The 576,716-nt window shown below is 34.6% G+C and overlaps 2 protein-coding genes and 2 long non-coding RNA genes across 10 annotated transcripts; 2 read left to right on the top strand and 2 right to left on the bottom strand.

Annotated features, from left to right (window-relative positions):
* Positions 1-58,187: 58,187 nt before the first annotated feature.
* AGMO (alkylglycerol monooxygenase) lies at positions 58,188-402,671 on the bottom strand. Of its 5 annotated transcripts, none has more exons than XM_025464250.3 (13): positions 402,342-402,662; positions 400,148-400,278; positions 388,368-388,519; positions 277,390-277,493; positions 266,167-266,262; positions 242,560-242,626; positions 240,122-240,187; positions 239,955-240,034; positions 233,024-233,158; positions 230,956-231,072; positions 219,189-219,271; positions 209,991-210,096; positions 58,188-59,564 (listed from the first exon to the last, which is right to left on the bottom strand). In XM_025464250.3, the coding sequence occupies exons 1-13, from the start codon at positions 402,462-402,464 to the stop codon at positions 59,490-59,492; spliced, it is 1,335 nt and encodes a 444-aa protein (XP_025320035.1). In that variant the 5' UTR covers positions 402,465-402,662; the 3' UTR covers positions 58,188-59,489. The 5 variants fall into 5 exon arrangements, with proteins under 5 accessions (XP_025320035.1, XP_048949599.1, XP_048949601.1 ...); XM_049093642.1 differs by lacking the exon at positions 58,188-59,564 and adding an exon at positions 76,246-76,389; XM_049093641.1 differs by lacking the exon at positions 58,188-59,564 and adding an exon at positions 185,588-186,363 and having other exon boundaries at positions 402,342-402,665.
* Positions 272,053-291,851, top strand: LOC112670504 (uncharacterized). 3 transcript variants are annotated; one of them, XR_007402029.1, is made up of 6 exons: positions 272,053-272,176; positions 275,093-275,179; positions 276,643-276,720; positions 285,027-285,069; positions 285,576-285,677; positions 291,629-291,851. It is a non-coding gene; the product is annotated as an uncharacterized LOC112670504 (long non-coding RNA). The 3 variants fall into 3 exon arrangements; XR_007402028.1 differs by having other exon boundaries at positions 272,060-272,176; positions 275,042-275,179; XR_003142976.3 differs by having other exon boundaries at positions 272,060-272,176; positions 275,042-275,179; positions 285,602-285,677.
* Positions 402,672-453,241: 50,570 nt separating the features above from the next.
* On the bottom strand, positions 453,242-518,559 carry MEOX2 (mesenchyme homeobox 2). Its single transcript, XM_025464254.3, has 3 exons — positions 517,596-518,559; positions 470,202-470,374; positions 453,242-454,659 (listed from the first exon to the last, which is right to left on the bottom strand). Exons 1-3 carry the CDS (start codon positions 518,107-518,109, stop codon positions 454,435-454,437), a joined length of 912 nt encoding a protein of 303 aa, XP_025320039.1. The 5' UTR covers positions 518,110-518,559; the 3' UTR covers positions 453,242-454,434.
* A 1,569-nt stretch (positions 518,560-520,128) lies between these two features.
* Positions 520,129-548,489, top strand: LOC112670506 (uncharacterized). Its single transcript, XR_003142977.3, has 3 exons — positions 520,129-520,318; positions 520,880-520,942; positions 548,011-548,489. It is a non-coding gene; the product is annotated as an uncharacterized LOC112670506 (long non-coding RNA).
* Positions 548,490-576,716: the final 28,227 nt, after the last annotated feature.

Below are 576,716 nucleotides of genomic sequence, written 5' to 3' on the forward strand. Positions count from 1 at the left end.
ACTGTTTGACTTCCCAAGCCAGTTACTACAGAGATGTGGGTTAGAGTTCTGTACTATATATATATATATATATATATATATATATATATATATATAGTCTATTCATTGTGTGGTTGTATATCCAGCCTCTCCTTTTACACATAAATTCATTTGATTTCTACCACACAGTTTATCAAATTATTTTATATATGATATGAAGAAATGAATAAAATAGAAAAAGGTGATACAAGTTTCACATAACATTTGTGAAAAATGAGGAAAAGAAATCCATTCTGACCAATTTAAGATTTCCTACTGCAGTGATTTATAAAATCATTAATATGTTATTAGTGTTTCAAAGGTAAAGTTTGTACTACTATTAAAGTCCTTTAAAAGTGTAATATTTGAAAAGACCAGTCCTCATAAGAATATGAATAAAGTATGTATGAGTGGCTCACCACCTGGGGCCAAGATGAAGTGTTTTCCCTCAGGGGTATAGAATTACATATCCGTCCAATTGCATTATGGGTGGTTTTGCCCTTCTTTGGAAGCATCTGGTAGAGGTTGCTTCCCAGACAGGATATTGAACAAGAGTTCTGTTCTGGTATGACAATAACCACAGGCAGGTCTTGCAAATATTCATTTAGTGATAGTGTCTGTGCTTAACTCAATACAGCCTTGTTGTCGCTTGTCAGGTAAATCAAAGGCACATAGTGTGTATTGAATGCCTGATAGTATCTAAGTGTATCAGTCGTGCTTGAATAATCCCAAAGGTTTAATTTAAAGAGAGGATTGGAAAACCTCATTGTAGAAAGGTTGGGGGTCTAGGACATACGTTCTAGAAATAAGAAATCATAAAATGGTATATACAATATCCCTCTCCTTTTTGCAATTTTAATATTTTTACTTGGCTAAAAATTAAACTATTTTAAATAGTATAAATATATATTTGATTTGATATCTGATCACTTGAGTTTGGTTCTCAAATATTTAGAATAATTATTCTTAAAAAATAATTATTCTTCAGAAATTCTTGTTAATATTTATTTTCTTTTCTCATGTTTAAAATGAGATTGCTTTTACACTCACAAATACTCTTATTTTTTTTTCGTGTATAATCAAATCAATTTTTTGTTATTGTTGTTATATCTTTTTTTCCTCTCCTATGACTAAAAATAATACTCCAGAACAATGTAACATTTTCTTTTTTTTTTCTCCAATGGAACATTTTCATCAATGTCAGTATCATATTTTCAATGTCATTTTTCCATTCCTTCCTCCCCACCTTTCAAAAAAAAAATGATCAGGCCTGGAAATCATTAAAAAAAATGTTCTAATATGAAAAGAAAAGATTCCCTAATTGCTATACATATAATAAATAAGACTGTAGTAAAAGGTTTAAACAAGGAAAGGAATACTTGAAGACAAAGGAACAGGTTAACATATTAATATTCCAATTATGTAATCAATATAATTGTTATGATTAACATACTTGACCATAGTCTTATGGTGAAGGGAATTCCATGTTTGTTTGAAGCATTGCTTAGAGAAATAAAAATAACATTTTTTAAAGGTTTTATTTATTTACTCATGAGAGACACAGAGAGAGAGAGGCAGAGACACAGGCAGAGGGAGAAGCAGGCTCCACGCAGTTAGCCCGATGTGGGACTGGATTCCGGGTCTCCAGGATCACGCCCTGGGCTGAAGGCGGCGCTAAGCCACTGAGCCACTGGGGCTTGCCCAAAAAGAACATGTTAAAATGATGACATCCTTTAACTTCAATGATATGACATCTGGCTTAGGGGTATGAGTTACGAATATATACATATATTTCTCAGGAATGAGCAATGCTTCCTACTCCTTATTTTTAAAAATTTATTTATTTCAGAGAGAGAAAGAGAGTGCATGTGTACATGTGTGTGCTGGAGGTAGGAGGAGAGGGAAACAATCTAAAGAGTCTCCAATGAGGGTGAAGCCAGATGCGGGATGAATCTCGCAAGCCCGGAATCATGACTGAGCTGAAACCAAGAGTTGGATGCTCAACCAACTGCACCACCCAGGAGCCCCTGCTTCCCATTCCTTAGTATCACATCTGTTGTATTATTTAATATATTTAACTTCCTTGAATATAGAACCTTGGTTCATGCAAAATAATTTTAAAAGATCAAAATCATTTATTAAGCTTCAAAAACTCTTAAACTTCCCGGTGTCATTAGTTATGTCACTCTGTTTAAAATCTTTTTGCTTCAATCTTTTCTGGAGAAATGAAAAACTACTTTGTAAAAGAAGAGGCAACTTCAGAAAGACATATTAGAAGGAGAAGTTTCATTCCACTGCCCCCTGAGTATTCTGGCTTAAACAATGGTTCCATTGACAAATGTAGCCATGTTTATCTATGGAACAGTCTATATCACTGGTGAATAGAACAGTGTCTTTGGGAGAGCAGAAAATTGCTTGATTATTTGTAAAATGGATTTAGAGGCCTGCAACTTATTGGATAACAGGGCATGATCTAGGCATTTCCTGGATCTAGGATTAGGTTAGGTTGTATTAACATATGATTGGGAATTATTTAATGATATATATTCCCCAACTGGTCGATAACTTTCTAGGTCTTGAATCCTAGGTTTAATATTATTTTCTCTTAGTGCTTGGAGGCCTTCTTCCACAGCCTTCAGGTGTACAGTATTATTATTATTTTTTTATTTTTTTAGTATTATTTTTTAAATCACTTTTGCCCATTTGTCATATGATGTATCTCTAGAAAATTTTAGAATGTGCTCTTCATTCTTAATGTCCAGAAATTTCAGAATGATGTATACTGAAGCAATTTTTAATACATTTTGCTTGGAAAATTAGTACATAGTTTTTATCTGACTTGTTCCTCAGCCCTGAAGATTTCTCTTTTATTTTGTGACTTTTTCCTTTCTATGTTCCCTGTTTTCTGTTATTTAAATTAATACCTTAGTGTTATGTTTTTTGGACTGTAACAAAACTTGAAGAGGAAATAATTCCTCAGAGATTTATGGAATGTTTTGGAGGGAGAAGGTCTTGAAACAGGTGGCAAAGGGTGTGATGTAGCAGAGGGAGTAGACATGTAAAATCATGTAGACATGTAATGGTAGAAATGTATTGGTGGTAGACATGTAAAATCAAATGCAGACCAGCATGCAAATCAAAAAAGACTGAAGACAGTAGACAGATTCATTTGCTGAAATAGTTTTACAGCGTATTAGTAGGAATGATGGTTCAAAGAACTATTTTGATCATATTGAGGAGGTCCTTGAGTTCAAACTCCAGAAAATAGTTTTGCCATGTGGAAGGGGAAGGTCAGTGAATATTTTTACTGGAGAGTGACATGATTGAAAGTCTTTTTAAAAGACCAATCTGTTTTGAGGAGGAGAGATAGCAGAGAGATGAGGTAAGAGGCAATGAAATAATGCAGAAAGATTTAGCTTGAAAAACTGCTTTCCTTGCTTTCCTGTTTTCTGAGAAGTACAGTCTTCTCATCACTTCTGAGTCCCCACCTCCTGCCCTTTGCTTAGGCTGTAGCCTGGCTCTCTAAGCACTTGTCTTCTTTACTCATCAAGTATTATTTTAAACCCTCTTCAACTCTACCTCAACTCTCAAATTATCTTTTTGCTACCATACCAGTCCCCCAAACCTAGTTAGAATTACCCTCTCTCCTCTGATCACATCTCTTTTTTAGTATATTTATTACTGGTACCTTTATTTTGCATAATCTTTACTTATTTCTGAACTTCTTCCCCTAGATAATTCTAGAGACAGATCACTCTGTTTTATTCACTCATATGCTCAAATAAACTGTGAAATTCACATTAAGTAGTAATGGCAAGGTACATGCTGCATGTATGATGGCCTTACTTACTCATGTATGGTTTATACAAAGAGTAAAAGACACAGTATGTAATTATTTTTTTTAAGATTTATTTATTTATTTACTTATTTATTTGTTTGTTTGTTTATTTATTTATTTGGTGGGGGGAGGGAAGAGACACAGGAGGAGGGAGAAGCAGGCTCCATGCCGGGAGCCTGACATGGGACTCGATCTCGGGACTCCAGGATCACGCCTGGGCCAAAGGCAGGCGCTAAACTGCTGAGTCACCTAGGGATTCCCCCCACAGTATGTAATTAGATTCCTCTGCATGAACTGGACAAGAGAAATTGTAATCATGGCATTCCAAATATTCTGTACATTCTGAGACAATGAGCTGTTGAATTAGTATTCATTAAGCTTAGTGTTACAAATAAAATTTCAATTATCAATTTAAGAGATATATTTTATGCAAAAAAGCAGAGATATAAATTAACCTGAAAGCATTTAAAACAACTTGGTTTTCTGGGTGATACATGACAGCACATACAACTAAGTTAGTTAAGCATAGAAGACCAGAACAAACTTTACCCAAATATCATTGTTTCAGTACTTATCTTTTCACAAATAATGTGCACCGAGCTGGTAAAATATCAGTCTATCAATTAATTTTAATGAAGCTAATCAACAGAAAATAAAGTCTTTTTAATAAAAATCAAATGTCCATGAAACCATATTAATGTCCATGAAACCATATTAATAAGATTTAGTACAAAGGCTTATTATATACATAAAATTTTTAAAAATTATAAATTGACTTTTTAGTTAAATTCCTAAAATGTTATAGGTAATATTTGACACAGGCAAATATCATATATATATATATTATATATATATATATATATATATTATATGTAAATTATGAAGCTTACTATCAAAATAACATCTCTTCCTGAACTCATCAACCCAGTTAAGATTGAGGCATTTCCAACACCACTTCCTTCTATCTGTCTCTTCCTACACCTCCTTTGCATACTACCAACCAAGGAGCCACTATCTATAATTTTATTATTGATCATTCCCTTGCCATATTTTTTATTATCTTTATCATATATAATATGCAACTCTAGGCAACACATACTTTTTATTTTGTTTCTCAGTTTTCTAAAATGGTATTGTACTGTGTGCTGTCATCTTTGACTTGCTCTTTCCACTCACAACTGTTTCTAAATTTCATACAAATTTGTACCTCTAGTTGTTGTTCATTCATTTTCACTGCTTAGAACTTTCATTCTCCTGAAAATGGTCATTTAAATTGCTTCCAACTTTTAAAAATTTTGATAGCACTGTTATGAATATTCTTGCTTACTGGTGGTCACACATAGCAATGTTTTGGGGGTGGGGAATGGGTGCAGATTAGAAAGAAGGTTACTGAATCATTTGGTACATGAATGTTTAATCTTATAGAATGATTTCAAATGTATTCCAACAATGTATAAGAGTTGCCTTTGATTCACATCCTTCCCATCAGTTAACATCTTACCAACATATATTTAAATAAAGGGTATACATTCAATATATTAGACTTTGGTTATAGCAGAGAATGATAGAGCAGAACAAAAGTAGGGATTTAGACTAAAAAGAACTAAAAAAGATCAAAAGGGAAAATTTTCACTGAACAATAAAAATATGAAATGTGAACGATTCACTCAGTGCTTGAAACAGAGGTAGAAATACTAATGAATATAATTATTTTGATTAACAACAAAAAACTAGGTATATACTTGTCTTCACAGCACTTTGAAGATATTTTCTATCCTCTAGAGCACATTGATTATTACTATTGGAAAACAACTGTCAAAGTCACATCCCTTTGAAATTTGTCTTCTCTGTTATCTTTTAAATTTTTCTGTTTTTTTTTTCATTTTTTGTGTTATAAGTATTAGTTACTATTTATTGTATTTTCCAGCAGTAATAGAAACTATATAATCATCATTTCATGATATATTTCCTTCCTCTCTTTCATTTAATTTATTCTGTCTTTATGGGACTCCTATTAGATATATGCCAGCCCTTCTAGTCTCAAAATAGCTCAATATTGTTTTTATTTTTTCAATCCCCTTGCTTCTTTGTACCATATTATGATTTCTTCAGCTCTATTTTCTAGTTTACCAGTCTCTCTTCAGTTTTCTCTAATCTATAGTTCAAACTGTGCATTGCTTTAAAAATATATTATTTCTTCTTTTTTAAGATTTTACTTATTTATTTGAGAAACCGAGTGAGTGAGGAGAGAATGAGAGCAGGGAGGGTCAGAGGGAGAAGCAGACTCACCACTGAATGGGGAGCCTGGTGCAGGAACTGATCCTGGGACTCCAGGACTGAGCCACTCAGACACCTAAAAAATATTATTTAAATAATTATATTTTTCTTCTTAAAAGATTATTTTGGTTCTTCCAAATTTCCTGATCATTTTGAATAGTTTCTTAATTTTTCTTTTTTATGATTTTTTTAAGAATTTAAATATCTCATATATGGTTATTTTATACTTTATATATGATTATTCTGAAAAGTGACAGAATATGCCACTCCAGGGTATACCATTTTGGCATAAGGATTATTTCAAGTTAAAGGTACTTAAAAAAACAGCAGCTGCAAGAAGTGCATGCTCCTCTTTTCTTTTTGGAATAGTACGTAAGACTCTCATGTGAAAGACGCTTCCTCTACCAGGAGAAAAGAAACATTCTTTCATGAGGATTCCAAAGTCTAGAGAATTCTGTATAAGTAGACCTTCTGTATAAGTAGACCAAATAATTCTTATCTCCCGTTTGCCTCTCCATATACTTTAGTTACTTTTCCACAATTGCCTTTCTTTGTTCGAACTGAAAAATCAAAACTCAAACCATCATAAGTCAAGGACTGTCTGTCCTATAAAAGTATTCAGGTTTTGTCACTTCTCTTGGTCTTCCTTTGTCATGTAAAACTTTCACTTGTATGCTTTTCTTCTGTTAATGTGTCTTAAGTCAACTAAATTCTCAGGCTCCGCTGAAAACCCCCAGAAGGCAAGGGTAAAGTTTTGCCTCTCCTACAATTTCAGTAGCTGAAGTTCTTCATGCTCTTAAACCAAGAACTGTTTCTTGCTGACTTTCATTTTTTTTTTTTAAGATTGATTGATTGGTTCATGAAAGACACAGAGAGGTGGGGGCAGAGACACAGGAAGAGGGAGAAGCGGGCTCCCTGCAAGGAGCCCGATGTGGGACTCGATCCCAGATCCCGGGATCACGCCCTGAGCCGAAGGCAGATGCTCAACCACTAAGTCACCCAGGCGTCCCTCATTCATGGTCAATTGTGTTCTTGTGTGTTTGGTGCTCTTGGATCACAGGCCTAGAGTTCAGCTTTATTAGTATTTTTCTGAAGTAGGTATATATTTCCTCCTCCCAGGAATCAGAGGAGTTACCAAATGAGACCAACTTGTCCACCTTCCAGGGTTCTGGCCTTAATTAAAGAGCCTAAGATTTCAATCATGCAAACAGCTCTTGGTCTAGTCACCTGACTGCAGCACTGATGGCATTTACCCTTAGAGGAACCCACTCTTTGGGCGTGAATGTCAGGCTCTAGTTCTGGTTTAAATCTCCTTTTCTTTTCTTTTCTTTTTTAAGATTTTATTTATTTATTTATTCATTCATTCATTCATTCATTCATTCGAGACACAGAGAGAAAGAGAGACAGAGACACAGGCAGAGGGAGAAGCAGGCTCCATGCAGGGAGCCCGACATGGGTCTCGATCCCAGATCTCCAGGATCAGGCCCTGGGCTGAAGGCGGTGCTAAACCGCTGAGCCACCCGGGCTGCCCTAAATCTCCTTTTCTATGTCTTTGTTGTTTTTGTGTTTTTGGAGACTTCCTCAACTTCTGATTAATCCAATAATACAATAAAACTATGTGTTATGCAAGATCTACTTCTGTTTTGTGATCCTAAAGGCCATTCAAAGCCTCTGATGGAAATGAAAATTGTACAAATTTGACTTTTATGGAAATTAGGACACCTGATATATATTACCAAGTAAAAATGGTAGTTACATTATTTGGGTTAATTTTAATGTCAATAACTACAGCACAAAATCATCCTTGAAAATTAAATTGATATTAGTGTCAAATATTTATTTATTTATATATTTTTGATCAGGAGGCTTAGAACTAAGCAAAGATTCTCACTCTGTAAAGTAACAGAGCTCCTTAAAGCACATGTTAAAAGCTCTTAAGAAAGATCACCTCAGGGGGATCCCTGGGTGGCGCAGTGGTTTGGCGCCTGCCTTTGGCCCAGGGTGCGATCCTGGAGACCCGGGATCGAATCCCACGTCGGGCTCCCTGCATGGAGCCTGCTTTTCCCTCTGCCTCTCTCTCTGCCTCTCTCTCTCTCTCTCTCTGTGTGACTATCATAAATAAATAAAGAAAAAAATATTAAAAAAAAAAGAAAGGTCACCTCAGGCATCATTTCTTTCCTCCCAAAAGGTTGGTTGGTGTGTTTTCACCTGTGGTCTTAGCCTTCTAATAATTCTTAAAGTCAGATATTACCTGACTTATGTGGGATTCATCTAGCTCCAGTTCTAGATAGTGGAGTTTGGTATAAAGGTTCAGAATCCTTATAATATTCCTAATCTCTGAGTCCTTACACATAGGCGTTAATGAGTACAGTGTAGAGCATGTGAATCACAATCCACAAACTCCAGTATATAGGAAATAGGTATTTTTAATCTTTTTAAAAAATAAAATGGATTCTAAGCCTTCACACATGGCTGGTTGGAAATTCTCATTCAGTGATTACTAGGGCCCCTTTCTCTTTCAAGGTCTCAGCGAAATATGTTCTGGAGAAGGAAGCCAGACCTACTAACATTTGTACCACAGTACTCATGCCAAAAACGTTACTGCATATCTAAAAAGAGGTTTCTACGATCTAGAAACTGTTTTCATCATTTCCTTGGAATAAGAATGCTATCCTGATGCTGGGAATTCTGATGTTTAGCATCCATAGTCTCCTCTTAAAACTTTTACCTTTGGTTTCTTCTCACCTATTAAGTAAGAGGAAATACCTTTGTCTTTTCTCTTAATCTTTCAAATTTTCCTTCTCTTCTCTATTTACACTAATGAGCATTTCACCTAATTACTTCATCCCATGGCTTTTAAGACATCCAGTGGTAAGAAAGGATGTGTCCTCTAAATGGCTTTTACTGTTGGAACAGCAATACAACTTCCCTTGAGGCTATGAAATAGTAAAGATCTTGGATACCGTAATGAGATAGAACGAGAGGGGAATCACAGAGAGAAAAGACAAAGTGATTCTCTTGCCACGATTATTACTGCTAGTATTTTTGTTTTCTTTAATGCCTGGTACATTCCAGATATGAAGCTAAAAAGCTTACTTTACAGCAATTATCTCACATAATCCTCATAACAACTTTATGATATAGGTACTATTATTCTAGTTTGTAAAATGCTAAATAAAGTTTTAAAAGATTTTTTAAAAGATTTATTGATTTATTTTAGAGAGAGAGAGACCGAGCTGAGCATGGGAGGAAGGGTCAGAGGGAAAAAGACAGTCTTAAGCAGGGTACAGTAAGCATAAGCCAAACACAGGGCTCAACCTCATGACCTTGAGATCACAACCCTGAGGACACAACCTGAGCCAAAACCAAGAGTCAGACTCTTAACTGACTGCACCCCCCAGGTGCCTCACACTAATTAGAGTTTAAATCACAGCCCCTGATATGACACTGAAGAGCCAAGATTTAAACCTTCATGCTCCCAATATAAATTGTATTGCCTTTCGTCATTGATTAGGCTCCTAGACCTTTTTTTTTTTTTTTTTTTTTTTAAGATTTTATTTATTAGAGAGAGAGAGAGAGTGCATGCAAGTGAGCACTAGCAGGGAGAGCAGCAGAGAGGGAGAGGCAGGCTCTCCACTGAGCAGGGTATTCCATGCAGGTCTTGATCCCAGAACCCCAGGTTCATGACCTGAGCGGAAGGCAAATCCTTAACTGAATAAGCCACCCAGGCACCGGTCCTAGTTCCTCTTTTAGTAACTATCTATTACCAATCTAGGAATCCCAATTAGCATTGGTTGCCTGTATTTCTTCTCACAGCTTTCTCTCAGGATATGGAGTCCTCCTAATATTGAACCTCAGACTGAGGGATGGAAATCTCACTACCTTTCTGTTGACAGAGTCTTCTAAGGCCAACTTCTAACCACAGACAACCATCCCCCAGAATGCCCTAAAGTCATGCTCTGTATATCTGTAACAACTTGTTGCTATTGCCCACCCTCCTATGTGACAAGCTGAGGTTAGAAGCATGTGGTAGTAGCATGTGGGGTTTGTCAGTCCCATCAGTATGGCTATATTTTGTACCTGTCTCTCCTCCCATCCCTCCTCTTTACTAGACACCTGGCACAGCCCACTGGATGCCAAGGTAAAACTCACTGAACATGTAGTCTATAGTTAACTGAGAGGTACTTTAACAGTAAAAATCATTTTGGTCAGTGAGTAAATATTTATACTATAGAAGTATTTGGTCTTTGGTGCCGTATGTATAATTAAAAGTAACTTAAAAATATACTTCTATTTAGTTAAGCAAAGCTTACGAGGGAATTGGAATGAATTTTTTTTTTACTTAAAAATGTGTAAAACATACACAGTAATAGTTTCTGATGGTATAGAACAGCTTGCTCATTAAAATTTCATGTTTTCTTAGAATGGAAGAAGCGATCAGAAGATTTTCAGAATGTCTAATCATCCTGGAGAACATTATCCCAGTTCTTTTCATTTTGCAAATGCTAAAATAGGGTAGATTATGCAGGAATTAAAAAGCAAGAACATTCTACATTTAAAAAATTGGTAAGTAATGTCACTATAAATTATATATTACAATGGGAAGGTTTATGGTATAAACAAATTACGATAAAATATGTATTTGCTATATCATTAACCTATTGAACAATCCTACATTTTACTGCTTTGCCAGGATGAAAAGATAAGTACCAGTCTTAAACCTATATCAGTGTGAAAAGGAATAATTCTCTTCACATGCATAAACTGTTATCAAATCCAGAAAGGCAAATATATAGTGCTTTCTTAAAGTCTGGAAACTTGGTCTAAAATGTATGTTTTTAGGTAGATGAGTATGTCACAAATATGTAGTCAAGTATTTTGTAAAATATTCCAAAGGAATTAGCACATGTTTGACTTTTTCAATAGTGGTCTATACTAATCTTTGACTTATTAAAAAATATTTTAATTACTTAAATGACACTAGAGTACAGTACATTCCCCTAATCTGTGTCACAGAGTAGAAACTAAGGATTTCAACAATTAAATACTTTAAAAGGTTATTTATCTGTAATCCAGAAAAGCACAAGAAAATGTAAACAAAACAAACAAATAAACAAAGTACATAATCTTTATAAATCTCTAACTTCATTGGTGTGGGGAGCAGTAATGCATATTTTTAGTAAGGAATAGTAAGTGCCTCCAAAATACATTATATTTACCTAAACCAGCATCATTTCCTCAGTTGTAATGATGTGTTTACATGCCTGTCTGCTTCTGGTTCTTTAAGGTAGGCTACAAAGTTTTGGGTATCACCACAATTTCAGTGCCATGATGTTCTGTATGGTCACTGGTGTTTGGAGTTGTTTTTATATATTACTTGAGAGGGAATGGGACAAAAGGAATAATAACTTTATCTTTATCAAGAGGGTCAAAATATCACATGACTACTGCCTTATACTTTTGAGGTAAGACGCTGAATACATGTTTTAACTTTTATTTTCAACTAGCTTTGTATTAACAGTATTTGAAAGATAATTGTTTCCTAAATGCCTCCAAAATAATAATTACAAAAATCCCATGAAATAGTCATTAAAAACTCTATTTAAAATATATGCAAGTGCTCAGACTATCAAAATATTGATACAATGTAAATTTACTATAATAAAATTATAGATATGCATTTGTAAGCTGATATGTTTAGAATAACAGAATAGAAATGTATCAGAATATTAATGATAGATCTCTAAATAGTGATATTATAGGTGACTTTCTTGTATTTTATATATTTTTAAATAAACAGTAGTGTTTAAATGGAAAACTAAATGTTTTTACCATATTTCAAATTATTCTTTCCATTCGTGTTTTTCTATGTACTTCACAATAAAAATATCCATTAATATCATAACAGAATATACTAGGTTTATTATCCTTTGTTGGTTCAGGATATTTTGTAACATAGAAATTTAATGATTATTTCATGATTACACTATAAACTTATATCCAGTATGATTACAATATACACTTATATCCACCATAATTACACTATGGACTTCTTTCAAAGCAGAACAAATTGGAAAACTTTGATCTTATCTTCAAATTTTAGGGATAATATGTTCTAAAGTGTTACTCATAATAGGATTTCAAAGGAAAATTTATGTTTGGAAAGAAGCAGAAGGTATTTTTGTTAAAATGTCTGTACACTTACATTTTACTTATATAAATTAAGATATTGAAAATTTTCTATTCTTCAGATAGAGTTGATTTATTATATATAGAGTATTGAAAACTAACATAAAGCATAAACCTAATTCTGTACTCAAAACATAACTAACAAATAGACTTCTGGGAAGACAGTGGAGTAGGAGGACCCTAAGCTCGACTCCTCCCCTTGATACAAGTAGATAACACAATAGCTTAAATATCCCAGAAAAAGACCCAAAGACTGGCATTCTGCCAAAGACTGGCAGAATGAACTCTACAACTGAACGTAGACAAGAGGCCACATTGAAAAAGTTAGGAAACAAGGAGATGTGATTTGAGACCTAGAGGGATTGTAGCCATCACAGGAGAGACCCAGGAGTGCAATAAAGGGCAAGAAATAGAGGATCACAGTGAGGACCCCACACAGAGAAAACAAACCCCCATAACAATTGGCTATGAAAGCAAGAGAAAATGAATTTCATGAGTTCTTACAAACAGTGGGACTTAAAGCCTAGAATTCTTAAAAATCAGTGTGTTTGGCTCTGGGAGAGCCCTGAGAGCATTAGCAAGCAGAGTTCCTGCCCTTATAGAGGCAGTACTACAAGCAGCCTGAGCAGACCAGGAGACCTCCAGGAATAAAGGAACTGGCCAGTACCATTCCCCTCCCCACCCCTCAGCAAGAACACATGAGTGTGGGCTATCTGTGGGAACCACCACTGGCCCACACTCACTCCCTAACTTGCTTACAATGAGCCTTGCCTGCCTGCTCTTCAGCATATCTTCCCTTTCCAGTCATGTTTGCATCAGTTTCATGAGTCTCTGTGCTGCAGGGCCCCTCCGGCAGAAAACCAACACAAACCTTGTCAGCACTGTCTCCTTCCTGGTGCCTTCTGCATGGCTTGTTCTTGGCAGCTGCTGCAGCAGTAGCAACTTTTGCAGAAACCTGAGGAGCACCTTGTTAAAAGTGTGGGATCCATGCATGTACCTTTGCAGATTCACTTAGGCTAGCCAGTTCTCACAGCAGCAACTCTAGGTCTCAATTAGCAAGCAGACTAGCATGTACCTTGTTAAAACACACCCTACACCTGTTGGAGACCAAAAACTGCCCACAACAAGCAAAGACAGCCACTGCAGACAACTGAACTGAAGGGAAATGAGGCAAAAACACAACAAGGCACACACAACACACACAGGAAACACCCTTTGAAGCACTAATTCCTGCAGAATAGAGGACTGCACTGCAGGGCATTTCAGGATCTCTTCTTTACAGGCCATTACCTTTAAGGGCAGGAGACATAGCTGCCTTTCCTAATATGCAGAAACAAACACAGAGAGTTAAAAAAAAAATGAGGAGACAAAGATACTTTCTCCAAAGGAAAGAACAGAACCAAACTACAGCAAGGCATATAAGCAGAATGGATATAAGTAATATGCCTAATAGAGAATTTAAAGTAATGATCATAAAGATACTCAAGGGAAATGGGAAAAGATTAAAGGACATCAGTGAGATCCTTAACAAAAAGATAAAAAAGAATCAATCAGAGATAAAGAATATAATAAATGAAATAAAAAAATACATTTGATGCAATAAATAGCAGGCAGTTGAAACCGAGGTATAAATTAATGGCCTGGAAGATAGAGCAATGGAAAGCTGAGCTAATGAGAGGAAAAAAATATATGCAAATTGAAAATAGTCTTAGGAAACACAGTGATTCCATCAAGCATAATAACATTTGCATTATCAGGATCCTGGAAGAAGAAAAGAAAAGGGGGCAGAAATTTTATTTGGGGGAGTAATAGCTGAAAACATTCCTAATCTTGGGAAGGAAACAGATACCCAGATCCAGGAGTCATAGAGATCTACCTTCTGCCTCCCCAAAAAGTTTCAACCCAAGGAGACCCATGCCAACATACATAGTATTAAAATGGCAAAAAGTAGTGATAAAGAAAAAAAAAATCTTAAAAGCAACCGGAGAGGAGGGTTACATATAAGGGAAATCCCAAAAGGCTATTAGAGGATTTTTCAGCAGAAACTTTGCAAATCAGAAGAAAGTGGCATGATATACTCAAAGTGCTGAAGGGGCAAAAAAATCTGCAGCCAAGAAAAATCTATTCATCAAGGCTATCATTCAGAATCGAAGGAGAGATAAAGAGTTTATCAGACAAACAACTAAAGGAGTTCATAACCACTAAACCAGCCCTACAAGAAAGATTAAAGGCGACTCTTTAAGTGGAAAGGAAAGACCATAAATGAGAGCCTGAAAAACAAGTACATCTATAAAAATCAGTCAATGGATTCACAAGATAGAAGGACACAAAATATGATATCATATACCTAAGATGTGTGTCTGTGTGTAGTGGGTAGGAAGAGTAAAGAATAAATTCAAACTTAAGTGACCATCAACTTAATATAGACTGCTGTAGGCAGAACATGTTGTATACATACTGAATCATAAGAATAAAGAGAAAAGAATTCAAGAATACCACTGAAATAAACCAGCAAACTATGAAAAAGAGCAAGAGAAGAAAGGATCGGAGAAAAACTATGGAAACAACCACAAAACAAGTAACAAAATGGTAATTAATACATATCTATCAATAATTACTTTGAATGTAAATGGATTAAATGCTCCAATCAAAAGATATAAGGTGGCAGACCTATTTATATGCTGCCTACAAGAGACTCATTTCAGAGCTGAAGAAATCAGAAACATTTATCATGTAAATGAATGTCAAAAGAAAGCTAGATTAGCAACACTTATACTGGACAAACTAGACTTTAAAGCAAAGATTGTAATAAGAGACAAAGAAAGACACTATATAATAACAAAGAGGATTATCCAACAAGAAGATAAAACAATTGTAAATATTTATGTACTTAATATAGGAACACCCAAATCCATATAACAGTTAATAACAAATATAAAGGAACTAAACAATACTAATACAGTAATATAGGGAATTATAATACCTCACTGACATCAATGGGCAGATCATCCAACCAGAAAAATCAACAAGGAAACAGTGGCTTTCAATGACATGCTGGACAAGAGATAGAGCATTTCATCCTAAAACAGCAGAATATACATTTTCTTTCAGGTGTACATGGAACATTCTCTAGAATAATAATGTATTAAACCACAAGACTCAACAAATTCAAAAAGATTGAAAACATATGATGCATCTTTTCTGACCACAGTGTTATGAAACTAGACATCAAACACAAGGAAAAATCTGGAAAGAACACAGATATATGGAGGTTAAATAACATGCTACTACACAAGGAATGGGTCATCCAAGAAATCAAAGAAGAAATAAAAAATTACATGCAAACAACTGAAAATGAAAACACAATGGCCCCAAATCTCTGGGATGCAGCAAAAGCAGTTCTAAGAGGGAAGTTTATAGTAATACAGGCCTATCTCAGGGAGCAAGACAAATTTTAAGTAAACAACCTAACTTTACACCTCTAGGGCCTAAAAAAGAACAACAAAAAACCTAACACAAGCAGAAGGTAGGAAATAACAAAGATTAGAGCAAAAATAAACAATATAGGAACTAAAATAACAAAGGAAGAGATAATAAACCAGGAGCTGGTCCTTGAAAAAATTAACAAAATTAATACATCCCTAACTAGATTCACCAAACCAGAAAGATTTACCTTAAACACCTGTCAGAATGGCTAAAATAAAAAAAAACACAAGAAGCAAGCAAGCATTGGTGAGGATGTGGAGAAAAAGGAACCCTAATCCAACAGTAGTGGTGGTGCAGCCACTGTTGAAAACAGCATAGGGGTTCTTCAAAAAGTTGCAAATAGAACTACCTTATGATTCAGTAATCACATTAATGGGTATTTACCCCCCAAAATACAAAAGTATTAATTCAAAGAAATACATGCACCCATGTTGATTGCAGCATTATTCACAATAGCCAAATTATGGAAGCAGCCCAAATGTCCACAGATAAATGGACAAAAAAGAAGTGGTGTGCATGTGTGTGTGTGTGTGTGTATGTGTGTGTGATGGAATTTTATTCAGTCATAAAAATGAATGAAAGCTTGCCATTTGTGATAACATGGAGAGAGCTAGAGAGTATAATGCTAAGTGAAATAAGTGAGTCAGAGAAAGACATATACTATATGATTTCACTCATATGTGGAATTTAAAGAACAAAACAAAGGAGCAAAGAAGAGAGAGAGAGAGAGAGAGAGAAACCAAGAAACAGACTCTTAACTATACAGAATCAACCTGTAGTTACGAGTGGGGAGAGCACTGGAGGCATAAGGGAAAAAAGGTGATGGGGATTAAGGAGAGCATTTGTGATGAGCACCTGGTTGAATGGAATTGATGAATCACTATATTGTACACCTGAAACTACTATAACACTGTGTTAACTACAGTTGAACTCAAATAAAAACTTAAGAAAAATAGTGATATAAAATGGTTAATACACACTGTTAATTCTGATACATTACATAATTTTAAAAATATAAACACAGTCTTATCAAGTTAATGTCATAAAAAAATAGGTATTTTCAGATTTTTGGTGACTGATTCTTTGAATCTCCAAGGTTAGTATTTTCTTAATGTAAATCTATCTTAGTTGCCGCTTTCTTTAAGAGAAGAATGTAAGTAATTTATATATGAAACATGAAACTTAACATATGTGGCTCAAATATTGTAATCCCACATGAATTACTAAAAGAAAGGTGATAGAATTATTTAGAGTTGCATGGAAGCACAGCTTAAATATTGTGTAATTTAATCATATTCCCTAATATTTTAAACAGCTTAGCTTTATACATTCTACAAAGCAATTTTGCCTAGACTAAGGAAACAGCTTGTTTGTCAAAATTCTCTTTATTTAAAATAAAGTTATTAGATATACTAGTTGTCTTGGTTCTGAGACATCACTACAGTTTTATTAAAATTAAAGCCAAAAAAACATTCTCTATTATTCTTGCTATTACTTAAAATTATCTATACATTGTATAGAATGTATACAGAAATTTACATTGTACAAAATTTAGTATGAGACACAAAATAACAATGGCTTAAACAAGCATAAAAGTCTAGGCTGATGAGGTGCTCTGCAGTGTCGGAGACTAAGATTCTGATAACACCATCATCCTGGACTATATGTTGGATAATCAAGTTCACCAGCAATAAAATCCTGGGCCAAGGCATCTTCCAGGCACGAAGGAGCAGGCCACAGCTGCTGTTTCAGATGTCGCCTGACAGTGAGGGCTCTTGAGATATAGGCCAGGTGTCCCTGTGAGAAGTCCTAAATGCCCGACTCTGCACAGTACCCACGAGCCCAGCTTTTCTTCCAGGCAGCCTCAACCTCCCCTTTCTCCAAATGGCTTCCTGAATTTGTAAATGTGAAAGTAAAAGAAAATAAAACATATGTGCCAAAAAAAAAAAAAAAAAAAGATTCTTTGCTTCTGTTGCCTACCATCCCTAGGGTGGGCTCTTTCTCGATGGCAAAATGACTCACCACCACATTCACAGCCTAGCTAGCCTTTAAAAAGTGGATGTAGTAGGCAGTCTGGAATACAGTGATTTTGTACATCCTGGAAATTGCTCACATTATCTTTTAATGTATTTCATTAGCCATAATTTAATCTCAGAGCTACAGCTAGCTACAAGGGCGACTAGAAAATATAGGCTCTATTCTGGGTGGCTATGGGACCAATTAAAAATAAGGAACTCTGTCTCTGCAAAAGAAGATAAGAATATGTATCAGAAGAAACCTAGTAGCCTCTGCCGCAATCATATTTAATAAATTCTTAGTCATTGAAAAATTGTAATAGTTAATACAGAAACAGAGAACCTTTTTCTTAATTTAGACACTATACTTGTCATAGCATCAGAATTAGGTGTCAGTTTGGAACCTTTTCCAAATTTAAGATTTCCAAATTACTATTATTACTTTTTCTTTTTTTAAAGATTTTATTTATTTATTTATTCATGAAAGACACAGAGAGAGAGAGGCAGAGACATAGGCAGAGGGAGAAGCAGGCTCCAGGCAGGAGTGACCAGATCAATCCCAAGACCGCGGATCACGCCCTGAGCTAGGGGCAGGTGCTCAACAGCTGAACCACCCAGGCATCCCCCCAAATTACTTTTCTAATGTAAGATGGAGGTCCCAACTAAAACAACACAGCTAAATGTTGTTTGTTTGCTACCACAAAAACTCAACCAAGTTCAAAAACCCTGGTGAATCTTGCTTAGTGGGAAAAGTTTGTCAGAAGGAATCAGTTACTAAAAGTATTAGTATTAATACTATTTTAAAAAGAATTAATATTTAGATTTAGTTACATGTTACATCTTTGATAACTATTTGTTTCTTACATTTCAATCCTTCTTTTTAGAATTATTTTCCTCCCACCTAAAATGCATATTTCGGAATTTCCATTAAACTATTTCTTTCTAGTAGATCTCTTATGTGTAAAATATATTTTACTTTACTCTTGATAGTTTTGTGGATATAGAATCCTAGGCTGATACTCGTTTTCTCTCAGCTTATAAAAGATATTATTCCTTTAGTTTCTATTGGCTTTCAAAGTAACTATTACAAACAAAAAGTATAATCAGACCTATTTTTTTTTAATTTTTATTTATTTATGATAGTCACAGAGAGAGAGAGACACAGGCAGAGGGAGTAGCAGGCTCCATCACTGGGAGCCCGATGTGGGATTCAATCCCGGGTCTCCAGGATCGCGCCCTGGGCCAAAGACAGGCGCCAAACCGCTGCGCCACCCAGGGATCCCTAATCAGACCTATTAATACAGAAAACAAGCTGATGGTTTCCGAGGGAGTGGAGCAGGGGAGTGGGAGGTACAAACTTGCAGTTATGGAATGGATAAGTCCTGAGAATAAAAGGGACAGCTATGGAATATATGGAATTTATGGTATTGTAATAGCCTTGAATGATGACAGATGTTAGCTACACACACTTGTTAATGTATGGAAATGTTGAATCACTATCTTGTACACCTGAAACTAATGTAACATTGTATGTCGACTATACCAAAAAAATTTTTTTTGAGTATTAAAAAAAAAAAAAAAGCTGCTGTTACAAAATCATCCTGCTAATGACTGTGCCTTTTAGGTAGTCTGGATCTTCTCTCTTGGGTATTAAATTATTAAGACCTCAAATAAAACTGTTATTTGAAGGAGATTCAGAATAATCTTTATAGTCAAATTACACTCATCTGAACTGTGACCTATGGTATAAATAATAATAATATAGGCATACCTTCAAGATATTGCAAATTGGGTTCTAGACTACCACTTTAAATAAATCGAGTCAAATGAGTATTTTGGTTTCCTAGTGCATGTAAAAGTTATGTTTACACTATCCTGTAGTCTATTAAGTGTGCAATAGGATTACATCTAAAAAAACCCCACTGAGAATGGAAAAAGTATAAAAGATAGTGAGAATGACCAAATTGTGACACGGAGACACACATGAGCAAATGCTGTTGGCAAGATGGCATGGAGAGAGTTGCTCCAGGCAAACTTCAATTTGCAAAACACCCAATATCTGCAAAATTCAATAAAGCAAAGGGCAATAAAACCAGGTTTGCCCGCAGTGAGTTACATTTATTGAGCCCTTACCTTGTGCCTGCCACTGGGAAAAGCACGCCTCCTTATGTGTTGGTCTCATTCAGTTCTCAGTAATCTTTGGTACATATTCCTCTTACTTCCACGTTGTGCGAGGAAGGAGACTCAGGAAAGTGAGATGACCTCCCCCGCATCACACAGCCAGGAGCCAGAGGCCAGGAGACACAGACTGGGGCCCGCGGGAGTAACGCGCCCTGGCTCGGGTGAAAAGAATTCACCACCTGCGTGTAGAAGGAGCAGCAATTAGCAGCCCTCAGGGCTACGAGGGAACTACATTTCCCAGAATCCCTCTCCCACCAGCTTTCCCTTTCTGCAGATGGAAAGATTGGCGGGAGATTAGAAGGTGGGAATGAGGAAAGAGCCATTCCTCTCTGAGAGCCATCCTGTTACCACGGTGGGAATCCAACGCAGAGGCCCCTGCCAGTGCGTTCAGGCTCTCTGGTTCCTTGCTTCATGTCCCACTCTGACAACAGTGCCTCCAGCCCCAACTCCCACCCCAACGGATGCAGAGGCAACAGTCCTGCTGAGATTTTTTTTTTTTTCCCTTCCTTTCACCATCCTTGCCCTCCCTACTCCCTCAGCAGGACAAGCCCACTTCCAGGCTTCCCTTGCCACCATCCACCCTTCCATCTGTGCCCAAACTCAGGGGAGCTGGCCTCCAAGTCCTCTTTCCAGACCTGATTCCTTCCACAATTATGTATGGTAACCCCTCTAGCAAACCCCTTATTCCATCATAACTGCAATGATTCCATATCCTTAATTAAACCCTGACTGAACCTAGAGATGATACAATATTAAAATACTTTCCAAGAGCAGTGCTTTAAAAACTCCCTTGTGTGTTCTCCTTGAAATGAAGATTTTGGGATCCCTGTCTTAGGTATTCTGATTACTAGGCAGGGTTAGATTCTGACTTTCATAGGCCCCAAATTGCCTTCAGTATACCCCTTTACCCATAAAAAATATTAAACATAGTTTACAAGTGTGTTGGTATAAAGACAAATGTAATCCAAGCTGACATATCTATTTTTTTTTTCCTTCTGATTTTAAGGAAAAGTAAACATGTTCTTGGATCCTAAAGTCTGGTAGATTCTAGTTGCTGTGTCTACTGTGGCTAATGTTGAAGCTGACCCTGTTACTAGGTTTGAAAAGGGGCCAGGAGTATGGATTTTAGTAGCCTCTCTTGGTGAGTCATCTCATTAGGCAAGTCTGAAAAGCACTGCTAGAGAATATGTGAACCTCAGGACCTTGAGGAAGCTCTGTAATCACATCATTAAAGGGTAAATAACAAAACCCAACCTTCATATGGAAGGGAACACATTTGTGAGGGAAACACTGTTTAAAAAGTGTAATAATGACAAAACCTAGCTCTGCAAAATAGCAACAGATACTCCATCCTATGCCTATGCTTATAACGCATCCAATTTTTCAAGTTTTGTCTCATTTCCATGCATTAGTCTGACAGTAGAATCACAACTAGCATTGTTTCTGTAGGAAAGAGTTCCATATCAGTGAATCATTGAATCTCTCTTACAAGGTCCTCTGAGAATTAAGATCCAAAAGCAAAGGAAAGTTACGATAAACCAGGTCCATTCATAAGGCAGAATTTCCCAGACTGCTGTGCTTACAAAGTTCTAGCATAAAATTGATTTGCTTTTATTTGTTTCCTGTCTCTGAATTAAATTTTAATCTCCTTCCTGGAGGGAAAAAATTGTATAATATAACTCAGGATTTAGAACAGTGCTCTAACCAATGTGGACTCCTTGAGAAACACTAAAGATAAAAGTCAAGTGTATAAATAAATAGTTTTTTGGGTTTTTTTTTTGTTTTTTGTTTTTACTCTGAAAATGAATACAAAATGCTGAGCAAAGGCAAATATTCAGAATTCCTTGTTGCTTTTTTTTCTTTTTTGGTGAAACTATATTCTCTTAAGCAACTCCTATGTGTATGTCTTATCTCTATTATTAGATGACTTCTTGAGTATATTCTCTGTTTCTCTGATTCCCAGTGGCACCTGTGTATTGCCATGGAAGTAGGTGTCTCTTAAAAATAACTTTTTGTACTTAATGAAAGAAGAAAAAAACTAAAGATAGATTTTAAAAATATATTGCTGATTATCTGTTGTGAGGAGTGGGAAATGGGATTAATCTATTTATGATGTCAAAGTTTGCAGACCTTGGTTGAAATGAACTTTTCAAAGTATTTCAAGGTTGAACTCTGAAAAAAATCTTTAAGGTCTAAAGAAGGATTAGGAGACAGTAGAGATTGATGGCTTTGTTTTCAATTCTTCCATGAAGAGTCTACTTCTTCTGTTTCTTTTCACCATGTGTACTCAGGGCATGTTTCCTTTTTTTTTTTTTTCATGTTTCCTTTTTTGAAAGGAACAAAGGTTTGGTGCATTTTCCCTATGCTCATTCTCAGCTAAAACACTGGTTAAAAAGGTATCCTATCTTTGCTTTGCCCAAGGAAGACAGGAACCAGACAGGAAGCAAAGGAGCGTAAAAGGAGTAAGCACAATACGTACAATAACGGTTCCTGACACCAATATGAGAGATGTCATTTGCCATCTGCCCTAATAGGTACAGAATATTGAAACACTACACGATGCTTTCAGAGATTTTTCAGTTACCTCAACTTTAGATTTTTCACAGTATAGCTACATCAATTGGTTAATTTGTGAATTCTCAGAAAAAAAAATTGAAAGCACGCTATAAATTAGATTTGCTGCATAGAATTTTCAGGAAAAATAAAAAGAAAACAATAGAACAAAGGAGACAGTATGCCTAAGTATCATTTAATTGGTTGTCTTGGTGTGATGATGCAGAGAACTTGGGAGCTATAAGAAGCTTAACCATTAATGGTTTGCTAGAGCATGTCCATTAAAAACAGTCGTGATACATCATTTCTTGAGGCCAGCCTTTCCCTTAGAATGTGGTTATCATCTCATAAGGGTGGTAGAAATATTGAAAATATTATTATGTACCTTCAGACACATTCTTTGATTTTTAAGATTAATAAATCCTCACTATTTTGAATATCAAAATATGCTTCCCATTAATTTAGCATATTTAGAGTTAGGAACATTTTTTGTAGAAACCTGAAATGATAGAGACAGAGGACAGTTGGGTATTTTCTGATTCCTGGGGAAATGACAATAAAACTTTCCTAATGTTTGAATTAGGCATACTTTGATCCCTCACTCCTTCCTCACCACTACTTCCCAAGATGTTCCTGAAGGGAAGATCAGAAAAGAAACAAAATCAGTGAAGTAAAGTAAAAAGTGTAGCACAAGTTGACAGTTGTACGTTAAGTGAAATTTCAATGTTTATTTCATAAGCATTATGAATTACACGAGTACGTTTGCCTTCAAAAATTTTAAAAACCCAAACTGATAAAACAAAATGAAATATCACTTTACTTTTCTTAAAAAGGTTGCTTTTATTACCTGTAGAAGACAATAGTTGACATAATTCCCAACTTCACAACAACTCTTGAGAGATCTACATTCCCTCAAACAAAAGTCTCATGAGGAAGGGTGTTTGGAAGCTGTTTATATATATGACTACACTATCTATGGCCAGTTGCTTATGATGGACGTTTGATCCAATTTTAGACAAATTCCTTCCAGTAAGATGGAAAGTGAGATCAGTAGCTATTTTGCACCAGGTTTCTATGGGTCCGAGTACCGAAGTGATAAAAGTTACATAACTGGGGAACTTGTGTATAAAGAAACAAGGAAAGTTCAACTAGAGATATAACAATGTAAGAGATGTAACAGAGCAGCTGTCATAAGATATATTGTCCCAAAGGAAGAGAAAGAGAGAGAGAGAGAGACCAAAGAATGACTCCCAGGATTCTCTGGTTCCCTTACTTCTATCATAAATCTCCAATGTACTTTTTATTCTTAGCTTTCATAAGATAGCTTTGTACCCTCAAAATAGATCTCTCCCTTTTTGCATAAACTTGTTCTGAGCATGTTCTATGATATAAAGCCAAACTACTTCTAAGATATCATCACATAATTGTCAGTTGCAAACACTGGCCACCCCCCCAAAAGTTACTTACAATTCTTTAAATATTTTAATACTCATTGAATAGCAAATATTCTATCTTTTTTCTATTTAATGTATCCAATATGCCAAATTGAGCTGCATTAACAGGTATGAATAACAGACCATATGTTCACAGGTACATGATGATTTTCTGATCATGCTGCCTGCTCACATTTCCAAAGCAATCGATCAAATAATAAATTAATAATGAAAAATTAATTGAGCACAAAATGTTTGGTGTTTTTTTTTAAAATATGGGACTTGGTGCTATGGGAGATACAAAAAGAAAATAATGCAACTCATGAAAGAGCACATCATTTTCGATAACAGATTATTTTTGATATATGAAAAGTAGTGTTCTATTCAGTAAATTTTAAAAAAATGTTCAGAGGGGGATAAGTTTAAACACAAAAATAGTTCTAATTTTCTGAAGGAATCACATCATAAAATAATTTAACCAGACTTCTCAGAATTCTTTATACAGTATTTTGACATGAAGTAATTCCAAATGGTTTGAATGGGCTTTCTTTCCTTTTTTTTTTTTTAAAAAAAATTACTTAATTGACACACAAACACAGACACACATACAGGATAAGTAGGCAGAGCCACAGGCAGAGGGAGAGACAGAAAAACAGCCTCCTCACTGAGCAGGGAGCCTGGCATGGGACTTCATCCCAGGACCTTAGGATCATGACCTGAGCTGAAGGCAGACGCTTAACCAACTGAGCCACCCAGGTGCTCTTGAATGGACCTTCAAAATTATTTCTCCTTATATAAGGGTAATTACTTGATACGTCAGTCAATATTTTTAGTTATCTGTAACATAAATCAGTTCTGGCTGAATTAAGCAGAAAATGAATTTATCACAGAATATTGAGTAATACATAGCATCCTGAGAAGGGCTGAAGAACTAAGGTCAGAAATATAGCAATGAATAATCATCAGAACTATGCTGGAAAAGTGATCTAGTAAGGGCACTGTCTGCCCCCTCTGGGTCTGCAAGCTATACCTCTCATAGCTGAAAACGGTTGCCATGGATGTTTTACATAGTTGCCAATACAGTCAACACTTTATTTCAGGTAGTTTCCCTGCACCCACCACTCTTTCCAAGAGGATTCTGTGGCTCTTGCTTCTTTGCATAACCAGCACTCAAATCATAGTTTGGCAGAGCATCAGACCTACCACTGTGCCCTATCTGCAGGGGAGGCTGGGAAATAATGACTATGGCATTTTCAGCTTCACAGGGAGAGGTAGGCTCTCACAGGATTTGATGAGTTGAGAGTGCCCTAACATAGAGAGGTGATCCCTAACCTGAGCAGCCAAAAAGTGTGAGAATTGTCTAGAATACCAGGTGTGCCAAGGGCTAGTACAATTAACGTCAGTTATTTTTCCTCTTTTTTTTTTTTTTGTATTCTTTTTAGTACTTTTTTTCCTTTTAAGTTGTTTTGTGAAGCAGTGATTTAGGTCAAGTGTAGCCAGAAAGTTCTTATCCCAATAAAAGGTCATGAATTGAAAATATTTTCATGTTTCATATATCTTACTGCTTTTCAGAGAACAAAAATGTGAGTAGATGAAGTAAAATTCATATATAGGAAACACTGAGGCTTAACTAAAGTTCTTTTCAGAGTGATTGTCTGGGATAGCTCACAGTGATGGCAAGGATCTTCAGAATCGCTTTGGCAAGTGTTTGAGTTATAGGATTGGCTATTCCTCAAAAAAAAAAAAAAAAAGTTGTATATCCACATTTTCTGGATTTCTAGGAAGAAAAAAAAAGAAGAAGAAAAAAAAACTCTTACCAAAGTCCACAAATTTGAAGAGTTGTGGGAAATAGCAATTTTATCTGACCTGTGCATGAACTGGTGATTGCAATTCATGGATTAAGAAGAAAAAAATTTTTAAAAAGAAGAAAAAATTACTCCTAGGATTTTGGGAAATCACTAGAAGCAAGTAAGAGATGGACATATTCATATGAAAGAATGAAATAATATGTCCTTTGAGCTCCATATCATACTCTCAAAATGAAGAATGGAAGAAAAATACGGTGTCATAAGCTGCACTAGAGATCTTAAATGTTGTCAGAAAAAAAAGTATTCCCTCATTCCTCACTCACAATTATGCTAATGTTGCTTATTTTGTTTTTGTTTTGTTTTAAATAAATCTTTATTTATTTATGATAGTCACACAGAGAGAGAGAGAGGCAGAGACACAGGCAGAGGGAGAAGCAGGCTCCATGCCGGGAGCCCTACATGGGATTCGATCCCAGGTCTCCAGGATCACGCCCTGGGCCAAAGGCAGGCGCCAAACCGCTGCGCCACCCAGGGATCCCATGTTGCTTATTTTCTCTTTCTTTTCTAGGTTCTTTGGCTGGCCTAATAATTAAATTGACATAATACGGATTAACAGGAGAAAAAGAAATTTAATTAGATATCAGTGGGAGCCCCACAAAGACATAAAAGACTGCTTTAAAGTGAGACAATTGAGGTTTATATGCAATCCTGAGCTAAGGAGAAAGGGGTGAGGGTCTGGTGCTTCAAAGAGGAAGAAGACAATCCACAGGAAGATAGGAAGATAGGAAGATAGGAAGAACTACTCTTTTCCATGCTTTGTAGATATGTCTTTCTGATGCAGAAAAATATTACTGATTTAAACCTCTTCCAGAACCCTGCTCTCTATCTAAATTCTTTTTTTTTTAAGATTTTATTCATTTATTCATGAGAGGCACACAAAGAGAGACAGAGACATAGTCAGAGGGAGAAGAGGCTCCCTATGGGGAGCCTGATGTGGGACTTCATCCCAAGACCCGAGGATCACGACCTGAGCCAAAGGCATATGCTCAAACACTGAGCCACCCAGGAGCCCCACTATCTAAATTCTTCTAGGCACTTAAAGGAGGGGCACTTCTTAGCCCTCGAGTGTCTTCAGCTCACAATAATCCATGTGCCAAAATGGCACATTCTGGGGTGAACTGCCTCAAAGCCCATCATTTTTATGTATACTATCCCTAAATTTTATTATTTGTCATTGCAAATGGAGTTTGCATTTTCTCTAGTGTGGAGTTTCAAGGCAAGTGAAGTATGGTCACGAAATTCCCACTTGCTCCTTCTTATTAGCCTCTCTCTTCAACCTCCTAAGACATATACACAAAGTATCCAGGGCCCTTTAAGCCAACAAAACCTTTATTAGAGGAGTTACATATATACAGATGACACAAGTGTGAATTAATTTTGAATGTTTACTGGTTTATGTAATCTTTCACTCCTAATTCTTAGTGAGGTTATTTCTTATAGAACAATGCAAATAACAAGAGGTGTCAGGAAATGTATTGGAAGACAATGTGACTTCACAAACCAAGCAATAAAATAATAGGAAAACTAAGGTGTTAATCTTGAATCAATTATGTCCCTACTATGGCTACTATGTGATAATAGACAAGTCACTGAATTACCTCAGCTTCCATGCCTCATCCTAGAAAAAGAGTGACATTTTCTTGGAAAGGGAAGCATACTTGGCCACCCAAAAAAATTGTGTCTTGGGCACAGGATTATCTTGATCTGATTATATTTGAGAAACAGCAGACACAGGGGAAACTCTGGAAATTAAGTAGTAGTTCCTCTTTTATAAGAGACTCTTACATTTATAAGGGTGACAGGTGGTAACTAGACTTCTTGTGGGGATCATTTTGCAATGTATAAAAATATTGAATCACTATGATGTATGCCTGAAACTAAAAGGATATTGTATGTCAATTGTACTCTAACAAAAAAAGTTATTTCACCCTCACTGAACTATATGAAAGAATATTCCAGGGAGAGTTGGAAAACACTATTTAGAAATACTGATCGGTTTTGGTTATATTCAGTGTTGAAGGTGAGCAACTCATGTAAAACATTGTCTTAAAACATTGCTTTGTTAATAAAGCTAGTTATTAAATATACTATAGACTGAAAATTAAGGAATAAATATTTTCCTTCAGATTTGTTTTATTCAAAAGAATTATCACGGAAGAGCTTTATATCTGATAATAGAAGGCACATTGCAAGTGACACTTTGCAGGAAAGAGCTAAAATGAAAATTCTGACAAAAGAAACTGTGTAACTACATTACACTTTCTTCTATAAGCTGCCCATTCTTGAACAGTACAATTCAAAGAAGAAGACCAGGTGCTTTAAGGTCTGTGTATTTACTAAGTCATTACAATCTACTAAGAAAGGAAGAAAGAAATCACAGAACTTTTTAAAAGCAATTATAACACATTTCATCCACTCACTGGGTTCTCAGAACAGACTGAAAACTGAAAGTTCATCTCTCTAAATTGCTTGGCTAAGATCACTTTCTGAGAGCTTTTCAACCACATTCGAAGCTTCTCCAGGGCCAACCAGAGCAGGAAACTTAAATCTGCCATCCATTATCAATGCTTTGGCATCATGAACCTATATGTACCTTTTTAAATGTATAATGGGCACTTATTCCAAATCCTATGGTTTTGGAACCATAAAAGTGGTTAAGTGGAGTAAGATATTGCAGACATGTAAGTGTAACTGACTTTAAGTGCTGTGTCCTGGGGGAATAGTTCTAAATCTTAATAAATGTAAGCTGTAGGCATCATCATTCATTGCAGCATAGGGTAATCTTGCCCACAGGCAACTGGCAGTCTCTACAAATTTAGTGAATATGAGTCAAAGCAGGTGCCAGCCATGGTGCAGAGGCCAAACTTATCTCAGCAAACATATACCTGTGAGATATAGACATACACTATAGACTATGGTTGCATGGGGTTTACCAAGTAATGCCCACAGCCCTGGCCTTAGTAAAGGTACAGGCCATTAGCTAGCTTTGGCAACCTCAGAGTACATATACTCAATATGACATTAGTTTTAAACACTGCCTAGAATATCTACTGCAGGGGGAAGAGATGGTCAGCATATGCCAGCAGGTCTCAAGGGCCTTAATAAGCAAAGCAACAGAAGTAAGGATTTAAGAAAAGCAAAGGAAAAAAAAAAAAGAAAGAAAGAAAACAGAAGGGGCCTCCATAGGCCTTTTATGCATTGATGTTTAAATCAATTTTTCCTATTTTTAAGTTGCAAAGCATTATTGAGGCCTTAAACTGAAAATTGTTTGGACATCACCTAGTGAGCAGTGAGTGCCACCCAAATGTTAATATGCATACAGAGCCAAGAAGGGAATTATGGAGGGTTAACTTTGGATTCCATGGCTGGTCTCCACACTTTGGTATCACCCATCACCTAGTCTTCATTTGACTCTGCATTGGTTAATTACATAAGTAGAACTATCTTTCTTGAGGCTATTTTTAGGCCTAAGTGTTTTCATTGCAAGAGGCTGTGGAAACATTTCCTAAGACACAGGGCTGAAAATACTCACAAGAGATTGTGCGTGCTCTGTCACTAGATGGAGCCCACACTCAATCCACTTTTGGGGTGCTAGAAACCTATGACTAAGAAGCAACAGGAGAATTAAAATCCTTTAAATATGTTCGATGTGAAAGAAAGGCACCTAAAATAAACTCATGCCCACATGCCAATTTCTAGTCTTTGCAAGAGGGTGCCTGTCTCTCACTGCAGAAATTTTAATAGGCTGTATGCAATGACATAGTTGGAAATTATTTAGACTGGACAATGGTGGGGGAAAAAGATCATTTTCAGCCTTGGAGTTAGACTAATGTATATACTGTTCTGACCTAATTCAGAGTGCCCTGGGAGAGTTGTTCCACAGGAAAAATCCATCTGCTTGTCAGTGATTTCAGGAGTATAACCAGAAGCGTAGTGGTTGGTTTCAGGAGAGGAGCCTCTTGGAGTTGTGCACAGACCTGGCTGGAGACTGCTGATCATCTCCATTAACGAGGTAGCAAAGTTCCTGATTGACTGCAAGTCAGAGGGTGGCTCTCTTCCAATAAAGGGCCATATAGTAAATGTTTTCTGCTCTGCAGGCCAGATGGTCTTTGTCACAACTACCTAACTCTTCCAACATGTAGTGCAAAAGTAGCCATGGACAAGATGTAAATAAATGGATGTAACTGTGGCCAATGAAATTTTATTTGTGGACGCTGAAATTTGAATTCCATTTAATTTTCATGTGTTAACAAAATATTATTATTTTAAAATTTTACCATTTAAAATACTGAGGCCCATTCCTACCTCCTGGGTTATACAAAAACATTGCAGGAGGCTGGAATGGCCTGGAGGCTACCACCTGGGCTGACCTCTGGACTAGGTTACAATGTATGCCCAGTGTGTTACGGTGGAAGCTCCTTTTGTCCACCTGTGATGTTTTCTTCTCTGACCCGTGACATCTGTCAGAATTACACTACTGGTCTCTCATTGCACTCTTTATTTTATTTTATTTTTTTACTGACATAGATTTACCAGATTGATGGATCATACCATTAGTTTATTTCTCTCAAGTGGAGAGAACTAATCTACTGAAGGTCCCAAATGCAGGTAGACTGTGAGTAGTTGGTGTCTATTCTTACTACTTTATTTATTCATTGGGAGTCAATTGCCTAGGCAGATGTGGCTCATTTGCATACTTAAACTTTCCTTCTGGAGGTTTGTAGTAGACTTTGTTTTGTCCTCTCCAGGTAACCCATGTATCAGGAGACATTAACTCCATTCCCAGTTGTAAGTGGGTCCTGATTTGACCTAAGCCATGATTCCCATTCCCATGATCCTTTGACATTGATTGACTGGTTCAGGAAATAAGGCTTAAAACAGTGAGCATTTGTAAAATGTGGTGGCAAATACTACCAGTTAGCAATGGGCACAGTGATCTGAGTTGATCAAATCTTTTTCCAAGGTTGGAGGAGATGGCTTTCCACTCTTCCACTGCATATGAGCAAGAAAGCATGTTGTCAAGTAATTATTGCTGTCATTTATCTTGTGACCATGAAGGAAGCAAGCCTGAGGACAAAGCTGGCATGCTGAGGACACAGAGTCAAATGAGTGCAGTGCTTCCAGAGCTCTGTTGTATATATGAGGAGAACCCACCTTCTCTCTAGATCCCTTGTTTTGTGAGAAAATACATGACAGTATTGTGTAAGATTTTTGTGGTGTATAGGTAAAATGAGCTACTTAAAAGGGGACAGAAGATTGATTTTACATGTGTTTATTTTTTCTGTTATACAATAATAAATGACCAACATAGAAAAAATGCAGATAACAAAAAGAAAGCCCACCATCAAAGGACAACCAGAGTTAGCATATTATAATGTCATCCCACATCTTGCAAGGTATATATACACAAATAGGTACACATATTTTACATTAATAAAGACGTACCATGAACAATATTTTAATTTTATTTTTTTAAGATTTTATTTATTTCTTCATGGGAGAGAGAGAGAGAGAGAGAGGCAGAGACATAGGCAGAGAGAAAAGCAGGCTCCATGCAGGGAGCCTGATGCGGGACTTGATCCCAGGACTCCAGGATCACGCCCTGGGCTGAAGACAGGCGCTCACCGCTGAGCCACCCAGGCGTCCCTATTTTAATTATTTTTAACATTCAAAATATTTTAAATAGCTTTATATTGTACATAAAAGTATACAGTCTTTCCATATACCCTGTATCCAGTTTGGTTACATTAGTATGGTATATTTATCACAGTTAAGAAACCAAGATTATATGTAGATCAATGGAACAGGAATAGAAAGCCCAGAATTAATCCTCAACATAGAGGTCAATTAATTTATGACAAAGTAGCCAAGAATATACAATGGGGAATGGAGAACAGCATTATATAAACAGTGTTAAGTAAACTGGACAGCCACATTCAAAAGACGTGGACCACAATCTTATATCACACACAAAAATTAACTCAATTTGAATAAAAGACTTGATACATCATTATTAACTAAAGTCCATATTGCATGCTATTTTTTAAAGTTTTTATCTAATGTCCTTTTTCTGCTTCAGGACCCCATCCAGGATATCACATTTTTGTGCAGCTGCTATGGCTTTTTGGTTATTATAATTTCTGAGATTTTCCTTGTTTTTGAAAATCTTGATGGTCTTGAGTACTGGTCAGATATTTTGTAGAATGTCACTGTATTTGTTTTAATTTTATTTTCTCAAGGTGAGACGGGGATTTTGGAAGGAAGATCATATAGGCAAAGTGACATCACCACATCATATCAAGGGTATATACTATCAAAGTGACTTATCATTATTGTTATTGACCTTGTTTACCTGGTTAAGTAGTGTTTGCCAATGTGAAGTATGTACTTTTTTCCCCTTCCCATGTTGTACTCTTTGGAAGGAAGTCATTATGCATAGCCTACACTTATGTTCTGGGGAGTTAAGTTCCCTCCTTGAGGGTAGAGTATGTATATAAATTATTGTAGTTATTCTGCATGGAGGATTTGTCTATTTCAATGTATTTAACAACCACTTTCTTCCACTAAGCAACTTACTATGTCTTTCCATGTTAATAATAAAAAGATTTGCATGATTATTTAATTAGCCATCTAGTATTCCACTACATGTGTGTATCATAAATTATTTTTTAATAAATTTCTTATTAACATTTAAATTTTCTTTTAACTATTATAAACCCTGCCATAATTATTAAGAAACTTGAGAATTTTATGGACAGTGTCATGTCACAGTTATGAGTTGAGTTTAAGGAATGTCAGAAATAGTGAAGAGATGCACCATCTCAGAGATGGAGGTACCCTAGTTATCTAAGTAACCATCTCTATGTCTAAGCACTAGAGGCCACATATGGAACAAGTATTGAAGGCCTGGTATAATCTAAAATGTATAACCACATCTCACAAGGCAGTGAGGAATGTTTTTCTTTTGGGTTGCAACACAAAGACATACCAGAGAGTTCTATTCACCACAGCCAGGCTTTTAGGCACAGATGTTGCAGATTAAATTTGTTAGTTAATTGTTTGTAACCAAGATATACTAAATTAAGCTATAGTCTTCATTGTAACCCTGAGGATATCTCAGGAATGAGGAGGTAGGAAGTGTTTATGGCTACCTTTTGAGCACAGGGTTGCTAAAATCTGACAGAGGTAGGGAGTTGTCCATAGTGGATACATGCCAGACATCAAGTATGTCTCAGTGAGTATCAGTGGGTAAAAATGTGTTGGTTAAACAATTCCAATTCAAGTTTCTTTCAAAGTATTTCAGGCCAGGTTGAAGATAAGACATAGTTACTTCTAGTCCCATAGAAAGTGCCAGGAGTGAGACTGCAATAGGCATTTTTATGCCTCGGAAAAAATGAGGTAGATACATTGATTGTGCTTTGACTAAAACATCAAGACCTAAAGAAAACCATACATTTGACTTAGTTGGAGTGAAGAGCAGGACTTCTAATGGTGGCTGGACACATTCTCCTTTTTTTTTTTTTTTTAAAGATTTTATTTATGAGAGAGAGAGAGAGAGAGAGAGAGAGAAAGGCAGAGACACAGGCAGAGGGAGAAGCAGGCTCCATGCAGGGAGCCCGACATGGGACTCGATCCGGGACTCCAGGATCACACCCTGGGCTGAAGGCGGCGCTAAACCGCTGAGCCGCCTGGGCTGCCCTCCTTTTTTTTTTTTTTTTCCAGTTAGTTATTTGAGAGAGAGAGAGAGAGAGAGAGAGCAGGAGCAGGGTGATGGGTAGAAGGAGAAGCAGGCTCCCTGCTCAGCATGCAGGGATTCCAGGATCACGACCCAAGCCTATGGCAGATGTTTAACTGACTGAGCCACACACTCTTTTTTTGAACGTTAAGTGTGAGAGATCCAGGAGCATTCCACAATCCCCAGTCCCAGTAGAAATGGACTTTGAGGACTCAGCCAGATGATCATCTCACTGCCTCCATATAGGCTGGAGAGAAGAATGATGCTTATCCAGAATCCAGAATGGGTGGAGAGGAACAGATAGATGACATACTGGGGAAGAGGGTGGTTTTCTGTTGTCTTCCTTTCCTTTGGATTCAGATATAAACACTATCTGGTAAAGATGTAAGATCTGAAACATATTACCATCCTAACTGATAGACATAAATAACTTAGATGAGAGGTAAGTCTCAAAGAGAAGGGATTCTGAAATAATTATGTATCACTGCATCTGCTGAAGAGGTAAATATGTATTTATAGCTTCTCTTTGGCTATCTTCTTTCTTTCTTTCTTTCCTTCCTTCCTTCCTTCCTTCCTTCCTTCCTTCCTTCCTTCCTTCCTTCCTCTCTTCCTTCCTCCCGTCCCTCCCTCCCTCTCTCTCTTTCTTTCTTCTCTCATCTATGTATCTATAATTTTTTTACTGAATTTTGTTTTTTTTCACTTTCATTCTATTGAATAAAGTTCTTTATATCACTCTGGAGAGGGCAAGAATATGTAGGAGCCTGTTGAAACGATACCCCTGTATAGATTTTTATAAAAATAAACAACAACAACAACAAAACAAATAAAACCAAAGAAAAAGCATGGCATATGCCATTTTATAGGAAGACCATAATGTCATCTATTTTTACGGAATAAATGTTCCATTTCTTGATCTTTCATATAGAATTGGTTCTAAAAAAATTTAAAGTCACATTGATTTCTTATATCAATATGAGTAAGATTTATTCCCTGTAACACAAATTGAAATTAAGCTATATGTCTGGCCCATAAATCATCACCCATAGATTCAGAAGCAAACTATGAATACAGTGGGCAAAGAAATGTGAATATAACATAATAAAAATATATAGATGAAATAAAAATAGATAAGAGTAAAACTTCTAAATTGTAGTGCTTACAATTATAGAAACATAACTATGTACAACTAATTAATAAGGCTAAAAAATGGAATAAAGATTGAAAAGGGAGTTGGGAGTTAAGTTACAGAACCCTTTATTTTGCACAGCAAAGAGCCAATAGGCACTATAAATTTGAAAATGTAATATAAGGAAATTATGTTTTTATTTATATTTCTTTTATATTATCTCCATATATTTCCTGTCATGTTTAGTGGGATCTACCTTTAGGAATTAATATTTTTAATGTAAAGAAACATTTATCTAAAGTTCAATGACTCCTTTGGCTTTATTTCAATTTATTTTAATTCTGTGAATTTCATGTTAACTTTAATACATTTCCAATGTAAAATAATGTGAAGAGTATGGTCACATTTTATCTTTCTTATTCATATCTTACTTTATAAATGTGAGAAGTCTGAAATGATGTTCATAAAATATTGAGGTTAAGTGTTCCTCAGTAGTAGCAGTTAGGGGATTCTTACTTCCTTTTCAAAATTTTAAAATTTATTAAAGTTAACATTTTTTACCTGAGAGGAGGTGGAGAGTAATAATAGTAAGTGAGGGCAAGGGGGGAATTATCACTTCTTATTCTACATATTACTTGCATTTGTATCACAATTATGTATTTTATAATTTTTGTAAAAAAAACAAGCACTGACATTTTAGAAGTTAAATTTTAGGAAAAATACTTTTCTCCATCATATTCTTGCTTTTCTTATATTGGTAAAAGCTCAAAGAAAAATAGTGAGATATTTGGTAAAGTCTGTAACCAAGCTCAATGTACACTTCACAGGCTGTTTTATCAAACAGGTTGTGTGTTCTGTATCTCCATGAAAGTCTGAGAGTTTCTTTGGACATGAAATACTCCATGTAGGTTTAGTAAGTAGATCTACTTAATTTGAAGAGAGATTTAGGTACTAGTTACACAATTAGCATACATGCTTTATTGTCATATATATTTTTGCCTAAGTGCCAAACAGATTTGGAAAACCTTAGTTAAATTATTCCCCAAATATTTTTTAAAAGGATAGAATTGAATCAATCAAAGTATTTCAAATAACTGTCTTTTCTTTATGTTATCAATTCATAATGGTAGAAAGAAAAATCTTCAGAGAATTGAGGAGAACACTTGAGCTTAAATCAAACTTGACTCTTTTTCTTTCACTAGCTAATGTTCAATTGTTATTTTGAATCATGAGCACATTACCTAGAGTGCATGAGTTTTAAAGGATATATAATTATATTTGCAATAACAGCTACTGGCTTTAAAAGAGGTCTATGTGATCGAAAACTCATATAATTGTGTTTTAGGACAGTTAGAGAATGGTATAATTAAAATGTCAATCTATTATACATTCTTAATTTTTAATTTAAATGGAGATCTTAAATTTAATTGGTTTTTATTTGATTTCAAAAAACAACATACACATATTCTCCTGTTTTCCAATAGATGTCAGTATCAAAAAAGAAAAGAGATAGTTGTTTAATATGACTGTCTTGCAGCACAAAGGAGAATTTTCCCCCCTTCTTTCCAGCTTCATGTAATTAGAATTGCTATAGCTGGTCTAAGCAGTCCAACAAGGGACAGTAGTTTTTAAACACGGAATGATTATTATTTTTTGGGTGGGAGGAGTTCATGTGATTAGTATTTTGGGGATTATGGTGCTTGAAAAGGAATGAAACAATAAGGAAACATCTGACTGTTTTCAAAATAGTCCCTAGTGCCTTTATTTCTTTGTGGTTCTGTTACTCTGCCTCTTCTCTGTATAAGACCTAACCTCCATCTTGAGTTTCCATTTCCTACTGTTAATTTGAAAATGATTTTATGTTCAAAAACGTTTACCTTTGTTCATGTGGCATTTTGATTTTTGAAATCTATAATATATTTTTTAAAAATAATAATGAGTAGTCCTTTTTATCCACTCCATTTTCATTATTGTAGAACTTTAAATAAAGCATCATGTGTAGAAGAAATATTAGTTAACAGAGCTTGCAAATTAATCCACCAATAACATATAGGATTTGGGTTTGGAGAGAATTGGGAATTGGGAATTATGTTAAAAATAGGAAAGATTCATTCTGAAATTTGTATTTAATCCTATATTGTCAGTATGCATGGAGTCCTAACATGTAATGGTGTTGGGAGAAACGGTTAACACAATTCATGACATGCCTGGCATTTCCATTTATTACATTATAGCAATCTAAATTTACCTTTATCTCATTGCCTACTTTAGTACTTACAGCTACTTATGTGATCAAGAGAGAAATGAAAAAAAAAATCTCATACATTCTATTGTTTACATGTCCTTTTGCTGTGGTTGAGCCATCAAAAAGAAGTCCATCATCTTGTTCCTTCAGGCTTTGCTCTTTTGCATGAGGATGAGGACTGAAACCCAGATGGACTACGAGACAAACCATATGCAAGTTTCTGATCTGTACCAGATTCAGTTTTGCCCATAAGTATGTAAATGTGCAAAATTTTCAGGTTGAGAACCGAACATATGAAAGAATGTTTCCTTCTTATGATCAGAAAGGACCCTTTGCACAATGTAGGAACGTAGAGAGCACATGTTGCTATTCCTGTTCTGTAAAAAGAGAAAGCACAGTAGGAAAGCAGTTTTAGTGATACTGAAATGACAGTTTTCTGATAGGATTTTCAGGATACACATTCATACACATAGGTTTGAGCACTTTTGCTTGACTTTTTTGCCTCAGTCAGAAAGATGTGGGCTCTTATTACTTGTCACTCATCAACGATATGACCTAGACATGTCTTTTAATATCTCGAAACTGGATGTCACATACTTGCCTCATCAATTAGATTTATTGTGAAGGTATTGATAAAGCGCTTCATAAACACTAAAAAATGATGCAGATCGAATGTTCCCAAAGGGAAAAAACCAATGATTTACAACCATTTTTTTTGTTGGATCTAGAGTATTTTTGCCAATTAGGAAATCCATCAGCTCTCTCCAAAATTTTAGAGATTAATGGGCATAAGGGCATTGCTTTTAATGAGATGAGGTTTGTGTACGTGAAACATGACCAAAAAAGATCAAACATAAAAAAGGTAATATCTGAGTTAATAAAAAGTGAAGAAAAGGTGTTGTTTGTAGTTTTTTTTTGCACAAATCCCTTCACCCTAGTATTTACTTTCTTTTAAATTAAGTACTTACATAAAATTAAAAATATATATTCACATTTTTTTAAACAAAGTCAAAAACTGTAAGAAGGATTATATAATAATAAAAATAATAAAAAATAATGAAAATAAACAGTGGTCTCCCAGCCTACCAACAGTTCTATTCATTCCAAAGTAAATCTTTGTTTTCTGGTTTGGGTTCAACTGATGTTTACCTGGTCTTTAAATCCTCTTTTACAACTTTTTTTTTTTATTTATTCCCAAAATGTAAACATTGTCTACTTATTTCTTATGATAAGAAAGTAATTGGCTCACATCTATTCCCTGCTACATCTCTCTACTATGTTTCAGAAGACTTTCTTAAAAATCTATTTTTTATCCATAAATAGCATCTCTTGACCCCTCTCTGTAAAACAGAAGATATTAGAGTTTCCACCAATCTTTCCACTTTTCTCTATCCCAATCCACCTTCCTACTTGTCTTCTGAACCTTCAGTTTTATAATTTTAAGGTTAATGATATGCACATTCAACAGCTATCATCCGCCATTTTTAAGAACCATTCTAAGAAGTAAAACCCTAAACAGACTTTTTAACTATATTATGATACTTCCTTTTATGGGTCCAGTATTGATGCCTCTCCAAATAAACATTTGGGACACAAATTAAAGTTAATTTTCATCTCTATACCCTCAATCCTCAATTATTCCCAAGTTCTTAATCATAGTATCAGTTTTATTCCACTCCCCTCATCCCTCCTTACTCACCCAACGTCTTTCCTGTACCATTCTCTTCGTGGTTGCTAGCTTTATCCTGGGAAATCCTCTCATTATTTTCTTGGAGGAGCTGAAACTGTTTCCTGGACCACCATTTTCTTTCTCTGTTTATCTCTTGTTTTGTCAGAACGCTTCATCAAATAATTCTCTGAGAGAAATTTTCCTATGAAAGCTTTTCTGAGGCATGGTATGCCGCCAGTGCCTTTATTCTGTGTATCCACTTCATTGATACATTGGCTGATTTAGGATTCTAGGTTAAACTTTCTTTTCCCTCAGACATTGAAGGTATATATAGAGAGGCCTCTCTTCCACCAGAATACTGCTACATATGCATGTGAACTTCATGATGATATATCTGATTACAGATCTTTGTTATTGCTTTTTTTCTGTTTCTGTTTTTATGTTATTGTTTCCTTTTTGTTTTGCTGACTTTCCCCGTATATCTGGTGTTTCTTGGTGCCTCTTCTCATCTGAGAAAGAGACTGTAGTAACAATGACTGTATGTACCTTGTATATAAGTAGAGATTCTTGACTCTCTTAGCTTTTAGGCAACCAAGGAGCATTGTATTATATTTTGGAGCCGTTAAATGCTAAAAAGAAAGAGGCTTTGTTCTAGGTACTAACTCCTAAATTGTTCAGAGTATATTAGAGAAAAATTCTCCTTTTTCTTCTCTGGGATGGTATCACCTCACTCTTGGCATTTCATGCTAAATGCAGAGAAGTCTTCAACATAAAATTTCAATTAATTATTATTTCAATATTGATATTTCATTCCTACTTTCCACTTCTATTTGTAGAGATTCTTTAGAGACAAACCTATCTCCCCCTTAGCTAGAGCCCCTCACTATCTATAGTCTTCACTGGGCCCAATGTTGTATTATTTTATCAGTCATTCATCCATGAATTGACTTTCTGGCTTTCTAATCCCTCCATTCCTATTCCCTTCTTTGTTTGTAGATACATACTTTATTCCATTACTCCTGATGTAATAGATAAAAATCTATTTTTAGATTCTTAGATTTTAGGAGGGAGGGAGATAGACTTACAGTTTCACTATATAATTTTAAATTGGAATTCTCCTTTAATTTTTCTATAGTTTTAATATTCACTCTAAAATGAAATTACAGGCATTTGGATATCTATTTTTTTTCATGTAAATAGTTCTGTTTGATTTGCTTTATTTAGTTTAGTAGATGCGGCTCCTAAGAAAATAAACTGGAAAGTTTGTCAAAGTGAATACTGTAGGATCCAGGGATGTCCGAAACTTCTGAGGGTGTTTAGTTAAAACTTATAGATAAAGATATACATTGTTTTTATCTTCATAGTAGCATTTTCATAATGGCCAAAAGGTGGAAGCAAACCAAATGGATGAAAGGATAAAAAAAATATATATATATTATAATTATTATATATACATAACTATATATATATGTATAGTGGAATATCCAGCTTTAAAAGAGTAGGAGATTCTAACAAATACTGTAGCTTGGATGGATTTTGAAAACATAATGCTAAATGAAATAAGCTCATCAAAATGGTGATACAGTATGATTCCACTTCTATGAGATATCTGGAGTACTCAAAATCATAGAAACAGAAAGTAGAATGGTAATTCCCAAGAAATGGAGGGAGAGGAGGAGTGGAAAGTCAGTGTTTAATGAGTACATAGTTTCACTTTTGGAAGGTGAAAAGTTCTGGAGATGGGTGGTGGTGATAGTTACACAACAATGTGAACATATATAATGCTATTGAACTACACACTAAAAAAGCATAAAATGGGCAATTTATATCATACATATTTTACCACAATAAAAATACATATTGGAGAATATATTTCTTTAGTTTAAATATGTTAACATTTTTTTATCATGAAGACATATATTAGCAATTGAGGCAGGTTCTGCCTTTAGATGTGTATTCTATCCTCTTTATATATTTCCTGTGTTTCTTCCTGACTTCAGAGAAAATAGATTATTTCATATCCAAAACTCACCCAGTTGGAAGTAGATCCAAGTAAATGGGTCTCATAGTGTCCATCCATTCTGCAGGGTGAATGAGAACAGCAGACCAGGTGTTTGAAGTTGGCAAGTGTTCATTTTCTTTATTAGCTGTCATGATATTCTGATGATTCAATTTCCAATATTGTAAAATGCTTATTTCATGCTTTAGATGAGCCACTTTTCTTGAAAAAGCTGATTACTTTATCAATACCATCTTCACTTAGATACCTTCATTTGTCTAGATTTTGTTCCTGGCTTTTAGTTCAGTGAAAGAAGAGGCAATATACCAAATTTTAGATTAGAACACTCTTAGGTATCAGATTCTGCTGTTTAACCACTTTTAGCAAGTTGCTTACTGTCTCGAAGGCTCACTTTCCTCAGAAAATGAAGATACTACTACTCAGTAGGGACAATCTGAAGATTCAGTGAGTTAATACACCAGCCGAGAAATCGATAACATGTCGCCTCTACGTTTGGGAGCCAAATTGCAGTAACGTTAGAATGAATTAGGCCATTTAGCCTCGGGTAGTGGTATTCAAAGAAAAACTCTATGAAACCAATTCTCTCTAATGCCCTGAGGGGCTCAACAAAGACAACATTGAGACATTAATAATTTCAGTGTATTAAACTCATAAAATTAGATAATTGCCCCCCTTTGCAAGTACAGTTTTCTATAATGTGATTGTTAAGCACATTTTAATTAGGCAGAAAACAGCATGTTTTAATAAATTTTTAAAAATGTTAAATATAATATCTCCTGGGGAAACAGTCTTTAATTTTATCTCATAACCACCAATCTGAATATTTTGACAATTATTTATACTTAATCTGTATTTCTGATACCTGGATGCTCATTTATTTTTTTTAAGAATTTTTATTTATTTATTCATGAGAGACACACACACACACACACACACAGAGAGAGAGAGAGAGAGAGAGAGAGAGAGGCAGAGACACAGGCAGAGGGAGAAGCAAACTCCATGCAGGGAGCCCAACGTGGGACTCCATCCCGGGACCGTGGAACCACACCTTGAGTCAAAGGCAGACCTCAACCGCTGAGCCACCTAGGCATCCCCTGGATGCTCATTTGAATCTTAATTTTCAAATAGTTAAAGAAATAAAATGACATTTCTCTTAGGAGAAAGGAAAAGAAAGAAAAAGAAGAGGACTAGGTAGGAAGGGAGGAAACAAAGATTATTTAAGGGAATCCTGAAAGTTATAAGCAAATTATTTTATTGTGTGAGTGTATTTTATACATGTAGTACTGTCATTATATAGTAAAATAAAACCTCCCCAGAATGTAGAAGAAAAATATTTCTATAAGATTTAAATTCATAACATTTTTCTTTTATATTCATTTGATAATACAAACTACTTTGTCATATTCAAAGAGTTCATCACCATATTTACTATTCTTCTTCAATGCGCCCTTTTAGTTGAGTATTGATATTAACTAATTTTATCAGACTCTCTCTTAGAAAAATAAATAGAAATGGAAAGGCATGATATATTTAAGTTAGAAAATCTTAGGTCTTTCAGTTTGTCTGTTTTTTGGCAGTAAACTCACAGGTCTCAACTTCATCTTAACTTTATGGTATTTTCTTGAAAAAAAAAAGAAACTACTGATGAATATATTTCTGTTTTCAGTAGGTGGATGAATGAAGCCTAGGATTTCTGCATGTGCTTGACATCTCCTAAGCCATGCACTTTGGCTATATATGATATATGGCCCCAGGATAAGCATTTCTTTTATGAAAGACAGCGGGGCTTCTGCCCTCTGACTGCCAGTCTGCATCCCAAGGAGACTGCACTTCTTGTGTATGCCAGGTGTGAACCGGGAGGGGTGAGGGCAGATAATTTGTCTGAGACTTAATCATAGCCAGGGCTAGAGATTTCTTTTTCAGGATTAGAGCCCAAAAAGCTTGTTCACTTAGGCTCTGAACTAAGGATGAATAGTGAAAACCACAATCTAGAAAGAATATATGTCTTGTTTTCTATGAGAATAAGATTAATAGAATTTCAATACCACTGCACTTAAAGAGATTTATTAAGTTGGCTCAAAATCAAAATTAATTAAGCAGGTCCCACCAGTCTGTGGTATGTGTTCTTCCAGTCTAATCTTCTAAGTATAGCTCTGCCCCATATGATTTTCAAAACTCTGCATACTGAATTCTAATTTTCCTCATGCATAAGCTATTTGGTGGGCAAGATGTCCAGTCACACATGCTGTAGACTTAAAACCCATGCACAAATCTCATCTGTGAGCATTTACAGGTATATCAATATTCTTGTCACTCTCAATACCTTGGCCATCACGATTAGAGAGTCTCCCTTTTATTGGAAAAGTCAACTCTAAGGCTGGTTATTGTTTCACTAATATTCTGTTGGTAATGTGCCACTTGGTAAAACTTGCTTCACGAGTTCCAGAAAGCATTTGGCTCCCAACAGTACAAAGAACCATTGCAAGCATTTTTGGTCAGTTTTGATTGAATGCAGATTGTAGGATTGTTTTGCGAAACCACATTATTCTTTCAAATGTTTCTTCAGTAGTCACATATTACTTTCTAATGATAATCATTTGCATTTCCAGAGCCCTTTTGCCCCTGATGTTTTACAACAAACTTACTCAGAATTCATCTGTCTTCACTGTGCTTCCTTCTGGTTTGAGCTGAGGCCTGTAGCTCCTGGGCTTTTGCATGGCCACCTTAGTAAGTGGCTGCAAGGGAAGAGGAGAAAGGAGCACATGAAAACCACCCAGCTTGGGCTCTCTAGAGGGTGATGTGTAAAGCAGAATGCTAACATTTCCCAGACTCGCAGAAAAAAAAAATTTTTTGAAGGGTATGCTATGAATTCTATTTCACCACCATTTAAAAAAATGTTTTTCATATGAATGTTATTGCTCTTTAGACGTCTTATATAACACTAAAGGTAACCTGAAGGTTAGGCGATTCTGTTGAATGTTTGGGCCCAACCAGCGCCTAGTTTTTCTTTTATTGTCTGCCGCCTCCGCCCCCACATACTTCTTTCTTGCTCCAAGTCTGGTGGTCCATGGCGCACTCTGCAGATGTTTCTCCCACACAGTGGGATAATGCCCTAGTGTGTCTGTGCACTTCCAGGCTAGGCTCATGTGGGAAAAAGGAAAAATTGGAGAGAAATCATAAACTTCTGGATTGGTCTTATTTCCTTTTGTGCCTTTCAAAAATGCTGAAACAGAGAAGAAAATAACTTTAGACCTATTCACCTTTCCCACACTGCTAGCTATAGGAAGTGGTGTATAAAGTGATTAAAAAAAAAATAAAAGTAAATAAATAAACAAATCATCATATCATGCCATCTTCCAGAAGTCCCAGGCAGGTTATTCTGTATTAGAAAACTTCGCATAATTTTGTTTAAATGGTATTGTTTAAGGAATTAGAAAAACTAGGAAAATTAGGAAAAATTTTCCTAACTAGGAAAAATTTTCCTAGTTAGGAAAATTAGGATGTCTGTGATGTACACTACATGCAGTTTATAGACTGCATCCCGGAATTTTGAAACAATTTTCATAAAAAAAATGAAAATTCCATGATTGTGCAGGGGAATATGGGACCCAAATGCTGAAAAAGCAGGCCTCATAGATAACAAAAGAAAACAACCACTATGATTTTCTCTGCTCCTCTCCTCTTTTCTCTCTACTACCAACTATTTATTTGCCCTTGACTAACATCTTACAAAGCATCCATAATTTAGCTGAGTATTCTTCCAAATGGTAACTCTTTTAGTAATCTCAGTTATAATAATATTCTTAGTTCAAAATTGATGTGTCAATGACTGTGTTTGAAAAACCAGCTCTGAACTTCATTAAAATTAGGGTTTCTCCTGTCTAGCATCCTACTCCTTCCCAATTTGGCTTGCTGAATGTGAGAAGTGTGCAGTGAATGTGTGTGTGTACATGTGTGTGTCTAGAAGGAATACTGGGGGCTTAGTCTCAGGTTCTCTTTATTCTATCACATCTCCTGTGATAGAATAGTCAGAGCTTAGTCAGAGTTGAAGCAGAGAGGAGGAAAAAAAATCAGGAAAAAGTTTTCATACAGTTTTCTCCATGCTCAGGTGATGTTTAAGGCTAACTACCAGTTAGGCTCTCTCAGGTAAATTCCTGACAAGGGTGATGTCTCCCCACTTGAGGGATGCTGTTTAACTATCTAATTTGAGAAAAGGTGTAGCACATTATAGGGGATGACAGTGTATCTTCTGAGAGCATTACTGGTTGTATGGCCTTATGTAAATCACTTAATCTCTCTCTGATTCAGTTTTCCTAGCTGAAAAGTAAAAATAACACTATCTACCTCATAAGGTTGTTGTGAGAATTTAATGAGTTAATACATTTAAAATGCTAAGAAGAGTGTCAGGAACACAGTAAGCATTGTATCTTTTTTTTCTCTCTCTGATTCAGTTTTCCTAGCTGAAAAGTAAAAATAACACTATCTACCTCATAAGGTTGTTGTGAGAATTTAATGAGTTAATACATTTAAAATGCTAAGAAGAGTGTCAGGAACACAGTAAGCATTGTATCTTTTTTTTCTTTTCAGTTACTATAATTGAAGAAGCAATGTCGATAGGATACAAGTCTGTAAGTAAGGGGGGAAATTATAAATCAAAGATAGACGTTTGGGGGCTTAAGCCTCCAGATATGTTTTAGATCTTGCTAGTACTATGGGATTGGATAATGGCACCTAGAAAGGGAGTGTAGACAATTAGAATGTCAAGGATTGAGTTCTAAATCCTGGACACTGAGAGAATTATGGATTGTGGAGATGAGAAAACACTAGCAAGAGGGGCACATGACCACAGGGAAAACCTAGGTGAGTGAGGTGTCCTATAAACAGAAGGGAAAAGTATTTTCAGGAGGACATTGTGAAAATGGTGTCAAATGCTGCTGAAGAGTCAGTAATATAGGGGCCATGAACTAGCTATGGGATTTAACAACACGGGCATTGTGCTAACTTTGGTAACAGATATTTCAGTGGAGCAGTGGGGTGAGAGGGTGGGATGGAGTAGGTAGGTAACTCCCAACTGGCTTATGTTCAAGGGAAAAAGGGTAGAAGAAAATTAACAACAATGATTATAGACAACTCTGGAGGATTTGAGAGAAAGTAAATGGAGATGAATAGGGACAACTGGAAGCAAAGAAAGAGTGAAATAAAAACTTTTTAATATGGGGGGAAATAGCAACCTTTTTTGCATGTTGACAGAAATAATCCAATAGACAGAGGGAAACGGAATTACTGAAGTAGATGGGAACTTGGACACAAGCACAAAGTTTAGCCCTATTTAAGAACAGGAACAGCCCATTACTGGCAATAGGTTTGGGTGGTGGTCTTAATGTCAGTAAAGTTCTCTTTGATGGTTTATATATATATTTTTTTTGTTTTCAGAGAACTAAGGAACAACATCATCAACCAATACTGAGAACATGTTGAAAGTCTGAAGGGTACAAAATGGTCACTGTGGAGTGTGGAAGAATGAATGAGTGGGGAAGGATAGTATGATTGCTGGACAGATTTAAGAGCTTACTTCAGGTATGCAATCATGATAAGTGAGATTAGATTCAGGATTGTGTGTTTTCCTCTATTCATATTCAATGACAAGAGTGCAGACAGAAAGAAGACATATCATTGGATTTAATCCCTTCTTTATGATTAATAAGACCAAAACAGTGATTGTAATGATTGTTCATGAGCTTCAACCATCTAAGAAAGTAAGAAAATGCATGAGGAAGAGAGAGACAATGGAAAGGTGGTAGGAATGCCTCACAACCCATGTAGTGAGTTGGAAAAAGAAGATACAGCTATCAGAGAATGACATGTTTAAAGTTGAAAAGACGACAGAATTACAGTTATTGATGACAACAAGGCTAATGTAAATCACTTGGGCAAAGGGACCAAGAAATAGAGATGCCAGGATACTAGAAAGATCATTTATGTGGATATTGAATTGCCAAGAATTACAAGAGGACTATTGGGGACAATGACAATAAGCTACCAGTAAAAGTCTTCAAAGGATTAGAGGAGACATCCATAGAGTGTTAAAAACTGCCACAAGGAAATTTACCTATAAAGGATTTACAAATGGAATTTACAAGATCTTCCAAAAGAGAGAAGATGCCAACTGATTTTAGACATTTCTTCAAACTTTTTTTTATTATCAAAGACCTGAAAATAAGATCTCATTTTATAAAATTTTCAGTTTCTATTTCATTAGAGAACCATAAAGAAACCCAATTTCATGTTGCAATCACTGTGGGCTGAATTTGTCAGCCAGTAAAATGTTAACAGGCAACCTCTTCTCTACTATAAGCATCTACCTCAATTCCCTGTCTTCCACACCACTCTGGGGTCCCATGAGGATACACAATTGTGGCAGTGAATTTCAATGATCAAGAAATCCAAATAAAGCTAACTTTTATATTTCATCTTTGCCTCTCCTATATTCTAGTACAGAGAGGTAAGGGCAGAAAAAGCTATTTCTGGTTGCATTTTTCAAGCTGATAGGTTACATTTATGAAAAACTATAATAGTTCTATAATAAATGTTGTTTACCATTCATGTTTAATAATAAATTTAAAACCTAAATGTTTTCCTGATACAGTAAGCAATTTCCTTTTGTGTGCTGGGACTCTTTCCCTTTCCCTTCCACAGAGCTAACCACACTCACATGGATCAAATGACCTGAATTTCCTGAGTTGTCTATGTACTCCCTGTACTTAAGGCTCCCAAGTACTACATATGCAGCGGACAGTTGTTTGTTTTTCATTTTAGATGAAATACCCGTTAAGGGACTCCCTGAGACTTTTCACTCCAAAAAAGTGAAAAGGAGGCCAAAAAAGTAATTTATCAAATAGTAAGTCAAAATGTGGTCATCATAAGCACACAGAAGGTAAAATAGACCATTCTTCATATAAAACTGTTTTAATTTAATTGTAGTAGAAATAAGGGAGGGAAAATAAATGGAAGGAATAGAATAATATAGCCAAGAAAAGATAATAGGGATTAGAAGGAAAATCATGTTTGAAAAATAAAAATTAGAGTGCATAAATGGTTCTAGGATTCTTAGATGATGAAGGACATTTTATTCTGGGTATTATAACTTCATTCTAAGGTTGTCTCCATTGACTTGATTCCAATGAACATACTCTGAAATAAAACCCTATTAATTCATTATTAATCCAAGTCCAAATTTGATCATCTTTTCAAAAGAAATGTAGTTTTACTTTAAAATACAGAAGTAATTTTGGGGGTGCCTAGGTGGCTCAGTCAGTTAAGGTGTTTGGCTTCAGTTCAAGTCATGATCTTGAGGTCCTGGGATGGAGCCCCGCATCAGACCTCCTGTTCAGTAGTGAGCCTGCTTCTCCTTCTCTCTCTGTCCCTCCCCCTTCCACTTGTTCTTTTCTCTCTCTCTGTTTCAAATAATGAATAAATGAATAAATACAGAAAGAAAATAAAATACAGAAGTAATTTGGATAGGCTGCTCACCGGGAGCTCAGAGTTACAAAGGACCCTAGATATGATCTGGCCCAGCGCTCATATTTTTGTGAGAAAGAGCCTGGTACACCAGATGACCAAATTGGTTTGGAGGCCTTTATTCTAAAGATTCCTCAACCTCTTTTTATCTCTACGTGTACATATCAAAGAATTTCTTGGGGAAAAAGCTATTTTTAACAGTTTAAATATGATCCCAGGTATTTTGCTGTAAACATTATATAACATTGATATTTCAAAGTAATGGAAAAAGAATAGTTTATTTGTAGAGAGTGGAAAGAAAATTTCAGACCAGTCAAGGACCAATGATCATCACAAGCTCAAAAGGAAGCTTCTGATCACCAGAAGTCCTACTGGGGACAAGACATCTAGCCATCTTGTTAAATAAGAGAGGATATACAGATCTTCTCTCCCTTAGAACAAGGATTTTTACATGTTAGAGTGCAAATAATCCTCCTGGGGAGGTATTTATTTATGCAGATGTCAGAACCCCTCTCTGGAGGTCCAGATTCCTTAAATCTGAAGTAGAGTTCTGAAAGTAGCAGGGTGTTGTGATGCAGATAAATTTGTCAGCCCACAAATTGAGAAATACTACCCTAGTCAGACACCATAAATGAGATTTAATATCAAGCCACTCAACATAGGCTTTTGTCAGATAACTTTTCATGCATGAATAGCTAAATCTCTCACATCTAAGAGCTACAAAATAAGTCTTCATCACATTGAATGGATTCTTGAAGTGATCAATGTTAAAAAGCACAAGGATCTCAATACATTACATCAAATTTTTATCACTTTGTAAGGGTTTTTAAGGCACTAACACATTAGTTCTTATATTTACTAAATTTGTATGTTTAGCATTTAAAAGATGAGTGTTTAGTTCATTTCCAGTACACCAACATAGGATATATCACAGTAGTATTAAAGAATGTGAAAGAAAGGAAATTATTTTCCTGTCTGTAGGACACTTACAAATGCATTACATAGGGCTTATTGGAGAGTAAGTGTCTAAATGCTTGGCCAAATAGAAGTGATTTCTTTCCCCCTCTCTCTCATTCACACACACACACCCTTATATATTATTAATAAAAAATCTGTTTTATTATATTAGTAGACTTATATGATAGTATATTCAAAACTATTTCCAAAGATAACATTTTTAAAATGAAAATAACAAAACTCTGTAAAGAAAGCAAATTTATAACAACACAAAACACTCATACTGATTATATAGATTATAGAATATTAAGAATAATACAAACAATAATTTTTCTTGATAACATTAAACACATTAATCAGTTTCTTAACTGCTTCTAGCAAGTCACTGGTATTTTTCTGAAGATTTTTTTTCCCAATATAGTCTTACTATTTTGAACTTGTATTATTTTTGACTTGTCTGTACTTTTTTTTACAAGATTTTATTTATTTATTTGACACGGAGAGAGTGAGAGAGAGAAAGAGAGCACAAGCAGGGGGAGCAGCAGGCAGAGGAAGAGGGAGAAGCAGGGTCCTGAGAGGGAGCCTGAAGTGGTACTCCATTCCAGGACTCTGGGTTCATGACCTGAGACCAAGGCAGAGGGTTAACTGACTGAACCACCCAGGCGCCCCTGTACATTTTCAATTGTGAAAATTCTCTTTATTAGGTATCTAGTAAGTTCACAAAAATATGGTGTGGTCAAGGAATGATATTTTTTGTTCTAATTTTTTCTTAATGAAAAATGTAAATATTTAAGTTCAATAATTAGAATAGGCTTTGTATTTTTGCTTTCCTTCAGACTGATCTGCTTGAAATATAATTTATAAAACAAAACTCATCCATTTTTCTTTCTTATTATTCTTATTGTTTCATCATTTTTATTGTTTATAGGCTGCATGCAAAATTGTAGGCTTTCTCTATTTTGCTCCTTTTTAGTATATAATGTAAAATTATCCATTTAAAAACAGGAGCTTCATTAATAGTTTTTTAAATAGCCACAAATAAAGATATTCTCGAACTTAATTGTAGGTTTTCAAAATTAGATGTCATATGCAATTTGAACTCCTAAAATTTAATTTATTCAATTTTCCCCCACTTTCATAGGAATAAATTTCAATATCTCCCTATTTGCAAGCTCTGTTTTCAATAACTGAGATTTGCTAATTGCATTAATCGCTGAAGTTTTGTCACTTCATTCATTGATATTTGCCTAAAGATTTCTAACTGGTGATAAATAAAATGCAACCAAGTTTAGCAAACTCTACCATGTACTTAAATATATGGAGGACACAGGATGGCTTACAAAATTGTTCTTCAAAGGCTCATTTCTAAAATCTTTTTTTGGAAAATAAATAAATAAATAAAAATAAATAAATACATACAATCTTTTTTTGGGGGGGAGCCTGGGTGGCTCAGTGGTTGAACATTTGGCTTTGGCTCAGGTTGTGATCCCGGGGTCCTGGGATCAAGTCCCACATTAGGCTCCCCAAGAGAGGCTGAATCCCTCTGCCTATGTCTCTTCCTCTCTCTGTGTGTCTCTCATGAAAAAATAAATAAAAATCTCTAAAAAAATAAAAAATAATAAAATCTGTTGGGATGTCTGGAGCAAAACGTATTGTCTTATTGATGTATTCTTTTGTACTGAATATCACCTTCACAACAAACAATTTTCTGGATAAATTGTAACAGTATATATAAAAAAATTCAATTTTAAAAATATACCTCTTTGAATACTATTATTAAATATATGTTTAAAACAGTTTCAAAAAGTTTCTCTACCTTCAGCTTTAAAAAAAAAAAGATTGATTATTTTTAGAGAGGGTGACAGTGCACATGATGGGGGGGGAGCAGAAGGAAGAGAGAGAGAGAATCTCAAGCAGACTCCCCATGAGCGTGGAGCCCAATGTGGGGCTCCATCTCATGATCCTGAGATCATGACCAGAGCCTGAAGTCAAGAGTTGGACACTTAACTGAATGAGGCGCCCAGGTGTCCCAACTGCCATCAGTTTCTTAATTTAGAAAGAACACTGCTTTTATCATTATACTATACTCCATTAAAGTACGTATTCATAATATCACCACAAAACAAAATAATAATATCTTTATTATTAAACATTTTAACTGGCACAGGAGTATCAGATGTTTCACATTTGGCAGGATAGGCTATTAGAAACAGCTCTGATTCCATGAAATGGATGAAGATGTTGGCTTATTCTTGGTATTAGCTGATTTTCTATTAGGAACATCAGATGACACTGGAATAAAACTGATATCATTGAACTGATTGCAAAGTTCTTCAGTGAACGGAGCCAATACATTACCAGCTACAACTTCACCTTTCTGCATGTGCACAAGAAAACTTCTAATAGTTACAAGTGAAATGAACTTATTAGAGTCTTTTAATCTAGAAGGTTAAAGTATTGTCACCTTTAACACAATCTTTTCTCGAAATGAGTAGTCTTAGGAGATAAGACTGATGCTCCTTCACATTTATTTCTTCTGGGTTTCATATAATCAACGATCTCACTAAGGTAAGCCTCTCCTCACCTTTCAGGTATTAAGGTTGATAAATATTTTATGCAAGTTACACAGCACAAACTGTCTTAAAAATTCAATACTTAATTATCATTAAATATGCATTTATTAATATTTGAATTATTGTTGTAAATAGCTGTCTGATGATTTTATTCTTATAGACTATTGCAAAGGCCAGGGTAAGACTTTATAATATGTCATGTGGATGCCAGATGTCATTGTTACATGGTCTCCCAACATGTTCCATTTAGATGGAATTAGCTGTCCTTACGCACTGATTATCTTGGCATATAGCATTTTACCAGCAAAGTAAATGAATTCTGTGTACTGTTTCTGAAAAGGAGATATTAGTTGCTTGCAATTTTTCTGGATAGGGCAAAGCAGGGGGAACAGAGACCATTAGATATGGAAATCCTTTGTACTTCACTAAAGTGAGAACTTTAATCACTGCATAGGCATCTCTTGCATTATTACAGGAGAAGGTGGAGAAGCTGAAGATACAAAATAGACGTCTGCAAAACCTAATCCAGTATACTTAATACTGCTCCTAATAATACATTATTTATAATAAATAATACTTTATTTAAAATGAAAATCATAAGCCCAGATTTCAAGATCTACCACAAAGCTGTAGTAATAGTATGGTAATGGCACAAAAATAGACACAGTGGTCAACGGAACAGGAATTTAGAGCCCAGAACTACACCCATGCCTGTATCATCATTAATTTAGGACAAAGGAGGTAAAAATATAAGGTGGAAAAGACATATCTTGAAAAATGTTAAGGCCAATGTCGAAAAGATTGCTGCCTATGTTTTATTTTAGGAGTTTTATGGTTTCAGTTCTCACATTTAGGTCTTTATTTTTACTTTATTTCTATGTATTGTGTAAGATCATTCATTTATTCATTCATTCATTTGCATGTAGCTATCCAGTTTTCCCAATACCATTTATTGTCCCTCAGGCAAGGAAAACAAAATAAACTGAAGGGACTAAACTATTGGAACAAAATAAAAAGCTTCTACAAAGCGAAAGAAATCATTAATAAGGGATGCCTGAGTGGCTCAGCGGTTCAGCGCCTGCCTTCAGCTCAGGTCGTGATCCTGGGGTCCGGGATTGAGTCCTGCATCAGGCTCTCTGCGAGGAGCCTGCTTCTCCCTCTTCCTATGTCTCTGCCTCTCTCTCTCAGTCTATGTCTCTCATGAATAAATAAATAAACCTTTTTTTAAAGAAATCAATAAAATAAAAACTGCTCTACTGAATGGGAGAGGATATTTGCAAATGATATATCTGATAAGGGGTCAATATCCAAAATATGTAAAGAACTTATACAATTCAATACCAAAGGATGAAAAGAAAAGAAAAACCAAAAGCCAAAACCAAAACAAATAATCTGATTAAACATTGGCAGAGGACGGGAGCAGACATTTTTTTCAAAGACATATAGATGGCCAACAAGAAAATAGGCTCAGCATCACTCACCATCAGGGAAAGACAATTCAAAACCACATAAGATATCATGTTACACCAATCAGAATGACTAGTAGCAAAAAGATATAACAGGAAATAACAAGTGTTGGTGAGGATGTGGAGAAAAAGGAACCCTTGTGCACTGTTGGTGGGAATTGGTATGATTATGGTGGAAAGTAGTATTGGAGGTTTCTCAAAAAATTAAAAATAGAAATGTATGTTCTAATACTCCACTACTGGATAGTTGCCCAAAGAAAACAAAAATACTAATTCAAAAAGATATCTGCACCTCTGTTTATTGCAGCATTCTTAACAATAGCTAAGATATGGAAGCAACCTAAGGTCCCACCAATAGATGAATGGATAAAGAAGATATGGGATAGATAAACAACAGAGTATTACTCAGCCAAACAGTAAGATTAGATCATTCAGAGGACAGGTGAAATAAGTAAAGAGGATTAAGAGGTACAAAGTTCCAATTAAAAAACAAGTAAAACAAGTGAGTAGGGGTACATAGTTGGCACAGCCAGTTAAGCATCTGACTTCAGGTTTCAGCTCTGGTTATGATATTATGTTGTAGACTTGAAACTAATGTAACATTATGTGTCAACTCTACTTTAATAATAAAAAAGTACAAGTAAAATAAACTGGACAAAACTTTTCATTCAAAGATAAAAAAATCAGAGGCAAACAGGGCCTTGGGTGACTATGTTTTTTGAGTACATCTTCTTTGTCTGCTAGACCTCCCTGTATTTTCTCTCTCATTGATACTAATCCAATTTTTAAAAGATTTTATTTATTTATTCATGAGAGAGAAAGAGAAAGGCAGAGACGCAGGCAGAGGGAAAAGCAGGCTCCCTTGGAAAAGCCTGATGCAGGACTCAATCGTGACCCCAGGATCACGACCTGAGCCAAAGGCAAATACTCAATCAAGGAAACACCCAGCTGCCCCTTAACCTTTTTTTTTTTTTTTTTTTTTTTTTTTTGTAAAAACCTTTAGGCTTTTAAAAATATATGTAAAAATAATCTCATGCTAAACTGGTATTTAGCAAATCTAAATATCCATGTTTAATCAGTACCATCTCTTTCTTTAATTGAAATATTTGTTATGGAAAGAATATTCCCTTATATTGTACATCTTTCTTGTATATTTCTGAAACTCAAGGGGAGGATCTAGAAAATTTTCTTCCACTCCAGATTGGTTATGGCCTCTGTACTTATTGTTGGCAGAACTTTGAATAGTACAGATACTCTGGCACCATTTCAGTCTTCCTAAATCAAAATTCCAATGATCCACAGATAAAACTGATGTACAAAGACAAAGACTGCTTCTTTCTGTTTCCTGTAATGTAAATCTATGCAAGTTAGAATTTTGGATTTTTGGCTGCTAAAACAAAAGGAGAACACACTCAACAGATGAACTTATTACTGATGGATACTGAAGTGTATGGAATGATTGGAAATTCTGACTATAGAGGTATTAGAGTTACAGAATTCCAAAAGAAGACAAGAGAAAACCATCGATGCTCACTTCTTTTTGCTAATAACTTTTCCTAATTGAGTCTATAAGGAGGAAGGTGTTTAATATGTTATACTATTGAGAAGAAGGGAATGCAGACTACAGTGAGATTTGAAAAAATACTCCGATAAAGGAAAAATATTGTCAATTTTCTTTTACTGAGGCAGCCTTGAGATGGAGCCAGCCTGCTTCCACAGTGTTGCTGACAATCATGACATCAAAAATATTTTAAGAAAAAAAAAAAAAAAAGGGATCCCTGGGTGGCGCAGCGGTTTGCCTGCCTTTGGCCCAGGGCGCGATCCTGGAGACCCGGGATCAAATCCCACGTTGGGCTCCCGGTGCATGGAGCCTGCTTCTCCCTCTGCCTGTGTCTCTGCCTCTCTCTCTCTCTGTGTGACTATCATAAATAAATAAAAATTTTAAAAAGTGTTTTAAGACTCTGAAAACTAAAGTAGCCTCTGTGTTTTCTATCTTTCCTTCTTTCGTTGAGATTCTGGAAGCTATGAAAATGAAAGAAAAATAGAGGAGGAGGGATAAAGGATGAAGCTCATTTCACTTTATTTTATTTACTTATTTTTATTTATTTATTCATTCATGAGGGAGAGAGAGAGAGAGAGAGAAACTGCTGAGCCGCCCAGGGATCCTCTGAAGTTCATTTTAAATTACTGTTGCTGTCTCAATTAAGTGACATTACACCATAATGTGTATCAATATTCCACTAGGGGGTTCTATTGCAAATTCCATACTGAATGACATATTACCAGCAAAATAAAATTTGAGAACCTTTAATAAACATTAATCTAAGCTGCCAATGTTAAATATAACAAGGTTCATTCCTTTGGTGATTAATTCAACTTTAGATACATAATTACAGATCCACATAGTGCTGAATATGATGGCCATGAGGTGATTACATTAAGTTTAGCAGAAATCATTAGAAAGACCATGACGAAGGGGAAGTAAATGATACAACAAATAGAGCTAAAGTAATGGGCAGTTCTATCAAATAAACTCAAGTGCAGGAATGGGCTCCTGTAGACACATGGCAATCCTTTAAATAAACCTATGACCTTATCATTCTTAGAGTGATTAGAAATTCTGTAGTCATCTACCTATTCACCAAATCTATCCTTTAACTAAGCTGCTTATCCTCTGAATTTTATTTTTTACTTTGAAGCATCAAATTGAATAGAAGATACAGTGAGCTTAGGATCCTCAGCCTATACTTCTAAAGATTCACTTTGGATATCTGACATCACAGAATGGAGAAAGATCACGGACTTCGATGTTGGGATTCAGAGTCTTGAAATTTGGTGGGGGAACCATTTTTGGGCCTGAGAAAGCTTTTAAACCTCTGTCACCTTCAGAATTTTCTTCTGTAAAATGGTATTAACAGTGCTTTGTTCCCAGGATTTTAGAGACTAAATGAAATAATTCTAATTGAGTACTACTCAGCAAACAAATATGCCTTCCCTCTCTATCCTTCCTTATGGTAGATTAGCAAATCTGAGAATCTTTATAATTATTTGCTGAGTCAGTTTGCATCTCTCCATTAGAAGCGGCCAGTGATTGATGAATTCTATTTTTAGTACTTTCCCTCTTGAGAGAATGAGAGAGAGGTAGTGCTTCAGTCGAGAGTAAGCATAAATTACATGGCATCACTCAAGATTAATTCACAACATTTATAGTAGTTATATGAACTGTCATCATGTATTAGTACTCGGCAAGAGAAAACTGGACTGGAAAATTAGCAAGGTTAAAGGTGAAGAATAAAGTGCCTCAGTTAACACAAACAGGCCCTGGAAACACTGCTTATCTGGAAAATTTGTAGCTTGAAAATGTCTGCATTTCCAAAAGAACAGCATTTATAATGATCTTGAGGGTAGTTAAGAGAGAAAAGAGAATGGATGAATTTGCATTTACTTTAAGAAAATGGAACTTTACCATAGAAGTATCTTTTATAATTTTTAAATTATTTTCATTTTTATTTTTTAAAATTTTATTTAAATTCAATTTGACAACAAATAGCATAACACCCAGTGATCAGCTCATCATGTGCTCTCCTTAATGCCTATCACCCAGTTACCCCATCTTCCACCTACCTCCCCTTCTGCAACTGTTTCCCTTTTCCCTTTTTGTTTGTTTTAAATTTCCATTTTTTTAGATCACTCCTATAAATTCACATTTATTCAAGCATATATATGTATTTATACACAAACCAATGGACTATTCTGACACACTAGAAACTTACCTAAAGATCAATGAAACCTCTCTTTTCTTGCCATCCCTTGGGGATGTAACCTATAGACTGAAGTCTCTAGGATGTATAATATGAATATTCAGAATTTTTATGCTATAAATTTAGCATTTTCAGCCAGCAGAGGGCTCCTTGCTTTGATATGATCCTACATATGCAAAGTCTAACACAAACTCTTGGTAAGGAACCAAAGCAGGGTTTAATATTTGTTATGGCCTTAAGTATTTGCTTTAACTGTGTTAAATTAAGAAGTTTAAAAAGATGAATGAAGCAAAGCCAAGTCTCTACTTCTGAAGCTTGATATATAATTTGTTAATTGTTTCATCATGCAAAATTTAATCTTCTTCCGCCTTAGCAGTTTGAAAACCAAATGTGTTTCAATTTTTCATCATGAGTCCTCATAGACACCTGCTGTCTGATTCTTCTAACAGTTTTATATTTCTCTCTGTTCAGGGCTTAAATATACATTTATTTATTTATTTATGAATAACACATTTTAAGATGAGATTAACCAATTGATCAGTGTCTTAAACTTGGAGATGAATATAAGCAAAACTCAACGAAGAATGGCATTGTTTTGGTGCTTATAACTTTGATTACGGTAGTCTCCCCTTATCTGGAGGGAATACATTCCAAGACTTCCAATGAACACCAGAAACCACAAATAGTACCGAGCCTTCTATATCCTATGCTTTGTCTTATACATATGTACCCATGATAAAGCTGAATTTATAAATTAGGCACAGTAATAGATTAACAATAATAATTAATAATAAAATAGAACAATTATAGCAATATAAAGTTAGGTGAATATGGCTCTAAAAATATCATATTCTACTGTACTCACCGCTCCTTCTGGTGATGATGTGAGAAGATAAAATGCCTACCTGATGATAGAAGAGAGGCAAATGGCATAGGCACTGTGCTACATACACTGTGTGTAGCATTAGACTACTATTGACCTTCAGACATCAGAAGGAGGATCATCTGTTTCCAGACCACAGTTGAGTGCAGGTAATTGAAACCACGGAAAATGAAACTATGTATATGGGTAGACTGTTGTACTTAAACTGTACATTTAAATCTAAGAAATACTGAAAGAAGGGAAGGAAAAATTTCCAGCTGTTTTCAATCCCTCCCGCCATTTTGAACCTTATCCTGCTTATTCCTGTCAGTTCCTAATAAAAATACTCAAGAGATTTCTTACGATCCCAGTGAGTAATGTACACACAACACTTAGGACAAATTTATTTAGAAATTTATTTTAAAAATTGTTTAGAAAGATTCTGAACAGTACTGTGACAATTTAAAATACAGGTATCCCTTACTTTTATGTTATGCATTAATTAAGCTACCTCAGTTTTATGAAAGACCTATATTAGTACCCATTTTCCTTAACTAATAAGAAACAGGAAGATAATTTTTGCTTCTATAAAAAAATGTTGTAAAGCAAAAATAGCATGCAGCACTTGTTTTGCAGTGAGCAGTTCTAGAGGCCACCCACACCTGAAGAAGTAAGAGTGGCTGGGTCAATCTCCTTCCCAGGGAACTATACTCAGCATCAAGCTGCCATAGCTTTGAACTGTGTCTCTAAGCATCTGTGCTTTTTTCTGATTTATTTTCCTCACCCATTAGCAAGATGAGTTGTAAAGGATCAGAAAAATCTATGAGAGATTTTTTTGGGGGGTCTGGGAATGCTCAAAACTTTTCCATATAAATTAATGGTAATTGCTTCTTCACTTTACACCATTTTGACTTATGAAAGATTTCATAAGAAGGCTCTACTTTCAGAAAACAGGGGAATCCTGTAACACAGAATTACAGGTTTCTGAAATTATAGGTTTCTGAAAGATCTGACTTTTTTTGTAAAAGTGAAAATTTCCTTCAGTTGGTGAAAATAGGTACTAATGTTGGTCTTTCATAATGCATAAAAGCAAAGCATAATGTAAGCTTTTGAAGAGCAGGGATACTTGTACCGCATGCTCTTCAAATTGCCAAAACAAACAGATCAAACATATTAGACAGATGTATTAACTGTTGAATACACACATTCTGACAAATTCTATTCATTTCCATTTCAGTGATGTCTTTTTCAGTAACATAGCTCCTTAGGTTATGTGGTTTTCAAAGGTAAATATAGACCTAAGTGACAACTAATGTGATATATTTTTATGACAACAAGTATTTATCTAAGCACAACTTTAGCAAATGGAAGTTGTCAAAAAGTGCAAATTAAATCTTTGTTCTTTTTTCTCTCACTTCTCTTATACTCATTAGCTTAGATGCTACCGGTGAATGTCACATTATTGTATTTGAGATTACTTGCTTTCAACACTAGCAATAAAGAAAAGCCATCTCAGCTGACTTTAATTTTAATACAAACTAACAAATATGGAAAGCAAGCAAAAGTAAATATGCATATTTACCTTTCATTAAAGAAATGCTTCATATAATCATTATACGATTATATTTTCAGATGCAATCATAATATAACATGGTTGTGGACAACTGATTAAAACAAAAGAATTGAATACAAACTTATGTTATTTTGAAGGGCTGGAGGCAAGTTGTTTCATGCTTCTGACTCCCCAGAAAGCAATGCAGATGGAAAAAAATATCTGAAGAAATAAGATACAAAGAGGAAAAACAATTACAATTGAATAGATAGTTTTGTTCAACTGAGTTAAAAATATCTTTGTAGGGGAAATGAACATAAACATTTTAGACAGTTAAATTAATCAAATTGAATTTAGCAGTTGTTCACTGATAGAATTTAGCCAACACAACTTAAAACTCATTACGTTGCAGACAGGAGTGGGAGTAAAAAGTTTTGGTTTTGTGGCTTTTATTTTTAAACTCTCCAACCTGGATCATTTCTAGGTTTGGGACTATGAACGTTAGATACTGAATGAGACAGAACTTTCTTCTGGCATCTGGGCATACTGTATGCAGAATGTACTGTATGAAATGATCTCATTGTTTATATAGTTTAAGAAGCATTTGGAAAAGGAGGAATAAAAACATTATAAAGAATCATTCCTCTCTGGGGCAATGTGATCTAACATGTTATGAACTTTACCTAACATGAATGAAAGGTTAAACACCACTGCTGATTTTCCTTCTCAGTCTGTTGATCTCATCAGGTGTATATTAAAAAAAGTACTACAAATTTCTCTTTAAAATTGATAACATAGCTAAGCCATAAGAAGCATCAGAGTTCATTGAGTTCTTTGGTTCTTTTTTTTTTGCTTTCAAGTAATATCACACATTCCCAATAAATCACCCAAAATTAGCCAAATAAAACTCTTGATTTCTGATGATCCTAGCAAGAAGGATTATACATTCATTCTCAGAAGAACTCATGGTTGCAGAATTTTTTATTATGCATAATCTAAATGCCATAATGCCATAAAACATGTATCTTCTCTTGAGGTAAAATCCAAGCACTAGTCATGATCTTTATACCATTAGATGCCTCCTAAGCCAACCCTTTCCTTTGCTATTACCTGTGTACTAAAATTAAACTGTAAGATTGCTTTTATGATCTCCATTTGAGGTGTTACTGGTATGATGATAGAAAAGAGTAATGCCCAAACAAATGGAGTTATTGGGATAGCTGTATCCATATATTTTTTTATTGTGCAAACCGCCTATCCCAACTACCAAAATATGACCAAGTCTTCTCCCCAGGAAGAAGATCACTATCCCTGAAAGATCCACAAAAATATACAAAGGAGAACATTTAAGTAATAAGATGGAGGTATGAGGGACATTTTGGGGTGATGGACTGTGGAGAAGCCAAAGGCATGAACTGAGACCAGCCATCAATTAAGAGAAAACAGCTTTAACTGTGGTTATTTTGCTATGAAAGCCTGAATATAAAAACAAAAACAACAATACGACTTTCCTAAACACTGATATTTAGACTTCACAGGTAGGTTGTTCAATTTCATATGAACCTTATGGTTCTTCCTAGAGAACTATTATCCTTCACATTAGCCAGTCTGCAGTTTTCTTCAAATACATGCATTCCTTTCAGCCTATAATATGCACAATATAAAAATACATATGAATAACAAACTCTACAGTTATATTGAAGCAGAAGTCAAGAATAATATTAGCATTATGGAGTTGCCTCAGAAATCAAATACAATATATTTAAAGGCTGGTTTTGATTTTGTTTCTTTTGACTGTAATTCAAGAAAAATGACCTCATGGGATTTCTCATGATGGTGCCAAGCAAAATAATACTAAGGTGGGAGTATTTATGAAAGCCCTTTGACTGTGCAATGAATTGCATTAGTCTGTGAAGATGGGTAATGTTGACAGAGTACTAGCTGCAAAAACAACTTTCAAATGGGAGAGAGATGATAAATGCATAATAATAGTAGAAATAGTTCCATTCCAATTCATAATATTCCAATATCCAATTCAAGCAACTAATAGATACCTTGTGTTGTGTAAGGTAGTGGAACCTGAAATATATTGGCAGTTTAAATTTTTACTGGTTTTGAGTTTAGTGTTTAGGGTCATAAGGATTCCATGGGTGAAGGCTAGGGAGAATGAAATAGCTAAAATGTATGTAAAAGTTTGCTAGTATGTCATGATTCTCCTCTTCCCTACTCCCCACACACTAGACTATCCATACTTTCATCTGGAATCCCAGAAAGAGTAAGAACTTCCAACCTAACAAAAGAATGAAAAAAAATTACAATTCACTTCACTCCTTTGTTGTTTATCTGCAACTTCACAACTAAATCTTTGTGTTTTGAAACTATAATTCAAGTCCTATTTCCTTAAGGATCCATTCCTAACTAAACACAATTGTCTTTTCCAGTGATTTAAAATGTTTTTAGCTTATCAAAAAATGCAATATTGGACAGTTTGCAGTTTTATTTTGTTTCTCTGGGATTTTTCATCCGTATATATTATCTCTTCAAAAGGATGGGGTGAAAACTTGATGAAGCATAGGAATCCAATTCAGGTTCAATGTTAATGTGCAGTGAGATCCTTGCCTAAACCAGCCATTGTTTTAGGTGCTTTATTAGATTATAATGTTTAATTCTCATTACAAATCTTGGTAGATTGGTACCCAATTTGCTCATTAGGCGATGGGAACTTAGAATTTACAGAGAAATCACAAAGCTACTAACTATCAGAGCTGGGACATGGTAGTTTTTTTGTTTACATAGCATCTCCCAGAAAATCTAACTGCATATCCAGTGAAGTCAGTTCAGTGAATATGTGCATCAGTAGTGAATCATTGCCTCTTATTTTGTAGTCACTCATCCTTGCCTAATGATTTTTGAGTCAGTAACTGCTAGGTTTCTGACATTTTTCACCGTCAGCATTTTAAGTATAAATTGGAGTTTTTGTATATAATCCAGAATGGCACAGAAACATAAAAATTAATGCAATGAATATGCCCCTCTCAAAATATGCATGACTCTGAAATAGTCACTCAGTTTCATTAGAAAATAGTTAAGTAGGAAAAATAGATTTGCTCTTATATTTTCAAGTATGTATGTGTTGTGCAATACATACATTAGACCTAAATGTGTATTTCACATATCATTTTAAGCTGGAAAATTATTTAATGTGGACTCAATAAAACCAGTTGATTATTGATTGCAGTCATTCCATTTTTAAAATTTTCTCTTGTTTTAACTCTCTCTTGATTTTTGTATGAAGTTGTTCATTTGGTTCTCCGTAGTTGATTAGATTAAATGTATCATTGAAATAATTGTTCATTAACATATTTCCCAACTAAGTATTTGTTCAAGGAAGATAAGAAAACTACTAGTGAGGCTAGTATAAGAATAAAAGACAATTAAAGTGAGCATTTTTTTGCAATATTCTCTAATCATAGATAGAATGTTTCTGAATATATACAAATTCAATGAACACTTATTTTATCATAGGCCTGGGCAAGTCTCAAGATTTTAACAGCTGGATTTAAAATATGAAACAGAGGAAGTTCACTCTTGGTGTCAAGCCCTCCTTGAGCTAACACATCATTAGTGGCCCTTGTCTTCAGGCTATTTCCTTGACTTCCCATGGCCCTAGACTCTGATTCCTGAACTTTGGCCTGTACAGATGCTCTCCCTGTTTCCTCCACCTCTTTCCAAAAAAGTGCATCAATTGACAGGTGGCTAACCTGAGCCTGTAATCCATACTAAAACACCAGAGGGAACTGATATTTTATTCTGCTGCTCCTCCCTGTTAATGTCTGTGTTTTAAGAGGACTTACTAAACACGGCTCTACTTATGAGCAAATCAGACATCTAATCTAAAAGGAGACAGAATAGTACCAAAAGAGGTATTTATGTGCATGTGACTTCTCCTCATACTGCTATCTCTCAAATTACAAAGCTAGTGGATTGTTCTTACACCTATGTACATATCTGTCTCTGTCAGTTTGAATATACCTACTATATATATATTAATATTAATATTAATTAATATATATATTAATAAATGACCTGAGGTGCAAATAACATATCCTCTTAGGTAGTGGATAATTTCTATTAGAACTAGAACTCCACATATCTCAAATCATTTAACTTTCAAATAAACTTGCAAATAAAATGAAACTTTTGAAGTACTTGAAACATTACCCACAGGAGAAACTAAATCTCTGAAATAGCTGAAATTTAGTTTGATTCTCAAGCATGGATTTATTGTTGCAAATACTGAAATAGAATACATTGCCTGAGAGATAATATCTCATTTAATTTTATGCGTCTTCACAGTGGTGATATAATTATGTATACTAAATCACTAAAAAGTTGAACGAGTAAGTTAGAAAAGATAAGTCATTTTGTAAATGGTGGGTAAAGTTGCTTGATAAATTCTGCCTTGACAAGGAACATGAAATACTTTAACTATAAATAACATTTTTTTGGTGAAGATCTGAGACTTAATCACTTTCAAATAATTTAAAAAATATTACTGCTTATTTCACTGCATATATTTTCAGCCAAATTTAGACATTTGTCTGGATTTCCTAAAATTCTCCTGGAATGGATATACTTTTTTTTTTTATGCCTAACAAATCATATCCTGCCTATAAATGGAAGAGCATACTTTTACCTAAAAATTTTTTCTTTGACATTGATGAGGTTCATAAAATAACAATTAACTAGCCAATTATCACAACCATAACAACGACAACAGCAACAATTTGTTTTAAGAGCAACATATTAAACAAGCAGAAGTTTTTACTAAATTATTTGGAGAAAAATGTACCAATTCTTTGTTAAATATACTTTTTAACATAATATTTCAATTTTTTAAAAGATTACCATCATCTGCTGTACAGAGAAGCAGATAAGAACTTAGAGTACACACCTGAATTGCAATAAAATATCTCTATTTTCTATTAATGCAAGAGACAAACACAAACAGTACTAGACTAGAAATTGGAGCCAAATGGACTGAAAGTCCTTCTGAAGTGAAAACATCAGAAAGATATTAGGTAATTATACTTTTTTTCTTAGAATTTTTCAAAGATAAAATATGACAAATGCTAACTCAAAAGCAATTGGGAATTGCTGATTTTACTTCCAGTATATTCTATATATGACTTAAATACTGAGTCATCTGCAGACAAATAAACAAAAGGCTTAAAACAAATAATTTCCAGGCATTGCAACTATTACGTGTGTTTTATCTTTATTTCTGTATCCTATCCAAAGCAGATACAATCACCACTATACTTAATGCATAGTCTTATCATATTTAATACTGTCAAGATTTAAATCAAGTATCATTGTTTTACACTTGTTTTTAAATATATATTGAAATTCTTAACAGAGGGAAAACAATATAAGAAGAAAGTTTATGTGAATGTCCATAATAACAATGCCTTATTTAAAAAGAATATATATTTTTCTCAATCATTACATATACCCTGATAGTCATTTTCAAACAAGATAAAATATTAAACATACTATGATCATGTTTTTTAAAAGAAAATAAACACAAAATAAACATCGGAACAAAAGTTTTAAATAATTCAACTGAACTCTGAAACCTGAAAAACTAGATATTTCACTATTTTACTACTCAGTGTGGGCAAAGGACTCTAATAATTTTAGTGACAAAAAAGTACTAAGTTAATTTTAGATAACAAATACAGAATCTTCATTGTAACCATTTCTTCAGCTCCCTGGAAATGATTATCTCCTATGATGTACAATAATTTACTCACTTCTAAATGTCTAAACAGCTCAAGAAATTGTATATACTTTACAATAATGCCCCTACAGAACATTCTATTGTTCATCTATATCACACTTGAGTTATCATGATAACATTTTAAAACCATAAATATTAGTAAGAGCATTAGAGATCACTTATAGGTCTTCAAGAACTACCTACCATTCAGAGAATATACTTGAAGACAGTTGTCATGAATTAGCTACTGTGCATGCAAACCCATCTGGTCAAAATTGTATAAACTGTAATTAGCATAAAGTGAAAATAGATGCTACATTTCTCAAAAACATCTGTGAATTTTTCATCTTTGAATTCAAAATTATGAATAAAGTGTGTTTATAGATATAGGACTTCAAAATTATCCAATATTACCAACCCTTATTCTGAGGGTATGACCATCCAGTAGTGTGGATTTTAAAATTGTCTTTAATTACTTACTACATTCTTGCTTTTCCTTATACACAGTGATACAGCTCAATTTATGTTGATTTCCTAGAAAATTTCTAAATATTTTAATATACATACTCTAGATATTCGGGCTTTCTTCTCAGTTTTTTCCAGTTATTTTTTTCATCCCCAGCTTGAAGTTTCCAAAAGGATAGGTACAAGGAAAGGCTAAACTTACCACAATTAAAACGGAGGAAAAATTAAAGAGACAACCAAAGTTGATTAGACATGATTTGTATCCATAGAATGGTCAGAATATGTGCCTTATCAAAGCTGGAGCCTGACTTTATATTTTTCTAATTAAAATTCTTAATGTAGAAGGGTAAGACTTTTTTTTTAGAACTCTATTTTGAACTGTAGGATAAAAAACAATATGGAGATATGGAGAGAAAGTTATGATAAGGTCAGATTAAAAGACCAAATATCACTAGTGAGAATGAATGTGAGGTTAAAGGTTGACCGTTCTGTTGGAAAAATACCTTAGGAAAAGTGTACATTATGAAAAGCATCTGTTTATACTCATAATCTTCCTCTAGTACTTACCATGGAGCCCCATGTTCTTTACTTTTTATGGATTTAGGAATGAAAAAGATATCAGAGCAGTAAAAAATTTTAAGGCTAGTCTATTTTAGTTTTTATAAATTTGGGAATAAGTGTAGGAAAAATAAGGCACTTGACGAACATTACCTAATTTGTCCTGAGACATTTTTATATATTAAAATTAGTCAAGGGCAAGCATTGTAAACATTGTAAACATTTCCCTAAAAACTATTACCTTACTTAAATGGAAGGTAATATTTTTTTAAATGGAAGAGAGCTCAGTGAATTAAAAAATTCATTCGTTTTTTTTTTTACTTTCATATTTCTGCAAGTAAGTTCTAGCTACAACTAGAATAACATTTCATTTAATTTTCCTGAGTATGTCTAACATTGGCACAAAATTGTTTGCTTCATATCCAGTAGTATATTTTGAAACTGAATATTTTTGAATAAAATGTTGGTGGATTAATCATGGTCCTTAAGTGTCCTAACAGAACTCTCTGTAATAATGAAAAGTATGATCTTTAATCTAAAATTCAAAGTACAACACCTTTCTAATTCCCTTTTATTTCTGACTGCTGAAATTTAAAGCATTTGCATTCTAAAATCAGAACTCTGTTTTAACAAAAATTATCAAGAAAAACATTCAATCCTGCTCTACCAAAATGCCATTTTCATGGTAAACACATAGTGGTTCCTGATAATCTCATCACAGCAGTTTGATTTTCAGTGTATTGTACATAACAAAGGCCAGCTCCTAGCATCTCTCTGACATCACAGTTGAGAGCTTACGTCGTAAAAAAAATTCCTAAATCTTTTCACGTGCATAAAAAATTTCAATACTTGGTGTACAAAAATTTATATCTGAAAGACCATGTGTTTACAAATGCAGAACGCCATTCAACACTGCTAGTCCAGGACGTCCAGTGGGCTGTTAAAAAAATTCTTTGTACTTGCCTACTATTTAGGAAACAAAGGAAGCCTCGTAAAAAAATTTTTTTTCATGAAAAAAATTGCCATGTTTACAGAAATAATAGTGATGTCTGTTTTTTTTTAAAAGAACGACAGTATATCTTGGAAGGATATGTTTTGAAAAGATCTCTTTGTATTGTTTTTGCTTGTGTCAAAGGGATGATTAGAGTCCCAGTAAATGGGAGCCTCCCAGAGTAGGCTAAATAGAAGGCCAACAGCCAACATATGGCTTGCAGCTTGGGGGATTTCTCTCAAAGTTCTGCCAAAGATGGGACTGCCCAAATGGTTTCTCGCGTAAGTCCTAAGTCATAAACTGCATCCTACTAAGCCAGCCATGCCAGAACTGGACCCAAGGGTATACGGAGTCTTGGCTGATGGGAAACAATGACTGCTTCCTAAGGAAGCCACAGCTGCTTTCCTGAGAGACACCCCAGATGCCTGAATTTTCCCTTACTTTCCATTTTTGACTACCTGTTCTGGCAACAGTTCCAACAAAGGGGGAGGCAGGCAGCAGGCACCCAGCTGTTTTCAATAAGCCTTGGCAATGTAGGTACTGATTACATAAACACTGCAAACATTCAAAGAGCATATTTTCTAGCTTTTAAGCTATAAAAAAGTGTGAGCCTGTACCCTATATCTCTTCTGTTCCAAATAATGATAATACTGATCATAATGATGACTACCATGATGATGACGATGACAACAATAATGATAATTAAGGCTCTAATTATGAAAGCAAAGATTATTAAAGGAAACATGATATCATGAACTGCTGGGAAAGAGCTCGAATTATGCAGAGAATTGGAAAGATGAGAAATTTCCACATTTCAGGGACAAGAATATGTATTTTTTCCTTTAGGAAACAATGAGGTAAAAATGTGCAATTAAATCACTTGATGTCTTATAATTCCCACAATCCATGGAAGAAAACAATTAGCTGTTGCATCATCCATTTGCAATATAGCACATTTTCCTTTTCATTTGCATGTATTCAAAAATATTATTCTAACTTCTTAATATACACAATGAACTTTGAACAACACAAGTTTGAATTGCACACAGCCACTTAAGTGCTGTTGTTTTTCCATAAACACAATACAGCACTGCAAATGATTTTTTTATCTTCCTTATGATTTGCTTAATAACATTTTCTTTTCCTTAGCTTCCTTTATTAAAAAATGTACTATATAATACATGTTACATGCAAAATATGTGTTAATCAACTATTTATGTTATCAGTAAGGCCTCTGGTCAACTTAGGTTATTAGTAGTTAAGTTTATGAAGAATCAAAAGTTATATGTGGATTTTCAATTGCATGGGGGGTTGGTGTTTCTAACCTCCATGCTGTTCAATGGTCAATTATATCTAAAATATCCAAGAAAGAATACTCATAAAATATTGCAGAAGGTCTTCTGATTATATCAAAATCAGGTTCAGAAACCTAGTCAAACTAGAACTCTGGAAAAGGAATAAGAGAATTAGGTTGTCCCAATTCAACACAAATTATTTTGCCTCAGCAGGTTACTCAGAATTTCAGTTTCTGCCTCTATAAAATAAAGATAAAAGCTTCGAGGTCTCACAAGATTATGGTAAATATTGACTCAATTAAAAAATCATAAAGTTCTATGAAAATATAAGATATTAAACTGTGCTATATTTCTTGCTAAAAAGATTCAATAAACTAAAAGTGACAACAACAAAAAAAAATAAAAAATAAAAGTGACAACAGAGTGACAGATAATGAGATATAGATTATAAGTAGAATTTGGAACATAAGAGTTTTCAACATGTCAGTTCTTTCTCATTCATGGTCACAAATTAAAATGATCCTTTCAATATTGTAGGTACATAATTATTGCTGGGAAAATATAACTATCTTACAAACTAGAGTAATCTATAATTGTACTTAGTGGGTAAGTACAATTTTTTTTTTTTAATTTTTATTTATTTATGATAGTCACACAGAGAGAGAGAGAGAGAGAGAGGCAGAGACACAGGCAGAGGGAGAAGCAGGCTCCATGCACCGGGAGCCCGACGTGGGATTCGATCCCGGGTCTCCAGGATCGCGCCCTGGGCCAAAGGCAGGCGCTAAACCGCTGCGCCACCCAGGGATCCCAGTGGGTAAGTACAATTAGGTTGATCATCATTTGAAGTATTTCCGTTATGTACCTCATCCTGTAAAGACATAGAATTTGATGATCTTGATGAGTTTTAGTGTCATAAAATATTTTAAATTTTAAATCCTTTTTATGACACAAAAATATAGACTAAATAATAGTTTCAATTTTTAAAAAAGATTTTATTTATTTGTTCACCAGGGACACACAGAGAGAGGCAGAGACAGGCAGAGGGAGATGTAGGCTCCTCGTAGGGAGCCCAATGTGGGACTTGATCTGGGACTCCAGGACCATGCCCTGAGCCAAAGGCAGATACTCAACCACTGAGCCACCTATGTGTCCCTAAATAATAGTTACTAATGATCCTCCAGCCCACTTCTATTACCAAACCATGGTTTTGATCTTTCATGTTACATTAAATTTCCAATCATATCTAAAATTATGTTAAAATATTTTTTTTACAATTATTACAGATATTTTTCCTCAGGGATGCTAACCAATATAATGGAAATGGTCTTCCATGAAAATTATATAAAAATAGAGATAATTTTTTAGTAGTAGTATTTTTGAAATATTCTTTGACAAATGAAAAAATATATATATTGAGCAAAGCTGAGTCAAAAAAATTCTAACTGGAACTAAGCTGATAGCACGACATGTTTTTTGACTAGGATAGACAATATAACATAAAGGAAGGGGCCAAATTTAATGGACATAATGGAGGAAGAATAGTAAGAAAATGCCAGCAAAAAATTATTGTTCTATACCTTTGTGTTATAGACAAAACACTTGAAAAGTCATCAAAAATTTTAGTAGAGACTCAATGTAAGAAAATCTAATATTGCAAAGTCACAACTGCTAAAATAATAAACTTTAAAAATAAACACCCATATCCTTCTAATTACTTATTATTTATTTAGTGCTAGGTATGACATGCATAAGAAAAAATATCATGGTACTTACCTCAAAGGCAAATATATGCACAAAAAATTGCAATGAACCATCCCCCATTAGTTTGTATTTATTATGCAAATATATATCTAATTCTTGTTTTATGCCAGGCAATTCACTCTAATGGAATTCACTTGTGAGCCACATAGGCCCTGAATTCAGAGAAGTAGGTCTACATAGTTTTCTACGAAGTATCTATTAAGGGCTGGTATTTGTATATATATCGTATTTCTAAATCTTCAGGTTAAAACTATCTTCACAATGTGGCTCAATGTAAAAACATGTTTTACTGAAAAGAGGCCAATCACAGAGATATGTTATATTTTTCACTGACTTAGCTTATTTGTAAGATGAATATTTGCCACAGCTACCTTATAGGATTCTTATATGAATAAGGGATGAATCATTTTCATTCAGCAGATAGAGTGTTTTCTAAAGTACCTATATATTACTGTTTTGAACTTATATGTGATTATAAAGGTGGCTTTGAATCATAATTCTATCCTGAGGAAGTTATTTAATGCTGATATATCTCACTATCTTCACCTGAAACACATGGATAATTTTACAAGGTAGTTGGCATAATTAAGTGAAAGAGTGAGCATAAACACTTGGGATTTGATGTATGCATGTGCTCAGCAAATGTTAGTAGTTTCCACTGATGCTATTTTTTTTTTTGCTATTTTGTTATTATAGTTACTACTGATATTAGATCAGCTTTTACAGCAAAGTTTTCTAAACTTTATTTTTTTAAAAATTAAAAAAAAAGATTTATTTAATTGAGAGAGAGAGAGAGAGAGAGCAGGAGGAAGGGTAGAGGGAGACAATCCCAAGCAGACTCTGCACTGAGCACAGAGCCCAATGTGGGGCTCAATCTCATGACCCTGAGAGCATGACCTGGGCTGGCACGAAGAGTTGGACACTTAGCCAAAGGAGTCATCTGGGCACCCCTAAATTTAATTTTGAAAATATATCATAGCAGTTCTTCTCTTCCATTGCATTTAGCCTTTAAATATTTCAATTATTTTTTTGTGTATTATAAGCCACAAAAAAAATTATTTTAAAAGGATGGGTTAAAACAACTAGAAACAAAAATTCTAATATTTACTTTTTTTCATCTCAATGTATCCTCATCCACCACTTTTTAAAATCACAACCACAAGCTTAAAGGAATATTCAAAAATCTAAACCAGTGCCCTGGGAAAAAAACAGGTTGAGAGCCTTGAAACTTGGATTCTTGTCCTTTCGGTCATGAAATAGTCAAATCATTTATGTTCTCTGGATGTCATTTTCTTTTCTGCCCAATGAGATAGAAATAGGAAATCTCTAATATCTATTCTATTCCATTATCTGAAAAAAAAATAACAGAATTGGCCAATACAATATTATAATGTTAGAGAGTTCTAAGGATAGCTCCCATAAATAATTAAAATTTTAATAAAAAGAGTATACCAGAAATACTTCTTCATCTTGCCCTAGTTACTAGCACAATAAGGTAACTGAAATAATGGAGGAAAAGACAAGGGAGGAGTCTTAAAGAAAATCAGCTTTCCAGAGAACAAACTGATGGTTGCCAGAAGGAAGGGACAAAGTAGGTAAAGGGGAGTAGAAGAAAGAGACTCCCAGGTATGGAATGAAGTCACAAGGATAAAAGGCACAACAGCATAGAGAATATAGTGAATGATATTGTAATAGTGTTGTATGGTGACAACGGGTAGCTACACTTGGGGTGAACATGGCATACGTGTTGAATTACTATGTCATATACTGACACTACTGTAACATTGTTTGTTGACTATATTCAAATAAAAAAATAAATAAAATAAAATAGCCAATCCTAAAAAAAATTATTTTCCATACATGTGGAATATGTTTACAGACTGGCAGAGGATGGCAGAGATGGATTCCCCAAACATCCATTTCTAGAAATCAAAATCCCTAATCTTCACCTTGGACATAAGCTGGTCCACTGTGGCCTAAAATTTAAAAAGTTAAGACACATTAGGTTCACTTTTGAAAAATAACTTGGTGAACATCAACAAAGAAAAGGTAGAGTAGCACTAGTGATTCTTATAAAACTTTGCAGAGGTATATACTAAAATAAAACAAGTCATGGACAGTTTTGGTAGATATTGGTAAATAATGATGGGTTTTAAAAACAAAAGAAATTCCAGAGGTAAAATACTTTGCCTGTTTTTAGTTATAGTTCAGGAAATACAGCCATAGCTCAATAAGGTTGGAGTTGGGGGAAGAATACAGTTTAGTCATTAATATATCATCTAGGTCAAGTTATAACACAAAACCTTCAGAACTGCTAGTTTTTATATAGTCCATAATTCATTGTTGATTATTTCTCTCTTCTTTGAGAGAGAAAAAAGACAGAGGGAAGATCCTTAAAAACAATTACTATATGATAAAAATTCTAGGAGAAACTTATAAATAACCAATGCCAAATATTGAATAAAGAATCAATGACGCATGGTGTGGTATGAGTCTTTAGACAATATCTTTGTATCTGCAAATGTGTTTATAATTATGTCAAAAGATAAATTTTATGGATTCTGGGTAAATGTGTTAATAATTCTCATAACTAAGTAAGGGCCAATGGAACCTTCCTGGTTAGCTTCTGAAATTAGCACATGCAACAAAAGTTGTCCCAAGCTAAAATTACCCTAGGATATCCCTTAAATAACGCCTTTAGTGTACTACACATGGTTTTGTGTATGCAAACCCTTTATGGTAATTCTTTTACATATTCATGTTGGAGAACTATTGTGCAAGACTGAAGAAATTAACAAAGGGACGTCTCTAGGTAGTTGTCTGATAATTTAAACCAATCTTGCCTTTTGATTAAATGGCAAAACTTAGTGGGAAAAGAAAGAGAAAAAAGGGGATGATGAGATCTAAATTGTTCCTGGTTATTTGTAAGGTTACTTCTTTTAATTTTTGATGTTGAGCTTCTATTACTCTAGTATTGGTTAAATAGATGTCTTTGCTTTTGATCAAACAAGACAGCAGAGTGTATCTGAGAGCTCCAAATTCCAAAAGCAGCTTAAATGTACATATGACGTCACCCCCCACTTTACATTAACATATAGGAGAATATTTGGTTTGTTTTTTTTGGCACACAAATTTTGCTTTAAAATATGTTTTAACTGCCCTAAGTAGTTAAACCTCAGTAAACCTCTGCATACACTGCTATTTCTAACTCTGTCTTTGACAGCAATGATCCTATCACAGCTGCACAGACCATGCTTTTACTTCAAACTTTCAAGTGAATAAACGTAATATAAATGCTGTCACAACAAATGCAGTGTACTGAGACTTTCTGTTATGTCAACTATATTTAGATTTCAATACTAGCATTTTTCTTGACCTAATTATGACTCCCTGTAATAACCTGGTTTACCACAGAGCATTTAGTACAGGGATTCCCCTTGTTGTGAAGCAGAAGTTACACAGAGAAAGTTTACAAAATCTTGGGATGTGATGACTGTGGTGACCTTGAAAATTTCGCTGAGATGAATACTGGCTAAACTGCATTGTAATTGGCTGAGTTTTTCTATGCTCTTATCAGAAGAAAGTACACATGCCTAGAAATGTTGTTTTCCTTTCTTTTGCTTTTTTTCTTTTCCCCTCTCTCTCTCTCTCTTTTATTTTTTACTTTTTTCCTTTGTCGTGGTGAAGTGAGTTACAAGCTCCCATAAGACCTGAAGACTCAACACAGCTTGGGTTGAGGACTGGATTTCTCCCACATGAGTTTGGTGGCCGGGTCAGTCAGAATGATATTAGTATATTTAATTTTCAAAACACACACAGTGGAACAGATGTGTATTATAGGAACTGAAAAATGAAGTTCAGAAGTGAGGGGGTCTGGGTAATGTTCTGGTACAATATGGCTAGAGATCACTGTATGAAACTAATTCCTGCTGATAATTATAAGTTGTCTCTGTGAAAACTAGTTTATAGTATTTGTGTATAGCACTATGGAGAGTATCAAAGCTACCGAGATTTGAAACAGTGCAGCAGGAGCTCCAGAACTTTATGTAAATTAACCCCATAGCATGGAACACATTAACTTGAGGGTTTCAGGAATTTGGACCTCAGAATGCATAGGATGTGGGTTTAATTGAAATGCGGTATTATGACAATCAGTTTTTCTCTGGAGACAGAATTTTTTAAGGTGCATGCAAATGCATAATTGAGCATTGACATATTACATCATAGTGATACGTTTTAAACAACCCATATCTGCTTCATAGTATTTATTTCACTGAAATACCACTGGATATTTAAAGATTTCTCCTTTAGAGTTCAGCCATCTGAATAAATGAACAGTATACTGAGGTGAGCCAGTCAACTCTCAGATGGGGCCAGGCCTCAAATGCTCACACATACACAAAGCACTTCTTCTGGAAAAAATGTTTCTGGGTTTTCAACATAAATCAGGGTCAACACATAATACAATCATACTCTAGTACATTTAAAAGCTGGAAAACAGTCTAACTAGGACGGTGATGCTTCCAGCAAACCCTCAGGCCAAATAGCAATCAGAAAGAGAATTTATGGCTTTGTGATCAAACCTCATCTCTGTTCAATTCCATGAAGGGATTGCCTGCTCTCCTGAGGAAATTTTAAATGGGGGTTAGAAAACTATACTTTCTCGATGATGACTTACAGGATTTCTTTTTTCTTTTTCTTTCTTCTTTTCCTTTTCTTTTCAACTGTAGCCACAAATGGATATGCTTGTGAGTAATACTAAATTCCAGAAGTCTTGATATTCACAGCATAACAATTAAATTATACATTTATGATAAAATAATAAGCCAATTCTTTTGGGTGAAATTCTATATATATCACTTATAAACAGTAGCAATAATAATATTAAACAATAATAATAAATTTTCTTAATGGTAAAAAATGTCTATTACAGTTTAAAAAAAGTTTGTCAAATTTCATACTGAATTCAGAATATGCCACACAAAATCAAATATATTATTGTTTAGATCATTTTTATATAAAATATAAAGTATAAAACTAAGAATTGCTTATTGTGCAGCAGATTTGGAAATGCCAGGATCAAGAGATCAATACATATCCACAGGGCATACACTATATTCCTAGATATGTACTAGAACAAAAAGTGATAAAAATAATATAAAATAATAATTTATATAGAAGAGAGAATATATTCTGTAAACGGTTGGGGCTTTCTGCAAAATGACATATTACATACAGAACACTCTTCAAGAAATAAATGAAGGGGGCACTTGACGGGATGAGCACTGGGTGTTATTCCGTAAGTTGGCAAATTGAACACCAATAAAAAATAAATTTATTATAAAATAAATAAATAAATAATTTTTAAGAGAAAAATAAATAAAATTGCTTTTTGTGTGACAAAAAAAAAGAGAAATAAATGGAATGCTGGATAAATACATCCTTTAGAAATCTAAGATGTAGCTTATTTCAAAAGAAAGAAAGGGAATACTAGAAACTAGGAGAAAAGAATAGAAGAAGGAGGAGGTTCAATGCTTCAATTGAGCCATGAATAATGGCCTTGACTCTATGAGAGCTGTGTGACCTGGAAAAAGATGATTTTCTCTCAATCCATGAAAAGGTACTAGAAAAATAAACAGTGGCCCAGAGAAGTGGCAAGGAAGCTTTTAATCATCCTCTGCTAGAGATAGGAGAAAAAAGAAAGTGCTCTGTGAGAACCTGAAAAGCTAAAACTGTTCTACAAGTGAGTGTGGTTCAGACACCCAAAGCAGAAAAATTAACATAACTGAGTAACATGAAATTGCTGGGGCCCACAAATAAAGACACGCTGAATACCATAGAGATGCTTTCCTAAGCCAAAGTATCTGAGAAGCCCAGGGATATAACAATCCCTACTGAGAAAGAGCTCATGATAAAAGTTTAAATGTACACACATACACACATACATTTTTTAAAAATCCTGGGGGAGATTTTAACAAACTCAGCAAATGGATAATCTATACCAAAAATATAAGAAGTAATGGAGGAATTGAAAAGATAGTGTAAAGTAAGAATTTTTTAAAAAGATTTTATTTATTTATTCATGAGAGACACAGAGAGGGAGGCAGAAACATTGATGCAAAACTTGATTCCAGGACCCTGGGATCACGACCTGAGCCAAAGGCAGATGCTCAACCACTGAGCCACCCAGGTTACCTGTAAAGTAAGAATTAAAAAAAAAATTAAAATTAAATAAAAAAAATAATAATAATAGAAATAATGAGGGACAGGGACAGCAAAGGACTGGAAAAAAAACATCAGAAAATCCAAAATAATAATTAACAATAATAATTGTTGAAATTAAAAAAAATCTGGTGAACTGGTTAAAAAATGATTATGTAGAGAAGAAGATATAATTAGGAAGCTAGAAGATGAAAATGGCATAGAGGGAGTTATGGAAACAAAATATGAAAAAGAGTTGGTGACATGAAAATCTAATATATCTGATTGGAGTTAAGAAAGAGGGAATAAAAGGAATGGTTGAGAGGTGACACTAGAAGCTATAATGGATGTTAATATTGCAGAAGTGAAGGGAAAAGAAGACATGTATCCCTCAATTGAAAAACCACGATGAAGCCCAAGAAAGGTAAAAAGAAACAAAGAAATAAACTGCATGTATTTTAGTGAAACTATAAAAGACTAGGGACAAAGACATAAATCTTAATGGAAACCAGAAACAAAAGATATATTAGGTTAAGAGGAAAATATAAATATATCAGACTTTTGGCCAAACAGTAAAGAAATATCTTTAAATCTCAACAAATCTCTAAATATCCACTGTCAAATGATAGCCCTATGCCAGCTAACTTGTCACTTAAGATTGAAGGTGAAGTGAAATCATTTTCAGATAAAAATGTTTGGTAATCATAAACCACTGTGAAAAAAAAATCACAGAAAAATTTATACTTTATACTTCAGAAAAAATGAAATTAAAGCAAGAAGGAAACATGGGAGGTAGTTTTAAAAAGGGGAAAATGATGTCTGCACAAGAAGGGTGCAGGCTTTGGGAAAGTAAGTGACTATTGACTTATTTATAATAAATTGAATAATATTAATCAATCACAAACAAGAAATTAAAAACTAGTTAGAATTGAACACTAGGGAATAATAACCTTGGAAGTAGAAGTATAAGATTTAAAGCATTACTAAATCAACTAAGAACAGTATAACATAAGACTAAGGAATAAAAGAACTGAAATATATAATACCCAAAATAGTAAAACAAATGTTTGCAAAACACACACACACACACACACACACACACACACATCCATGCACACCATAGTCAATGTAGTATGCAGTATAGGGGAAGAAGAGACAATGAAAGTAAACACATGATAAGTTGAAACTGACAAACTGTTAAAAATGTCAGAAATCACTAAATATTTAAATGGATTTTACTTGGCAATAAAGGAGATTCTCATACTGGATTTAAAATTTTAATCCAGGGATGCCTGGGTGGCTCAGTGGTTGAGTGCCTCCCTTTGGCCCAGGGTGTGATCCTGGAATCCCGGGATCAAGTCCCACATTGGGCTCCCTGCATGGAGCCTGCTTCTCTCTCTGCCTGTCTTTGCCTCTCTCTCTGTGTGTTTCTCATGAATAAATAAATAAAATCTTAAAAAAATTAATCCAGGTGTGTGTGGGGGGCTCAGATGGATACGTGTATAACTCCTGGTTTCAGCTCAGGTCATGATTTCAGGGTCCTGAGATCCATCCCCATGTTGGGCTCTGGGCTCCGTGGAGAGTCTGCTTGAGATTCTCTCTTGCTCTCTGCCCCTTCCCCAACTTGCATTTTCTCTCTCTCTCTCAAATAAATAAGTCTTTACAATTTTAATCCAATCATATTATGTTTATAATGTGTACATATATATTCACACATATTGATATAGAAGGATTTAAAGAAAAAAAATAGCATGCTATATATTAAGTCAATTAAGTAGAATAACCAGTGATATTTGATATAGTAGACTTCAAGGTAAAATGTTTTAAAGATAGAGCATTATTACTTAATACTACAAAATGAACAATGTGCCATAAGCATGTAACAGTGCTGAATCTGGATGTGCCAAGCAATATAATCTTAAAACACAAAAAAAAACAAAATTACCAAAAACAAACTGAGAAATGAACAAATATAGCTGGAGACTTTAATCTCTCTTGGAAAAGTACACATTATCAAGTAAAATTTTAGTAAGAAGATAGAAGATGTAAACATGAAAATGACGTATATATATACATATATGATATCTCATTTTATATCAAATAAAAAGTAAATGATATACAGACCACAGTATCTGACCGAAAAGTAATTAAGATAGAATAAATCAATATACTAAAAATCAAATATTTGGGATCTAAATAACACACTGATAAATAATCTGTTAGTGGATATAATTTATAAGGGGGATTATTATATATAACTAAATGACAATAAAAATACTGTATGTCAGATTTGTGGGATGCATTTAAAATCATAAAAAGAAATTAATAGATAAATCAATAAGAAAAAAGGAAAAATATATAAATATTGATATAGTCAACCAATTAAAAACTATAAGGTAGATAAAAAGTGGATAAAAATTTAATTAAAAATGAATTAAAGGGATCCCTGGGTGGCGCAGCGGTTTGGCGCCTGCCTTTGACCCAGGGCGCGATCCTGGGGACCCGGGATCGAATCCTGCGTCGGGCTCCCGGTGCATGGAGCCTGCTTCTCCCTCTGCCTGTCTCTGCTTCTCTCTCTCTCTCTCTCTGTGACTATCATAAATAAATAAAAATTTAAAAAAAAGAAACCTTAAAAAATGAATTAAAATTTTATATTCCAATGTGGATAAATCTAAAAAACAAAATTGAGCAATATTATAATAGTATGGCATTATTTATGTATTATTTTTAAAAGTAGCAAAAACTGACATATATTGTTTGAAATTACAAGTAAATGGAAATATATTACATCATGCAGAAGAATGATAAACACTAATACTACATTGACTATTGTGTGTGTGTATCTTACAAATTTCTGTTTTACTATTTTGGAAGTTTCACATTTCAATTCTTTAAAAAAAGAAAAAAAAAACTTGGGTCACCTGTGTGGCTCAGTTGGTTAAGTGTCTTCTTTCGACTCAGGTCATGATCTCAGGGTCCTGGGATCAAGCACTGTATCTGGCTCTCTGCTCAGAGGAGAACGTGCTTCTGCTTCTCCCTCTCCCTCTGCCTGCCACACTGACTACTCTCTCTCTCTCTCTCTCTATCTCTCTCTCTCCTTCTCTCTGTCAAATAAATAAATATAATCTTAAAAAAAAAGAATTGTTAAAAAGCAAAACAAAACAAACAACCCTGAGATCATGACTTGAACCAAAATCAAGAGTCGGATGCTTACCTGACCGAGCCACCCAGGCACCTCTATTTTAGTTAGTAGTTAGTCTGTATAGCAATTAGACAGAAAGGGAGAAGAGATGAGGAGTGTGTTTTAAATGTTCAGATACAAATATATTTCTTTCAAAAACCTGAACAAAATATACTCAGTAGCCAAAGGAATCTTGAGAAGGAAGAACAAAGCTGGAGGCATCACACTTTCTGATTTTAAACTATTTACCAAGCTTTCTGATTTTAAATTATTTACCAAGCATCAAACCAGTATGGTATTAGCATAAAAACAGACACAAGAGATCAATAAAACAGAAAAGTCCATTAATGAATCCATGTCTACATTGTTAGTTAATTTATGACAAAGGAGCCAAGAATACATTTGGAGAAAGGATAGTCTCTTCAATAAATGATGCTGGGAAAACTAAGTGGTCATATGTAAAAGAATGAAACTCGATTTGTATCTTATACTATACACAAAAATCAACTCAAAATAGATTAAAGGCACAAACTTAAGAGCTAAATCCATAAAGTTCTGAAAAAATAGGAGGCAAGACCCCTGCCATTGGCCTTGGCAAGGGTTTTTTAATTAGACAACAAAAGCAAAAATAAATAATATCCATAATACAACTCATTTGACTCAGTAGCAAAACAAAAACAAAAACTAAAACAAAAAACCACAAAAACAAAAATGAAAATAAAGCCAATGAAAAATGGTCAGAGAATCTCAGTGGGCATTTTTCAAAGACAAAAATGCCTAACAGATACATGAAAAGGAAGTCAACATCACTAATCATCGGGAATGCAAATCAAAACCATAATGAGATATAACCTTACAACTGTTAGGTTGCCTATTATCAAAAAGACAAGATAAAAATAGAGCTACCTAATGACCCAGCAATTGCACTACTGGATATTTATCCAACATAGTGATTCAAAGGGGCACATACACCCAAATGTTTATAGCAGCAATATCCACTAATAGCCAAACTATGGAAAGAGCCCAGAGGTCCACTGACAGATAAATGGATAAAAAAGATGTGATATATATTCCATTTCTCTACTCCACCACCAAAAAGAATGAAATCTTGCCATTTGCAATGACATGGATGGAACTAGAGGGTATTATGCTAAGTGAAATAAGTCAGTCAGAGAAAGATAAATATCATATGATTTAACACATATGTGGAATTTTAAGAAACAAAACAGGTGAACATAGGGGAAGGGAAAATAAAATGAGATGAAAATTGAAAGGGAGACAAACCATAAGAGATGCTAAACTCTAGGAAACAAACTGAAGGTTGCTGGAGGGGAGGGGAATGGGGGGAAGGGATAATTGGGTGATAGGCATTAAGGAGGACACTTGATGTAATGAGCACTGGGTGTCATATGAAACTGATGTATCACTAAATTCTACCTCTGAAACTAATAAAAAACTAAGCAAAAGGCAAGAGATAACAAATGCTGACAAGGATATGTAGGAAAGGGAAACTTTGTGTACTGTTTGTGGGAATGTAAACTATGATAGCCACTACAGCAAAAGGCATGGAGGTTTCCCAAGAAATTAAAAATTAAAAGTGGATCATATGATCCAGCAATCCTATTTCTGGATGTATATCCAAATGAAATGAAATAATTATCTCTAAGAAATGTAAGTACTAAAAAAAAAAAAAAAAAAAAAGAAATGTAAGTACTCTTCTATTCATTGCAGCATTATTCATAATGGTCAAAGTATGAAAATAACCTATGTTTGATGACAGATGAATGAATAAAGAAAATGTGGTATATCTATACAGTGGAGTATTATTCAGCCTTAAAAAAGAAAAAAATCTTGTCATTTTAAAAAAACATGGACAAAGTTGGAAGGCATTATGATAAGTGAAATCAGCCAGACAGAGAAAGACAAATATTGCACGGTTCCACTTACAGTCAGGATCTTAAAAAACAAAAGTCAAATGTATAGAAAGAGAGAGTAGAAAAAGTCAATGACTGAAGGCTGAAGGCCTGGGAAAATCAGGAGAGGTTGTTAAAAGGGTACAAACAAACAGTTATAAAATGAAAAGTTCTGAGGATCTAATGTATAACATAGCGACTATAGTTGATAACTATAGTTATAGACTATATAGCATTGTATTATATAATTGAAATATAGCTGATAACACTGTACTATATATAATTGAAGTTTGCTGACAGTAGAACTTAAATGTTCTAACAAAATAAGAAAAAGTGATGGACGTGTTAACTAACTCAATGGGGAAATCCTTTCAGGATGTACATCAAATCATCAGGTGTATACTTTATCTGGCACTTTTTGTCAATCATATCTCGATAAAGCTGAAAAGATGGATTTAAGAAACAGAAACTCTGAATAAATTTGGTTAATGTTAATTCATGGTTTTAAAAATATTTTATTCTGTGGTTTTGAAAAAGAATTGTATTATAAATTTTTTTTTAAGATTTTATTTATTTATTCACGAGAGTCACACAGAGAGAGATAGAGGCAGGGACACAGGTAGAGGGAGAAGCAGGCTCCATGCAGGGAGCCCGACATGGGACTTGATCCGGGGTCTCCAGGATCACACCCTGGGCTGAAGGCAGCTCTAAACTGCTGAGCCACCAGGGCTACCCTGTAAAATTTTTTTAATTAAAAAAAAAGAAGAGATGCAATGAGATCTTTGAAAATTCAGGAGAGCTTTGGGGTAGATAGAGGTGGTATTTCTGTCTACTTAAGCATTGAATTGGACCTGAAATGGAAAGAAGAACCAATACAACCATATAGAAGAGGTTCACAGTCAACCTTGTAGAGAGGACTGGCAGACTCATTCAGAACATACTTGAGAGTTAATGTAAAAATGAACACAAGTCTTCCTATGGGGGCTGTTCAAAGCCAAACTCAAGAATGAAGATCTCATTTGATGCTTTCGTAGAATACCACTAAAAATTTATTAATTTTGGGCAGCCCCGGTGGCGCAGCAGTGTAGTGCTGCCTGCAGCCCAGGGCGTGATCCTGGAGACCCTGGAATCGAGTCCCACGTCAGGCTCTCTGCATGGAGCCTGCTTCTCCCCCTGCCTGTGTCTCTGCGTCTCTCTCTCTCTCTCTCTCTGTGTGTGTCTCTATGAATAAATAAATAAAATCTTTAAAAATTTTTATTAATCTTGAATCAATTACCAACCAGGCCAATTCTACTCTTATGGTACTTAAATTAGAATAGGTAATACAGATTTACTGCACACACAGTTACAATATAGGGTGTGTGTGTAACAGGGCCATACAATACAATCTAGGAGTTTGAGCAACATATTTTGGAAGAATTGAGTGCCTGGAATATAGCATCTCCTCAACTGAGTAGTTATGAATGAATGACTGCATTATTGAATCAAACTGATTTTAAAACTGAGACAGTAGATTATAAAGAAAAGTTTGCTAGCTGAAAAAAGAAGGGAAAGTTTTGGGAGCAGAGATAACAATCAGTAGAGAAAAAAAAATGACTCCCTGAAAGAATTAAGAGACAATCAGAGAAATCTAACTACAAAAGCATTAAAAAAGGAGAGAGAAAGATGAGGCTTGCAAGATACAGGGTAGGCAACCGAGGGGTTTTCATCACAGAGTAATAAGAAGAGATTTGTTTGTAAGCCCCTGGCTGTGGTATACAGCATGGAGCCTGACAAACTGGACAAGACGCCTGTTAGGACACGATTCAGTAAGCTGATGATGACAGTGGCCAGAACTAGAGTATGATTGGCTATGGGGATAGAGAGAAAAAGATGGATTTAAAGGATTTTAGGGGTTTAAACCATGAGAGTGAATGAGTTCTCCAAGGAGCATATACATAAGAAAATATTTTTATGCTCTCCTGATAATCCCCTAACATATTTCCAGACAAACCAGACGGCTCATTACATGTTTCCTGAACACACCCCAGATCTTTCCTGTTGTACAACTCTTCACGCTCACTCCCTCCATCTCTCTTCTCCTCCAGACCCATTTCTTTAAATCCCATTGTCAAGATGGGCCTCAAATTACCTCTTTCATGGAATCTTCCATGATCACGGTTCTCCAAAATACAGAATTGCTACCTCCTCTAAGCCATCACTTTTTTTTTTCTTATTCCTTTTACTGCATTTACTATATATTGTCTGGCATGATGCTAATTTTGTATCTTAGGTACCAACCTAGCTGTGCTTTCCAGCCAGGGAAAATATACCAAATTCAAGCACTTGACATACTGTTTTGTGCATATCAAAATGTCTTTAGATGTAATATATTACAGTGTATTTCTACAATAATAATATGCTGCATGAATCCAGAAATACTTCATTAAATATTGTCTTGTAACTTATTTCAATAGAAAATTAACTTCTTTTTAGAAGTGTTGAAATTTTGGAGCTGATTGAAAAACCAAGTTGAAAACAGTTTATTGACTGATGATATATTATAATCATATATGGTTCTTAATATCTGTTCCTTGAAATAAATAAAATTAGCCTTATTTTTTAAGAAGTAGGTGTCCAAAGTGATATGTAGGCTTATAATGATGCTATTTTCTCTATGATGTTTTTAAGTCTTTTAAAATAATGAAAACCATAAGAGCATTCAATAGAGTTGAGAGAACAGGAAAAATAAAATTATGATATTAAAATTTTTAATAACTTGGTTCTGTTTTATCTCTGCCCAAGATTAGAAGAAGAGAGAGGCAGAATTATTTTTTACTTGTTTGAATCAGTGTGCCTTCTTGGTCCGGGGCCAATAGAAAATGTAAAAGAATCATTTGGCCTCTATTTGGCTTCTGGATATTGAGGACATGTGTGTCGGCTCAGAGTTACAGGGTGATTTCCATGAATCTATTCCAACCCTTCTGGAAGTAACGTTCATCTGTCAATTCCTTGAGCCAGAACTCAGCTCATATAAGTCATCTATCAAAACTCCGGAATCTGGCTGATAATGCTGACTGCTGCAGAGGTGCCTTTCACGAAATAACAACTTTACCTGCATCATCATCACAGAGAGGGAGGGGGAAATGTCATGATTAAAAAAAAAAATCCTCTTTGTCTTTCTTTTTGAATTCTTTATTTCCCTTGCTGAGACCAAGGGCAATAGTGGCAACCATACATGTAATTATCTTCCTCCCACCAAAAAAATCACGCACAGTGTTTTGATTTCATAGCAGTCAACTTTGATATTTTTCTCCTTGTGAGGAGTTGGATATGCTACTTTGCCTTTGTTTGCAGCCATACTGGAACTGTAGAGTTCCTTTTAAAGGAAGAATGAACATATGGGAGGTTTGGTTTTTTGTTTTGTTTTGTTTTGTTTTGTTTTTGTAAAACTGTTGTGTAGTTGAATGGTAAACATGATATCCATAAAATTAAATTTCAGCATCTGCTTCCTTCAAGGAATACCCACTTACCCTCGCTCTGGAGAGAGATTTTACACAAGGAACACAGTGTTGCCTCTTCTGCAGTATATATGAATTAACAGGTGATTGCTGAATGTATGTTGTGCAGTTTCATTAATTTCACATGCACACACATGGGCCTGTGTGTAACTCGAATATACCCAGAAATCAAGCATTGCATTTGATTCGATTGTATATTTAATGCAAATACCACTTTAAGATCTTATGGGTGCAGAGGAAGCATAATAGTTAGAATCTGATAAGCTTGCAAATTTGAAATGAATGACCAAAAGGCAACTTAAAGAAAATATGGAAATCCAGTTTGTTTCAAAACCTAGAATATATGAAGAAAATCTAATATGTCACAGTAATCGGTATCCCTAATTTGATCATCATTCCTATTCCATTTAATATGGAAACTAAGGGTTATTAGAAATGCTATTATTTGGGGAGCTTAGGTTGCTCAGTTGATTAAGTGTCTGATTCTTGGTTTCAGCTCAGGTCATGGCTCCACACTGAACACAGTCTTTTTATCTCTCTCCCTCTGCTCCTCTCCCTGCACTCTCTCTCTGTGTTCATAAATAAATTTTTAAAAAGGAAAAAAAAGACATGCTATGATTCAGTATATAAGATACAATTAGGAGATAAAAATTTTGATAAAATTATAGTTTCAATGATATTAGGTACTTTGAATTATCCACCAAATTTTCAAGTGGAAAGTGACTACTTTCTTTATCCTTGTAGAAAGGATAATTTTCAGAAAAAAGGTGAATCTCATATAAATATAAGAATTGGACATTTTTAAGAGATTGTACTTGGTGAGGAAACCAGGCAGATATTATAAGTGGTTCAAAAATAGTATTAAAAATAGGCACATTTACAAAGCATTAAAATGAATGTGCAATAGGAGGCAAAATTTCTTTTTGTCATGTGGGTCAGGGAAGCTAGACAGAACAAAATTTACATGTCTGCAGATAAGAATTATTTTACATTGCTATCAGATATCTGTAATTTATAGAGTTGTAAAATAGCTTCCTTAGAATAGGAAATCTGAAAAGGTCTTTTCTAAGAGTCTAGACAATGTATAGTTTTTCACTGAAGCACACATTTTTTTCTATATCTTTGATTAATACCTGCCCCTATCCATTTAGAATTTATTATTGTGATGACTACATTTAACTTCAAAGGAAGAGCAGTAATGTGGCATTTGAATTACTGAGATCTGTACAATTGATTCCTGATAAAGGATAAACTGAATATGCAAGTAGGCAAAGCATTTTCATCAGTAGTTTTTTGTGAAATGTACTAAAAGTACATGTTCTCAGCAAACATATCTGGAGAAGTCACAGCTTCAGGTTGTCAGATAGAAATTCTATTATTTGAAGTATTATTTTGATGAAGCTTTGATATATAATATTTCCTCATGTTGATGTGTGTCAGTATTATTACATGTGGGTAATAAGAATAAAACGGAGATTTAAATTCACTGGAGAAGTGAGAGAGCTGCTCTTTCTATGGAGGTTTGGTGCACTTCCCTATCAAGTCTTCCAAAAAGGTCTAGAGTAAGAACGGTTTGGTGCACTTCCCTATCAAGTCTTCCAAAAAGGTCTAGAGTAAGAACAACCTAAAGGAAAAAAAAAGATTTCGTAGATTCCCACTATTCTTTGGAACTATATACTGTGGCCCAATATTCAATCTCTAATTGTCTTATATCCCATCCTCATCATCACATGCCCCTGGAACTCTGTACCTTTGAAAATTCTCTATTGTTTGTCTGAGCACCACTTTCCTTTCCTTTTTTTTTTTTTTTTTAAAGATTTATTTATTTATTCATTCAGAGAGAGCGAAGAGAGAGGCAGAGACACAGGCAGAGGGAGAAGCAGGCTCCACGCAGGAAGCCCGATGTGGGACTCGATCCTGGGTCTCCAGGATCACACCCCAGGCTGCAGGCGGCGCTAAACCGCTGCGCCACCGGGGCTGCCCCACTTTCCTTTCCTAACACTAAGTAATTAGATAGAACTGCCCACAGGAAATATGACACAATGGTTTGGGCCATGAATAGGATCAAAGCAGTTAGCAATTTTGTCAGTATTAGTAAATGGGTCTGATTATATCTACAACATTTTAAAAAGTTATTAAAAACTTAAAAGTTATTTTTGTTTCATATTACACATCTAGTAATATTGGGAGGAATTTAAACTTTAATTTGTGTAATAAAATATGTGCATTGGTTATAGAGATATTGGAAAGAGATATTACAAAGAAAATAAAAATAAAGATCCTAATTCAGGACTAAGGGCCAAGAATTGGGGAGACACAATTAACATTTGGTATAAGTTCTTCAAATTTTTCTTTCTTTGTTTCTCTTTTTCTTTTTTTATTCAGTGCATATTAAAATCATATTAATGCTTTGATATTTTTAATTTAAATGTTCACAATGTGAACATTTTTCTATGTGATTACATATTTTTCAAAAATAACTTTCTCAAGGATTGTGTAGTGTTTCATTGCATTACTATGCATAATTTTTATCCATTTCTCTGAAATTGAACATTCCATATGCTCTTGATAATTTGCCTTTATAAATAATAAGATTATGGTAATCTTTGTACAATTCTTCAGTTAATCTTTATATTTTCTTTTTTCTCTCCCTCCTTCCCTGCCTTTGTCTCTCATCTCTCCTGTTTCTTCCCCATGATTTTCATATCATCTTCTCCTCTTAATCTTTATATTCTCTTATATGTTTTTGTGGTTGGACTTATTATATCAAAGACTACAAATATTTTAATTTTCATTACATATTGCCAAAGCCCCTTGTAAAATTGCATGAAAATGTGTAATTTTACCCAAATATAAGAGTATGTGCATTTCATTATACTCATACCAATCTTGATATTATCTGTTTTTTTAAGATATATGTTAATATGAGAGATAAAAGTCAATTTACTGATTTTTGGTTTAAACTTTTTTTATAATTGCTAAGGTGATTCAGTTCCTATCAAAATTCTTACTCATACTAGCTCAGATTAAAAACCCAACATTAAAAAAAATTAATCCCGAAGGTCTTGTTTATATGAGTAAATAAATGTCTTTGCTTATGAAATATTCAAGGAAGATAAGAACAGAAACAGTAAACATTTTAAGGCACCTTCTTAATTATTTGAGTATTGGTTAAACTGATTGATCCCAATTCTTATATTTATTCTCTGAAACTTGGCTTTTTCTTGACAGGTTTTTCCATAGATCTCTTCTCACCCAGGCATCTAGTCACCTATCCCACTCTTTAACTCATGCTACATTCTCAATATTTGTCAAATGAATGAAAGAAACAAGTCAGCCTCTACTGTGATATGCCATTTCGCATGTGTGAATGTGACCAAACTTTGTCCTGGCTTTATCTGCTTTATCTGCTCTAGTCATGTTTATCCTCTGCCCTAATAAAAACCAGCTTTTCTCACATCATATTTTATTGGCTAACAACTTATCAAACCTGGGTCTGGGGGATATCCAAAAAGTAGAACTTTGAGCTCTAGGTTACCTCTTCATAACATCTGATAATGCACTCTTTACTTTAAATATCACTGGACTATGTCCATGTCTAAACTCAAGACTGACACGCCAAGGAGATGATCTGCCCCAGAAGAAGCCAGTTTGCTCTTTGATTACAGGGACGCTACATTGTTTGGCCACATCAGACATGACCTTAGAAAATTCAGTCAAGCTGTGAGATAGCAATTATCTTCTCACATCAGTACCGAGAAGAACATTTTGAGTTGATGTCCGTTGAGAAAAAGTAGAAATATATTAATCACAGCATAATTTTCTACAGGCTTTATATAAATAAATAATCCTCAGTGTTCCAGTCCATTGCTTAGCTTATTGAGCCATGTTACCTCTTTAAAGAGTGGAAATATGGGGTCAGAATTTCTGTTCAGGTAGGATTGGCTCTTGAGAAAAAAAAAAAATCTTTCTGCATGGAACCTTTACTTTATTATCAGCCCAGGAGAAAATGACTCGGAGAATGTCAGCTTGCTCATTGACCCACAGCAAATCACTTTGGCACCTAAAGGCCTCTAAATTACTCTCAAATTTTAATTTCCAACTATTTTTAGGGGAAAAACACTGGACCACAATCATTGCAGATATAACTCATTATTATGGTCACTTTCAAAAGAGTTTCATATTCATGAAAAATAATCCAACAGAAAACATCATATAAAATCAATACAAAGGAAAACTAAGAAACACATCCTTTAAGTATCTCAAACAAAATTCCATCTAGCAGAGAACTTTAATTGCAGTTAAGGAGGAATGTTGAATTATCACATGAGTAATTACCTGAAAAATCCAAACAAATGCAAAACCCCGGCCTTAATCTCATCTGTTTTCCTAGAACCGGGTTATCCCTGTTCTACCAGTTTCTCCCATTGTTTTGGATAAAATTTGTGTTTCTTTCCACAGGAAATTAAAGTCTATACTTTTCCAACAGGCAATAGTACAAGTCTCTACTTTGGTGGGCAAGCGATAAAATATATCTTAAATTAACAGGTAGTTTGAGGCACATGTGGCCAAAACCTGAGTTGAAGGCTTTCCAAATGTTGACAAAACATACTTCATGGAGGGCATGGAACATCCCCAAAGATCCATAGAGCTCAAGAAAAGGTAATTAAAACCAACCCTGCAAGCTATAAAGCTGGAAAGGGGCTTATGAGAGGCAGAGTTTGAGGAAAGAAAGACACATGCAAGGAGAAGCAAAGAAAGAAGTCTGAAGAAAAAAGGGTGGAGAGGTTGTGAAGGGGTCAACTCAAAGAGCTAAGAGGCACAACTAGAAAATAAAATACTAAGAGTTAGAATCACATATTGGAAATGCATGCAGGCCAGAGAAATGAAGGAGCAAGTCACTAAGACAAAAAGAGGAAGGAAGCAAAATAACTAAAGGAAAATAGTAAAAGACACCAAGAGATAGGAAAGATTACTTAAAAAACTATCTGGCATTTATTCATGTTTTACCCTAGCTATTATCTGCCAAAGCTAAAATTACACTATTCCTCTGCGATTCACCTTAATAGACTCAACCAGGTGCATTATCTGTAAGCATGCTCATTCAGGAGAAAAATTAGCCAATCATGGGTCTGGATGTGAATTTAAGGGACAAGAATAACTGAATGCTCTCCAAATGATATTTATGCAGTGGTCCAATCAAAATTGCATAAATTACTGAATTCAATTGCCAGGAAAAGGGGTTAAATTTAATACAGCTAGACAGCTGAGCAGCTGCTTTCATGATTTAAATAAAAACAAGCTGAAACCTTTGCTGTCAGCTCAGTGATATATGACTTGTAATGGGATGTTTCCAACCTTCACTTCCATATGGCCGCCTACACTTTAGGTAATGCTCCTTGCCTCTGGTGCAACCAACTTTTTAGAAAACATCTGGGTCCCATTCCTGCTCTGTTAGCTACAATGCTGCCTCCTCCAAACACAAATGATTCATTGGACAATGTCCCTTCACTTCAGGATCAAATTAGGGAGTTTCATTGATAATTTGATCATGTTTACAAGGAGAGACACTGTATGTGAAAATGGCACACATTCAATCTGCAGAATTCCTTCACACAGTGTTCAGACCAGTACAGATATTTAAGATGAAAGGTGAATTTTAGTGGTTGGAATTAGGAAAAAAGAAGAAAGAAAGAAAGAAAGAAAGAAAGAAAGAAAGAAAGAAAGAAAGAAAGAAAGAAAGAAAGAAAGAGAAAGAAGAAAGAAGAAAGAAAGGGAAAGAAGAAAAGAAAGAAAAAGAAAGAAAGAAAGAAAGAAAGAAAAGAAAGAAAGAAAGAAAGAAAGAAAGAAAGAAAGAAAGAAAGAAAGAAAGAAAGAAAGAAAGAAAAAGAAAGGCTAGCCCCAACTGGATGGAATTTTTGTCTTGCTACTCCCTTACTCCTTTTTACTAGACACTTCTCTTCTTTGACACATTCTCTGCACACTTTCTGAAAAATAAAGGTAAAGGAAGATAAAAAGACAAATAGCCCTCCAAATGGTAGCTCCAGCACTGTGTGGGGAAATGGTGACAATTTTGCCAATGTCATAAAACTTTCACTCGCTACAAGGTCAATCCAAAATTTAAGGTTAAGAATTTATTCTACTGTAACAATGCTGATGGAAAAATGAAAAATTTATTAAGTAAACTACCCATAACACAGGACTCAAACTCACGATCCTGAGGTCAAGAGTCACAAGCACTACTGTCTGAGCTGGCCAGACACCCTGAAAAATTTAATATATAAACTATTCATGATTTAAAAAAACTTAAAAAAAAAATTCATGATTTAAACCAAATCATTTGGGATCCCTGGGTGGCGCAGCGGTTTGGCGCCTGCCTTTGGCCCAGGGCGCGATCCTGGAGACCCGGGATTGAATCCCACATCAGGTTCCCGGTGTATGGAGCCTGCTTCTCCCTCTGCCTATGTCTCTGCGCCTCTCTCTGTGACTATCATAAATAAATAAAAAAAATTAAAAAAAAAATAAATAAACCAAATCATTTTGTGTGTTTTGCAAACCAAACTATGGTGCTTATGTCTTCTAATAACATATTGACTAGTGTAGAGTCCAAAATATGCTAGATGATACCCTGAAAAGGGAAGTAGAAACATTCTCTTAATACTTGATATTTTATTATGCCCCCAGCAACCAACTTGCTTGCCCTAATAAGAGTTAAATACAAACCACATTTCCCATTGTTAATTCATAAAACCCAAATTAATGTTATAATTTACACAATTTACATTAATTTCACATTTTAAAATCCTAATCAATGTACATATATTTCTCATTAGAGAAAATTGTTTACACATAGGCCCATGCAACATTTTAAACCACTCAAAATGATTATTTTTCTCATTAAAAGTTGACAAAAAAGCAGCCGGAGGAGGGAGCAAAAGAAGGAGCAGTGACAGTAGCAGCAACTTAGGAGTGTCTGGAAGCATGAGTTCCAAGAAGCCTGAGTGAAGAAAGGAGCAAAAAAGGGCATTAGGAGCTAAACGAGTGTTTTCCTTTTTCTTGCAAAGGAGTACAAACGTTCTCCTGTGTTCCCTCTTACAGTTAAAAGCTTTGGTATTCTGCAAAATTAAAGGTCCATAAAGTTCCCAATAAAGATAATTGGTAGTGGGGGTGGGAGTGGGGGGAGTCCAGTTCCTGCTTAAAAACTTATGTGCTATCTTCCAGGCTGCACCTGGCAGACCTCATACCGGTCTTGGTGTGGTTGGAGGGAGCTGCAGTCAGGGAATCAGCATTTTCACTTAGGGACATGCTCTTTCATGACCTGACAACCTTAGCCTAGGCAGCTTCATTCCTGTCACTTCAACTGGGGCCTTGAGCAGAGTCCTTCTTCAGGTGCCTCTGCTGAGACCTCCTCAAGGGGAAGAGTAAGGGAAACTTTGAAGACTCTACTCCGACTCAGTACAAAGTACTTTTCCACTCCTGAAGCCCTTCTGTCTTGCTATTTCCTCAACCCAGGGCCCATAAAACGGTGGGAGCATTTTATTTGGGGCTCCTGCGGCAGTGAGAAGTGAGTCCCACATCTGTGCTGATCCACCTGACCCTCCACCTGTTCGGGGGGGAAAAATGGAACAGGGAGAGAATTGGCGCCTTCTCTGGTGTTAGACTTTTGCTTATTCCAAGCAGTAGTAGAGGCTTAATCATTTCTGGCTTGCAGCTTTAATCAGTGACTCTGACACCTGGCAGCTCAGCTCGCTCTCTCCCAGCTCAGCTGAGCCTCAGACAATAATAATGAGCAAAACTCACTCATTTGCAATTTAAAGTAACACAAGAAGAGGCTTTTCAGAGCATCACAAAATATAAAGAATTTCTCCTTTAATTTCTCACTAATTCCTGAATATATCAGTTTGACGGTTGTAGCAGGGCAAACAGAGGTTACAGAAGGACAGGACTATGACTGTTGTAACACTGAGATGCTTGCTCAACTTTTAATGCCTTTTTTATCCTTTTCATTTCACAATCAAAATCTACATAAGACAGTTTGATGGATGCTCCTTCTATATTTATCTTTCACTACCCCAGCAATGTAAGCCAGTGTATACTCTGCTGGTCCTCCCACCCCATCTGAAGGCAAAGATCAAATTGTCATTTCTCACATGATGAGATCTCTTTGAAGTCCCATTTTGTATGTAACATAATGCAAAGTTTGCATTATAGTTTATGGTGCCAGTTTGTTCTAAGGTAAAAATGTGTTAAACATCATGCTATTTGAGAAAGTCTATATCTATGTTTATACAACAACCTTGCATAAGGAATGCCCCTACTCAGCTGATACATATATTCCACTCTGCAAAGCAAAATCTAGTGGAGTCAGTCAGATCTGGGTTAGGAACTTAGATCTTTCAGGCATTACTGAATTATCTGTGGGATAATGTTACTGATCTTGCAGGGTTCTACGAGAATAGAATAGAATAATGTGATCTTCAACACCTATTTTTGTCTTTCTTCTGCACCTCTTTTCACATGTAACTGGTTTAAAAGCTGCTCAACTTTGTGGTCCAGACACAGCATGGTGTCATGGCAAAAGTAACACCATGACAATCAAAAATAATGCAAAGATAATTCATATGTTCATTGCAGACCTTACAAAAATGCCAAAGGTGGGGGTGCAGGTTATGCACAGAAAATAAAATGCCCTTAAAATCCTTTTCACCATTTCCTTCCCAAGTCATATTTGTCATGTAAGTATATCAGCTCTCAATCTTTCTCACAAAAATCTCCAAAATGATTTTTTTATTCTCATCCTCTTTTCTGCTGAATGTTTTCTTCTCTTCTCCTCAGCTTTCAATTATCTTCAATGAAAAGCATTATACCCTCTTCATTACTTATTTGCTCATTCAGCTCAACAACTGCCCAAGATTCTGGCCAACTGCTCATCACCAGGCATGAAAGGTAGAGATACTGAGTGTCCACATGTATTTTGGAGAACAGGATTTGTGAAGCTAAATGACTTGCACAAGATCACAGACTTTGTAAGTGAAAGATTTAGTATCTGCTTTTTTTCCTCCTCTTTCCTTCACTCCATCTCTTCCCACTGTCCCTGTCCCAGTGCTCTTTTTTAATAAACCATATGGCCTTAATCACATATCAATATGTCAGAATACATGAGGCATAAAAATGAGTCTTGCACCACTGCTCACTTGATAGACAAGAGGATTGTGGAAGAGCTGGGAGTGATCAATGAACATTGAAGTATTTTATGGAGAAAAGATTCTGTCTTTATAACTTGGAATGTTTAGGCTATGATTTGAAGAATGTGTGCTACATAGCAATGAAAAAAAAATCTGCCAACAAGTAGAATCTGGATCAAAGGAAGTTTTATCTAACAAAATTGCCCCAATTACAGTTCAACACTCCAGTACTTTTAAAAAATACAGTAATTACACTGATATTTAACTTTAAATGTGCAATTCCCCCCCCCCCCCCCATCTCACAAAAATTCCATCTGGAATTTTTAGTAGGTAAGTAGTGTTTGCAACAGTGACTAAATTCAGGATGGAAGGAAGAATAGGGAGGTACCAAAGAGAGAACTGGACAAAGCTTTGCTTTTTAAGATTTTATTTATTTATTCATGAGAGACAGAGAGAGAGAGAGAGAGAGAGAGAGAGACAGGCAGAGGGAGAAGCAGGCTCCATTCAGGGAGCCCGACATGGGACTCGATCCAGGGTCTCCAGGATCACACCCTGGGCTGCAGGTGGCGCTAAACCACTGCACCACCAGGGCTGCCCTGAACAAAGCATTTTAGAGTAAAGTGAGTTCATGAAATACGGAATCATGGCATAGATATAATTTGACATCATGACTCCTATCATAAAGGTAGACTGTTGCTCTAAAGAAACTACAAATTATTATTTTTGATTCATATCAACTCAAAAAAAGAATAAGAACTCAAAGAGAAAAATTAGGGACATCAGGAAAAGAAAAATGAAAATAATAGCCTCCAAAAGTATAGATTTTTACACAAACATATTAAGTTCTGTATTACTATGAAGAAGTTTGCTGAAAAGCATGGTAGAATGAACCCATGCAAAGCACCAGTCACAGCTTGGTACTGCACACATTTATCTGGCTGGATGTAAGGAAACACTCTTCCTGGAATCACAACATGTGTTAGTGAAGGTACAGGCAAGAAAACAGCCCACCCCAAGGAGAAAGAGGGAGAGATTTGAGTATACAGAACCAGTTATAAAAGTGAGGGGAAAGAAGAGAGGTTTCCAGGGGCTGGGGAATGGGGGTTAAGAAGTTATTATTATTATTATTATTATTATTATTATTATTTTTATTTATTTATTTATTTATTTATTTATTTATTTATTTATAAAGGGAAAGAGAGAGCAAGTGAGAGAGAGAGCTAGTGGTGGCCTGGTGGGCAAAGGGAGAGAGAGAGAGAGACAGAGTCATAAGCAAGCTCCACACTCAACCCAACCTAGGGCTTGGTCTTATGAGTCTGAGATCAGAATTTGAGCCAAAATCAAGAGTCAGAGGTTTAACCAACTGATCCACCCAGGTGCCCCGGGATTTATTGCTTAACAGTTACAGAGTTTTTTTCTGGGTGTTGTAAAAGTTTTGGAAATAGATAGCAGTGTTAGTTATGGAACATTATGACTATACCTGACCACTGAATTCTACACTTGAAATGTTGACAATACACACTGAACTGTACACTGAGAAATGGTCAAATTGGTTGACTTTGGATTGTGCATATTTTACTACAGTCAAAAGTGACCAAGCAGTCAATACCAAACCAAACCAAACCAAACCAAATCAAACCAAACCAAACCCAAAACCAAAACCAACAAAATTGATGGCAGAGCATAAAAATCAAAAGGAGAGAGTGTACAATTTAGAGATTAACAACAGCAACAGATTAACTGTGCTCAAAAGCCCCTGCTGCCAGGCTGGAGGGCCCAAGGGAAGGAAAACAGATTCACCAGAGTCTGGGAGCCAAGGTTCCAGCAGGACTGGAACAACAGTGGAAGTTTTCCAACAGGAGCTGAAATCACAAGGGAGACACAACCATTGCTGAAGATGTGGCCCAAAACAGTCAGAGGGGAAAATACTCTGGCTTCTCCTTTCCTCCTAAATATCAATTTCCTGTTGCTGGCCTAAGTGGCCAGAAGTAGGAAAAAGACAGAGGTTAAGGAGCCCAATAATGCTGTGTTCAGTGTTGGGTCTGTGTAATCCAGAGCAGAACAAAGAAAAGACAGTAAATGGATGTGGGAGAAACAAGCAAGCAACACCCACACAACATGCATCACTCACAGTGTAGTTGGGCATATCTCAAAGGAATCTGATCAAAAATACTACAAGGAGTTGACCAAATTATAAAACATATTAGAGAAAAAAAGGGTCAAAATAAATCTTTACCTGAAACTGCACCACTAACAACCATCTCTGGAAAATGATTAAAAACAGTCTTTCTATCCATTTATTTTTTAGACCTTAGGTGAATTTATGTTTATCAGATAAAAAATTATAACTTGAATCTTCCAATGTGAGGCTCATTATTTCCTCTCTCACGGGGGATGTCCTCGTTTTCTTTCCATCTTGGAGTGCTTTATTCTGTGTGAATGTCTCTCTCCCCCAGGGTCAGTTTCATACTTCCTATCTTCATTTTCTCAGCATAGCAAAGAACCAAAAATGTCCTGCCTTGCTAATCTGCTGACGCCTTACTTGGATACTGGCTTTGTCTGTATTCAAATTATTTTCATAATATGCCACCCAAGAAAATAGTTTACAAAACAGCTCTTAGTGAGACACTTTATTCTTTAAAACCCAACCATGCCTTTTTTCTCTTACTAGCATAAACTCTTAAAGTCTTTGGTCTACAGCAAGGGTCAGCAAATTTTTTCTGGAAGGCAACACAGAGTAAATATTTTAGATTTTGCAGGCCATATGGTCTCTGTTACAACCACTCAATCTGCTACCCTATGTAAAAGCAGCCATAGACAATCTATAAACAAATGGGAGTGGCTATGTTCCAATAAAACTTTATTTATGTACATTGGAACTTGAATTTCATATAATTTCAGGTTATCACAAAATATTATTCTTCTTTGGGCTATTATTCTACTATATAAGTATATAAAAACCATTTTTAGCTTTCTAGCAGTAAACAAACAAACAAACCTGAAGACCCTGGTTTGTTTACAAATAACACTTTCTAAGATCTGGCCCCACATTCTTTTTCCTCTTGTCTCGCCACCCCCACTATTACCTATGGTTTAGTTGGCTGAGCTGCTTACTTTTATCAGAACAAATCAGGCTGTTTGCTGCAATTTTCCTCTGCCTGTAATGACTTCTCTTTCTTCTACAAATTCTGCAAATGCCTGCTCAAGGTGACCCTTCTTGAGACTCTCACCAACCACTACTGCAATTACTGGAGAGTGGTGGTTCCTCCTAGTGTAGTTACAATCAGAAACAACTTGTTTTTTGTTTTCCTCTGTTTTGTTTTGTTTTTCCTGGAGATGGATTAATTTTTTTGTTTTGGAAAACAGATCCTACTGAAGAAAAATAGAGGTGGAGATCACTGTCACCACCAATAGCCATTGATCCATTGGGACCTGTATGTGAAATGCTGAGAATGACATTGGTGACTTTTTTGGTCAGTTTTACCTTTTTTGAATAAAGACAGGAAATAATTCACTTTGGAAAGTAATTTAAAACCATATTTTTAAAAAACAAACTGATAAACAAGGCAATTTTGTGTTTTGGAATGAAAAATTTGTTCAGATTTTTTGGTTAACTCATGAAATTGTAAAGAAATTCCACATAAAATGTTGCTTATTCTTCTCTGCTTTTTGGTATCTTTAGAAGATGATTCTTGGACGCATTGTTATTAGTGAATGGCATCTTTGAAGAACAACTTTCTGACATTGCCAAACACTAAAAACATTAAGTAAAGGAAAATGAGATACTGCTCTCTATGTCATTAGCAAGAGGGGCAAGTTTAATGAATTTAAGTTATACATTGTGAAACGTTACCAGTGGTATTACAATTTAGAGACAGACATTGAAATGATTCCTTAGTTGAAGACAGTTATTCTGAAGATTTTAAAGATAATATTCTCTCTGGATATAATTAACAGGATTTCGTGTACAAAGATATGACTTCATAGATCTTGTTGAAATCTATGTGTTTATGGTGTTTCTAAGTAATATGTTATTGTGTTTTTCATAAATTTAGAGAACAGCCATATGTTTATTAACAAATTAGTCAATGAACAAAAAGAAACAGCTTTTCATTGCTAAGTATGGCAAAAGGAGATAAACATTCCTGTCCTGAATTATCTATATCAGATGTTAGATATGAAAATGCTGTTTCAAGATCCCTGCTTTGATTTCGACATAAGAAATATGTATGGAGACAATGAAGTATGTAATTCGAAAGCATAAAGGAGCAGCTAAAGATGAGATAATTGGCAGGTGCAGTGAAGTGAGACAATCAGCTCCGGTGTAAGTTAGGCATATATAATTTAAATACCAAAAGATTCAGGGTGTTGCCCTTCTGTTATCTACTGAAAGTTGCTCTAATTTACAAAAAAAAAAAAGGAGTCTAGTCACTGGTTAGTAGTAAAGAGTTGACCTGAATCTTTTTATAAACCTCAGATTTTACCTCTTTTATCACCAAAAAGTACTTTAAAAATCCCTAAATACTAAAATTATATAAAAAGTAAACTGAAAGTCATGATAATTGTGACCGTCATCTAAAACCTAAACAACTAAGCCATCTAAGAAATAGAAAATATATAATCCTTCAGTATAAAAAGTGAAGTGATCTTTATGACTAAGGCAGAGTCTTTGAATGTGTTTCTTCTAGAAACATTGTGTAATCAACCTCAAATTTGCCTTGTAACTTGGAACTTCCTGAAAGATTATTTTGTTATGAAGCTCTGCATCTGCACATATTCATACCAGACAATGGAGAGAGAACAAGGGGAAGTAGCTTCCAGAAGCAGCAGCTGAGATCCAGAACATGTGGGTGGAGAAACTGTGTCTACCAATATTGTATATTCTTTCTAATTTGGAAGGTCAAGCTTATGTCAGAGTTTTCAAAGACATTTTCAGCAGAAAAGATGAAAGTAACATCAAGGAAGAGAAGAGGCTCATGAAGCTTCCTCTTCCCTATACTGTCCCTGTGTTTTCTTCATTTGTAGAAAGAAGGTATAGGTCAACTTGGTACTTAAAATCTTGTCTACAGGTCTGTGACAATATCTATATAGGATATTTGGGTTAGCTCTAGAGAACAAGTTTTTCCTTGCATGAAGAATAATTTACATTAGAAAACTGATGACACAAATCTACAGAATTTTAAGTCGATTTTAAGAGGTGGGATATGAGAAGGCAAGGAAACTAAGAGAAATGTTACTGCAAAAATAAAAAGGTAGGATGAACATCCCTCTTGCAGGTGTAAAATATCCACATTTGTTCTTTAAATAACAGTAATAAACCTATTTTCTGACCAAGATGGCCTTAAGTTTCCCTCATCAACATTATATGTTCTCATTCATTTGGGGAATATAAATAATAGTGAAAGGGAATATAAGGGAAGGGAGAAGAAATGTGTGGGAAATATCAGAAAGGGAGACAGAACGTAAAGACTCCTAACTCTGGGAAATGAACTAGGGGTGGTGGAAGGGGAGGAGGGCGGGGGGTGGGGGTGAATGGGTGACGGGCACTGAGGGGGGCACTTGACGGGATGAGCACTGAGTGTTATTCTGTATGTTGGTAAATTGAACACCAATAAAAAATAAATTTATTAAAAAAAAGTTTCCCTCATCTGATGAAAGTTTAGAGCCTTCTTTGTGACCATAGGTCTATGACTTCTCTTTTCTTTCTTTCTTTTTTCTTTTAAAGATTTTATTTAATCATTTGATAGAGAGATTGAGAGAGCACAAGCAGAGGGAACAGCAGGGAGTCTAATGCAGGGCTTGATCCCAGGATCCTGGGACCTGAGCTGAAGGCAAACGCTTAACTGACTGAGCCATGTGGGCGTCCCTAACTTCCTTTTTCTTAGAATGTTTGCTTTAGAAAACTTGCAATTATAAATTATTTCTCTGCCTTTTGAGATATGTCTTTTGGCCTTTTATCAGTTTTAAAACCCAGAAACATCCTTGGGGGACTGGGATGTCATTCCTTTGAAATATAATCAAGACAAATAGGACCCTATCTCCCAGTCTCTGTGGGAAGACAGAAGTCTAACTTTAAAAAAAAAAATGTCAATTCTCAAACACAGATGTCCTAATCACACTGACCAATCTCTCTACTAATATCCTCAGGTATTCTTCCATTAGCTAACCCCAGCATTTAAAAATCTTCCCGCCTTTTGTTTCAGTGTAGTTCAGTTCAGTTTCTCTCCCTTATTGCAAGAGCCTTGACCTCTATTGCAATACTCTTAAATAAAGTCTTCCCTGCCATTTTTAATGAGTATCTAGAGCAGTTTTTCTTTTATAACACGCACTCACATTTAAAAATATTTAAATATCTAATACTTGAGCAATATTAATAATTAGTTTTATGCTAACTTAAACCATGTAAATATTAATAATAACAATTTTATGATATATAACTGCATTGTTACATGCCAGGTACGGTTTAAAATTATTTGCATATATAAATGTACTACCAATCCACACAATAACTTTATGAAGTAGGAATTATTATCCCCTGTCTCTCAGATGAGGAAATGGAGACAAAGTTTGCCCTAAGTTCACTCAGATAGTAAATAGCAGAACTGAAATTTGGACTCAGGAAGTCTGGTTCTAGATCTGTGTCCTTAATATTGCTGTAGGCCAACTCCTCAAATGTCACCAACATAACTTGTCGATGTGACAAAGCCAAGTTTGTTGATTATTGCCTTAAGGGAGATCATTACTTCCAGAGCTTCAGTAGTGTCTCTGAGGAGAGTATCAAAGGTCAGAATTTATTGAAAATTAAAAGTTTAGGTTAAGACAGGTCTCACAAAGGGGCAGCTTAATTATGATTGGGTAAAGATCCAGATACAACAGTGTAAGATTGGTGGAAACAACAAGCTAAAGATATTTGAGACAAAAGGTTTAATGAATTTAGGGAACAAACTGTCTTGTCTATGCTTTCTGTTGAAGATGGATCAATCTGGACATGTATGAAATGTCAAGCAACCTGTCAGAGTTAAAGTCATGCTAAAGAAAACAATAATCTTCTTTTTAAGAGAATGGTAATGGCATTTGAAACAGTATGGTATTGGCATAAAAACAGATGTATAGATTGATGGTATGGAATAGAAAGCCCAGAAATAAACCTATATACACATGGTCAATTACTTTGAATTGAGGAAGGAAGGAAGAATGAGGAAGGAACCAAGAATATACAGAGGGGAAAGGACAATATCTTCAATAAATGCTATTTGGGAAAACCATACAGTCACATATAAAAGAATGACATTGGACCACCATCTTACACCATATACAAAAAGTAACTTGGGGTGCTAGGGTGGCTCAGTCAGTTAAGTGTCTGACTCTTGATTTCAGCTCAGGTCATGATCTCAGGATCATGACATCAAGCCCTGTATCAGGCTTTGCGCTGGGCTTGGAGCCTGCTTAAGATTCTCTCTTCCCCTCTGCTTCTGCTCCTCCTCTCCCACTTGTGTTCTATCTCTTGTGTTCTCTCTCTCTCTCTAAAAAAAAAAAAAAAAAAAAAAAAAAATTAACTAAAAATTCAAAATAGATTAAAGATTTGAATGTAATACCTGAAACCATAAAATTCTGAGAAGAAAATATAGATGGTAAGCTCCTTGGCATAAACCTTGATCATGATTTTTTTTAATCTGACACCAAAGCAAAAGCAACAAAAGCCAAAGTAAATAAATAGGACTACATCATGCTAAAAAGCTCTGCATAACAAAGGAAACCATAAACAAAATGAAAAGACAACCTACTAAATAGAAGATATTTGCAAATCATATATCTGAGAAGAAACTAATATCCAAAATGTATAAAGAACTCATATAACTCAATGGCAAAGAAATAATCTGATAAAAAATAGGAAGAATATCTGAATAGACATTTTTCCAAAGAGGACATACAGATAGCCAACAAGTACATGAAAAAATGCTCAACATCATTAACCATCAGGGAAATGTAAATCAAAACCACAATGAGATAATACCTCACACATGCTGCAACAGCTATTACTGAAAAGTAAAAAATAAACAGTGTTGACAAGGATGTAAAGAAAAGGGAACCCTCATGCACTCTTGGTGGGAATGTAAATAAATTGGTGCAGTCACTATGGAAAACAGTATGGAAGTTTCTCAAATAATTAAAAATTGACCTACTACATGATGCAGCAATATCACTTTTGAATATTTGTTTAAAGAAAATAAAAATATTGGGATGCCTGGGTGGCTCAGTGGTTGAGGTCTGCCTTTGGCTCAGGGCATGATCCTGGAGTCCCGGGATCGAGTCCCACATCGGGCTTCCTGCATGCAGCCTGCTTCTTCCTCTGCCTATGTCTCTGCCTCTCTCTCTATCTGTGTGTCTCCCATGAATAAATAAATAAAGTCTTTAAAAAAATAAAATAAAAATATTAACTTGAGAAGATAATACACCCCCATGTTCCCTGCAGAATTATTTACAATAGTCAAGATATGAAGCAACCTACATTTCCAGCTATGGATGAAGGGATACAGAATTAGGACAATGTAAATGACCACTGATGATGAAACACACACATACCATGGAGTATTATTTAGCCATTAAAAATAATGAAATTTTGTCATTTACAACAACATGGATGAACCTCAAGGACATTAGGCTAAGTAAAATAAATCAATCAGAGAAGGAAAAATGCCAAATACCCTATCATGACTTTTATATGTGGAATCTAAAAAAAAAACCAAGTAAAACAAAAAACTTGTAGATGGGTGGTTGCAGACAGGGAATGGAGGTGGGAACTGTGGGCGAAGGACCTATAAATTTAAAAAATATATATATATAACACCCCTATGTAATAATTCCTCTTCCCCAAGTAACAAGCAAATTCAATACAACTGGAAAAACCTAAACTGATAAGGTAGAGTGGGTCTTCTCATGAAATAGCATGCATAATTCCATCTTCTTCTTAGTTTCTCTATATAAAAGAAAAATTAAATCAGGGAGACTCCACCTACTTTAAGATAATAACTCTTTCTGTTTTTAATTTGAGAATCTCAAGGAACATTTCAAGCTGTTATTAAAAAGATGATAGACACATTATATTTTTGTTTTGGCAAACATAGAGATATATTAAAATTAAATACTGGGTTGAAGAGATTCTGCAATTCATTTCAAAGTATCTTCCTTTTGTTTTGTTTTGTTTTGTTTTTTTAATGCACATGTGTAACTCACATTTATTATATACCAACTAAATCAAAATGAGAACGAATTAAAAAAACAACACTTTATCTCATGGGCTATAAGAGAGTAATTGTTAATGTATAGATTTACACACAAAAAAGAAGGCAATGGAAGAATAAAGTCATGTAATGTACATAGTACACTGTATGGCGTCTGGGCAAGCTGGGTGTGGGGGTATATATTTTAGGTTCTCTATGTCTTTTAAAAGAACACTACAGCATTTTGTGTTTTTCTTTAAAAGTAGTATCCTGTCAAACTAAATGTCTTAGATTAACATCTTAATATGATATGATTTTTAAGGTACCATTTATGTTAATAAAGCAATCAGGATGCTTTGTAAATTAACTAGGGTGTTTTATAAATCATTTAATTTGCTATCATTTAATTCTATGTAGATGTTTCTACAAATTAACATATTTTGAACACCTTGTTGAATTAAATAAAACTGTTTAATGAACCTCACTGCTTTTTAGCCTTAAAAGCAAACCTTAGCTTTGTCTAGGACATAAAAGAACATGTTGGTTTTCATACGTGCACTTCCTAATCCATGCATTTTGAAACTAACATTTTCCCTTGCAAGTATCTTGGTTTTTTTTCTTTTTTCTTTTTTTGTTGTTTCAAGCAATAACTGCTTTTGACAATAGAATCTTTTAACGATAAAATATGTTTTCTCATAACAGATGATCAAACTATCTGGAAGGGATAATATAACGAAACAAACAGCTATTTATTAAATATATGCAAATGTCAGGTATGCCAGGTCTCTTCATAATAGGGTTTCCATATTTAGCAAATAAAAATACAAGACACTAATTGAATTTGAATTTCAGATAAATAATGCATATGTTTTCAGAAAACTTAGTCCCATGTAATACTGGAGATACTTATACTAAAAAATATTAGTTATTTATCTACTATTTAAATTTAATTGAACTTTTATAATTTATCTGACAACTCTCCTTAGTAGGTAGTTTTCCTCTGACAAAGGTGAGAGGTAAAAGCTAGTTAGGACATGTTCTTCTATCTTTTTTACAATTTCCCTTCTATAATTTGTTTCCTTTGACTTAGGCAGTCACTTGGGCTTACGCTCAGGAAGATCCACAATGTCTTTTTATCCCTAAAGATAGGTACAATTTAGCATTCATTAAGATTAAAAAGCAATGATGAATGGAACCTTACATACAATATAAATCCTATCTTCTGATAACTTTAAAAATTACTGCATTCTATATTCCATGTTTATAATAAATATAGATGCTGTCTGGTGAAAGTATATTCAGGGATATTTTTGGAATTCTAAGACATCATTAAAAGAAAAACAATAAACAAAGAAATACCAATAATTCATGAACATTTGCAATATATTCAGAACCTTACTAGAAGCTTTAACCATTTTTTTAAGCCCAACTCTTGTAATGTCCATATGATTTTTTCCTCCAAAATAGGAAAACAAGTTTAATGGAGTTCATTGATTTCCTTAGGTGACAGGTCTAGTAAATTGTGAAAGCAGAATTCTAACTAAATCTTTATCTACTAACCACATTTTGTCCATTATACCAGCTGGATCTAGATTCCAATCAGCTTGAATTAACTACCATAAATGGTGCCAAAAGAAGGAATCATCTATACAAGGGAATGTCAAACAGTTCCCATCAGGAAATATAAACTCCCAGAGATATAGTGTGCTCACTCTGGTAGGACTGGTCTTGGTGTCAAGCCACCAGGTTAACATGCAGCAGCCAAGTAAACATTAGGGAAGTCATAAAGTGAACAGTGTTTAGGTAATGATGCTTTCCATGGAAAAAGCAAGATTCCCTTCTGCTGACTTTGCTGTGCCCTTCCCTCCACTCTAAAAAAGGGGGGAAAAAAGACAACTGATATGATAGGTTAAAGATGGAGGCATTAATTGGAGTCTCAGAATTTTTCTCTCATCTGTTGACTGTCAGTTCCCTTAAAAAATCATCAGAAAAACTTGTTGATCAAGCAAAACTAAGTTTAGCAGATATTCTTCAGGGAGGGGTAACACTAAAAGAAACACAAGAATCTTAGCAGTATCAAGAAGAGGAAATTCAGAGAATATTTAGAGGGTTTTCTGTCTGGGCCAGGTGATTTTAAAGTGAGTCTGTAAAGACAGAGAACTTAGAATCAGGAAAAGTTCACGTGAAATAACAGTTTTTGAATTGGTGGCAGAGTTAAGATAAATATGTGAAATAATGAGCAGAGACTATACCACCCGACAAGTATATTCTCTTAGCTATATTTTAAAAGAATGATTTCATCTACTGAATACAGATATAAGGTAAATTACAGTAAGTGTAGATGATAGATGCCACTACAATATTTTACCATTCACTAATCTAAGATGGAAGAAAAATGTCAAAACCAAAAACAAGTTTTGTTGTTTGGAAAGACAGTATTTGGGAGAGAATATAGGAGCAGCTGAAAAGGATTTCTTATACCACGTTAAAAGCCCACTCTATCATATTATATTTATAATTTTATATACTTAAAAAATAGAGATTTACATAAAAAAAACCTCTTTAGTCTTAATATGTAAGAATGGTCAGATCTCAAGGGATTGTTTTCACAATCCTACTCGCTAGATCTAAATCATCAGGAAAGTAAACTTCAAATTATCTCTAAGTATCCTTTTAGAGTTGGGTGGTAAACATTTATCAATGTTTCTTTGTTCTAAGAAGCTACAGCATTATTATTCTCTAGACTACCCTATCATTATGATATCATCATCTGGAGACTTAGAAGTGCATCTGGTTAAAATAGATGGACCCTGGCTACACAGAAACCCTATGAGTTATATTTTTCCCAAGAAGATAAAGCAAAAAGTTAAATCAATCCAGATCTATCTATTTTATTCTCTGTTTGGGACTTGGAAGAATCTGTTTTTCTAGTGTTGGCCCATGACTGGACAGCTATGGATCGTATAAACGGCTTTGACACTAGGCTGAGAAGAGTTTGCAGTGATTGTGGCTGGAGAGTTTCAAAGAGAGAAGCTACACAGTTATCAAAACATATGCCAATTAAGCTTTAAATTTGATTTTTAAATATTTTAAATAGTAATATAAAAATCCCACTGGATTGTTTAGTCATACATGGAGATTTTAGCAGTCATCAAAACCCAGAAAAACATCAACTCCAGGAATGCAGGATTTGTATATACTTTCCAAAGCATGGATAATTTCAAGGTTACAACAGGCAAAAATGCCAATTCCCCCAAACCACTCATCCAGTTTTGTCTTCCATTACTCCCTCAGTTGACAGACCAGTCAACTGCTTGATACTTTCTAAACATTCCCTAAACTCTCACTTTCTGACATCTGGGATTTTGATATTCTTTCTTTGTATCTATAAATTGTTCTTTTCCAGCATCATTGTTTTAGGTCATAAATCAAATAAAAACTCATCCTTGAAACATCCTTCAACTCTCCTTAGCTAAAATTTTTTATCTTCTTAAAGTATTTTGTCCACAACTCCTAGCAAGCCTTGTATAAGGAACAAAGTGGTGTATGTAGTAACTTATGTATATAAGAAAGGAGAAATCACATACACGTACTTATGTTTGCATACATAAATAGTGAAAAAATACATAAGAAACACAAAAAGTGAGAAGGAATCAAGGTTTTCAATGTGTACTTTTGTCTGACAACTTGAGTTTTTGCACCAAGTGATTATCTGTTCAAAGGCATATTCAGATACAAAAAAGATAATCTCTCACTGCTGTTTATGAACATTCTCTCCTGAACATTCTCTCTTTTTTTGGTATGTTCTCCTAGAACAGTGAATATACATTGTTCATCTGTTTATCTTTTGCCTGATCTTGTATCATGTATACATGAGGGCACTGCTTAAATTTTTACCCCCCAACTTGCTCCATTAGGAAATATTATGAAACAAAAGCTAATAAAAATTAACATGAAGAAAGAAAATCTTCCCATTCTGTAGAAGTGATAATTTACACCATTAATGTTTCGATGACGGCATCAGAGCTTCTTTGCTATTTTAGTCAAAGAATAAATTACTCACCAATTTTAAGGAGATGAAAATAGAACTAATTCTAACTGATTTGCTATCTTGAAAATAATCACTTATACCACCATTAGATCATTTAAAAAGGCATCTTAGAGTCTAGGAGATGAAAAATAAAAGTTAATCTGTAGATTACGAGAACAACGTCAATAATAAGTTATTCAGTATTTTAGATCACATGGAAGTTCTAGCCCTTTAGTAGACCAGGTTATTGTATTATTATATGACACATTCCATTACAAGTCCTTCATTTCCTTTTACTTTACTACCATTAAAGATGTCCTCCTTGCAACTGGTCTGCCACTCCACCAGATTCCCAGTGTCACCACCACCTGTCTTTTCAAAACTTTTTTTCTCTGAGGCTTGAGACTGAAGAATATACCTCTCCTTCTCCTTTGACCTGGGGAACCACTAAATATAGTCTAAATTAGAGCCTGGGCTAAACAAATTGATGGAGAGGGAGTCTGAGATTTGCAGTCTTCTAAATAAGCCCTAGATTCCTAATTAGCTCAACAGGGAACAAAATAGCATTTCAGCCTTCCTTTCTCTTCTGATCCTCCCCCAACTTGGCAAGACAATGTACAACCCATGAGGCTCAGTAAAAATAAATCACCATCATAGAGGTATAGTGCACCATAAATATTCCAAACCTAGAATCACAAACCTACAAGTTGGAAGGGTTTCATATACATGTCCTGAGTGCCCAGAGTTATGGATCATTTTCTCTACTAAAAAGGAGGAAAATGCCACAATGATGACTCATGGCAATTTAACCAATTCTATTTTTAGTTAATTAAGAATATTATTTAACTGTTCACTACAAGTCTAATTTTCCAATCCAGAAATAACATAAATGCTATGTTTTCTCCCTTGGATTAGTCCAGAAACCAGAGCTCAAAGGAATGATGGAGGAAGAGAAGGGAATCCCCAAAGCATTAAATAATAGGTTTGCATCTTATAGATCATCATCCCCAGACAATCAGACACTGCATAAATGTTTCCATTGTTCATTTCCTTTATTACAGATACAATGAAACTGTCCAGTATGATTAAGAGATGTCTTACCATAGAAAATAGAGCCATTTCCCTAGAATATATCACAACGTATTTTTAAAAAGCTGATTAAATGGCTCATCTGTTTCATCACAAATCCTTACCAAAGATAAAGAAATCATGCCATAATTCAAACTGCATTTTTAGGGATTAAGTTTTATGCCAAAATGATTACATAGTCTAGCAATAGCTCTCTAAGGATGTTGGTTTGATAAAATAGCTTCCAGTGGTTAAAATAGATAAGCATTTCCAAACTAAATATGCTGCATATGGTACTCAATAGAAATTTAACTAATTAATAGATTTGTTTCTATGGCAGTAAACTCCACAAGTTGTTAATTAAACAGCCTCTAAAATATGTTTTATGTATCAATTTTGGAGGGGGGGGGAACAACTGGTAATGGAATCTTGATTCTTACATTCCTTGATAGGTTTTTTAAAATGTCAGTTAATAGATGATGACTTGAAGTTTGTTCACTCTGCACATGTCATATTCCTCTCCAACAGAAGATAAAAGCTACCAAGCAGAACTTTCTCAAATTCTTGTGGCCTTCCCACTCCACCAATAACATACTTGCTTTTTAATATATTTTATATCTTTACTGTTGTATCTCCATTTTCCATGGTAAGGGGATATCCAGTTGATGGGTCCTCTCCTGCATTCTGAACTCAAAATCCAACTCCTTTAACACATGCCTACCTGAATATCAAATGTCTCATTTTGTTTTTAATCTAGAGCTTCTCACCTATGATTCCACTTTTAAACAGGTTAGGATTCTCTAAATTTTGCCCTTTGTCCACCTTCTAGATAGCATCTTTCCCTACCCCTGAAAGCTAAGCTTCTAAAAGATTTATTCTATAGTCATTGTCCTTCTTCCTGACTTCTCATTCCTGCCTCAACACCAAATAGGTATATTTTCCCATTGCTCCCCTCAGCCTCTCCTGGATGTGTCACTAACACCCTTAGTCCTCTTGCAGTCCTTACATTTCACGACTTCTAAAATTACTCTCCTTAAAACTCCATCCCTTTGGTTTCTGTGATATAATCTTCTTGGGCAAATATACACTTTTACAACATGGAAATTTCATTGGTAATTAAATCAAATCAAACCATGATTTATATTGTATTTCTTATAACATATATAAGGAAAAGAGTTCATACATTGCTAATGGGAATAAAACAATCTTTCCAAAAGGAAATTTAGCACAGTTTCAAAAGTTCAAAAAAAGTTGTATACTCCTTGTCTTTATAGAGTTCTAATGTTGAGACTATGGCCTAAGGAAAGAAAAAAAAAGTTTATTTCTCAGGACATTCCTGTCGCAGCACTGGTTATAATAAGGAAATTGGTAAACAGCTTAAATGCCCAATTTAGAGAAATATATAAAGAACTTCTCTATCCAAATAAATGACAAGTGCTCGCTTCGGCAGCACATATACAAATAAATGACAAGCAGCTATTTAAAATGATGCAAGTGATTTTATGTACCCATTTTACTCAATACGTTTTCAAGTTGGTGAGACAGAACATAGAACTTCATGTTAGTTGTAATCTTACTATTTATAAAACGAGTATGTATATGAACATGTACATACAAATGCATAAAATACTGTAAGGTAATGAATCCAAGTGTTGACTGCTATTTTATCTGATTGGTGGAACTACAGGTGATTTTTAAGAAACGTTTGGGACGCCCGGGTGGCCCAGCGATTGAGCGTGGTTTCAGCCCAGGGTGTGATCCTGGAGTCCCCAGATCAAGTCCTTCATCGGGCTCCTTGCCGGGAGCCTGCTTCTCCCTCTGTCTAGGTCTCTGTCTCTCTTTCTCTGTGTCTCTCATGAGTAAATAAATAAAATCTTTTTAAAAAATTAAAAAGTTGCAATTTTTAAAGATTCTACAGAAGCAAGTATTATTTTGCCAGTTGAGAATAACAATGAAAATAATTTCAGAAGTGTTTGTACTTGAATAAACTAGACTCAGTGAGTTTTTGATTTGGAGCTCTGCGTTTATTAACTTGAGTAAATTTATTGTTGTCTCTCTAGGTATTTAGAAGCTAACAAAGTAAGTGAAGGTTGTTGTTTCATAATGTTCTCTTATTCTTACTTTCTATATTGAATAGAATTGAAAATGAAACTTTTGGCATGAAAGCTTGGAAAATTTTACATTGTGACCAATAGGCTTTAAGAGATGATAGAGGAAAGAAATCAATACTGCAAGGTTATAAGAGCTATCAGGCAAGGCGATTGGTATACATTCTCTGGATTACATTTTTTATTTTGCCAAAAACAGTAGCTAAATTGAGCAATATGTGCATACTGTTCTAAAGCCTTAACATGAATTATCTCTTTGTTCTTTACAATAGAATTATGAGATAGGTGCCATGATTATCCCTATCTTAAAGGTGATGAAGGGGAACCAAGGAAAAATCAATTAACTTATTCAAGGTAATATACAAAACTGACTGGCTTTTGAACCTAAACTGACTTCAGAGGGAGCTTAAAGAAAACTTCCTAGAGAAACTGGAGAGTTGAACTCCTAAAAAGGAGGAAGGAATTAGCCAAGCAAAAGAATGAAAAAAAAATCTTCCAAACATAAGACAGCCTATGTATGAATGTAGCACAGCCAAGATTGGACAGGAATCATTAGCTTAAGTGAGAACAATGAGAGCTTAAACATGTCAAAAAGACATGATACAGCCAAGATATGACTTGCGAGCTTATAATTCCAATCTTTGTAGAAATTTTGTAGCTGCTGCTAATACAGTGTCAGTAGGAATGAGTGCTGCAAGCAATTGATTTTACTAGCTATGGACATTGAATTTGGGAGTGATGACACATAAGATACATGCTGTGTTATGGCTATTTCTGGGCCACAACACAGGCAGAAATTGGGGAGAAGGGGAGTGATAGCAGGAAATAATGCTCAGTGGATAGGTAAATGTTATTGCAAGGGTGTTCTTCCATCCTCAGAAGTCCTGAGTACAGTAAAGAGACATTAAAAAAAAAAACTTTAACCAAGGAAACAGCTTGTTACTTTCATTTCTATAATGACAATCATCATGTCATACTTAAAGATCTTATTTTATTGTCTAACTTCCCTCCTAGACTCTAAGCCCTTTGATAAGAAAGAAATACATCTTTATAGATCCTCAGTAAAAAGCTCAATTTAGTGAATGAGTATTGATGAGGTTTTTTTTTCAGCATTTGAGAAAAAACATTTAAGACATTATGGAACCTACAAGATTATGAAGACTATGACACTCCACGAAGAATTGTCCAGAGAAATAAGATGAACATTGAGGGGTCACAGAAATCAAGAGAATAAAGACTTTATTTCCAGGAGGGATGGTATTTGTGCTAAGAACTTCAGAACAGTCATATAGACAACTGACTAATTGCCACAGAATTCATCATTTGGAAAGTTATTGATGACTTTAATGCCAGAATATCAATAAAGATGCATACATGAAATTCAAACTGCAGTGGGTTTAAGAGTGAAGGAGTAGGTGACAGTGGCTTACTCTTGTATGGAGGTATGATAGGAGGAATTAAAGGAACACAAAAGTTTAGGGTTAAAAATATATGCCTTAATAAGGACCTCTTAAGATTAGGATACCTCTAGGAAGATGCAAAAATATGTACTTATTTCAAATGTACAGCATTCTAATTTGTCATTGTTTTTCTGCCAGCCAATATCTCTTGTGTCAAAGAGATGATAGTTTTAATCATGATAAAAGTACATTTCAAAAAGCAATTCTGAAGCATAACACACTTTTCATAAAAAGCCATCCTCAGCTGAAAGCAGACCTGAGTAGAATGTGCTAGAACAAATCTGAGGTTGGTGTGAAGATCATGGATATTTAGAAGTTGGGGATGTGAAGAGGGGAACAGAAAGGAGGTATTAGGAAACAAGAGATAAGCCCCATGTACTTCACAAAATTTCCCAGAGCCACACTTATGCCGGGGAAAGGGGTAGGAAACTCCCTCTCTAAAAACTTTTCCTCCAGATGTGAAATTAGGAAAGAATTATGATCTAACATCATAGGCTTAATGGTTTCTAAAATTTAGCTTGAGAACTCTAGACTTCTATAACATTTTCTCTTAGGAAAACACCCACAGAAAAGGTTTTAAATTCTGATTTAAAACATATCTTTTGATAAACATCCATTTCACAAGTTTGCATCTGTCAGTATGTATTCCAGACTAGGAGACAAGTGATTGTATTCCACTCACTTATTTGGGCTCAATCTTTTAGTAATTGTAGTTGAAATTTTCAACAGCTTAATATAATTGTGCTGAGTTACTACATTTTGTAAGATGATTATTAACTAAAGTCCAACATTCATATTCTTTGGCTGACCCAGGATCTTTTAGATGATCTCTGGGGAGCAATGTCTGTGAGGTTGGGTTTATACCATCATGATCTATTAATTTTGCTTAATGATAAAGTTTGTTGCCAAAAAGTATTTATTAGGATATTCTCAGTATTAGAAAAAGAATCCTAAGACACTTAAGGAGTGGCTAGATTCTTAGGTTAAGGAATCTGATTCATACACATGAAAAATTAAGTCACGCAATATTAAAGAGTCATTCTGCATGTGTGAACTATGTACTAAATGTAAAACAAAATCAATGATCTGTTTATTCTGTAACAGGTAGAATCATAGTCTGGTAGCATTCAAGCATTATTCATACTGTCTGATGCTTTGATAATATATTCCAATAAGTGGAAGTCTCAGAAGGAAATGAACCTAAAAGGGAATGGAATCACATACCACTGATTTATATACCTGAATTGATTTGCAGATATAAATCTGAAGTTGAAGAAACTCCTGAGATGACCATTTGAAAACATTTGAAAAGTTTCAGCTCTGAGTTTTATTGTAGGGTCAAAAAGACAAAGCATGGTCAGATGAGTAAATGAAAAATTTATGTGTGAATGCCTTTGCCAGAAAAATTGTTTCTGAAACAGCAAAGTTATATATATATATATATATGATCCATATATATGGATATATGATATAATATGTTTATATATATGTCTCTGATCCAAGTATGTTTTGCTTGACCATATTAATATGATATTTGACAGCTCAATTAGAATATTAAATACTCCAGTCCAACTTATAATGCTTGTTTCTTTCTTTGAGATAGCCCTTCATCATTCCCTTCAGGCATTCTCATACTGTAATGGCCTTGTTTCTTCTTTGTTCATAGCTTACAAATTCAGGGATGGACACTTAAGCAAATACGAAACAATTAGATTCTCTGAAAGGAAGTTGGAAGGTTGAACTCAGTTAGAGACTGGGAATGTGGAGCAATCAGATACCACAAGGAAAATAGAAACGATCCTGGGTAATTAAACCCAAGATAATTTATTACAGGAAGTTTGTTACATTTGTGATGAATAATTTATAAAGTCAATGAAGGAGAGTGAATCAACACAAAAAGGAGGCTACCACATCCCTAGTTTGGAGGAATAAAGATGTGGTATTACCAGAACTACTAGAGAACAACTCATCAAAAGTCCTTGTCTTTGAGGAGTTAATGCTCTAGAAAAGGGGGATAGATAATAACTATAAAGTTTATCAAAGGGTCTTTTTAGTCTTTACTAAGCATTTTTACCCAATGGACTGTCCTGTCTGTAGAGGGGATGTAGGGCAGAAACCACAGCTTACTAGAAGGGCAATCGATATCAGGCATTCCTCCCAGTGGAGTCCTTGTAACAGCCACATAGCAGACAGTTGATAGTACAAGATAAGGTCCACATGGGGCAGGTGCAGGGACTGCTGGTCAGCATTGACTTGCCATGAGACTTTATCCCTGTCAGGTGTTAATATCTCCCCTCTGTAAGGAACACACTGGTTATAAGACTCAAGACATTCAGAGAAGACCAAAGTAGGATGTATTTATCAAGTATTTATAGTTCATTCATATTTCCTCCAGGTTCAGTGGAATTTGCCAACCAACAATCATTATTAGCAATAACATATCATAAGATAGTTGACATCATCTTTAGATCTTTTCAGAGAAAAAGAGCTGCTGTTTAATTGAAGATCTGATTCTCATGCAGTGGGCAAAGAGTTTTGCAAACTCTTTGACTCACAATAACCACAAAATAAATTATACATTATATTAGAAATTGGTAAGTAATAGGAGGAAAAGAAACTTGAGGAGTATAAGAAACATTAGAAGGTGGTTACAATTTTAAATATGGTGGTCAAGTATGATGTACATATTCTAGAATAGACCCCATGATCTCTATATTCCGGTACTCTTATCTTTATAACAAATAGTATATCCTAAAGATGGCAAGATGTCATTTCTGTGATCACATTACATATGATTGTAATGCCTTTCCATTTCTGGCTTTGAGGAAGACAGTTGCCATATTAGGAAGGCCCAAGTGGAAAGGAGCTGAAGGTAGACGTTGGCCAAGAAACCAAGTCTCTCACTCCAACAGCTCATGAGGAAATTAAATGTTGTCAACAACCATATGAGCAAAGACATAGATTCTTTCCCAATCAAACCTCAGATGTGATACAGTCCTGGCAGTTTGATTTCAGCCTTGCAGGGAACACAGCTAAGCTATGACTGGACTCTTGACTCACAAAAACTGTGAGGAAATAAATGTGTGTTGTAAGCTGCTAAATTTAGGATAATATTGTGCAGCAATAGATAGCTCATGCATCAATGTAGTTCCCATTAGCAATCTGTTCAAATGTCATGGCTGTGTGGTTCTCTCAGGATGAAGAGCACACAGGGCAGAGAAAATAGAGTAAAAAAAAAAAAAATCCTGGGGTGGGAAGGTATCTAAAATGTTTCAGGGCTAGCAAGGGGCCAGTACAGTTGCAGTTGAATGAACAAGAAAGAGAAGTTACATAGGAATTTATAAGCCCTTGAAAGTACTATGATATTTGAATAAAATGGAGGCACATTAATTGGAGGGTTTGGAAAAGGTCACAGGCTATGGCTTAATATTTAAATAGCTTTGTACTGGCTGGTGTGTTGAGAATAGGTGGAGGGAAATCAAAATAAGTAATAAAAGAGACCAGTTAGGAGGCTATTACAATAATCTAGGTGAGAGATGACGGTGGCTTAGATCAGAGTGAGTGATAGTGTAAGTGGTGAGAAGTGGTTGAATCTGGTTATATTTTGAAGCTACAGCCAACAAGAGTTCCAGATTAATTATATATGGGGTGTAAGGAAAAGAAAATTCAGGATGACCAGAAGGGCTTAGGCAAAACCAATCAAGATAGAGAGAACTATGAGTGAGCAGGTAATTTGTTTTGTTTTGCTTGGTTTTGTTTTTCAGTGAGAAAGGTGGTGAATGTCAATCAATAAGGGACATGTGACACCTGAAATGTCTATTAGTGTCTAGCTGCAAGTGTTGTATCAGTGTTGTGGTACCATTTCAGAGAGCAGACACAGCCTGGAGGATACATTTAGGTATTTAAAACTATGAGGCTGGATAGGGTTCTCAAGGGAGCAAATGTAGAGAGAGGGGAGAGCCGCACACTGAGTGCTCGAACACTCCAAGGTTAAGTAATTTTAAGAAAAGAAAAGAAAAAAAAAAAAACTAGCCTCACAGATGGAGACAATAGAGCCAATAAATTGGAAGACAAACCAAGGGATTGTGGCATACAGAGAGCCATATGGGGAGAACATTTCCAGGATGAGGCTGGTGATCCACTATGTCAAGTGCTACTGAAAGATAAAATAAATTGAGAACCACTGAATTCAGTAGAAGTCATTGATAAATTTCACAAGGACAGGCTCATAAAAGCAGTGGGATTAAATGTGTTTTAAATGCATTTATGGGATGAAGAACAAAGATTAGTTTTGAGATGAGAGAAACAAACATAGGAAACTTGACACTGTGGAATAGAAGAATTGCTGGAGTGATAATTTCATGTAAATGAGAAAGAATGGATCTTCTCAAAAGAGAAAGGCCTGGGTAGAAACAAAGAAAGTACATTTCTCAGAATAAAGAGGTGGCAGGGTGTAGATACACCTTGCTGGTAGGTAGGAGTTTGCCAACATTTTCCCTATTGTTTCAATTTTGACAGCTAAACCAAAAGTATCAGCTAGGAATAAGGGTGCAGAGGTGCTAATTAGAGTTCAAATATAAGTTAGATGATATTAGATAATCATCTGGAAGAATGCAGGAGAGAATGGATAGGAAAGGGTTGAGAATATATACGAAGTGGCTATTATGACAATTGACCATTAGACTTAAGCTGAATAAGGAGGGAAAATGGGACACCAGAGATATAAAGATAACAAACAGGCAAAATGTTCCACCAATTCAATGTGTTAGTATAATGGAAATATTGCCATAGTTAGGATACTGAATGCAGTAAACCCATGAAATAAGAGGTAGTGTGCTCAGTCAATGGGATGTTTGAAATTGAGAATTTGAAGGTGCCAGCTATTTGGTAATGACAAAGATCTTTGATATATCTCTGGGAACAAGTGTCAAGGTAGTTTGCAGGGCTGGATTATGGAGGAGACTAATCCAGAGATATGAAAAGTACATATCCATGTATATCAAAATTGCTCAGAATTTAGTTAGGACTGGTATTGGGTAGAATGAGGATAGCCAGGAGTTACAAATCATTAGGAAATGAGGGGGCATATCTTGGTAGCCAACAAGAGAACAACTGTGAGGGGTAGTGTTGGATAGAGTCTTACGGCATGAGATACAAAGCTGAGTGTTTTAATGGAGGAGACATAGATAATGGACTCCAGGCATGAGTGAAGAGCCAATAAATAACTTATTTCACCCCTAGACCACTGATTCAATTGATGTGGAAGGAAAAAGAGCTACCAACTGATAGGGCTGTGGGAGAAGCAGTGTTCTCATGGCAGTACCTGGTTTTACTTAGCACAGAAAGTAAAAAGGAATCTTCAGATTGGCTTGTTCAGATATTACATTTCACAATGTCCCTTGAACCCACCAACCCATTCTCCATAGCATAACTAGGCAACATTTTTTATAAAATAACTATATGATTGTGGGAATCTTTCCCTTAAATTATTTTAATGGTTTTTAATTCTTCTCAGGATAAAGTCCAAACCCCATAATTTAAACAATCCAGTAGAGTCTGGCACTTGCTCACATTTCCAACCTCAACTCCTACCACATTGCCACTTCCACACTGTATACTGAGCACATTGAAGTACTTTAAGTTCCCTGAAAACTCTAGCCATGTTCTTTTGTATTCTAGTCTTCACAAATGCACAGGTTCTTTCTTTTCCCTAAAACATTCTTTGAATATCCCTGGTTCCATAATCATTATAATTCCATTCATTAGCTTTTAATACAACTTCTTTTAACAGTTGCCCCATGACCCTCCCAGTCCAGTCTAGTGTTCTCCTTTGTCCTTCTAGAGCAATATATACATCTTCATTCACATTACCTCTCATAGAAAACTCATGAGCTGGTATCATGTCTATCAAGTTTACTCTTATAAATCCAGTATTGAGCACCATGCCTAATAAGTAACAGCTGCTCAATAAGCAATGGTTAAACGTCTAAAGGGGTGCTGAAGTACATACTAAAATGTCTTTTTAAAATATTTTATTTCTTTATTCATGACAAACATACACACACACACACAGAGAGAGAGAGAGAGAGAGAGAGAGAGGGGCAGAGACACAGGCTCCATTCAGGGAGCTTGATGTGGGACTCTATCCCGGGCCTCCAGGACCACACCCTGGGCTGAAGGTGGCGCTAAACCGCTGAACCATCCAGAGATCCCCCACATACCAATATATTAATTTAAAGAGAGAAATACCAGATAAAGAAATCCAGTCCCCAAAACTTCCAATTTATTTACATACAGGTAAGTACCATGGAGAAATATAGAGAATTAGAGATGTTGTTACTAAAGTATTATTGTACTCACAGAAGAGGTCAATCGAAAAAATGTCTTAATTCTAAAACATAATTATTCAAACCACCACATGAGTAACAATCCATAAACTCAAAAGAAATGAAAAATGTTTCAAATACATTATTCACATAAACTATATGGAGAAATAAGGAATGAGTGACTAAGAAGGATCACAATAGACAATACAGGACAACTATCTTAGGTAGTTTAAATACAATTTAGTATTAAGGTATGAACTTTGGTGCCTGTTAAGGGCATACAATAATTGTTCAATATATTAATATAAAACAAAATTTAGAATTACTTTGAAATACCACTCTATGCTTTTCTTATAACAATGCAATATTCATTATTGGTAGTGAGTTGACATTTAGACCACACAAAATAAATTCAGCTAAGTTTTGATTATAAAATACAAAGAATATAATTTTTTACTAAGTCACAGAATTTTAACAAACTTTTCTAATAATTATAAATATTATTTCTTTATAACTTCTCAAGAAAATCCAATATAATAAGAATAATTTATCCAAAGAATGTTACATTTTACTTATAAACATTGTTTTCCTGAAACACTATCTGTTCAGGAAGTTATAGTAATATGAAAGGCAATTTAAAGCCTGCCTGCAGGGTGAAGAAGAACAGGCAAGAAAGGTTTCACTGGCTGCACCACCTAAAGTGAAATCATATGCTTTCATCCCACTTTTTAAAACTTCTGTGTACAACTGGTGTGGGCAGTGGAGATTACCACCCATATAACAATTTATGCTAAAACATAAAGCTGCTGTTTAGCACCACACCCAATCACATATCCCAAACAGATTTATTTTATGGAGCTTTTCTTTGTAGTTAACCAAAACTGTATTTTAAATAATCTGTTTAGCATAGTAGGAAAATTCAGAATAATAAACTAAAAGCACATGATTCTCCATTCTTCATTAAATTTATAATATTTCTCAGCACATTGTCTTATAACACAAATTCCTAATATCAAGGTGGTATTTTAGGCTATAAATTTACAAAAATTAAGGTATCATCTTTACTTATAATTTAGTATGTTTCTACTTTGTCGTGGCTTCTAATTTTGAAGCACACAACGTGAAATGAATTTTTGAAGTGAGTATAGATTATGTGTGACCAAAGATGTTTCCAGTTACAGGTTTCAAATACTATTTGGGGGGGGGGTACTCTTTTTCTTTCTTTCTTTCTTTCTTTCTTTCTTTCTTTCTTTCTTTCTTTCTTTCTTTCTTTCTTTCTTTTCTTTCTTCTTTTTCTTTCTTCTCTGTCCCTTCTTCCCTCCCTCCTCCTCTTCCTTCCTTCCTTCCTTCCTTCCTTCCTTCCTTCCTTCCTTCCTTCCTTTCTTCCTTTCTTTCCTTCTTTCTATCTTTTAATTTTCAGGTGATCAAATTACCAAATGGCACTATCTGCTGATTCATTATCTGCAGTTAAAGATATTGATTCTACCAGCGTTTTATATTTTTAGGAAGTTATAAAATTCCCATGTCCACCTAGTACATCTTCTGCAATCTTTATTTACTTATTCCCTTTTTTAACAAAAATGAGATCATAGATTTAACATGAATACTTTTTAGGAAAGTCTATAGTTTTCACCAATAAGCACAGCATCAAGAAAACACAGACTGTGAATGAAATATTGAAACGTCAAATTACCATGAAGGTTACTTCTATACAGGAAAGAATGAGGTATGAAGCAGGATTAAAGATTAAAAATTAAATTAAATGGATATTTGAAACATCAGAAAAGAGAAGAGAGCAAAAATTATTCAGGGTTATAGTTAATTAAATATGTATGTGCCTCTATAAAAACCATTCTTAAAAATCTTTTAAAGGATTGATAATTATGTATTTTCAAATAATTTTCAGAAAGCTCAAAAGATATCTTTAACTCCCTTAATCACACATTATAATTCAGTCAAAATGGCATAAAAAGAATTTCTTCATAGCAAAATAATTGGCATATATTCTCTCTCAAATTATCTGCAATAAAACCAAAGAAATGGATAACCTCAGCCAAAAAATATTTTAAATTTCATTTGGAATGAAAAAAAAAACACACACACACACATACATACAGCTTGGAGTAATTAATCTTCAAGCCTTTTCTGTGGTATTAATTAGTACTGACTTTAGGAAGATCTTCAAATAGTTTAATATTGATCACTATTTTGATTCCTATTTAAAAAGAAATTTTAATCAGCTTCAAAAAAGTAATTATTGTGAAAAGGTTTTTCCTTGTAACTTTCTCATATTGAATTTTTACTAAATAAAGCTTTTCCCTCTGGACCATGATTCACTTCTCTACCCATATGGCTTATTGCTACTTCTACTTCTATTTGTCCTCTGCTCAGTGTTTATCATTTTCAGATTCTTTCCCAGGAGCTCACAGCTTCATAAAAATATCCTAGAGAAGTCCATGAGGCATACAAACTATATTCAAAGGGAGCTTTCCTTCATGAGTTTTTATAAAATCATTCTCTTCAGTAACATAAATATACTTTCTATATTATTTTATGTTATTCGACTAGTGTAACAAAATATATACAGATGGTATCAAAATATCTAGGGGAACACAATACAGATTCTACTGCAATCAATAATTTCAAACTTGACTAGCTGATTTTGGAAACTCTAAGGAAGGGGCAATGTGATACACAAAACATTGACATAACTCAACAATAACATTCTTTATGTTTGCTAAAACCATCACTTACTGGAAGAGAGAACTTAGAGAAGATGGAAAATGTTCTTTCTTTGACCTCTTGGATAAAACCATCCCATTAGAGGTGCTTACATTATTTCAGAGAATTTTAGTAGGTGGGAGGTTGCTTCTCATTAAGGGGAAATCCCTTGAGTTTTAGTTAAAAACATTTGCAAAACATTGGCAAATGTTTCATGTGTAGCTAATCCTCATTATTTCCTTACTTAGAAAAAAACTATTATTTCCAAATTTATTTCTCTTTTGTTTCTAGGAAAAACATACTTCAGATAATTATAGTGAAATATACTGACTACATTGAAATGTGTTCTATACATTAAAGATAGCTGGACTCATTCCGTGAAAAAGACTTAGAAGATAAAGTATTTTCAAATATATCATGAAAGAGAGTAAATTTCTTTTTAAGTCATAATAATCTTTAAAGGCAAAAAGACAAAAAAGAAGAAATAATAAAGGTAAAAAGACATCAGGATTATTACCTAGGATGTCCCAATGACTATATTGCCTAACCTGTTAAAATTACTCTAAATTAAATTTCTACATTATCCATCACAAAGCCATACCCAAACATTTGTTGCCCAATTATTATTGGTGCTATACATGGACTATTTGACAATAAAGAAAAATTGATACAATCACACCCAGAAGAATATTTACTTCTGGATCTCTAATTGACAATAGAATCTTCCTTTTTTAGTTGCCTATTCTTGTTAATGTAATGATGAGAAAACAAAATAATTTTAATCGCATAAAATTTCAGTTGCCTTATATGTATGGTTAGGATTTGCATCCAGATTGTATTTTAAGTTTCATTAAGAAACATATTCTCCTCTTTTTAATCCTTTGTTCTCATTTCCTCTCAAAATCACTTGTTTTAAATAAATTTTCTCAATCCCTCACTGTCATCCCTGCCCTCCCTTCAGTTCATGTGGTTACCAACATGGAGTCCAAATTCTTTTTAAGGTGTTGGAGTATTTAAATGGTTATCTACTGGCAATTATCAATATGTCAAAAAGCTTACTGGAAATTTTATACTTGTGTTTCATATGTAATCATACAGTCATCAGATGTCTGTTTTGTTTATTCATATGTTTAGTGTTGCAAGGGCCTATGATGGTAACTCACCCAGTATGTAGTTATCAAATAAAGTAAATATATGACTTAATAAATACTGTGTTTTAAAAAATAATCATTTAAAAACATGAAACCACGGGCAAAAATTAATAATAAGTATCAAAACATTGGGAGTTTTGAACCAACTCTGTCTTCGGACTTCTACTACTATAAAGGTCCTGTCTAATATTCCTACTCTGATCTTCTTTACCACTAGAATTTCTTCTTCACCAGGCACAGCAATATTTTCATGAAATCACTTATCCTATTCAAAAACATAAAACATTAACCCTTAAGTTCTCTACTTGGCTCTCAAGACAATTCATAATTTGGTTCTATACCTGACATAAGATAAAATATTTTCCTTATCTAGTGTCATGATAGGTTTTGTTATGTACAACTTTTGAACAGGTAGGAACATTTATAAATAGAATGTTGAGATTATAGAGACTCTACTTTAAAAGTAGATTATATTGGGGCACCTTGCTGGCTCAGTCAGTAGAGCATGCAACTCTTAATCTTGAGGTCATGAGTTCAAGCACCACATTAGGGAGTAGAGATTATTGAGAACTTATCATCAATCTAAGAATACATATATGTAGTCACCAGAACATATCTAACAATACTTATATGTAGTCACCAAGCTTTTCAAAATATTCCAATGACTTATTAAGTATCCACAATGGCATCAATGAATAATCTAGGTGCATTTTAGCACAGTTAAAAAAATACATATGTTAAATCTTGGGTTTTGGGGGGAATAATTTACCAAATGTGTTTTCAGTGCAAAAAAGATCTTTCCTACAATTCCTGTCTTTTTAATGATTAGCATTTTCAAGTCAATCGACAGTTTTTCAGCCATAATATATATTTTCTAGAGTCTAGAGTCACTTAATTCAATTGGAATACTTCTTTTCACTTTCCAAAAATGAGAAAAATTTTGAAAAAATCAATTTTTAGCTAAATTCGTGTTCTAAGATATAAAAATATGTACCAGTGTTTAAACACAGTTCTTACTAAACTTTGCATTATGTTTACCTCATTTAACAACTTAAAATACAAAAATATAAAGTAGAATTCTGTGCAGTCAAGTTTATATAATGAGCTGGAATTGTGTTTGTGGACTCATTTCTTATCAGGAGGCATTTCTTCCAATAGTAGTTTATGATATGATGAATCTGTGTCAGAATTATAGATTATACCTTATTTTGCTTTCTGTTTCCCTTAATTGGGGGGGTAGAATGAATAAGTCTATGAATTAATAACGGTAGAGTTCTCTGCACCCAAATCTGTATACACATTTACTTACTACAGAATTTACACATGAAGGAGGAATAGGAATTCTATTTTCATCCCTCTATATATGAAATTTTCTTATGCTTCATGAAGATTCTGATGCATTATTTTGCATTGTAGTTAATTTTATCATCATTTACATGCCTTCAAAATAAATTATTAAATGTGCTATGGTAATAGATTTTAGGAATTAAATCATGCTAGGACAAAAAAAAAACTATGTATGGAGAAGAAAGAATATTTCCATCTTTATAAACATGACTTTTTCTTTTTCCTTTTCTCTTTCTCCCCCCTCCTTTTTTTTTTTTTTTTTTTTTGGAACATTTTTAGAGCCTCCATCAATTTTGGCAAACAGCACACCAGTTTCATCCAAATTCTAAAGCTGGGAGTTGATCCAAAATTCTGGTAGTCAGAGATCTGCTAAGTGTGTTGTTGCTCTATTACCTGACACTTTTGGCTCAATTTGAAATATTTTTTTGCTCACTCTTTATATTTTCTATTGCTATTGTTGAATTTTAAGAGTTATGAAAGAGCTGCTTCTTCCATACAATAATCTCAATATTTTAATAGTGTATCTCCACATGCAAAGCAATTTACTTGAACTCATAGTTCAAATCATTAAAAAAAAATGGTTCCTTGTTTTGCATTATATCAAAAAATAAATTTAAATCTTTCAACAAGTTGCATAAAGTGGATTTTTAAAGAACGTTAGTGATATTCCTTTATAGAACTAAATAATGAAATATTTGATATCAAATTTTAATAGCTGTCTTAATATTTAAGATTGTGAGTTTATTTTTTTAAGTGACAGGCACATTTTAAAGAATAATATATAATCAAGTGATTTCTAGATAAAATATCCAAAATATTACTAAAAATATATAGTTTTACTCCAATAACTTTGGTTTAGTCATTACTTTGTTCATATTTGCTTTGTGGCTTAACAAGAGTACATAATATCTGAAAAAGAAATTTACAAAGGCATTTGATATATAGACTCCATTAAACATATAATATTTCCTCAAGAATATATGTTTTATATCTATGGAAAATTTGTCACTAGTTCCTACTCACTTCCTTGGGAAATAAAATGTGCCTAAGAAGTTTTTCAAAGAAAGAAAGAGAAGTACTGGATCCTGGTATTTAAAACTAAATTTCTCAGAGCTTCAATTTATAGATCTGTTAAAACAGAAAATGATTAATGTTAAATTTATTATAATAAAAGGTAGATAAACCGGTATCACTTTGTTAAAGATATAGATAACTACACTTTTGTCTGAATTTTTCACTTTTAAGTGGCTATGATGGCATCACATGCAAGACTATCATTTTATTACAGCATTTTTCAAATTTTATTTCTTAAAGCATTGTGCTCTTAGAATGTTAATAGTTGTTGACAGTGATGGAGCACAGAAAAAGATTCTGAAATATATTAAGTTGGGAAACTATTGAGTTAAACAAAATCCATGAAATGTTCTTTCTGTAGAACTGTTTAAGGTCTAAGAGAGGGATCCCTGGGTGGCGCAGCGGTTTAGGCGCCCGCCTTTGGCCCAGGGCGCGATCCTGGAGACCCGGGATCGAATCCCACATCGGGCTCCCGGTGCATGGAGTCTGCCTGTGTCTCTCCCTCTCTAGACTCTTTCTCTCTCTGTGTGGCTATCATAAATAAATAAAAAATTAAGGTCTAAGAGAGGATAATCAAATGCAAGTATTCTTATCTTCTGACAAGACTCAGTTCAATGGCACTTGTTTGATTTCTGTTATTCTTTGATGTCTATCCTGAACAAAGGAAAAGAGACTGGGCTTAGATATGGTTATACACAGGAATGAAGCCACCAAAAGTTGGTTCACATGATTTTACATGTAAATAGGGTGATTTTCCTACAGTTAGGGTAAGGATTGATATCCTCACATTCTATCTTATCAGATCATTGAAAGAAAAAATATTAAATTTTACTTATATCAATTATAATTTCTGTGATATTAAAAAATCATTTGAATGATTGGTAAAACAGAAATTATAAAGCTCCATACATGATCTTCTGATTCATAATCTCTGGATAAGTCACACAGGAACTTTAAACTTTATTTTTCCCCTAGGCTTCTTATTAAGAAAAAAAAAAAAGAGCTAGAAAATCATCTGTTAGTACAGATAATGGAGTCTATTTAAAGTAATTTGGCTCTGTTTTACTGACACTGAATTTCATTCATTGTTACCTACAACAAAACCCAAGCTTTATGAATTTTCTGAATTCCAGCAATTCCTCTAGTACTTAGAATATCACAATATGTGCAAGTCAGATGACATTTTTACAAAGCAGTTAAGGTCTTCAGATAGTGCACACTGTATTTCTTATGGTATGCAAAATTTTAATTAATTTTTTAAAGTTAAGATATTTGTGGTGAAATCTAATGTAAGTGCATGCATATATACAAATATAAGCTTACATATAGAATTATATATAAAAACATTGAAAAACAAATGTTTTTTGATATTTTTTATCTATTTCATGTAAAAGAAAACCTTATAATCCTATAATCACAGTTATATATTTCTAAAATAAGAGTATTTGTGCAATGCAGATATTTTTTCAAGTCCTCTTAAATGAATCAATATTTGTAATATCAATTTTTTAAATGTGGAAAATATTATCATCATATATATTAATGAGAAAGAAGATTTTTACAAGCCATGAAATAATATCATAACCTTTTAAACAAATTTACTAAAAAGATCCATTGAGTAAAAAGTCCTTAATTAATAAGAACCATGCTAGCACTGACATAGATACAAAGAATAATTCAGAATTCTTAATCTCAAAGGACACATAGCCTAGCAGAAAACAGATACATAAACACACAGTAAATACATCATATGACAAATGTCAAGGAAGCAAGTGGTCTATGAGCACCTAGGAAGAGATCATAAAAGACATTATTCTAAAAAAAAAAAAAAAGACATTATTCTAACGAGGAGCAATAGAGGAAAAGCAGAAATTCATTAGATGAAGGAGAAGAATAACAGTCAAAGAGGAAAAGGATGGATAGACACTGGTGACAGAGTATGAGAAGCACAGACATGACCACCTGTTGACACTGGAAGGTAGACTCCAGGAAGGTAATGGATGAAACACATCAAACATCTTTCATTTGTATTTGTACCCACAGCCATCGAGGAGCCAAAGATATTTAAAAACAGTGATAATAATGGCTGGAGGTGGGGCTTTGGATAGGGAAACTGTAGTAAGACATGCACAGAGCATTGAGATCAGTGGATATGCATCTTGGCTGGTTATCCGAATCAAGCGGGAAGTTGTAAAAACATGATGCCCAATTGCACATTTGATCAATTACAGCAGAATCTCTATATGGGGAACTGAGGGGTGGGACCAAGGCATGAGTATTGTTTAAACTTCCCTAGGATATTCTAACATGCAGCCAAAATTGCAATCCAATTAGATTGTTGGTTCCACTGGGCTAAATGGTTGATCTATGTGGGTGATGAGAGGGACGAAGACATCAAGTTTGACTCCTGCAATTTCTTGCTACAGGAATTGGGTAAACAGTTAAGCATAAATACCGATGGAAATGTGAAAGGACAGCCGTATATTGTGAACATGATTATGAGTCCAATTTTTAAAATTTTGAGCCTGGGGAAATGCGTTTTACAATATTGTAAAAACTCTTCCTGCACTGCTCATGAACTTTTTGTATGTTCAGAAGAATGAGTAAAGCCTATAATGATATAAGGAAAGAAGAGGTAGAGAAGAATTTAAATATTTGGCCTCTGCTTCTCCAGCCTCTGGAAACATATCCTTTCTCCTGTATTAGCCCGTGTTTTCTTCATTTAGTATCTATTTCAACAAATAATCACTTTTTCCTTCAGTGAGCCAGATTTCATATGAGAGGCTCTGCAAAGAGGAATGAGACCCTTGCTCAGTTCCATTCAAGGCCCATATTCTTTCCAGACTCTAGCAACAGTATTCCCAGCCTTAACTTATTAAATGTCACTTAGGCTGGGCAAATTTTACCCACCCCAAAGGTAGATAAGTTTAAAATGAAAAGCTAGTTAAGACAAAGGAGAGACCTATAATTAAACTGTGTCATCTCTTTGAGGACCCTGAAAGATTTCAGAGTACACTTCATTAACCAGGACATCTTAGGTGAAGTAAAAATGTTATAGAGGGATTAGAGTAACAGAAGGGAGTTATTTGTCCCAAAATGATCTCTGCATGTATAAATAGTCATCCTAATAAAGTTTGGATTATCCCAGTGCAGCAATCTATGATTTCTCTAACCTATGTAAAATTAAAAAACAAACCAAATAACCCCAGGGTACTAGTTACAAAGGAGTACACAGCCTGCAGTCTAGCTTTCCAAGCCAATGCTTAAAATCCATACTCAGTTGTTCACAAAGGCCAGCGCTGACTAGTGAATAATATAAACTATGCTTGATCTCTGCATTTTGTGTACATTTAAGCCATGCTCTGCCTTTATCAGTGAGTATTAAACTAATACTCTATGCATTTTCCTTATTTAAAAATGACATGCTTTCTTCATCATCTCCAGTTTCAAATATTTCTAGATTCTTAGAACTTTTATGTGTTTACTGTGTAATGAATAAAGAGTTCAGAATGCACAAAGGTGCAATATCTCTTAAGAAATAGTGGTATGAACCAAAGTTACCTTGAAACTTTCAAGCATTACAGAGAACAACAGTGATGAGTATAAAGGTGAAACCATGCAACTGGGGTATTTATCAGAAAGAAAATTTAGCAGAAAGTCTAGGTAGAGATTTTTAAGAAAAGAGAGAGAGGAGCTTAATGATGGTTTAAAAATATTGATGAATGTCTTGGTTCAGAGCATTTGTACTTAAGGATTTAGTAAATACTAATTAAATAATTAAATAGTTGAGGTTTAAATTCTTGAATATATTCAGGAAAATAAAACGTATTTTTCAAACTATGTTACAAGCAGCAAGTTTATTAGAATTATAAGCCTAAGTAATTCTACTTAGGTTAATGGTATAACAGAGATGACATTTAATCATAAAGGAATAAACATAATCTTTAAAGGATTATTTTTCTTACATTATTAGGGCATATAGTACAAACCCATATGAGTTTGACCATAGAATGCTAGAGAGATCCAATTAAAATTAAATGCAATATGGATACATCTGCTAGTATTTTTGGATATCCTTAGGAGTACAATGAAACAAATGAAAACAGACGAGCAGAAGACTAAATCATTAATTCATATAACCCAGAAGTAATGAACTAAAAACAATGAGAATTAGTAATAGTGGCTAATAAATTACCAGTTGCAATATAAACATGGACTTATATTCAATGTATCAATAATACCAAACTATAAAATATAACAAAATATCATTTTAATAACAATAAAATGTAAACTATATGGGAATAAACCTAATAAGAAAAATATGTTATATATATGAAGGTAATCTTAATAAAAACACAAAAAATAATTTTTTAAAGTTATCACTATGCCCAATGTGGGGTTCAAACTCATGACCATAAGATCAAGAGTTGTATTCCATACTGACTGAGCCAGTCAGGCACCCCTAAAAAGTATTTTCTTAAAAAAATGTGAATAATTTAAGACAAATATAATTTTGGTGATTGGTATCCTTATTATCTTAAAGATGTTAAACATTTTCATACTTAATTAGAGGCTGAAAACCATGCCCATATAAATATCATTGGGAGTTGTTTGAGCTTTATCAAATTACCCTTTGTATTTAGAGTTGCATTCTGATCAATAAAACTACCTGACGAATGGAAAAGAAGGCAGCTTACATGTAATTTTATGAACTATATTTTATAGCTTCCTATTAACAAATAAATGGTTAGAAATGATAAAGTGACTTAAAATTTAATTCTTATTATTAACATAATAATTTGGAGTTAAAATAATATGCAGATATTGTGAGAACACAGAAAGTTAGTGAGTATCCATCATTCATGACAATGTATAATGTTGTAATGCCTTCAGAAAGCAGAGTGATGTATTTATTGGAATTCTTAACAATGTTTATAACATTTCACTCTGGAATTCCAATTCTGAAAAATTGTTTGAAGTAAAAAGTAAAAAATATATAAATAGCTCTTACAATGCTCCTGTAGAGTTTATAACAGTCAAAATTTGGAAGCAATTCTGGAAATCTGAATTATTAATTATATAGGGATGGTTATACAGAACTTTATGCCATCATTCAGGCAGTAATGTCACTGACAACAGCCATAGCAACATTTTTCTAAATATGTCTACTGAGACAAGGGAAATAAAAGGAAAAACAAACTATTGCACTACATCAAAACAAAAAGCTTCTGTACACAAGAGAAATAATCAACAAAATTAAAGGACAACTTATGTAATGGGACAAGAAATTTGCAAATGACATATCCAATAAAGGGTTGGTATACAAAATACATAGAGAGCTGATACATCTCAACACCCCAAAACCATATAATCCAATTAATATATGGGCAGAAGAAATGAAGGCATTTTTCCAAAGAAGACATCCAGATGGCCAACAGACTCATGAAAAGATGTTGAACAGCACTTATCATCAGGGAAATGCAAATCAAGTCTACAATGAGATATCACCTCATACCTGCCACAATGGCTTAAATAAAAAACACAAACAAGTGTTGTTGAGGATGTGAAGTAAAAGGAAGCTTTGTGCACTGTTGGTAGGAATACAAACTGGTATAGCCACCATGGAAAATAGTATGGAGGTTCCTCAAAAAATTAAAAATATAACTACCCTATGATGTAGTAATTGCACTACTGAGTATTCACCCAAAAAATATAAAAACACTACTTCGAAGGGATACATGAACCTCTATGTTGATTGAAGCATTATTTACATTAGCCAAATTAGGGAAGCAGCCCAAGTGTCCATTATATATATATATATATATATATATATATATATATATATATATGAAAAAAGAATAAAATCTTGCCATTTTCAATGACATGAATGAAGCTAGAGAGTATGCTAAGTGAAATAAGTCAGTCAGAGAAAGAAAAATGCCTTATGATTTCACTCATATGTGGAATTTAAGAAACGAAACAAATGAGCAAAGGAGAAAAAAAATGAGAGGGGAGAGAGAGACAAACTAAGAAAGAGATTCTCATCTGCAGAGAACAAACTGACGGTTACGAGGGTCCTCCTAGGTAGGTGGCAAGATGGGTTAAACAGGTGATGGGGATTACGGAATTCACTTGCTATGATGGGCACTGGTTGCTGTAAGGAAGTATTGAATCACTATATTGTACACTTGAAACTAATATAAGACTATTGTTAACTATACTGGAATTAAAATAAAATAGAACAATTAGTAATAATAAGCATGGTAATAACAGCAATAAAAATATATCACAAAAGAAACATAATTGATAGATTATTAGTGAAGATATTTTACAAATATTAATTCTTTAGAGGAGTGCCTGAGTGCTCAGGAGGTTAAGCACCTGCCTTCAGTTCAGGTCATGATTTCAGGGTCCTGGGATGGAGCCCCACATCAGGCTCCCTGCTCAGCAGGGAGTCTACTTCCCCCTCTCCCTCTGCCCTCTGCTCATGCTCTCTTTCTTTTTCTTTCATAAATAAATAAATAAAATAAATAAAATAAATAAATAAATAAATAAATAAATAAATAAATAAATAAAATCTTTTAAAAAAAAATTCTCCAGTAGTCATCTACATCCCAAAGCACAGAGTGGGTACTTTTATTTTTTTTCCAAACTAGGAAACTGGATTTCAGAAATACCAAATAACTTACCACAAAAGCAAAACTACAAAGTTAGCTAAACTGGGGTTTGTCTTTGAGCTTGAAAGAAGACAAACATAGTATTTTATGGTTTTGTCTCCCACTTTTTCACATTAACATAGTCTTTCTAAGATGCCAAGACAAAATAAAACTCTTGCTTCCCTGTATCTCAACTGTATTTTGAACTTGAGGACAGCACTGAGTTTACAGACTATCTTGTATCATAAGTATCTATGTCTTTTTCTTGCCACCCAGCCATGTCAAATGCACGCACACGTGTGTGTACACACACACACACACACACACACTCAGTATCAATCCACAGAGGAAAGTACTTGCTCAATAAATAAATACTTAATAAACTGATATAAAGAGAATCCAAGTTTAACCTATCACCAATGAGTCTTCATTAATATTTTGAATTCCAGTGTTAAAGATAAAATAGGCATGAAATCCCTGGAGTATACCATCAAAGACCAAGCACACTGATGCAGGACTATAAAGAATGTAGAACAGTGAAAATGGAAAATACTTTAATACTTGCAAAAGATGGGAGTATATAAATCCCAGGTGGTGCTATGTTTTACTATTGTAGTTATTGGCATTATAGAACATAGTTTTAAATGGACTTTTTTCAAGTTAAATATCTTAATAGAAATGGAGTTATGATCATACAATGTGGCAAATTTTCAGTATCTAATGACTCCTGAAAGCTTGCCAAAACACGCAGATTTTGAAAGAAAAGGTTCACCTCTTTACTGATTTACTGCAGAGTAAATTACAGACAAGTTAGTGTTGCATTTGGCTAAGGAGTTGAGAATAGACATACAAATGAGCAAAAGAAAAATATATAACTAGTTTATTCCCCTCCCCAGGCAACATTGATCATTATCATATGAGGATGTAAAAGATTTTCAAACGATTATGGATTTAGTCCAAGAATATTTCCCTGAAATCATCATCAAGTATGAAGAGAGAATTATATATACATTTAGTAAGTTGACAGGAAAGTAGGCAAATATAAGTAAATGAGCTTTATATAAAGAATAAATGATAAGTAGTGAATTAATTTGTTCTTAGGAGGGATGTTGAATTCAATGTTGAAAGGAAATATGTCTGTCCATTTTTTAACATGACTCGTTTCTAAAGGCAATACTTTAACTCCAGGTAAGTCAATAAAATATCCAAGTACATTTGGTATGAAATATTTGAGTAAACGCCTAAAGGGAGCCATAAAGATTCATACCCTCTGGGCTTTTGAAGAACACATGTTTAAAGCTAAGAAGCACATAGACTAAGTAGGTTTCCTACACATTATGCTGGCAGACTATAATGCAATCAATTTTCCTTATAATTTTATTAATGTGATATAAATGCATTAGGAATATTTAGTTAACTCAACACTTTTTAACTTTTACCATCTAGACCATTAAATATGATTCTTCCTCCTTCATTGATTTGTCGTTACATTAATCATGTAATGTGTCTGAGCAATTCTATCTTCTAATAATTTCATATTTCTTTTATGTTTTTCTGTCATCATTGCCACTCATTCATTTTAAGTTATAGCCTCTTAATTGTTATACTTGCCTGCAAGCTACTAGAGCAACACTCACCATTTTTTTTCTTCTTCTTAAAACTCTTCACCATTATTGGGTTGAAATACAGATGTCTTAGTACTAAAGGTTCTCTGATTTTATTCTTCTCTAGACTTCTTACTTCATCACTCTTTGTTTCACTCACATTAGACTGTTTTCATTTCCCCTAACTTTCTATGATATTTCACACCTCACGTCTGCTCTTGTCATTGTCCTCCAGGCCTCCCTTCTTTGCTGTTTCTACTTACCTTTCAAGTCTCAGTTCAAGTGTTACCTCCTCTTGGAATTATCTCTACAGCTTTTTCACCATCACTCCAAATTTGTAGGTTCTTTTTTTAATTTAAGGTTAGTTCTATCTGAAATTCAGATTGTCTCTAACACTTATGAATTATTTGCAATTGAGCAAGTTAACCTTACTGATCTCCAATTAGTTATCATATATAATATGATCTGATATGTAATATGATATGATATAAACAGTATTGTTTTGACAGAGGTAAAGCGCATTGCCCAAAGCATATTATTTCCTTTTCTCTCATTTCTTTGTTCCCCAATAAAATCTCTATGAGAACACTGATAAAGAGTGCTTTGCTGAATTTTATTTGTTCTTGGTGTCCTCAAGTAGATTGTGAACTTCTTGAGAGAATAAATGTAGTGAATTATCCAACTCTATCTACACAACTAATCAATAATTAAGGCATTTGCAAAGGGATAATTCTATGCTCAAAGCTTTATAAATTAGAATATATTCAACATATAATTTGCCCTTCCTTAGTATATAAGAACATGTAAAGAGATGTTATGCAAAGCATAACATGATAAAAAATGCTGTGAAAAAAATGCTGTGAATATCATTAAGTAAACACTGGCAATAGCATGGGATTTCAGAAGAGAGCACATACTTTTATCTTGATAGAAATGGGGGTTAATACAGAAGGGGGTAACAGAGTTAGAAATGAGGAAGATCTTAAGAAATTCGTAGCATCTGAGTGGATGCCTGGAAAAGTAGTTAAGATTTGAACATAGATCTGAGAAGTGGAGGTAGAAAGGAAAAGAAGGTAGAGGTAGAGGGGAAAGAAGAATATCAAAGTGAGGGAATGCTGGACATGTTTAGTTGCTAGCCAAATAGCTCCACTAGATTAGAGTTAATCATAGCAAAAGTGGTGAGTGTCTTTTAGCAGCTAACATGGAGCCTAGAAGGATGGTTCAATAGCTTAACCAGATTTGAACATGTTGAAATTGTAACATATTCTCAGGCATGGCCACTACATGACCAGATTAATTTATCGCAGTGCTCCTGTCATCTTGTGGGACTTAAAACAGTGGCTCTCTCACCCTATCCCAGTAACAGTCATTGTTTATTCATTCATTAAACTGTAGAACATTTTAAAAATCTTCAAGAAAATAGTTTAGTATAATTATCCTAAAATTCTTAATGAGTGAGAGCACAGGAATAATCTTCAAAAGAAAGAAGCTATTTTTTCACTGATATTATTTAAATATAACACTCATAGTGTATTCAAATGTGAACAGTAACAGAGCATTACCTCATCTGATGAAGGGAAGAAGCTATTTTTCTACCACCAACTGGCATGAGAAAGAGCAAAACTCCTAGAGGAAATTAGCAAATCTTAAAGGTGTGGATGACATTCTGTAGTATTGCTTGTCCAAAAAAAAAAAAAAAAAAAAAAGACACAAATTATGGCACTAAACTCTAAAGCCAAACAGCAGCAGACTCTCTCTCCATGGCAATATGTACATTTTTTCCAGGGATTACTCTCCAAACATGCCAATATTTAATTTTTTTTAATTTATGATAGTCACACACACACACACACACACACACACACGGAGGCAGAGACATAGGCAGAGGGAGAAGCAGGCTCCATGCACCGGGAGCCCGACGTGGGATTCGATTCCGGGTCTCCAGGATCGCGCCCTGGGCCAAAGGCAGGCGCTAAACCGCTGCGCCACCCAGGGATCTCACATCCCAATATTTTATTTATTTATTTATTTATTTATTTATTTATTTATTTATTTATTTATTATTTTATTTTTTTTTACATCCCAATATTTAAATGTAAGTTTGCTGTATATAACAAGGTACACTAAGGAGTCAGTTCAATCTCTTCTCGATGTCTCTCCCTCCTCCGTTTTAAACACACACACACACACACACACACAAACACAGAGGAATTTTTGACTGAGGAAAAAAGGAAAACAACTTCTTATGTTCTAAGAAACAATTTTACACTTTAAGAAATATTTCCAATATTTATATTGTCTTGTGATGGTATGTGCTTGTGGGAGAAATTAAAAGTGTCACTGATAGTAATCTGATTGCAGATACAGAATGTATCCACAAAACGAAGGCAAAAATTGTTTTATTAAATCTCAGAGCATTATAACCAAGGTCATGAAACTAGTTCCCATAACATGAGCTGAAAACAATACAAATGGTAATTTAAGAATTAATCTCAATACATGAATATATAAGCTAAAACATAGAACACAATATTGAAATCAGGGCTGATTTGGCCATCAGGTAAAATAGCCACAGTGCCAAGCACCCACAATAATTTTAGGGGCCCATAGAAATGTACTGATTTTAATTTCTTTTAAAACCAGAAAAAATTAATATAATAGCATTTAATGTATATCAATGAATCCTCCCTGGTTTATAGTTGTCTTTCTACTAATACAGACATAAAGTATGTTTTTAAGATTTCTATTATGGAGAAAAGGGACCAAGGAGGCAAAAGTGCCTAGGTCCCATGAAGATCAGATATAGCCCTTCCTGAATTCATAGCAGAAGTTACTTCTGGTACTGAAAGAAGGAAAATGCTATTAGAGAAGAGCATTTAGAGAGAGCTCCTCAGCTGTTTAGGTAATATTTTATTTATTTAAAAGTATTAAGCAGATGTCTCATAATAAGATTTGATAAAATTATTTTGGGTACATACATGTTTGCTATATTTTTTTCTATCATTTAAATTTACAAAATAATGCACAGTTATAATGTTAATAATTGATCCTTTTGACTTAATTGTTATTTATCATCAGATTTTTTTAAGGGCAGAATTTTAGAATTTTTCCCTAAGATAAACTGTTAGTTTGGTCTTTATAAACATTTTTCACCTCTGAAATGAACAAACTTCCTTTGGAAAAAAATGTTTCATCTCAAGAGAAATGTGATTTTAATTTACAGAATTACTCTTGTAGCCAAAAAATTAGACAGTGGACTTTTTTTGAAAATCATGTTGGTTATGGATTTTTTATAGGGTATTAATGTTCCCTAGTAAAATTGGTATGGCGACAAAAGGTGTGGGCGTATTTTTGCCAGATTTCGCTATTTTAAAATGTATTATTTTGTTCCAACTCCACAGCTTAATAAAAACAAAGTCAGGAATGCAAAAGAGAAGGAAAATGTAAAAGTTATTTAAAAATTAAAATCACTGGAAATGAGGATAAAGAATATATAACTCAGGCTGACTGGCTGAGGGCTTTCAGTTCAGTAGTGGTTTCAGAGCAAGTGTTTATTTTCCTATATATTGGCTGTTTTCAATTAGAAGGTCTATTTTCACTAGACTGTAAGCTCCATGAAGAGTCATTTTTGTTTGTTTTGCTTCACTGCTGTACCGCTAGCATTTGGAGCAGTGCTTGCCGCATAGTATCTTTTCAATTAATATGTGCCAAGTAAATCGATCCATAAGGATTGAGCTTTATAAAAAAGGCAGGGTTCAAGCCATAAAATTAGTAGTAGTAATTATTTCTTGATAATTATTATAGTCAAGATACCACTTCTTGTCATCGGCGAAGAGGGAGAGTTTGACTTCTTCTTTGCCAATTTGAATGCCTTTAATGTCCTTTTGTTGTCTGATTGCTGAGGCGAGGACTTCCAGTACTATGTTGAATAGCAGTGGTGACAGTGGACATCCCTGTCTTGTTCCTGATCTTAGGGGAAAGGCTCCCAGTGCTTCCCCATTGAGAATGATATTTGCTGTGGGCTTTTCGTAGATGGCTTTTAAGATGTTGAGGAATGTTCCCTCTATCCCTACACTCTGAAGAGTTTTGATCAGGAATGGATGCTGTATTTTGTCAAATGCTTTCTCTGCGTCTATTGAGAGGATCATATGGTTCTTGATTTTTCTCTTGCTGATATGATGAATCACACTGATTGTTTTACGAGTGTTGAACCAGCCTTGTGTCCCAGGGATAAATCCTACTTGGTCATGGTGAATAATTTTCTTAATGTACTGTTGGATCCTATTGGTTAGTATCTTGTTGAGAATTTTTGCATCCATGTTCATCAGGGATATTGGTCTATAATTCTCCTTTTTGGTGGGGTCTTTGTCTGGTTTTGGAATTAAGGTGATGCTTGCCTCATAGAATGAATTTGGAAGTACTCCATCTCTTTTTATCTTTCCGAACAGCTTTAGAAGAATAGGTATGGTTTCTTCTTTAAACGTTTGATAGAATTCCCCAGGAAAGCCATCTGGCCCTGGACTTTTGTGTCTTGGGAGGTTTTTGATGACTGCTTCAATTTCCTTGCTGGTTATTGGCCTATTCAGGTTTTCTATTTCTTCCTGATCCAGTTTTGGTAATTTGTGGCTTTCCAGAAATGTGTCCATTTCTTCTAGATTGCCGAATTTATTGGCGTATAGCTGTTCATAATATGTTTTTAAAATAGTTTGTATTTCCTTGGTGTTGGTAGTGACCTCACACCAGGGAGAATGGGGAAAATTAACAAGGCAGGAAACCACAAATGTTGGAGAGGATGCAGAGAAAGGGGAACCCTCTTCCACTGTTGGTGGGAATGTGAACTGGTGCAGCCACTCTGGAAAACTGTGTGGAGGTTCCTCAAAGAGTTAAAAATAGACCTGCCCTACGACCCAGCAATTGCACTGCTGGGGATTTACCCCAAAGATGCAGATGCAATGAAACGCCGGGACACCTGCACCCCGATGTTTCTAGCACCCCAATGTCCACAATAGCCAAACTGTGGAAGGAGCCTCGGTGTCCATCGAAAGATGAATGGATAAAGAAGATGTGGTTTATGTATACAATGGAATATTACTCAGCCATTAGAAATGACAAATACCCACCATTTGCTTCAACTTGGATGGAACTGGAGGGTATTATGCTGAGTGAAGTAAGTCAATCGGAGAAGGACAAACAGTGTATGTCTCATTCATTTGGGGAATATAAATAATAGTGAAAGGGAATAGAAGAAATGGGTAGGAAATATCAGAAAGGGAGACAGAACATGAAGACTCCTAACTCTGGGAAACGAACTAGGGGTGGAGGAAGGGGAGGTGGGCAGGGGGTGGGGGTGACTGGGTGACGGGCACTGAGGGGGGCACTTGACGGGATGAGCACTGGTTGTTATTCTGTATGTTGGCAAATTTAACACCAATAAAAAATAAATTTATTATTAAAAAAAAGATACCGCTTCTTATCTTATGAAAGACAAAAAGAATTATCTCTATATTTTTAATCAGTTCAAACCCCCTACAAACTTGATTTTATTAGGTAAGATTTGAAGGACCTTAAAAGATAGAAGTTACATGGGAGAGTCAATGAAGAAACAGGAAGAACATTCTGCACAAGAAGAACAAAAGTAAATACTTTCTTAGGTCTACTCCTCAAAATACAACTCAAAATGCAGATGGTCACAAGAAAAATGCAGCCTTCAGATGATATTAAGATGGTAACACAGATGCAAAGAGAATGAATTGTAATAATGGCTTTATAATATACTGAAAATACCAAGGACTTTTCAGAATTACGCATTCAAGTTAAAAAATGAGCACCTGTGGCCTAAATTTGCTTCTAAATATCAGTTGGATTGTTTTCCTTTATTTGTTTGCTTTTTTATTTAAAAAATACACCAGACTGAAATAAAGATCAGTCTTTTGCCAACATAGTGGAAGATAACTAGCAGGATGACTGATGTCTAAGTATGTGCATTTGGCAACGACCGAAGAAGAGAAAGGAAAAATAAAAGGAGAAGGGGTGGTGAACATCTGGGGTGGTTTCTTTTCTAGGAAAAGAAAAAAGGTCATATCCCACCCAGTGAGAAGAAGTGACCCCCTAAAAAATGTAAGTGATCTTGCTTGACCTGTGACGCGAGCATGGGGATGACCTCGGCTGTTTAACTGCAATGTGTGTTTCTTGTTAGAAAAAGTGAGAGAGTTGTGCTCTGCCATAAAAGAATGTGAGGGATATGAAGGTGCTGAAAGGCAGAGGAGAGCAGTGGAGCATGAGGAACTTGATGCAGGCTATGGAAAAAATGGAATATTAAGTTGGCCCTGCCTTTTAAGAATGTTAGGTAGGAAAGAAAGATACAAATATATGTATATGTATTTGTGTGTGTGTGTGTGTGTGTGTGTATATATACACTGCTATATGCACGAAGAGATGCACATGTTTACACGCACACACATTCATACATGTAGCTTTTTGTTGTTGTCTAATTGTGGGGATCAAATATGTTTCTGATCATCTCTTCTCCTTATAAAGAAAATGATGCTATTTACCTGCAGGAGAATAGACCTGTATGCACATCTCTAACAGCTCAAAATATCTAACATCATTTTCCATGAACTCCTATGGTCCCAAGTCCAAAACATAAATTTATGTCGGTTCAACCTTCAGTCCTTTTACAGATAATCAGACCAAGTCAACACCCTTATCCAAAGCTTGGCAATGTCCTCAGAATTTTTTTTATTCTGTAAAATAAGTGGTCTCTGCTCAAAGGAGCTGAAAATCCCCACATTGCAATATAAATAAAAGGAAATTTAAATGTCTTGACCTACATAAACCCCTACCATTTGTTTCATCTTTTAAAGTCTCTTTCATCCCTTTCTCTTCTCCAGCAATCCATTTCCTGAATCCCCTTGGGGTCTTCTCCATGGAGCCCCATTACCTAAGTCAGAAAGCACCCAGCAAACAGCTGTGAAGGGAAGAGTGGAGCTGAGGCACGAGGCCAAGCCAGGACAGAAATATTGAGGGGTGATCTCTAATTTATTGGTATGAGGAAAACTGAACAATTTTGAGTCCTCAATTATGTTATTGTTAAATGGTGGTGACTTACGGTCCATCACATCGGTTTTATTGTGGAAATAGAAGGGAGATTTTACAATGGAAGTGTTTGGGTTTTTCCCAGTGATTTTATAATAAAAATCTTACTTATTCAGTTATTAGTTATGAGTCAAGAGTTCTGTTTATCTATTTCAAAAGTCCCTGACTGAATTTTACTGGGCTGTGATTTTTTACTAGTCCAATAAACCCAAAGAAACAGAAATCTTTATTTTTTAGGACGCCTGCATGAACTGAGATGAAACTAGTAATCAAGTTCTCTAAACAGATCTGGAAAATTATGTGTCTTCTCCAATTCCCCTGTCTCCCTTTCCCACCCCCTCCCCCAGCAAATATCATGATGAAAACATTAGGTATTGTTACTCTTTCACTTACACAAAACACCATCATTTAATAAGAAAATCAGCTCTGGCCAATGATTTAGTTAAACCCTGGAAAGCACATTGGATAACAATTTCCTCTTGCTTTTTCCTTTCCTCTGGGATTCCCTCCTGCAATCTTAGAGCAGAGTGAGCCAGCTGAGATGCAGTAGTTAAAAATAAATGTAATATTAAAAATAGGGCATTATTTTGAAATATACAGATTCTCACTAGACATTCTCATCTAGTGACATGTGGTTACACCTATGTAAGTACTTATCATCTCACCGTGAAGAGTCGGCCACGTGGCTTTTTTTCCCTTACTCTGTGTCCTCCTGTTGTTCTCCACGAGAGGGCAGACAGGGGCAAGGAGAACAATTCTGTTAAGAAATCTGGTTAAAAGTTTGATAGGACAGGAAGTAAAAATAATGTTATCTAAAATAAGATTTAAGGATTATTTGCAGTCTTTTTAGAATATTCTTCATATCCACATCTCTCCGTATCAAATCATTTATCATAAGCAATTTGGGTAAAGTATTTTCTGTGTATTTAGGTTCACTAGTGAAACATTAACGATCAAAGTTCAACATGTTGCATTGATTTCTTTTCACCCGGCAAGATGGGTGATTCTGCCACTTCTTCAATCTTGTGATTTTGTAGTTATTTCCTTTGACTCCAATGGTTCTAGTAAATAATTCTTAAGAACCATTCCCAATTTTATTCTGAGGAAAATTGCTTTAAAATTACATTTCTATATATATGATCTGGATATATATGTGATTTAGAATTGAAATGATGGTCTGGATTTTATTTCTGATATACAACTAATTTGCTAGGGTACTACATTTATATACAACAACCTAGTATTTCCACTGTGTTACTGTAAAATGGAAACTAGTTCTAGATAAGTCATATAGAAGACTATGAATTTGCTTGGTTTCCTCCATAAAAAGTTACTACAAATGTACAATATATCGTGCATAAATGAATTATATGTTCATGGATGGGCTGTAAGAACCACTTTTTAAAGATTTTTTTCACCTTAAAATTCTGGGTAACAAATTTAAAGTAACAAACCCCCAAATACCTTATTTTTTTCCTGGAAATTCATAAATTGTAAACATTGAAATATGAATAAAATAATTTTGTGATAAGTAAAAGGAAACATTATAACTTTGATTTTTAAAAAATACAGTTAAGTGGTGCCTCGGTGTCTCTGTTAAATGTCTGACTCATGGTTTCTGCTCAGGTCGTGATCTTGGGATCCTAGGATAAAGCCCCACCTCAGGCTCGCTGCTCAGCAGTGAGTCTGCTTGTCTCCCTCTTCCTCTGCGTCCCTGCACTCATGTACTCTCTCTCTCAAGAAAATAAATACATCTTTTTAAAAAATAGAAAAAAATGCACTGTTAAAAATAATTTGAAGGCTGCCTGAATTCATCATCTAATCATCTGTTTTAATTAAACTACTTCCATTACTCATTTTACACTTCCTTTCACATCATATTGTACTCACCTTAAATGGAATAAAAACTTTTGATATGCACTGACATTGACTTCATTAAAATACTAAGTTTTGACATTTTGGAAGAATTTTCTTATTCTATTCTAATAAATGGAAGGGTTTTGAATTTCAATGGCTGAAAGGAAGTCAGATTTTAGTTATATGAATCCAGGGTAACTTCATTCATGGATCAAAAAAGACCTCTTGGGGCTTACAAAATCTTTATTATTTTCAAGCTACAAGAAATAGTTTGGTAGAGAGCTTGATAATGGAAAACATATTCTTCTGCGATCAATCCACTTTGGGGTGCTTTCCAGCTGTGAGACAGTCTCTCAAACTTAAAAGTTCTCCAAAGTTCTCCTTGGCCTGGAGCCCAAATTTACTTTTAACAGAATATGACTATGTAAAAAAAAAAGCTTTACAAAATATAGCAATTTTTGTCACCTTGCTAAAAGTTAAAATGATTTATGACATTGTTAAGAATTGTTAATACTTCAAATAGTTAGATTTTAATGTTTAGAATTAGTACAATTTAAGTTCTCACCTATTATTTTATATTGTATTAATTCTTGTAGGCTGAACAATATGCCCCCCAAACTAAAACTTCTACTTTATCATGCTAAGTATGTCGCATTTGAAAGGCTAGTGGAGAAACTTAATTTGTACATCTGGTGTATAAAGAGTATTAAAAACATTATAATCATTATAATAAGGATAATGAAATCTTTCCATAAAATAGTCCACTCTTTCTAAATTCATAAGTTACAATCTTAAGGAATAAAAGTAACTACAGCACATCGAATTTGGGGGAGTTTTGATATTCAAAAGCCATAGAAATGTCTACATTTAAAGTTTTTCAAACATGATGAAGTCATTCCAAAAGGAAAAAATAATTTTTGATGTGCACAATCATTCCATCACTAATAAGACAAATCTACCAATGATGATGAGATCCATATATTACACTATCTTAATGTCTAGTCTAGTCACCCAGCTCCAATAACCTTGTGAAAAATAAAGACATGATTTATATTTCATCATGATGGATTGCCTTGAGATGCTAAAATGTGTGAATTCTTGTTTGACGTGACTTGTCTTAAGCCAAACCAATTTATTTGAAAACACTTTGAATCACCCATTTTATCACATGGGGAAGAGTTAAAACAGCCATACACTTTTACTTGTAGGTATAATTCAAAATACTTAATTTAAAAGTATAGTGGCAGGGGTCCCTGGGTGGCTCAGTTGGTTGAGCATCCAACTCTCAATTTTGACTCAGGTCCTGGTCTTACGAGTTGTGGGATCAGCCCTGCTTGGGGTTCTGTGCTTAGCAGGGTGTCTGTTTGAAGATTCTTTCTCTGTCCCTACACCCACTCACAAGTGCACTTTTTCTTTGTCATAAATAAATAAATAAATAAATAAATAAAATAGTGTCAGTGGCTGATATAGAACCTTTTTTCTTAGATAAACAGACCAAAATCTAACACAATATGACTCTTTAATTTCTTCTTTTAAAACTAATGTGGATGTCTTGAGGTCTATCACTAATGTATACAAGACTCTTTATTTCATATGAAGCCTACGGGAAGGAGACATTATAATTATCTAATCATGTAATTGCATCAAAATGAGGAACAATAAAGCATTTTACAAGGTGATTGTTTCTGTGCCGATGGTCATAATTACCACCTTCAAACTGACACCCAAATCTTCACTTCCAGGCCTGACCAATTTTCCTGAATTTCAGACTTGTAACTGAGATTCAGGTATCTTGCAGGCTTAGCATAGACATGCCAACAAATAAATTCAGTATTTCTCTCTTCAAATCTCTGCTTGTTCCCAGGTCCCTTGCTCAACAAGAGTAGGAGCATACCAACCCAGAAATTTAGGAGACTGTGCACAATTCTTCCCTCCTTAGCCCACCACCTCTGGCCAATCAGTAAACAAAGTGATAATTATCTCTCACATCTTTCTTTAGTAGATCCCATTCATGCCCAGGGCCTAATGCTTCAGTCTAACTTAATGTGATCTCTTCTTTTGAAATACCTAAGATTTCCCTACCATGTCCCTGCCTCCAGTTTTTCTTGCCCCTTTTCTCAGTGCTTCCCTCCACCTCTCCATCCATCACCCACAAGCTAGGAGAAAAATCTTCTGGAAGAACAAATCTGTTCGTGTCATTTCCCTATTTAAAGATTTTCCATTCTTCTCCTCACCAGAGAGTGGGATAAATTCTGCTTCAACAGGTATGTCCCTTATTTATATCCCTTCCACTCTCCATGCATGTACCTCTCCCCACCACAAACCATTTGTTATTCCGAGTACAGAAAACTTGTCATCACTTTGCACATATTCTCCCCCTTAAAAATATGTCCTCATCTGCTTATATTTTTTAATATTTATTTATTTATTATTTGAGAGAGAGAGAGAGAGAGGAGAGAGTAGGGGGGGGCAAGGAAGAGCAGAGGATGGGGAGACAGATAACCTAATTTATTTTTTTAATTGGAGTTCAATTTGACAACATATAGCATAACACCCAGTGCTCGTCCCACCAAGTGCCCTACTCACTGCCCATCACCCAGTCACCCCAACCCCCTGCCCACCTCCCCTACCACCACCTCTTGTTCATTTCCCACAGTTAGGTGTCTCTCATGTTTTGGAGACAGATAATCTGAAGCAACTCCCCACTGAGGGTGGAGTCCAATATGGGGCTTGATCTCACGATCCTAAGATCATGACCCAAACTGAAATCAAGTGTCAGTCACTTACCCCACTGAGCCACCCAGGCACACCCTCTTCTGCTTAATTTTTCTTCTCTACACTTTTGATCAGGTTTATCTCACTTGAGAAGTCCTTTCTGAATTACCAGTGAGGGTTGGATATCCCTTCTACTATACTCCTGGAGTATCCACTTAATATCTACCTATATCATAGTCTTTCACTGTACACAGTAACTGTTGCCTCACTGGCATGTATTAATTTACTGTAACTTTTTAGGGACAAAGTTTATGCCTTTAATTTTCATCAGAGCTTTCTGAATTTCAGGTCAGAAATAAATAAAATTGTACGAATACTTCTCTGCTAAGCCCTTTGAGATTCCTGTATTGACTGATAATCATACTATTATATCACACATAATGAGATGATAAGTAATATGATATGCTTTAGAGTTTACAAAGGATTTCACATAACTCATGGAGGCAGGCAATATTTTCTTCATTTTGTGGATAAAGGAACAAATTTTCACAATATTTAAGTAATTTATCCAATGTTCTCCAGTCAGTGTATGGCAAAATTGATATTTAATCCAGTTTAAGCGTGATTTCAAAATCACTTTCTTGCAGTTGGTCAAACAGAGTGATCTGGATTAAATTCACAACTTAAAAGCTTACTACTTCTTAATGTTAAGCAGCTTTAGTATGCATTCCATTAGGTCAGAGATTGGGCTAAAATCACTAGCTGCAACAGCCACATCAAGCAATAATAGTCCATCAGTAATAGCCCCTTCAAACAGTTATTTATTAAATGCTCAGTATAAAAGAGACATGGTATATTACGGAAAGACAAGTCCTGCTCAAAATCCTTTGGGGGAACACATTAATTGCAACTACAGGCACACATTATAAAGAATCATCATTATCCTCACTGAGCTGTTTTACAGACAGGGAAGATGAATAGGTCCAACATTTTTTCCATAGGAGGACATCTCCAAATTTTTGAGTAGGTACCAGTAAAAGATGATCAGCAGAGGGGAAATACTTCATACTTTGTTAACATCTCTCTGTAGTAGTGATGATCTTCAACTCTACCAGAAGAGTTATAAAACAAATTTTATGGGTCAGAGGGAACTAGGGCAACTTTGAAGTTCATTGCCCTAGCCACAGTGAGATATACCTTTTTCCATCTCCTTCCAACATAAGATCTGATTTAGTCAATATTACTCAGGTGTTGTTTTTATTGAATTTTATCTTAAAAGACATATTCAGAATGTTAGAGGAAGGTCCTCATTTGTTAACATATTACATAAAATATAATAATAATATGTGTGCATATATATGTTTGTATAGGTGCATGTGTGTGTACATCATCTGTAAAATAGTTAAATGTTAGAGACAAACCTTAGTTATTATATTTATTCTTTATTATTTTAGAAATAATATGAATAAAGTCAAGAAGGACTAATTAACTTGCCCAAGATCCCTCAATCAATGATCATCATTCTCTTTAATAAATATTGCTCTCTCTATTTAATAAACATTTTTACCCATTGGAAAGTATATTGGCTCAAGGATCAGGTCAAGTTCTTCCAATCTCATGTTTTCAGGTTTCTGAATTAACACTATATACATCTATATGCCTTCACATGTATTTTATGATGGAAAATATATATCATATGCTGTCTGGAAGGAAATCTTTGCTCATCGTGGTTTGTCATAGGATCTTATCCCCAAGCTCCTCTCATGGTCCGTGCCAGTCCTTTTAGGATTAGCAGCTGCTATGAGCAAACACATAGCAGTAAGGCTGAGTAACTTGGCACATTTTAAATAGATCAAGTTTGGTTTTAATTTAAAGAATAATTTGATTCAGTGAGGTTATTTAAGCAAATGTAAAACCTCTCACAAAAACTCACATGTAATAAATGATCAAAGCTGTGGTTATTTAGATTTTCATTTGTTAAAAATGTTGTGATAACATTTTTAGCAAAAAATTCCATTTAATTCTTAACTATCACTTTGGAGGAAGAGACCTAGTTAAAATTTCAGTTTCTATTGCTTTGCCAGAAATAAACATATTTGGTAACCATTTGGAATACTTTGTCTATTAGTTTCAAATCACTCTGTATTTAAGGTAGGGAACATCAGTCACTAACATTAAAACAAGTTGGATCAGACAAAAATTACTTTCCTTAGTATCATGTTATTTCACTATTATAATGTTTTAAGTGATATTAAGTGAAAAGTAGTCAGAAATATGTGGACAGTACAATTACTATTTTTAGATCTTTAATATTTAATTACACTCTTTATAAAGCAATGGGGCGCTTCTATTTCTAATAAGACAGGGTATATTATTATCCTATTGCTGTTGTTATAAATTATTATAAATCAAGTGGCTTAAAATAATACAAATTAATTATTTTACAGTTCTGGAGGTCAGAGGTCTAAAATGAGTCTTACTGTTCCAAAATCAAATATGTTGGCAGGGTTTCCTTCCTTTCTGGAGGCTCTAAGGGAGAATCCGTTTCCTTGCTTTTTCCAGCTTCTAGAAGCTGCCCACATTCTTTGGCTCAAGGCCCTCTTCCATCTTCAAAGCCAGTAATAACTAGTTGCATGCTTCTCACATCACCTCATTCTGACTCTCCTGCCTCTCTCTTTTACTTCTAACAACACTGTGATTACACTGGGCCCACCCAGACAATTCAGGGTAATCTCTCCATCTCAAGGCAGATGAATTAGCAACCTTAATTCCATCTGCAACCTTAACTTCTTCTTGCCACATAACATAACACATTCAGCTCTGGGAATTAGAACATGAACATATTTAGTGGGCCATTATTCTGCCCACCGCACAGGGTTAAAAGACTCTGCTACTAAAAATGAAACAACAAAGTTTATATATACACATTTATAATATATGCATATGTATTACATGTATATTTATAATTATATAAATGTATCTTATTTGATATAAATACATACATTTATAGGCATAATATATAAAAATATAAATATACACAAATATATATATAAAGTATATATATTAAAGTACAAAAGAGCTAATGAGGACCATGGAGCCAAAAATTGAGGTAAAAATGCGATCATGGAGTGTGAGAACTAGTTTTGGGTTAAGGACATCTGTGCTCTATCAAACATAATTTAGTTTTTGGCATCATCACCTGGGTGAAGGGGAAAATAAATAAAAACTCAGGAACCATGCAAAGTGGGTAATCTAACAGAAAACTCTCCTCACATGAATCTGGAATCCTTAATGATTCCACCTACCTTTCTAACATCAGGCGACTAGAGAAAAAGTCACATAGACCTTGAATAGAGATGGGAGAAACATGTCTCCAAGAAGTTATAATCACAAGCCAACACTTCCTCAGATGTGCAGCCAAGTTTACATATCTTAGGTGGACCAAATAGCTATCTGGTAGAACCTCCAGCTGTCTGGCTAAAGCAAACACACATCCTCTCTGGAGAAAATCACCCTCATCTTAGGCCTTAGTGAACCACTAAATACACATTTTTAAAGGCAGTGACCAACATATAATGAAAAGTAATTAACTTCACAAAAAACAAAGGATCCTGAGTTAGAAAAACACAATTAGTAGAAAGTTGAAAGACATCTACTGACATTATTAGACACATATTCTAAAATAACTCCTTTCGCCATGTTTGAAGAAATAAAAGAAATTTGCAAATATTTGCAGGAAATAAATTAAAAAGTAATACATTAAAAAACCCAGTGTTAATGGTAATAAAAAAATAATAACCAAAAATTTTTAAGTAAATGGATGGATTTAATATCAGATTAGATACATTTAAAGATACATTTCCTGTTAAGGAAATGTTATCCAAATGCAGCACTAGGAAAATAAAAGATGAAAAATTTCAAAAAGAGAGAGAACTTAAGATACATGAAAGACACAGTTGCAAAAAGAAAGGGAGTGTTGTTGAGACAATATTTGATAGGTGAAAGTTTGGGGATTTTCCAAAACTGATATAAAACACTATTTCATAGCGTCTAGAAGCCACATGAATCCCAAGCATGATAAATAAAGGAAAGCCAAGCCTACACACATCGTATTAAATTATAAAACACTAAATACAAAAGAAAATGTTTAAAGTTGCTAGAGCAGAGGAAGAATAAAAGGTAGGTTTCCTTCAAATAACTGACAGTTGGGATGAGAACTGACCTCTCAAAAATAGTTACAGAAGTCATGGAGGAATCAAATATAGCTTTAGTGTGCTGAAAGGAAAAAGTTGCCAACCCAGAATTTTATTCTCCAAGTGGCTGCAATCTTCAAAGGTAGAGTTGTGAAATCAATATATTTTCAGACAAACAGAAACTATGAGAATCCACTGCCAGCCAACATTCATAGAAGAGAATTCTAAAGAATGAACTCACCCAAAGAAACAGAAATAATAGAGGATACTGTATATATGTGTAAATGCCCATATGAATATTCACTATGTAACATAATAATTAGATCAATGTTTACTATGGCTAAAAGAAAAACAAGTGTTTCATAGAGAAAACTTTTCTATGATTTCCCTTCTTACATGGCAAAAAAAGGCGTATTTCTCACTGATCCCCTGAAATGATAGTCTTAATAACAACAACAAAAATCCTCCTTCATTGACTTTCTATTAACTATATTATAGACATAGTGCTAAACAATTTACAGTTATTACTCACAGTCCTGTGAGGTAACATACTAAAACTAGTAAGCAGTTGGGCCCAGATTTATCCTACTTTTGTTAAAAACAGCCTAAAACCCCCACATATTAACAGCTAAGCTTCCTGAAAAGGATGGGTAATTTTAATTAGCAGATGTACCTGTATTTTGAAAAGTGAAAGAATTTATGTTTCTGGTAATTATAAAATTAGATGAAATAAAGCAAATGCTTCATGAACTCAAACACAAAGGACAGAGGTACAGAGAAATAGAGTAATGTTGTAGTGGGGCACCTGGGTGGCTCAGCGGTTGAGTATCTGCCTTTGGCTCAGGCTGTGATCCCAGAGTCCTGGAATCAAGTCCCACATCAGGCTCCCTGCAGGGAGCTGCTTCTCCCTCTGACTATGCCTCTGCCTCTCTGTGTCTCTCAGGAATAAATAAATAAAATCTCTTTAAAAAAAGAATAATGTTGTAGTAACAGTGCTATAATTCATAGTCAGACATTTATTTTGTTCAGAAACTTAGGAAAATAGCAAAAATATATATGGAAATATGTATGATTAAAGTTTGTAAATGTTGATTTTATATATTTTAACCCTACAATTAAAAAATTAAAACAACTACATTGTACTTCAAATCATATTTCAGCCTTCAAAAATTTGATAAGGTTCTCCTCTTATTTAAGTTAATCTGAGGTTCTTATTTTTTTTTTTTACTTCATTGGAAAATAATTTATTTTTTTCTTAGTTTATTCCTAAAATTTTATTTACATCAAAACAACATAAAAATTTATAAAGTATAGTGTCATAGGTCAAGTAATGACCCACTAAAGATGTTCATTTCCTAATCCTTGGGACTTGTGAGGACATTACCTTACACAGCAAAAGGGACTCTGCAGATATAAGTAAGGTTATAAGCTTTAAGAGGGAAAGCTTAAAAAAAAAAAAAAGAGGGAAAGCTTAATCCTGAAATATTTCAGTAGATCCAATCTAATCACTTGAGCCCTTGAAAGTAGTGAAATTTCACTGGCTAGAGGCAAAAGGGGAAGAAAAATTGTGGCAGAAGGGGAAATCAGATTCCAAGCATCAGAAGGATTTGATATGTCATTGCTAGCTCTAAGATGCAGAGATCACAATGCAAATATTGAAAGGAGGCCTCTCAGCAATGATAGCAGCCCCTAGCTGATAGCCAGGAAAGAAATGGGAACATCAGTCCTACAACAACAGGGCTCTAATTTTTGCTAACAACCTGAATGAGCTTGGACTGAACATTTTCTGGAGCATCCTGATAAGAACCCAGCACACTGACCTTTTGATTTTGCCCTGGTGAAACTTGGAGCAGAGAAACCAGCTGAGCCAACCCAGACTCTGACATACAGGCCTCCTATAGCTAGGAGATAGTAAATTTTTGTGTTAAGTCACTAAATTTGTGGTAAAATGTTATGGAAGCAATAGAAAACTTATACATGCAGCAAAACTTTTAAAGTATAACTGAACATGAAGACTCCTAACTCTGGGAAACGAACTAGGGGTGGTGGAAGGGGAGGTGGGTGGGGGATGGGGGTGAATGGGTGACGGGCACTGAGGGGGGCACTTGATGGGATGAGCACTGGGTGTTATTCTGTATGTTGGCAAATTGAACACCAATAAAAAATAAATTTATTACTAAAACATAAAGTATAACTGAAGTAAAAATGAAGACAAAACATAAAAACAGTTAAAAGTCAAAACATATTTGACTCTGTGCTAGTTAGCAACCAACACATAAGAAAAATAAGATCCGGTTATAAAATTAATAGGCATCAGGTATTTACCTATAGCCATTTTCTATTTTCTAAATACCTACTCTAGGTATTTACCCAAAGAATACAAAATTCTAATTCAAAGGGCTATATGTACCCTGATGTTCACATCAGCATTCTTTACAATAGCCAAATTAGGGAATTAGCCCATGTGTCCATCCATTGATGAATGGATAAAGAATACACACACACACACACACACACACACACACACTGGAATATTACATAACCATAAAAGTGAATTAAGTCTTGCCATTTGCAATGATAAGAGGGAGCTAGAAAGTATTAGGCTAAGTGAAATAAGTCAGAGAAAGACAAATACTAGTGAGGTGATGGGGATTAACGAGTGAACTTGTCATGATGAGCACTCAGTGATATATGGAACTGTTGAATCACTATATTGTACACTTTAAACTAATATTACACTGTATGTTAACTAACTGGAATTTAAATAAACATTTTTTTAAAAAGGAATAAATGATTACATCAAATTCACATAACTACACCTGTTACTGAGCTCAGAGGAAAAGTATCCTTCCCATAATGAACAATGTCCTTAACCTTAGAGTAAAAAAAAGAGACCATCACACAACTTTTCATAATTCTCTTAATTATAGGACGGCTTCACAATACCTAAACAGTTTAACAAATGTCAAATGTCACAAGACTTCTGCAATGTCCATAATTTCAATTATCTAGGGAAATAATTTCTGAATGATGTTCCAAGAAGCATTCATTTTGAGAGACATTATTTGGAGTAATATCACTGAGTAGAACAGCATGCACTAGTTGCCCCTGCCAGGGGAGGACTCCAACTCCATGAAGTATCACAAAGATTATCACAAGCTACCAACAACAGAGGTCCAAACACTTCTGCTCATTGCACCTTGGTATAGGAGTTGCCAAGAAAACAACACAGTCAACCACTGGATGGAACAGCACTTTTACTCACAAAGAGGAGAGACAGCAAGATCAGGCCCAATAGTGTGTGCCAGTTTCCCCATCACAGGTGGGTACCTGTGGCAGCTGAAGCAGGGCAATCAGCGTAGCACACCCCGGTTATGCTTCAGCACAAGGACCTCTCCTCCCTGGAGCCTGAAATATTGACAGCTGAGGGTCTGCTTTCAAGACACTGCCATAATTGCTTAGGAAAAACAAAGGAGTACTCACTGAGTCTGAAACAGAGAAAGACATTTCCTCCTCAAGGATATGTCCAGTATAGGCTGTGTGTACTCCTTATCTCTTGGAAAGAAGTGTTCAAGGCCTAAGATCTGTTCTTATGTGGATGAATGGGGGTCTAAAAACTGCATACAAGACTGCCTTTCCTAACCAAAACAGAAAGCAAAAAGTTTTATTTGTCAGATATTTAGGCAAAAGGTATCTCAATAAAGTAGACCTTTTTTCTGCTATAAGACATGTTGAAGCCTTGTATAGGCTAATATGCATATATACTCTCAACATTGTTAGCAATAAATCATTAGCAAAATAAACTTCAATAAAAAAACTTTCTCAAAGTAGATTTCTATAACTAATAAATCAGTTCACTTCACAGGTTTATTGATTATATATCACTTAAATTATTTGATTATTTCAAGCAACATGTAAATAGCATAACTCACTGTCTGCCAATGGCATTCCAATTTCATGGTAGTAAAAACCAAATTGTCTTCATATAAAGAGGATGTTTAGTTGTCGCTCTTTATAACTAGCAGGATGGACACAAGGAAAATCATCAAGCATGTCCACGTGGCATTGTTATTAAACTCTAAGTACATTATTTTTTAAAGATTTATTTATTTATTCATAAAAGACAGAGAGAGGGAGAAAGGCAGAGACATAGGCAGAGGAAGAAGCAGGCTCCCCAGAGGGAGCCTGATACAGGACTCTATCCTGGATCCCAGGATGACAACCTGGGCCGAAGGCAGAGGCTCAACTGCTGATCCACCCAGGCATCCCCTATAAGTACTTTTATAAGGACTTCCAGTTTACATCTCTTTTTTCCCCAGAATGGTCAAGTGAATTTTCCTTGTGATGCTGACTCTTCAAATAGAAACTGTGACTTTCATTTTAGTAAATTCTGTCATTGTTTCACACAAATCAGAGAAATATTCCAATATAGTAGAGATCAATACTAACTTAATCTTTGTCCTTTAAGATTATTTTTAATCTGAATTGCAGATTTGTACTAAATCCAACATATATAAGGTATGAATTTATGACCCTGAAAAGTAATCAATTCCATAATCCCAAGACACTGTAAAAGCTTATTTAACCATCCATAACCTGACCATTGACAGATGTCTAGGTGAAACCAAATACTTATATTTAGTGTTGGGACATAAAAATAAATGTAGGCTAGAATAAATCATAACAAGAGTAATCCAGTTTTCTTTATTAAATCAGAGTGGGGATAGGCAAAAAAGGTTCAAATTGCACTCAAATTATTGGGTACAATATCATGTAATAAAAGAACTTCCCTAATCTACTGGTTGGCCTAAACTTACTTACCATTTTGAACACCCATTAAATCCTCTTATGAACTTGATTGGAGTGAACATGAACACATTATTTTTAAGCTACTAACAGTAAAGTAAAATATCCCAGAAGACTTTCATTCGTTCATTAATTTCCAAATGTAAGGTCATAAATGATTTGATACAAGTATCTAGTAATAACAAGAGTAGAAGAGAATTTGTCACCCAATAAGATAATAGTTATATTGAATAGATAGCACCACTGAATAATTTCTACTGTAAGAGATTTGGAAAGATTTACATTTTTTGTTATATATAAATCAAAATGATTATAAAGTTTTAAAATTGTTCCTCATATGAGTTTTATTCTCACATTTCATAATCAAGTTTCTGCTGATAAAAGACAGAAACCTGAATTTAGTCTCTCTCTCAAAATGGCATTATTTTAAAATGGGTGTCAGTTAAAGATAAAAAATTCATTGCTGATCTTGAAATCCTAATCTACACGTTTAATCAAATAAACTGATGTAATTGCCTCAGATGAATTTGCAAACCCATATCTAAAGATGATCTCTGAGTTCATGGAAATTAAATATTACAAAATTATGAAAACTATGAAATGTCTAATACTATCATTTTTCTAAATTTAACAGAAATTTTTCTTTTTTTTTTTTTTTTAGAAATTTTTCTTATATAGATCTTGCCAGATTAATTTTAGGATTGGTCTGGTAAGCATTGTCTCTGGGTTCTGTTCATAAATAAATTTAATTACAATGGGATGATAGTATAATTTAATTAAAATATTTTAAATACATGGTCTAGAATTACATTACTAGTAATTTTTTCATGCCTTTACTTGACTTCTTATAGAAGTTAAAAAATATACTTTTTATCTAACTACTACTTGGAAAATCTAAAACCAGAGTTCTTGAAGCAGCCCATATTGAATTCTCTAATGCCTTCCTAATCATCAAATCAACCTTTTTCTCAGCCTTCAACCTATTTGGTGATTCTTACAGTGTTATTCACTATCTCTTGAGTCCCATGATCCCTTTGACTCTACTTGTATGACTGATTCCTTCCAGGGGATCTTTTCCTCCAACTTCCTTTCGTCTGCTAGCCTGGTTCTACTCTAACTTCCTCTTACTCATGACCATTCTTCACAAAGTTGATTGCTGATGCCTTACCATAGGATTTCCTTTTTTTTTTTTTTTTTTTTTTTTTTTTACAAAATCAATGCTGTTTATTCACATATTCTCTCATACCAAGTGCAAGGTTCCCTCTCAGCACTAATGAGTGGAGGCTGAGTTTTCCTCCCAGAGGCCCTCCAGATGGCTGACTCCCAGCACTGACTCTGGAGCCCCTGCAGAGTAACCACACCTGTGATCCATCAGGAGACCCGAACTTGCTCAGGTGGTCAAATATAAATCCAAAGTGCTCCAACAGTAGCCAAGTACAGAAACTTTGTCTCAAAAATTGGACTGTCTAGAGGGTGTTGTTGTTTGGTGCATTATGAATAATCTTCTCTTATTTTGGTAAAGAAATAACTTACTGTAATTACATCAGTATTCTGCTTGAGTCATTCAAGGCTCTAATAAAGTAGGTCACTTTGCTTCGGAGCACACTGCACTTTAATCTGCATGTTTTATTTCTTTTTTTTTTAATAAATTTATTTTTTATTGGTGTTCAATTTGCCAACATACAGAATAACACCCAGTGCTCATCCCGTCAAGTGTCCCCCTCAGTGACTGTCACCTATTCACCCCCACCCCCCATCCCCCTCCCCTTCCACCACCCCTAGTTCGTTTCCCAGAGTTAGGAGTCTTTATGTTCTGTCTCCCTTTCTTATATTTCCCACACATTTCTTCTCCCTTCCCTTCTATTCCCTTTCACTATTATTTATATTCCCCAAATGAATGAGAACATATAATGTCTGTCCTTCTCCGACTGACTTACTTCACTCAGCATAATACCCTCCAGTTCCATCCACGTTGAAGCAAATAGTGGGTATTTGTCATTTCTAATGGCTGAGTAATATTCCATTGTATACATAAACCACATCTTCTTTATCCATTCATCTTTCAATGGACACCGAGGCTCCTTCCACAGTTTGGCTATTGTGGACATTGCTGCTATAAACATTGGGGTGCATGGGATTTCCTCTTAGAGGAATAGCAACTTGGAAATCAACCCCATGACAAAAACTACTAAAATAGTGAAACAAAATGATTTAAAATGCTTCAGGGAAATCAGTGAATGCTAGTGTGGATTTACCAGAGCAAGAATTGGGAGAGAATAGAAATCCAGAGAAGTGAATATAACAACATTCAGAACTCTTCTGCTGTCACAGAATCTAACAAGAAGGGGCCAGGGGAACAAAATCCAATTTTCCAAAGGAAGGATCTTGATGAGTCAACCTTGAATTTGGACTGGGGCCCCAAAAGGATACATTTTGGGACTGAGGGTAAAAACCAAGTAAATCACACTTTGTATCCCCTGAAGCTTGATTTTGAGTTATTTATGCCGAAAATCTCGTGCCTCAAAGTTGAATTAAGTTTGTCTGGATGGTCAGAGATGTGGCAATGGTAACTTAAAATCCTCTTTGGTGGAAAATGACATGTTCCCAGGACTCAAACTACTTTCTGTAAATTAAACCTTAAACTTAATATTGATCACACAATCAAAGATCACTAGAAATATAAGGAGAGAAGATCCCATCGGTGAGAATCGAGAGATATGATAGACAACAAAACAAACAGACTCACAGGTACTCAAAGATATCAGAATTATTTGACAGATTATAAATATATATCCTTAATATCTGAAAGGAGATATATGGCAGGCTTTAGTTTGGGAGCAGAAAATAGTAAAAGTTATGTAAAAGATTTGAGGAATAATTATGTAGATATTATAAACTGAAAAATACAACAACAAATAAATTTAGTGGTCTTGCTTCAGAGAAAACTAGACATACAGGAAACTAAAGTAGGTAAGGTGGAATAAAGATCTAAAAAAATAATAATAATTATCCAGAATGAAAAAAAAATCCATAACAAAACCCAAAAGGTAGGGGGCAGGAGAGGAAGTAGGAGGAGGGAAAAATGGTAATGCAAAAGGATGCAATAGTAAAATGTTTAAATAAGTTTAATTAGAATTTCAGAATGAGAAAGCAGGAAGAATGAGGTAGAAGCAGTATCTGAAGAGATTAAAGGTTTGGAATATCCAAAATTGATAAAAGACATCAATTTACAATTTTAAGAAATTCAAAGAATTCAAATGGTAAAAAATCTACCACCGGTTGTATCCTAGTGAAACTGGAAAAAAAAGAAAACACAAAGATAAACTCTTCCACATAGAGAGATCCCATAATATAGTTCTTTCTTTACATAAAAATTCTAATATTTGTTTCTTATCCAAGGCATCTCATACTAGTTCCATAACTGATTAGAGATTTTGCTCCAAAATACTCTAAGTGCAATCAATTATGGTTAAGTTTATAAAGAGAAAAAATAACTGAATCTTCCAACTCTGTATGCCTTAAAAAGTTCACATTGCATTTTCTTAATTGGAAAATCTTTTTTAAGTTATTTTTTAATATTTTATTTAAATTTAACTTGCCAACATATAGTATAAAACCCTGGAAAATGTTTTTAAATGGCCCTTATACATAAACTAGGAGATTACTTATATCCTAAATGGTGAGATTTTTCAAAGTAGCTCATTTTCTTATTTTCTCTGTCTTCACTGGAAAATGAACTGCCATCAATAAAGGAGATGATAGATGTCACAGAGTGTCATAGATGTCCTATCAAATGTATAGATATAAATAAGCTAAAAACACAATCTCCAAATTAACAAAACAAAACAACAAACCCTCCCCACCCATGTCTTTTTTTTTGCTAAATCAGGGAAAACATGTTATAGTAGTAACTACAGTATTGAACATAATTGTCAAGTATATGTTGCATATAGGTTATATAGTTAGGATTTTTAATCTTTAAAGACAAAGTTTAAATATTGCATGACTTATATTTTTAAATGTGTAGTTAAATGTTACATCAAATTGTCTGAAATAGCTCTGCTAGAAAACTCTCTTACTTCAAATCCACTCATTCCATTCAAGCCCCTCTCCTGGTAAAAGACAGAAAGAGATACCAACAGAGAGATGGAGATACCTCTCAGAGGATTCTTGGTACAATTTTACATCTCTTTTTATTTTTTTTATTTTTATTTTTTTTTAAATTTTTATTTATTTATGATAGTCACACAGAGAGAGAGAGAGAGAGAGAGAGAGAGAGAGAGAGAGGCAGAGACACAGGCAGAGGGAGAAGCAGGCTCCATGCACCGGGAGCCTGACATGGGATTCGATCCCAGGTCTCCAGGATCGCACCCTGGGCCAAAGGCAGGCGCCAAACCGCTGCGCCACCCAGGGATCCCCTACATCTCTTTTTAAAATAACATTGTGAATTCAAAAATCTGAGACCCAACTGTTGTATGTGTGTATTTTCTTATTTTATTTGACCATAGCACCAAACCGGAATTGAAAGAAGGCTATTTCTATTCTTCATTTTAGCAATTAAGGGTGAATTTGCTACAGTGTTTTTGGTATCAAATCTGCTACAGAAATATAGAATGTTGGACTAAGGGGTTTGACACAGACTCCCCTTAGGGATGTTCCATAATACATGGTATATACACCTTTTTAAAACTCTAACATATACCAAATTCCAAACACATCTGGTGCTAAAAGTTTCCAAGTAGGATATATTCTTATACAAAGCAATAGCAAGGATCTGTTAGTGGCATATGTTTATAAATACATCATCACTTCCAAACAAGAACAGATATGTCCAAAATTAACTAATTATAAGACTGGAACTCTTGGGAGTTTTCTGGGTGTTGGTGGTGTTGGTGGTGGTCAGAAAGCAGTGGGAAGAGAAAAAGAAAGGCTTCTCATCTTTAAAGTTTACATTTGTAGATAATTTTCTTAGAGTTCTGTATTTAATGAAGATGAACATATTTCTAAAAGTCATATATCACTGCTACATTTAGAAGACAACATCTATCCCATAAAAATCAGCTTTCAACGTTAAAAGAAAAGGAAGACAAAAGAGTATCAAGATTTTGTTTCAATAGTTTTTTTTTTTTTTTTTCTATAACCTGAACTCAAGGAGACTCCAAAAACAGGGATAGATAGGTTTTCATTCTTTATAGGCTGGTACACTGGCTATTTTTCTTTACTTTAATCTTCTCTACTTTAATATTTAAAATCTTGGGCTATGACACTACATAATTAAGGGTCTATTCAATATGTATTTTTTCCTAAAGTGTGTTTTCTAGAATTAATAAATCATTGAAAATAGAAACAAGCATGTAAACAAGTAAACAATAGGCAAAGCAGATTAGCTTTTTAAAAAATATTATCTTTTTTAAGATTTTATTTTTATTCAGTTTCTATACTCAACATAGGGCTCAAACTCACAACCCCAAGATCAAGAATTGCAGGCTACGCTGACTGAGCCACCCAGGTACCCTTAAAAAAAGCTTCTCAAAAAAAAAAAAAATAAATAAATAAATAAAAATAAATAAAAAAAGCTTCTCATTAACACAATAGTCTTTACTTCCTTGTTAGATAGAAGTATATGACTAATAAGAAAAATGAAATACCAAACCACGTCATTATCAGACATTCCTTAGAAAATCAAATATACTTCATGTATCTTTATGGAAAATTGGCAGGTGTATGCCATAGCAATTAGGAAGGGAACAAATCATTAAGGAGTAAAGAAAATAAAGGCTCAAATTACCAAGACTGGTAAGTTCTGATTTAAATATATATATATTTTTCTTTTCCTCTGTATTAAAAAAAAAGTAGATCATATACACAACTGTGGAGATCTTGAGTGACTGAAGGACAGAAATTAGGCATATGTAATGTTTAAATAAACATACTTAGGGGCACTTGGGTGGCTCAGTGGTTGAGTGTCTGCCTTTGGCTCAGGTCATGGTCCAGGGTCCTGGGATCGAGTCCCACATCAGGCTCCCCAGAGGGAGCCTGCTTCTCCATCTGCCTATGTCTCTGCCTCTCTCTCTGTGTCTCTCATGAATAAATAAATAAAATCTTGAAAAAAGTACTTAAATAATAGTGCAGTCTTTAGAGTAATAAGAATGCTGCTTAATTTCTAATATAAAAAGATAATAAGCAAATCTATTAAGCACAGAATAATCTTATTATTCGTAGTATAATTTAAGAGCAATATAAATTTATTTATTAAATAATCTCTACAAACAGATACATGTATTTTACTCTATGAAAATGTTCCAATAGTCAGAGACAAATTAATTCAGATCATTTAAATTTTTGTTTGTGCGTATGTATCTTTTTTGTTTTTATTTTTTTGATGTGAATTAAAAATGCAGGTAAGGAAAAATAACCAGCATGACAGAAATTCCATTACCTTTATTTCAAAGGGGATAAGAGAAAAACTGAGAAGAGAAATACAGTATGTACAATATAAATTTAAAACGGAGATGGTAGGAGAGATGTTGAAATTATATTGACCTTTTGAGTTTTGTTTTATGACATTTATTTGGTGTTCTTTATAGTTTGTTTCTTTAAATAACCCATATATTTCTAATTCCGTGCTATAGAAAACTGCTGAAATATCTAGGTAGGACACTAAAACATTCTCAGTCTCATATAATATTAGATTCAGCATAACTTGAGCAGTGACAATTCAGTGCTCTCTTGAACTTAGAGTCTAGGACTTTTGCCATGGCAAAAGTTACGTGTGATGGGAAAGAGTGCTGCTGGAATTGAGGCTTTAGAACAGCCTTGCAGTGTGCAACAAGGAAACAGCTCTAGGATTTTGAAGTAGATACCATTATAATTTTATACCTATCTTAAGATGGTGATATTATCAAAACACACATGAGATGTTGCCAAATATGTGTTTCTTTGCTTTAAATTCATTTAACTGCAGATAAGGGACTGAAAGTAAGTACTTCTTGCTACCACTTCAGATTGAGCACCTGTGAAACTCAAGGTTGCTACAGACATTCTTATTTTCCAAAGTGTTGCTTTCTTTAACATTCTACTTTGTATTATAACTACTGTACATACTACAAATACTGCCAAAATAATGGATTACAATATAAATGTATTAAAATAAGACTTTAGGCCAATGCTTGTATCATACAATTTTGCTTATCACCTTGAAGCAGTAACTCATCTCAGCTATGACCATGAAGCCTGCCTCATGAAAGACAATGTCAAGGGAATGAGAGGATAAGCCACACACCAGGAGAAAGATAGATCAAGAAAAGGAATAATTCGGCAGCCTGGGGGGCTCAGCAGTTTAGCGCAGTCTTCAGCCCAGGGCCTGATTCTGGAGACCCAGGATCGAGTCCTATGTTGGGCTCCCTGCATGGGGCCTACTTCTCCCTCTGCCTGTGTCTCTCCCTCTCTCTCTCTCTTATGAATAAATAAATAAAATATTTTTTAAAAAGAAAAGGAATAAAAATGGAGACAGAAATATCCATGGTTGCCAGGAGTTGGGGGGAAGAGATAATAAACACAGAGGATTTTTACGGCAGTGAAAATACTGTTGTTGTGATACTGTAATGATAGGTGGATGTCATTACACATTTGTCTATGCTTAGAGTATGTATGAGAGCAAACTCTATGGACTTTGGGTGACTATCATGTGTCATTATGGGTTCATCATCTGTAACAAATGCACAGCTCTGGTAGGAAATGTTAATAATGAGCTTATGCATATGTGAAGGTATAAGGTATATGGGAAATCTCTGTCATTCTTTTCAAGTTTACTGTGAACATAAAACTACTTTTAAAAGATCAAATCTTTAATAAAAAAATTACTCTTTGAAAAATATATACTGGATATATCCAAAGTAAAAAGCACTTTAAATTGTGTTACTTTTATTGTGAAGATAGCAGTGAGTTAATTATATCCATTATACCTAATATAATCCTTACAATTATATACGCTAATAGTTATATATTTAGTAATTTTATTATAAATTTATTACATAATGTTATCTATAATTATTTGATAAAGAAGACTCTAAGGCATTTCATATTAAAATTTACTGTAAAAGGCTTATATTCATGAGGGGTTTTTTGGCTTAAAATTGTTTTTTAAATGAACTTCCCTCACAAAATTCACATCTGAACTGATCTAAGTAAAAATAAAACGTTTGATCCACATAACACGTGCATGCACACACACACAGTCATGAGTATACAAACAGCCAAATGACGGCAATTTAATAATAAAGCAGGCCCTTATAATATATTTTAGGGAAAATACAGTAACTTTATAGCTCGTTATAACTGAAAAAATTCTAAAACATTAATAGAAATATCATGCAAAAGTGAAATGCTTGAAAATACAGTAATGTGTCATACCACCTCACACCTAACTCCAGCTATCCATGTCAGCTTTTTTTTTCAATTCCAACTTTCTTTAGCCTTATCTTTATTTCATTAATTTGTCATTATTAGTACATTTTTCTTAAGTTTTATCATTGTTTAATACAACATTTGAACTGTAAGATAATTTATAACAGCTTGGTTGATATGCAATTTGTGTCTGTCCTCTTTAATGACAAAAAAAATGAAATCAAAATAATAAAACCTATATAAATGAGCATTCACTTCAATAACTATTTAGGCCAAATTTTAGGAAGGAGAGACGCTAAGATATTCTCATTAAGAGTGGTACAAACCAAAATAGTGGACATTTGTTGTTAACTTTGGATATTTCTGTTTCTTCGGAAGAATATGGAACTTAATTCATGATGTCCTCAAGATGCAAACTGTATTAGATAAATTAAAAGAAAAAAAAGAGGGGGGAGGAGCAAGATGGCGGAGGAGTAGGGTCCCCAAATCACCTGTCTCCACCAAACTACCTAGAAAACCTTCAAATTATCCTGAAAATCTATGAATTTGGCCTGAGATTTAAAGAGAGACCAGCTGGAACGCTACAGTGAGAAGAGTTCGCGCTTCTATCAAGGTAGGAAGACGGGGAAAAAGAAGTAAAGAAACAAAGGCCTCCAAGGGGGAGGGGCCCCGCGAGGAGCCGGGCTGAGGCCGGGGCGAGTGTCCCCAGGACAGGAGAGCCCCGTCCCGGAGGAGCAGGAGCTGCACCGACCTTCCCGGGCGGAAAGGGGCTCGCGGGGAGTTGGAGCAGGACCCAGGAGGGCGGGGATGCCCTCGGGCTCCCCGGGACAGTAACAGAGCAACTGCGCGCCCAGGAGAGTGCGCCGAGCTCCCTAAGGGCTGCAGCGCGCACGGCGGGACCCGGAGCAGCTGGAGGGGCTCGGGGGCGGCTCCGCGGAGGGGGCTGCGCGGCCACGGGAGCAGCTCGGAGGGGCTCGGGCAGAGGAGGAGGCTCCGTGCGGAGGGGGCTGCGCGGTTCCAGGAGCAGCTCGGAGGGGCTCGGGCGGCGGCTCCGCGGAGGGGGCTGCGCGGCCCGGGAGCGCGAATCCACCAGCGCAGGCCCCGGAGCACAGGGCGCCGGGACACAGCCCAGGATCCGGCCTCCCCGGGACAGGCAGAGGCCGGGAGGGCCCAGGACAGCGAGGACGCTCCTGCCCCGAGCTGAGCAGATCAGCGGCCCCGCCCCGGAGCCTCCAGGCCCTGCAGACAGAGAGCTCCGGGGTTACTGCGGGGGCTGACTCCAGGGCTGCAGAGCTGCCCCGCCACTGGGGCTGTTCCTCCTGGGGCCTCACGGGGTAAACAACCCCCACTGAGCCCTGCACCAGGCAGGGGCACAGCAGCTCCCCCAAGTGCTAACACCTGAAAATCAGCACAACAGGCCCCTCCCCGAGAAGACCAGCGAGACGGACAAGTTCCAGGGGAAGTCAAGGGACTTAAAGTACACAGAATCAGAAGATACTCCCCCGTGGTTTTTCTTTTTTTTCTTTTTTTTTTTTTTTTGCTTTTTGATTTGTTTGCTTCCCCCACCCTTTTTTCCCCTTTCTTTCTTTTACTTTCTCTTTTTCTTCCCTTTTTGCCCTTTTTCTTCCTTTTTTCTTTTTCTCTTTTCTTTCCTTTTTTTTCTCACTCTTTTTCTCCTTTTCCCAATACAACTTGTTTTTGGCCACTCTGCACTGAGCAAAATGACTAGAAGGAAAACCTCACCTCAAAAGAAAGAATCAGAAACAGTCCTCTCTCCCACAGAGTTACAAAATCTGGATTACAATTCAATGTCAGAAAGCCAATTCAGAAGCACTATTATACAGCTACTGGTGGCTCTAGAAAAAAGCATAAAGGACTCAAGAGACTTCATGACTGCAGAATTTAGAGCTAAATCAGGCAGAAATTAAAAATCAATTGAATGAGATGCAATCCAAACTAGAAGTCCTAACGACGAGGGTTAATGAGGTGGAAGAACGAGTGAGTGACATAGAAGACAAGTTGATAGCAAAGAGGGAAACTGAGGAAAAAAGAGACAAACAATTAAAAGACCATGAAGATAGATTAAGGGAAATAAACGACAGCCTGAGGAAGAAAAACCTACGTTTAATTGGGGTTCCCGAGGGCGCCGAAAGGGACAGAGGGCCAGAATATGTATTTGAACAAATTCTAGCTGAAAACTTTCCTAATCTGGGAAGGGAAACAGGCATTCAGATCCAGGAAATAGAGAGATCCCCCCCTAAAATCAATAAAAACCGTTCAACACCTCGACATTTAATTGTGAAGCTTGCAAATTCCAAAGATAAGGAGAAGATCCTTAAAGCAGCAAGAGACAAGAAATCCCTGACTTTTATGGGGAGGAGTATTAGGGTAACAGCAGACCTCTCCACAGAGACCTGGCAGGCCAGAAAGGGCTGGCAGGATATATTCAGGGTCCTAAATGAGAAGAACATGCAACCAAGAATACTTTATCCAGCAAGGCTCGCATTCAAAATGGAAGGAGAGATAAAGAGCTTCCAAGACAGGCAGCAACTAAAAGAATATGTGACCTCCAAACCAGCTCTGCAAGAAATTTTAAGGGGGACTCTTAAAATTCCCCTTTAAGAAGAAGTTCAGTGGAACAGTCCACAAAAACAAAGACTGAATAGATATCATGATGACACTAAACTCCTATCTCTCAATAGTAACTCTGAATGTGAACGGGCTTAATGACCCCATCAAAAGGCGCAGGGTTTCAGACTGGATAAAAAAGCAGGACCCATCTATTTGCTGTCTACAAGAGACTCATTTTAGACAGAAGGACACCTACAGCCTGAAAATAAAAGGTTGGAGAACCATTTACCATTCGAATGGTCCTCAAAAGAAAGCAGGGGTAGCCATCCTTATATCAGATAAACTAAAATTTACCCCAAAGACTGTAGTGAGAGATGAAGAGGGACACTATATCATACTTAAAGGATCTATTCAACAAGAGGACTTAACAATCCTCAATATATATGCCCCGAATGTGGGAGCTGCCAAATATATGAATCAATTATTAACCAAAGTGAAGAAATACTTAGATAATAATACACTTATACTTGGTGACTTCAATCTAGCTCTTTCTATACTCGATAGGTCTTCTAAGCACAACATCTCCAAAGAAACGAGAGCTTTAAATGATACACTGGACCAGATGGATTTCACAGATATCTACAGAACTTTACATCCAAACTCAACTGAATACACATTCTTCTCAAGCGCACATGGAACTTTCTCCAGAATAGACCACATATTGGGTCACAAATCGGGTCTGAACCGATACCAAAAGATTGGGATCGTCCCCTGAATATTCTCAGACCATAATGCCTTGAAATTAGAACTAAATCACAACAAGAAGTTTGGAAGGACCTCAAACACGTGGAGGTTAAGGACCATCCTGCTAAAAGATAAAAGGGTCAACCAGGAAATTAAGGAAGAATTAAAAAGATTCATGGAAACTAATGAGAATGAAGATACAACCGTTCAAAATCTTTGGGATGCAGCAAAAGCAGTCCTAAGGGGGAAATACATCGCAATACAAGCATCCATTCAAAAACTGGAAAGAACTCAAATACAAAAGCTAACCTTACACATAAAGGAGCTAGAGAAAAAACAGCAAATAGATCCTACACCCAAGAGAAGAAGGGAGTTAATAAAGATTCGAGCAGAACTCAACGAAATCGAGACCAGAAGAACTGTGGAACAGATCAACAGAACCAGGAGTTGGTTCTTTGAAAGAATTAATAAGATAGATAAACCATTAGCCAGCCTTATTAAAAAGAAGAGAGAGAAGACTCAAATTAATAAAATCATGAACGAGAAAGGAGAGATCACTACCAACACCAAGGAAATACAAACGATTTTAAAAACATATTATGAACAGCTATATGCCAATAAATTAGGCAATCTAGAAGAAATGGACGCATTCCTGGAAAGCCACAAACTACCAAAACTGGAACAGGAAGAAATAGAAAACCTGAACAGGCCAATAACCAGGGAGGAAATTGAAGCAGTCATCAAAAACCTCCCAAGACACAAGAGTCCAGGGCCAGATGGCTTCCCAGGGGAATTTTATCAAACGTTTAAAGAAGAAACCATACCTATTCTCCTAAAGCTGTTTGGAAAGATAGAAAGAGATGGAGTACTTCCAAATTCGTTCTATGAGGCCAGCATCACCTTAATTCCAAAACCAGACAAAGACCCCACCAAAAAGGAGAATTACAGACCAATATCCCTGATGAACATGGATGCAAAAATTCTCAACAAGATACTGGCCAGTAGGATCCAAGAGTACATTAAGAAAATTATTCACCATGACCAAGTAGGATTTATCCCTGGGACACAAGGCTGGTTCAACACCCGTAAAACAATCAATGTGATTCATCATATCAGCAAGAGAAAAACCAAGAACCATATGATCCTCTCATTGGATGCAGAGAAAGCATTTGACAAAATACAGCATCCATTCCTGATCAAAACTCTTCAGAGTGTAGGGATAGAGGGAACATTCCTCGACATCTTAAAAGCCATCTATGAAAAGCCCACAGCAAATATCATTCTCAATGGGGAAGCACTAGGAGCCTTTCCCCTAAGATCAGGAACAAGACAGGGATGTCCACTCTCACCACTGCTGTTCAACATAGTACTGGAAGTCCTAGCCTCAGCAATCAGACAACAAAAAGACATTAAAGGCATTCAAATTGGCAAAGAAGAAGTCAAACTCTCCCTCTTCGCCGATGACATGATACTCTACATAGAAAACCCAAAAGTCTCCACCCCAAGATTGCTAGAACTCATACAGCAATTCGGTAGCGTGGCAGGATACAAAATCAATGCCCAGAAGTCAGTGGCATTTCTATACACTAACAATGAGACTGAAGAAAGAGAAATTAAGGAGTCAATCCCATTTACAATTGCACCCAAAAGCATAAGATACCTAGGAATAAACCTAACCAAAGATGTAAAGGATCTATACCCTCAAAACTATAGAACACTTCTGAAAGAAATTGAGGAAGACACAAAGAGATGGAAAAATATTCCATGCTCATGGATTGGCAGAATTAATATTGTGAAAATGTCAATGTTACCCAGGGCAATATACACGTTTAATGCAATCCCTATCAAAATACCATGGACTTTCTTCAGAGAGTTAGAACAAATTATTTTAAGATTTGTGTGGAATCAGAAAAGACCCCGAATAGCTAGGGGAATTTTAAAAAAGAAAACCATATCTGGGGGCATCACAATGCCAGATTTCAGGTTGTACTACAAAGCTGTGGTCATCAAGACAGTGTGGTACTGGCACAAAAACAGACACATAGATCAGTGGAACAGAATAGAGAATCCAGAAGTGGACCCTGAACTTTATGGGCAACTAATATTCGATAAAGGAGGAAAGACTATCCATTGGAAGAAAGACAGTCTCTTCAATAAATGGTGCTGGGAAAATTGGACATCCACATGCAGAAGAATGAAACTAGACCACTCTCTTTCACCATACACAAAGATAAACTCAAAATGGATGAAAGATCTAAATGTGAGACAAGATTCCATCAAAATCCTAGAGAAGAACACAGGCAACACCCTTTTTGAACTCGGCCACAGTAACTTTTTGCAAGATACATCCACGAAGGCAAAAGAAACAAAAGCAAAAATGAACTATTGGGACTTCATCAAGATAAGAAGCTTTTGCACAGCAAAGGATACAGTCAACAAAACTCAAAGACAACCTACAGAATGGGAGAAGATATTTGCAAATGACATATCAGATAAAGGGCTAGTTTCCAAGATCTATAAAGAACTTATTCAACTCAACACCAAAGAAACAAACAATCCAATCATGAAATGGGCAAAAGACATGAACAGAAATCTCACAGAGGAAGACATAGACATGGCCAACATGCATATGAGAAAATGCTCCGCATCACTTGCCATCAGGGAAATACAAATCAAAACTACAATGAGATACCACCTCACACCAGTGAGAATGGGGAAAATTAACAAGGCAGGAAACAACAAATGTTGGAGAGGATGCGGAGAAAAGGGATCCCTCTTACACTGTTGGTGGGAATGTGAACTGGTGCAGCCACTCTGGAAAACTGTGTGGAGGTTCCTCAAACAGTTAAAAATAGACCTGCCCTACGACCCAGCAATTGCACTGTTGGGGATTTACCCCAAAGATACAAATGCAATGAAACGCCGGGACACCTGCACCCCGATGTTTATAGCAGAAATGGCCACGATAGCCAAACTCTGGAAGGAGCCTCGGTGTCCAACGAAAGATGAATGGATAAAGAAGATGTGGTTTATGTATACAATGGAATATTACTCAGCTATTAGAAATGACAAATACCCACCATTTGCTTCAACGTGGATGGAACTGGAGGGTATTATGCTGAGTGAAGTAAGTCAATCGGAGAAGGACAAACATTATATGGTCTCCTTCATTTGGGGAATATAAATAATAGTAAAAGGGAATATAAGGGAAGGGAGAAGAAATGTGTGGGAAATATCAGAAAGGGAGACAGAACATAAAGACTGCTAACTCTGGGAAACGAACTAGGGGTGGTAGAAGGGGAGGAGGGCGGGGGGTGGGAGTGAATGGGTGACGGGCACTGGGTGTTATTCTGTATGTTAGTAAATTGAACACCAATAAAAAATAAATTAAAAAAAAAAAAGAAAAAAAAGAAAGAAAAAAAAAGTTGTTTGGGAAAATGGTAAAACATACAGTTACCTTCTGCCACTAGATGGAGCCCAGGCATCTATATGGCAAAATCCTCACTATGTTTACATTTGGCTATATTTGATTATTTAGAAACTCATATATTAGTATAATCTGAAGGAGGAATGGTGTTTCTTAAACTGTAATATCTTGATGAAATAACAATTAATTAAAAGTAGATGTTGCTTCTCTTGGCGGTTTGTAAGGTTTTTATGAGATTTTTTTTTAATGCAGATTATCTAACATGCAAAACACACAGATATATATACCTCCTTAGTTTCATGACTGTTTCTTAACATTGTAATTTGTAAAAGCTTCTTCAGAATTATTAACAACGGGACGCCCTGGTGGCTCAACGGTTTGGCGCCACTTTCAACCCAGGGCCTTATCCTGGAGTCCCGGGATTGAGTCCCATGTCGGGCTCCCTGCATGGAGCCTGCTTCTCCTTCTGCCTGTGTCTCTGCCTCTCTCTCTCTCTCTCTATCATAAATAAATTTAAAAAAAAAGAATAATTATTAACAACGTTCTTAAAACTATTCCAGTTTCATTTTTCTTATTTTTTTTTCCTGAACCCATTGATCATATGAAACATTCATTCCTAATCTTGATTATATGTATCTCTTAAATGTGGCAACAATGACTGCATTTAAAGAAGTGGCTTTCTCTCTTGTGAGGAAGTGACAAAACTCTATGATCACCCAAATGGGATGGATATTAAATTCAAAAATTACAAATGGCCTACTTTGGGCAAATAGATACCATTCATTTTGTTGTGAGCTGCATCTTTGGGCATCTGGCAAGTAGGGCACTAATATAAGAAGGGTTCCTATGTGCAAAAGGCATGGGGAGAAAGGAAAAGACAGCCTTGGTACATTCTTCCTTCAAGAACTATACTGATCAGACTTCCAAATATTATTTTAGAAAGGATTTAAAAAATATATCCCAGGACCAACGTAGGAAAATTTTTGTAAATCACTGAACAGTTCACAACTTTCTGAAAAATAGAATTTTGACATTTGTAGTCCTAATGTAAATGATTCGAATTCTTTGCGATATATCCTGAAAATTCACAATATAGAGTGTTGGTGATTTTGCCAAGGCAGAGATTTGAATCCCATGTTGTGTTCTGAACCTCTTAGCTTAAGAGCTGGTCTAGTTAACAGCCTAGATAGAATATGTGTTGCAACTTAGCTCTGTTGTCTCAACTTGTTATTTGTGAAAGAAATCTTTTTTGACTTTTCTGACAAAGTTGTTCTACATCTTAATTTTGATATTTTCTGTTTCAAAATTTGCAATTAGTAGAAAGATAGCTAAAGATTGAGAAAGCATGAGGCTTTCTCAGTGAAGATGGAGAAGTCAGTATTGGCAGAGACAAAACAGCTTAGGATAGGAAGAATATATCAGCTACCAAAAACAGTACTTGCACCTGGATACCAGAAAGAAAAGGAATAAATGTGGAAGTAACTGGACTGAACCTGAGGGATTTTCCTGAAGCTTCACTTGCTTCCTCACATGCAAAGATCATTTGTTTAGCACCAACAATTTGTCCACTACTGAGTTCAGGAAGATACATATCTATAAATGCACGCTAGTTATGAAACATAGGAGTTTAATGAGAAAAAAGTGAGAAAAGAGACAATCGTGGCACAGTGATACAGGAAATATAAATTACGATAGGATACCATGGGAGGGTTATCTATCTTTGGGGTGTATAGTGTTTGGATGTGAGAAGGAGAGAGAAGAGGCTTCTATGAGACCATGATATGATGATTTCTTAAGCTATTAAAAATTCAGACAAATGAAGGAAGGAGGATTGTGATTGAGAATAAAGAAAGAAGATTTTTCCCATATGTGCTCTTCCCAGACTGGAGTAAAGCATGAAAAATTCACTTCTTCAGAGAGAAAGGTACCACGATAATTGGAAGAAAAAGCTGGGCTGGAAAAACTAATTATAAAGGATCTTATTATACTATGCCTGATGCCCAGAGCAGTCATGGAGGGTTTGGTGAAGAAAACTCATTATATTTTTATTTCAAGGTAGTCAATCAGTATTATTTTAGTTTTTTTTTTTCAACTTTCACTTATTTATGATAGAGAGAGAGAGAGAGGCAGAGACATAGGCAGAGGGAGAAGCAGGCTCCATGCACCGGGAGCCCGATGTGGGATTCGATCCCGGGTCTCCAGGATCGCGCCCTGGGCCAAAGGCAGGCGCCAAACCGCTGCGCCACCCAGGGATCCCAATCAGTATTATTTTAAAAGTAAGTTTTAGAGTGTCTTTTGAAGGCTAACTCAAATCACAACTGCTCTGCTCAAAAATCCCCGTGTTTTTGCTACACTTAGCAAATAAGTCTCCACAGATTCTATTCCCATGTTACCTCTTTGGTGCATCTCCCACTCCTCTTCCCTTCCATCAACTCTTTCCATTTATCTTCCAGCTCTTCCTTGAACACGCCAATTATCCTCTCATCACAGTTTGTGGAACCATCCTTTCTCATTTCTGGATTCCTGTCCCCTAAAATAACAGTGTGGTCTGCTCCTTTACCACCTTCATGTGTTTGCTGAGAGTTCACAGAAACATATACATTCTTTGCAATCCTTCTGTCCCCATGCCCAACTCCCTCTCAAATTGCCTTGCTTTGCTATTGCTCATATCTGACTTATCACCATGGAACATATTATCTATTTTGTTAACTTATTTCTATAGTAGGTCTTTCTTTACTAGTATATAAGCTCTCCAAGGGCTTTGATTTTTGTGTGTATTGTTATTGGTATATCTTTAGAACCTGAGGCAATTTCTGCCATATAGTTAGGCCCATTAAGTGTTTTTTTTTTTCAATGAATTAAATCATTGGTAAAAAGGGCTATTAAAAATTTCAGAAACCTAAGAAGAGAAGTGATGAAGGACGCTAACCAAAGTTTAGTAGTGCAGAGTGAGAGACCCTTCACAATAAAATTAGAAGCTCCAAAGAGCATAACAAGAAGTCTTTTATTCTTGTGCCACGTGGAGCCAGGTAAATAGTAATACTTGCTTGATGGGAAAACATTTGCTTCTGAAATGAAAATGAGAGAAGAACAATTTGAATTTTTCTGTTCTATTCAAGAACAATAACCTAGCAACTGGCAGGTGACATTTTTACATAGTTAATATTAATTGACACTATAGTTACCACTTATTGATCATTATCTAAGAAGTTTTGTTCATCATCACATTTTATCTTCTCAAACCAGTGAGATTCCCCTCCCTCAATTTACATAAAGAGAAACAGAGTGATCATGAGATAAGAAGTGATAACTTTCTAATTTGAACCAACCTCTGGGAGTTTGGATTCTATTTGATGGAGGGCAAAAGGAGATTCTCATCCCATGAAAGTCCTTAACTTTTGAGTTTGGTAGAGGGCAGTGATGCAGCCCACTATAGTCAATGGAGTATCAGTCTGATGTTTTAGTGCAGAGGACTAAAATGAAACAAGACATATATTTATGATCAAGGATCTTAAAGACTGGTGAAGAGAAAAAAATCACTAATTTATAGAATATTAAGGGCTCTTTTATTTTTGGTACAGTACAATTGTAAGAAGTTGTACTGTGAGTTGCTAAGTATTTTTGAGACTATTATTTTTTAAATATTACAGTGCTTCTCTAATCACCAATGATAAGCTGAAGCATTTCAAAATATTAAAGAACAGATACATTCATCTGCCAATCTAGTACTTTAAAAAAGAATCTTTACTTAAAATTTAATTGTGTCTCACTTGAAACTTCCTCCTCTTCTAATTTTGGGATCAAAAAAGGAACTGATGACTTGGTAAAACAATCTGTGTATATATATATATATATGATTTTGACAATCATTGATGTTGTAATTTCTGGATCTAAGTTACTAGAAAGTTTTAAGCTTTTCTGGTATTCAGCATTTACTTAACTTCAAATTCTGACATTTGGCTGCCTGAATTTCTATAATAGCTTTCTCTCCCTGCTTGTTCTCACCAGCTACACACATTTTTTTTTCTGAGAAATATATGCCTACATACTTAACCTGCTTATAGATACAGTATGTTTTCATTGTTAATAGCAAGGATTTTAAAATCAAATATTCTTGTGTGCAGGTCTCAGCTTGTTAGTTAAGTGACTTTTTTTTCTTTTTTTTCTTTTTTTTTTGTTAAGTGACTTTGAACAATACACACAACCTTCCTCAAATCTCACCTTCTTTATCTGGCAAATGAAGATGTAGAGGTAAACTCACCAAATGGTCCCAATGAACTGTACTTTTTGGTATAGAAAGTTTACTTTTTGGTAGACACTGTTCTATAAGATCCTCCCGCAATGAATCAGAATTGGCTCTTGTGTGAGTCATAGAATATGGTGGAAGTGATGGTTTGTGACTTCTAAATATCAATTATAAAAGGTATTACAACTTCTCCCTTCTCCTCTTAGATTGTTTAGCAGGGCAAGCCAGAAGCCATGTTTTAACATTTAAGCAAGTGGAGAGGTTTGTATGAGGAGGAATTGAGGTCACCAAAGTCAAAAACTAGTACCATCTTGCTAACCTTGGAAGCAGGCCCTCCAGTCCTGGTCAAGCCTTTAGATGACTTCCCCAGCCAACATCTGACTACAACTGCAAGACAGATCAAGTAAGGACTGCCCCGCTAAGCCTTTCTTGAATTCCTAACAGAAGCTGTGAGAAATTAAAATGATTGTAACTGTTTAAGACACTAAGGCTTAGGATAATTTGTTATGTTACCATAATGACTAACAGGAGTAATTTCTGATTGAATTGTTGTAGGGCTAAAATAAGAAAATGTACATAAAAAGTTTAATAAAGTGACTAGCACACAGTAAAAGCTTAAAAAATAATGTAGTAGATAGATGCCATTAAAATTGTGTATGTGTGTGTGTGTGTGTGTGTGTGTGTGTGTGTTTAGCCAGGTGCTTAAACCTAGAAAAAGAAAGATAGAAAGACTGGTTACATAGTGTCTCTACTTGATGGGCTAGATTGTATTTCCCAGCTTCCCTTTTAATCAAAAATGATCATGTGACTAAGTCCTGCCAATGAAATGGGAGAATATATATATATTGCACTGTTTTATATATATTGCACTATATATTTTTTTAATTTTTTTAAATTTATTTATGATAGTCACAGAGAGAGAGAGAGAGAGAGGCAGAGACACAGACAGAGGGAGAAGCAGGCTCCATGCACCGGGAGCCCGACGTGGGATTCGATCCCAGGTCTCCAGGATCGCACCCTGGGCCAAAGGCAGGCGCCAAACCGCTGCGCCACCCAGGGATCCCGCACTATATATATATATATATATATACACACACACAACCTTCCTCAAATCTCACCTTCTTTATATATATAAATATTTATATAAATATAAATTTTTATATAAAATTTATATAAAGATATCTATATCTTTATATATAGCTTTCACTATAGCCCGCAAGCCCTATTATGGACAATATTCTACTCTGCCTTCACTCTTCCTTTATAATGGAGATAAGTTCCTCCATAACTTGAAAGGAGCCTGGGTTCCTAAAAGACAGGGAGAAGACTACACACCAAATAAGAACACTAACAGTGATCTTTTAGGAAGCAAAAAATGAATTTTTATTGTGATAATCCACTGATACTCTGGAGTTCATCCATTAGAGTAGAGAGTATGATGTTAACTAGACTGAACACTGTATCTTCCTCCCAATCAGGACTCTCAGTCCCTCTAGGCTTTTGGCAACCTACTCTGTGCCTGGTTCTGGTATATCATAGGAATTTGACAATACATGAGAAATAGTTGATCTCAACTGCTAAAAGTACCACTAAGACTAAGATCTGTCTCATCAGAGACTTTCACTAAATCATTGTAAAAGAGACCATATATTTTCAGGCATTGAATTCAATGCACGTCACATAAAATTTTCTCTATTTTAATATATTTCCTCATTTTATCCTTTCTGATATTTTACCACATTTTCCCCCTTCACCTGCCCACTTCAGCTATAGCTTCTGGTCCAACCTAACCTGGCATCGTGATTTTCCCATTACTAGCTGTATGACTTCAGGCAAGTCAAAATATGAAACGAGGCTTTTCTTATAAAATTCCAAGAATAACTAATATGAATTGATATAAAGTAAATGAAATGAGGGGCCCATGAGATTGCCTGGTACTTATTAGAGGCTCAATAAAGAATAGGTTTTATTATTCAAGATTATAATTATTTGCTAATTATTTACATTTATATTCATTACCAAAATGAAAACATATTTCACTTTTTTGGGATACAAAATGTTATTTAAAACTATATTTTGAGGGATGCCTGGGCAGCTCAGTGGTTGAGTGTCTGCTTTCGGCTCAGGTTGTGATCCCGGGGTCCTGAGATCAAGTCCCACGTCAGGCTGCCCACATGGAACCTACTTCTCCCTCTGTCTATGTCTCTGCCTCTCTCTGTGTCTCTCATGAATAAATAAAATCTTAAAAAATATATAAAATAAAAAATAAAACTATAATTTTATGATCAGATTATCTGGCAGAAGTTACATAATAATATCAATGTTTTACATTATGGCATAAATTACATGGTGTTCTCTGGTCACACAAAAGTTAAGTGGATCAATTTTTCTTATCTTTTTTTTTTTTTTACCTTGAAATGTGTCTGTCAATAGAAATTCTTCATGAACACTAGAAGGCCGTTTATAGCCCAAACATATAATCAGAAAATTGAACTCAACTCTATTTTACCATAATATCTTATACTAATGGGATGATACACCTAACAAAATTTAACAAGCTTGCTGATATTTATTTCAGAGCACCACTTTGTAGCCTGAAATGGACACTCATCCCAGCAGGTGCCAAGACTCAACAACAAACCACTTTCAAGTTACATGCAAATTATAGACTGAAATTCTGTAAAGAAAACACTCCATTCCTTTCCCCCCAAAATAGACTTCTTGTACAATACTCTCTAATGAGAGTGTACTTAACTGATACAGTAACTGAATTGGAGGGAAAATCTCTTTTGGCTTAAAGAAATATCAAAGTCCATTTCATAAATGACAAATAAGATGTGACTTCCTTTCAACAAAACAAACACCTTGATGCTGATTCTTTACCACATTAACAAGGGATTTAGAGTCCATATATTCCCTTTGAACTTGGTAGTAAGTTTCAATGTACTTAGCATGTTGATGTTAAACGTGGCCCTGACAAGTGCTAATGTATACCCTTTGGGTTACTTGATACTCTCCATAGAGATGCCTACTGAATTAAAAAGAGAAGAAGGAGAAGAGAAAAAAAGAAAGTAACTGCCATAGGTTCCAATATTCATTTATAAAGGAAACAACTACAGAAAACCATCAATATTTAAAGTGCTTAGAAAAGATATTGATTATATAAATTATTTCAAACTAATTTAGACACGACAGTCAATAGTTAAAAGCATGACTGTAATAAGTACAATGGTTAAAATATTGAGGACCGCTGAGAAATGTGGTTAAAATAATTGTAGTTTAGTACTTAATAGTCATTTTTCTTTGCAGAATTCCCAACTGCCAACTATATTTTTTTCATAAAATATCTCTTGCCCCAAGTGATCTCAATATATCAGAATTTATCATAGATTCACTATTATAAATGTCCCATAAAAGTTACTATAGACTAAGCAAGCCCAGGCAAGAATGAAGGATGCAAGTCACCAAGGGAAGGAATTAATTCACCACAGCACAAAGAGGATTCTTGGGAGCAGGAATGTACCAAATTATGTAATAGGAAATGTCACAAGTGACTTTACTTGCTTTTTTTTTTTTTTTTTTTTTACATGTAAAGAACTATTAGCAAATGACATTAAAAGTGGCCAAGGAAAGGAGGCAAAGAAAGAAAGGAAGGACTCGAGAAGCAAATCTGAAACTCCACACATCATCTTGAATGGTATATCAGAAGGTGAATTTTCAAATTATTCTGGTTTCAGACAACAATGAAAACCACTTAACAAAGCATGTTATTTATACCCTTGTGGATTAGTTTATTTAAAGGAATATGTATGTGCTAGTTTGTATATTTATAACTAAAATGATTTGCTTTCAAATAATAATATCTTTGAAACACTTTAGAAAAAACTGTCACCTCATTCTATTTTCCTTTCGTGATATTAGAGTGTCTGAAAGTAGGTGATTAGAAACTACCAATCTGCTGTGGCTTCAACCTTGACCTCCCCTGGGGCAGTGGATTATTTCTACATCATAGTATCTGTTAGTTAATACCAAAGGCTTCGTCCAACTTCAAAGCAGAGATATTAAAGGCTCACTTTCCACTACAAGCAGGTGTATTTTTATTAGCTTTCTCTTTCAAAATTGCTATGACTTCACTTGCGGATATCCCGCCAACAGCCATTATTGAAAGCCTTAGTATAATTGCTAAGTTACATGCAATGTCTGAAGCACAAAACCAATGTCACTCGCAGCCCTCCAACAATTGACTGAAACCAAGTGTTACATCATTAAAGCTGAATTACAACACACCCATGGCGTGTTTTCCATGTGTGCTATTTTAAACAATAGTAGAGCAAAATCTGGCTATAAATTCACAGATCCCCAATTTGTTCAAATTCATGAACAATAAGAGCTGTCTGAGTGCCTTTGCTGGCTCTATTTTAGTCAGAAATGTCATGTACCAAAATTAAATGTCTGTTTGGATTTTATTGGAGATGGAAATGCTAGCTTTATGTTGTAAATTTAAACAACCTGCCACAAAGGGAGACTCACATTTGTATCACTTGGGAAGGCATATTCATCTCTAATTGCTTAGGGTAACACAAATAAACTAATGTAAAGTGTTCGGTTTCTTAACTGGTTTTGTGTAGAATAAATCAGATGAAGTGATGAAGGCATGAGTTTTCAGTGGGTTCAGATTGGATTTCTTTACTTTGATACAGTTGGATGTGGAATTCGTGCATTCTGTTATTGTTAATGATTAGGAAGTTTTCTGGAAATTCAAGAAAATTCAGTAAGACATTCATTAGTATGGATAAAAATATTAGCAGCATACTCAATATTACTTTTTTTCTAATTATGTTCTACATATTCCATTATTCAGTGATCTAAGTGGAAATATTTCTTCTGTCATAGTGGTACGCAAAGCTATTATAATTACTTTTTAAAAAGGTCTACAACTTTTTTTATTCAGCTTCAGTGATTTTATGGTGCCTAGATTCCACCGGAAAATATTTAGTCACTCGCTTACTTGGATAGAAATCCATCACCTGGAATAGAAATCATGGTTAACGTGCCAGCATCTTTGTGCAGACAGGCCCTGAAAATATATACTAGGTAAGGCCACTGCCAAATGACTTGTGTCTGGCCAGCACTACCTTTCAAATGTTTTCTGCATACCAGTCACTATTAAGATTTATTGTAGCATGTGTAGGTAAATATATTTTAGTTTTCATACCCACAACTTCGATAATACAGTAGCAATGTACACTCTACATATTACCTGTCCTCAGTTGTGGTTTCAGTAGTCACTCAGAATATTCATATTTCTCATCAAAACCTAACAAGAGTCTTTCTGTTACTTTAAATAGATCATATTAAGCCAAAAGCAGGAATTTCATATATTTTGCTAATCTCTTGAGAAATTAGTTTAGTTTCTTAAACACATCCCTATCATGAGAAAATACATCTTAATAAACAGAAGACAGAAGACCTATTCCAAAATATATGAGAGAACTGGGTCCCTATAAAAATATACAATAATCTTAAAACTAAGTCCTATACGAGGCTAAATCAGCTAACTACTCCTGTACTCTACTATTTAAATCCTTGCATTCATGTAAAAAGTAAATAACCTCTACACACACAAACACACACATACATACACATCAAAAAATGTTACGGGTCATCACTTCTACCACATTCAATTTACATCACAAATTATGACAGCAAAAGAAATCCATCACAACCACCAAAGGGGGGAAAAAAACCCAGAAAACTATGCTCTCACCACAAATATATGTCCACCCAGTTCTTTCCTTTATTTAGAAAATCTCAGTGCCAACTGAATCAAAGCAACCATACTATTTTAGGGTTTATTTGTTTTCTTTAAATTTGGCGGACACTGTTCTTTCCTATAAAATTGGTTGACTCAATACGGAAAAAAATATCCACCATTAGCTTTCAGCATACCCACTTGTTATTCTTCATCTTGAATCCCAAAATTAATCTTACCGATTCATGTTTAAGGATTGCTTTTGAATAAAAAATATTTTATGAGGTTAGGTGTTCTGAATTAATGTGTTTGGGGAATTTAATTGTCATTTAAATGTGTGCCACTGAATATATTAATCACATTCTTTAGATTCTAGGAGCTGGGCTGTTATAACCATCCTCAAGTATTTGTCATTTAACTATTTTGTGTGTTTTGATACATTGTGAGAAAGGCATAGAGAAATCAATCTACGTGTTATTTCAATTTAAACATATCTACCAAGTCCTAAGTTGTAGCATTTACCTGATTATAAAGCATGTATTAAGTAATTGCTTATCAGGCTCTACACATATTTCAGCAAATCAAGATGGCCTAGATTGTATTTACATTTAGGCTGTAATTTTCCCAAACCACATAAACAAAACCACTTTGACACCTGGTCCTTTAAAGTTCATGAACTTCAACATCTAAAAACATGTGCAGGATTGTCAAACATTCCAGTGCCCTCCCTGGGGGCAGCCAAACATATGTAACTGTGTATATCACAATGTCATATGCCATCACATTTTCTTAAAAGAAAGTAACTGGGTCCTTCTATCAGGGCAGCAAAATGTCCCAGCTCTGAATCTGTGAGATAAGGAGCAAGGACTCTGAGGGAGGAAGAAGCTTAACTGTACCCCCAGGCTTTCTAAAGTTTGAGTTAAGCATACCCACTCATTCTAAATTTCCATCGATTCAAAACCCATAAAGAGTAAGAAATAATAATGCTGGAAGTACACAAGAGGGAAGATTGTAAGCCCAAAATCACATTCAAGTAACTGCATATTTTATAATCATGCAATTTATATTCTCAGTCACTCCAGGTGGGAGGAAAAGACGAAGTATAAAGGGAAGATCAGCTAAGAAAGGAATAATTATCCATAAAACGGGTGTGTCCTGTAGCTTGGAAAAGCTAAAAGGGACATCTAATGACATCTACTACCCCAGCTGCTCATTTCTGCCTTGTCAGAGATCTTCAAGCTGAGCAAACTATTTTGGTGAAAGGGGCAGATGAGAAGGCTGATTAAATTTACCCTTACCTGCGAAATAAGCATCATCCCCCCAGAGTTCTTTATAATTCTGCCAGGGGAAAGGGAGGGCCAAGTGCAACCCACCTGTTTACGCTCCACAATCTGAAAGCTTGCTAGCAATAGGTTTATAAAATGCAGCAGCAGGAGCAGCAGCAGCACTGCAAAATCTCTTTAGCAGTCTTTGTCCACCTGTCTCTGAGACCAGCAACTGGCTGAGTCCTACCAGCTGTTTCTTACATTGGCCAGATTGCTGGCCCTTTTGACCGTGGGCAGATAAATTAAGGCACCTGGGCTCCACCTTTCCAACTCTGAATAGCAAAAGGAAGCTACTCTCCAGTGGATTCTTCGCTCCAGCAATTAACTGAAGAAAACGATTAAAGGCTCCAGGGCAGACATAATAGTGGATCTGGGGTTGTAATTAAGCAGTGACTTAGGATGGCTGGAGGGAATATATCATGAAAATTTTATCTCCAGTGGAGAGGACTGTTTTCTAAGTACTTTAGATATTCTTTCAAGTAAGTGAACAAAGTTTTGTTTTTTTTTTTTAATCATCCACGAAAATTTTAATTTGATTTCATCTTTTTTTTTTTCAACATTACTTTTCAGGTTTTATCCTCGTGAAATTCACATAACATAAAAAAAGTTATATGAATTGATTTTTAACAGTAGATAAGACCAATATAATTACATTTTAATCATTCAAATCAATAGTTAAAACATTTTGTTACTGTATCTCTCGTTTTCAGACGTGGTAGCTGTGAAGCTCTGACCTTCTTAGATTATCTAATTTGAAGGTCAACATTGATGGAGATGACTTTCAAAACTCTTCCACATGTATATGTACTTCCACAGGCCTCCTCTTCCATCACTGCAGTCTCTATTCAGGAACTGGAAGACCTAGCACTTTCACGCATCCTCAAAATTAAACCCACTTTGTTTGTTTTTTTAATTAAACCAACTTTAAAATAAACTTATCATTGAATGTATAAATGAAAAAAATGAAGAGATGGATGAAAGTTAATTTCAAAAAAAAAAAAAAGAGTACATTTCATTAACACCTACACCAAATCTTTCATTAAAAATGTAGTGCACAGGGATACCTGGGTGGCTCAGTCAGTTAAGCATCTGCCTTCAGCTCAGGTCATGATCCCAGGGTCCTAAGATGGAGCCCCAAATTGGGCTCTCTGCTCAGTGGGGAGTCTTCTTCTCCCTCTCCCTCTCCCCTACCCCTGCTTGTGCTCTCTCTCTCTCTCTCTCTCAAATAAATAAATAAAATCTTTTTTAAAAACGTAGCATGCAGAATGGATCATCTTCACATAATTGCACTGCCTTTAACTATCTATATCCACTAGATCTTCACTTTAATATAGATTAATGTTTGGGAGAGGAAGTTGAATCCCAGATGCCTAATAAGGCACTGAAAAACTGGTTATGATGCCAAGTTATTATTTAATCTGTTTTCTTATATGTAAATTGGTTAAAATGTAGTTTTTAAAAATTAGATGGTAACTGGTGGTTCTCAAACAGAAACTATTTCATTCAGAAATAATCATTACATAGATTAATCCAAATAAAGTAACTTGTGTTAGTGCTGAAATTGTTTCATGTTTGCATTTTTGTAGTTATAAAGGAAACTTATCCTATCCTTTCCAAATCTATCAACCCTATGGATCTCTAAATAGATGTCTCCCAAACTTATATATCCTTATATAGCTTAGACAACTCCTATTATTTTCAAAGTCTGAGGTTCAAGAGAGTAACCAAGAAAGGTTATATAAAATGTTATGCCAATAGCATTTAGCATTTAGAAAGCATTTAAACCCATGAGACTGAGTAAAGATTATATAACACAATGGAAGCAAGAGAGAGGACTGAGTCCCAAGGAACTAAGGGAATTGAGGTTTAGGAAAAAAAGTTGGTTCTAGCAGCTACAAAGGAGTGGCTAATAAGGCAGGAATAAAACTTGCAAGACTGCATTGCTATGGAAACTAGAAGGAATGAAGGAGGAGTGAAAGGTCAAGGTTATTGCCTTGAAATTTAACTGAAATGAATTCATAAATGTCTATCCTTTTCCACCTCAGGAAATCTTATTCATCTTTAAAATCCAGTATTAATGACTTTACTGGCAAACTCTCCCCATCCCTTTTCATCTCCTATGCTTACCACGTAGTCAGACCAGGCTTTATGTCAACCTCATCATATTTCCTCCAAGGTTTTAGGCAGTTTCATTAATAATTTTGCTCAGAGTGCGAGTATTTTGAGGAAGTTAAGAGACCTGGTCTTGCTTTCTTGATCAGACTTTAAAAAAAAACTAGCTTGTTTCATTAATGTATGTAGTTAGAAAGGAATTGTCGCATGTGCTAATATTCTGATTAATATTGTTGTCATTTTTATTCTTTATGTGATAGTGTAGTATAGAAGCAAAAGTACAGGGGTGCCTGGGTGGCTCAGTTGGTTAAGCGTCTGCCTTCGGCTCAGGTCATGAGCCCCGTGTGGACCTCCCTTGTTGGTGGGGAGCCTGCTTTTCTCTTCCTCTGCCCCTGCCCACCCCCCTGCTTATGTTCTCTCTCTCACTCTGCTTTGTCTCTCTCAAATTACTAAATAAAATCTTTTTAAAAAAAGTAAAAGTATAGACAGGAAGAAGGTTTGAATGCTACCCTTATAACTTAAAACATATCACCCTGAACATGTCAATTAACTCTCCAGGTCTCAATTTCTTCATCTGAAAGTGTGGATAGTATTTCCTAAGAGACATTGTGAAGAGTAAATAAAAATGCATACTTAGAATGGAGAAGATATTTGATAAATATCAGTGGCCTTCTCTTTTATGGATGCTTTGCCTTTCCGGAATCTCACAGGGCACCTAGTAGTAATTATACAAATAAAAATATCATATTTTCCTACAGCAATTATTAGAACCTGAATTATATATGACATTCAGTCAATGAGAATTTAAAGACTCATTCACTCACCCTTATTTCATCCTAGATTAGAGTTTAAATATCAAATTATAGTAACCATAAACTATATTGTGTCAAATATTTAACTCATTTCCTTACCTGGAACCAGCATACCTCTAAGTGATATGAAACATAAGACATGAGTTTCATAGTTTCTGCTTACATTTTGCTGTAATATTGACCACAAAAACCTCTGAAAAACTTGTATTTGATGTTAGTGATTGCCTTACAAATGTGATCCTGAATCATAAAAAAAGGAAGAGAGAGATCCATTTATTACTTACTACTGAAATAGAGTACAAAATTTGTTCTGGTAGCATGTCCTAAACATAGTTTAAAAGTAGAAATTTTTACTCATTCATGCACACATGGGAAATTAGATTTAGAAAATAATTTCTCCTTCAGCTATTCATAAAAGTCACAGGAAGATACTGACTGTCACTTTCTTCTTACAGATTCAGGAATTTATTTTTTCAGATTCAGGAATTTAAAAAAAGAAACAAACACAGTCACTGGTGTTGATAAAAATAAAAAAGCTTAAGAGTCAATCAATAATTTCTTGATTATACATATTTTTGGTCACTGATATATCTAAAGCACTTAGACCTATGACATATAGTAGCAATTTGGTATTTTTTGAATAAACAAATGCATATACGTAATAATTATAATCATATATAATTATAATATTTATATATAATTATTATACATAATAATTTATATATGTGTAGTTAGTAACATATATTGTTGTGTAAATGCACAACAATAAAAATAGTTACAAATATATATGCCCTAATTCCCTTAAGGATTCTGGGTTTTCTCCAACACTTACTGAATTGTAAGCCTAGCTTATTTTGCAGTGGACTAACAGTTTCAGATCTAGAATTAATGTGCATAATAAAAATAGCTTACAATTTAAAATTAGAAACATAAATGAATATTTTCTTTGCCTTTAAAAAAATGATTTTTTTTTTTGTATTAGCAATACTGTTGGGCCTGAATGATATGATGCTCTTTCATGGAATGAATAAATCTGTAAACTTAAAACATCTCTCAGCTTTTTATCTGAATTACGTAGTTCTTACTCTTTTATATCTAGTAGTTTCTCCCTGGTGAGACTGTCATTTTCTTGAGATGCACAGAAAGAGATAAATTATCCTAAAGATCTCAGAGTTTCCTGATTCTATGCCTCTATCCTTAGAGTGACTATCCTAGTTGAAGTCACTATCACAATTTACCAAGATTATTGCAATAAATCCCTAATGTGTTTCCTGTCATTCACTCATTTCTCACCAATTCCTTCTTTTCAAAACCACTTCTGTGACCTTAGCAAAATGTGAAACTAACCAAATGGTTACTATGCCTAAAACTCTTCAATGGCTGGTTATATATAATGCCCCAAGGACCAAGTCCCCAACTCCTTACTGTACATTCTCTACACATCTTTTTCTGCTGCTGCCCTTTTTCATTTTTCTAATATTATCCCTTGTGTTCTTCCACTCTCAGGTAACACTACAGCCATAAAGAACCACTGCCAATTCCCAACACAGCAGGCATTTTCTTACCTATTGGCCTTGGCTTGAACTGCTTGAAATATAGTCCCTCACAGTCCTTCAGTTGGTAAACTTTCACTCATGCTCAAGATACACATCACCACCTTGGGTAATCTTGTCACACACCACACCTGTATTATGTATGTTTTTCTTCTATGTTCTCTCAAAGTGCAATGTTTATAACTTTAACATAGCATTTATCCAAATCTACTGGAATTACTAGTTTACTTGATCATCTCTTCTAAATTCTTAAAGACTAGAATCATGTCTCATTTGTTATTTTCCCCCAGTATCTGCCTCAGACATGATAGTGATAATACCTTTATTGTTTTTAATCACCATCAGCAATAGATAGCAATTGCTACTTACCTTATAGCAGAAATCACCCTAAGCACTTTACATACAGAATTTCATTTAATTATTGTAAAAATTCTATTATTATCTCCAGAGAGCTTGAAAAGTTGCTTACCAATATTCACACAGCTGGTAAATATCAAAGCCAGGACCCCAACTAAGATTTGTATGAGTCTGGACTTCCTGTTCCTAACTATTGTTAACAATTCCATTACAAAGTTGGTACGTAATGTATTTGTTGAGTATGTGAGCGATTGGGGTATTTATTAAATCAAAGTAAGGTGAATGAAACATAAAAGTTTTGATTCGTTAAATGTTAATTCAATTAAAAGTGCTAATACAGTTATTATTTAATATAGCTAAACATTTTTCTATAAATTAAAGAGGGTCATTTAATTAGATTTTGTTTTCAATAGGACAAAAATACTGATTATTTCTTGTTAGGTGTAGTAAAAAAAAAAAGATGGGTTAAATTCAGGTGAATTTCAAAACCCATTGATAATATCCTTTGCCATATAAAATTAAACATTTCAAACTGGAAACAGGTATCTCAAACTGCATATACTGTACATTAGCTTTCAATCAGCAATGTAAACAATGTAATATAAGCATTACATAGACTCTACATTAAGATAAACCAAGCCACTTTTGCCAAGACAGATGTAATCACTCAAATTCCATTGGGAAAGAGGTAACAGCATTATTTGGTCTAGGTTTCAAGTACTTTATTTAGTAAATAACTTGGGTTTTGTATATTCATTTCTTCATAACACCTATTTCCAACATTTAAACATTACAAAGTGTTTCAAGTATTCTGGGCTTAAGATTCAATGATAAAGCATGACATTTGTTAATCTTCCTTCATAAAGCATTTTTTATTTGACAGTTATAGGGATAATTTACTTTAATTACTCATTCTTGCATAATACCTAACTACTAAGAGGAATATTGTATTGTTACCCTTCTTTGTATTTCAAGTCTCCTCATCTTTTTCAATCATGAAAATAAAAGTAAAACATAAGACAATTTAAAAAGTGTATATTCAGAAAAAGAACACAGCAATTTGACTTTAGCCAAGATGCTTATTTCTCAAGCTATTCAAGGATTAAAATCTGAAAAATGAGTTGACCATATGCAGCATATGATTCTGGAAAACAGTTATTTTAGTGCTGATCATAAGCAAAAATCAAAGTTGCCTGAATTGAACTGCACCTTATTATTTTTAAAAAATTAGATCCACTTGTTTACATTAAAAGTATATTTTCAAGTAACTTTATATATTTAAATTTACACATTTTGGGATCCCTGGGTGGCGCAGCGGTTTAGAGCCTGCCTTTGTCCAGGGCGCGATCCTGGAGACCCGGGATCGAATCCCACGTCGGGCTCCCGGTGCATGGAGCCTGCTTCTCCCTCTGCCTGTGTCTGCCTCTCTCTCTCTCTCTCTCTCTGTGACTATCATAAATAAATAAAAATTAAAAAAAAAAACATTTAAGTTTACACAATTTAATGCATCACAATTTTTTCTTATACATTTTTGGGAAAAAATACTCTTTGGAGTGTCAGTACAAGTCCTTTTAAAAAAGGTAGTGGGGATCCCTGGGTGGCTCAGCGGTTTAGCGCCTGCCTTTGGCTCACGGCGCGATCCTGGAGTCCCGGGGTCGAGTCCTGCGTCGGGCTCCGGCTTGGAGCCTGCTTCTCCCTCTGCCTGTGTCTCTGCCTCTCTCTCATAAATAAATAAATAAATAAATAAATAAATAAATAAATAAATAGATAGATAAATAAATAAATAAATAAATCTTAAAAAAAAAAAAAACTAGGTAGTACATTCACATGAATCAGACTTAAGATTCCGTGAAAAGTTACTTTCTACATCTGTTCTCCTGGCAGGCAAATACTCTCCCCAGAAGGTTCCAGTGTTACTGTTTTTGTGTGTGCACGTGTGTATGTGTATACAAATTTAATGAATGTACAACCACATATATACAAATACTGAAAGACCTAGATCCATGCCCTGACTCTTTACTAACCATATGCGGGTTAATACTCAAATGATGGAAGCCAATAGCAGCAGTTTATCCCTTCATTTATTTTCATCTCAAAACTATGGCACAAAGTTATAGGGACTCATATGCTATCTGTAACTTCTTTTTGCCTGTCCTTCTGGATGTCTATGAACTGAAGGAATCTAAATCCTGCCTAAAAGATGCTTCATGGACTCAAACTCTTCCTCGTCTTCAATTCATTGATGTCTTAAGGGAATGTGGGCCCAGGATGGCTAAATCATTGAATTTTTCAAGAGAGATCTTTAATCCAAGTTCTTAAAGCCTCCTGATTTACAAATGTTGGTAATCTATCAAATTTTAAGTTAAACACTAATAGCTCTCTGCAGGATAAGTCAAATCCAACCTTTGGTTGGACTTAGCTTATGAACCCAGAGTTTTAGTCTAGAATCTGCTGACCAGTAGATACGTAAATTAAACAAAGTCTGTTATTGTCACCACCTTGATACTAGTGGGAGTATATTGATGGAAAAGTAGACCTATCTTTACGTGAAATTGACCCCTTATAACTTCTCTTGTCTTTTTTTTTAAGATTTTATTTATTCATGAGAGACACACAGAGAGAAGCAGAGACATAGGCAGAGGGAGAAGCAGGCTCCCTGCCAGGACCCCAGTGTGGGACTCCATCCCAGGACCCTGGGATCATAACCTGAGCCAAAGGCAGACATTCAACCACTGAGCCACCCAGGTGCCCTTAACTTCTCCTGTCTTAACTGTTAAAAAGTCAAGTTCACTCACTCATAGTTCCTGCTCTTAAAAATATCATCCTGAGGTTAACTATAGCTCTTTGTGACTTTCGTTATCCCAGGATACTGATGATCTTTACCATAATGGTTTCATAATAATGTTTTATTATATATATATATATATATTTAGTCTATCTATAATATTAAACACATTATATTATATATTCCGTTACATAATAATAGAATGTTTTATGCTAATGTTTGATCATAAGTGGGAGTAAATAGAAGCCCCCTTCACTTGTAATTCAAAGAGAATAATAAAGCATTTCAAAGTCTAATTTTCCACCAGATGCCCATATTCCAATGACCCAACTCCATTTCTGAAGCATACCTAAGCTCATTTATCTATACTCTATCTTTTGACATAATCCCCCTATCTACATTTATATACTACTAAGGTCAAATACATGCAACTTAGAATGTACCTGGCAGGGAATAACCAAGTGAATTTCACTGAATGATAGATAAAACTACCATTGTCAGAATAAAAGAATTGAGGATCAGATGACAGAAGGTCATATGAAGAAAGTAACAAGAATTTCAAACTTCTGAATAAAGTCAATTGCCCTGGAATATATTCTATGGTTATTTGGGAACAAATATTCTCGCATATGTTATTCTAATATAGGTTTGGCTAGATTTCCTTCCAATTGCTGCTTTGTAACACTTATGTATTTGTACAGTGAATCTACTATTTTAGAGCCATTATTACTGAAGCTAAATATGAGTAAAGTATCTCCCTGATTTTCACTTGAAGATTTTCCTGCAGAATAAGGAGATAAGTGTGAGCTAAAAGTACCACTGCAGATTGAAATAAGTCCATATTGTAGTTGGGATAGGGTTGAATTTAAAGTAAATGGAAATCTCATGCAAATTTAGCCATAGCCTTCAGCAATCAACTGAAGAGTATTTAGAAAGCAGAAAAATATTCTTTTCACATAGTATCACTAACAAAATGGAAGAGCAAACCTTAAAGTTTCTCTAAATTATCTGCCTAATGCATTTTGATTAAAGAGCTTCTACCAACATATTGTAAATCACTTATGTGTCTCACATTAAGACTTATTTCTGTGATACCCCAGTGGTTTGATAATTAACACTTAATGGGAACAACCTGAAAGAAATATATGCCTCTGGTTGCTTTTACTCTAGGCACACTGACAATAACTTAATCTTGCTGAATGGTGATAACACTCCCTATGCAGAGCTGCCATCTGTTTTTGGCACAAGGATTCTTAGCGTCCTTCAAGACTTGCTATCATTTACATCAATAATACTGGCTTTAGTATTTCAATACCCAAAGCTCTCCCAAACACAAATTTGTTCCAGGCTCCACTCCGATGACCTGACTCCAATTCCAATGGCCTGAAACCCCTTTAACCTCCATCCTTACTAGTAAGGAAGTATGGATGGAAGACAGATTCATAGCAAGCAAACTCTTAATAATCTACTTCTTATTCATTTGTTTCAAGTGACTTTGTAGGTTGAAAAGGGCCTGATGGTGATTATATGGAGGTATAGTTGACATCTCACAAAGCACAATTAAGATGTTTATTGTCTGTTTTTTCATTTATGTTCTCATATACCTAATAATAAAACATCTCATAGATTCAACTTTTCATTTCTCAAAGATTTCTCAGAATCCCTTTCTTCTTGGTAAATTAATTATATAAACTATAAACCAATAGCAACTATTTAATGTTTTTTTAAATGACACAACCAGTATTAAATCTTACACATTTAAGTAACTTTAGACATCAATTGTATTCCCTTAACTTTACAGATGGTGAAACTGAGAACCAAATGACCTCCTTCAAGTTGTTAATTTGTAACAGCCAAGTGTCTGGAATCCGAGCCCAATTTTTTCTCCAACTCATCACAATTATTTAAATACTTGCACAAAGTTAGGCCAAGCCACTATCAGACATTGATACAATTTTTTTTATTTGTTTTTTTATTTGTTTTTATTTGTCCAGGATCACACTCTGAGCCGAAGGCAAATGCTTAACTGCTGAGCCACCCAGGCATCCCAACAAACACAATTTAAGAAAGATATTACCTTCATGCACTATACATAGATCAAAATCTGGGGATCCTTGGGTGGCTCAGGGGTTTAGCGCCTGCCTTTGGCCCAGGGCGTGATCTTGGAGTCCCAGGATCGAGTCCCACATTGGGTTCCTTGAATGGAGCCCGCTTCTCCCTCTGCCTGTGTCTCTGCCTCTTTCTGTGTCTCTCATGAGTAAATAAGTAAAATATTTTAAAAAGTCATAGATAAAAAACATAGATCAAAATACTTCTGAGTAATGAATTTTGGTAGAAATAATATAAAAGACAGCAAAAACTATATGGAAAAAAATCCATATTTGCTTTTAATCTGTATAAGCCAATTTCCCTGGATCCATTATGTAAGCACGTAGAGAAGATGATAGCATTTAAACACAGACTTAGAAGTGGCAAGTGAGGGTGTCAGGCAGTAATTCTTAAACAGCTCAATGCTCCTCTCTGAGATTGCATGTCCAAATGGTTCAAGTGAGTTTGTAGTCTCACTTGATACCTACAAGGAAACCTCATATTTGAAAGTCAGAAAGAGTAGATTTCTGCTTCTTCCCTGGAGAGAATGTTTTAACTGTCAATGTGCTAAATACCAAGCAGTTGGATTTTGCTCTTAGATCTGAATATATTGGGGAAAAGTTGGATATAGAATGTTTCAGCTCAGAGAAAAGGAATGAATAAGTTAATCAATTTTCCTTTCTGTAACAATTTGATCACAGGGAAGTATCTTCCAGAATATTGTTAAAAACTGCACATATCATTTTTTTAAAGATTTTTATTTATGTATTCATGCAAGACACAGAGAAAGAGACAGAGACACAGGTGGAGGGAGAAGCAGGCTCCATGCAGGGAGCCTGATGTGGGACTTGATCCCAGATCCAGGGATCAGACCCAGAGCCGAAGGCAGACACTCAACCGCTGAGCCACCCAGGCAGCCCCTGCACATATCATTTTTGTTTGTTTGTGTGTTACACTCAATAAAAGGAAGGTTGGCTCACTAACACATGTAAAGCATATGATGGACATGGAGAAAGATAAATGAGACTTTTTTTTTAACGATGGCAATTAAAAATTGTTCAGTCTCATTTGTTTGTGCCCTTATTGTTGCTGGTATGCAACTTTATCTAGGAAACTAGTAGGCAAAATATGCCTTTTTAACCTTTATCACATTGTAGCATGCATGAGATATCAGATATTCTAAGTAATGACATTTTTCAGCTTAGAGTTATTCCATGAATATAATAAACTGTACTATATTTTAGGTATACTTGATAATACAATTATTCACTTAGTTTTATCAAAAAAACCTCAATCTAGAAACCAGACTGGTTGATAAATGTTTACACATGTAGAAAGAGCTCTCATAAAAATGCAAATTTGAACTTATCTCTGTTACCTTTAAATATGAAGATACTACTAGGCATAAAATTCTCTCTCCATACCTCTCCACCACTATATAAGCAGAAATGGCAACACTTTAAGGAGAAGTACATTGATTACAGAAGAGGTATTTCTGGGAACTAAAATTTTATATTTAATGATGACCTGTTGGGGGGGGAGAGGTGTTTGATAACATTTCTTGAAAGCCACAGTGAAAATTTTCACTATAAAAATGTACACTTGAAACTGTTTCTGCTTTTTAGCCAGCAGGAGAAACAAAACCAGACTCCCAAAAAATATATGATGCATTCAAGGAAAGAAAAAGCCGGTGCTTGGAAATGCCAGGTGATAATTTGGATATCTGAGTTGCTACTATGTTTCTCAGTGTGGCTTCAGGAAAATCATGTCATTTATATGCTACAATAGATAATGTATTTTAATAGGACATTTAAATATAAAAATAAATGTATAGCACCTTATTAAATAAGCATTAGTAAAAGCTTACCAAATAGCTATATTTAAAAAGAAAAAACTCATAATTTATTAAAAATCTTGTATGCATATATAGCTAGAGAGAAAGAGTAGGCAAACATATTACACGGAATAGTTCCTATTACTTTCAGAAAATGGGTCCTGATTGCCATTCATCTTGACTATCTACTTGTCCACCAATTAATAGGTACAGAAAAAAAAAAAGATGTTCTTTTATCATTAACCTTCGGACAGGAGACCCCCTGTTTCTAGTATTTACAACCATTTGACACAATCTATTAGGGCAATGGTAAGATTCCCCCAATCAGAGATCTCCAGTTTGCTCATTGTGGATAAAATAAACATATAATCCAAATTTAACCTCACTTTCAAAGGCATATAAGACGTCTCCCGACATGTCTTGCCTATTTTTAAAATTTTTATGATGGTAAATAAACCCTGGAAAATTCCTTCTTAGATTTTACCACCTGAAACTGCAGCTGTTGGCTGACACTATCAAAGCCTCACAACTCCAAACTCACGTGCAAACCTCATCAAGGGCAGACATTTCTAATTGATTCCAGAAGTATTTCTTTTGCTGAGATCAGGGGGCAAAGGAAGAATAATGAGCAGCTTTTTAGAGGGAATTGGGGGTTAGGGTGTTGAGGGGAGGAGGAGGGGAGCTTTTAAAATCTCGGACTTGGCCAGAAATGCATAGCAATTTTACGGTCAATTGGCAAGAGCATCTGGAACCAGGCATTCTGGCCTCGTAGTTGATGGTAGTGAAACCAGCTTACAGGCAACAGCAAGCCCATAATGAGTCCCTGTCATGTACTAGTGGAAACCACGTTGACGCTCTGCCAAATCTCCCTGTGCCTTTTTCTCAAGGTCAGGATTCTCCTTGGAGCTCTCGTCTAGTATGTGAAATGCTGTCCACCCATGCATGGATCTTAACCCATTTTAGCCGTTCCTAAAGGCGATGCAAAAAGAAAGGCTAAAAAATTATAAATTGCACGTGTTTAATTCCTCGCGTGCTGACAAGGCTTTACATCACAGAGCTGTGTTTGCTTTCATTCGGGGGATATATTTCAAACGCAGCGGGCCCTCTTGTTAGTGCATGGAGAGTGTCGGATGCTCAGGCCATAAATCACAGCACAACGCGCGGCACACAGACTAGGCCGGGCAAGACGCGAGGCCCTTTATTATGTCAAATGCAGGACAGGTGATTATAGGAGGGGACAGAGTTTTTTTTTTTTTTTTTTTTTTTTTAATGCCAGGCAGAGAACCGAGGTGATGTGGAAACAATTTCTTAGGAGTAAATGATGTTTACCTTAAACTGCTGCTCCTAATTCACCATGCTGGCCCTGGCGGATTACAGCCACCAGCGAGTCAGAGTAAAGGACATGCGTGAGAAAGGCAGGAAGAGGAGTCCCTACAGGATGGAAACTGTTCAGTGGTCAGGAATCGGCCATGCCGAGAACTAGATTTCTAGCATTCCTAAATTTCTATTTTTGTTTTGTTTTTTTTTCTAATTCATGAGAGACACAGAGAGAGAGAGGCAGAGGGAGAAGCAGGCTCCATGCAGGGAGCCCCATGCGGGACTTGATCCTGGGTTTCCGGGGTCAGGCCCTAGGCCGAAGGCAGGCTCTAAACCTTTGAGCCACCCGGGCGTCCCCCTAAATTTCTATTTTATACAGTGTAACTAATAGAGATTGTATCCATCTTAGACCTCACTCAATATTGCAAAGTTTGCGATGTTAGACTAAATCCAACATGTTTGCTCTTCTGGCTAAACCACTCTTGGCAGGGAATTGCTTTCCTGTTTTCAAAGAAGAGGAGCAAAACGACAGAAAAAAAAGACAAAGTAAACAAAACAAGCAAAAAACTAAACTGAAAGAAATGTATTTAAAATGTTGGTATTTTTATTTTTCAAAGATGTGTTTATTTTAAACAGAACGAACACAAAGGAGAGGGAAAGAGAATCCCAAGCAAATTCTGTGCTCAGCAGAGCCGGATATGGGGCTTCATCCATCCACCCTGAGCTCCCCACCTGAGCGGACACCAATAGTAGATTTAACTCACATCACCACCCAGGTGCTTCCCCCCCTCCAAAAAAAAAAAAACCTCAGTAATTTTAATGTAAAATTCTCCTTTACATATCACCTATGTTTTGATAATCTCAGTAAGAACTAATGAGAAATGTATACAATTTGTGTTCTTTTTAATACACGTAATAATAAAGTGCAAAAAAAAAAAGCATCTGATGGTGAAAATCTCCTTCGACCTGAAGTATTTACAAAAGCACCTGCTCTTAGTGAATGCCCATGTGGGGCTTTTCAAATAAGGGCAAGTGAGAAGAGAAGGTTGGGTACAAATAAAATATGTATCTATGTCTCTTAATTTTAACAATTTTAATGGGAAAGGATGATACAAAGGAACCTATCATGGATTAGCATTTTCTTGTATGTAGATTCAATATTTTAAAATCCTACACAAGACCATATATTTCAGGAAATTTAATGTGGATATATATATATATATATATATATTTAAATCTAATTATATATATGTATAATCTATATTAAAACAAAAAAAGCTGTACTATCTTCTAATATTGCTCATTTTGGTTACCACGTACTATGTTCATAGCAAGAAAAAGTATTTTTAGCGGAGTAATGGGAAGTGGACAATATTTTTTTTTTTAAAGGGCTACATCTAAATCACCTGAGTTTATTTTCACTTGTTACTTAGGCTGCTTCTCACCTAATACATTAGCTATTTCTCTTTTTTTATGAGAGATTTATTTATTTATTTGAGAGAGAGAGAGAGAGTGGAGGGGCAGAGGGAGAGAGAATCTTAAGCAGACACCATGCTGAGCCCATGCAGGGCTCCATCTCATGACCCTGAGATCATGACTTGAGCAGAAACCAAGAGTTGGATACTTAAACACTGCACCACGCAAGTGCCCCTACATTAGTTATTTTCTGTCCACACTTATAGGGTAGTAGATAGTATGAACATAGGAGAGATATGTCCATTTTGAATGAGATTACACACATAAAGCTCTTTACACAGAACTTGGAACAGAGTGAACATTTGTTAATTGTATGTGATGAGAACCTGAAAAAAATGATATCTTTAGATACTAAAGATACAAGGATGATAAGGGAGAGTGAAAGAACAAAAATATTTTTAAAGTGACACTGACACTTCAATTGAGTTAAAGGTGAAGGAAAAAGTGACATAGCTTTATTATATGAACACATGACAAAATCTCAAAGGGAATTTGCTTAAAAAAAAACAAAAACAAACCTCAGTGTTTGTGTCTTTTATACTATTGCATGAACTCTGCATTTTTTTTGGTAAAAATAAAAATCTCTTATGTTATATAAAAATATATTCTCAGTAGTAAAGCATCATGTATATAGATGAATTTCAATACATTCTAGAAGTTTTGCTATGCCGTAGAGTAGATTTTGGATAAACTTTCAATTTGAGTGATTTTCCTTGCAAAAGGATGGGGGAAATCCTGATCTATGTATTTAAAATTCAAATAGTTCATAAACCTTGCTAAAGAAGCCATGATTGTGGAATTAATCTTCAAATTATATGTTAACTTTATATTTTTGCATAATTATACCCTCAATTCATAGCCCGTTGAAGAGTTATACAGACATACTGGTGGTTATTGGAGGAATTGTAGTTAGATATAACTAGCACTATATAGAAAAAAAGTTTATGTTTACCTGAATTACTGATAATGAATGGTTTAGTAGTACCACCTTCATGAGTGGAGGTAGTATACTATTATTCGGCATTATTTGGTGGAAATGTAACCCATTTGAGTTCAATCCTGGAGCAATAAGACAAACTATAAACTGGGAGAATATGCTTTTAACAAATATAAATAGAAAATAATTGGTATCTTCATATATAGAATTTCTAAAAAGCAGAAGGAAATAACAACCAAATAGAAAAATGGGTAAATGACATGGAAAAGCCTATCACAGGAAAAGAAATGTAAATGGCCAATAAAGATAAAATAATGATCCACTTCAGCAGTAAACAGGAAAATGGTAATTAGAAGTACAATGAGATAATCCCCAGATGAACAAAAGTTAAGATAATTCTGTCTTTGGTGAGGAAATGTATACTCTGATAGTGGTTAATTTTATAATCACATTGGAAAACAACCTGACATTCTCTTAATGTAATCATGCACATTTCCTATAATCCAGCCATTCCACTCCCACTCTCTAACCTAGAGAAACTACAGAGATGCTATGTTCACTAGAAGATGTGTGCATGAATTTTCACTGCAACACTGTAAAAATGAAAGCTAGTAACAAACATTAGAGAACGGATATTTTAATATAGCTGTACAATAAAATACTTATAGCAATAAAAGTGAATGAATTACAACTACATGCAAGAAAAAGGATACATTTTAGAAACATTCAGTAAATTAGAGGAAATATCTGGAAACTATATTTAGTATACCATTTTATCGCACTCAAACATTTTAAAAAATAACTCAAACATGATTTCGTGATTGATTTAAGAATATATAAAAATTTAAGAATATATGAAAAAATAGAATTTGTTTAGAAAACACATGGAAGTGATAAGCTCTAAGTACAAAATATGAGTTGTTTCTGTGGGAGTGTGAAATACTGAAGGATCATAAAGGTAGTAGATCACATGTGTTAATAATACTTCATTGGTATTGTAATATTATAGTTTTAATTGAGTTGTTTTTATTGTATTATCTCTTAAAATATTATATATAGTTTAATATTAATACTAGATACTAGAAAAATAATTGAGTTGAGATGAAGATAGGTATTGTTTAAAACTGATATAACTACTATCCACAAACACAAACTTTGTGCAGTTGATAAAAATATTTAAAGTTTGAATAATTTTAAAATAGATTATTAAAAAATACTGTATACCATGAATATTCATATGTCAGTGTGCGTGTGCGTGTGTGTGTGTGTGTGTGTGTGTTATATTTTCCCCTTGAATCCCTAGGTCTATTTATGGTATATTACCACATATTTCATGACAAAAGTTAGGTATGGTCTCTTTGCATTCATGATATGAGCAAATGTGAAACTGAAATCAATTGTCTGAGATGGATTCAGACAAATATGTTTACATTCTGTAATATACTAATTATCACAAATTTAAATCATGTAAAACCCAAATGTGGTAGGTTGCATAATGGCCATAAATTCAGATATTCTCCTTAACAATTGACCTGACTGCTCTTCAATCAAGACACAGAGTCTTGGGGCACTTGGGTGTCTCAGTTGGTTAAGTGTTTGCCTTTGGCTCAGGTCATGATACCAGGGTCCTGAGAGCGAGTCCTGCATTGGGTTCCTTGCTCAGCAGGAGCCTACTTCTCCCTCTCCCTCTGCCACTCTCCCTGCTTGTGCTCTCTCTCTCTCATAAATAAATAAGTAAGTAAGTAAGTAAATAAATAAATAAATAAATAAATAAATAAATAAATAAATAAATAAAATCTTTTAAAAAGAGAGAGAGAGTCTATTTCTCCACCCTGGAACCTTGGCTAGATTGGTCATGTGCTGTGACCAATGGAATGCAGCAGAAGTGACTTTTTTTGAGTTCCAGAGCCTTGGCTTCAAGAAGACCCCCTGGGGAGTGAGAGGTCATGTGGAGGGAAAATAAAGGTATTCCCTCTACCAGTTAAAACTGAGTCCCTTCATGTGACCCATGTGATTGCCCAGCCCACCTGACCCCTAAACTGAAGAGAGCTCAATAAGTGAGCCTTGGAGAAAGAAACAGAGGAACCACCATAAGCCATTGGTTTTGGGTTGGTTTGTTGTGCAGAAACAGATTAACACCAAGGAAAGCTGAATTTTAACCAAAATAGAAAGAATCAAGAATCCAGGAACCATGAAACTGCTAAGAACTCTTAAACCTTTCTTCACTTTCTGATTCAGGTATTTTGACCAAATATTTAGGTAACACGAAACATCTGATTGCACATACCTTGTTATTTGAAATCAATAAATACTTAATTCAACATTCTATGTAAGCTTAATTCCAGCAGCTTGCTGTCCTCCATTTTGGTAACAGCTATGTAGCAGGTGCTGCCAGTACTCCTTTAATATTTACTAAATAAATAAATAAATAAATAAGTAAATAAATAAATAAATATTGAACAGTCTTATCATTGTTGCTGCTGCTGAGTGTCGGCTTCCTCTTCTGCACAGAAAATGCCTGAAGTGGCAAACTGTTAAACCTTGGTTAATGTTTTTTTCAAAAGATCTGCCCAGGCAAGATAATAATGTCGAGAAAGTAACTAATAAGAAGGCATGACGAATTAGATTCCAGAGTTGGAAAACAAGCAGGATGTTTCCTAAAGGTTAAGTTGCATACTAATGGTGGTATTTGATATGATTTCAGTCAGAATTCTAGAACAGGTTGCTAGGGATCCTTCCAAGGATATCGTCTTTGGACACAGGTGGGATTTTCTGCACTCCAAACTGAGCCCCTTTCCAAAGTCTCTAAGATCTAAAGCACTACTCCCCATGACTTGGCAGGGACTTCTGGTGCCCTGAAAGGAATGTATGCTATATCTAGCTCTTGGAGGACTCAGGATATGTATCTATTGAGTGTGTACTTAAGGTTGATGTCCCACAATCAGGACCTGTGAGACAAAAAAGTACTTCTCTGTGTGTTTTCAAGTTGTTTAATTATATTAATTTTTTGATCATGTGACTTATTTTTATTTTATTTTATTATTTTTAGTTTCAAGCTTTTATTTAAATTCCAGTTAGTTAATATACAGTGTAACATTAGTTTCAGGTACAAATAATACTTTTTTTTTTTTTTTTTTACTTATCTCAATTTCACATGTTTGATTTGACCTCAGTCAACTGAATGTTTGGGGATTATACATTTAAAATGAAACAGGAGTTACGTGGAAATGTGAATACTAGAATACTAGAAGTGATTTTGACAATTAAAGCTAAATACGTTTAGCTTTAACGTATGTTAAAGCTAACCCTATGTTGCTGAATAATCACATTTAATCATATATTTGTATAAGGATTTAATTTTCAGATATGACTTTTGTGAATTAGGTTTATTATTTTACTCGTATTTTTATTTCAAAAAAATGATCTATTGTTATGACCTTTTAAATTGAGTATTTCTATTTATGGGCTATTTAAATTTTATAATTTTCTATTACTGTAGTGAAAAATTTTCTATTTAAAATTAATATATTTAAATTTTAAAAGATGAGATAATTAAAGAAAAATGTTGAGATGAATCAAAATGACCTGCAGATATATCATTAGGTGTTTCTTTTCTCTGTGTAGTTTTTTTCCCAATAAATTCCTAACTATACCAATGAAAAAAGTTACACGATATTTCTCCTGACTCTATTAGAAATAAAGCAGCTGCTGTATATTGGAGCCATAATTTTATTTACCCATATAAATAATAAAAAATTAAGCTTTTTATTATCTTAACTTCCAAGGCTGAGAAATGAGCCTGTAGTGGCAACTGAGTATGTCTATGAATGTTTCACTGAGGGCCTTATAGTTTATGGTAAAGGGTTTGCATTTTATTCTAAGTGCCATCTAAATCTATTTAGGAGTTTAAATTTAATCATGTTACACACATAACATGGATGGTGACAATGGGAATGAAGTCTAAGTATCTTGGAGTAGAAGCCACAGAAGTTGCTGAAAAAGTAACAAAAGAAGGCAAAACAAGAATGATTCCTAGATTTATGAAGTAAGTAAAAGTGTCTGTGGTGTCTATTTATCGCGATGTAAATCTACTGAGATGGAACAGGATATGTAGGAGAAAACATTAAGAGCTCACATTTGTATATACAATTGCATGATGTGCCTATGTCATTCAAGAGAAGATCTTAAATAGGTAGCAGAATGTGTGAGTTTGCAGCTAAGGTTAAAGGTCTGGTCTGGAAATAAAATTTTGGGAGTCATCACATCCATGGTGTTTAAAGAAATATAAATGGGGGGCAGCCCAGTGGCTCAGAGGTTTAGCGCCGCCTTTGGCCCAGGGCCTGATCCTGGAGGATTGAGTCCCACATTGGGCTCCCTGAATGGAGCCTGCTTCTCCCTCTCCTGTGTCTCTGCCTCTCTGCCTCTCTCTCTCTCCTCTCTCTCTCTCTCTCTCTTTCTTTCTCTCTCTCTCTCTCTCTCTGTATCTCTCATGAATAAATAAATAAAAGCTTTAAAAATAAAAAAAAAGAAAGAAATAGAAATGGTAAGGGTGGACAGAAGAAAGCAGGAGCCCGGAGTAGGCCGTAAAGAATGCCAGCATCAAATGTAAATCAGTATTTTCACTTTTTTCTTAACCAGTGTTTATTGAGTTTTCTATCACTTGTAACTAAATGAATCCAGACCAAAAAAAGCCGACATTGACACATAACAGTAGCTAAAAAATTCAAGGCATGATTCACAGTATAGCATGTTAAAGGCACAGATTCCAGACTGTCTGGGTTTGAATCCTGTCTCTCCTACACACAGAATTGTGTTCTTGGGCAAATTGGATGTCTTCTTAATGTCTCAATTTCCTCATCTGTTAAATGTGACATACAGTAGCATCCACATTATAAAGTTGTTATGAGTATTTGAGGAAAGGATATTTACAAACCACTTAGAATACTACCTGTGGCATTCGTAAACTAAAATTACCTATGATATTTCTTGGTAAAAATTTAAATAAATGATAATAAAGCCAAAAACTTATATATAGATGTAGTTTAACTGAAGCTTTCTTCTTTTAGTGATAAATCTATAAATAAAAAGTCAACAAGGTGACAGGCACTGAGGGGGGCACTGATGGGATGAGCACTGGGTGTTATTCTATATGTTGGCAAATTGAACACCAATAAAAAATAAATTTAGTTTAAAAAGTCAACAACTAAACTCCTAGTTCTGTCCCTTTCTTGCTAAGCTAAGCAGATGATATGATTATCTACATAGAAAATCTGAAAGAATCAGCAAAAACTCCTGAGACTAATAAGTGATTAGAACAAGGTTGCAGGATACAGGGCTAATATAAAAATTCAATCAGTCTCTACATACCAGGAATGAACCAGAGGAATTCAAAATTTAAAAGTGCAATGCCTTTTACATTAAAACTAAAAAAAAAAAAAAAATTCAGGTAATAAATCTAACAAAATACCATATATACAAGTTCTGTATGAGGAAACTTAGAAAACACCAAGAATGAAATAAAAAACTAAATAAATAGATGGGGTGCCTGGGTGTTTCAGTCAGTTAAGTGTCCAACTCTTGATTTTGCCTCAGGTCATGATCTCAGGGTTGTGAGATCGAGCCCCACATGGGGCTTCACACTCAATGGGGAATCTGCTTGATATTCTCTCTCTCTCAGCCCCTCCCTTCCTGTGCTCTCTCTCAAATAAATAAATAAATATTTTTTTAAAAAACCTAAATAAATGGAGAGATATTCTTCATTCATGTATAGGAAGATTCAATATTGTCAAGATGTCAGTTATTCCGACTAGATTCAACATAATCACCATAAAAATCCCAGCCAGTTAATTTGTGATATTGACAAACTGATTCTAGTTTATGTGAAAAGGCAAAAGACCCAGAACATCCATCACAATGTAAAGAAGGACAGTGTTGGATTGACATTACCTGACATCAAGACTTACTGGAAAGCAACAATGATCAAGGCAGTGTGGTATTCTTGAAAGAATATGCAATTATATCAATGGAACAGAAGAGGGAGGAATTCAATCTATATAAATATAGTCAACTGATCTTTAATAAGGGAACAAGGACAATACAGTGGAGCAAAGATAGTCTTTTCAAAAAATGGTGCTGAAAGAAATGGACATACACGCACAAATGAATCTAGACACAGACATTACACTCTTCACAAAAACTTACTAAAAAATAAGAGATTTAAATTTAAAAACACAAAACTAGAAAACTCCCAGATGATAACATAGGAAAAAACAGATGATCTTGAGAACAGCAGTGCTTTTTTGGATACAACACCAAAGACACAATCCATCAAAGAAATAATTTATAAGCTGATTTTTTAAAATTAAAAACTTCTGCTATGCAAAAGACAATGTCAAAAGAATGAGAAGACAAGTTATCCAAAATATACAAAGAACTCTTAAAACTCAGCATAAGAAAACAACCAAACTTTTAAATATGGGCTATAGATCTTAACAGATAACTCACCAAAACACATACACAAGGGGCAAATAATCATATGAAAAGATGCTCCACATCATATGTCAACAGGTAAACGCAAATAAAACAATGAGATATCCCTTCATACCTATCAGAATGGCCAAAATCTGGAACACTGTTAACACCAAATGCTAGTGAGGATATGAAGCAAAAGAAACTCTCCTCCAGGAATGCTAAGCGGTACAGCCATTTTGGAAGACAATTTGGAGATTTCTTACAAAACTAAACATTCTCTTACCATATGATCCAGCAGTTGTGCTCCTTTGTATTTACTGAAAGGAACTGAAAACTTAAGTCTGCACAAAAACCCACACAGGGATATTTATAGCATTGTTATTCATAATTGCTAAAACTCGGAAGGAACCAAAATGCCCTTTAGTAGGTGAATGAATAAACTATGGTACGTCCAAACAATGGAAAAATGTTCAGCATAAGAAACAAAAGAGCTATGAATCCATGAAAAGACACAAAGAAACTTTAAATGCATATTACTAAGTGAAGGAAGACAATCTGAAATTGTTTCATACTATCTGATCCCAACTAAATGACTAAAGGCGGAAAAATGGACACAGCAAAAAGGTCAGTCAGGGATTGAGGAGCATAGGGAGGGATGAATAAGGCAGAGCGCAGAGGAGCTTTAGGGCAGTGGAACTACTCTGTGTGATACTATAATAATGAATACTTTATCTATCTATCTATCTATCTATCTATCTATCTATCTATCTATCTATCTATGTATGTTCAAACTAAACATTTTCAACAATAGAGAACCATAAGGTAAATTATGGACTTTGGATGACTATGATGGGTCAACCTCAGTTCATCAGTTGTAACAAATGTAACAAATGCACCACTGTGGTGAGTACATTTGTAGGGGCAAGGAGTAGATGGGAAATCTCTACCTTTCTGTCAGTTTTGCTGGAAAACTTAAATTGCTCTAATAGTCTTAATTTAACAAAAAATCATGGTTTCATGACATCATTTCAGTTACTTTTCAGTGACTCCTCTAATAAATAGCAGCCCTGGGACTCTGATAGCACAGCTGGTAGAAGCCCCACCCATCCATGTTCTGCTGTTCCCTGCTATTGCCAACAGCACTCAAGTGCCTTTAACTGAAGCTCTGACTTCTCTCTGGTTGTCCAGACATATCTTTTGCATATTTCATCTTAACCCCTATTTAAAAACTCTGAACAGGGAAACCTGGCTGGAAAAAAAAAAAAAGACTTCACAATATTGGATTACAGATAACATATGTTCACTAAAAAATGTAGTAATCACAAAGAAAAAAAATCAAGTCACAACACATAAACACAAACATTAATAAAATGTAGGTATATTTTCTTCCCATCTATCTTCTCTGCATTGAATTGTTTGTGCAAAGTAGATTAATAACTTTATCGATAAGAAGATAACTGAAATCAATAAACACAATTCTATCAAATAAAATTGAACTTGGAGATCCACTACCACTTCCAACTTTTCCTCCTAGATTCTTCCCATCTTCGTTCATGGTAACTCCATTCTTTTATTTTCTCAGACCAAAACCATTGCAGTCATTCTTGACTCTTGTTTTTGTTTTTGTTTTGTTTTGTTTTCCATTTTCTCATCTGACTTGTAAGCAAAGCTTTCTTTTTCTACTTTAAAATTGCTTCTGGAATCTGACTACCTCCCTTCTCTAGGACATTAACTTCTCTCACCTTCAGGTTTACAATAACATCCTAACTGGTGTCCTCACATCCTCTTCCTACCCTCCTTTCATTGTCCTCAACTCAGCCATCGAAGTGATCTTAAAATGTAAGTCAGTTCATATAGCACTTGTGCTCCAACTCCTCAGGGGTGTCATTTTATCTGGAGTATGATGAATAATTACAGTGACCAAAAGGGCCTATGTGGTCTGATCCCCATTATTGCTCTATTTTCTATCACCCTCCCTCTTGCTTACACAATTCCAAACATGTAGTGTTCATGTACATGATAGGCACACCCTGCCTTGGCACCTTTGCACCTGATGTTGCCTTCACCTGCTCTTCCCCAGGAACGCATTTGGTTTTTGCGCTCACATCAAGTCTTAACTGAAATTCCTCCAGCCTTCCTTGAGTACCATGTTCTAAAAGAATTTTGCCTCCTCTACCCCCATTTACTTTTTAACATGGTACTTATCATTACCTACTAACCCTATATATGAATATAAATATATATGTGTATGTATATAAATATTTGTCTGAGTAATTGTGTGCATCCTCCCAAACTGGCAGACAGAAACTAGGGTGGCCCCATGATCCCTACCCTTGCCATTTATGACCTGTTAACCTGTACAATCCCCTCCCCTGGAGTGTGTGTGAGGCCTATGACTTGCTTCTAGCCAACAGAATATGGCATAGATGAAGGGATTTTGCAGATGTAATTAAGGTCCTGAATCAGTTGTTTTTTATTTGATAGAACAGATTATCCTGAGGGAGCCTAGCTTAATCAGCTCTACGCTCTTAAGAAGAGGGATTGAGCCCTTCCTGAAGCAAGTTTCTCCTTGCTTGCTTGATGAAGTAAGCAGCCATGTTGAGGATGTCCATGTGGCATGGACCTGCAGGCAGCCTCCAGGACCTGGGAGCAGCCTCTACTCAAAAGCCAGCAAAAAGCTGGGGCCCTAAGTCATACAGCTGCAAGGAAATGAGTTCTGTCAACAACGTGAATGAGCTCGGAAGTGAATTTTTCCGTCGTTGAGCCTCCAGATGAGAACACAATCTGGCCAATACTTACTTTAAATGCAGCCTCTTGAGAGTCTGAACAGTTTTGAGCAAAACTGTGCCTGACCTCCTGACCCATGGGAACTGTTAGATAATAAATGGGTGTTGTTTTAAGCCACTAAATTTGTGGTAATTTGTTACACAGCAATCAAAAATTAATACACTGATTAAAATCTAATCTCCACAAAGACAGGGCTTTTGCTCTGTTTTTACTGGAGCAGGTGTTCCAGTAAGTGTTGAATAAACATTTCTGCCTGCTATTTAAAGCATTAGGCTAGCTGGTTCTATCTTCTGTGGGCATTTATTTACCTCCTATCAGGAGCCACACTTCGGGCTGTTGTTACTAGGCTCCTATCACTGAAGCAGCCCATGGTCTCCTCTGCTTCTGGACTTTTCATTACACTCTTCCCTCATTGAAGTGCTCTGCACCTTCCTGCCAAATCTTTCATGTCCAAATTCTACCCAGCTCTTGTGTACATCGTCAGCAGATGTAAGTTGGGTTACTATTTAGGGGTGATGTGCTTCTATTTTGATGATTTAAACTAAAATCCATAAATCTGATTTTAGAATTTTTCTGAGGTATAAATTTAAAGCCATTTTTTTTAATTCTAAAAGTTCTTTTGGAATCAACTCAAATTATTTGGCCACTAAAAAGCAAATATTTTCAGGTTGGTATTTTCATTGCTTTTAATGTAGTTTTAAAACCACTATTTTAGGTTTGTATGTGTGGTTTGTGTATGTATGTGTGTTTATAATATACATGGATATAATTATTATGAATAATGCACACTACTCAAAAACGAGGTATTATATTAGGTTCTACTGACTCTATCTCCTTTAGTCCTCTGAATATCAAAACAACCCCTGTGGGATTTTTTTTCTCCTTTTTTTGCTAAGAGAACTAAGCTAAGTGAGCCAAACTGTGGTTATTTTTGATAACTTCCTAAAGACCACACAACCAATTGGTAGAGCTGGGAATGACATTTTTGAATGTGTGACTTCAAAGCCAATGCTTCTCCCAGCACCTTAACTATTTTCTCAATTAAATAAAAAGTTATATTTAACAAAATACACATAGGATCAAAATATCTGTAAAGAAGTATTTTCCATTATCTTATACATATATTTTTTATCAAAAATAGCTATTCATCTTTGACTTTGCTATCTTCCTTTTAAAGGCACATCAGGTCAAATATTTTTAAGGTTATTGATGTAAGGAAGGCAAATCAACCACAATCTCACAGGCATATGAGCTAGTAGAAAAAAAAAATGTCTGTGCTGTATGTTAGTGAGAAATGAATGGATGAAAAAATGAAGGGACTGTTTTTCTATCAAATTTCCTGTGAATGAAAAAGCAAGTAAAAAAAAAAAAAGTAGGGGTGCCTGGGTGGCTCTATTGGTTGAGTATCAGACTCCTGGTTTCGGCTTAGGTTATGGTCTTAGGGTCATGGGATTGACCTCTATGTCAGCTCCATACTCAGCAGGAAGTATGCTTGAGATTCTCTCTCCCTCTCTCCCTGCTCCTCCCTCACACTCTCTAAATAAATACATTTTAAAAATCTTAAAAAAATCTACACGAGTTGGTGGTCAAAATATTAATAAACCTAGCTAAAGAAATATGCAAGGGTATGGGCTAATCACTGCAAACACTAAATAAACAACTATGCATTTGTATAGCAATTAATTCTATTTATAGATACCCAGAGCACCACTCCCTTACTTCATATTCTGTGGATAGAAGCTAAAGGGAATAAATCTTCCACGTACAGGTCACAGGATCAAATTTAAATTCTATTTTGTACTTCTGACTCAGAATTATAATTACCTAGGAACTGGTAATTAATTGAAGGTCAATTTTCCATTCTGTGTGTGCTTGTGCGTATGTGTTTATAGCTGTAAGTGTGGCCAGTGGTACACTCACTTAGTGTAGAAGGATGATTACCATACAAATCTACAGCATCTGACTTACATAATGAAGCAGTATGACAGAAAGACTTCCAACCAGCCTTCTAGATAAATAGAAAAGAGTCACAGGGCTACAAGCTGATGCTGCCAATATATACAAAATTAATTTATAAAACAAGGGATTAATTGCTTCAATGACACTGATTCTAATGATAGTTTCAAAGAAAAATGATGAGAACATTGTGTCATTATAATGTGATCACTCCTGATTCCTATTAAATGTAGTCACTGAGGCTATTTGTTAGGTTTCTATCCTCCTTATGTGGGGCAAAGAATTAGTTATCTTAATAGTATGATAAGTAGTAAGAATTTACATAAAATCCTAATGTGAGGAAGACACAAATATTAAATTTACAATTAAGATTGTAAGAACTTTTTTTAAATTTTGAATTTAAGGAACATAAAAATTGATAACTTATAATTTAATATTTTTGAACTCTAAAAAGAAAGAAAAGGCTGCTTCATAGGTAAAATGTTGATAATAAAATACTAACCCGGTCTTTACATGTAGTTACTGACTTCCAGTCGCAGAAGATTTGTTCAGTTTTACCAATGGAAATTCAATGGTTAGTAATAATGATGATTATAATGCTTTAATAATAATAGCAGCAATATTTTAATTATAATATAGAGTACTAATAGTAAACATGAACAATGATATTAACTAACATGTATCAGGTGCTTCCTATAATGCTACCTTTGTGTCACTAACTTTTTGCAACAAACCATATAACTAGACATATTAATACACCATGTTGAGGAAATGTTTCATTGGCAAATCACAGTCAGTGTTCATTCTTGAAGAACCAGCCATGTGCGTGCCTAGATGAACAAGAACAGGTTCTGGAAAGAGTAGGTAAACAGCCTGAAATATTTTGCCATTGTCTTCCTTCCCTTGAATCATAAACTAAAGATAGCTCAGAGGTAAATTATTGAAGCCTTTTCAAAACATTTTTGGAGTCAAAATGATAAGATCCTTTATTTGGTCTTCACATTTTTCATAGACCTTTCGTTCCATTGCATCTGTATTTTTTTATCTAAATCCCTTGAAGTGCATGAGTATTGTTATCCTTACATGGAAGGAAATGTCACTAGATAATTGAGTAACAGTGTCAGACTATCTGAGTTTGTATTCTGACTGGTTTCCTTATTAGTTATGTTAATGCAGACAAGTTTTCAAGCTCTCTGTAACTCAGTTTTTTTTTATTATAAAAATAATAAGAGTAGCTACACCCTATTACACTGACATGAAGATTAAATGAAATAATAGGAGCAAGGCATTTAGAACACAGTAAAATATCAGTGCATATGAACTCTCATTAAATATATTTTACAGTAAACAACCTGAGGCACAGAGTCTAATGTCATAGAGTCAGCATTAGGCTAAGAATTCATAATCATGACTTTTGGGCTCAACATTATTTGCTCCTTTAAGCCAGTGGTTCCCAAATTTGACTTTTGGATCCTGAGGCAAACCAAAGAATTAATCCAAGGAATTTTTCATTTCATATAAAATGAGAATAATAATAGCATCTATTTTTTATTGAACAGGTACTGAATGCTAAGCATGTGTTAATGAGATTTAGATGTGCTAAATCTCTTATACAGGTTCTCCTTTAATCCTCAAAATTCTACTAGATAGACATTTTTACTTCATCCATTTATAGACAAGGAAGGCAAAGCTAAGAATATTTAAGTTGACAAATATTAGCAAGTTCCTGAGTTAGAAATCAAATTCAGGCAATGGGGCTTCAAAGCTCAAGTCCTAGCCACTCATGTTCACCTACTTACTAAAATAAGTCAATGGACCGCATCTCACCATTAGAATTCATCATGTTCAAAAGTTAGACACACTACACAGTCCTCTACTATCCCATCATCAATGAACCCTAAATGCAATGTGGTTCTATAAGCCTACATCCCACTTGCTTATACCATGGCTACCTTAAAGAATCCACATTCTCTATTTGCTTATGGAGCATTTAAGATAAACTACCACAGTATACCCAAGAGCAGATTCATTAAGTGGAATTATTTTCTTTCATACCTATAATTACAATATTTTTCCTCATTAGAATGTGAAAATGTTATTCTTTGATTTTAATATTTTATTTTTTGGCATATATATTTCCAAATCTCATTAAATACGTGTAATATATGCTTTTTCATTTTGATTTTAGGTTGTAATCTAAAGAAACAATATAAGCACTTGTTATATAAACTTTATTTAGTGCCTATTTAAACACAAAATGGATTAGATTAGATGATATCTAGTAGCCTGTTACTAACATTTCATGCATCATTTCTTAAATTTACACAATATTTAAAGTAAGAAATATATTCAGGTGGTGCAGAAATTTTAAATAGTAAAGAATATTAACTTCACATTAAGAAAATCTTCCCCATATTTCTTTCTCCCAGTCACACAGTTCACCTTCCCATAGGCAACCACATATTAAGTTGTTATTTATATTTCCAGATATATTTACATACATATAATAAATACATTTATTATATATTTATATGTATGTTTATGTATTCATATATTTATAAATATATGCATGTATATATATGTATATCATCCCTCATTTTTATACTCATATGCTTTGTATGGCAGTGCCAAATTGTTTTCCAAAGAGTTTTCTTCAATTTACTATCATTACTAAATTATAAAAGCACTTGCTTTAGTCTTTTCATTGATGCTGGGGGAATGTTTGCATTTATGTTTCATTTTTAAATAAGGTTACATATTTCATATCCTGGGCATGTTGGCGGGCTGATCAGGTTAAGTTATGTAACCCTTAATTTAATAGAATAATGAGAATAAAAAAAGTTTTAACAGTTGTCTAACAGATCTGAGATAATAAACATATATCCCCACAGTTTTGGAAGATCTTGGAAGATGTTTTAGTCATCATAGAACATCAAATTATAACTTAATATTTTTCAGGCGTAGAAAGATTTCAGTGACATCAGTGGTTTTATTTCTATAGAATCATTATCTCTTGTGGGTATTTGATAAAGACATTTTAATCACAATTTTTACCTTAAAAGCCTATAAAGAAAAATCTCAAATGGAAGAGTCTCTGCCAATACTTTTCTGTAATCTGTTTACTTGCTGAGAACCAACTATGTGGACTAATTTTTCTTTATAAACATCATGCAATATAATTTGTCCAACAATTCTAAGAGGTTAATGATATTGATCCAAATTTAAAGACCAGAAAGCTGAAACTCAACAATATTAACTAGCTCCAGATGACACAATTAATACAGTATGGTTAGGTAAATGAATAGGTAAGAGTTTCCCATGAATACTAGCCACAAAATGAATAGACAAGAACACTGTTGAATGAATGGGTTTAATACACAATAGTTGTATAATCATGTGATAGCCACCTAAAACAAATGTCTTACCTCAAAAGCAAATGACAAGGAAGGAATCAAAGGCTTCAGATGACCAATTCTGTACAACATTAGGAATACCAAGCACCGGAAAGTTTCCAGAACAGCTGCCTTAGGTCTGAAATAAATGTCATTAACATGTATTAGCTTTAAACATGCTCTTTACATGTTTACATGTTATAATTGATACAGTGATATACATTTCTTTTAATTTTCAAGAAATATACAGTATTTTAATGCATTTGAAGAGCTTGAGCCTCTGAAGCTGTTTGAAAATGGCCATTAAACTAAGAAATAAATGCATCTTTTTACAGAAAATGTGTTCTGTATCAAAGTATTGCTTGGTTTGAACTATGATGAGTTAGGGTGAAGCATACTTTCAACTAATAAATAAAATACTAAACAACTAATTTTCTAGGATTTGAAGTAAATGAGACTTCTGTCATTCACTCAATACTTTTATACTTCATGTATTTAAAAAATTACTTGTAAGGAGGACTAATATAGTTAAACCACTCTATAATCATGAATTGTCAATTTCTGAACTATTGGGAAAATGGATAATGTGTGATTATGCCTAATATTATAAGTAGCATAATTATAGACCTTTGTTAATTATTTTGTGATGAACAATTTTGTATATATGGTATTTTTAAAATTCAAACTCTAAAAAGGTTAAGTAAGCATGTTTTTGTATTTGAAACAGCATTGAATGTCTTATACAGATAAGCATTTTTTTTTAAGATTTCATTTATTTATTCATGAGAGACACAGAGAGAGAGAGAAAGGCAGAGACACAGGCAGAGGGAGAAGCAGGCTCCATGCAGGGAGCCTGATGTGGGACTCGATCCCAGGACTCCAGGATCACACCCTGGGCTGAAGGCAGGCACTAAACCGCTGAGCCACCCAGGGATCCCCACAGATAAGCATTTATAAATTACCTTGTAATGTTAGGAATGAACAGCTAGTTTATCAGCTTAAAATAAACTTCATATATTGATCTAACATTCATTGGATAAATATTTTGTAACAAATAAACAGTATTGCTATGACAGGTGAATTGTCTAGTTAAAATATTCTTGAATTAATGGCATAATACAGATGTATTATTTAATTTAGAATATAGAGGTATAAAGAGAAAAGTGAAGAAAATCTAAAGTAGTATATTTATTTAACTTAAATATATCTCATGCTTCTAATTATAGCTATTTTAAAAAATTGAATATAACATTTTTATGCAAAAAAGAGAACAATTTTTTCTACTTTAAACTCAGTTAAAACGAGTAATGCTTTATGATTTGTTTGCATTCAAGTAAATATGACTTTTCTTTTTGTGAATAAAATATTAAAATTTTCACCTTGTCAAATAATGCTATATAATTAGTATAAACTAGAGTCTTTTTTAAAAAAAATCAATATCTGGATTATTTCCAACATAAAAAAATGTCTATTTTAAACACAATTTTTATTAATTATATTCTATTATTTACTCTTAAATATTTTAAATTGTGAAATTAACTATATATGGAGAGAAATATATAAAGCAGAAATATGCAGTTTGATGATTTCAACAAATAAACAACCTCATAACCACCACTCAATATCAGCATCCCTAAAGATAACACCTCTTCAATACTACCACTTTCCTTCTACCTGAGAAAGAATCATTACCCTTTTAAGGTAGTCATAGCCTTTTTCTCTTTTTAAAATTTACATGTTTACCACATTAGCATAAATTATTTAAAATTATTGTACATATATATTTTTGCTTTTTATAAATGGCATTATATTGGTTCTTTTAAAAGATTTTATTTATTTATTCATAAGAGATCCAGGAAGAGAGGTAGAGACATAGGCAGAGGGAGAAGAAGACTCTCTGGAGGGGAGCCTGATGCGGGACTAGATCCCAGGACCCCAGGATCAAGTACAGAGCCAAAGGCAGACACTCAATCACTGAACCACCCAGGTGCTCCTAAATGTCATTATATTGTACACACTCTTTTGTACCTAGCATCTTTCACTTAGTGTTGTTAATGAGATACACCTATGATGTTGCACATAGCAGCAATTCGTTCTTTTCACTCTTATAGAGCGTTCCATTGTGTTAATATGTCAATATCCATGCATCCATTCACCTCGTAAAGGACATTTGGATTGTCGACAGCATTTGTTTATTATGAAAAATACTATCTGAACATTCTTTTACATGCTTGGACTGCCAGTTAATATAGTATATATGTTCAAATTTAGTAAAATGTTCAGTTTTTCAATAGATATCATGATACAAATTCTTCCTTCAGTGTGTGAGCATTTCATCAATAGAGATTGTCAACACTTTTAGCCATTTAGGATAAAAGGTATTTACTACTTACAAAATTTGCAAAAAGCATTTCCTATTTCAAGGTTTTATTTTTTACTGTCTTAATGAGAGTTAATTATAGAAGAATTTACTTTCTTAATGTTATTATAGTCTGATTAATCAATTTACCTTTATGATTAGGGATTTTTTGTGCCATTTAATATTTTTACCTACATCAAGGTTATAGAGATATGTTACTATGCTATTTGCTGGATCTATATTAGTTTTCCATTCATTTTTAAATCTGTAAGTCCCTGACCCCAGAATTAACTTTTTATGGTGTGAGATATTTATCAAGTTTATTTTTCTTATTCCTATGTGGAAATCCAGTGTTTCCAAGACCATTTATTGAAAAGACAGCCTTTTTCCACAGCTCTGCAGGGACACTTTTGTCACAAATCAAGTATATATATATATTCGTAGATCTGTTTCTAGGTTCTCTGTTCTAATCTTTGTGCCAATAAAACATGTCTAATTACTGTAGCTTTATAATAAATCTTGACAGCAAGTAGAGCAACTACTGCCATTTTTTTAACCTCGAGACAGTGTTGGCTATTGTAGGTCCTTTGTATTTCCATTTACATAGATCTTAGAAAGACCCTGACAAATTCGAGGAAAAAACCTTTTACAATTTCAATTCCAAATGTATTAAATATGTAAATATTTTGGTGATAATTTATAATCTTTATAATGCCAAGCATTCCAATCTATGACTATAGTTATCTCTCCATTTATTTAGTTCCTTATTTTTCATATTTCAATACTTTGATAGTGTTTTACAGAGATCTTTTACTCATTTAAGTTTTTATTATTTTTTAAGATTTTATTTATTTATTTGAAAGAAGAGAGAGACCACAGTGGGGAGGAGAAGAGGGAGAGGGAGAGGGAAAAGCAGCCTCCCACTGAGTGGGAAGCCCGATGCAGGACTGGATCCCAGGACTTAGGATCATGACCTGAGCTGAAGGCAGACACTTAACCAACTGAGCTACCCAGGCACCCCTTAAGTTTTTAATTCCAGTTAGTTAACGTATAGTGATATATTAGTTTCATGGGTACAATATAGTGATTTGACAATTCCATACATACCCCACTGTCCATTACAAGGAAGCTCCTTAATTTCCATCACCTATTTCACCATCCCCGCATTCACCCCTCCCTTCTGGTAACAATCTGTTGGTTCTCTATAGGTAAGAATCTTTCTTGTTTTTTTCTCTCTTTCTCTCTCTTGTTTTCCCTTTGCTCATTTATTTTGTTTCTTCCACATATGAGTGAAATCATATGGTATTTGTCTTTGACTTATTTCACTTAGCATTATATTCTCTAGCTCTATCCATGTTATTGCAAATGGCAAGATTTCATTCTTTTTTAGGGTGGAATAATATTCCACCCTAAAAAATAATAATATAATATTTATAATAATAATAATAATATATTATTTATAATAATAATAATATAAATAATAATATATATATATCACTCTTCCATATATCCATTAATCAATCAATGGACACGTCTTGGGCTGCTTCCATATCTTAGCTGTTGTAAATAATGCTGCTGTAAACAAAAGGGTGCATGTATCCCTCTGAATTAGTGTTTTTGTATTTTTGGTTAAATACCTAGAAGTGCGATTACTGTTTTCCACAGTGGCAGCACCAGTTTGTATTCCCATCAACAGCACAGGAAGGTTCCTTTTTCTTCGTATCCTCACCAACGCCTGTTGTTTCTTGTGTTGTTGGTTTTAGCCATTCCGATAGGGATGACGTGATATCTCATTGTAGTTCTGATTTGCATTTCCCAGATGATAGGTGATGATAACCATATTTTCATGTGTCTGTTGGCCATCTGAATGTCTTCTTTGGAAAAATATCTGTTCATGTCTTCTGCCCATTTTTTTAATTGGATTATTTGTTTTTTGGGTGTTGAACTGTATAAGTTCTTTATGTATTCTGGATAATAACCTTTTATTGGCTATGTTATTTGCAGATATAGCCTCCCATTCAATGAGCTGACTTTCAGTTTTGTTGATTATTTCCTTTTTGATACGCTTTTTATTTTGATCAAGTCCTAACAGTTTAATTTTGCTATTATTTCCCTTGTTTCAAGGGACCTAACTAGAAAAAAGTTGCTATGGCCAATGTCAGAGAAGTTACTGCCTATGTTCTCTTCCAGAATTTTTATGATTTCAGGTCTCACATTTAGGTTTTTAATCCATTTTGAATTCGTTTTTGGTGTATGGTGTAAGCAAAGCAGTCCAGTTTCATTTTTTGGATATGGCTGACCAGTTTTTCCAAAACCATCTATTGAAGCGACAATTTTTAGTCCCCATTGGATATTTTTTCATGCTTTGTTGAAGATTAATTGACTATATAATTGTGGACGTATTTCGGGTTTTCTATTCTGTTCTACTGATCTATATGTCTATTTTTGTGCCAGTACCATATTATTTTTATCACTAAAACTTTGTAATATAACTTGAAGTCCAGATTGTGATGCCCCGAGCTTTGCTTTTCAAGATTGCTTTGGCTATTTGAGGTTTTTTGTGGCTCCATACAAATTTTAGGAATTTTAGTTCCAGTTTTATATATCTCTTACATATATAAATGTTGGTATTTTGACAGTGGTTGCAGTGAATGTGTAGATTGCTTTGGGTAGACATTTTAACAGTATTTGTTTTTTCCAATCCATGAGTATAGAATATGTTTCGATTTCTTTGTATCATCTTTAATTTCTTTTATCAGTGTTTTACAGTTTTCAGAGTACAGGTATTTCACCTCTTTTGGTTAGATTTATTCCTAGGTACTTTATTATTTTTGATCCAATTTTAAATGGAAATGTTTTCTTAATTTCTCTTTCTCCTGTTTCATTATTAGTGTATAGAAACGCAACAGATTTCTGTATACTGATTTTATATCTTGCGAGTTTACTGAATTTCTTTGAGTACTAGAAGGTTTTTTTGGTGGGTCTAGGGTTTTCGGTGTGGAATATTACATCATCTGCAAATAGTGAAGGTTTTATTTCTTGCTTACCAATTTGGATGTCTTTTATTAATTTTTCTCTTTTATTTCTTTTTGATGTCACATTCGTATGGCTAGGACTTCCAGTACTAGATTGAATAAAAGTGCTGAGAGTGGAAATCCTTGTTTCTGACTTTACATGAAAAGCTTTCAGTTTTGCCCCATTGAGGATTACATTAACTGTGGGTGTCTTGCGTATGGTCTTAATGATGTGGAAGTGTGTTCCCTCTGTTCCTACATTGAAGGTTTTTATCTTGAATAGATGTACTTTGTCAAGTACTTTTTTTTTGCATTTATTGAAGTGATCATGTAGTTCTTATCCTTTCTTTCTTTCTTTTACTTATATGATATGTCATTTTGATCAATTTGTGAATATTGAGCTGCCCTGGCAACCCAGGAATAAACCCCACATCATCTTGGTGAGCAATCTTTTTAATATATTATTGGATTTAGTTTTCAGTAGTTTGTTGAGGATTTTTGAATCTATGTTCACCAGAGATCTTGGACTGTACTTCTTTTTTTGGGGTGAGGTCTTTATCTGGTTTTGGCATCAGGGTAATGCTGGCCTCATAGCAAAAGTTGGGAAGTTGTCCTTCCTCTTCTATCTTCCGGAATAGTTTGAGAATAGATATTAACTCTTCCTTAATGGAAGGATTGTCAGAAACCATTTATTTAGTCCTGGAATTCTGTTTGGTGGGAGTTTTTTGATTATTGATTCAATTTCTTTTCTGATTATCAGTCTGTTAAATTTTTTTTTTTTTTTTTTTTTTAGTTCTTGTTTCAGTTTTGGTAGGTTATATGTTTGTAGAAATTTATCAATTTCTTTGAGGTTGGCCATTTTTTGGCATATAGTTTTTCATAATATTCTTTTGTAATAATACTTCTGCTGTGTTGGTTGTTATTTTTCCTCTCTTATTTGTAATTTTATTTACTTGAATCCTTTCTCTATTTTTCTTGATAAGCATGGCTACAGTTTTATCAATTTTATTGATTTTTCCAAGAACTAGCTCCTGGTTTCATTGATCTGTTCTATTGTTTTTTAAGTTTCTAGATCATTTATTTCAGCTCTCATCTTTATTATTTCCTTTCTTCTGGTAGGTTTAGGTTTTATCTATTGTTACTTTTCTAGCTCCTTTAGGTGCAAGGTTAAATCAGTTAGTTGAGATTTTTCTTGTTTCTTGAGGTAAGTCTGTATTGCTACAAATTACCCTCTTAGGATTGCTTTTGCTGCATCTCAAAGGCTTTGAACTATTGTGTTTTCATTTTCATTTCTTTCCATGAAATTTTGATTTCTTCTTTTATTTCCTGGTTTATCTATTCATTGTTTAGTAGCATGCTATTCAACCTCCCTGTATTTGTGTTCTTCCCAGATTTTTTTTTCTTGTGGTTGACTTTTAGTTTCATAGCACTGTGGTCAGAAAAGGTGTGACTTCAATCTTTTTCAATTTACTGTGGCTTGTTTGGTGGCCTAATATGTGACTTATCCTGGAGAATGCTCCATGTGCACTCAAAAAGAATGTGTATTCTATTGTTTTAGGATGGCATGTTCTGAATATATCTGTTAAATCCATCTGGTTCAGTGTGTTATTCAAATGTGTGTTCCTGTTTCAGTTGATTTTCAGTTTAGATGATCTATTGATATAAGTGGGATATTAAATTTCCCTACTATAATTGTATTATTATCAATTAGTTCCTTTATTAGCTGTTCTATGTATTTGGCTGCTCCCATGTTGCGTGCATAAATATTTTCAATTATTATATCTTGTTGGATTGTCCCCTTTGTTATTATATTGTGCCCTTCTTTGTCTCTTGTTAAAGTTTTCATTTAAAATCTATTTTCTCTGATATGAGTATTGCTACTCAGGCTTTTCTTTGAAAAAAGATTTGCATGCTAAATGTATCTCCATTTCCTCACTTCAATCTGCAGGTGTTTTTAAGTCTGAAATGAGTCTCTTTTAAACAGCATATAGATGTGTCTCTCTTTTTTTTCTAATCTATTTTGTTACCCTATGTCTTTTGATTGGACTCTTTAGTCCATTTACATTTAAGTAATTACTTATAGATATGTATTTTTTTGCCATTTTATTACCTGTTTTGTGGTTATTTCTGAAGCTTTTCTCCAATCCTTTCTTGTCTTATCTGTTTAATGGCTTGCTGGTTTTCTTTAGTGATATATTTGGATTCCTTTCTTTTTATTCCTTGCATATTTAGTAGTAATTTTTTTTTATTTATGGTTACCATTTGGCTTGTATATAATACCTTTTGCAAATAGAAATCTATATTAAGTTGATTGTCATTTAAGTTTGAACCCATTCTTTCTTTACTCCTCTCTTCACCATGTTTTAAGTATATGGTGTTATACTTTACATCCTTCTTTTTTTGGTATGAGTTCCTTGACTGATATTCTACAAAAATATTCATTTTTACCACTCCTGTGTTTCCCACCTTCATACTGTCACTGTTGGTCTTTCCTTTCCACTCAAAGAGTCACCTTGACTATTTCTTGCAGGGCTGGTTTAGTGGACATGAACTCCTTTAGGTTTTGTTTTTCTGGGGAACTCTATTTCTCCTTTTATTCTGAATGGTAGCCGTGCTGGATAGATTATTCTCAACTGCAGATTTTTCCCATTGAGCCCTTTGAATCATGCCACTTCCTTCTGGCTTGAAAATCTTCTGCTGAAAAATCTGCTGATAGCCTTGTGGAGTTTTCCTTGTATGTAACTTTTTTTTTTTCTTGTTGCTTTAAAATTTTTCTTTATCACTATGTTTTGCCATTTTAATCATATGTCTCAGTGTGGATCTTTTGTTGATTTTTTGGAAGTTCTCTGTGTCTCCTGTGTCTGGATGTCTGTTTCCTTTCCCAGATTAGAGAAGTTTGCTGCCTCCTTTTCTTTCTCTTCTTCTGGGACCCCTATAATGCTAATGTTATTGCTTTTCATGGGAAAACTGAGTTCCCTAAGTCTAATCTCTTTTTGCATAATTCTTTTTTCTCTCTTTTGTAGCTTGATTACTTTCTATTACTTTTTCTTTTAGGTCACTAACTTGGTCCTCTGCTTCTTCCAGCCTGCTGTTCACTGCATCAAGCATGTTCCTAATCTCATTTATTGCACTCATCATCTCTGATTTTTTAAAAATCTCTGTCTCAAATTGTGTAGATGAATGCAGTTTCTGGCTAGGGTAGTTATTAATACAAATTTCTTTAAATATGCTGTGGGGGGCAGCACGGATGGCTCAGCCGTTTAGCCCGCCTTCAGACCAGGGCGTGATCCTGGAGATCCGGGATTAAGATCCACATCGGGCTCCCTGCATGGAGCCAGCTTCTCCCTCTGCCTGTGTCTCTGCCTCTCTCTCTCTCTCTCTCTCTCATGAATAAATAAATAAAATCTTTAAAATAATAAATAAATAAATAAATAAATAATAAATAAATAAATAAATAAATAGCAAGCTATGTGAAGGAAAGGACATACTCTTTAAGTACACAGCACACATTCTGGCATATATTGAAGTGTTCAGTGGCAAAGGAAAGTACTCAAATATGTTCCATATTTTGTTAAGTACTTAGATTTATGGTCTATGTTTTGCCAAATTACTCATTACATTTATAGGTTTTCATTAATAATATTAAAAACCTAGATTGCATTTAATATGCTTAGATTTAAAATCCACTCTTGATTATAAAAATCAGATAAACTGCTATTCTGTTTAATGTAAAATATTGTGAAATTATAGGTTCAACTTTATTTTTAATAAGAAATGATGATGAATATCAAAGTTTCACATATATTTTTTAAAACAACATTATAAAACTACAAAAAATGAAAGAATTTCACTTCTTGCCTTTGATCTAGAAGAAATCCAATGGAAGTCAATGTTAGGATAATGAAGCAAACCCTCAAAAGGAGGGTGGCCTGTGATAGTGCCTGTTAAGGAAACACAGAGACAAGCAAATTCTTTAGGAGAGTTACCAAAAGGAACATCAGAATTTAAAACTGTCAAGAAAACCCACCTCAAGTTTTATTTATATTATAAATATTTATAATATTTATATTTATTATATACATTTATATATTTATAAATATATTTATATTTTATTTATATTACACCATTTGTCACTGACAGTTTTCAAAAAGGTTGAAAACACAGAGAACATTTTGGGTTTCCTAATGGCATTTGATTATAAGAGCTGGACAATTAGAGAATGAATTGGACACTTAAATTGCTTAAAGTGTTCTTTCTAAAAATTCTCCTCTATGTTTTGATTTATAATTTTTTGAAACACCTATGTTCCCATATATGGAGAAATCACATACATTTTTATGAATAAATAAATATCACATTGCAATAGCTATTTTTAATATCATCAATTTAATACACAAAATATTTAAAGGAGGATGTGTTTATGAGTGCAAACACATAAATGGAACATATTGTACAAATATATACTCATATATTTGGTGAAATCTATAGGTTCATATGTACATGTCAAAGGCTATCTTTTGAAATATTGTAACAAAACAACATGTTTCATTATAATTATAAAATTATGCATTTTGCTTACATATCAAAATTTAATAATAATGTTTATTGAGCATCTACTATTTTATAGCTTTCATGTTATGTGTTTCATATACTTTTATTCTTTTTATACTCCCTACAACCTTCCACATAAGGTTGTTTCACATATGAAAAAAATCTGTTTCACATATGAAAAAAAAAATAAAACGGGATCATTATATCTGTTTCACATACGAAAAAAAAAATAAAATGGGAATCAAAGGATTAAGTAAGTTATCCATCATCACACAGAAATAAATGATGCTTCTGAAATTCAAAATCACCTTCCTGGGCAGCCGGAGTGGCTCAGCCGTCCACCGCTGCCTTCAGCCCAGTGATCCTGGAGACCCGGGATCAAGTCCGACGTCGGGCTCCCTGCAATGGAGCCTGCTTATCCCTCTGCCTGTGTCTCTGCCTCTCTCTCTGTCTCTGTGTCTCTCATGAATAAATAAATAAAATCTTTAAAAAACAAACAAACAAACAAAATCACCTTCCTGACCTCAAAATGTGACAATGGTGGATAAATATGTGCAACAAACTTAAAGAGGACAAGGACAGAGATCTAAATTGAGGTTAACATAACTACTGTTTAGAGTCAGATGAATAGTGCTTTAGTTTAAAAATGGATCAGTGAAAGCAAAAAGTTGGATACACATCCCCTGAAGGATTCCCCTACAGAGAGACTGTAATGTTTTGGTCACTATTTTAGCCACTTTGTTGTATCACACTAATGCTGTTTATGTTTCACCCTAATGAGAATACCAGAAGTGCAATACAACAAAGTGGTTAAAATAGTGATCAAAACATTATGCAAACACTATCTCTCTGCTTTTTAATGAAATAACAAGGTAATTTCAACTCACTGTTAACTAATATATACACCTACCAAAATTGTATCTGTCCAAAGTTATAAACAATAAGCAAAAGCTATCAATTGCAGCTGTTGTCCACATCCAATATCCCAGCTCCACACCTCCTTGTAAATCAACCCTGACCTCATGGCCAACTTACAACACCTCCCTATTCACTATCATATGCCCAGATGGCACCCAGAATTGATAGGGATTTAAAACAAAGCAATAGTTTAGTAGATGAGTACAGAAAAGTAATAAAAATATGAACAAAAAGTATCGTAATATTTAGGGATATGGGGACAGAGCTAGGTATCAGATATAAGAGGGCATGCTCAGTGGACGCTACAATGTTTTAGTGAAACACTATTTGGGTATGCAGAATTCAGCAGCGGCTGCTTTGGGATAGTGCAGCAAAAGTACCAGAAAAATATTTTCTTGGTGGTGGAAGCAACTGGGTGTGCTTGAGCAGATTAATGGTTGCTTAAGGGAAACATTTTGTCTTTAAAGAAAATTACTGTTTTCATTATTTTTGCTTCATTTTGATTCCTTAGGAGAAAATTCACATGAAAGAAAGAAACCATTTGTGCCCAAAAACTATAGCATGATTTTAAATGCTCTGTAAGAATATGGGATTGGAATTATGAATTTAATCTATAAACCATGTAATCATAGGCAAATTATTTGGCATTCCTAGGGCTCTTTTATGTGTTTGGTACAACTGAAATAAAATATGGATTTGGCAGCAACTATAATAAAGTACTGAGAAGAGTGCTTGGCACAAAGCTAACTAATGGTTATGATAAGAATATCATTGTTGTTATTTTTAGGCTATCCTGCTTTTTCAAATGGTACTTGGGTTAACCTTAATGAATTACTATAAAATAAAGAAGCAAAAATCAAAGGTCCATTAACTCTTTCCAATATCATTGGAAATTCAGAGGTATGTGCTAGGCACACGGTACATAAGAATTTAAAAGAGTGGGTAAGAAAGACAAAATCCCTGCCCTACAAATCATACTACTTTAATCCCTGATAATATGTCCATAGGCCAGCAACACTAGAGCAAAAAGGGAGAAAAAGCATAAAATAGGATGTATATAGGCTTTGACCATTATAAACACTTTGACTCCTGTGTTTTAAACAATCTGTGAAATGACTTAAAGCTTATTAGTTTTTATAACAAATAAAATTTTATTTTTCCTTGGGTTGAGTCCCATTTCATACCATACACTGCTGATAAATCTTTCATATAAAATAGTGCTGTCCTAAACTGCTAAAATGGAATTATTCTTAATTAGCCTTTGAATGCATTTTAAGTCTTTGTCACCAAAACAACAACAACAACAGCAACAACAAAACTAAACCACCGTGAGGAAGGCCATAACCGTGAAAAGCTTTATCAACCAAGGAATTATTTTTCCTTTTTAAAAATGATCTCTCCAGATGCCCGAGTGGCTCAGCAGTTGAGTGTCTGCCTCTGGCTCAGGGCGTGATCCCGGAGTTCCAGGATCGAGTCCCACATCGGGCTCCCTTCATGGAGCCTGCTTCTCTCTCTGCCTCTTTCTGTGTCTCTCATGAATAAATAAATAAAATATTTTTTAAAAAATAAAATAAAATAAAAACGATCTCTCAAATCAGCAGTTCATTTTCCCTTATTTCCATAGAAGTTTCCCAGTGTAAGATTCACTGTCCAAATCTGTATGCCTGAAGAACTCTACCTCTGTTCAACTTCCATTTAAGTAGATGGGGAAAAAAAAAACAACTCAGAAAGCATCTTTAACTACATAGGAACTCTAGAATTACATGTTTGCTTCAAAGTGCTTAAACAATCAATGAGTTTGTGGGATTCCTTCCTTTGCTTATAGTATAAAGAAGAAAGCCTTTTTCTTCTCAGATGGGGATATTACCTCTTCACTATTTCATGGGAGAACTTTGCTGATCAATATAACTACTTTTCCTATTTCCCTACCTGACATATCTCACAAAGGGAAATATCAGCTCCATACACTATGTTGTAAAATAATAGTATGCTTCTATATAAACAATTTCTTTTTTAAAAACTCTAGATATTGGGTGCCTGGGTGGTGCAGTAGGTTAAGAGCTTGACTTTTGGTTTCAGCTCTGGTTGTGATCTCAGAACTATGAGATCGAGCCTCACATTGGGCTCCATACTCAGCACAGAGTCTACTTAAGACTCTCTTTCCTTCTCCTTCTGTCCCTCTCCCTGCTTGCACTCTCTCCCTCTCCCTCTCCTTCTCTCTCTCTCTCAAGTAAATAAATCTTAAGAAAAAACCTTGTGTATTGTCAAAATGTTTTGATAATATTTTCTATGATTTTTTCAAAGGACTTAGAAATGAAAATGTCTAGATACTGATATTATAACAAAGTAGTAAAATTTTAGGATTTTCTCTAACAGGTGTCTGAGAAGAACTACCGAAGTCTTATTTTGAAGTCAAATTGCTTATCTTCCCAAGCATCTTTAAAAGGAGGTCAAAATCATCTAATACTTAAATCCTGGTGATTTCTGATATGAAGGCAGTGGATTGGGTTTGCTGGCACACCTTCTAGGAGGCTGTGTCATTCCCCCTTGTGACTGTGGGCTCCACCTTCCCATTGCCTTGAGCTGCTGGATTTGTCACACTGAAACTTGAGGTTTGAAGATACTTAGTATTGCAACAGACACAAGAATAGAACCCCCAGGGTTACTATAATACAATATATAATTTGTAATTTTTGCATATGAATCTCAAAAATCTATCTTGAAATAAGACCATGCTTTTTTTTTTAAAAACTGTCAATATTGACTATACTCTTTCTTTTCTAAGTTATCAGAACCCGCTAGGTGGTTACTATTGAAGCCTATACAAAAAAAGAATGTGATTAGAATGAACATTTTCTAGAATTCCAAACAAATAAACGAGAAGCAAAGAAACTAAATATATCAAAGGAGAAAATATATTGGCTAAAAAAGATAGTGAATATATTGTTCAGAAACACTGAACTGATAGGTAATTACTACATTTTTACATAAAAAGTAAGGAATAAAAGCAAAACATTGCATTTTAAAAACTTTAATTGAATACCTAAAGAGCAGTTATGTTACAGTTGTACTTTAAGCTATGATTCCACTCCATTAAAAAATGAATGTGTTCCTGACAAGATAGAAAAACAACAGCCAGTTTACCCCTCACTTGAAAAACTATTTATCTGAAAAAAAAAATGTTTTCAAGACACTGAGCATAAGGCAACAAAGGTCAGTGATTCCCAGAAAATGAAATATAAATGACATAACCCCTATTATTGTCCCAGTTTACTACTTTGAGAGAGTTTCCAGGCCACAGAACAGAGGGAACACGGGAATTTGGGGACTTTCTGAATTGAAGAAGTAGAGCTGGGATTCAGCATTTTGAGGACAGAGTGCCAATAAAGAAAGAGCTGCACAGAGAGAACTCTAGAAATCTGCAGAAAGGGTCCATCAAGTCCAGTATTTCAGGTCATGCACATTAGAAAGCCATCAGAGGCCAGAGAAGGATTACAGCTTGCAACGTGAGAGCTTGCGAAGTGCTGGCTCTAGCAGATGTTCTCACCAGACAGACCGGGTAACTTCATGGTTCACCGGGCATTGGGTAGAGAACACAGAAGAGTCTTGCCTCAATATTGGGTAATAATTAATCCAAAAGGCAACAACCTCAGAACGCAAGGTCCTACCGAGGTTGCTGGGAGATATCCATTTTGACATAGTATCTTTCTTGGAAGTTCAGTAAAACTATTTTGGCTGTCAATGAAGACATTCTAAATTATCAGTATTCACTTCAAGATCTCATTGAAATCTGTACACCAACTTTTGCTATACTTGTGATAGAAAACTCTTACCTTTTTTTCATTTAAGAAACAACTGAGAATATAAGCTATATATCTTTCAGTTATTTATCAAAATACAAAAGAAAAAAAGAAGTGTTAAAAGATAGACTGAGAAAGACTTTCTTTTCATGAGGATTACTTTTAATGAAAAAATACAACTCCTCAGAACTGTGAATTTTAACTTTGAGTTTCCAAAGCTGAGTGAAAATGTCTAATTTTTACATATTTTTCATAAATCAAAATGTGATATTACTTCAAATTATAAACAGTTTTATAGTTGATTGTGTTTAGTATGATTAAAGGAGCTGCCTGATAGGGATCAAAGTTTGGGACAAAAAAAAAAGTTTGGGACAATACTAATAATATGACATGTTTAATTTCACAGTTAATATTTCATTATTTGTATAAATGATATATTTTTTAAAAGATTTTATTTATTTATTCAAGACAGACAGAGAGAGAGAGAGAGAGAGAGAAGCAGAGACACAGGCAGAGGGAGAAGCAGACTCCATGCAGGGAGCCTGATGTGGGACTCGATCCCGGGTCTCCAGGATCACGCCCTGGGACCAAGGCGGTGCCAAACCGCTGGGCCATCGGGGCTGCCCTATAAATGATATTTTTTAATGTGCAGTATCCCACTTAATCATAGTGTACAAAAATTATATTTTTCAGGGAGCCTGGGTAGCACAGACGATTAAGCATCTGTCTTCAGCTCAGGTCATGATCCCCGGGGTCTGGAATTAAGTCCCGAGTCAGGTTCCTTGCTCAGCGGGGAATTTACTTCTCCCTCTCCCTCTGCCTCTTCCCTCATTTTGTGTCCTTTCTCTCAAATAAATAAATAAAATATTTTTTAACAATTATATTTTTTGGGGATCCCTGGGTGGCTCAGAGGTTTAGTGCTGCCTTTGGCCCAGAGTGTGATCCTGGAGACCCGAGATCGAGTCCCACGTCGGGCTCCCTGCATGGAGCCTGCCTCTCCCTCTGCCTGTGTCTCTGCCTCTCCCTCTCTCTCTCTCTCTCTCTCTCTCTGTGTCTCTCATGAATAAATCATAAAATAAAATCTTTAAAAAAAAACCCAAACAATTCTATTTTTCATTAGAACTCATGATAATCACTTTTCTGAGCGCCTGAAGCACATGCTTCTTAGAAGGTAGCTTTTAAAAATATCCCTTAGCAGACACTTAATACATTTATTTCAGGCTTTCAGTTATAACTGATGCTTATTTTAGCTCACATGTTTGTTTGTTTGTTTTTCACATTACTTTAGATATCACCTAAAAACTTTAAGAAATTAAATTAGATCTCAATGGGCTGCACTGGAGTTAAAAAAAAAAATAAAAAAAAAACAAAGCAAAACAAAACAACAACAACAAAAAGTAGACCCTGGATATTGACTTGAGAGATTTTGTGTAAGACATAAACTAGATCTAATTTGCATAAGCTACGCTGTATTATGAGAGTACAATTAAATATAGTGATTTTTTTTCAAAGAGTCTGTTAAAATATGTCCACATGAAAACCTTAGTTACAAAATTGCAGTGCCCATAATATTTTATAGAATTCAATATACAGGGGAATTCAAAACTATAAAAGTATGTTCCCAAATTTATATTGGATATTCTCAGATGCCTCATTAACTTGAAATATATCATCAAATAATCTGTGTTAAAAAAACTACCTGTGGAAACTTTCTTACACATTCTAAGACTCTGTGAAAGATTCAAACTCTTTTGAGTGTGTCTATTATTTAAAAGAATAGCATTGCCTTTACAGTTTTACTTTGGAAACACGCTAGTGTGTCCATATTTTCATTTCAAACGTGTATTCATGATATCACCCCATGAACTGGACTCTGGCAGCTAAGGAATTGATTCCCCAAGCATTACCAAACCAAAATCAACATAGAAGTCTGTGGGTCATATCACTAAACCAAACACTATATATTTAAATGTATGCATTTCAAGTCTCAGTAAGAAAGGAATGTGCCTTTTACACTTTTGTGGTGGCCATCAAATTGCTTTTTTGACTCTCAAAGTTATTTATACAGAACATGCACACCTAAAACAAGTAAGTATTTATCTACTCTGGTATATGCATAAACAGAAAAGGCTGTGGGACCACAGCAGGATCCCCAATTACAAGTCAGCCACAACTTTTCTATGTGATTATTGGCTACAGTGAATCTGGAAAAAAAATATTGCTGTTGGATGTTAATGTCTTCATATGCTTTTAAACATTGCTGAGCCTAAAAAGGTACTACAGAATGTTACAAATAAGCAACTTTTTTTCCTCGTTGCGCAGCATGTTTTTAGCAAAGAAAAACATGTGTGGGAAACAAGCAAATACACCTTTCAAAATTAATTTGTGTCAGGAACGAAGCTGTCTCCAACTCTAATTTCAGCCTGAAAAGGATTTCAACACTTGGCATTTCTCTTTGTCAATATATCTATACGAGTTTCTGTTTTTTATTGAGGTAGAAAAATCTTATGAAGACTTGTTATCAGTTGCAACTTTTAATATACACTGTATCTAGCTACATTTTTGCCCAGGAAGTACTTTCACATGCCTAGACCATCAAATATCTTGGTAAACTTAATGTGAAGGGTTTCTATTTCAAAATCAAAATGGATAAATTTCTAATTTTGTTTCTATGAGTGGGTATAATTTATTTTGGGTTTTACTTAGTACAACTAAAAATTCAATAATGCAAACTGTACTCAACATTGATTAGTTTATAGAGAGTTAGATATTTAGATGTAGATGATCTAGCTTTTCTTCTGGTCTCATTCAACTATGGGAGCTCTATTCACACATGCATATTCTGGTCATTATTTAGGTGAAAAAAAATAAGATAACAAAGTAACTTAACGAAGTAATCAGTGATGGGTTACTTATGTCATACCTGAGTATTAGTCTATTATGGTAGTTTGATGTCTACACATGCATTGCTAAGAGTGATTTGGTTCATGCTGCTTTTAAGAAAACTTTACTACTAAAATAAATTCTTGGGTTCATATTTTGTCTCATTTTGAAGCTAAAGACAACTGAACCCAGCACAACATGGAATTGATTTTATTACTTGCGGTGCATATATGAAAGAGCAAACAATGAGCCAGCATGTTTCCTACCACTCTGTTCTCAAGAATTTCTGGTCACATTGCATCCTATTTCTTACTTTCATTTCACAAAATGAAAACTAGAATTTAATTCATTGTTTTCTGTTATACTCAAAAAAGTTAATTCAATATTTTACTATAGTTTTTGTACAAATATTGTCTTTGGACAGAGAGCACATATGAACTTGCCTATTGTTCAAAAATTGGGGTTACTACTTGTAACAATGCTAGCTTATTAGTTTTAAATGTAAAACCTATAAATACATATGACTAATACCAATCGGTAAGATCTTTAAATAAGGTTAAAAGTTAAAATGGGATTTCCTTAGTATATTATCCAGTGCTGTTTATAGTAACTTTCTGTAAACCTATTTTATTTAGTAGGACATACTGTGCCACACACTATTGACTGCCCAACCAGGAAATATCCCCCACTTCTTCTGTACTATTACTATGCTGATTTTGTCAAGGTATAAGCAAGGAATGTGCTCAGGAGGAAAGTGAACTCTTTATCCCCAGGGTATAAATTATGTCTGGTATATTTCATTCATGGTTAATTCATGAGCTGGTGTTAGTTATTGGTTCAGTGTGGACATGTGAATTACTCCTGAATAATGAGACATGAAAGGACATTTGCTGGGAAATATTCTGGGGCTTTTTTTCCTTCCTTTTTTTAAAGATTTTATTTATTTATTCATGAGACAGAGAGAGAGAGAGAAAGAGAGAGAGAAAGACAGAGACAGAGATACAGGCAGAGGGAGAAGCAGGCTCCATGCAGGGAGCCTAATGTGGGACTGGATCCTAGGACTCCAAGATCACGCCCTGGGCCGAAGGCAGGAGCTCAACTGCTGAGCTACTCAGGGATCCCCAAGATTTAATTTTCCCTCCTTCTTAAATAAATGAAATTTATAAGATGCTATAGAAGAAGAGAACTTGCTGATTTTGGTCACAGTCTGTGAGCACTGAAATTGCTGTGATTATCTTATGATGATGAAAGCCAAAGGAATTATAGAAAAGCCTTTTTGGAAGCTCTACATGTTTGAACTGATGAACTAACCAATCCCAGAAACACCAGCCCCTGAATTTCCAGTTATATTTAAGACATATTTAATTGGATATTCTGTTTCATAGGGCAGAAGATATCTAATAGACACTCATGTAATAGATAATTTAAGTAAAGGTATCCTACAGGGAAGTTTATATGTTACTATGCATTTTATAAGTGTTTAAAGAGTATTTTTTGAAAACAAGTTTAAGCATATATTTATTAGTGAGAAGGATTTATAAGTATCTAATATTTGTTATTTTTGTCTATTCACATCTATTTCATTTTTTCTGTGTACCATCACTTAATTTTCTTTCAAGCTATTCTTTTCCTCTTCTCTGACCGTGAGGATCCTGTGGAACTGACCCTCTTCCCCCATTCATAGGATGAATGACATTGATTGGTTCAGTGATATCCAGAACATCAGACTCCACCTTGGAGCCATCACTTCTGGGAATCTTGGTTTAGCAGTATTTAAAGCTAGAACTGCTGGTAGACATCTTGCCACCATGAAGGAGGAGAGTTTGTAGGAAAACCTGCACTGAGAAAAGCATAGTTGCAGAAAAGAACGAGAAAGTTCCTGATAACATCATTTGACTCTTTGGGTCAACACTGCATCAAGAAGAAATAGCCCCAAACTCTTCAGTCATGTGAGCTAATAAATTTACCCTGGATTGAATATCTCTCACATATAACCAGTGAGTCCTACCTAACACATTCAGTAATCTATTTCAAGTAGGCTTCCTTCTTAAATTCATTAAATAGGATGTATGGAATAATTGTAATTGTTCTAGTGGAATTACCATATTAGGATTATTAAAATGGTATGAAATTATTAAAAATGATCCGATAGGGTTTATATATTAAATTATCAAAAGTAACTATATAGTAGCCACATTTTTTTCTGCATATATTATTTATGAATGTCTATTAGCATGGAGTTTTCATGGACTGATATCTGTAAATAGCACAAACCTAGTCTTTGAATAAAGTTAATTTGTTTTGGTTGAATTCACTATCCACTAATCCCATTTGTATTCATTTATTTTTTTTTAATTCTGCCATCTTTTTTTTTTTGTATTTTTCCACATTATTCTTTATGCCTGAAGATAATTTGTCATGTTTTACTTACCTCATTATCTTTTAGCACTGTATAATGGGTCATTTAAAAAAAATGGATGACTCTATTAATTCACTGAGACTCTTAATTTGCCTTTAAACTGCTATTTAGGGATCCCTGGGTGGCGCAGCGGTTTGGCGCCTGCCTCCTGGAGACCCGGGATCGAATCCCATGTCAGGCTCCCGGTGCATGGAGCCTGCTTCTCCCTCTGCCTGTGTCTCTGCCTCTCTCTCTCTCTCTCTGTGTGACTATCATAAATAAATAAAAATTAAACTGCTATTTAAATCATCGACTTTCTCAGGTCTGTTATCAAATTTTTGTGTTCTACAAGTTTAATGTGATTATTTTTAAATATGCCCTATGATTTTTGATGGTCTTGTTTCTTAAGTTTTCATAATTTTCACATCTTCTCAATTTCATTTTCGGCTTCTTCGAACATATTAAATTTACTAAATTTATGTTTTACTTTAATTTTAAACATCTGTTGTTTTTGAGAGTTCAATTCTGTTTTGTCATTTTTGCTAATGCTTCATCGTGATGGCCTGCTTTCTCTCGGGTGTTTCTGTGCTGTTTAGCTCTGAGTTCATAATCATTGACATAATCTGTGGGAATACTCTGACACTCAAGTTTGAGGAGATTGCTCCAAGCATGTTTTGAACATGGTTCTATTAGACACACGAGACTTAATCTGAGAATACTTTAAACCATATTCTTGGTTTAGGTTTATAAATCCATGGTTAGTATTAGTCCAGGACCTATACCGGAGTGAAGGCTGGTTTGTGGTTAAAAATTCTCAGGTAAGACTTTTATTGTTTCTCCAATGCCAAATCAATATCATTAGCATACCATCTGATAGATATTATACATAGGAACACTTTAGATATAATTAATTAACTTATACTTAATAGTCTAGGAGAATTAATTTATCTGTTTAAAAGGGAGATTTTCCAACATTAAAGTGGACGTTACAGAAAAAAATAGAGCACAGCTATAATAGAAGAGCAGATAATTTTCTCACAAAATTTCCTAGATACTTAAAATGGACACCACTTACAGCTTTATCTGCAAAGGTCTCTTCATAAAATGCTAGCATCAAAGCAAACTGCACAACTGCATATATCTTTAAGAGATGGGACACAGATGATGAGAAGGGAACTTCTTTCCCCGTGACCTAGGAAGAAAGAAAAAAGGTGTTCCTTTAATTGTTTCTTGGCTTATTCCTCTCATTGAAATTCACACTAAGTGAAAAGGAGATGCACAAAAAGAAAAGAAAAACTTTGCTATTTCTTTTATTTCCCCCCAAATGACTCCAATGCTATCTTTTTGGTTTGGATAGAAAAACAAAAGTACAGAAACTCGTTTTTCATTTCAGAAGCATTATGATTTTGATTTAGTCTGCTTTATAATAAACCAGTGTAAGAATTGAGTCATCAATATGTACTGATGATAAACAACCAAAATGAATATAAAAAGATGAAATACAAAATATGAATACAGAAATATGTCCATGATTACACATGAAAGTAAAGAAAAAGAAAAAAAATGGGAAGTGATTCTAGTAATGGAGATAATCATGCCTTAAAGGGAAATATTGCTTTATTGGAAACAACTTTCTTAAGCTATAGAGTTTCTCAGAAATACTACAATTCTACTTTTGTAATGCAAATTTAGGCACAACTATGTAGAATATTCACTTTGGATTATCTATTGAAAAATAGAAGGAATAAAAAATGGATCATAGTTAACTAAATTTTGGGGGCTGAAATAAGGAAATTATTTTCACCTATCAGTTTACTCATTGTTACATAACTGGTTATGAACAAAATTAAAAGCATCTGGGAAATATCAGCATAGCAGCTTTCATAATTGGATGAGAAACCATCCTTATTTAGATCAAGATTTTTGAAAAATAACAATATTCAAATAAAAACTAGTTTTATTTCCTTGTAATACTGGCTAATTTTTATACTCACAATCATCTTTAAAATCAACAATAGTTTACTCTTTCTATTGTTTTTAGATTACTATTAATGACAATTATTAAAATAAGGAATCACAATATGTATCCCAAGGATTGGAAAGAAATTCCTTCTTATCACCTCTATATAAAGAATTCCAGATTAAAACTGAATTTTTCATTGGTTTTCCAGAGTTTCAAATCTCCACTTCACTTGCTTTTGGGTTTTAATATGATTTCTGAATTTAATGCTACTACTACTCTACTACAGAATGGATAAAGTTATGGTCTAATTTAATAACCATATCACCTTGGTGTGACTTTAGATTTTCCATTCTAGAGACTTTGTTTCTTTCTTTAATTTCAGTATAGTTACCACACAATGTTACATTAGTTTCAAGTGTACAACTTGGTGATTTGATTAATTTATACCTTATGGTATGTTCACCACAAGTATAGCTACCATCTATCTTGATATACTGCTATTACAATATCATCAACTATATTCTTTATGCTGTGACTTTTATTCCTGTAACTTACTCATTTCATAACTAGAAGTCTGTATCTTTCAGGCCCCTCCACTCATTGGCTGTACTTATTTACATTCCCATCAACAGCATATGGGAAATTCTTCTTCTCTACATCCTCACTAACACTTGTTATTTCTTGTCTTTTTTATTTTAGCCATTCTATCAGGTGTAAGGTGATATCTCATTGTGGTTTTGGTTTGCATTTGCCTGATTATTAGTGATGTTGACCATCTCTTCATTTTTTTCATGAACATAATTAAGGCTACATTGAATCATCTCTAAGGCTCCCTCCATCTCTAGTGTTTTAGAATTTTGTGACCAAGGGACATGTGTTTGCATTGTTTTTGCATTACATAAATACTCTTTGCTATATGTTTGAGTGGATCTGAAAACTAGCCTCTGCTGTTCTGTTCCCCAAACCATGCTCCCAAGTAAGAGGCAGTGTCTGACTGGGAGAAGTCCCCACTCTAATTTGGCCCCTAGGTGGTTTCCACTCAGCAGGTTGTGAACCAGAGAGCAGTATCTGCCTAAGAGGACATTTTTTTTTTTCCACATCTGCATGAAGTCAACAGGCTGGCTGTAGACCTGGCAATATGATGCTAATCTTCACCATCACTAACACGAACTCAATTTACCTCTGGGATTTCTTCACTTAGTCCAAGTCTTGGTTTACCTGGACCCCATCCTGGTCCTTTAAATATGACAGAAAACTTATTGAAGAATCCAGGTGTGGCCCAGAATGTAGTCCATATGTAAACTAAATGGTGAAACTAGAAGAATAAAAATATGGCTTATTTAAAATAAGAAAAATTCATAACAAAAATATTAATTGATTATATAATTGATTATACATTTATTTATTTATTTTTCAATGTGATTTGTTTATTTGTTCTGTAATATATGGGTTATGTGCAATTTGGTTAATGTAGATTAATATACACTTGCATTCCAAATTGTAATTCACTCTACTCATTCTGTGTCCTTTAAGCTTAAATGTGTTCTTTCAATATTTCTGAAGCTCCACAAAATTATAATTTTGAAATTATAAAAGAGGACAACTATTTAGAAAATCGACAAAATAGAAAAATGTCTGTTTCCAATGGAATTAACTTAGCAGCTTGTGCACTCGACATCCATGTTTAATGATATTATTTCTGAAGTCTTGCTATATGGATATTAAGAGGTTGAACATGGAAACATATTACATATTTAAAAATAGTCTTTAGGGGATCCCTGGGTGGCTCAGTGGTTTAGCACCTGCCTTCAGCCCAGGGCGTGATCCTGGAGTCCGGGTATCGAGTCCCACATCAGGCTCCCTGCATGGAGACTGCTTCTCCCTCTGCCTGTGTCTCTGCCTCTCTCTCTCTCTCATGAATAAATAAATAAAAATTTAAAAAATAGTCCTTTAATTACTGTATTGAGTTGTAGATAATCGTGTCTATAATTAATGGAAAATATTCCAGTCCATTTCTTAGTCTTATTGCGGAAATCCATATTCTGTAAATAACATTGTACATTTGACAAGTACAGAAGTTAAAAGTAGGCTCAAATATGAGAAGTATTTGGTAAATATCAGCTAATGGGTAATTAGCTATGTATTCCATTCATATTATAATAATGTATCATTGGATTTAAAAATAGTCCTAGAGCTATAAACTCTAAAGCTGACTTCTATTATAAGTGATATAATAAATTAATGTAGAAAGGAGTTTTGGTTCTATGAGAATTTGTGGTCTTACTGGCATTTTCACTGTCTCTTAAATAAATTAAACTGCTAGGATAATAAAAATGGTTTTAAAACTGCTTGAAACATTACAATAAGAAATCTGAAACAATTAATGAGCAATGTAGGTTTTAGCAGAGCAGCTTTTCCGGAAAAGGGAACTGTCAGATGGGAATTTATCCCGGGCCTTAATAATAAAAAAAAAATAATAATACACAATGTAATGTGCTTAGGAGTTATAACATATATTAATATACTTATCCCTCGTGTTATTTTGAAAACTGCATTTTATTTACTTATTTACTTATTTATTTATTTTAGAGAAAGAGTGAGCACAGTGAGGGGGAAGGGCTGAGGGAGGACAGAACCGCAAGTAGGCTTTCTGCTGAGCATGGAGCCCGTTGCAGGGCTGGTTCCCAGGACCCTAAGATCATGACCGAGTCAAAACCCAAAATCCGCCATTCAACCCACCGAGCCACCTAGATGCCTCTAACTGCATATTATTGCTCTCATCCTAGACACAGGCTATGAAAAATACATGGCAACGTTTTTAAATTAGAAGTACTTTCTTATTTATTTGCTTTCCAATGCTCTGAAACTCCTAGATTCCAAAGGAGAGCAAAGTGAGTGTCCTATGCCTTATAATAAAGGGGGGAAGAACCCTCTCCCAACTAGTGGGGGCCATCCTACTTACTTTTTTAAAAAATATATTTTATTTAAATTCCGTTTGCCAACATATAGTATAACATTCAGTGCTCATCCCATCAAGTGCCCTACTTAATGTCTATCACCCAGTTATCCTATCCCCCACCCACCTCCCCTTCTGCAACCCTTTATTTCCCAGAGTTAGGAGTCTTTCATGGTTTGTCTTCCTCTCTAATTTTTCCCCACTCATCCTACTTGCTTTTGATGCCTCTGAGGGAAAGGTGAGAAATTTATCTGAATATAAAGGAATGTAAGTAAGAGTAAGTATATGTTTTGTAGGGTCAGGAACTCTTAATTCACACAACATGCCTATATGACATTTTCACAATGTAAGTGAGCATCTAGAAGCCTATGCCTTACACGCAGTTGTGATAACAAAATGCTTATATGAGGGCAGAGGCCTGGAGCACCGAACCTGACAGAGATACACAGTGGTCGCTCATAAATATTGTGACTGTCTGAATATTGTGTCCCTCCAAATTCTAATTATGTAACTCCTTGTATGGCTCATGGTGTGTAATTTTCTGTTTTCCATTCTGTTTCAGATATGAGCTCCTTTTCTTCAGCAGGAGTGTACACTCCCAAAGCCTTGCTACATAGAGGATCAGCCAGGGAACAAAAGGTTCAGCATCTCCCAGGAGCTTGTTAGAAATACAGAATGTTGGACACACTTCAGACCTACTGCACAGAATCTGCACATTAATAATAAGATCCTCTCATGATTCACATGCACATGCAATTTTTTTTAAAGATCTTATTTATTTATTCATGAGAGACACAGGGGGAGAGGCAGAAACATAGGCAGAGGGAGAAGCAGGGTCTCTGTGGGGAGCCTGATGTGGGTCTTGATCCCAGGACCCTGGGATCATGACCTGAGGCAAAGGCAGACACAACCACTGAGCCACCCAGGAATCCCTGCACATGAAATTTCAAAGGCTCCATCCCAGAGGACAGAGACCAGTAGGCTATTTCCTTTTTAATGTCCTTATTATAGAGATAAGACTACACCAAGTGAAAAAGTAGCTCTCAACGTATTGTTTTTTGTTTTGTTTTGTTTTGTTTTTTTGTTTTTTTTTTTTCTGGCTTCTGAGTTGGTGATTTTTTATTATTATTTTTTTATTGGTGTTCAATTTACCAATGTACAGAATAACCCCCAGTGCCCGTCACGCAATCATGCCCACCCCCCGCCCTCCTCCCCTTCTACCACCCCTAGTTCGTTTCCCAGAGTTAGCAGTCTTTACGTTCTGTCTCCCTTTCTGATATTTCCCACACATTTCTTCTCCCTTCCCTTATATTCCCTTTCACTATTATTTATATTCCCCACATGAATGAGAACATATAATGTTTGTCCTTCTCTGATTGACTTACTTCAGTCAGCATAATACCCTCCAGTTCCATCCACGTTGAAGCAAATGGTGGGTATTTGTCATTTCTAATAGCTGAGTAATATTCCATTGTATACATAAACCACATCTTCTTGATCCACTCATCTTTCGATGGACACCGAGGCTCCTTCCACAGTTTGGCTATTGTGGCCATTGCTGCTATAAACATCGGGGTGCAGGTGTCCCGGCGTTTCATTGCATCTGAATCTTTGGGGTAAATCCCCAACAGTGCAATTGCTGGGTCATAGGGCAGGTCTATTTTTAACTCTTTGAGGAACCTCCACACAGTTTTCCAGAGTGGCTGCACCAGTTCACATACCAACAGTGTATGAGGGATCCCTTTTCTCCGCATCCTCTCCAACATTTGTTGTTTCCTGCCTTGTTAATTTGCCCCATTCTCACTGGTGTGAGTTGGTATCTCATTGTGGTTTTGATTTGTATTTCCCTGATGGCAAGTGATGCGGAGCATTTTCTCATATGCATGTTGGCCATGTCTATGTCTTCCTCTGTGAGATTTCTCTTCATGTCTTTTGCCCATTTCATGATTGGATTGTTTGTTTCTTTGGTGTTGAGTTTAAGAAGTTCTTTATAGATCTTGGAAACTAGCCCTTTATCTGATACGTCATTTGCAAATATCTTCTCCCATTCTGTAGGTTGTCTTTGAGTTTTGTTGACTGTATCCTTTGCTGTGCAAAAGCTTCTTATCTTGATGAAGTCCCAATAGTTCATTTTTGCTTTTGTTTCTTTTGCCTTCGTGGATGTATCTTGCAAGAAGTTACTGTGGCCGAGTTCAAAAAGGGTGTTGCCTGTGTTCTTCTCTAGGATTTTGATGGATTCTTGTCTCACATTTAGATCTTTCATCCATTTTGAGTTTATCTTTGTGTATGGTGCAAGAGAGTGGTCTAGTTTCATTCTTCTGCATGTGGATGTCCAATTTTCCCAGCACCATTTATTGAAGAGACTGTCTTTCTTCCAATGGATAGTCTTTCCTCCTTTATCGAATATTAGTTGACCATAAAGTCCAGGGTCCACTTCTGGGTTCTCTATTCTGTTCCACTGATCTATGTGTCTGTTTTTGTGCCAGTACCACACTGTCTTGATGACCACAGCTTTGTAGTACAACCTGAAATCTGGCATTGTGATGCCCCCAGATATGGTTTTCTTTTTTAAAATTCCCCTGGCTATTCGGGGTCTTCCTGATTCCACACAAATCTTAAAATAATTTGTTCTAACTCTCTGAAGAAAGTCCATGGTATTTTGATAGGGATTGCATTAAACGTGTAAATTGCCCTGGGTAACATTGACATTTTCACAATATTAATTCTGCCAATCCATGAGCATGAAATATTTTTCCATCTCTTTGTGTCTTCCTCAATTTCTTTCAGAAGTGTTCTATAGTTTTGAGGGTATAGATCCTTTACCTCTTTGGTTAGGTTTATTCCTAGGTATCTTATGCTTTTGGGTGCAATTGTAAATGGGATTGACTCCTTAATTTCTCTTTCTTCAGTCTCATTGTTAGTGTATAGAAATGCCACTGATTTCTGGGCATTGATTTTGTATCCTGCCACGCTACCGAATTGCTGTATGAGTTCTAGCAATCTTGGGGTGGAGACTTTGGGTTTTCTATGTAGAGTATCATGTCATCGGTGAAGAGCGAGAGTTTGACTTCTTCTTTGCCAATTTGAATGCCTTTAATGTCTTTTTGTTGTCTGATTGCTGAGGCTAGGACTTCCAGTACTATGTTGAATAGCAGTGGTGAGAGTGGACATCCCTGTCTTGTTCCTGATCTTAGGGGAAAGGCTCCCAGTGCTTCCCCATTGAGAATGATATTTGCTGTGGGCTTTTCGTAGATGGCTTTTAAGATGTTGAGGAATGTTCCCTCTATCCCCGTATTGTTTTTTTTAAGATTTTATTTATTTATTTGACAGAGAGAGACTGAGAAAGAGAGAGAGAGAGAGAGCACAAACAGGGGGAGTTGGCAGGCAGAGGGAGAGGGAGAAGCAGGCTCCCCCTGGAGCCTGGAGCCTGATGCGGGACTCAATCCCAGGACCCCAGGATCATAACCTGAGCTGAAGGCAGACACTCAACTGACTAGGCCACCCAGATGCCCCTCAATGTATTATTTTAAAATTGATTTCAATTCTATAAAATTTCTTACTAAGAAAGTACTCTGAAATATTTGTTAATCTTCCCCTGAGAGATATATTTTTAATAATGCCCAACATAGAGATAGAAATGGCCTATAGTTGAGAAGGAAGAAAATAAATAATTAACTGTTCTCTTTTGAAGTAGTGAGATAAAAATATCTTTCATTTGAAAAATGGAGGCAATTTGTGATGGCTTTTTCTGTAAATAGGCAGCACGGTGCAAAAGTTAAATTGAGGTAGGCAAGTCTTGGGCTTGGCCTGCAACCCTCTTTGGTTAAGCTTGCTGTATGTAGCTGCTTAACTTATTTAAAACCCACCATTTGCTTCAACGTGGATGGAACTGGAGGGTATTATGCTGAGTGAAGTAAGTCAGTCGGAGAAGGACAAACATTATATGTTCTCATTCATTTGGGGAATATAAATAATAGTGAAAGGGAATAGAAGGGAAGGGAGAAGAAATGTGTGGGAAATATAAGAAAGGGAGACAGAACATAAAGACTCCTAACTCTGGGAAACGAACTAGGGGTGGTAGAAGGGGAGGAGGGCGGGGGGTGGGAGTGAATGGGTGACGGGCACTGGGTGTTATTCTCTACGTTAGTAAATTGAACACCAATAAAAAAAATAAAATAAAATAAACATAAAAAAAAAACCTGGCAATTTCAGTTTCATCCTCTAAAAAATGAGGATAAAAAGAATCACTGTTTCATAAGATTTTAGTAAAGTCTACATTAAACATTTGTGTTGAGGCATTAGCAATACCCTGCACATAGTAAAATCTCAATAAATGTCACGTTCTTATTTTAAATTTCTTAAAAACTTTTAAGACAGAGGTTCAGAAAACAGACCCCACATAAACCTATAATTTCCTCCCTTACTGAATTCTGTAAACCCAACCATATACAGAGCTGTCACTGGCTGACCTCTTCAGTTTTTCAAGCATTCTTATCTTTTTCTCATTTACTAGTTCCTAGCCCCAGGAGTGTTTGTGGTGGTCCATTGCTGACGAATCGGAGCTTCACAGACATTCTTCATTTCTCTAGTGCCAGCCATTGAGATCAGTGAACAACTAATACCACATGTCTAACAGAAAACGGGTCCAGTGCAACAACTCTTAGCAGGTGAGGTAATGTGCAGACCTAACCAGCTTGTAATAGCTCCTGACATCTAGGTCCAAGAAGAGTAGGGCAAAGGCCTCATGTTGAATTTCTAACCAGAGTCATGCAGCCTTAAAGCAAATATTTTTTCTTACTGTGGTATCAGCCTTAATTATGCATTTACTACTGCTCCTTCTGAATACATGAATATATTTCAGGTCTGTTCTGAGAAAGGATATGTTTGCTAAAGCACTATTTTAAAAAAATTCTCGGTAGTAGATATATTTAAGAGATCTTATAATGAGTTGTTTTCAAGTGCATTTTGCCCAATTTGATTAGAGATTTTGTTTGAGTGCCAGAATTATTTCCAACTGCTTTTATGGTTAAAAAAAAAAAAAAAAAACCAAAAACCTTTATTTTCAGGATAGTGTAACGTACTTTCACCTTTCAACAATTGATCTTTTTTTTAACTATAAGATTTATGAAAGGATATAATCAATAAAATCAGTTACCTGCACCTGGAATGGTTCAAATGTATTTATGGGATGTGTTAGACCATATACAACTTTTTCATTTTCTGCCTCGAATGTCCCTGGAAGATAAACAGGATATGATCTTTGATTCCCTGTGAGTTAAGGAGCTAGGTTACTATTTTTAAATTAATATACATTTTACTTACCAAAAATTCTGTCCCATATGATAAGAACGCCAGCATAATTTTTGTCTATGCAATAACGGTTTCTGCCTATGAAACAAAATGTTTTTAAGAGTTTTTTTGAAATATGAAATTATGCTTTTGAGACATCTTATTGTATTTTAGAACCCATTCACAAAATTAAGACTTATGCAACAAAATGATTTTCCTAGGAATATCTTTTCACTGACAATCAGATTATTTGCTAGTCAACTACTTTTTTGTATTTCTTTTTGAATTAATTTTACTAAAAATAGCAAAGAATTCCTTAAAACTACATATATTTAGAATTATCCTAGATTTTAAAAAGTGGTTTTAGAAATCTGGAATCATTCTAAGTAATTTTACTTAAAACTATCAAAATGTAATAATTGAAAATTAGGGCAGCCCCGGTGGCTCAGCGGTTTGGCGCCACCTTCAGCCCAGGGTGAGATCCTGGAGACCTAGGATGGAGTCCCATGTCGGGCTCCCTGCATGGAGCCTGCTTCTCCCTCTGCCTGTGTCTCTGCCTCCCTCTCTTTCTCATGAATGAATAAATAAAAATCTTTAAAAAAATTTAACCCAGAAAAAAGGCAATACAAAAATAAGATTATATATATATATATATATATATATATATATATATATATATATATATTTAAGTGAGTTGTTATCTCTACCCCTTTTCTCTACATCTTTTCCAGGAAGAAAATTTTCTACTTGGAATGAAACTTTACTGTTTTTTTTTTTTTTAATCATAAAAGACATGAGTGAAAATTAAATTACCCTTGATTATTTTTATTAACTCAAAAAATATATTTTTTCTGCTCCAAAGTATTCAAATTATAATTTAAATGGAACTAGCTGGGCATAGTTCCTTTAATGATTAAAAAATGCATAAATAGATACAACCATATTCACATGAGCGTAAATCAAGGGGATCAAGCCATTGCTCCAACAAACTCAACTGTCTTTGTGTCATTCCTTTACATGCCTTTACATACATGCAAATACATGTTTGAAAATGAAGACGCAAGAGACAGGGTAGCCCACCCCTAACGTCCCACCTCCAAAATGTTTGGCATAAAATGTTAGTAGTGCTGAGGCTGAGGAACCCAGATATAAAACAGTATGAGTGGCAAGTGCCCGGAAGTGAAACAGAGGACACTAGCAACTGTTTCTTCTTCAATTCTGACTTATTCTTCTCCACTCCTTACTTTGCCTTTTATATGAAGGGTACCTGTCCTGTACAGTATATAACCCTTGGCCTCTCCAGGCCTTCACTAGCAGTCCCCTTGGGTTGGGGAATGCCTGTGGAGTTTGGATTTTTTTTTTTTTTTTTTTTTTAGAAGGCAGAGGGTGGGGGCGGAGAGAAAGAGAGAGAATGGATCAGGGGTGAGGAGGGAAGAAGGCAAGAGAGAATTTTAAGCAGGCTTCATGGCCAAGCGAGGAGCCCGTCATGGGGCTGATCCCACAATTTTGAGATCATGCCCTGAGCCAAAATCAAGAGTCAGACGCTTAACCAGCTGAGCCCACTCAGACACCCCAGGAAAGGCCTATGGAGATTGGAAAAGGAAACTGTGTGCAGCCTGATTCTGCCCTCTCTCTTCCTTGGTGGGGGAGGGTGGCTTATGCTTCCACTCTGCTCCCAGCCAGGAGGAAATGGACTCATCCGTTGGGAAGGCAGGCCTAACTATGATGCCTGGAAACTTACAAAAGAACAACCATATTTATTATTTTATTACTGTCTTCCTACCCTCGACATTGTGTTTGTGAGATTTATTTAGGTCATCCTGAATTGCAACAGCCTGGACATTTTTATTGCTATATAATTCCCCATTACATGCATGGTCTACAATTTCTATGTTCTACTGTGATAAGGCTTTGAATTTTTTTCAATTACAAATAATGCTGTTACGCACATTCTTGTACAGGTCTTTTGGTATACACATGTAAACATTTCTTGCTGTCTTTAAACATTAGGCAGGAGCCACATGGGATTTTTTCTTTGTCAGGCTATTGTAGCTCACAGAATTTAGGCAAGAAAGTTAATTGCTACTTATTAGGCTTTCTTGAAATCCCAACAATTTTCAAGACCAGAGCTTTCTGGCTGGATATAGGAATGATCCTCAGCATAGGGTCAGGAAGTGACATTCAACTGGCTCCTTAAACGTAGAAAGTGTGCATCGCCTCAGGTGGTTAACTTGTTTTGTTTTCCATTGCAACAAGGAGATCTAGACAAAAAGGAAAATCCAAGAAAGGTGTTTTTTTTTTTTTTTCCCCTCCAATCTTTTCTTTGGAAATGAGGCTTATCCAGGTGAAGTGGAAGAAAGATATCTATGTATACAATGAATGGTGACTATGCTGATTAATTGTGATGAAAAGATACAAAATAATACTGTTCTTAAAGAAATGAAGAAGGAAAAAAAATAAAATTTCCTTACCATGATGAACCCTATGATGGCTAGGAGTATTAATAATCAGTTCCAAAGGACCAAGGTTATTGATGACCTGTTTAAAACAAGACCAATATTTATATTTATACACATAGGTGTCAATTAATGGGTCTAAAAATACACGTTAAAAGACCACTCAGGTTAAGAGATATTTCAAGTTTCAAGGTTAGTAAGAGAGTCAGAAGAAGTTCCTATACTTCCTGGTATTCATATAAAATTAATAATAAGCTTCAGGGGGCACGGTGGCTTAGTCAGTTAGGCATTGGACTCTTGATTTTGGCTCAGGTCATGATCTCAGGATCATGAGATTAAACCCAGGTTTGGGCCCAATCTGCACATGGAGCCTGCTTAAGATTTTTCTCTCTCTGTCTTCCTATGCTCTCTTTCCCCCCGCAAATCTTGTGTGCATATGCATGCTCTCTCTCTCTCAAGTAAATAAATAAATAACAATAAGTTTCTAACTCTATATTGAGAGGCAGTATAATAGTAGACAAGTTAAGAGTTCGGCTGACTAAATTTAGTTCCTTAAAACTCCATTTATTATATGTGATCTTGGAAAACAATTTAAGCTTTTTATAACTCAGCTTCCTCATATATAAAATGGAAACATTAAAAAATATCTACATAAGAACATTCTGAATATTACAAACAGTACAGGGGATCCCTGGATGGCTCAGTGGTTGAGCGCCTGCCTTTGGCCCAGGGTGTGATCCTGGAGTCCTGGGACTGAGTCCCACATCGGGCTCCCTGCGTGGAGCCTGCTTCTCCCTCTGCCTGTGTTTCTGTCCCTCTCTCTCTCTCTCTCTGTCTCTCTCTCTCTCTGTCTCTTATGAATAAATAAATAAAAATCCTTAAATTAAAAAAAAATAACAGTACAGTATTTATATACTTCCGCTGTCAAGGCACACCTCTCAGGTCTCATGTCATTTCACATTCTTCTCCTTTCAGCTGTGTCTTGTTAATTTATGGTAACTAGCGCACAACTAGGGAAGGGAAAACATATATTACATTTGCTTTCTGGTTAGTTGAAAGTTAGTTTCACCCAATATTTAGTCATGTAGCAGCAGTTTACTATTACAATTTTTAACTACTATATTAGGGTGATTCTGCTTATTCAAATATAATCCTGAATGGTCTTTTACCTATAGATGAACCACCTTTGAGTCCATTTTAGAGGTACAATTAGAAGTCAAATATATAAAGGGCCCTGTTTTGTTTTTTTGTGGATTTTTGTTTGTATGTTTGTTTTTGCAATTAAGGACCCTTCAAAATGTGGTTTCTAACTCTTTAATGTTCTCTCTCAACATTTCTCAGTAAGGACCTCCATGTCAGAGTCTACAAATTGTAAGGAGTGTAGGAAGGAGGTCGGTGTCATAAAAAAAGAACAGCAGGTCATATATGAGACATTTGGTGTGCTAAGTAATGAATGTTAAGCAATATGGGAACCCTTTTAATTTTAATTACGTTATTCTTCCATCAGTCATGGCAGATACTAGAATGTTTACTTTAATTACGGTCTTAATGGCATCTAATGACAAAATCAACATACTGTTATATTTTAAGAAATTACTCATCTTTAGAGTTAATTCCCATTTAGAGAATATATGAGGAATAAAGGAATACGTTAAATGATGCTTAAGGGGAGAAACATCCTCTGACAATCATGACACTGACACGAATTGGCAACAAGTCAGTGGTATAGGGAAAAGAGAGATGCGACTGCTCAAGAAAAAAAAATATATTAAAGTTACATAATACCCAAATGGAGTGTGGCAATCTTGTTTAAATACTAACTTGAACCAAACAAAAAAGACATTTTATAGGCAATGAGGGTTAGACAATGATTATATACAGGGTTATTATATGGTAAATAATACTGTTTTTATTGCGAATTATGTTGGAGTTGTCATAGTGTAAGAAGCTCTAATTGTTTTCTTTAGAGTTCTTTAACATGAGACCTATGTTTTATAAAATACTTGGCAATGAATGAAGAAAAAGAAAAAAGGATAACTAGTGAAAATAATAAAAATCATAATGATTTTTAAAAAGATTTTATGTACTTACTTGAGAGAAAGCATGAGACAGCACAAGCAGGGGGGTGGGGAGAGAGAGAAGCAGAGTCCTCACTGAATAGGGACCCTGATGAGGAATTGATCCCAGGACCTGGGATCATGACCTGAACCAAAAGCAGATGCTTAACTGACTGAACCACCCAGATGCCCCCAAAATGATTTTTTTAATTGAAATGACAGATAAACATAAATGCATTCTATTATTTTCTTTACTTTTCTGAATGTTTGAAAATTTTCAAGATTAAATTTTAAATAAATTACTACTCTAGTAATACACAGTGATGCTCAGTTAGCCAGTTGAAAATATTAATAGATCTCTAAAGTCCCAAACAAATTTCTAGATTGTAACTATTTATATAGTGGGGTTTAATCATTTTTTGACAATCTCTGACAGATATTAAAACACCCAGTTAAAAATTGCTCTGCAAAGGTGAACAGCTGCAGTAGTCATGCTATCCTCAGCTTGTGCGGTCCTGTACGCTCTTGAGGTGGAAATTGCAGCAATATTTCCACATGGCAGCACTGTATCTCTCCACAGGGCAGGTGCCACCGTAATCTCCTTCTTAAACCCATTGTTTACACACTTGAAAGAAGCAGTCCTTGCCTTCCATACTGTTGCCAAACTTCTAAGGAATTATCAGTTTCCATTATGGAACAGATAGAAATGTTTATGTGCAAAGGATATAAAATATTTTGTGTCCTACATTGATTTAACCTCCTTCCCTCTGTCCCTTTCTTCTTTGCCTCCCTCCTCTCTCACTCTCTCTCTCTCTTTTTTTATCCTGGAATTGTATCACTATTTTAAAATTATTTCCATGAGAAATATACTATGAGCTCCAAACAATGGACTTTTTGGTTAACCCATAGAACAGAATTCATTTATATCCAAAGAACTATCTGTATTTTTTAATTCCAGGAGTCCAAAATACTGTGAATTTGTAGCACTTATATCAGACTACATTCCTATCAAATAAGCCACAAAAGATATTATCTCAAAAATATATTACTAATGGCCAGGGATTGGGAGGGGTGTAAGTACTCCCTGTATTTTATTGGACTCCATTGCTTTGTACTTGGTGGGAAAATATTTGTTAAGAAGAAAAATGGTGATGGATAGAGAACAAGAAAGTGGGGTTTCTCAGCAGTCGGAACATTGAAATCTGATGCTCTGTTCGGGCTTTGTATCTCTGGCAGAGAACCAGATGGAAAAGGAGAAAACCATTTTATCCTTGTTTGTCTCTTTGGTGCCTAACATGTGTTACAAAAACAGACAACAAAAGGGGGTGGAGGAGACTACACTGACCAGCTTCTGCTACCCAGATGCATTTCTGATCCTTGGTCCTGGCATGCATGCAGCCAGATTTAAAGCCACACAAATGGTGAGTGCATTCAGATGATTAGAGCCTTGGCTGAGTGCATTATTATTATTATTTTTTAATGTCAAGAACTTTTCCTCAGAGAAAATCTTTTGCTCTTACAGGCTAAAGCATGGTGATATCAATACTGAAAGATTCCTCCCACCTCCACATTTTTAACGTTAAAAGCCAAGTACAACACAGGCAACCCCAGTCCAATTTCCTGGTAATGCCTATGCGTACCTTGGAGCTGAGGAAGACCACCTTGGTGTGGGAGATGATTCATCATTCAGACAGCCCAGTCAGAATTGCTTTTGTAGAAAACTCTTCTGACTCAAAATCATGGAGAAGTCATCAATAATTAATATGGGTTGAGCATAATGACTTAATTATCGCCCACTTTTGCAAATTCAGTCATTTAGCAATACAACCACATCTAGCTTTGAATCACTTCCTGAAAATATGTTACTGTGGAAATAATTGCAGCTATTCTCTTTTTTAGAAAATTAGTTTTTTGTCTTATTTTTAAAGATTTGGACGAGTTAATTTAAATGACGGAATTTTATAATATTTACAGGACTAAAAAACATATAGTCCGATATTCTGTTATTTTTTTTAAGTATAAAAACTGAAGTTCAGAGAAGTTAAATTAATAGTCCAAGTTCAAACAGCTTGGGAAAAGCCCTAAAGTCTTCTCGATTTCACCTCAGGATTCTTTTTATTTTTCTATCACATTGCTTCTAAATGGTACAGAAATATTTCTATCAAATAAAAATAATTTAAACTTTTAGAAGTTTCATGGACAATAACAAAATGCTTTTTTAATTATATTCTATTAAACAGAAATCCAAACTTATAACAAATTTAGACATTTCAGATTCGAATCCACTCATGGGATTTTAGGCACTTCTAGTGTTCTGTAGGTCCCCACAGCAATGGTCTAAGTCTTGTATGCTATAGATTTCTGTCAGAGTTTGATAACCTGAGAATCATGGATGCCTAGAAAGGCCATGAATGGGCTTTGAAAAGTCAAGAACACCCTTAAGTGTTATACCAAATTTTATGAATATGTGCCAATGGGTGTTTTTCTGGGAGGAAACTACTCTTTTCATCATATATTCAAAGGGATAGGTGAGTCCTCCCTCAGAGGTTAAGAACCAATGTTCCAAACAGAGGTCTTTAGATTATTTCCTTTGCCCTTATTTAAATTGTGTTTTCAATTTCCATACTATTAATACTTGGATGCTAATTTCTGACCCAAAATTTAGAACAGTAACCTAAACATTTTGCTATTTCTTGAAATCATACTTTTCCAAAGGGATAATTTCTTGAGCTATTTTTCTTGTATAATAATAATTATGAATGAATAAATAATGAAAATGACAATTTTATAATAATAAGCTCCATCCATTCCATTGATTAAATTATATCCAGCAGATGTGCTCTGGATCATTTGCCATAGTGGCCACAAACTCAGTTCTCTCTCATAGTTTATGGGTGGGGAGGAGAAGAGTTAAATATAAAATCAGGAGAACAGGGTCTTAATTTAATGTCATCTTCTCATCATGTCCTTGCCTTCATCAAAAATAAAGTGAACTTGAATGAAAGGCTCCTCATAATGAACTAAATGAAACACCAAATCTGTGAAATTCAAAGCTGTTCAAACTCTTCCTCAAGACTAAATTCCAATGTTCTCTTTCTTCTGCCTCAAAGGCCTTAACCTTCCATCTCAACCTGTTCAAATCCGACTCTTCCTTTAATACATACCTAAATTTTGAAACACTTTTCTTGATTTTTTAATGAGAATTTTGTTTACCTTTCTCAAAATTGTATTAAGACATCACTAATTTTTGTCACACTATTCTATTTCTAGCTGTTTGTATTCACCTCCTATACAAAATTGAAAGTTCAATGAGGACAGAAACTGTACCTTGTCTCGCTTTAAGTTTCTCACAGCACATGCAACATTGCCTTCCATATAGTGACAACCCAACAAGATTATATTGAGCAGATAAATTTGCCCCACTGTCCTCTTTTGCGTTTATAGTAGTAGTTCTCAGATGGAGATGATTGTGCTCCCACGGGACATGTGGCAATATCTGGAGATACTTTTGGATATTGGAACTAGAGGAAGTGCTACAGTAATTTAGTGAGTACCACATTTTAGTGCTACTAAACATCCTACGATGCACAGGACAGTACCCCAGCGTTGATAATGCCCTCTGATTCATAGGGATACATGTCTTGCTGCACTTTAATCTTTTTGCAGTTCTGGAGGGAAGCATTGTATAATTCTTGTCTTCTAGTCTGGAAATTGGAGGAAGGGGTGCATTAAGGAATGAGCCTAGTGGTCATTCAAGGATAGAGGCAAAACATGAGCCTGAAGTGTCCTTTTCATTTAAAGCCCAGAGAGCAAATCCAAACATGATCTGTGATCTAGTGAATTGGAAAATTAAGATAAATAGATAAAATGAAGGAGCCAAAAGCCAGTAACAACAAACAAACAAACAAACAAATAAAAAACCAGAAATATTAAAAATCACACAATCCAGATAATGGGATAGTTGAATTCTGGTGATCATTGGCAGATGGATTTCTTGAATTATTTTTATGTTTTCTCAGTTCAGTCTGTGAAGGCTTCAGCTTCAGTTAAAGGGAGCCAGAGATACAAAATACAGTTTCCGTATCACCAAAGGATTCTGAAATGTCTTTTGAGAGTTCTTATGACCCTCCTCTCTCCTTGCCCTACAGTCACATTTTGAGTGAGCTGAATGACGTAGAGGCCTAAAGGTTAGTGAAACTTCCGTTGTATCTAGGTTACCAGGCAGGAATAATTTTGCCCTAGAAATTGATAAAATAAGTATATGTGGTAAATAAAATAATTAAATGTCTACTATGAATTGGTTGTAATGAATTCCTTCCACATTGTAGCTCTCAAGAGTTTTTTAATTAACCCCCATCACCTGAAAAATATACCTTTGGAGGTCTTTCCAATTGAAATTGAAAAAAATCACTTAAAGTAGAACTCTATAAAACATCAAAATAAATGTTCTAAATTAATGTCCTGTCTGAAGTTATTTCTTGTAAAATTAACATATTCTATTCTATACATTTCTTAGTTTTTTCACTGATTCTTCTGATTGGGAAATATTGACTGTTTAGGGTTTTGTAGTTCAATTAAGAGTCGCAGAAATGATTAACTGATGCACAAGTTGGTTCGCCAGACTTGCTTTCCACAAAAACTCAGTTAATTCAAAACATGATTAATTTTGTTTCTATGAATTGCTTGGAAAATTGCCTCTTCTCACCTTACTCTGACTATTGATATTACAGAAGAGACTTTCTAAATCCATCTTAAAAAGAAACCACTCAATTCTATTCTTTTGTCAAATTTTAGTATACTACTGGAAATGTCACATTATATTTCCACTCTTCAGTTTTTCTATTTGCAAATGGGTACTAAAAATACTGGAATATATTATTGAAAACCTACAGGAATATTCATAACCACTTAGTTTTCAGAAAGAAAATGTGAGCCTATGGTTAAGTATAAGTTTCTTTCCAAATAAGACATGCTTACAAATATTCATGCTTCCTGTCTGAGAGGGAGAAAATCATAATAGGGAAAATATGTCCTAGGAAGCATGTGTTTTACAGAATCCTCATTAACAATGAATGTGCTAACAATATGATAGATGCTGAAGAGTGACTGGGCTGGGGGTGAAGTGAAATGAAATCTCCATAGTAGGAAAATGCCTGCATTCAGATGAGCATTAGATTACAGTGATGCCATTGACTCTAACTAGTCAAGACTTCTATATAGTATCATGCATGATTGATGTTCCAGGGACACATACCACTTGGGCCTCTGTGTCTCACTACAGATAGTATTTAAGGGAAATACTAACTTGTTCCTAATACATTATCATCTGATATACAAATCACTGTCATGTTATATTTAACCAAGGATGATATGCTTGACAGATAGTCTGAAAATGGCAAACTTTTCAGGTACATTAATCACAAGATTCAATGCAAATCCAAACTAAAATTAAATGGACTGATAATTATACCATGATTAGTTATTTATTTCATGGTAATTTAACTTCCTTCTCTCTTTCCTTTCTTTTTCCTTCTTTCTTTTTATTTTTATTTTATTTTTTATTTTTTTCCTTCTTTCTTTCATCTATCAGCTAAGCATGTCTGCAACTATGCATGTACATTTATGAATAAAAAATTCAAAAAAATCTTTTATTTGGAAAGATCTTTACAATGACTATAGGATTATGCATATCTTTTTGAAAAGCAAGTTGGTTATAAATATTTCCAAGACCTTTCAATTATATATTTAAATACTAAGTTATCAGTAAAGTTCTCTATTAGCATTGGAAGTAATGTTTCAGATCATTAAAATCTGTTTTATAAATTTTATCTGAGTTTTTTTATCAAAAGACAATTGCACAATAAGCCAACCAAGTAATCCCTTGTCAGCCAGTCCAATTATTCTGCAAAGATTTTTTGAATTTCTATGGACTTTACTAGGCTTTAGAAGTAAAAAGAAATGAACTAGTACACAGGCATTTCCTGCAGGAAGCTTATTTACAAGCCAGTGGATTCTTCCTTGGAAAAGTTAGAACATTTTCAGAAAAAAAAAAGTTTTATAAAGTTTTTTTTTTCAAAAATTTTCTGTACTTTTGAGAAGGATGAGAAAATCACTCTTTTTTTTTCTTTTTAGTTACTATTGCACAGTGCAGATACTTGAACTTATAATCAACTTGAATTTATAACTGGCACAAGATTACCTAATAAGAAGCAAATTGAATTCCTTTCTAGGTCAAAAGCTAAAAATTACCTTTGGTAAAAGTATATTCTTATATATAGCCCCCTATAGTGTAGCTTTGCAAAAAATCCCATTGATTGCTCCTGGAGAACACTGTAGAGAACTTTCTTTTGTTCATAAGCTTCTTCAACAGTCACTATGTGAGGTTGCTTTATTTAAGAGGTATTTATTGAGTGCTTCTTTTATGAAAAGTACTTATTTTATGAGTGCTTATTTTATGAAAATTAAGATCTTTCCAGAGACCACAGAGTGGAACAATGGAAATTACAATTTAGTTGCAGGTAATTTATTTCTTAAAGTTACAATGAGGGACACCTGGGTGGCTCAGTGGTTGAGCATCTGCCTTCAGCCCAGGGCGTGATCCTGGAGTCCCAGGTTCGAGTCCCACACTGGAATCCCTGGATGGAGCCTGCTTCTCCCTCTGCCTATGTCTCTGTTTCTCTCTCTCTGTGTCTCTCATGAATAAATAAATAAAATATATTTTTAAAAAGTTACAATGAGTGACAATGCCAGTTATTATTGTTTGAATATATATATAGGAATAAATTTTTTACTATCAAGAAAATCTACAGCAATTCCTTATTGAAAGTTTTAGTAAAGGAGTAAAATCCATGAACACTGCAAGTTAACACATTAAAATAATTTTACTTCTTATTCTGAATTAGTTGATTTTTAAATACTCATCGTTCTTGTTAAAATCTTAATCAATCTTAACATTTATGGATAAATTTATATTGTAGAGCATCTGGTGATGAAATGTAAAAATAAAATCTTAATTACCTCCCCCACTAGTTCTGCTATGTTAATTCAAGACAACACACTCAAGTATTTAGACAGATGGTGGCGGCAGCCATATTAACCTCTGATTTCTCTACAGGGAAGCAAGAGAAAGCAGAGCTCTTAGGATGTGTGCTTGTCTGCCTAGTTTCACACTTTGAAATCCTCGACAAATGCTGATTTATTCACAGCCAAATGTTTTCCTATCTGATTAGGCAGCTTTCTACTTCAGTAAGCATGTAATATGGAGGTAGCTGAATTTCCACACTGAGGAGTGAAAAAACAATATTTATAGTTTGGAAATAAAACAATCTGGAAGAATCAGGACTGTTGGGATCATAAAGAGCTTCATAGGGAGTAAATTTCTGATGAATCTATACCATAGGGTTAAAGAGTTAAAAGCTTAGTTTTAAGAAGAGTGAGACTTAGGCTATGTTTATACAACAAACAGCAGTTTTAAAGGACTGCGTTTATAATAAATTATCTTGAAGGCTGATTCTTGTCATTTATGATTGTATTATTCCTTAAACAAGAGGACAAAAGCTAGACTAGTTAGCATTTTATTTGAATTTGTCTCGGCTTACATTTTAAATAACACTTTTGACTTTTCCTTGGAAAAATGAGTACAACTAGCTACTGAATGTGTTTCTTCAAAGAGAGGTCAATTCCAAGTGACTTTCTTTTTTTAACGACACCTATTAAATTGACAGAAGGGAAATAGGAAACATTCATAAGCATAACATATAAAACTTTATTCTAATGTAATGCAAATTTTATATTTACCCGTTTGGATACTCAGTGGAAAAAAAAGAACCACATTATTATCAGTAGTAGTAACATTTTGTTAAGAAAAGGTAGCTAATAAACTGAGGGGTTAAGTAGTCCTTGTTTAAATATCCAATTAAAAAAAAAAAAGTCCAATCTAGGCATTGTAATATATGCCCCATATATATGACTCATTCTAAAACTCACTACATTTTGATTACTATTAAAATATTCTCAATTTCAGGTGTGGCTTCTACATTCATTCATCAACAAATATTAATGGATTACTGACTATGTACCTGGAATTGCCTAAGCATTTGATACTTCCATCCATAAAACATATGATCTGCATTAGAGTTTATAATCTCATGTGACAGATCTTCTAATTATAAGTTTTGGTCGTTAAAAAATATTTGCAAGTACTAATCTTTTAAAGTCAAGTATATAATGGATTTTCAATCATTAGGTTAGAAGCTACAAGGATCTGTCTTAAATTCATTTGCCCTGTTTTCATGTGCATACTTTCTTTCTAAGAACAAGCTAAAGTATATGCCCTCCACTCATCCCTCATGATTTTTTTTAAAGATTTTATTTATTTATTATTAATGAGAGACATACAGAGAGAGAGAGAGGCAGAGACACAGGCAGAGGAAGAAGCAGGCCCCATGCATGGAGCCCAACATGGGACTTGATCCCGGGTCTCCAGGATCAGGCCCTGGGCTGAAGGCAGCGCTAAACTGCTGAGCCACCCTGGCCTCTTTTTTTAATTAGTACATTCTGTCTTAGTTCAGGATGCTATAACTAAATACAATATATTAAATGGCATAAAAACAAACATTACTTCTCACAGTAACAGAGGCTAGGGAGTCCAAGATCAAGGTGTCAGAAGATTCAGTGTTTGGTAAGAGCTACTTTCTTACTGTTTCCTCTCTTTCATGTCTCTTCTTACAAGGGCACTAATCCTATCATGAGGATTCCACTCTCATGACCTGTTTACATTCCAAAAACCCCATTTTCAAATATCATTACTTTCGGGATTACAGCTACAACACATGAATTTGAAGAAACACAATTCAGTCCTCTCTGATCTAAGTCTTTGCTATGAGCATTTGTTTCTCTGGTTCCTCTCCAATACACATATATATCGTAAAAAGTCTAGTTAGCAAGATCAATTCATTCGTTAAATACAAAGATATTCATTGATGGTCACCCAAGTTCAAGACAGTGGGAAAACAAAGATGAATAAAACAGTCTTTATCTTCAAGAAGTTTATTGTCAGCTCCTATACTCATGGTGCTCAAGCTTTATAGTATCAATGTTGTAGATTCCTATCCTAGCTCAGAGGAGATTTATTCATATTCTGTGGTTCTTAGAAGGGGTCTATCATTCTATATCTTGAGAAAGCACCCAGATAATTCTGATACATGCATGTGACCCATCCGTCTCTGCCTTTATGTACCAATTCTAATAAATAGTCTTATGACTTCTTTCATAATAACCACTATAATAACTAGTATTATTTTCCTGATTATTCACTTAACAAATGTTATTGTATTAAGCCTCACCACACTCTATGGGGTGAGTATAATTACCTTCAGTTAACAGATTAGAAAGCAAGGTCAGAGAATTTAAATAACTTTTACTAAATATTCACACTCATCCTTTAGCAAGCTTTTCTTGAGATTCTATTATGCAGGAACTCTTTTAGGTTCTGCAAACACAGTAGTGTACAAACCTCTAACAGAGGGCAGATATCTCTTTGATTATACAACCTATACTCTTAAACATTATGTCGTATTACTCTCTTGTTCCTAAAATATTCTTCTTTTCAAGTCTGTCAGTAGATTTCCAACTTATACCTTATGCCAGAAAGCCTCAAATTCCAGTCTTTTCACAACAGACATTTTAAAACAGTGATCTATGAATTTTTAGATAGTCCAATGATATTCTTCGGGAAGCTCAATATAATTTTTTTTTTGTGTGTGAAGTTTTTTCCTTTAGGAAAGAATCACTAAAATCTAATAGATTCTTGAAGGAGGACATGATTCTTAAAATGATCCTTAACAAGCAAAACCAGTTAAGATCAGCAGGTTAGAATAGTCTCTTTCTCTGGCCCAGAGTAGGCACTCAAGAACTACTTTTTTAATGTATGAATTTCAAAGAGATTTGTATATCTAATACATTTGGGGAAAAACTACAAAATAATACACGAATAAGTTGAGGGTGAATTATCTTAAAAGGTAAATAGAATAGAACAAAAAACCATTTCTAGGGAAAACATGTATAGGACTTAAAGACAGGCTGCAAAGAGGTTAGAAGCAACATCAAGATTTGATCATGATGTTGACCTGAAGTAGCAATGGAAGCAAAGAAGAGCAGCTGATTTGACACATAATGAAATACATTTTAAACATGTTAACTAGGGGTAGTGTTAAGTATTCCTGTGAATATGTTAAATGAGACATTGGAAACATTGGCCTTAAATCCATAAGAGTGTTAGCATTAGAGATACAAAATACATAATTACTTAGAGACAATATGAAAATAGTGAAGTAAATTAAATTCTAAAGAAGAAGAGTACTACAAAGAGAGAATTGGAGGGGTGCTGGAGTAGCTCAATCAGTTGAGCATCTGTCTTTGGCTCAGGTCATGGTCCCTTTGGCTCAGGTCATTGTCCCAGAGTCTTGGGATCAAGCCCCACATAGAGCTTCCCATAGGAAGACTGCTTCTCCCTCTTTTCCCTGCTCCTGCTCTCTTTCACTATCTCAGTCTCTCTTTCAGATAAAATTAAATTAAGGTAAAATAAATCCTTTAAAAGAAGAAGAGAGAATTGGAACCTGAAATTCAGAGAGGAATAGAAGGGACTATGAGAATAAACAGGCAAAAGTACTATGAAATATCTCAGTTTACTTCCAGAACAAGTCTTATTAGATTAGGTACTACTGAAATAAGCACGTGATGGATGAGAAGCATGAAATTTTATTTTTGTTAAAATAAGTATTTTTTCAGAAACATGTGTTTTAAAAACTACTTCTTCCTGAAAATTCCTTTAAATCTTAAAAGATATATGATCATAAGCCTTAAAAATTTATATTCTATTAGGGGGGATATGGCATAGCTATATTCCATATATAAGTACAAATATGTATATACATAACAAATTTATTATACAAGAGATATAAATATTTATTTAAACACTGCCATATGCATTTATTAAAGTTCATTCATATGTATATAATATATGTACTTATATAGACAAACATGTTCACACAATAGATGAGGCAAATTTTGTTTTTTGCTATTAAGGAACTCAGAATAATGGGAGAAACAGAGTTTAGCAAGAAATATAATATAGAGGTATAAGAAGTAAAACTAAGCATTATTAACTGAATGCTTTCCATAAGCAGGAAACAGTGTGTCATAGCATTTATGTCCTCCAGCAGAGTTCATACTCTCATTTATTAACTGTCAGTATGGAAGTAGAAATAAACACAATTGTAATATAAAGAAACTGCACTTAAAGGGTTAAGTAGGAGGTTAAAAAAAAGACACTGTGAAGGAAGTGGTAATTGAATAGCATCATGAAGAACATTTGGAAAAGGTCATCAACAAAGAGAGCATGTATAAATACAGAGAATGAGTAAGTGTTTGGTACGCTTGAGAGCAAAATGCAGTGTGGTTTGGCTAGAGCATCTAACTAATGGGATGGGAATGGAGAGGTAAGCAAAGATCATATTCTAAGAACCCTGAAATCTATTCATGAATTTAAGGTATTTCATTTTGTCTTGGAGGCAGCAGAAAGCCATTCAAAACTACCCATTGTGGATGTTTGTTCTCATGTTGGCAGTGCCTGATATTACTGGGTTTCTAAAATCATCACCATGGATGTTGTATGCAAATATATAGAAAAGAGTGTAGGAATAGAAAAAATAAAATTCAATCATAGCCATCTATGTAATTGATGGAAGGAGTATGAGCTAAGGTGAAATAATGAATGAAAAAGGTTAAGAAAGATCAAAGGGTTATTTAGGAGGAAAATGATTGTATAATACCTTAAAAGAGTGAAAGGATGAGCTATTAACAATTATGCCAGGAAAATAGGCATATATTGGGGTTGTTTCAGGTAATCTGGGTCATTTCTAAGAAATGTAAAATCAGTGATACCAGATTACAGAGGAGGAAAGGTGAAAATTTTTTACCAGGCTTTGTATCACATATCTGTTAATCTAGCTACAACATTCGGCAAGTTATTTAATCTCTAATACTTCAATTTCCTCTCTTTGAATGGGGACAATAGGATCGTATGATGCTTAAATCAGTAAATCTTATGAAATACTTAGCATAGTGACTGACACATGGCCTGAGCTACATAGGTACTTACACTGTTAACAGAGGACATACTTAATGAAGAATGAATTTGAGTTGGGCCTTAAAGAATGTATGTAGAAAATATGAAAGAAGAGAAATACTAATGATTGTATATCAGATGTATTTGGGAGCTGGAAAATAGTCTAATTTGACAGAATTGCACGGAATGGAAAGTATGGGATGTACACAGGAAATCTATTTGGAAGGCAGTGCATGAGAAATCTAAACTTAAAACAGTTTAGATTTCGTTCATCAAGCAATTGAACATTACCAAGAGGTTTCCAGTAGGACTGGTCTCTGAGGATAGGTCAAATTGTAAGAGGGACAAATAGATGTGTATAAAAGTCACACAGAACTTGGTCCAGGCAAAAATTACAACTGAGCTCTGTCTTAACTAACCAATAGCTTTGATCTTCTTTCAGTGTGCCATATGGGTTATTTATGAACCCTGTTGCCTCCCATCATGGTACAAATAAATATAAATATATAAATATATTGTTTGAAGAAGGTGATAAGTAAGTCATAGCCAAAACATAAGCTCTGAAGCCAGCTGTGTTACCTTATATAAACTGTAGAATCTCAATAGTCTTAGCTTTAAAAAGGATAATGTTTGCCTACAAAGTTGGTGAATATAAAAATTCCAATTTTCTGAAATTGTCTATTAAATTTCTGGGATAGTTTCCTGCTACATGTACTTCTACATGTATCCTTAAAATAAAGCCCCATTAACTGAAGTTATTTGAACTTATATTGATTCTTTACAACCTATAAAAGTTTAATTGACCTTTAGTAATTCAAATTATTTTATTAGAATTAAATGAAAATTTTTCACTTGGCACATATTGGATGTTTAATATATCGTGGCTATTATAACAGTAAGATCAGAAATGGATGAAAATAAGGAATCTGGAGCCTGACTTCTTAGTACAAAGCCCAGCTTTGACAGTTACTAATCCTGTGATGCACGACAGGTTATTTAGTATACTTAATCTGAGGAAATAGTATTACCTATTCTATAGACTTGTCTTGAAGATTTAGTGAGAATATATTGGTTAAAATGTTTAAAATACTTCCTGAAAAAATGAGTTCTGGAAATGAAATGACATTCAAAATGAAAAATATGAGACAAACAGAAGTCTCATCCCATCAAAGTTTTTCCTTGGGACATATCACATCAATGACAAATATAAGTAACTGAGAATTTGTGACTTGGGATAACCGTAGCTGTTTAGCCTTCTAAAATTCAGTCATTTTAAAAATATCAGAAAGGGAGACAGAACGTAAAGACTGCTAACTCTGGGAAACGAACTAGGGGTAGTAGAAGGGGAGGAGGGCGGGGGGTGGGAGTGAATGGGTGACGGGCACTGGGTGTTATTCTGTATGTTAGTAAATTGAACACCAATAAAAAAAAAAATAAAATAAAAAAATAAAAAAAATAAAAATATTAAATATTAAAAAAAATAATAAAAAATAAAATATCTTTTGAGCTACTTTTCCTTCATACAGAATATTATATCTCATTGTTTCAGTATTTATTTATTTATTTTTGTCCTTGTTATTACATGCAAGACTAGGAAAGCAAGAGGCACTCAATGAAAGTCAATAGGATATAATAATTGAAATATTTAAAAAGATACATTGAATTTGGCAAATTTCATAATTTTGTACATCGATTGGTTCCTGAATTAGAAAAAAAAGATTATGACAAAAACCCCTAAATAATGCATTTCATGATCAGAATTTCAAACTCATAAAGAAATACATTTTTTCTAAAGTAAACTTGTGCATTACTTCCTTAAGTCTAAAATCCAACTGCATTTATTCATATTAATGAGTCATACTAACCAAAATAAGAGTTGCATTAAAATTATAAGGTATAAAAATGTACGTAAATAATCATAACGATGTCTAGGAATGATTAGTAAGTGACATACAACAAAATCAGTATCTAGATTGCAGAAAAGATAAGAACAATAACAGAACTACTGCAAACATTTAACTGACAGATTAGGATATGAACTATCTTTTTAAATACTCAATACTGTGTATTGTTATTATCTTTATTTTACATATGAAGAAACTAAGGCACAGGAAGGTAAAGTACACTGTCCAAGGTCATAGTAATAGTAATAAATGAAGTCAGGACTTGAACTCAGGCAATATAATCCCTGAGGCCGCAAGAGGCAAACATAGCTTACACTATGTAAATAGTATTATTTTTATTTTTTATTTTTTATTTTCTTTTTTTTGTAAGTAAACTCTACACCCAACATGAGGCATGAATTCATGACTCTAAGGTCAAGACTTCCAAGTTCTATGGACCAAGCCAGCCAGGCACCCCTACTTTTATTATGTTTTTCTAATTTATTTATTTATTTATTTATTTATGATACAGGGAGATACGATGCATGTGCAGGGAGAGTGGGGGGACAGGACAGAGGGACAGAGAAAAGTAGACTTCCTGCTAAACAGGGAGCCCAAGAATGGGAGGGTTTGATCCCAGGATCCGGAGAGCATGACCTGAGCTGAAAGAAGACAATCAACTGAACCTCCCAGGTACCCCACTTTTATTATGTCTTAAGAAAAACACTTGAGATGAGTAAATATGTGTTACAATATTCATATGTAAAGACTAATAATTATAGTATGTGAAGTATTTAAGAATATCTTCCCAAATATCATCTTTATGCAAAAAATATTAATCTATTAGTGAAAGAGCTTTATCAACTAGCTCAATAATTCTAATATATTACCTATCCACACAAAAAATAAAATAACAGCTACAGAAATGTGAGATAAGCTAAACATATTTCTCTGTAATCATGACTTAAAATTCATGTTACAAATATATATTTTATTCTTTCTCATCGGTTTAATAAATAATAGGATGTAATAGATAAGTCCACTTAAAATAAAACTGCATTTTCATACAAGACTGGGTCTTGGTAGACTCCATAAGATTTTGATTAAGAGAAAAATACTGCTAGACTTCCAAGAAAATCATAATGTTGGACAAAAAAGGGCAATAAGCAAACCACTCTATTAGTTGTATGAAGAAGTCAGATCTCCTAAATCCCAGCTCATGCTGCTACCACTCTATTGCTTTTGCTGCTATAGAGTTATGTTTTCCTATTTATTTATTTATTTATTTATTTATTTATTTATTTATTTATTTATATTTTTTATTGGAGTTCGATTTGCCAACATATAGCATAACACCCAGTGCTCATCCCATCAAGTGCCTCCCTCAGTGCCTGTCACCCAGTCACCCCATCCCCCCGCCACCTTCCCTTCCACTACTCCTTGTTCATTTCCCAGAGTTTGGAGTCTCTCATCTTCTATCACCCTCTCTGATATTTCCCACTCATAACATTTTCCTATTCTTCTATCTCCTACCTTCTATGAGCTTCAAGTTCCTATTGTCTCTTCAGTTACATTGCTTCATAATTCCACTGCATATCCCTTATGCTTTCTAATTTTGCACATTGCATTCCTGTAGTTCCCCTATATTCTAATTTCTATTGATGCTTACTCTATATGCATGTCATATACATATTTGCAGAGAAAACATCTTCTTGGGACAGTTGTATGAGTATAGTGTTGTGATGAGAAGAATTTGTTTTCCTCATAGCTTGCTAACTAGAGCTCTGGTGGCACCGTTTATGCTTAGTGGATATAGTTCACTCAGTAGGATTCCAATAGAATGACTGCCCTAAGGCATGTCCTGATTGCAATGAGAAGAGGGTGGGAGTGGGAAGATTGAAAGAAGAAGTGCCAGTCTCATGAAGCTAGGATCAGAAATCAAAATTTGAGACAGCAAGAGTGACTGGAAACTGAAAGGTTTCTTTCCTATAAAGAAAGGACCCACAGAGGGAGAAGCCACAATAACCACATATAAGTCTCCTGACTCTTGAATTAAGAGTCTTGACTGACTCTTAAATATCATACAAATATTCATGGATAGGAAGAGGCATTAAGGAACTTGCTGAAAAGCTAGAAATGTAAAAAGCTAGAAAATTGCTGACGAGGATCTCAACTGTTGCCTAGTGCTGGTAAGAGAAAAAGTAGAATGCAAATGCTAAATTTTTGTAAACACTACAGGCATTTCATTTAAACAAAACAAAACAAAAACAAAAGATACGGGGCACTCGTGTGGCTCAGTTGCTTAAGGGTCTGATTTTGGCTCAGGTCAAGATCTCCATGTTCTGGAAAAGAGGACCCCCATCCCCAACCCAACTACCCTGGAGCCCAGCATGGAGCCCTGCCTCAAATCTTGCATCAAGCTCTGTGCTCAGCGGGGAGTCCCTCTCCTTCTTTGTCTCCCTGCGCCCGTCCTTCTGCTAGTGCTCTCTTTTTTTCTTATATAAATAAAATCTTTAAAAAAAAAAAAAAAGTTTTTGCCCTAAGAGTAAAGACCACTAATTAAAGACCACCAAGGATAGTAAATAAAAAATAAAAATAAAAAATAAAAATAAAATAAAAATAAAAAATAAAAATAAAAAACCCCAGGACTTCAGATCATACCAAAAGTCCCATGTCCAATCAAAGCCTCCAAATATGTAGGATAATTAGCTAATTATTTCACTGTCTCCCACAATAAAAATAATAAAAAGTCAGAGGAATATCACAGAATCTAAAGTCCCTATGACAAATGTGCCAAGTAGACTGGCATATAACAACAATAATAATTTACGAGATATACAGAGAAGGAAAATAACAGTCAAATGAAGTAGACTTACACATGACTCAGATGTTGGAATTAGTTGATGGGAATTTAAAAATAGGGCAGCCCGGGTGGCTCAGAGGTTTAGCGCTGCCTTCAGCCCAGGTTGTGATCCTAGAGTCCTGGGATCGAGTCCCATGTCAGGCTCCCTGCATGGAGCCTGTTTCTCCCTCTGCCTGTGTCTCTGCCTCTCTCTTGCGCTCTGTGTCTCTCATGAATAAATAAATAAATCTTTAAAAAAATAAAAATTTAAAATAATTATTAAATTTAAGACTTAAAGGAAAACACAATCATAACGAGTGACAGATAATTTCAGCAGAGAAGTAAAACCTATTTATAAATAAAAATGGAAATTCTATAACTTAAGGCACACTATCTGATGTGAGATATCCACTGAATGGGCTTAATAATACATTAGCAAGAGCAGGTGAAAAGGTAATTAAATCTGAAGACAAATTAACAAAAAATAGCCAATTTAAATAAAAAAATGAAATTTAAATAATTGGAGAGCATAACTAATATGAATCAATATCAAGTGGTCTAATAAACATGTATTTTGAGTCCAGAGAGAAAAGCACAGATACAATGTTTAAGGAAATAATTAACAGGTAGATTGGTTTGTTTGTTTTCCAAACTTTGACCTAAACTATCTGTGAACTCTAAACAATGAAGTAAGAGAGAGAGAGAAAGAGAGAGAAATATATGACATAAATAAAGGAATAAAAGAAAAAGAAAGAAAGAAAGAAAGAAAGAAAGAAAGAAAGAAAGAAAGAAGAAAAAGAGAAAGAAAGAAAGAAAGAAAGAAAGAAAGAAAGAAAGAAAGAAAGAAAGAAAAGGGAAGGGAAGGGAAGGGAAGGGAAGGGAAGGAAAGGAAAGGAAAGGAAAGGAAAGGAAAGGAAAGGAAAGGAAAGGAAAACTCTCTATTCAAAGACTATACAATTGTCCATAAGAAAGCCCTGGAGAACTTTTTTTTTTTTAATTTATAAATTTTATTTATTTATTCATGAAAGACACAGAGAGAGAGGCAGAGACATAGGGAAAGGGAGATGTGGGACTCGATCCCAGGACCCTGGGATCATGCCCTGAGCCAAAGGCAGATGCTCAACTGCTGAGCCACCCAGGTATCCCCCTGGAGAATTTTCAAACACATCATTTTATACGAGTCTTCCTATTAAGCAATAACAATCATTAAAGTGAGGGATTAGTATAAAAGGAAAAAAATCATTGGAAGAAAATAGAAGTCTAAAATTAGAGCCAACTGCATATGGTCAATTTCTTTTCAACAAAGGACTCAGGAAATCCAAAGGCTGAAACAAAGTCTCCAGTCTAAAGGGTGCAATAGTAAGTGGGTATTCAAAAAATGATAATCAAGACTTCTTGGAGAAAATACAAAAAACAAACAAAATCCACCTAAAGTAACCAGTAGGAAAAGATAAATTAAACTTTGAAATTCAACATTTTTTTCAAAAGTAATCACAAAGAAAATGAAAAAGCATGCTACAGGATGGGGAAATACAATGTAACTACATATAAGCTGACAATGATTTATGTCCAAAATCTATAAAGAATTCCAAGATACTCAGGCAAACAACTTAATAAAAAATAGATAAAAGCTTGAACGGGCAGTTTATTAATGCAAATGCATCAATGCCCAATAAGTACATGGAATGCTGCACAACATCATCAATTATTAGGGAACTATTATCACAAAGAGATAGCTCCTTGACCACATTAGAATGGGTAAAATTAATGTTAATATCTCATCCTAATCCTTCTTTCCTAGTCATCCAAATATCTCTCCCCTGGGAAAAGAGTTGGCTACCCACATAGCCAAAGTACTTCTAGAAACATTTCATGCATCTGTGAACATATAAAACATATGGTTGTTTTCTCTTTTTTAATATAAATATTAACACACACCATGCCCTGTTATTTTTTGGATATCTGTCCAAGTTAGTACATAAAAAGATTGCTCATATTCTTTGCAACTGCATCATATCCCATTTAGGGGCTTCAGTTCAGCAGTATAAAAATTCTTGAATCATGTTGGTTCAAATCTTCAATACAAATAATTATTTCTCTTTTATGTTTCTTTGCCCAAGCATTGACTGATATAGCATGAACAATGATAGCAAATCAAAGGTAAGAGATAATGTTACTATTACTCTTGTACTGTGTGAATCAACCAATACCCAAATATCATTTAAAATCTAAAAAAAGTTACAGTGTTCCACAGCTATTAACTTTAAAACATGCATTAAATAATAAATTTTTCTACTTGCCTGTGTAAACTCAGAAGAAAAGAGCATCACTGACTATGTGTTGCAGACACTTTGGATGAATGAACAATAAACAAAAATGTAGGCAAGAATTAAACAACAGAGTATAATTTATAGCAGATTTTGTGATTTTCAGAAAAGAAAAGGGGACGGACACTGTTGTGTCTTCATCAAAAGTAATCCAAAAATAAATAGAAAATTTCATTATAAACTCTTCAGTTTGTTTCATGATATATTTTTTCTCTCACATACAATCTTCCAAAAGCATATTGTTACTGTTTTGCTTTGTCTTGTATTTTATTTCTCTTATCCTAACCTGATTGATTGACACACATGAACCTGTCTTCACTTTTACAAAATCATTACCTTCTTACGGCCAAATCCCCTCAGAATGAAAGCTTATTTTATGGATGTCAGTAGCAGTGAAACAACTGGAAGAATCAAACCTCCATTTGAGACTATTCTAGGCTGTTTGGCCATCATTGTCACATGTACTTCAGCTCGCATATTGTTTCTGTGAATGGAGTATTGTTTCTGTGTATTAAACTTTGAAAACCTAGGGCAAGCACATGATAATAATATATATATATATTTTTTAAATTAAGTCTTCTTTTCACTCCATTTCTTGATTACACTTGCCTCTCTCTCTAGAAATGGCCACTGTTACAAATCTCTTGGTTCTACTTCCTGTATGATTCTGTTCTTTTAAACGAGTGGTAATATGCTGTCTAGAATAATAAATGTAATGAAATGCACAGCTGTAAAAAAAATCTTATAAATGTATTCACGCCTAATGATATCATTTTAAATTTTTAGAGAAAACCTCAATTTCAGAAAGTGTCTTCTTGCTTCCTGTGCAGCTCAGTAGTAGTAATTATACATGATACTATATTTTAAAAAATATGAGGTACAACACATGTGAAAGGTTGTCATACTTTGCTTTTGAGCTTGGAAATGAAACCACCTGGAGGTCCTGAGCTTAAAAGAAATGTCTCATCATGGGCTTTCCTCCACTGCCCATTTACATATTGCAATGGAACTCAAGCTCATAGACCTCTCTGAGGGGCACGGGAAAATGAGGAAGTTACTTAGGCACCATTGTTCTGTATCCAAACTAATACCTGACCCAACACGTGGCCTGACCTGTAGCAGAGCTGCTATAAAAATGTAATTCTCCTTTAACCCCTCCATGTAAATCATCAGAAAGCTTTCCTCTACTGATTTAAACAAATTTGGTCTTTGACCTCTACAGTCAGAATTGGCCTCAGACGGTTGTCTTATTGACTGTTTGATGTATGTCAACTGCCATAAAATGTAATGCTGTTTCACCACAGGTCTTCAAATAATGCCACATATGTCCAAAGTCATAGCAACAGTCTCTGTATTCCAAGTAAAGCAGTAGCATGAAATACTGCAGATTAATGAATAATGCACTTTGTTGTATCAGGCTTTGATATCAAATGCAGCCGTGATCTGCAGTATTCAACCAGCTGCAACACCCATCACTGTGTTTCCTACGAAACTTCAAAAGGCTTCCAACAAATGCCAAATGCTTAGAAAGGTTCTCATGTGTATAAGTAAAAATTTTTCTGGGTCTGTGATTTTTGGTATTTAACAACCAGAACCGTACAATAGTTCATAAAACAATCAGTTGCTTAATGATCTATCTGCAAACATTCACATCTGACAATTTGAGATATCACAGAAAACCCAAGAAACTATACTTGCTCACTTTTCTAAGGAGAAAAGAACTAAACATATTGAACACTCTCTAAATAAAACCTAAACTCTAAAATTAAAGCAAGATTTCCAATCAAATTATATTTTCACAATTTCTTTAAGCATTAAACTTTTTCCAAGGAGTACCCTCTGATTGATATATGTATGTGTGTATGTATAAATATGTACCTTGAAATGTATCAATACCAGTACACACAATAAATTATATTATAAAATGATAATTATTTTAAATAGCATTTATATTAAATATATAAAATTACATATATATTTGTAAATATATTACTATATTTATAAATTATCTATAATATATTTGATATTTATTAATATATTATATTTATATCTTTAAATAGAAATGAATTTCAACATCTTTTGGTAAACAATGTTTAATAAACTGTAATACAGGAAGACATTGTATTGAATACAGTATTAGAATGTTTTGGTACTTAATAGTTCAAAAAATTGTTTTATTTAATTGAGACCAACTGGCCTCATTGCTTCTTATAAACTTTGCAATATATATTCAATAAAAAGGAATAAAAATGAACAGATGTTTCTCCTTAAAGAAGGCAGACAAAGATTTTTCTTACACAATAAATCAGCTGCTAGTGGATTTCGAGGACATTGCTTCAGGCTAACTATTTAGGTATAAAACTTAAAAAAAAAAAAATAGAGTTACCTCTGTGTGGATCCAAAATTGGTAGAGAAGATTGAATTGAAGATGAACAGCATATACTGAAGGTGGTATGAAGAGGGCCAGGGGAGAGTAGAACATCTAAAAAATTAAACATTTTAAAATTTATACATATTACTTCTCAACATAAAACACAGTTTTATTCATGGCTCAATGTTATGAGTATAAGCTTCATGAATACAACTTATTCTTTAGCAAATATGCCTTATTCTGTATATTTTATTGCCACATTTGACTTTGCAACATTAATTTTCCACATGGTGATAAAGTTACAGACATGTTGGAGCTAAGTCCACCAGACTTTTTAGTTCTCACTTAATATTGTCTAATTAAAATAGCATACTTGGTGTGTTATTTCCTTAATCTTGAAAAGGTTGGATGTGTTTCCTGGAAGTAAAGAGGTTTTTCTTATACACAGAAATACTGAGAAGGAGAAGGAGAAAGAGAAGGAGAAGGAGAAGAAGAAGAAGAAGAAGAAGAAGAAGAAGAAGAAGAAGAAGAAGAAGAAGAAGAAGACGGAGAAAGAGAAGGGAAGGGAAGGGAAGGGAAGGGAAGGGAAGGGAAGGGAAGGGAAGGGAAGGGAAGGGAAGGGAAGAAAAAAGAACAAAAAAGAAAAGAAAAGAGCATGTGCCTTTATACCTTGACAGATCCCCATAACTGTATTATGGCCTGGCATGCTTAGTAAAAAAATGAAATTATAATTTAAAAAAGTAACTTCATATAAGAATATAACAAGATGATATACATTTTCTCTTTTAAATGTTCTTATGTGGTTGATTGAAAACATGATATGTCTTAAATTCTTCAAAGTTAGTAAGGAAGAAGCTATGATATAATGCCATAGTGGAAACAAATTTTAAAGGTCTGTATTTCCTAACAGACGGAAATGCCTCTGCCTTGGAAAAACAACTTCTGCTTAAACCGCAGAACTGGTTAGAATCAACTAATAAGCACAATCTGCTGTGTTCTCGTAATGACTTTGATCTCCAAGAGCGATTTCATGTTGTAAGAAAACATTTTATTAAATGAAATGTTAAACAAACAAATAAGAATAAAAGGAATCTTTCTTCCACTTTACACTTTGGATTTATAGAGTTAATATTTCCAAAAGACTAGTTATTTTTAAAATATTTCTTCTAAATATTAAATTTTATTTCTAAATTATTGTTATAGTTTTTGTTCTCAGGCCAATATCATTTCAACTATGTTTAGCTGTGATTATGCATCTGAAATTGGACATTTACATAAACACTTCTAGTTTTGGTCTTGAACCTTAAGTCATGAAAAATCTCAACTGTCATCACAAGTAGGATCAGTTTTATTATTTATAAATGTACTATTAAGCAAAGGATTGGATTAGTGAGTAACAAAAGAATACTAGGCTCTTTTTCAAGACATCCACTTTAAGTCTTGGTTCTACTACAGAATCTCTGTGATGTTCACAAAGTTCTTAAATTTCTCTAGGCTTCAGTTCTCTCAAGAGAATGGTAAAGAAAACCATTTGAAACTTAGTCATCTTTTTGGTTCCAAAAGATCTGTCATAATATTTTGATTTTTAAAAATATATATATTTATTTATTTTAAAGAAAGAGAGCAAGCTGTGATTGGGAGGAGGGGCAGAGAGAGAGAGGCAGACTCCTCATTGTGCAAGGAACTTAATGCAGGGCTTGATCTCATCACCCTGACCTTACCACCCCGAGATCATGATCTGAACTGGAAAAGAGGTGAACACTTTCTATAAAACTAGAGACAAGGAAGTGTGTGCACTTGTGGATTCACAAATCTAAGTGAACATATCTGAAAAGAAAATAGAGACAGGGTAAAACAGAAAAACTCATGTTCTCCGTGAAGTTTTAAATATGATCGTTGGCTGAAAGCAAGGAACATGACTGGAGAAAAGCCCTTAAGGAGACTGCAAAATTCTGGAAGGTCTTCACCCCCGTAGGGAAGACTATCATGTTTACAGCTTGGTGAGGAGCATGGACCACTCAGCTCTGGAAGCCATCTATGGAGGAGCAACAAGCTGCCAGTTGGTACTGTAGGGCACCCACAGAGTTCAGCAAGCTGAGTGTGGGAATGAAGTAGGTGGGTGACTGGATTTAAGCACAGCTCAGGGATTTCAGGACAGATGTAACAGTAGGCGGACTGTTTTCCAGAGTCAAAGAAATACACTTTAGGTTGGATGCTGTAGGAAATAAAGCCACGAGGCATGACAAACTGGGAGGAGAAGCAGGGGTCAAGAGAGGAGAGCTGTCCACAAGTGAGCTGCAAAGCAAACTGGTTAAAGTTAGGTGTATAATTACTTTGAAATGGAAAAAAAAAAATGAGCTCCAGGATTCATGTCTATCTTATTTCAATAAACTAATTTAACTTTACTAATATCTATATTTCTATTATTTATTTTTATAAAGCTACTTAAGAGAAAACATTTCCTTCATAATTGAGGAACTAAAGTTTGAATAATCAAGTACACTGTGCCACATTCCTAAAATCTACATAATCTATCAGGATACAGAACCAAATCTTTTTTTTTTTTAAGATTTTCTTTATTTTTTCATGAGCAACACACAGAGAGAGAGAGAGAGAGAGAGAGAGAGAGAGAGAGAGGCAGAGACACAGGCAGAGGGAGAAGCAGGCTCCACGTAGGAAGCCTGATGTGGGACCCGATCCTGGGTCTCCAGGATCACACCCTGGGCTGCAGGCGGCGCTAAACCGCTGTGCCACCGGGGCTGCCCAGAACCAAATCTGATTGCAGATAGAGTATACTAATCTCTATCTATCCTTTAATTTACTTTGATTGCATGTTTGGAATAAGTGCCTGTGTTTCTACTTAGGACATCCTTATTTTAAGTAATTTAGGCTCATCTTTCTGTTCCCATTTCTATGCTTTTATCCATTTTTCCCTTTGCCCATTACACCTTCTTATCCATCCTATATTCTAGTCACACTCAAACTTTATGCATTGAATTATGTTTCCCAAAAATATATATGAGGCCTAATCCCCTAGTACATCAGAATGTGCCCTTATTTGGAAATAGATTCTTTATGGAAGTAATCAAGGTAAAATGAGGTAATGGGGGAGGGGTCTAATCGAATTGATAGGTTTCCATATAAATGGGAAATTTGGGGGCATCTGGGTGGCTCAGTGGTTAAGCAGCTGCTTTGGCTCAGGTCATGATCTCAGGGTACTGGGATTGAGCCCCGCATAGGGCTCCCTGCTCAATGGGGAGTCTGCTTCTCCCTCTCTCTCTGCCTCTCCCCCTGCTTGTACTCTCACTCTCTCGCTCTCTCTCTCTCAAATAAATAAACAAAATCTTAAAAATTTGGGGGGGGGGATTTGGATATAGAGACAGACATGCACACAGGAAGAATGCCATGTGAAGACGAAGTCAGAGATCGGTATGGTATATCCACAAGCTAAGGAACACCATAAATCACCAGCAAGTGACCAGAAGTTAGAAATGAGGCATGGATTAGATATTTCCTCACAGCCTTCAGAAGTAATCAACCCTGCCTATACCTTGATATCCAATTTCTAGCATCCAGAACTATGAGGCAATAAATTTCTAAGATCCAGTCTTGGTACATTGGTATGGCAGCTCTTAGAAACTAAACCATGCACTTTCCTTGCAATTCCCTAAGTTTATTATATTTTCTCATATTTTTGTGTTTCCAAAGATATGTTCCTTCTATATAATATCCATTCACAATCTCATTTTGACAAAATTTCATTTTTCTTACAGATTGGGCTCAGGCATTTCTTCTGTGATTCTTCATTTCACCCATCATAGTTCTCAAAGCACACACTTCTCTCTAAAATCTTAACAACCTGTATTAATAATAGCTGTTGACTTACTGGAATCCCAACAAAGAAAGCAAGCACTTTAAGAACAGAGCTCATCCTATTTCTCTTTATATCCCCAACCTTTGCTACCATGACCAGCTCTGACAATCAAGATTGTATACAGAAAACAAAACAAACAAAATGAGTGAAATGTATATTTCAAAGCAGGAACAATTACATATAAAGGGAGTTGAATATTTTAGCCAGCTTTACATTTCTTTAAAAGTAGCAATAGGATAATGCTGTCTTATGTAGAGCTCTTCACTATGAGTCTTCTTATCTATCCTTCATCAAAAAAACTACAAATGACTATTAAGTATCTGTAAAATGAAACATCAAATATAAGAGAATGATTTTATTTTTACCAAACTTTGAATTGACTTTGATACATTACAGAATAATTCCATTTTCCTGATGCATGCTAGAATCAAGGCTCAAACTAGTCAAAACACAAGATAAGGGCTTCATTTATTTAATATGTTGATACAAACTTTGTCTTATATGCTGTCTCTGAATGGTGGTTGAGGGTGGGGAGGAATGCCTTGGAATTCTGAGACAAAGTCCTGAGAGTTGTTTTGTTTCTTTACTGCACGGGGGGCTCAAGGTATGTTTTCCATCTGTAACTTAAGAGTTATGAGAATTTTATCCCCAACGTATTTAACTGCAGTACATCAAAGTTGTTAGTTTCTGTGCCTTTATTTGTTCACATTTGTCTTTACATAATTCTAACTCTCACATATTGAAAAATAGCCTTTGCTTATGTAGTTTGGCAGAAAGTATGATATAATAAAAGATTTGAGATTTCACTAAAGGTTCCTCTGCAATCTTATATGTAATAAAAAAACAATATTAATACAAGTGAAACATACTCGATATAGTTCAAAGAATTTCCATACTCATCCCTGAAAGTAATTTTCAAACTAATAATAGACAAAGGCAGAGCAAATATTAATTATCCCATTTCATGTGCAAAATCACTGAGGTGCAAACATCAATCAATTGATTCAGAGTGGCGAAGCTAGCTAATTAGTGAGCTATCTGGGATTCAGACTTCCTTATTTCCCTAGTGTTTCTTAAATGTAATCATTATGTATTTTTAAATTATTATGCTCAAAAATAATATCATCATATATTTACGGGTTCCCTAACCTGTGGTAAGAAAAATGTTCATAAACTGATGTTATATTTCTCTACTCTGATGGTAGATAAAATTTACCTCTTTTTAGATTGCTTAATACACTATATATTTTATAAATTCTTATAGTATTCATTATAACAGTAACGTGAAAAACAAAACGATTTTAAGAATTCAGATATATTACCGAGCTAAAAATAAATTACTCAGCCTAGTCATTTAAACTAAGTCCATTTATCATTAATTTACCATGCTCTTAAGAGAAATACTCAGCTCATTAAATGTAGATGTACTCTTTCCCATTCTATAGCCTAATATATGAAAAGAACATACCAAAATACATTTTATTCAAAAAGGTAAATAAGTTACCTATTCTCTAATGTTTGGAGATATTTTAAATGAAAAATACTCAAATGAATGACAGATTTAAAGTATTTCACACACCAGACTTAGCCTAGTTACCATAGCAGAATATTTGACATCCATAATATCAAATATGTGACATCATAAAACTTTTAAAAATTTCTTTCATTTATGTATTATACATTTATTAAGTACTGACTGCATCAGGCAGTTTAGAGGTACCCGTGAAAAATACTTTTAAAGTTTATGGGCAGGCATGAAAAGCAATAATGCAAAAAATAGATATTATAAGATAGATATGCAGGGGTTTTATAGAAAATAAAAGAAACCTAGGCAAAGTTAGAAAAGCATGTGTAGAGAAGAAGGAATTGAGTCTTGAAGGCTATAACAATCAGGGGTAAAGAAGCAACAATTTTCCTAGCAGAGGTAACTGCATGGGCAATGACATATCAAGACATTATGACAGAGTAGATTTAGGGAACTGAAAATTGTTAACTGAAGATGAGGTGACAATGGGAGATTGTGGAAGATGAGATTAGAGACAGAAGTGGGAACAGGTTTTGACCTCCTCTGCATGTGGCAGGGAGTCTATGAAATTCCTCTCTCAAAGCTATAGAGCAATTTAGCTTGTTCAGAGCTAGCGTTCTGGAAAGGTAACATTGGGTAATGGATTGAGGGATTAAAAATGGAAAAATAAAGAGTTGCTGTAGAACCAATTTAAAATAGTAATGGCTGGGGGTGCCTGGGTGGCTTAGTTGATTGAATGACTCTTGGTTTTGGCTCAGGTCATGATCTGGGGTCATGGAATCGAGCACTCGCTGAGTGCAGAGTTGACTTAGGATTCTCTCTCTCTCTCTCCTTTCCCTCTGCCCCTCCTCCAGATCATGCTATCACTCTCTCTCCCTTTCAATAAACAGACAAACAAACAAATGAAATCTTTAGGGGTGCCTGGGTGGCTCAGTGGTTGAGCATCTGCCTTTGGCTTGGGATCAATTCCCCTACAGGCTCCCTGTGGGGATCCTACTTCTCCCTCTGCCTATGTCTCTGCATCTCTCATGAATAAATGAATAAAATATTTTAAAAAATATTTAAACAGATAATATTGTACCAGCTAGATCACTGTTCTTTATGATGCTTTAGGCACCCCAGGAATCAATGACTATTGCTGCTGATTCTAAGGGGTTTTGTTTGGCTGGTTTTGGGTTTTCTAGAGTTGCTACATTTTTCATAGTGGCTCTGGGAAAATGTAGCTACTAGATGTAGTTATATTTTTTAATAAATACTTTTATAAGTTTTATATTTGTAAAAGAATTACAAAGGTAGTACAGACTTGCTACATACTCTCCATTCAGTTTCTCTTGTTAACATTATATTGTGCTGTATTGCCACAACTAAGAAACAAATTGGTACATTACTATTAATCAGACTCCACTAAACTCTACACCTTATTTAGATATCACTAGTTTTTCTCCCCTAATGTTCTTTTTCTGTTTTAGGATCCCATCCAGGATGCATTATTACATAGTTTTTACATCTTATAGGCTCTTCTGATCTGTGACAGTTTCTTAGATGTCACTTGTGTTTCATTTTGTACTTTTGAAGAGCATTAGGTTACATATTTTGTAGAATGCCTCTCAGTTTGGGTTTGGCAAATGTCTTTTCTCATGGTTAAAGCCTGGGGCTATGGGTTTTGGTGATAAATACCACAGGGGAGAAGGGCCATTTAATAGGACATTATTATCAAGTCTTATCAAATGGTATATGTTATCAAGATATCACTGTTAAATGTTAACTTTATCTGAGATTGTGTGTTCTAAAGTCAGCCCCCCTTGCCATTTCACCCTTTGTCTCTTTTTCTTTTTGGTGAATGTGTGTCTGTTTTGTTTGTTTGTTTTGATCTGAATATAGTTGACACACAATGTTACATTAGTTTCAAGTATACAACTTACTGATTTGCTAAATCTATACATTATGCTATGTTCAGCACAAGTGTAGCCACCATCTGTCCCATTACATTACTATTGGCCCTTATGCATTCTCTATTCTTGGACCAAGAGTTACTCAGTATAGTCCACAGTCACAGGGCTGGTGTAAGCACATTTTCTGGGGACAGGGAAGTATCTGTGTATGTTATCTGGAATTCTTTTGGAATTCTTTAAAGGAATTTGTCTCCTAAATATTTGTCCCCATTTATTTAGTTATTCAATCATTTATCTATATCAGTATGGACTGATTTCAAAGATATTTATTTAATGCTTTGGATTATATATAACTCCACATTATGTTATATTGTTGTTCAAATTGTTCCAGATTTTGGCTTTTGGGAGTTCTCTCAAGCTGGCTCTTGTAACCCTTTGACATATTCCATTCTGTTATTTTTGTAGCACTTCTCTAGCTATGCATTGAATATAACCTATAGCATTCAGGTATTCTATCTGAATAAAGCTGGAAGAAAATGAAATGTTAGTCCTGACACTGTTATATATAACATATCTGTGGATCTAGACACATTTTATTATTTGGAGAGACTATCAAGTTTTAATAGTTATATTAATTAAGATATGTCACAAAAGACTGAAGTAACATGCAAAACCACCTATTCCAGAGTATAGTAAATAAAGCCCATTTAAAGTGTTACTCCACCCATTGCAATTCTTTTTGGTTGAGTAATGTTAAAACTAAGGTTAAAACTGGATTTTAAAAAGTGCAAAAAATATGGTTAGAAATTCTTGAAAGCTGAATTATTGTTGTTAACTACTTTAAATGACAGGTCTGTCACCATAATTCTCATAGTAATATCAAAGAAAAGCACTCTGAAATTAATTTTGCTTTTCATTTTACAAATTAATTCTCTCTTCAAAGACATGTATTATATGTTCTAAAATATACTGTTACCTTAGTAACTACCAAGTTATAAACCTTACACAGCAGTGCTAATGAAAAGAATCTTACAAAAGGCTCAAAGAAAATGAAAAAATCCTGATGGTACTCTTTGATTTTAATGTCTAGAAAGACCTATTACAGATTGTTAACCATCAGACACTTAAACCATCTATGCTCTCTTCTAACAGAACTACAAATGCTAGACAAAAACTCAGACTGATTCACAATCTCTACCTTCCATTTCCCACACTGCAAATGCCCCTGCTCCTTCCCCTACTCCAAATTAGCAGTTTCTGATGCATTCCCAGTGCTCATTTCCTTACTCAGCATATTTTGTGTCGTTGGCAAGATGATATGAGGTTGTAAAAGGGATTTATACTGGCAATAAATAGGTGTGAACCTGCATTTTACTTAGGCTTTCACTAATCTGTAACTTTGAGTGCATTGACTTAATAGGGGGAATGGCACAAATGAAATCAGGATAAAGATTATCATAAACTAGAAGTCAGATGTCTGGACTCAAATTCCAACCAGCAATGTTCAATACTGTATGATGTAGCAGGCTCCTCTGAGATTCATTTTTGTAGTTTTTAAAGGGGCTGATTTAAATATATTGTCTCCTGGTTTTCTTCTAGTTCTGAAGTCTATGATGTTCTGATAACAATTTTCATTTGATAATTCCTCAGACAACCAACTCACTCACTACATTTGAGTTCCCTGGAGCAATTTCAAATATAGCTACATCTTTTCTTGGAGGCTTTCTCCTCCAAAATGTAAGTACTAGAGGCTGAGTTATCTTTATGCAAAGAGAAATATGTAACTCAGGAGGGAATAAAGATTTCTGAGATTACTATTTTAATCAGTCACATATCCAGCCTGTTTTGTACAGGATAATAAAAGTTTGTATTAATGAAGCTATTTCTTATGAAGGGAGGATAGTCAATATCCCTCCCCTCCATCTGGGATCTGTTTCCTTAATTCACTAGAGCTCTAAACTAGTCTTGAGCTATGCAGCTGTGAAAGGGGTAGTATTTTCTTTCCATTGAATCATCCAGAGTTCCAGCACAAGCTATAAGGAGATGGAATATATATATATATATAATATATATATATATATATATATTTTTTTTCCACCTATGTTGCTTAGAGCATGTTATGCATTGAACTGTGTTTCCCCAAAAATTCATGTGTTGAAATCCTATTGCCTAATACCTCAGAATTTGACCTTATTTGGAAATAGAGTCCTTACAATATAATCAGTTAAGATAGTGCTCATAATGGAGAAGGGTTGGCCTAATACAAAATGACTGGTGTCCTTACATATAAAAAAGAGAAATTTGGACATAGACATGGGGAGATCACCATGTGAAGGCTGACATTATGCTCCCAAAAGCCAAGGAACTATCAGAAACTGAAAATTTCACAGATAGGACTAGAAAAGTCCTTCCCCAGAGTCTTTAGGGCTGACCATGGCCCTGACAACAATAATTTCAGACTACTGGCTTCCAGAACTACGAGACAACACATTTCTGTTGTTCTAAGCTATACAGTTTGTGATACTTTGTCATGGCGGTCCTAGAAAATTAACGCAAGCTGTAACACAGGTGTGTGGTATGTGGTATGTGGGAGAGAGGGTGGATTTCTTTTAATATCTCTTTAAACAAATGTATTTGTACTATCACTGGCTCATAGATTTGTTTTGCCTATGCTGCTGTTTGAGTTATAACACAAGCCAGTGTATGTATTTTTACCTGTTATGAGACACCTAGTATCAAACATGGGGCTTTGTCACTTATTGGCTGTGTACTTAACCTCACTGATCTTTGGTTCCCTGATAATAGTAGCACTTTATCTAATGCAGTAACACAAGTGAAAAATACTATAGAGACAAACAGAAGAGTATTTAGTGTGAGGATAAGATTGGGGATCCTACAGCCAGGGTGAATGAGTTCAAATTCAACTCTTTGTTAGTTTCATGACTCAACTATGAACTCAGTTTCATCATTTTAAAATGAGGGTTGTAATAGTACCTGTGTCTTAAATTTGCCACGAAGATCAAATAAGTTAATGCTTAAAGAGATATTAGAAGATTGGTGCACAGAAAGTATTCAATAAATGATATCCACAAGTGCCCCTCAAACTATAAAAAATTAACCATACAAATGTTAGATCATTATAAGTTATAGTTAATAGCATTTATACATCAATAACTCTGACTTTCTTTTTTTTTTTAAAGCAATATCTATACCCATGAGTGCTCGAACTCATGACCTCCAAATCAAGAGCCAGATGCTCTACTGACTAAGCCAGCCAGGTATCCCAATAACTCTGACCTCTGAGCTCAATATGCCCCTAAGCAGCAGTATTTTGGACAGCTATGGAAATCTAAAGAGTGACAATCACAAATGAGGGCTATTACCGAGTGGGTCAGGTTTGCCCAATGAATCAGAAGAAACTTCAAACTAGAGGTTATTTCTGGTTTTCGTTATTCTGCTCATTTCCTTGTGCAAAAATATTTTAGAGCCAAAATTTATATTGAACCTCATATGAACTGCTCTAATATGTAAATGAAAAGCAAAAAAAAAAAAGTAGATTTCACTTAAGCATGCAGAAATGGGAACTGAATTTTTAAAACCTGGTTTTAAAAATTTCAAATGAAATCTTTGTTTGCTTATATCTGAATTGAGATATTGTCCATATACCAATCTCATGTTATAGTAAATTAAAAAATTGACAATCTCTCACCTTGCTTAATACCTCAAGATTAAGTTTTTTGTTGTTTTGCTTTCTTTAGTTTTATTTTGTCAAATAAAAGACTACCATTGCAAAACATTACTTGCTTCATTATGTGTCTTGCTTTATAAAAGGAGAGAAAAGCATTTTAGTAAAACATTTTCTTTAGCTTACTTGCAGGAAATAGAAACAATTGAGACTTTAAAAAATGTATTATGTTATCACGTTTATTCAATTTTATACAACTTACCCAGGAAGTATATATTTGGAGAACAGATTGTCTCAGTGCTGTGGATAAGTTATAGTCTTCAGAACTGTGGTGGGTTTGGTGTCCAGCCCACATAATATTAACCTCTGCAAAACACATAATTTGAAATGAGCCATGAGAATAAGAACAAAGCAACTCACATTTTCAGTTATGTATGCTGTTCTTGTTAAGTGAGGAAGAAAAATCTGGAACATCTCTGAAAAACCTAGCCAATATACTTATAATTAAAGTAAGCTGCTTCAAATGATTTTTGGAAACAGAGAGGGTATAAACTACAAACAAATAAGAAAATTGAAACATAGAAAATAAGTATGTACAGTGTATATGATATAATTAAATGCCTCCAGCCAGCTAAAATGATTTCCAAAATTTATACTTGCTATTATTATAATATGATAAATCATAAAAGTTGTGAATATTGTAACAATACTGTCAATGGATAGTGATGAGTCTTCAGTATCTGATAATATATTTATAATTAAAGAAGAATAATGTCATGGGAGAAATTGGTGGATAAATATTGGAATGAAATATTACATGAAGTTCCTTCCTGATGGTTTTTTAAGAAGTCTTAAAATCTATTGGAATAAAAGGCAAAGCAGAGTAATATTTGGTTCCAGGACTTAATATTTCTTTTTTTTTTTACAGAAATATATTAGTTAATACATATAGCTCTTCCTATACCTTACCAAAACACTATCACTCCTAAAATATTCTCATATAATTGCTGTCCATAATTATAATAAAAAAGGAAATGTAAATTGTTTATTTTCATCAAGTATTATGCAGGTTGTCCACATACTGCCTTGCAATTCATTTACATCCCAAAGGGATAGTTGTTTTTTCTACAATAGACCACTATAATGACCTTCTAAGTAGATAGAACAAGCCCACATTTTTTCATTCTGTGCCTACTTTTTATTTCCTACCAGAATTACAGATACCACATTATAGTCTATTCAGTTAAAAGAAAATATGTTCTTAGCTAAACTAACTATAATTAAGTTTTTTTGCTACAAATATAGGATATAGAATTAACCCTGTGATGTAATCACTATATACATGCCTGTATAGGTTAGAAATTAAATCTTTTAATTTTCCATGCATGGAGACTGAACAGTGAACTTAAGAGTGGAAATATTGGGTTATGGGTCTTTTTTTTTTTTTTATATAAGAGAGAGTGCACAGAGGGGAGCACCAGAGTGGGAGGAGGGGGAAAGAGGAAGGGAAGAAGAACAGAGGGAAAGGAAGAGAAAGAATCTTAAGCAGGCTCCATGCACAGCACAGAGTCTGCCATAGGGCTTGATTTAGATCTCAGGACCCTGAGATCATGACTTGAGCCAAAACAAAAGTCAGATGCTTAACTAACGGAGCCACCCAGGTGCCCCCGGTTATTTGCCTTTACAACTGCCATAAACTAGTAGTTAAAATACCTGGCACATAGTAGAATAATTTGTTAGAAGATTTGATGAAAATCATGGAATATATATATATATATATATATATATATATATATATATATATATATTCCATCCCCCTGTCAATCTGGGTGGACTTCTCTGCCATTTATTGAGGAAATGAAAACTCTTTGGACAGTCTGTGTAGGGACAAAAAGAATTTTGGTAAATAAATAATAGCTCAGATATAAGAAGGACTTAATTCTGTGAAAAGGGAAAAATTATGAACAGAATTATGAATAAAGGGCCCCATCATAAGTCATTGTTGTTAAAAGTTGTATACTTTCAAGGGGGGGCAAGTATTTTCATAAGCCATAAATTTATATATAATTTGATCCTGATTGTTTGACATTTTAATTATTCCTAGTAATGACCCTATATTTTCACCCAAGCAATTGAGGAAATTGCTCTTATACAAATGAAAACTACTACTTCTTTTTTTTTTTTTTTTTGAAAACTACTTCACCAGAATGACCTCTAACTTTCCAGGTACAATCTTTGAAATAACCTAGAACCTTAATCTCTGATTCATTGACTGGTTTATACAGCTATAAATAAGAGATATACTAAGAATCCTGTGGCACTTGGTATCTTCAGATATTGTACAGAAGTTTATTAAGAGGTAATAAATTTGTTGAATCTCCCAAATCTTTAAAATCTCCTTACAGAGTGAGACCCTGAAATAATTAAAACACCACCTTCTCTTTAGAACATACCCATTATTAAAATTTCAGGACCTATTAATTATAGACTTAAAAAAATTTGTTGCACTTTTAAGGATGTGCTTTAAAAACTCATACTGCATCCATATTGAGATCAGAGGGAATGAGCTAATCAAATGAGGCTCAATTAGAGAGTAAAAACACATATTTAAATTACTTCCTATAACTCCCACAGAAGCTAAATGGTGGAACAAAGAATCCGCAAAGGTGGAGGTTAAAGACCTATCTCTTTAGTTGTTTTAAAAGCATTTACTTCCTATCACAAACTGTGTGTAACACAAGACTTCGTTCAATGAAGTACAGCTGTATAAACAGGGTACAGTAACTGGATCCTACTGCCTTACTTCTGTCACTTTTCAAAACTAGGAAAAACAAGAAAAAAATATAAGATTTTTTTTCTCACTGTTTACGCACTTTACTTGAAGTAAATCATTTTCCAAGTGGTTATAAAAATGCATTTTATAGAAAACTGTTTCAATAGTTCTTTTATAAACAAAATGAAAATATAATAATGACGCATTTACAAATATGTTCACTTTCCCTAATATTTTAATTGATCAATTATCTGTTCTAAGGAACAAAAACAAATATTAACGAGGAAAAAATGATATTTTAAGAACAAAAGTCTATCAAATAACTAATGTAATTACAAGTTGTAGCCTATAACAATTTTATTTTTCTATAAGAGAATTACTGATTTTTACAAGCATTTGGTATGTTATTATGGCTTTTCAATGATATAGTTAGAAACAGTTATGCTGTCTACCAGTATTAAAACATATATTTGCAGAAGTGTATTTTATTAATAAATTGACTAATCATTCAATTTGGTCAAAATTAAATGGAATATATGTGTTTGTGTGTGTTATATTGTTGAGTTTGTTAACTGTTTCTATATTTTTTAAAACTGAAGTACATCTTACAGGCAATGAAACTTATCCCTTTAAGTAGTGGGTAATATGATTTTTTACCAAACAAATATAGGTGCATAATCATAATTAAGATACAGAATAGTTTTGACCAACCAAAAAAATTTTCATTGTACTTTGTGGTTGTGGCAAGTAGAATTAAACATGGCTCCCTGTTCAGATGATGAGTTTCTGGAACTGATAATGTAATGGGATGAAACTCTTGGGACCTTGGAGGTGAGGATGCTTTGAATGTAGCAGAAAAATGAATCACTGGGATCCAGAGTATTGCCTATGGAGGTAGCTTCTAAGATGGCCCCCAATGATTCCTGCCCTTGTAGGATGTTCATCTCTTGTGTAATCCCTCTTTTTGATCATAGGCTAGATTTAATAATTCCTGTCCAATGAATATAATTTTGGCAAAGGTGATGGGATGTCATTTCTGATATCAGGTTGTAAAAAGAGGCTTAAGTCTCGGGTACTCTCTCATACTCTCATATGCTCTGAGGAAAGTTAGCTGCCATGTTGTGAACTGCCTTTTGGAAAAGCATATATAGTAGGGAATTAGGAGAGGCCTCAAGTTAACCGGTGAGGAACTAAGCATCTCAGATCAATCTACAAGGAACTGAATCCTGCCAACAACCATGTAAGTGAGTTTGGAAGCAGATCTTCTCCTAGCTGATCCTTCATATAACACTGCAGCTAGCAGACAGCTTAACTACTTAACTACAACCTCATGAAAGATCATGAGCCAGAAGCACTCAACGAAGCTGTGCCCAGATTCCAGACCCACAGAGACTGTGAGATAAACCACTAATGTGTTACAAAGAAGTATATAATATAGTAGTCAATCCTCTTTGGCCTCATTCTCCCAGTGTCTTGCATCCAATGATTTGAATTCTTTCCTATAGTTTTGCCTTTTTGAGAATGTCGTATAAATGAATTATGGTATTTAGCCTTTTGAGTCTGGTTTCTTTCACTTAGCATAATGCATTGCAGATTTCTCCATTTTGCTATATTTATCAGTAGTTTGTTCCTTTTTTTTTTTTTTTTTTTTTTTGCCAAATAGTATTCCATTTCCATGGTCACATCACACTTACTGTTTTGTTTTTATTCATTCAGTAGCTGGAGAACATTTTAGTTGCTTCCAGTTTGGGGCAATTACAAATAAAGCACCTATAAACATTCTCATATAGTTTTTCTCTGAACATAAGTTTCATTTCACTTGGACAAATACCTAGGAGTGAGATTACTGAGCTGTGTGGTATTTTTACATTTAGCTTCTAAAGAAATAGTCAAACCATTTCCCAAAATGGCTGTGCCTTTTTGTATTATCACAAGGATTGTATGAGAGTTACATTTGCTCCACATTTCTGGCAACACTTGACATTATTAATTTTATTTTTAATTCATTTATTTCATAGCATTTTAATATCTATGTAATTGTGTCACATTGAAGTTTTAATTTTCATTGACATAATGGCTAATAACTATGATTATCTTTCCACGTAGTCATTTGCCATCTGTATATGTCCTTTGAACTATTTATTCAAAATTTGTGCCCATGTTTTAATTGAGTTATTTTCTTATTTTTCAACTTTCAGAAATCTTATATAATCTTCATACAAGTCCTTTATTAGATATGTGATTTGCAAACATTTTCTCCTTGACTCTTCATTTTTTAAGAGTCTTATGATGAAAAAAAGTCTTAATTTTGATTAAACACAATATAAATACTCGAGAGTTTTATTAAAGGATATTTTTAACATATATAACAAAGAACAGTGTTACTTTGGGGAAAATTTTCAGAATGATGAGAAATTTGTGTCTGGAAGCTAACAAAGTCTATGTGTGTTATACATCTAAAATGTATCTAAATAAATATTTTGTCTAAATAAGTGTCTTGCCTCTATGGATGGAGAGAATAACCCTGTAGGTTAATCTGAGCCATAAACATAGGTCTACAAGAAATTTTAACAGGTACAGGATAGCTATTTAATCTTCATTAGTGGACAGGCCAGAAAGTCTTGGGGCATCTTTGGGGAGTGATGATGTTGCCTTCTCTCATAATTTGGAAAGCCCTCAAGTTATGAAGGCAGAAATGTAAGAGGCATATTTGTAAAATGTTAGTGATGGTTGGCACCAAGAAAGGGGTGATAGTAACACCTTATGCCACATTAGTATTTATGTTGACTATGGAACATGAGAACTGCAAAGAGTCTCACAGAACTGTCTAGTTTAATTTTTTAATTTTATTAATAATAAAAATGAGGAGACTCCTGGGTGGCACAGCGGTTGAGCGTTTGCCTTTGGCCCAGGGTGTGATCCTGGAGTCCTGGGATTGAGTCCCACATGGGGCTCCCTGCATGGAGCCTGCTTCTCTCTCTGCATATGTCTTTGTCTCTCTCTCTCTCTCTCTCGCTCTGTATCTCATGAATAAATAAATAAAATCTTTTAAAATTTTTTAAAAATGAAATTGAGAGAGTGAAGGGAAAAATTGTTTCACTAAAGGAAAGAATTTTTTTTCCTTCTCTTTCAGCAGCGATTTATTTAATATATTCACATCCTTCTTGGATTTTTTTTTTCTTTCAGAAATGGTGGTACTTGGGTCCAAGTTTTCTCTGGGTCTTAGATGATAATTTCCAATAAGTTAAGGACATTAATGTGTTCAATGTGCACTCTTAAATGCTGACTTTGAATAGGGACAACTACCTATTCCCTTTGACAAGAAATCTAACACTATAAACCATTGAACTTCTCCTTTTTAAAAATGAAAACAATCGTCACTTTGAATTTGAATATGCCAGATATAAGTGAATCCTTCAAAAGTTTGTACAATCTCTTCCCAACAGATAAGCAGGATTGATAAATTATTTCAAGAAATTTATTGAGTTAAGCAAACAGAAAGTAAAAGATTCAAGCTATTAAACTAAAGTCTAATCGGAAAATATTATAGCCAGTGAATAACAATGAACATACTCTCACTTACCTTCCTATTCTCTACTCATTGAATGAATTACCAGCATCATCAATTTTATCAACACAACTTCATGCTCTTGCTATAGCAGCAAATGAAATTGTCATGATAAAATTGATGACAATATCAATTCATTCATCGAGACTAATATTTGTTGTATCTTATTCTAATCTGTCCTTTGCCCAATTAATAAAAATACAAATTACTAAGTATATCTAAAAATGTCAAATCAATGAGGAAAAATGAACAAGTTGGCTGGACCTCCACAATTCTTGATCAACACGTTTGCACATATCTAGATGTTCAGCATCACAGAAACTGTTCATATACAGAATTGACCAGATTTTTCTCTTCTTATCTGAATGTTTAGCAACATGTAGATACTAAATTATTTCTTTAGAGGAACTAACTTTATGGCACTAAAGTTGTCACAAACACTAAATAGTCATTCTAAACTTTCTAGGAATCACAACTTCAATATGTTTTTAAAAATTTATATTCAATGGAAGCTTTTAAATTCAATCATGTAAGTTTTTAGAATGAGCATTCTCGATTTCTGTGTTTATATTCTTTTAAAATTTAAACAAAGCAAAAAAGAAGCAGATACAGCTTTTCAGTATGAAGTAAAAAATAATCCATTAGGATTTATATTATTTTCCAATCTAAACTTCTTTTCTATACAATGCATAAGCAAAAATGTAAAGCTTATTATTGAGTTATTTGAACAAAACGGTAAAATTAATCAAAATCATATTGATAAGTGTGTTATTACGACCTACCATATTCACTTGCATTACAAATGAGAAATATAATTTTAAAACTTTAGAATTTTCATATGTCCACATTTATGTCAGTTGTATTCCTTTAAAGCCATTTGGGAAGGTCTAAAAATTAAGATTAAACCTAATAAGATTACATTTAAATTGTAAATTTTTAAAAATAAAGGCTTATTTAGCACTACTCTATGAAATCTCTACTATGTACAAATATTTGTTTAGGTATTCTAATATAAAAAAAAATAGAAAAAAAATTCCTCAAAGAAACTACAGCCAAAAAGAAATTTTTAACAAGGTATAGAAAGAATTGAGTGGTCCAGGAAAGTTTTATGTACCTTAAGATAAATATAATTCTGTATGAAGTGCATATGTTCTGCATCACTTTGTAGTCAATATTCTATAAAAACTTCTTAAAGATTATTATAACCAGGGCTTCTGTAGAACTTAAGAAGATATTATCTTCCCTCCTTTTAAGTGACTGACCACTTTCCTAACTTCCTTTATTGTCTATTCTCAAAATTTCCTGGAAATGAGATTTCACAGTATCTCATGCAAATCAGCTTTTGATCATTGCATATTTGACTCAATGGTTAGAATAGTCAGAAAAGTCCCTCCCTCTTTTTACCCAAAGTTATATATATATTAATAATATCAACAGCAATAATTATAAACACATATTAACATGTACCAGGCAATATTTAAACACATCACACGTACTAATTCATATGTTACTCACAACTACATTAGAAGATAGTAATTGTATGGTTTCCATTTTATAGAGGAAGAAATGGAGATACAATGAGATCTAATAATTTGCCTAAGGTGAGTAATTATTATTATTAGTTAATAATTTTGTTATCAGTTGCAGAAACTATATTTTTTACCCCCACTATCCCTCAGTGGGTGTTGTGACTGATTCTCAGTGATGAAGTGGGAGTAGAAATATTGTATATGATCTCAGGATGAGGTAAAGAGCAGCTGTACCTCCTCCACTCTCTCTGTTCCCCTTCAACTGCAAACAACATATAAAATATTCAGCAGAGGATGCTGGTGCCCTGGGTTCTGTATGCAAAGACAAACGAAAGATGGAAGGATCTTGGATGTCTGAATGATAGCACGGAGTAGGGTCCCCTCACTCACCCATATTTAACCAGAATGTGAGTGAGAAATAAATCCTTATTGCATTAAATCACTGGGATTTGTGACAACTCAGTGAACTAACTCTCCTACATTCCCACTAGTAACTTTTGCTCCTAATACATGTGGATGTGATATGGTAACCATTAATGTCAGTGACCTTACTACAAACTATGTTCTCCATCACCCAGTTCTTCCTACCGACTCATTTCTACAGGGAAAGTACGTCATAGCATACTGAGGAAACTGGTTCCTATGCTTCTAAATGCAACCTCCAACTAGCGCAGCTCAAGGTAACATTTTATTATCACTAAACTTCCAAAATGACTGCTTAAAAGTGATGGTTATAGAAAATCCAAAACATTTCCTCTGGGTTTTCCCACTCTTTCCTCTGCTACCTGGAGTCATTCCTAACTTCATTCTGATGACTTTACTGTCTATTCTGTTACAAGATTATATCCAGGGTTGCCTGAAAGTAATGCTATAAATAAGACAGCTTGATTTCAATGTATCTTCTTTCTCTAAGCTCCATCATTCTCCATTTATATTCCTCTACTCCTAGTTGGTTTGTGTATAGATATTGATCAAGACTAAGTGACCACCTAGGTATGTTTAGTTCAAACTTATACTTCCTGGGGCCTAGGCCATGGACTGAGTAATCTGCTACAGAATCCTGACTTATATCACTTCTGACCCATGGAAAGAGCTCTTCCTCAGTAGAAAAGATATCATTAAACTAAAATTCTTAAGTGGTATACATAGTGAAATTTCCAGAAATATAATAGGTCAATGAAGAGATATTTTTGGCTGAGAGAGATTCCCATACCTTTCAATCATGTGGAAAATTAGCCATGTCCATAAGGACACTATCCCTAACTGAAAATGTTGGCAGACTTAGATAAAAATCATTTGAGCAAAAGTTAACAGTATTATATTTCAAAATAACCACAAATTTGACAATGCTTAAGTCTCATAAAAATTACTTATCCATTGAATAAAACCAAACTCTAGTCCTAGAGGGTCCCGGTTGTCAGGAACCACATAAAAGTCATGATTTGGGTTTTGATAAAGTTAGTGATTTTTATTATGAGAGTCTTAAAATTTATTCAAAAAAAGGCACACAACTTCATAGATTAAAAACAAGGAATTTTCCAGAGTATTTAATGATGTATATTTGGCATTCATAATAACCCAACCAGTAAAATCAGGGGTCAGAAATCATGGGAGAAGCGTTTTCTTTACGTCAATAGAGTTAGCTAGGTTTAGCATGCACTCTGTGACACTCCTGTGCCCCATGCTTGCCTGTTGTGAGACACAATGAGCTTCTGCTGTATTATGTTTGGAACGATGATTTTTTAAAATTATTTATTTATTTATTTATTCGAGAGAGAGAGAGAGAGAGAGAGAGAGTCAGAGACACAGGCAGAGGGAGAAGCAGGCTCCATGCAGGGAGCCCGATGTGGGACTTGATACCGGGTCTCCAGGATCACGTCCTGGGCTGAAGGTGGCGCTAAACTGCTGAGCCATCCAGGCTGCCCTGGAACAATGATTTATTAATTTGTCTCCACAGGTCACAGAATCTAAGAACAAATAACTTCCAAAGTTAAAAAAGAGAGCAACATAAGGAAGTGAATAGGAAAGCAAAACAACCAGGAGTTTGTCAGGAAGACAGAGATCAAGGAAAAATGGCATTGAAACCACTCGTTAGAAAGTGGTTGCAATCTGTCTTCATTCTCTCTTTGATAAACCTCATGAGTAAATTACCTGTCAACAACAACAAAAACTTACCAGTATCTCTCTGCCAATAATAAGAGCTTACTATTGATCTTAAAATTCATCGTCACATTTTGAAACTAATTTTTACTGTGTCATAGCAAATGAGTATGGTTTTTATGTCAGAAACTTTCAATATCACTGGATATATGAGAAATACTATGGTGTCCAATGAAGGTGCCACATTGAATCGGAACTGAAGGTCCCAATTGAACAAGTCAGTGTATCCTTTGTGAATGATGTCATTCTGACTTAGATTAGCATTGTTACTGGTTTTTGAGGGCATTGTCTATATCTGATAGATTTCATTTTGTACATTGGGAACTGTTGTTCCTCACTCTGTTATTACCACTTGCTGACACAGCTTACAACTGAATGTTGTTACTTTGATAAGTTATTTTGCCCTTTCCTCCTCTCCTTCAAAGTATTCCTTAAATCTGAACGTATGTCTCATTTAAGAGGAAGAATGCCAAGGACTACCTTGTCTTATTGCTACTGGAGAAAGAGGTTTATGTAATATTCTTTGACCTTTGGGCATTGAAAGATGAAAGTGGCTATGTGGGAACATATGCTGTACTATTCTAATGGGGTAACCTCCTAGTCTACCTGTTGGATTCCCCAAATATGACCCTCTTGCTATATGACTTTCAAACCAAAATGCCATTTCCTAACTGAATTCATTGTTTTCTGCCCATAATTCCTGTTTCTGATCTTGTAATATGACTATTGTACCTTGTAATATGACTATTGTACATTTGATCATGCCTTTTTCTCCCTGCCATTTCCAGTGAGATTCCACTATTGGCTTCCCATCAATCTACTATATCACCTCCTTCCCTTCTTTCATAACCCATGCCTGCTTTCGTAGACTGAGGCCCCAGTGTCTCAATACAATAAAGAAATATAATAGGGATGCCTGGGTGGCTCAGTGATTAAAGTGTCTGCCTTCAGTTTAGGGTGAGATTCTGGGGTCCCAGGATTGGGTCCCACATTGGGCTCCCTGCAGGGAGACTGCTTCTCCCTCTGACTGTGTCTCTGCCTCTCTCTCTCTCTCTCTCTCTCTCTCTCTCTCCTTCTCCGTGTGTGTGTGTGTGTGTGTGTGTGTGTTTCTCACGGATAAATAGAATCTTTTAAAAAAAGAAATATAATATTCACTGTGACATCTATGTGTAAGATATGCTACCCTTAGACTATTCACAATGTAGTATAAGGGTCAGCATTAATTTATGGGCCAAATCCAGCCCACAGCCTGCTTTGTACAACCAACAAAATAAGAGTTGTTTTTACATATTTGTAATGATTAATGTAAAACCAGAAGAGTAAGTTTGTTATATCAAAAAAATGAAAAATTATGTAGCCTCCCTCTCCTCTTTTCTGTGTACTCTCCATTCTCAGCATTTTCACAATCCTCTGTGTGTAAGACCTGTCAAAATATTCTTAATCTCTCAAGGACCACTACCTATGTCATTTTCTAGCCCTTCTGGCCACAATTATTACAAAATCTTTATTATTCCTAGGCATCTAACATCACAAATACTCTACTATTTTGCATTCTCTTCTATATTATGGGTTTCTTAATGAGATTAATTTGTCCATCTTTGTATTTTCTACAGCACCTCATTGTGTCTTTGCAATAGTAGACACCAATATATTTTTCTTGATTCAAACTGGGTTTATCAAAAATTGGCTCATTTGAGTAGTAGTCACTACCAAGTCACACTGTTTTATGTGCTAAATAATATGTATTTTCATTAGTGAAATCAATGCTTTTTAAAGTTTCCCTTTCCCTTTACACTGATACCTTTTCCCTAATTTCAATCATAACCAAACAGTCCACTTTGTAAAACATGATTCTTGGACCTTCCATTTCTTTAATTTGTTTTTATCTCAAATATCTTAAAAGAGCAGTTTCTTTACTTCCTTACCTCCCATTCATTAAGCTCATTCTGAATATCACTTATTTATCTCCAAAATCCTTATTGTCTCCTTCCTTATCAAAACTGAAGACCTCTTTTAGGTGTCATTTTATTTGAACTTTCTGAAACATCCGACCACTGCATCTGTCTTGAAAACCTCTTCCTTTGCATTCCTTTCCCCTTGCTCTCATTTCTCCTCTTTCTTTTTTCAGGCCAGGAGTATTTCCCTGACCTCTTCCCCTTTAGTTACATATTTAAAGGGACTAACTCATTTTTCTTTGCTCCTTGCACTTGCTGTTTTTCATGCTGTGCTGTTACCTGAAATTACTTCAAATCATTGCTTATCCAAAAGTTGATGACTTTGAAATACTTTAGTCTACGGGTCTCTTTTGACTTCTGAGTCTGAATTCCTTTGGGGGGGTGAATTCCATACATATTATGCTTTGAATTTATTTCATTGTCTTGCTTTCCATCCCCTATTGTCCTTTCCTTCTTAATGGTGTCACCATCATCTTGGCCACACAAGCAAGGGAGACAATAACCCAGGAAAACTTTGAAGCAGATCTCAGTGCCTTTTTGTATCCTTCTGACCTCTCTTTAGATAATTATGCAGGGCTTAGCAAATATTCAGGACAAAAATCAATATGTCTTTATAAATAATTTTTTAAAATAACTGCACATAAGCTTGTGATGTTTTCTTCTAATACACAGCAACAAACAGGCCTAAGAGTTGGTTTTATTACTCAAAGGAACATTCATACATGTGAGAAAATATGAAGAAAAAATGTTGAATGGCAAAGGTAACACAAAATACATTATTACTTGTGAAGGTCAATAATAAAATCTAAGATATTCTTTTTTCAGATTTGACACCTTAGAAAAATTATAGGAGAGAGCACATGAAGAAACAAAACAAACAAACAAACAAAAACAACAACAACAACAACAAAAAAAAAACCCAAACAAACAAAAAGAAAAAAAAAAAAACTGTATTTGATGCAGTCAGATTCTACATAAGGTAGCTTTCATACTAAAGGAATTCTCTTTTAATCCTTTAGTATATATTAAATATTATCATTTGGTGTCTTGCTGCCCCTTTGTCCTGAAGTGAAAATATCAAACTTGGAGCCCATTCATCTATAATGAGGGCTGTTTTTCTATTTCTTAACTATTTGCAGAATGTCTCCGCTAGAGCTACCCCACTTGCTCATAATTAAGCTTACCCCTCCACAAAATTAATCTCCACTTGAAGAAATATAATTTTGCTACACTCTTGAGGCTGGGAGAATATGAATGTGATATATCATTGTGTCATATTTTCTTTTCAGAAGCTTCAAACAATAAAAACAAAAACAAATCAATTATATAGCTACACAAAACTCTGAATATTTTTAGACCCCACAATAGAAAACCAAAAAGTGATTGAAACACATAGGACTATCCACGGAGTTCTCTTGTAGTATTATTCAACTTGTTAGTAAAATCCAAAGGAAGTCAGTCAAAGCTTGCATGCATCCCCTTTCTCCCTCTTTTCTGTTATTCCAAATATTTGTGGTTGTACTGTGAACTAGTCTTAATCTTACTGGTCAAATACAAAAAAAACATATTTATTATTGAAAATATTGCTCTTTTCTAAAAGTAGTATTCTATTTAAATATAATTTCAAAAACACATTATTAGAAATACTTTATGATGTCATTAATATCAGAAACTTATTTTAAAGTTACTCTGCATGCAATGAAGATCATTTAAATTGGTTAAAGTGAGAAGACATGAATCAAAATATTATCTAAGTCTACAACTCATATTAGACATTTCTCAGTAGAGCCTAGTGCCTGTGAGTCTACAGCAATTTGCCTTGATCTCTGATCTTTGCAGTGCATTGTAAATTTGAGCAGCCACAAATCTATTAGATAACACAACAAATTAGTATAGGTCAAAACAATGATCTTAACACATTTCTCCTAGTAATTCTCTCTTTTCTTGTGACCAGCTTGTCTGAAACCTTGTCAAATGACAAAAAAAAAAAAAAAAAAAAAAAAAAAAAAAAAAAATCTCCTAGCATTGCAGAGTTGCATTAAATGATTTCCTATAATGATGTCACGTTTGATGCTACAGACCATGTGAAACAGATTAACTGTGACCAAATTAGTATTCCTTTGTAAGGCCAGCTGATGTGCACATGTAAAACATGCAACCCATACTTTGAGATGCAATTAAATGATTCTCAAACATTACACCATCAATAATTCCAACCTCATAAATATCTACCTTATAGAGATTTCTTTTTTATTTGTTTCTTAAAACAACCAACATGACAACGTAAGTAATTTCGATGCATTTTCATCCTTGAAAAACTTACTAGGAAAATGCTTTGGTGGCCTTTTTTTTTTTTTTTTTCGGTTGGATAATGCCTCACTTGTTCTTTTTAAAGAGTTCTTATATTCATGTGTTCTCGGCTGTCTTTAGGAAAGATTGATGTCTGGTGTCACTGCTAGGAAGTGCAAACTGTTCAGCCTCACTGCAATCTATGTCCTCATCCTCTTGCTCCACAGGATACCACATACTTTGGCAGCCAACATTCAGAAGGGAAGTGCTTTAATGGCAATAAGTGATGCCAATGAAACCTTTCCCACAATGCTCAAAACTTAGTGGTTGGAGGCTGAGGCACTAATGGCAGGACAAAAGAGGATAAATGGGTAAGTTAGCCAACAGGTTCTTATGCTATTTATCTAACCAATGCTGAGAGAGATTTAAAATTTCCTCTACCAGAAAACTGTTCACCAAAAATTTCATCTTAATGATAGCCTGGTAGTATCTGGATCTGTTTAACAATGTCTTGACCCTCTTTTTCCAGACATAAGAACTTAGTGATCAATTGTGTTAATAATAACAATTGTCAGTGTGCTTTTTTAGAAGTTATTTCCACAGTATAACATGTTCCAGCTATACCTCCACCCCTATGGAGAGTAGAGCAATAGGAGGGAACACTTGCAATGTAAGTAAAATGAAAGGAATTTATATAAGATGACATAAAACAGGTGTTAAAGAAACACTGAGCTCCTTACTGGGGTAAAAATGTGATACTATGGAAGCAAGACATTCAGAAGCTGCATGATCGTGGCAATGCTATTTAGAGTTCCCAATGTTCCCATCAATATGAGCAAGTTAAGGTATTGCTTTTCATGAAGAAGAATGTGGCTACATTCACAATATCAAGCAGGACTAGAATGTGAGTTTTTCTTTTTTACAGGTGGAGATGGATTCTGATTGAGTTAAATAAGTTACTCATTTGATTGCTTTAAGTTACAAATTAGTTAAAGCCACCAAATCCAGTGAAACCAACTAACCTCATGGTGATTTGACCTACCACCTAGGTCTTATTATATTCATTCTTTAAGTAAATGACCTACTTCTTTGACCCATTCAATGAAATAAACATTGAATATTTTGCAAGTAAAACCATTAACCATAAGGTCTTAAATTGATCCTAACAGCCATGAGTGATTTCTCTAGTAAGTTTAAGTTATGTTATGTTTTGGCTTGCTTGCTTTCTTTCTTTTCTTTTTTTTTTTTTCAGTTTTTAGTTTTTGCCTAGGGTCACTGCCAAGACTTTTTCAAATGTGAGTAAAATTCTATCAGGTCTTTATGCTGTTTTTGAGTTAGGGACACCAGAAAGGAACCATTTTTAAAAGGAGTGGTGGAGACAGGGGAAATAAAGACAAAAAAAAAGTTTATTGTAAGTAGTTGTGAAGAGAGGTAAAAGTAGTTAGGAAGAGAAGTAAGAAACATACATTGAAGAACAAAAATGTTTAGAGGGCTAGGCATATTTTGAAGATTATATTTGCTAACCTTAATAATGAGTTAACTCTTAGTTCTTCCTATTTTAAAGAAGAGGAAATTGAGGAAAACTCAATATTTACTTATTCATGAGAGACACAGAGAGAGAGAGAGAGAGACACACACAGGCAGAAGGAGAAGCAGGCTCCATGCAGGGAGTCCGACGTGGGTCTTGATTCCAGGTCTCCAGGATCACACCCTGGACTGAAGGCGGCGCTAAACCGCCGAGCCACCCGGGCTGCCCAAGGAAAAACTTTTCAAGATCATAGGTACAAAGTGGCAGAGCCAGGACTTAAATTTAGATCATTTTGGTCTCAGATCCCATACTCTTTCCTGAAGTCTGAAATTGGTAAATATGCAGCTCTGCATGAGATAGAATGTCCAGGTGAGTGATGCATAGTGCCTGCTCTGAAATATGTGTTCTTTAGATGGAGAAGATGAAGACATTCATGTGGGAAAAAAAAAAAGGGAAATAGGAAACTACTAGTGCCAGATTAGTTGTGCAAACATTGCTTATAATGGAGATCAGAGAAAGAACAATATAGCTGGGGCCAGATTGGTCAGATTAAAACATCAGAAAAGGCTAGGGTTGAAACTGCCTGAATGTTAAAATAATAATTTCCTAAAAGGCTGGTGTTTAATGCATTAAGAGAATAACTTTCTCTATTAAAAATACATATAAACAATGCAAAATAATTGTTACAATGTGTTTTCCTTTAAAACAAATTCAAAAGTGGACATTGAGATTAACTTTACTTATGTATATTTTTTACTTTTACAAAGTACTACTTGGTTCAAAAAAAGGTGAAAAACGACTTAGTTTAAAATAGTGTTTGACTTAAAAGTTAAGTAATATTTAGCAATTCATTTTATGTGCATTTTTAGGAACTATTACTAACACTCAAAGTGAAGTCTACAAAATATAAACTGTTTAATAATGTTCCATTTAAGTAAGGAAAATGGAATTCAAATATCACTTGAATAAAAAAGGACCTCTTAACACTTCATCACATCTTAAAATCCCCTTTACTCAAATTTTACAGCAAATAGTTTTAAGACCCAGATACTTAAATGAATTTTTGCTCAACTCTTTTTCCAACTTAATTTACATAATCAGGAAACTTAATTTTTCTTTAAAAAGAACCAGAAATTTTAGTAAAACATCACAAATATTCTCTATCAGCTGAACACTTTAAATTTCTACTTCAGTTAATTAAATTTACTAAAAATACTAGTTTTTGCTCAAAATATCTGTGCTGCTTTCTTTAAAATTTCACCAAAAGTATTTATTTAAATGTATTTTTTAAAAGAAAGAAAGAAAGGAAGGAAGAAAGAAAGGAAGAAAGAAAGAAAGTCCTTTTGTGGATTTCGAAGTGAATATTTAGATAAGTGATGGGATCCCTTGATGGCTCAGTGGGTGAGCGCCTGCCTTTGGCCCAGGGCATGATCCTGGAGTCCCAGAATCAAGTCCCACACTCCCTGCATGGAGCCTTATTCTCCCTCTGCCTATGTATCTGCCTCTCTCTCTCTCTCTCTCTCTCTGTTTCTCATGAATAAATAAATAAAATCTTTTAAAAAATATTTACATAAATGAGATTGTTAATCTTGGTTACTCTATTCACAACCATATACACACACTCTCTCTCTCTCACACACACACGCACACACATACACACAAAGTAAATACAGTATCTGATATTATCATCAATGAATTAAATTATTGGTCTCTATACCTTTTTAGCAATGAAATGTGCTCTTACCAATAAAATGAACATGAATATATGTTACTTCCTTTGGTTTTACTGAAAGGCCTGTTGCTGGCTGATACACTCTTTTAATAGAACCAACTCTTTTGGCAAATTTCTTACTTTTATTTGAAATAGATGCTTAGGAATCAAAACATAAAATACTGACAGGAAAAATTAAACAAATGCTATTACGCATTACTTTGGAAGGGGCAAAAATAAAATTAGAACTGAAATAAAGAAAAAAAGTTCTTTAATAGATAACGTTAACTGTTATGTTATTCAATTACAATGTTTTATTTCAGTGAGAAATGAAGCTAAATATGTCAGGAATATTGTCTAGCATCATACTTTACTAAAGCAAAATAAATTTCAGCAGAGGATGTTTTAGTCAAACCTATCATCTTTTTTCACCTAGAATTTTAGCTGGGCTTTTTTAGCCTGTTTGTTAGGGAAAGCAAGCAATTCTGTAGAGGATTATACATATTTTTAATGTTTAAATATGTATTTTAATACATATTTTAATATTTTATATGTGATATAAAATTATTTTCACTGTAATGGAAACTATAAATTTCAAAGAAGACAATGTTTATAATGTATTGCCTATATTTTAAAAAGGTTAGAGTAATTCACATAATCTTCCTAAAATAGGTGATGAGGAGTTGTGGATACTGGTTAATTGAGAAATGCAACTTATGATATGAATTATCAGTTTTCAAAAATTTAGAGTTGACATTGGCCACATGAAACAATATTGAAATAATTAATTAAATATTTCTCTCTTGTTTCAGGAACTTCCTTCCTTCCTTCCTTCCTTCCTTCCTTCCTTCCTTCCTTCCTTCCTTCCCTCCTTCTTCCCCAGGGACCTCCTAGGGACCTCCTCCTGTGTAACCACTGACCTCTTGGAGCTATATTCTTAGGGATGATCAAAAGGGAATATTTTCACTTTCAAAGACGGTTTGTGGACAGAGCAACACTCTAATCTAGAATGAAGAAATAAAGATGTTTCTAATAATGCAAAAGGCACAAGATTTTATTTTTTCATTTTTTTAAGATTTTATTTATTTAATCATGATAGACATAGAGAGAGAGAGAGAGAGAGAGAGAGAGGCACAGGCAGAAGGAGAAGCAGGCACCATGCCGGGAGCCCGACGCGGGACTCGATCCTGGGACTCCAGGATCACGCCCTGGGCTGAAGGCGGCGCTAAACCGCTGAGCCACCCAGGGACCCCCAAGGCACAAGATTTTAAAGGCCTTGAGTTCTAGTATAAACTAACACAAGTCATTGCATTTCTTTTATTAGTATATGTATATATTCAAATATACATAATATTCATATATACATAGTGTATATAGTCAGTTTCTTCATTAGAGAAATAATGGTATTTTGGAAAATGTTTGTAGAAATGCATTGTATCAATAGGACTTCGTATTCAGTTGCACAAACACTCTCATGCCTAGGAATAGGCTGGCTCCTATTTGGTATGGAATAGTTGCTCCAAAGATATTAGCCAGGATAATTTTATTTCTTTGAGAAACTGAAAATCTGAATAAGGGAAAAAGGAGAGAGAGAGAGAAAGAAAGAGAAAGAAAGAAAGAAAGAAAGAAAGAAAGAAAGAAAGAAAGAAAGAAAGAAAGAAGAAAGAAAGAGAGAAAGAAAAGAGAAAGAAAGAAAGAAAGAAAGAAAGAAAGAAAGAAAGAAAGAAAGAAAGAAAGAAAGAAAGAAAGGAGAGAGGGAGAAGGAAAGAAAGAAGAGAGGAAGGAAATAAAGAAGAGAAAGAAAAAAGAGATGTAACTGAATAGTAACAAGTATTAAATCTTATAAAGTTATTATAGTGTTATTATCTAAGAATTCATATCATGGCTCCTAATTTTTCACTATGTTAAAGATTAATATCCTACTTAATTTTATAAATGGATCTCAAACTTTTGCTGTATCAGAAACAAAAGTTAAATTATGTCTCTTTTCATTTGATGTATATTCCAATTTGCATAAAACTTGTATGGAATATCATCTTCTTTTCTTCTCCCAGTCATTAAATATTCTGGCTCACCAGCTCCTTATCTCACCTGGATGATAGTTCTAGGGTATTCTTATTTCTTAATATACCTTCTTCTCATGTGCTTTTTTGGAGTGTCTGTATAGCATATGTGTGTCCCCTAGGCTCTGCACTTGTTTCTTTATTCTTCTTGCTGCAATATATGTAAGCCATGGACATTATCAATTTTCACATAGAGAAGAAAAGTGGAGATGCAGAGTGAATAACTTGCTCAAGGGCACAAAGCAATTTGGTGACAAATCTAGACTAATACTACATATAATCATCTCTTACATAGGTATAATTATTTATAGTGATCCATATACTTCACCATACTTTGCAAATTATATTCACACTCTCAACAAATCAGCCTCAATCTCAGTCTCCAGAATTTCGTTTCTGTGTCTTTCTCATGTATCACACTGGATGTGGATGACATTTTTTAATATTTACCTTTTATCTCTCTGCCTGGACAATTCAAGCTCAATACTTTGTCAGTAGAATAAAATTCTATTAGAAGACAACATTCTAAAAAAAAAAAAAAAAAAAAAAAAAAAAGACGACAACATTCTAGTCATCTCAATCTCAATTCAATTTGTTGCAATAAACATTTTCTGTGCATTCTCTATTTGTAAAACATTGTGTCCCTCATACACTAAAAATAAGTCTAAATGGATCAAAGACCTAAATGTAAGAGCTAAAACTAAACAATTTATTTATTTATTTATGATAGTCACACACAGAGAGAGAGAGGGGCAGAGACACAGGCCGAGGGAGAAGCAGGCTCCATGTACCAGGAGCCCGATGTGGGATTTGATCCCGGGTCTCCAGGATCGCGCCCTGGGCCAAAGGCAGGCGCTAAACCACTGTGCCACCCAGGGATCCCACTAAACAACTTTTGAAAGAAAACATATGTGTATTTCTCTGTGACCTTGGTTTAGGCAATAGTCTCTTAGGTATGATATCTATCTTAAACAAACAAAAAAATAGATATATTGGTTTAAATTAAAATTAAAAATGTAGATCAAAGGACACAAGAAAATGAAAGACAATCCATAGAATGAAGGAAAATTTTTTCAAATTGTACTAATAAAGTCCTTACAACTAGAATATAAAAGAACTTATAACTCAACAATAGTAAGATAAATTATCTGATTTAAATATAAGCAAATGCTTACATAGATATTTCTCTGAAGAAGATTAAAGGTGACCAACCAATAAACAAAGGACAAGATGCTCAATGTTATCAGTCATCAGTGAAATGCCAATCAAAATTATGATAAGATACCACTTTATATCTACTAAATTTGTTATAATCAAAACAAGTAGACAGTAACAAATGCAAATGCAGATGTGTAGAGATTAGAATACATACGTTGCTGGTGGAATGTACAATGGTTCAGCTGCTTTGGAAAACAGTTTAAAACTCCTCAAAAAGTTAAACATAGAGTTATCACATAAGTCTGCAATTCCACTCCTAGGTATGCACCCAAGAGAGTTTTATGTATTTACATAAAACTTGTACACAGATGTTCATAATAGCATTATTTATAATATCCAAAAGGTGGAATGGCCAAATATCCATTAGCTAATAAATATATAAATAAAATGTGGTATTCTGTATAATGAAATATTATTGAGCCATAAAAGAAATTAAGTATTGATACATGGGGATGTATCAGTGTGGATTAACCTAAAAACCTCATGCTAAGTGAAAAAGGCCAGACGCAGAAGGCCAGATATCATTCACATGAAATGTCCAAAATAGGCAACTACATAGAAACAAAGTAAATTAGCAGTTGCCATGATCTGGAGGGAGGGGGAGTGGAGAGTCACTGCTAATGTACTTGAGATTTCTTTTAGGTTGATGAAAATGTTTTCGGATTAGATAGTGGTGATAGTTATGCAACCTTGAGAAGATGCTAAAAGTCAATGAATTATACATCTTGAAAGGGTAAATTTTACTTTAAAGGGTATAGAAATTATATCTCAATAAGTTAAAATGAAAAATTCACTGGGGTAGAGGAAGAGGTGGGTGAGAGAAGAAACCTTCATGAGTGGTCCAGTTATACATCTTTCCAATTAAAAGTGAAACAAAACAAAACTACATCTGTACTAAGAAGTGTGGATCAAAGGATAAAAGCCTCCCGTGTTTGAAATATTCATAATGTAGAGAAAGCAGATGCAGCCCAACAGACTACAACACAAGGCAGGCTGTAAAAAAAGTGCAGCTTTAACAAATGGTTGAAATATGAAGAGAGACGAGAAAGCAACTAACCAGAGGTGCTTTCTTTAGCAGGTCTTGAAAGATTTCTCCAGGTTAAAAAAAAAAAAAAAAAAAAAAAGGGCATTTCAGGCAAAGGAAAATAAGCAAAGGTGGAAAGACCTAACTGTGACTAGAGCATCTGGAAAACAAAAGGTACTCCTGTAGGCTAGAGCTCAAGCTTGTGAAAAGAAGAGCTGCGGGTAGGTCAATACAGGAAGTTTTTGGCAGCAGGTTCCACTGAAGAGTCTGCCAAATTGTTTGGATCACACCTACCTGGTTTCTCATCCCACTTCCACTACCTATGGAGCTGAGAGACCTTCCTCAAAATAGCCTCCAATCTGAGTGTCAGGAAAATACACCACAACAGGATATTGAGAAAACTCAAAGGAGATGACAAAAATAGAATATTATTTGTACTCTACGAATAGTAGGTACACAGCAAATATTACTTTTCTCATTACAAAAGTAAATTTTTGTTTATTGTAGTAAATTGGAAAAATAGAATAATACATGGAAAAATATTACTGACATATATACTCTCTGTACACAGAGATGGTCATTGATAACGCCTTAGTGTATATCCTGCCAATCTTTTAGTGTGTGATTAGTGTATGAGTATGATAATAATAATAATAAACAAAATATGATATGACAAACATTTCCATTACCCTTAAACATTTTAAAAATCCTATAATGTTCTGCTTTTAGTATATATTTACCCTAATTATATAAGTACCATCATTTTGAGAGCTTTGATTCTTCTATCTCTTTGGATATTCCTGGCTTACATATTTTTATATATTTACCAAGTAATATATTATATATTTTTAGAAGTTATGCTTTCCATTATGCTTGTAAAGGGAAACATCAATGCTTGACCCCTCTTTTCCCCTTTCTGATTCTTGCTTCCCAGAGGCAACCGCTTTCAAATGCTTTAACTATTTTCTTTGGTATTTACCTCCATATTTTAAAAAAGGTTTTACTTATTTATTGACAGAGAGAGGGAAAGTACACAAGTATGTGGAAAGGCAAAGAGAGAGGGAGAAGCAGACTCCCCAATGAGCAGGGAGCCTGATGAAGAACTCAATCTCAGGACCATGATATCATGACCTGAGCTGAAGGCAGACGCTTAACCAACTGAGCCACCTGGGTGCTGCTATCTCCATATGTTAAAATGGCATTCTTATATTACTATTTTTCAAATATTTTAGACATTATCTATTGCCTGCCTGCTTGCCTGCTACAACAGATAAAATTTAGCTCTTTATACTGGCAGGTATACACACACACACACACACTCACAAACACACATACATATTCCACAGATTTCTTCTCATTTCTTCCCAATAGAGCTGTCATCATTATTTTTGATAAATTTAAATGTGTGTATTTAGTGACTTTGAAAATGTTATATGCTGTTGAGCTATGCAGCATATTATGAGATTTTCTTCTTCCATTCTGTTTACACGAAATTTGTTTTTTCTCTGCTTAGCTATCATTGATTTATCCACAAATCCTGCCGCTGAAAGCCTCTCTATTAATACTTTATATGCAGAGTATAGGAAATAGTGCAGAGGACCATAAGGGAAAGAAGAGAAACTGAATGGGAAAAAAATCAGAGAGGGAGACAAACCATGAGAAGCTCTTAACTCTGGGAAACAAACTGAGGGTTGCTGAAGGGGAGGTTTGGGGGGTCAACTGGGTGATGGGCATGTGATGTTATGAGCACTGGGTGTTACACACAACTGATGAACTATTGGAAACTACATCTGAAACTGATGATGTAGTATAAGTTGGCAAATTGAATTTAAATAAAAAATAAAATAACATATATAATAAGTATTCTGAGAAAGGTGACTTTTATTTTTCTTTTTGGAAATAATTTGTGGAGACTTTGGCTCATTAGCTTCTCTTCTCAGGTTGCTTCATAGCTGTTGTCCTAGGGTTACCCTTAACCATCATTTGGGGGTTTTCTTCTATGTCTCTCTTACTGGATTTCCTGTTTCCTAGATGCCATTTCTTCCTATTTCTTTAAATTTTGTCTTAATAAATACCCCCTCTAGTCTGCAGAAGGTAAAGTTCAGTATCAGGCACACTGGAAAATATTTTTCATTCTCTTCACATGCTTGATTGATACTTTGCTTAGGTATATGATTTCAGGCTGGGAATAATTTTCCTTCAGAATTTTGAATGCACTGAATGCCACCAACATCTAGTTGCTGGTGAAAAATCTCATGCAATTTTTATTCCATCACTTTTGGATATCTGACTTGATTACTTTCACCTTTCTAGAAAACATTAGTCTATGTTTTTATTTCCAATGTTCTGACATTTCATAATAACATATTTAAGTATAGGTATTATTTTCATTTACTTGGCTGGAACATGCTAAACTTGGAAAGTTCTAATCTTTAAGTCTCAAAAATTTTCTTGATTTATTTTTTTTTTGATAATAACTTTCCACTTTCTCTGTTCTTTTTTTTTGGGGGGGGGACCAGTAGGTTAACCAAAGCCACCCACAGATATTACAAGAAAACTACTGACTAATATTTCTCATGAACATACATGCAAAGTCCTCAACAAAATATCAGCAAATTGAATCCAATAATATGCAAAAGGAATTAGACACCACAACCAAATGGGATTTATCCCAGGTACACAAGACTGATTCAACATTCAAAAAATAAAATAACCCATAATTCAACAGGCTAAAAAACAAAAATCATATCAATAGAAGCAGAAAAAGTATTTGTTAAAATCCAATGCTCATTCATGACAAAAAATTCTCAATAATCTAGGAATAGAAGGACTCTTCCTTAACTTGATAAAGGATATTTACAAAAAACAAACAAACAAAAACCTATAGCTAAGGCCATACTTAATAGTGAAAAACTGGAAGCTTTCCATTAAGACCAGGAATAGGCATGGATGTTCCCTCTACAACTCCTTTTGAAGACTGTAATCGAAGTTCTAGCTAACATAGTAAGAAAAGGAAACAAAAGCTCTACAGATTGAGAAAGAAGATATAAAAGTGTCTTTGTTCACAGACAACATAATCATCTATATGAAAAATCCAACTGAAATGACAAAAGAAGCTCCTGGAACTAGTAAGAGATTATAACAAGAGATTTCAGGATACAAAGTTAGTATACAAAAGTTCATTGCTTTCAGGGATGACTGGGTGGCTCAGCGGTTGAGTGTCTGCCTTTGACTTAGGGCGTGATCCCGGAGTCCGGGGGTAGAGTCTCACATTGGGCTCCTGCTCCTGCGGAAAGCCTGCTTCTCCTGCTTCTCCCTCTGCCTGTGTCTCTGCCTCTTTCTCTTACTCTCTCATCAATAAACAAATAAATTCTTTTTTTAACTTATTTTTTATTGGTGTTCAATTTACCAACATACAGAATAACCCCCAGTGCCCGTCACCCATTCACTCCCAACCCCCGCCCTCCTCCCCTTCTACCACCCCTAGTTCGTTTCCCAGAGTTAGGAGTTTTTATGTTCTGTCTCCCTTTCTGATATTTCCCACACATTTCTTCTCCCTTCCCTTATATTCCCTTTGACCCAGCAATTGCACTGTTGGGGATTTACCCCAAAGATACAGATGCAATGAAACGCCGGGACACCTGCACCCTGATGTTTCTAGAAGCAATGTCCACAATAGCCACTGTGGAAGGAGCCTCGGTGTCCATCGAAAGATGAATGGATAAAGAAGATGTGGTTTATGTATACAATGGAATATTACTCAGCTATTAGAAACGACAAATACCCACCATTTGCTTCAACGTGGATGGAACTGAAGGGTTATATGCTGAGTGAAGTAAGTCAATCGGAGAAGGACAAACATTATATGTTCTCATTCATTTGGGGAATATAAATAATAGTGAAAGGGAATAAAATCTTTTTAAAAATTGATTGCTTTCAGATATATCAGCAATGAACACACAAAATTTGAAATTAAAAACACAATGCCATTTATATTAGCACCTCCCATAATGAAATAGGTATAAATCTAATAGAATATGTATAAGACTTATACAACGAACAGTAAATAAACAAAATCAAACAAAAACTAACTAAATGGAGAGACAGTATATGTTCATGGATAGGAAGGCTCAATACTGTCAAGATGTCAGTTTTTCTCAACTTGATCAATAAAATCAATGCAATCACAACCAAAATCCCAGCAAGTCAGTTTTTGAATTTTTGCCAATTCTAAAGTTTATATGGGGAAGCAAAGGACTCAAAATAGCAAACACAATATTAAAAGACAGTATCTTAAAAACAACATGACCTGATTTCAAGATGTACTACAAGCTAGAGTATTCAAGACAGTGTGGTATTGGTGAAAGAACAGACAAATAGATTAATACAGCAAAATAGAGATCCCAGTAATGGACTCACATAAATATAGAGAACTTTGTCCTGTGACAAAGGAGCAAAGGTAATACAATGGAGCAAAGATAGTTTTTTCAACAAACAATGCTGGAAAACCAGACATCCAAATGCAAAAATTTAAAAAAAGGAATCTAGACTCAGACCTTACAACTCTTCACAAAAATTAATTCAAAATGCATCACAGATCTAAATATAAAATACTAAAATTCCTAAAAGATAAATTATGAGAAAATCTAGACAACTCTGGGTATTGCAGTAACTTCTTAGATACAGCATTGAAAGTATAATCCATCAAAGAACTGATAAGCTGGACTTTATTAAAATAAAAAAAATTGATCTGTGAAAGATAACGTCAAGCGGTTGAGAAGACAAATTACAGTGAAAGAAAATGTTTACAAAAGACACATCTGGGTAGCCTGGGTGGCTCAGCGGTTTAGCGCCACCTTTGCCCCAGGGCATGATCCTGGAGACCCCGGATCGAGTCCCGCGTCGGGCTCCCTGCATGGAGCCTGCTTCTCCCTCTGCCTCTCTCTCTCTCTCTCTCTCTCTCTCTCTCTCCTCTCTCTCCCCTCTTTGTGTTTCTCATGAATAAATAAATAAAATCTTAAAAAAAAAAGACACATCTGATAAAGGACAGCTATCCAAAATATAGGGGAAAAAAAAAAAAAAGTAAAACTCAGCAACAAGGAAACAATGAACCCAATAGCTTAACAGCCTCCTTATAAAACAACATACACAAATGACAAGTGTATTAGAATATGCTCCACATTACATGTGATCAGGGAAATGCAAATTCAAAAAACAATGAGATGACTACACAACAATTAAAATGGTCAAAATCCAGAACGCTGTCAACTCCAAATGCTGGTGAGACTGTGGAATAACAGGAACTTTCATTATTGCTGGTGGGAATAAAAAATTATACAGCCACTTTGAAAGACAGCTTAGTAGTTTCTTATAAAGCTAAACATATTCTTACCATATGATCCAGCAATTGCTCTCCTTGGTATTTGCCCAAAGGAATTGAAAACATATTTACACAAAATCCTGAACATGAATTTTCACAGCAGATGTATTCATAATTATAAAAATTTGGAAGCAACCAAAATATCATTCAGTAAGTGAATGGATAAACTGGTGTATTCAAAGAATAGAATATTATTAATTGGCACTAAAAAGATATAAGCTATCAAGCCATGAAAATGTATGAAGGAAACTTACACATGTATTAATAAGTGAAATAAGCCAATCTAAAAAGACTATATTATGATTTAAATTATATACCTTTTGGAAAAGGCAAAACTATGGAAAGTAAAAGGATCAGTGATTGCCAGGGGTTGGAGTGAGGGGAAGGATAAACAGGTGAAGCTCAGAAGATTTCTAGGGCAATGAAAATACTTCTCATGATATAATGAGGGATATATGTCATTACACATTTGTCCAAACCCATAGAATGTACAACACCACGTTATACAGAATGTAAATTATGGACTTTGAGTGATTATGGTGTGTCAGTGTAGGTCCAGTTATAACTAATGTATCAGTCTAGTGGGAATGTTGATAATAGGGAAGGCTATGCATATATGGGAGTAAGAGTTACCGAAGAAATCTCCTCTTAATTTTCTTCTGAACCTAAAACTGCTCTATTAAAAAAAAAAAAAAAAAAGTCTTAAAGTTGATTACACTTTAGATCTTTGGACTAATCCTCTATTTCTTTTTCTTCTTCTTTTTTTTTTTTTTTTTTACCTTATTTCTAGGTTTTTTTTTTTTCTTTTTTTTGTTTTTTATTCTATCCTTTGGAAGTTTTTCTCAACTTTATCTTCCAGCCCATATTTGGAGTATTTTATTTCTGTTCTATATTTTATTTGTCAAACTCATTTTTGTTCTTGTACATTTCTTTTATATAGCATTCTATTCTTGTTTTATAAATGCAATACTTACTCTTACTTCTTTAAAGACATTATGATAGGATTTAAAAACTATTTTCTTCTGCTCCATGCATGTCTCTGTTTCCCCAATTTTCTTTGGTTGCTACTGCTATTTTGTTTTTTAGTTTGACTTCTATCTTTCTCAAACACTTTGAATATCTATAGGTCAGGGAGAAATCTTTTTATTATTGGCATGGAGGTTACAAGAGAAATTCAGAAATTCTTGAATGCAGTGAAAAAGATTGCCTCAATTTTCCTGTGATGTTTAGTTATCTTGTTCTCAGCTCTACCAGCTATTCCCATGTCCAAGGACCTTCTAGTTCACTTCGATCAGAAAGTAAACTGACTTTTCCTGAGTAAGGGGATAAAGTTTGCTCAGGTGTTCTGGGCTTCTGGGGATTAAAAAATGCTTATACAGAATTTCAACTGATCCTCTAGTTTTGAACTCCTAACTATAAACCCTCTTCAGATGCTCTTACTGTCTCTAATTCTTGACACTTCTAGGGTGTCTGGTACAGCCTATCTTTGTTCTTGGCTCCAAAATCTGTGAGCTTTGGATTCAGCCTTCTTGGTTCAGCTAAGTTGTCAAATTCTTGCTATCAACTTTCAGCTTTCAAAATTTTGTTGCAGTACCTTCCACTTGCTTCTTATTATTTTTAGGGTTTAAGGCTTTCCATTGTGTAACTGTAATTTTCATAAGGCTTCTTGAAGAAGTAGAGATGAATGCAAGTGGTCAAGCAGCCATGTTGAAATAGAAACAAATATCCATGTTTTTGTAGTATAAATTGCTACAGTAATCTATGAACTTTTAATAATACTTAATGTTGTAACAAACAATATTCAGTCATTTAAAAAATAAACTTTAATATTCCAATGAAAGTTTGGGATTTTTATTTCAACACTATCAATTTTTCCAACAAAGAATTTGAAATATCAATTCCTTTTGCATATTATGTCTCAAAATCAAGATTTTCTGAAGTCTACCAGCCATTCAGTGGTCAGATAATTTTAATAAGTATAATATCCACCTTTTAGAGATACATGATGTTTATTAATATAACAAAGGTTCAGAGTAGAAAACACATTTAGCTTTCTTTAAACTTGACTTTCCTAAACTTATTTCACAATTTGACGATGTTCCTAGAAAAGTCCAAGAAGCAGAATTGTAAAAAGTGGAATATATGTTCTGTGAAATACATTCTGAGAAACTCTGCTGTTAGGCTTAATATTTACTTATGCACTGTTAGCACAAACATAATGTGTAATTAATGTTTATTGCAATTATTATCAATTCTTTGAATATGTTAGGAAAGAACTATAGTGGATTAGCTTGCCGTGGATATATGACTACAGTAGTATCATTAATATTTGGACTCCAATGATTAAGTGTGACAGTTACATTTTATGGAGAATACATGATGACAAAGAATAAATTATGCCTGCCATCTGTACACATAGCTCTATAGGTAATAGAGAAATCATTCTTTTGCTGTTTTACTCTTTAGCACAAATACATACATGTTGAAAATCTAACCCATCCCTGATACCCAAATCGTTATTTAATTAGGTAGTCTATAATGAAATAAACTGAGTTAAATTTACATAGTAACTATTCAGAAGTAGGAAAAGAAAGGAAAAAAAGTTTATTTAGCTCACAGGCCTGCGTACTCTCTCACTTGCCTACAAGGAAGCATCACTTGAATTACCAAAGTAGCTATTTTTCTGCTGTGAGTTCTTAACCAAATATTGGCACCTAAGAGCACCGTCTCTCCTTCAGTGGATCAAGCCAAATACAACTACAGCCCAAAAAAGACATCCTGTCCCTCCTTTAACAGCCAGCAGTCTCCTCTCACAGTTCCAAAGAAAAACAAGAACAAATATTTGCAAAGATTTTTGTCTTGTACCAAAAATGAGCATTAATAAAATCATGCTTGGAGAAAAGCACTGAGAGAGTATATAAAAACGATACTGTAATGTCAAAGTGGGAAGCATTAATTCATAATATGTAAGAGTATTTTTAGATGGTACTGACAGTTTGCATGAAGCTTGGGAGTGGTGTGACTTGCTTTCATAGGAAAGGAATGGCCTAGCCTGGGAATTTTATTGGCAGATATCACAGCTTAAAAATGCACATGGGATGTCTGTCTTATAAAGCAATAAGTATAATATTTTACTTTTTTTTCTTTTTATGAAAGGAATCAGTTATTATACAAGAGAAAAGTTTTCTTGCTTTTCTCATTATTCATCTTACTTTTGCTAGACAGTATTAAACAGAAGTCTGCATATTATCTTGGATTTTATGGTTCTCTATGGTTTTCAAAGTACTTTCACATACGTCACCTCCTTTAATCCCTGCAACAACTGTTGAGGGTGTTATTAATATCTCTGCTTTATCTAAGAGAAAACTGAAGACCAAAAGGAATTAGTGAATTTCCTAAGACTACACAAACACTAAATAATAAAGCCAAGTGCGGAACCCTGAACTCCTGCCTTCAAATCCAAAGAGGACACTCCTTTCTACCATCCCTGTGACATCTTCTTCCTTCTTTTAATTAGCTTAACATTACTCCAGACTTAAAGAAACATCAGCCTCCATCATATGTCAGATTGAAGCACGCAAAATTAGTTTTTTTTTTCAGGTCAGAAGCAGGTGAATACTAGTGATTTCATATAGTTCAACTAATACATAAAGAATCCCTGTAAAGATATTTGATAATTTGCAACACTACTCACATGCAAGTGTCCTGTTTTAAAACTATACCATAAAAACTTAGTGTTTCTTTTCTTGTTTCTTAAACGTTAGTTCTAGCAATTTAAACCATGTCTTGTGCACACACACTGGTTTTGGCAATTTGATTGACTTAGTTAAGCAATGTGAATACAATCATACAATGGATTGTTTTGACTAAAAACTATTTGCTTTTATTTTTGAGTGAATAAGTCAATAAAGTTCCCTGAAACGGTTCATATGTGTAAAAACAATCTAAGTGATGCAGTGAGAAAAGGTGCTCGCGGGCAGAGGTTTGAGGGGGTTCTCAGATGACAGAGGCCCTTTGCACGGCCTCAAGATGCTGAGAGGAGGGGAAGAGTGGTCATGTGCAGAATGCTCTCATTTCCTGCCCTCTCCCCAGGGAGGCATAGATATCATAAAAGGTCCTGGAATGAACTTTTCTGAATCCTAAAATAATTCTTTTTCAACTTTTAAGGGATGGGTAAAATTTAGGATTGATCTTTAAAAGAAAAAAAAAAAGTGACTGTTAGTTATTTCAGGAAAAAAAAATCATTCTGTCCAAGCCATGAATTTAATGACTTGTGCTCATAGATTTTATAATGGTTCTAAACAAAGTTATGTTTTTACAAAACATATAATTTTATTCAATTTAAACTCAGAAAAATATGACCAAGAAGAGCAAGATGCCTATACAACAAGCTATCTGACAAGGCAAACTATAACAATTATTGTGTAAGACTGGGGTAGTCTTCTTAGTCATTCTAGATTCTATTAGAAGGATATCATGTTCTTAATGTGCAGCCAATATTGAATTTTAAACCATAATTAGTGATTAGTATTTGTTAAGAATTTTCACTCATTTAATTCATTCATTGATTAAATTCTATTTGTTCATGACTAAATACCTCTTGAGTGCTCACTGTGGTTATAGCAAGATTTTCAGGTACTTTGTAGTCCTGGGGATACAAGAGTGAACAAAAGGAATACAAGAGGTTTTAAGTAGCTATATATCCAATTTCGCTATTTCTTTTACTGAAACCCAGGTGTCAAACCTTAGAGGCAAGTCCTCATTTTTAAATTTTTTCATAGACAATATCAACAACCACACTTTCTCCCAGTAATTTTTTCTTTATGAAGAGCCTCTGAAAAGTACAGCCATCATGATTATGGAAAACATTTTATCTTTTTTAAATTAGATTGTGTACAACTACACTTGCTATATTAAGAAATATATATGATATAAATACCTATTTTTTAAAAGATTTTATTTATTTATTCATGAGAGACACAGAAACAGAGAGAGAGGCAGAGACACAGGCAGAGGGAGAAGCAGGCTCCATGCAGGGAGCCCGACGTGGGACTCGATCCTGGGACTCCAGGATCACGCCCTGGGCTGAAGACAGAAGCTCAATTGCTGAGCCACCGAAGTGTCCTTAAAAATAATTTTAATGTTAATAAGTTATTTAGTGAGACCTGAGAAATTAAATATTGGCTTAGGCTTTATGCCAATTTAACAATAAGATTTTCAGCTCACAGGGATCCCTGGGTGTCGCAGCGGTTTAGCTCCTGCCTTTGGCCCAGGGCGCGATCCTGGAGACCAGGGATCGAATCCCACGTCGGGCTCCCGGTGCATGGAGCCTGCTTCTCCCTCTGCCTGTGTCTCTGCCTCTCTCTGTGTGACTATCATAAATAAATAAAAATTTAAAAATAAAAAAAAAAGATTTTCAACTCACATTGACAGGATTTAAAAATAAGGTATTAGTGAAAAAGTAACAAATATGTAATTAGGAACATTTATAGGAAGCTGGAAAATTTTGGAACAAAAATAAGTTCTATAAGGAAGTTTTTTAGATAAAATATGAACTAACAATTTATAAGTCTAAATTGGAAATTAAACTGAATTTTTGAGGAAGTTAAGGTAATTTATATTATAATCAATAGAATATATTATAATTTAATAGTGTATAATTTCTTTGCTGAATTTATAATAAAGAATATTCTAATAATTCAAGCAATAGACATTAATTGTGGGCCTACTGTGTGATATACCCAGTGTTTTGTTTTGCTTTTTTTTTACCCAGTAAGTGCCCAGAGATAAGAGGTAAAGCATAGGTCATCAAACAAAAAGTCATTGCTTCAAAGTAGTTAGAATTTTCTACTACTCCATTTACGGTCTCATTATAGTGCTAAATGTCTTTGAGGTCAGCATTGTATTTCTTTAAAACTTTATAACTGAAAAAATAAATAAAACTTTATAACTGGAGATAATAATAAATATCCCATGTTAATCCTGTTTTTGTAAAACTATCTTGATTGCTCCTTCTTGTTTTCACAAAACACATGTTAAATAAAGGTTGTAGAGAAACAGCATTACTCACATTTCCTCCCAGTGTTACAACTTCATCTTTACCACCTCTAGATAGTAATAACAACCATAATGGGTTACACTTAAGGTCAAGCACAACGAGCTTCGGTAAAAAGCTATAGGACGTGGTGATTTACTTAGATATTAGGATAACCACGGAGGGCCTATTTTATCAGAGCTCTAACTTGTCTATATCTGAGCAGTAGGGGTTTTCATTAACATTCATCAAATCTTCCTGCAGAGAGACCTGGGCTGCTGGTCTCTCTAGAATGAGCATGTCTTTTGGCACTTTGTTGATCAGACCTCTGGGATATCAGAAGAAAAGCATACTCAGTAAATGATTCAGGATCTTAGAATTCACTTCCCTTGCCAAGAAAGGAAAACCAGAGTCTTTGGGGGGCTGAGAAACTCACATATTTACACGTGTATTTACTTGAAGAAGTGTGGTACAAATTCCCAAGGCTCTCAGGAAAATACGAATACTGTTTTGTGGTTATATTTGGCAAAAGGACCAGAGATTCAGTGTCATGATAGACAAATATTATAAACACTGAAATAAATGAAATAAAACCTTCCCTTTATTTATGCACCACAAATGTTTCAAATAATTCACAATAGTTCTACAAATGACCACAGGTCCACAAGCTTAAGGCTGACCAATATTAAGTTGGACTCAGAAGAATCCTACTTGGAAAAGGTAAAAAGTTTTCTAATGTGAAAGCTATACACAAAATACATATGATACTGTAGATCAATTTTATCACCTACATTAACACAGAATTTCTAGTAGGGTAAGTTTTAGAGAATATCAGATAGCTAATTTCATAGTTTGTATTCCCCAGTACCCTAAATTATTAACACACTATGTGAGTTCAATAAATGTCAGTTGACATTGATGTATTATAAAATTTTTGTAAGGTGAAATTATTTGTTTCTAATTTCTTTGATGTTCTGAAAGAGATGGAAGGTTTCAGGACTGTAAAAATGAAACAAGTATTTTATATCATCGTTCCATCAATTATAAGTCTTTAAGATTTTTTATTAGTTTGCTGCAATATCAATTCTATTAATGTCATAGATATCTTTCTTTCTATACTATCATAGGAAAAATTATACAAATTAAAATATGTGATTAAGTCCCGAAATATGTAAAGGGATAACTTAAAAGAAACCATACTTCCTATAGCTAAATGATATCTTGACTCCTGAACACTAAAAACAAAAGTTAATAGGCACAGCTAAATTACAGTCATGAGAGTTATACGACATGCCGGAACTCTAGATCGTTATCAACATTATCTAATCTACCTACAGTTAGTGATTCACTAACTGCTAAATACTATAAATTTTTCTTTATAGAACTCTATCACAGGCACAAGGAGAAATTAAGCTGCATCATGTGATCCACCAAAACGTTCTATATGAACATTTCACATATCCAATCTATATAATATAGAATGATAATGATTTATAAAAGAATCCATGCAAAATAGGAAAAAAAGGAAAAAATGAATTGCTTTCCAAACTGTAGTCTGTTCTCTCTCCTCCACAGGATTCTTCTGAAACTCAGAGCCAAATTTCCTAGAGGGTAGAATGCAGCAGGCATAAATTGCAGGATGACAGGCTGTCAGCTTCCCTGAAAAGGTCCAGTTTCACAGAGCTTTACTATACGATGTGAATGAAATTAACTAGATGGGAATATCTGGAGTGTCAGATCACTGTGAATTATATAATTGGAATAAGTTATGAAAAGGAAGAACATTCCACTCTCCTTTAATTCTGAATCACTGGATGAAATTCTGCTGTGCCTATTTGGGATGCATTATTTACCAGGACATAGTGAGTGTTTAGAATATACAAATGTATAAGTACAGGATTGCAAGTAGAGGCCCTTTTCATTTTTCTAAGTAGAGGCAGTAGAAATGGACCTTAGTTAGGAGGCATATTAAAAGCAGTGAGAATATACTAGAAATTTGTTCACTACAGATTACATAGTCTTACTTCATATTTACTTATCTCCTTTTCCTACTGTAGTCCAGTAAGCTTCTCTACATTTGTCTGAAGGCAAAGACCAGAACTTCCTCCACTGCCTATCTTCTATACCCACTCGTACTGGCAACACACACACACACGCACACACACGTACACACACAAATAGGATTCTATAATTTCACTTTATTTCTATTTACTTTGAAGAGAAGAATTAAAAAGCATTTCCTGAACACATTATAGATTCAACACTGGAGACCCAAGGGAAAAAAAAAATTGATAGGGTCCTTTCTCTTCTTCAAGAAATCTATCGGTATATTTTCAATGGACTCCTTGAGCCAATGCCTCTATCTAGCTGTGTGAAACTGGACAATTCATTGACATTTTGGAGAGCAGTAGAGCAGTAGCCAAAATTGAGTTAAGCCTCTTTATCAGGAAGAGAAGAACGGAAGGCATTTTAGATAGGGGGAAAAATGAGCAGTGAAGACACGAACAAAGAAATATTCAGGAAAAGAAGGATAATTACATTTGTCTGAGGCATACAGAAATGTTAAAGTAATTAAGAAACTATTGTTTGAATGTGCAGGTATAGGAACACTGTGACCATTTCAAATAATCGTGGCTATAACAATAGAAGAAACACTCAAAAGTTGTATTTGAATGTTTTTAGTTCTAAGTCAGGATGAAACTCTTTGACACAAGATTAAAGAATCATCCTCAGACTATTTCAGCAGAACTGACTGAATTTTAGGGCATAATTTGATATATTGATCCATGAGGAAATTGTTGACCAATCTCTTCAAAATATGTCCCAATAATGGCCAAGGGGATTCCTTAATCATTCTATTTGTTTGCTTGAAGAAGAAAAGACACAATCTTGATCACTTAGTGAAGACCTTTTTCATAGATTCTTCAAGCAAAAGTGAGATAAATGTAGACCCGTTAGAGTTCATGTTTTTGTATTCTGATTGAATTGGAATGGAAACTGGAGTTTACCAGAGGCTCTCGTCTTCTCCCTCCATAAAAATATGTAATCTTAGCCAGATCTACTTGGTCACTTGCCATCAATAAATTATGCACTGGGTTCCTGATGGTTCTTTAAATATTAAAATAATTCTACAGTTTAAAATGTAGACTTTAGCTAATCCTTTTAGGCAAAACTAATCTCTGATGTGCTGCATGTGACATGGTACATCTGGAAATAAAAAACTCCTCATAAAAATTTTTTGAACAGGTAAGTCATACCAATGTTTGTGAATTACTTAATCTCTTTGGTAGTTTCTCTATTATTATACTTCTTCCACAACCCATGAAAGACACCGACCAACAAAGTCTCAAAAAGAATTAGTCAATTCACCTAAAAGGAATGTCCTCCAATATAAAAACATTAGAGAAATGGGCCTAGAAAATCTAGAGTAAGATTCATGGTTGTTTCAGATGGTGGTAATGATTGTATCATGATCAGATAGTGGCACTGATTGTAGAGAAAAGAATAGTTGCAAGTATGGTGCATTGTGTTGTATTAATAAGCATAGACCTTTTTCTTAACAAGAAGTCACCAACTATGTTTATAAAATAACAAATCTAAAGACTAAGCTAAAACAATAATAGTAAATCACAGTAAAACATACTATCTAGGACACTAACTCTTAAGTAATAAATAATAACTCTCTATTATGTAATCAATAACATAAAATGAGGCAACCTTGGTAAAAAGCAGCCCTCTATGTTTGTCGCAATTTGCAAACACAGACCCAAAGTCAAAGGACTAATTCGCACATCACTAGGTCCACATTGTCATGTTTTTTTTTTCTTTCTACAATTAGACAAGTAGCTCAGGCCACATTGCCTTTTGTTGTATCATGACCCCAGAAAAGCTATCTTTATTTTGGGGGTTTGGGGGAATAAATTTTATAAGTAACATAGAATAAGTTTAAGATGTACAGCATATTACTTCGATATTTATATATTGTAATATGACTGTGGAGGTAGCAAAATCTAGCACATTACCTCATTATAATCTTATTTTCTCTATTCATTATACTTTGCATTAGATCTCGATGACTTATTTATTTCTCATTACAAGTTTGTACCCTTAAACACTATCACTCTTATCCCCCCACCAACCCTCATCCTCTGGTAACCACCATTTTATTCTCTTTTTTTTTTTTTTACAGGTTTACTTTTTTTTTTTTTTTTTTTTTTTTTTTTAGATTCTACATATCAGTGATATCAGACAGTACTTGTCTTGCTCTGTCATACTTATTTTGCTTCAGGTGCTCAAGATCCAACCATGTTGCATTCCCAAATTGGAGGGTATCTTCCTTTCTTATGGCTGAATAATATTCCATTGTGTATGTACCACATCTTTTTATCCATTCACCTCACATCTATAATTTTGATGGGCTGAGTACATGCCTTTGTGAGCCAAATCTACCATTTGTGGACTCACTGGGACCAACTTATGCTGCTCCCTCTTCCTGATATGTCTTTCCCTTCTCTTCTTACCACTGCTTTACAGAAACAAGCAACAAACAAAAAACCCCTGTTTTGGGTCTTAAATCAGAATAAGTACATAAATCTTCCCATATTAACTAGAAGCTGGTATGTTGGATCTGATATCACACAGGTAAAATATTTATTTCATTTAATAGTCAAAATATCACCATGAGATTGGTATTGGTGACCCTATCCTACAGAAGAGTAAGTTGAGTTTCAAAGAATAAAATAAACCTGCCAAGATATTCCAGCTAATAAACAGTACTGTCAAAAACCATGTCTATGGTACGTAGTTACACTGTCTTTTTGGTTTGGGTCTTTTATTGAGTTCCTGGCAATATTCTGTTTGATTAAGTCAGAAGGCCTTCATTGTGAGTACCCATCATTCAGTGATGAAGTACAGAACAGCATGACAGAAAAATAAAATCTCTCATCATGATTTAAATGCTTGTGGAAGAATAGTCAACAAAGGGCACAATAATTAATCTAAAAAAACTTAACCGCATGGCTCAATACTAGATGAAACAGCAGTAATTTGACGTTATTAAAGCATATGTTAGTGTTGGAAAACATCACACTTCAATTTCTATCAGTATCTATTCAAGACAGACAAAAGTTTTTCACCTTCTTAGTTCAGAGAAGGAGGCTTAGTAACACAGAACTTTATAATTTGCTCCAAAGGATTCGTTTGTTTATTTTTCTTTACTTAGAGATGCATCCTAAAGGTAAACCAAGACAACTATACTTAAAAATTAATGGTTTGCTATTGTAAAAAATTACTCGGGACTACTGTAAAACCTCTCCTAAATCCATATAAGATACACTTTCAAGAACACAAATGGAAAGATTTACTGGCATTTTTTCTCTCATTTATCTAATACTTCTGAACACACTTATTGAAATACCTAGTATGCTTATAATTCTCCTTTATGAGTTGGAGGTATAACAATGAATAGAAAAGACTGAATCTCAGTCCTCTCTGTTCTCATGCCCTATATTCCAGAGTCTACCGGGCAGGCACTGTGCTAATTACTGTGGGTACAAAGATGATGATGATGATTGTGACAGTAATAATAGCTAATACTTATTGATGGTGTCTCTTTTAATATTCATTGCATTTCTATCTTATCCTGACAGAAATGGGGCACAGAGAAGCGAGGCAACTTGTCCCAAAACAGAGTTAGCAATTAGTGAGACCAAGATTCAAATCTATATATTCTGAACCTTTTGTACTTTTCCCATCCTTAAGGTCTCTTTCTGTCTAGTGGAGGAGACAATAATTCATGTAATAATCTTGTAAACAAATATGTAATTTTAAAGGCACCTGGGTGGCTCAGTTGGTTAAGCATCTGTCTTTGGCTCAGGTCATGATCTCGGGGTCCTGGAAGGATAGAGCCTGTCATCAAGCTCCCTGCTCAGTGGGGAGCCTGCTTTTCCCTCTCCCTTCCCCTCCTCCTGCTCGTGCATGATCTCTGTCTCTCTCACTCTTTCTCTCTCTCACAGAAGTAAATAAAATCTTTAAAAAATGAAGATCTAATTTTAAACTATGATAAACACTGTAAACAAAAAGACCTGAACTTATAAATGTGAACAACAGAGCAAACTGGCCTGAATTTTGCACCTTCCTGATCAGTTTCCACACTTGGCTCACTTTATGACCCATGATATCCTATCTTTGCTCTTCCTGAATCCATGGGGCTGAACTGCTGCCACCACAAAACCGCACAGCCCCCATTACACACTCAGGGACAGCTGTGGTGGCTGCATCAATCCTTATAGGGCTCAAGGGTACAAACGAACTGTGTCTTACCTCCAGGCTTTGCAAAAACCTCTAACCCTTCACCTTTTGGATTTGATGTTGCTTTTAAAGCAAGAACCATCATGGATCTGCTTGGGATCCAAGCACGTACACGACAGTGTAAAGGAGTTAAAGCCTAATGGAGCACCTTTGACTGATGGAAATCCAGAGCCAGCAGAATAAATTCTTTTCCCTTCCTAACCCTGATGGACAGCTCAGGGAGCCTATTAGGACTCTTGGAAGAGGCGTGGGGGAGATGAGCAATCTGCTTGTCAAGAGGCTGGGGCCTGCTGAGTAATGTACTCCTTTGCATTTACTATCTCTTTCCTTTCATGCCTGGCTTTCATTTTCCTCACTCCCACTTTCCTAAGATCATACTTCCCCGGGAAAATATCCAACCAAAGTGAAAAAGCATATGTTTTAGCCTCAGGCTTCATTTCCTAGGGGGCCAAGGCTAAGGGGGAAGGAGTGCTCACCTAGTGTGAGGGTCAGGAAAGGTCCTCTGAGAAAGCTACCTTTGTACTGACATTATCAGTGCATAGACTGATTGGAGATGGGGGAAGGGGAGGAGAATTCTAGCTTTCAAGCAAAGTTCTGATTAGGGCAGAAGCATCATGCTTCTGCAGTCATAAAAAAGGTTAGAGAGGATGACAAAACATGACAGACTCCTAACTGTGGGAAACGACCAAGGGGTAGTGGAAGGGGAGGTGGATGGGTGGATGGGACAACTGGGTGATTGGCACCGAGGAGGGCACTTGATGGGATGAGCACTGGGTTTATACTATATGTTGGCAAATCGAACTTCAATTAAAAATATATATATTATATATGTATATATATTATATGTATATGCATATATATGTATATGTATATGTATATATATAATATATATATTATATATATATTATATATATAAAAGGTCAGTAGGGAAAATGATGTGGACATAACAAAAGTTAACACTCAAGGCAAGATTACTGCTATAACATGGCTAACCATCACAAGTCTCTGAACGTGATACCCTGAGTAGTCCCATTTTATAGATGAAGAAGACAGAAAGGTTAAGAAAATTGCCCCAAGTCATGAAATGGAGAGACCATATAGAATTATTTAAGAAGGCAGACTTTACAATGCCACTGCCTGAGTTGAAATTTCTGCTCTGTTACTGAACTCTCTCTGATGCAGGTTTTTTCTTTTTTTTCATCTGTGAAATGGACAAATAATTGTATCTACCTCATAGGATTGCTACAGGATTAAATTAGTTAATACCTGTAAAGCATTTCAAGCAATTTTTGGTACTTCCATCTTAATGGAAGAGCATTTGATAAAGCATTTGATAAAGGATAGAGTCAGTTTCAAACAAAATTCTGGATCCAGATCCCATACTTTATACCCACTCTTTAATTTGTAAATAGTAGTAGATAAAGTTAACAGGGAAATGGAAAAGAGGACAATGATTAGTAATGACTTAGCAAGATAAATACAAAATAGAGGTATAAAATAATATTTTGTAGCATGGCCCTGTTGATTCTTTAGTACTATTGCAACAATATTTTCAAATATGGATAATACAGTTTACAGTCCTACTAAATTTAAAAAAAACATATAACCAAAAGGATGGAAGAATGTAAATCCTATTCAATGTAATAGTCTCTCAGGGGATTTTATATGGAAAGCATGATCCAGACAACAATGAAATGTTGTATTCCTACATACCTAATAGATGTATTGGATTTACTAGGGCTCCCCCAATTTCATGTGAACATGTGGAACACAGTGAGCAGCCAAAGGGCACATTTAGGGAATGTAAAAGGCCTACAAGTAAGGGGATTCTTTTGGAGAAAAACTTGGCCAGACACATTAGGCTTAATTCATGGCAGCTACAGTATTCGTCCTGAAAAGAGAAATGGTTATGGTATTTTTACTTGTCTGAACATAGGTGTTTCTTAATTAAAAGTTGTTTTACATGAAGGCATTGAAAGTGTTCTTCCTTTTCCAAAGGAACAAACAAAACAAAACAAAAAACAGAATAAAAAACATTTTAAATACATACAAAATGAGTTAAACTTCACAACAGTGCATGGAAATTTAATAATAGCAGGATTCCTGAAAATATTTACACCCCAACACTGTGTCTATAATGGCTCTTCCAGGCAAATAGAAAATCCAGAATTTCACACAGGGTATTTGCACCATATTAAATAACAGGTATCTGTAGTTTTGGGATATTATTTTTGAGGCAGTATGGGATTTGTTAAATAAATCTATATTTGAATTCACTAAATCTTCTTCATAATTTTATAATTTTAAGGAAACATTATTGATGATAAAAAAATAGTTACTTTTTTTAGAAGAGTGATTTTATATGCCCTTGTTTTAGGAAAGTGTTCATCGTTTACTACAGCTTGACCCTGAGATGCTACATGAAGGATGTGTCCCACCCCTGACCCCAGCAAGGCCCTACCACCTCCCACACAAACCCAGCTTCTCCTTTGACCTCAGCAGACCTACTAGTCTGTTTCTCATTTGTAACCTTCCTCTGCCTCCCTTAACAAGATGTTCTAACAGATCTGCTCACAACAACTCTCCTCCCGCTTCCTGACTGAACAAGGTGGGCAATTCATTAAATTCTCATACACTTTTGGGATAACCCATCAAGAAGAATCTGAGCTTAAGTGCTGGCTAGAGTCGCTAATCCAACATGGTGATTGTAAAAATACTATTAAGAGTTACACCCTTTGTAATATTCTCATAAGTGGCAAGGCTATGCAAGGATTTTTTGTTTGTGTTTTTATTGACAGTACCACACACTGGCATCAAAATGGTCACACCAAGATGAATTTTCTATAAAAGAATGATTTTTATGAAGATTCAAAAGCAAGCTCTTTCTCACATATGGATGTGTAGTTAATTTTTTGTAATAGGCTAAGGAGGTGGACTTTCTGAAAAAATAATTTCCTATATTGTCTAACAGTTTCACTGTAGGGAAAATGTGTAGTGCTGTCAATTGTATAATTATATGTACCTTTATGATATATGAGTATTGAACATATGTAACAATTATACATATGTGTTGTGTTTATGTATACAAATTACATAGATATGTGTATGTATAATTTATAAGTGTGTATATATGTGTGATTTGTTCTATACTTGACTAGATTAAGTTTCCTATAGGCATAAATTCATATTATCTCTGAATATACATGTGTATTTATATATTACATATAGAACACAATTCATATAAATAGCAAAAGTATATATGTGTGTATTTATTTATATGAATTCTTACCAACAAGAGGTTATATTTGACTTGCTTATCAAATATTACCTGACACTTATGCAAGTTTGGGGATTGTGCTAAATGGGTAGAGATAGGTGATTTTAATATTCAAAGTTTTTCTAATTATCTCAATACTATTACTGTGAATTGAGGAGAAAAGTAACTAAAACTCTGCTTTGTTTATATATTCTCTATCAATTTTTATATCAATAAAAATATTACAATGATAACTGAATAAACTAAGAATTTCCCTTGCATTACAGGCTGATTTCCACCTTCCTTTTCTTCTCAATTTTTTTTAAGATTTTATTCATTTATTTATGAGAGAGGGAGAGAGGCAGAGACATAGGCAGAGGGAGAAGCAGGATCCACGCAGGGAGCCCAACATAGGACTCAATCCTGGGTCTCCAGGATCAGGCCCTGGGCTGAAGATGACACTAAACCGCTGAGCCACCCAGGCTGCCCCTTCTTCTCAATTTATATAAATGTAAACTCAGAACATATTTAGAAAATAAGCTTTTTTTTTTTCATGAATTCATGAGAGATACACAGAGAGAGGCAGAGAGAGAAGCAGGCTCCCTATGGGAGTCCTGCCTGATGCAGAACTAGATTCAAGGACCCCATGATCACACCCAGAGCCAACAACTCAAGCACTGAGCCATCCAGATGCCCCAAGAGTAAATTTTTCAAGTAGGAATTTACAAGTTGTTTTCTTTGCATGTAAAAATGTGAGGATATAATGACTTATTTTGATAAATTACCACAATATAATATCATGATGACCTTGATTCAAGTCTCACACATGCTCTAGAGCTGCTCTGTGTTTCTGGAAAGTACTCTTGGCCATAATAACATCACTACTGTTGTTATGGAAAGTAATGCTTTCAACTTCTTCACCTCATCTCAATGAGAACTTTTACAAGTCCCCTTTCATTAGCTATTTTAATATCTTATGACTTTTGCTGTCTATAGGAAGACTGGTTTGAAAATCTCATATATGAATATGTAGTTAATTTTTCTTGTAAAAAGCTAGGGAGATGGACCTTCTGATAAAATAATAAACTTATATTACATTATTTTCATTTATGATAGCTGAGGAAAGTCAGTTAAAATTTTATCCATGTCAGACATTCCTGGGTGGCTCAGTCAGTTAAGCAATGGCCTTTGGCTCAGGTCATGATTGTTATCAGTCTCCCTGCTCCCTCTCCCTCTCTTCCCATTCATGCTTGCATGTACACGTGCTCTCTCTCTCTAGCTCTTTCTCAAGTACATAAATCAAAATCTTAAAAAATTTAAAGATTTTTTAATTTTTAAAAATTAAATTTTAATTTTTTAATTAAATTGCCTCTCCCACTGACTTGTACTCTTTCTCTCTTGCTCACTCTCTCTCTCAAATAAATAGATAATATCGTCAAACAATAGGATAAAATTTTATCCATGTCTAACACAGATATTAAGTGAAAGTGATGTAAAGACAACAGCAACACAAAACTAATTTTTTAGGAATAAATTTATATATTTTGAGAGAGAGTGTGTTTGCAGAAGCAGGGAGATGGGGAGCAGACTCTGCTGAGCACAGAGCCCAATATGGTACCCATCTCACAAACCAGAGATCATGAACTGAGCCAAAACAAAGAGTCCACTGGGCAGCCGGTGGGGGCTCAGTGGTTTAGAGCCGCCTTCAGCCCAGGGCCTGATCCTGGAGACCTGGGATTGAGTCCCACGTCGGGCTTCCAGAATGGAGCCTGCTTCTTCCTCTGCCTGTGTCTCTGCCTCTCTCTCTGTGTCTCTCATGAATAGATAAGTAAAATTTTTAAAAACAAAACCGAGAGTCCATCACTCAACCAACTGAGCCCCTCAGGCACTATTTTTTTAAGATTTTGCTTATTTAGTCATGAGAGACACACAGAGAGGCAGAGACATAGGCAGAGGGAGAAGCAGGCTACCCACAGGGAACCTGATGCGGGACTTGAATCCAGGACCCCGGGTTCATGAACTGAGCCAAAAGCAGATGCTCAACCACTGAGCTACCCAGGTGCCCCACCACAAAATTAATTTTAACAAAATAGGGGTACTTGGGAGGCTCAATTGGTTAACCTCAGACTCTTTCTGGTTTCAGCTCAGGTCATGCTCTCATGGGTCATGAGATTGAGCCCTGTGTTGGGCTTCATGCTCAGTGGAGAGTCTACTTTAGGATTCTCTCTCTTCCTCTTCCTTTACCCCTCCCCCAACTCACACAAGTGCAAATGCTCCCTCTCTCTCTCTAAAATAAATAAACAATTCTTTTAAAAATACCCCCTAATTTTAACAAAATGAATGTATGGATTACATTGTTAATTATCTGACTAAATAACTAGGAGTCAGAGACTCATTGAAGTTTGGTCACCTCCTGAGACACTTACTATGTACTCTTGGTTGAACTGAGCTCCTCATAGTTTATGGAAAGAGATAGAGTCTAAATAGGACAGTAGGAATGAAAGCAATGGGGAGACCCAAACCCATCTTAGTAGTTAATTGACAGGATTTTGTGATTGGGTGAATGTGGAAGGGAATTAGAGAAAAGAGTCAATGCTCTTTAGATGCTTATGAGATGGCTATGAGATGGTGATATCATTAATGGAATTATAGAACACAAGGAAAGCCAGGATGGGATTGCATTTCATTTTAACACAGTTTAATTTTGAACAAGCTAGGGGATATCTGGAAAGAAATGTCTAGTAGATACAACTGGAAATAGAAATCTAGATCTCAGGAGAGGAAGGTCAAGCAGGGATTTAGATGACGGTCATGTCCATCATACTTGGAGAGGCATCCAGAGAAAAACCAAAAGAATGAATGATCTCATTTGGGAATAGCTGACTTGCAGGTGAAAGGATCAAATAACAAAAACCTAATGGAAATAATTTCTAAGGTCTAGGCAGAAAAAGAGGAATGGGTAAATGACTGACAAAAGATGGTCAGATGCAGGAGAATCAGAAGAAGTGCCCCAAAAGAGAAGGCAGACATTCAAGAAAGATGGGGTAGCATGTAAAGAGGTGAAATAAGGTGTGGAAATGCCATGTAATTTAATCATTAGGAGACTACATTTCACCTTCACAGGAAGAGTTCTGGTAGAGCTTTGGAAACAAGCTACATGGAAGAGCTTTGAAGACTAAACAAGAAATTTGAAATGAGGGGAAGACAATATTAATAGTCAACATAGTCATATTGCAGTATTACAACTTCAGTGTTTCTTAACATTTTTTTCATTTTATCTGTTACATGAGCTTGTAATTTAAAAAAAAAAGAAATAATAGAAATTTAATAAATAGAAATAAAAGAAATTTAATCAATTTCTAAAATTTTACAACTTTGCCTATCCATAACTGGAATCTTAATAGATTGACTTTCATAAAACGAGTCACAACTTAAAGTCAGGGTAAATTAAAGGTGGAAAAAGTCCAGAGTAGTCTTATGTGATCTAAGTGGACCATTTCTTCTTAAAGGCAAGTCATACCAAAATTAAAATGTATGTGATCTTAGATCACTTAAAGATTTTGCTATTTTTTCATAATTATTATTTTTTTTCAATTCTCAAGGACAGAAAACTATAGGAATATAAATATTTACTCTTACATGCTTAAAGAGCTTGAAAGAAAAAAGTAAGACAAACTCCATATCCTTCTTTAGTATGCACATAAACACAATATTTATTTCAAATGTACCCTTTTCTTTGTGGGGAGTGAATAGATAACAAATTTCTTTTTTCTCTGTTGTATGTCATGTATATTTTTATGAATAATTAAATATATCCATAATCTTAGACCTCAATTGTACGTTAAAAAAAGCGCAAAACAAAATAATCAGGTCCCTCTGGAACAATTGGCTGCCTGTGAGTAAAAATTAAGTACTCATGGAGATACATTTGCTCTCTGGATTTAATGATATATTGCAACTCCAACACATTATGATGAACACATTTCCCTAAGTGGTTTATTTATACCTCTAGAATAGTGTGCACATAAATCAGAATTGTACCCAATTGTCATCATTATCATTTCTCCATTTCCTCCATAATTCTTTGTATTGATATCACACACTGGTATGATCTCACAACTTTGTAAGCTAGAGATGAGATATTAAATGTCATGGCCATTAGTAAACAGAGATAATACACTGGAAGTACAGAGCTTTAAATTTAATATTTTCTGACTTCACTGTATAGTTAGCAATAAACTATGATGCAAATAGTAAAAAAAAAAAAGGAAAAATAATATTTATGGGTCTACATGGAATCTCTTACTAGCATATTCCATTCTGTATAACTATAAGAATGAGATCATTGCCCAGGATCTGTCTTTCTGCTTTAATTATCAATGAATAATGTCATGATTGTCATTTCTCAGCCATACTTGGCAGGGCACGGAGGAGAATCTGGACTCTTGAATATTGTTTAGTAGCTCTAACTATAAATGAGGATTACCCCACAATAAAGCAGCATTGTTTCAGAGACAATGTTAACTTTGTGATTAATGAGGTGATGGATGAGGAACATATGACTGTTTCCAGGTTCATTCCAGCATTTTTCTTAACTTCAAGCTCAGCCAAAACTGTCAGCACTAATGACAAGATGACCAGATAATGTTTCACCTGCGAGTGGGGATCTTGACTGCAATTTAAAATTTCCAAAACTTCCACAAGGCGCAGCTCTTATGTAAAGCCAAGGTTTTTGTGTGTGTGTGTGTGTGTTTTTTTTTTTTTTCTTTCAAAAAGCTTAAAAACAAATGGGACAGCAAATCTCTGAGGAGGAAAAGAAGCAGTTCAGTTTGCACTTTTGGAAGTTGTGGAAGTATAGACTGATTAGCAGGATGACTTGGCTGCCCAGAGACTAGAACATAAAAACAAGTAATTTTGTATTAAGAAGAATCCTAACAATAAATATGAGCCAAGTTCTAAATGATCTAGTTATTCAAAATGCTGGAGCCTACAAATTCTGATGAAAAGCTTTTGAAAGATGTGTTGAATTTTAGCAGCTTGCAGAAGATTTTCAATTCTTTGAGGTTAAAGATTATGACCACTCAAATCTCTAAATTTAAGTAGATTTCAAGTACTGTAATGCTAGTAGTCAGTGCTGTAGGCCATTGTCAGCTTTTTTAGGGGGTGAAGTTCTGGCTCAGATAAAACACATTTTTGTTAGCAATAATCATGGTGTCAGAAAATCTCATATTATGGTCAACTTTCTCATTAATTCATTACGAAGAATAATTTACTATACATCCCATGAACATTTTCAACAAGCTGAATGGAAATGTGTTTCTTAACAGGAAGGTTCTGTACTTAAGCTCAGATGTATGCAATTAGCAAATTATTTTAACCCGTTTCCTCTCTGTGAAATGAAAATAAGGAACTAAATATGGGAGGTCCCTCCTAACACACTGAAACACTCTAAAATCATAATATTTTAGAACTGAAAGAAACCTTAGATGTCACCCAGTCTAAACTCTCAATTTTATACATAAGAAAGTAAAATGTAGTGCTGACTTGAGAAAGGTCACATAGTCCTATTGTAAAGTCACAGAAAGAACTCAATGCCACGATTGATTTAAAAATACTTTTATTCTGAAAAATGTATTTGTTTGATGCTTTAATAACTCAAATGTGACCGTATTTCTTGACAACATGTAAAGGAACTTTGTCATGGTGATATTAGCCATATACATTATGCCTTCACCTATGTCAAAAAGAGAAGTGTTTTTATTCTGTAAAAATATATTATCAAACCAAATATTTCATCTTTCTATGTGAGTGAATCCTTTTATAAAATAATTAGGCATGTTCAATGTGATTAAGAGTGGATCTAAAAGTCACTTTTGCCTGTACACTGAATAGGAGACACAAGCAGGAGACTGAGCAATAAGAAATCTGACATCCTGTTTTTATTGCTTCCCACTGAACTCTTTATATGTTTGTCATGTATTCCATTAATATGGCCAAATCTAATTTTCTTCAATGTAAAATATCAAGAATCTGTAAATGTACAATCATAAGATGCTTACCAAGAAGGATTTAAGTTTATTAATTGTAAATCTATCAATGCCTTTCCACTTCATTTAGAATTTCTAAGGTAACTCAGCTAGATGTGACTATAGGCTAAAAAAGAAAGGAGTAAAATGATTCAAGAAGCAGGATTTAAAAGAGGATTTAAATGAGTTGTAAATATAAATGGTTGCATTTTCCCTGCGTGCCTTAATTTTCCAATGTTGTGGTAGAAATGCTTCCAAATCATCATCACATAATAGAACATTAGCAATGAACTGGAATTTAACAACCAAAGTAAGTGAAAGGTTGAATTGGATTCAAATTGGACTTGTGCAAAACTTTTGGGCAAGTAAGAGATGGAATGTCACTTCAAGGGGAAGCTTAATGACACAAATATGTACAAAGTGGGAATCCATTTTGAAGTAGAAATCTAGTTTCACTTCTGATTTGCCTTTATCCTTAAGGAATGGAAGATGACCTCAAGTATCAAAAATAATTGCTGCTTGATGCTGTTTGAATAAGCAGAGGATATGAGGAAAAAATTGTGGAAACCAAGGTAACAGTTTTCCAAAACAGTATCTCAGATTTCAAAGATTTCTGCGAGGTTACATTAATCCACATATGGATTATATCATTCCTGACATTTTACTGAAAGTAGTAAACTACAACATTCATGAAAAATTCAGTCTCTGAAGATATTCTTTCCATGGAATGCTTCTTCATACACCAACATGCATTTATTTGACAAGAAGCTCTAAGGGGGGCAGGACGTGGATAAGGAAGATTGTCTTGCCTTCATCTTCCTATGGACATAAAGTAAGTTATTATCTCTATAGCTTTCTACTTCAAGTTAGAGTTTCTTCAAAATTGGGAAAAATACAAATCTGGATTTGTAGTGGTGGTGGTTTTATCCTTCTTTTCTTTCTTGTGAAGACTATTTTTCAGTGTATAGTCTCCCAGGGGAGGATAGAATATGAAAGAATCAAAGAACCTTTTTCTTTTTATCAAGCTTTGAAAGTTGCTGATAAAGTGTCTATTGGACTTTAAAACATTTGAAACACATCTCCAAATATCGTGAAACACAGGTAAAACAAAATGGGTGAATTTTGCACCATTTGAAGGCCTTTATGCATGAAATGTCATGGAATTTAATTTTTTTAAGATTTATTTATTTATTTATGTATTTATTTATTTATTTATTTGAGAGAGAGAGAGAGAGAGAGAGAGAACACAAGCATGGAAAGAGAGGCAGATAACAGACTCCAGGCAGAGCCAGGAGCCTTGCTGAGCTGAGCCCAAGGTGGGGCTCAATCTCACAACCCTGAGCTCAAGACCTGAACCTAACCAAGAATTGGGCACTTAACTGCACCACCCAGGGGCCCTTGGATTTTTGTTCTTAAAAATGCTATCCATGGCTAATTTTGATATCATCTACTCGATTTTGTGGATGAGGAATTAGAAACAGTGAATTAAAGTAACTTGCCACTTGAGTTGGAGTTCACACTCCAACATTCTGAGTCTAGAGACCACCTCTTAACCACCATGATCTTTTACTTACCTGAGCTGACACCTGCACAAGGAGCCCCTGACCCCAACAGTATGGAAGTGCTTTTTTTTAAGATTTTATTTATTTAAAAAAAAAGATTTTATTTATTTATTTATTTATTTATTTATTTATTTATTTATTTATTCATGAGAGACACACAGAGAGAGAGAGAGAGAGAGAGAGAGGCAGAGACACAGGCAGAGGGAGAAGCGGGCTCCATGCAAGGAGCCGGACGTGGGCCTCGATCCTAGGTCTCCAGGATCATGCCCTGGACTGAAGGTGGCGCTAACCGCTGGACCGCCGGGGCTGTCCTGGAAGTGCTTTTTATATTTCATTGAATTGCATCAGTTTGTGATACAGTATGTGTGTACAGCAAAATCATCATTCTCTCAGTAAACATCCATTCCAGAAAATGCCGTTTTATAAAAAAAGACACGTTCTCAAACTGCTTTATATGTTAAACAAAATTGATAATCTCAGGTTAAAGAATGAGTGAAACTTTGAAATAAAGCACTGAAGAACAAAAACACCTAGCAATATATAAGTATATAACTAATGATACAAATATGTACAAAATGGAAATCCATTTTGAAGTAGAAAACTAATTTCACTTCTGATTTGCCTTTCTTTATCCTTAAGGAATGGAAGATGACCTCAAGTATCAAGAAAGGATCTCTTGACTATAGTAACTGGATATCACTGAAACGGGTAACTAAATTGGATTATAGAACCTGCACCATAGACAATGCATATGTTTTCATCAAATAACTGTCATATATACATTTTCTATTTTGTAAAAGCCTACCATGTTTCCAGGTGTAACCATGTTTAGCAAAATAGAATATAATGAATGTAAAAGAATGATAACTTGGGACAGGATAATATGAAAAGTGTATCTATTTTATAGCAGAATTTGACCAAAAAAGGGTGAGATTTTTTTCAGTTCATAAACTTTGAAAGAAAAAAATAGGCAATTTTTGTGGGCTACCTAATATTTTTATGTAGCTGGTATCTAAAATGCCAACAAAAGACAAACAGTTTCCCAATGCTCAGTGAGCCAGGAAAATATCCTTTCTTCCTTTATGGATTCCAAATTTGTTACCAAATTTTGCACTCCAAATTGATTATCACAAGAAATAGTATTGCCTCAATACTCTAGACACTCAAAAGTATGCTTCCTTTCGCTTCTAATTTTGTGCCTCTTCAGAATCACTACTATGAAACAGGTTTTCTCAAATATGAAAGCAATAGAATGATTAAGCCAATTTCCCATTTGTAAGTCAAAAATACAAAAGATTGAAAAGGCAAATATGCCTACAGTTTGCAAGTTTAATTGAGAGTAATTGATTTTAATGCTTAGCCATTTTTCCACAGTAATCCTCTTAAAAATAACACACACACACTTGTTTAGGCACTTTTCTACCCTCTCCTTTGAAAATCAGAATTCTAACTTGAAGCCTATGCCTGAAACTGTGGTGAAATGTAGAAATTATCATGAACAGTATATAAAGACATGTTTTTATACATGATAACCTAAAGCTTTGTTTCTCCAGAATTTCTGTGTGGTACTTCAAAGTTTGGAATTATTCTTCTACACACCTTGAAAATATCAAAACATTTCCAAATGATGTTGCTGCCCCTCAGGTTCGGGCAGGAAGGCCAGAAGAGAAAAAAGAGATTTTCTACACTTCCAAGGTATGATTCAGTCCCAAAATACACTTGTTCATTCCTGCTATTATCGAGATAATAATATTTTATGAATAAACCAGGAAAAGCATTACTATCTAAGTGTATGGACTTGTCAATGTAAAGCAAACTTTCCAAACTTTATTGAAAGGTGTTACATGACGTAAATATTTTCAGTTGTAGTTTGCAGAATTAGAAAGGCTTATGCTAAAGTAGAAATCCACAGATTGCCTAGACCTCTTTCCATAACAACCACGAGTCTGAAACCCGACTGCAAGTCGGATTTACCTCAGAACAATAAACCTGACTCACTGATTATCAAAGGAGATTTTATTCTGCTGTTCTGTCCTAATATTTGAGAATTATGATGAAAATATAAATTAAAACATAAAAAAGTCATCATATAACCCTCAGTGATTCTGATAGCCAGCCAAATTTCAGAAAGACTTCTAATGGGGAAATTTATTTAATTTGGGGCCACCCTGCAACCAGACACTTTCCTTATTTGTAGGGAATCCCACAATATGAGAGGGTGAACCTGGTGTCTTTCCCTAATGTATAATAAAGAGACACATAATCTCCAGAGAAATGCTCTGTCTTTGACCAGCTACCATCCCTTCTTGGGTACAGAAAAATAAAGCCTATCTGTACCAATGGTTTAATCATACTTATGATATAATATAACTCTAGTGTTAATTGGAAAACAAGCTTAGAATAATGTGAAATCCCTAGACCGAGAATAAGTTGAATTCATGTATCTAATATATTCCCTAATTTGATATGTCACCTCAAGTGTGTCATTTAATCCCACCAGCCTTTAATTCCCTGGTCCATAAAATGAGAAGATATGATCTGGTCATCTCCAAGGGTGCTTCTTGGAAAAAGAGGACCACATTTCTCAAGTGTCACTGAGAATACACTGAATTAGAGGAGAAATGTTTAACTGTTTTTTCCTTCCCATGATGGGTCAGACTGTAAAGTGATCCCTGAAGCAGACCAGCTAATACACTTTACAAAAGCCAGGAAAGTGGGACCAGCACATGCACACAACATGGCTGTGACTTTTCTGTCTGCTGACAGATATCAGATCTTGTCACTAGTACAGTCAATGGGGTGTAAAATCCTGCGGAATTTGCTGACCTGAACAGGACACCACACATAACGATGGGAACCTCAGACACCAGCCATGTCATGTGTTGTCATCACTGATTGTGTTCCTGTTCTCACTCCAGAGCCAGCCAGAGAGTCTGTTACTTACATTAAAAGTAAAGGCTGTGCAGATCAGATCAGATCTTAAGCAATTATTTTGACTTCACCAAGACTGTCTCTTTTATTTTCAAGGTAATGATTTGGTTTTTGAAAAACACTCCAGATAACCAGATTTATCCTACATTTGGTGCCCTAGAACCCTAATCTATCATGCCATTCATCATCTGGGATAGGAACTGGAAACGTAATCTTGCACAGTAACTTTATATCGTGTTATGTCAGACAAATGAGCTAATATACATTGCACCTGCAAGTGATACAGCTTTGAGGCTAAAGAATTTAGACATACAATTGCTCATGCATAGTTTTCATTAGAATCAATATAAAAATCTGCATAGACAAAGAAAGGATGCATTGTTGTACTTAATTATTTTCTATGCAGAAATGATAGACATTAAAACAACATGTCATTAGTATGAAAAAGAGGGAACTTCTTGAAATAAGAACCTCTTGGGACGCCTGGGTGGCTCAGCAGTTGAGCACCTGCCCCTGGGTCAGGGCGTGATCCGCAGTCTCAGGATCCAGTCCCACATCAGGCTCCCTGCCTGGAGCCTGCTTCTCCCTCTGCCTATGTCTCTGCCTTTCTCTCTCTGTGTCTTTCATGAATAAATTTTTAAAATCTTTTTAAAAAATGAAAAAAAGAAATAAGAAGCTCTTGTATGTTTGTGATAAGAATTTAAAGTGACAAAAGTAAAATGAGGCAGAGCCTGAAAAGGGAAGAAGCCAATGAGAGTGCAGAAAGATAGAATGAATCTAACACATTTGATATGATGATCATTCTATGTCCATAGGATTCTACAGTTGACAAGACCTGAGAAATACGATCTGCAAGGAAATTACTCACTGAGAGATTAGGTGATTTTCCTGAATTTCATAGTAAAGCTAAGATCTCCAGATTCTTGATCTAATGTTCTTTCTACTGTGTCCCATAGCTATAGTTTTAGGTTATTTAAATATTGCCCTTAGTATAGATAGTTCAAATTTGAAAGAGATTATCATCTTTTTTCATCATCTTTCATGGGATAAAAATGAGAAGCTGTGGTAGTTTGGGTTCATGCTTGCAAACATAATTTAGTAAGAGTCATGTAAGTAAACACTGACCTTCCTTCTCATGCCTCATGCATTCCTGCACCCCATTTATACTGACAGCATACCCCATGCCAGGGTGTTTCCTCTCTAAGGGGGCTGAGCAAATTAATATGGCTGAAAAAAATATATATGGTAGGTGTGACAATGAGAGGTTAGTAATAGGGCTGGGACTGTAAGATGGAGCCAGATTATAAAGAATATGTTCTTGGTAAGGATTTTAAACTATAGTTTGGCAACCAAGAGTCTGTGGATGACTTTAAGGAAAAAAGTGACATTTTGGTTTCTGGGGGGTTTATTTTAGAAAATTACTCTAGTTTTTTAGGCAAATGGGTAAGACAAGGGGAGATAGCAGGGTGACTTAATCAGAAACAGTTGCCATAGTCTGAGAAGATGGTATACCTGAAATAAAACAGATATAGAAATGTTTGATTGCTAGTTATTTCTGAGACAAATATTCGTCTCAAGTAGTATTTAAAAGTGATTATAAATTGCTGGTGCATGTAATAAAGGATTACTCAGTTTTCCACATTAGAGTATGGGGTCCTCTGTCATGTGGGAGGAAGTGTGGGTTTGTGAGTACAGAGAAGTTCTGTTCAGGACATCTGTAGCGTGAAGTTTTATGAGAAAGGTAAAAATGTCTTGAGTCAGTTGAGTCTAACTTCCTGAAGTTTAAAATGGAGAATGGGGTAGAAATGGAGAATTGGATAGACCTCAGAATGTAGGTGATGCCATGGTGGAGCAGGGAAAAGGAGAGCTCTAAAAGCAAGATAGATAAAAGGATAAAATCATATGACTTCCTAGAAAAAGGACTTGTAGTATTTCCTACCACTAAGTAGCAAATAAGTAATAGGACATCATAAGCAGGGTAAGATTAGATTAGTTTCTAAATTGACTTAATTTTGGCTGAAATTCTCCTTTTAGTTTTATTCTAATTCAAGCACTTACCAAAATTAGCTGACACCTTTAGCATCAAGGTGCAAGACCCTTTGGGACAGATTTTGTTTTATCCCATTTCTCCCATCTCATAAGAAAATTTTATAGTTTGGGTGTTTTGGTTAAAAGCTGTCTTTGTTATTATATGGAGAAAAAGTCACCTGTTATTGCCACAGGAAAGTTATGATGATTGGTTGAAGCCCCACCTAAAGTTAAAATAACTGAGAATTAACTGTGTGTTGGCCATAATGATTGATTAATGAATAAGAAACATTAAGAACTATAGATTCTTAGGTGTGAGAAAAAATTGGAAGAGCTATGGCATTAATATTTATTGCCACATCATTATAAAACTGTACGGTAAAAAAATATTACTTCTAGATTGTAGCAGTCTCTCTCTTCACTGCTTTAAAGGGAAATAGTGGGATGAAGAAAGAATAGAAAATAAGAGGAAAAAGTAAAAGATGATAATTCTCAATACAAAATATTTAATTGGAGGAATCCTACCCATAGTTTCTAATAATGGTGTTTAGAAAAGTGCAGCGAGATCTTTGTCAGTAGGGAAGGACTTTGGGGACACTTCGAGAATGACATAAGTGTTGGGAGTTACCTCCCAGCACTTGAATCTCTGTCAAAGACATCATAGCTTAAAATGAAGAAGAACTGGACAGTTTCTTTGATTCTAGAGAGGCACAAAGCATCTCTAACAATGAAGAAGAATATTTCTTAGCGATAAAAAAGATCAATCTGATAGGACAAAACTATAACTATCTTAATTGTATATACCTAGCAATATAGTTTCAAAATTTTTAAGCAAAAAAAAAAATGACAGAACTAAAGGATAAATTGATAAGTCCACATTCTGAGGAAACTATCTTTCAATAACTGATGAGACAAGTAGACAAAAAAAGCTAGTAAGGATGTAGAAATTAGGTCAAATTTGTTAACTGTGTGCTTTACTGAATTCCATTTTTTTCAAGTATTCCTATCACAATTCTCAGGCTAAGTGTTAGTCCATAATCCAGTTTAATAAGTGTCAAAAGATTGAAATACTTGCAGGCATGTTCTCTAAACATGGTGGAATTAAGCTAGCAACCAATAGGAAAAAAATCTAACTAGAAAACTCCTAAATGTTTGGAAATGAAGCGATATCCTTGTAAATAACACAGCAGTTCAAGAAGAAATCACAACAAATTAAATGATAATGAAAACATGACATATCACAAATTACAGGATGCATATAAAGCTATGCTTTGAGGGTAGTTTATAGCCTTAGCACACATATTTAAAAGAAGAAGTTTGAAAAATCAATTATATAAATATGAATATTAAAAAGTTTAAAAAATAAAACTAAATCTAAAGAGGGGAGGAGGAAGGAAATAATAAAAGAGCAAAAATAAAAGAAACAGAAAACAAATGTACAATAGAGAGACTCAACTAAAGTAAGAGATGGTTCTTTGGAAGAACTGAAAAAAATTGATGCACCAGTAAATAAGACTGATCAAGAAAAATATAAGGAAGGCATGCATTATCTAATAAAGGAAATAAAATATAGATCACATTATAAATCCTACAGACTTAAAAAGTTTATAGGATGAGATTATAAATAATTTCACGCCAAACATTTGAAAATTAGATAAATTGGGCAAGTACCTACGAGCAAAAACTTATAGAAAAGGAAATAATGATTAGAAAATCTGTATAGTGGTATATTTCCTAAATAAATTAAATTAGAAACTGCCTTAAACTAAATATGTTTAAATAAATACCCAGATGTTTCCTGGATGAATTCTTCCAACCAGTAAGAAAAAAAAATGCCAAATTCAAACACTTTCATTTACCTGAAAAAAAAAAAAAAAAACATTTCCCATCTCTATTATGTGGCTAGCATTTCTGTTATACCAAATCCTGAAGATGAACTTATAAACAAGAGAAATGATAAGACAGAGTCTGTCATGAAAATATGAGATGTTTCAGAGTTGGAGAAAACAAATAATCATGAACTTAAAAATGTTGTGAGAACCAACCTGTTTAAAACGTCTTATGCTTTCTGTTCAGCTAGATTTATACATGAATGAAATATGCACCAGGTGAATAAGAAATTTTAAAGGCTGGCAGGTCAAAAGAAGTAAGGGAAATGTGGATATAAGATAGTGGTAAGCGTAGAGAAGTGAAAAAAAAAGTGATTAAAAAAACGCTGTCTTAAGTATGGGAAAATGAGAGAAAAGATTTTTTAAAGAGAGAGATACAAAAGTGATGGCAAAAATGTTGGCTTAGAAGATAGAAACAAAACCAAGAAACCCAAATTACTTTTGTCTGTGGTCATGAGCACGTGAACAGGCTTCATCAATTTTCTCATGTTCATTTGAGGTCTCTGGGGTGGTTTGTACTTCGGCGGTCAGGGAACTCTGCTCAGTGTTAACAAATGCACATTGTAACTCATTTCTTAAAGCATAACAGAGACATTTCTCCCAATTTGGTGGGGGGTATGCAAGAAGTTGGGGCCTGATGGAGATTGATGGCAGCCTTGGAAGAAAATGGAGATGACGGATTACAGGCTTCACCTTCCTCACACAGCACCCTGGTGATCATTACCAGGATTGCGTTACTCCTTCTCACTGTTCTTATAATCAAGGAGGAGTAATTCTTTGTTTACAAACAAGGCCATCTTTTCAAGGAAATGTGCTTTATTCTTCTGTATCAGTTTCTCTTTTATACATAGGCCTTATCTGGGGCTTCCAGGTCTGAAATATTCTAAGACTACCGGTACAGTTATGGAGTCATTTTTTGGTGGTCTTAAGGAATGCTCTATTCAATTCCACTGCATTTGTACCCTTTCTGTGTTTTGGGGGTTAAAAAAAATGCTTGTCGGTAGCAGCTCTGGATTTCATATTCAGAAGAGATGATTGCAATCCACTGATTTTTCTACTGTACTGTGCAACCCATTCGTTGGACTTTCGCTATGTCATTTGTAGACAACAAAAACTGCCCTTCATGCACACAGAGTTGTTGCTATCAAATGTTTTCAAGCAGATATAGGGTGTAAGAGTGCTGTTCAGCATCTAGATAACATCATCCAAGCTCAGTGGTCTCTAGGACCACATCAACACAAAATCTCCAGACAGCCAGAGGTATAATTTGGATTGATGAGACCAAATATTGTTTCTGGGAAGTGATGTGGATTCTCAAGTTCAATCCTATGACCCTGGGTTTATGAAAAACACTTTCTCATGAATTGAAATAAACAAGCTTGAGAAATGACACCTAGTAAACATGAACAAACGGAGATTTTTGCTTGACAGAACAGAACATTCAAATGAGTCCTGATTTTTTGTAAGCCACCCTAAATAAATATATAAGGAGAGAAAACAAGTTTTGTAAAAATGAAAAGCTAAATATAGAGAAAAAGACCAAAAGTGGCAGTTAAAAAAATAATGCTGCAATTAATTTAAGAAAACTTAAGCTAAATTGTAAGAACTCAGGCACAATATACCCTGAATTTAATAATAATTTTATTGTCATGGCAAATAAAATTCACAGTGTTCACTTTGGATTTCTTAAAAATACATGATAAAACTTCTTTATATTTTATTTGATTTCAAAAAATTACAGCTGTTTTGACTAAAATAAGTTCTTTCTGGGGAAACTTCTTACTGGGGAAAAAATGGGCAGAATTGTTTTGCTATGAAAAACTTATTTTCTCTACCTTATACTTCACAAAAAAATATGCAAATGAAACAAAAACCAAGAACCACTAGCGACAGAGTCTTTCTTTGCTGCCCTGTTTGTTTGTTTGTTTGTTTTTTGATAACCACCAGGCTCCTCCTCCATCCTTCCTATCCTCTAAAGAAGACATGTCAAACCCCAGTCAGTTTGAAGAGATGAAGAAAAGTGAAGACTTAAGAAAAAAAACATGAAATTATTTATTTCAAAATTGACTCTAATCTATAACACTTAAATAATGGTGGTTTCAAGTTTTTTTTTTACAAAGATTTTAAATATAAAGTTGTATTTTATACTTCAATTTGGTTAAAAAATGATTCAAAATAAATTGTAAGAAATAATTAAAATGAAAAAATATAAGTGTGAAACAAAACAGAATGACCAAATATGTAAATTATAATAGGAGTTAGAAGTTAATGGAGTGGATACACAGATAAGCAGGTCAAAAGCCATATAGGGTCATAGCCTTGTGACTGAAGCATCTTATAGCCTCTGTGCTAGCACATTTAATTTGAGAGAGAAGTGAATATATTAGATAAAATTATATAACATACTTAAATTGATAAAGATGAAAATTATAATTTCACTTTCAAAATAATTTTGTGATCTGATCAATTGGACAGTGATTCTACTTATACAGTATGTTCTCAATTTAGTTAGCTATTATGATTATTTTTTAAACTATACTGAAAAATTGCTAACTTCCTAACCATACAAGAGTCCACTTTTTTTCCCTGAACACTATAAAAACTGATTAGAAAATTTAGTATTTTATTTAAACATGTTTCATAATCACATCTTTTCTTTTATATTTATACTATTTTGCCAAATGACATCAGGAATTTTGAGGAAAAAAGTCCATAAAATGGGCATAATTTTCCAAAGTAATATTCAGAGCCCTTAAAATATTTGAAAACGTTTAGAAATTCTTGGAATGTCAGTGACAACTAAAATACATTTTCTCCTACAATGTAATTAGAACAGACACAGGAAACAGTACTTCAGCTTCTGAGGATGACCTAACAAATTAAAAATCTTAAAAAAAAACAAGAAATCAGAATTAAGTTTTCAGTAGTTTCCTTCTTTATGATATATGTATGACTTTTCCTAGATCTATTTAGAATGAAGCTCTGTTTCTAAAAAGGAAAGGAAATGGCATATTTTATTGCTGGCCTATAAGCAGAGGGAGCAAGGTATAAAGCCACTAAGTTTATTGAAATGTGGAACATATTTTCTCCAACTTTTCAAAAGCTGTTCAACCTGAGTTTCAGCTTAACAGAAAATAGAAGGTGGTTTTTTAATATTATACTCCTAGTGAATCCGGTTAGCCTTTGTTATTAAAGATGTTCTTTGGAAGTGTAGTTTCCTAGGGAAATTATTTTAAAAAAATAGTCTTGACTCTTTGATGATTACAATGTGTACTGAGAGCCAGATACCATATTGCAAAAGAAGATTTTGCTTTGTTTTGTTTTGCTTTTCCAGGGAAACATACCAAGGGACAGTTGACCTGTGTAATACTCTCTGCCTTCATGGTAATATTTGAAAATGTCTTTAAGCAATCAGACTCAATAAATGTTAAATAAGCCCATTCTTGACATTATCATGGGTCATATAACATAGAACTTGTTTTATTATCTATTTGACAAGGCATGGGAAAATATTGGGCTTTGATCTAACCTCAGAAAATCATTAAGGTTCACATCACATATTTCATTTAAATCACAAAACACCTAATAGTGTTGAACAATCAGTTGGTACTTAATAAATATTTAAAGATCACTGAGCTTTGATTCTCACTGTCACAGAACAGTTTAGAACCACCAGCAAGAAAGACTATATCTTTGACCTGTTCATGTCCAACAACAAGTACACAGAAACACATTCTATTGTGACTCTTATACTATATGTAAACAATAAATAAATAAATAAATAAATAAATAAATAAATAGTCATTTAAAAATCAATAGAAAAAAATGACAATATTTGATAAACTGAATATGTGTTGAGTTGTTTTATTAAAGATAAAGATTTCTATTCAAATACAACAATTTGGGAAATGTTACAATGTAACATAATTAATTTTCCTTACTTTAATTTGTAATAACTAATAAAATATAAAGATTCCAATAAATTACATACTATGTCCTCAAACTATGACCTCTGCCCTAAAAAGTGAAGTCTACATTTTTTAATGATATTTTTTAATTTAGGAAAGGCTCTTGAACATGTTCAACATAAATAACTGAAAAACATTACTTTCATAATGGCCATGACAATAAAATAACTAATATTTATTATAAAACTTGTAAAATCGTGGGGAGCCTTTTATTAGTAGAAGAAAACCCTAAACGATGATAAAAATTGGTATAACTTATAAAAATTTTCTTTAATGCTGTAGAGAAAGAAGACTCTAAAATTAAAACTGTTATTAGAAGCAGTTGAAAGCAGGCAGGAACTGAAGCTGTGCCTTGCAGTCTTGGCTATTGTTATATTATTGCAAAGTCCCATAGGCAATCCTCACATGTACAGTACATCCTGGATCTTTTGATTCTTTTGTCCACCCTCCAACCTACACGGCCAGGAACCTTCAGCCAGGAAAGATTTATGGAGCTCCCACTAACAGGGTCAAACCTGTTTTATCACCAGAGGCCTTCTTCATAAAAATAATAACATCCATCTACAGCTCTGTTGGGCTGAGTCTCTTGGCATTAACATTTTGTGTTTATCTTAACAACCAGTGCACATTCAAAGCCCCCAGTTGCAATGAGCGCCATCATCAATTCTACTGGGCACAGTAGCCCAGACCCTTGTGGCCTTTCAACCTGATGTTATCTAAGGTAACACATTGGTCAAATGTCTGTACACTTCAAAAGGTTGATAGGATTTGCATTTTGATATTCAAATGGTGAACTTTAAGAAGAATTTGCAACAAAAGTAAACATATTTCAACAGAATCATAAGTAAATGATCCCAAAGCACAATGGAGACAAACTAAAATATTACAAAGCTCTGAATTGAGAGGTCTAATTTGAGAATATGTATCAATAAGTTATTAAAATCTAATCTTTGTTCTGCTTTTAGGAGTCTTCCCCAAGCTTTTAAAAATTTTAGATTTATATAAAAATAGACTCCTGAGTTGTAAATATCACATAATTTTTCATGGGGAAAAACTCGTTCTGCTTTTACCAATTTGGCATTTAGGATATTTTATGAATGAGCTAAATTATTGTACCTGAAATGTTAATAATTTATTTAAATCATTAATTTTATTTTCTGGTAGTATAAATTTGTAGATTTTACAAAACGTTTTGGGATTTCCTCTTGGAAAGGAATGTGTATAAAATCCAAAGAAATGCTCAATATTTTATTGTAATTACATAAAGGAGTTTTCTCAGAAAAATCATTCTTAACAATCTTAGTCCCCTGTGCTGTGATGAGAGAGTCTTTTCATGGGTATTTGGCCAGAGCTTTTTTTTTTTTTTTTCTAGAGTTAATACTCCCACTCTTCTTCCTTAGGTGTCTTGGGATTTTTAACATCCGCAATACAGACAGGAACTTGGTTTTATGCCTCAAGAAAAGAATGGATCTTTTTTCATATAATAATCTGCAGTGCAATTACCAATGAAAAAGTAATATTGTGCACCATAAACTGAACAATCTGCAAGGAACATTTTAGTAATAGACAATTCTAAATGCAGAGACCATAAGGAATTTAAATCAAGTGAAGAGGGAAATCAATACAAGAAAATAAAAAATAATCTCACTATTTCATATACAAAATAAGCTGGGGTGGATATAGAATACCTATTGTCTGCCATAAACTCTGATCTTGTCAGAAACCCATGTAAAAAAAAGTCTTATAATTTAAAGATTGAATATTATAAAATGCTTGAGGGCATTAAGTAATCAGCTATATTGGTGAAACTACTCATCAAAATAGATTACTTGTTATCAATATAGCTTGGCTCAAGAATCAATATTTTGGTAAGCATGTCACCTACCAGTAGGATTTATGTTAGGTGGAATCTTCGAAGAGAGTCCTGGTGGTTTAGCAACTATAAGTCTGAGATTCTAATCTGTTCAATCAATAATTAGGTTGCATTACATGTATTTACTGTTTTAATTTCTTAGTCCATTAATCAACAAAGATGTATCAAACAATGTTTATATGTCCAGACCCTGTAAGATACAGAGATGATGGAGAAAAAGTCCCTACCAACCAGCATGTTACAGTCTAGTTGGGGAACATGCGAGGAAGCAATAATTATTCAATGTCATGTGTGCAAATAAAAAGCAAGGACAAAAACTATACTGGGAGGTAAGAGAGAAGAATTGCCAGGGAATGGTCTTGGCCCACAATAATCTTAACATCACTTGCTAAATGAATCTCATACTAGTATTTATTCTATTTGCTCCTCATTTGTTCCAAGACTAAAAAGAGTAAATTCTCTCATATTTTTACTATTAAACACTTAGATATAATACTTATTATGTGTCATACCAAGAAGTAAGCACTATATATAATGCTCTAAAAGCTTTAATAATATTAACTCATTTAAATCACTTCATGCTAATGACGAAAAGTACCATGTGCTAAAGTTACAGCACAGCCTAGGATGATATCCCAGAGACCAAACAGATCATCATACAACACATTTTAAAGACATGGCATTAATCAGTTCATACAAAATTCATACTTCTGTATTTGTGAGAATCAGAGCATACCAAAGGAAATCTGCCAGATGGAAACAAAAGACTTCTCAAGACAATAATTTTTATTTTTTAATATATTTGTAGTAAATAGATGATATATGGCTCTTCACATCAAAACTAGCCATTTTCTGAATCCTAACATCAGAGACACTAAAGTCTATTACCTTTCAACTGATTGGAGGGAGGATAAATATCATCCTGGCTTCTAACCAATTGTCCTAATTAGACCAAAGCTAGAAATATTGGCAGTACAATTCTATACCAGAGTCTCTATCCCACTAAGACTTCACAGAGTGTCAATACCAACAGTGGTGGCAGTATGAAACATCATTCTTATAGAGCATTTCCTGTGTTCTAAAGTGCTTTCCAACATAACATCTTATTTGATACTCATTCTAGGATTGTAAATGGACAAGATGTGTTTTTTATTTTAAGGAAACTGAAACTCTGTGAACTGAAATGGCTTACAACTTACTGCAAGTCATATAGCAGGTCCTTTTAGGCCCCATACGGCTACTACCACTACTACTACTATTACTAAATTCACTCCCTAGCAATGGAAATGACCTGATTTTCCACAGGGCTATACATTGTGTGGAAGCCAGAAATGAAATCTTCTAGAACCACAGTCCCCAAATTATGTCCTTAGGTACCCTCGTGCCCTTCACAGTCATACTTGACGTCTATCTAACTACACAAATTACTAGCTCAAAGTGTTCACAATTCCAACATTACAAAGCACTACATTTATTTCTACGACATCCTGTCTTCGTAAAGTGGGGGTTTCATAAAACACCATGGTTAATGCAATGCAGGAGAGGAAATGAGAACATTGGTGTACAATCTGATTTCCAGATTTGAGTAACTGTGCGCTGCCCAATAGACACAATATCCCATTAGGAAGTAATTGTGGTTGTTTAAGAATGAAATAAATGTTTTCAATTTATATGTCTTATTTTTTCAAACAGCTACTAAGTTGTTAGGACATAAATACTTTTAAGTTGACTTGACCTAACTGCCTAATATACAGAACTGATGGATATTTCTCCTGACATAGGGATGCTGTGAAAATGTCCTGAGACACTACGAGTATCATAAGCCAAGAAAGTTTGGGAATTTCTCTTCTCAAATAAATATCTAAATGTCTCAGTAAATGGCTTCTTTTATTAAGGAAAGGAAATACCATTGCAAAATGAAGAACAGAGGAGATCTTGACTTTATTATATTATTTTCTATTCTTCCATGAAGTAGTAGTTGTTGGGCTTGTGAAAACTTCTTTTTCAGTCCTTCATGCCCCCTGAATGTGTCTGAACACATATACTACTGATCTTCTTTATGTTCATTCACATTCAAAGATTTCTTTTTTTTAGAGATTTTATCCATCCATTCATGAGAGACACAGATAGAGAGGCAGAGACATAAGCAGAGAGGGAAGCAGGTTCCCTATCAGGTCCTCCATCCCAGGACGCCAAGATCATGACCTGAGCCAAAGGCTGACACTCAACCACTGAGCCACCCGGGGGCCCCACATTCAAAGTTTTTATATAATAACACACACTTTATCACCTTCTCCTTCCGTTGTTGTCATGATTTTACTAGACCTTGAGCTCAGTAAAGGCAAGGACCTTCTTTATCTAGTTCATCATTATTTCCCCAATAATTATAAAGTGCTTGGGACTTAGTAGTCTTACAATAAACACATGTTGAATTCATAGATGAAGGAATGAAGGAAAGATGAAAGGAAGGAAGAAAGGGAAATAAAAGGAAAAGATTGCTTCTACACCTCTGCCTTTATCCTGATCCTTTTACAACTTTTTCTTCTGTTCCTGCTTTGGTTTTTGTTTTGATTTTTCCAGCCCCTTTGCCCTCTACATCTTAAATTAAATTTGCCATTTCTGACCTCATCACTTTCTTGTCTCACTATGAGATATTTAGGTGTTTTAGAAGTGTTTGCTGTGATAGTCAATGCTGCAATAAATAATTTTCCAATTATTTCTCTAAGACTCTTAAGAGTCAAATTTTTGTTTCAAACTTCCTGTATAAATATTTGAATGATCTAGATTAAGAGATTGCCAAATTGTTCCAATACAGGCTTCTATCAGAGCTTTATTTACTTCTGTTTTTATATACCTTCAAGCTTACTTAAAAATTGCAGACAAGGGCAGCCTGGGTGGTTCAGCGGTTTAGCGCTGCCTTCAGCACAGGGTGTGATCCCAGAGACCCGGAATTGAGTCCCACATCGGGCTCCCTGTGTGGAGCCTGCTTTGCCCTTGGTCCCTCTCTCTCTCTCTCTCTCTCTCTCTCGAATAAATAAATAAAATCTGAAAAAAAGTTGCAGACAAGATACAAGGAATTCCTGTATAATTGTTACCCAAATTCACCAACATTTTTGCATTTTGCCCCATTTGTTTTGTTACTCTTTCTCTCTCTCTTTTAGACATGTGCACGTGCACACACACATACACACACACATTACAGAATATTTTTATCCATTTGTTAGTAACCTGGAAGCCTCAGGTTCCTTTACTCCTAAATCTTTCCCTGTGTATTTCCTAAGGAACAGGATATTTACTTACATAATCCCAGTACAATGATCAAGATCAGGGCATGGTTTTCCAGATATTTATTTGTAATTTGTATTTCTTATTTCCTCTTCAATACTAAATTAAGGCTCTCAAGTTCAATGAATAAGTCCCACAGCACCAAATACCTTCAGAATCTGGCTCAGTATATTATACATAATGGAGACTAAGGAAATATTTCCTTATAACTTAAGACAATGAGGATAGGGCTTTCAAGAGGCACTCCTCAACTAAGATTTGATTTGAAAATAGAGGCTTATCAAAATTAAAACATAAGTTCAGGGTATTTGAGCACCACTATTCATATTCTGTAGCATATACTAAAACTGAATTTAGTACTAGATCTAGTGCATTATGGTTGATTATATTCATGCTATACAATTAAAATAAGTACTTCATTTTAAAATTAATGCTCTCTAAATATGTTTAATGACCGAAATTAAAATGTGCAATTATAGTATAAATACATGAAATTATGTTGTAGTGTGTTGAGATTAATTATCTTGTGTCAGCTGAAACAGTTGTAGTGAACAGTAGCACAAGTGCCCAGTGAAGCTGTTCATAGCTATCTAGTAAAGGTGCTCCTGGACCACGTGCCATCGGGGAGAAGCATGCTCAGTGAGGGTTTGAGCAGAAAAAATATTTCCTTTTTCCTCATTAGTCTTGATAATTATGAGAAATAAGTAGCCAGTTTATAGAAAATGCCTAATGCATGAATATCCTCTTAAGTATTACGGAATAGATCTTAACTCAGAGCTCTATTTTTTAGGGGCATAGAATTACAGCCACCACTTAACCAGGCCAAATATAGTGTCCTGAAGAAATTGTTATATTGACATAGTTATTCTTGCAGGTCTATTTTTTTAAGACTTTATTTATTCATGAGAGACACAGAGAGAGAGAGAGAGAGGCAGAGACACAGGCAGAGGGAGAAGCAGGCTCCATGCAGGGAGCCCAATGTGGGACTCAATTCCGGGTCTCCAGGATCACACCGTAGGCTAAAGGGGGCGCTAAACCACTGTGCCACCCAGGCTGCCCTCTTGGAGGTCTATTAACCAATATTTACAAGTTGGGTGAACAGGCAGCTGTCACTAATTATAAATACACTCTAATTAATATTGCCTTGAATGTGATGACCCTAGAACCTTAGAAATTTTACCAAGCCAGTATAACCCAAAGTATGACTTTTTCATTTTCATTGCTTTAGGGAAAAACAAAACAAAACCCCAAAACCAAACAACTTTGGCAAATACAGTTCTCACAAGCAAAAGTAAAATCTCCCACCATTGATGCCTCTGCCAGTACAGACTTGCCTCACAGCATTCTGCCCCACGCTTTAGATTTCTAATATTCTATTGCCTTAAATTCCAGGATTCCGAGGCTCTGATTGCCCCCCTGGAGTTGTAAAATGCCCCTCTTCTTCTCACACTAGCTTAGGTTTGGCAGTACCAATAGGATTTGGCATCTTTCCAATTCCTACCCCTTCTCCTTCATGCTTATGCTCTAATATGTTTTAGAATGTGGCCCATATGTTTCTGATTCCTTTAGCCTTATGTCATCGAAATATTGTTTGCTTAGAATTACTTTACACTCAAGTTGTCTTCCCAACACGATCTTAGAGCATTCCTCTCTACAAAGGAAGGGGGGATTTTATAGGCCTTACATAGTAACTAAAGAGGAAAAGTAGTTTTGATTTTAAATCCCTATAGCTCATAGCTTCCCAATACCTCACTCTATTTGTAAGCACATCCACTTAGTCTGCTTGGGATGCTGTAAGAAAATGCCATAGGCTGACATCTTAGACAACAGACATTTATTTCTCACAGTCCTAGAGGCTGGGAAGTCCAAGATCAAGGTACTGTCAGAATCAGATATTGGGTGAGGCCCTCTTCCTGGCTAATAGATAGCTGCCTTCTCACTGTGTGCTCACATGGTCTTTTCTGGGGGCATGTACATGGAGACAGAGAGGGAAGAAGGTCTCTCTCTTATTATAGGCTTTAATCCCATGATAAGTTTTCTGCCCGCATGACCTAATATAAGTCTAAGTACCTCCCCAAGGTTCCACCTCTAAATACCCCCACATTAGGGACTAGAGTTTCAACATATGACTTGAAGGGGGCAGGGAGCAACCACATTCAGTTCATAATATCTATGATATGCTAAAAATACATTAAAAAGCAATACTATTAGATATTGCCTTGCATGGCCTGAGCAGCACTGCAGATATCATCACACCTATCCTGAAGATGAGTGGAAAGGCCTCAGCTTCCTTGTGATCATTCTGCTATCTCAAGAGGGTTATAACATGGGCAGTGAGAAAAGGATTTGACAAAGCATAACTGAGATATGCCTGGTCAGCATCCCCTCTGATCTACCACTGGATAAATGGTTGGCTTTGCACATCAGCTTCATAGGGCCTATTGAGAGTCAAAGTCAACCAAATGACAAATTACCATGTTTCTGAAAGAGATTCTGTTTAGAGTAAAGGAAAAAGATGCTTACTGTCTATTATGTAAGACATGGGTGTCCTAAGATCAAGGTTTCTGTCCTGTAATGGAACCTCCTGTTAGTTCTGATGTCACCTTACTCAATCTTCCTGTTGCCTTACAAGGATAGAGGTTTAAGAAACCAGTGAAAATGCTGCTATCCTGCCTGATGCAATTGCTGTGAAGAGGATGAAAAAATGGAGCGATATGTGATCAAATGATAACAAAAAGTCAATTGTAGGATCTAGATGGTAAGTGCATGTTTATGTGAATGTTCACTGGGAAATTCTTTCAATTTGTCTAGTTGATTGAAAATACGCATGATAAGGGACGCCTGGGTGTCTCAGTGGTTGAGAGTCTGCCTTTGGCCCAGGGCATAATCCTGGAGACCTGGGATCGAGTCCCACGTCAGGCTCCCTGAATGGAGCCTGCTTCTCCTTCTGCCTGTGTCCCTGCCTCTCTCTCTCTCTGCGTCTCTTGTGAATAAATAAATAAAATCTTTAAAAAGAGAAAATATGCATGATAAAATACTGATTAAATATTCTTTTAATTCAGTGAAATTAGTAAGACACAATTCAGTTACCTCAACCCTCATTTAATACTCATTATTCATGGTCACTCACTCTTTTATTAACGATCACATTCCCATTTACCCCAAACTTCATTGATATTTTAGGCCTTGTATTCCTCACAATGTCCCTAGCCATGTACCCTTTTCTCTATTCTGAAAACTTATCTATATTATATGCCATTCTTGCCCCGCTCTCCGCTATCTGTAACATCTGGAAAGAATCTGATGGAAAGCGTCTAAGGTATGCTCAAGAGGAAAGTACAATGAACTCTATGTCAGAGAACCACCACACTTGCCTTAGTCGTCCTACATCCTTGGCAAATGGCCCATTTCTTGAGCACTGAGTTGTTTCTTGAAATCATTTTAACACATTTACTCCTCACAACAACCATATTATTCCTATTTTACAGATGAGAAAAGGTGAGTCAGAAAAATTTAGTATCTTGCTCAGGGTTCTAAGATATAGCCAAGATTTGAAACCCGATCTGTCAGACTCCAAAGCCTCATACTGTAACCATTTGTTTGTATTGTCTTCTAATCTTCTTACCTCCTTGAGTCTTTGTTTCTACAATACAACTATACTATTTCACATGGATTTCTTTTAAGCATAAAATAAAAAACATAGTTGAGTAAGTATGTTTTAAATAGTAAGGAACTCAGGGCACCTGGGTGCCTCAGTTGGTTGAGCATCTGACTTTTAATTTTGGATCAGGTCATGATCTCAGTGTTGTGAGATAGAGTCCTGCCTAGCATGAAACCTCCTTAAGATTCTCTCTCTTCCTCTCCCTCTGCCCCTCTCCTATCTCGCTCTTAAAAGATGATGATGAATGAATAAATAAAGAGTAAAGAACTCTATAAATGCAGGTACAAATATTATCAAGGGGTAAAGAATCTCTGAACTGGTTTTGACAACTGAAATAAGGCATGATATCTCATGAGAAGAAAGCCACAGAAAATATATCTTTATTTAAATATAAGACATCCATTCCTTTGATGTTTCCAAATAGTAGGAGTACACAAACACTGAGTTGCATTAACTCCAAACCTCACAATTATTAGGTTATTTTTAAAATCATGTATTGATAATAGAGAGAAATCATAAAGAGACAAGACTTATAAAAACACCGAGAAGCCAGAAGAACAGCAAAAGAAACATCTTCTCCACAATCATAATACCACTGCCTGTGACTCACTTGACTTGTGAATCCCAACATATTCTGTATCAAACCATAGGGCAATTTCAGTTTAACAGAAGAATATGAAGATTATAGTTCCTTAACTCAGTGGTTGTCCAAACTTAAAGTATACCAAAATCAACATTAAAACAAAGAAATAAATGTTCTGGAGTCTTTAGTCCATTCTAGGAGATTCTTATAGAGTGAGCTGTTAGCACTTGAGCAAAGGAGTTTTTAGAAACTTTACTAAGAGATTTTAATAAATAGTATATTTAAAGACCAATGCCTTAATCAAAAGGAATATGTTTCAAAAATAATTTTCTGGATACCATATCAGGCTTGGTGGGAGAAATACTTGGTGGTAAGAAGACTCTTCAAATTATACTATGCAGGCTGCCCTCCCCCCACCACACACACTTAGCCTATGTAGTAATTTTACTTGGCTCCCTTCAGTGAATTAGATTACACTAATTAAACATCCTATGTCAGAGGCTTATAGAGACTATTAATTTGGCTATCTACATGTTAATTATACCTACTATCACAGAAAATATAAAGGCTGTCCAAAAAGATCATTTTTTAAAAAGAAATAGCTAAGATTTCCTAGCAGTCAAGAAATAAGTTGCTATAACTTCTTCCTTGCAAAAATGTTTCTCTGGTGGAAAAATGTAGTAGTGATAATTTACTTTGTACATTAGCAAAAAAGGGTAGCTAATGGGACTATTTGATAGTTTTGAGTGTAACTCTAATTTTTGCATCAGAAAACTGATGAATGCCTTTTTTTTCTGGAGACATTATTCTGGTTATTTATATTGTTTAAGTCACTTGTATACATAAAGGAAGCAAAGAATGACTTTTCCATGCTTATGTTTCTGCAGTTTGTTACAGATGAAAAATAGTTTAATTTTGTGTGCCCAGAATAAGAGAGGTTAGGAGGTTACAAATCATGTTTGTAGAAGGTATTACAGCATCTCTCTAGTCAATTGGAAAATTAAACTTACTGATGCATTGACCAAATCAAAACAGTGTGCTTATTTTCTTCCTTTAGAAAATTTCCAGCCCAAATAAGAATTTGGCTTCCTATTCCTTCACTTATAAAATACATTTGATTTACCACAAGTGTCTAATTTAATCAGAGGTACAAATGTAAAGGGTGTCTGGTTCTTGTTTCATTGTGTTTTTGGAGTATAAATGAGAAACAGTAAGAAATGTACTTTTTTGAAGATATCTACTGTATATTTTTCCAGCACTGTTTATAAATTTTAAACTATTTTGCAACAGTTATCTAAACTGTAAAAAATTTTATTTGATAACTAAATTTTAAAAATCAAGTTATAAAAAAAGTCATGTCATCCTCAAAGAAGAAATGAAGTTGCATGAATCATGAAGTATTTAGAGTGGAAAATTTGAGGGTACATAAAGTCAAAAGTATTCTTCTATCTTTGTGCTTAAAAATGAATACCACATAAAATTTTAAGTCATGGTCCTCCGATCTTTTCAAAGAGGATCATTATTAAGTGATCATTTAGGAAGTGATCAGTAAAAACTTCAATGCAACACAGACCTTCCTCCCCCCACCCCAAATCTAGTGGTAAATTTGAGAACAACGCAAAGAAGTCTTCTATTCCACTGCAGCCATCAATAAAAATAAAGTCTACTCTAGGCTCTCCATTTACGTACGCCCTTTGTAACACAGAACTGAATATAGTTTTGAAGCAAATGCTTACCTAAGAAAGGGTTCACTGGCAGACATATGTGCATTAAAAAATCATGGTATACAGGATTGCTTGTTCTATCAACAAGAAATCTTCCAAATGGGTCTCTATGCCATTAAAATTACACTGAAATACAATCAGATGGACCAATATTTATAAGTTTGACAGTACACTCTTTTAGAGAGGCTATGAAGAAACTGGTGTTCTCATACAAGGCAGATGAGTATACAAAATGGATCAACGCCACTGTGATGGAATTTTGCAATATCTATCAAACATACATATTCATTTTCCCTTTGAGGTCCCCTTAAAAAACTCTTTTAGATATATACTGCCAAAAAAATAATAATGAATATATGGAAAAGGCTATTTATTGTTGCCAAAGACTGAGATAATCCAAATGTCTGACTATAGTAAACAGCCTGAATAAACTATGATACATCTCACAATGTATTATGCAACTGTAATTGAACAAAGCAGATCTCTATAAGCTTCCTCATATTGACCTCCATGATATATTATTATATGAAAAAATGTACAAAATTATATTCACTTTATGAAATTTTTGCAAAGAAAAAGTAGAGATTATATGTGTATGCATACAAATATAAATGTTTTTCCCAAAAGGAAGCATCTGAACTTTGAAATAAGAATTAATAAAAATGTTTATATACATGGGGAAGGAGAGAAGTAGGTGTGTGTACACATGGAGTGTATGAAAGCAAATTCTCTCTGAATATACATTATCTTATAGTTTTGACTTTAGATGCAAATGTTTTATCTAAGTCATAAACATGGTTAAAATTTTAAAAACCAAAGCTTAGAAATTGAAAATAATTAACAAGTGGGCTCAGCTGAATTTCCTGTTAATGGAATACCAAAAAAAACTTTCTTTCTAGTTATTTTAAACAGTATTTTATGTGTTTATCCCTAGTAGGGCATATCCAAAGGACAAAAAGAGCCTCACAGTAGATTAATACAGTTTAAGATTAAATTACTTTGTTTTTAGAGAGAATATAGTACACTAGTAATTACTTTAAAGTCATTAGGAACCAAAATTTTCATTATAAGTAAAAATATTTTAAAAACATAATCCAAGAAGCAAAAATGCTATAATATTTATTTTTATTTGCAGGTGTCAGTATAAATTCATATATTTGTGTATGTGTGTGTGTGTTACTTTCTATTCTAATAATATACTGAACTCATAGAAAATGTCAAGTATAGATCAAGGAAATCCCATAAACTTTTTACAATTCTCCATATTTCTTTTTTTAAGGAAAGAAAAATATTCCATACTTCTTTCCATGAAAATGGCCTATAAACATTGACACCCTCCTAGTAATGTACATCCTAGCACCTGGAATGTGATCCCCAAAATTAAATCAGAACTTTTCAAAGTAATAGCTAATTCCAGGTTTGGGTCAAATAATGTAGATGATGAAGTGAAGACAGCTTATCTTGCCTAAAAACAAAACGGTTACCAGACTAATAAGGTCACATCAAAGGTCATAAGCATATTCAAGTATAAAAACAAATGATCAATTTACAAGAGTTTAACACAACAAATACATTTTTGAAAGCTCATAAAACCAAGATCTTACAATATTTCAAAAAAGCAAAATAGACTCCTGGATCATCTTTGCTAAGAAACCAATTGATTAATCTAAAAATTACCAAGAGAGAACCAAGTCTTTACCCTGCCTTTCCTAAACTAATTCACTAGCTGACTAACTCATTGAATATATAGTGAGGGGAAATTTTTCTTTATAGATTTAAATGCAGGAGAAATAATATACTTAGAAAATTACCATTTTGCAGTCCTGATAAGATCATGAATTAAGAAATATTTCTCACCAGGTGCTACAATCACTAGATTGATAGTTGATGTGGACCTTCATAATAGATGGGTCAACTTGATACCACTCATGATATGTTAACATAAGTGTAGATAGCACTATCTAGAAAGTATCTTTGCTTTTCCTACTCTCCCAAAATTCAACTTGAACCTTGATCAGTTCTCTAGATCTAATTATGGTTTCAGGAAATATTACAGTGATAGAAGAATAAAAGTGGCATTAAGAGAATTAAATATGGTCAGGTCTTCAGATTAAAAAAAAGACAACATGGTTTCTCAACAGATAAATGGAAAGAAAAAAAGGAAGGATTGTCAGATAGATTTAAAAAGATTATGACATCTGTCACAAATCTGTTTGATCTTATTTTTAGATTTTAATTCAAACAATCAACTGTTAAAAACCAAACAAACAAACTCTGTTCATTAGATGCTATTAAGGAATTATTATAAGTTGTGTGATAGTGGCATTGTTATTAATAATTATTATTTTCTTTAGAGAGAGAGAGTGTGCTTGAGGGTGGGGTGCAGAGAGGGGCAGAGGGAGAGGGAGAGAAAGAATACCAAGCAGGCTTCATGTTCAGCACAGAGCCTAACTCAGGGCTTCATCCCACAACCTTGAGATCATGACCTGAGCAGAAATCAAGAGTCCCATGCTCAACTGATTAAGGCACCCAGTTGCCACAGCATTCTTATATTAAAACAAGAGTGTTGTTAGAGTTGCAAATACATACTCAGAGTTGAAATACAATGTTTAAGATTGGTTTTACAATATTTCAGGCAAAAAAGTTTGTGCCTGTAATGGGTGAGGTAAGAATGGCAGATGATTGGTAATTTTGAAACTGGGTAACGAGTTTATTGGTAATGGTGTTTATTATACTATTCTTTACACTTTTGCAGATATTCAAATTTACCATAAAATTAAAATAATAATTATAATAAAGTATGTGATTAACAATTCAATCACTGTAATTATTGATTTTAGGTCCAATTAAGTTAATAAACAAGAACTCCATTATTGCTTCCTTTAGAGCAAGGTTGAGATGAAATAATGACATACAACAACACAAAATGCTAAGAGCATTAAGTGGCAAATTTGTAGGGACAAGGAAAGGTTAGCATATACATTTTTAAAATCAAGAAGAGACTTAAGACAGTAATTCTTTATTTAATAGGAAGATAAGTGTAATTGGACAGAGTAGAAAGCATAAAAGAAGAAAGATAGGAAAACTCTGTGAAAAGCAGAGTTGGCCAAAATGCAATAATCCAAGAGTAAATAATCACAAGGGAAAAAATTAAAATGAACTGCAGAAAAACCTAAGTGGTTTCAAAAAGCTTTCGCTATAAGGGAGGCTAATTAAATCTATATTAAGTTAATATTGTAATTTAATTTTGTATTTGAAATCAACTTTATCAAAACTACTCAGTACGTATAAAATGAAAAAGAACAGTCAGAGGCAGTAAGATGTTTCAAGTCTTGAAGTTCACAAATCTAAGCATATATCAGATTCTGAATGACAGATTAATCCACTTATCCTCTCTGGGCATGCATTTTCTCATCTGCCAAATAAGGGTTTTAAATCAAATGATCTCTTAAGTATTTTAGAATTGACATTCTATAATTAGATGACCAAGTTTATGTTTTCTCACCTCTCCAAAATTCCCTGATCTTTTACACAGTTTCAGACCAGAGGAGCCTGTATCCAGCCCTGCCCCTCCTCCTTCATCTTTAAACATTCTTTCACTAACCACCCCCACCACCAACACACATTCTGGCAGCATGGGTGAATGCCAGAGGCAGGACACTGGGAAGCAATTTATAATTATATATACTGCTGCTGTCACCTTAGAGAAAAAGACAATTTATAATAAACAATGGGCCTCTTAAAATTATCAAAGCAGTGGTCCCCAGCTCACAGGTCAGTTCTCTAGAGAGTCTCTGATGGTTTCAAGGGCCTGGCTAACATTTGCATCCTGTGTTGCTCCTCATAAAGTTCCCTCTCATCTCTTCCCCTGGATTCTGTAAGGGCCACCCTAGGAAATGCCACGGCAAATTATTCTAACGAATAAATGATGAACTACAGAAAGGAAGACTTCAGTTTAACAAGTAAGATGAAAAACAATGGTTTAGGTAAGGTGATGTTAGGCAGAAACAAAAATGTGGAAAGCAAATCAGGCAAATATATTTAGAGAAACAGAGTACATTATTTTCTTTTTTCATTTAGTCATTAATGGGTAGGACAGTGGAAGTGTGATAGAAAAAAGAATACTGAATTTGATGCCTGAAGATGTGTGTTCCAATTAAAATTCTATCACAGATTTCTGACTCTGTGCTAGTAACAGAGGTCTAAATGTAGGGACATAAAATGGTGAGAACAAGAGTAACTTTCCTCACATACCTTCTCTTACCGATCCACACCAGGGCCCTATATGCATCATCATTGGTGTTAGTTTTGCAATTAAGGCATTGATTCAGAAAACCAGGACAAATCAGAGCTACAGTGGCCCACTAGTTTTAAGTCATTCATTTATTTTCTCAAGTTACTTATTCATTTAGTTCTCTGAAGCAGGTTAGATGGTACATCTGTTAATCTGGAATAGGGACCATCAACAAACAAATTGCTGGTGGTTAATATCCACTCCATTGTTTACTGCTCATATAACCTTGATAGGAAGGTTTTATTATCATGATTTTACAGATGAAGAAAGTAAGATAAAAAAAGAAGTTAAATTATCTTTAGCATACAACTGTTAAGTGACAGAGCAGAGATTTGAGGTCAAATTTATTTATTCTATCTAGTGTTTATTGATTGAATAATTAATGTATTTTTCAAGAATTATATAACTCAGATATTCCTTTTGAATATCCCTGGAGCATATTTACAAAAGAAACTTTTTTGATTTGTACATGAATCAGAGCATGCAAGGAATGTAAACATTGATTAATGTTCTCTGACAACATCACAAAAATTTCCCTAAAATAAATGATAGCAAATGAGTCACATTTCTTGCTCCCAATTCAAAAAAATTATTAAAAAACCATATTACATTTTCCTTTCTAATAAGATAAACGTATTGTCATTTCTCAAATTACATAGGGAGATTGGCTCTGTGTCGTCTTAAAAATCATTCTTTCCTTCTATAATCCTCCCTAAAGTAATGATAGAGACCATTTACACACAGTTTGTGTAAAAGCCCTCAACCCTTCTAGAAGAAATTTAAGCATCTATCTGAATACCAGCAGAGGGAGTGGAGATCTAAAAAGGATACATTTCTGGATGGAATATAAAAAAACATTTTAAAAGGCAATAGTTATTTTGTGACCCAGCGTATCAACTTAAAAAATGATCATTTTAACATATAAATTCTAGCTTAAATATATCTGTTCCTTCCATAATCAGTTGAATGCATTAAAATTTAGAAAGTTTCAAAAGACAAATGTGAGGGGGAAAAATTGGTATCACTATTTTGCAAAGAACACTTGATATGTTCCACCCCGGGCTTCTCTGATCGTTTCTACAGTGCCACGTGTTAAGAAGGAAGGCTTTAATCTGTAAAGATGAATTTCATCCTCAAAACCCCCACTGGTTTTAATGGGAGTGACACAGCTAACATGTCACAACAGACTTTGGAAAGGTACCCCTGAGTGTCCAATTATTTTAAGTGCCTTTCCTATTCACTGTCGCTCAACTGATCATAGTGGATTTATTTGGCAATAACATTCCTCTGACATGAACTTCCGGAGGAATTCCTCCATAATTCAACCCCAGTTAATGTTGCCTTAAAAATTAAGTGTTTCCGTAAGTTTTAAATAGATAGCAGTTCTTTCTAATAACTACATTCTTAGATACAATTTTATTACTTAGACAGGGTTAAAAAAAATCTGGCAAGAAAGATTTTTCTTTTCTAGTTAAAATGGAAAAAAAAAAAAAAAGAGAGAGAGAGAGAGAGACTAAGAGAAAACAGCCTGTCATAGGTCCTGGAAAAAAGTCCTCAACCTAGAACCAGAGATGCAATCATTTTCTAATATTACCTCAATAAATGCAAAATACTCAGTTCAATATTCACCTCTTTAAAATAAAAAGATAACTGAGTGTTTAATATTATCAGTAAACATTGTTTCTTCTCTGAAGTGGTTTTTCTAGGATTATTATTTGCTCCAAGTCATCAATTTTATAATGCTAATTCTAATTTCATGATTATTATATAAGACATTAATCCAGTTTCCCAAGTGTGATTCCAGGGGGCACAGAGCTGTATCTCTGGGTTATCCATGCTTCAAATAAAATCCCCTACCTCCAAACTGCTACAGTTTGTCATGTCATAATGAAGAGCACAATGAACAAAATCCTTCACCATACCCAGAATAAGAAAGAAAGTGTCCATTTAAAATAACAGGAGAAAAAAGCTGTTTACTTTTTTTCTTTTCAAGGTCATGAGGATTTATGAGCAGTATGGAGGATAGATCATACAATTAAGCTAGAGTAAGACACAGACCTGGTATTCATATAAGATAATATAAAGCTAACATGTGTTTTGTCTGGTTGAAGTGTAATCAATAATTTAGCAGAATTTATAGATATCTGTGCTTACTCAAGAATATAGCTAAAACTACTCTCTGCCACTTCACCCAACCAGGCAGATGTTATTTCTATATCATCTGAACCAGGACTATGTCATTCTTCCTTCCAGTTAGATGCTTATGGTACTGGTACTAAAATAAAAACATGCACCAGACAGTTACTTGTGCTACAGAGTTGTAAGATGAGGATGAGGAGTTAATATAAACATAATTTATATAATTACTTCTATAAAAATTAACTGATGTTAAACCCCCATGCAGTCTGTAACTTCAAAATATTTCACATAATTCCCATCAATTTGTAATTTAGGGAAATACTTTTTTGTTTAGATTATTAATAAGAGAGGGAGTCTAAAAACTCCAAATAAAATCTTTATTTCTGTTTTTAAAGAAGAAAAGTAAAATAAAAGTGACTATCAGATGAGCTATCTGATGACTTTTTAAAGCTTAATAACTTCAGCATGATACAAAATTCAGTATTTTAAAATGAAGTATCCACCTACACACTTGGCAAGTTGCCAACGTCTAGACTACCACAATGGCAAATTTATAAAAGGACAGGAAAACACAATTTTAATCCTGTAAAGATCAAAACTACCTAGAAAGAACATTCATTTTCATTTTAACTGCATTTTGTCTGATTTTTATTAAATTTAAAAGTAAAGTCACATTATTGAACTTACTTGGAAAGATATTTCGAGTTCAGTGACTTGAATTTACCTCAAAACCTCTTAAGATGAACTGAGTGAAGTTTTAGTAATTGAACATTTACTACGTGTCAGAAACTGCATATAAATGATATAAAATACTACTAGTTACCAGTAAGTAACTAGTAGTAGTTTATTTTTATAGATGAGGAAACTAAGTCATAAAGAGGCTAAGAAACTTACCCAATTTGTGCAGATTCTAAGTGACAGAGCTAAGATTCAAACACTAGGCGTCAGATTCCAGAGTCTGTGGTGATAACCAGTCCTCCACTGGCGCTCTGTGATAATGTGTTTTTGAAACCACTGCTCTCAGTGGCCAGATGATGGGAAAACATATGTATTCCCTTCACCACCTCTGAAACTTGCTAGGAAACTACAGATAATATGAGGTAGTATATGTCTGCCTATTTTGGTTCTGAACCTTAATTCACTATGTACTCCAATATTTTTGTTTGTGGAACAAAAACAAAACCAAAATTCCCCAAGCAATATTTGGTACTAATATTGTACCTGAAGTAGTCTCCTTCATCTCATTCATATTAATTCCAATACCACTGTAGATATAGGAAACTGCTGTAAGAGCACAGGAAATGAAAAATTCAGGTAAAAGTGGGAGAAGAAAATAGAGTCTGGACATCTCAGAAAATATAAAGCATAACCATATAAAATCATATATATATAATTATATAAATCATATATATAGGTAATGCTATATTATTGTATAAATGTTTCAGACATGTATACTACATTAAAATTTAATAATAAAAAAAGAGAATGCTTCAAAGTTGAGAGAGCTATTGTAAGCAAACCCATTCACCTCAATTTAAGGAAAACTAATTTCCCATAAAATGAATAAAAGGATCATGATCTCACATACTAGAGATTTGACTGGATCACTTGAAAAGGAAAGGAAAACAAATTTATGTTGTATTTATTAAAATGATGCTCCATTTAAAGAAAAAAGAAAGAGAAGGAAAAGGAAAAACATATTTAAAATACTCAAGAAAAGAAAATGTGAGCTCAGGATTTCATATGAAGCTAAACTGACTTCCAAGTATAAAAGCCAAGGACACACTGTTATCGGCATAAAAAAAAGTCAAGAAATATTTTTCCTAGAGGAATCTACTGAAGAACTTCAGAAAACCATAATGAATGGAGAGACATTGGTATAAAGACTGGTTGCATGATTCTCAGTGCTAACATCACAAAAAGAGAGAAAAACACAAGAGCATGCTCCTCCTGACAATAGAAAACAATACCACTTACAAAGTGATCTTGTCCCTAAAGCCAAACTTCAATCTTATCCAGTCTTTAGATTTCTACCAGTAATTCACAGGAATTACAGAAGACAAAGGAATATGTACACTTTATCACTGGGATGCAATCAGCAAACCCAGATAGGCATATATGTGGGAAGGAGATACATAATTCCTTTGACAAATAAATTGCAAGAAAAAAAAATGGGGAGTGGAGATAAGAAGTGGCCTTTACAGTTAAATTATATTTAATAAAGTAACTTCAGCAAGGTAAGGACTTTATTGCATCCTTATTAAAAAACTAAGCTAAATGTTATGACATTTATAAGACAATGAGAAATTTGAACATTGACTAGGTAGCCTGTGACATTAAGCAGTTTTTTAAAAGATTTATTTTATTTAGTTTGGAGACAGAGAGAGTGTGCATGCGAGCAAGAGAGTGAGTGGAGTGGGGACGTGGGGACGTGGGGGGGAGGGGCACAAGACATTCTCAAGCAGACATGATTTGGGCTTTGATCCCACAACCCTGAGATCATGACTTGAGGGAAATCAAGAGTCAGAAGTTCAACCAACTGAGCCACTCAGGCACCCCTAAGGAATTCTTAAAAAAAAAAAAAAAATCTTTTTTTTTATATGTGACATTGGCCAGGTAAATATACAAAAGCGAAAAGAGAGACTTGTTCTTTAGATAGTATGTGGGTCTGTGTTGAAAGTTGTACTGAAAGAGTTTCAAGAAGTTGTCCCAGATGACCACACAATAAGAAAGAAAGTCCCTGGGGAAAGTAAAAAGTGAGTAAATCTAAATGAATACTGTTTAAAATAATTGTCTTATAGGGTTGAAATACAAGTAGAATAAAAATGACAAAAAAAATGAACAAAAGACACAAGGATTAATGGAAGTGTTCTGTGATTCTTGTATTATCTGGGAAATAGTAAAAGCACTAATTTGTATTCAGCTGTAATGAATCAAGAAGGCAAGCTGCCATTTGTAATGTCCTCTTTTCTTTGGAAGTTATTATAGTGGCTATTTATTTATTTATTTGTATAAATAAACAGTGTAACTATTGAAATGCATGTAAGGCAGCTGCTTGCTGCAGTAAAAAACCCTCTTTTGTCTTGTTAACACATCCCATTAGGATGTGGTGTTAACATACATAGGGAAGTAAAAATGGATAAAGAGATAAAGAATAGAGCAACAAGATTGAGCTTAATCCAGTCTACAAAGGAAGAGAGAAAAATACCAAGGAGAGCCCAACAAGAATGCCAACACAAGACAGAGCCTGTGCACATCTCACGCAACAGTAGATTCTTTACACTTCTCACCACCCCCTTACTAGACTTAACTTAGTACCGTAATGTCAGTTTTTGTAATAGAAGAGCAAACAAAAATTGATCACATTTTTGCATATTTCTATTTTCTTATGCCATATAACTAATGCATGAAAATTTAACCTAAAAATATGCCTTAATACACACTTCCCAGAGTTTTTAAGAATATGGAGGAAGAAAAAGAAAACATCATCAGTAATGCTCAAAATTGACATAATGACCTTTCCTGTGAGGAAGCTTCAGGAGTTCTGCATGGAACCAGTACTTATAATTGCAGGGCCCTTGACAGTATGACACAAATTACCTAATTTGTGCTTAATTTGTTAAGGCTCAGGACAATCTGACAAGGTAAAAAGGGGACAGTTTTATTATTTCTAATTTTTGGATAAGAAAAGGGGGGGCTTTGAAAGAATAAGTAACTTCCTTAAGGACAAATAGACACTAATGATTAAGAAAAGGAAATGAATATACAAACTAAGTTAAATAAGTTAAATGGAACTTCTGCTGCTACAACAGGCTTCATTCATCCAAACGTTGCACCCACAGAACAGCACACTATGTAATACTCTGAAATACTTCTGTCTTCTCAAATAAAATTTGCATCAGTCTCACTCATTATAAATCACTTATGATGAAGTTTGATATTTTCTGACTGAGAAGTATGTAAACTAGAGGTTTGCCCACACATTTAATAAAATTGACTATATTGGGTCAGTATTTCACAGGCCCGTCCTCAGACAATATGCATTTTTTGCTTCAATAATATTTTCATTTGCTCAGAAAAAATTTGGAGTAATGCTAAGGCTGGCTCCAGGCACTAAGGAGTCCTGAAGAAATAGGACTCTTTAACATACATGAAATTTCAGCTTTTTGCTGTTTGGTGTTATTTATCCTTTCTTCCTTCATTTCCATCCTTTAATTTTTCCCTAATAGCCTTCATTCTGTGGAATTTCTTTTGATCTACAATTGAGTAATTTTCTCTCTTGCCTTATGCAATCTGCTATCAAATTAAAGTACTCTATTTTTTATTTCAATTTTTCTATTTTTCGTTTCTAGAAAGTCTATTCTTTGCAAATCTGCAATGTCACTTGAAATTATTTTCCTAATATGTCTATTTATTTGTATGATTTTCTTTTAACTCTTTAAAACATCTTAAGCATAGTTGCTAAAATCTGTGTCTGATACTATAGATGTCTGAAATCTCTACCACGAGTCTCACTTGTCCATTATTTTTGCTAGTTGTTAAATATAATTATACTGTTTCCTTGTGTGCCTGATTTTCTTTGATGTGTGCTGGTCATTGCTTTTGAAAACACAATGGAGGCTTATGTAAGCATCAATATTTTTTCCAAGGGATTTGCATTATTTGTTGTGAGGTATCTTGAGCACCACTTTGAACTACATTCATGTCTTGAAATATCTTGGACAAATCCGGCAATGTACATTTTGGCTACAATTATCTGTTTGAAATGATGTGTGATTTGCAAACTCTTAGAGACTAATATTGATTTTATATTTCTTTATTTCCTCTATTTCCCTGTATCAAGATATTTTTCCCACATTCGGGGTGGAGGTGTGTGTGAATGATGGGGTTAGTTGATATCTGTTTGATCTTGCACTCTTTAAGGCCTTAACTCCTACCTCCTTGCACCCAAAGATAACCAAAATCTCCACTCATTTTCACACTTCATTCAGGACTACCAGATGCCCACACAATAAAGGTGGATTGGAGTGCTACCTTAATTTTCTGTGTCCTTAACTGTCTTCAAGATTCGGCCTACTGACTCTTCACTATTCGGATATCTCTCCGAAAATATTAAGACAGCTTCTATATTTATCCAGAAGTTTTTAGCTGCCCTCAGAAAGGAAGGTAGTCCCAGTAACCTGGGCTACTACTGTTTGTAAACCAGGAATCTCTCAGCAGTTTTTGACACACTTCATCATGAAGTTCTTCTTGATACACTTTCTCCACTTTCTTTTAGGATGCTACACCACACCCCCCTTGTGATTTTTCTGTTGCTTTTCTAGTCTACTTTGCTGTTTCTTCTTTATATGTCCAAATAAAGATAATGGAATACCATAAGTCTCAGCTTATGGAGATTTTTCTCTCTACAGACTCATTCCTTTGTATCTCAATCTCTCTCATAGTTTTAAATACTATTAATATCCTTAAAATGTGTACATTTATATCTCCAGCCTGGATCTCTTTTCTTCCCTGAATGCCGATCTTACATAAAACTTCCTCCTTGGCTTTTCCACTAGAGGGTCTAATAGGCATCTCAAATTTAACATGTCCAAAATGGAACTCAGAAACTCCTGGCTCACTAAATCTACCTACCCTGCCCCCTTGACTAGATTTCCAGAAGTAAAAATATATTTAATTTTTTTTATTGTAAAGAAAATATTCCTTAAATCATTAAAAAAAATAAGTGTGTATTATTTGGTTTAAGATATTTAACTTAAATCAGAATATATAAGGGAAAGGTATTATTTTAGTCTTTAAAGAAAGATAATTTGGAAATGCAAAGTAGCATAATTATTATTACTCATATAGAATGAGTTCACAAAGTACTTGCAAACATATAGAATATACCAATCCAAATAGTACTTGATGTTGCCCTTTCAAAGATGAGTAAGGCAAGATCTCTTTTCTCATTTTCTTATACTCTTATAAAGTGATAGAATATAAGTGCCATCTTTAGAAGCAGTTATTTAGGGATCCCTGGGTGGCGCAGCGGTTTGGCGCCTGCCTTTGGCCCAGGGCGCGATCCTGGAGACCCGGGATCGAATCCCACGTCGGGCTCCCGGTGCATGGAGCCTGCTTCTCCCTCTGCCTGTGTCTCTGCCTCTTTCTCTCTCTCTCTCTCTCTCTCTCTCTGTGACTATCAAAAATAAATAAAAAAAATTAGAAGCAGTTATTTATAGTATTCTGTTAAAAATTTCTGAGACTGTAGAGTATCAGTGAGACAAAGCATCTTAATCAACGAGCACTGACTCTTCTAGCCTGGAATTCTGGAGTTCTTGGAATGGCTACCACATCCTTATTGTACATACGAGTAATAATAATTAAAACAACTATCTCAGCTATATGCCGGCCTTTGCACACATAATTATTTCATTTAATCTCACATTTTGAATATTATATAAAAATACTCGTGCACATTTTAAAAATTAGTAAATTGAGACTCAGAGAAATCAAGTAGTTTGTACATGGTCACAATAATGAATAGCTGATTGAACCAGAATGTGAAATCAGGTCTGACTTTAAATTCTCTCCTCTTATCCTCTTGATGAAACTGCCTTTCTGGAAATTAAAGGCTCTAAAGATTAGGAAAGAAACTAAACGAATGTCTTAAAAAAGCATGTGAATATGTGAAAATGCTTTTATATCTTGACCAATAAAACGTGCCATATACATAGCTACTTAATGTCAGTGAGGGAAGAAAAACACTTGTAGTGGTATATTTTGCAAGAATAACTAAACTAACCATCTCTCCTTTATGGCTTTTTGTGGTATTGATTGAAATGTAGACACTTTTCTAGAGATAGTTCAACTTTTTTTGGCAGTTTGCTCACCTTCCCCTTCCCTACCGCCATCTCTGCACTCAAACACAACTAAGGGAAGCAACATCTCTGTTAGATTTGGAGGCTGTCCTGGGAGAAGGGAGATGTCGATGAACCCCCTGATGCCTGAACATCTTATCCAATGCTGGACTCCTCTTTCTGCCATTTCTCTCCTCACTTCTTCCCCCAGCACCTGTCTGAAATAGGAAGAAGCTAAACCCTAGAGAAGTAGCTCCTCCCTTGGCTGCATTTGCAAAGGATGAAGAGGAAATGCTGTGAGTTTTTAAATTTCTCTTCCATTATGAAGAATTATTTGCTGTAGACTGATGCTCCTGAGACTCCTAAAGGTAGTCCAACTAATAATCCAAGTAGTCCAACTCTTAGGTGAATTTCAACTGACAATTTTCTCTTTATTAAAGATTGTTTAATTCATTTCAAATTAACATCTTATTATCTGAGCAAGTTATCATACTTTTACCTTGGACATAATTTTTTCTCTCCAGAACTGTCTGAGATGTAGAGAAACACAGAGCCCAAATGGCTTCTTTCTTTTTCCCAGTTCAGTTGTGCATTGGAGCTCAGCCAAAGAAGTGTCAACTTTAAATCCCAGAGGCCTTTAAAATTCCCGAATTAGGATGTGCTTTGTTGTCATTCCCATGGATGTATGTTTTGGCTTCTAAGAAGCATGCAAGGCATGGTAACCATGTAGAACATAAAAGAATATTTTGATGTATATGAATGAATATTTGAATGAGGGTGGTTATCTATCCCAAGCCGGAACATTTCAGTGTAGTGCTACATTAACTCTCATGTAGAACAGACTCCACTCTTCTTGCTTGATATTCTAAGATATTGTGCATTTTGGTTTTCTTAAGAGAATTCAGAAATAAATTGCTAAAAAATGGCATTGTTCTATGGAATTGAAAAGAAATGGAGTAATTGTGCTATTTTTCTTCAATAGTTTTCCTAGCCTGAGGTAATAGAATATTGCAAGGTGTTTATAAAGATGTAGTATTAAGAACAAGAAATTACCAGGTATAGATGAGTAAAGATTTTAAAAGTCTGTTTATATTTTATCATAAAAATAAGTTAATAAAAATGTTCAACCATATTTTAAAGAGGATAAAGCAAGAATTATATTCTAAGTCTCCATTTGATTTACTTCAATTTATGATCTTTTTTGAACTGATTTTTCAGATATAAGGACTTTTTTAAGCACTGGCGAAATGCTTTAAGGAGATGAAAAAGTGTTTGTGTCACTCCAAAAATCTTTTAAAATCAGACTACAGTTGATAGCTGAGTTATGTGTTTACTATTTACAACTTCCTCTCTAAAGATACAGGTATTGCATTCCTTGCCTTTTCAAATGTAACCTTATACATCTGTTGAGCACACATCTGGACATTTAGCCCAACTCATCATTTCCTTCTGTATGTCCAAAAACTGTCAGTTATGTCAGCCAAGATTCAGCCCTTGGGAGAACTGAAAAAGTTACATCCTTCTTTTGTCCAGGTTTTATAAACTCTTCTTTACCTTTTTCCCCAGGATACCAGTAAGTATAAAAATAAGCAGTCTGAATTCCTTTTGACTCTGGAGAAAGGAACATGGGAGGATAAGCGGCATGTGCTCCATTAACATTTGCTTCTATAGAATAAAGAACAAAGACTTCATATGAAAAAAACAAGACACTGATGGTCCACACAGTTATTGAGCAGGTATCTTTTCTTTGACAAAGTAAAGATAACTTGAATATAGAAAGGAGGGAGCTTGAGCACAAATGTGGAAGATCTGTATGCACAACAGATAAGGATCTCACACTTCAAAATATTAAAATTTTCAAGTCATCAAAAAAAGCAATGATTCTGAATGTGTGTACACCTAATGGCTCAGCCTCACTTGACAGAATCATAAGAATAATTTAAAATGTTATAATCACAGTGCAAGAGTTTAGCACATCTCTTAATAAAAGGACAATAAAATAGGAGACGTGACTATTGTGATTAAGAAATTTAATGGTGTGTGTGTACTGCTATGTTATATTTTTTAAAAAAGATTTTATTTATTTATTCTTGAGAGACACACACAGAGAGGCAGAGACACAGGCAGAGGGAGAAGCAGGCTCTCCGTAGGGAGCCGGATGTGGGACTTGATCCCAGCACCCGAGGATCAGCCCTGGGCCGAAAGGAGGCGCTCAACCCCTGAGCCACCCAGGTTCCCCTGCTATGTGTTATATTTAAATCTGTCTATAGCTGTATGTGTGTATGCTTGTTTTATATTTAAAAATATTTATGTTTCAAATGTTTATATGTTTGTGTATGTCTATGTATATAGGGGAGATTAGTAGGTATAGTTACATTTTTATTAAAATGTACAGGAGGAAGAGAGAGGAGTTACAAAAAAAGGTTAACTATATAGTGTGGTTGCAATAGGTAAAAGGAAGAGAGATGGGAACAATATTTCTGAATATATATTTTTATGCTTCTGAATTATTTTATGTACCATGAAAATAAAAGTAAATATAAACAACTGAACATAAATGAAACAAATTAATTTAACTATATATCAAATTGTTAACATAACCAAACAGAGAAAAAAATTATCTCAAGTAATTTTGGAAGAGTTCTCTGATTATACTCATAATGCAACACATTTTTTTGTAAAGATTTTATATATTTATTCATGAGAGACACACAGAGAGAGGCAAGGGACACAGACAGAAGGAGAAACAGGCTCCTCACAGGGAGCCTGATGTGGGACTCAATTCCCCGACTGGGATCACGCACTGAGCCAAAGGCAGATGCTCAACTGCTGAGCCACCCAGGCGTCCTCATAATGGAACGCATAAAAAAAAAATAAAAAAGAATAAAAAAAAAAACCTGAAAAGAAATCTTAAACTTCTATCAGTAAATTTTTAGTTTGATATTTTTCTATAAAAGATTTATCATAGACTGTATAACACAGCAGCAAAAAGTAAATACATTAATATTATTAATATTATTACAAGTCAAGATTTTCAGTTTAAGAGAATATAAATACAAATATGAGAAATGAGCAAATATGAGAAGAGCAAAATCTAAAATATTAAAATTGAATTTGAGATATCAATATGAAATTATACATACTATCCATATATTCTAGGTCTGTTCACTGTAAGACACAGAAAAATGCCAGATAATGGTTAAAAAAGGAATAATAGAATTTTAAAACATCATCATTTTGCAATTCCCATAATAGTAATAGTAATTCAGGCATTTTAAAAAAATGGAAGCTAAAATGATTATATGAAGGCTTGGTGAGCAGAATAGAATTATGTGTCAAAGTATAGGTTAATTGCATTTGTATGTAATTGTTACATACAAACAATTTGTATGTAATTGTTACATACAAAAAGTGCTGATTTTTGACAACTGAATTCTTCTAGATTTTTTTAAAGATTTTATTTTTTTGTTTATTTATTTGTTTGTTTATTTATTTATTTATTTATTTATTTATTTATTTATTTGAGAGAGAGTGTGCATGCGCAAGTAGGGGGAGAGGCAGAGAGAGGGAGAAACAGACTCCCTGCCTGACACAGGGTTTGATCCCAGGACCCACCATAACCTGAGTGACCTGACCCAAAAGCAGATGCTTAACAGACTGAGCCATCCAGATGCCCCCTGAGTAAATCTTTAATGGTTTTCCTTAGGTTACTGAATCAACTTGGATATACAATTTTTCTTCTAGAAAGTTGTCATGTTTATCTCATGGATATATGAACATACATAATATATCTACAATTGCATATTCATTTATATATTGATTTCTTATTAAAGGGAAAATGCACCTTCATGGATTTTGGCTAAAGCAATTATCATCTGCTTCATGGAAATCCTAATTTGAAGTACCTAATATTATTTATGAACTATTCTTGCCAAAAAATACTTATCCTGAGTCTAGTCAATCTGGAGTCTAAATCTAACATCCAGTTTGCAGATAACTCAGAGATCAGAGGGGTAGAGTTAAGGAATACTGCGAGAGAATAGTCAGATACATCTAGATGTAGACCATCTTATAAGACCACTGGCCCAGATACTTCAGATCTAAGTAGCGTTAAAAAATGAGGTGACAAAAAAAAAAAAAAAAAAAAAAAAAAATGAGGTGACAGTTTCAAAATAAAAGGCACCCCCTCAGAAAAGACAAAAGAACTATTTGGTAAATATTGACTTAATTAAAAATTTCATAAAAGATATTCTTGGCATAACTGGTAAAAATTTTGACAACCTTAACAACCAAATCAATATATTTAAATTCTCTTTCCTGACAAATTATTTGAGGATTTACATATGTTAACACAATCTAAAATAGGTATTTTGCATAATGTTGATATTCATATATGTTGTATTTAATGAAAATTTTTAATTTTACAAAGACACTAAAGAAATGGCAAAGCCCACAGACTCTGAAATCAATGTCCATTGGTCAAAAATATCCATGCTTTGGCATATTAATTCTGAGAGTTGGACAAGTTACTTAAACTCTTTTTGTTTTAGTTTTCTCTTTTGTGAAAATGTTATGATAGAAATCATCTGGGTATTTTTAAATTAAATATTAAAATGTATAAGAAGCACTTAGAAACACTAAAAGAACTCAGTAAACGTTAGTCACCGCTGATACTGTTTCATAAAGGTTTTCATAAAGGTTTTCATTGCCTAATAGGACAAGAAGGTCTGGCATTTATATGACCTTAATATGTTCACAAATATTTTATTCACTAGATCTAATTCTAATGAAGAATCTGGAGTCCTACAGGATTTGAAAATGGCAAGGAGACTTCCTGTCACCTATTAAACCACTCCCTTAAATTTAAATTTTAGTAAAATTCAGTATTCATCCTTCACCTTCCAACTTTTGGCAAAACCCCTCACAGTGATATTCATTAGTTCTTCCCGTTGAAGTTTTTGATGTGTGTATACCCTGAAGTATGTATTTAGAATCACCGACAAGTTGGTGATTAACTTAAAATCTAAGTAATACCTGCTGTCATTCCGATGAGTTCCTGTTATGCTGTGGTTATGTATTTCATTATACTGAATTATTCTTATTTATCGCCATTCTCATAAAGTACTAATATCTGTTCTTGACATTAGTAATTGTATATCTCCTTTTTCATATCCCCAGTTTTCCACTGATATTTAGTCAAAAAAGTAAGCTATTTAATATGCCTATGTAACTATTATCTGGTTTATTCAAATTATGTGATTGCTCGACATTCCTTTTCAGCAAGATTTTAAATATGGGTCTTTGTATAAATATAATTTATATATCACTATTTCCACTGGAATATCCTCTACTTAAACTCACTTACATTTTTAAAAAAATATTTATTTATTTATGATAGACAGAGAGAGAGAGAGAGAGGCAGAGGAGGAGGGAGAAGCAGGCTCCATGCCGGGAGCCCGACGCGGGACTCGATCCCGGGACTCCAGGATCGCGCCCTGGGCCAAAGGCAGGCGCCAAATCGCTGAGCCACCCAGGGATCCCTGGCTCACTTACATTTTTAAACCACTTTCTACTTATTTGATTTTATGCTTTATGTGCAGTTCCCTAAGTCGTTACTTAGAGTAAGTTTTTTCCCTAAGCAATATTATCACCATGGTAGAGCCCATCTCAAATTATGCATAATGGCATATTTTCTTAAATTTCTAAAGACACAGAAATCACTGCTAATGAAATCTAGCAGTTGTGAAATAAGATTTCTTATTGATTTAGCTGCCACCTGTGTATCTGGTATATTTTCTGGGGCTCATCTGTATTTGTTTAACTCACAATATAATAGAGGACATGTCCTTTTTGATGCTTCAAATACCTCCAAAGCACAGAGCTAGGAACAAAAATTTATTTAGAAAAATAATACCCCACATGCTATATATTGTGAAAATATACAGTTGTGGAGTTTTTTTATATTATGAAGATTTGTGAATTTGGAGAGTAGAAAAAACATACACTTGCTTTTAAATTGCCTATGAAAATTACATTTTGGGAACCAATCTAAGTATAAGCCTTCAGAATTTAAAGAAAAAGGATGAAGTCAAATTACTTACTAGCATAAAAGAAGAAAGAACAAATCTGTTTTAGTGATTTTTTTTCCCAAGTCACTTTCTAGGTGCTGGAAAAGCTATTTCAATCTCTAAGTTAGAAAAAAACTATTGACAAGTTAATGTTTAATTAAGCTGAGAAGTTAGCAAAAGAAACTTTTAAAATGTAGATAAAATGTACAAATTCTAATGGGTTTTTTCTTCCAAAAATTTTCACTATTTTTAAAAAGTACAATATATAAAAACATTGAAGTTTGAAGGAAAAAGGAGTGTGATAAGCCTGAAGCCTTGTCCTATTAAAAGCTCTCCTTCAAATACCAAGCGGGGGGCAACCCCTTCTGAGCATCTTTGAATTTGACCAACCATACTGTTCCAAAGTACATTTTAATTCACAATCCAAGGTTATTTACAAAATAATAGTCATGGAAGTTATACCTTGGTCTGTGAGAAACAAACTTAAGTTTATTTCTGGTGTCTAAGGATTGGTGCTTTAACAAAAGACGATGGATTGCTCGAGGGTCCTCACTAAGAGAACTCAAAGGGTATTTCAGCTGGTGTATCACTGAACGAGATGGGACTACTTGGGTTCTTGACTTTCACCACCACTTAGGTCCCACTGACTTCTGTGAATTCCTGTGTTTGTGTCATCTGTTCCTAGAAATTACTCTGCCCTGGCTTTGTGTCATTTCAGTCACCTGACTTAGAAAGTGCCCTTCAAAAAAGACCCTGTTCACTGCTGCACTTTTCAACAAATTAAAATTTATTTCTGTTCTAGTGGGAAAAAAAATTTTTATTAAAAAAAATCAAATTCCGTAATATTCACTTGAGGAAAAGAAATAATTTTAAAATAAAAGTGCACTGTAGGGATCCCTGGGTGGCACAGCGGTTTGGCGCCTGCCTTTGGCCCAGGGCGCGATCCTGGAGACCCGGGATCGAATCCCACACCGGGCTCCCGGTGCATGGAGCCTGCTTCTCCCTCTGCCTGTGTCTCTGCCTCTCTCTCTCTGTGACTATCATAAATAAATAAAAAATTTTAAAAAGTGCACTGTAATTTTATTTATTATAGTTGACAACCATTCATCTAAAAAAAGATCATTAATAGCTTACCTGTATGAGTGCAAGCCTAAAACCATCTTTCAGTGTTTCCTATTGCCTATACATCTGTGTTGAGATCTAAAATGTTCATTTTCCTATGAATGAATCTTATTAAATATAAAGACAATTTCATTAAAATTTAATAAATAGAAATCCACATGATGTGTTTCATATATCAGAATTCCCTAGCTTTATATTATATAATACGCTTGTACATATACCAAATGATATAGCTATATAATAAATATTTTAAGATCCTTTATGAAGTCCTTTTGTTATCTCCAAGTAACAATGAGAGAAAAAAGTTTGTATGAGGATAAATAAACTTAATATGGCATTTTGATAAAGGTAATTATTTTAACAAGTAATGTATATTAATTATCTTTTAAGGAAAACATAGTAATTTTCATATTGTTATATTATAGATAACACATAACATAAACAGAGAGACCAATGTAACAGTTAATTGTGGTTTTTTTTCCATGTGTCAAAAATGAGGTTCTCTCTTCACTGTTTTCTCAATTGTAATTCATTTAAACCTCACATTGACCTAATGTGGATTTTGCTATAGTTATTTGAATACTGTAAATAAGGGGGAAAAAGAGGAGGCATAGCTTGTTTAATATGACACAAAAAATGTTAAACCGGGGTCTGAACCCAAGCAATTTGCTTCCAGGTTCCCTTCATTACATTGTGCTTACAGAAGCTGTCCTTGGGGGATGAGTTTAGGTTTACATTTCATTTTCTATCTTTTGCTCCCCTGTGCTTTTTTTCTGCAATATTTTTATTTCTTACAAGTGCTTTGAAATAAGAAAGACAAATTATTTATTTTTATATAAATATAAAATCCATTCTTATGGCACTCTCTTTTTGTATCTTCAAAATAAAAGAATTAAAATTCCAAAAACTTTATAACAAAAACTTTTGTTACAAAATGATAGTAAATTGAGAGATTTGTTTGCTTTTGAACATATAGAAGAAAAATAACTTAGAAAATTAATTAAACTCCAAAAATTATACATTTTAAGCTAATTATTTTGACTTCTGTGCATAATTTATAATTTGTACAAACATTGTACAAAAATATATTCTAATATCTTAGAAAGTTTTAGAAAAAACGGTGAACAAATCTGAAGTACTTTAAATAAGATCTTTAAAATTAACGTGAGAGTTTTAGTATTTAGTGCTGGCTCTATGATGTATCACAATTCATTATTTATTCAAGCTTGTTGACCACATAAGAATAAAGAGATTATTATTCCCATTTCACAAATCAAGAAACTGAGTTTTAGAAAGATTAAGTATATTGGAAACTAGGAATCATTGACGACATGTGTCTTTTTTTTCCCCCACTAAACATCACTTCTTCCTCCGGCCAATGAAGCTGCACTCATGAAATCATGAGGTGAGAACATACTGCTTTCTCATCAGCTAGTTTATTTATTAGTGGGATGAACTGTGTCCCCCCCCCAAAAAAAAATATTATATGTTGAATTCCTAAACCCCAGTACCTCAGAATGTGACTATTTTTGAAGACAGAGCTTTAAAAAGGTAATTAAGTTCAAAGAAGATGATCAGGGTGGGTCCTACTCTAGTATGACTGATACCCTTATAAAGGAGATTAGGAGAGAGACACATACAAAAGGAAGATGATATAGAAACACAGCAAACAGAGGCACCTGGGTGGCTCAGTCAAGCAACTCACTCTTGATTTCAGCTCAGGTCATGAGATCAAGCCCCGGGTTAGGCTCCACACTCAGCGGGGAGTCTACTTGAGATTCTCTCTTTCCCTCTGGCCCTTCCAACCCCCCCCCCACCTCTATCTCTAAAATGAATGAATGAATGAATGAATAAATAAATAAAAAAATCTTTAAACACACACAAAAGGACCACAAAATCGTCATCTATCATCCAAGAAGAGAGGCCTCAGAAGAAACCAACCTTGGTGATCTCTTGATCTCAGATTTTTCTAGCCTTTAGAATTGTGAGGAAATTTTTGGTTGTTTTTCCTTACTACTTGAAGCAAAAAATCCCCCAAGACATTAAACCAAGAAAATCAATCTGAGTCCAAATGTCCTAAAAGGGAAAAGATTACTGGTCTTTTCTAAAATTGGGACAAAGACAGTAGGCCAAGGTGTTAAGGATAGCCACTTCCATAGAGTCAGCCATGAGTCTTGCTTTACTTAATTTTATTCTCCTTCTGATTCTACAATACTTTCTTTGCTCCAAACTATAAATGTATGAGAGAATCTCATTTCTTTCACAACCCACATCCTTAGTCAGACTAAAGTTGGATTGAAAACAGGCACTAAAATTTACTAGCTTTGTGGCATATTACTTAACTATTTGACCCCTTTTTATTTCTATAAACAGAGGGAATAAAACTGGTAAATCAATCCCCAGCCCCATGTCCCAGTCTACTCAATCCACAAATCTTCCTTCTAAATAAATGACAGTATTCACTCATTTTCTCAGGCCAAGTTTTTGGAGCATTTATGAATTTCCTCTTTCCTACACAACTCACATAAAAAATGTCAGCAAATCCTACTGGCATTACCTTCAAAATATATCCAGAATCTAACCAATTCCCATCACCTCTGTTGATACTTCCATAATCTAAGATAGAGCCTTTCAAATTGTAGTATGCAATGCAAAAACCCCAAAGGTTATTCAATACAAAGGTAGTTTTAAGGAATAAATTCTCAGATTGCCAAATTCCCTATATACATGATCTTAATAACACTTAACTGAATATAAATCTATATACATAATATATATTTTCTAACCCTACAAAACATAAGCTAATCCCAAAAAAACAGAAACAGAAAAAACCCAAGGCATAGCCATTTATTATTTTTTTTCATTTATTTTTTTAAATTTATTTTTACTTTTATTTATATTTTTATTCCAGTAGAGTTAATATAGAGTGTCACATTCATTATAGGTGTATATTATATTGATTCAACAAAACTATACTCAGTGCTCACCAGGATAAGGTACTCTTAATCCCCTTGACCTGTTTCACCAATCTCCCCATCCATCTTGCCTCTGGTAATCATCCGTTTGTTCTTTTTATTTAAAAGTCTGTTTTTTGTTTTGTTTCTTAAAATCAATATATCAGTAAAATCATGTGTTATTTGCCTTTCTCTGTCTGACTTATTTCACATAGCATTATGCCATCAGATCTACTTTTGTTATTGCCAATGGCAAGATTTCATTCTTTTTTATGATTGAGTAATATTCCATTGTGTGTGTGTTTATTCCACATTTTCTTTATTCATCTATCATGGACACTTAGGTTGCTTCCATAATTTGGCTATTGTAAATAATACTGCAATAAACATAGGGGTGCATTTATCTTTTTGAATTAGTGTTTTCATATTCTTTGGGTAAATAGTAGTGGAATTACTGGATTATATGGTAATTCTATTTTTAATTTCTGAAGAACCTCCACACTGCTTTCCATGTGGTTGCACCAGTTTGCATTCCCACCATCAGTGTACTAGGATTCCTTTTTCACCACATTCTCATGAATGCTTGTTGGTGGTGTTTTTTATTTTAGTTGACAGGTAGATATAAGGTAATATCTCACTGTAGTTTTGATTTGCATTTCCTGATGATGAGGGATGTTGAGCATTTTTTCATGTGTCTGTTGGCCATCTGTGTGTCTCCTTTGGGCAAAATGTCTGTTTATGCCTTCTGCTCTTCTTTAAATTAGATTATTTGTTGTTTTGGGGGGTTTGTTTTGTTTTTTTGTTTTTTGTTTGTTTGGTGTTGAGCTATGAAGTTTTTATGTATTTTGGATACTAACCCTTTATTGGATATGTCATTTGCAAATATCTTCTCCCATTTAGCAGATTGTCTTTTAGCTTTGTTTTTTGTTTCCTTTGCTGTGAGGAAAGATTTTTTTTATTTTAATATAGTCTCATTAGTTTATTTTTGCTTTTGTTTCCCTTTCCTGACATGACATAACTAGAAAGATGATGCTATGCCAGTGTCAGAGAAATTTACTGCCTGTGCTCTCGTCTAGGCTTTTTATGGTTTCAGGTCTCACATTTAGGTCTTTGTGTATTGTGTATTGTGTAAGAAAGGGGTCCAGTTTCATTCTTTTGTATATAGCTGTCCAGTTTTCCCAACACTATTTGTTAAAGAGCTTGTCTTCTTTGCACTGCACATTCTTGCCTCCTTTGTAGAAGATGAATCGAGCATATAATCATGGGCTTATTTCTGGGCTCTCTATTCTGTACCCCATGATCTTATGTCTATTTTTCTACCAATACCATGCTATTTGAATTACTAAAACTCTGATATTATCTTGATATTTGGGATTGTGATATCTCCAGTTTTCTTCTTTTTCAAGATTGTTTTGGCTATTTGTGTTGTATGGCTCCATACAAGTTTTTGGATTATTTGTTCTAGTTATGTAAAAAAATGCTATTGGTATTTTGATAGAGATCACATTAAATCTGTAGACTGCTTTGGGTGGTATAAACATTTAAACAATGTTGGTTCTTTCAATCCATGAGCATAGAATATCTTTCCATTTATTTGCATCATCTTCAGTTTCTTTGATCAATGTTTTATAATTTTCAGAATTCAGATCTTTCATGTCCTTGGTTAAGTCTACTTCTTGGTTTTTAATTATTTTTAGTGATACTAATTTTATAATTAATTGTAAATGGGATTGTTTTCTTAATTTCTCTTTCTCCTACTTCATTATTAATCTATAGAAATGCAATGGATTTCTGTATATTGATTTTGTATTCTGTGACCTTACTGAGTTCATCTATTAGTTCTAGTAGTTCTTTGGTGGAGTCTTTAGGGTTTTCTATATATACTATTCATGTCATCTGCAAATAGTGAAAGGTTTGCCTCTTCCATACCAATTTGGATGCCTTTTATTTCTTCTTGTCTGATGGCTGTGGTAATACTGCTAGTACTATATTGAATAAAATTGATGAGATTGGACATCCTTATCTTGTTCCTGACCTTAGGGGGAAATCTCTCAGCTTTTCATCATTAAGTATGATGTTAGCTATGTATTTTTCATAAATAGTCTCTATTCTGCTGAGCTATGTTCCCTCTAAACCTATTTTACTGGGTGCTTTTATCATGAATGTATGCTGTTCTTTGTCAAGTGCTTTTTCTGCATCTACTGAAATGATCATATGTTTTTTTATCCTTCTCTACTTGATGTAATGCATCATGTTGATTGATTTGTGAATGTTGAACTACCCATGCATCCCAGGAATAAATTCCACTTGATTGTGGTGAATGATTCTTTTTAATATACTGTTGGATTTGGTTTGCTAATATTTTGTTGAGGATTTTTGCATCTGTGTTCATCAGAGATATTGGCCTGTAGTTCTCTTTTTTGTAGTGTCTTTATCTGGTTTTGATATCAAGGTAATATTGGTCTCACAGAATGAATTTGGAAGCTTTCCTCTTGTTCTACTTTTTGGAATAGTTTCAGAAGGATAGGTATTAATTTTTCTTTATATGTTTGAAATAATTCACCTGTGAAGCTATCTGGTCATGTATCTTTGTTTGTTGGGAGGTTTTTTTTTTTAAGATTTTATTTATTAATAAATAAAAAATAAATAAATAAATTTATTTATTTATTTATTCATGAGAGACAGAGAGGGACATAGAGAGAAAGAGAGGCAGAGACATAGGCAGAAAGAGAAGCAGACTCAATCTCAGGACCTCAGAATCACAACCTGAGCCAAAGACAGACACTCAACCACTGAGCCACCCAGGTGCCCCTGTTGGGAGTTTTTTGATTACTGATTCCATTTCAATGCAGGCAATCATTCTGTTCAAATTTTCTATTTCTTCCTTATTCAATTTTGGGAGATTATATGTTTCTAAGAATTTCTTTATTACTTATAGGTTGTCCAGCTTGTGGACATATAATTTTTCATCATATTTTCTTACAATCCTTTGTATTTCTGTGATGTTGGTTGTTATTGCTCCTCTTTCATTTATGATTTTGTTTATTTAAGTGCTCTCTCTCTCTCTCCCTCTTTGTTATGTTTTGTTTTTTGTTTTTTTGTTTTTGTTTTTGATGAGTCTGGCTAAATGTTTATTGACTTTGTGGATCTTTTCAAAGAATCAGCTCCTGGTTTCATTGATCTGTTCTCTTGTTTTGCTTTGTCTTTAATTTCTATTTTATTTCTGCTCTAATCTTTATTATTCCCTTCCTTCTACTGGTTTTGGGTTTTGTTTGCTCTTTTCTAGCTCCTTTAGGTGTAAGGTTAGATTATTTATCTGACAATTTTCTTGCTTCTTGAGGTAGGCCCATATTGCTATAAACTCTCTTAGAACAACTTCTGCTGCGTGAAAAACATTTTGGATCATTGTGTTTTCATTTTTAATTGTCTCCATGAATTTTTTTATATCCTCTTTGATTTCTTGGTTGATCCATTCATTATTTAGTACCATGTTATTGAACCTCATGCCTTTGTGTTTCTTCCAGATTTTTTCTTGTGGTTGATTTCTAGTTTCATAACATTGTGGTTGGAAAAGATGCCTGGTATGACTTCAGTTTCTTTTTTTTTTTAACTTGTTGAGCCTAATATGTGATCTATTCTGGAGAATATTCCAAGCGTGCTTGTAAAGAACGTGTATTCTGCTATTTTAGGATGGAATGCTCTATGTCTGTTAGATCCATCTGGTCCAATGTGTCATTCAAAGATATTGTTTCTTTGTTGATTTTCTGTTTGGATAACCTACCCATTGATATAAGTGGGGTTTTAAAGTCCCCTGCTATTATCATATTACTATTGATTACTTCCTTTATGTTTATTATTAGATGCTTTATGTATTTAGGTGCTCCTATGTTGGGAGCATAAATGTTTACAATTGCTATACTTTCTTGCTGGATTGTTTGTTTTATGATTATGCGAGTATACTTTTTTGTCTCTTGTTATGTCTTTGTTTTAAAGTCAACATTGTCCAATATAAGTATTGCTACCCTGGCTTTCTTTCCACTTCATTTGAATGATCTAAAGAAGCATGCATGCGTGGCATGTGCTGTTAGGTAGCTAGGTGGAGAGTGTTGCCCTGTGCAGTTCCTACAGGTGTCCATGTATCTGGGCTGAGGTGAGGGAGGGAAATGGCACCCACTAAGTCTTTTGTTCTTGGAGAAATCTTCAAAAGATCCCTGCCCCTTCAACACATGCTCTGAAATTAGTAAATAAATCTTCTCATATACCCCAGGTATTGCTCAACTGCTGTTTTTACGCTGTTCTCAGTGGGGCTGTTGGTTGTGCTGGCTAAAGATGGAGACTCGGTTTCCTATTGCCCTCAAGCTCTCCCAGAGCCAAGCTCCTGATTTTAAGTTCCAGCTCTTAAGCCCCAATGATTGTAAGAACTTGCAAAATCAGGCCTCTTTAGTTTTCTAACACAAATGTTATGGGGATTCATCTTCAGTGTCGGGGTGCGTAGTGCAGTGGTCTGCTCCTCTCTCTTTTCCACACCCCTTGTGTGCCTCCTTCTTGCAAATAGTTCTGTGGCCCCTTTGGCTCCCCTTCTTCTCTACATTTAGTTGTGAAGAGTCTGCTCTGCCAGTCTTTGGCTTGTTATTCTGTTATTTACACCGATGTGGGTGTAGTTCTATCTGTGGGATGAGGTGAGCAGAGGATCCTTCTGCTCCACCATCTTCCCTGGTGATTGCCACATATTATTCTATAGTGCACTACTCTGGAGTGTGAAAAATGCTGAGGCACCAAACAAAAGGTATAATTAAATTTGGGAAGATATCTATAAGGATTAATGAAGGAACTTCAAAATAATAGATTTATGTTTCAAGTAGTTAATATATTTCTAAAAATAACAAAGAATCAGTCCATTGCATTGGAAATAGAATTAAAGACTTCATTTTTTAGAGTAGCTGTAAGTTCACAGCAAAAATTAAGAGGAAGGTACAGAGATGTCCTATGTACCCTCAGCCCTCACACATCAATACCCTTCCCCTTATCAACTTCCCTCACCAGAATGATTCATTTGGTGCAACTGAGGAACGTATATTGACAAATTCTTCCAAATTGCATAACTTACAATAGGGCTCAATATTGGTGATAAAAATGTATAAATCTGGGTAAATGTATAATGATATAAATCCTTCATTGTGACATCATACAGAGTATTTTACTAAAAATTCTGTGTCCCACCTACCCACCCCACTATTCCCCCTGAATTCTGGTAACCACTGAGCTATTCACTGTCGTCATAGTTTTGACTATTTCAGATTGTCTATAAAGTATGTAGACTTTTTATATTGGACTCTTTCACTTAGTAATATGTATTTGTTTCCCCCATGTCTTTTATGGCTTGATAGCTCTTTTCTGTCCAGTGCTGAATAATATTCCATCATCTAGATGCACCACAGCTTATGTATCCTTTCAACTACTGAATAACTTTTTGATTGCTTCTAGGCTTTGGCACATTTGAATAATGTTGCTATAAACATCTATGTATAAGTTTTTCTGTGAACATGATTTTTCACATCCTTTATGTAAATACCAAGGAATCCAACTGCTGGATCATTTAGGTAGAGTATGTTTAGTTTTGTAAGAAACTGACAAATTATATTCCAAAATGGCTATACCATTTTGCATTCCATCAGCAATCATGAGAATCTCTGTTGTTCCACAACCTGGCCAGTATGTGGTGTTATGAATGTTCTAGATTTGGGACATTATAACAGTGTGTAGTGGCATCTCACTATTCAATAATTTGCATTTCCCTGATTAGATGATGTGCAACATCTTTTCTTTTCTTTTTTTTTTTTTTTTTAGATTTTATTTATTTATTCATGAGAGACACAGAGAGAGAGGCAGAGACACAGGCAGAGGGAGAAGCAGACTCCATTCAGGGAGCCTGACATAGGACTTCATCCCCGGACTCCAGGATCATGCTCTGGGTGAAGGCAGGCACTAAACTACTGAGCCACCCAGGCGATCCATAGCATCTTTTCATATGCTTATTTGACATCCGTACATATTCTTCGGTGAGGTGTCTGTAAAGGTGAAGGGCCCATTTTTCACTTTGGTCATTGTTCTCTTATGGTTGACTTTTAAGAGTTCTTTGTGTATTTTGGAGAATAGTCCCACATCAAATGTGTCTTTTGCCAATGTTTTCTTCCAGCCTGGCTTCTCTTCTCACTCTCTTGACATTGTCTTTCACAGAACAGAAGTTTTTAATTTTAATAAAGTCCAGCTTGCCAAATCTTTCATAGATAAAGCCTTTGTATCATATAAAACAAATCCTTGACATATCCAAGGTCATCTAGGTTTTCTCCTAATTATCTTCTAGGAGATACCATCTAGTAATTTTAGAGTTTTGCACTTTACATTTAGGTCTACGATATATTTGGAATGAATTTTTGTGAATTCAGAGTCTGTGTCTAGATTCAATTTTTTGCATATGAATGTCCAATTGTTCTGGCACTATGTATTGAAAAGACTGTCCTGACTCCACTGTATTCCCTTTGCTCCTTTGGCAGACATCAGCTGACTATATTTATGTGAATCTATTTTTACACTCTGTATTTTGTTCCAGTGATCTATCCATCTATTCTTTCACCAATACCACACTGTCTTGGTTACTGTAGCATTGTAGTAAGTCTTTAAGTAGTGTCAGACCTCAACTTTTTATTTTCCTTCAATATTATTAATTAATATTATTTTTTTGATACTAATATAAATGGGTGTTTGTTTTTAGAAAAAGAGCACAGTTGGAGGGGAGGGGCAGAAGGAGAGAGAGAGAGAGAGAGAGAGAATATTAAGCAGGCTCCACACCCAGTGCAGAGCCTGACATGGGGCTACAACTCACAACCATAAAATCATGATCTGAGCTGAAATTAAGAGTTGGACACTTAGCTGAGCCACCCAGGTGCCCCGATGGTATTATGTTTTTAATTTCAAATTCCAATTATGCATTGCCATTATAAAAAATCTATTGACTCTTTTATATTAACCTTACATCCTGCAACCTTATTATAATTGCTTATTAGTTCCAGGATTCTTATTGTTATAGTCTTCTTATTGTTTGTTTTTAAAGATTTTATTTATTCATTCATGAGAGACATACAGAGAGAAGCAGAGACATAGGCAGAGGGAGAAGCAGGCTCCTCGCAGGGAGCCCGACATGGGACCCAATCCCAGGACTGGGATCACGCCCTGAGCCAAAGGCAGATGCCCAACCACCAAGCCACCCAGGTGCCCCATGTTATTGTTGATTCTTTTGGATTTTCTACATATACAATAAAGCCATCTGCAAACAAAGACAATTTCATTTCTTCCTTCTCAATTGCATACCTTGTATTTCCATTTCCAGTTATAGCATTAGCTAGGATGAAACAGAATTTTTCTAAATTAAATAAATAATACCAAAATAGAGTAAGAAACTTAATGGTGAATTGATATAGAAAGTTTCAAATTCATTGAAATAGAAGAATAATTTTAAATGATAAATCCAGGGTGCCTGGGTAGCTCAGTCAGTTAAGTGTCTGCCTTCGCTCAGGTCATGATCTCAGGGTCCTGGGATCAAGCCCCACATGGGGCTCCTTGCTCAGAGGGGAGTCTGCTTCTCCCTCTCCTTCTGCTCCTCCCTTCTGCTCACGTGTTCTCTCTCTCTCTAATATAAATAAATAAAACCTTTTAAAAAAATAAAAGGCAAATCTTATTGTGACTTCTCAGTTCACACTGAGTAAAATCCATGTCTTTATAATAGTTTATGAGTTCTTGCATGATCTGCCTTAACTGCCTCACATTTGTGATGCCCTTCATTTCTTGCAACTTTAATCCTCTACCATGTAGCTCCAGACACAATGATCTCCTTCCATTTACTCAAAAGGCCCATGATTTCTCTGCCTCAGAGCCTTTGCACTTGCTATCGTATCTGCCTGGTGCTCTCCCCAGAATCACATGAATTATATTCTTTTTTTTTAAGATTTTGTTTATTTATTCATAAGAGACACAGAGAGAGAGAGAGAGAGAGAGAGAGAGAGAGAAGCAGAGACACAGGCAGAGGGAGAAGCAGGCTCCACACAGGGAGTCTGATGCGGGACTCGATCCCGGGACTCCAGGATCGTGCCCTGGGCCAAAGGCAGGCGCTAAACCGCTGAGCCACCCAGGGATCCCACATGAATTATATTCTTAAAGAGCTTTAAGTCTGTGCTTAAAAGTCACTCTATCAGACAAATATTATGGATCATTCTATATAAAATTTTAATGCTCAAACCTATATGACACTTTCTATTTCTTCTAACCTGCCTTATTAGTTTTACTGCACATATCACATCCTGACATTATATTAGTAACCTACATAAGACTGTTTTGGCTTTTGTTTGAGTATCACATATGCCAATGAAAGTGAAAGCATGAAGAAGGTTTTTGATGAGTATTTATTAAATTAATAAATAAATGTTACTCCTCTCCTAAAAATCTTCCTGCCTTTATACTACATCTATGATAAATAGGCAGCAAGGTAAAGTGGGGAGAGTAGCTGAGAATTGACTTTCCTTTTGATATTGCCAGTCTACAGGATCCTATATGACCAGAATCCTGACTAACTTCCTCAGTCTCTTTCCTCCAGTTCCCCAGTACAGTTTCTTGATATTTCTCAAATTTGTCCAGCACATTCTCTCCTTGGGTACTTTGAACCAGCAGATTCCTCTGTGTAGAAAGCTCTTTCCTCAGACATTCCTAGGATGCATTCTTTACCCCATTAAAGTTTCTATTAAAATGCCACCTATTACCTCTATGAGTTCCAATAGAGGACTTACTAGACTCCTGTATCCTTCTCCCTCTATCCCAACAGCACTCCTCACTATCTGGCATAATATTACATATGTTTTATATCCGGATTTCCTTTTCTATTAGAATGCACACTTCACAAAGACAGTGGCATTTATGTTTTCACTATTAGAATTAGAATTCCTAGTATATAGTAGTTCCTCACTTAATACCTGATGAACAACTGAATGCCTAGTTCATATGATTGTTCTGGGAAGTAAATAATATAACATGTTATATTATTAATATAAAGCACCTAGTCTAGCACTTAGCAATGTAATAAACATTAATTCAATAATAATAATAATACTTAAACAGTATTTACAATGTACAAGTCACTTTCCTACCTTTAGATCATTTAAATATTTATAAAAACCCTATTTAGTACACAGTATTATCCTCACTTAATAAATGAAGAAATCAAGACAGATTAACCTGTTCCAAATCTCAGTAAGTGGCAACACTGGGAACTGAATTAAGATAATCTACTCCACCGGCAGCCCGGGTGGCTCAACGGTTTAGCGCCACCTTCAGCCCAGGGCGTGATCCTGGAGACCTGGGATGGAGTCCCACTTGGGCTCCCTGCATGGAGCCTGCTTCTCCCTCTGCCTGTCTCTCTCTCTCTCTCTGTTTCTCATGAAAAATAAATAAAATATTTTTTTTAAGAAAAGATAACCTACTCCAGAATCTATGCTTTTTAAACATTCTCCAATGGCTTTTAATAATAGTTAACTTTTAATTATTAGCATTGCTTTTAATACTATTACTATCATCACATGCATTTTCAACAGAACCCCATTTGTTTTTTATGTACACTTCTTTGAGAAAAATGATCAATATATTCAGAAATGTGGAAATATAAGAATTTAGTGTCAATTTTGTTTCCCCTGTCAGTTTCAGAGTTCATGCTATAATTATCTTTGTACTTCCCTTATTATTATTATTATAACTAATTATTAACACTTGTCATCCATAGTAGAATGAACAATCAGTGGTCAGATCTGTCATTAACAAAGCTATCTCTGGTGCCTAGTATAGGGTTAGTATACAATAGGTGATCATTAATTATTTACTGAAAAAATTAAAGCATGAATAAAAAGTGTATAACTGTAAAAAAAAAAAAAAAGTCTCTAGGTTAGTCGATAGTATTTCCAGGAATCTTCACTTATTTTCTTAGTAATTCACAGAGCAGTTTTTCTCATTGTGTTATTTTAATATGGTAACATTAAATTCAGTCACAGTTAAAATTGTTTATTAAATGAAAGAGGATAGAATTCTACCTAATTTTGCTTTTCACCATCTAGCATGGCTGTGCTCAAACTTTATGTTTGCTAATGTGTCATATACATCCAATAAGATTTTTCTAAATTTTTCTTTTGAACAAAATTACTTGGGATAAAATGTGCTTTTCCCAGGTCATATTTAATTATCATTTCAATACAATCCTGAAGGTCACCCTGACTTAAGGTCAAACTTCAGTTTTTCCTTCTTCTGCCCATTTTAAATACCTATAAATCTTTACATAAGCCTCCATCTTGCTTTCTTCATGTTGGTGTATTCATTCATTCATTTTTACTTTGTTGATGCACTCTTAAAGCATTTTTCATTTAAACTCCACAAAATTGAGAGATAAATAAAACCAATAAAATCTATCTCAAAAAAGTTAACCCCATATATGTGTGGTAAATAACTGCACATACAGTTATATGACTATATTTCTGGAAACAAATTTCAGTGCTCTTTTTGCTGAGAGGCAAGTGGACTAAGTTCTAGCACTAAAGGAAAAAAAAAATCAGGCACATTCTCTGTCTTAAGCAGAGTCACAAGCAGATCAAGAGTTAATCTTTACTCCTTCTTTGTCTTTCAATTTCATTTTGATTACTCATTTCACAGCTTTTTTAATCCCTGGAAAATATTACCGTAGCCATTCTCAAATACTCCCAACTATTCCTGGAAATATTTCCAACTTTAGTATCAATGTTCAAATATAGGCTGTTGGAGATTCCTGAAACTCTTATTCTTTATTATCAGGTATATGACCTTGCTTGTTTGATGTCTCAATGCAGGCATATTTTCAACACCTGGATGATGGCCTAAATCTTTGTTTCAAATGTGCTTTTCATATATCACCTACATTTGGAATCTAACTACATCAAAGGAAATTCAAACCATGGTTTTAAGGGTGACCACAACTGCCAGTGATAAACATAAGCTATTTCTAAGAGGCGGGCTCCTTCAAATGAGTCTTTCTGTGGAGAAATAATGCTAATCCTTCAGCGCATATAAATTTTAAGTTCTCTCTTAAAAAATGTTTAGCATCAGACATAGGACTGATTTTTCATTAAAATGAACTCAGAGGAAAATGGTTGATATAGAAAGTAATGGTGAGAAACTGGAGGTCTTAAGTAAATTGATGGGAATTCCAAGGCTACCCTTATGGATATTCTGAATGATGATGACTCAAGGACTGACAAAGTAAAAAATCATGGGAAGAGGTGAGAGGAAGTACTATAATTTAGGCCAATGCACACTGGGTGTCACTCTCAGTGATCCAATATGAATAAAATCACACTGTATTTTTAAAATAAAGAGTGAAATATACAGCAAAAAGCTATAAAAATTAGGCATATTCTTGTATTTTTTAAAAAATAAACACAAACATAGCTGAATTTAAGTCACCTTTTCTTCAATAGAGACCACAGTTCTATCAGAAAATAAAATTAATTTTAATCAATACATCTGCTTATTTTCTTTATTTAAACAATACTGGAAGTGAAGATGGTCTAAATTCAACCCCTGTTAAAAGTCAGAAAGGAAGAGGAAAAAATGAAGTTTAATAAGTCATCTACAGATGCCCACTTAATCACAACAAAATTATAGGAATGAATATAAGTAATTAAACAAAAATTATGATCACTTACCTTATTTAGATACATAAAGAGATAAATAGAAACTGAACTATACAGTTTACTTATTGAGTAAAAGAATGAGAGTTTGAGGGGATTTTATAGATTCTTATTATAACAATTTTATGGATGAACATCTTTATTTCAGAAATGAACTAAATCTTATTATAGCCCAAATGAGTAATCAATGCCTCAGAATGAGATATTAAAGATATAGTCAGGGTGAACTTCAATATACCATTCTATAGAATATGTGGGAAGACTGGCTTTATAAGTCAGGGTCCTATCAGGAGACAAAAAACACACCAGTGATTTGAAAAGTTAATGTAAAGAATTATTAACTGATAAAAAAGGAGTTAAAAGATGTAAACAGGGAGTAGTTCAGTGGTATAGAAGTAGCAACTATGAGCACAGTTACTGCCTATGGAGCTGAGAGGGAATGAACAAAGCTGGTATGTACAAATTTAGAAAATTCTCCACCCTTCTCTCCCCACCAAGTCTGAGTCAGACATCTTTGGAGAGATTGTGGCACCACAGGATTCTGGTGGTGACAGAGAGATTTGCTAGAATATACAGATCCCAGAGGGAGAATATTACAGGCAGTCCTCTGATGTGGTCCCCTGGAAGACAGAAGGTCCTACCAGAAGGTGTAGGCTACACTTAACCTATAGGGTTAACTGGCACCAATCTGCTAAGTGCCACGTGAAAAACAGCACTCTGGCAAATGGAACAAAACCCCCGCTGTTCTGATTCTGTAATATCCCTCCAATCTTTTAAAAGGACAAAGCCTAACATCAAGTGAGCTTGCAAAGGAGAAATGTCTGTAGGGTCCACCTCTAGTAACTGTTTATGCTTACAGTCACAAATAATTTCTTGGTTCTTATTTCTAAATTGGGTTACCTATGATATCATTCTGACTTCAAACTATTCACTAAGAAATCATATTGGTGGCATTATTTACTAACTAACTTAACTTTTTTTGAACTATGCATAGAGTTTGTAAACTTTAAGTACACAACTCAACATTTATTACAGATACATACATTCATGTAACCATAACCAAGATGAGATAAAGTCCATGACTAGCACTCTGGAAGGATCATCCTTGCTTCTAAATTGTAATCTTTTACATTTTAAGTGCTCCCTTAAAAATCTTTACTGGATTTTTTACATGTTTAGTATAACTAATAGGAAAGACAAAGAAAGATAATGCAACCTTTTGTATGGAGACTAAGCATGCCAGAAGCTGTTTTTAATTTAACACCTATTTAATTTTGTTATTCTACCCTTTCTTTCTAAAGATGTTAAGGTATTCTATAGAAATTATTGTGCTGCTCTTATTTTTCTGTAAGTTGATAATAATGAGCGATTAATTTCTCATTATTCCAGAGGAAAAGAGAATGAAATAAATAACAGTCTCAAATATCCCTCTGTTCTTTTGCATAAGAATAGAAATAGAATTCAAGTTTTTGAAAATAAACTTTTTTCCATACCTGTAATGTAAGAAAATTCTGTACGTGTGCAAACCAAACAAATAACACTAACAAAACAATAACAACAAAAACCCTAGCAGTAATTTGGGCTACTAAGAAATAATCTATATATAGGTAAAAACGAAAAGTGTCTATTATTTCTTCAAAACTCACAGCATTTAACATATCAACAAATGTGGAATGCATTTTTATTTTATAATTTTATTGCAAGTAGAGAAAAGAGGGCTTTTTTTCTTATTATATTATAGGACAAACATTAGGATTTTAGAAGTCCTCAAACTTCTCAGTTAAATACATTTGGCTAATTAATTAGTATGTGCTCAGTTACCCAAGAGGCTCAAGAAATTTGATATTATAAGTTTTTCTTACTCCTGTGTACTTCTAGACTTCTAGAAGTCCATTTTAATATTTTACATTGTTATTACATACAATTTAAAAGTCAACTATCATATCGAAGGTTGACACATTCAACTACTAATTTATTTTTTTCCTATGAGCTTTCCATCATAAGTCAAAAGTCTTTGAACTTATGATTAGACTTCATAGCCCGAAGGTGGTGAGTGTTTTTCCAGAAGGTTTTCAGATTTTTTTTTAATGCCTGCCTCCATTGGATTTGGTTCAAAATTTTCTAATGGGAAGCATACTTCAAATAGCCTTGATTCTATTTATTTAATATATTATTTTACTTTATTGCTCTTCCCTGAGAGCACTTAGCAATCCACATATTTTTTAAAGTTTTATATTTGGTAATATTTTGTTGGTTCTTTGTTTCCTGTTATAATGGGCTTTTAAAGATTAAGCGAATTTGCAGATTTCCCACACAAACACATCTGTCCAGGACAGTGTGATATTAGAAGGCTCCTGAAGTTAAATAATACAATGTAAATGCTTTCTGCGTTACCCATCTGCTGCATAGAAAATGAGGAAGCTTGCCAATGGGTTTATTTTAGGGAGAAAACGACTATTTTGAAATAAAATACAAAATTTGCTACATGACCATATTTTATTCCTAGTCATGTTCAATTTGGGAGTATCCTCTTGCATTTATACACAAGGAAATGATGTCAGAGGCTGACCTGTTATTTTCCCAGACAAAGGTTATCACACACAAAATAAATAACTTTTTCTAGTTTATACATTCCCTTCAAATTGTTTTAATGAATTAACATTCTTTATAGTTTCATTATGTGTAATGTTTAAAGTACTTAACAAAAATAATTTTTGCATTTAAAATTTCACTGCCTTTAAGCATAGTATTTGCCTACATTGCTTCTTCTTCCTCCATCCTCGCTTGGGAAGGATGTTTGATCACCATACTCCTACACACATTGCTCAGTTACTCATCCTGATCATGAGTCTCTTCTTGCCATCTCCCCTCTACTTTGTATTATTATTCCAGATTTCTTCCTCTTCCTTCCTTCCTCCCCACCCACTCAACCCAACCACCCACTGAAAAGTTCAGTTCTACTCTTTAGTAGGTTTTCAAAATTAGCACTTTCCCAATTTCCCTTCAGAAATGCTTTTGCATGCCTTCTTCTTCCTTAGAGACCACTTGCTCACCTTACCTTTACAATCCTTCTCCAACCTCTACTTAGCCTTAGAGAGGTTTAGACTGTTTCCTGTTCTTCCACTTACCTTTTCATAACAAAACATTTCTTTGGAAAGTACAGCCAAGAATCCCAAAAAGCAAATTCAGTGAACCAGTGAGGTAAGAGGGCTTTGTATTAAATGAGAAATTTTGCAAAACTATGGTAATACTGAAATGTATTAAGGTTAGTGCCTAGATGATTGCATTTTCATTTGCAATATGGAATTACTGCCAAGAACTTGAATCAAGCTTATGTATGACAGCTAGGATTCCATGCTGTTCCAGGGCTCTTCTGAATGACCACTGATAACTGTGATGTGAAGTCTCATATTAAGTGCAAAAGTCCACAAACTCTACCAAGCATGTTGTAATAAGAAAAACGGAAGGCAGTATATTAAAAAGTAATGCTACAACCATCACTTTCTCACCTTTTTTACAAGTTATATACAAGAGGAGTGAAAAAATGTATCTCCAATAATTTCTTTGTTTTCAAAAATGACCAGATTGTTTCCATTTAAACTTCAAACTAAACTTTTATCATTCATCTTTATACAAAATGCACGATGTTATTCATTTATTCATTCCTTCAGTATTTACTGAATACTTACTATAAGCAAAACTATTCAAAATACATTATCAATAAAACCTTGATTTGCAACTTACCATGGGCCATGCGATGGAACCAGTAGTAGCCGAAATCAACTCCTAAGAAAGTCAAATACCAAGTCCATGGAGAATCCCAAGGCAAATTGATGAGCCTGTAGTTCTCCCAGACATAAATGTAAGTGGTCAATTCAATGCTTCTAGAAAACAAGCTGGAAAAATAAAATTCACAAACAATGATTAAACCACATTTTAAATATAAAATTATGCTAAAACATTTTAGGTAGCATTTAAAAATTAAGTTATTCCTATATAAAAATAAAATTCTTTCTCTCTTCTTTTCTCACTGTTCTATCATACCTTTTAAACAGCTCAGTTTCCTTGGTATCAAAATATTTCACATGATGCTTCCTTTTTCCTCGTAGTTATCATGGATGTCAACTATTTACACTCTCAGTTTCATGGATTGTAGGATGCCATTCTCCTTTTTTTTTTTTTAATTTTTTTCTCCTTTTTAAATGTCTCTTAAAATACTTCCATGGAACTCATACAAAATAAACATGAAAAAACTACAACTTATTTTCTGTAACTTTCATTTTCAAAACTACAACTTATTTTCTGTGACTTTCATTTCCAAATCTTAACAAAGAGCACAACAAGGGTGCTTTTTAAAGGAAGTGTAAGAGGCATAAAGTTTAAAGGGGACTGCAAAAATGCCTACTATTTTAAAATACGTTAATCTCATAAAATTTGCCTTTCAATTAAAGTTGCTTCTGGCTACTATTTTCTTTATTTCTCTCTATTCCCTCCTCTCTTTTGCACACACACACGTACACATATTTTTCTGTTTTTAGATGTTATACTTAGGATCACAAATTGGATTCTTACAGCATTTCAATAATTCTTGTAGTAATATAAACTACAACTCTCAAGATATAAGGGAATAATGTTTCCCTAGAAATAAAATAAAAAATCCTAATAATCACAATGAGGTATCACATTACACCAGTCAGAGGGAGAAGACAAGAAACAACAGGTGTTGGTGAGGATATGGAGAAAAGAGAAACTTCATGCATCGTTGGTGGGAATGTGAATTGGTGCAGCCACTGCAAAAAACAGTATGCAGTTTCCTCAAGAAATTAAAAATAGAAATGCCATATGATCTTGTAAGTCCACTGCTGGGTACTCACCAAAGAAAATGAAAACACTAATCTGAAAAAAATATATACGTACCCCTTTGTTTATTGCAGCTTTACTTTCCATAGCCAAGATATGGAAACAACCCAAGCCTCCATCATAGATGAAAAAGGATAAACAAGATGTGGTAAATAGAGGCACCTGAGTTGCTCAGTTGGTTGAGCGTCTGCCTTTGGCTCAGGTCATGGTCCAGAGGTCCTGGATTTGAGCCCTGCATCAGGCTCCCTGCTTAGTAGGGAGTCGGCTTCTCCCTCTGACACTCTTCCTACCCACCCCACTCCTTCTTTCTCTCTCATGTTCACGCTCTATCTCAAATAAATAAAATCTTTTTTAAAAAGTTTTTTAAACTCGTTAAAAAACACAATTGTTTTTAAAACCCAGATACCAGAATATGTCTTACCACCTATGCTACCAAGTTTCTATACGTTATTATTTCAAGTAGTTTAAAAAAAAATACGTCATATACTTGAATTTTATTAAGCGTAGCTTTTTCTCTTGAAATTATCTATGATCAAATTTAAATTTAGACTAAAGATAATCATTCCTTTATCACTTATATAAACTTGGTTGAATTGACTTTTTCTTTTATATTTATCATTAACATGTAAAATAAACTAATCATTTTATTTAATAAAGATTCATTTATAAGCTATTAGCAAAAGAGGAAATTGTTAAACATTCTAATTTTAAATAAAAGCTGAAAAAAGCTCAAATTAGTATATTTATTAAAATTCACCATTTTAATAGTATTTCCCTTTGACAGTGAGTATCTATGAATTAGCATGTAACTGAGTCTTTTGAAGATCATGAGCCTTTAATTTTAATCTACTTTTGATTTTATGATATGACTATAACTATGATTTAATAGTATTAAAATTGTCTTGTATTTTGAGGGCTTCATGTTATTAATCTGTAACATAAAACACTAGGTTATGCCATAACAGCATTAATACAAATAATGACTAGAAATGTCAAATACCTACATTTTTGAAAAGGACTACACATTATCAGATCTTAAAACCCAATTTTCAATTTGATTGTTGGTTCCTAAAGTGGCTCCTCTATGTGGAAAGCAAGGAAAAACCAAAGAAAGTGCAAACCACTCCACAATGGTGGGTAGTAGTTTTATTTATTTATTTTTTTTAATTTTTTTTTAATTTATTTATGATAGGCACACAGTGAGAGAGAGAGAGGCAGAGACACAGGCAGAGGGAGAAGCAGGCTCCATGCACCGGGAGCCCGATGTGGGATTCGATCCCGGGTCTCCAGGATCGCGCCCTGGGCCAAAGGCAGGCGCCAAACCGCTGCGCCACCCAGGGATCCCCGGGTAGTAGTTTTAATAAGGAAAAAAACTTACACAGAAGACTTGTCTTGGGCAGCCTCAAGATAAATAATCTTTACTTGCCTGCTAGTCACATATTCAGTCCAGATGGTCTCAACACCTTACTCTCTTAAGGTTTCATCCTTAAAACTAGTATGGGAATAGTTGTAGAATATACATTCCAAGGACGGGGTGAAGGAAAGGAGACTGATTGCCCAAGTCCAGTTTGAGGGTCATGCAGTGGACACATTCTCCCAATGACCTTCTCCGACAATTATATGGCTAGAAAGAGCAGTTTTGTCTCTGAGTGTGAGTTCTTGACCAAAGGAAACTGTTTATGCAGAACCCCTGTCATGACCCAGGCCATGCCCTAGATATTTCAGAATCCCTATCAAAATGCCTCTGACTCTGCTTGTAGGAACTGCATGGGCTTCTTTTCTCGTCTGGTCCTCCAGAGAGCCAACCTGTGCAGGTGTGTAAACTACTAGACATGACAAGGTAATCCCCAGTGACTATTTTTAGATATGCAGACAAGAACTAGGACAAGCATTCTGGGATAGTCACATACAAGTGTTTGGGGTCCGTCACGAGATAGAACTGCCCATGGGCCAGGAGCACCCACAATGTTCTGAGGAATTCAAAAACTTAAAATGTAAAACTTGTCTTCCAATTTATTATTATGTTTATTATTATTATTATTATTATTATTATTTTAAATATTTTATTTATTTATTCATGAAGGACAGAGAGAGAGAGGCAGAGACATAAGCAGAGGGAGAAGCAGGCTCCATGCAGGAAACCCAATGCAGAACTCGATCCCAGGACTCTGGGATCATGCCCTGAACCAAAGGCAGACTGCTGAGCCACCCAGGTGTCCCTATGTTTATTATTATTATTATTATTATTATTATTTTATTCATTATTTTGTTCATGGCAAATTATGCTTAGAGACTATCTTTGTTAATTTATTTAAGGCAGATTTGCTGTAGGAATTATAATTTAGAATAGTAATATTTCACAAGCCAGTAGCATACAGGATCATGCCTCTTCATAAGCCAATAAAGAAATAAAAACTCCAAACCAGTGATAGATTAATTACACTATTGTTTTAGGCAAAAGGGAGATGGAAGAAATAAAGTCCAGATTTAGTGAAGGTATAGCTTTTTCTATGGGTTGGCTCTTGGAAGAATTAGTGGAGCCAATCAAGAGCTGATGTCTAGCTGCCAGCACAAATTGAAAGTCTCTTGTTGCTAGAGAAGCACAGTGCTGGCAGAACAAAGGCACCAGTGTTAATGGGCAAGATGATTTCTTTCATGGGGCCGCTGCACGGTCTCCACCACTGCCAATGAAGAGTAGCCTTGCCATGGCAGGAGCTAATGTCCCACGGTCTTCAGAGAGTGATTTAGGTCAGTAAAGAACAGCCTTGCCTAGGCTGAACATTTTCTTTAAGTCCTCACAAATTCTTGAGTTTAAATGTCCATTGTATCATATGGCCATATCAAAAGCACTCAGTAGCATCATAATATGATGACATTGTCTTACCAAGGCTTCCTCGACGTGAAGTAATTCACTCTTAGATCAAAGCAACTTCCCTTGCACTATAAACAAGCAGATCTGCAATCACGACAAACTAATATACAACATTTATCAAGGTGGGAGAAAGAACAAATTTTATCCTAAAGCATGTTAGCTTGGTTAGAAACTTTTATATACTTAGACAAGGGCTTCTTGACAGTGTCATTACTGACATTCATTCAAGACAATTCTTTATTGTTGGGGTCTATTATGTGGAAAAAGTTACTCGAATTATGAAATTTTACAATTGCTTCCTATTATCCATTAATAGAGGACTAACCATATAAAATTCAACTTTTAAGTAAAAAACAGTGAATAATATCAATTTTGTTTGGCTCAATCTAACAATTTCTCTAAAATAGGGATTCTAAACCTTGATATTATTCCCATTTGGGCCATATAACTCTTTGTTGTGAGGACCTGTCCTGTGAATTGTAGAATGTTTAGCAGCATCCCTGGGTCTCTATTTTTTTAAGATGTATTTATTTATTTTAGAGAGAGAGGGAGGGATGAGGAGAGAGAGGGAGAACAAAAGTGAGCAGGGGAGTGGCAGAGGGAGAGGGAGAAAAAGAATCCCAAGTAGATGCCTCACTGAGCTTTAAGCCCAATGAAGGACTTGATCCCATGACTCTGAGATCAGGACCTGTGCCAAAGCCAAGAGTCAAATACCTAACTGACTGAGCCACCAGGTACCTCCTCTTGGGTCTCTATTTACTAGATACTGGTAGCACAGCTCTGCCACCCAGTTATGACAACAAAATGCTAAAACATTTCTTGAGAGGCACAAGTGTTCCACTCAATAATCCTTAAAAAAGATTAATCCAGGAAGAAAAAACTTTAAAACTTAGAAAATAGTACAAAAAGTTGAAATAATCTATAGCTTATTGCGTAAACTTTAGTACATGCTATTAAAGCAGATCCATTTATGGATTTACTGAATCATTCAATAAATTCAAGTTGAAGGCCTGCGAGGTGCCAGGTAAAACATGAAACTAGGAGGACACACTGGTGAACACGGCATTCATAATCACCTGTCTCATCAGTGTTCCATCCATTCAGAATCTCTCTTTTTTTTTTTTAAAGTGCTATCTCCCTTGCCTGTTCCACAGACAATTGAAATAGGCTTTAGAGATACTAAGACTTCAATAAAAGAAAGAGGGTCCCAGGAAAAGTGTAAAACTTCCACTTGCAAAACAAAGAGAACCTGCCTGCAATTGAAAATACATTTTTATTTCCTGTACAGGTGCCAGGTCTTGAGCAGACACCCAATTTATTACTCTGTAAACTTACTTATTAGGGTTGACACAAATCGAGCTGAAATATGCCTGACATACTACAGTCAAGACTTTTTTTTTCACACTTTAGCAAGAAGCCAAACCTTCCCCAAAGCAAAGGGAAAAAGGGGAAAAGCTGTGGGAGTTAAACTCCCTGCTTTCTATCAGCAAGATGAATATGATCCTCTTCCATCATAGATGGGAAAAAACAGCCATGGAGTACCCACAGCTAAAAACAATTCAGCAAAGGGATACAGCTGGGAAATGATTATCAAGCTCTGGAAAGCCCTTGATTGCAGGAAATAGCACCTACATTTTCAAAAATGTTCCCACCAGACCCTGAATCATAAACCAAAGCTCCCTTCCTCTTTTTCTTCCCAATTCCTCTGTCCTCTCCCAGCCTTGACCTCCAGCATATGACTCTGCACTGTGGAATTCGAACTTCAACTCTCTGTGGGAAGAGACATATGTAATATGTATGAATGTAGTGAGCTTTCTTTATCATATGGAGATGAAATTTGGGGAAGCATAGAGCTTTATATAACCAAACACTAGATCCTTTTTACTCAATAATTTTGAATGCAAGACGAAGAAATGGTCTAAATATAAGGAGACATGAGAATCCTCTAATCAACAACCTTCATTTATAGAGCTTTCCTCCTATTGTCTTTTTTCTTCATGATTTCTCCTCAAATAATTTCAATTTCTCTTGCATCTAAGATGTTTCTGGCAAATGAAAGGTAGCATTTTATATAACATTTCTCTCAAAACTTAAAAATTGTCCTGTCAGTATTTAGTTACTCAATTGCTATTCCAGGTCTGATCCCGAATTTTTAAAAAGATGAAGTTAATTTATAATGTTAAAACTTAAAAATAATCAGTGCATTGGAATAAATATTAATTGGAGATTGAGAATTACAAAGCTATGCAGTTCTCAAAGTCATCTTAGTTTGAATATACCCAGCATCAAAAGCAAAAAGGTAGGGATCCCTGGGTGGCGCAGTGGTTTAGCACCTGCCTTTGGCCCAGGGCGTGATCCTAGAGACCTGGGATCGAATCCCATGTCGGGCTCCTGGTGCATGGAGCCTGCTTCTCCCTCTGCCTATGTCTCTGCCTCTCTCTCTCTCTGTGTGACTATCATAAATAAATAAACATTTTTTAAAAAAAAAAAAAAAGCAAAAAGGTAACATTGGATAGGTTGTCCACCCTTCAGCATCTTAGGGCTAATTTAAAATATGAGAAAATTAGGCTAAAAGGACCCTAAAATTTTCTAACTCTCAAATACTCTCATAGTCTAGTCATACATTAAGCAAGTGAAATTTGATGTGATGCTTTTATTGTAAACACAACATTTCAAAGCGACTCGAAATGAAATTTTGTACTCAGAACCCACAGATATCTGCCAATTTATACTATTTCATCACTGTCATTAGAGCTGTGTGTCTTGTCTGATTTGGCTAGATAATGCAAAATGGAAGAAAATCAATAGAACATTTTTTGTTTCTAATAATCCTGTCTTCTAAGCCAGAAAATAAAACAATATTTGAACAGGATCATTCTAAATATTCTTACAAGCTTCAGAAAGTTAGAAAAGAATATGGTTGGACTATATATACGGATTTTTCCAAGAAATTTTGTTGTTTATTTATTTCAAAATCTCCTAAACCTAGTCCAGGAACTTGCCCTATCTTAAAGCTACTGCCACTTTTGCTCCATCTAGTGGAATATTGATTTTTGCTCAGTATTAACAGAATACGTAATACAACCTCCACCTCCTAAAGACAGATAACATTTGTACTGATAGTTCTTGCTGCGAAATGACATTACATTGATGATGCAATCACTTAATTTCTTTTTACAACAACCAGGAAACCTATGGACTTTTATAAATAGAACGTGGTAAATTTGGAAGAAGCAAATTCACTACATTCTTTACTTTGCAAGATGTAAATTACTTGAAGTAATTCCATTTCTCTACTGAATAAGTACAAGGAAGCTTGCTTGCATCATTAGGGAGGGTTAGCCTAATAGCAACCTCTGAAATTCCACAATTAACAACGAAGACAAAGTCTATTTACAAAGTTTGAGATAAAAGTTGAGAGGAAATCGGATATTCTCCCCAGCAAACATAATTAACAAACCAACAAATTTCAAAACGGTATTATCTTCACCTGTAGTGTTAATAAAAATTTAGGTAAATAAAAAGAATATTAATAATGAAATATCGTAATTAACAGTACATAAATGCATTCTCTCTTATTTTGAAAAAGGAATAACTATTTATTAAAGTCCTCACCCAAAATGACAGGCAATGATTTGTTAGTAGTCTGATGTCACCAAAGGCAGTACTGCCTCTGATACCACAGTCTAGTATAAAAACTCAGTATACAATTTTCCTTTATTCTCCAATCCCACCCCAAGGAGTCAAAGTATTTTAAAGAAATTTAATTTCCTCCTCTCTAATTTTTTTTTAATGAATTGAAACTTTCTTGTCAGGAATGGAAAATTCTGTGGCAGTCATGGCCAGTAAAACTGTGCATATGTATGGTTGAATATCGTGGAGCTGGCTCCATAGTAAAAATTGGCAATGACCCATATGTATTAAAAGTGGAGTGTCCCCAACTTATTTGAAAATTTACCTACTTAAATTATCCCTCAGCCTATTGCAATTTGATTTATAATCTGCTGTTTCAACAGACTAAATGAACCCATTAAAAACAAACATACTGTAGATATTTATATCGGGAATAAAATTTCTCTGGGGAGGATGCAATTTATGGAAGCAGAAACATTGGAAGGAAGTAACAAATTGAGGTCCTGGTTTTCTAATGAAGAATTGGAAATTGGGTTCTGCTTAAATAAGCAGGGGGAAAAAAAGAGATGTGATTATTTTTCACTCATTAGCATTTAAGTCAGTAGCAGGATATTTCACAAGTTTTAGATAGATTTTTTTAAAGTAGGTTTAGTAAGTATTTTGTTAAGTTTAATTTTTTATAGTCACATATGCAAGTAATTGATAGGCAGATTATCTACGTATGCTACACGACATTTAACTATTATAAATACGAATATCTGTCTATAACTTCAGAACTAGATTCTAACGAGGAAGAGTCTGTCTACTAGATTCCAGAAGAGCAAAACAGATGCAGGTCTGCCCAGAATCTGGTTCTTAGGACACATGGGCTTTTATTACACGTCACGGTCTGTCTGACAGGCTTATAAACAAGATATAATCTTGTCTATGATTAATATTTTCCCTTACATAAATATTTGAAAGTCACAGTATGTATCTTTTCTATCAATATGCTAAGTGTGCTACTAATCTTCAAGATACTTGGACTTTTATGTAATAATGAAATTGAGATCTTCAAACAAACATTGTTTTTCCTCAAAGTCTGCATACAGCATTTCCATTACATGAATGGCAAAGTGGAAAAACATGTTCATGGTTTCACTTTGATTTCCACAATTTCTTTTGTCAGAGGCCATATGCCTACTTGGAATTATTATCCGACATGTAATTCCTCACAAGTAGATTAACAAATGGTATAGTACCATTTTTCTCACAATCATGTATTTTAAGGATGTGGCAAGCCCCTGTTGCTGGTGTAGAAAATGAAATTAGTCCCTTGGAGAGGGTTTGATCAATGCCGTGTTAATCTAAACTTCAGCTGTTAATGATTTGCACGAGGATTCCCCTTGATGCTGAAATATTGTTTTAAGAGTTTCTGTTAAATCCCCCTTCCTGTCTTTTGCTGAAAGGGGATTGAGTGGAGTGGATCCTGTGGATCAGCTTTCCTTCTCTGCTTGTGTGTGTGTGTGTGTGTGTGTGTGTGTGTGTGTGTACTTAATAGGAACAAAATAAATAAGAATATTTTAAAATTTCTTTTTCAGATCATTCGCTTTGCTGAAATGTTCTAGATAAAAGGTTATAAAAGATGAAATTCTCATAAAACTTACGAAAGTATCCACATTTCATAATTTGGAATTGCTGGCCACATCTACAAGAACAACAACAGCAACAAGCATTTTTCCGTTCCCATTCAAAATGCAACTAGGAAACATATACTCCATTCAAGTTCACAACATTTTACCTTTCTCTCAGAGGGCACCAGGATGAACAGCTTGTGTTAGTTTAAGGAGCGTTGTGGGTAGTGGGCTGTGAAGGGAAGTTGCTGCGTGTTTCATCCCTGAAGGACTGCTTTGTTTTGATCTCTCCCATTCTCTCTCCTGTCTTTCTTTTTTTCCTTCTCTCCTTCCTCCCCATCTCCCTTATGCTTTGGGGGTTCGTTTTTAGCAAATACACACACACACACACACACACACACACACATATGTAATTATATATATGAAATATATATATATTTGATTCTTATATATCCTGTTAAAACCCCGTACCCTGTTTTTTAACCACACTGCTTAGAAGAAATATAGTATTAAGGATGCAGTTTATATTTCTAGTAGTTATCATGTTATGATAAGAGGATAATCTAACTCTGCTTGTTACCAAAGTCCACCTTGAAAAAATAAAAGTAATGCTCAAACATTCATTCAGCTTGATGTCTCCTTGATTTCTTAATAAATTCATTCCAACTCAACAAAATGTGTGATCTTTAATTATACCTGAGGGCAATTCTCAATTATCATGTTATTCTTACAGTTTGTCAGTTGTATAATTTCCATAAACCTGTACACTTAACTTCCTCAGAATAAACTACAGTAACCAACTGGGTAGTTTCAATGATCAATTCTATGTATCCTTTCAGCATGTTGAATGTATTTCTTGCTCAATTCTGTTCGAGGAGACATGAAACAGAGGAAATTATGTATAATTATGAACTCTTATTTAGTGTATTATGGGAATTAACTGCAAATAATTTGAGATATTATCCTCTAATTCTGACAGCAATGTGAAACCATAGGAGTGGATTTTCAGAGTCATTATTATGATAATTATCAGAATTATTACTATTATTTTATACCCACTAGTCTACTTTTCCATAGTAACATTTATGAAAGAAATTTTCACCTTTAGGTTACTTCCTATCTAAATAGTTTTATGCAATTATATGAAATTTTTCTACTTTTCTCAGATATCTTTAGGTTTTATTTTTGAAAAATCTATCTTGGTTTGCCACTGAGTGGTTCATAGAAACATTCTGAAGCAATGAGCACTAGTCAGAAATAAAGCTCTTAAAACAGTAAAAGAAGCAATGGGTGAGATGTAGGAACGGGAACATTCATCAGCAATGCAAAGCACAGAGTTTTAAGGGAATCTTTGGTCACCCTCTGCCTCTTTGTTAAATCCTCACATTAATATGAGGTTAATTTAATGTTAAATCCTCACATTAAAGAGCTTCCCATGCATTTCTTCTGCTTTCTCCTCTGCCTACATTATAATTTACTCTTCCTAAAAAGTAGTAGGTCATTTATTATTTACTGTTTGGTTCCTTTATCATCTAATCTTATCATCAACATAAAACTATAAAAATATGAAATTAAAAAAATCTAGGATGTACCAGACATCATTCCAGGCATAATAGTTAAAACTATGAAGAAGAAACCTCTTGCTCGCGAATTGCATGCAATTTATCAGGGAGGACTGGAAAGAAAACGGGTAAGCATAATGCCATGTGACAATTCTATATCTGAGGTAAACACAAGATTCCCTGGGACCACAGTGAAGTGATACCTGAAGTACGTTGGAGAACAGAAAAGATTCACTGAACAGTGTGACCCTTTAAGAGAAGTCTTTGCTTAGACTTAAGAAATGAATCAGAGTCAGCCACGTGAATGGCTTTCCAAGCAGAGGGAAGCATGTGTGACATCTGGGCAATGGCAAGTGGTAGAGTATGGAAGGAACAAATATTGCAAAGGGGGAAAGAGTATGAAGGGAGCAAAAGTACAGGTAGATAGACAAAGGCTTCTATAGATCATGGGAAAAAATTCAGACATTATCCTTGGGCAAGATGGAACCTGTGAAAAATTTTCACCAGATCCACATTATGAAAATATTTGACTGAAAATGAGCACTAGAGACAACTTGGGAGGCCATGTAGTAATTCAACCCTTTCTGCAATCTTTATTAGGGAGTGACTGTACCCCAGGTTACTTAGCGTGTGAATTTGCCTGAGGCAAAATTGATTTTCCAGGAGATAACTAGACCATAACTCAGGGTTGGGCCTAGGGTAAGGCAAGAAAAACCTTTACCTTGGGCACAAAATTTAAGGGGGCAGCAGTAAACTCAGTAATCAAGATAAGTAATATTTAGAGCAGTATCTTTAAAAATGTATACAAAAACAAATCTATGCTGAATAAAATATCAAAAATTTAAATAATGACAGAAACTGAATTCTTTGGGGATTTATGTGTATATGTGAAAATAGAGAAATTCTCCATATGGTGGGTTCCTTTTCCATCTTACTTAGAGAATTTTGGCTCATTCACTCACTGTGGCTAACCTACTAACTCACCTTGGAAGCCGAGAAAAAACACCGGCTGATATTGATGTTAATGCATCATCCAAACGACCTGGTGGCTTCCCTTTGAGAATCCAGCTGATGACCAGTTCAAGAAGCATTAAGGAAATGAAAAATGGAGTTGCCTGGAAAGGAAATGGCACAAAAAAAGATGTTATTGTGCTTGGTATGAAATTCTTCCACATTTCCTGATTAGTCATTCCAGAAGTCAGAGGCCCAGAGTGACATCTCATAGCAGGAGAAGGTATATACTTATCCTACAGGATCATTTCCTCCCAACAGGCAAAGTAATCTATTTATTTTGGATATATATGAAAAAGGTGCTCAAAATCTATCATCCAATTTGGAAATGAAATATAACATAGATGTAACCATGATATTTCTGCCAAGAAAATAATAAGATTAGGATGGACAGGTTTCAAGTTAGAGCTAAAAAAAAAATACATTTTAAAAAAGATTTTATTTATTTATTTATTTATTTATTTATTTATTTATTTGACAGAGAGAGAGAGAGAGAGAGCACAAAGCAAGGGGAGTGACAGGCAGAGGTAGAGGGAGAAGCAGACTCCCCGCTGAGCAGGGAGCCTGATGCCGGACTGGATCATTACCTGAATGGAAGGCAGACTTAACCAACTGAGCCACCCAGGTGCCCCTAAAAATACATATTAAATAAGCACAAAAATCAGAAGTCTATTATCTCCATGACTAACACAGACCCTCTTTACAAGGCTTCACTTAGGACACATGCATTGCTAGTTTTTCATATTAGAATTACAGGAATGACAAAATTGAAATTGTGGAAACAAAGCATTTTCTTCCAAGTATTTTAGGGAATATGATCACTTAAAATGTGTATTTAAAACATCATTCAGGGGCACCTGGGCGGCTCAGTCTGTTAGGCATCTGCCTTTGGCTTGGGTCGGGGTTTGAACCCCACACCTGGCTCCTCGCTCAGTGGGAAGTATGCTTCTCCCTCTCCATCTGCCTTTATCCTCGCTCATGCTCTTTCTCTCTCTTTCCCTCTCTTGCTCTACACACACTCTCTCTCAAATAGATAAATAACATCTTTAAAAAAATTTTAAAAATCTAAAACATCATCCAAGTTTTATTCACTCAGATTTAGTTTTGTGCTATGGTAAGTGTTTTTAGGCTCCACTATGGATAACAAATATTGAACGAAGTTTGGTGTTAAATGCAAAAGGTAATGACTTATGAAGATGTGAGTACCACATTTTTCTCCTTAGAAAACTCAGAAAGGAATAATATCAAATCCTGAAAGTTACGGGTTTCACTCACTTGGAAACTGGTCATGAGTACTGAATTTTCTAAACTGAACTCCCAAGAACATATTCTCTGATGTCATTTTTTTCCCCTTATTTCTGGTCTGAACTAGTAAGTGTTATAGGAACAACTTTGACAGGGTGGGGAACTTAGGTATTCAAGTTCTAATTCTGGATATTTCCACTTCCAATCATAGCCAGGAACCAGAAGTAAAAAGTGCCTCTGAACACTTCAGAATTTCAAAGAAAACTTGGTTCAAGTTCAAACTTAGGAAGTCAGAGTTAGACTCAGCTCTATATCCATTCTGCAGAACTACTCTACTAAATTCAAGAGGAAATAGTTTCCTGGGAGGTGGTTTGCCCTTTAAAACCAAAACTGTTACAAAGTTTACTGATGTCATATAACCATTTGACACTGAGCTTCTGACAGCTAAATTTGTTACACCACTGTATCTAGGAAAACTTTGTAAAGTTTTATCACATTCTGCAGTGACATATCCAAGGAAAGGAGTTTAACAGGAGAAATTGGTTACACATACTGTATGGAAATTCAAGTAGAAATTCTAATTGTGTTCCATGCCTTTATAAAACAGAATTGTTTTTTATTAGAATTTAATAATTTGAAGAACGAAAGTGAACAAAAACCCCAGGATGTGTTTAGCTTACTTATTATTTTTTTAAAGATTTTATTTGTTTATTCATGAGAAACACAGAGAGAGAGGCAGAGACACAGGCAGAGGGAGAAGCAGGCTCCATGCAAGAAAGCCCAATGTGGGACTCGATCCTGGAACCCCAGGATCACGCCCTGGGCCAAAGGCAGGCACTAAACTGCTGAACCACCTAGCGATCCCCTAGCTTACTTATTATTAAGAAAAAAGCAACAGTAGTCTCTTCCCAGAGAGTCTCACCTGTTTTACATAATCAGGCACCTCTTCCAGTATTTGGAATGACGTTTCATTGGGCTTCATCATGTAAAACATCATGCGAATTCTCTGGGAAACTGAAACATCCTGTTGGGCTTCTGGGTTCATGTCTGCCCTTGTCTGATTCCCAGCTGGAGAATATTTGTGATTCAGTGGTTGAAGCCAGAGGCTGAACAAAGAGGACGAGAGCTGTGCTGCACAGAACAAGCTCTTTGTCAGAGAACAGCTAGAAACAAAGCTCCATGGAGAACACAGCCAAGAGCCTGCGTAGAGACAAGAAAATACAGGGATCAAGACAGAGTTCAGAGTTCAGCGGTGCAGGACACGTGAGGAGGGAAAGGGGAGGAATCATGCCCAAATCTAAGATAAACACTGGAGTTTGACTGTAGGTGGAGTAACTTAACATTAAAAAGAAGTGGAAAAACAGACAAACAAAACAAAAACATGATACAGCCTTAGAAAGGGGAAGAAAAAAAAAAAAGAAAGGGGAAGAAAAAAGTGCTAACAAGTGAAAGTTCACTCTGAAAAAGTGTATGGCAATTCAAGACTCAGATCACGAAAGGAAAATTCTTTTTTGTTTTGTTTTGTTTTGTTAACTTCACGTCGTGTTCAGTTTGTAGTCTTCCTCGCAGAGTCTTATTTCCTGAAAGGACAGGGTGCTCTAATCTCACTTAGTAAGACTAAGCGCAAAGTCAATAAGCACTGAATATATCAGACTGGTTATTGCCTATAGATTTCTGAATTTGTATGATGTTAACTTCTGAATGTTTGCAAACCAATTTAGGGGCATTTGGTTTATTACATGATCTATCATGTTTAATGGAACCTTGACTAATCACACCTGTATTCTTCTGAGTGCTTATGGGGACTCTGAAGAATCTGCTAAGATGTTGCTGCATGTCCATATTTGTGTTCTGTAGGAGGAGCACAAGTTGATTATGCCTTTTAGGGAGATTAGAGGGCACATTCCACTTTGAATAGTCAATTCTGCTGTTATATGACATACATGCTGATAAAAATCAGTATATTATGCAAAGCTGTGCAATGAAAACAATGAGGCATATGAGAAAAATAGGATTTGAGTGCAATACTGAAAAGTTTTGTAATGATCCATAAGGAAAAAAAAAGAAGATTGAGACCTGATAAAAATTATAGTACACTTTTCTACATGCGTGTTACATGGTTAAGAAATGTATAAACACTACAATAAGTATGGTACTTCATCTTGAAAAAGGCCTAACATTTGTTTGTGGAAGTGGGCATTGGAAAAGTGGTAGAACTTGAGTTATTGTGGAGTCAGCAATGTAACAGATGTTTGCTCCACTCACTATGTGGTTATTAGATAGCGTTCGTCTTTCTTTCTTTCTTACAGCAATTGTAACTTGTGTGTACTGCCATCTTTTAGTTCATTACTTGTTCCTTTGGGTCTTGTTTGTGAATGTTTTCTTCATCAGAATTCAATAAAAATGACCTGTGTTTTCTTCTAGAATGTTTCTAGGATTTTTCAGTTTTTCCTTTAGTTATCTGGACATCAGTTTGCACATGGTATAAAGTCATTATTTCATGTTATACCCTCCCTACCACCCCTGGACAGATCCCAGTTCTTCCCATACCATTATTTAAAGTCAGTACTTACTACACTATTTGTCAATATATCTGCACTGTTTCCAGGCTCTCCACTCTGTTCCATCGATGTATGTATCTATTCTTGTACTGTGTCATGTTGTCTTAATTATTGAACTACCATAATAAATTATAGTGACTTGTAGAATAACTTTTCACTTGTGAATTTTGTTTTTCAAAAATTTTAAAATATTTTTCACATATGTCCTAGTGGATCTATTTAAACTAAATTTGAAAAAATATATTGGCACTTTAAGTGGGAACTTCATTAAATTCATGGATTGATTTGGGAGAATTGACATCATAAGCACTCAATAAACTTGTCTCAAACAAATGAACATAGACACTACCACCATTTAAGCCTCATTCTGTATTTAAATGATGCTAATGCTAACTATTGATTCCTTATCCTCTCCATTCTTTTTTTTTTTTTTTTTAGATTTTATTTTTTAAGTAATCTCTCCCCTGACATGGGGCTCAAGCCCATACCCCAAGGTTGAGAGTCACACACTCTGCTGACTGAGCCAGCCAACCACCCATCTTCTTCATTCTTTTTTTTTTTTTTTTTTTTCTTGTACTGGCACAAGTGGCAAGTTTTCTGTCTTTTCTTCCTTTTTTTCATTAGAAGTTATAAATATGATTGGATGTCTTACCATATTTTTTTCTTACCTATATATGTGAAGAGTACTTTGGTTAAATATAAAATCTCTAGTTCAAAAATTAATTCCCCCTAAAATCAACAAAGACAAAACACTTTGGCTAGAAACCTGTCAGGTGAAGCAAGATATATGGAATAGATGGCTTAAAGCCTATACCAGGAGAGAAAGAGGAAGCCTGAGATAGTTCCAAGATGCTTTTCTTCCAGGTTTCTCTCCAAAGACTCCTAATCATTGTGGCTTTGCTGGCAGTCCTTTCTTTTATCTAAGTGGAAATTCTTATAAAGAGCCTGATATGAATGATAAGCATCCCATGAGAATTCTAGACATGAGAACTTGCTGCACTAATGTTCTCATTTACAAATAAATCAGAACAAAAAGACATCAGAAGCTTTCTGTATTGAACAGACATAAAAAAAAAAACAAAGAAACAACAACAACAACAACAACAACAACATCAAAAAACCTGATATGAAACTTCTAATGATTCTGATAAGCATCCAGTCAAGGAAGAGAGATCTGAACAGGGAAAGTAATCTGAACAGGGAAAGTTTAATATAAAGAATTGTCAGAAAAAAAATTAAAAAAATAAAGAATTGTCAGTCTTGACATAGTCTGTAGAAATATTTTTCTAGATATATCTCATCAGGCAGGAGAAACAAAAGGAAAAATAAACCATTGGGAGTATACCAACAAAAAAGCTTTTTCACAGAAGGGAAAATCATCAACAAAATGACAAGGCAACATACTGAATCAGAGAAGATGTTGGGAAATTATATATCCAATAAGGGTTAATATCCTATATATGTCTATTATATATATATGATATTTTATATATATGTAGATATTTGTGCAACTCAACACTAAAAAATACAAATAATTAGATTTAAAAAAACTGCCAGAGGACCTAACTAGACATTTTTCCAAAGAAGACACATAGACTGCCAATAGATACAGGAAGAGATGTTCAACATCACCAATCATCAGGAAAATGCAAGTCAAAACCACAATGGGATATCAACTCACAGTTGTCAGAGTGGTTGAAATAAAAAAGGTAAGAAATAAGTGTTGGTGAGGATATGGAGAAAAAGGAACTCTTGTGCACTGTTGGAATGAAAGTTGGCATAGCCACTGTGAAAAACAGTGTGGAGGGTCCTCAAAAAATTAAAAATGAAATTATCATATGACTCAGTAATTCCTCTACTGGATATTTACCCAAAGAAAATGAAAGGACTAATTTGAAAAGATACATGCACACCTATGTTTACTGTAGCACTATTTACAACTGCCAAATTATGGAAGCAACCCAAGTACCTATCCACAGATGAATGGATAAAGAAGTGGTATATACACACAATGGAACACTACTCAGACATAGAAAAGAATGAGATCTTGCCATTTGTAACAACACAGATGGGCCTAGAAAGCGTAAAGCTAAGTTATTAAGGGCAGGCAATGACAAATGCCATAAGGTTTCACTCATGCGTGGGATTTAAGAAACCAAAGAAATGAAAAAGCCCAAAAGAAAAAGACAAAACAGGGACGGATGGGTTGCTCAGGGGTTGAGCGTCTTGCCTTTGGCTCAGGTCCTGATCCTGGATTCCTGGGATTGAGTCCCACATCGGACTCCTTTCATGGAACCCGCTTCTCCCTCTGCCTGTGTCTCTGCCTCTCTCTCTCTCTCTGTGTGTCTCTCATTAATAAATAAATAATTTTAAAAAAAAAGAAAAAGAAAAAAACAAACAGACTCAAATACAGAGAATAAGCTGTTGGTTGCCAGAAGGGAGATTGATGGTGAGATGGGTAAAATAGGTAAAGAGGTTAGAGTACACTTATTGTGATGAGCACTGAGTAATGTAAAAAATTGCTGAATCACTATATTGTACACCTGAAAGTAACATAACATTGTATGTTTATTCTACTTTGTACAGGGGCGCCTGGGTGGTTCAGTCAGTTAGGCATCTTCCTTCAGCTCAGGTCACAATCTCAAAGCAGGATTAAGTCCTGCTTTGGGCTCCCTGCTCACTGGGGAGTCTGGTTCTTCCTCTCCTCCTGCCCCTTCCCCCACTCATGTACTCTCTCTCTCTCTCCCTTCCCCCCTCATTCTCTCTTAAATGAATAACATCTTTTTAAAAATTCTACTTCATACAAATAAATAAGTAAATAAAAAAAATGTCAGCTATAATAGGGAACTGGAGTAATGAGGGAGTGCCTAATTAAAATTGAAGGAACTCTAAAAAATATAGGAATAGCAGAAGTAGAGTAGTCAGTCCCCTCAGGGTGGATGGAGGAACTTACTGGAAATTGTGTTGGAAGAGGTCATTAAGAGGACCATGTTCACTAGTTGGCCCTCAGACTGGACTCACTCCTGTCTATGGAATGTACAGCCTGCCCACGATGCCCACAGCATTGCGCTTTCAACAATGATTATCCAGGGTCTGCTTCTGACAAAGCTTAACATCATCTCACTAGCAAGGAAAAAAATATTTAAAAGACTCGGATCCATTTTCACAGCCAATAAAGTATGAACTTGGAGATGAAAAGAAGTAAAAGTTTGCTTTGTTTTGTTTGTTTTTGTTTGTTTGTTTATTTTGAGAGGGAGAGAGCCCTCAATTGGGGGAAGTGGAGTGGGGCAGAAGTAGAGGGACAATATTAAGCAGGCTCCACGTTTAGTGCAGAGCCCGAAACAGGGCTCGATCTCTTGACTCAGATCATGATTGAGCTGAAATAAAGAGTCAGACAGTTAACTGACTGAGCCACCCAGGCACCATGTCTGAGAAGCAATAGGCCTCTAACACAAGACGTGATGCTTTTTAGTAATTACAGAAATTCTTCATCACAGACTCTTCTGCATGTGATACTTAGCCTTAATGTTTATAAAATTATAAATCATGTAAAAATAATTTTTAATGAGATGTGCATTATAAGAAGAGGAGGGAGAGAATCTCCACTTACTATCCTGCATTTTATTTAAGCATTTAACATTTCAGACTAATATTAAGTCTGAGTTCAATGTGACTTTTTTTTCCCCTTGAGTTACTCAGTTCTGCCTCTTGGATGTTTGTGAAATATTTTTGTGCTCTTGAAATTAAATCATTTTGGTGTGTTATTTCTTCTTCCTATAGGTATATCTTGAAGAAGCAGGTCTCTTAAACCTCAGATTCCAAATCTTCCTTTACTTCATGGAAATTTTCTGCTACTTTATTTTTCCTATTATTTTTGTTTCATTTATTTTTTTATACTTCTTCACAAATGTAATTTATGTTTATCAGATCCCATTTGTCTCCACATCCATTTACTGTCTCTGAGCATTTTCATTTCTTATTTTCTAAGGCTCTCTAACTGATTCGTTCAAACCGATACTTTTGGTATATTTTTTCTTCACTATTTCTTCTGGCTCTACTCTAAATTCTACAATGACATTATTTGTTTTCTTAAACTCTTTCCTTAACTCTCTTAGTTGCCCTATTATGTCTATTGCTTATCACATAATTTCACTTTCCTTCAAATTCACGTCCTATTTAACTTCTTTATGTGCATACAACAGTTCTGCCTAAAACTATTCTTAATTTCCGGGGGGATTATAAGGAAGTCCTTCACCTAATTTTGGCATCCTCTTTCCCTGCCCTCATTTTCAATTTGTTTAACCTTGAATGGATATGTCTTTTCATACATCCCCCACCTCTAAAAGATGTGAATAACTATTTCTTGGTGATATACCTCCAACTATACATGGAGCTTCAGAGTTTAGGTTTATCTCATCAGTTTAGCTTAAGTAGGTGGAGGAGGGGCTGTGAATATGGTCAGTCTCTACCAATCTTTGAATGTTTTTTATTGGTTTGGAACTGTTGTATTGCTGGCCAGTTTTCCTTAATTTGATTCTTGCTCTTTGGCCTCCTCTACTCCAGTCATACAAAAAGACCATTTAATATGTAATCTCTGTAATTTCTATCTATTGAGGCTGGAGAAGGTTGATGGTCTATTATGGAGGGCTTCCAGCCAGAAAATTTTGCCTTTTGATTTTGGACAATTTGACAACAGGGAAAAATGAGATCTTGTTTACAGAAAATCTTCTCAGTCCCTGTCTTTTCTCTTCTATGATAAATTCTCTACTCCCTGCCACCCCAGAGTGTTCCATCCTTCTCTGGGGTCATTGGCCGTAAAGACCAAAGTGACTCAGCCATATTTCTTATTACCAGTCCTGACCATTTGCAGATTACAGAGTTTATCTAATATAGCAGAGCGATCAAACTCTGCTTTTGAAAAACTGGGTTGGAGAAGTCATCTTTCTACTAGGCATTAAGAATAACACATCAAGTTGAATTTCAAGGTAGATGCAAGAAAGGGGACCCTGACACGTATTCCTTTTGTTTCTGTTGTTTTTATAAGGACACCAGTCCTATCAGATTAGGATTCCACCTTTGTGACCTCATTTAACCTTAGTTACTTCCAGGTATAGTCATATTGGGGGGCAGATCTTGAACATCTGAAATTTGGAGAGTCACAATTCAGTCCATAACACTTCTCCACATATCCTTCTCTTTAATTATTTGAGACAACTTCTTCTCTTACACCACCATCTTTAAAATTTTATTTTTCTGAGATTATAGAAACTATATATATTCACTATAGAAATATAGAAAAATGAAGAACATACTCAAGAAAAAAGATATCATAATCCCACCATATTAGTACTTTATTAATATTTTAATGTATATCCGTATTTAAAGTTTTCTCAGGTACATTATGTTAATAAATGAGTCCACACTCTATGTGTAATTTTAGGAGCAATTTTCTAAAAATTGGAAGCCCCATGATGAATGACAAAGCCTAAAAAGAGCAGGTGTTTTAGTCTCTGAACCACTACCCGGGAGAGCTCTCCATCCATTTAGAATATTATATAAGCAAAATTTAAACTTATAATGTGTTTTGTGTTTCACTTGGTATAGTTCCCTAACATTCACTTGGTATAGTTCCCTAATGTTGACAAAAAGCACTGGAGGGTTTTGAACAAAAGCGTCACATAATCTGAGGTAGGTATTAAAGCCATCGGTCTAGGGGCATCTGGGTGTCTCAGTGGTTGAGCGTCTGCCTTAGGCTCAGGGCGTGATCCTAGGGTTTTGGGATTGAGTCCAGCAACAGCCTCCCCACAGGAAGTGCCTCTCCCTCTGCCTATGTCTCTTCCTCTCTCTGTGTGTCTCTCATGAATAAATAAATAAAATCTTAAAACAAAACAGAACAAAAAACAAAACAAAACATCAGTCTGGTTTCCATGTGAAGAATAGATTTTAAAGGGGCAGGAGCCTGCACAGAAGTGAGTGAGGTGGTCCAGGTACCACATGTGACTTTCACTAGGATGGCTTCTCCAGAAGTAGTGAGAAATGGAAAGACTCTGGATACATTTTGATGGTAAAGTTGACAAGGTTTACTAACAGACTGGATGAGGAAATGTGTAGTTTCAAAAGTTTTGTTTAAGCAAATGAAAGAAGAGTTGTTTACTACAACAGACAAATTGAGGGATTTGGCTTTAAACATGATATGTCTGCAGACATCTAAGTGGAGATGAGTCCAGCAGTTGGATATATAAATCCGGAGCTGAAAACTCAAAATAGGAGAATTAGCTATGAATAGAAAGAAGTGCTCACAAGAATAGAATAGCTACACGCCAAACATAAGGACGATTTCCACATATAGACTGTTCAACCATGTCTGTATGCATAAACAATACACATTTTAATTTGAAAACCATTTTTGTTACATTGATCTTATTTGCATGACAAAATTTTTGTAGTTCAAATACAGAAAACATAAAATATAATCTTCACATCACTATGAAATAGTCTCATTGCAGAAGTAATTGAAATAATCTTCCCTATTCTTATTTTAAGATAGAGTTAGAAAGCATACATTCTAAGAAACTGTCAAACTGGTTTTCCAAAGTGTACGTACCATTAAGCATCCCCACCAGCATGAGACTTCCAGTTGCTCTGCATGCTTTCCAGTCTTTGGCATATGCAGGCTTATTTTTATTTTTCATTATCTTTTTTCATATTTAAAAGGCTGCATAATTTGTGGCAAATATATTGTCATAACACAAAGTTCATTATTTTCATCATTACATATTTTGAGGGCAATTTTTAAAAAATAATATAGCTATTTGCTGCTAAAATTTTAATATTGTCTATAAGAGCCTTTGAATCCTTTGTATTAATACTTTTCACTTAAAAATGGCACCATGTGAAACTTAAATCAATCTCTATTTTCTTAGATCAGATTTTATTACTTTTGGCCAAAGTCCTTTCCACGACTTAGAAGGCAAAGATCAGGTATGATCTTTAAGAAATTTATGGCATACGCTTGAGTTCAGAGCATAAAAAACAAATAGTATTTCAGAAGTTATTTCTTTAAAATCCCATCAAGCTAATACATCTCATTGTTATTTTAACAGTAGTCAGTGCCAAAAGAGCAACTCAGAGTGCTGCACACATATCAGTGTCAGAATGGATGTAACTCGCTCTTTATAGGATTGATTTTGAGTCAATGCTGGAATTAACCCAAATGCACAGTGCAGAATAAAAGAATGTGTAAGATCTCAAGAGTATTTCTTGAAATAGCTCATGAGGTTCTCTGCAAAGAGAAGAATTTATTTTGGAAAATAAGTTTGAAAAATACAAAATAATGCATATACTGCTTAGAAATTAATCTCACGTGGAATAAATATTTTAAAGGTTCTGACAAGTCCAGCAGCAAATAAATTTATTTGAATTTGCTCAATTTGGAGTTCTCAATTGTAATTTACGCAGAATTCTTTTTACTCTCACACTTGCAAATACCTTGTAGAGCCTATATTACATACTGTATGGTTTGGGGATTGCTATTTAAATTAGGGTCTCTGTACAGCCATTTCTCTTTCAGGTAAAGAATGGACACATATCTCTGGTAATGGCAATTATCGCTTATAATCTAAGGGAGAAATCACTATGAACGACGTATATAATTCAAAATAAGTAAAAAGACAAGATTAGTGTTCTACACTACATACAAAAGTGTGTTTCTAATAATACCAGCAGATCAGACAAAGTCCTTTACCTAAATATCCATCACAGGAACTGCTGCCTGCTGATGAAAGGACCTGTGAACCTTCTTTTATGAAGCAGAGTTGAAGCAATTCATCGAAGACATAAATCCAGGTCTTATCATTCTCTAGGACATGTGGTTAGGAATTTCTCCCTAGTTTCAGTACCAAGAATAATGTGTTTCTCCTGAACAGCACTGGTGCTATTTAATTTTATGGATGCAATGAATCACCTACCTAATCATGTTTCCCACTTCAGATAGTTTAATATGTAGCTTAGTGCCAAATTTATGGCATAAATCTAGCCAGTGTATAGCACTCAAGTGGTAGCATACCAAACTCACCCCTGGATCCATATTGATTCCTGCCTATATTTTCCTTACTTAATTTTTATCACCTATTTTACTCTGTATGATTGAGCTTTATTGAGTGTACTGGTGTTAGATATTTTAATTCCATCTTGTCATGAGGTGAAGAGAAGTTAAGAGATTGTTTAATGAGTAAAAAGAGCAATTTTCTAGTTAGTGCCTCATTTTGACAGACATTCTCAGGGATATACTTGTAAATTTTTATTATCTTCACAAAAAGCACATATTGTAATTAAGAAGACTTAGTATCTGCTGGGATCAGGCTGCTGGTGATGTCAATGGAAAAAATTAAAGATGTTTAGGAACTAATTCATGATCCAAATCCAAACTGATGAATTTTTCATTGTATTTAATTTTTATTTCAAGAATTATCTCCCTGAGGGATCCCTGGGTGGCGCAGCGGTTTGGCGCCTGCCTTTGGCCCAGGGCGCGATCCTGATAGACCCGGGATCGAATCCCACATCGGGCTCCCGGTGCATGGAGCCTGCTTCTCCCTCTGCCTGTGTCTCTGCGCCTCTCTCTCTCTCTGTGACTATCATAAATAAATAAAAATTAAAAAAAAAAAAGAATTATCTCCCTGATGGGAATGGAAAATCATACATACCATGAGGGAAAGCTATCAGGCAGATTCTTTAAAAATTTCAATATACACTAACCTTATGGTCTATCCATATAACTACTAGAAATGTACCTAAAAGGAATGAAAACTACCCACCATGCAAATACCTGTACACACATGTTCACAGCATATTTATTTCTATTTATAACAGACAACACACAGTAATCCATTGGTTCAATATATAGCATACCAAATATAACCATGGCCACATTGGGTTTCCAGGGAATATTCAGTAGTTCTGACATATTTCACTGAACAGCCTCTACCTTGATGTTTCTCTTTCTTATTTTTCATATTCAGTTTAACATCAATTCCTGTAGATTGTACTAGCAAACAAGTGGGTATTGGACCTACTTGTGAGTTGTGAAGTCAGATAATGGGTCATGAGTAGAATTTTTAAAATAAAGTAGGAAGAAAGATAATTAAAATTCTTCCAAATGTCAACATTTTTTATCAGGTATATAAATAAGTATAATTTCATGAAATTTCATTACAGTTACATACATACCAGTCACTGAGACACATATCTTGCAAGTTGAAATTTTATTTTTGTTTAAATTTAAGTTACAGTTTAAAAAAATTGAAAACCATACCTCCAAATCTGACCCCTTTCTTTTCTACTGTTAACTATCCTCAAGCCTCCTTTATGTCTCTCCAGCATCATTATAATTACCTTTTATGACACCTATCTGCTTTCTCTACAACATGCTTTGAATCTGCTGCCTACACAATAATTAGAAAAATCTTTCTAGAATGTTAATAATATCGGTCATTTTTAACTTAAAATTTTACATTCCCTTTCATTGCTTTTGAAACAAATTACAAATTCCCATGCCCATCTTACCAAGATTTGAGTATATACCATGAACCAGCTCCTAGCAATCCCAGCAACAATCTCATTGCATGCCTCCACCTTCTTCATTTCATTCTCTGTGATTTTTCTCAGTCTCTCAAATGCACCTCAGCACCTTCAAGCTTATTTTTGCCTCTTCCTTAAATATTTTTCAGGTCCTCTTAGTATCCTTGGATCCCTCCCTCTCACTCTTCATGAATACTGTATATGCCCTCCTGATGGTTGTCTTTGAATACCAGCTGACTCCTGAATATCTCAGTGGAATGCTACATTCATGCCTAGAATGTGACATGTCAGTATTGAGCTTATCATTGTTTATCATTGCCCCATCCTCCCATCACCATTGTCAAAATTGTGATCTGTCCTGTATCATTACTTTTGTGAAGGCTGCCACTTTTTAGAGTATAGATGTTTCTGTAGAGTTTAGATACATCCTAAGCCCTCCCACTCTCACATCCATTCTATCTCCAAGTCTTGCCAATTCTGCTTCTCCCGACACTGTCAGTTTTCAACTAAATGGCTTAGCATATCAGCTTTTCATTCAAGACAGATTGAGAGAGAGAGAGAGAGAGAATGTTTGAAATACACCATTTCATAGGATTTTCTAACTTATAGATCTTATTATCATATATGCTATGACATAATTTGCAGCAACTGCGCTTATCTCTATGACTGTGAAATGTCCTATTGTGTGCATTTGTGGCAGGTAGTGGATTGGGAGCCCAAATCATTCCTGCATTAGGACAGAGGCCTCTCAGCCCAACAGCAAAGGGAACACAGATGGCAAATTCTAGTTTAAAATTAGTTTCAACCTGAAGCAGTCTCCTATAAGTATGCATCAATGCTGGACTTATTCTTTTTAAAAATCCGCTAAAACATTAATAACTCTAAAGACTCTACTAAAAAACTACTAGAACTGATAAATGAATTCAGTAAAGGTGCAGGATACAAAATTAATATACACAGAAATTGGATGAATTTCTATGTACTAATAATGAAGTAGCAGATAAATTAAGAAAACATCCTGTTATATTGTCTCAAAAATAATAAAATACCTAGGAATAAACTTAACCAAGGGATGAAAGACTTGTACTCCAAAGACTATAAAACACTGGTGAAAGAAATTGAAGATGACATAAATAAATGGAAAGATATTCAATGCTCACGGACTGGAAAAAACAATATTGTTAAGTGTCCATATTACCAAAGAAATTTACAAATTTAATGCAATCTCTATCAGAATACCAACAGCATTTTTCATAGAACTAAAATAAATAATCCTAAAATTTTTATGAAACTACAAAAATTCCCAAATGGCCAAAGCCATCTTGAGAAAGAAGAACAAAGCTGGAGGTATCTCAATCCCAGATTTCAAGTTATACTATAAAGCTGTAGTAATTAAAACAGTATGGTACAGGCATAAAAATAGACACATAGGTCAAGGGAACAGAACAGAGATCCCAGAAATAAACATATGATTATATGATAAATTAATCTATGACAAAAAGAGGCAAGGCCATACAGGGGGGAAAAGACAGTCTCTTCAACTTATGGTGGTGGGAAACCTGGATAGCTACATGCCAAAGAATGAAACTGGACCACTTTCTTGCATCAAACACAAAGACAAACTCAAAATGGATTAAAGACCTGCATATGAAACTTGAAACCATAAAATTCCTAGAAAAGAAGATAGTATTTTCTTTGACATCTGCTATAGTAACATTCTTCTAGATATGTTTCCTCAGCCAAGGGAAACAGAAGCACAATTAAACTACTTTTGGACAGCAAAGAATGTCATCAATAAAACAAAGCAACCTACTGAATGGGAGAAGATTCTTGGAAATGATATATCCAAAAGGGGTTAATATTCAAAATATATAAAAATGTATACAACTCAATACTAATACTACCAATAATAATACAATTAAAAATGGACAGAAGACACGAATAGATATTTTTCCAAAGAAGACATACAAATGGCCAACGGATACGTGCAAAGATGTTCAACATCACTCATCATCAGGCAAATGCAAATCAAAACCACAATGAGATATTGTTAAAATACCTGTTAAAAGAAATAGTATCAAAGATTAGAAATAACAAGTATTAGGGGGCATATAGGGAAAAGGGAACCCACTGTTGATGGGAATGAAAGCTGGTGCAGCCACTGTGGAAAACAGTATGAGGGCTCCTCAAAAAATTATAAATAGAATTACTATATAATCAAGTTATTTCACTACTAGGTATTAATCCCAAGAAAATAAAGGCATTAATTCAAGAGGAGGCGTGCACCCCTATGTTTCTTGTAGCATTATTTACAATAGCCAAAAAATGGAAGTAACCTGTGTACATTGATAGAAAAAATGGATAAGAATTATGTATATATGTACAATGGAATATTACTCAGCCATAAAAAAAGCTTGAGCTCTTGCCATCTGCAACAACATGGTTGGATCTACAGGGTTTAATGCTAAGTGAAGTAAATCAGAAAAACAAGTACTGTATGATTTCATTTGTACGTGGAATTTAAAAAACAAAACAAATGAACAAAGAAAAAAAGACAAAGCTGGTGGTTGCTAGAGGGGAAATGTGTGTCAGGATAAGTGAAATACGTAAAGATGATTAGCATACTTATCTTGATTAGCACTGAGTAATGTATGAAATTGTTAAATCATTATATTGTACTCTACACCTGAAAGTGATATAACACTATAGGTTAATTATACTTCAGTAAAAAAGGAAAGGTAAAATTCATTAATACATGATTTGTACTAGTCTTTTTCTGTCCTCAATCTACCTTTTTCAATATACTTTTAGGATAAGAATTATTTGACAGCTCTGTTTAAACTATCAGTCAATTTAAATATTTTTTTCTTAAATTTATTTGTAATATCCTTGAAAAAAATGTGAATTTTCTTACATATCTTCTTTCTCAGGAAGCATATCTGCCAATTAAGATACTTAATATTTTATCTCTAAAACAGTGAATGTTCCTGAAAGTCTTCAAATACATAGATATGTGGTGTTTTTCTGATAGTTAAACATATCTTAGGTAAATTAATAAATATTGCACCTCTCCTCCATGGACAGTAAGGCTGCCCATTTCTATTAAAATTTTAAATGAATTAAGTATCTGGAAATATTTAGACAAATATAGTTCATCAATTATACGTGGAATAATGTGCGCCACCAAAGTGGAAACAGTAACTGGAAATATAGCTTACCAAAAGGGGACATCAAAAGAATTTGAAAATCTTAATACTGTCATTACTAGTAAAGGGAGTGAAACTGCAATTAAAGTCCTTCTACCAATAAAACTCCAATCCATGGGGTTCCATGATAGAATTCCAATAATTGAACAACCATTCCCTGGAAAATTACAGGCAAATTAAATTAGAAATATAAGGGCAAATAGAAAGATACTTTCATAAATATAAGTAGAAAATACATGCAAAGGAAGTACATCAGGGAACCATGTTTTCTAGGAACCAAGTAACCACTATCCACAGGAGTGATCATCTACCGAGAATATTGTCATTTGGACTTCTGACATTTGCACATTTCCTACTGTATTGTAGGATCTCATAGCCCTGGATACTTGCTACTAAGTCAAGGGGCTCCTCAATCTATAGTATGTTTATTATATTTTAATTCCTGAGGGGAAGCATCTAGTTTACCACACTTCTGTTATTTGCAGAAGCTGTAGTTTGCAGATGTATAAAAATAAATCAATATGGGACTCTGAAAAAAAAATTAAATAACAACCTGAGTAATGATACAATATATATTCCTGCTGCATATACATATCATTTAGTATTCCTATGCTAAATGATATCAAAGGAAAAACACTGATATGTCTACAGATGAAGAACTTCATGTTCATAAAGAAAGCAATATTGAGTCCAATACTGAGTTTATTGCCAACTGATTTTTAATAGTTTGCTTTATTCAAGAAATGTTCTCATTCATGTACTTCATAAATAAATTTTTATCATTTGCTTTTAAGTTCTTATTGTTATTAAATTTTTATTAAATGTTAAATATTTAATGATATTTTTGTTGTTTTACTTTTTAAAAATACCATCTATAGAAAATATTATTGAGCATTTATGTTTATAATATAAAATTTCTTCTATAAAATTGTATTAATATTTAAGTAAAATTAAAGACATTTAACAATCTAGCAACTTTTTTTCAAAATTGATAGTCTTATAACTAAAGTTCGACTAATATCATATTATTTTATTTAATATTTATCTCATGAGGAATATATTATCCCATTTAACAAATGAGGGAACTGGATATGAGGAGTACTTAAATTATTCAAGGTCATATTTATAATTTAAAATGTGAGCAAAGTCAAAGATAATTATGCTGAAGGTAAACACAACAGTTTTTTAAACCAGCACTTTCTTAAAGGTGACAAAAATAAAAGACCCAACTCTGAGAAGCCTGCACTTCCATTAGTGATAATCATATGAGCCCATCCTTGGGATATTTTGTGTATGGTGCGTACCAAAAAATGACTGTAAAGGGGACAACAAAGAAGAGGTAAAATGTAGTTTACTGAATGGCTGGGGAGGGTGTGAAAACTGAAACAGTGAAGTCTGATTCAAACAATAGGAATATTTTAAAATATGAATTATGAAGTAAAAAAGAAGAAAAATTTCTAACTTCAGTATGCTTTACATTAAACTCTTTTTACATTCTATTTGGTGGGAATTATTCAAATATCTAAAAGACTTAATGATACCATCAGACTTGAATGGGATCAGAAACTTAGCCCACTTTAAAAGCTGGCTTATTCTATATAATATAGATCTATTCCTGATCTATAGACACTTCAAAACAGAGAATCCTCAGATGCTATTGGTTTGAGTTTCTGAATACTGGACCCAAACTAAACACAACTCATAAAGTACAAGTTGAAAGAAGCTAAGACAAAACAACGTGAAATCAGCAGCCATTTACCGGATTTGAAATACTATTTGGGGGATGCCTAAGTGGCTCAGTGATTGAGTGTCTGCCTTCGGCTCCGGGCCTGATCCCAGGGTCCTGGGATCGAGTCCCACATCGGGCTCCCTGCATGAAGCCTGCTTCTCCCTCTGCCTGTGTCTCTGCCTCTCTCTTTTTGTATCTCTCATGAATAAGTAAGTAAAATCTTTTTAAAAAATGAAATAGTATTCAGAACTGAGCCAATGGAATTTATTTCTATCACTTAACATTATCTTGGAATATTAAAACAAACTAACAAAAAAGAGAACACCCTTGAAAGGGTGACTCATATTGTTTTCCAGCTATTTGCAGACTATATCAAAACTGGCAGTGGTCTATTTTTAGGGCTCTATGTGACATTTATTATTAGTCTAGTTACCAAGTATAGCACAGACTCTTGGTACAGAGAATGCCAAATCAAAAGCTAAATTTTGGCCAGCATCCATAGGTTAGGTGTGGTTTTTCTCTTGGTATGTGTGTGTTACACTTAAAAAAAAAATGGCATGGACATATTTAAAGAAAATGGAATATGGATTAGGGCATCATGACTGAACCAAGTTGCTTGGTAAAGTGTCTAAGTCAATGCTAAATCAAAGCTTAATTTAATTTCATTTATTAACATGCTACATTATAAAATTCAAGCAGTCAGATTCATGGAGGTTGTAAAAGTGTTCAATATAATAGCTACTATCACTTGAACTTCAATTTCCTAAAAGTTCCTTTACGGGAAAATCAGGTACTCAATGCCAATAGCGTTCTACTCATAAAGTTGTAGTGTAGTCTAGGAAAATAGCTACAAAGAATTAGCCTGTTAATCGAAGATGGTACATTGTAACCATTAATTTAAAAGACTGTTCAAGGATCAGATGCAAGTCTTTCCTTGAAGCTAAATAAAACTACATAATTTAAAAACAAAACCCACAATACCGAACCAAGGATCAGATGCAAGTCTTTCCTTGAAGCTAAATAAAACTACATAATTTAAAAACAAAACCCACAATACCGAACTAAAACAGAGTTGGCAATATGTTTCCCAGTGTCACACCAGGACATAATGTGGATCCCCAGGTTCTGAGCTTGGCCAGGTGTGTATTTCAAACCATTTACCAGTTCTAGTATAACTCTAAAAAAGTTGTTTAAAGTTTCTGATGCTTTGTTTTCTCTATTTCTCAGTAAAATAATTTTAACTTTCTTTTTTTTTTTTTAAGATTTTATTTATTTATTCATGAGAGACACAGAGAGAGAGAGTTAAGAGACACAGGCAGAGGGAGAAGCAGGCTCCGCACAGGGAGCCCCAAGCAGGACTCTATCCCCGGGCCCCAGGATCACGACCCGAGCGGAAGGCAGATGCTCAACCGCGGAGCCACCCAGGTATCCCAATAATTTTAACTTTCATTTCTTCAATGACTATTTTTTGAGGCTCTTCCACTTTACCTAGCACTGGACTAGCAGGAGAAGCAAGATGACTTGCAATGGTCTTGCTAGTATAATTCATACATATGATTGTGGTAAAGATTAAATAAAATGATGCATGAGGCAAAGAGCAGGCACTCAAAAAGACATTACTTTCTTCCCTTCTATTTATTGAAAAAGGACACTGACCACCAGACTATAGTTTAATTTTACACTAGAATCCCTAGAAAGATAGGTGGAGAAAAGTAAAGTTGTATCAGATGAAATTCTTCAAAGGATGTCACAGTGTTCCTTGGGACTACAACAATATCATGGTAGCTATACATTTACTCAATATTTACTGAGCACCTACCATAGGCTGGATACTGTACTATGCATTAAGAATAAAAAAGCCTACAAACTCAAGGAGATCAAACTTAAGGTATCATTATGAGAGATGAGCAATGCCTATGAGTTAAACCACGGGTAAAATATTTACTTATTTATTTTAATTTTGTAATTAATTATATATGCCATATATATCTTAAATGTAAATAATGTATATGACTATGTAATATACCAAATACACATTAATGTATATCATTTATTTAATTACTCAATCACTGCTTTTATTGAAGAAAACACTACAGAAGACAGTGCTAAAAAGATTATTCTTCCTCCTTACTTCAGTCCAATTTTCTAGAAACAGAATTCTATTTTGTGTCTAATTTTAATTGTTAGAGGCTATTTTTATAACTATTCTACTTGAATACTGATTTATTAGTTTCAAAAGTTAACTAGAGATCATCTTGCCCTGAAACTGAAGATTTAGTTTGTTCATGCCTTCCAACTCCTCCACAGTAGTCTTCTTTAAATGCCATTAACTGAAGGCTTATATTGCATTACAATTGTAACTTTAAGCAATTTATTTAAATCTGTATTCCTGGGGCACCTGGGTGACTCAGTCGGTTAAGCATCTACCTCCTTAGGCTCAGGTCCTGATCCCAGTACCTGCTCTGCAGGGAGCCTGCTTCTCCGTCTCCCTTCTGCTTCCCCTGCTTGTGCATTCTCTCTGCCAAATAAATAAAATCTTTACAATCATTCAATCAATCAATCAATCACTCTATGTCACTTGACGAATGGTATCTCTTGCCTGTTATTTTTTAGCAGCCTGTTCTCTCCATCTTTCCTGCCAATGGATTTCCACTGCCACATCCCATCCTTGATGAGCACTTCACCTGAAAGCTGTTAACAGGTGAATCTAGTTAGTAATCCCAACCAAGTGCTATGTGATTTATCTACCCTAAATGTTGGAAATAAATAAACAAGATCTTAATTATACAAGTATATAAAAATCATTTATTCCTGGCTAAAAAATATGTAAGAGTTATATTTCTTTTTCATATGTTCCAATGTCAGAAACTCTGGACTATGCAAGAAAAATGTTATTGACATTCTTGTTTAAGACACTTTAAACTGTAAAATCTTGCCACATTTTAGTTTGCTTCATATTTGGAACATAATTTACCCTTTTAGGGTTTTTTCGCCCAGGTGCTTTTAATTATTCTTTTCTTGTTTGTTTCTTGTACTACTTGCCTTTACAATACCTCAAATGTTTTTTTTTTTCTATCTTTTAAATATGTAATCATTTCCAACAGTTCTGAAAATGGGCTGTAAAACCCTGTGATTCCAAAAGACCTTTCTGGGGCTAAAAAGTCAAAACTATTTTCACAATAACTCTAAGACATTATTTGTTTTTTTCACTGTGTGCAAAAGCAATGGTGGGTAAAACTGTTGACAACAAATTATACTAGGTAGGAAACACTGTACTCTTTAGCACAACAGACTGGCAATGCAAAACAAAAGCAAAAAAATACACTGAAAAATATCCTTTCTCAAGTAGTTAAAAATGTGAACTTTATTAAATCTCAATTTTTAAGTTCATACCTTTATAATATTCTATTTGACAAAATGGGAACTGCCCACAAAACACTGCTGTTGCATAACAAAGTATAATAGATATCTCAAGAAAAATCACTTTTATGACTGACTTGTGAGCTTAACTATCCACTGTTTTCACGGAAACGTTAGACATAAAAGAACAATGGACAAATTATAGTTCTTCAGACTTTAGTACTTGGAAACATTTTCAAGAAACTGAACTAAATAAGCCTGCCACTTCAACAATAATTCCTAGCTTCCAAATGAAAATATCTTGGAAAATGTATATAGGCCATTATCGACTTGACAGTGTAATTCTGTGACAGATATTTTCCAATTACTAATGCATGTCATTGCAAAGTCATGCATAGACAAATGATTCAAAGTGGAACATGGATCAACATATTTGTAAACAACTTTATTAAGGTATAATCTACATATGCAAACTGTATATATTTAAAGTATGCTATGGGTCTATGTATACACCCATGAAACTAACACCACCATCAAGATAATGAATATATTTGTCATGCCCCGAAGTTCCTCATGAACTTTATAATATATTGTTCTACTTCTACCTCCAAATTCCATCCTCATCAGTCATTACAAATTAGTCCACATTTTCTAAAATGTTCTTTGAATGTCATAATATAGTAAGAACTATAGACTTTTTCATTTTGGTTTATTTCACTCAGCATTTGTGAGTCATCCAACTTGTTGTATGTATCAAGTTTTATTTACTTTTATTGATGAACAAATCCATTATATGGATATTTTATAATTCATTTATCCATTGATCTGCTGATAAACATTGAGTATTTTGCAGTTTTTTACTATAACTAATAAAGATACTGTAAACACTCATGTGTACATCTTGTATCAACATATACTTCAATTTCTCTTGAGAAAATGCTTAGGAGTAGAATGGATGGACTATATAGTAAATGTGTATTTAACTTTTTAAGAACAGCCAAACCACTTTCCAAAATAAGTGTACTAATTTAAAATTATACCAGCAGTGTACAAGAGCGAGTTCCTATCTTTTGAAATATTTGCTATAGTCAGTCTTTTTAACTTTAGCCTTTAAAATAGGTATATATAGTAATATCATATTGTGTGTTCTTATTTCCTAATGAACATTAATGTTGAGTATCCTTTTATGTGCTTATTTGCCATTTATGCAATTTCTCTGGTAAATTGTCTATTCAAATCTTTTGCCCATCTTTCTATTGAGTTGAGAGGGTTTTTTTAGTTGTTTCTGTTTTGTTTTTTTATTTTTTATTGAGTTTTATGAGTTCATTACATTTTTTCCCAGTCTCTGGCTTGTCTTTATATTCTCTTAATAGTAACCTTGAAACATGGAAGTTCTTTTTTTTTTTTAATGAAGTCCAACTTATTGACATTTTTGTGGGTTTTTTTGTATATTTATTTGTTTGTTTTGAGATTCTTTTTATTTATTTTATAAAGAGGAAGAGAAGCAGAGCTCCCTGCTGAGTAAGGAGTCTGACTCAGGGCTCAATCCCAGTACCCCAGGACCATGACCTGAGCCAAAGGCAGACTCTTAACTGACTGAACCACCCAGATGCCCCAACATTCTTATCTGTTATGCTTCTGGTGTTATATTTAGGAAATTCTTACTTTAAAAAAATCTTTGCTTAACTCATAGATACAAAGGTTTTCTCCTATGTTCTATAAGTTTATAGTTTTTATAAATATAAATACAGGTTTTATATTAAGTATACAAAGTGTTTTAAGTTATTTTTGTTCATTGTGCAAGTTATAGATAAAATTTCTTATTTTTTTTATTTGGATAGCCAATTGTTCCAGCATCATATATCGTAAAGAGTATATTTTCCTTAAAGCAAAAGCAATTCAGTGAAGAAAATACAGTCTTTTCAGTGGAGAAAATAGTCTTCTTTGTTAAAAAACAGTTGTCCATGTATGTGTAAACTTACCTCTGGATCCTGTATTCTGTTCACTAATGTGTTTTTCTATCTTCACAACAACATATTTTCTTGATTATTGTAGCCTTATAGTAGGTATTGAAATCAGGTAGTATAGTATTAATTCTCAAACTTTGTTCTTCTTATTTAAATTCACATCACCTGTTCTACATTATTTGAATTTCAATATAAATTTTATATACCAATTTTTACAAAAAAAAAACAACTAATAAATGGACTTGAATTTGTATTGAATGGAATCCGTAGATTAATTTGGATAGATTAACATCTTAAAAATCTTCAGCCTTCTAATCTAAGAATTTGGTACGTTTTCCCACTTATTTAACAATTCTTTTTTCTTACTGTGTATTATAGCCTTTTGCCTATGGTTTTTGCATAAATTTTGTCAGATTTATCCTTATTTCATAATTTTTGACGCTATTGTAAATGGTATTTCTTTTTTACTTTCAGTTTCTAATTGTTCCTGCTAGAATACAATTAATCTTGTTTTACATCCCAAACTTCGCCAAACTCACTAATCAGTTCTAGTAGGCCTTTTGTATATACAGATATTATATCTGTATTATATATAGCTATGATATATATAACATACAGATATTATATATTATATATATGAAAATGTCATCTAAGAACAAAGAGAAATTTTGATGTTATATTTTTGTTTTTATTTAGTTTAAAATATTTATTCCTTTAATGATTTATTCTTTGATACATGGTTATTTCTGTGTGTTATTTATTTTCCAAATACCTGACTATTTTCTAGGGGCTTATTATTGATTTTTAATTTAGTTTCAGTGTATTTACAGAATGCATTTTGTTCGACTTGAGACGTTTTACATTTGTTGAGACTTGTTTTATAGCCCCAAGGATCCTCTATCTAAATGTTCTCCAATGTACTAGGAAAAAAAAAATGAAAAAGGAAGGTATTCTGCTGTTGTTTGGTGAAATGATGTATTAATACCAAAGTTAGGTGATGATATTTAAGTTTGTATATCCTTACTGATTTCTGCTTGTTCAATTTATTTTTGAGAGGGATGGTATTAGAATCTCTGACTACAAATATGGATTTCTTTCCTTTCTTACAGTTTTAAGTTTTTCCTTCATGTATTTTGGTACTCTGTTATTAGGTGATAAATATGTAGAATTGCTATCTCATCCTAATGCAGGCCCTTAATCATTAGGAAATAGCTTTCTTTAGCAGTGGTTATATTTTATCTCTGAAATCTACTTTGCCTAATAATATAGCCACTCCAGACTTTTTTATTAGTGCTAACTAGTATTGGATATCCTTTTCTATCCTATTACTTGTACTCTATTAGCATCTTTACACTTAAAGTGCATTTCCAATAACCATACACTACTATCTGGCCTTGCTATTACATTCAATCTGACAAATGCTTCGTGATAATTGTGGTATACAGAACATTTACATTTAATGTAATTACTGATATACCTAGACTTAACTCTATCATTTATATATTTTCTGCCCTTTCTGTCTATTCTTTAAGGTTTTGTTTTTGTTTTTAATTTTATTGTTTTAAAGATTGTATTTATTTATTTATTTTGAGAGAGAGGGAAAGAGAGAGAGAGCGAGCGGGGTAAGGAGCAGAGGGAGAGGCACAAGAAGATTCTGTGCTAAGCATGAGCCTGACACTGGACTCAATCCCTTAAACCTGATAAAATCAAAGGTTGGATGCTCCACCAACTGAGCCAGCCAGGCAACGCTTGAGGGTTTTCTTTCCCTTCTTCTTTTTCTCTCTAGTTCTGTAGTTATGTTTGACATCATTGTGGTTCTAGTGATTATTAGCAGAGGTTGATATCACCATCTTTCAAGAAACTTAATCATTCCATGTAGTTTAAGGTTGCCAATCAGTTCATTCTAAATTTTTGCAATCCTTATTAAATTACTAGGATACAGGTATTGATATAAAAAATTCAAAATGAACTAATTTCTTATGTCCAACAAAAATCTCACAAACAACAAATAGTCACAAACTGCAAACCTATTTCAAAGTAAGTTAGAGGAAACAGAAATATTGTTATTATGACCTCTGAAAATGGAGATAGTTGAATGCCTTCTATCCTCATGGCTTATAAATTCTTAACATAGGAAGGCCTGTTCTCTAAATGTCACTGTGGCAAATTTGGCACAGACAGTAGCCTGCCTGGAAAAACTCCTTTGTGTTGATGTATAAAGCAGAGTTAAAAGCCTGTCTTCTTGGCATAATATGGCCACAAAGAGAAGGACACATATGGCTCTAGTTTAAGTAGTTTTTTTCCTTAATGAATGTTCTTGCTGTTTTGAGGTACTAGAATTTCCCCCCTCCCAACCGTTCATATATTTACAAAGCATATGCTTGATAATTTTTTTAAAAGGCAGAGGCCCCAGAAAATTAAAAAAGCATAATGTGGAATGCCTAGAATACTAATTAATACGAACTTTAAGGTGTTTTCTTCATTGTTGGTATCTTGGGGCCTAGTCCTGGTTCTTACAAAGAGTAAAATCTCAGAAAGCATTTTTGAATAAATAAATGTCAGAACATGCCACCTTTCCTTTAGAGGAGAAAATTATTCCATGATATTTTCTCTTATGGGCTTTTTCTGTCTGCAAGTTTGCCATTCTGTGTAGGAAACATTGCATCTCAGCATATAAATTATAGCCATTATCTGGGATGGGGATAGTAACCCCCTGACATCCCACATAAGAACTTGCAATAGCATTGTGGAAAAAGGACATTAAGAGATGATTTACAGTAAAATATAAGAGTAAAATCAATATGAGCTACAGAAAAGTGAGCAGAGAGAAGATAAAATATGAGTACGATATTGACATATGAGTGAGAGAATGGGAACAAAATATGTTAATTGGGAATGTATGTCTAGTCCTAGAGGCAAGTTCTGTGAACAAATCAATAGCTGTGTTTTGCTGGGTGGGGCTGGTGCATTTGTATACTGAGAGCTAAATCTAAGAGGTATCTGATGTTAAATTATGAAAGACTATGAATGCCACTCTATGACAAATAAACTCTGTTTTTGAAGCAAAATTGATGTGTAAAAATGGTATTGACAGACAATCAATTCAGAATTTAACAGCTAGATTGGAAGGAATAAATGGTAGAAGCAGAGTAACAATTAGCAGACTTCAACAATAGCCTCAGATATGAGGTGGTCAGAATCCAGTAGTGATGACGGGAATCCGATTAAAGGAATGGATAAAAGAGGTTTAAAAAATGAGAGTTTAAGGGAAAGAGGAAATTTGAAATAATATTCCAACAATTCAAACACAGTTCTTACAACAATGAAGACATATTTCACTGGAATTAGAAGGTAATCCAATTCTTTTGATGAATTTATCATTGTTTTTAAACATCAGTTTTAAATATGTTGAATTTTGAGGTGAAACATCAAATAGGAAGAATTTTATAGCAAGTTTTCAAACATCCGAGTCAGAAATTTAAATAGAAAACAAAATGAACATTTAGCTATATACTGGCAAATCAAGTCAGAAGAGTAGGTTTAAATAATGAGAGAAAAGGAGCATGAGATAAGTACAGGAATGTACTTAGGTGGACAGGGACAAAGTAGAGACCATGGGAATATATTGGAGAGATGACTGGAAAACTAGAACACTTTAATATAATATAAAGCAAATAATGATATTCACTGTATATAGTTATAGAGTATCAGAGGAAAATAAAACTTGAGATAGGGCATTAGATTAGTAATTAGCTGAAGGCTGGTTAACAAACATGGGAGAAAGATGAAATATTAGATCACAAACTAGGGTCTAATTAAATGCACAAAATAACTTAAAAAATTGAAAGCAAAATTCTTTGAATATGGATTAGTACTAATGCAAATACAGTTATATCTGGCTTTATTTTATTTATTATTCATTTGTTTCAATTAACTGATACCCACAATTTATATTAGAATTCACTGTGTACTCTGCAGTTCTATGAGTTTAAAAAAAAATGTGTAAAATTTATAATGTTATAGATCCACTATTACAGCATCATACAAAATAGTTTCACAGACCTAAACAACCCATTCTTTTAATATACCTATGCACTCCTCTCTTCTCTCCCCATTTTGTGGCAACCCCTGATTATTTTACTGCCTCTATCATTTTGCCTTTCTGAGGATATCATATGGCTGGAATCTTATAGTGTGTAGCCTTTTCATACAGGCTTCTTTCACTACCAATATGAATTTAAGTTTCCACCATTTTTTTTCTTTCTTTCTTTTTTTGTTTTTTTTGTTTGTTTGTTTGTTTTGTTTTGTTTTGGCTTGACAACTCATTTATTTTTATCACTGAATAACATTCTTTTGTATAGATGAACCACAGTTTGTTTATTCATTGAGCTATTGAAGGACACCTTGGTTACTTCTAAATTTTGGCAACTATGAATAAAACTGCTATAAACATTTAAATGCAGTTTTTTTGTGTGTAGCCATAAGTTTCCAACTCAGTTGAGTAAATATCTAGGAGCATGATTGCAGGATCATGTGGTAAGACTATGTTGGATTTTTAAGACATTGCCAAACTATCTTTTGAAGTGGCTATAATATTTCTGCATTTCACTACCAATAAATAAATAATAAATGATAAATTCTCCTTGCTCTGTATTCCTGTCAACAATTATTGCCAGGTTTTTTGGATTCAGTAATTTTAAAAAGCGTGTATTATATCTAATAATAGTATCTCACTGTTTAACTTTCAATTTCATAATGACATTTGCTGTTGAGCATCTTTTTATATGCTTGTCATCTGTACATCTTGTTGGTTAGATATCTGTTCACATATTTTATCCATTTTTAAATTCAGCTGTTTGCTTTCTTATTAGTTTTAGGATTTCTTTGTATATTTTAGATATAAAAGTTCTTTGTCAGATATGTGTTTTGCAAATATTCTTTCTCTATATTTGGCTTGTATTTTTATTCTCTTGACAGTGTCTTTTGCAGAACAGAAGTCTTTAATTTTAAAAAGACCAACCTATCACATTTTTCTTTCATTGAGTGCACTTTTGGTTCCATTTAAAAAATCATTGCCAAACCCAACATCAAATAGATAATCTTCTAGCTTATCTTCCAGAAATTCTATAGTTTTGCACTTTATATTTAGGTATGTGACTCATTTTGAGTTAATCTTTGTAAATGGTATGGTTTTTAAATCTTGTATATGGATGTCCAGTTGCTCCAGCACCATATACTAAAAAGACTGTCCTTTCTCCTTTGAATTGCCATTGCCCCTGGATCAAAGATGAATTTACTATATTTGTGTGAGTCTATTTCTGGGCTGATCAATTGATATAGTTTTATATTCTTTTATCAATATCACACTCTCTTGAATACACTAGATTTATATTAAGTCTTGAACTTAAGTAGTTTCAAGCCTCTGACTTAATTTTTTCTCCTGTACCATGTTGGCTATTCTAGGCCTTTCAACTTCCATCAAATCAGAATCAGAATAACTTACCAGAATTTTGATTGAGATTATGTTGAATAGGATGCTTTGGCAAGATTTGGAATCTTAGCAATATTGAACTTTCTATCCAAGAACATGGAATACCTCTCATTTTATTTTGAATTTCTGGTACTCCTTTTTTTAGAGTTTTATAATTTTCCTCATAAAAATCTGTATTTAGGGCAGCCCCAGTGGCCCAGTGGTTTAGCGCTGCCTTCAGCCTGGGATGTGATCCTGGAGACCTGGGATCAAGTCCCACATCAGGCTCCCTCTGATAGAGCCTGCTTCTCCCTCTGCCAGTGTCTCTGCCTCTCCCCCTCTCTCTCTCTGTCTCTCATGAATAAGTAAATAAAATCTTTTTTTTTTAATCTGTATTTATTTTGTTATCTTACTTTTGTGGTGTTAGATCAATGAGACCATCACTGCAATCAAGATAATAAATATATCACCCTCAATAGTTTCTATATGTCTGGGAACACCTTAGTTTTAGAAAACGAGGACTATATTTTAGTGTCAGTTTATTGCTGTCCATTCCCTAATACATAGCATTATAATACATGCCTGACAGTAAAATCTTCAAAGATCATCTGTTTATTTCTTATATTTCTCAGATACATTATAATTATATCCAGGCTGTTAATACAGCTTACACCTGACATTGCCATATGCTTTGCTGTACTTTGGTAAACTCATAATTAACACTAAGAAAATATTGATTAGAAAGACAAAATATCAATTTATTTTCAAAAAAATTGTTTTAAGATTTTATTTATTTATTCATGAGAGATACACAGAGAGAGAGGCAGAGACACAGAGAGAGAGAGAAGCAGGCTCCTCACAGGGAGCCCAATGCGGGCAGGACTTGATCCCAGACTCGGGATCATACCCTTAGCGGAAGGCAGATGCTCAACCACTGAACACCCAGCCATCCCCAAAATTTTGTGTTTTTCTTTTTGGTTGAATCCAAACACCATAACACAAGTACACACACAAACACACACACTCTATATATAACTGATACAAAAGTAAATAATAAATAATAATAATAAAAATATATAAAAAAACAAAGGTAAATAATATTTATCTTTAACAATATAAAGTTTACTATATGTTACTCTAATAATATAAGCCTACAATTGAGTAAGTTTATTATATAATGGAAAGAGTGAGCAAGTACTATAAGCCAACTCAATGTATTTGAAAGTTAAAACAACATACTATTCTACACTTGTAAGAATGGTGAGCATCCAAACACTGACAATACCAAATACTGATGAAGATATGGAGTAGTAGGAAATCTCATTCATTGCTGATGGGAATGCAAAATAGTAGAGTCACTCTGGAAGATAGTTTGACCGGTTTGTTTTTGTTTTTGTTTTTGTTTTGTTTTGTTTTGTTTTTTTATAGAACTAGGCATTATCTTCCCATATGATCCAGCAGTTGTGCTCTTTGGTATCTACTCACAGGAGTTAAAAACTATGTCCACACAGTTTATCATAGCTTTATCACAATTGGGAAAACATATGAGCAATCAAAATGTCCTTTAAAAGGAGACTAGGGGGATCCCTGGGTGGCGCAGCGGTTTAGAGCCTGCCTTTGGCCCAGGGCACGATCCTGGAGACCCGGGATCGAATCCCACGTCGGGCTCCCGGTGCATGGAGCCTGCTTCTCCCTCTCCTCTGCCTGTGTCTCTGCCTCTCTCTCTCTCTCTCTCTCTCTCTGTGACTATCATAAATAAATAAAAATTAAAAAAATAAAATAAAAAGTAAAAGGAGACTAGGTAAACAAACTGATACATCCAGACAATAGAATATTATTCAGTACTAAGTACTTAAAATGATCTATCAAGCCATGAAAAGACTTACAGAAAATTTAAACACATATTACTAAGTGAAAGAAGCCAGTCTGAAAAGGCTACATACTATATGATTCCAACTACGTGGCATTCTGGAAAATGAAAAATGAAGAAAACTATGGAGACAGTAAAAATATTAGTAGTTCCCAGGGATTTCATGCAAGAAAGGGATGAATAGGCAGAGAACAAAGACAGTGAAAATATTCTGTATGATACGACAAAGATGAACATATATCATTATCTATTTGTCAAAATCCACAGAATGTACAAGACTAACAGTGAACCTCAGTGAAAGATATATACTTTGAGTGGTAACAATATAACAATTTAGGTTCATTGTAACAAATGTACCACTCTGATGGGGAATGTTAACAGTGGGAAGTTCAGGGGGTGAGGGAGAGGCAGGTGGTACATGAGAACTCTTTGTACTTTCCACTCAGTTTTACTGTGAACTTAAACCTTCTCCTAAGTAACAAAAGTTATTTAAAACAATTATATTTGAGAAAACTACAAAATATTTTTGAAAAAATAATTAGGAAGGAAGGAAGACCAATCTATATAGAATAATAGTTCTATATCCTATGTTCACAGACTAGAAAACAATGCTATTAAGATTGCAATACTACCCAAAGTGATCTACAGATTTAAAATTATCCACATCAAAATTCTAACAGTCTTTTTTTCAGAAATGGGAAAGACCATCTTTATATTCATATGGGATTACAAGGGTCCTAAAGAGCTAAAACAATAGAGAAGAAAAAGAAAAAAAGTTGGAGGACTTATATTCCAATTAGTAACACTTAGTACAAAGCTATGGTAGTCAAAATAGTGTAGTACTGACATAGGTTAGAAATATAGACCAATGGAATACAATTGAGAGTCCAGAAATAAACCTGTATATCTATACCCAAATAGACTTTTGACAAGAATACCAATATCATTTAATAGGAAAAGAATAATCTTTCCTTTAAAAAAAAAAGATTTAATTAATTTATTTGAAAGAGAAAGAGGGAGAGGGAGAAAGAATCTGAAGCAGACTCCATGCTGAGTACAGAGCTCACATGGGGTTCCATCGCATGACTATGAGATCATGACTTGAGCCGAAACCAAGAACTGGATTCTTTGCTGACTGAGCCATCCAGGCGCCCCCAACAGCTTTTTCAAAAACTGTGCTGATATAAGTAATAAGTCACTAAAATCTACTCCTGAAACTAAAATTACACTATATGTTAACTGGAATTTGAATAAAAACTTGAAACTAAAACAAACAAACAAAAAACCAAAAAAACCTGTGCTAAGATAACTAGATACCTACATATATAAGGATAGAGTTGAGTCCCTACCTTATACCACGTTAAAAAAATAACTAAAAATAAATAACCTAAACAGAAGAACTAAAATCATGAAACTATTCGAAGAAAACACAGGATTGTTTCTTCATGACTTTGAATTTGACAGTGAATTCTTATATATGACACAAAAAAATACATGACAAAAGGAGAAAAAAAGAGTTAAATTGGATTTTATCAAAATGGAAAACTTTCGTTCGTCAAAGGACACTGCTAAAAAATAAAAAGATGACTAACATGAGAAAATATTTGCAAATTCTATTATATTATAAGTGTAAACTTTCCAGAATACACAGAGAATTCATACAACTCAAAAGCAAAAAGTCAAACTTCCCAATTTCAAAATAGGCCAAAGACTTGAACAGCTATTTCTCCAAATAAGATCCACAAATGACCAACAATCACATGAAAAGAAGCTCACATTAATCATTAGAGATTAGAATGGCCACTATTTTAAAAAACAACAATAAAAACACAACAGCATATAACAACTGTTAGCAAGGATGTAGAGAAATCAGAATCTTATACATTGTTAGGTAAGAATGTAAAATTGTTTAGCTACTGTAAAAAAACAGGTTGGTAATTCTTTAAAAAAATTAAACATAGAATTACCATGTGACCCAGCAATTCCAATGCTAGGTGTATGCCCAAAAGAATTGAAAACAGGCACTTCACAATTATTTGGAAATATATGTTTATGGAAACACTATTTGCAATAACCAAACGGTGAAAACATCCCAAATGTCTACCAATAGATGACTAGATGAACAAAATGTGATCTCTACAAACAATGGAATATTATTAAGCCATTAAAATGAAATATGACTACATAGTTAATTTAACATAAATGAACTTTAAAAATTTGTTAAGTGAAAGAAGTCAGACAAAAAGGTTGCATATTTTATTATTCCATTCATATGAAATACCTAGAAGAGATAAATTCATAAACACAGAAAATTGATTTCCAGGGGCTGGAGGATGAAGGCAGTAATGGAAAGTAACTGCTTTATGATTATAGGATTTTCTTTTGGGATCATAAAATGTTTGGGAATAAGGTAGATGTTCACCTTAAAAGGGTATATTTTATGTTATGTCCATTTTTCATAAAAAAAAATAAGTTTGAAGGCATTAGAGAGTGAGAAAGGTAAGACTTGATAAGCCTCAATCCTGAGGAGAAAGAAAGTAATCAAACCATTTGCGGATTCCAAGCATTAGCTCAGAAGCTAAATGACTTCACTGAATAAAGTGACAGGATCAGAAGCTCAGCAAAATTTCTATAATCTGAAGATGCTAAATGAGTAGGTATGGAATATAGAAAAAAAAGTTAAGTTCTGTTTCCAATAAAGAGAGGCTCAGAGTCATACCTTAGAATAAGGATAAATTAGAAGTAAATCATCCTCAAATAGATAAACTCAGCTACAAATTATCTCATTCCTAACTGGATTAAGGTTATGTGCTCCTAGCCTAAAAGAATGCCAGAAGCAAACTTTAATTCTTTCTGGAGATATATAAAATCACCCAGATGTCTAATAATAATGAGTGTCATTGTCAAGGTAATAAGATCAAAGAAGGAGTAGCAGAGCAAAGATTCAGGGGAGTTAACTGAACTATCTACCATCAATTTGAGTGCAGGAAGGGAAAGAGTCAGAAGGAAGATGCAATTTTGACTTAGGATTATAATGTGCAGTGGTATAATTTGAGTAGGACATAACACAGGAGAAGTCCGTCTAGGAAATGAAAGAGCTAATAAGTTTGAATGGGATTTATTGCACTTTGAAGTATTTGTGGATTTGTTCCAGGTGGAGATGTGTCCTATTACAGGAAAAGTGTCTAGGAAAACAATATTTTTTATATGTCTGGACCTGACTCTTTGCATTTGCCATCACTGGGCAGCCTGAGTATGCATGATGTGAATGCCACCTGTTAAGGTTTATGTGAAATAGCTATGTGGTGAAAGTCTTAAATGCACAAATAGTCATGTTGGTCATGAATTCTTCTAAGAACATAAAGAAAAAACAAATTTATAAAAGTGAAATAAAAGCATAACTTATTTGAAGTAGAATTAATAAAACTCATAGTCAATTAAAAAAAATTTATCTCACTATAGTTACCATGTTCAACTGGAAACCTGACACCACTGAAATATCAGTATATATTGGAAATATATTCCCCTCTTCAGTTTGAAACTTTACAGAAGACATTCCTATCTCAAGCTCAAGTTTTATACAAAGTTCTAATAATATTTGAAAACTTTAAAAATTACATTTTTAATTGTTTGCAAGCTTTTATCTAATTTATATTTATCTAAACACATTAAATTCTGTTATTTTCGTAATTTTTTTGTCTCAGCATATTTACATGAAAATACAATTTCCAAGGAATTCTAACTCTTTCCATTGAGAAAAAGTGATTTATGAAGCAGCCCTGAACCAGGGAAGGAAGCAAACAACTGGTGAAAATAATGATCTAATCTATCAGATTATCTAAAGTAGAATATTCATTTTTCACATTCAATACAAACATACACCTTACAAATATATTGTTTCATTTAACATAGTAAACTGAATATGGTAAAGATCTCAAAATTTAAATTGAATACTCTAATGAATGAGTAAGAATGGAGGTTATAAAACATTTCATAAGGAGAGAAGTTTCCCCCTTGGTTTTAGAAGAAAAGCAAAATGTTTAATTTGGGCAACTTCTTTTTTTTTTCTAATTGAAATATATTCATTTTCAGAAAAGTGGTAAAGAGAATAAGAGTCAGCCAAAAGCAACTATTCCTGAATCTCAGTTCAACTACTTAGATTTCAGTCTATATACATGTCATCTTCTCAGAAAGCTAACTCCCTAATACAGAATAAAACCTGTGACACTCAGCAGAGTTTGAGTGATAATCTCAAAGAGGACCAGATGTAGTCTTGGAAAACACTGACAGGAAAGGGGGTTCAAGCAAAAGAAGGAGAATCCTGGCAGGAAAGTGTTTCTGAAAGGTACAAAAATAAACAAAACCCACTGTGGTGCGTGAGTTAAAATGTTAGCTACAGAACAAAACTATACCCAGGGTTTAAAGATATGGATATATATACATGTGGAAAAATTAGAGCATGCCTCCAATGTCTAGTGCCACTGGGAGTGGCTGGAGATAAGGCACAATGACATGTTAACATCTTCTATATAACAATTTAGCTAGAAACAAGTGGAATCATTTTCCTATCAAAAAATTCATTGAGATATATAAGACCTGTAGCCATAAACAACCCTACTGGTATATCCTAGATTAGTAAAATTAATCCTTTAAATGTTTTATATGAAACTGATTAACGGGAAATATACATTGGATTATACTTTGAATTACATCAAAGAGTCCTTAATACAAGCCATCATAATTGTTTGTTAAATATGACTACTTTGGGAAATGTCACTTTTGAGTAAGAGATATCATTTTCATTGGCAATTTCTGCCCAAGTATTTTCCATGTAAGATTAAAAATATTTAACAGTACACTGAATTTCCAGGAACTGGATTTATAGATGTTTAGGAAAAAAAGCTACTACCAACCACAAAATGCAATTTACTGACTAAGGAGGTAATAGTAATTGAAATACAAACACCAGATAAGGAGAAATGGAGAGCAAACATGCTCCCCAAAGAAAAGGAAACCTAACAATAAATCCAGTTTAAGGTATATTATGAATCTCTAGTGAAAAGCCAGGGGTATGATATCCAAAAATACGAAATTATGCTTGAATTTAAAAAAATTAAAAAGGTGTCAGATGAAATTTTGTGTTTATAAAACACTATTTGTATTGGTCTTGTTCAGCCACTAAGGCAAAATTACAAAGTATAGCTTAACAATTTTTATCTTGTCTTTATTCAAATTTTTCACCTTTCTTGCTGTTTCCTATACTTACGAAAATAAATAATTTGTATCTTTATCTCTTATTTCCTGTTTCATGAGGAAAAATTATCATTTTGAGTGATTTATAATATGGTAATATCCTGGAAAAAATGTGTTCTCAAAGGTTAGAAGTTAAAGTGATAGTTTTGAAATTGAGCCATTTAAATACTTGGGGAGGGGCACCTGGATGGTTCAGTGAGTTAAGTATTTGCCTTTGCTTAGGTCATGATCTCAGGGTCCTCAAATCGAGTCCCAGATCAAGCTCCCTCTCTCTATGGCTCCATCTGTCCGTGTCTCTCATTAATAAATAAATAAAATATTTTAAAAAAATAAATAAATAAAATCTTTAAAAAAATAATACGTACTTGGGGAGGTGGGGAGCCAATCTCCCTGTGTCTCTCCAATTTTAGTCTATGCTCCAACATAAAGGATTTGTTAACAACTGACTTATGACTGTCAGAAGATTCTGGTTCCCTCAGCCTTAACAGATTCTGTGGGTCAGAAAATATATCCACCAATACTGACATTTAGAAAATCCATCTCACACCTTTTTACCCATTGAAATTTGTTAAGGACAGGGTTGAGTGGAATCTAGATGCAGTCACAACAGCAAGTTCAGGGAGTAATTTCAGAATGGAAAGCCATGACAAAAGTGTATAAAATATCATAATTTACTACTGAGCCAGAAGGTAAGAAAATGTTAACCAATTGGCATGTTTTTATTTTTTATACACTGCCTTGCTCCAGAAAGATTTTTAGCTAAGTGGAATTTTGGAAGGAAGAAGAGTCACCAAAATCAAATAATAAGGTAGCTTTTTTTTTTTCTCTAGGTGTCTTTAAAATAAGTCAAAATATAAAGTTAAAAAAATCTAATAAAAGACAAAAGGAAGAAATAACATTTTTTTGCTATTGATAGCAGATGAGTATTTGATTATGTTCTTGATATATTGTATATTCATAAGGTTTGCTTCATTGTAGTTTGCAGGCCTCCTGGAGCCCCTCATTATCACAGGGGATCTGCAGTACTAACTGCCTGGGGGATTAGCCAATACTTCAGCATCATTCTGCATTTAGCAATCCTACAACACTCTCTTTCCTTACCTTTTGGATTTGTTTTTATTCTCTTAGATTTTACTCCCTTTTCCCTATTGGATACATAGTATACATGTGATGTTGGGACATGAAGTCTTCTCTTCATATGTGTAAAATGTCACAAATTGCCAAATGTTTATAAGGAGAGTGGGTGGAATTCCCAGACAAAGGGTAAGGATTTCAGTTGAAATTGATTGAATACTTCTTTCTTGATAATGTTCTTTCCAATCTACTATCATGTACTGTGGATGATAAAATTTGGGGGGTGAAGTAGCTAAAAATGGAAAAAAAAAACTATTAACACTTTGTTGGGGTAGCTGTTTTACAATAATGTAAGTGTAGACAGAAACAACTTTGAGATAGATTTCAGGCACTGTGTTGCCTTCTTGTATACAGAAGTATGATAATTTATAAATCAAATTAGTCTCTGTCTCTTTTAAAGCTTACCCAAAACATTAAAAGGCCTGGATGTCCCTGCAACAACTTACTATGAAGTCACAGGTGGGAATATTCCTAAATCAAAAGTCAGATGGAAGCCTGGGTAAATCCACTGTCATTTGGAATCAATTGAGCCAGTAAAGGCAGGACCCTGGGGTCCTGTATTTTATCTAAATATCTAAAAAAAACTTAAATATTTTTCATCAGTGAGCAGAATTTAATTAATATAAATTAATTTAAATATTCAGTGATAAGCCAAGGAACACACATAACAAGTCACTGAACCTAAAAAATAAATAAATTAATGAATTAATTTTTTAAAAAGTCACTGAACTAGAGTCACTAGACAGATATTCACATGACAAGGTCTAGGTAAGAGAATAGTCCTATGTCATCATAAAAGTAATCACTCATTAATGAATACTGGGTAAAATCCAATGTTTTTCATCCTACATAGTTTTGTTGAATTGCATATTTTAATGATTATGTTAGTTAAAAATGTATTTATGGTTTATTTGCTACTGAATTATTCACTATAATATATAATATATAATTGCATGTGGAGGAATTACAAAATAATACTTCATTTTCTATCTAACCAAAATGACAATAGGGGATGTTAAGGACAAGTACAGAGGATTACACAGTTGTGGATGAAATTTAGCTCTTCTAATAGGGAGAAGACTAGCTTTTACTTCAATGGGAAGCATATGAATTATTTTGGTAAAACACAAAATCTTTACTAAATAGATTACTGAAAAGTTAAAGAAAAATCTTTGTTCACAATTTCTTATTAAGAGCAGACCAATAATCCAAGAAAACTATTTATTTTTAACAGAGAGAAAACCAGATTCTAGTTTTGTATCAGTATGCTTTTGATACTAAAATTCATTTTTAAAACACTTAAGTCCATTTTCAATCTTAGCCAGCTTGACCACATAAAATTCCTTCCCCAAGATTCTTTTTCCACAAACCCTATACAACTTTTTTTTAATATCCATTCAGTTTTTGTCCTAAAGTTTTTTTCTTTTTACTCATTCTGAAACAACCTGTAATTTTACTTTCCTTACCTATTTTTCACACACAGTTGATTTCTTTCACTCTTACTATTTCTAAGTATTTTTAATTACAAAACTGATTAGAATTTTAGCCCTTAGAATCATAATTCCTAATGGAGCCTAAGAAGTAAGCAATTGTGGACTGTCTGGTACACTAGCATTCTGTGGTTGGCAAATTTACAAATGTCTTTCATACTTCCTAAGAGTATATTCTTTTTCATAGTAAATTTTCCAATGCGGCACAAAACATGTTTACTAGTAGACCATCGTATCTTTAGTTCCTTAGTAAAAAGAAGTCCAAAGTGTTCAGTAATTAATATTTCAGCATTTTATCTTATTTGGAAATGATCTAGATGCTCAATGAATATTCATCATTTAACTTATGTCAGTATAACTGTAAGATTTCAAGTTAGCAAAAAGGTTATGAAACTATTTTAAGCAGATACTCTAAAACATTATTTTACTTTTACTTATATCTACCTACTTTTTCTTAACATTTTGCTTAGATTACTCATGAAAATTTTATGAGACATTAAATGTTAACCATCAACTTAAGTTTTCGTTCTCACTGAGAAATTATGTAATGGAAGTAACACGAACTTATTTGACTTTTAGTAAACTTGAGTAGAATAAAAGTTATATGCTGCATTAAATTCAATATTGATAGTTCTAAAGATAGGCCGCTTTAATTAAAATACCAAACTTAAAGTAGTTTTTATTTACTGAAGATTATCCTTGTCCATGTGAAGTTGAAAAACATTTGGGTTAGTTTCTATATTTTGAGTATTCCTATTTTTTAGGATTTATTTATTTATTTTAGAGAGAGAGAAAGAGAGAGAAAGCAAGAGTGGGAGGGGCAGAGGAAGAGAAAGAGAAAGAATCCCATGATTTCTGGGCTCAACCATGAGATCATAACCGGAGCCGAAATCAAGAGTCGGATGCTTAATTGACTGAACCATGCAGGCACCATGATAGTATTCTTACTTTTTTAAAGCACATTAAATAGAGTTCTTTATAAATTAATTTTGGCAGCACCATCCAGAGGCAGAAAAAAAAATCACATGTTTATAACACATATGGGCAACTGGGTGGCTCAGTGTTTGAGCATCTGCCTTTGGCTCAGGTCATGATCTCAGAATCCTGGAACTGAATCCAGCATAAGTTTCCCTGTAGGGAGCCTGTTTCTCCCTCTGCCTATGTCTCTGCCTCTCTCTCTGCATGAATAAATAATAAATAAATCTTTAAAAAATAACGTATATATGTAGACACACATAAATATATACACGAACACAGAGATCTTATGGCTCTGGCTTCCTAGAGGAGACTGTACCTCAAGGGAACAGAGAAAGGATGCATATTTCTCCAAGGAGAGCTTTTGCTATCTAAATCCAGGTCTTTTATAAAACCATAAGATATCTAGGAATAAACCTAACCAAAGAGGTAAAAGACCTGTATGCTGAAAACTATAGAACACTTATGAAAGAAACTGAAGAAGATACAAAGAAATGGAAAAACATTCCATGCTCATGGATTGGAAGAACAAATATTGTTAAATGTGTATACCCAAAACGATCTACACATTCATTGAAATCCCTATCAACATAACATCAGCATTTTTGTAGAACCAGAACAAACAATCCTAAAGCTTGTGTGAAACTAGAAAAGACCCTTACTGGCCAGAGAAAAGTTGAAAAAGAAAATAAAGTGGGAGGCATCACAATCCCAGACTTCAATCTCTATTACAAAGCTGTCATCATCAAGACAGGATGGTACTGGTGAAAAAAACAAACAGATCAATGGAAAAGAATAGGGAACCCAGAAATGGACCCACAACTATATGGTCAACTAATCCATCCACAACAAAGCAGGAAAGAATATCCAAAGGAAAAAAGACAGTTTCTTCAACAAATGGTGTTGGGAAAACTCGACAGGCACCTGCAAAAAGAATGAAACTGGACCACTTTCTTATATCATGCACAAAAATGAATTCAAAATGGATTGAAAGACTTAAATGTAAGATAGGAAACCATCAAAATCCTGGAGGAGAAAGCAGGCAGCAACCTTATTCATCTTGGCTGCAGCAACTTCTTGCTAGACACGTCTCCAGAGGCAAGGGAAACAAAAGCAAAACTGAACTGTTGGGACATCATCAAGATAAAAACCTTCTGCCCATGAAGAAAACAGTACATAAAATTAAAAGGCAACTGACAGAATGGAAGAAGATATTTGCAAATGACTTATCAGATAAGAGGCTAGTATCCAGAATCTATAAAGAATTCATCAAAGTCAACACCAAAAAAATACATAATCCCATTAGGAAATGGGCAGAAGACATGAACAGATATTTCTCCGAAGAATACAACAAATGGCTAACAGACACATGAAAAAGTGCTCAACATTATTCATCATCAGGGAAATATGAATGAAAACCACAATGAGATACAACCTCACACCTGTCAGAATGGCTAAAATTAGCAACTCAGGAAACAACAGATGTTGGTGAGGATGTGCAAAAAAGGGAACCTTCTTGTATTGTTGTTGGGAATGCAAACCGGTACAGCCACTCTGGAAAACAGTATGGAGGTTCCTCAGAATGTTAAAAATAGAACTACTCTACTACCCAGTTGCTTTTAATTCCTCCAAGAACTGGGTTGCAATCTGAATGATATTTTGGCTGACCCATCTATCCAACTATATTAACCTCAAATTGCTTCTTTGTATCAGAAAGAAGACCTTCAACTAACATGGAAGTCAAAAGATTCCTATATTCTAGATTTAGAACTCTGTGTCTTTGTAAAGGTTTAATAAATTCTTCCACAAAGGTTTCAGAATATTTTTCTTTTTCTCTGGGTACATAGTTTCACTGAAGTTTATGGGAGAAGAACTGAGAAAAAGCTCCTATCGGGTTCTGAATATCAGCTTCAAATTTGGCCAACTTCTGACCATAGAGCTACTTTAAAAAATTCTTTCAATATTTTGTCCAGTTTCAGCTGAGACAAACAGTAAAATTCCTGTCAGTATTGAAAAATCCAATGTACATAAGAGGTGTCCCCCAAAGAGGTGCTACTCTTCCAATATCCAGAGCCACTCCCAGAGATAACCAAAAGAAAGATGTAGGCAATTGCCTTCCCCTCAACTGAGAGCTGACAACAGTCAGTACGATCCTCGCCACAAATGGAGTACAATTGAAAATTCTATCCTCCCATATTTTGGGAGCCACAAATATGATGGTTGAGCTGCCTGCACACACAAGAACCCACATGCCCTAGTCAGGCAGCAAGGTAAGTCAAGTTCTTAGGGCACAAAATGAGACAAACAAGAAGACGGGGAAAGGATTGACAACCGATGGTACTAGAAAGCAAAATCTCAAGTCACAATTCAAAGATGTAATTCTTACAAATGTTTTTTGCCTGCCAATCTGAAAGGAACAATGTAAAATTTTACCTTTCTCTCTTGACCGGGCACCACAGATAGAGGTCTGGGAGAACTGACTTTGCTAAGAATTCTCACCCTTTGATGATCTCTACAGTTTTTCCAGGATGCCCTCTGCAGTCTCTGGAACAAGTGGTGTGTCTCAGTGGATCTCATCCTGGTCGCCAAAAACTGTATAGAAGGAAAAATAATTTCCCCTCGACCATTTATAGTGAATGCTTAGCTAAGACTTCTTTTCCTCTAGGGCACCTTAGAAATGAATAAGCCTATCTAGACGAAAAGTTCTCCACTGTGGCCACTGTAATTCAAGATTACCTTTATTAAGGTTAAACTGCTTGTTCTGCCTTAAAACACAATTTTACTTCCCTGAGGCCTCATATTGAACCCAATTCCAGCTTAAGCTGGACCCAGCCTGATACCAGACCCAGTGCGGTTTCTACATTGGACCCACACTGACTCTGGTCAACTTCTGGACCCAGTCCAGAAAAAGAAATACTCAAGGTCTGAAAGTACAAAATGTAAAAGGTAGGGGGAAGCCAGGGTCTGAGAGAGACCTACCATCAACTTCCAGGGGCTGAAAGAGTAGAGAGCTCAGGGGGAGTCAGCAGCTACCTGTCTAGGTGCCCAATGCTCCTGGAAGCCTTCTCTGACCCTAGAGCTATTAAAAAATAAACTGAGCACATTAACATTTTTAAGAGTTTATTTGATCAAAATTGAATTCAAATCTGGCAGCATTCAATTTAGCAGATAGAAAAGAACTCTGAAGACCCATATAAAATGAAAGAATTTTGTAGGCAGAAGGGAACAGGAGCAAGGAAGTTACATGCAGCCAAAAGGAGGTTGGTTATTGCAAAGTTACTTTCCTTCAGAGGATGGAAGGGATCTTTCAGGTTTACCTAACCAGTGCCCATCAGGTGATTCCTTTTTGACTGGTTTAAGATCTCATTGCTGGGAGAACTGAAACTGTAATTAAATCTCTGTGTGGTGACAGAGGGCTTAGCACTTCATTTTGGACCTGCTGTCTTATTTTTAAAACATCTTAATAGTGGAAGTGGGAGTTGGGTGGGGGGATGGGGTGACTGGGTTACCAGCACTAAGGAGGGCACTTGACGGGATGAGCACTGGGTGTTATACTGTATGTTGGCAAATCGAACTTCAATAAAAAGTATATTTAAAAAACATCCTAATAACAAAATCATACTATAACACAGATTTTTTTTTCATCTAACTGCAATTAGCTCTATGAAATTAATTAAACATAGAGGCCATTAGACTGATGTGGCTCTTATGCCATGGCAGTCTATATAAGTAAGTGATGAAAAACCTAAGCCTCCAGGTTACAAAATCAAAATGCTAAGGCCATCCAGTCACAAACAGCCAACTGGAATTTAACCTTTAATTAATCAATAATTTGCCTCCTTCTGTTTTCTATAAAAGTGTCTCCCCTAACTCCTGTCAGTGGAATGCTCCTAACCACTTCCGGTTTGGCATTATCCCATTTGAATCACTTCTTGCTCAAATAAACCCTTACAATTCTTAATATGCCTCGGTGTATTTTTTTAACAGCTCCAAATCACTCTTTTTTCTTTTTCTGTATTCTCTTATGATATGTAAGCTTCCAGTTCATAGCCTGTTTCTGGCAATAACAACTTTCCATGTCTTATTTGATAATTCTAATCCATTGTAGGACAAGAAACAAGATAACTGAGCAATTGAATTGGATATAAGAATAAGCTTCTTGCTTTAAGTTCCTTGGCTTTAACAAACCCACTAAATTCATGATGAAGGAGAAGCCTTTTTTAAACTTCCTCTTAGTGGCCCTGTTTGTCTTGGCTACAGTGGCTAAAATTCCAGCTGAAATCAAGTAGTATGTAAATTGTGATATTTTACTATGCAAATGACATTTCCTTTGAGATTAGATGAGCTAATGAGGGAAATCCTTCTACCTAATATACTTGTTTAGACAAACGGCTATTTTTGAAATAGTTAAAACACAGGCTTTGAGGTTCAAAAGCCTTAATTATGAGCCCCAACACTGCCGTGTAGTGCCATGTGGATTTAGGCAAGACACTTCAATTTACTGAACACAATTATCTCATCTGCAGCCTAGGACAGATGAGATAATTGAGTCTAAGAGAGCTGCTGTGAGGATTAGATGATATAATGTATTAGTTATACTGCAAATAGCAGATAGGTGACATACCATAAGCAATAATAGAGTTAGATTCTTACAATGCTAATGAAGACTTTTTATTGTAGTAGACATTTCTATAGTAGTAGACATTTCTACTTTTAAAATTGTCTGAGGTTTTTGTACCTTAATTTATATGAGTTAGCACCTTATCAAATGAGTGTGCCACCATGAGTTTGAAGTAAAACTGTGAAAGCCTGTAATACTTCCTTTTTATTAATATATGTAAAGGAAATAAATTGGACATTTTGCCACGGAGGGAGCAAAAGACTCCATGGAGGCCTGTTTACTCTGATAATAAAATGGGGTTCCATTTAATAATTATTTAAACCCAATTTTGACTAATAGTGCAGAATTAATTTATGTATTTTGGAATTGGTGGCTATACTTTTCATCTCACTGTTCTCTATGGATTTTTCAAAAATAATATAATTGGGATGATATTTTAGTAGGAAATACATAACTTTGATGTAGCCTATATCCCTGATTTAATGTAAAGCTTTATTCCATTGTTGATGGTAGAAGTAGTTTGAAAATCTTACAGTTTTGCTATGCAATCTGACCTTTGCAACACCCCCAAAATGGAATGCTTATATGCCATGCTTGAATTCCATTTTACAATATTATGCCATTCTTTTTCAACAAAACATAGCCATTTTAGAACACTGTAAGCTTGACACCTGATTTCACTTTAACAGCACCTGCCCAGAGCATAATTAGCAGTCCATTTCTGAAAAAGAACTTCCATACTGCACAGATGGCATTCCTCATACCAGACAAGCAACGATGTATGTTTGGAAGTCAGCCAAACTGTCTGCAAAAAAATGTGAGAATTTCAAGACAGACATCTGAGCAAAAGGAAAAATTTCCCTTTTCTCTCAAACCATAAGTGAACATCTGTTAAGGCCTATTCTCCTTAACTTTTCTATTTAGTCTCATCTGTCTTGATATATTTTTAGTCCAATTTCAAAGACTGTATAACCAAACTTTTGTTTTGGCTTATGGCACCAATATAGTGGCCATTAAACATGTGTTTCAGAGGTACATTTTACAAGTAATTTAGATTTACAGGTATTTCTCTGAAGAGATTAATTAAACAAATATTTATTGATTGCTACAACCTGTCAAGAGCAGAGTCAATGTTCATAATTATGCAAATTATGCGCTGCATATCTCCAGGGGGTGTCCACCTCACAATAGCCATATAGTTTTACAACGATCACTATGGTCACCAGGTTTGGCATACTAATATCTTGAGGCAGGAGTGTCCTTTTCTAATTCACAGAAACTCAAGATGTAGGCTGGTGGTGGGACTTCCTGGGACTGTTCAAGATACTAGAGATACAGCAATGACACAGCGGACAAAGTTCCAGCTCTCTTGAAGGCTGAAATCAATAAGAGGAGGAACTAAGCAGAAAGTTAACTAGAGCTGATAAGAAAAAACAATATTACTCAAAGGGGTAGAATGTGACAAGCAGTGCCATTTTATATAAGAAGATCAAGTGTTGCCTATGGGAAAGTAGAGACCTAAAAGAAATGAGGGAATAAGTCCAAGATATATGTGATGGAAAAGCATTCCAGGCAGAGGGACCAGGAAATGCAAGACCTAAATGAGAGAGAGGAGTACTCAGGGTGGCCAAGGATAGGCAGGAAGCAAGAGTGGTTAGAGCTGAAGCCTTGCAGAAGAAGTATGAGAAGATGATAGAAGTCACCACTTTGTGGTCAGATCTGTCTCGAGGCCCAGATAAGGGTTTTGATTTTTATTCTAAGCCATCGAAGTGTCTCGTGTAAAGGAGAGACATGATCTGATTGGCTTTTTAAAAATGTCTACAAGTGTATCATTATGGATTACAGCTTTCACTTGAAATTTTACATTTGCAACTCACCATGAACCACTTACTAATCTGATTTGCATTTTAAAGGAAACAGTCTTGCTGCAGTGTGGAGAACTGATTACAGCAGAAGAATGGGAACCAGGAGGACAGCTATTTTCATGAGTCAGGTTTCCCTAAATGGTTTAAGTGGGCACAATACAGGACCAATTCTTCTGTCCTCTTGCCTAGGGAACCACCTAGAACATCAAATGGCATGACAGAGTCACTGTTTCATATGGCTTTATTCATGAAATTGTTATTTTTAATTGCAGATGACCGTTCTTTAACTTTGAACATGTTCATCAAAATTATTTCCAACACCTTTAGAAGTCTCTTTAAAATTATCTTTTATGATTGAATTATTGACTAGCAAGAATGACACAAAAAACTTAGGTGAACTCATATTGCTGAAAGAATGACTTACAAGAAAATTTCCTTATGATCTAGTAAAATTCCATGTAATAGTCTAACAAACTTTCAAAATCATGTATTTTCAAAGAAACAACAATAAAATAATAACTAGTGATGTAGAAAAGATGTTAGGGTTCGAAGCTGATGGCCAACAAAGAATTCTTGAGACATCTTTGGTGTCTTGAGACATCTTTGGTGCAAAAAAGGTGGTTTTATAAAGCACAGGGACAGGACCTGTGGGCCAAAAGAGCTGCATTGGAGTCATGAGGAGTGGCCGATTATATACTTTCAAGTTGCGAAGGGGTTAAGTCTCTAGGAAATTTTGGAAGTAGGTTTCCAGGATCTTGAGCATGCTAGCTATTGTTGAGAAAAGGTCATTTATTACTGACTAATAAAACCATGGTAATGAGACCCTTTCTGTGTCTAAATGGTAGGTCATATGCTTGGAGGATGATTGCCAAAATGTATCTTGGGAGGGTGAAGACGAAGTTTCCAAAGGAATTTTTTATGTTAAAGTAGACTTACAGGATCCTGGGAGTCGGGCTAAGATTGTTTCTTGCTCTTAGCAAAGTATTAACATTGAGGCAGCTGAGTTCCTAGAGGAAGTGTTGCTCTGCCTGTTTCAAGGACTTGCCAGTGGGCTATATAAGTAGTAAGAGAGTTTAATTTTTCTTTTGCCTTTGTTTTCCAAATGAGTGATCAAAATAAATTTCCAAATATGGAGTGTAAATGATCAGAATCAATATTGGTTTTGCTACAGTACCTTGAAAATCTGCTGGCAGAAATAAAATGATAGTTGAAAACACAAAAATTGTGAGTCATATGTGTCAGCCAGCCTTTGTTAAGCGCTCCTTTTCTTAAAGATGATCCAGGTGCAGCTATGTCTGCTCCTACCCAACACTCAGGGGATAGAAGTGAGTTTTTGCATTGATCAGATGGAACTGGAATGAATAAGCACACAAAAATGCTGAATACACCAACATTCCAAACGTGATTTAACGTTAAGAAATATGCTAACAGGGGCACCTGGGTGGCTCAGTGGTTGAGCATCTGCCTTTGGCTCAGGTCATGATCCCAGGATCAAGTCTCGCATCAGGCTCACTGCAGGGAGCCTGCTTCTCTGCCTATATCTCTGTGCCTTTCATAAATAAATAAATAAAATCTTTAAAGAAAAAGAAATACGCTAACAAAAGTCAGTAACATAATAAATAAAATGATGGACTAGAGCATAACATGTAATTAGTATACAAATATTTGTTGACTAAATTAGTGAATTGAATTGAATTAACTTTAACCAAATATTTGCTAAGGTAATCTGGAAAAATCATTTAAAGAAAATTTAAGGTAAAATTATTTTGAACAAATTCCTTGATTTACAGATGTCCTCTCTTGGAGCCACAGGGGCTACATTCCAAGACCCCCAGTAAATGTCTGAAACTGAGATAGTATCAAACCCTATACATAGACTGTGTTTCTTCCTATGCCTACACAACTGTGGTAAATTTCAACTTATAATTAGGCATGACAAGTGATTAACAACAATGAGTAATACTAAAATAGAAGAATTTTAACAGTATATTGTAATAAAAGCTACATGAATATAGTGTCTCCCAAAATATCTTATTACTGTGTACTCACACTTCCTAATGTTGAGAGATGATTAAATGCCTTTGTGGTGAGACAAGTGAGGGGAGTAATGTAGACACTCTGAGGTAAAGTTAGGCTACTATTGACCTTCTGACGAATCATCAGGAGGATCATCTACTTCCAGAACCGAAACTGTGGAAAGGCAAACCACCTAAGGGGTGCCTACTGTACTAATTCTGTAATATCAGAATGTTAAATTACAATACAATGTTAGCAAATCCAAAGAAAATTAAACTCTGCACTCAAGAAAGTGAAAGTCATGCAAATACTTTACTGGCATTAGTAGTTTGATTTTTTTAAAAGATTTTATTTATTTATTCATGTGAGAGACACATAGAGAGAGGCAGAGACACAGGCAGAGGGAGAAGCAGGCTCCATGCAGGGAGCCTGACGTGGGACTCGATCCCGGGACTCCAAGATCACGCCCTGAGTGGAAGGCAAATGCTCAACCGCTGTGACACCCAGCCATCCCAGTAGTTTGATTTTAAATATGTAATTTAGGTGTGACATTTCATCAAACTGGGCAAGTAGTGATATATTTTCAAAATTAACATTTGTACTAAACATAAGAAAATAATATTTAATGTTTTCAATTATCAATGTCACACACATGAAGAAACATAATCCATGTTTAAATAATTTTGGGATAGTGTAATTATTCCTAATCATGTACTTTATTTTTCATTCAAATCAAATATGTGTTTATAGCAGTTCATTTGTTCATAAAGAACAGAAATATGAAAGTACAGCCCAAACTTGATATTGCTATATACTCAAATCACTGTTTATCGCTCCCTATGTGAAGCAGAAGTGATAATAATTTGTATTTGCAAATTCATTGTCTTTTAGAAAATTTTTCAGGAAAAACATATATTTTTAAATTTATTTATTTATTTATTTATTTATTTATTTATTTATTTGAGACAGTGGGGGAGGGGCAGAGAGAGAGCAGGAGAATCTCAAGCTGACTCCGTGCTGAGCATGGAGCCCGATTCGGGGCTGGATCTCACAACCCTGAGACTGTGCCCTGAGCCGAAATCAAGAGTCAGAATCTTGACTGAGGGAGCCACCTAGGTGACCCCGGAAATCATCTCTAACAGGAGTAAACAATATTTTAATGGAGATTTACTGAGCTGGTTAAATACATTATGATGCCATCGAAATTTTTCTCGATTGTTTTCTTGACCTTGGTTTGAAGCTGGATTTGAATAATAGCTGTTAAGGAGAAAAATAAGCTATAAAAAGAAAAATGGGTAACCTCTGATTGTACCCTTAAAATATTCAACCATTTTAAATGTCAAGATAAGAATATTGTAAAAATATATAATAGAGAATTACTTAAAGAAAAGCCATATTTAAATCCTGAAATATGTATTTATAGGTTTGCCGAGTTTGCCATAGCAATTTTTTTTTTCTGGACTTGGTTTAATCCTTTGTGTACTACCTCTAGCATTGTTTTGCAAGAATTGAAAGCAGAAATGTTGAGGTACTCATGAGAAGGCCTATTCTTCAGTATTCTGGTCAGCTTTTGGTAGGAAATAGGGAAACATAACAAGAAACTCCACTTTTATAACACTTTTGTAAACACTTTTACTTTTTGCAGATCAATGCTGCAGATTCCTAATGTGCATAAGATTTGGAATGTTTTGAATATCAAAATAAATGTTAGATTTTTAAGTAGCTATTAATTAATTTTTTTTTAAGATTTTTAATTTATTTATTCATGAGAGACACAGAGAGAGGGGGGCAGAGACATAGGCAGAGGGAAAAGCAGGTTCCATGCAGGGAGCCCGATGCGGGACTTGATCCCGGGTCTCCAGGATCAGGCCCTGGGCCAAAGGCAGGCGCTCAACTGCTGAGCCACCCAGGGATCCCCCTATTAATTTATTTTTAATTATGGACTGCATTTTACTGAAACAAAAGGAACTGCCAAGAAAATATAATTACAATATCCCCCAAGTAGTTCAAGAACTATACCAATTAAGTATTCATGTTTGATAGCATTGTAATCTAAATACCTCTCACCTCAAATATTAACTGAATTATCTTAATGACATCTTATTAGAAAATAGGTCATGGCATAAGTGACTATTCTTAAAAATCATCAGCCTAAGTATATTTAGAAATAAAGGTGGAAACATATTACAGTAAATATTTCTAGTCACCAACTTGATACTCTACGCCACTGATTTTATTTTAGTTCCATAGGTTCCTCAAAGCTTCCCTAAGAAATTAGCATTTGCCATCATAATTATGCTAGTAATTTTTTAAAAGGTTATTGGAAACTAGTAGCATTAAGAACATAAAATATTTATTTTTGTAATTTACTTGTTCTATTTGCCCTTCACTCTTATCCTATTATCTCAAGGAAAGCCCTTATTTAATTTTATGAGCCATTACTACATTTATTTTATGTAATCATTCACCGAGTGTATTAAAATTGTGTTGGGGTTATTTTAGATGCATGCAGTTCTTAAAAAAAAAAAAAAAAAAAAAAAGGAAAACTAAGGTCTTAGGTTTCTGAAAAGAAAAATATAGGCTGACAACCCTAGGTAAATATGGGAAGTAAGGGGTAATTGGGGTCATGTTAACAATGAGTTAAAAATATGTGGATCAGCTTTTGGAAAAACTTTGTAGTGTTTCATCCTTCTGAATCCTGCTGGAAAAATCGCTCTAACCATGATTCCATACTATTTTCAGAGAAAGGTACTTTCATGCTATTATAAATTTCCACAGAGCTACAAGTTCTGAGACAGAATTACATGAAAAAGGCATTATGTGAAAAGATACCATGGCAAGCCAGGATCCCAGTGTATAATAAAAACCGAGTTCTTTCAGATTTTGCCATTTCTGGAGTAAATTAAACCTGATAGTACATGAGAATATCTTAAATTTCCTCTGAGGATTTTAATTCTAGAACAAAGTTGGCATATTATCTAGCAAACATAAGCACCTTGTTTAAGATAGAAGAATACAAAAATGCTCCAAAAAGATAGCAAGTTTTAATTAAAATTAATCTGGCCTGCTTGTTTACTTGTCAATGTGTTGTCATTGTGCTAACATGTTTCAACATCTTATATGGTGATCATTTTAATCTATTATGAATAAAATGATGCCCCCTTTTGGTCATCCAGTGGTCCATCTTGCCTAGTGATTCTTCATGGTCTCTGGAGTCAAATTTCATTACATCATTTTAGAAGAGTTCACAACTCTCTAATAAAGTCCACAATGCAAATGCCTCACATTTCCTAAGTGTCATAACTATTCAGAATCACTTTTTTCTTACTCCATTTATCTTACAAAATTGTAATTCTCATATCTTTCTCTTTGGCCACAACCCTTAGCTCTCTCTTTAGCTACCCCTAAGCAGTCTTTTCCTCTTATTTCTGGAAATTATTTTCCTGCCGCAATGAATTATCCTCCACTTTGTCCCTATTGAACTCAATTCGATTTATATCTTCCCACTTCTTCAATTTGTCAAGATGTTTTGAATTTAAAGCTTACAATATGGAAAGTCAGTCCACCCAAGTAGATGTCATCAGTACAAATATACTTCGTATTCATTCAAGTGATTGATAAAAGAGTGTTTGTTTTATGCCTGGAAGGTGTCAATGTAAATGGTCTCTGCACCCATTGTTAATTTAGAAATGTTACTAACTGCTCTGATAACATTTATTACACAAAGGGAAAAATGTGATATACACAATCTAATTTTTTTTAAATTTCTTGAATACTCTCTACATATCATGCTAGAAATTGAGATCATTCAAATCTATTTTTTTTGTCAGTCTGACCATTGTAAAACAAATGAAGTTAATTAAATAATGAGGTTTTGGAAATGTTTACTGATTAGTTTCTATTCTATTTTGAATTAATTAGGGGGGGAGAGGAAGCTGCTGGATATTTCTAAATATTTTAGGTTACAATATGGAACAAATGAAAAATAGTGTTTATAAAGTTATCACTAGAACTTAGATATCGCATATGTAATCATGCACGAAACAAAAATACATCAGTGTAATCCTTAACATTTTACATTGGTAATGTCTATTAGAATTTAGATTAGCCAATTTAGCTTATTTTCACATATAAAACACTGGATATTTTAACTTTGGAACAATCCATAGATTCATATCTAATATATATAAGTTTCAAAATGTGTGACTGCTCCCTTTACCACATTGTAACATATACTACTACTTTTTATCTTATCTTTAATTTCATAAAATACACATAAAAATCCATTTGGCATTTTCTTCTTTTTTTTTTTTTTATAAATTTTTATTTATTTATGATAGTCACACAGAGAGAGGGAGAGAGAGGCAGAGACACAGGCAGAGGGAGAAGCAGGCTCCACGCAGGGAGCCCGACGTGGGATTCGATCCTGAGTCTCCAGGATCGTGCCCTGGGCCAAAGGCAGGCGCCAAACCACTGCGCCACCCAGGGATCCCTGGCATTTTCTTCTAAGCAGGAAAGTAGCTTTATATATATGTATTCTTAGATGTTCTTTGATTACCCAAGGATTGATTTTTTTCATAGTAAAAAATGTCAGAAACCAGAGAAAAAAATATAGATGATTCATTTATTACGATCATCTGGATATACATAAGTGCAGATGAATTTGGGACTTTAAGTATTTACATTAAAACGTGTAAAAATTTAGGAAATCACAGTAGGGAGACCAAAATTATTTACAAAGGATCATTTATTAAACACCTTTTTTTTTTTACAAAATACAAAGATTGTTGTTCTGCATGAATACATCATATATGAAAAAATAATGTTTTTACTGAATCTCATTTGAAGACATTCAGAATTTTATCTTCTACCAACGTGAGGAATCAATTTTTCTTTGCAACTTGTCTAATGCCAATACCAATCAAGGGGATACCTTTTTCGTGTTAATTAAATCATATAACAGCTAGCATTTTAAAGAAACAAAATCAGACAAAGTCTGTCATACAAAGCTCTTTCTGTAAGTTAACTGATTTGCCTATGATCCTAAATTTTTTGTCAAGCTATAAGATAGGAAGAATTGAGGAGCTAGGTAAGTTTTATAATAACATATTAGCAGCAGTTGATAGAAAATGCAACATAAGATTTGTTTTGTCTGTGGTACAAGAATATGTCCTATCAGACTCTAATGTATTTTTCTCTACTTGAACACAAGTAAGCACGTGCTGATTGTTTCTGGGATGACAAAGTGTATAAACAGACAGGAAGCTGGTTCTGGTTGTCATCGTGAGTGCCTGTTTTCATCAGCTAATATGAATGCATCGCTAAACTTAGTGAAGACAGGAAAATGACTTAAGGGTAATATATACAGAGTTAAAATACATTTTTTATCCACTTAAGAGTGATTTCAGGCACTGTGGCTATTCAGGATAAAATGTTTCATTGGTTTATTCTTGATAGCAATTTAATTGTCAGTGCAAGCAAAAGCAAATACCTGCCCACTGTCATACACATGACCTTGTACATCTGGAATGTTCAGGAATGTTCAAAGCAAGTTCATCTTCTGCATCTTCACTCTGGAGGCATCTTGAATTAAAATGTCTCATAGTTTGCTCTTGATAGCAATTTAATTTTCAGTGCAAGCAAAAGCAAACAGACCTGCTTACTGTCACACACACGACCAACACATCTGGAATAGTCTAAGCAAGTTCACTTCCATCTTCACTGTGGAAGCATCTTTCATAAGCGGCACTTAGTGTAAACCCTTTATAAATCAGAAAATGAAAAACAGACTGGAGATGCCTGAATTTAATAATATTAAAAAAAAATCACTGTCCTAGTGTTCTCTCTGTGTAAACGATGTTTGAGTAAGGCTTGCCATCACAACATTTCTTTCCTGAGAAGGGAGCCAATCCTCTCTGTGTATCATAAGTGTGCATGCTCTGAGCTGTGATCACTGTCGTGGCTGTCTTCATTTGCTAGAGAGTCCCCTGTCTGCTGGAGGGTGGCTGCACCAATCCCCGAGAGCTCTGAAGGGAGAAGTGTTCCTTTTTTCACATTCACCAGTTCCTTTTCTCGAGCAGCAGCTCCTTGTTGTCCTCCTTTTACTCTCTTCCATTTCATCCTCCTGTTCTGGAACCAGACTTTCACCTTTAACAAAGAAAAGGAACAAATAAAAGAAATAAAAAAATGAAATGGCATTTTCCCCTTCCTTTTTGGGTCGTCAATGTAAAAATAGCCCCTCATAGACTTGGACAAAGGACACTGTGAAGCAGTGACTATGAAAATAAATGAGCACTGAATTTAACCAGATACCATATTTATGATAGTAATTTAAACTTTCAGAAGATACTTACAAAGTGCTATATTTCATATTTTATGACATGCAATATAAAAAAAAATAGATGGGAAAGAACTCTGTCATTTGGGGTTACTCAAAGGTACTTGGCTTTATAAAGAGTTTCTATGAATATCAGCTAACATCTAAATTATTATCATGGTCAAACTTTTTTTCCTCCCAAGTTCTTTAACCTCACATCTAGCTATTAGATGTGAGATTAAATTCCTGAACGAATTTAAAACATATTCAAAGAGCCACTGGTGAAGCTACATCATGAAGGACCATTCTGTGCCACTGCGGTCCACTGCTGCATTCACAAAGCTTTATGCGACCATTCCAGCTCAGTGTGAGTGCTCTTATACCCTATGTATTTCGAACTATATATATTTCACATCAGTTTTGTAAACATACATTTACCTTCTAAAATTTAATTGAATAAGTCTAATAAAGTACACATATCATAAAACAAAAAATAATTATGTATTAATTGACCATTTATTTTCAGAACCAGAATAGAATTGACGTCATTTCATCTTGTTTTGGAGGAATTTTATGTTCCTTTCACATTGCTTTGATCTGTCTATTCTACTCAAAGTTACCACAAGCCTGAATTTTGTGCTTATCATCTCTAAGCCTTTATGTAACAAGCAAACAAAGATAAACAACAGTTTGTGTACAACATGTGATCAGAAAATGTACTGTTTAATTTTGCTTATCAAAATGGAATGTTTCTAACTACAGGCTTCTTGACTTATACCCATGTTGACTCAGGAGCCCACAATCACTCATTCTTTATGATTGCATACTCTTTTGCTGTGTGAATATACCAGTTTATCCATTCTTCTGTCCATGGACATTTGAATTCTTTTCTTTTTTATTCCCCTTTTATAAATGATGCTGCTATAAACATTTTCACATTTGTGTTCTGATAAACATATGATGGAAATTCTCTGAATGTATATCCAGGGTTGCATCAATGGTCGCAGAGTGTATGAACATGCAACTTAATATTATAATGCAGAAAAGTGTTTTCCAAAGTTGCATCAATTTAGCTCCCACATACACACATAGAGTCAAATGTGTAAGAGTTATTATTGATCTACACTATGTCTCTGTTTGGAGTTACCAATTTTTTTCCATTTTGACTATAAATGTTATCTTACCATGTTCTTCCTACTTTACATTTCCTGATTACTAATGAAGTAAAACAACTTTAAAATGATACATCTTCTGTGAAATGCCTCTATATGTCTTAATTGCATTGAATTTTTTAAAAAGATTTTATTTATTTATTCATGAGAGACACAGAAAGAGAGAGAGAGAGGCAGAGACATAGGCAGAGAGAGAAGCAGGCGCAATGCAGGGAGCCCGATGTGGGACTCGATCCCAGGACCCCAGGATCACACCCTGGGCCAAAGGCAGACACTCAACACTGAGCCACCTAGGTGTCCCTGCACTGAACTATTTTTAATTTAGTTTTTCTCTACAGATGTTTAAACTATGTTCTGAATGATAAATTACCGCTTTGCACTTAGATGGCTGCTACTATATTCTCTCAATTTATAGTCTTTTTTCTTTCCCTAAAGTATCTTTTGGTCAGAAACCCTAAAATTTAATATACTCAAATTTATCAATTGCTATCACTTTTATGTCTTCATTAAGAGCCCTCTTTCTGCTGAGGTTATTAAGATATTCTTCTATGTCTTCTTCTAAGAGTTTTAAGGTTCATATTTCAAACTGAAATGCTTAATCCATGAAATAATTGACCTTAGTATACATTGCAAAGAAAAGATCTAAATTTATTTTATTCCATATGGATAACAAGTTGCCCAAAACTATTTGTTAAAGAGTCCACACTTTTTCCAGTGATCACTATTTCAACTCTGTCATAAATCAAGTTTCCATGTATGCATAGCTTTATTGATGAATTCAATTTTTCTAACTCTATGACCAAATCACTGTCTTAATTTTTACATTTCATAATGTCTTTATATCTGGTAGATATAGTTCTGTTTTAGTCTACTTCAGGAATATTTTGAATATACTCCATTTCCAATGAAGAAACAATGTCAATTTCTGTAAATGCACAGTGCTAAAGAAAAGGTGAAGAGAAATAAATTTCCAAAAATGTATTTATTTTAGTGGTCTTCAAATCACAATACTCCTTCAAAATTAGTAGTTTCCTCAGATGTTTATACCAAAAAAAAAAAAAATTTAATTAACACATTTCTCCACTCTGGATTTTCATTATCTATGAGGCCATAATTGAACTCTTATAATCATACCTTACTCATACATATATATTAATCCATGTGGTAATTTTAAAAAAATAATAAAATATTGAAAAATATTGTTTAAAAACTCAGAAAATGTAGTAAAAGAAGATTTATTAAAAACTAGTTGATTGGGCTGTACAGCTGGCTCAGTCAATGTAGTATGCAATTCTTGATCACGGGATTGTGAGTTTGAGCCCCATGTTGGGTGTAGAGATTACTAAAAAAAATAAATAAATAAACTTTAAAAACAACAACAACAACTGATACTGGCTGATGGGTGTTCATGTGTTATTGTTACTTAATAACTGAATGATCAGTAGTTACCTTTTATTATATGCCTATTTAAGGTTAGACAACTATACTATAGGTGTTGTATATAAAATATTTCTAGGGATCCCTGGGTGGCGCAGCGGTTTGGCGCCTGCCTTTGGCCCAGGGCGGGATCCTGGAGACCCAGGATCGAGTCCCACATCGGGCTCCCGGTGCATGGAGCCTGCTTCTCCCTCTGCCTGTGTCTCTGCCTCTCTCTCTCTGTGACTATCATAAATAAATAAAAAAAATTAAAAAATAAATAAATAAAAAATAAAATAAAATATTTCTAATAGTCATGATTTTTTCCAGATATCTTTAACATTATTCCAATTTTATAGATAAGGAAGTTGAGACTCAAAGGTTAAGTAACTTGTTTAAGATTACTCAGAAGGGGAAATAGGGTGCCAGAATTTAAACCTGGGGTGGTTTGGTTTCAGATTAGGTTTTTGTTGTTACTGTTCCTGTTATATTTCTTTTTTTCCCGCTGTTATATTTCAAACTCCTACATTTTAGGTATTTAGAATAGAAAAGTAAAGCATATAAAATATGTGAACTCCATCCATATGATTACTATCATTCATGTAATTCTCCTACTTGATATAATTAGGTTTGTAAATATGACACTATTTCCTGTACTATAATTTAGGTAATTATACTACTCAATTTAATTACCTTTGTAAGCTTGACATTGCATGTTGTATTAGATCTTTTCCACATGAGTTGTGTTCTACTCCTGGCTTCACTTCTGAGTTTCTGTGTGAATTTGAGAAAATTATACTTTTCTCTACCCCAATTTTCATATTTGTAATATTGGCATAATGAGCCTTTCAAGATTCTCCATAGGGACATTTTCTCCATGGACAATTCCAGATGGAAGAAACACATCATCATCATTGTCACCAAGAGCTGAAACATTCAGTCAAAATAATCTTGGCAGAAAATGGGAGGAATAGATTTCTTTTAAAATCTACACTTATTTCCTTTTCTGGGAGAAGGGGTACAGTAATTCTATAATAACAGTATAAGATCTGTTATATGCAATTCTAAATGAGAAAAATGTAAGAATATGGTATTGATTTTAGAAGTTTTATAGGCTATTTTGTGTTGTTTTCTGTTATCATGTGAAATTTTGCCACTTCAGTTTTTAAAAAACAGACTGATAAAATACGTTTATAGTTTTCAATGGTAGCTATATATCTATACGTACATCTATGAATATATGCATAAAGACACATATGTAGATGCATATGAAAAGCATTTGATACTTATACAGTAATTATATACTATTTTTCTTTAAAAATTAAATTACATATTTGATACCAGAACTCAATGAAATTCATAACAGAACAAAACACAGCAACAAATACATAATGGCTACATCTTATAAATATTGAAAGGAAGAATGCAAAATATCAAAAGTTAGTGTGTCCAGACTTATTTCCAAATATACTATAACATTTTGAGTTGAATTGGAATGAGAAAGATTTTGGGAAAAAGCATGTTTTTCCACTAGCAATATAGTATTAAAAACAAATCTACAACAGTAATAGATTATAAATCAATATTTCCATTAGAATATTAATACCAAAGTTTTATAAATAAACAAATTTAATTTAGTATCATTTTATATTCTAACTTCATTGGTTGAATTGAAAAAAATAGCTTTTGTTTTGTTTTATTTGTAAGTTAGCGAAAGTATTAAAATGTCTTCATTTTTTAAAAATAAACATGCTATTTATTTTGATTAAAAATTTCATGTGCATTTCATACAATAATCTGCATTTATAAACTAGACAGAGTAAAACTAATCTCACATTTCCTTGGTGACTTTTTTTAAGATTTTATTTATTTATTCATGAAAGACACAGAGAGAGAGAGGCAGAGACACAGGCAGAGGGAGAAGCGGGCTTCCTGCCAGGAGCCTGATGTGGGACTCAATCCTGGGTCCAGGATCAGGCCCTGGGAGGAAGGCAGCGCTAAACCGCTGAGCCATCCAGGGATGCCCTCCTTGGAGACTTTCAAGCTCCATTTATTCATTCATATAATTCATATTAGTGAATGTCTAGCAACAGCTACTTTGTTAGATCAAAAATAAGCGGGCTTAGAGTGAGAAATGTACAAATAAATAAGACAAAGTCCCTGCCCTCAAGACATTCAGAGTCAAGGAAAAAGACACATAAGTAACAGTTTATTGACTGTATATAAGAGCCTTTGATATGAAGATTAACTTCATATTTTATAGAATATCCTTAAACCATTTGTTGTTCTAGTTGGTATCATTGCTAATTAACTATTAAGAGATTCTCCCAATGGTCCATGATTAGTAAACAACTCTACCCCTACAGTCAATGTTCCACACTGCAATACTGCTGCATAATTATTATAGAAAATTATTTCTTTCCTCTGGGAATCTCATGTTCTTGATATTACTGGCATCCAAAATTTTTGTCCTAGCTACCTAGAGCAATACTGTAGGTTCCAGGAAATTGGGCCATCAACATTCTGCATATAATTAAACAAATATGTCCATCTTGGAGCATAATATGAAAATTTTGTGAATTTTCATTATTTTGGGAGTCCTAAAGCCAATCTTATATTGTAGTATACAATTTCTCCAGAAGGTACTAGATAAGTGAGGTTTTTGTTTTTGTTTTTGTTTCTTCAAATATTTCCTTTTTCAAGCTTGGATCTATGGGCAAGATTCCATACAAGATGCATTTTGTTTTGTTACAAAGTATGATTAACAACTCAGATAAAAATAAATTTTAATCCCAAGAATTTGAGTTATGAAAAAATACTACTATTCATGAAATCAAAGCAATATGAAACAAACTTGAGAGACTCCTAATATCTATGCATACAGCTAGCTTTCAAAAAATATGCATATTAAAAAGTAACAAATATATAATAGCCTACTGTGTTATAGTAGTGAATATTTAAAGTGCTTGGCTATACATCCTACTTTTTAGAACATTTGCTTTAGCATGAAGAAGTCATGATACTTGATATCCCTTAGTATTTACATTGCCTGGATGATCAAACTAGTTTAAATAAACAGAAAAATCATTTTTTCATATATTGACTGCTTTTACTGAAGAAAGCAGCCAAATGTCAATTTGTTAGAATGATGTATTTCAGAATTTGGAAATCATCTTTTTGTCCTTAATAACACTGTGAAATCAATGCTGCCATTTGCTAAACATTTGTTTTACCTTTTTATTTAATTTATGCAGTCATTCATATTACAGTCTTCTATATAAAAGTCCATAATACCTGTCCTTTCAGGGCTCACAATATATCACAGGATAACACAAATGAAATATGCATCTGCAACTGCCACACAATTTTCTAAGATGGCCAGAGGCAAAGAAATTGATAGCATGTTGGACTACATAAGGTCATAACCCATATTTATATAACACCATAAATGTCTGTCTTTTGAAGAAACAATCGTAACACCAAACATCTGGATGAAAACTGAATATTTCAGTGACATATCTAGAGGTTTCTAAACATCTGGAATTTGTAGATTTAACATTCTAACTGTTTTCATTTGTATCTGGGCACTTGAAATACTGTAGACATTATCTAACAAATATTTATTCACATCTTTACCACGTAAAAACATGTGAAGAATAATTTTATAAGTACAATTTTCAGATTTAATCACATGCCCTGTGATTAAATTTGGTCATGGCAGCTGATCTAGTTAGCCAAGGTAAACACACTCTAGAAAAACTTACCCAAGTAATTCAGTGGCAAAGTCAGAAGTTGAACTGAATAATTAGAACCAAGAATGCTCCATAAGGTAAGGATGAAAAATGAGGAAAATAAATACTCTTCCTGCTTGAATAGATTTATATCTGATTAAGAGAAGGAATCCCTCAGCTATTTCCAAGCAGTGTGTGGGAGCAAACAGTTGACAGTGCTGTTTCTACAGCCATGCAACATGGGGTTGGGAGGTATCAGTTTGTGTGTGTGGGAGGATGAAGGGTATTAGGATATATTCCATGGCCAAAGCCTGAATTCTTGTTTAGAGGGCTGCCTTTCATGATTATCCTCTATTTTAGTATAATGTTTATGACCAAATGAATCATTTCCTCGCCTCTCTAGTTTTTAGTTTCAAAGCCTCTTTTTTTTTCTTATTTAGAATACTTGAGAATTAGGTTTACCAATGTAGTCATAAAATATTTACTATTTTGCATATTTTGCATATTTTTAAACAAACTGGCTATTGGGAGCCATAGCAAATTATATATTCCAAAAAAAAAAAAAACTTTTTTGAGGCAACAAATAAAATTCTCCATATTAAATTGTACGTTATGGGTATTATTACAAGCCAATAGCACAGCCTCCTTTCCAAAAATGCAACCAAAGTAGCCATTTACATGATAAGCAAAATTCTCAGAGGAGTGATTCCTTTTAATTGACTTTTAGGAATGTCATGGTAGTAATAGATGCTAACAACAATACCTCTTTCTGTCATACCTGAGGAAATTCAATACAAATGGCCTATTTCAATAATATTATAGTGAAAATTTATTATTTCCTAATCCTCCTTTTTATGCATTTTATTTTTATTTTTTTTATTTATGATAGTCATACAGAGAGACAGAGAGGCAGAGACACAGGCAGAGGGAGAAGCAGGCTCCATGCACCGGGAGCCCAACGCGGGACTCGATCCCGGGTCTCCAGGATCACGCCCTGGGCCAAAGGCAGGCGCCAAACCGCTGCGCCACCCAGGGATCCCTTTTTATGCATTTTAAAAGTAGGTATACCTTTTAGTTATTTTAAGTGAAATATTGTTTACCTAAGCATAGTATGAACATATGACTTTAGTAAATTTGTGTGGAAATATCAAAACTAAATTAGGCACCTTTGCCCTTTATTTGTGTTAAAAAATTCCTGACTAGCAAATCTTTAATACATAGAATTTGTGTATCCTGAGCCACTACTGGTATTTGTTTTGTTCACACCACTAAGATGAACTAGAATGATGGCCTTTGCTCTCAACGTTTTGCCTAATCTCTGGGATGATGTTTAACAATAGTAGAATATCACAACCAGTATATACCATTTTGATATGGTATATATGGTATATGAGCAGACTCTTCTAGTCATATCTAATTAAGGGAGACTCCTCAAATACAAATATGTGGTTGAAACATAGGAATACACTATTTTTATCAAGACAGTAGAATAATAGGCAACTTCCTATGGTTCAATCTAATGAAATTAATATTCTGATTATTTCCAGACAAGCTTAAGTTCATTATTATAATATCATAATATTTATGAGCCTTCACTACACTCATCATTTCATTTATTAGATTTAGGGATCACTTTCTTATATCTAATATTATTTTAAGAAAGTGTAATAGTAATTACTATCATATTCAAATGCACTGACCACAAAAAATAGTCAATAACCTAATATCTGGAGAAAGTTCAAAAATTTAAAAAAAGAAAAAAAAAAAAACCTGCCCAGAGGTGCCTGAGTGATTCAGCCAGTTAAGCTTCTGCCTTCCACTCAGGTCATGATCCCAGAGTCCTGGGATGGAGCTCCATGTTACCCCTGCTCAGCGAGGAGTCTGCTTCCCCCTCTTCCTGTGGCCCTTCGCCTGTCTATGCTCTCTCTCAAATAAAATAAATAAAATAAAAAAAAAACTTTCCAGCATTAAAAATGAGAAATGATAAAGAGATTTGAGGTTAAAAACTATTCCAAATTGAATGCATTTTTGAGGTTCTCATGACAAGTGATGGAACTATGGCAACCAATTGGTAGAAATTCTTTAACAGCCAGATTCTCTACAAATTGTTCTCTTAGGTCTGTATTTATTAGTTTATAGATGTCACAGACCATATGAATATACTGCCGTATAAACATATGTCAATAATAGAACATCTTGGGCAGCCCGGGTGGCTCAGTGGTTTAGCGCCGCCTTCAGCCCAGGGTGTGATCCTGGAGACTGGGGATCGAGTCCCACATCAGGCTCCCTGCATAGAACCTGCTTCTCCCTCTGCCTGTGTCTCTGCCTCTCTCTGTGTCTCTCATGAATAAATAAATAAAATCTTTTAAAAAATATATAATAGAACATCTTTTTAGAACTGAAAATATCCAGCACAAAACTGGCTCCTCAAAATTTCTAGAAGCTTATTAGTTTTAGAATTCCTTTAGATGACATGAAAAAAATCACATGTATGCAAGGACAGTGTGGAAAAGGAATAATCTTTCATAGTAGAAATTTCTTTCTCTAGTATTACATTTTAAAATGGTGATCCTGTGATGCAATGCATGCTATGTTTCAGAATGTTAAGTTGACTTACTGATTAAGCATAAATTTATACATTTGTTTCCTTATTGAAGAAATTGGGAAATAAAATGTGACAATTCTGAGATTAAAAAGAACTATCTTTATTCTTTCATTATATCAGTTTGATGAATGCTCATAGCAAGAATCTATAGAGCAAGTTTAATAAAGTTTCTAAAATTTTACATATATAAACATATATACACAGACATATATGTGAATGTATGTGTATATATACATATAGATACATATCTGTATTTGCTTCTCTATCCATCTAACATTTAAAAAATTGATTTGTTATATATTCTCAAGGCTATATTATGTTATTATATTCTCAAGGCTATATTATTTTTCAGAAATTTTTTCTACATTATTTCATGCTGGGTATTTATATTTGTAAATTATTAGAGATCAATTGCTTATTTCTCAGTCTTCTACTTTATACAGGTAATATCTCTAAAAATTGATTTAGGAGAGGGTTAATTCATTGAACTTTTCTTTATAGATCTTGTTTTATAATTGATTGTCTTACATTATGCTTCTTACACTATAGCCTTGGTTTTGTAGTATGTAAGATAGTTCTGCATTTGCCTTTTAGACTGTCCATTGTCCCAGGACTCCTGGGCAGTTCAGTTGGTTAAGTCTCTGACTCTTGATTTCAGCTGAGGTGGTGATCTCTGGATTGTGGGATGGATTCCTGTGTCAGGCTCCTCACTCAGTGGGGAGTCTGCTTCTCTCTATCTTTTCCTCTCCTTCTGCCTCTCCCCCTGCTCACATTCTTTTTCTCTCTAAAATAAATAAGTAAATCTTTTTTAAAAAGTAAAGATTGTAAATTGCCTATCTGCATTTCTTTAAAAAAAAAAAACACAATAACAGCAGTACTAGGCAATACCACTTTCCATTACAAATGAAATTTCTATCATATTCCACCATCAACTCCTCCACCTTATGCTAATTATCATTTTTCCAGTAAGAATCAACTCATGTTAATTTTTTATTTTTTTACTTTTATTTTTTTAAAGATTTTATTCACCTATTTGACAAGAGTGAGCCTCAGCAGGGGGAGGGACAGTGGGACAGGTAGAGAGAGAGAGAGAATCTCAAGCTGACTCCTTTCTGAGCACAAGACCTGACGTGAACAGTGATCTAACATACAACCCTGAGATCACGACCTTAGCCAAAGCCAAGAGTCGATGCCCAGCCAACTGAGCCATCCAGGAGCCCCACATGTTTAATCTTTTAGAATAGCAGATACCATAATTTAAGCAAAGAAATGCCTTATTGTTACTAGAGGTGACTGTTAAATACTACTTTAAAGAAATGAGGAAATATTCTGACATAATTGGCTATACATGTAGTCCTGAATTACCTTAAACAGACAATATATCTGGTCATTGAGAATAATTTATTAGCTAAATAACTAAAAGTATTTATAAGAATTTGTAGAAATAAACTTGCAAAGCACAAGTATTGTATAAATTGATGAGCAAAAGTCAAAACCAGTGTTTATTTGGCACATGGAAAATTCTCCTTCACAGTGATCCAAAAAATGGATGCCTATTTTGAAAATACTTGGCATTGAGCCATTTAATGATTTAGGAGTAACAAACAAAGCATAATCCGTCTCATTTCCACTAATGAAATATGATCCAACTAGGTGGGATTTTCCATTTATCTTGGCAGAGGGATCCTGAATTCGGTCTGTTTATTCCAGTAATCTTTGCTAGTTTACAAATCTGCAACATTGCACCTTTGATTAGCTTTGTGAAATGAAAGGATCTCCCATACTTTCTATGTTTGGCAGCCTTGGCCATATAAAAATGTCCATTTTGTCACTCCTGTTATAGTTTCATGCAGCTGCCTTCTCTCTTCTTCCCACTGTGAGATATTAAAAAATTGGCAGCAGCTTTCTCCAAGTGTGTCTGGATGGATGAAAAGGCCAGAATAAGCATGTCAAATGTAAAAATACCTTGGGACAGGAGGGTCTTTAGACTGACTGGCCTTCAAAATATTCCAGGTAGCTCTGCCAATTGAGGATTATTAGCTGTTGATTGAGAAGGGTAGACAAGAATATATTGTAAAATGGAAACTCTAAGTGAGAAGCTGGTAGATACTGGAGTGGTAACTGCCACACAACAGCATTATATAACTAAAAATATATGAAGCTCGACTGTGTTCTAGTATCTCCATTTTTATTTAGCATAAAGTAATCTTCTTTAATACTTAGGTGCTAAGGTGGAATAACTTCGTGGAATGAGCCTCTTTTTCTTCTTCTTTGACCAGATGGAGTTCAAAGGGGATTATAGACTTCCCTGACCTGTGAAGGCATTGCATTATGGGAGAAACAAACATTAAGAATCTGACTTCTTTGTAAAATTACAGAACTATTCTTCAGGGAGGGTGTTGAAAGTTCAAGGACTCAGTGATAGTTAAGGATTTAACGTATCTTACTTTTTCCTTAAAGGAAATCTAATCATCATAGCAAATATGTTTTATTTATAGTAAATATTTATAATGAAATGTATGTGGCCTAGAATAAAATGTAGTAAGTATATTGATTAGTGGTATCAACAAAGTAAGAGTATTTACAAATAACATATCAGTTATACTTAGGTATACTTCATAGGCAATTATATAAAATTCCTACATGAAAGTATATCTAGAGACTACTTCTGATTATAAATTAAGTTTTCATTCAGGAGAAAGTTATTTCTGTAAAACTATTCTGCCATAAATTGTTATAAATTATTTAATATTATTTTTTTCTCTTTACATTATACACATAAAAGTTCTGCCTTTGCATTTGAGTTTTGAAAAGCTTTTACAAAGTCAAGAAAAAATATTTTAGGAGATTGAAATTTTTATTAAAGTTAAGGAAAACACTGCTCAATATGGAGTGAGATCTAAGTCTCAGGTTATTTTAAAGTATGGAAAGATAAATTTTGCAGAATGGAAATGAATAAAGTACATGTCTACAATTAGAATATTTTACATATGGTAATCCTGTTAAAGGGGTGCTATTTAAGAATATATAGGGCTAGGATAACAGATTACATAGATAAGCAGGCACTGCATTGATGAAAAATTAAAATAATGGAATTGCTATGTCACAACTAAAAGAAGATGAAGGAAATGGGTTTAGTTTATAATTCTACATTTATAACTTTAAAAGTCCAAGCTTCAGAAAATAAACTGAAAATATCTCACTGGGACAAGAGCTCTGGCATTTTGGAGAAATATGCATTCAGACTTTTAAGAATAGTAAAATTGATGACTGATAGCATACAATGTTTTTCTGATAAATTGAGCATAGTAAAATCCATCCCAGAAAACATACATAAAGTCTTCAGATTCTCAGCGTGAGATAGTTCATGTTATATAAAAGTCTAGGAAAAAAACAAACATCTGGCATAATCAGGGAATGTTCTCCCATTCAACTCTGTCATTCCTTTCTTATGACAGTCAACACTCATCACAATTGCTAGTATTTGTTTAATTTTTGCTTCTTCCAAGAGTTCTAGCAGAGACTCGTCTAGCTTATTTTAGCAAGATTTTATTTCTAGCATCTAGCTCAACAAATATTTGTGCTACAAAATAATTAATTCACTATGCCTTGAATGGCAAAAAGTTTTCCTTCCTCTGATTGACAGTTGTGTTTTTCAGTTTATGCTAGAAATTCTTTCATATTCATTATAACACATAAACCTGAGTAGAAGCAAGAGAAGTTAGCTTTAATTTCCATTTTGTGACTTAGGGAGATTGTTACTTGCCTAAGAATCCAAATTCCAATGGAAAATCTAGTTGTTCTATTCAAATTTTTATCATAATAATTCAATTTTTCTCACTGTCACATAGTGGCCCTCTGAAGACTTAACTTTGACTAGGAATTTAGATTCCACATGTATGCATCTCTTTTTCATATTAATCTGAAAAACTGGAAATAAAGATTTATAGGATAAAAAAATCTTCACGATATAAAATTTCAATTCTTTCAAAATCCAATTATATCTCAAGATTTGTTTGTTTGTTTTTTCCCCTATGACACTATAGTTAGATCATTTCGGTAACGGCCTCCAGCAAATGTCACCTTCCTTCCATATATCCATTCCTTAAATGATCTCCTTCTACATTGACACTGTGCTTGGTCATATGACTTGCTTTAGACAATGAGTCATCAGTAAATATGAGATAACGAGAGTCCTTGAAAGCCTTGGTCCATTGGAGTTTTTCTTCTATTCCTGACAATGCTTCTATCCCCATTTGAAAAGTCTCAGAGAGCCTATTAGAAGAAAATGAAACCACATACAACAGAGACAAATGTCCCAGCTGAGACTATTTAAACCAACCAGCTCTTCAAACCCAAACCTGCCACGTGACTACAACTCTATGGGAGATTTAGGTAAGGTAAGCAGCTTAACCATCCAACTGAGCCCAGTCAAAATCCCCGACCCACAAAACTGTGAGCAAATTGAATGTCGGTTATTAGTTGAAACCACTATGATTTTTGAATGTTTGTTACATAGTCAAGGCTAACTGATAACAAAATTGAAAAGGGACCTTTGATAAACAAAAACAAAGATTAGAATTGTATGTGTGTGTATTTTGCTTAAAATTACATATCATCCTTTTCCATAAATGACAACTCAGGAAGACATATCCAAAATACCTAAAAAATTGCCAGACCAAATTTATAGAATTGCTTTTCTAAAAGAAATTATTTTAAACCATAAGGGAAACTTCTGCTTTATAATCAGAAAATCACAGGTAACCAAAGCCATCCCCAGAATAGCAAGCACAGAATCTTCACATTCCCTCTTGGCTAAGAGTATAGTACTGCATCCCATTATTTCTATAGCTTGGAAACAAGTCTTAGCTTGTTTCCTTTATGTACCATAGAAAACATGGTTGCATTTCCTAGAATTCACTGTCTATGGATAAGAACATTAAAATATGTAATTCTTTCCCTCCCTTCTTTTTTTATCTGCTCCCAGTTTAAAAAAAAATGAAAATAAAACAGATGTCCAATAATGTAGATTTTGGATTCTCCTTTCCAGCATGCCAAATGTTGTACACTTATGGAGAGGAGTTTGTCTGTGAAGTTCAAGGGAAAGAAAATGTTGTGCTTCACAACTTAGGCACTAGTCATAATATTTAATAAAATATAAACTGCCAATAAATAAAACCACATAAAAGTGTCTCTCTCTATATTCCCAATCCCCAGAAATACCCTACAAAAGCTGAAATCCAGAAATTAACAGAAGGAAAGCAGATGATTTAAGAAACTGGATAAAATAACTTGCTCTCCTAAGATAGTATTCATACGTCCACACCCTGTTGGTATTTCTTTGGTTCTGATGGGATCCCTGGAGGAGGTGCATACAGTGAAAGGAAATGAGACTCTAGTCCTAGGAGTGCCAATCATAACTGCACTGTCCATAAAGATGTTTGGATTTGCCTTTCAGGAATGTTTTCCTAAAGATTAGCAACTGTTAACCATCAGTAAGCTAGATTCTCCCAGGGCAAATCAGAATCCATAAAAAGAATGCACTGGGAGCACTACTGGAGCAAGTAAAATCCAAGAAAGGACCTTTTAGGTTTTATCAACTGGAGTCCACAGATCGTTCATAATTGCAAAGTGTTCTCTAAATGAGTCAATGTCAGAAATTTAAATTTTTGAGACCAATATCAGTTCAAAAATATTTGGGAAATATTTACGAAAGACCTATGGGCCCTTGCTCCCATCATTTCCCAGCCCCCCTTGAACTTAAGTGGCACCACGGATGATTTCCGGACCTTGGAGTATAAATGGAAGTGACATGGGTCATTTCCGGGTGAAAACATTTAAAGGTCAGTGCATGAACCTCCACCTCTTTCTTACCTCCTGTGGTTACCAAGGACACCACATGTCGAGATGCCAGAGAGTCAGCCTGGGTCCGTGAGTGACTGATTGTTTATAATGCTGAACTTGTAAAGTTAGTATGGAGAGTGAGCAAATAGTGAACTTTTTTGTTATGTCATGGAGGTCCGGGGGTTAATGTGTTACAGCAACATAGCAAACCCTGTCCTGAGCAATAGAGGAAACTAATATGGGGTTGCTGGCTTTCTATTATACCAAAATAAGGAGATTTTAAAATATAAGCAAAAAAGAATTGCTCACTATATGCCATCATTATATACAAGAAATACTATTTTAAACCAAAATATATAGGAAGGACACAAATACAGAATAAAGAATGATACCTTAAACTGAATAAATGTAGTTTTCCTTAAAAACACTGCTATCTTATCCTTAATTTTGCCATTTTGCCGTGCCAAAACTTCATCATGGAACAGAACACCTATCTTACAAATGGCATTTAAGAACCACAGATCTAGATATTTCAAAAATGGCGAGAGAAGATTGTTGACTCAACACAATTAAAAATACCATATCACAACAATGTCCAACTTTACCTGTCTTTCAGTGAGATCCAGATTCACTGCTATCTCATATCGCCTCAGTCTGGTCAGATAATTATGATGGGCAAATTCTGCTTCAAGTTCTCTGATTTGCTCTTTGGTAAAAGCTGTCCTTTCCTTCCTGGGTTTGCTATTGACTTCTGACTTGTAATTTCCTTCCTGGGAATCTGGGGGGAATGTAAGAGAGAATTAAATTGACTTTATTCATTCAAATGCATACAATCATATCATTCATACCAGAAGCATTTACTGAATAACTACTTTTTCAGGTACTATGTTAGATATGGAGAAACAGAGAGCAAAGGCAGAAGACTGATCTCACAACAGGATAAGATACATTTCTTACTTTTTCGATCTGCTCTCCTGTGACTCAGCCTAATTGGCAAAGTGTCTAATATTCTTTCAAAATATGAACAAAAAATGTATTTGCTCTTAATATGATAAAAAGATAAATAAATAAACCACCTCTAGAAAACAATTTCGGATGTAAAATTGTGTTTAATAAGTTGTTTAATATGTATACTTGGGATCTAGGTATGATTGAACTCTTTAATTCCTAAGAAAAAAAGTGTTGACTTAATATGTGAATATTTAAGCAATTTGAATGTTTAGCAACTGGACCATAAAAGTCAGTTCAAGGTCAGACAAAGCATACATAAAAGTGTGTGTGTATTTAATGACTTTTTAATTTCTATTTAAGTTTAGTCTCTTTGAGGGCAATAGCAATTCTATTCTCTTATTTTATATAATACCTATTCTAATGTGGAATCTATAAATAAAATTGTGTTCATAAGACTCAAAATATGAAACATTTTTAAAATGTTTGTTCACTATATATGAGATAGACAAAGATGCACAACACTGGAGGGCCGGGGTGGCTGAGTGGGTTAAGCAGCCGATCTTGATTTTGGCACAGGTTAATGATCCTGGGATTGAGCCTGGTGGCAGGCTCAGCACTTAGTGGGGAGTCTGCTTGAGGATTCTCTCTCTCCCTCCGCCCCTCCCTGCCATTTGTGTGTGCATGCTCTCTCTCTCTCTAAAATAAGTAAATAAATCTAAAAGAGAGAGAGAGAGAGATATGCACAACACCTAAAAAAGCTATCCAAACACCAAAGTTTATAATGCCATTTAGAAATAATAAAAATTTGGAGCATAGTGTTCCATTTTTATTCCTATGCATTTAAGGTATAATTAACATATAGTATTTTACTTATCCTTATCGTATCCCTGAGATGTAGGTTAGAAGACATTCTTAATATACTGAAGAATAGAATATGTGCCTATATTGGAAAAAATTCCACATAAACCAATAACAGGTAATCATACCAGCTCTAGTAATTCATGTTGAATCTATTTTCAGTGAAATAGCAACATGATCAAGGTAAAGTCTCTTAAAAATTACGGTCTCTTAAAAATGACTTCAGTTCTCTATTTTTGTGCATGTACACACAAATTGTGATGTCTTTATTAGGTGGGAGTACAAAGAACCCAAACAAGAAAAGCAATATAGGAAAAATGATGGTTAATAAAAGGTTACAAAGTGTGGGGCACCTGGGTGGCTCAGGTGGCTAAGCCAACTTAATTTTGCTCAAGTCATGATCTCAGCATTGTGAGATTGAGCTCCATGTTGGGCTTCACACTGGGCATGGAGCCTCCTTAAGATTCTCTTTCTCTCTCTTCCTCTGCCCCTCCTCCATCTCTTAAAAAAACCCTTAAAAAAGGGGTTACAAAGAATGACATTTTAAATTTTTTTAATTGACAAATGTAATATGGTATACTTTAGGAAAGATCTTTTTGGGCAACATTTGTTTCTTCACCCAGTGATGTTTAACTATGATAAGTAATATACATATTATATACATATATGTGTATATATGTGTGTGTATATATATATATATATTAGTGTTCTTTTCTGTCTGGCTAAGAAAGTCTAACTGAAGTCAAGAGGGCCCTGGATAATGGGAATCCACTAGACAAGGCACTCTGATGTAAACAGTTTCATTCTGACTCTTACTAGAATCTCTGTTGGCCAGATGTAAAGTTGTATAGGTCCAGCAGCAGCAGCCACTACAAAAAGTCTGCATCAAAATTTTGGCACACTGGCCATTACTTTTCCTCTGAGGGATGACCATATGATTCACTGAAGCAGTGGCACAGTCGGAAATTCCTCAGATTTCACTGACCACATTTCTGGGTGTGTCACTTACCCCTGTGTTGACTGGCTCCCCACGTTGGCAGAGCAAGCAGGGCTTTATTCAGAGCAAAAGTGGTTTGTGATATGTCACACATAGGCTTTACCTTATAATAAGCCACTAAGACCAGGTAAGTTTTGTAATAGATGATGTATGAACTCTCGGGTAGGGTATGCCTACACAATGCCAACTTACCTGACTCAAAGTGGAAGCTTCAGTCATTATTATTATTATTTTTATTATTATTATTATTATTATTATTATTATTATTTAGCTACAGATTTACCAACCTCTACATTTTTAGAGCGTTTATAGCTATTAGGTGTAAGCAAACCTTGATGACTTTTTTTTTTTTTTAATTTAATGTTTCCATTGACTGTCCTGGCAGACTGCAAACTCAGTCATAGCCTAGAATACTCAGATAAGTACCTCTCAAAGGATCTATATTCTGTGAATCAAAAGTATTGATGCCAATTTGGAGCCATGCTCAGTCTGAAATCTGCAGCCGATTATTCTTTATATGGGGACAACACTCTTTTCCTTTCTGTAAAGCAACTCTGGAAACTGACAGCAAAGCCAGAGCATTTTTTCTCATAAGCAATTCAATTTGAATGATTCATGGTTAACACAATCCCTTATATAAGCATGAATGAACAAATTCACATGGAGGAAAGCCTATTAATTTATATTTATTTTTGAAATACTTTAACTTTTGTAGTATTCAAAAGTCCTTCAAAATCAGTACACACATCACACACAAATACACAAGCACACAGAACTTGGGCCAATACTTGTAAAAATGGTCATTTGGAGTGGATCTAAATACATGCCCATTATAACTAGAAATATACAACAGGAGGTTTATATATCCAGTGACTGAATTTAAACAAAAATCTGGCTATAATTCAACATTTAAATCCAAAAGCAATTTACTGAATGCCTGAGTTCCAGACCAAAGTAGCTCACAGAGTATAATCCAGTGACTAAAACAATGCAAACTGTGCACACTTACATTTACATTTACCATAATCACACATGGGATAGTTATATTGTAATTAACTTGATGAAGAGTGGGTGTGTGCTTCCTGAATTCATCACCCGAGAGAGAGTGCCAATACAGTTGAGGTATCACCAATGTCAATTAATTCTGTGTACACTTTCATCCGTGTATCTGTGATTCTGTTGTGGTTTTCACCCACATTGCTCCCACTTTTGCTTCCTACTATTGAAAACATGCTCCTTGGAACTACATTTCTGCACTTATATTTCCTATAATCTCAGATTTTTAAAAATTTGTCTTTCTTCTTTTTCCCTGTCCATGTCCTGAAGCCCATCATTTGCTAACCCTAAGGCCTCCACTCCTATCACCTGACTAGTTTTTCTTTGGTGGAAAATGAGTGGGACGCTTGAACAAGGCTTTTGGCAAATTGCACACCAGCTTCCATCTGTTTTCCAGCTGTTTCAACTGAGGCAAATATCCCTCCGTTTTCTTCAACCTCCTGTATCCTATGCCAAATGGTAGGTGTTGAGGGGGGAATCTGGAAACTGCCATACTTTCTTCCCTACAGCCACAAACAAAATGTCACCATCTGTACAGTATATTCCAATGTAAAATATTACAATAGTTGTTTCTCGTCTCAGATGCTTTAAGGCACATGTGGGTGCACTCTCACACTCCCTCGCTGCTTGGAGGAAATGTTGACTTATGTGTTCAGGTAGAGTTGGCAGTCCCAGTTCCCTAACCTTTTGCTCCCTGGGACTATGCTAATGGAAGAAGTCTGCAATACTTCCGTGGAGGATAAAAATTGCCCTCCAAGGATCATTTCTGTCTAGCATTTAGAACTTCTCCACATGTGACTTTTTATTTCCCCTAGTGCAAGAGGATGCCAAAAGATAATAATGTTTTATTGAAGACAAGTAATGTAAGGGCTTGGTCTGTTCACTAGTGCCATAGAATGCTTTTTAGCAAAAGAGAAATATTAAAGTATGATTGAGTATATTTTTTTGGCTAACCTGGGTAAGCTTATTAACTTGTTTAAATGAGGAATATAATTTACCTATGTCTGTAAAACATCAAAATGTAAAGGAATGTCTCTATAGCTTAGACTACAATGAATATTTATTCCATACTCCAAAGGAAGATTGAATACTAAGCCATTGTCTATTTTAGTCCTTTGCAACTTCTTGTATCAATGTTTTTGTACTCTATTCAAAATGATAGATATTCTGTTATTATTAACAAAGCTGCACAAATGGTTGGTATCGGAAGCTAATAATTATAATTACATGGGCATAAGGATTGTGGATGGAGGCAGGGAAATTTATAGAATAATCCTATTGGTGCTAGTATTTTCACATTTAAATGGGAAATAGCCTACCTTATGGAAATTTATCCAACTTGCTACTCCAGCTTCTTAATGACTAGGAATATCAGCTTCTCCAGACTTTTTTCCAGAATAAGCAACCTTCCCAGGGGTTCTTAAATCCTCTTGCCAATCCATGATCCACTCTCCAGATTTGAAAACCATAGCTTAGTGATCTACTATTACTAATGAATATTATATACTGAGATGTTACAGGAAAAAATATGATTGGAAGCCACTATACTCATTCTCGAATAAGAATTAGTTCTGAAAACATTCACTATTTCTTGCACCTTTGATGTGAAAAACATAGAGCTATAATAATTGTTTCTCTTTACTTATACAGCAAACCCAAATTTCAAAGACCATTTTTAGTTTAGTATTGGTAATAGTAATGGCAATTCAACATGCAAAAATAATTCTACAGAGCCTCCTTGCTCATTGCTCCTTTGATTATCAGTCAATAATTCATTTCAATTCCCTACTTTTTGTGCACATAAATACAGGAATCCATTTTTACCTTGCAGCCTCCTCTTAGTGGAGTCCCTTTGTTTTTAAAGAATGACACGTTAACAATTGGTTTTAATTTCATTACCTTGCCCTTCTTATTATTTAATTACTATGTAGTTCTTTCTATAATAAGAGTATGTCAACCTAATGGTCCTTCCTCTATGCCACAGAAACAAAGTAAAATACAGAAAGAACTAACAAATTTTGATAAAATTAATATTGTACAATTCCAAATATTCTTAAACAAAAGAGTATTTTGGTTAAAAAATTAAACAGAGGCAAAGACACACAAAATGAAAATACAATGCAACTTACTCGAGTCAAATTTAGCATAATTTTAGTTCTCACTACCAAGTTCAAAGTATTTAACACAAAAACAAAACCAGCATATGTCTTCTGGGTAAATGTAAACTTCTTCAATCTTGCTACATACTTCTAGGATTAGAAACTGGTTACAGATGCCCAGAATTGACTTTATGCCTCTTGCTATATTCCAGAGAGAAAACATAAACTACAGAAATATCATGGCCATCTGTCCAGCAAAAGAAGGCACACATACATGTTTGAATTGTGCCTGCTAGCAAAGGACTTTACAATAATCACCATTTGCACTCCAATGGAACACCTAGTGAAGAGCTTTTGACATACATTTTCCTGATCCTATTAGTTTAAAGAATGCACCCTTCCTGTGAGATCTCATCAAATGATCTGTGCTCCTTTCTTCCAATGATTACCACATTCTGTGGTAGTCGTGGATCCTTTGTTTCCTCAAGTAGGATATAAATGTTTCATACATACTACTGTCCTCATTTATTCAGTAGTTGGAGGCAAATATAAAGATAATCCTAGCATCCACGTTACATCCCAATTCTTGCAGAAGCAATGGACAAGGGCATGCAGAAGATGCAAACTTCTATAGGCATCCCCCATTCACCTCCTCCTCAATTCTTATGTCAGGAAATGGCTTTGTGTTCCATGGTGTTACTGTAGCCTTGAGAGAATAAAGAGGGAAACAAACTCTTTTCAGAAGTTAGGGATAATAAGTAACTTGGCAGTGCCAGAATTGTGACATTTCTAGTTTACAGCTGTCAATATAGCAAAAAGGATGGAAATCTCTTATGGCTTCCGAAAACACCACACCGCTTTTGCAGTAAGGCACCAAAATTTTCAGTACCAATTCTGCTAGAAGCTTGGAACAGGAGAGCTTCTATAAAGGTTTTTTGTTTTGTTTTGTTTTGTTTTTTATTCTGGAAGACAAATCTATATCCTCTAACAGTGTGAGGGCTTGCACTTATGTCGTGATTCTGAGACTTTTTTGTTAAGCCACCAGTATCTCTAATGTATTTTTATAGCGGTAACTCATAATAAATTGAGTTTCTTATTCATCTTCATGTTTGCTTTGCTTCTCGGAATTCTAGACTCCAGCTAACTTAAGATTAAAAAATGTTCTTTACTCATCTTCATATTCCCAATATTAAGCACCTAATTCCGAGTTTTTGCTGGAACTTGGATTTTCATGCTGTTTGTGGATTATGATTCCAATGATAATCCTAAGGGGTTTTGTTCATTTATCAGAATTTAAATTATCTTCAGCTTAAAAAAAGAGAAAACACCACAGCAATATTACTTTATATTAGCTTTTCAAAGCACTTAATTAATAGGAGATGGGAACAAGGAATATTATTTACATTTTATATCTGTAATGATATCTCTAAACATGTTCAGATAGAAAAGCAGCAATTTAAATTATAAAATTTAAAACTGAGGAGGCTGGAGGCTTTGGGTGGCTCAGTTGCTTAAGTATATGACTTAGTTTTGGATCAGGTCATGATCTCAGAGTCGTGAGATGGATGTCCATGGGTAGGGCTCTCCTGCTGCGTAGAGCCTGCTTAATATTCTTTCTCTCCCTCTCCCTCCCCCTTTGCTCTTAAGGCCTCCCACACTCTCCCTGTTTGCACAGGTGCATGCATGCTCTCTTTCTAAAGTAAATAAGTAAATAAAATACTTAAAAAAATGAGGATACTAAATGTTATACAAATGAAGGAACAGACCGTACACAGATTATAATTACTATTCTTAGCACTATTAATTGACATATTGGACTAGATAAACCTTGTTAAATTTATATTCAGTGAAATATGAATATAGGGCATTTTAGGATGTTTGGCAGCATTCAGGTTTGTACTCACTAGATGCCTGTAGCAACTCTCAAGCCCATTTTGGCACTGTCAAACACTACACAGAACTTTCAGTTCAATTTAAAATCCAGATAAACAACAACAAAAATCAAGGTAGACAATGCATTTTTTAGTATATCCCAAATATTGCATGGAATGTATTTACATTAAAACTATCAAAAGTTAATCAGAAATTAAAATTGAACTGGGCATGATGTATTTATATTGGCTAATTCCTGGCAACCTGGTCCCAGTTATGGCATTCAAAAATGTTTACAAATATTGTCCAAGTCTCCAAAGGGAAAAATCTCTCCCAGTTGAGCCCCACTGCACACAGGTAATACTTGAGACAAGATATCAGTAACTCCGTGGTACACAACTCTCTCTAGGAGTGATCAGCTTGATTCAGAAGTTAAGGTGAATTTCTTGTGTGTAAATAATACCTTCTTTACGCTATGGCCAATCCTTGTCTCTTTCAACTCAACGACTGGATTGTCTCATGATAAAAATTGCTCAAAAAGTGTTTTTGCCAATGCTAATCTATCCAAATATATAACTGCAGAATAATAATTTCTAAGAATTTCTGAGATTCTGAGAATTTCTAACAATTTCTGAGAATTATCCAGACAAAACAGTAAAATGGTGCATATAAAATCGTTAAAGCATTTTTTTTGCCATTTCTCTAAACTATCCTGTTAGAGATGTGATGTGTCAATAGATTTCAGAAGAGAGCATTATGTTTCTCTAGCACATCAAAGCACATAATACTAATTTAATTATTCTATTATAATAAATCTGAAACAGCCTGACTTAATATGCATGAATTTTAGAGTCTGAACAGTCCTTACAAATCATCTATTTGGAAACCCGCTCTATTTATAGATGGGAAAAATGAGACTCAGTGACTGAGGGGCTCACTCAAGGTCCCATACTGTCATACAATGTTTCTGGCTTCCAGTGTCAGTTATAGAAACAGACATAAATCCATTTTACAGACCTCCCTAAATATCCTTTACCCCTTGCATGGCCTTTTCATAAGAACAAAGATTGAGAAACATCAGCATTTTTAATTGTGATACTAAATATGGCTAAGAGCACCATCTCTGCCACTTATCTGCTTATTCCACTAATCAAATCATCCCTTTTTCTCATCTTTAACACAGAATTAAAGTGAAGTGGATTAACTTAAGTAAATCATTCGGCACAGTGCCTGCATATTGTGGAAACTCAATAATCAGTTGTAAGTTCTAGCCATTATTAAGGAAGGACCTTAATACTGCATCTCAGAATCTCAGTAATTGACAATGATAGATTAATAGAATCAGGTTTTAGAAGTTTTTTTTTTTTTCCTTTAAACTGTAGGAAAATTTTCTCTCTCTAAAATAAATAAATAAATAAATAAATAAATAAATAAATAAATAAATCTTTTAAAAGGGGGAAGGAGAGTGCCTGGGTGGCACAGTCTTTTAAGTGACTGATTCTTGGTTTCAACTCTGGTCATGATCTCCGGGTCCGGAGATGGTCCTAGTCGGGCGCTGCCCTAAGCACAGAGTCCTCTTGGGTTTTTCCTCTCCTCTCCCTCTGCCCCTCCCACCACTACCTCCTGCTCTCTCTCTCTTAAATGAATCAATTAATCAATCAATCTTTAAACGGAAGGTAAATCTCATTCTGAAAACAAAACTCAATATAAAACCAAAAAAAATTTATAATTTGCATAGTAACTAGCAAGCTTCTATTTTACACTGACAATTAATGAATCCCTAAAAATACCTCTGTTACTTTTGATTAGTCTACAAATGAAATTAAGTTTAAGATTGAATTATGATTTTCCAGTGAAACTGTTGAGGTGACAGTTTATCTAAGTCCTGTGGGATCAATGTCTGAATTTTTTTTCTCTGAAAGCTTTTATTTAAAAATTTGATAAAACTTAACTGGCATATCCAATGAACTGGAGTCAGGTTGTGTTTGTGTTGTGTGTGTGTGTGTGTGTGTGTGTATTTCTTCTCCTTTAAAGAATCCTAGCAGCCGTTTACATGGATTGAGATAGTTTAGGTAGATAGGAGTCACATTCTGTTTTGATGTTAAGGCATACAAATGTTTATTAGCAAACACTATTAAATAGGTTTAAAAAAAACAGGTCAGGGGTATTTATTAAACAAATAAACATACAAACTTACTCTCTTAAATACTGTGCACTTATTTACTTCCTTAGAAATATTATCTAATAATTTTCCTCTCATATAGAAGGTTTGAAAATAAATTATTTGTTTCTTAACCTCAGATATAATATTAGAAGATTAATGGCAAATAATTTATAAATTGATTTTGCTTTAATTTCATAGTAGAAACTATAAAAAAATAAATAATACATTAAAATAATAAAATAAAAACAATCATAAAATCCCAACCAACCAGGGGCTCTGGTTCAGGAACCAAGCAGCAGTTAGTTTCCTTCTGATTGCTGTTGGTAGGGTTAAATGCTTTTGTCATCTATTTCTTTATTGCAGCTGTACCAGCAAGAAGGAAAACAGTCTTCGGATGACTCATCTGCATTAAAGTCAATTTGTGATTATTTTTGTAAAGGGATTTTCCCAACTGGAAGAAGTGTAAGAATTTAGAACTTACATTTATGGAACACTATTTAAATCCCTTCCACAAATAGAATTCTATTCACACTGACTAGGGAACACCTGCTTTCTATTAAATAAATAAATAGGTGAATAAATAAATAATCAGCTCTCTTATTAAATCATCTACTTGTGTGATTTGACAATTTCTCTAAATAACAAAGAATAAAGAATAAGTCTGATGTAAATATGCTTGAGCATAATATGAAAATGACACACGTGCTGATGGATCTCAAAATGTACAAGTCATATTATCCTCTTTCTCCTCAGCATCATTACTACTATTCACTACTTATATATATTTTGAGTTAAAAAAAAAAACAGCAATGAAATTCACTTGGAAAAAAGTCTGAAACATGAGATCTAAGTATAGGGATCAAATGGTAACTGAAAAGGATTTTTGACAATAAAATGTTTAGAACTTCTGGCCTGTGCCATAAAGAATATGCAAGCAAAGATCGTTGGTGGCAGAGACCAGTGAAGCTAGAATGGTTGCAAGAGTCTAAAAGACTATGAATAATAGGAAAAGATGAGGCCTCCATTTAGTTCATAAATATTATTCTGAGAGGTGGAGGAAGAGGTTGAGGCCAGAGATACTGATTCTAGACTTCTATTTCTTGGACAAAGGAAGATAAGAATGATACCCAAGTCCAGAATCTGCTTGCCTATAGAGAAAGGCCATTAGGAATTGACAATATTGTTGAACTGTGAGGCTAAATAATAAAGTGTTATTTACATACCAATTTATGCTATAATTCATTTTTGAACCAGGTTTCTACAGCCTATACTCTTATGTTGACAGTGGTGTGCTATATATATATATATATAAAATTTATTGTGTCATGTGCTAGCAAATGGGTCAGTCCAACATAATAATCAGTCCTAAAGTAGTTTATAATCAATTGGGAATAAAAGCTGATACAGATAAATCTATAAATAATTATAAATAGTTATTTGGGGTATAACATCACAAGCACCTGTTTATTAAATTTAATATTTGGGGATGTATAGCTTGTGTTTTCATAAGACCGTTTTGTGGAAATATCTGAATAATATCACTATTACTACATTTCATGGGGGGTGATAATATAAAGATATACATATATATTTGCATATATAACAGATTCTAACCACCTACCCATGAAGCCTTTAATCCCACATATGGTATGAAACATTCTATAAAGTCTTAATGATTGCTATATAGGAAACTTCTAAAAGACTTTTTGAAGGTCTTAAATGCAATTATACATTTGATATAGAAACTTAAGAACTTAAGGGCAATTATCATCTATCCATCCATAATAATTTAAAGACTAACTTGAACGTAAGACTAAAAGAATTACACTAGGAAAATTTTTACTGAAGTCTAAAAGATAAAAATTATCGTAATACCTCCTATATTATACTACATGTGAAAAAACTTCTACATCTATTTCTAATCTCTACCAAGTCAGTATACCGCTTTAAGCTAGGTTTGGCAGATAATTCATGGCTTGTAACTTTACATCAAATTGAGGCACTCCACCAAAACTCACAATTTAATAAAATATTTTATTTTTTTCATATGTCATAGATCACAGACTATAGTTTTTGAAATGTTTCAAAAGCTTTTGAACGTTACATATCAAATAGCATTTAGTATTCCACTACACCCTGGAGGGAAAGGGTGTTTCCCTTTTCCATTTCACAAACATTTTTGTTGTACCCAGTACTTGAGAGTCAACACCGTGTTGTACAGAAGACATGTATAGTTTGCTCCTAAAATGTAATTTTCCAACACACACATACACAAAGCATATCCTCTGCTTATCTTGTAATAATTTCAATCAGTGGACAGATCTATGTACACATTTTTAAAAGTTCTGCATTGATTAAACAGAATTGTGATTATAATTAGAGCTGTATAAGTTTACAGCTTTACATACTTACTGTTTAAAACTTTTACATATTTAGAAGGGAAGAATGACTTGGGGGAAAGTAGCAGGAGCTTTGAAGTCTGCCAACCTGAGTTGGAAATCCACTGTTGCTACTTACTGTGTGGTCCTCTGAGCCTGTTTCTGAAATTCAGATTCCCCATTTACAGAATCCACATGGGATTGTTATAAAGAGAAAAATTAGGGAATTTAAAGTGTGTATATCTAAGATATAGAACCAATTCACTAATATATATTTATTATTAATAATATTATTAAACTAAAGAAGTATCATGAATCAGACTTAATTAACTGAAATTTTTACTAAATCACATTTATTAGACTTTTAATTTTATATGAATCACTTAACTGTCATTTCACACCTAGCCTTTAGCGAAATGTATCTTGATGTGTTTTTTAAAATGAAACTGATTTGAAAAAAAAGGTGATCATATTTTTTTAGCTTTTTCTACCCATACATATTTTAAAAGACCCAGCTGTGCTCATAATTTCTTTGGCCAATCAGCAAGGTTTAATTATGTTTCCTTTAAAAAATAAATGGGTTTTGCAAGTCTGTATGATTTTATTTTTTTCATATTTTCTTTTTACAGCTTTGCTACTAAAAAGTAGAGTCAAAATTATACTTTTTTTGAGTATAATTAAATGGCACTATCTTTTATTTTCAAAGTAAACCAAATAAAAAGTGTACATTTGTACGTACGTAAGTAAATACATATATATGTATACTTTAAACATTTAAAATATTTTGTTTGCTTCAATCACCACTGGTCACATATGCATGTAGTCAAAGTCATGCACATATCTGGCACATAAATAAAACATTTGTAGATTTTTACATTTTTGATCACTTGTGCAATATTTGAATACTCTTTTTGAATGATTTGGAATGAATCACTCCCAGTTGTGTACTGATAGGAAGGGAAAAATCCTATGGTAGTTCAAGTTGCCACTTTCCATGATGTATATACTTTCACCTTAGGGAATTTCAAGCCACTAAGTTAAGGTGATATCAACTGGTTCTCAAACTTCCCCAAAATTTAACAATTGACTCCAGAAAGTCCCTCCTTAAATGGCCCCAGCACAGCAGTAACACCCCATTTCACAAACTAAATTCTGATATCCAGAAACTATCATAAAATCATAAATAGCGATGTCTACAGTAATAAAGTCTTAGAAAAGAAAGAAAGATCAATAAGGCTAAGAGTATATGTTTAGCTAATTTGGAAATGATCTCAAGGACTAGACAATAGTATTTACAACAGTATTCTAAAGTTCATCTATAAACTAATAGTTTGATCTGATAATCAATTCACCAAAATGTGTAAGTCACAGAAACTCTGCTCATGCTATTTTGGGCAAAGAAAGGCTAGGAGTTACTTTAAATAAGTAAAAAAGATTTATTTTTAATCTTATGCAATACATAGTAAACCACCACCAATCATAAATTTTTGGGTATCCAGCAATAATCACTACATCTAAGTATTTTGTTGTTTAAATGATATAATAACTGTGCTAAACCTAAAGAATACTATAAAATACATCAATAAGAAAGAGGACCATCCTTCAGTATCCAAATACTGGAAACTAAAAATATACACATAGTCTCATACCAGTGAAAAGAAACTCCAAACTTCCCACAACTGCAATACTTTCCTTTTAAGATGGAAATTGAAATTATTTTCTCTTGAATATATTTCTACGTTGAAATTACTTAAGGAACTTATAACTGAAAACAAAGGAAAATATTTAAGAATTGTTTGGAAAAAGACCATAGAGTACCTAAATTTGGGGGGCTGTCAACAAAGAAAAAAAGCATTTCTCAGAGGGTCTCTGGACTATCATGCTATTTTAAGTACCACACAATGTAAGTAAAAAATACAAAGTACCTGGTGTCTAGAAAGATGTTGGCTTACAAATAGCAAACAGAAGGAAAATTACACAGAGGGATATAAACCTTGTATTCTGAGGAATGCATATAAGTAATTTTGTGTCACATGCATTTAAGTGTGTGCCTGTGTGTATGCACATGTGGCAGTACTAAAGGGGAAGTTTTCTTATTTTTAAGCTTACATTTAATTATAACATCAGGGAATCTTCCATAATGGGCACTTGCTATGAAAAACTGGAAATGAAAAAGAATGTGTTTATAATTAAGCTCCATGTTAGCAGTCCCACAATAAATGTTCATTAATCTATTCTAAAACACTAAGCTTTCTGGGGATAGCTATGGAAATGAAAATGGCAACAGGCTTGGCATAAAAATCTCAGCGCTCTCATCTCTCTGCACTGACCTAACAGTTGTAATGCCGTTATTCTCAGTTTACTGCCAGCCTTGTAGATTTCCTAAACAGACTAGTGAGATAATAGACATAAAAGTACTTCATAAACTTCCCCATAAATAAATACTTTAACCAGAGATAAAGTTTCTAAAGCACTTTGAGATATGTTTTCACAATATAATTGCATTTTTTTTCTCCCCAGATCTCGGACGAAGTGACATTGGCTTTCTATTATCAGCTCTTTCACATACTACACACTTACCTCTTTCCACTCTGGAATATACTATTTCTCAACTGTAGAAGAGACTATCTTTGCAACATATGAAAGTTTTGAATTCCAGTTTGATAAAGTATATTAAGCTCAGTAAAATCCATGCTATTAAAGATCTGGGCTATGGGAAATACTGTATTTAAGCGATCATGTTTTAAATGCTTATTATATTACAAACAGATCTCCATCATGTGCTTACTTGGCTATCAAGCAATGTCTTATTAAAAGTACTCCATGGAACATGAGAAGGTTTTCATAATGAAGAGAAAAAGCTCTATAATTCCTAATTATATTTAATCACCAATTTGAGAACTCCAGTATTTTTCATGTAAATAAATCACACTGACATAAAATTAATATCCGAAGTATGAAAGAATAATAATTTAGTGAGTCCATGTTAAACATTGCTAAGATAATAATTGATTTAAATAAGTGTTTTCTCTTTACCCCAGCTCATAATCCTCAAGGTACTATACAGAATGTTGTTCATAGGTCAAAATGTATTTGCCATACTAAATGCAATTTTGTCACATATTCTATTTTTATATACATGTGGATACATACCAAGACACAAATATAACAAACATATTTATTATATGTTAAGCAAACCATAGCTAAACTTAATACTTTACCTAATGTTCATAAGACTCAAATATAAGAAAAATTCCTTAATTTAGGTATTTCAATAGTTTCATAAGAAGAAAGTTTTTAATAGCTTAAGTAAGGTCTTTTCTGATTGTGATTATGCTCTAAAAATATCAGTTGACATTTCTCCTGTGAAAAAGAAATCATCATACAATTCCCACAAACCTATGATACTTAGACATGCATAAAATGACTGTAGGAAGAACTGTCAAGGCTGATTTTAACCAATAATCCAGGTTTGTCTCATGAAGCCATGAGACATACCATGTTATGGTATACCATAACATTATCTCAGTGAGGTCTCTGTGCTTCCCACATTAAAATGGTAGGACATTTCCAGACATATGGCTCAAAGATACGTTTTAGTAAATTCTATAGCTAAATTCAACAAGCACTAAGATTCTGCTTGTTATGCAAAAGTCTGCTTTGATGGCTTGATTTCTTTGTCTTCTCATATTACACTATTTCCTTTCCTTAAGTAATTGTATGCATTAACATAGCAAAATCTCAAGGATCACAATCTAGGTTCTAAAATGTAAAGACAGGAAGCTCAATTTTATGGAACATGTAACTAAAGCTGCTGTGAACAGTTATTATATACTAGTGGCAATGCTATAAAACGGAAACTTTATAATTGTTTATAATAGCCAACAACAACAACAAATCACAAAAAGTTTATTATTGTACTTTTCCTTAAATTGCTAGAACATGAGCTCTCAGTTTTAAAAGATAATCTTTAATAAAACAATAAGATTTTTAAAAGTTAATTAACTTCATCTTTTTTAGGATTATCATGTATACGTTAGCTCATCTTCTTACAAAGATATCACTTCAGAACTGTAGTTTACTTTTAAAGCCCTCAATTTACAAACCCTGTTTTGGAGAACTCATAAGACAAACTCAGATAATGGAAACATAATAATCTCAAAAGAATTTCCTTTTTTCACTCATTGAAGTGGAAAAATCTGGCCTTCAAAATACTAAATATTAACATGTTGACCCTATCATGACAGTGGTATTCCCACAGCATTCAAATTCATCCTTATGACATATGTTTTTTTAAATTAAATTAATACACATTGGAAAATAAATATCAAGAATAAGCAAACTTGGGGCACCTGGGTGGCTCAGCGGTTGAGCATCTGCCTTTGGCTCAGGGCATGATCCCAGGATCCTAGGATCTAGTCCCTCATTGGGCTCCCAGCAGGGAGCTAGCTTCTCCCTCTGCCTCTCTCTCTGTGTCTCTCATGAATAAGTAAAAAAAAAAAATCTTAAAAAAAAAAGAGAGAATAAGCAAGCTTTGTCTTCCTTATATTTAAAAAGTCTAAGATTTAATGTAATATTGGCTTCTTTGAGTTATTATCATTAGCAGTATGAATAATAAATATAGATAAAGCATGGTTACTTTAAAAGATAAGACTTTATTAGAATTATTTCACTGAACAACAAGACAATTTTGAACACTTAATCATGATTTAGAATGCCTTCTCTTTCTTGAAAAATGTAGCTACCCATAAAAAAAATGATTTTATGCTCTTGTGAAGAAAGGAAAAAAAAAAAAAAAAGACAGGAAAGTGAGGATCACATCACATCACACAGTAAATAAATGACAGCTTTCATTTGGAAGTTTTAAGATGGCTCTCTTGTTGGAAGCTGTATAATCACTGCCGGGACACAGAGAAAAGGATAGCAAGCCAGAGAAGGGGATCTGGGTCCTTTATTGTTACCATTAAAGTCTTACATAAAACTGTCTCCACATTCCATAAAAATGCCATGGTGCTTCAGGAAAAATACAGACCTGAGACAATAGTTTATTTTGGCTGGAACTAAAGTTCCAGAACTGAAGAGTTACTGCCAGAAATAGGAACCAGCTTTGAGAAAAATCTAACTGACCTAGGATGCAGCGAAAGTGCTGCAGCATTAATACCCTTGTGCTTGGAGATCTGAATCAAGGCTCCTTTGTTAAGAACCTTGCAACATAATTAATCATCCAGAGGAAGTAAAGAGCTTTGAGGTTGGAGTCTAGTTACCCAGGGAATTCCCTCTTCCTCTGGCACCCACTTGCCAGCAGAACTATAAAATAGGAGCAGAAATATCTCACTCTGTAAATGATTAATATAGCTGATTTACATGAAATTAAGTTGTTCACTAGCTAAGCCACAGTTGACCTGGGTTCCAGGGAGGCCCTCCCACAATTCCCTGAATAACCAAAGCAAGTCACCATGTCTGGGCTGCCCCATTGCCATTCCCCTTAATCTTCCCTCTCAAAATGGGGAATCCTCCAAGGGCTGAACTTCTATAAAGAATTTCCATAACTAAACAGTTCACAATTTTCAAGGCATCAATTACCATATAATTCCACTCCACAAATATTTATTAAATGCAAACAAATTGGTAAATAATAGATCATGTAACTTCATTCAGGAGCTTATAAAAATTGTGTGTGTGTATCTGTGTGTATGTGTGAGTGTTTGGGGCAGAAATCAGAAAGAATTTTTTTTTTTTAATTTCAAAAACAGCTCAAAACATCAAAGAACAGCTTAGTGCCAGAAGAGAGATACAAACATCTATGGATAATCAAAGAAGGATTTTAAAAATTTGCATGAAATTGAGGGATCATGAAGTTTCCTGAATAGATTATATTTTTGATGGTTTTGGAAAAAAAAGGCAGAGCCTCTGCAATGGGAGAGAACGTAAGAGGGCTTCTCAGGTGACAGGGAAACTCAGGTTAGAGACTGAGTAATGAGTACAGAAAACAGTGAGCACCAGTTGTATGAAGCACAGATGAGAGCAATGATTGGGATCATCCCAGAAAGATAGGGTGAAGCCATGTGGTGCCTTGAAGGACAGGCTGAGGGAATTAATATGTTTTTGAGCAGAAAAAAAGCTGTATTGTCACAGTGGTAAGGAAGAGATACAGCAAAAGTATACAGCCTACAGGATCAGGGTTGATCAGAACACTGCTGCAGACAATCATCTAGAGTTCTGGGGAGGTTCTAGTTCAGCAGAAAGCTTGATAGCCCACAGGAAAGTCAAACAAGACCTTCAACTTGAAACACTACAGAGATTAAAGGGTGGGATGGACCTGTGTATTTTGCAAAACAATTCATCCTAACCTCTGGAAGTTTGTAACCAAATCAGCCTAAAGATAAGATCAAAGGTTTTGGAAATCAACAACAAAGAAGGGGTGGAGAGATCTCATCAGCTCCACCCTTCCAACTGCCTACAGGGCATTCCCAGGAGGTTCTCTTGCCAGCCCCTATGAGGCAACCCATTTTGAGTTAAATTCTTTCCCCAAACTAAACCAGCTTCCTTTTCCAGCCTAGCAGTGTACAATAGTTAATCCTTAAAAGGATTTTGATTCTATTTTTCTCCATCCCTCACAACCTATTTCACAATGTTCTGTATAATTTTCCTTTGAAACAGGAAACAACCTGAGTCAGGTTCGGCATCTTGTGCTAAGAGTACAACCGTAATTGCCTAGTCCAATCCACACTTGTCTGCCTGCTTTCTAGGTATTCTGAAATTGCCCTTATGCTGCTTTTTAAAAATATGTTCATATTGTGTCAAGGAAGGTATCATATCTACAAAAGACGCTGGTCTCATTACTGTATCTCAAGAATATCTCAAGCCAATTCCATCTCCTGCAAATGTGATGATTCATAAAATGTTTACTGAGTGTTTCCTGTGTGCCAAAACTGTGCAGGATACCAAGGGGACACAAACTGGAATAAGCAATCATCCCTACCCTGGAGGAGCTCACAGAATTGAAGAGGGAGAGGGAAAAGAGAGAGGAGGAGGAGAGGGATAGGGAGAGGGAGGAAGGAGGAGGCGGAGGAGGATGGAGAGTGGGAGGAGAAAAAGATGAGATAGAGACAAAAAAAAAAAAAAAAAACCTTGGATTCCAATTATTCTCTTATTTTTACTTTTCTGTACTTAAGAAATTTTGAAATATGAACTCAGACTGAAAAATAAAAAGACAATACAATGAAGGAGTTGCTAGTAGAGCAGAGGGATTGCCACTGTGGTTTGAAAAGAGAAGAGAAGCACTCAATCAGCCTGATTTTAGTTAAGAAGAAATCCTGCAGGAGGCAAATATTAAGCCAGAACTTGGACATGGAGAAGAGTTTTTCTGAAAGAGAAACTAGGAATTGCATTAAGATCAGAGTGAACAGAGGACCTGATAGAGCACCTGAAATATACTGGGAAAATTAAGTACTTCATAGTGCTGGAAACAAGGATTTGGGGAAAGATGGGGAGAGGAGGCCAGGGCAAGCCCATGAGAGCCTTTGATTTCCATGTTGAGTGTTTCCTCTTGACACTAGGAAGCCACTGATGATTTTATACCCCCCCTCCTTTTTTTAGTTTAAATTCAGGTTGAGGGACACCTGGGTGGCTCAGCAGTTGAGCATCTGCCTTCGGCTCAGGGAGTGATCCCAGGATGTGGGATCGAGTGTCCTATTGGGCTCCCTGCGAGGAACCTACTTCTCCCTCTGCCTATGTCTCTGCCTCTCTCTGTGTTTCACTCATGAATAAATAAATCTTAAACAAAAAAATTCAAGTTGGTTAGCCTATAGCATATTATTAGGTTTCAGGGGCAGAATTTAGTGATTCATTGGTTTTGTATCATAACCATCACTGATGGTTTTAAAACTGGGAGTAAAAAATAAATAAATAAATACAACTGGGAGTAAAAGATTGATTTTAAATGCCTAATTTTGGTTACCTATAAATAAAGTATAATACATGCTACCTCTCTACTGCTATGAAAATCTTCATGCTCCTAAACAGAGTTGTTAAAGGCAGGGATCATTTAATATGTCATCACCAGTAAACAGTACATGCTAGGCATTGAACAAAAACCAATCAAATAATTCTAGCATAATTTTGATGGCCAAAGATGATAAGCTGTTTATTGTCTCTGGTAAAGTTCCAATGGAGTATCATTTCTAATCACTAAAAAAAGGAAGGGAAATTCTTTAGAATATAATATTTCTACAATGTTCTTAATGTTGGCATAATAATAATGGCTAATCCCTAAGTGGTGTTTATTATGTGCCACGCTGTATTCTAAGCACCAACATTTAATGGCTCAAGTAATCTTTCATTTTAGGCATAAGGAAACTGAGACACAGAGAGATTCAATAACGAATGCAAGGTCACATGGCCAGCCAGCAAGGCACAAAGCTAGGCTTTAATCCTGATGAATCCTCAATCAAAGTCTGTGCTCTTATTCATTGCACAAGACAATCTTGTGCAACTACTCCATTTTGAACCCATATCAAAAGACATCCTACTGAAAGAAATGCAAAATAAGGAGAAAAGACCATTATGAGCAACATTTAATGGCTTGTACCTTCTCAATCTAAAAACTTTAAATCCATACATGATCTCAAAATTCTCAAGGTCTTTAATTACTAAGTAACTACATCATTAATAGTCCTACATGATTACTTCTTAATTTCGTTCCTCTAACATAAAACCACTAGACATTAACAAGCATATCTTGCGAAGAAAGGAATAATCTAGAACCCATCCAATGATTAACTCATCTTGTTCTCAACCTTATATTCTACCAAGAAGGGACTGAAACAGCTTGCAAAATACCAATTTTCATATTTTGATATTATTATTGAGTATTATGTTAGGGTATTAGGTGTTAACTGTTTTGAACTTATAGGATCTCATCAATAAATTTATTTTCTTCTGACTTAACTGAAAATTTGTTTGCAAGTGCAGTTATTTTTTTTATTATTATCCTGCTCAAAATAAATTATGATAGATTAATAGGTGAACTAGCTGTGAGTAGGATATCCTTAGGGTGTCTCTTTAGAACACTGTCACAAAGTGTAAAACTACTATGTAATTACTCATGCTTCCTGAATATTCTCACTTAATATTCTCAATTAATATTTTCAACAAAATATATATGACATAAAAGCATGGAACATATGTTGTGACATCTTTGGTAAACACCAGTCATGTAAACACATCTTCTATTCTGAGCCAAAAGTTGTTATTTGAAAGCAGCACAAAAAAAAAAAAAAAAAAAAAAAGGAAGAAAGAAAGAAAGAAAGCAGCACTAACATCTCCACATGGGAAAAGAAAGTATCTACTAGGAGTATGAATAGTATCATGGCCCATATAAAAAGTTAAATAAACTTTATTATAGTAGAGTATATATAAAGATATTCTAAAGAACTACTAAGCCATCATATTTTTTCAATTAAATGAACCTTTTTGAGATAGTTGTTGATTCACATGCAATCCATAAATAACACAGGGAGATTCTACGTACCCTTTATTCAGTTTTCCCAGTAGTAATCTAGCTAAACTAGAACACAATATCACAAGCAGGATATTGGCTTTAAAACAGACAGGATACAGAACATTTCCAACACCATAAAGATGCCTCATGCTACTCTTTTAGAGCCACACCCAATTCCCTCTGGGCTCCACCACTTCAACTCCTAGCAACCACTACTCTGTTCTCTATTTTTATAATTTTTGTCCTTTCAAGAATGTTATGTAAATGGAATAATATGGTATCTAACCTTTGGGATTGGCTCTTCTCACTAACCATAATCCTTTGGAAATTCATCTAAATTGTTGAGATTCATGGACAGTTCCCTCATCCTTAACTGCATGCGAGTTAGATCCTTTATTGTTCTATAATTATTCAAGTATTTATTTCACTCTTTTATCAAATATTTGAAAAGAATCTTTTTGCCAGACATGCCATATGTACTTGGAGCTACAGACTCAATCCCTGCTATCAAGTTTAGAACATATGGGTTAATAAATAATTTTAATGCAAAATGACTCATTCAAAAATAAAGAGATGCACAATAAGCCAAAGACTAATGTGAAGAAGGCAGTGAAAATCTTTTCTTTTTTGTTGGTTTATTTCAGTGAATACATTTTATAGGATAAGTCAAGGATGGCTTCAAGGAGGAAGCGATCTGGAGTGTGATTTAAAGAATGAATGAATTTCTGTAGATGCAGAAAGAAGGGTTTTCCAGACAAAGCAAGAACAAAATCTTACAAATCCAAGACCAAAGAATGCCCTTTTCCTTTGGAAAGCAACAATTCGTCTGGGATTGAAGGCCAGTGCATGCAGAAGGCTGGAGAATTGGAGGAAAAAAATGCAAGAGAGTGTGGGCTATATGTAACATGGAATTTACTTGTAAAATTTGAAGATTTTAATCAGGGCAGGATTAGATGGGTGAGCCTAAAGAGCAGAAATATGACTTTATTCTTTAGACCCTCTCATCTATATCTCTCCACAAGAATTTCTGAGCTCAGGCATAATTGACATATTAGACCCAATAATCCTTTCTTGTGGGGACCGTCCTGTGCACTGAAAGATACATTGCAGCATCCTTGGCCACTAACCACTACTTGCCAGTAGCATTCCATACACAAAGATGACTTGCCTCTAGATATTGCCAAATGTTTCCTGGGGAACAAAGTCATCCTGGTTCAAGAGCAGCTGATGCTGCCTTAAAGTTCCAGCACTGAGCTTGACACATATCAATAATCAATGAAAGATGTTTAAATTGACAGTTACACTTGCATTAAAAATAAGTTATATTTTAGTCTTTTTTTAAATTTTTATTTATTTATGATAGTCACACAGAGAGAGAGAGAGAGAGAGAGAGAGAGAGAGGCAGAGGGAGAAGCAGGCTCCATGCACCGGGAGCCCGACATGGGATTCGATCCCGGGTCTCCAGGATCGCGCCCTGGGCCAAAGGCAGGCGCTAAACCGCTGCACCACCCAGGGATCCCTAAAAATAAATTATAATAAGGAAGGAAGAAGCCTTGGGATAAATTGGAGACAAACTCTTGTAATTATACAGGTGAAAAAAAACTATATTCTAAACTAAGAGGTTAGAGTATGAGGAATATTAAAGTGATTCAGAATGTAAAATCAGTAGTTTTTGGTAACTAAACACATGGATAGATCTGCTATTGGTAATTGGCTTATCAAACTTGTCATGATCTGTAGCTGAGATCTTTAGAGCTAAACTAACAAGCATGGTTTGAGAGAGTAATATTCAAATTATTTCAATTTTCCTCTTAATTGATGAATACATTTAACATTCATTAAATTGACTTAGTTAAATAGGCTTCTACATAATATATGGGACCGAGCTTTGAGACACTTTTTGCTTTTTAAATCAACCACATTTTTTTTTTTAAGTACAGCACTTTGCCAATGCGAGGCACTCAATATGCACATTATAAATGATTGAATGACGGAAGGAGTGGGGGGGGGGTGAATCAATCATCCTAAAAATATATGATCAACCAGTTCAAACTGGCATTCTTAAATGGGTTTTCCATTTATGGCTGGGCAAACATACAATTCCCTGTGTAACACAGAATGCATTTATTATACGGCTGGCAATGATTAGGGTGGTGCTCTGGAGAACCACGAAAGAAAGTCATTCTCTGAAAGATGCTAATGTCACCAAACCTAAGCCTATGATTTTGGCATTATTAGCACCCTCTAACCACTTAAGCTAACTGACAAATTTCTGGAACAGATAATGACTGTCTGAGTAACAGATACGGGTCCTAAGATACGGGTCCTACTAACATCATGGTTTATTTAATCACATGAGATAGCATTATGAAATGAAGAAAATCAAATTAAATAAGGTAAGATGAAAATAATTTTATTGTTAGGGCTTGGAAAAGTTAACTATTTCATTTTTACTTTAGGCAAGACTATCCTTACGCCCTGGAATTAAGAAGGACAAAATTTTACACATTACAGTTTATTCTCTTTTCTGGTGTTGACTAAGGAAATCTAGAACAGAAAAATCAATACTGCTACTGCTGTTTGTCCTCTGGATTACTTTGGAGGAAAAAAATAAAATAAGCTCTATATAAATATAGAGCAAATCAGTGGCTCTATATTTAGCAGCTTTGAGATCTTCAAAGAAGGGTACCATCTTAATGTAACACATAAAACTTTTTCTTTAGGAAAGTGTTTGAGTTTTAGTGTTTTTTTCAGTTCTCCATTTTCCTAAACTAAAAACAGTTAAGTATATTTGGGAAAAAAAATCTCAAGTTGACTCTACTTATAATCAACAAAAAGGTGTATACATCAAATGGCTCCTATAGCATGAGAAGATTATTAGCTGTACAATATTCTAATGAAGTTTTCACTACTGGTAGATCAGAACTTTTGAATGAAATAGATTCAAAATAGAGAAATAAAGATAGGACCGAGAAAATCAAACATACCTTGTAGTTGCCAGGCAATAATATTTTTCAAGGTTAAGTAATGTATTAATCCCCTATAGGAATATGCAGACTTTTAGTTTCCATAGTTTTATAAGCCAAATTTTGATATTTTTAGCTTGGAACAATGAAGCAATCCCCCATTCCTTCAAAATTTTCCAATCCTCTTTAATATTCACACAGAGCAGTGACTGATATTTTTGGTAGTGTATTTGTATTTCATCATGATATTTATAAGGAATGAAGCCACTCCAAAAGATTTATGATTGCATATAGTGCATATAAAAATTTAAAAACACAGTTCTATTAGACCAATAAACATTTCCCATAATTAGAAATCAATAACCTAAAAGACAATATATTCTTCATGTTCTGGATTATCACTGTAGTAAGAACAAAAGCCCAAGAATTAAAAGGCCTCTCTACCTTTTTATCAAAAAACTCATAGATAGATGTACATTATTCAGTCCACAAATATTCTAACATAGTGGTCATTCCCACAACTCTACATGGCCAAAGCTATATCTATGAATAGAAAATCAACTTTCCCGGCAGCTCCCAATGACCAGGGCCACACAGAACATTCGCTTTCGCAGCCACGAACTGCATTTTCTTTAAAAGTAGCAGGAATCTCCAAAAACCAATATAATTATAAATCTATTGATAAAAAGGTGATGAGTGGATGATTCAATTTTCAAAAAAGCATAATGAAATAAGAACTTTCATACTGTGGCCAAATCTGTTACTGTCAAGTGAGAGAAATTTCTACAGTAATCTATATTTTAAAAATATCTTCATTTAAACATAATTGACATATATTACATTAGTTTCAGGTATTCCACATAATGACTCAACATTTGTATACACTACAAAATGATTACCACAATAAATCTGGTTACCATCTGCCACCATACAAAGCTATAAAACTGTTTTACTTATGAGAACTTTTAAAATTTACTTTCCTAGCAACCTTCATATTTGAAATACAGTATTTTTGAGGTATAGTCACCATGCTGTACATTATATCCCCATGTAATGATGATCACTACTCATCAGGAAAATGCAAATTAAAATCACAATGAGATCCTAGCTCATACCTATTGGAATAGCTATTATCAAAAAGAAAATATAACAAAACCTGGTGAAGTTGCAGAATACAGAACATCCTTGTGCACTGTTGGTGGGAATGTAAACTGATGCAGCCACTATGGAAAACAGTATGGAGGTTCTTCATAAAACTAAAAGTAGAAATACCATTTGATCCAATAATTCCACTTCTGGATATTTATCCAAAGAAAACAAAAACACTAAGTTGGAACATGCACTCCCATGTTCGGTGCAGCATTATTTACAATAGCCAAGATATGGAAACAACCTAAGTGCCTGTAAATGGATGAATGGGTAAAGAAGACGTGGTACATACAATGTACCAAATACAGGGGATCCCTGGGTGGCGCAGCGGTTTGGCGCCTGCCTTTGGCCCAGAGCGCGATCCTGGAGATCCGGGATCGAATCCCACGTCGGGCTCCCGGTGCATGAAGCCTGCTTCTCCCTCTGCCTGTGTCTCTGCCTCTCTCTCTCTCTCTCTCTCTCTCTATCATAAATAAATAAAAATTTTTAAAAATTGCATTTAAAAAAAAAAACAAACAATGTACCAAATACAATGGGATACTCTCCAGCCCTAAAAATGAATGAAATCTTGCCATTTGACAACATGGATGGACTTTGAGGGTATTAAGCTAAGTGAAACAAATCAAAGACAAATACCATATGATTTCACTTGTATGTGGAATTCAAAAGACAAAACAAACAAAAAAATACAACTCATAGATTCAAAGAATGGTAGAATGGTTTGGTAGTTGCCAGAGGGGAAGGTAGTGTGGAGTGGGCAAAATAGGAGAAAGTGATCAAGAGGGACAAGCTTCTAATTATAAAATAAGTAAGTCAGGGCAGCCGGGTGGCTCAGCGGTCTAGGCACCTTCAGCCCAGGGCCTGATTCTGGAGACCCTGGATTGAGTCCCACGTCCGGCTCCCTGCATGAAGCCCGCTTCTGTCTCTACCTGTGTCTCTGCCTCTGTCTCTCTGTCAAAAAAACTAATGAAAATAAAAATAAAATAAAATAAGTAAGTCATAGGAATGTGACTATAGTCTGACTGTAACTGACTATAATACTGTATTGCAAATTTGAAAGTTGCTAAGAAAATAATATTTAAGGGGATCCCTTAAATATGCGCAGCGGTTTGGCGCCTGCCTTTGGCCCAGGGCGCGATCCTGGAGACCTGGGATCGAGTCCCACGTTGGGCTCCCGGTGCATGGAGCCTGCTTCTCCCTCTGCCTGTGTCTCTGCCTCTCTCTCTCTCTCTCTCTCTCTCTCTCTGTGTGACTATCATAAATAAATAAAAATTTTAAAAAAAGAAAATAATATTTAAAATGTCTGAATGGTATAGTACTAAATTTATTTTTAAAACAAAAAATGTGCTAACGTTTTGAAGGCAGAACTATTATAAATAATTGCACAGTGCAGGCATCCTTAAAATAAGGACAGACTAGTATGAGGCAGGCTGTGGGCATAGATATAATAGCAGCAACATAGCAGTCCCTGAGCTACTGGCAGACAAAAAAAAACAACTTGTAGTTTCGGTCTCCCAAACTATACTCCTAGGCCTTTCAACATCATATATTTGGGAAAAATACGCACACACACACACGCACACACACACATATATATACACACCTGAGTTAAGAAGTTTACCAAAACCTGAGATGAAGAAAAATTTTAGTTCAAATGAAAATTTCAGTTTGGGTCAATTGTTTTTTTTGTTTTTGTTTTTAGTATTATGATTGTTTGTCAACCACAATTATAAGTGCTCAAAGAACTAATGACTACACAGAAAAGACATGGGTTGAGAAACTGGCTCTGTTGTTGAGGCAAATACATTCCTTAATAAAAAATAATGGATGCAGAAAAAATTTAGAAAAAATAGAGAAGTATCCCTCTTTTAAATTTAATTGTGGGATATACATTAAGTTTTTCTTTTAATGGCTGTTTCTTTCCTTTGTATCTTATTTGCGTTTGGCCTTTCCAGGAGTTTAGCATTTTCCTTCCCTTTTTGTCCTGCCTCTTATGTGAACTTGTATCTCTTTAATGGATTGATGGTTAGAATGTGAATTTATTCTAAAAGAACTCATGTATTTTGGTTGAGATAAATAAAAATAAAACCTAACTCTGTAATTCTGAGATTAAATAAGCAAGCACACACACACACAAAAAAACCCTTGACAAAGGACGCTTGATGTTTACTCCTTAACCAAATCCTTACCTTTCTAATAAAAGTTCTTATATATGGATCAATTACCATTTGATTTAAAGTAGAATATGAAGTAATCTAGAGATAAAAAAAACTATAGGGCTAATTCAGTTGAGGGCCACTGGATTTCTAGCCTTTCCTCTTTAAATTTCCTATGTTCCCTCAGTTCAGGCTTTCTATTTAAGAAGTTTCCAAGGGCCCTACAAAAGTTCATTCTTGGCTTTGCCTCTGCACTTGTGCTGAATGTCAAGGTTTGAGGTTTGTTTGAATTCCTGCTCTGTGAATATCTGCTGGACTTTCTAGCAGGTGTGAAGACCCCACGGCTCCTTCTGTTGCATCTCATTTCCACTTATTAAATACTTTATCTTGGAGGATGAAGCAAAAGTGACTTTCGTGTTTCCTGACAGTCTCTTGCTTCAAAGGACTTAATAGTGATTTGTTTATTTCAGAGGAAATGGAGACCAGTCAGTGATGACAGATTTATTAGTTAAGTGGACATCACACACACAAAAACCTTTTCTTACAGTTCAGGCTCCCTTCTAACTACACTCTAAATGTTCAAGACAATGTCATTTATTTGCCAAATCAAACCCATGTGATTCAATATAGTCAAATTTGTGAATTAATATGACCTCCTCCACATACATTTTCACAATAACTCAGAGAAGAGAAATGAGCAAAGAAAACAAATATTATCCTAAATTAAAAGAAAAAACACCCCCTGATGAATTGGTGACACAGGATATCTTTTGGAAAATCACTGAAGGAATATTTAAACAAAGAATGGTGAATTGCAAGAATTCATGCCGGGGATTTGGAAAGAGTTCTTACAACATAGAAAAAGCCTCAAACTCAGATCATGAAGTAATTTCATGTGTAACAACATTATAGATTTAATTGTTATATTAATCACTGACAAAATATTTGTTACTGTTTATATTTTCAGAGTAAATTTGAAAAACAGACATCAACTCCAGAATGACCCAACTTATTGCTCCTCTATGAATGACCAATTTTATCAGGAAATAAATGTCATGTAAGGCAGACACTAGGCTCTCATCAATGGAAATTCTATCCCTTCCAGATATTTTACAAATCAACTAAATAATGTTCAGTATTCATTCAAGTCAAATGGAGAGTGACAATTCAATGATAATATTGCAAGTCTAAAATAGTAGATTTGCATGCTATCGTTACTCCTACTGTAGAAAGTAACCAGCTGAGCAATCCTCAAAAAAGAAAATCTCAACAATTTGACATCTTAATAAATAAATGGAATGAAAATTTTGGGTTATAGAACTAAGATAAAGATACAAAATTCGAAGTTACTAGTTCCAGCACTGCACACATTATTTTAGGGATGCCTTCTCTGAGCTTCCATTTTCTCATCTTTAAGATTAAAGGGATGGTTTTGATGCATTCTAGAATTCTTTCCAATTCTAATGTCCTGCGTAATATCCTACGTAGGCACTTGAATATGGCCTAAAGGAAAGTCCTAACAGCTCTAAAGATAAAGTTGGAGAGAAATGCTAAGAAGCTTGAAGAAAGAAAACCTGGAAAGGACTAAGAGTCATTTCACTTGTTTCACAATATTCCTCTAAAGTCAGTCCTTGAAATAAGGGAGAGCCAATAACATCACTGTCACACTGGTAAATTTACTCCACAATGTCTTCCATGGACCTAATTCTCACTTGCCTTGTCAAAATGACATCAATTTCATGCCAAAAATAATGCAGCATATATACTTAACCACTGAGTAAATAAAATCTCTTACCTTTCACTCTGATTTTATCAAACGATGTCTGGGGAATAATATTTCTGAATTGCCAAGTTTATCTATCTATGATCAATTATTGCTCCACAAACCTTGGTGCATAAGAAAAACAAAAGCTTCAATCTTAAAACTGAGGATATGAACAAGGATGCCCGAAGAACACACTTTGTGCATCAGTCCAAGAACCCAAAAACCTATTTTCCATTTCATGTCTTTATGATTCAACAAGGGTCTTTGTATTTTTCACCAATGGTAATTTGGTCCAATCAGTTCTAACAGATTTTCATGAATTCATAACTTCCAAAGTAGAAAGTATGAAGTGAGAGGAACTGAGGCAGGTGCCATACATTTCCAAAAACCTTCCTGGATTTCTCTGGATATTTTTACCACCTTTGCTACATTATTATATTCTCTATCGCAGTGTTGCATCCAGTTGTTTCCATCTTTGCCTTCACCACTATGCTCTGGACCCCTTCCAGAAACCTCAAGGTGTTCTATTCATCTTAGTGTACCCACTGCATAGAACCAAGACCCAGCACGTAGCAGGCACTTGGTGAAGTAAGTATGAGTTTGCGAATTAGGATCCTACTGAAACACCTATGGCATTGGTGTGGTCCGGGGCCAAAGGGAGGATGGGCTACAGTATGACACTAATTACCATTTATCTAGTTAGTTCTTCTTCTCTGAGCCATGTTTTTGAGGAATTCAACTTTATTTAAAATACTAATGCTGCTTCGTAACATTAAAAGTTAAGTGATTCAAAATGAAGTGAAATTCTATTAGAAAATAAAAAGTGAGGTCCTTGAAACATTAGGAAAAGTAAAGAAAAAAATGTGAGAAAGTATTTATATCTGACCTAAGAACAGCACAACTACCTCATGAAGAAAAGCCTCCAATAATATTTCTGCTTGTAACTCGTGTTAAGTACCTCTCCCCATCTCAGTTCAGCACCTCTTAAGGACATAGTTAAATTATGGATCCACTTTATTCCATCCATTTTGAATAACATATTTAAATTTCTTATTGGTTTAGTTTGGCTTTCTCACATTCTGAGTTTTCAAGGTAAAACCATTTAATTTGGAAGTCCACTATTTCTACTATGTACTAACATGGTTTAACTAGTTTATTGCATGCAACTAACATATTTTAATTAGTGATGATTTTTTATTTTATTTTTTATTTATTATTATTATTTTTTTAAGATTTTATTTATTTATTCATGAGAGACACAGAGAGAGAGAGGCAGAGGCAGAGACACAGACAGAGGGAGAAGCAGGCTCCGTGCAGGGAACCTGATGTGGGACTCAATCCCGGGTCTCCAGGATCATGCCCTGGGCTGAAGACGGCGCTAAACTGCTGAGTCACCCGGGCTGCCCAGTGATGATTTTTTAATGCAAATGCTTTGCATATGGAGACTTTCTTCTGAGTGGCTTCTTCTAAGTGGTCCTTAAAAAAAAAAAGCCCAAACCCCCTCATATCTCTGCTTACTGTGTTCATGGAAAAGCACACTTCGTTTTTAAATTAGGAAAAACTAATAATTATTCACCTAAAATGAAAAATAATTGCCATTAGTAATATAGATTACAATATCCACACATTTATGCACCAATGGCCACCAAAATAATATGAGCAAATTTTCAATATAAAAGTAAGCTTACAAATTTCACTCGCTGAAAACTACTAACATGTTTTCCCTACTCTTCTGCGATGCCTACAATAAAACTTTATGACAAATTATATTTGATCCGCCCTGATTCTATTCCAAAACATTTTAAAAACAATGAGAGCTACCTGGACCCTTGCATTTGCTTGCTTCAGAGCTATACCATGTATATTTGATTTTTGTATCCATAAGATAGCCTGAATGTAATTATTAACATTTTTCTACATTTTCATACTTGAGTGTACACTCTTAATGCATATATTCTTACATGAAAGTATCCAGTGAAATCTTTGCTTACCATGTAGTGTCAGTTTGCCTTTTCCTTCACAAAGCAATTGTCAGCAGGTCAATCATCAATTAATTAAAATTAATCCCATTAAAAATTAATCCACAGGTGAATAGTCCTCCTGCTTCCCACATATTGAAAACTTTGAAATTGTGGCAACTTAATTGTGTAATGTATGGCCACACCAAACATGCCCAGATGTTTCACAGTACAGACGTGATACTCCCTATACTCCACTCTTTGTTGCATTTGTTCTCTTCTAATGCCAAAAGGAATGTTTTATCCTCATCTTTCCCCCTAAAATCTTAAAAAACTCCTGTAATAGGTTCCTCTGTCGGCTACCTGACTTGCAATTCCAGAAATCACACCAGGGATTGTGAAAGACTAAATCTTTTGAGAGGCTTTAAAAGTTAATAATTCTTTGTCATTAATTGCCACTGTCTGATTCTATTAAGTTTTCATACTTTCCCCCTGGAAAATCTAGCCTAATTCCTGGCATGTTCCCCACCCTTTCCCAGAAAAATGTTCTCCTCCCTATTCCTCAAGAGGCCTAGAAGAATCTCCCTAGTTGACCTTACATTTTTGAATATGCTTTGTTTGCCTTCCCTCTTCCAAAATTGTTTTTTGTTTTTACATTTACATCCATTGTTACGTTGTGTTTTATTTTCTTTTAATTGTGTTTATAACTCAACCATTTAGTATCTCTGACTTTGCTTTTATGCTGATAATTGCCCAAGTCCCAGGCTTATACATTATGTTTTATTAATAATTATTTTAGGAATTATTTTAGGATACATTTTGGCCTCTTTGAAATCATGAATGTATTTTATTTTAGTAAACACATAGTTGACTAAGCATGAATTTATCTAAAAATAAAAAGTCTTTGAAAAAAATAATGTTCTCTACATTTTACTTTCAGATATGCTTCAACTTTTACAGATAAACTTTCAATCGCATTTAGTTTAGTGTGGCATTTAAATTTTCATCATCTCTTTCTCAACTTGAGGAAATGCTAAGAAAGTTTGTCTTTTTGCCTAAAAGCACTGTTCAGTTGAACTTTCTAACAAATGGAAATGCTCTATATATGTACTGGTTAATACATTAGCCAGGAGCCACATATGGCTGGTAAGTATGTGGAATGTGGTTAGTGATACTGAGAATTGATTTTTAAATTTTACAAATTTTAATTAACTAAAATTTAGATAGATCTATGTGGTTAGTGATTACCACATTATACAGCATAGAAAAGTATCATGATTATTGGTGACACACACAGTTACATAACTGGCCATTTTTAGCAAATCCATAATTTTTTATTGAACAACCAATTGCTCTCCCATATGCAGAAAAGGATAAGATTTAAAATACAAAGTCCATGCTTCTCAGATCTTTTCAACTTAGAAACAATATTTTAAATCAGTAATTCTCAATCTCAACCCATAATCACTTTGGAGTTTTTTAAAATAGTGATGTTCAGATGAAATAAGATATCTGAGATGTGTTTCAAAATAATTAAAACAAGGTAAAGGAGGAGTGGGATTGTATAAATGAGATAAGATTCATAAATACTGAATACAAGGGATACATGAGTGTTTGTTATATGATTTTCTCTATTCTTTAAAGGTTGTAATTTTCCATTATAAAATTTTAAAAATTCCAGCTGTACTCTAGATTAACTTAATTATAACCTATAAAGCATCAATATTTTTTAAGAGCACCTCAATCATTCCAATGTAATATCAATGTTGAGTTACTGTTCTGAATAATGTAATCTTATGATACTACATTAATGAAAAAGGCCAGAAGCATGGAGAAAATGCAAGTTACTTTTCTTCATTAAATGAAGGACTTGTTGAAACAGAATCAATATCAGAGTCATGGGTACCAAAATTTTAAAAAATCATCAAAATATATCACAATATGGATTAATTTTAACTCTTACAGAAATAAAAGCTAACTCACTCACACAGGTAGATTTATTGCAAACTTTCTCTTCCTTAGTTTATATGAAATGTAACTAACCTCAGAACTACAAGTGAGATGATTTCTTTAACGTGCCCACCCCTCATTATCGTTGTTCTTTCCTTACTAGGTAGGCCACCTTATGTGTGGTCATTTGACAGTATCTTAGATACACATTTTCTCATCATGTAGGATTGTCTGAATATGGTTAACGAGTCTGCGTAAAGCAGATTCCAAGGCGCTGTGGATTGAAGCAGCATCATTGTAACAATGTCCTCATAAAAGGGCATATGAAAATATCCTAATTTTCTTTTTCATATCACCAACTATTTGTGCCACTACCTAATGCAACAATGCAGATTAATTAATATTCCATATTTTTCCCAACTGTCCAATGATTTCAAGTTTAATTTAATTTGGGGGCTTTGTTGGACAGACATTTTCAATACTACAATTACTTGGCTGTATGTAATGTGCAAAAATTCAACAATGCATGGCATAACTTCACAGAATGTTTATAGAATCTCATGTTTCACCCAAAAATAATGGAATGAGGCATTCCCATATATTAACAGGAAGTTAGGTTTAACAATCGCTGAACTGTTGAAAATATAGACACTTTAACTTTTAAAATGTCGGGCTTTTTTGGCTAATTTATGATAAAGTTTTAATAAATGCATATTTATTTTTGTCTTGATTTATTCATAAGCGGTAACTATATACCACATAATCACAGGTATTTGACCTTGGAAAGTGTCCATAAAAATCAATTAGAAATGAACACAGATTGTTATTTAGGCTGGATATTCATTATATTCTCCTATGGACTGCCTAAGAATCTTCCAAATTTGCCTGACTACTGAAAGCTGGAACCAAGAATTAAAAAAAAAAAAAAAAAAAACTAATACAGATAATTCATTCATCATTAGTGAACTATTTTCTATGCCACAAATAGGATTTACTAAACATTTCTGCATGCCTAAACTGATGCTCAATATCACACTAAAAGAAAAAGGCAACACTGATTTTTCCCTAGGGAGTATATATATATAATTCAAGTTAAAGACTAGAGTTGTGAAATAGGAATAGCAAAAAGAACCTCAAGGTAAAACTTAAGTGTATTATTATGCAGTATAGAAACATTAATGTGGTAAGGGAAATGCAATGATTAGCATAGGACAGTAGTGACCTGAGAAGGTATCATAAGCCAGCTTTTATTTTTTTTATTTTTTTATTTTTTAAAAAGATTATTTATTTATTTATTTATTTATTTATTTATTTATTTATGAGAGAGAGAGAGAGAGAGAGAGAGAGGCAGAGACACAGGCAGAGGGAGAAGCAGTCTCCATGCAGGGAGCTTGACGTGGGACTCGATCTTAGGTCTCCAGGATCAGGCTCTGGGCTGGAGGCAGTGCTAAACCGCTGAGCCACCTGGGCTGCCCATAAGCCAGCTTTTAATTAAAATAATGAATATGTATTGAAAAAGGTATTACAGGCTATGAGATCAAAATTCAAAATAAATCCTGCAGGCAGCTTAGAGATAAATACACACATTAAGTACATGTAAAACTAGTGAAATGTGAATAAGATTAGTGGATGTATCATTATCAGTTTTCTGGTTAAGCTACTGTATTATAATTAAGCAAGATATTACCACTGGGGGAAACTAGGTGAAGGGTATACAAAATCTCTGTATTATTTCTTACAACTACATGTGAATTTACAGTTTTCTCAAAATAAAAAGGGGGTAGGCATAAATAAGTTTATTCAAGAAATATTGTTTAAAATAAAAGAAAAACCACTAACAGCAAAACTGACCCAGTTGATCAATAAAGTCTTTAATGATGGAGTGGGGAGACTTCACCTGGAAGCCCATTAATAATGGCCCTAAAATTTTACCAAAGGAAGTCAGATAATAGGCAATACTTTGCATACCATGAGGGTTCTTGACTAAATGGGAGATGCACAAAATCTTGTGGAAAACTTCTTGAATGCAGCTATGATGATATATTTTTAGGTACCCACACAAGGAATAAGAGAACACTGTTTTAAACTAACACAAATGCCAAGAATTGTGTTCCAAAGACTAAATGAAAAGATCATTTTATCAGAAAAGCACTACTTTAAATATCTATCTATGTGGTTTTATACATAATTGAGATTATACAACATTATTATGTTATATTATATCTAATTATATCATATATGTATATATGATATTAAGCAAAATTTGGTTGCATACCAGAAACAGTACACGTAAAATCTAATAGTATATTGTTGATGGATGTTAGCCACCCCATGTGCCTTATACATCAAAGCCTATAATTAAACATTCATACTGTGTGAAATAATTTCAGTTTAATGTAGAATTCCAAGAAGAGGCATGAAAGTCAAGATATTACTGTATGTTGAAAGTAAAATTCCACTAGGGAAGGATGAAATAAGATAAAGAAAGATACTCAGAAGAGAGCTACATCAGGAGTCCTAGAAAGAAAATTAAATTAAGTGCAAGAGACATCAAAGTACAAATAAGAAAAAAATACAGAAGCATGTGGAATAGTATGGATTTGGGCCAAGCTTTGTGGGAAGAGGTTGCATGGCTGAGTCCTGAATATAAGTCTAGCAGAAAAGGAGAAATTATCAACTGAGACCATTAATGTGAAAGCGTTCTGAATATAAAATAAAATTAACTACATAAAAGAGGGATCATGTTTTATTATTTTGGAAATGGTGTGTTTAGAGAAAAAAAGGAAAAGAATTTCTTGAATGAACAAATTGTATTTTTGATGTTTAATTTTGTGTTTTGAGGGACTAGTAAAAACTAAGGATCTGGAATCATTACAAAAGGTGAATGTTAGAGTGATCCAGAGGTTGTATGGGTCAATGTATTGGGGAGGAACAGATGGGTCTGGTGTTTACAGATTGTGGGGAAGATGGGTGTGGGCAGGAAAAGAGGGGAAACAAGGAAGGTACAATTCATTAGCCAAGGTAGTAAAATGGTCAGCCACTAGCATTTCTGAGTATCTTCTATGCAAGAAGATTGCATTCAAATAAAAACTAAGAGTAATACTTATCTAAGAATGGACTTAAGACAAAAGAGAGTTGCTTAGTATCTATTTGTAGCTATTCATTTCTTTGAACACAAAAAAGCAAATACATTATAAGTAAAGCTCAATTTAGCAAAATTTGCTTGAGTTAAAATTAAAAATTTTTAAATAGAGGGCAGCCCAGGTGGCTCAGCGGTTTAGCGCTGCCTTCAGCCCAGGGCCTGATCCTGGAGACCTGGGATCGAGTCCCACGTCGGACTCCCTGCATGGAGCCTGCTTCTCCCTCTGCCTATGTCTCTGCCTCTCTCTCTCTCTCTCTCTCTCTGTCTCTCATGAATAAATAAATAAAATCTTTAAAATAAATTTTAAATAGAAGACAAATTCTTCAATTCACAAATGGCTATCCAAAATATGATTCTGTTACCTAAATATCTATTATTTATAGATATAATTCGGCAAAGTCCACCTGCACATTACCAAATATTGAACTTTAAAATGCTATGGTTGATTATATGAAGGTGTCAAAAATATATAGGCAAACTGGTACTTGATAACAAGAACTATGTTATTTGAAAACCGAAGCTAAGAAAATTTAACAGTGTTTATATTCATAAAATAAGAATGAAAAGTGACTGAGGTAACCATAAAATCAGATTTAGAGAGAGGTAGTTTACACCCAAGTGAAGCACTTTGTCAAATTCCATTTTATTCACTCAAAAGCAGTAGCCAATATTTTAAATGATGCTGAAATTTATTTTTATTGGGAAGACTAAAAACTTAAGGTTTCAAAAATATTTTATGAGATTTTCCTTTTAAGGGCACTAGGCTGAAGTCAGGATATGGAAGTTCAGCTTCCACTACTTGGCTGAATCTACAGACATTACTTAATTTCTCTGGGCACATTCTCTCATCTAGGAAATACATTCATTGAACTGGGTGATGCCTTGGGAGTCTTCTAGTGTCTTGATAATTCAGTTCCTAATGATCTATTTAAATATTACATTAAGAAAACTGACCAATCAAGCCTACTTTGAAATCTAAAAATCAGGGGCACCTGGGCGGCTCAGTGGTTGAGCATCTGCCTTTGACTCAGGGTGTGATCCTTGGGATCACAGGGTTCCTGGGATGGACCCACATCGGGCTCCCCGTGGGATGTCTGCTTCTCCCTCTGTATATGTCTCTGCCTCTCTCTGTATGTCTCTCAAATAAATAAATAAAATCTTTAAAAAAATCTAAGAATCATGAACTAAACAATGTCATCTGTCCTTTCTTGTCATTGCAAAGTAGTACGGAACATTTAATATTCTGTTCCTCCTGTACCCCCTTCCCTACTCACTCCCAGCTCTTCTGTTATTCAGCAGAGAAGCAATCACTAGTGATTTGAACTTCTCTAATTTTAAGGACTATATTGCTTTGAATCTAGGAACTCTGAAGTGTTAACTCTGGCATTTAGAATATTAATACAGTATTTGATTCTACTATTCATTCAAAAGCAACTGCCTCAGACCATTGAATATAATAAATTTCCCTGAACTACTTCTCTGAATTCCTCATACCGAGCTGTGGGTATAGGAAAGGCGACTAAGGTTACCAGAGTGAAATCAACCAATCATCTAGGACTTGCCACTCAGGCCAATAGTCTGTAATTCTCAAAAATTTATTAAATTTAAATAAATACACAAGTAAAATATTGCTTTTTTCTATGAAAAATAAAATTATAAAATATAACTGTTTCTCTACATTTTATGAGGGATCTAATACATTCTTAGCTTTCAGTGGTATCTGCATATTTGCCATTCCTATTTTTTTATTATTTTTAATTTTTTATTGGAGTTCGATTTGCCAACATATAGTATAACACCCAGTGCTCTTCCCGTCAAGTGCCCCCCTCAGTGCCCGTTGTGTATTTACCATTTGTGAGGGGCTCCAAATGAAACCACCACAAATAACAAGGAACTCCAAAATATAAATTCTGTCTGCAATAAACTTCATAAACATGGCAGAAAAAAATGTCATGCCTCTATCCTTCTAGTTAACAGCTGAAAACAGAAACCTGAAATTTCATTATAATGTTGAAATCCCTTTCGTTTAAGTTCTGCTCCCTTTTGACTGCATGTGCCTCTGTATGTTCCTCTTGAAGGGAATTATTTGATGGAAAAGTAGCAGGGGACACCTAAGAAAGGAGGTTAGGAGATGCCCAAGCAAAAGAGGCTATGGAATGAGAATCTCAAAAGGATGATTAAGTGAAAGAAACTGGGGTCTCGTGGTCTTGAAGTCACTCTACATTTCAGGAAAAAGGCAATGGGACTTAAAATTCTAGCGACAATGGCAGATTATTTTAAATCTTTAGCCATCTTTTCAGCAAGCAACATTTCCAATAGCAATCTTAGTAGTAAAATACAAACAAACAGGCAACGTAAGAGAGAGACTGTTTTCAGATGGGGCACAGCCATGACATAACTGCACCTACACCGATGTGTGATAAAAATAACAACACTACTGACCCAGTCATTGTTCTAAGTGCTTTATGTTTATTAACTCACTTTAATGTTTAGGAAACTAAGAAACAGAGAAGTTGAATAACAGCTAGTGAGAGTCAGAGGAAGACGTTGGGTTCTCCCAGATTTACTATTGACATCTCTTCCCTGTAGCCTGCATTCCTTTATGACTTCTACAGATTTCATTACCAAGACTAGTGTGGTCTGCTACACTGTCTTCTGATTATATTTGGCCAATGGAAGGTAACAAAAGAAGACTGGAAGGCATGGACATCGTTTACTGGATGATATTTGATATCAGCTGCAATCCTCCACCTGAGGTCTCCACTTTGCCAGAAGGCTTCTGTCCTACTGCTCTCATTAGATTCTGGATTCTTGTAATTGCTCCCTCTATTTGTTGCTTCATGTTTAGAGGAGCTAATGTTTTCCAAATGTGGGCAGACCCTGGACGATTGAGCATTTCCTGTTGCTCCCCCTACGTACTGCTCACCATCAAATAGTCATCATCAAACTCTCTTCATCATCAGTTATCTCTTTGAGTGTGACATCTATTTTCTTGTCTGATGGGATGACTAAGAAATAAGATCCTTTAGGATTTATCAACTAATGACTAATCTAGAAGAAAAGATACCTGTAATTCCCTGAATTCTGAAGGCAGGCATCCAAAAGATGATAATCCTGGAAATGTGGGCAGCAAGATCTCAGATTTGGATGCCTTACCTCTGGCTTTCCTGTCATTTCAATCTGTCTCAAAAGTTTACTTCTAGATGCTGTCTAGTTTAACATATCCAGATCTGTTTGTATTTCAAATTTAAAAAAAACCTCCCAAAGTAAACATAGCCTGTAGTTGGAGAGATTTTAATTGTTAAAAGCAGTAAACATACTGAGAGCTCATTTTACATTTGAAAAATATTAAGTAAGGAAAGATGTCACTTAATTTTAATCTACCCAGTTAACACTAAAGCTCTCTTTGCATGGTTCTTAAAATGTGAAAGCCATTTGCTAAATTATTGGTGTCCTACAAAATCAAAGCTACCTTTTATCTATGTAGTTCCCACTAAGTTTCTGACGACACAATTCTATTTTCCTGAACTTCATGTTTTAGCTCTCAAAATAAAATCAATCATTTGTGAAATTTACTTGATGTTCACAGTTTATTTGACAAGAATCACTGCCTATTGTACTTTTTTTTTTTTTTTTTTACTAATAAGAATACATTTCAGTTTAGTCTGCTAGTTTTTCAGGAGGCTAAGAATGATCATCTGTAAGTTTACTGAGCAGTCTAGACAATATAAGAAGCCGCCTCTACAGACACTGAATACATTTCACCAGTACATTTGCAAATAACTATCACTTTGCAAAAATAAGTTTTTATTTGGGTGTCATTTCTGGCAAAGCTTTAAGGCTACATTTTCAAAGAGCAAAATTCCAGGCCTTTAAAATTCTACTGGCATCCACTCGCCTAAGCTGGACCCTCCTCTACGTTTCCGCAGAGCCCGAGAGAGAGATGACTTCATCTTAATCATTTTCTTGCCCATAGTCATGTAAGATACTGAGAGTTTTTTCTTCTCTTAGAGCATTATGAGATCTCTTGAAGTGTGGGGAAAATAATGAGCTAGAGGAAGAGAAAAACAAAAGAAAACAAAAACTGCAGGGGAGTTGGCAGATTTGACTTTAATGACTATCATTGATTACCAGTCTCAGCCTGGTGGACTCTCTACACAGCTGTATATGCTTCAAACCTAATATTTTATTTTCTAACCAGAATATGTAACGTCGTCATGTTAAGGTCTCTAATGAGGATGGTCTACTTCAGGTCATCTTTTATCAAGAAATTGGTATTCTATTATCGTGTATGTGTACCTGTATATATTTCTATATAAAGATTATTTCAAAGCACGCTTTAAGAATAGCTGCCATGTTCTAGTTAAATTAGCTCCCTCCCTGTTTTTTCCTCAACACCAACCTTTTACTAAAATGCAGTAGAAACGGAAAACTATGAATAATAAACACTTTATATTCATAATTTCAGGCAATCTAGTTTATCTAAAATTCAAGAAATATGCCTAAAACATCTTAGTAAGAGAGCTTATGAAAACAAAGAATACACTTAAATACATTTGAAACATTTGAATTTAATTGATTCTATATGATTTTGAAGAACAGTAATTTTTTAATTTAATTCTTTAATCAGAACCCTAATATTTTTACCACTATGGCTTATTACCTTGTTAAACTTATATTTACAGTAAAAGTAAAACTCCAAGGATGTAAGAATGGAGTCACCGAAATACACAAATATTTTTGAATTATTAAACGTTTAGGAAATGCTAACTTTTTAAACAGTATTTTTAAACCTATATAGTATAGAGAGAACTGATTATTTCTGAAAGTAGTTTTCTCTCCTTCATACAAACTCTTTCCAAGAATGTACGCATATAATACAGATTTTACCCAATGATTCTTGTTCATATGCACATGTAAGAGATCAAAAAACGTATCATAAAACATATCATAAAACATTTTCAGAACCCTATGAAAACCAGGATTCTAATACATAGTACTAAGTTTACAGAGGGCAATGTGTAAATTCAGAAATATTATATTGTTGTGGAAAATGTAACATTATAAATGAAAGTTTCATGAATAATTACAAACATTTTTATTGCATATTTAAAATTCCAAATACAGGCAAAATAAATAATTGACCCATTCAAACACATATGAATGTATACTCTCACTAAGTAACTTTCTGTTAATTTACTACTAAATACATCAAAAGGTTTCAAACAGAAATGCTTACTCTGAAATATAAAAACTATGTCTGGAATTTATACAGATAGATCAATAGATATATTGTTGGTTGTTTTGTATCTTAAAATACTACCTAACACAACTTACTTGAAATAAATTCCTTACACTTTTATAATGTAAATGAAAAACCATTAGAGAAATGGGCATTAGATTTAAATTAATTCTGTTTCAACACAGGTAACCCAAATTGAAGGCTAAGACCCAAATGACCTTTACCATTGTAAGTTTTACTCCATGAGAGCAATAAAATATTCTGCAAGTTTTTCTCCAGTTGGATTTTGAACCTCACCGATGACTATGATTTAGGAGTAGTGTAAAGTGTCACAAGTAACTTTTCTGTACTGTGTTCCTCCATCCCTATTTAGACGTTTCAGTTTAATAGCTATTCCAACAGTCATATAGTATCATAACAAAAATAGGAAAATTGTTAGTGCTTCATTTTCTTTACAACCTTTACAGAAAGCTTATCATTGATAACTAAACCATATTAATGATTAAAACACATAATCTAGAAAAATAAGCTGTGATAATAAAATGTTATTTATTTATTTATTTATTATTTTTTTAAATAAAATGTGTTTTATTGCTTAAATACATTAAATAGGAAATACATCATACCTACCTCAATTTCTAATTTGTGGACTTTGGTCTTGGTTTGTATTTCATCTTTTTTTAATTTTCTTTTTATTTTAACCACTAGAATCAGTTACCAGTACCATACCACAGCAAATATAATTTAACTGGTCACTCAAGAATTAATCCTTCTTATTTTATGATTTCAATCAAGGGGGAAAATGCTACTTCTGATAGTCTCACTTCATGTGCTAATATACTTTCCCAGAAATTGTTTTATTATTATAAAAAAAATTATAGCAAAAATATAGAAAACATGATAGAGATAAATCATCTACAACTATTAACTCAACAAATATTAAGTAATTCCTGAATGTATTTTGTTTTCTAATAATTTCCCATCCTTAACGGTCTCATTTATAGATGTTTCTAATCATTATAGCAATGCTTAGAAAAGAGACATGCTCTGAAACTTTAGAAATGAACTACCTAAGTGAATAAGGTCTAAAAACTAAAATATATTATTGTATTATATTGGTCTTTCTCATTTGAAAAGAAACTCTAAAAGGCGCTCACATCTTTGTTTCTGGCTGCCATTTTTAATACAGTTAATAAAACTACCCAGTATATATATATATATATATATATATATATATATATATATATATAATTATTATAGTAAATGAATAAAATTGGCACCATTACCAGGCCAGGTATAAGAAATAGATTTATACACGGCCAATTTTTATATTTATTCAGCTATACATTAATCCATAAGTTATTTCTCAAATGAAAAAAAAGTTAGCTTTTCTATTAAATATGGAATTAGTCTCCCAAATTTCCCTGAATCTGATGAAAAAGTTTATCCACTTTTGCGATTTCATTTTTGTTTAAAATTAATTTTTTTAGTGTGTTTAAGTCTTATAATAAACATTATGTTATTATACATGCCAATGTTGTGATAAAGGGTAGATATTTTCACATCACACAGAGGGAAAACAGAGTAATTCTCAAAACTTTTTTTCAGTTTATTAGTAGAGATCAGCTTACAGGGCACCAACATAATGGTTTCCATTGATAGCTATTATAAATAAAGATTATAATTTCAAATATTTGAGTATTGGGTTTTTCACCAAAATGAAAGTATTAGCAGTGCCATGACTCGCATTTAATGCTTTTCCTTTTTAAAGTAACTATAAATAAAGATAGTCACAAAGATCTTGAAACTATTGCTATTTGCATTCTTCCTTCCATTCATTGGTAGCTTTCAACAATAAAGCACCTTAATTCTAAAGGGACTGCTACTCTTGACTTTTTTGAGTGTAATCATTTGAAATCACTCATGTAGGTCAATGGTTCTTAGAATTTTTTTCATGTCAGGTCACCATTTTAAAATGTTCACACGTAAAATTAACCTACTACTACAAAAAAAAAAAAAAGACTTAAATGACATTTTTTATTCCATACATTTGAGACATTAAATTTGTTCAATCAATATTCTTCTTTAATTATCAGGATCCAATAGACTTTTTTTAAAATTCTAAAGCAAATGCTGAAAAGCCATAATCCAGTAACACAGAGATGAGTAATAAAGTATTTTTTTCCTTTCAGAAAACATGATACTTGAAATATCTAAAAAAATATATAATATAATACCAGTGTTAGGGTGGAGAAGACATTACCCTGTATTTAGGTTCCAGTTTATTAAGGTAATACTCATTATTCTGCATAGCCAAGCATATAGACAGATATAATTTGACAGCAAATATTTTATGATATTGTAGCTAATAAATATTTGTCATTTTACAAGAATCTAATATTATTCAAAACCTTGTAAAATCCATATTCCTAAATCATTTCCTTCCTTTTTAATATAATTTTGATTTTTAAATAAAATGTATACTAATTCAACTCATTTGAATACGAAATATTTATAAGTTTATACTGTATTTTACCTGCATAAGAACTCAAGTTAGATTGACTAATTTGTTTTAGTTATTTTAGCTAAAATTGGACAGTTTATACCTACTAGTACATTGCTTGAAGAACAATCAAATGTAATTGAAGCCAAGTAATTCACACTATTTATAGAGTTTTTTTTTTTCAGAATCACCTGCTTTGTATAGATTGTTTTAAGTGCAGTTGTAAAGTTTTGATTTTTAAGAGTTCCTTTGAAGACGTCGCAGATGTTGGCTTTGCTAATAATGCTGGAAAGCATGGCAGGTTCAAAGTTGCAAAAATGTTTAACACATATAAAAATAACAGTGTGCTTTTCCATTAAACTCGGCTATTTTCAATTGTCAATAAACTATAATGGAAGCCCAAAGTCCATAAATATTTGTTTCTAAGCCCTTAAGCTTCTTGAGTTTGCATATGTGTGTATTTGGGAAGAGAAATGCATGTAAAGGCATACTGAAAAATATTACACATTGTAGTTTCAGCATCATTACCATGGATAAAAATTTGGGTTATTCTTCAATATTTTCTGTTGCCTAAAGTTCTATTTGAATTTCAACTTCACAGGGCCATGCACACATACACATACACATATATTCTGGGTCTTATATGCAAGGATAAAGAATTTTGGTTCTGACTTTGCCCTGGATTTATGTATTACATTTACTTTCATTATAAATACATAGTAATTATAAACTTCCTAACAAAATATAAGTAGTCTGTTCCACGCATGATATGACTTTCGTCTAATACAGTTTTAAAATTTTGAAAGTTCAGAAATTAACCTAATTTTTGGAAATATTGAAATATTAAAACTGTGCAATAAGCAATGAGAGATATATGTGTTAATAATATGCCAGAATTATGTGATCTTCTACATTGCTTTAGTTTCTGCTAGATCAGGATGCCTTTATAATTCTATGAAATGAAATAACTGTAAACATAAATATGGAAGACCAATTGAAATATCACAGGAGAAAGATATCTTGAACCTAAATCTATCGAAAAATCTAACAAATATTAACTCAAATAGTGAAATTACCCAATTAAATTTATGAGTATACATATATTTAACTGGAACCCATTGTGATATTTCCTTTTAGTTAGTCAAAGTGTTCTTTAAAAATATCCTACCATGAATAGAAAACTCTCACTCTAACTTCCCAGTGATTCTAACCTTGGTGATGACTAATTATATTTCCCACTCAAGATCAATTGATTAATACTTTATGTAGCAGATGCAAATTTTGTATTTGTTTTTCCAGTACTCTAATTAGTTTCAACATGTAAATATAAACTAATTTTGCTATATGGTCATTTTCCACCAAAAGAGAATAGCACTATTAGTATAACCAGTTTTCTTAAGAAATTTGTTATCAAAATACTTTAAGGGAAGCAGTTCTTGGGTCTCACTTTTTTTGTTTCCCCCTAACCAAAATAGTATGTGCCTATATGAAAATCCAATTTCCCCTAAGAAGCTTAGGTGCATTGATTCAGTCCAGGAAGGAAAAGAAACAGTCCATCATAGGTTTTTCACTGCTGAAAGTAAAATGAACAGTAAGAGCCTCTGTTAATCGCAAAAATGGACCGACCAACCTGAACTGGGATCTGCTTCCAAAAAAGTTACATTGATATCAAATGCTGAGCCCAGGAAATGGAACACTGTATTTTAAGAGATTTTTTTTTTTTTTTTTTTTTTTTTTTTTTTTTAAGAAATGAAGATGGAAACCTTAGTGCTACGGTTAACCTTTCAACTCTGTCTTAAAAGTTTCGCTTATAGTTAGTAAAAACCGTTAAACGTGAATAATACTGCTGGTAACTTTCTTAGATATCAACTAATTTGTGATGGAGCATAAAAAGTTCACCCTTGACCTTGGAAAGTAAAAGTTAGATTTTAAGTGTGTGATAGAAGAATCCATCTCTTACTAACGCTGAAGAACAACTGATACCATTGTTGCAGAAGAACACGAGATACGCAGCTCAATCATTGCCATTTACGTGGGATCTTACCTAAAGCATTATGAAAAACAAACATCTTCCAATCCTTCGCATCAATACCTGTCATTGCCTTCTAGGACTGTTAAACCAATTCCACAAAAGAAGAAAAATGTGTAAATATTATATTAAACAAATGACACTTTCCAAAAGGGATGGAACGCAGGGCACGCTGTAGCTACAGAAGAAAATCCACAAGTCCCTTAATTGTAAAGTATCTCTTAACAATTGGACGATGATACAGATTGTGAAGGGCTTTAAGGAGTTGCTTGGAAAGCTTTAGTGTCTGGGATTGCTACAATTTACTTGGCAGTCTGCGCATTCAAGCATCTGCATTTAGTAAGGTTCGCTTTTGCGTGGCCACTCAAGTTATCCCCACATAGATCAGCGCCTCCTGCGCGCACCCTCGAATACCAGCCTTAAGCACGTAGAGAACCAGCACTACCCCGGCTGCTGTTTGTTTCCAAATACTTGCCTCCAATAATACTCAACAGAAAGATATTTTACTTTCCACTTTGAAACTCAGATTCCCTATTTAGATTAGCACCACACGAATACAACTACTATTAAAAATCGTTTTTTTTTTTTCCGCAAGAGTCTGAGCATGTATTTATTTACCGTTCTTTGACACATTCCTTAAAATCCTCTGAATTCCTAGATTGTCTCCTTCCCCAAGAAAGGGATTTTTTTTCTTTTTTTTTACCATTTGGAATAGGGTGCTATTTAAAGAACTCTGAAATCAGAATAAAAAAAAAAAAACTAAAACTTTTTTTTTTTCTCATACGTTCTGCCAAGTTCCACTGCAAGTTCCAAATATTGTGCAATAATTTGGAAATCCAGTTAACGATGGGAAAAATCGAGCCAGTCGGAGTCGGGAACTTGCAAGGGAAGAGTCAAGGAGCGGCACCCGCACGCACGCCCAGCGGACGCCGCAACCCCGGGTGCGCTCCCCTCCCCACCGCTCAGATGGAAGGTCACGCTTTGCAATCGATTTCACGTACTGTCACTTGTCCTTTTTTCTTAACCCTCTGGTAAACTAGTTTGAACCTTGGAGAGCTTATCGCTGTTGGCTGCAGTGTTGCCCTTGGACAGAAACACGTGCCCCCAAATAACAGGACCAAAGCAGCCCCCGCCGAATTTGGCGGCGCGGAGCCAGAGAGGGCGAGACGCGTACCCTATTCCCCGCCGCCTCACTGTAGCGCCAGAAGCTTCTCTGTCCTTTCCCCGCCCCCTTTCGCCGACCGTGCCCGGTGCGCTCTTACCTGAGCTATCACTTTTCCTTTTGCCGCCACTTCTCTTCTCCGCCTCCGCGGGTGACAGCGCCTGGCGGCCGTAGTCTCCTGGCGCGCACGCGGCCCCGGTCGGGGTGCTGGAGCCCAAGCTGGAAGAATTGGAACACAGGACCGGCGGGCTGCTCCCCAGCTCCGGGGGCCCTCCCGAATCCGGCTGGAGGCAGAGGCTGTGACGAGCCGCGCTCGGGGGGGAGGACATCTGCGGAAGGTGCCAGTTGGTTTGCAGAGCTTGGTGCTGCTGCTGCTGGTGGTGGTGGTGGTGGTGATGGTGGTGGTGGTGGTGCCCCCTGTGATGCTGGCTGGCAAACATGCCCTCCTCGTTGGGGTATCCCGCGATTATGCAAGACGAGGAAGAAGTGGAGAGCTCGGGGTAGGACATATGGTCAGATCTTCCATGGAGGGCGAGAGAGGACTGGGAAAACGGGTGCAAGCCTTGCGCGGTGGCGTGAGGGCTGCGCAGGCAGCCAAAGAGCGGGTGTTCCATAGCATGCACGTCTCAGGTTCCAGGCAGAAGACTTCACGATGGTTCCGAACGCTACCACCCTCTGTCACTTTTCACTGGAAACCGTGTGTTTTCCCCCTCCCAAACAAATTTTACCCGCCGTTTCTGCAGAGCTCGGATAATCCCGGTCCGGAGCCCTAGCGGCCAGTCTCCTTTACATATAAACACTCGGACCTGGAGAAGCTTCCCTTCGAGCTACTCAGATGTCAAGAGTAGGAGAGGTTGAAGCCAAAAGAAGGTGGTCCCAGAGAACTGCGTTCAGGGGGAAACGGCTCTGAGAGGTTATAAATAGAGTGTAATGTGAGCTGGGGGCTGGCTCAGGAGCCCGGAGCTGACCACATGCAAACTCCCTCCAAAACTCCCGCTCAGTCTGCGCCACGCGCTCCCAGTTCCACTTCCTATCTCCGGCTGGACGTGCGCACTGCGTCCACGCCCGCCCGCCCTTGCCAGCAGCCCAGGCTGCGAGCCGCGCGCCTGGCGCCTGAGCCCGGCCCGAGCCCGAGCCCGAGCCCGAGCCCGAGCCCCAGCCGCGCGGACAGCGGCTCTCCCCGCCCGCCGGGCCGCCAAGGTGCCCTCCGCGCCCGCCCGCGCACGCCAGCCCCAACTCTGCACCCACCGCCCGACCCGCTCACTTCTCTTGTCACTGCCACTCGGGCGCTGTCACCTGCGGGAAAGCTCGGGGTACGCCCGGCTCTTGGGCTCGAAAGGGGAAGTAGGATTACGGAAAAAAAAAAAAAAAAAAAAAAAAAAAGATTAGTTTGGCGCGCGCTCAGACAAGTTTTTCAAACTCTGCATCGACTCGTGCCCAGGGCGCAGCGGCGCGTCTAGCTTTTCGCAGCTGTTTTCTCCGTCCGGGTGGGTGGTTACCGCGCTCGGACCCGGCATCCGAGGTTTCTGGGAAGTGCCCCGCGGGTAGGAAAAGGGCCATTCTCAGCGCCGAAAAGAGAGAGACCTGCTGGGGTGCGGGGGACAAAAGCGTGGGGGCAGCAACAGTTGCAAGATGTCCCGAGACGCTGGCATCCTCACCTGCGGTGCCAGGTGGGGGTCTTTCTTCTCTTCCTATCTGAATATGCCTTTCCTGCTTTGCACAACGTCCTTGCCCTTGCTTTCCTGGTCCACGTCAAATTCCTAGCCATTTGTCAACCCAAAACTTTTCGGGCAGGAAAACCCGAAGCGCTATCGCCGTGGTGACATGTGATGCGGTATCTTGCAAGCACATTTCCAGTCTTTCCCCTCAGGAGTCAGCTCATGTCCCCTCGTCTCCCTCCAGAAATTCACCTTCTCTTCCGCTCGAAAATAAATCAACTAATGGCACTGCTTCTGGCTCCCCCTTCCACCCCACCCCCCCCCGCGCCTGCCGCCATGGTCCCATTTACAGGGCAAATATTACACTTCGATAACCCCCAAAGTTCACCGAAGCTGGGTGCTGCTTCAGATCTCCCTGGTTCCGCTCTCGCATCATACAAAATTAGTTAGAAGACTTGCCGTCAGTGAATCAGTGAGTAGGCGCGGCGGCTGGGCTTTAACACTGCCACTTGCTTGAGGGGTGACACTGTCTGCTGGGGGCACAGTCGTTTACACAAGGCAAGCGAGCCGCACTGAATGAGCTACAGAAACAGTCAAGTCCTGTCTGGGACGGTTCGCATCAGAAGATTGGCGCTCACCTATGCCGCCCAGGACCACAAACATGCCACCAGCAGTGTAGCCCCGTTATTTTCATTGTCTCACGTGTCCAGAGGATGGGGACCAGGTCTTTGAAGTTGTTAATGGGATTAATGAGGACAGCAAACCGGGCCAGCCATCTGGTTTGAATTAGGAAAAAGTATTGATTAATCTTTGAGAAGTGTCCCCAAGGCAGAAACTTTCCCTCAACTAGTCCCTTCAGGTTTCAGCCTATCTCCCTGGTCTTTTAAGCCCCACTGCTGAATAGTGGCCTCTCAATAAACCTTTACATCCGTGTGAAAGTTCGAATTGTTTTCCATTGCTTAGAGGTGGGATGGGGTGGGGGTGATCAGGAATTCTGAGATTTGTAAGCGCTGCTTTCTTTAACGGAAATTGAGCCCTATTTTGAGGGAAATTAGTTTTGCAGACTTCGTTAAAAAAAAAAAAAAAAAAAGCTAAAACTTTTGTTCACCAGCTGCTCAGCTTTTCAGTCTGGGTCTGAGCTGGAACCTGCTGCAAGCTTTTGACGGTAAGACTTTCTTTGCCGATATGTTTTGGGAATCTAATATTGTTTTAGACTTCGAAAGGGGGTGTTCTTCAGGTTGCACGTTTCTAAGGGTTTTAAGCACTCCCAGGATGGCGTCCAGGGCTTAGATCTTAAGAATGTTTCTTCCTGCCACTCCCCACGCCCTTGGCTCTTTAAGGAAAAAAAAAAAAAAAAAAAAAAAAAAAAAAAAAAAGGAGGGGGTATATTCTTCTAATATGGTCGGAATATTTTTTGAATTTTCATTGTGTTTATGGTTTCAATATGTGCTGATATTAAAAGTTGAAGTACAAAGAGCAACACTAAACTTCCCAAACTTGAGCAGCTCCTCTATAGGGATTATGGGTGAATGCATTAAAAGCTTTATCCAAAGAGAAATTTAGGCAACCACCTCCATAAACAGTAACCAGAAATATTTACATAATATAATGCTGTCTACTAAAAGCATTGTGGAAAAAGTCAGACAAGGCTAACTTAAAGATATACTAGATCTACAAAGATCAACAGAAAACATCCATAAAGGTCCCCTTTTGGTTTGCATTACAGTGGTTTAGAGGGAGCAAAGCAACTGAGAAATGAATGGATTTGAATTTAACCAGTGTGCTTCAGGTAACTAGCAACTAACAAACACAAACTTTTCATCTCCAGGAGCTGTCAATTCTTGTTGAACCTGCCCAGTGATTGTGCTGGTTTTTTCTCACTTACTGTGTCAGATGTTAACAACATGTCCAGAAATTTCTCTACAACCTGCCTCAGTCAGCCTCTAGAACTATGGGGGCTAGAAGTCTGGGAAAGCTAGAAAAGATTGGAAAAAGGAGTCTCTTTGAAAAGCACACAATTAAAACAAAGCTAGCAGGAAAGGTCTTTCTAATTGAAGACCCAAAATACACAATATCAATACAAGTGATGGAAGTCTAGATTTCTAATAGAAAGCATAATACAAGGAAAATATTATTTGAAAAAGTGTGATTCAAGGAAGAAAGACAGTCTTGATGCACTCAAGAATTAAATATTACTTTATTTTCTCTAAATTTCCAAATATATATTATTCCATAAAGTTTTTTTTTCAAAATTTTCATTTCCTTGAATATTTGGAATAAGAAAAAATACTGATTTTTATTCTCTAGGCCATAGAAAAAAAATTTTAACATCGTAACAACAGGAAAAAAGTCCTAACATTTCCTAAAACAGCTACTTCAGTGTCTACATCTTTCACCCGATATTGAAAGATGCCTTTTAATATTTAATGACTAATTATATTAAGAATGGTAAATTTTTCAGAATTTATAGAATTTTAGTGGCTTTCATTTTAAACTATAAATAGTATAGTGTTTATCCTGTATTAAATAATATACTTGAATCTTCCCGAGGAACATTCTATTACTACAAATATTTCATGCGATGTTTTGATATCAAGCAGCACATTGTAACAAGAGCTTGAGTGTATGAATAATGTAAGCTACTAATCTTTTCTAGAAAACATAATCAAAACTATTTAAAGCGTGTCCTAGGCTCGTTAAATTTGGTAAATGTGTAGATCTATTATTCCTTTTGCTTAACAAAATGATATTCAATAGTAAAGGCAGAGACTCTTTTGAGTTAAGATTTGTTTATTTTAAAGAGACTATAACTTAAATTAAGCAATCTGAAAAATTTGTTTAAATTTTAAGAATTATGATGCTTAAGAGTTGCCATCCTTGTGTACATTTGTGACGTGAGGTATGATGGGAAAAATATTTAAAATTAAGTATGATCTTTAGCTACAGATATTATAAACTTTGCCTTGCATTTTATCTGCCAGACAGATTTATCTTGGTAGCATATAGTTAGGATATATGGATTTAAGTTTGGAAAGTTAAACTAAAGTTGGAATTTGTTTCTGAAAGTTTTGTTATAGAAAAATATTTTTTCTGCTATATTTCTCCAAGAAATAGGAGTTATGCCTTTCTGTTGATTCTTCTGAAATAAAAAATTTTGAAAATGTATTAAAATATGCTAAATAGCCAATAGTAAGTTATGTGATTTATGATGCACTCCATGTTTAAAAACTAAGGAACTGCCTTTCTTCAGGAATTATGCATTTTAATATTTCAGGAGCAATCTTGGTATGGCTAATGCATGTTATTTGGTGACTCTATATACTTTTACTGATTTTAAAGTAAGTTGCTATTTTTATGTAACACTAATTCGTGCTTTCACAATAAAATTTGTTATGTTTCTACATAACTAAATGAATACTTAAACATTACTTCAAGAAAGTGTAAAGTGATACCCAATATTCTGTTTTCCTAATTTCTGTCTCTTCCTACATAGTTGTATGATTTCTTTCCGAAATTTGTAGTTTTCTTCGAGTATCATAGAATAAATAATGTTCAGAAAACTGGCAAGAAATATAGATTATGACTGATTAAATTTATAAAATGTAATTAAAAGTTCAAAATATATGCAGTCTTTCATTATTCCAATTCCTTAACACATATATTTTATGAAATTCCAATTACCTTTTTGTGTATAGTAGGGAGTGTTAAAATTAAGAGACACTGACTACCTTCTCAAGCTTCAAAAACTTCTAAATGAACTTCCTTTTGTCTACTTGTTTTAAAATCAGAATTTTTAACAATTTCCCTATAATGCACAAGGGAAATAGTCAGTTTCTACATTTTCATTTGCATTCACCTTGTATGTTCTTTTTGTTGATAAATGTATGCATCTCAAATTGCCCCCTGCACATATCTACCTGTAAGAAGTAAAGGCACACTAATGCAAGACAGTTCCATAATGAAATGCTATATATTACATTATATATTCTATACCATCAAACTTATAAGCATTAAATTTCTACCCAGAATTTAAGGGAAATAAACCATTTATTTCTCCCATGTCATAAAAAGCAACATTATACTTTTAAGTGGACTGAATTTAGAACAAGTTCATAAATCTTGGAGAAAAAAAAATTCAATCAAAACTAAACACAGGAATTATAGGTAAAACTTTAGTCTTCTGTTTTAAATTTTCCAACTTGAAGAGTTTACCATGACTAATGTAATTTTGGCACTATGGTAGGTTATTTTTATGTGTTTTTATTTTTCATGCTTCATCAATTTGTAGCATGTTTTATTCTTAAAGTGGTTCTTTCATTTTGAGCTTGGGTTTATGATTTGAATCACTAAAAATCTCTGTTTTAGCTTGTTGGTATAGCTCTCCCAAAATATTTAATTGCACACTCCAGTTTTATATGATTCTGACTCAGCAAAGAACCACCAGCTGCCTTTGATATCAATGCTTTTATTTGTAGGAATAAAGGAAAAATGTTGTGTATTTGTGTACCAAACAAAATAGAAATTTAAGGCAAAACACATGATCTCTTATAACAAAATATTTCAAGAGTTTAATATTAGTACCTTGATAAACTCAGATGTATAAAAGATTTTGAGAATAGGGAGACTTTTTGATCAAAATGAGAATGAAAACGATTAAATGACAACTATCTGCTTATGTCTCATTTGTCTAAGGAATTCGATGACATAAATACAAAATAGGCCACGGGAAAACCAGAAGAAGGTATGTAGTAGATAAGTCAGAGAAATAAAACAAGCCAAAATACATGAAAAATAGTTCTATATTTCATAATATAAGCATATAATTCATAAGCCATGTACCCTTATGATAATGGTGAAAAGATCCCAGGTACATGTTTTAGTTTAATTGGAATTTAAAAAAAAAAAACTAGTAATCACAAAAGTTTTTGTTTAAATATATATACACACATATCTAGCATTTTTTGATAAAAGAAATACTAACAAAATACTGTTATTCTGAGAAACATTTCCAAGTAATCACATACATATAATGTGAAAGTTAGGTAAAGATGAGGTCAATGCCTGGACATGTGCAGGCTACTGAGTGTCTAAAATTCTGAATCACTGCTTTCTTGTCTTACAAATCTGTAACCTGAAACTCATTGTAGTCAATTTTTTCCTAAATTTTATTTATTTTTAGGGGATGATTTCTGCTAAGTTGGGGTAACAGTATATGTGACGAGAATAAAGCAGTTTTCAAAAGCTTTCAGTGGCTGAGAAAAAAAGAAAAAAAAGAAAAAGAAACCTATTGGGCCAACTGCATCTTAGAACACTTCAAAGTACAAGTGATTCCAATAGAATCAAACACTAACCAGAACCCAGAAGGAGTATCAGTTCTGAGCCCAAGGGCCCGGCATAAGGCAATTACTCATACCATCAGTTAACAGTTGTTTTCACCAACTAAGGAGACCTGTGATCAGAGCGATGCTTTCTCTATGTTACATAAGAATGTATAAATACTAGATGAAACTTCTTCAACACAGTGACCGCAGAAGATTCTTTCCTCCTACTTGGCCTATTCATTTTGCACGATCCTTGCCTAATAATCTCAGAGTAGCGGGAATCACCTTCGTCCAACTCCATGTTTCTAACGACTAATTCTTGAGGGATAAATAACAAACAGGGAAACAGAGCTGTGACTAAAAAAGTCAAAAACAATCCTGGAATACGTTATGATAAATACAGTAAAACTTAATTACTGATCTTGAAAGTAAGCTACACAGTAATGGGAAACCTGACAGTTCTTTCCTCTAATTTATAGCATTTGTAGTGATCTGCAGCAGCATTTCTGCAAATAATTTATTAAAGATAATTATATGTACTGGCTACAGGGAGGTTCATGTTTCTATGAAGACATAAAGTCAATTTAAATAAATTTCACCCATAATCAAATACAGTAACACCTCTACTTATTGCAAATAACTTTAATATTTCCCTGATGTAGTAAATACAAAGAAAAAAATGGTACAGTTTTGACTTTTCAGGATAATTGTTACATTTTGCTTCATAACAGTTCTCATCTGTGCATCAGCATTACCTGTCAATAGCTTATGAAATGCCTGTATTCTCCCAAGTTTTGTTCTTAGTCAAAATTTATATCCTATACTGTCCAAGTGAAAAGCTGAGTCCCTTTGGATTTTTAAGATCAGATTTCCAAATATGTGGCATATCATCATCTCATAGGCTTTGCCAAAGCAGATACCCACGTGGCAACACTTGGAATTGTTCTTTCAGGCCCAAAGATAAATACATAATTAGAAAACTCTGTAAAAATCTCCACTGTCTCATGTGTGGTGACAGAGCTGAATGAGTGTCTTTTAAAAAGACATAAAGAAGCACACAGAAGCTAGTAAATGTTACACTCTGCAAATATAAAGTTGTTGAATTAGCTGTTGGTGTTCCTCTTTCTGAAATAATATTAAAGACTTGCCAATCCATGTGCAGTTCCTTATGTAGAGTCATTTAAAAAAATAGTTAGCAGATGCCATTATCATCTGGCATTTGTGACCAAATGTAATATAGACATGGTTAAAACAAAAAAGTGGGTAAGGTTCCTTGCACTGTACTGCCAAATCCAGTGATCAAATATGGCTATATCCTACTTCAGATTAAAAGGCCCATGTCAGTCTCTCTCTAAATGACATCACTGCCAACTCAGTTGCTCAAGTTAGAAGAACCCACCCCCCAAAAGCACCTCCCTTTCTACTCTTCCCCAATATGCAATTAATCATCAAGTAGAATAGTCTCGATTCTGCTTTAATATTCATTAAATCCATCCTTCTCTCCATCACCAATGCCACTGCTTTAATTGGGGCCCTCACCTTTCTTGCTTGGATTACACAGGACTCCCAGTTGTACTCTGCTTGCCTTGTGCACTCCTCCATCTCCAGAGGCAGGAGGGAGAATTGGTTTGAACCTTAGCTCTGTCACTTTCTGTGAGTGCATTAATTTACTAATGCAAGAGAATATTATAATGAATAAATGACAATGTTGTGAGTGTACCTAAAAAGATGCCTAACAAAATGTGGAATAAAGGTACATCATGTGGCTGTTGAGCATTTGCAATATAACTTTTCCAAATATATGCTTTAAGATTAAAAGACTATATGTGAAATTAATAGTTTTATCCTGATTGCAATTAAAATAATTGTTGGATACACTGGACTAAATAAAGTACGTTACTGAAGTTAATTTTCTTTCTACTTTTTAAATGTAGCTACTAGAACATTTAAAATTACACATGGGGCTTGCACTGTATTTCTCTTGGATAGCACTGATCTAGAGGATGCCACTTAAATTTTTCTCTCATTCCCAACCCCCTTGCAAATAGGTACCAAATTACATATGTATCTGTCAAAATGATGTAGGGTTTGAAATATCTCTGTAAGTTGAACCTCTTGACCCCATGATTAGGAGCTTCACAATGTGATACAACACATGGAAACCTCCCGAACAAAATCTCAAGGAAACACAGGAAATTCCTGGAGTGGCAAAACATCCTATTTGAAGACATTCAGTTATTCCTTTGTGCATCAGGAGTATCATTATTAACCAACTGTTGATAAGCTTGAAAGAGTTCATTTAGCAACAGTCTTTACAAAGAAAGAAGAGCCATGTGTATTATTCAAGATGGACTAGATGAGGTTGTTACAATGTGTTAACCTCTATCTCTTAAACCTTTACAATAGTTCTTATTCCTACAAATTCTGATACAAGATGGTGGGCTCTCCACGCAGCAACTGATTTTGTGAATTAGTCACCTCAATATGTTTCTCCAAAATACCACAGCAGGGAAAAGAGATGTAGAGGGTTACACACGTGGTCTTACATACTTTGATGCAGAGGTGATATATATCAATAGTTTGTAGGTCAGAACCAAGCCTAGTATACCTATAAGGGGACTGAGAAATAACCTAAAGCACACAGCTATTTTGTGAGCAGTAAATGTTTCTGCTGTATCAGGCATTATCAAACTTCAGTTTGCTCCTAATAGGCCTAATTCACTCGACCAAACAATATATTCCTGGAGTCTTCTTGGCATCTTATGTGTCTGGCACAGAGTAAACACTCAATAATTATACTCAACAGAGCACTTAGAGCTGCAAGTTTCACTTTATCAGTAGGCTTTAGTGCCCATCGAGCTGCTATCAAAAAAGTCTATCTGTTATATAACTTCAAAGAAAATTTAACTGATAAATGTTCAGCCCAGCTTCAGTTTTTGTTTTGTTTTGTATATTTTTGCTTTGATTTTTGCACTGGAACGGAGAGATCTCTTCCTAGTTTTCATTAGAATTAGAACATTTGTGTCCATATGTAGTGAAAATGGTTCAAATTCTTTGGGGGAATTTGCCTTCAAATGTCTATAGTCATATTGTGACACAAATCTTTGTGTAAATGAGATTCATTTGCTGTCAAATACTGTATTTTCAATCAATACTGTCCATTCTATAATGGCTCACAGCACAGACTTTGAATATGACACCTTGGGTTTCTTTGGTTTTGTCACTTAATAGCACTTTGATCACACCAAGACTAAGGTTTGCTTACCTAGGTTTTTTTTTTACCTAGGTTTCCTCATCTCTAAATAAAGATGTTTCTATAGTTTCAGACTGACAAATGATATAAACTAGAAAATCAACCTAAGTCTAGTAAGTATGTCTATAAATAACAAATATTATTATAATTTTTATTATCATCAAGTCTTGAGGATCTTATACTATCTAAAAAGGAGTTCCTGTAAAAAAAATTTGAGAGTATTTACTTATATCTAGCCATTCATTCCACTTTTCCTCCAATTTATACTCTAATGATATCTCATGACATCTTATCCCAGAAAAAAATTCCATAAATGTCTGTTGAATGAGTAAAAAATGTTCTAATGATAATTGTAACTTAATTATCTCAACATTTTATATTTAATGATCAAATGTTCAGGCTGTACATTTTTCACTTGACTTTTCTATTTGCTCCAAAATATGATTTAAAAAAAAACCTGTTCATCATATAAAACTTATACTGGGATGAGTGACAAAAACTCTTCATTATGGCCAAAGGACTATTAATTTCTAAGGAAGAAGCTACATGATATTGCTTAACTAGTACGCTGAAATTAATTTATAGTAGCATTTGATACCTTTTATTTTAGGCTCTACTGGATCTAAATTTGTTTCAGAGATAATGAATATTTCTTTAATAAGAAATGCTTAGTAGCACAATAACAACTGAATTAATCTTACCTTCAATTCTATTGAAATATGTAATTCCCTCAACTCCAAACAATAAAACATAATAGCAATAAAATATCCCTGAAACAAATAACATCCTAGGACTTAAAATTTAATATCTTTGTATATAACTGATGCTTGATTCAAATATGTAGTATATATAAATTAGGCTAAAAGCTAATTGTTACATAGGTAATGTTCAGATACTGCTATATCATCTATACCTGAATAATATGAGATAGCTATAGTAGATAAATATGAACCCTATCTTATTATTCTGATTAAAATACATATTATTGTAGAACTGAATCTCTTCCTAATCTCAGAAAGGTTTTGTGGTGATTTATAGCAAAATCTGACATAACAAGATAATTTCACATAAAGATACGAAAACTTTCTAGAGTGGTCAATATTATCAGATAAGTTCTCTTAAAAAAAAAAGGAAATTTGTTACAGAAATACAACTCTGTAAAGTGACCGGTAAGAAGCACAGAAGTTATGACAAATACAGGTAAAGAGGCCCTGGTACACCTGCTTAATGTTTTCTCTTCTCCTCACAAGTGTGTGTGTGGTACCTACAAAGAAACAAAGGGTTCTAGAGACACAGTCTGAAAACCACTCATCTTTAATATATACAACCGGTCTGATAAAATGGCCCTTGAAATGCCACACCTGTGTTTCCTTGGTCCATTAATTTATTCGATAGGCATATTCCTGGGCAAATATTTGAGCCACATTACTTGCTTTATTTTAGTTTTCAAATTTCTAGTTATTAATCCTTCAGATTTTCTAATTTTTTAAAAAAGATATAAGATCATATTGTCAAAAACTATATGTGTAGAAGTATTTTTAGTGAAGAATATTCTAATTTAATAATCCTGTATTTATCAAGAATACAGTTAGAAAAAAACAGCTATGTGAGAAACATCTCCATAAGGTATCAACAGCATATACTATTTAATGGAATCCAAAAAGGACCTCATTGTGATAAGCACCGGGTATTACATGTCAGCGATGAGTCATGATTGATGAGTCATAATTGTTACTTCTGAAACTAGTATTATAATACATGTTAACTAGAATTTAAATAAAAACTTGAAACAAACAAATAAAAGGATCTGATCTGTATAGAATTCAGTGCTAGGAAACCATATTATCAGATAGGAAAAGGAGAAAGGACACACATTGCTAAATCATAAAGGAAGAATATATATGATCAAGAAATATAAAATACTGCATGCTTACCTATAATGAACATGCAAGTTAAAGAAGATAGCATTTTCCACCTACCAAAATGACAAAGTTTAAAAAACAAATTGGTGGGACGCCTGGGTGGCTCAGTGGTTGAGCATCTGCCTTCGGCCCAGGAAGTGATCCTGGAGCCCCAGGATCAAGTTCCACATTGGGCTCCCTGCAGGGAGCCTGCTTCTCCTCCCTCTGCCTATGTCTCTGCCACTCTCTGTGTCTCTCATGAATAAATAAATAAAATCTTAAAAAAAAAAAACCAAATTGGTTACTGTGATAAGGATTTAGGAAAGTAATACATCTCATACACTACTGGTATGCATATAGTTAAAACAGCCAAGACGAAATTAGCAATACATAAAAGATTAACTTTTGATTCTATAATTCCAGATGAATATATTCAAAGTTAATTCAGAATTTTTATAATCAGATATATCAAAAAGTTTGTGTATAACCAAGTCTCTGAAATAATATTTGTTGTATTGAAAATATATATCAAAAAATAAAAATTCATTAAACACTTTATGGCAAATCATTATGATAAATACAGTGCAAGTATTAAAAATTATGTTGTAGGGGCAACTGGGTGACTCAGTGGTTTAGCGGGTCTGCCTTTGGCTCAGGTTGTGATCCTGGGGTTCTGGGATCAAGTCCCGCATCAGGCTCCTTGTGGGGAGCCTACTTCTCTCTACATATGTTTCTGCCCCTCTCTCAGTGTCTCACATGAATAAATAAAATCTTCAAAAAAAAAGCTGTTTTATAATATTGTGTAATGAATATATATCAATTTTAAAATCAAGAAAACATTTTTATTTCTCTACAAGTAAAAGGTGTCCTGTGAAGTAGAAAAAGCCTTTGTGGTTTGAATAAACCATATGTGTGTTAAATAATTCCATTATGTATAGACATACTCATCACAAAATTATTGATTGGCTGGTAGTTTATGTCAAATGCACTGATTATCTTTGCTATATCTTTGCCTTAAAAACTACTACTCAGATTGGCTGGGTGGCTTAATCAGTTAATAGGCTGCCTTTGGCCCAAGTCATGATCCCTGGGTTCTGGGATCGAGCCCCGCATGGGGCTTCCTACTCAGTGGGGAGTCTCCTTCTCCCTCTCCCATTCCCTCTGCTATGCTCTCTTGCTCTCTCTCAAATAAAATCTTTAATATATATATATATTTTTTAACTATTTCTCTAAGTAACATCCATTGCTCCAAAACTGTATTATTGTGGTATCCCCAATTTGCAACTTATCTGAAACCAAAACAAATGTAAAAGATCCAAATGTCTTCCTACACGGTATGGTGAAGCATATGGAGTGCATCCACCTAAGGCTCAGAGTTCACACTGGAGGCTTAGCAGTATCTGGAGTACAAACTAAAGTTTGTCTTGGACAAATAAAGACCTTAATTTAGGTTTTAGTTACCATACATTTAAAACCGATTCTTCTCCCATGTATGAAAGTAGAGATTGGGTGAGGGAATGTTTTTGGGGGGAGGGCAGGCAATGGCAAACTTTAATCTTTAGTGAAGGTAAGAACAGAAGGTGTTTTCATATTAAGGTATAACAAGAAAAACTTCAGGGCATCATGTGACACTATCTTCCAAGCAGTGTGAGTTGCTACAGTGTTAAAGCAGAAGTTTACAGTTTCAATGTCTTGAGATTTTCACACAGAAACTACAGAGTTCAAACCCTTACCTTTTCTTCTGTTGATATCATTTTGGAAAATATGTTAACTAACAATGCAAATATAGCACATTCAAATGTCTAACATATAACCAAAGTTCTCTTTCCTTACTTGATACTGAGCACGTTGAACAAGAAAACACAGTTTAACATTCACTGGCAGTAAGAAACATCCTCTCTCTCTCACCTTCTTCCTTATTCTCCTCTCTCTAGCTCATGACTTAGATAATATTATTGGTATCTTTAATATAAAATACCCTTGGCATTATCAGAGCTTAAACCATGGTTTAATGCCGTGAAATGTAAAATTAAAAACAAAGCTTAGAGTTGTAAGAGACTTTAGAGCTCATCTAGTACAATCCTCTTTTTTTAAAGATACGAAGGCTATTGACATCTGACAACTTATGAATGACCAATAAAATTCTAAATTAAATTAGTAATTTGTTAAATTAGTAATTTGTTTAATATCAGAGAGCCAACAAATCTGGTATTATATTTCAAAGCAACACTGATGTTTGCTGTTATTTCATTATTATCCATCTCAAACTCTCATCAAGGATCTAAAGAGGTCTCTCTCACTCCTAGTTACATATATTACATATATTGCTTAGCTGTGGAGGGAGAACTATGAATACAAATGGCATTCATAAATATAGGAATTCACAAAACCTAGTTGGATGTCCCTCAAAAATGTTAGCACAGTTTTTTATTTTCCAAAATTCCTTACTGAGGTATAACATATATTTTTAAAAGTGGGCATGGTTATATTTTGATGAGAAAATTGTTCTAAGAATTTCTTTAACAGACCCAATATAGTTCTCTAGCCTATAATGTACACATGGAAAAACAAGAAATTTACCAAATGAATTGCTCATTATTCATTGTGACTTTTTCACCAAATACCACCAGATGTATATCCAGCCGGGCCACAAGTGGCAAAGTAACTCCTTGTTTGGTGCTTGCCTTTGCTAAGGACTTTGGTATAACTACGGTCCTCTCAAAACTGTGATGTCACTTAGAATTGACACCATAATCAAGTTCATATATAAGGGTACATGTATACATTACCTATCTAATGTGTCTATAAAAGGAATTTTATCTGAGAATAATAAAAGTGTAATTATTGAAGCACCTGCAACATATCACTTATCATTGATACAAATGCCCCAAATTGTCTTCCACCCCACTGCTATTACGGCATGCACATTTTATTTTTAAGTGCTCATTTTTGGGGGGCACCTGGGTGACTCAGTTAGATCTCTGACTCTTGATTTAGACTCAGGTCATGATCTCAGGGTCCTGGGATTGAGACAGCATCAGGCTCTGTGCTCAGCGGGGGATATGCCTGAGGATTCTCTCTCCTCTCCATCTGCCCCTCTCCTCATTAGCACTCTCTCTCTTTAGAGTGAATAAATCTTTTTAAAAAAATTTTAAAAAGAATGCACATTTTTAATGTGTATTTTTCAGCTGAAGAATTTTAAAGCAAAATTTGTTTTATATTTAATTACAAAGTTAATTCTATTAATAATTTGACTCAGAATTTCTAAGTGGTCTCGGTTACTACATGTTTACATCTTTTTTTAAAGATTTATTTATTTGAGACAGAGAGAGAGAAAGAGAATGAATGGGTGTGGAGGAGTACAGGAAGAGGGAGAGAGAAACACGAGCTGATTCTGCACTAAGCATGACCCTGAGATCAGACCTGAGCTGAAACCAAGAGTAAGATGCTTAACAACTGTGCCACTCACGTGTAACATGCTTATACCCTGAAAGAACTAATCTGAAGATTGAAAAAAGTAGACTGCCCTAATTCATACCAAAATGTATGCACGAAATACTAATATTTTATTGTCCCCTTAAATTCTTAAAAGGTCGTTCTTCTGTTTTGTATAACCAAGGCCAACTAAAAGTAACTGTCCATAAAAGCCTCCTTACAAATATATATTAGTGAGGCACTATTATGATTTATACTTAAGGAAGGTTAATAGAAAGTGTTTTCCATTGGCTATAAATTATTATATCAAAGCCCTATCATGTATTAAAGCATCAACATTCTTTTTTTTTTTTTTGCATCAACATTCTTATACTCTAAGAGAACATTTTAATTCATGTTAAAATAAATCTTACATAAGTAAGCACTTTAGTATAAACATAATTAACATGCATACAGGGAGGGTTTGTCCCATGATACCTACTGGATGTATACTTTTTTTATTGTTAAATTATAAAACTGATAGGTTTGTGGGAAAAACTATGGCTTAAGGGAGAAGAGGTTCAAGATTCCAGAGCAAAATGTGTGCTAGATGGAGAAAAAGCATACCATTTTATTTCCCTGATAAATGTCAGCAGTGTTCCTCTCTTTTTATTTTGACTTATATTGCTCCCATTCAAAAAATTTATTATATTTGACAAATCATAGCTGTGGTAATAGTTTGTTTTGTTTTTAATATACATGACACAATTATGGGAATATCTGGCTCTAAAATAGGCCATGTATTTCAACCTTCATAGGTCAGATATGGCTTGGGTCCAAAGTTGACAGCAATAAATTTATGCAGTAATTTGCTATCAGTTCAGCATTTATAAAGGTGGTGTCAAGAATATGAATATAAACCGCTTATTTATTTTTAAAAATTAACATTATGCTGATAATAAGATTTCACCGAAGATTTGAACAAGTGTGACATTTAAGTACATGTTCTACATAGGCTGTAGAATTAGACAACCCAAGGATTGAATTTCTACTCCACCATTTAACATCAAATGATCTTGGAAAGGGAACTTGACTTCTTTGAGCCTCAATTTCTTTTCTGTAAATAAAACAATTGTAGTTAGGATTAAATGAGATTGAGCACATACAAGATTTGCACAGTACTTGGTACTGTACAAAGGATTTTATTATTTTATTTTTATTTTTTTAAGAGAGAGCCAAGTGAGTGGAGTGGGGTGGGCAGAGGGAGGGGAAGAGGAAGAGAAAGAATCTTAATACGAGGAGGGCACTTGATGGGATGGACACAGGGTGTTATACTATATGTTGGCAAATTGAACTTCAATAAAAACAAAACAAAACAAGAAAAGAATATTAATCTCCAAGCCAAGCTCAGAGCCCAACACAACACAAGCTCAGAGTCCAAAAGAATCATGAACTGAGCAGAAATTAAGGGTTGGATGCTTAACTGAGGCACCCAGGCACCCCTGGTACAAGATTTTAAAAGTATTTCTTTTTTTTTTTAAAGATTTATTTACTTTTTATTTTATTTTTTCAATGATAGTCACAGAGAGAGAGAGAGAGAGAGAGAGAGGCAGAGACACAGGCAGAGGGAGAAGCAGGCTCCATGCACCGGGAGCCCGATGTGGGATTCGATCCCAGGTCTCCAGGATCGCGCCCTGGGCCAAAGGCAGGTGCCAAACCGCTGCGCCACCCAGGGATCCCAGAATATTTTTTCTATTTCAGGCACTTCAAATTAGACTGAAGTGATATTTGCATTTTTAATTTTTTTTTTTTTTTAGATCTTATTTATTTATGAGAGACACTGAGAGAGGCAGAGACACAGGCAGAGGGAGAAGCAGGCTCCATGCACTGAGCCTGATGTGGGACTCAATCCTGGGACTCCAGGATCATGCCCTGAGCTGAAGGCAGGCACTTAACCACTGAGCCACCCAAGCATCCCAATATTTGCATTTTTAAGACTCCAGTGGCTCCAGTATATAAGAACGCATGGATGGCGAAGCATGTATTAAGAGTATAAATGTATTAGTGCAAATGTATTCCTAGGTTGCCATAACAAATTATCACGAATTGAGTAGTTTAAAACAATTTATTGTTTATTTATTCTCTCACAACAGTCCAAAAACAAGGTACAGCAGGGCCATGCTCCTTCTGAGAATACTAGGGAAGGTTTCTTTTTTGCTTCTCCCTACCCTTTGGTGGGTTACCAGCAATGCGTGGAGTTCTTTGGCTGCAGGTGCATCATCCCTGCTCCATCATTATCTGACCTTGTTCACTGTGGTTTTTTTCTTATAAGGACACCAGTTATATTGGACTTAGAGCCCACTCTAATCTAATATGACCTCATTTTAACCAATAACATCTGTAAATATCCTATTTCCAAATAATGTCATATTCTGAGGATCTGGATAGACATTTCTGGAGGGACAATATCCAATCCAATATAGTGAATGAAAAGTATTCCATAAAAGTAGAAAATGGAAAAAAAGTAACATTTCTAAACCATATACTATTTTATATAGTACGTAATTTAATGTTTTTGAAAATTTATACATTAAAGAATATAAATAGACATAGGACTATTTGCCTACATTTCCTAAAATTTATATATCCAAAATGGCCAAAATATTTACTTTGCATCTTTTTTAAAAAAAGATTTTATTTATTTATTCATGAGAAAGAGAGACAGACAGACAGACAGACACAGGCAGAGGGAGAAGCAGGCTCCATGCAGGGCACCTGACATGGGACTGGATCCCGGTCTCCAGGATCACGCCCTGGGCTGAAGGCAGTGCTAAACTGCTGAGCCACCAGGGCTGTCCTATTTTGTATCTTTCTATAAAAAAAATCACCTTATATTCAGGCACAAATGGTATCGTGGTGAATCAAATGGCTTATTATTATTTGCCTCCTCAGGAATGTTTATTTCACCTAATAACTGCCCCCCCCCCCCCGTTTTTGACACCACAGAGGTTGTTCTTAATCTTCAAGGAGATAATTATATCTGGCATGCTTTCCAATGGAAAAACAAAATAAATATCCTTTTTTCAAAAGAGAGTTCACATGTAATTTAATATACTTTAGCTTCCACAAATGGAGTTTCAGCAAAGTTTTTGTGTCTGCCTCATTTAAAGACTAGAGTGCATCTATCATCCTAGATGGATACAGATATTATCCATTGGATACAGCAATGTATCCATGTCTTTTCACTCTCTCCCTTCCCTCCTCTTTTTTACCCTTTTACTAAATCCTTAAAGGTGCAGTCCAGTATTCATTTTTGTCAGGAAACCTAATAATATGTTATTTGCTTAACCTTCTACTATATCATCTATTACTTCTCAAAAAAAAATCCCTCTAACATATAGTTATTTCTCAATCATTTCACCAATGACATGTTAATAGTTCATACAAATTTGCATAGCTCTTGGGAGTTGAGGACCACATAATTGCTCAATACTTTCAGATTGCAATCCATGCCTTCTGTAAAACCTCCATTATTTTTATTTTTCTAAGCATTTACAGCATTTATGATTGATATTATGGAAATAGAAAGTGTTTCACCCTACTTGTTTTCAGTTAAGCTTCTTATCTCCCTAGATCTCTGTGGGAAGCAGCAGATTAATACACTTGGGAGCAAAGGACTTAAGAGTCTAGGTTTGTAGCATGGCCTTACCGCATTCTAGCTATGTAACCTTGGACAAACTACTCCATCTCTTTGTGCTTCGATACCTTCATCTGCAAAGTGAAAATAATAATACCTGAAGTATTACTGGAGTGAGAATTTAATGAATTATTCCATGTCAGCTAAGTGGAATAGTACCTGGCAGACAGTAAGTGCTCAATAATTCTTAACCATTGTTCTTACCTTAGATCCTCAAGCATTAAGCAAACATTAAGCATCTTATGTATACTTTGATTTATAAAAGTTCTTTGAAATATCTGATTTGATTTAAAAGCTGCCTTAGTGTTGAGTCACAGGATAATTTAACTTGAAAATTAACTGAAAAATGTATATTCCAAATATTACTTTAGTGAATTTGAGGACTCTGATTTCTAGCTTTTGAAGAAATGAAAATTCATATAAAATATTCAAAAAAATAATTTGGCTTTTGGGCACATTCTTTCAGATGTACCTGTTTTAGCATTCCTACTTAAATTGTATTATTTTTAACATTGTAGTAATGTGATAGATACAAGATCCTGGACCTGATTTCAAAAATGCCATTCAGTAATATCAATAGATTTCTGAATAGAAAATACTGATAAAAAATACTAACGTATTAATGCTAAATAAGCCAATACTTAATTGTGTATGATACATATAATAAAAAGGTATAGAATATAATTATAGCTATGGAAACTAACATATGAAAAGAAATACATACCAATGAAGTATACTATTTGTACCTCATTAACTGAAGGCAATAAAAATTCCTATGGAAGAAGAATTTCCAGTTAAACAATAAGTGCATGAAAAATAAAAGCTGGGGGACTGTGATTAATGAAAAATATACACAATAGTTTTACACCCTTTGAAATAAAATTCTAACTATATTACATGATAAGAGTATCAGAGTTCACATACTTCAAGTAAATAGATACAAGGCTTTTACTTTTATTTACTATACCTGCTCAATAGAAAAATTTTAGTGTCTAGTTTCCTCAGAATTCCAATGAAGTCTGTATAAAATGCATTTTCTTTGTTAAATGAAATCATCTGAATTACAATGTATAATTGTTAATCCTCATTTTAGGCAACAGAATAAGGAGAAAATTTGAGTAATTTTATTCCTATAGCATTTGCTTTGTCCAACTTAAGTTCATGACAAAAACCAGGGCCAATCAGTTTCACATTCAGTTCAATTCATTTTCACACAGACTTAGTCAAATATTTCCAGGAAATAGTTTATTCTAGAATTTTCCATTTCTCTAACCATAAAGCCCTAGTAATTGTCAAATTTTACCAATTCTATCTCTTAAATATGTTCCGATTCTCTTCCCTTCAGAATCATCTATATCGCATAGTTTATAAAATAACTTCTAAGTTCTGTTGTTTCTAGTGCATGCCTCATCAAATCCAACCCACATACTGTTGTCAAAAGAAAATACAAATCTGCTTGTAAATATTTTTTTATGCACGTGTGAGGCACACACATAATGCATGACATATAAAGAAAGATACCATTTCATTTTAAGGTAAAACAACATTCCCCTTTAAAATTTATCTTCCTAAATTGGCTTATTATCTACTTTTTGTCTTCAAAATAAAAATCTTTGCCTTGATAATGAACTAATTGAACTTGGCACAAGAAACTCAGACTCTAAGTGGCTTAACAAGAAGAATATTTTATATTTCACATACCAGTTTAGACATATAGTGGGCTCTTGCTGGGTTCCAGCTCCACTTTTCAGGTTTTTGATTCTGTCTTATATCAGCTAATGATTCTCACTGTGGCTCCTTTCACGGTTGTGAGACTTTTGGCTGTAACTGTGGAACATAATTTCCACCATACATCTAGTTGGAGAAAAACTGTTTTTCTTTTCCATGGAGCTAGAGTAAGTTTCTCACTGATTTCAACCTGTTTACATATACTTACTCTTGAGTCAATTATTAGAGAAGTAATGAAATTACAACAGTAAGCTTATTGATTTGTGGGGAGTAATCATCTGGAACATAATTAATATTGAAGAATACACATATTCCCTTCATGTAACATCTAATTTTTGCATGTTATAGCCCGATTTGCCTACACATACTCTAAATGCTAATCCGTGACCAACTACCTCTTGCAGTCTAAATGTAACATGCTCTTTTCTCCCCATTAGTCATATTTTTACTTTTCTAAGAATGCCCTTCATCATGTCTCCATTTGACTCATCTTATGCATTCTTTAAAGGTTAGCTTAAGTACCAGCTTTTCTGAATAAATGTTCCTGATTCTACCAGAGTGAATTAGAAATACCTTTCTTATGACCTTGCTTACTTCAAGCATAGTACTTCTCAACCTCTGGAACGTTGGTTTACTTCGTAGAGCATTTCAAAATACTAACTAGGTGTTATGCTATATGTTGGCAAATTAAATTTAAATAAAATCTTAAAAGTTAAAAAAAACCTCGCAAAATACTAATGACCAAAAATAAAACCGCTTCCAAATATTCTGATTCAGTTGGTGTGGGATGAAGTATGGACAAGGGAATTTTTTCTTTTTTAACTTCTCAGATGATTCCAATGTCAAGTCTGGACTGAGAATCATCTGTCATATCACTTGCCACATCTACTACTAGGTATTTGTCTTTCTCTCCTACTGAGTTGTGAGTTGTTGGAGATGAGGCTGTGTTTTCCACCTCTAAAGGAAAGCTAAGCACCTGAAAAGAGTATCTGATACAAAGTCAGCACTCAAAATTAGTTGATGAAAAAAGCTGTTTCCAAAGGATGGTTATTTCAATTCAATAGCTATTAATTGCTTACTGTGTAAACTTCATAGGAAGTTTTGCTATACAAAGGTAAACAATGCAGTTTCAGCCTTTCAAGGAGTTTTTATCTAATGCAGTGCTCAAAACTGAGCATACCGATGTAGTATCAGGCTACCACATGTTAAATTACTCTTTCAGAATTCCGAAATTCTCAATGAATAAGGTAAGCAATTTTTCCCTTAGATAATACTCCTTTATCATAAGTAGTTGAATGTATAATTTTTAAAAATAGGGTCTTATAGGTATATATTTATGACTATGTAAAGTCTAAATATGCATTCCCCTTTTTTATACAAATATTTAAAATATAAGTTTCTCTTTTATCTGAGCTCCAAAATAAAAATGCTAAAATAATTCAGTAAGTTTTACTTCAGTTCAGTATTCAAGGAAAGGCAGGTGTTCACCAAACAGAATGAGAAAATTAAAAGCAGTCTAACTGTAGAAAGTCCCTTTGAGCCACAAGTTTAAATTTTTTAATGGTTTTACAATCTTCTCAAGCTGTCAATGGAAAAAAGTGGCTTGACATTGAACACATACCAAGTCAGTAGCATAACTATTTTATAATGTCTGATTGGTCACTGAAAAAAATAGTTTAAAATTCAATCCATGTGATGGAAATGCCACTTAGAAAAAGACCATTCATACTGCAGTGCTGCAGGAAAATTGTGGTTATAACAGTTCCCATTTCATTCAGCAGCGGGATTTTTAAAGAATTACAAATGGAATCGTTCCTAGAATATTGCATGTTGAGTATTAACATAAATTTTACCATCATAAAATTCACATTAATAATAAGAAAATGTTATCTTTTCATCTTATAGGTTAAAAAACTTTATATGCTAAATGAAGATTCTCAGGTTAATTCATGGAAACCCTTTGGGAATACCCATTCATAATTCCTCTGGGACATTCATATTAATTTAACTGAAATGTATCAAATACTTGTTTCTCATAGTGGAAGGATTTGCCTAGTCATCTATTCAAGTTTCATTTATATCAGTCATATATTTTGAACTCTACTTGGGAAGTCTATGAATGGATATTAATGATTAGAGGTTGCAGTATTAGAGATGACCTGAAATAGAAAGGTTTATATGTTGAATAGCTGTCTCTGAAACAGAGAGAGAGGAGAGAGAGAGAGAGAGAGAGAGAGAGAGAGAGAGAGAGAGAGAGAATCAAAATAAATCAACTGGTGAATTTTTAAATGGACATCAACCATGTTTAGAAATAAGATATATCTCCTATATCTCAGTATTAGACAGTTTTGAGGCCTGGAAACTTTCAACTTCTAAATTTGTGTTCATTTCAGCTAAATGTCAACTGCCTAATTTTTAAAAATCCAAACTCACTGATTTTCTTTTATTCCTGTTTTCCTATCTACCTTCGGGCTTTTCCCTTGTCAATTAACAGTTTCCAAAATGAAAAGGAAGAGACAGGGAAAGAAAGCATTACAAATAAAACAGAATTGGCTCTATCTTGGTAATCAGTTTTGAAAAATGAGTTAGTAGTTTTACTTGGTTTCTTAAATAAAACACAGTACTAAGGTTTTGTTTTGTTCTGTTTTTATAAATAGACTTTATTTTTTAGGTTCATAGCAAAACTGAGAATCAAATATAGAGTTCCCATTTAATCCCTGCCTCCATACACACAGCCTTCCCAGAGTGGTACAATGAGGAACTTACATTAACACATCATCAAAGTCCATAGCTTACCTTAGGGTTCTCTCTTGGTGTCGCATATTCTGGGGTTTTGACAAATGTACAATGACATGTATCCACCATTACAATATCATACAGAATAGTTTCACTGCCCTCAAAATCATTCGTGCTCTGTCTGTTCATTCCTCCCTCTCCACAACTCGTGGCAACCACTGATGATTTTACAGGGTCCATAGTTTTCCCTTTTCTAGAATATCATACAAATAGAATTATCTGGGCAGCCTGGGTAGCTCAGAGGTTTAGCGCCGCCTCCAACCCAGGGTGTGATCCTGGAGACCCGGGATTGAGTCCTGCGTCAGGCTCCCTGCATGGAGCCTGCTTCTCCCTCTGCCTGTGTCTCTGCCTCTGTGTGTGTGTGTGTGTGTGTCTCATGAATAAATACAACCTTGAAAAAAAAAACAAGTAGAATTATCTAGTATGCAATCCTTTCAGATTGAGTTTTCTCGACTTAGTAATACGTAAAGCTCCTCCATGTCTTTTCATGGCTTGATAGCTCATTTATTTTTGGTACTGAATAAAATAGTATTTCATTGTCTGGATGTATCACAGTTTAACTGTACATTTTCTGAAGGACATTTTGGTTGCTTCCAAATTTTGGCAATTAGGAATAAAAATGCTATAAACATCTCGTATGCAGGTTTCTGTGTGGACATACATTTTCAACTGACACTAAGGAGTGTGATTGCTGGATCACATAGTTAAGACTATGTTTAGTTTTCTAAGAAGCTGTCAAACCATCTTCCTAAAGATTTAAATTTAATTTGCCAACATATAAATAAAATCTTAAAAGTTAAAAAAAACCTCGCAAAATACTAATGACCAAAAATGTTTATCTATTATCAAAACTTAATTTTTGCCAGTGCATATTTTAATTAAAAACAATCATAAAGATTAAGTTTATTTTAAAAAGAAAGGAATGAATTAAGGCAAAATAATATGATATAGTTGAAGAACTACAGTGAACAGTTGTAATCAATAAACTGAATTTCTGACTTCTTGTCAAATTCTAATTAATTGTTTTGACTTTAAATTTATATATCTGAATATACAATATTTTAATATGAAAGAGTTTGGCTTAAAAATGTTTGGCATTTCTCATAACACCTTAAAAATATAACATTTATATCTGTTATATTGTACCTGACACTACAGAAAAGTTTTTTCTTGATCTCATTAAGTTGAGCATAAAACTTCTATCTAAAAAAAATTTTAATAGATTTTATTTATTCATGAGACACACATAGAGAGAGAGAGGCAGAGACACAGGCAGAGGAAGAAGTAGGCTCCATGCAGGAAGCCCGATGTGGGAATTGATTCTGGTACTCTGGGATCATGCCCTGAACCAAAGGCAGATGCTCAACCACTGAGCCACCCAGGCGTCCCATCTATCTACAAAATTATCATCAAAATTGGAAGTATTTAACAGTATAATACCAGCTTATCGTTTACAAAGTAATAATTTATCATCCAATCTTAACTATTTTCATGTAGTAACATAAAGCTCTTTTCGTAACAATGATATCTATTTTGATGACCGTTTCTAAACAACTGCATTTTCCCATATAATTTCATTTATTCAAATACTTATTTCCAGTTTTCTATAAGTAGAATATTTACTGTTTTAGATAGTAGTTCTAGACAGACAAATTATCTTAAAAAGACTCAATCCTGGAATTTGTATTTGGACAAGAAAAGCTCATTAAGGTTTGTGACATGGAGGCTGACATAGCCAGGACATTCTCAATGTTCATGATTTACAAATACCATTACTATGATGAAAAATCTTCAAATAGTCTTGGAATAATTTAGACTTCTGATATTCTAGAACTCTAAATAAATATTCTAAATACATATATAAATATTACTTATGCATACAATCAATGCATATATGTGTATATGGATATTTTCCCCCAAATAAATAGTATTATAACAGAAAAGAAGTAAAAACCTAAACCTAATGAGTAACTAAAAGCCACTAACTTGATTTAAAATCAAGTCAAAAAGATCATGCTTCTCTGTCATTGAAGCAGCACAGGCTGTATGACTACTGTCTCATTCTTTCCCACACTAGTATCTGATGTCAGGGGGACATATATTTGGATTCCCAAATTCTTGCCTCCCTAAGGGAATTTTAATTTCCATACAATTCTCAGTAGTGAATATGAACCATCATTTCACATGATAGAACATTTCTTTCAATGTAGCAGATGCTAAAGATGACATATTTAACTGAATCACACTTCCACATGATACAATGCATTGTATTTGCATTATAGTTGGAAATAAAAGTAACCTATAGAGGCAAAGAAAATATTCTAATAATATATTTAATGTAGATGATAAAAACTTTTTTTAAAAAAATTGCTCCTTTTCTATTTTCATATTTTTTGGCAAGAAGTAAAATACTTAGAAATCTCCCAGGACTGAATTTTAAAATTTAAAATCAAGATGTTACTTTTTTAAATTAAAAATGTTAAAATTTGCATTGAAATAGTATAGGTTTTAATGCTTTAAATTTAGAATGCTTCTTGGTTTCCCAATTTATACATAGCCTGTATTAAATACCACATAATCTTTGTAGAAAAAAGAGAAACTAAAGATACTATCTTCAAAAATATTCCTCATTTGCTTTTAATATGGAATGTCAATCTAAAAACTACATATTTTAGACAGACTTTGTAAACTTTTTCAGCTATAATTACTAGGAAATGGTAATTCTTAGGTGACAGATGAGCCCTATTAACTTTGTAATCCTTTGAACAAAGACATTTTGCTAATTATTGTACATGTACATCACTTTAAAATTTATATTTTAAGTAGAGAATAAAAACCAACAGGATATAACTTCTCCAGATAATTGCCTCTTAATTTATAATTACAGTATATCTAGGAAAAAAACTTCTAAGAAGCATTTTGTTATTTTTGTTGTTGTTATGAAATGATCCATAACATGTAGATGTGGAAAATCCCTATTTTTCCAATGGTCAGATGTTTTGAACCATAAAAATGGCTGAGTCTACCACTACGGAAATTAAACCTGAAAGATATATTTCCTTGTTTTGTTCCTCTTCTTTCTTTTTCCTCTGAATTACCTGCTTTTGCTACAAATTTTAGATTCCCTTCATTTACATTTTAAAATTTATTAACCTCTTAAGCAAGTGAACAAGATAGTCCAATCCAGTTATGTGGCTAAAAGGTGATAAAAAAGAATGCTGCACCACAAAGTTGTTTATTATTATTATTATTATTATTATTCCCTGTGTTATTTTAAATGTTTAGACGTTCTGGAATGGAAAAGTTGTACTGGGAACAAAATATACTTAGAACTACAGGCCATGTTTCCTAAAAAGACTACTTTCCACACCTGTATGATCCACCACTGAAATCTGAATGTAGGAAAAAATAGAAAAAAAAAAAACAAAACTTAAAAAAAGAAAAATTGGAAAATATACTTAAGTGTTGGAGAAGTTAAAGTCTGTCAGGGCCACTAGATTTAGATATTTTAATTACCAGGAATAACAGTCCACCAAAAGTATTTCACAAAACACAATGACATTTCTGAGAATTACCTAGAAAATCAGTTCTCAATATGTTTAATACCTAAGAACATTCCTCCAATAGATTCTGCTAATATGAAACTGGCTTTTGAAATTCTGAGAAGATTGCAATTTCACTTGTGACACTGAATTATACCTTGTCAGCGCCATCTATCAGTTGCAGTTTAAACTGCAATGAAAAAGAGATTCTAAAGGCCTCTGACTAGAAATAACCAAAATAATTTCTTAAATCATGTAATATGCAGTTGTGTCTAATAGGAAACATTTTATTTTGAACTCATTTTATATTTTTTCTATGGCCTCATAATATATGATGTTGGTGGTTTCCAGTTAGTTGAAAATATGTAGTCACATAATCTATGAATATGTAGAGATCTACATGTCACACAAAAAATGCAGTTTCCTAGACCAATTACTACTTGAAAATTCAATTATTTTCATAACAGTGGAAAATCTTTTTAGGACAATATAGTGTGCTAAGAGTTTTTCCATGTCTTTCTAACCATGATGGTATGTCACACAGTGAATATTTTATATCCTGCTGGCCTTCTCTAGGGTCTAAAAAAATCCTATCTGCTTTGCTAGTACAGATATGAACTTGACATTTAAAGGCCTAGGAGGTTAGTCTTTACTTTTCTCTTGTGATACTTGATAATAAAAGAAATGAAGCTTATTACTAAATCATTATAGCATTATTACAAAATGTTTTCATATTGGTTTTGAGCCTGCGGAATGGGAAGCACGCGTTGGAGCCTTTGCTTCAGTTACAAGACATTAAAGTCTGTCATGGGCATGTGGTGTATAAAAGCTTTCCCAAAACTAAGTCAATTGGCTCCATTCTCATTTCCTTCTTTCCTTGTCTTTTTCCTCTTTCTCCTCCTCTTCTGACAGAAGCAGAAATATTTGAGCATTTTGAAATAAATGTCCTTCTGAGGCCCAACATGTATCTCTTTTCACTACACAATTAGAAAAGCAGAAGAGGCTATACAAACTCGAGAACCACTCCAAACTGAGAGGCTGAAGGGTGAGCAGGTTTTCAAGATGAAACACAAACACTGCCCCATGGGTAACTGAATTGGCTTTGGCACTTGAATCTACACCAAAGACTGAAAAAGATAATTTGCTTATAAGCATAAACAATAAAAAGTTGTAAACATTAGTAATTTGCCTCAAGGTATTTCTTCTTTCACATGTAGTCTCCATTATGTATTACAAATGAAATGAATGAAAATATTTGTTGGATTTTAAAGCTCTATTTGGTTGACTTCTTTAAAAACTTTATAAGTTTAAAGGCCCACAAATAACGCTCCAATTGTTTTTGTTTTTAGCAAGAGTCTTCGGTTTGCACTTTCCAGAACTCAGCAATACAAAGGCTTTTCATTTTTGGGAAAGGAAGTTTTTTATACCCTTGGTTGACTTCAAAAAAACAATATGGGACATAAATGTAGGCCATTTAAACTAGTCGTTTGGGTGATAATCTCTCTGTCTTCATCTCACTCAAAATATTACCTAAATGTAATCTGAACCATTTAGAGTAGCTCTACTTAAACCGTGTTATGTTTTCAGTAGTAAAGACTGATAACTTGATAGTTCCCAAGGGTTTGATTCTTACAGTTTAAGTAGAGAGTTGACATTACATGCTATTTTTCTGAAAATCCCCAAGGCTATGTTAGAGATGAGATAAGTAAAGATGTATAGAGCTGTTTAAAAATTTGTGGGTATCTTCAAACCAGTACTATTAGTCAACCTTCCTATAGGTCTATTCATTTCCACTCTAATATTTTCATTGGTAATTAAAAGAAGATAGTGAAAAAGTTCTAAATATATATGTATATCTTGATTGTACTCTAAAATTTGCCATTAAAAACACTTTGTAGGCATTATTTTTTTGGAGGTTCTGAGTTCATTTTTTTCATTCTCTAACACCAAATTTGATTTTTGTTACCAGAAAGGCACTTAGTTCAGGCCATCATAAATTATCCTCTGGGTATGGCTCTCCTTCTAACTATGTCCTTAACCTCAGTCTCATCATTTGTCAGTAGATCCTTCCCAGATTGATCTTTCTAAGGTGTTTACCTCACCATCACTGCATAAAAATACATACTGGTCCTCAACAACACTCCCTCATGACAAAACTTCATATCCCTACTTCTCTATCTCAAACTTGAAATTCAGCTACATCGAACAGATGACAATTATTTTAAAGATTCTGAGCTCACTTGCACTCCTTTCCCCACCCTCTTCCCCACACACTCCTATCTTCCAAACTCCTATGTTTAGAACTTCCTCACTCATTTTTTAGTACCTACTAAAATGACACTTCTATGAGAAATCTTTCCTGACCTCTTAAACCCATCTACCAGAATGCATGCCTGATCCATTTAGTAACCCTAGCACTGGACAATGCCTGACCAGAGCGTGTTGATCAATGTAAGTTTACTGAATAAATGGATAAAAAAAAAAAAAGTCAACTCAGTAACTTTAGAAACAAGGAAACTGATAGGTTAAGAAACATAAGTCCAAATTGGGGGAATAAAAAAAAAAAGCATTACAACCCAGATAACAATTATCATTCAGTGTTCTTCCCTTTCTTATATCTTGATAGTAATTCCTAAAAATTCTTAGTATCAATAACATTAGTTTATGACTGTATCTTAATTATATACAACGGCCTGGTAAGAATAATATGCTATGCTTTTTTTTCTTTTTATTTAAACAAAGTATCTAATCTAGAACAGTGAAATTTGAATTTAGTAGTCTCCGCACCATGCCTGGGGTAGAGAGCACAGCTTTGGGAGCTATGATTGAGTGACAGCCCTACTTATGAAGTAACCAGGCTGCCCACTTAGCCCTCTTTTCCATGGTTTCTTAAATACTTGGGTTTTCCTGACTTTTTTTTTTTTTTTTTTTAAGGCTGGAGAAGTACAGCCAGCTGGCTAGAATCTGCTTCCCATGTGTTCTTAATAACTTTTATTTCCCTAAGGGCTAGCCTATGCTTCTCAAACCTGGCTACACATGAGAATCACCAGGGTAACTTTTAAAAAAATACCAATGTGTGAACCCATAACCAAAGATTCTGATTAAATTGGTCAGGGGTGGATCTTGGGCAACAGGTTATAAAATCTCCCATCTGATTCTAATGTGTGGCTATAGCCCTGACCATCTCTACTTTTCACTTTTCCAGGTGAAATACCAGAATGCCCTGACCTTTTATTCGATCTGCACATCATTTCTGCACACAACTTCCAGGGCAGGGGATGCTGCATGCTCCATACATACTGACTCATCAAATGTGGAAGGAATGATGCATTTGAAGGGATTATTCTTCCCTTTTCCTTCTGTTTTAGTTTGGGAATGTGGATAGTCAGTAATGCCTGTGACGACCAATTGGAAGAGAAGAAATCATTGTAGTCTTCACCATCAATGTGTGACTCTGTCTTAAAGAGAATATACTGGGGATCCTGGGTGGCTCAGTGGTTTAGCGCCTGCGTTAGGCCCAGGGTGTGATCCTGGAGACCCGGGATCGAGTCCCATGTTGGGCTCCTGCATGGAGCCTATTTCTCCTTCTGCCTATGTCTCTGCCTCTCTCTCTCTCTCTCTCATGAATAAATAAATAAAATCTTTTTAAAAATAAATAAAAAATAACAAAAGAATATACTGCAATCCTACTCAGCCTTGATTTTGGAAAGCCCTCCCCTTCCCCCAGGCTGAGGCACGTGGTCAAAAGAACATGAGCACAGGACAGGTAACCAATTCCTCTTAATTTATCTTTAATTCCCGGTATTTTCTTACTAAATTCCCATTGCTCTAAACTCAATTCTCCCTTGATTGGAACAAGTGATCTGAAACAGGTCCTACATACATATTACATGTTAAAAAGATACTACTAGTATTAATAAAAAATAGGAGGATAACGATCTACACCTCCCGTAACAACAGAAGAGATAATAGCACTTTCATGCCTTACGACTGCCTAATTGGTGAAGCATCTCTTGAGACCTTAATTTTGGTGTTCGTGGGGCGGTAAAGGGAAAAGGGGCCGCCGCCAAGCTGCCACTGGCACTCAGACGGTGTTGGACACCGAAACCTTCAGGCTATATATTCTGAGCGCCGGTGGCCAATTTCAGCACTGTGTAAACTGACCACTCAGCAGAGAAATCTGGTTGCGAATTAAACGTATTGAGGATCTGGCTTAAGGAGCATATGCTAGAAGGTGCGACTAAGAGAAAAGGGGGAATTACCAGAGTGATTCGGGAGGCCCCAGCCCGCGGCCACGGGGCCAGGAACCCGCAGGGCGCCGGCCTCGCCCCCGTGAGCACGCGCGGCCCGCTCCCCTGGCCGACGACCACGGCTGCAAGAACTGCCACGGCGCAGAGGCCCACCTGGCGCACACGCGCGTCGCCTGCGCCCACACCCGGACGCCCCTGAGGTCTACTAAAGCCCTGATGGGCGTAGACCGCGTCACTTCCGCCCGGCGCGTTGCAGGCTGGGAAGGAAGCCTCACGCCGGAAGCCGGCCTACGTGGCCCGCTCTTCCGCGCAGGGCTTGGCACCCCTGGGACAGCGTCAGAGACCAAGCGCCCGAGTGGCCCCGGGCCTGGCAGGATGGCAGCCCAGGGCCTTCTGCTCAGGCCGCGGCATCTCACCCTTGAGCGGACCTGCTTGTCCTTGCAGATGACGCCCCCTCGCCATTCAGAAAAGGCGTCCGCCCCCCCCCCCCCCCAAGAGGACCACAGCGACTGCCGTGTGCTTACCTGCGTCGCCGTCAAGCAGTCTTACTACTGTTCCTCGCAGGCCGCCGGACGTGTGACGTGAGCCGGCTGACACACGGCGTCCGGAAGACCACTGTCCTGCGCCAGCTTCTCTATCCGGGAGCGAGGGTTGGCTTGTCCGCTCTGGCAGAGACGGGACGACCCCCCGCTCGGGCCCGGGCTGTCCGTGACTCGTGGTCCTAGGAACGCCGCCACGCAGAGATACCTGCAGTGCGGCCTGCTGCAGCCCCGCCCGGACCCCGGGCCCTTAGAGGAGTCCAGGTTGATGAACCAGCCTCAACAGCCTGGAGCTGAGGAGCAGCCCATGGGCTCCTGGCGACTTTCCGGTTCCCGGGAGCCCTTGCTAAGTTGCATTCAGATTAGTTCGGGAGGGATCCCCGGGTGGCTCAGCCGTGCAGCGCCTGCCTTCGGCCCAGGGCGTGATGCTGGAGTCGCGGGATCGAGTCCTGCATCATCGGGCTCCCTGTGTGGAGCCTGCTTCTCCCTCTGCCTGTGTCTCTGCCTCTCTCTCTCTGTGTGACTATCATAAATAAATAAAAATTTAAAAAAAAAATTAGTTCGGGAGATTTCCCTGTATTTATCTGAAACATTCATTAGCTACTTTGGGTTCATTAAAATAACAGTGTTCTTAACTAGGAAGAATAATAAAGAGTTCCGGAATAGTAGATATCTATCGAGTTTGATTTTTCTTTTGGTTTAAAAAAAAAAAAAAAAAAGAGGTGTACTCTAGGATGGACAAGTTTCCAAGGAAGGCTTTTCACCCAAAAGACCAGACTGTGGAAAGAACCACAGGTTTATGTGATGCGGGAAATGCAAGAACTCAAGGATGAGGAAAGCATCTTACAAGTCACTGATAACTTTGTATCAGTCAATTATTTCTTTTTATATAGTATAGATCAGAATATTCTTCACATGAACAAACATATTGTGTGTGTACTTTTAAAAGGCTTCATGCGTACACTGGTAAAAAAAAATGCTGTCATTTTGAGGAATTATAATGATGAATGTTAATATTTATGTGCCAAAGCAATAACAACAAATGTGGAAGATAACATTGAATTGTAAGAATTTCATGAAATATTATTCTTTTCATAAGGATAAATAAGCCTAGGCTTGGCCACGTGGGTGGGAAGATCGGGTAACTGGGTGATGGGCATTAAGGAGGGTGTGTGATGTGATGAGCACTGGGTGTTATGCATAACCGATGAATTATTGAACACTATCTGAATCTAATGATGTACTATGTGTTGGCTAATTGAATTTAAATAAAAAATAATATTTTTTTTAAATCAGGAAAAAAGTAAAGCTTGGCTTAAATGATTAAATCACATGTCTAAAATCATATAGCTGAAATCTGAAAGATGCAAATCGCAAAACCAATTGAGTCCTGTTTTAGAGTCTGTGATCTTAACCACTCTGTTTTGTTATACTTAGAGGAAAACTTTTCTCAATTTCTGGAGTTACAGAAGTGGAAAATTATCCAGACTAATGGCCATGCAAACCATCTGAGAAGGGAGAGTCAGAGAGTCTGGCTTTCTGAAAAACAATATTTCATCACATCTGGTATTCTTGGGAACCCTAATAGAGACTTTATAAGAAAGATTTAACATGAAAAAGATTTTCTTGACACTTTTGTGGAGGGTTGATCAGAAAGAAGATAAGTGAGAAGACTTTTAGTAATTAGAATGAAATAAAGACGTGTGGACTTGGGTTATGGTTTCAAGATTTGTAGAAGTTGGTAAAGGAGGAAAAGTTATAGACAACTCTAAATTTTGAGACCAGTGGACTTAAAAATTATGGTGCTGTAGGAGCAATTGGAAATGTCATTTTTTGATGACAGAAGAATAATTCATATTTTACTGGTGGTAAAATCAAATAGTGAGCAAAGGTGTAAGATAGATCTTTTCTTATTCAAATGCATTTTCTACCTGTTCTGTTCTAGACAGGTCATCTCAGTATATAGCTCAGAATCTTAACATCAAATTAATACTTTAGCTGGTCTTATTGTCATCTTTGTCTTGTTCTTCGGGACTGTGTCTTCTCATCCCTTATCTTTATTTCAATAGTAGGATAGTACACTGTGTTATGCCCTGATCCTGTCTTGATTCCCACATATATCCAAGGTCATAGAGACCTGTAACTTAACCCAGTGGTTAGAGTTTCTAACTAGCAGTAGCCCTTTGGTGCTAATTTTGAAATACTTCGGACCTTTGCTTACTGTCTGATATGCCTAACTCTCATGGTGCCATATTTTGCCTGTCACCTAGTATTATCACCTTGAAAACTGTCTAGTAAGCTTTATTCCAAAGAAATATCATCTTAGATATCTAACTAGTTTCCAAAGACTAGCAGTTTCCAGTAGAGCTAATTCCACCTGGGCCATCGTCTGAATACTTTCTTTGATTCCCCCACATACACAGAATTCCTTGATTTTATTTAATAGAGCAGATGAAATGTATTGCTATAAATCTATACATTAATAGCCAGTATACCATCATGTTGCCTTTCTCTTACTTTTTAAACTGGGAGTCAAAAAAAAAAAAAAAAAAGGAAATCATCAATAACCTCAACATTTTTCTTTGTTATTTACACAGGAAGTCATTCTTATGTTTGACTTGGTCAAATCCATCCCCCGTTAATAACCACTACTGAATTTGCTAAATATGTTTTTCTAGTTTCCATATATTTATACATATGTACATAGTCAGCTTGATACATTTATTATATTCAGTAATTAGTTTCCTTATTTATAAGTTGGAATCGTGCTGCACATATTGATTTGAGTTCTTTTTTTATCCAATAAATAATTATAATGTGTAGCTTTAAAGGCCAATACCTCATTCTATTTTGTACTTTTACTAAACTTTGAATGGAGGTATTATAATTTTTTTCTAATTGTTTACTGCAAATCATGTTTATAACAAATATTCCTCTGCATGAGAGTGTGAGGGAGTGTGTCTTTGTGTGTCTGTGTGCTATCATTAGGCTTGTATAACTGAAGAATAGATTCTTAGAGGTATTGGGGCAAAGGATAGTCAAATTGTAAAATTATATACATATTCCCAGATTACCCTTCAAAACCACATCTAATATTTATCAGTGCCCTCTTTACCACACCCTTGCCAGCACTGAATGTTATCAATTTTTAAAATATAATTAAGTAGCTGTGTTTTAAAAAAATTAATTATGTTAAATTAATGAAGATTAATGAGGTCTTTTTATTTTTGCTGACTTATTATATTTCTTATTACATTAATTTGTGACTTCATTTCCTTTGTCATTTTATTTATTTAATTTTACTAAATTATTTTGGAAATTACTAAGTTTTATATCACAGATTTTACTAAATATTACATGTAAGAACTGTTCTTTTTTAGAACTGTTCTTTATTAATATGTTATTGACATCTTTGGTATAATTTATTAGGATTAAATGTATTCTTCTGTTCAAATATATTTTAAACTTTATATTTAAAACAATTGTTCTTGGAATGATTAAAAATATATTAAAACAGCCACAGTTGATTTTCTTTTTTGGGTTGTAATTAAGCAAAGACTGCATAGACAATTAGATTTCATTTATCCAAATGCATATACAATTACAGCAAACTCCCAATACACACATGCTAGACTTTAAAAACATGTAAAATATGTCAGCCATAAACTGTCCGCTCTTAATCACTGCAGTATGTTAAAGGATATTTTGAAAGTACTTAACAGACATAATTGAAGTAATTTTAAACAAATAATTTAAAATTTGAGATTATGCTATGCTGTTTTATACTTCATATGATTTAGATAGATGATAGATGATAGATAGATAGATAGATAGATAGATAGATAGATGATAGATAGATTTAAAAGATTTTATTCAGCCATTCATGAGAGACACACAGAGAGAGGCAAAGACATAGGCAGAGGGAGAAGCAGGCTCCCTGTGGGGAGCCCAATGTGGGTCTCGATCTCAGGACCCCAGGATCACAACCTGAGCCAAAGGCAGATGCTCAACCACCCAGGTGCCCCACATACACTATATTTTTAAGGGACAGCTGATTTTTAGCATATTTATAAGAGGCATGTATAAACAAGTATACCCGTGTTATCTCCCTACAAAATATCGTTTCAAAACTTTATATTGGTTATAATAGTTATTATAATGGGAGCTTAGGACTTTATAGGCAATAATCAAATTGCAGTGAATATATCTTTTTTTTTTAATTTTTTTTTAATTTTTATTTATTTATGATAGTCACAGAGAGAGAGAGAGAGAGGCAGAGACATAGGCAGAGGGAGAAGCAGGCTCCATGCACCGGGAGCCCGACGTGGGATTCGATGCCGGGTCTCCAGGATCGCGCCCTGGGCCAAAGGCAGGCGCTAAAACGCGGCGCCACCTATAGGGATCCCTGGGTGGCGCAGCGGTTTGGCGCCTGCCTTTGGCCCAGGGCGCGATCCTGGAGACCCGGCATCGAATCCCACGTCGGGCTCCCGGTGCATGGAGCCTGCTTCTCCCTCTGCCTATGTCTCTGCCTCTCTCTCTTTCTCTCTGTGACTATCATAAATAAATAAAAATTTAAAAAAATGAGAACTGAGGAGTTAAAAAATGAATAGGAAATGAGAAATTATATTTGGAAACAGATGCTCAAGGAGCAAATCTTGAATTACTAAGGGAATCAAGATAAATATATTTGTACAGAGATTTCCTTTACTCATTTTCTCATCTTTATTTCAGCCCAATCTCTCAATTCCTCTAGAAAAATGAAATTGGTGGAGTTGAATAGGTATATCCCCATATAAATAGAAATCTATACCATTCTTTTATTATTACTTTTTTTTTTCTATGAGTAAATTAGATCAGCTAGATACTTCCTTCACCAGTCCAGAGCATCTTGGGTCACAAAAAAGTTATCTGTAAGAGTTTTAGAGGAGGTGATTCTTGGTATCAGAGAATTATAGCCAACACAAATGCCCATTGTTTTCTAAGTGAATAGTTGATATGCAATCAGGTTAAACATTATGTACATTAAAATCAATCAATAGGGACACTTGGGTGGCTCAGTGGTTGAGTGTCTGCCTTTGGCTCAGGTCATGATCCGGGGTCCTGGGATAGAATCTCATATCAGGCTCCCGAGAGGGAGCCTGTTCCTTTTTTTTTTTTTTTTTTTTATAAATGTATTTATTTATCCATGAGAGACACACAGACAGAGGCAGAGACATAGACAGGGGGAGAAGCAGGCTCCCTGCAGGGAGCCCAATGCGGGACTCAATCCCAGGACCCCAAGATCAAGGCCTTAGCCGAAGGTAAACGCTCAACCACTGAGCCACCCAGGTGCCCCGCCTGTTTCTCCTTTTGCCAATGTCTGCCTCTCTCTGTGTGTCTCCCATGAATAAATGAATTAAATATTTTATTAAGAAAAGAATCAATACATGTGAATTGATGAGTGAATATCCAATATTTACTACAGACTTATGATATGCTAAATGCAATGATGAACCAAACCAGAGAGTTTCTTTCATGAAACTCAAATATATTTTAACAAAAACACATTTCAATTGGTTTTATAACAATTTATAAAGAATATAATTGTATATTATAAATAATGGGCTTCGGGTTCTCCGATTTCTAGATTCTTGTCCCAGCATTGCCACTTACTAGCTATATGACCTTGGACAATGTATTTGACCTCTTAATTATGTTGTCCGAGATTATTCCCTTTTGTCAAAGTATCATGGGAAGAACACTGGACTAGAAGTAGTATTGTGGCTTGGTTTCCACTCCCAGCTCTTTATACGTCCTCACGCCAGGCTTCAGTTTCCTTACCTATACAGAAAGGAGATTTGATCAGGAACTTTCTTAAACCCTTCCATATTTTAGGACACACAGAATCTTTGTTTTTACACTCAGTTTCACATTCATAAGGTAAAAGTAGCTTTCTTACTGTTCCCTCATTCTTTTATTTTTAAGATTTTTATTTGTTCTCTTGCAAGGCTGTAGTTGGAATCGAGGAGCAAAATATGTTGAAAGTTTTAAAGTTTCAAAATCATTTATTTACCAGAAAAAAAAACCTTTGCCATTAGATTTCAAACATGATAGGAGTTGTTTTAAGAAACATAGTCTACTGCTACAACTTATTTCCCAAGGGCTCTGTAAGAAAGACCTCTCCTAAAACTTACATTTTTGGGAAAGGTGGGGCTGAACTCTCATCTGTAGAAAACATCTGTCAGAATATATGACTCATTGCCAGAAGCCCTCTTTTGGAATCTTCTTAATAACAACAATGTACAACAAAAAGATGCTTTGTATTTCAGTAAAGCCTTTATTTAGACCACCTTTCCAATCCATTTATAAACATGTCTAAGAAACACAGGCTATGTCTAGACTATCAAACAAAAAAGGCACCAAAATTGAACAGGAAGAGTGTTACAGCATTTCTTAACTATTGCATTCAGTAGTCTGAATATTCACATGAGTTTATTCCATTGAAAACTTTTGTAAAGACTATAGAAAGAAATACAAATTCTATGGCAAATTTCATTTAAATTCTTTTCAATAGGTTTAGACATAATGTAAAACATCTTTCCTAACTATGATTAGTGCTGGTATCTCAAAGAAATGTAGGCTATGCAGGGTTCACTCACATAAAAAGATAAAAATCAAAACAAGAGTGTCTATGAAAATCTCTCACCCATTTTTAAAATGTATTATCTTCTAATTATTGAATTAGATTGATTCATATATTTGAGACGAAAGTTTTTTCTTAGATATAAGTCTTGCAGATATTTTCCCCAGGCCTTTTTGGGGGGATCTTTTGTTTTTATAAGTGTCTTTTGAAAATTAGATGTTTTGTAATTTCATATAAATTTTAGAAACAAATTGTTAATTTCTAAAATAAAATCTACTGAGATTTTGATTGGGATTGCATTGACTAAATAAGAATTTGCAGAGAATTGATGTCTTAACAATACTGAGTTTTCCAAATTATGAATGTAAGATATTACTCCATTTTTCAGATATTTCTTTTTAAATATTTTATTTATTTATTCATGAAAGACACACAGAGAAAGGCTGAGACATAGGCAGAAGGAAAAGCAGGCTCCCTGCAGGGGATGCAAGACTCTATCCCTAAGACACTGGGATTAGGACCTGAGCTGAAGGCAGATGCTTAACCACTGAACCACCCAGGTGTCCTCAGATCTTATTTTGCCCCAGGTAAATTTTATAATTTTCAGTGTATAGAATTCACACCTCTCTTATCAAACTTCTACCTAAATATTCCATATATTTGATATTAAGTGGCATTATTTTCATACTCTCAATTTCCAATTTTTCACTAATACAATAAAAGTATAATTAATTTTGTAAATTGATCTTGTATCCTTGAATTTTTGTTAAATTTACTAGTACTGATAGCTTTCTTTGTAGATTTTGTAGGGTTTTCCACAAGGATGATTGCCTTTTATTTCTCTTTCCATCTGAGTTCACAGGCTAGAACCTCCAGTATAATGTTGGATAGAAATAATGATAATGTACCACGTTGCTTTATTCCTAATCTTAGAAGTAAAGCATTCAGTCTTTTGCTATAAGTTATTAATTTTTCATAAATTCCCTTTGTCAGGATTCAAAGATTTTTCTCATTGTGGATATTTGAAAGCATTCGATCCAGACTCCACAGAAAACACATATGTGAAACTATTACTTAGAGGCAAAGGATAAGGTACAAAAACAAAGAGAATGCAGGCAAGCAACAGGTGTCTGAAGAACATACCACAAGGGAGTTCCCCAGAGCCACTAATCATGTACCACACATGGACCATCCTATGTCTTCATCTTGAACAAGCTGATCTGTGCAAGGAATTTTGGCTTCAGAACAGTTCCTTGAGAATCTTTTGTTGGTCATTTAATTGGTCAAGCAGTCTTGTCAAAGTGGTTAGGCCAGTTGCAAGCATTACTAAAGAAACTGACCAGTAGGGTCATCAGGACAGTCTCAGACCTTAAGACAACATTCAATAAACTCTGATGCCTTGAAGATTCTCTCCCTTTGCCCCTCCCCTTATTCCTTTGTGTGCATGTCTGCACACTCTCTCTGTCTCACTTTCTCTTTCTCTATCAAATCAATCAATTAATCATTCAATCATTAAAAAGAAAAAGAAATGTATACTTGAAATGTATATACTTGAAATGAATGTGTATTCTGTTGTTAAATAGTGTTCCATAATTATCAATTAGTTTACGTTGACTCGTAATTTTGTTCATGTTTTTAGTATCTTTAAGGACAACATATTTATATTATCAATCATTGAGAGAAGGATGCAATCTGGACCTACATAGGTGGATTTCTTGATATTTTTTCTTATAGTAACACAGGCTCATTTTTCATGCTTTTTGAAGCTCTGTTATTTGGTGCATACACATTTAGTATCCTAGGACTGGATGAAATGATCCCCTTTATCATTATGAAATGACTGTCTTTACCCCTTTCCATATTATTAGTTTTGAAATCCATTATGTCTGAAATTATGAAAGTCATTTTAGCATTGTTTTCACTGATGTTAATATGTATCCTCTCCCATCTCATTAATTTTGGCCCATTAATGACTTTATTTAAAGTGGGTTTCTTGGGGGATCCCTGAGTGGCTCAGTGGTTTAACGCCTACCTTTAGCCCAGGGCATGATCCTGGAGTCCCAGGATGGGGTCCCGCATCGGGCTCCCTGCAGGGACCCTGCTTCCTCCTCTGCCTGTGTCTCTGCCTCTCACTGTCTCTCTCCCTCTTTCTCTCTCTCTCTCATGAATAAATAAATAAAATCTTTAAAAAAATAAAGTAGGTTTCTTTTAGCTCATGATAGTTGGATCTTATTACTTTATCCAATCTAACAATCTCTGTCTTTTAATTGGAGTGTTTAGACCATTTATATTGAATGTCATTATGATGTTATTAATTAAATGACTTCCTTGTTATTTGTTTTTTAACTGTCCCTTTTTTGTTTCTTTCAGGTTGAGTATTTTTTTTTAAAGATTTTATTTATTCATTTGAGAGAAAAGAGAGGGAGAGAGAACAATTGGGGGGAGGAGCAGAAGGACAAGCCGACTCTCTGCTGAGAGTAGAGCCTAAGGCAGAGCTCCATGCCAGGACCCTGAGATCATGTCCTGAGCTGAAGTCAGACATTTAATTGGCTGACCCACATAGGTGCCCTTAAGGTTGAGTATTTTTATGATTCCATTTTATAACTTTTTTGGGTTACTAGCTATAATTCTAACTAATGACAAATAAGCATATGAAAAGATGCCCAACATCATGAGTCATTAAGGGAATTAACACTACGAGATATCATCACTATATATTCAGAATGGATAAAGTTAAAAAGTTACATAACAAGTATTGGTAAGAAAGTGAAGGAACTAGAACTCCCATGCAAGGCAAGTGGGAATATAAAAGTTGTACAACCACTTGATAAAACTGTGTGGAAGTTTCTTAGAATGTTAAACACATACTTATGTTATGATCCAGCCATTTAACAACTAGGCATTTATCCAAGAGAAAAAAAGTAGATGTCCATATAAAAATTGTACATAAATGTTCAAAGCAGTTTTATTCATAGTAGTAATCTGAAAACAATGCAAATGTCCATCAAAAGATGAATGAATACATTGTAGAATATCCATGCAATGGAATTCTATACTGCCACATGGATGAATATCAAAATAATTATGTTGAGTATAAGATACCAGATAAAAAGGAGCTCACAGTGAATGATTCCTGTAATAGTTAATTTTATATGTCAACTTCACTAGGCCATGGGATGCCCAGATAGCCGATTAAACATTATTTCTGAGTGTATTTGTGAGGGTGTTTCTAGAAGACATGAGCATTTAATTTGGTAGACTGAGTAAAGCAGATGTCCCTGCACAATGTAGATATCATCCAAACCACTGAAGGCTTGAATAGAACAAATAAATACCTTTTTGACCTAGGATATTGATCTCCTGCCCTAAGTGCTCTTGATACTCAGGTTTTCAGACCTGGACTAGAATCTATACCATTAGGTCTCTTAGGTCTCTCTCTCTCTCTCTGTTTTCTATCTCATTAAAGCAGTAAAAAAAAAAAAAAAAAACAAAAAAACCAGCATAAGATATTTTATACACATATATGTATATTATATGTATGTATATATATGTATATGTATTATATGTGTATATGTATTCTATTAACTTCTTCAACATCAGAACTTTATATTCTGATGAATATAAAGAGCTTGAAAAAAAAACGGTTTTCATTTTTGTTTCCTTGCTATTTTCTTTCTAGTCCAACATGGGCAGTATATCACCTCAGTGTGGAATGTGGAAGCACTTGCTCCCTATTGTTTTCTTCATGGAATTTGAAGTCTCGGCCAGAACTAAAACAGAAAGGTTTTCATTTTAACATCCTGTCAGAAGAATGTATACTGCCAAGGATAGGATATGATTGAATTTGACTATTAAAATCCATGGCTCTCAGAACATAAGGTTACAAGAAGCATTATTTATGAGCATCTTGAAAATATGTGTGATTAGAATTAGGATATATATATTTTTTGTTTATTTGCATTTATTTCAGACTGTGTCAATATGATATTAGGATTTGAATTGGAGAACAAAACAAGGTTATGTAGAACTCTGAAATTGCCAAAATGTTGGAAAACAATCTTAATAATATAATAATTTTCCATGGAAGCTTTCAAAATAAAATTATATTTTGAAAAACAGTTGTTCTTTATAATATCACAGATTTATCTAAATTGACACTTAAATCATGATTTGCTTCTTGTAACAAATAATGCATGATTGATTATTTTGGGCATGGGATAAAATGAGCAAATGTCAAATAGTTTTATTATGTTTTGAAGTTATCAACCAGAGTTTGCAGTTGAAAAATTCATAACAAATTAAAATTATAAAATCTTTAAAACTATTTCATAAAGCACGGGAAGTATGTATAAGCATGTGAGAAGGTGTGTCAAAGACAAAAATCGAGACAAGTAAGGATAATGATTTTATTCAGGCTATTCCAAAAAGGAGAGTGCCCAAGATCTCAATATCAGAGTTTATTAGCAGTGTGGTTTTGCTTTGGATATATATAAACAGGAATAAACAATTTATAGGTAGGACAAATATATATAAAGATTGTTTTTATAATCAGAGAGAGTCTCAGTCAGCTGAATAAGACATATTTATCTTTGTGTCTAGCTCCTGACCTTGTAATAATTAAGGAAGGGGGTTATCTGCAAGTCATAAGGGAGTCATGAAAAAGAGTAAATTGTGAGTATTATGTAGGTCATGTGGAGAAGAGTGGTTAACTTTCCTGTAAGCCACCTCCTAGGACACAGAAGGTTGGAAGATTCTAGAAAATAAAGTAATGGTAGAGATTTCCTCAATAAAACAATAAAAACAACAACCACAACTCTACCTAGAATCATCAGAAAATTGGAGTCACATGGCAAGCCAGTGCCATGAAAACCGAAGACAAGGGAATACACTAATTCACATTTTACCAAGAATGGTAGAAGCTATAGGCAACAATAGGTTTGGAGTATTTAAGTGTACAACATTTTACCTACGGTTAATAACAATATACACCTAATTTTTTTAAGAAGGTAAATCTCATATTCAATGTTCTTTGCACAATAAAATATGTTTAAAAAAACCATGTGTAAGTGACTAATTGCTAGAAGCTAATTTTGTACTACCTTGAAAGATTAAAAACTCCTGAGCTCAGCCTGAGAGGGACTGCCACATGTTCTGTGTTTTATCTCCAAGGTTCTCAAGGAGAAAATCAGAGGAAAATTCTGTCATGCTTCTGGTGAGGGGTTGGTGGGGGGTGGGAATAACTAATTGGAAGTATGCTTATAGTATTCTGTCCTTTATAACAAAGGTCTGGCCTCAAAGAAACTGCTTTACCAGAAGCAGTGTCATCCACAAGTGAAGATGAAATAAAGATTTTCTCAGGCAAACAAAAGTTGAGGGAATTTGTTGCCAGTAGACCTGCTTTGTGAGCAATATTAAGTTCCTCAGAGATAAGACAAATGATATGTCAGAAATTCGGATCTATACAAACAGAAGAGCATGAAAGAACAAAACAAGTGAGGGTAAAATATTTTTTTATTTTTTTATTTTTTTAAATTTAAAAAAGATATAAAAAATTTTTATAGAGAGCAAGCATGAGCAGTGGGCAGGGCAGGGGGAGAGGGAGAGTAGGAGAGAATCTTAAGGAGGCTCCACACTAAGCATGGAGCCTATCTCAGAGCTTGATTTCATGATCCTAAGATCATGACTTTCACGTGAGAGGGATGAATTCGAGGTGCTGTTACAAGGAATCTGCACTACCCACAAAACACTATAGTGTTGTGCAAAAATGGACTTTAATTACTTATACATGCATGTTAAAACTCTAGGGAATCCCCTAAATTTTTTTAAAAGAATATAATCAATATGCCAAAAGAAATGAGAAAATGGAGTTGTATTAAATGCTGAGCTAAACCAGAAAGGGGAAAAAAGAAAACAGCAAAGGACAAAACACAACAAAATCAGAATAAGACCCATGAAAGAAAACAGTTATAGATATCATAGAATTTAAGACTTAAGTAGGCTAAAAATTAAGGGACTTTTGGAAAACATAACATGCTAGCACTAATCAAAAGAAAGTTAGAGTCATGATATTCATTCCAGATAAAGCATACTTCAGAGCAAGGAAAACCATCAGGGATAAAGAGGACACCATGTAAGCAAAAAGGGATCAATATTCCAAGAAGACATAACAATCTTTAATGTTTATGCACCTAACAATAGAATGTCAAAATACTCATGACAAAAACTGAACATCAAGGAGAAAGAGATATATCCACTACTGTTGTTACAAACTTCAACATCCCTTTATTGATAATTGATAGCTCCAAAAGGTAGATAGATAATCAGTAAGCACGTAGTTGAACTGAACAGCACCATCAATCACATGGATCTAATTGACACTTACACAATATTTCATCCAACAATGTCAGAATGCACATTCTTCTCAAGCTCAGAAAGAACATTCACCCACATAGACCATATTCTGGGACATGTAACACACCTTAACAAATTTAAAAGAAGAGAAATCATATAAAGCATGCTCTTGGTCCATGATGGAATGAAACTAAAAATAACAGAATGATAGCTGGAAATTCCCAAAATATTTGGAGATTAGACAACACACTACTAAACAACATATTAGTCAATAAGAAATCCCAAGAGAAATTAAAATGTATTTTGAACTAAATGAAAATAAAAATACAACACATCAAAATTTGTACGATACAGTGACAACAATGCTTAGAAAGAAATTTATGACATTGAGTGCATGTATTAGGAAAGAAGAAAGCTCTAAATTCAGAAACTGAAGCTTTCATATTAGGAAACCAGAAAAAGAAGGGAAAATTAAATCCAAGTAAACAGAAAATAAGAAATAATAAAAATAAGAGCAGAAACAAATTAAATTAAAAGTTTGAAAAATTAGATAAAACCAATGAAATGAAAAACTGATTCCTTTAAAAGATCAATAAAATACATAAACTTAGCCAGGCAAACCAAGAAAAAAAGAGAATAGATACAAATTACTAGTATAAGAAATGAAAGAGGGACCAATACTACTGATTCCATTAAAGGGGTAATAAAGGAATATTTTAAATAATTCTATGCCCACAAATTTGATAACTTAGGTGAAGTACAACAACAATTCCTTGAAAAATACTGCTGTTCTTGGGACCACACTTTGAAGACAGTTGCTTGAAATGAACTTAGACCACCATGACTTTTAAATGTTTGCAATTTTTTATGACATCTTCTTTAACATTGAACTTCCATTTGTCACTTCTCTTACATCTTAAAACAACAACAAAAGCAAACATCTATAGCTAGATATCCATTTGTTTATTCTTTTTCCTCTCTCAGTTATCTGTTGGTAAGTCTTCACTCTGGATAGGAATCTCCCCAGTCATGGATAGGGGAAATCCATCTACACACTAAACCTCAGCACAAGGTGTATCAACAATTCTGTAACATAGAGAGATAGTATGTCTTGGTAGATTTAGGAAAATAAATGTCTGAAAATGATTTATCTTAACAATTTATAGAAAATGGAAGACATTTGGAAAGATCTATTTAATGTTCTTACAAAAACATTATCTGTATCCTTTCTTTAAAAACCTGACTTGATTATATTATTGGATAGGAATCACAAATCAAACTCAAAGAGAGTTCTGTTAGACTCCCCTATATAAACAATAGGCAGAATGCAATTCATCATAAAGGCTCTGTCAAGAATCATCACTGGAGACTGCCTGGTGGGCTCAGGTCATGATCTTAGGGTCCTAGGATCAAGTCCCTCCAGGGGTTCCCTGCTCAGCCTGCTTAGCGGGGAGTCTGCTTCTCCCTCTCCTTCGCCCCCCCCCCCCGTGAGTGCCTCTCTCTCTCTCTCTCTCTCTCTCTCATTCTCTCTCAAATAAATGAATAAAACCTTACAAAAAATAATCACTGGGGACAAGTGTAGTGGAAGGATTGGCCACATCATTGAATCCACATGTACGCACAGAACAGTACCATACTTTTTACAGGGTAATTTGGGTAATAGCTAAGGGAAACAATTTCCTCAACTCTGTTGTTACCAGGTCCTCCAACAAATTTTGCTACCAGATTCTAAGTCCAGTGAAATATTATTATAGCTGGGTAAAAAATAATGTCACTTCTGTCTCCTAGTATATGTGCTGCCGAAGCGAGCACTCACTTCTGTCTCCTAAAACAAAGTTCGTTTATATTTAATACATATCATTCTAATAGTGATATTATCTAGCATGATATTAATCATGTCTAATTTACCTAGTCATACATATTAAGGTAAATATAATAGAATAGTTATTCCATAGTTACCACTAAATAAACTCAATAATAAAACTCTTGAAGCAGTAATATATAATGTTCTCTGATTAAATGCATATTACAGAAGGCATAAGCAGATCCTTTCAAAGTATCTCCCTGTGAGATTCTGAGGTGTATATGATTTTCCTAAATACTTCTATGCATTCTATTAAGTTCAAAATCAGTGACATGTTTAACACTACCTGTTGAGAAAATCCCAAGTTTATATTAATAGTTAAACAAATATTTAGAAACATAAAAGACTCTTATAAACTGTCACTACATGTCACCTATCAATGTATTCACTTGCTGGAGTGATCACATAAAAACTATACCCAGACAAAGTTTGGGGAAATGAACATAGATGTTTCATGCCGAAGGAAGATGATAAAAGAGAAAATTTGGAGCAAACTCAACTGAGCCTCTTCCCACTTTGTGTGCTGCCTGAGTAGGATGGCCAGGAGCCTTCTTGAGTTCTGAGGAGGGGTAGGGGATGTTCTGCCTAGGGTAGTCATCTTAGGGTAATCTAGAAGTATCTGAACTGGCTAGTGTGTGTGAGTGACATAATCAATGTGTATGCTGCCATCGTGCATAGATTTGTCAGGATATAAGTGCCATCGATGTATCTAGACTCTAGAGTATCATACCAGTCAGACTGGACTTCCAGTTTATCCAGAAAGGCATAGATACACAAGTAGTTGGTTCATAGTGATACATTTCCTAGCATCTTTGTTGGCTTAGAGTGGTCTTGACTCTATAGCTAAGATTTTGCCAGGGGCAGATTGCTGCTGAGGCAAGATACTTTAAAGATATCATCTTGGAATTCAAATTCCTACTGTTACAGCAATGCTCTTCTGGCTGGGTACATCTGAACTGTCTATCATCCTCCCCTATAGGCAAACAGGCAGGGAAACAATCTCTGGAACATACTTTAAGTACAGGTAATCTAGACAATAGGAATCTCTTCTTCCCCAAACTCTTCCCAATAAGAACCATCTTAAACCCATGGGTGTGTGGGTTGCTCAATAGTTGCCACCTGTTACCTTTAGAATTTGACTGAACCAAAGTCTCAGTTTTACCAATTACTGGTTGAACAACTCTTTTAACCCCTCCATGCCCTAGTTAACTCATGCAATAAAGGAATCAATAGAATTTGAAATAAGGGCTCTGGAGTTAAAACTAACAGCTCCCGTATTTTCTAGCCGAGTGACATAGACAAGTTATTCAACACTTCTGTCCCTCAGTCTCTGAGGTAGAGAAAATGGAGACCATGGTAGTTCCTACCTCAGAGAATGGATATAAAGATTAAATAAGTTAAGCTATATAAATACTTAAGACAGAATCTGGTACATAATAGAAATTATATAAGTCTTTGTTACTATCTTTATTACTATTATCATTATCATCATGGCATTTTCCCAATAACAGAAAGTTGGAAAGGTTTGCATGTGATTATTGAATGTCTCCACATTCATTGGCCAGTATGATCATGTAAAAATTACAACCAGGTGAAACCTTAGAAACATAAGTAAATAGGGAAATAAGCAATATAGAATACAGATATCAGTACTTGTGTGGTATTTCAACATTTCAGTGGGGTACTTGCTCTTCTAACTTTCCTGTCTTTAAAAAAATGTATAAATAAATGCATCATTTTTAACAAAAATATAAATGAGAAAAATACATTATAAAAAATACTGATAAAGAGTAATAATAAGCATGTGGAGAAAAGAACTACTATTTAACATATGGTGACTAGACAGCTGGCAAGGAAATATTTCTATCAAAAAAATTCTAATGAAGAAAAATTTAGATTTTGAGAAATTAAATAATATAAAAGAGAGAAAATACATGGGAAGAACTAAGAAATCTTTAAATAAGGACAGATTTTATGAGGTTAAAACTTATCACCACAATGTTTGAGACTTGAGACAGGACTTGTGGTATCATGGAGTAACTCTCCACAAAAGCAACACAGTATCAGCAAAATCAATTCTTTCAAAACTCTAGAAATTAACCAAAGACTTCCCAAAATCTGAAGAGTGATTATTCCAGAAAAAACTACTGAACATCAGTAAGAACAGCAGGGTCTTTGATGTGTAACTTGGCTTACTCCCATCTCCCTGTCCACAACAATGCAATTTAAAACCACAGTAAGGTAGTATTTCACATCTACAAGGATGTCTGTAATAAATAAGAGAGACAATAACGAATGTTGATGGGAATGTGTAGAAGCATGCTGTGAGAATGGAACTGGCACGGCCACTTTGGACAATGTTTGGCAGTTTCTCAAGAAGTTAAACATAAAACTATCATATGATTGAGCAGTTTCACTCCTAAATATCTGCACAAGAGAACTGAGAACATATATCCCCACAAGAACATGTTCATAATTATCTTATTTATCATATCTTAAAACTGAAAAGTTGCTCATCAATTGGATGGACAAAATAGATGGATAGACAAAACGCAACATATCCATACAATGAAATACTATTCAGCAGTGGAATATGCTATGTCATGGATGTGCTTCAAGACATTATGCTAAGAGACAGAAGACAGGCACAAGACACCATGTGTAGTATGATTCTATTTTTTAATTAAATATTTAGAAAAAGGCAAATATTTAGAGAAATGTTTCCAGAAATGATTGCCTGAAACTGGAAATAAGAATGGGGATTAACTATAAATGGGCAAGAGTGATCTTACTGGAGGAATTAAAATGGTCTAAAACTGATTTATGATCATGGCTGCACCACTCAATAACATTAGTAATAATTACATTGTATACTTGAAATGGGTATATTTTATATGTAAAATATACCCCAATAATTTTTTTACAAGAATATTTTAAACTAACTCTCATTCCCAGCAGTCAGGGAACACTTTGCTGGGCACATTCTGGGATCAATGACCTAGAAGCCTGATTGGACAGAGAGGCAGAGTTTCATTTGCTAATAATCTGCTATGCCAGGTAGTGAGAGCAGGGATAGAGAGGAGAATTTATAAAGTTGTGTCTTGGGGAGGCTTTGAGTGAAAAACCTATTGGGGAAAAAAAGGCCTTTATTTAAAAAGGGAGTTCTGGGTGCGAAGTCAAATTATGAGATGACAGAGAGTCAAATATGTATGAGAAGGTTTGAAGACTAATTTAGGAATCAGAAACTGGACACATATTTTAAATCACAAGGATAGCTAGGTGGCCTTGGACAGCTCCGTATAAAAAGGAGCTTTATGATTGCCATGCATATTTTCTCTCCTCCTAGTTTTTGACTAAGTAAACATTCGTGGATCAATAACCAAGGGGAAAACAAAGTAGAACTTCATTATTATAGACAAGCATCTTTTATTAGTGAGGCTAAACTTAGGGGAAAATTCAAAATACAAACACAGCTCCTGTATATTTTATTGATTATTGTCTATTTCACTCTTCTTTTTCAAAAAAGGGTGACATATTCACTCTAGAGTTCAAAACTATTTAATAAACAATTATTGAGCAAGTATTATGTTTCAAGTAGTTTCCTTAGAACTTGGGATACAGGACAACCTACAAATGTTGCCTTCACTGAGCTGACATTCTAAAGGGGAAAGAGAAACAATAGCACATAAATAAATTATCAAGGATGTTGTATAGCAATGCTATAGAGAAAAGTAAACATAGAAAGGCATGGGTCGTGCTACGGGAAAAAAAAGTTGCAATTTTAGTTAGGGTGGTCAGGATGCCTCAAAGAGAAGGTAGGCCATTCTAGGAAGGTCATGACCTTGGGTAAGGCAATTCTCTATATTTGAGGAATCCCTATAATGGTTGACAGCTAAACACTGTTCACCAGCACCACTGCCAGTTACACTGGCATCTAGGCCTTCCCTGAATAGATATCTAGGTCCACCGTGTAATCATTATTCTCAAACTATGGAATGACCAGGATGAGATATTCGTCAGTGGTTTACATAATCTCCACATATATGTGTTTAGGTACCACTAGACTCAAACCAGATGAGGAGGTGAGGGTATGTTATTTTAAAGCTTAAGATGATACACACCTTTCTTCTGAAGGATCTTAACCAAGTAACTAGGGCTTTATTACTTAACATAGGTAAAAATAACCTATGTGGAACAATGATAAAAAAAACTCACGAGTACAATACTTTACTGCTAAATTATTAGGTATAGACTATGTATAAAAATTCAGAAAAATGCAACAATAATAAAATGGAGCAAGTCACCAGAAGTGAATGCATTCTGACCTAGAAAGTTTTCATCTTTTTAATTCTTATACCTAGTAAAAATTAAATAATATTATTGCTATTTTATCTTTTTCTTCTCAGGTACTTTAACTTTAGGGTATAAGCAAAAAGGTTGTAAAAAGGTCATATTTTATTCTTGAAGTTCTGTTTACTTCTAGACATTAACAAGGTCCAGTTCTTTAATATTTAATCATATGCTAACCCAAGATAATTTAATCTAAATCACTAGTTTCACAAAGACTTTGAAGAGTACATATTTTCAAAAATAAAATAGTTATTATCTATTGATATTTCTATGTATCAGGCATTATATGGAACACTTTATCTCAATCAATCCTCATAACAACCCTACCAGGAATAATCCAATATTAGTTTTCCTCATTGACATGTGAGAAATTTGAATCTATATAATCTATCTAAGATTATATAAATACTAAATAGCACATGTAAAATTGAGTCCCAGCCTTGGGCTTTGTGGGAAAACTCTTAAGAGCTTTACTTCAAATAATCCTGTCTGATAGCAATAGGAAGAACATTCCTGATACAGAGCAGAGTAGCACAGACAATAATCATATATCAATGACAAGAATAGTGCTCCTAGGTCTGGCTTCAAGCCCTAACTAGAGTTCTTTGCCTCAACTCTTGAATGAGACAGTCAACCACAGTGATATTATTCACTTTTTTTATGGAAACTGAGAAAACCAGAAGCGAAAGCCCTGAGTAATGGCATGAGAAGTGATAATAATTTGGTAACACAAAGACAATTCAGTTCTACAAAATCTCAAAGGAAAGTTTATGACTTTTAAAAATCTGGTCTGGGATAGGGTTAATTCTCTGAAGATATAGACAAAGATCAGTCCAGCATTGGAGGGATAGAATGCAATGTTTAACAAAAGTAAATTGCTGAAAAGTTGTCATTGCAAAGAAATTCTGAAGTGTGCAATTGCTTTAGCTGAAGCAGATGGAGTTCATCATGCCATATTCAAGATTTTTTTCACCTCTCCTTGAAATAATTAGCCACAAGACTATAAGTACATTTTTCATGTCAAATGGACAGTGGCTTCAAAGACATTGGAGGGTGGAAGTGCGAGAGAGTGAGAAAAGGAAACTGACGACGCACGAAAGACAAAATATCAACATTTCTTGTACAATCAGTGAACATGTGTCAGCAAATATGAGGTCACTCTTTTACTGGAAGCGATACAACTAAAATAGGTAGTTGACTAAGTAAGAGAAGCAAAGAAGTGGTGCGCATGTCTTGCCTATCAGCTGAAAAGTTTGCAAAATATTGGGGCAGCATAGGGGTTTGTTCACCCTAAATTCAAACAATATGAGTGGAAGTATGATACAGCTATGAGAAAACCTAATGTCAAATATGATATCTGGAGAAGAAGAGCCAAAACCTAACTCCTTCCTTGATTAGATCTAACTTGATGAGATATCTTTGGATCTGTACTCCACACTTTGAATAATGTTGGCAAAGTAGTTTGTCAGGACATTGACATTACAGAAGGCATAGTAGGAGCTCCCCACCCCCTTGTTCAAGGCTGGTAGTAATCAAACGGATATTGGGTTAATCAAAATGTTGGCTATATGACTTCTACCTGTGTAAGTAATTTTCAGTACAGAGTACTCAATGAGTTTTAGGACTCTCAATTTAATTTCTGTAAAATTCTAGTTACATGAGCAGAAAATGGGCACACTTTTGGTTTAGCCATGCTAGGATTACTTACTGCCAAAACCTGTGTAATGTGTCATTAACCACAAATAACAATCATAATTATAACATAATATTTATAATGTATAATATAGTATATAATTATTATAAAATCATTATTGCAATATTCTGTTCAAAGCTCTTTACATATATTCATTCCTATAAGTGCCATAATAGCCTTTGAAATAAGTCCTTTAGTTATATATTCATTTTTCTAATAAACAAGGATGCAGAGAAGTTAAGAAACTTCACCAGATCACACAAAGCTATTAAATAGCAGAGCAGGGCAGCCCGGGGGGCTCAGTGGTTTAGCGCCTCCTTCAGCCCAGGGTGTGATCCTGGAGACCAGGGATCGAGTCCTGTGTTGGGCTCCCTGCATGGATGGAGCCTGCTTCTCCCTCTGCCTGTGTCTGTGCCTCTCTCTGTCTCTATCTCTGTCTCTGTCTCTCTCTCTCTCTGTGTGTCTCATGAATAAATAAATAAAATCTTTAAAAAATAAAAAAAATAGCAGAGATTGAGACACAGTTATCATACCTTTGAGACTCTATGCTCTTTATCACAACAATATACTATAGACTATGACAGCTATATTGAAACCACTTTGCTGTAATACATGCCACACTCTCCCTCTTAGATCTAACTGGAGATTTCTTATCCACTATTGCTGACTATTCTGTGGTGTATCTCTTTTTGCTTCTTGTCTAGGGTAGCCCAAGTCAACATTTATGAGGATGCCATAACTTATAACTCACATGAAGGCTCTATGGAATCAAGTTGCTTTTCTTCAATATTACAGAACAAGTTCCTGGGAGGCCTGAACATAAAGCAAATGGAAATTTACCCAATTCAAAAATACAGCATCCTGTATATCATAAAATAAGAAAGCTCAGAGGAGCTATATCTAAAATCTGCTTATATAAACTGGGACTAATGATTGAAAAATGTTTTTTAAAAACTCAAAAAAATGTTCTAAGCAGTTTTGGAATGAGTAATTGATGTTCATGGTGTCCAGGGACAAATTAGTCATTCAGAAATTTAAGAAAGGAAGAAAATCCCCATGGGTGTTTCTCAAAATCTTAATTTTCTTCTTTTTCTCCTGTTGTTTCTGTTTATTGTAGTGATCTGTCTAATTTTTGGATACATCATCCTCCCTTCATATAGCTAAGATGACTCGGGGGACATCTGTATGTTCAGGCATTTCCTAGGCATATAACCAATCCTGAGGTTGATCAGTAATGATATAAGGAGACATAAACCAGAAAAGTTAACTCAGTCCTGCTGTACCCTGGGGGTTCTCTCTGCTTGCATTCTAACAATACTCTAGATACATGCCCCTAAGTCTTAATGTTGTTTTTATAAGCTTACCACTACTGTAGCCATCATCTAGAGCGGTAATCTGTCTTTTCTTTGACTGCTCCCCTTTCTAAAACTAAAACCAACTCGAGTTCTGCCCTTTTAATCTAATTCTTGTAACCTAAGGATTTAAACTCCTACCTATATTCCAAATATTAATCTGTCCTAGAAAAAATGTCTTTCTAAACCTACCTTTGAGTTCATTCCTATCTTACATAGGACCAGAATGTCCTGATGCTGACTGCTATTTCAATCATGACTTGCCTTCTTTAATGACTTATTTATTTTTAATTCATAACCTTTCTCTGATCCATAACTTGGTTGACATCAATCATCCTTGCTCTGTCCCCAGGCCAAAAGTCCCCCCTAAGATAGCTATTTGCTTTTCTGACAGTCCTTATCTTTATGTTTTTCTATAGTGTTATGAGAAATACAACTCTACTTTCAGTCAGTGGCACATTGTTCGATTTGAAGGCCAATAGGTAGTAAGCTCCAAGGGGTCAGAGATACTCATTTCCTTTCCTTGTGAGAGGGGATCTTCTCATCGTTAAATCCCTGACATATCTAGCGTGTCACCTGGCACATAGTGGACACTCAAAAATATGTGTAGGAAGGGGAGCAAAAGAGGTGGGTTGAACATGAAGTCAAATATTTTTGCATTCTAACTTCAGCTTAACTCCTTGCTAGCTGTGTGAACATGGAGAGCAAATTACTGTCTGTGTAACTCATGTTCTCCACTATAAAGGGGAACCAATAATACTCTTCATATAGATGGGGAAGGGTTAGCAGTTTTGCCTCTGAGGACAAGATAGAATATTTTAAGTACTGGAACCAGAAGGAATAATATAAAAACAGTATAATTATTATAATAATATGAAAAAAGAATAATATAAAAAATGTAGTGACTTAGAAAAATGTTATTAGTACTTTAGGTTAATAAAAGGTTATAAAGAGTTTGTGTGACATGTTGGTATGATAATCTATGCAAAGGAAAAGCATAAAGGTATATTTTTGTCAAAGAGCTACCAATAATTACCTCTATGCTGTGGCTTTATCATACTTTCTTCATTGAGCATTTGTTTTATTTTTTTTAAGATTTTATTTATTTATTCATGATAGTCACACAGAGAGAGACAGAGAGGCAGAGACACAGGCAGAGGGAGAAGCAGGCTCCACGCAGGGAGCCCGACGTGGAATTCGATCCCGGGTCTCCAGGATCGTGCCCTGGGCCAAAGGCAGGCACCAAACCACTGCACCACCCAGGGATCCCTGAACATTTATGTTTAACAGTATATATTACACTTGCTAATCAAAAAGGGTATGTGTGTATATAGGTATATACATATATATAACATTTGAAGTAGATAAACTGAACTAAAAAGATACATATCATATCATAATAATAATTATATATCATATTTATAATAACTGGGATATCAAAGGAAAGAGGAATGTAATATGTTTCAGATTAATGTTTTTTGCACATGGTTTTACTAAATACAAGATAACTTATAAATAATAACTTGCCCAAAGCAATGTATTAGTATTGATATATTTTAATCAAGTATTTTAAATAACCAGACAGCCAGCTTTTATTATCTATAGTTTTTAAATTCTGGATTTAAACTAATCAATAGAATTGCTATGTGTCACATGCAAATACCTCTTCTTGTACAGGAAATATACTATCTTTCTAAATATAGAAGAGTACAAAAAAGTTTAAGATAAGCTTTGGTTACTTTGAATAGCTAATTGTTGATTATAATAATTGTACATGAAGAGAAATATGGATGCAGTATAGTTTACACTGTAATGATTCAAGGTCTCCCAAAAATATTGTGTAATTTGGCTCACTAGCTGCACTGGTCTATTTCACTTGTCCTCATGGCAAGCAAGGTAATGAAATAGGAAATTATTCGAGCCAAGTAATTTCACTGGAAGTAATTCAGTTCAGTTGTAGTTTTTGAATCTCCCCAGGATAAGTCAAAATACACCTTAACTTACAAATATCCAAAGTTCTGACCTTTTGATTTTTCATAATTTTTTTTTTTACTGACATGAGTTATTCTTCCCACCCTTTTCCAGTTAGTAATTTGGATTCTTTTCTGAAGAGGATTTTTCCATGCACACCACACAAAGCTATCCATCAACTTCTTCCCATGCTTAGGTTTTTATTCATCTTACCAACACCGATTTTTGTTGGAAACAAATCAGAAACATAGGGAAACTACAAATGGAAAAGATATGACATGTCAACCAGTATAACTTCCTACAAAGGATTACTTCTTATAATTTATTTATTTTATTTTATCATACTTGACATCATCACAATACCACCACTATCCTTTAATCATAGAGTGAGAATATTATGCTTGTTTAATGCTTAATATAATATTCAGTTTTATGTTTTCTCCCTTCCCAGAGCTGGAGGAAAAAATGAAGAGAAATATTTTGGCTGCATAATTCTCCTCCCATCCCTACCCATGCCAAGTCTTTTCTTTTGAGCTCTGAACCATTAACTCTTAGTGCATTTGGAGGCATTACTGAACTAAGAGGATTTTCCTTACCAGGGAAGAAAAGGAAAAAAAAATCCATTTATCATTTGCTGGAGAAGGAAGAAAGGAAAACCATCCAAATTTAATTTTCTCTGATTAAAAACAGCTAGCACCATGATCTTCCTATTAATATCTTCCTTCACCAAACTTCCTTGTCTATGATTCTTAACTCTCTCACCCAATTATTCAGCAAGTATGTATTCAAGTAGTTCATGCTATGTGGCAGGCATTTTTCTAAGCATAGGGTTTAAGAAATTGAAATTCAGTAATTCTAGCTATCAAAGTGGTGGGGAAAAAGATGGCAAATTGACTTTTTCCATTTGATATTCTTTCCTGATTTGTCTAAGATTAGTTTACCATAGAATTGAAGGTCTATTTGTAGGTTCTCTATTCTGTTACATTGATCTATGTGTCTGTTTTTGTGCCAGTACTGTCCTGTCTTGACAATTACAGCTTTGTAATAGAGCCTGAAGTCTGGAATTGTGATGCCACCAGCTCTGTGTGTGTGTGTGTGTGTGTGTGTGTTCCCAACATTCCTCTGGCTACTCAGGGTCTTTTCTGGTTCCATACAAATTTTAGGATTACTTGTTCCAGCTCTGTGAAAAAAGTTGATGGTATTTTAATAGGTATTGCACTGAATGTATAGATTATTCTAAGTAACATAGACATTTTAACAATATTTGTTCTTCTAATCCATGAGGATAAAATGTTTTTCCATTTCTTTGTGTCTTCCTCATTTCTTTCATGAGCATTCTATAGTTTTCTGAGTACAGATCCTTTACCTCTTTGGTTAGGTTTATTCCAAGATATCTTATGGTTTTGGGTGTAATTGTAAATGGGTTTGACTCCATTAATTTTTCTATCTTCTGTATCATTGTTAGTGTATAGAAATGTAACTGATTTCATTTTTTTTGTAACTGATTTCTATGCATTGATTTTATATCCTGCCATTTTGCTAAATTCCTGTATGAGTTCTAGCAATTTTGGGTTGGAGTCTTTTGGGTTTTCCATATGCTATCATGTCTTCTGCAAAGAGTGAGAGTGGGAAAATTGGGCAGACACATGCAGAAGAATGAAACTGGACCATTTCCTTACACCATACACAAAAATAGACTCTAAATTGATGAAAAGCCTAAATGTGAGACAGGAATCCATTAAAAACATAGAGGAGAACACAAGCAGAAACCTTTGTGATCTCAGCCTCAGCAACTTCTTACTAGACACATCTCCAAAGGCAAGGAAACAAGGGCAAAAATGAACTATTGGGACTTCAACAAAATAAAAAGCTTTTGCACAGCAAAGGAAACAGTTGACAAAACCAAAAGACAGCTGACAGAATGGGAGAAGATATTTGCGAATGACGTATCAGATAAAGGGCTAATATACAAAATCTGTAAAGAACTTATTAAAAAATAGCTTATCAAATGCAACACCCAAATAACAAACAATCCAATCAAGAAATGGGTAGAAGACATGAACAGACATTTCTCCAAGGAAGACGGATAAATGGACAATAGACACATGAAAAAATGCTCAGTATCACTCAGCATCAAGGAAATACAAATCAAAACCACTATGAGATACCACCTCACACTGATCAGAATGACTTAAATGAACAAGTCAGGAAACTACAGATGTTGGTGGGAATGTGGAGAAAGAGGAACACACTATTGGTGGGAATGCAAGCTGGTGCAGCCTACTTAGGAAAACAGTATGGAAGTTCCTTTAAAATGTTGAAAATAGAGCTACCCTATGACCCAGCAATTGCACCACTGGGTATTTACCCCAAAGATACAAAATGATACAAATGTAGTGATCTGAAGGGGCACCTGCTCTCTGATGTCCATAGTAGCAATGTTTAAAATAGCCAAACTATGGGAAGAGCCCAGATGTCCACTGACAGATGCATAGATAAAGAATATATGATTTATATACAATGGAATACTACTCAGCCATTAAAACACTGAAATCTTGCCATTTGCAACAATGTGGATAGAACTAAAAGATATTATGCTAAGAGAAATAAGTCAGTCAGAGAAAGACAGTTGATGACAGAGAAAGACATATGATCTCACTCATATGTGGAATTTAAGAAATAAAACAGAGAATCATAGAGGAAGGGAGAAAAAATAAAACAAGACAAAATCAGAGAAGGAGACAAACTGTAACACACTCTTAATCACAGGAAACAAACTGAGGGTGGCTGGAGGAGATGGGGGTGGGGAAAGGAGGTAAGTGGGTGATAGACATTAAGGATGGCATGTGATTTAATGAGTACTGGGTATTATATAAGACTGATGAACTGCTGACCTCTACCTCTGAAACCAATAATACA

This window comes from Canis lupus, chromosome 14 (assembly GCF_003254725.2).
Source record: "Canis lupus dingo isolate Sandy chromosome 14, ASM325472v2, whole genome shotgun sequence".
Lineage (NCBI taxonomy): Eukaryota > Metazoa > Chordata > Mammalia > Carnivora > Canidae > Canis > Canis lupus.

Coding starts and splice junctions, on each gene's coding strand:
- MEOX2 (XM_025464254.3), bottom strand. CDS start 518,109: ATGGAACACCCGCTCTTTGGCTGCCTGCGCAGCCCTCACGCCACCGCG. Junction 470,375..517,595: donor AAGGAAAAGTGATAGCTCAG/GTAAGAGCGCAC, acceptor CATTCCCCCCAG/ATTCCCAGGAAGGAAATTAC. Junction 454,660..470,201: donor TGGATCTCACTGAAAGACAG/GTAAAGTTGGAC, acceptor TCTTTGTTAAAG/GTGAAAGTCTGGTTCCAGAA.
- AGMO (XM_049093641.1), bottom strand. CDS start 402,464: ATGAACCCAGAAGCCCAACAGGATGTTTCAGTTTCCCAGAGAATTCGC. Junction 240,188..242,559: donor CCATCATAGGGTTCATCATG/GTAAGGAAATTT, acceptor TTTGTTTCATAG/GCAGAAACCGTTATTGCATA. Junction 210,097..219,188: donor GGATTTCTTCTAGATCAAAG/GCAAGAAGTGAA, acceptor CATTTATTTCAG/ACCTAAGGCAGCTGTTCTGG.